The sequence below is a fragment of the Vulpes vulpes genome, chromosome 13, assembly GCF_048418805.1.
Source record: "Vulpes vulpes isolate BD-2025 chromosome 13, VulVul3, whole genome shotgun sequence".
NCBI lineage: Eukaryota > Metazoa > Chordata > Mammalia > Carnivora > Canidae > Vulpes > Vulpes vulpes.
Genome location: NC_132792.1, coordinates 123,909,821 through 124,410,171, shown reverse-complemented (window position 1 = coordinate 124,410,171; position 500,351 = coordinate 123,909,821). Strand labels below are relative to the sequence as shown.

At 45.3% G+C, this 500,351-nt stretch overlaps 1 protein-coding gene and 1 long non-coding RNA gene across 3 annotated transcripts; both read left to right on the top strand.

Moving 5' to 3' along the window:
- Positions 1-25,803: 25,803 nt before the first annotated feature.
- LOC140594981 (uncharacterized) lies at positions 25,804-27,399 on the top strand. The gene is made up of 2 exons (XR_011996320.1): positions 25,804-25,956; positions 26,901-27,399. It is a non-coding gene; the product is annotated as an uncharacterized lncRNA (long non-coding RNA).
- A 17,010-nt stretch (positions 27,400-44,409) lies between these two features.
- On the top strand, positions 44,410-490,604 carry KIF26B (kinesin family member 26B). 2 transcript variants are annotated; one of them, XM_072732821.1, is made up of 15 exons: positions 44,410-44,580; positions 45,334-45,735; positions 212,304-212,840; positions 255,371-255,537; positions 356,078-356,261; positions 405,719-405,925; positions 410,725-410,818; positions 411,850-412,112; positions 415,019-415,202; positions 429,104-429,263; positions 464,289-464,451; positions 465,392-468,797; positions 473,737-473,939; positions 474,461-474,611; positions 483,779-490,604. In XM_072732821.1, the coding sequence occupies exons 1-15, from the start codon at positions 44,518-44,520 to the stop codon at positions 483,925-483,927; spliced, it is 6,333 nt and encodes a 2,110-aa protein (XP_072588922.1). In that variant the 5' UTR covers positions 44,410-44,517; the 3' UTR covers positions 483,928-490,604. The 2 variants fall into 2 exon arrangements, with proteins under 2 accessions (XP_072588922.1, XP_072588923.1); XM_072732822.1 differs by lacking the exons at positions 44,410-44,580; positions 45,334-45,735; positions 212,304-212,840; positions 255,371-255,537 and adding an exon at positions 326,122-326,543.
- The last annotated feature ends 9,747 nt before the right edge of the window (positions 490,605-500,351 follow it).

Sequence of the window (500,351 nt, the reverse complement as noted above, 5' to 3'; positions counted from 1 at the left end):
ATTAGGGGAAGATCAGCTAACAGATTGAGAGGGGCGAGGGCCTCAGGACCTCTAAAGGGCAGCGACTAGTATGACAGGAGGGGGGGTGGCCAGCTCTCCTGCCATTCCCGAGGAATGACCCCATCTGCTTGCAATTTGACTTCACTGTGTCCTTAGAGTGTTCTTTTAGTCTCCATGTTATGACAGCTAATGCTCATGCCCCATTCACTGTGCTTTGCACGTATCAGCTCATTGAACCCTCACAGCCGCCCGCTGATATGGGTCCACCTTACCCCCATGTTGCAGAGGGGATGACAAAGATTCACAGCTATGGGGGGCTGCATTTGTCAGTTGGGGCTATGTTGTGTTGTGATAACTATTAACCCTAACACCTGAGTGGCTTACTACACTGAGCTATTGTTGTTTGTGTGTGGTGTCACCTGGGGTCAACCGGGGCTCTGCTGCTTGTGTCTTCTTCATTCAAGTCCTCTCTTCATATGTAGGGTGACCATATGTCCTGGTTTGCCCGGGGTGGCCCCAGCCTGTACCCCTCATGCCAACGTGATTAGTAACAGAGCTCCCTTTTAGAAGGTGCCTGTTTAGACAATTAATATGTGGTCATCCCGTTTAAAGAGACCAAATAAAAATGAAGGTGTAGTGATGGGAGACATTTCCTCCTCCTGTTTCCCCAGATTCTACTTGGGTTGAAACCCGAATGGAGAACTGGCGTGCCACTCACTTAGTCTGCGTGTTAGAGTCACCACCTGGACATGAGTCCGACCACATGCCTTTAGGCCAGGCAGAGTGGCGGGGGGAAGGAGGTGTGATGACCCTCAGAGCATGAACACGCAGCCTGCTGCGACTGGGGACACACTGCAGCTGCTAAGAGGGGTGGCAGGGATGTGAACTGTCCTTTAAGGTGGCAGTGCACCCAGGGGCACATAATTTGGCAGCAGCAGCCTGCACCAACATACTTCGGTGAAGTTCCAAGTGCAGAGCCCCAGGCGTGGAGTTGTTTGGAGCACATGGGCGGCTCAGGGTTCTCTTTTAGAAGCCTGTTGCCATGCATGACCCTGGTGCCAGAGAAGCACAGTTTGGTGAGTTAGTCCCAATGCCTTTATAATCAGATGATGACATGTTCTCTTTCTGAGGATCGGCTCCCTCCCAGAAGGATGCCTCAAAACCAGGTACCCCCTTCTAGAAATCTCTCGAACATTCTGACTGCTGTCCAACTTTATACCTTTCTCAAGGAAAGTCTATCTTGCTAGGATTAATAAGAGTTAGTTCTTTGGAATAAGATTCCTTTTCTCTTTAGCATAAATTTGTCTTTTTTTTTTTTCAAGGCCACCAAAAAAGAGCAACATACACTTCCCACAGATATCTCATTTCCATCTCCCAGCTGCAAAATAAATGTGACATAGTCACAAAGGCAACATTTGTCTTTATACTCCCAACTATTTCGGCTTGTATTTTACCTCTCTTTCCTCCTTTTTAAAAATATTTTATTTATTCATGAGAGACACAGAGAGAGGCAGAGACACAGGCAGAGAGAGAAATAGGCTTCCCGTGGGGAGACCGATGTAGGACTCGATCCCAGGACCTCGGAATCACTCCCTGAGCCTAAGACAGATGCTCAACCACTAAGCCACCCAGGTATCCCTCATGGTGCTGTTAATTATAAGCTCTTAAGTTTACTTCTAGATTGTGAAATTAGGAGGTTTTAGGCAGTGCTTTGTCTTTTTTTTTTTAAACTGTGGTTTATAAAAAACAGTATAAAATGTGCCATCTTCATCATTGTCACATGTATGGTTCAATAGTGCCGAGTCTATTTACGTTTTTGTGAAACAGATCTCCAGAACCATTTCATCTTGCAAATCTGAAATGGCTATACCCCTAAACAGCTCCCCTTTACCCCCGGTCACTAGCAAGTACCATTCTACTTTGTTTCTGAGAGTTTGATGACTATGAGTTAGATATTGGATATAAGTTGAATCACACAGTATATATTTTTAAAAGATTTTATTTATTTTTTCATGAGACACAGAGAGAGAGAGGGAGGCAGAGACACAGGAGAGGGAGAAGCAGGCTCCATGCAGGGAGCCCGATGTGGGACTCGATCCCGGGTCTCCAGGATCAGGCCCTGACCTGGGCTGAAGGTGGTGCTAAACCGCTGAGCCACCCGGGCTGCCCATGAATCCCACAGTATTTGTCTCTTTGTGGCTGGCTTATTTCACTTAGCATAATGTCCTCAAGGTTCATCCATGTGGTAGCAGGTGTCAGGATTTCCTTCCTTTTTATAGGCTGAATAATACTCCATCATACGTACATACCACATTTTGTTTAGCCATTCATTCATTGGTGGGCATTTGAATTGCTTTCACTTCATGGGGTGAATGGATGGCTCAGTGTCTGACTCTTGGTTTCGGCTCAGGTCATGACCTCAGGGTGGTGAGATTGAGCCCCACATGGAGCCCCATATCAATCTCCACACTGGGCTGGGAGTTTACTTGAAGATTCTCTTCTTCTGCCCTTCCCCTCACTTGTGCTTGTTTTCTCTCTCTCCCAATAAATAAGTAAAATCTTTTTTTAAAATGTGGTAGTAGTAAATATATGGGTACTGTCCAAAAGTGGTTCTGCAGGAATAGGCACATTTGAATTGCTTTCATTTCTTGGCTCTTGTGAATAAGGCTGCTATGAACATGAGTGTACATATCTCTGAGACCCTGTTTTCAATCATTTTAGATAAATACCCAGAAAGTGGGCTTGGTGGCTCTTTCTTCTCCTTTAAATATTTGCTAGCAGTCATAATGCTTTTAACATGACTTAAATTATTCACCTCGCCTACTGAAGAAAACTTTCATTCATTTGAGGAAACTTTTATTTTTTAAAATTTTCAAAAATTTTATTTATTTATTTATTTATTTATTTATTTATTTATTTATTTATTTATTTAGAGAGGCAGAGACACAGGCAGAGAGAGAAGCTCCTGTGTGGAGCCCGACGTGGGACTTGATCCCCCGTCTCCAGGATCACACCCTGGGCTGCAGGCGGTGCTAAACTGTTGTGCCACCGGGGCTGCCCAAAACTTTTATTTTCATCAAAAAAATTCACAAAGTTGAAAATTTGGGGCCAACTCTAACTCTTTGGAGAAGGAGATAAAATAGCTCATTCTAAAAATCTGGACATAGCTTTATGAGTAGCTGTGTGGAGTGGCAGAAAATCCTGGGGCTTCCCTCGCTAGTCTTCAGCTGCTCCCTATGGAATCTTGACGGAGGCTTCTAACCATTTTTCACTATTTTGTGAAATTTGTGAAGGTATGCATTGAATATTACCTGACTTTAAGCGTAGCTTTAAAAAGTCAGGGTTTGGTTTTGCTTTGTTTTTATTTTTATTTTTTATTTTATTTTTAAGATTTTATTTATTCATGAGAGACACAGAGAGAGAAGCAGAGACATAGGCAGAGACCTAGGCAGAGACATAGGCAGAGGGAAAAAGCAGACTTCCTGCAGGGAACCTGATGTGGGACTTGATCCCAGAACCCTGGGATCACAACCTGAGCTGAAGGCAGACGCTCAACCACTGAGCCATCCAGCTGCCCTGCAATGCATAATCCTTAAAAAGAAATTGGAAAATACCAGTAAGCAAGAAAGGAGGAGAAAACCCAGGACTATGTATTTTTATATAATGTCTTCAAAATATCACTGTGGGGTGGGTTGATTGGGGTTCTTGACTGTAAGGATGGGAACAAGCCTGCTTAACCAAAGTGAAACAGGATTCACTGGGGGCCGAGGTGCTCACAGAGCCCACAGGAGCTGGGGAATGAGGCTCAGGGCAGACAGGAGGCCAGAGGGTTTCTGGGGGCAAAGAAGTGAGGAGCAAGACATAGCAATCACCTCATAACTGGCACAGCCTGTCCAGGGCTTTTGTCACAGAGGGTGACCTTGCATGGGCTATGGTCAGAATCCTGGGAGGGATAGCCGAGGGGCTGAGGAGTTCCTGCTCCTAGGCATCCATGGAAGGCAGGAATCATCCCAGGGATTGTTCAACCACTGGCTGCCTCTACCCGGAGGAGGAGATACTACCACAGCAGATCAGGGAGGAGAAACAAATAAACAACAAATATTTATGACAAGATTCATATGACCCATGCTATTATGTAATCTGTGCTTCAATACACCATGAACAATTTTTCTGTATTAATGTATCTTCACGCAAAATATAAATTTAATCACAGAATAGTATCTGACTGTTGGGATCTATTACAATTTAACTAGTTCTTTATTCTTGGTCATTTAAGTAATTTTCAATTTCTCTCTATTATGATAAATCATTATGAATATCCGGGTAGTTAAATCTTAATTACTTGCTTAGGATACATTCCTAGAAGTGGAATGGTTGAGTCAACTTTAAAGAGCTGGGGACGCCCCTATTTATAAGCCTATTGTTAAGACTGTTTTTGAGCTATTCTGGAGAAAACCTCAGCATTTTTTTTTGGTTTTTAATTTTGCCAACTTGATAGGCAAAAAATAGCATCTATTGATATTTTTAAATATCAGCATTCCATTGATGCCTTGAGCTTTTTTTAAAGGCTCATGACTGTGTACATGAGGATTCAATTAGATTAGCTCTTGGAGGCAACAAATTTGAGCCCTTGCAGACTGTTTCCAGCCAGACAGAAACAAGAACCTCCCCCCAACGCTGCTGTGAAATGGAGCCCTCGGAATTCAAGAGGTACGCTTTCACTCTGAACAGTTATCATTTGGAGGAGGTGATGAGTAAGAAAGAGCCACTGTCACACAGAACAGTTGGCAGGAAATGTCCCAAATATTCCAGCACAGAAATAGGAACTGGGGAAGCAAACATGCAAATAAGAGGTGAAGAGTGATCACCGAAGCCAAAATGAGGGCTCAAGAGGTCATTTACTCCACTTCCAGCTTCTTGAGATATAAACGTGGTTCCTAATGCAATTCATCTACTCATTCAGTCAACATTTATTAAATTCCCAATACGTGCCGGACACTGTTCAGGGCATCACCGATGCGACAATGAATGAGACAACAGTCTTTGTCCTTGAGAGATTTCAGTCTTAGGGGGAGACATCGTTGAGACAAGCACTTACACCAAGCTGTGGGTGTTCAGCAATGTTGGTGAAGTGTTTTGGGATCAGAGTGGAAAGCAGCCAGCTCTGCGTGTGGGACTCCCCGAAGACTTAATAAGGGAGGTGATGGGATGAACCACAGAGGTTTCCATGCTCCTGTTGGTGGTATTGCTGCTAGAACTGGATGGGAGAGAATGTTCTGGAATGAGATGGCTTAAAGTTCATGCTAAAATAGCTTTACAGCATGGTTTAGGGGAAAGAATGGGCCTGCTTCTGGGATTCCGCCTATGTCAGGTGAGGATATGTGACCTGGGAAAGGTCATTGGATGGGCCCCTGCCTCATTGCCCAGCTATAAAATGGCAGTCATCATATCTACCTAGTAGAGATATTCTGAGCATTAAGGGCTTAATAAGTACCTGTCACTACAAAGTGTTCAGTCAATATCTGTTGAGTGATGAATAGAAATATTTTCTTATATAGTAAATCTTTTACAATTATATAATGAGGTTGAGTTCAGGTACTTGGAGGATTTCTGGAATCAGGAAGGCTGTTTTCCTAAACTAGTGACCTCAGGAATTTGATGAAAAACGATGGATATGTCATTTTAACTTCATTCATTCCCTAAACATTTATTCAGTGATACTCTATGCTAGGAAATGCTCAACAAAACCTAGTCCTTGTCCTCTTTGGAACTTGGCTTTTAGTTGTGGAGACAGCAATGAGCCAGTTAATCTGTAGGTCACATAGGGATAGGTACTGTAGAAAAAAAGCAGGATAAGGGTAAGGGAGCACTGTTCTAGCCAGGGTGATACAGGATGATCTCTCCAGGAGGTGACATTTGTACAGTGAACTGAAAGAAATGAAGAAGCACTGGGGAAGAGCATTTGCTGCAGAGAGGACATAAGTGCCAAGCATTTGGCCGCCTGGAGGAACAAGGAGGCGACTGAGGCCATGGTGGCCTGAGTAAAGAGAAGGAGGCAGCAGGAGCTGGGGGTGGAGAGGTAGGCAGGCCCAGAACATGAAGGTCTCTGTAGTCTGGGAAAGGACTTTGGATATTTGTGAAGAGAAGCTACCAAATGATGTGGAACCAGTCGGTGGCCTATCACAGGGCATTTGGCCTCTCAGACAAGGGTGACAATGGTAAGTGGGGTGAGAAGTGGTTGGCATCAATCCATTTGGGAGAAAGAACCACAAGGATTTCCTGGTGGATTAGATGCGAGTGGAGATAGAGAAAAGGGTCAAGGAAAACCACCAGGTTTTGCAAGTGACAAGGTGCCATTAGTTAAGCTTTGGGGGGAACAGAGGGTGTAGTTGGGGACACAGAAACATGGAGAAGTCAACTAAACCCCCAGGCTGGTTGTCTGAGCCTGGAGCCCAGGGCAGAGGCTGTGGTTGGAAGAGTCCGTGTTTGGTGATGTTCAAAGCCGTGGGGTTGGGTGGGATCACCTAAGGAGGGCCACGGGATAGCAGAGAGGAAGGCTCTGAGGTCTGAACCTGGGGGCAATCCAAATTTAAGATGGAGAAGAGGAGAAAGACACACAGAGGAAACGTAGTATCGGGAAGATCTCAGATCCCAGTGTCCCCACCCACCAGTACCATTGAGGGCCTTTGTCTGTCTGCCTAGACCCTCACCCAGGTCTTTCTTTTCAACGGGCTGTCAGATTCCCTGATTACAAAATACTGCAAGTATTTTGTGTCCAACTCAACGACAGCTCCAGACTTTGTACTTGCCTGTGAAATTCAAGAATGTCCCCCTTTTGTCACATTCTAAGTGAGCTATCACGATCCCCATGATTCCCAAATTCTTTCAAACACTCATGATCTTCAGAACTAAATGGAAGGGAGTCAAGATTAATCAGGACCAAATTAGGACAGTTGGAGGATTTGTTAGAAATTATAGGGGCTAGACCTAGATGAGCCAGTGGGGTGGCTACCAAAAGTAAGCCATTATCAAAAATCATGTGTCTAAAGCGTGAAGAGTGAAGTATCTACGTGTGAAGAAATTTGGGGTTCTTAGTTCTTCAATATTAGGAAGGAATTAACAGATAATGTGACCCTCAGGCATGAAAGGTGACCATCATGCACTTATGCCTGAAGCATCACTTTGGGTTTTTAAAAAAGATTTTATTTATTTATTCACGAGAGACACAGAGAGAGAGGCAGAGACATAGGCAGAGGGAGAAGCAGGGGAGCCCGATGTAGGACTCAGTCTCAGGACCCTGGGATCACAATCTGAGCCAAAGGCAGACGCTGAACCACTGAGCCACCCAGACACCACCACTTTGTTTTTCTAAATCAGGTCTGACTCCAAGCACTGATTGTCCAATCATATTATGAAGGGCCTTCAATTTATCTGCCACACAAGAATCTGGGCTCTTGCATGGTACCTCCAAAACCTACAGTATGTACCACAACATGACCCTTGTTTCTCATCACCCAGCCCCACCTGAGAAGTCCTGTCATCTTCTGGGGTCACTGGGAAACTAGAATGGCCTTGTGAAGAAACCAGGGGAAGCCTGAACGCCTTCTTAAATATGGAACTTTCTTCCCAGGATGAGTGTTAAGACTACAGTGAACTGTAGAAGGAACTGAGCTACAGAGGAGGGGACCTACCTTCCCCTCCCATGCGCCCACCCTCCTCTGATAGGGGCCACATACTTGCCGCCCCTCCTTTCCCCTCCCCAGGCCCAGAGACCTCACCTGCTCTCTCCAGATGGCTTAGCTGTTTGTGTGTTTGTGTGAAGGCTTTGGAAGACAAAGGCCTTTTGCCTCTGCCCTGTTTGCAAAGGAAGCCTGGGTTCTCTGGGACTCAAAGCACAGCTTGCCTCTGTGAAGGGGTGGGTGGGGAGTAGGAGAGAAGGAGTCACTTTTAACTCTTTTTTTCTGGGTGGCTCAGTTGGTGAAGCATCTGCCTTGGGCTCAGATTATGATCCCAAGGTCCTGAGACGGAGTCCTGCATCAGGCTCCCCACTCAGTGGAGAGTCTGCTTCTCCCTCTACCCCTCCCCCCTGCTCATGTGCTCTCTCTCAAATAAAATCTTAAAAAAATTTTTTTTGCTCTCTTTTAACTGCACTAATAATAATAATAAAAATAATAACCAAATAGTAACTCCATAAATTATCCCACCAGGCTATGATATGCATGTTTTTGTAAAATGCTCTATCACAGAGTTTAGCGGGCAAAGTATGGTGAACCCCACATCTATCTCCCTGAGCAGCCTTCACCTCAGGGCCAATTCTGACTCCATATTCAGGCATTGCCCTCCTGCTTGTTATTCTCCAACGGATCCAAGACATCATCTCACCTCATCAATAATATTTTCAGCATGGATATTTTAAAAATATTTTTTATTTATTCATTGAGAGCGAGCGAGTGAGAGTGAGCAAGAGCCTGAGTGGGGAAGGGGCAGAGGGAGAGGGAGAAGCAGACTCTCCACCAAGCAGGGAGCCCAACTCAGGACTTGATCCCAGGACCCTGAGATCGTGACCTGAGCAGAAGGCAGACACTTAACTGACTGCAAGCCACCCAGGCGCCCCTCAGCATGCATATTTATTTAAAAAGATAAAGATTACTATTAAAAGACATAACCATAATACTACAATTACCCCTAAAAATAAAAATTGCTTAATGTTATCAAATACCCAGCCAATGTTCAAATGATCAATTTTCCCATAAATATAATGAGAGGCTTTGAAAAAAATACTGTTTGGATTAGAAGTCAACCAAGATTGGTTGTATTGTGGTTGAGGATATGTTTTTAAAGTTTCCTTTGACATATAATTTTTGTCTCCAACCTTTCTTCTCCCTACCACCCACCTCCTGCCCGCACCTAACATAATTATTGAAGAAACCTTGTCGTTTGTCCTGTAGGCTTTCCCACTGGCTGGATTTTACTGGTTGCATTCCCACTGTTGATGCAGCTGAATGCGTTCCTCTGTCTTCTCTAATTCATAAATTGGCAGTTGGAAACTAGGCTTGATCAAATTCTGGTTTGATTTTTTTGGGCACAGATTACAGGTGTTGTGTCCTTTCATCAAGAAGTGCATGATACCTGCTTATCTGGGCATCAGTGCTGTTATTGATGAATGCTAGGTTTACTAACACATTAGGGGCTGCAAAATCATGACAATCTACCTCTATCCTTCCCTCTTCATGTATTAGTTACAATTCTTTATTTTTTGAAGATTTTATTTATTTTTAAAGATTTTACTTATTCATTCATGAGAGACACAGAGAGGCAGAGACATAAGCAGAGGGAGAAGCAGGCTCCCCACTGGGAGCCTGATGCAGGACTCAATTCCAGGACCCCAGGATCACGACCTGAGCCGAAGGCAGATGCTCAACCACTGAGCCATTCAGGCGTCCCTGAAGATTTTTATTTACTTAAGTATTTATTTGAGAGAAAGCACGAGAGAGAGACCACAAGTGGAGAGAAGGGCAGAGAGAGAGGGATAAGCTGACTCCTCATTGAGCAGGAAGCCTAATGTGAGACTTGCTCCCAGGACCCTGAGTCCATGACCTGAGCCAAAGGCAGATAGATGCTTAACCCACTGAGCTACCCAGGTGGAATTCTTTAAAGTAAGCAATTCTTCATCTATTATTTGGTTACCTAGTGATATAGTCCTACAAGGAAAAGGATAAAGGGTTGGAGGGTTAAAAAAAATTTTTTTTTTGTTTAATAAGTTTGAAAATAATGATTTAGTTTCCTTGCATTCTCTAATTGTGAGCAATTAGTTTTTGTTTGTGTTTTAGCATTGTCAACTTGAGTGTTTTTGTTGACAAGTTGTGCGTGTTTGTCATCAACTTGTGTGTGTTTGGTGTGTTTCTATCCATTGCAGTTCTTACTGGTGCTCACAGTTCCCCATCTTTACTTAGCAGAAGCCTCTTCAGGTTGGTTCTGAGAGCTTCCTAGATACAGGGTATGAGATGTTTTAGGTTCATCGCATCAATATTTAATTTTTAATGACGTATTCTTAATCCTTGGTGACCTGAAATTGAGCCAACACTGGACCTTTCTTGATGATGCATTAATAGGCAGTAAGTAGAGGAAGGAAGGTTTGGTTGGTCCAGATACCTGCTTTCAACAGTGTCTCTACACAGAACTGCACAGCCACAAACCCACTGGTTGAAGGAGGATCAGAGAACCTCCAGGATAGTTTATGAGGATCCTGGTATCTCCTAACTCTAGAAGCTAGATTGGAGAACACGACTGGAACCTGAGGCCAAAGTGTGAGCCTCCTATTTAACTCAAATTGAGACAGGAGTTTCTGGGGAAGTTGTGTGTGGAGAACTTCTGAATCCATTTTTCTAATCCCTATATTGAGAGACAGGCCCCGTACAGACTTTTTAAAATCATAATGAAAAGTGGTAAAAGCAAAGCTCAACACCTCTCCTGTGTGTGACCAGTCAGATTTGCCTTCCTTCAGGGGAAGGACCCAGTGGGTCGTTGGAGAGATCTAGAACTGTTTATTCCAGTCCTCTGAGGCCTAGAATGTGAGGAGTTCATAGGTGTTGTTGCTCTCTGCAGGACAGAGGATAGGACCAGAGTAAGGAGATCTGTGAACACTGCTTGGTTTGCAGGAACCTGTGCCAGGAGTTGGATCCATGGAAGGAAAGGCAGAGTGAGGATGAGGGGCCGCTGCTGCAAGCTGGCAAGAAGATGATGGCAAAAGAAGCAACGTTCCTGGTCTAAGATCTGTAAATACATACCTAAGAGGGAGGGTTGGGGTTGGATGGGATAAAAGATGCAGGAGGGGCGGGACGCTGAATACACAGCGCCAGGGACAATGACCAACTGGCTCACAGAGTCTTTTGGGGGGACATTGGAAATTAGAGGAGTTCGTCGATGGAGAGGATGAGCAGAAGACCTAACAGGTGGAGGACAAGCAGGCTTACGTGATTCCGGAGCTGCCTCTGCAAGGCACTAATCACCTATTTGGGTGATTAAAAAGACTTTCTAGTAAGAAATGTCAACACAAAAAGAATAGCATAGATGGAGCCCCATGTATCCATCACCCACTAACAGTCAGTCTTGCCCTGTCTATTCCACCTCTGCCCTCACCCCTGTTGGATTATCTCTGAACCAATTCCAGACATCCTGTCATTCCGTCTGTAAAGGCTTTGATATTATCTTTAACAGGTGTGGACCCCCTTCCCTTTTTCTCTGCAAAACCATGCAACCGTTTTATAACTAAAAGTAATTAACAAGGATTCTTTCATACAGTCTGATACATAGTTGTTCAATTGTTCATGGTTGTTTCATAAATGTCTTTTTACTATTGGTTTATCCTAATCAGGATCCCAATGAGGTCTCCCTGTTGCATTTGGCTGATGAGTCTTTCAGTGTCTAGCACACCCCTCCCCTTCTGTTCTTGTCATTTATTTGTTGAAAAGCATGGTCACTCCTTCTATAGAATTTTCCATGTTTTGGATTTGATTGCATTCCTGTTGTAGTGTTTGACATGGTTTTCTATTCCCTGTACTTCCTGTAGACCGATTGTTAAACCTAGAGCCTTGATCAGATTCAGGGCCAGTTTGGGTTTTGTTTTTGCTTTTCTTGCACCTTCACTGGAGATGGGGTATTTTCTTATTGCCTTCCCTGGGGAGGCATATGCTGTCTAATGGTCTCTCTGTTCATCACCTGCTCAGGTTCAGTTGCTGTCAGATCCAGTGAATATAAAATTTCCCATCACCATTCCCCCAAGACTTGCCTAGAAACATTATTTATTATGAGTTGCAAAATGGTGATTTTTAAAAACGCTGTTATTCCTTCTGTATTTATGTGCTGGAATTCCTCTGTTAAGGGTAATTTTCCTTCCCAGACTGTTTGGCGGTGGCAGCAGTGGTGACGGCTTCTTCTTCTTCTTCTTCTTCTTCTTCTTCTTCTTTAAATTTATTTGAGGGAGAGCAAGAGAGCATGAGCAGGGAGGAGGGGCAGAGGGAAAGGAAGAAGGGAGTCTCATGATGTGGGGCTTGATCTCAAGATCCTGGGATCATGACCTGAGCCGAAGGCTCATGCTTCACTGACTGAGCCGTCCCTCCCGGCGCCCTGTTTGGCTTCTTTCACATGTAGTTTGTACAGCAACAGTAAGGCAATTTGCTTGGTTCTTTGATTTTTCAAAAGAAATGTTTCTCGATTTCCTTTAAAAGCGTGCATTTTATTTTTATAATTGTGCATGTTATGGGGCGGGGGTGTGTGTGTGTGCTTGAGATTACCCTTGCCCTAATGGGAAGTATAGGCCTCCACATGTTGGCTGTGCTGGCCAAAGCTGCCCTGGGTACCATTCTGCTCACCTGATTATTTTCTGGTGATTGACAGTGTTTGCGTTAGGGATGACTCTGCTATTTTTGTCACAGTGGATCTGTCTTTTTTCATGTGGGTGGAAGTGAAATGTTTGGACTTGATGTGATTTAATAAAGCTGTTGCAGATTGACAAACAGGTTTCAAGCATCTAAGGTTATAAAGAAAAGGATGATTTAGAGTAACTATTTATGGAAATGATAATAGTACAGCAAGAATTCATAACAATTCTGAATGTGATTCTTCCCTAGCTAAACACAATATAATCAATCAACTAACACACATGTATTTTAGTGTGTGTTAGTTAAATATGTTGGATATTTAACATATTTAAGATATATGTTTAAAATAACGTCTATTTTATAGTAAGACGACCACCCACACAACTTGGATGTGCATCTTTTTGTTTCTGTTTCTTCCATTTTAGATGTCATTTGACCACACACACTAGTTACCACGCAGTGTGAAGTTGTAAGCCAGAGAGAAATTTAGTCAATTTCTGCAATAATCAGGATTGATCAGATAGTTTCAAAATTCTCTTAATGTAGGAATCGAGACTCCTCTGGTATAGGAAATAGAATTACTTCTAAATAGCTGGAACCTAACTCTGAAGAAAGGTTGCATTTCTAAGCCCCTGGTGGACATTACCCAGATACATGGCTAACGCCAAGGGCTCGGGTCCTGAGAGCAACACAGCAGTAGTGAGGTTGCGTGGCAGGCACCGGGGCTGATGCAGAAAGAAAACTCATGGCCCCAAAAGGTACACCCGAGGCCACCTCAGCCGCGGTTGAAAACGGTGCCGGGAGGAGGGTGATCAGGGAGTGGCTCCAGGGACTGCATATCGGTGCCTGGCAGGTCAGCTAGGGCGTTTGATCGGTTTCTGTAAGCAAAGAAACTGCCGGTGGAGGTGGGGCCGAGTCAAGAGGCGGGAAAGCAACGTGTGTGCACAGAGGTAACAGACTGCACATTGTGGGGTCAGGCTGTTCTCTGGCTGCGCACCCTGAAATGCACACCGCCCCCCCCCCCCCCCCCCCCATATCTGGCCTCCAGATGTTTGCAGCTCTTCTCCGAGCTCCTGCAGCACCCCTGGGCCCCTGTCTGATCCAAGACATGGCCTCTTATTTGACAGGCTTGCATACTCTCAGCAACCCCTCGTCAAGGGCGAGGGACTCCTCCAGGACTGAGGCCCAGAGATGCTGACCTAGGGGCCCGCGCTCTGCTGCTGCGCCGCGCCACACTGCCCCCTTCTGGCGCTCCGGCCCTAGTTCCCGGGGATGGGGGTTTGGGGGGAGGGGATGGGTGCTGGGGAGGGTTCCAGAGCCACCCGGAGTCCAGACACCTGCCGGCAGTCGCCCCGCCAGTGCCGACTCCCGGTGCGCGCCCTCGCCTCTGAGCTGGCCGGCGGGTGCCTGTCCTTACCTGCTCCCCTCCTCCCGCTGGTCCCTCCCGCTGCCTCCCTACCCGCCTTCTTCATCCTTTTCTCTTTATCCACCTGTCGATTTCTCTCTGACCCCCATCTTACTCAGGTCCACCCCTCCTTTAAAGGACACCTCCCAGGATCCCTGGGTGGCGCAGCGGTTTAGCGCCTGCAGGCCCAGGGCGCGATCCTAGAGACCCGGGATCGAATCCCACGTTGGGCTCCCGGTGCATGGAGCCTGCTTCTCCCTCTGCCTGTGTCTCTGCCTCTCTCTCTCTCTCTCTCTATGTGTGTGTGTGTGTGTGTGACTATCATAAATAAATAAAAATTAAAAAAAAAAATAAAGGACACCTCCCTTCCCTAGGACGCATACCCCCAGCCCTGCTCTCTCCCCGCTGGTCTGCTAGGAGAATGCGAGTCCGTCTGAGCCCAAGTCCGGGTCTCCCACCCTCCACTGTCTGTCTGGGGCCCCTGGCCTCCCTCCGCCCTCAGCAGCCTCTGCAGCCTCTGCAGCCAGGGACCAGCTCACTGCACACCCCAGTTGCCAGTTCCAGTCTTAACCTGTGTGAGTTCCCCCGCACTGTCCCACACTTGTTGGATTCAAAGTCGTGTTCTTTCCAGATCCCCTCCTCTCTGTTGATCCCCACCCTTAAATATTAGAGTCCTCAGGATCCCAGCCTTAGCTTTCCTTTAAACGACCCTTCCCTACCCCTGCCCAGTGGTAACCACCATTCTGCTTTCAGCCTCTGAACTGGGCTCCTCTAGGACCCTCCTAGAGGTGGAACCCTATAGTATCTGTACTTTTATGACTGGGGTATTTCACTTAGCACAATGTCTTTGAGCTTCACCCATGTTGGAGCATGTGACCAGATTTCTTTCCTTTTTTGCCCCTGAATAATACTCCATCCTGTGCACATACCACATTTTGTTTATCCAAAAGGACACTTGGTCGCATCCACATTTTGCTCCTATGAATAGTGCTGCTTTGAATATGGGCATCCAATGTTTCTTTGAGATCCTGCTTTTGGTTCTTTCAGATATATATATGCCCAGAAGTAGGACTGTCGGATCCTATGGTAGTTCTGTGTGTAATTTTTTGAGGAACCACCATACTGTTTTCCATAATGGTTATACCATTTTATAATTCCATCAACACTGAACAAGGGTTTCAATTTTTCTATTTTTTTTCCTAAGATTTTATTTATTTATTTACCCACTTAGAGCACAAACAGGGGGAGGGGCAGAGGGAGAACAAGAATCTCAAGTAGATTCCATGATCAACATGGTGCCTGACTCGGGGCTCCATCTCACGATCCTAAGATTGTGACCTGAGCTGAAATCAAGAGTTGGACTGACAGAGCCACCCAGGCACCCTCAATTTTTCTGTTTTTGCCAATCTTTGTCATTTACTATTTTTTGATAGTAGCCATCCTACTACGTGTTTTGATTTGCATTGCTCTGACGATTAGTGATGTTGACCAATTTTTTCATATGCTTGTTTGCCATTTGTATGTCATCTTTTGTAGAAATGTCTATTCAAGTCCTTTACCCATTTTTAAATTGGGTTATTTGATTTTTTGATGTTGACTTGTAGTTCTTTATGTAGCCTGCATATTAACCCCTTGTCAGGTGTAAGATTTGCAAATATTTTCGCCTATTTTGTAGGTTGCCTTTTTCATTCTATAGATTTTGAGGCACAAGAGTTTTCAAGTGCCTCAAGATTTTGAGGCACCAGATGAGACCCACTCATCTCATCCAGCTTGTCTGTTTTTGCTTTTGTTGCTTGTGCTGGGATTGTTTATAGAACACATGTGAGTCATTCAGCTTGGTGGCTCACGGCCACAGAAGGGCAATAAGAGGAAGTGCCACCATCTTTGTTCCTTACAAGGCTGTTGAATTGGGATTTGGACTTATCTACCCTGAAATTGGAGGGAAAAAAGCTTCTTACTGGGCAGGAATTTTTACCAGGTCGGCTGTAATAGACCAGCTTACAGATTGTTGAGAAAAGAATGCTTTTCCTTTTTAATAAAACAACAGCCAGTAACTACCTGTGCAAACTTGTAAGAACCTGTCCACACAGATACTAAGCCAGCTGATAAACATATCCTAGGAAAGCAAAGACCAAAAAAATGCACACTTTGCTGCTAAAAATTAACTATAATTTACTTTTTGGCAAAAGGGGACAATGAGAAAGAGCACCAAAGACAGAAAAAAGGCAGCGGGGAGACAGCCCTGCCCTTCTTCACCCTGGTCCTGGGTGATTGATGCTCGTGTGCAAGGAGTTAAGAGAACAAAGTGTGCATGGGTGGTCGGTGCCAGGAGCCAAGGGTGACCTGCACGGGACATTGGTGCCCAGACCTGTGTCTGTCTGCTGACCATAGGGTGATGTGTTTGTAAAAGAAAAGTCTGCCTGACCACCCCCTCAATCCTCCACAAGCCATCTGCAGAAAAGAGGGAGCTCAGAACAATTGCTTTACAGGGCACATGGACATTTCCAGGGCCACAGAAATCAGTTGACTAATGAAGGCAATCTTTTAGTTTCACGCTATCTGTGGATCTTGGCTCTTTCTTACTTCATGAAATATTTCTTTTTTTTTTTTTTTGAAATTTTTTTAATGAATTTTTATTGGTGTTCAATTTACCAACATACAGAAAAACACCCAGTGCTCATCCCGTCAAGTGTCCACCTCAGTGCCCGTCACCCATTCCCCTCCAACACCCGCCCTCCTCCCCTTCCACCACCCCTAGTTCGTTTCCCCGAGTTAGGAGTCTTTATGTTCTGTCTCCCTTTCTGATATTTCCCAACATTTCTTCTCCCTTCCTTTATATTCCCTTTCACTATTATTTATATTCCCCAAATGAATGAGAACATACACTGTTTGTCCTTCTCCGATTGACTTACTTCACTCAGCATAATGCCCTCCACGTCGAAGCAAATGGTGGGTATTTGTTGTTTCTAATGGCTGAGTGATATTCCATTGTATACATAAACCACATCTTCTTTATCCATTCATCTTTCGATGGACACCGAGGCTCCTTCCACAGTTTGGCTATTGTGGCCATTGCTGCTAGAAACATCGGGGTGCAGGTGTCCCGGCGTTTCATTGCATCTGTATCTTTGGGGTAAATCCCCAACAGTGCAATTTCTGGGTCGTAGGGCAGGTTTATTTTTAACTCTTTGAGGAACCTCCACACAGTTTTCCAGAGTGGCTGCACCAGTTCACATTCCCACCAACAGTGTAAGAGGGTTCCCTTTTCTGCGCATCCTCTCCAACATTTGTTGCTTCCTGCCTTGTTAATTTTCCCCATTCTCACTGGTGTGAGGTGGTATCTCATTGTGGTTTTGATTTGTGTTTCCCTGATGGCAAGTGATGCAGAGCATTTTCTCATGTGCGTGTTGGCCATGTCTGTGTCTTCCTCTGTGAGATTTCTCTTCATGTCTTTTGCCCATTTCATGATTGGATTGTTTGTTTCTTTGCTGTTGAGTTTAATAAGTTCTTTTTTTTTTTTTTTTTTTTAAGTTCTTTATAGATCTTGGAAACTAGCCCTTTATCTGATATGTCATTTGCAAATATCTTCTCCCATTCTGTAGGTTGTCTTTTAGTTTTGTTGACTGTATCCTTTGCTGTGCAAAAGCTTCTTATCTTGATGAAGTCCCAATAGTTCATTTTTGCTTTTGTTTCTTTTGCCTTCGTGGATGTATCTTGTAAGAAGTTACTGTGGCCAAGTTCAAAAAGCGTGTTGCCTGTGTTCTCCTTGAGAGTGATTTTTATAATGAAAGCTTATGCTTTGAAAAACAGGATATATTTTACCTTGATCTGTAAATAATGTTTGCTCATTCTGGTGTGCTTCCAACTTTATTTTTCTGTGAGTCCCCCCCTCACCCCCGCCAAAAGCTCGTTACACTCTCTTACAAGTGAGTCAGTCAAATGAGACACAGTTGAGATGCCAATTTTATGAGGATTTTAGGTATTCTTCTGTAAGGATTCAGAGAAAGCTAGTAAGAATTCATCTGGAGTTACTTTCAGTGATCTTAACCCAATTGAGATGGATCACAGATTTTGTCTATTGTGTGGACTATATATATCCTTGTATCACTTTTTTGTCTTTTCGTTTTCTTTTTTTCCTCCTTTTTTAGGGATAAAATCTATTGTTTATACTTTTTAAAAGAATTTTAATTGCAATGTGCTTAATACAATATTACATTCATGTCCGGTATACTGTATTCAGCACTTCCATGTATTGCCCTGTGCCCACCAAGATAAGTGTATTCTTAGTCTTTCAATGTTCTTGTATTTATTTCAGTACCGCTTGTAAGGCCCATTGTTGGCTCTGCACTGTACTGGGAACCATAGAAAATATAAAAGTTGGAAGTGTGATTATCACTTGGAACAATAATGTGGTTATGGGGGGAAATGCATTAGAAAGAGGACATGCTGGTCATCCCTTTAGAGCTGGCTACAGAAAACACATGATTTCCAATTTAAAATTAACATGCCATTTATGAACATATGATATGAAATTATAACTGAAGTCTAGATAGAAATGTATTAGAGTAATAATAAAGATGATGGTATTAACACCTAACAGTTATGAAGCATTTACCATGTACCAAATACCACACCAGGTGCATCGCTCACATTAGTTCCTGTAAGCCTCACAAAAACTCTATAATAAGTTCCTGTCAGTGTCCCCATTTTACAGTGGAAAGAGCTGACGCACACAAAGATTCCGGACACAATGCGGGAGAGTGATGAAACGAGATCTGCCCAACTCTAGGTACCGAGTGTGACATTTGCCATCACTGTTCAGGCGAGCGTTGGTATGCCGTTACATCATTTAGAATGGTCTGGAAATAAAGGAGTTGGTCTTGTGCTGTTACATTTTATTTGTGGTTGGAGTGAAAATCAAAAGAGAGCATTTGTGAAAAGACCATCTGAGTTTGGTAATAGTCTCTCTGCCCACGTTTCCCATGGGTTTGCAGGCCAGGCTTCTTTTCTAAAACTTCTTCCTAGACTGCATCCAGATCCCTTCATGGATCTCTTTCCTGTGCAAACCACAGTGGAAAGCTCAGTGGCTGGCCCGAGGCCCGTTCCTGCCACTCTTCCCATCAGGCTGAGAGGTGTTCAGGAGGAAATCCAGTGATGCTTGAAGAAGCCTGCCTGATTGATTGTATGGCCAGGTTTTTCATTTTTTAAAAATGTACTAAAGGGAGATGCTATCAATCAGTTGATTTAAATTATTATTTTTTTAAAAACATCTTGCCTGGCCCTTGAGCTAAGAGGTAGGAGAGTTCCTTCACGGATCCTTGATATGGCATTTCCCCCCAGAGATCCAGGGGTGTGCTCTCAGGGCAGGACCTGGTGATAGCTGATCCATCTCTCCCTAAGCGGCCGGCTGCTTGCCAACACTGATGTGCGTGTCTCATTCATTCTTCCATTCGCTCATTCATTTGTTCACCAATAGTTTTGTTCCTTTGGCGAGGCACACCCGCCTCTGTAGCGGGGCTGGAAGACTGGTCCCCAGAGCCGGCCCTCACAGGGCTTGCTGTCCATAAGGAAGATAGGTGAATGGGGAAGTCACAGCACCAATGGCCAGTTTGCTCCTGGAGCACAGCAGGCAGAGCAACCGCCTTGGTGACATCTGAGTTGTGTCTTAAAGGATGAATAGGAATTTTCCAGACAAGTGGCGAGGGAAGGAAGTCTCTTCATACAGTGATAGCAGCTCCTAGGGTACAAACGCTCTCTCTAGAGCAGCTAACCTAGCCATCTAGTCCAGCAGATACAGGCAACAAGGACAAGAGATTTTCCAGGGGCAAGAAGAAGGTGCCTGCATTTCTTGCTCGTATTTATTTTATGTTATTATTTTATTATTTTATATAATCCTCACTTATATTTATCTAAAGCTTTCAGCCACTTTGAACATCTGGCTGAAACCTCTCTTTGTCTTTAACTATCGACGTCAGGGGATCCCTGGGTGGCGCAGCGGTTTGGCGCCTGCCTTTGGCCCAGGGCGCGATCCTGGAGACCCGGGATCGAGTCCCACATCGGGCTCCCGGTGCATGGAGCCTGCTTCTCCCTCCGCCTGTGTCTCTGCCTCTCTCTCTCTCTCTGTGACTATCATAAATAAATAAATTAAAAAAAAAAAACTTTAACTATCGACGTCAGGATGAATGTTGTCAAAGTAACACAAAAGCTGGTCTTCTAAAAAAAAAATATTTTATCAACTAAATACACAAAAGAACCACATAATAAAATCCTGGCTCTTTAGCTCCTTATCGTGCATTGTGTGGTACAAAATATTTTGTTTTTATCTCCCTTCTTGTGGCTAATATTTATCAAGCCAGCAGTGATTCTATCTGACGTTCAGAAATATCTGTGTAAGAGTCTCTACACCCTGTAAAGAAAATTCTTGTTTTTCTTCATTCTTTTCACCAATATCGAGAAGCTCCCAAACACATCCAGTGTCAAGCAGTTTGCTACCACATTTGGCTTCCTTCTGTCTGCAAATGACAGCAGCAGAACTGAAGCAAGTCCCCTTAGTTTTAAATGTGGCTCGAATGGGAGAGAATGGATGCCAGGCGAGGGGATGTCCTTGAGTCAAAGATATCCGGGTTGTGCCATGAGAAATAGATGAGAAGGGAATTCAAATGAACCGTGGCACCTACACAGCATTTTTCAAGATGGAAATTGCAGACCAATCTCTTCCAGCAAGCCATTAACAAATCTGGAAGAAAAGGAGCCAGGAACAATGTGGGCTGGGCTGCTGAGGAGGCCAGATGGGGTGGTGAGGTCTCACCTCGCAGCCTCCTCTGCAGAAAGGGGGAGAAGGCTACTTACCACCTTCTAAGGCTCCTTAGGAGCTAAGGAGAAATCTGTGGTTGGAAGATGCTCCAAGCTGTACGGTAGTGATATTAAGGGTGCAGCGCTTTGATTTCTAGCAGACGTGATATAAAGAGAACATTGTGCCTGCACAGGATGGCTGGCAACTCCCCAGCGTAGAGACAGGGCATGACTCACCCGCCAGGCGAGGAGCTGGGCAGAGGTGGCTGAGAACTGGGTGTGCTCCGGTTAGCCATGGCTGTGAGATCCTGGCAGAGCAACACGCCTGCCTCTGGCTGTTTGTGGAGGTGGGAGCTAGAGACTCCACTTCGCCAGAGACTGATAATCCAGTGATCTGCCGGTAACCAGAATAGAAATTCTGGATAGGTCTACAGCAGATTGCAGTTAAGTACTTCAAATTAACTGGAAAAATCAACGAATGAGTAGATAAACAATGCCAGTTCTGGACCAACGGGTAGTCATGATTTCTAGATAAAATAATTTCTCACTTCTATTTAATTTCTCAGTTTAATGATTATTTAAAAGAGATTTAAACGTGACACCAAGGGCTTATGAACCAAATTTCCTCCATCACAAAACAGCATACGAGAAATTGAAGAGCCAATTTCTTTTTCATAATAGCAGTGACCATTGTGACTGAGGAACTGATCAGGTGTGCATGCTGGAGACCGAGAGACAGGCTAGCGGTCATTTAGCTAAAGAAATAAGATTGATCGTGAATGTAAAAATAAGGTATCTAATTCACTCCTTGAATGAATAAAAGTGCACTTGGTACAAAACTCAAAAAGGTATAAAGGCTCATAGAGTAAAAATTAGTTCTTCTTTATAAACTTGGCCGTCAACCACTCAGTTTCCTCCCCACTGCATTCACCAGTTCTTTGGAGTTCTGTGTAGGTGTATGGGTGGGGCGCCTACTGTATGCAACTGTATGCATCACATTTTTCCACTGAACAACAGATCCTATACGCCCACTTCATAAATACCATAAATATCTACCTTATTCACTATCTGCCTAGCCCTCTGTGGCATGAATGCACCATATTTTATTTAACCATTCCCCTTTTAAGGAATATTGACTTCTTTCCAATCTTTCATAAATCTGAATTCTATTGTGGATGTTCCAGCCCACATGTAACTAGACTCCAGCTTTGTCCTTATTTTCACTTGCCTACTAGGTTTTTGCTCATCCTTTTGTTTTCAACATGGTTCAAAGCATTTTAGGTGGTGGGGTGTGATTTTCTTGTGTACTCAAGTGATGATTGTGATGTTTCCGCCAATTGCTAGATGTTCCATTTTAGACACAGAGACACCTGCCACTTAGTGACATTGTATGGAAGGGTTCTGAGCTAGTTTCTCAGATGGGAAGTTGCCTAGAGGTTGATATATGCACAGCGTGTAATGATGCAATTGGGTGGATAAGTTAAGGGCAATGTTAGACTTGGCTCACTTGGGTTTGCAGCCCACTCGACTCAAAATAATGTGGCACACAGCTTTCTACAAAAACCGAATGGTGGATGTGTTGATAGGAATCCAGGTCTACTGTGGGTTTGTCAAGCACAGACTTCTGTTTTCTAAATACCTAGGGCAAATATAAATCAAAAATGAATTGTGTGGACTACATTTTTCCTTCATTTTGAAAACTTTATAGATTTTTTATTACCATGAAACCCATACGAATATTTCATAAGTAGAATTTTCAGGAAGTTTTATGCCCCTTTTTATAAACCTCTAATGAAGAAACAAGTAACATAATAAGGAAACAGTAAGGTGTAATTTTGCACAATGTATATACTCTTTTTTAAAAAAGATTTATTTATTTATGATAGACATAGAGAGAGAGAGAGAGGCGGAGGGAGGGAGAAGCAGGCTCCATGCCGGGAGCCTGACGCAGGACTCGATCCTGGGGCTCCAGGATCGCACCCTGAGCCAAAGGCAGGCGCTAAACTGCTGAGCCACCCAGGGATCCCCCAATGTATATACTCTTAAATATTAATGTTTGACTCAAGATGTGATCTTGGTTGTTCCAAGTAACAAAAAGCTCAAGCCCCAAACAGGAATTAATTGGCTCCTATAGGGAGCAGTCCAAGAGTACACTCGCTTTGCTGCAGCTCCACCCAGGCTCACACGTCACCATGAGAACCTAAGTCTTGGTTCTGTTTCTTTGGGGTGACCTCACCTTCAGATAAGCTCTTCCCTCATAGTCTCAAGATGGCTGATGGCAGTTGGTGGTCTTTCCCTTGCCCAGATGTGTGGCCAGGAAACAGTGCTTCTATCCCTAGTCATGGAACAACAGTTTTGGACTTTATTCTCACAAATCCATCTGGGAAGCATCACTGATGAGCTCAGGCCTGAGGCAATGCCTTTCTCCTAAAACCAAAGGTAGAGCCCGATTTCCAAAGTATATGGGCTGAATGGGGGTGAGGTGTACACCTGCACAAAATGAGGGACGACAGGCAGGGATAAAGTAGCAAACATCTCCCCAGTCGCCCATACCTTGACCAGGAGGACACCCAGCAAGTCTGGCTGCCCAGTGCCCCCAACCACAAATCCACAATCACCCCTGGGACCCTGATGGGTCTCAGGCTGCCCCTGGTTGTTTCTGGATCTTTTCTGCTTCCTTAATTCTTGATCTCCTCTCTGCATCTCACCTTGGGTGGCTCTCTTCTTCTCTCTCTCTTCGTCCAAACACAGTGTCCTGCTTTTTCCTTCATCTGCTTTGAAGTGCTCTCCCAGGAGGCTGCCCTTCCCAGAAGGCTGGCGTGGGGACAGCGAGTTACTCAAGGGCACGTTACAGCACACAATTTGAATTTCAATATTAGCCCCTTGGAAACCCAGCTTGACAGATGGGGGCCGCATACCATACAATTCGCCCCGAGAAAGTGGACGATCCGGTGCCTTTCAGCATATCCACGGAGTTTATCTGAGTATCGGACATTTTCATCCTCCCAGAAACCCTGTACCCGTTAGCATTCCTCTCCTTCCCCTTCCTGCCCCTCAGCCCTGTTTATTTCATATAAATGGAAACGTACTATCTGTGGCCTTTGGTCTCCCGCGACTTTTACTTACTTTTACTTAGCGTGATGTTTTCAAGGCTCATCCACGTTGTAACATGTTCAGCTTCATTTCTTCCATGGTGAATAACATTCCATTTCTGGATGTGGCATGTTTTCTTTTTCTTTCTTTCTTTTTTCTTTCTTCTTTCTTTCTTTCTTTCTTTCTTTCTTTCTTTTCTTTCTTTCTTCTTTCTTTTTTCAACACAAGGGGAGTTTTGTTTATTTTTTTAAAGATTTTATTTATTTATTCATGACAGACACACAGAGAGAAAGGTAGAGACTCAGGCAGAGGGAGAAGCAGGCTGCCTGTGGGGACCCCAGTGCGGGACTAGATCCCATGACCCCCGGATCACACCCTGAGCGGAAGGCAGATGCTCAACCACTGAGCAACCCAGGTGCCCCCGTCATGCTTTCCTTGCGCGTTGGTCAGTTGCTGCGCTTTCTGGCTGCAGAGGGTGGGGCTGCGGTGAGCAGGGGTGACTTTAGCCTGTTTTGCAAAATGCCTTCAGCACAGCCCCTTGGGGTGATTTCTCACTGGCCACCTTCCCCCAGCACCTCAGCCCCCCAAGGGTTTGTACCTGTGCGACTGTGTCATTGAAGTGCCATCGGTAGACGACCAAGGCTTCAGGGGAGCCTCTGTCCCTGCGATCAGCTGGGGTTGGGGGGCGATCGGCTGACATTGAGATGTCCATGGACTTCCAAGTGGAGGTGTCCAGAAGCGAGCTGCCCCGGGGGCCTGGGGGCCGGATTAGTCGGGGCCGCAGCCTGGAGCCCGCCAGTCCTCAGGACACCGGCCGGTCAGAGGCGGGACCAGGAGGGGACACGAGGACTGGGTGCTGGGAAGGGACGGAGCCCCGGGGGTTGGGTGGGGGAGGACGGCTGTCCACGGCAGGGGCCGACCAGCCAGGCCGGGGTGCACGCTGCGGGGCCGTGGGTGAGGACCCCTGTTCCTCCTCTGCGCAGCGCTGCGAGGAGGGAGCAAGCAGATGGGGGGGGGGGTGATAGGAGCTGACCCTGCGGGGCACCATGCAGTGGAGAGCCCGTGTCCGAAGAGGACAAACCAAGAAACGACAGGAAAAGCAGCGTCAGCATATGCACCCTGGTAGGAACGGGGTGGGGGTGGGGGGTTCCATAATGAAAATGTAGACCAAAAAAGTGGGCGTTTGTGCACACACCTGCCCTACCCCCTACCGCACACAAGTCATATCCCACACACTACACACACACCCATGCCAAACCCCCTAAGCCCCCCCCCCAACACCACACACATTACGCTCACACACACCAGCTGGTACACACCTGTCCACCCCCGCATCCCTCCCTATATACCCTACACACGCCACGCACACCCCACACATGCACCACACACACACACACACACACACACACTCCCTAAAGCATGTACACCACACACAGCCACCACACACTATACACAACCCCACACCCCACACACACACAGCCACCCCCACCCCCACACCCCCTACCATACACATATATGACCTTCCATGACCACATATTCAGTCCTCCCTCCTACAATGCCTAGCTCCAATGCCATCTCCTCTGAGAAGCCCTTCACAGAACCTCCAAAGGGATGCACCATCTTCTTCCCCCAGTCCCCATGGCTGACCTGTGTGCGCTCCTGTGGGAAGGGCCCTCTCTCCTCAGACCAAGAACTCTCCTGCGTCACCATTCAACCACATTCAGGTTGGCTCCCCTCATAGGACCTGACCTGTGTCTTTTACCGTTCAGAGTTTGTTCGATCGATCCCCACACACAGACACACCACACAATGCCCCCCCTCACTGTACATACCATACACTCACCCCACATGCCCCTCCATATGTACGTGGTGATTTCTAAATGGTGTTTTTTGGGGGGTGAGGGCAAAGAGACCCCTGCTGTGCCAGAGCTTCCCCCCCCCCCCCCCCCCCCCCCGCCCCGGAGCTCTGGTTTAATGACATCCTCCACGCACTGCTGGGATATCTACTCTATTCACTACACTCTCTCCTGGCTCAGTGAGAGCAAACCAGAGCTGGGGAAGGGTAGGGAACAACACAGGCTCCCGGGATGAAGGGACGGAAGGAGGTCACTTGAAATCTTTTCTTTCTCCCAGATCCTGGCACTGGGCTTCCTCCCTTCTGCTGAGGCTCCGTCGGGGGCAACAGGGAGACAGCTTCCTACCCAACCTGCCACACCGTGACCTCCCCCAGCACCTCACCCAGGCCTATGAGAGACCGTGTGGCTTTACCACTCTGGACAGAAGCAGGTGTGGAAAAGACTGCCATTGCAGGGGCTCAGGGGAGGATGACCCCAAAGAGAAAGAGGATGTGGGGAGGGTGCATGGGGTGGACGTGGGCTAAGACTCTGTCATGACATGATGTGGAGCTGTTGGCTTGTTTTCTGTGGCTTTTGCTCCAAACAAGAGGATTTGGCTCTCATAGTAAAGCGTGCAGTACACCCCAGCATTCATCGTGGGGGCCCCTGAGGGTGGTCCAGAGGCTTCCTTGGCTTGAGGAAAGGAGGTTGGGCATAGTGGTACCCCTGAACCAGAAAGAAACAGACAGAAAAGAGAAAGGAATCTCCCCAGGCTGAATATTTGTGTCCCCAGCAGCTCATAGGTTGGAAGCTGGCCCCAGTGTGGAGGCACACCAGAGGCAGGGTCTTGGGGAGGTGAGTGGTCACCAGGGTGATGCCCTCAGGACGCAGCTGTGCCCTGCTGGGAAGACCCACCAGGTGACGACACAAGAAGTTGGCAGTCTATAGCCAGGGAGAGGGTCTCACCAGGACCTGGCCACCTGTCCCCTCCAGGTGGGATCTTTAGCTTCCAGACCATGAGAAAAACATGTTTGCTGTGTAAGCCCCCTGGTCTGGGTCTGGGGTGGCTGGTTATAATGGCCCACAAGGGGCAGGGACCACAAAACAGGAGTTCAAGTGAGCTGAGACGAAAGGAAATGATTCAAGAGGCAGGTGGGGAGGGAATAGGGCTGCACACAAGTGTGTGTGTGTGTGTGGGGGGTGTGTGTGTGTGTGTGTGTGTGTGTGTATGTATAGAGCCTCACGGGAAGAGAGGAGGCTGGTCTAAGAACTGGATTTGGGTGTTATTCTGTGGACTGATACAGTGAATTAATGCGTTAGCTTCCTCCTGGGGCTGCTGTAACCAATTGCCACAAACTTGACAGCTTGAAATAGCAGCAATGTATTCTCTTACAGTTCCGGAGACCTGAAGTCCAAAAGCAAGGTGTTGACAGGGCCATGCTTCCTCCAAAGGCTCTAGGAGGCTCCCGCCTGCCTCTTGCAGCATCGTGTGGCCATAGGAGCTCCTTGGCTTGTGGCAGCACCGCTCCAGTCTCCACCCCTGCCTTCTGAGAACCTGTCCTTGTGTGTATGGGTCTCTTCTAAGGACACCGGTCGCTGGATTAAGGGCTCACCCCAAGGCCAAGATGGGCTCATCTCCAAGTCCTTAACTTAATTACAGCTGCAAAAACCCTATTTCTGAATCGGGTCACATGCACCTGGGGACACGTCAGGACTTGGACCTGTCTCTTTGGGTGCACAGTTCAACTCACTACAGTTATTTACATGGTTTTGACTTATGAACATGGCATTCTTTAGAGGGAGACTTTCTCAGGAGTATTGCACAAAATTTAAAGTTCTCTTTTAGTTTTTGCTTTGCTTTGCAAAAAAAAAAAATAATAAAAGGTAAAATGAATGGGTGCCTAAGAAGATATTAAAAATCTGGAGTATGACTGAGAAAACACAGGACAATTGAGAACCTGAAAGTGAGTACAAATCTATGATGGGAGTTAAGGTACATTCGCCTGTGATCACACTGGATCCTGGGCGAGATGATATGTGGCAGCACATCCCCAAAAAACAGATATGATGGTGACATTTTCAGGAATCCCTGTGCTGAGTGATTTTCTAGTTGAGTATTTGACTCAAATAAATGATTATCCCATCTGTTCATTGACTGAACAAACTCTGAACCTTAAAAGACATGGGTCAGGTCCTACGAGGGGAGCCAACCTGAATGTGGTTGAATGGTGACGCAGGAGAGTTCATGGTCTGAGAGGAGAGAGGGCCCTTCCCACAGGAGCGCACACAGGTCAGCCATGGGGACTGGGGGAAGAAGATGGTGCATCCCTTTGGAGGTTCTGTGAAGGGCTTCCTGGAGGAGGTGGCATCGGGGCTGGGAGGGAGGACCGAATGCGTGATCATGGCAGGAGGGCCATCCTAGGCAAAGGGAAAAACAGAGGCTTGAGTGAGAAGTATCGTAGTGTGTGCGGGGGAATAGGACGTGGCTCAGTTTGGAGGGACTTTAGAGTCTGCAGGAGAACACGGAGGTCGAGTGGGGCTGGCTCACGGAGGATCTCCAGGGCCACACAAAGGAGTCCGCGGTGCAGACACATCCCTCTCAGGAGGACAGTTTGAGAGTCTCCAGGGGCGAGTGTAGTTGGAAAGAGCTCCTCCAAAGGGGAGCCTTCCTACCCGGGGTCTGAGGCCCTGGACCCTGGGAACCATTCCAGCTCCAGGCGGGGGATGATTCTGTGCAGCTGCTTGTGAGCCTGGAGTGGGTGAAACCAGAGGCAGTCCCATGGGGACCCTCCGGCCATCACCCCCCTTACAGGGGGTTGGCCACAGGGAGAGAACAGAGCAGATCCTGCCGCTGAGATCTTACTGGAGAAGTGTGGGCTGAGCCGCCCGGCCCCAGGGGGCTGGAGTGAGCGGATTTCTTGCTAGACGTTCATTCCTTATTTAGGTTAAGACAATATGTGCAGGATTCTCTCAGCCTCCATCCTACAGGGCTTTAGTTGACGGATATGCAGATCGGTGATTGAAATGCACCTCCGTTCTCTGCTATTTTTCTTCCCTTGAGTTGTTTTTTGCTTTACCTGTGTTGGGGGAGGACAGGAGGGCCGTCCACTCCGCCTTGTTTCTTGCATCTGCACGCAGGACACAGTAGCATGTTCCCATCTGTGTCCCTTGCTGGTGCACGGGCTCGTCCTCCCGCCAGCCTGCCTGAAATCCCACCTTCTAGATGTGGGCCGCCAGCAGGGCTGAATCTTTGGGACATTGTGCCAAGTGAGAGATCAGTCACGGGAGGACAAACATCATTTCTAGGAGGGATCTAAAGGAGTGGAAAGCACAGAGAAAGAAGAATGGTGGTGTCAGGGGCCGGGGAGGGGAAAGGGGGGGTGAAGTGTTCAGTGGGTTCAGAGCTTCATTGTGAGAAGATGAAAAGGTCCTAGAGATGGATGGTGGTGATGACTGCACAACAGTGTGAATGTACTTAACGCCACTGACCTATATATTTAAACATGGTTAAGCTGGTAAATCTTATGTTATGTGTGTTTTACCATGATTTAAAAAAAGATAGGGGCTCCTGCGTGGCTCAGTTGGTTCAGCGTCTGCCCTGGGTTCGCCAGGGTCCTGGGATCAAGCCCTATGAGCAGAGAGCCTGCTTCTCCCTCTGCCAGCCGCTCCCTCTGCTTGTGCTCTCTCTCAAATAAATAAGTAAAAATCTTAAAAGAAAGAGATGTTCATATAGATTCCAAAAGAGCACCATCTACCCTCCTCGCCTGCATTTACCAACCCCACCATATTTGTTTATTCATTTATTCCCACTTGGTTGCCCCACTAACATGTGAGTTCTGTTTGGTTTGCCATTGTATTCCCAACACCCAGAACGGTGCCTTGCTTGCCTTAAGTGCTGAATGAACGAACGAATAATAAATAATTATGAATGTGTTGAGACTTCTCACTTCTTAGGCGATGGATCAGTCAGGGGAACACAAACCATTCTGGGTATCTCAAGCAAGAAGAGATTTAATTCAAGGAATGAAGGTCTTGCAGAATCGCTGGATGGGTAGGGGGTGGCAAGGGGAGGGAAAGCCATCACCAGCTGTTGGCCCACACTAGCTGAGGAGCAGTAAGTTTCGGAGCCCACAGGACCCATTGCCAGTGTCACATGACACGAATTCCCTGGGAAGGAAGGCCCTTGTGATCGTTTGATGCACCACAGGTGCCTGCTCCTGAAGGGGGGAGTCACATGATGGCTCATATCCCATCCATCTTCTGGATCCCACTTGAGTGCTCTGGGTGGTGCAGTCAGTTGGTATTCTGGGAAATGTAGCTCCCAGCTTCCAGCTCCTGCTATTAAGGGGGAATATATAAGAGTAGAGAACAGGGCTGACGTCCCATTGAAGGCACAGAACATCTACCCTCTTTGCTCTTTCTGCTTTATTCTCTTCAGTGAAAGAGTTGTTTCATGGATTGTGGTCGGTCAGACTTTGTTGTCCCACATGGTAGGAATGTTCTGCCTCAAATTTTCAGAAAGTAATGATTCTAAGCTCGAATTTATGGAGTTACCTCCAAGACTGTAGTAAGCCTCTTATGTAAATTACATAATTTGGCCCTTGTCAGGTGGGCATTATTACTCACCCTCATCTTATAGATGAGAAAAGAGGAAATGGAGGCTGAGCAACTTGTCTAAGGTTACATAGCTAGAATCTGACTTTGGAGTTTGGGTTTTTAACCTTTGGATCATACTGCCCTAAACGAAATGTAAAAACCAGTCCCAAGCATCTCAGCTACGTGAAGGCTCACAAGGAGGAGAAGGTTTTGTAAGTCTAGGTGAATTTATCAATAACATAAAAGGAAAAATGACCTGCATGTAGTGCTTGGGAACCTGAAAACACAAGCCAGGGGTAGGTCTCAAGAAGCATGTCCCGTGGGCTCAAGGAGTCCCAGAATATCGGTGTTCCTTGCTCACTGTAGCAAAGAAAGAGGTGAGTAGCGAAAAACATGACTTGTGATTTGGGATTCTAATCCTCTCCTTGCCATTTTAGCTTCTTTTTTGGGCTGGGCATATCATTCAGCCTTCTTGTGTTTTGGGCACATCATCAGTATAAATGAAATAACTATGCTAAGCTTTCCCTGTAGAAGAATAAGGGGAGGGGGTTCTACTCATTCACTATAAATTACTCTGAAAATCCAACTGTTACAGAGTAATGTCCTATGCAGGCATAGAATTGAACATTTGACTAGAGGATCATCCAGGTGTCATTTAAAATTCATCAGTGACGGGCTTGCCTCCAGTAGCAAAGGAAGACATTACACAGTCTGCTAGATTTTGCAGTCATTATATTTACCTTGAAAGCTTGCCTGCACTTTCTTAACTTTAAATCCATCACTCTCAATTTTAAGCTCCTCGAACTAGTATGTGTTTCTGTCTTTGTTCTCACCCCTAGAAATGGACTCACTGAAAACGGTCTTGTTTTACCATAGTTATTTTTAGACTTTATACATATTCTAGTTGCTTTGGTCTTCACTGTTAAGCAACTTCTCCTACATTCTTTAATTACTTGTGATCATACACCACATTTGTCTTTTGGCCTATAAGGCATTCAGAACACAATGTGGTGTTTGACATCAAGTTTGGAGCGAGCTATTTCACAGGAAAAACAGAGCACATGAATACTGATACACACTCACTTCCACCATAAACGGGTATTAGGAGCCACACCCGGGGCTGTCCGGAATGTTAGGGATATCATTAAGGACGTGGCTGCTGGCTTTGAGGGGCTCACAGCAGGTATCATGCACATGATACTGAACCCTTAAATGCCTGTCTCAGACCTTAAGTTGGACAGTCTTAGCAAACATCTTGCAGCCCAGCATTGCATCATGGCTGGAGAACTCTATAGAGTTGCTGGGGAAAACAGCGAATGGCAGCCAACCATGGACAGCTCCTGCCTGGTGGTGTCACGCAGCTGTTTGCTCCAGGCTGGGTGATGAGGAATGGGGGTGGGGGGGTGGGGGGGACGCAAGACCACAGTACCAGCAGATCTGTAGAGAATACAGTGAGTAAGTTGGACTTGTTTGGAAAAGCTTCCTGCACAAAGTGGGCCTATTTTACTGTAGCAAAAGTTTATTATGAATTTTGAGCCAAATCTCTCTCACTTGTCTTTTAGGGAAAACTGCTTTATAATTGTCAACCATTCCAAGTCTGGGGTTCAAAATTCACCTCCTTGATGTCAGTAGTTTGATGCTTTTGGCTTGCTTTGTGCTTTTTGTTTTCTCACACTTCAGAGACTCTGCATTTTCACACATTCTCTCACTTTCTTCGGGAGTGTTGGCAACACCTCTCAATTTAGCATGGCTCTGCATTTCATGTGTTGCTGTTTACTCCTCCTTAAAGATCATTTGTTAAAGATGATGACTAAGGCCAGAGCTAACACTCAGTCCCAGGTCTGCCTCCCTGTCTGGGGCCTGGGGGCCACACATCACAATTTGTGGCTTCAGGCCTTGGGTTGTGCTTTTTTGGAAGGGTTGGAGGGGCAGAGGGAGAGAGAGAGAGAGAATCTCAAGAAGACTCCATGCTCGGTCAGAAGCCTGATGCAGGGCTTGATCTTACAACCCCGAGATCATGACCTGAGCTGAAGTCAAGAGCCCATCCTTCAACTGACTGAGCCATTCAGGTGCCCCGGGTTGTGCTTTCAATCCACATACCCATGTTCATTTGAGAGATGAGATTTGTAAGATTCACTACAGGGAAAACTTTGCCAAAATAAATATCTGACACCTCCAGTGGGCTCTCTCCTCCTACCAAATAAGTGAAGCTCTCCAAAGGCAATCTTGTACCCAAGCCACAGCTTCTATCCTCTGACACCTGAGTGTTTGTTGCTCCTCCTCCTTCTGAAGCTCCTTCTCACTGGAGGGAGCTTTTTCCTTCTCTTCATATGCATTTATGGGTCTGTGCTGGTAGTGAAGTTGGTCATATAGAAGCCAGTTGAACCAAAGCTATACAGGATTTCTTCTACTCGGAATAAAAGGTTCTGGTTTTTATTATTGTGACTTTAGTTGCTTGTGACTCAGTCCTTTTCAGTGGCAGGAAAAGCTCACCAGAAGGCCCTAGCACACAGTAGGCACTTAATGATGATCAATTTTATTCGTGCACTCTGAGCAAGCCCTGCTGTCGGCATTTTACCCTGCTGCCTGCTGAGAGTCCCATTAGCCAGCTAGGCATCGGCTGGGTTTCTCTGGGCACATAGTTCTTCTCCTGGGATTTGGTTTCTTCATTCTTAATGTGGGAGTGAGAAGGCTGCCTCCCTCACAGTTGGCTGCAAGGAATTATAAACCAATAAAGCGATTGCTTAGCATATGGCTGAATGTCAAGGGCAATATAAATTCTTAATCTAATTTATTTAGTAGTAGTTGGGTAGCCACGTGAATGTTGCTGTGGAAACCATAACTCCTGAATTCCCTGACACTTGTCTGTATTGTTGTTTTTAAATGAGTCTTTAAATTTAAATTCTATGATTTAAATATATATATAAAGGTAACAAAGAAGGATCACAGCTTGATCTCAATCACAGCCTTTTTATAGAAACAGTGTGAGCTGTCACTATCCCCCCACCCAGGACTGTGTGTCATCCAGCTACTCTTACCGGATCCCTCTTTCTTCAAGGTCATGTTTCCCAACCACTCGCCTGTCTACCCACCCACACACCCAGCCAACCATACACCCTCCACCCATACATCCACTCATCCATTCTCCCACCTACTCATCCACCTATACACCTACCCAGGCATCCATCCATCTCCACTCCCATCTCCCGACCCATCCATCCACCCACCCACCTACCCACTCATCCATCCATCCATCCATCTATACAGAAACACTGCATTTCCAACTCATGAGCTGGAAATGGGCCCAAGTGTGAGTAACTCAGAACTAGTGGTTTTGCAGGGAAGACATGACACTGGGAGGACATACTGGGTGATGGGGACATGTGAGAGCAGAATTTGTGCAGCTGGTGCGACCCAAGGCAGAGGCACCACAAGGAGTGGCTGCTGATATGAGAGTGGAGGTGACAGCAATTCAGAGGAGAACCAGAGACTCCTCATGCTGGTACCCAGGGCTCGGGCAGCACACAGCTGGGAGATGCCTATTGAGGGTGCAGTCAATGACAGCACTGGTTGGAAACATCAGTCCTGATTTCAAGTCCTCTTTGGAGGAACTCCTGGAATCTCACACCTCTTTTGCAAACAGGATCTTCATGTGGCTACCCCCCTCCCGCCCCCCCCCCAACAATGGTCTTTGCAGATCTCCCCTGGGCTGTGTATGCCTCTCTGCTCATGGCCCCCTGTGGCTGGCTGGTGGCTCCTGGTCACTCCTGCACCGCTGGTGCTCACAATGCTTAAGTGCAGACAGCCCATCCCTTCTTCCTTGCTTCTGTGACCTTGCTCTGGTGGGTCCTTACTGAGATCCTAATACCACAACTTTTTCTTTAAAGCACACATTCCCAGCATGGTTTCTGACCCTTCAATTCCCACCACCAGTCAGCCAGTGTTTCCTGAAGCCTTTCCCAGTGTGGGGGTTCAAGCTGGCTGTGGCTCCTGGAGTGGCACACTTCAGGAACCCTCTTTCTGAGGATTCTGCTTCAGAGGGTCATTGTGCCTGTATCTCTTCAAAATCAAACACACCACCTTCCTCCCATGTGCCTTGTGCTGAAGACAGTATTGCCACATTTTTCTTGTCCTGCTCTCAGGCCTGCAAGCCAACCTTGATACAGTGACCTTCCTTCTCAGGTCTGTTTAGTCTCCAAGCCGAGCTGGCCCAGTGCTAAGGGCCTGGAACGGATTCCTCATTTCCCTTGCCTTTTGCCTCTTCCACCACTTTTTAAAAACAGCTTTCTTGGGACGCCTGGATGGCTCAGCAGTTAAGTGTCTGCCTTCGGCTCAGGGCGTGATCCTGGAGTCCCCGGATTGTGTCCTGCATCAGGCTCCCTGCATGGAGGCTGCTTCTCCCTCTGCCTGTGTCTCTGCCTCTCTCTATGTCTCTCATGAATAAATAAAATCTTTAAAAAATAAAATGAAAATAAAAACAGCTTTCTTGAGATACATTTTACATATAATAAAAGTCATGCATGAGGTGCCTTGGTTAAGTGTCCAAGTCTTGATTCTGGCTCAAGTGATGATCTCATGTCATGAAATTGAATCTTAGAAAAAGTCATCCTACTCACATGCACACTTTTGTTTTTGTTTTTGTAGATGTACTAGTGCGGCAGCCATCACCATAAAGTAGTCTCCATCGCCCTGTGTGATCACTCAGGCCAGCAGATCCCTGCCCCTCCCTGATCCCTAGGCAACTGCTGATCTGCTTTTGGGCTTCTCCGCTGGCCTTTTCTGAGCATTTCACATCAATGCAATCCTATAGTGTCTGATCTTTCAGGCGTTTTTTTTTTTTTTTTTTTTTTTTTTAAGGATTCTATTTATTTATTCATGAGAGAGAGAGAGAGAGAGAGAGAGAGAGAGAGAGGCAGAAACACAGGCAGAGGGAGAGGCAGGCTCCCTGCCAGGAGCCCGATGTGGGACTCAGTCCCAGGTCTCCAGGATCACACTCTGGGTTAAAGGCAGATGCTCAACCGCTGAGCCACCCAGGTGTGCTAGGTGTGTTTTTTTCACTCCAAATAATGCTCGTGAGGCTCATAGAGGTGGCACCTGTAGCAGGGCTGCCGTGTTATTAGTGCTCGGTGCTGTCCCGTCGTGCGGAGATGGCCTACTCTATCTGTCCCTTCCTTCACGAACCACAGGCACTTAAGTCGCTCCCGTGTTGGGGCTCTTAGAAATAACGCTGCCATGAGCAAGTCTGCTATATGCGGGTTTTTGTGTGGACACAGGTTTTTTTGTTTTTTGCTTTTTTCTCGCAGGTAGACACTTAGGAGTAGAATGAATGGGTAGGACAATAATTTCATACTGAACTTTTTGAGCTTTTGCCAAACTGCCTTCTAAAGCGGCCACACCACTTTCCATTCCCATCAGCAGTGCACGAGAGCCCCCGTATTTCTCCGTATCCTCCAGGATCTTTGTTGCTGTGTCTTTCTGGAGGTACTTTATTGTGGCTTTTAATTTTCACTTCCATGATGACTAACGCTGTTGAGCATGATTTCATGTGCTCATTAAGCTATTTGTCCACTTTTTTAGGGTGAAATACATGTTCACAGCTTTTGCTTTTGGATTAGGTGATATTTTCTAATTATCAAATGAGGACATCTATTGCTTTTTGCCTCCTAACCAGTAGGCCTGTCTGGAAAAATGGCACCCTTGTGACCTCCTTGTCCCTTGTTCGAGGTTTCATAATCTCTGCTCCATCTTGCCGTGCCTCATCAAAGTCTCTTTGCCCGGGGGTCCCTCGCCAACCCCTCCAGAGGGAATATCCCTCCCTTCTCTGACCTCCCCTAACTGTTGCCTTTGTTGTGCTGGGCTGTGCTTGACCTGCCTGTAAGCTGAATGCTGTTCTAGAAATTTTAAACAAAAATGTTGCCCGGCACCCACACAATGACATTTGGCTCCAGCTCTGCTCTCAGTTTGTCAGAGCTGTCATCAAACAGATGTGGTTTGGTTTTACTTCATGTCCTGGGCTGTCACAGCCTTCTTATTTCCATTTGCTGCCAACCTGGGGGCACCTCTGTTTCTGGCTCCCGACTGGGCATCAAAGAAGGCTCTGTGTTTTTTCCTTGGCACTCTCCCTTGGCTGGATCTGTGTCTTTGGGCAAGCCATCTCACCTCCTGAGAGCTCTGACTTCCCTCTCTTACATTCCAAATTCCAAATTTAGCAAGTTGTACAGACAAATGAATTAGGATTAGTTTTTTCTCTTTCTTTGGTAAAGTGCTTTGAAAACCTATTTATTTATTTATTTATTTGAGAGCAAGCACAAGCAGGGGCAAGGGCAGAAGGAGAGGGAGGAACAATTTTCCTGCTGAGCAGAGAGCCTGATTCGGGGCTTAATCCTGAGACCTGGAATCATGACCTGAGCTGAAGGCAGGCACTTAACAGACTGAACTACCCAGGCACCCTGAAAACCTATTGTATTGTGCAATATTTATTTTTAATCACAGATATTCTCATTTCCCTTCCTGGCTTTGTTTTTGTTTTTGTGTTTTCATTGTATCCTGGCCTTGACTGAGCATGCAGGCGTGTGTGTGTGTGTGTGTGTGTGTGTGTGTGTGTGTGCCTGGACACATAACCATGGATGTTTGTGGGGGCAGTGCTATTCTTTACCCTCTGGTTCCTTGTGATCCCTTTCCTAAAAATCAAAACTCACTGTAATCTCTTTTCTTATTTTAGTAACCTTTTTCTTATAATAATAATATTACATTTGTGTCTGAAAACAGAATTGGAAACTCCCAGAGCACTGTTTTACTCTTTTTTTTTAAAACTTTTATTTAGATCTATTAATTTACTTTTTTTCCTCAAAGACTTTTATTTATGCACGAGAGACACAGCGAGACAGAGAGGCAGAGACACAGGCAGGGGGAGAAGCAGGCTCCATGCAGGGAGCCTGACATGGGACTCGATCCTGGGTCTCCAGGATCAGGCCCTGGGCCGAAGGCGGCGCCAAACCGCTGAGCCACCGGGGCTGCCCTGTTTTACTCTTAATATTTTAATATTTGGATGCTGGATTCTAGCAGTTTTTAATACTAATACATCATCACTGTCTCTCTATTACTTCCATAGAATTCTTCTTTTATGAAAATGTTTTTTTTTTTTTTATGATAGTCAGAGAGAGAGAGAGAGAGAGAGGCAGAGACACAGGCAGAGGGAGAAGCAGGCTCCATGCACCGGGAGCCCGATGTGGGATTCGATCCCGGGTCTCCAGGATCGCGCCCTGGGCCAAAGGCAGGCGCCAAACCGCTGCGCCACCCAGGGATCCCTATGAAAATGTTTTTAATGGCTGCATAGTATTTCATGGTCTGAGGCTAGTGTAACTTATTAAACCCATCCCCGACAGATGCACCTGTAGGTTGTTTTTCTTTCTTCACAATTTTAAACAGTGACACATGGGATGCCACGATCCCTTTTCAAAACAGGTTACTTCTTGTGATAAGTGGTGGCATGGTTCATGGTTGTCACATCTGGTGCCCAATGTCCATGGGCTGAACACTCATTGTCTGGTCTACTCTGTTTTTGATAACTGATCTTTTCTTTAAAAAAAAAAAAAAACATTTATCACTCCAGGGGCACCTGGGTGGCTCAGTTGGTTAAGTGTCTGCCTTCGGCTCAGGTCATGATCCTCACTTCAGGTTCCCTGTTCAGCAGGGAGTCTGTTTCTCCCTCTCTCTGCCCCTCCCCTGGTATTTGTGCTCTCTCTCATTCTCTCTCTCTCTCTCTCAAATAAATAAATAAAATCTTTAAAAAAATTTATCACTCCAGCCACACAAATTTGGTTCAAACCCTTTCTCTTTCTCTATCTTTATCTATGGTCAACTTTGGACTGAAATCAAAGTTGGAGTTTAGCACAAAAGGAATTTACAAGGATAAAATGATTAGTGTTTGAAATGATAGTCCAAGAGTGGAGAGCCTTCTTTGGCTTACAGAGTAACAACTGTTCCCTAACACTGCAGTAGTGACCAAGCACACAAATGAAAGTTACCAGCTTGCTGATGACTCTTTGGCAGCCCACACATGATCATATGGTCCCCAGAACACACAGTAGATCAGATGCAAATATTGTGTGCATATTCATCAAGATACCACATGGACAGTGTAAGCTGCTTTAATTATCTTTCAAGGAGAAACTCAGCTGCCTCTGGCACATGCAGTCAGTCCACTGGCTCTGCTTGCATGTTTGTGCCCAAATCAAAACCGAAGTTATTTCAAAAGAAAAGTATTAAAGAGTGGAATCTGTTATCTGCTTAGCCATTAGAAGTTTCCAGCCTGATTTAAATTTTTTTTAATTTATTCTTTTAGACTTTCAAAAATACACTTACATAATATATTTGCTAATTGTCCCTGAGGTATAAATAATGAGAAAGCAAAATTGCATTTTCTGTTGATATAAAAGTCCCATGAAACATTCCCAGGGACACCTGGGTGGCTCAGTGGTTGAGCGTCTGCCTTCAGCTCAGGACATGATCCTGGAGTCCTGGGATCGAGTCCTGTATCGGGCTCCCCACGGGGAGCCTGCTTCTCCCTCTGCTATGTCTCTGCCTCTCTCTCTCATGAATAAAATAAATAAAATGATTTTTTAAAAAAGAAACATTCCCAAAGAAGTTATATCTATTTAATAATTAAGCAACAAGGAATAAGAGTTTCATTCTTAGCCAAGTAATAGATCTTAGCCTTTTGCACTTTATACTCGTGGATGTAACAGGGAGATGTTGTTTCATCCATGGGTATCAATGGAATAGATAAATTGATGTCTATAGACACGCTCGGCTTTTAGAAGCCAGTATATAATTTCTTCATTCATAAAATAAGGTGTGTGTATTTCTGTGTGTGTCTTTGACATAATGGTGTTAACGTCATCGAATGTCAAAATGTAAGAAATCTGTATAGATTACTCTATTTAGTGAAGGTTTTGGTTGCATCATTAGAATCCTTCAGTGCAATGGAAAATAAAATTAGAGTTAGACTCTTTACACTTGACCTTAGCCAAAAGGCTGAGAAGTGATATATAGTTAGGCTCTTTAAAGACTAACTTTTTAGGCTGATAACTCACAGAATAAAAACCCTTGAAGCTACAGGAATCCTAAAAACCTAAGGTAGACCTGAAAAGCCACCATTAAAACTAAAATTAGGGAGTACTTTATATACAAATGAATTCCCTGAAACAAATAATTACAAGCTGGATAACAACAGAAAGCCTGGGGAGTCAAGGGTTCAGTCCCCCAAAGAAGGATTATATGGGTTTGTTCCTGTCTGTTGGGCACAGGGGCTATAACTCAAGGAGATAGCTGGTTTTTCTGGTGTGAGGCATTACATGGTAGAATTGAGGGCCATTGCTGGAAAGGGAGAAGGGAAATCTAGAAAGAGAGAGACAGCCCCCAAACCTGCCATTCCCCCCAAATAAAATTGCTGATATTTTGCAATTTTCAATACATGGGAGAGCTACAAGAAGTTGTGGAGCAACATCTGGAAGCTGAAAGAATCGATTTTATCAGCTCTCACTGCAGGGGAGCAGAGCTTGGAGTATAAGTCCCAAGTTGGAGGGTCTGGTAAACACATTGGGCTTTTTCCTGACACCCCAAAAGCACCATACTTGAGGGGTAAAGAACAAGTATCAAGACCAAGGAATTTTTCTTAGATATAAGCCACAACCTACATAGATCTGGTCTAGCAAAGCATAAAGCCACGTTGCTATGAGTTGAAGGTGATCCACCACTAGCTTAACTGCCTGCTGCTAGAACAAAATCTTCAAAGGAAAATAAGAGAATCTTGCATCTCTATGATGTAAGGTCCACTGTATTCAGCATGCAGCTAAAACTTATTGGATATCGGATATGGAAAGAAACATGAAGATGTGATTCAGAGTCAAGAGAAAAATCAGTTCATAGAAAGTGACCCCCAAATGAGCCAGATGTTGGAATTAGCAGACAGGAAACTTAAAGCTTCTATCATGACTATGTTTGATGATTTAAAGGAAAAAGAAGCAGGTAAGTGGAAACTATACATGCATTAAAAAGCATGCATTAAAAAGCACAATATCTGAAATGAAGAATTTACTGGATAGTCTTAACAAAGAGTGGAGATAGCAGAAGCAATGCTTGGGGGAACTTAATAAAGGATTGACAAATTATCCAGTTTGAAGAATTGAAGGGTAAGGATAATGTTAAGAAATAGAACCACCTTAGTAACTTCTGAGATGATTCAAGTAGTGCAATAATATACATGTAATTGGACTCCCAGAGGGAGAGGAAAGAGAGAATGGGCAGAAAGTAATATGAATAAAAACCAGCTAAAGGGCTCCCAAATTTGGTGAAAAACTTCTAGATTAACTTAATAGGTCCTAGAAATTTAGCAAACCTAAAGTAGGATTACTATAGAGAGAAACACATCTAGGAGCACTATAAGCAAATTGTTGAAAATTAATGGTAAAGGGAAAATCTTCAGAGGATCCAGAAAAAAAGGACATATTACACACAGGGAATTCCTATGGCATTACTGTTGATCTCCAATCAGAAACAAAAAAGGCAGGGGTGCCTGGATAGCTCAGTCAGTTAGACGTCCAACTCTTGATTTTGGCTCAGGTGATGGTCTGAGTCCTGAGATCAAGAGAGTCTGCTTAGGATTCTCTCTCCCTCTCCCTCTGCCCCTCCCCGCTTGCTCTCTCTCTCTTTAAAAATGAATGAATGAAAGAATAAAAAAAAATAAAAGGAAAAAATATTTAAAGTAAAAAAGACTAGAACAGAAGATAATGATTGACATCTTTAAAGGGCCGGAAGAAATAGAACTGTCAACCTAGAATTCTACATCCAGCTAAACTGTTCTTCAAACACAAAATATGAAACAAAGATATTTTCAGATAAGTGCAAGCTGAGAGAATTTGTTGCCAGGAGACCCTCAATACAAGATATGCTCTAAAAGAAGTCCTTCCGTCAGAAGGGAAATGACCCAGTTGGAATGTTGGCCCTAGAGGAAAAAAAATGAAGAGTCCCAGAAATGGCAAAACTGGGCACAGAGGAAAAACTAAATTTAAAATTTCCTAGTTTCACTAAGAGACAACAGGTTGTTTAAAATAAAATTGGTAAGATTGTATTGTGGGTTTTATGATGTATGTAGATATAAAATTGATCAACATAGCACAAAAGAGGGAGGTGAAATGGAATTTGCTCTTGCAAATTTCTTACATTTTAGGTCAAGTGGCACAAATGTTAACTCTAAGTGGCCCGTGATAAATTAAAGAAGCACATTATAATCATCAGAGCTAAAAGGCCAGTAGGGAGATGAAAGTGGAACACTAAAAAAATATTCGGTTTTGGGGGGGAGGGCTGTGTAGCTAAGTAGGTTAACTATCTGCCTTGGGCTGAGGTCATGATGCAGGGTCTTGGGATGGAGCCCCACCTCTGGAGCCTGCTTCTTCCTCTTCCTCTGCTCCTCCCTCTGCTCATGCTCTCTCACTCTCTTTCTCTCAAATAATAATTAACCCCCCCCCCAAATAAAAAAAATTCAGTTAACAAAGAGAGGGCAGGAGAGACAAGCCCTGAAAAACGGTACAGGCAGATCACAGACCTGGACCCAACCTCATGAAGCTCAAAAACTTTGCACTAAGTGACAGAAGCCAAACACAAAAGAACGCATACCGCCTGGATTCTATGAATAAAAAGTTCAAGATCAGGCAAAAGGAATCCATGGTGATGGAAATCAGAGCAGTGGCTGTGCGTCAGGGGAGGGACGCTGGAGAAAAGGCAGGAGAGAGCTGTGTGGACTAACAGAAATCTATACCTGATTGAGGGGGTGGATTACGTGGGAATTAATTAATTTAAAGATGTTATTTATTTATTTATGAGAGACACACAGAGAGAGGCAGAGACATAGGCAGAGGGAGAGAAAGGACGCCATCCCAGGACCCCAGGATCACGGCCTGAGCCAAAGGCAGGCGCTCAGCCCTGAGCCATCCAGGTGCCCGGGAGCATATATTTACCAAAATTCACAGAACTGTACACTTTCTTTTTTTGAAAGATGTGTGCCTTTCACTGTACGTGAATGTTACGTGCATCTTTAAAAGCCTCGAACCGAACTCTCCTGCGGGGGCCCCGGTTGTAAACCGTTATCGACAGAGGGCGCTCGGAGCTCACCAAACACACTTTGGGGACCCAGCTCCTTGGGGATGCAAATCAGACCAGCTCGGGTCTCCGGCGTCTCCAAGGTGGATCTCGCAGCCCCGCAGCAGCTCTCCCTCGACCCCCCCCCGCCCCGGCCCCGCCCCCCCGGGCCCCACCGGCTGGTCCCTTTCTCCCGGCCGCTCGCTGCTGTTCCGCGGCGCGAGAGCACAGGCCGTTGCCTCCGCACCGCAGCTGAATACAGATGTGGCCGCAGCTGCCGTGGGCCGCCCGGAGGCGTACCTGCCCCCTGAGGTCCTCTCTCTCGATGTGATCGCTTTTAAATTGGAAGCAGGAACGTAATGGAAACTTCCACACTGTTCTCGACGTCTTCATTTCGACCTCCTTCCCTCGCTCTGGCGGCTGTGGAATCTTCCCGTGCCAGGGCTGCGGCGGGCGGGCGGCAGCGAGAGGGGGGCGCGGAACAATCCCCCCCGGAGCTGGGCGGGAGGGGCGCCCCGGGGCTTCGGCACCCCAGAAGGTGTCTTCCTGCCCCCTCCCTATCGCAGAAGGAAGCGAGCCCCTGGAGAGCCCCTAACGGCCTTGGAGCCCGCGCCCACCCCCAGGCCGGTGTCTCCGGGAGCGGAGATGCCATTACACCCCACGTGATCCCCGCGCTGGGCCGGTCCTTCTCCAGGCGTCTCTCGGGGTGTTAATTAAAGGTCACAACAAAACAGACCTGCCGGCTCACCAGGAGAAATGTCCTCCCGGGAAATGAAAAATGACACCCCGGAGCAGCCACGTGTGGAGCCTGGCAGATGCCGGCTTCCTGCGCTCTCCGGCGCCGCGCGGGGGGCGGCGGCTGGGGGGCTCCCGGGGCTCCGCGGGTCCAGGCGCGGGGCGAAAGGGAGGGCGGGCAGCCGGCGGGGGGGGCGCCCGGGGCGCGGCGCGGCGAGGTCGGCCCGCACACGGCCCCTCTCCGGGCCCGCGGGGCGAGCGCACCCCGGCGGATCCCTCAGTTTCCCCCGCGCGGCGGCGGCTCGCCCGATCCCGGGCTCGCTCACCTGGGCCAGCCCTGGGCGGCCGGGCACGTCGCGGATCGGGGCGCGCCGCCCGGGGAGGGGGCGCCCGCGAAGGTCCCCGGTCCTCCGGCGGTGGGCTGGGCGGGGGGGCCCGCTGGCCGGCCCGGGGCTCGGCAGGGCCATTCCAGAGAAGGTTTGCAGGGCAGGTCTCGGAGAACAAAGGGCGGGGGGAGGCCCCGGCACGTTTGCGGACTTGTTTGTGACTCAGTCCCTTTTCTACCCGGCGTTTCAAAGGCAGACCTGCAAGCCCTGCCAGGAAGAGAAAGAACTTGGGGGCGGGGAGGCTCGGGCACATTTCTGTCCGGCCCTCCGGCTCGGCGCTGCCCCTCGGCGCCAGGCGCGCGCAGCGGCGTTGCATTAGGGCCCCGGCCGCGGGCCGCTCTCCAGGAACTTCCCCGCGAGGGGCGAGATTTACGACCTCCCCCGCCCCCCCGGCGCTCGCCTCGCGCTGTCAGGCGGGCGCGCCGCCGCATAAAATGGATCCGGGGCGGCGCGGCGGCGGCGGCGGCGGCGGCGGCGGCGGGCGGGCGGCGGGCTCCCGGGCGGCGGGGCGGCGGTTCCCGAGGCTCCGCGCTGCGCCCGGGCGCACACGCGCGCACTGACCGCGGCGGCGCCCGGGCCACGCCGAGCCGCCTCTCCCTGCCCTCGCGCAACTGTCAGGCCGAGCGGGCTGGCGGATATTGGCTCCGCCACGCGCCGAGGCTCCTCCCCGAGCCTGGATCTTTATATTTTGGGAGAATTTCTTTGAACTCAGTTACCGAGCTCCGTGGAGGAGACAAGTTCCCCCCGCCGGCTCGCCGGCCGAGGCGCGGCGCGGGGCTCGCCCGCCGTCCCTGCAGCCGCGTGTGCCCGGCCGCCCTCCTCGCCTCCCTCGTGCACTTGGCCGGGGGGGAAATGCCAATGATCCGGATGTGACCGTGAGAAGAAACGTGCGACTGGAGGAGGCCGAAGAGGATGGGGAAAAGCATTATTTGAGGAGGAGAATAAACCAGCCACTCCAACCCGTTCTGCCAATTAGTGCTATTACTTCTGGGCTCCATTTGCTTTGATTCTCTCGACCCCCCCCCCCCCCAATTAAGAAATCTTGACTTGAGGGCCAAGAGGCGGCCCCCGACCACGGGGGGGCCCTTCTGGGTTGGAAGACCTTGTGGATGTGGCGTTGGTGGAACATTTAGACCCTCTCCGCTGGAAAAGCCACCATGAATTCGGTAGCTGGGAATAAAGAGAGGCTGGCGGTCTCCAGCAGGGGCAAGAAATACGGGGTAAGTTGTGACGGGCACAATGCGGAGGCGCGTTCCCGGCGCCCTCCTCCACCCGGGGCCCCCTTTCCCCGCCGCGGGCGGCTCCACCGGGCGGCCCCGGGCTCTCCCGCCGCCGCAGGGGCGCCTCCGCCGGGCGGGCTGGGCGTGCGTGCACGGAGGCGGGTCCGCCCGCGAGGACGCCCGCGCGCTCGCCGGGCCCCCAGGATTTTCTCAGTCCCCGCGTTCCTGGCGGTCCCCGCACCCCTAACTTTTGCAGCATTCGTGCACTTCCAGGCAGAGTTAAGCCGACTGGGGGGAGGGCGTGCACGAATTCTCTGCGGTTCCTCTCGATCGTTTCCCTGGAGCCTGGAGCTCCTTCCATGCACCTTCAGGATCCGCAGGGCTGCACCCCAGATGAATAAAAAACCCAGATGCTCCCCCACCCTCAGCCCGCGGCACAGCGTCTTCCAGGGTCTCGAACATGGGCTCTTCCTGGGATGGGTGGCTGTATGGGTGCCCCCTTGCAGGAACCACGGGAAGCCCCCGAGCCAGCCCTCCCCTCCAGACCCGAGGAGGAGTGCGCCGGCGCCCGGGAAGCCGCGCAGGGGCACCCGAGCGGCGGGGACGGTGAGCGGGACAGACGGAGGCACATTCCGCCGCAGGGCTCGGAGGGTCCGGGGCGCGCGGCCGTGGCGCCCGGCGGGGCCCTGGGGGCGCGGGGGCGCGGGGGCGCGGGCGCCCCACGGCCGCTGACTCTGCACGTCTACCCCGCAGGTGAACGAGGTCTGCTCGCCCACCAAGCCCGCGGCGCCCTTCTCCCCCGAGAGCTGGTACCGGAAAGCCTACGAGGAGTCGCGCGCCGGCAGCCGGCCCACCCCCGAGGGCGCGGGCTCGGCGCTCGGCTCGTCGGGGACCCCGTCCCCCGGCTCGGGCACCTCGTCCCCCAGCTCCTTCACGGGCTCCCCGGGCCCCGCCTCCCCGGGCATCGGCACCAGCTCGCCGGGCTCCCTGGGCGGCTCGCCGGGCTTCGGCACCGGCTCCCCGGGCTCCGGCAGCGGCGGCGGCTCCTCCCCCGGCTCGGACCGCGGCGTCTGGTGCGAGAACTGCAACGCCCGCCTGGTGGAGCTGAAGAGGCAGGCGCTGAAGCTGCTCCTCCCGGGGCCCTTCCCCGGCAAGGTGAGGCCACGCGGGGGCGGGCGGGGGCGGCTGGGCCCCCGGGCCCCCGGGGGGTGGGGTGGGGAGGGGTGGGGGTGGCGGCGAGCGCGCGCCTCTCCTCGCCCGGCGCCCCGGGGGCACGCAGCGGGGAGGTGCGCGCGGGCCTCTCCGCCCACTGGGTGTGCGCAGCGCTTCGGTGCGCCGCGCTCCACTCCGGACGGCGAGCGCGTCGTGCTCCCCGCCCCCGGCCACCTGCCGTCGGCCCCGAGCGGGGCTCGTCCCCTCCGTCCCCCGAGACCCAGCCCCTGCCGTGCGCCCGGGGGACGCGGGGCACCCGCGCTGGGGGGCCGCCTCCCTGCCTCGCGCCCGCACTGCTGGCCGAGCCTTCGACTCTCCTCCCCACCGCCCCGCGCGCGCCTTCCGCGAATACCCGTGGGACGAGGACAGGCGAGCTGATACTTAGGGGGTGGCGTTTCCCACCGCCTGTTCCCTGTTCGTGGGCAACAGAGACTCCGACTCGAACGCCAGCATTGCCCCCCTAGCATTCCGCGTGTGCGGCTGAGGACGGTTGGGGCGGGAGCGCCTGGGAGCGGGGCTGCCCCGCGGCCGGCTCCAGCGCCCCTCCAGCGCCCCTCCAGCGCCCCGGCGCAGCGCGCAGCGGCCGCGGCCGCTCCTCCATGGCAACGCTGCCTCGGCGGGCGTGGTGTGTTCATGAGACCCCAGAGTGTAACACAATGCAATTGTGTTTGCACTGTTGGGCCCAAGTACTATCAAGTGATAATATTTACTCTTCCACTTCAAAGAGTTTTTATCAGTGGTTAGAGAGAAATATCCAGAAAACAGAGCGCATAGCTGTGGGGATTTCTGACACCGCTCAGTGGCATTTTCGGATTTATATTCCTGTGCCTTTTGAAATGAAATGCTGTGATTTTCAGTCGTGAAATTTAGCAGTAACTGCATCTGCTTGCCTCGTCTGCTTATCTAAATTCACACACGTCAGTGTTTTCATATTGCAAGGGTTAAATTAAACAAATACCCACAGAGGTTGTAAAATTTTACACCCAGAGAATTACCACCCAGAGAATTGGTTTTATGAATTCCGAATTTATCTCAAGAACAATTAACTTGTGGATTGTTGTCGGTATGCCATTTCTGCAGTTTGCTGATAAATCTGTCCCGGCTCTCCGAGAACCATCTCAGGGAATATAAAAGCTTATTTTATACTTGCATTCAGTATCCTCCAATTTAACACTGTTTCACTCACACATTTATTTACTCTTTTGATCGTTTATCAATAGTCTCTGATATCCTACCACAGTCAGGGCACTGTGTTAGGCACAGCAATGAAATAACAGGTACCTACAGCCCTTGTCCACACGGAACTTGTATTCTAACGGAGGATACAGACATTGACCACAAAATGCACAATTCAGAATTTGCTCCCATGTGCCCTAAGTCCTACAGAGGAAGAGTGTGGGGTGCCGTGAGATGGAACAACCAGACCAGACCATCTGACAAATCTTGAAAAACCTTGGTTCTTCAAGGGGTCCAGAACGCATGGCACCATCTGCTAGGTGGTAATCCTAGTAAGTTGCAGCCTACCAAAACATTCTAGAACATTCTCAAGAGCCTGTTCTAGGAATAGCTTATTTGGGTTGCTGAGTGCTGCTATGTGCAAAGGTCAGTCAAAATCTACTCTTTTCATACAAATAGAGGAAAGGAAGGAAGCCTAGAGGAAGAAGAAACAAATGTCCAAATTCAAATGCATCTATCCTATGTTGTGGACTCGGGTGACAAAATTGATTTTGGATTTTGTTGGAAGCACCTGGACCATCCATTCCCAGTGTTACAGGAGGCAGGTCAATATATTTGCCAATTGTATTTACATGATGAAATTAACGGGACCCTGGGAAACCCATCGTGGACAATGAAGCTCAGTGCTCTGCACCAGCTTACAGTGACCCAGGCATGTCTGCAGGAGAGTCACACAGGAATATCACACAGTGCCGCAGTTGCCTGGGGTTTTATATGGGACGTAGCATAAAAAAACGAAACATGACATTTGGTACAGGGACTGCACAAGACTTAGCCAGAAACAACAGTACCTGGATTGCCTCATTGTTAGTCATGAGGTAGGGGGCCTCAGTTTTAACTACAAATCTTCTGCGTATCTCTAGGAATAATAATAATAATAGTAATAATAATAATAATAATAATAATAATAATAATAATAATAAAAGTTCAGCCTTTTCTTTATTTTTAAAGCACCAGTACCCTCAGTTGAGGTACAATTTCCATTCCAGTTTTCAAGCCTGCTATATTTTAAGGCAACAAATGCTGTGTTCTCTTGAGCATGATGGATGGAGGCCCGTGGATAGATGGAGGCCCATGAAGAAGGCCTGCCTTCTTCCCAGGGCTAGATTTATGAGCAAACTGTGAACCTCTGTAGCTCTCAGGCACCAAAAGAGTTAAGTTTCATTAGCCTAAGAGATGTCATTGTGCCTCCAACATGCAATTTGCCCTGGAGAGTAAGAGTCTAGAAGATAAAGGCATGTTTTTGAGGGATAATTAGCAAAAATGATCATTGTAATTCACTTATGACGCTTAATTGTATTTGGGGAGTATTTTCTTAAACAGAATATTAAACTCTACTAGGTGGTATTAAAAGTCTCCTAGGTGGACATTTAGAAGTCAGAGGCAGAATAGCACATTCAAGAATCTTACTGTTTTAGTCTGGATTTGGTTTTAGTTCTTTCTCCGCCACTAATTTATTTAGTGACATTGAGTAAATCAGCTTTTGTCCATATTTATGACTTTCTTTGGAGAAAGATATGGGGGTTGACGATTATTAATTAGCCCAGATACTGTTGGATTTATGTTTTATGTAGTTACAGGTTTGTTTGTTTTTTTTTTATGAAAGGTTATCCACTTTCAGTTTCTCATTTCATCAGTACATTTTCCAAATGTATAGCCATAGGAGTTCTCACTCTGCACTCATGGGTAGGTAGCAAGCCCCCTTGAATCCTCCCGGTTTTATCTCGGGGACAGTTGGTTAAGGGGGGAGCTGAAGTTCTGGCGAGCCCACTGAGGGCGTCTGGCCCATCCCAGCATTTAGACAGTGGCTCTGATGGCCTGAGGAGTGACCACCCTATTCTGAGCATTCCTGGGAGTCCTGTGTCCCAGGAGAATAAGGCATCAGCGCAGAAGGCAGCAGGACTTGGAGGTTTCTAGCTCAGGTAACTAACTGTGTGGGTAGGGATGGTGTTAACTGAGGCAGGAGACAAGAGGAGATCCGGATTTGGGAGTTTCCCAGAGAGAAGGCTGATAATGGGTTTGGTTTCCCATGCACTGAGTGTGAGGTTTCTGGAGAGAGGCAGATTTAGGGATAAAAAAGACTCTGGGGTGTAGAAATGGCAACTGTGAGCTCACGCAACTGTTGACAATGCTCTGGATTTGTCCCTTCAAATAACAACTTACCTGGGTGCGTAAAGATCTGTGCCTGGTGGCGGATTGTAAAACATTTGGATTGACTTTTATTACCTCAGTCAGTAAAAAGGTACTTACTGGGTTTATATCATGTCTTTTTCTAGGGCTGGTAAGTAGAAGGGGTCAGATGAAAGAATGTGGATTTGTGAAGTGTGGGGATTTGCAGTAAAAACAGTCCTTTTGCCCATTGTAGCGTTCCAGTATGTAAATCTAAAACCATTTCATATCCACTGGCACGAGTGTCTTTCCCATTTTATGCACAGTCAAGGCACCAAGCAGAAATAAGGGCCAAGGAATGAATCTTCCACCTTTGAGCAATCCTAGATCGTTCTGGTAACTGAGACACAACTTTTGAATTGACAGTGGGAACTCTAGGAAACATCAGCCCCAAAGAATTCCCTGGAGCAAGCAGAAATGTTTCGGGTTGGCAAAAGGGTATCAGGCATCTGTTCGTTTCCATATCAATAAAAGAAAATCTTTTTTGTAAAAAAAAAAATGTCCAGAACAACATTCCTATCTGATTTTCTCTCAGTCAAGTATTCTGGGACCATTTATGCCCCAGAAATATCAGGAAGATTAGCCAGACATACTGAGAGGGTGGCCAGGAATTAGAGAGATGAAAGAAAGGAATGTGTCATGGGGTTTAAAAACACCAAACGTAGACTCTAAATAGCCAGAGCCCAAGTAAGTCTAGACTTGGGGAATATGTGTGTGTGTGTGTGTGTGTGTGTGTGTGTGTGTGTATTTCTGTATTTTTCCCAGCTCCAAGACAGGTATGAAAAAATAACTCCATGTAGAAATTCCTCTAGAAGCCATGCATGGTATGATTCATTACAGATACAATACATGTTGCATTTTAAATACATACTAATTAAGAGAGAAGTTTATCAGGAATCTTTTTTTTTTTTTAACCTGAAATCTTTTTAAGAGCACATGGCTATTTTCAGAAAACGTTATTTGAATCTTTCCCATTTCAGAAATATTTTCGATACAAAATCAGCTGATAGATAATATCAGTAATGAGAACACTTCTGAAACATTTTAGGGATTCTAAAAACATTCCCAGTAGAGCCACGTGAGTGGTAATCTCTTCCTTCGGGCTTAGCAAGCTCTGGGTAATGGCATTTCATTCCACCAGACTTTTAATTGTGACCCAACACGGTCAGTTTTTATAGTGACTTAATTCACTTTGTAAAAATCCCTGGGCTGTAGTAATGTCTTCCACACTCATCGCAGATAGGATTATTGCATTAGAAATGTGATTTTTAAATGACTGAGGCTAGTAATTTGTCAGCATTTGGAACGATTAAGTCAATAAAATTTAGGCAACATGAGTTGCTCTTTGGCATATCGCAGATCGTGCCATTCATCAAGTAATCCTAATGGTGATGGTAATGATGATGATTATAAACGGCTAGCAAATTATTGGCCTGAGGATGTGCTAGGCACTGTACTCAGCCATGCCTCCTCCTCCCCGTACATCAGATCTCCTATAGCAAAGTAAAGATGAATCCAATTTCTTTACTCTGGAATTCAAGTGATTTATGTGGTTCAGGTCACAAAAAGGAAGCATGAGTAAAGATGCAAGATACAGAGAAATCCAAGGGAGCTTCCCCCTCGAGTCCCTTGAGAGTCACTGTTAGGATAACTGGCTGAGTCGGAGACACCCACCCCCCGACCTTAGAGAGAGAGAGAGGGAGAGAGAGAGAGAGAGGAGAGTTATGATTGTTTTTCCTGGGCTCACAGACGGTAGCATCACTTTTCAGGGGGTGGTGGGAAAAATATATGGGGTTGTCAGGATTGTGAACTGAGTAATTTTCTTGGCTGGAATGTAATGCAGAGGGGAAGGGAACTTCGCATATTTCTCTTCGCTCACTTGAGACTCTCTGTTGCTGCCCTTTCTTGAAAACCCTGTCGGGGGCACCCTGCACTGGCCTCCTAGTGGGTAGAGGGGAGAGTTCTTCAGGGGGATGTCTCAGCACCACGTCCCAAGGGCTGCCAAACTTCAGCTCTCTTCTGCCCTGGCCAAGATGGCAGGTTGCTGGCTTCTTTCAGGGTTCATGGTCTGTTTTCAGGAGAATAAACTGATTTCCTTTTGACTCTCTTGAATCACATGCTGACCATAACATCTTTTCTTTACCTCTTTTTTTTTTTTTAAACCTCCTCTGTGGTCTTACTGTGACAAAGAAGCAAGGTTTCAGTGGGTTCCCGCTGATCTTTCGTACTTAATGCGCCAGTCTGAAATCTTGTAGAGTGTATTTGTGTAGGTGCCAAAGGACAGGGAATAAACCTCTATTCCTAAATTACTTTAAGAATGTTTTTATCAAGGGGCACCTGGGTGGCTAAGCCAGTTAAGCATCCAACCCCTGATCTTGGCTCAGGTCTTGATCTTGGGGTCCTGAGTTCAAGCCCTGTGTTGGGCTCCACGCTGCGTTTGGAACCTACTTAAAAAAAAGTGCTTATCAAAATAGTAAATCATGGGCAGCCCCAGTGGCTCAGAGGTTTAGCGCCGCCTTCAGCCCAGGGCGTGATCCTGGGGGCCCAGGACTGAGTCCCACATTGGGCTCCCTGCGTGGAGCCTGCTTCTTCCTCTGCCTGTGTCTCTGCCTCTCTCTCTCTCTCTCTCGTGAATAAATAAAATCTTTAAAAAAATAGTAAATGAGCTCCAGAACCCATCTAAGGAAGTTGGATTTCAAGTTATGATTACAAAGGCTATCACTTTCAGGTTTCAAAGGAATTCGCCAATGTTTTCTTTGATTATTTCTGTGGTTTCCTTTTAAATATTTAGAGGTCTGATCCACTGGGAAGTCACTTTGGTATATAATGAAAGGTACACATCGAGTTTATCATCTTCTAAATGTCTATCCAGTTGTCACCAGGCCCTTTATTCAAACATTCATCATCCATATTCCCCCCACTGATCTGAGATACTATCATTATCATAAACCAACTTTTCAGGTGGACTTGGGTCTGTCGCTGGATCTTCTGCTATGTGCTGTGTATCTGTCTCTTCATGTGCCAGTTCCATGCTGTTTTACTTTATTTTACTTATAGATTTTATCTTTATTTACTTTAGAGAGAGAGAGAGAGTGTGTGTGCACATGGTAGGGGGGAAGAGGGGGGAGGGAGAGAGACTCTGAAGCAGACTCTGTGCTGAGTGGGGAACCTGAGTGGGGCTCGATCCCACCACCATGAAATCATGACCTGAGACAAAACCAAGCTGGATGCCCAACCAGCTGAGCCACACAGGCCCACATGCTATTTTAAATACAGAATCTTTGTAGTATGTTTTAATATTTGGTAGGGCTATCCTTCCCTCTCCCAAATAGTGCATTTCCTTTCTGGGAGTTTCCTGGTTAGTCCTCCTTCTTTCCCACATGAACTTTAGAATAAACTTGCCTAATTCCAGAAAATAAGTCTTTTAATTGGGACCATGTTAAATTAATATATTAATCTGGGGGATATTTGCTGTCTTTATGATGTTGATGTTTTCCCAAGAACATGGAATATGTTTTCTGTTTGAACAAGTCTACTTTTCAGCAAGTTTTAAGGCTTTTCTCCTATAGACTTTGTGCATTTCTTGTTAAATTTACTCTCATATCTTTTGTTGCTATTATAAATGAGCTCTTCACCTTAATCTTCTAATTGATAATTGTGCATAAGAAGGGTATTGATTTGTAAATTAACTTCATTTCCTACTTATTAAACTCTATGTGTTCATTAGTTTTAAAATCAATACTCTTGGATTTTCAAAAGAAATTTTTTAAAAGATTTTTAAAAAAGATTTATTTATTTATTCATGACAGGCACAGAGAGAGAGAGAGAGAGAAAGAGAGAGAGAGGCAGAGACACAGGCAGAGGGAGAAGCAGGCTCCAGTCAGGGAGCCTGACGTGGGACTCGATCCCGAGTCTCCAGGATCACACCCTGGGCTGAAGGCAGCACTAAACCGCTAGGCTGCCAGGGCTGCCCAAAGATTTTATTTATTTATTCATGAGAGACACAGAGAGAGGCAGAGACATAGGCAGAGGGAGGAGCAGGCTCCCTGAAGGGAGCCTGATGCAGAACTCGATCCCAGGACCCTGGAATCATGACCTGAACCAAAGGCCGACTCTCAACCACTGAGCCACCCAGGTGCCCCGGATTTTCAAGAGAATATATCTTATATAAGTAGAGATATCATTACTCTCTTCCTTTGCTGTTTTTATTCCTTTTGTTTTGTTTTGTTTTTATTCCTTTAATGGTTTTTTCTGTTACATTGATTAATGCCCTGATACAGTGTTCAATGGATGTGATACAGTGGGCATGTGTATAGTTTTTCCCATTAAGTAAGATGTTGGTTTTTGGACTGAGATGTACATATAGTATTACAAATTGAGGAAGTATCCATCAATTCCTATTTTATTTAGTGTTTTTAATCAAGAATGAATGTTCTGGGCAGCCCTGGTGGCTCAGTGGTTTAGCACCCCCTGCAGCCCAGGGTGGGATCCTGGAGACCCTGGATCGAGTCCCATGTTGGGCTCCCAGAATGGAGCCTGCTTCTCCCTCTGCCTGTGTCTCTGCCTCTCTCTCTCTCTCCTCTCTGTGTATTCTCATGAATAAATAAATAAAATCTTAAAAAAAAAAAAAGAATGAATGTTCTATTTTGCCAAATACTTTCTCAGTTGTTAGGGAGATGATCACATGATTTTTCTCCTTGGATCTGTTAGTACTGTTAATTATTATCATTGTTTTCCTAATAATGAACCATCCTTGCATTCCCATAATAAACTCTGTTTGGTCAAAATGTATTTCTAAAATATGCTGCTGACTGGATTTGTTAATATTTATTGTCTTTGCTTTCATATTCCTATGCCCATTAAGCATTTTGGATTCCTGCTCATGTATCAACTACACTGCTCTCCCACATTATAACCAAGGTACCAAAACGATGAAAATTCCTGTCTGAGAGCAGCTCCCAGTCTGGTTGAGAGACAGGCAAGGAGCCAGAGTTAGAGAGCAGTATAGTAAGTGCTGGACCACAGGCCATGTGAGTTGGCAGGGAGCAGAGGGGAGGATAGAGCTGCCTTTGGCAGGTGGATGGGGAGTCTGGCTCAATGAATGCAGGGCAGCGCTGACATCCAGGCAGTTAGAAAGGCAGACACAAGGCACAAGGAGGTTATGTGTGCTCAGTCATACCCTTTGGGGGACTGCAGGGGTGCATTGTTACCATAGCACAGCATGTGCATAGGTGAGGAACATGCTGGAAAGGCAGCAGGGAGAGGATGAATGGCCTTGCAGCTGAAGAGTCTGATTTTATCCTATAAGACTTGGGTGGCTGTTGATGGACATTTGGGAAGAGAATGAGGTGACCAGATATCTATTTATGAAAGGTTACTCTGACAATGAGGGAAGATAGGCAGAGGGCAGCATCGGGGAGCCCACAAGGAGGGCCCTCGCCATGGCCTGGGTAATGGAGGATGCTAAGACGGTGGCAGTGGCAATGGAGAGGCAGCTTGGACCACACAGATGTTGTACATAGAAAACCCACAGGGGCTGGAGTTCATGGGAATATGGGGCAGAAGGAGAGGAGGAAGATTAGGGCTCTCCCTGATTTCTGGCCGGGACAAGGGTGAGGAGCTGCTGCCATTAATTGAGATGGAGGGTACAGGAGCGGATAGGGTTTTTGTTATTGTGGGTCTGATTTATGAGGAAGGTTGTGGATAGTAAAATTGGTTTGGGCTCTGTAGAGCTTGAAGCAGAATGTTTTAGGGGGTCCCAATGGGATTCTAAGCTGGAGACATGGGTCTTCAAGATGGTGGTGAGTGTGGTGGCATCCCCAGAGGTTGAGCTCTCCCTAGATGGTGAGGCTGTGGGTGGCAAGAGAGCATGGAGCTGTGGGACTCAGGGACATTGAAGGCATGGGCACTCTGAGGAACCAGAAGAGAAGTCAGGGAGAAACCAGAAGAAGGGGAAGGAAATCAGAGACAGTGGAGTCATGGGATGAGAGAGAAGCAAGCTTCAGAGGGAGACAACAGTCAGATACCTTGGAGAGATCAAGGATGTGATGATGGAGGTTTCCCTGATTCAGTGAATGGGAGGTGGCTGGGGATCTCTGTTAGAAGAGTGTCTGGTGCCCTGAGAAAGGTGGGCAGTGACAGCATGTCCAGGAGTGGGTAGAGAGGTGAGGACATCTGAGGCAGCACTCGAGTTGTTGACGGCACTAAGAGGGTAAGAGATCCATCCATTTTTGAGGCGCTTATGACCTTAAAAAGGAAGATCTGGGGTCGACAAACCTAGGTGCCAAATTGGGTTACTTCACTAAGTGTGTGACCTTGGGCACAGTCTGTCTAAACCTGGTCCTGTGACCTTGGGCACAGCCTGTCTGAACTCCTCCTTGCACTGGTGGCAGTGGTAGGAGGGTCAGTGAAACCTGCCAGGTAATGTTCAGCCTTCACTTTCTGTCTATTCCAGTGGCTTTCCCTGGGAAGGTAAATTTTATGAAAGCTCCCTCCCTCTCCCCTTCTTCCCTCCCCCTTCGTCTCTCCCTCCCTCCCTCCCTCCCTCCCTCCCTTCCTCCCTTCTTCCTTCCTTCCTTCTTTCCTTCCTTCCTTCCTTCCTTCCTTCCTTCCTTCCTTCCTTCCTTCCTTCCTTCCTCCCTCCCTCCCTCCCTCCCTCCCTCCCTCCCTATCAGTGGTCTCACAGCAAAACGCAAAAGCAGCAGAGAAAACGGAGCCAGTGAACTCCTCTCCTTTTCCATTTCTTCGCCTTCCAGCAAATAAAGCGCTTATTTATTCCTTTGTAGGGTGACTCCACAGAAAATTTGTGAGAGCTCAGTTGACAAAAATAGCCACTCCTTTCAGTTGCGATGCCATGAATATGGAGTGAGATTCCTTGTCACAGATGGAAATCCCTTCGTCAAGCCCTGCCCCCTCCGAGACCCTCCAGGGAGCTTGGCAGCCGCTGTGTTTCGCATTCCCACTCCTGAGCAGGGAGAGCAGATTTCCCCCAGTGAGGGCATGGGCGATGCTGCAGATCTGGGCAACACCAGGAATCTGGCTTATCTGCCTTCCCATCCAGTTTTATCTTTCGCAGACAGTTTTCTTTGCAGTTATGCTTTGCTGATCCTATCGCATCGATGCCGCCCAGACCTTGTGGAGAAGTCTGGAAATAGAGACCCCTCCCCCACTGAGCGGGTATTTCCTGCCCACGTTTCAGCTCTCAGAGCGTTCTTGGAAACTCTTACCCAGAAAGGGTCGATATTCCTGAGCTGCTGCGTGTGGGTTAACATATCAGAAGGCTCTGGGGTAGACTGAATTCTTTTGATAAGCAGAACTATATCTAAATATATCTTAAGTGTTACAGGCCATGTTGGGCAGGGGGAGGCTATTTTGACTCATCCTTTCTGCTTAATGGAGTTTAAGCTCGATACTGTCGCCAGCCACAAAAAGTTCTTGGAAAAAGGTTTGTTAGTTCTCCACTCACGGCATGGTTTTAAAATCTTTGCTAGTTCTTATGCACAATATGTCTTTATTTTCATTTTTATTTTTTTAAAGATTTTATTTATTTCTTAGAGAAAGCACACAAGTGGGGCGCAGGGGCAGAGGGAGAGGGAGAAGCAGATTCTCCCCCAGCTGAGCAGGGAGCTGCATGTGGGGCTCTATCCCAGGACTCTAGCATCCCGACCTGAGCTGGAGGCAGGTGCTTTACCGACTGAGCCACCCAGGTGCCCCCAAATGTCTTTATTTTTAAAGAATGAACTGCAAATAAGTTAAAATCTCTTTTGCCCCACGAGTGGTGACAAATATAAGCTTTTGATGCTTCTTTATCTAAGCTGAGTGATATCTGAGATTTATAATTGCTAATCCAGGATTTTTTTTTCTTGGAACTTAAAGAGCTTGAGATTTGTCTGTGGTGTGATTCCATTTTTTAATTAGCAATGATGAGCAGCCACACTTCCCCGTAAAACACTACTGTCTTATTTATAGTGGTTGCTTTCTTTGGAGTTGGAATAGCTGCTTCCCTGCACCCTGCTCCATCTAAATGGTGGTTTCATGCAGCAACAGGAGACTTACTTATTAACCGAGTAACAAACCAAGAACAACCCAAAGTTGTTGAGCTCTCTAACCAACTGGTTATACAGAAAATAAACAGCCAATCAGGCAAACAGCTGGCAACCGCCACTGTTGTTGTTGTTGTTGTTTTTAAAGATTTTATTTATTCATGAGAGACACACAGAGAGAGGCAGAGACACAGGCAGAGGGAGAAGCAGGCTCCCTGCAGGGAACCCAGTGTGGGACTCGATCCCGGGACCCTGGGATCATGACCTGAGCTAAAGGCAGACGCTCAACCACTGAGCCACCCAGACATCCCCAATCCCAGATGTTTAGTAGAGAATGGACTATCCTTAGATGAGGAGACAAGAGTTTGCCATCTTGCCCTCAGCACTAATTAGCACTGGGATCTTGGGCAAGCCTGCTAGCCAGCTTGCACTTCATTCCTCTTTTGTAAACCAGGAGAGTGGGAGTCGGTGGTCTCTGCAAGTCTCTGAAGCCGGAGAGGAGCCCCAAGACTATGGTACCCAGGCCTTGCTCCCTAGTTCCAAAGGGATCTTCATAAGGCCTCACATGGGTTTCTGGCTACACCTGGAGCCTGAAGCTGTTCCTAGGGTTGCCATGTTTTGTGGGACTCCCTGCGCCCCCCTGCAACCAGCCAGGCCTGTCCTCCTGGATTGCCCATCCAAACAGAGGTACTGCCAGCACTGTCATCCCTGATGTGTCTGCATTTGGAATTTGGATTGTAAACTGATGGACAGGATCCTTCCTGTTTCTTAATAAAGCAGTTTACTGTCTTCTTTGTTTGTACACAGAAATAAACTCGGGCAGACAAAAGGACAATCGATTTTATAAGAGCAAGTTGGTAAGGAATGTCTGAGAAAAAATAGTGCCTTAGTTATAAAGATGGCTTATAGTTAGTTTTACATGAAATAAAACCCTGTCATACTGATTAGGATTTATTTTAGTTTATTTTTTAAAAAGATTTATTTATGGGAAAGAGAGGGAGGGAGGAATGGCAGAGGTAGAAGCAGACTTCCCATTGAACAGGGACACCACCCTCTCCCCACATACACGGCTTTGATCCCAGGACCCTGAGATCCTGACCTGAACCGAAGGCAGACTCTTAACCAACTGAGTCACCCAGGCACCCCCTGGTCAGGATTTAGAAATAATTTGCGGGGAGTTCATCCAGGGTAGCAGTCCAGGAACACCAAAACTCCAGGCATTTTATTTGTCTTTCTTTAAAAAAATTCTACACCTAGATTTTTTTCTAATACTTTTCTTCTCCTTTTGTTCCCCTTCTTCCCTCTGCTCCTATGAATACAGTTGTTTAGACCAATATTTACATACCCCATGCCCATGACTTGGGCATAATCTCCTGTAGTTTTGGAGGGTGGTCTGTGAGGAGCTGGCAGGTGGCCAACTGCCAGGTTGGCAAGGTCTGCTCGTTTATTATCCATCATATTTTCTTCCCTGACAACTAACCTAGCTTGTCTTTTACCTGTCTGCGTCCTGTGAAATGTTCTGCTCACTCTTATTTCAAAGATAATAATTTGTATTTGCATTGTGATTTAAACATAACTCAGGGAGCCCGGATATTAAAAGCAGAACTTCAGGAGTGCTGGAGTGGTTCAGGCAGTGAAGCATCTGCCTTCAGCTCAGGTCATGATCTCAGGGTCCTGGGATCCAGCCCCGCATAGGGCTCCCTGCTTAGCAGGCAGTCTGCTTCTTTCTCACCCTCCCTCTGTGCTCTCTCTTTCTCTCTCTCCCTCAAATAAGTAAAATCTTAAAAAAAAAAATTAGCAGAACTTCATCTGGCCTTGAGCAGCACTAGGGTTCTGGTGCCCGTACCCAAGTACCACTTTCCATTGGCATTCTTGCATTCAGTTCTCTGCACCCCTTCCAGGGGAGGCTCACTACACACGCTACAGCCAGGGGTGCCCCACCCAGCACTGCATGCCCTCCATGTATTTTCATTGATTGTGGTCCCAGGTATCGGAGCCTTCGTTGCTCCCGTAGTCCTTTCCCCCTAAATTTGCTCAGGTGACTCTTGGTGGAATTTCTAAGAAGTCTTTCTAACCAGCTGGGCTGTGCGTGTGTGTGTGCACGCACATGTGTGTGCATGTGTGTGTGCACATCTTGCAGGAGCCCTGGAGGAAATGCACAAGCTGGAACACTGTAGACATCCTAGCTCAGGTTTCAGGCATGTTTACCCCTGAGCTTTTATTGGAGGTCAAGGCAGCTAATAAAACAGGCCGTGCAATTAAAGGGCATTGAGCAGAGCAGGATGGCTAACTGTCTCGGCAGCCTGCAAGCACAGGAAGGGCTGACAGCGGCCAGTCGCCTAATGATGGCTTTACGAGCATTTTTGCAGCCAGGGTGGCAAATGTAGTACAGAGGCATGGTTTTCATATGCCTAATCAAGCTCTCTGCTTCCTGTGTGAAAGAAGTTGCTGGTTATGGGCTTTTTCTGTGGTGGTGGTTTGTGCTAATTTACTTTTTTAAATGGAGTGTTTCTTGTTAGTAGTGATTCTCCCTAACAGCCCTTTATGGTGGTCAGGAGGAGATAACAATGACATAGAGGTTTCAGGGGTTGCTGGGGGTCACCCGGAAAACCTCTGGCTCCCATTGCTCTACCAGGCTCTAGTAAGATTTATTTAGGCAGTTGTTTTGCCTGTGTGGATCTCCCTGGAGCAAGGTCATCATATTAGGAACTTATGCTTTACTTAGTATCTGTGTACCCACTAGACAGTAATTTTTTTTGGTCTGTGAATTCTCTAAGGATTTCTGGCCTTTCAGGGAAAAAATCCCCCCCATTCCGCTTTTATATAGTAGAAACCTCATGGGAAATGAGGGGAGAGACTGATGGAGGAGGGGATGCTGGCAGGGTATGGCGAGGAGGGGCGTGATGCCTGCCCACTGACGTGGCCTCTTGTTCTAGAAGAGTGAGATCCACAGGGATGAAATGTGAATGCAGCTCTCTTGCCCGGGTGGCTCCTGGTCTAGGTGTTTCTGGATTGACTAGTTTGGAGATCCTTGAATTTCTTTTTAGTTGATAAGACCTTGGTTTTTGCTCCATTTAATATGGTTGTGTTCAGTTCTGGTCTGGAGAATAATGGAATTTGGGGGTACCTGCTGGATGCTCAGAATGATCCCAGGTATTCCAGGGAGGAAGTGTATCTTCACTTGTCAGAACTCAACTGAGAGGGCAAGCTCCAGGCCAGGCAGCCAGACACCAGGCCCTCAGATTTAATTTCTTCCTTCATCTGATGGTTGATCTGTAGGGTTGATACAGCACTGCCTCCTCTATTTGGTGAGGTGGTGACACCAGATCACATCCAGGCTGGAGGACGGTCTTCAGTAATAAAGGAACCCCCCTTCCCTTAAAGGCTGGGAACTGTCACAGTTTGAAGTGAAAGGAAAAATGCACTGGGCTGCTTTCAAATCCTTCGGGGCAGAGTAGCAAGGAAGTGAGCTGTTTTTTTTCCCCAAGACATGAATGGGTCCCTCTGGTTCTGAAAAGAAACAGAGTAGTGTTCACTGCTCTATTTTAGAGCACACGTCAAGTATCTTTTTAGAAGGATCATGAACTTTCCAAACTTTCTTTATAATCCTTACACAGGGCAGAATTCAATATAATATGTTGATTTACATGAACATCATAATTTGTAAAAAAATTTTATTTATTTATGATAGTCATCAGAGAGAGAGAGAGAGAGAGAGAGAGAGAGGCAGAGACATACGCAGAGGGAGAAGCAGACTCCATGCAGGGATCCCGACGTGGGATTCGATCCTGGGTCTCCAGGAACGCGCCCTGGGCCAAAGGCAGGCACTACACCACTGCGCCACCCAGGGATCCCACATCATAAAATTTTAATGTTATACATCACCTCCACTCCTGGAGACCTCAGAATATCCTTTTGGGTCATTAGCATGTTATAATCCTAGAACTATAGCATAGAAGGAACTTTAGAGGTTATGTAACATTGGGTTACTTTTGGTATTTTTTAAAGATTTATTTATTTTTTAGAGAGAGGGAGAGAGAGAGTCAAAAGCTGACTCCCTGCTGAGTGCAGAGCCTGATGTGGGGCTCAATCCCACAACCCTGAGATCAGGACCTGAGCTGAACCCAAGAGTCGGATGCTCAACCGGCTGCACCATGAGGCACCCCTGGGTTATTACTTTTGCAATTAAGAGCATGGTTCCTGCAGCCAGACTGATGGAGTATGAATCTTGGCTCTGTCATTTGCCACCTCTGTGGACTTAGAGAGGGACTTGCCACCTTCTGCCTCAATTTCCTTACTTGTATAATGGCGTTAACAGGAGTAACTGCTTCATAGGTGTATTTTGCCTGGCACATGTTCAGAAAATATTAGCATCCAAACTGCCATTTTATAGAAGAGAAAAATAAAACTCACCTCTCTGGATGGTTTCTTTCTTTTTCTTTTTCTTTCTCTTTCTTTCTTTCTTTCTTTCTTTCTTTCTTTCTTTCTTTCTTTTTTCTTTCTTTCTTTCTTTCTTTCTTTCTTTCTTTCTTTCTTTCTTTCTTTTTCTTTTTTTCTTTCTTTCTCCTTCCTTCCTTCCTTCCTTCCTTCCTTCCTTCCTTCCTTCCTTCTTCTTTCTTTCTCTTTCACACAGAAAGAGGCAGGGACACAGGCAGAGGGAGAAGCAGGCTCCTTGTGGGGAACCCGGTGTGGGACTCAATCCCAGGACCCCGGGATCACGACCTGAGCCAAAGGCAGACGCTCAAGCACTGAGCCACCCGGGTGCACCTAGACATGACCTCCTGACCCCAGGATTCCTTCCATGCAATTAACATCCAGTATATTTATTTTATAATTCTCTCATGCTCTGTGTCTGTCCATCTTGGCTAATCTGCTTGGCCAACATTTTTTGGCTGTTACTGTATTGCTGTGTGGTCACCAGACTCGGTGCTGGGATAGAAAGGTGGTTAAGAGGCAGCCCTGCTGCCCTTGAGCCTCCCAGCCTGGGGTGTGGGCAGGTGCTGGCTCCTGCAAGGGATGGCTCTGCTGGCTGCCTATGGATGGGTTCCAGAAGAGGTGATTGAAGCTGATCAGTGAGTAGGAACAGGTGGGCAAAGGCTGCAGAAGGCGAGGCATTCCAGGAATCTCATGAACAGATATTACGCAGTATTGCCAGACATAAAGTGTCCAAAGAGAGGAGTCACCACATTGCCCTCACAAGAAGTTAAATGACAAGGGATGCTTTATATACTAGTTTTAACAAATGATGATACTATATCAAACATCAGGTTAGCAGTGCAACACCCACATTCATGACATCATTATTCATCAGACCCAAGAGGTGGGAGCAACCCAAATGTCTATCAGCAAATGGGTGGATAGACAAAATGTGGTATAGATACCATGGAAGGAAATAGGTAAAATACATACATATATATATATGTAAATATATATAATATTTTCTTAATATATTAAAAGGAAGATTGGGACACCTGCTACCACATGGATGAGCCTTGGGGAAATTATGCTGAGTGAAAGAAACCAATCACCAAAGGGACAGATACTGTGTGACTCCACTTACAGATGATGCTGAGTTCTCAAATTAATGGAGACAGAATGGTGTGGAATGATGGTTGTGGGGGGTGTCTGGGGGGAGGGGGCTGGAGACTTGACAATGATAAGGAGTTTTAGTCTGGGAAAATGAAAAAGAGTTCTAGAGATATGAATGGTGGTGATTATTGCATGAACATGGGATGTACCTAATGCCACTGAACTGTGCACTTAAAAATGGTTAAAATTTTATGTCATGTAGACTTTACCCCCCACCCCCTGCCCCCTCACCCATGTGCCACACATGGCAGTACAAAATGTGTCACAGGATAGTGATCTAAGGTAAGAGACATCCTGGCAGATTGCCTGGGCAGGGAAGCTTTCCTCCAGTAGTGGCTCGTTAAGGGTGATCATGACCACGTTTGTTGATCTAACCACCACCTGCCTCTAAGCACATTATGTGCAATCATATTTGATCCAATGATTGGGTATGGTGACTGTCCCCATTTCACAGACGAGGAGATTCATCAAGGCTAGGGATCCGGCCCACATCCTGCAGTAGTTGTGGGGCTGGGATGGGTTGGGGACCTCCCTGTGAGCCTCCCTGAGGTCCCTTGGGAAGGAAGGGGCCAGGCGAGGGCCTGCACAGGGGTGTAGGAATTGGCGCTTCACTGCCACTTATCTTCTGAGAAGCAGCTGTTTTGTTTGTGTCTGGGAGTTTTGAAAGTGTGTGTGTGTTTTAAAAGCTTTTATTTATTCATGAAAGACAGAGAGAGAGAGAGAGAGAGAGAGAGAGAGAGAGAGAGAGAGAAGGAGAGGCCTAGGCAGAGGAAGAAGTAGGCTCCTTGTGGGAAGCCCAATGCAGAACTCGATCCCAGGACCCCAGGATCAAGCCCTGAGCCAAAGGCAGATGCTCAACCACTGAGCCACCCAGGTGCCCCAGAGTTTGAAAGTTTTACGTGGGCCATCATCATCATCACTGAGTAAACACACGAGGCTGGCAAATTCATCATTTTGAGGGCAGCACATAAAGTGGCTCCCTGCATAATAGTTATTAATAGAGTGCTGTAACTATATTGCACATTTTGCAATAGACTAAAAAAATGACTTAATAGCTCTTGGGTTCTTTTTTTTTTTTAAAATTTATTTTTTTTAATTTTATTATTTATTTATGATAGTCATACAGAGAGAGAGAGAGAGAGGCAGAGACACAGGCAGAGGGAGAGGCAGGCTCCATGCACCGGGAGCCCGACGTGGGAGTCGATCCCGGGTCTCCAGGATCGCGCCCTGGGCCAAAGGCAGGCGCCAAACCGCTGCGCCACCCAGGGATCCCCAGCTCTTGGGTTCTTGACAGCAGTATGTTAAGTGGCACCATAACTTTTTCGTATTTGCCAACACATTTTATTGTGGGTATTGGTTTTTTGGAGTTGGACTAATTGGACAATTTTAAAGATTAGAAACTTATACTTTAATAGCTGCTTTTTGGGGCACCTGGTTGCTCAGTCAGTGAAGTGTCTGCCTTTGGCTCAGGTCATGATCTTGGGGTCCTGGTATCAAGCCCCACATCGAGTTCCATGTTAGGCTCCCTGTTCCCTGTTCTACTTCTTCATCACCCTCTACATCTCCCCCCACTCCTGCTCTCTCTCTCTTTCAAATAAATAAAGTCTTTAAAAAACAATGAATAGCTGCCTTTTTTCAGGTTATTGTACTGGGCTTTTATCATTTTGTTTCCCCGCTGTGTGACATTTCTTACAGGGATGTTATAGCTGGATATTGGGTGGGGGAGGGTCTGTCTTAACCTCGTTTCACAAGCTGGAGAAAGAAAGGAGGGTAGGGAGGCAAGAAACTTTTTTTTTTTTTTTTTTCCCTCTGCTCACCAGTGTTTGTACAGCATCTGCTGGTCTGGGCTATGGGATCCTTGATTGCTGTCACCACTGAGCTCACTCACACTCCTGCCTGGTCTTTTCTGAAGGGGTGCTGTTCTGAGTTTTGTGGGATTTCAGGGGTTAATGAGATGCTTGCCTTTTTATAGGCATCTGACTCTTACTAGGTTGAGGGAAGGGAGTTTGGCCGTAGCATCACACCCCCCACAGACGAAGTGCCCCAACATCGATATCAGACTATAAGGCTCCTAGGCTTTTCTTGCAAAGGTCTCCTTCAGACCATTCTCATGGATTCTGGCTAATTGGGAGTTTCTTTAGGCGGCTCATTGTTCATTCCTTACTGCCTTTCCTGGTTGAGACTTCCCACAGGGTGAAAAGCTACAACAGTGGCTTTTGTCTGAAGCAAGGCCATCGATGGTACAGTAACTGCTTTCAGATGCTGCCGGTGTGGCCCAGACTCAGTATGGTGACCTAGAGGTGAAAGGCTACATATGCCATTACAACTTGGAGCCAACCCACCTCCAGACTCCAGTGCATTTCATCAGAGAAAGGAGGAAGGATAGGGTGACATAGGTGCTAGATGGCAGCTATAAGTAGGTATGGGAAAGTCTAAGAGTAGAGCTTCAGTTTCTAGAGCCATTTTTGTAAAGGCATTGCTGATGTTAATACAAGAATATCAGTGATGTAGTCCTTTGGTCCTGCAATATATGTGTGTCTCCTCTGTGAACATTTATGGTAGATAGACATATGAATTACAAGGCAATAGGTTCAGAGGGAGGTTGTTTTTCTTTCCATAATTTTGAGAAAGGTTGAAATCTTAGTTATGTTGTTTAGCTCGACCAACCTTTTTGACTGTGCTGGTCTGAAACAGTCACAGGAGGTTGAGACTCCCTTCCCAGGTCTCAGTCCATTTGAGCTTCATTCCCTTGGGGTGGCTGCTCTGTCACATGTGCTGTGGATGTGATTGTGTTGGGTGGCTCAGTGAGGTGGTGGCTCAAACACACAGCCCCAGAAACAGGGAGTTGGGAAAGGGTGTAATTAAGTAGGAGGCAGGGCTGCCTTCTGACGTTGAGATTCTCCATGGATCTCCCTGGAAATACCAGCCAAGGGCCAGTTTGCATTGGCTGAGCTCCTTAGAGATTTGTTAAAAAAACAAACAACAATAACAAAAAACCCTATAGGCACAAAAAATTAGAAGATATAATTTTGTGGCAAGATGTAGAAAGCCACTGAGTCTAGCTCTGATCCGAAAATAAGAAAGAAACCATGATCTAAGTTCTGAGATCTCTTTTATTGTATTCATGTTTCCTCAAAAGCCTTTTTTTTTTTTTGTTTGTCCTATTTCTAATGGTTTTCCCAGCTAGAGTTCAAAGGGTAGAGCTGCAAGCATGGAAGCATTGCTTTTATTGAAAGTGGTGAAATTTTACCTCAATTTTTATTCCCTGTAAGACAGTGGGATTATTTTTCAAAAAACTTTTGTTTGGGAAGAAATGGATCTATGGTCTATGAAGATCATAACAGAATTTAGTGGGAAGTAGGAAGTCATATTCTTTGGAAGGAGACCAGAGACATCCAAGAAAGACACATCCTTTAGGGCTAACCTGGGATTTTGTTTCCTTTTCTCTTGGCATTCCAGCTGGTTTCTGGGATTTTCTCCTGTCCCCAATTTCTCTGGGCGTTTGCTGTTGCTGTGCCCACCCTCAGGAGCTGGAAAACTCTGGGCCTTCGTAGTCTACATCCCTGTTACTTCCCTCGATGAAAGCTTCATGCCCTTGGTGGCTAGGCTGCCAGTTGAGGGCACAGAAGGGACAGAAGGCCCTGACAGCTGTTATATAATAAGCTGTTCTAGCTACTGTCCCCAGGACACTGGGGAGGTGTGGGAATCTTGTCCATACCTTTCCTGCTCTGTATAAGGCTTCAGGGACACCCAGTGGATGGCTCCTGCTATGAACTGTGACTTCAGCTGCCATGGGGGGCATAGGGCTGACAGGATGGGCTCATGGGTGATGGGTCCTCTGAATTTCAGACGATTCTTTTTTTTTCAAAGCGTTAATTAATTAATTAATTAGAGAGACAGCATGAGCAGAGTGGGGATGGAGGAGCAGAGGGAGAGGGAGAAGCAGGCTCCCCACTGAGCAGGGAGCCCGATGCAGGGCTTGATCTCAGGACCCCAAGATCATGACCCAAGTCAAAGGCAAACGATGCTTTACCACCTGAGCTACCCAGGCACCCCTGAATTTCAGCTGATTCTTCCTGTGACTTCTGCAGGAGATGTGTACTTCTGAGTAGAATCTGGTATGTAGCGTTGACCTCTCTGGTACTTTTGTGAAGAGGTAGTTTTCAGGGAGCTGTGCTGTAGCCTCTTGAGGCTCTTAAGGCCCTGCATAACTTCTGCATAGACCCACAAAGACATGGCCCATTCCCTACAGTTTTGAAAAAAAGACAACCCTGCCTTTATGGATCCCTCATTCCCTCTGAGATAATGCTATCCTTTAACAAAAGAGCAGGGCTGAGTAGCCCTCCTTATGGCTTTGCTAGGGTCAGGGGTTGGCTTTGCTAGGGTCAGGGGTCGTGAGGAACGTGGGCTGTTGTGGGTGCACTGGCTCACCTGAGCAGCCAGGGGAGTGGTGGCGACTGCCACCCGGGTCTCTGCATGAGCTGGCCTCCGGGAAGCCATTGTCTAGGAGGTGAGGGCTGGGGTTCATTACCTTTTGGTTTTGATTTTACTTGTCTTCTGATGATGGATAACACTGGTGGCAGTTTGGGGCCTGTTTCTGATTAGTCAGTGACCCTTCATCTGAGACCAAGTGAAAACGCTCTCCTGAACCTCCTGAACCCTGGTGTTTCCTATGACCAGTTGAGTGGCCTCAGGTCCTGTGTTTTGGTTGAGAAAATGAAAGACATGACATGGGGAGATTGAAGCTTTTTGTTTAAAGAGAAGGTGGAGGTCACACTGAGAACTGGTATAGGGATGGGCTGGGGTTGGCTTCCACACAGGAAGGGGAGGGCCAGCTAGAGGTATAGAGGGGGAGCATCTTTGGCAGGGAGATGAGGGCACCAGACACTACCTGATGTCTCTGGGCAGAGACCACCTTGTTCCTTAGGAGGGGACCACGTGGAACTCAAGTCACACCCTATCTGTTATGTTACAGGAGATGATTTCTGTGCTTGGAGCTGCTTCCTCAAGTGATTCTAGAACATTCAGGAAGTATTTAGAGCACTTAATATGCGTTGGGATTTAAGGAAGTTGAAACTTTCAAGTACAACCAAATAACGGAGTCTGATCTTGGAGTCCCTATCCTGGACTTGGGGCTGCATTTTAAAACCAGAGGAGTGCTGTCCTTAGGGCTGTGGTTTCTGCTCAAGTGTTTTTTTCTTAGTCCTTTCGGTGATCAGACTCTTAGTGGCCTCCTGGCAGTCTTTTTTTCTTTTCTTTTCTTTTCTTTTCTTTTCTTTCTTTTCTTTTTTTTTTTTTTTAAAGATTTATTTATTTATTTGAGAGAGGGAGAGAGAGAAATGGAGGGAGCAGGAGCAGAGTGGAAGGGGCAGAGGGAGAGGGCAAAGCAGTGGAGCAGGGAGCCTGATGTGGGGCTGGATCCCAGGACCCTGAGATCATGACCTGAGCTGAAGGCAGATGCTCAACTGACTGAGCCACTCAGGTACCCCTTAGTGCTTTTTATTTCTTTTTCTTTTCTTTCTTTTTTTTTTTTTTAACTGTGGGAGAATACAGAGTTTACCATCTTAAATTAACTATGTTGAAGTGTGCAGTGCAGCTGAAACTCTGAACCCACTGAACAGCTCTCCATCTGCCTTCTCTGCTCTAAGTTATTTTGAACTAAAATAGTGTTAGAAACACTCCAGAGTGCTCTAGGGAGAAAGACCTAAATGACTCATGAAGTCACTCATTCACTTCTTCATCCCTTAAGCTCCTATGTGTGCCACTCTCTGTGCTACATACTGCAGCTTCAGAACCAGACAAAACCCAGACTTTGGTCTCAGGAGGTTGATCAACTTGTAGAGGAGACAAGCATGTACACAAATGAGTCCTTAAAGGCTGCAGGACAAGCGTGGAGGGTGGAGTCGGAGCAGATGAGGTGGTGTTGGAAGGACCAGGGGAGAACCCTTCACTTGAGCCGTGAGGGAGCAGCAGGTGTTGGCCTTGACAAGAGAGGGCACAGAGGGCATCGGGGGAGCAGGTGCAAGGAGCAGAGGCCCTGGAGCATCTGGAGCATAGTGTGGGGAGGAAGACAGAGGTGATCATGAGCTGTGGACCCTGTGCATCTGGTGAAGAACTGCAGTCAGGGCATGGCATCTAGGTTCTAGGCTGATGGCTGGCAGCAACGAGGATGAGGACTGGAGGGTGACAAGACTGCCACCGTCACAGGCAGGAGACCCTTATGATAGTTTTGGAGGACTAGCTTGCCTTTGAAACATTTGATTTTGCTGTTATTCTATGAAATATTTTGAGGATGTCAGATCCTCCCCATTTCTTTTTCTTTCTTAGAGAGAGCTCAAGCAGGGGAGAAGGGTAGGTAGAGGATGAGGGGGAGAGAATCTCAAGCAGATTGCCTTCTGAACATGGAGCCTGATGCACGGCTTGATCTCACGACCCTGAGATCATGACCTGAGCTGAGATCAAGGGTCAGATGCTTAATGGACTGAGCACCCCAGGTCCTTCCCAGTTCTAAGTGTGGGAGGGACTTCTGTCTTTCTGTCCTCAGTTTGAGCATTTAACTTTAGATACTGGAGGCTGTAGATGAGTGGCTCAGAGAGGGCACCGGTAGTCACTTTTAAAAATGCACACACCTCCGGGCAGTCCTGAGCCTGGGTTAGCCTTTCTGGATGAGGCAGCTGCGCGGGTTCGTGAGCATGATAAGAGAGGAGGGAACAGAACCAAACCTCAGCCGTGGGAACACATTTGCTCCTGCACAGAGCATCATTTGGGATCCCTCTGGAGTCGCGAGCAGACTCTTGTCCCCAACTGGGGGTAAGATGGGTGGGGGTCTGTCCCCCATGCCCCAGCCCAGCAAGTCCTGCAGCAGTTACTTTGCCTGCTCCCATCGGACCTTCTGTTCTGCGCTTTCTTCTGTCTCCTTCACACACAAATTCAATCCCCCCACTCCCTTTAAATCACTTTTGTGCTGGTTAACCTCTTTACCCTGATTTCCCTCCTCTGCTGCTGCTTTTATGGTGGTTTCCGCTAATGGATCACCTGGACGAGATGCCCCCGGCTTTGTGAGCAGCAATTAGCGCTCACCCTGAGAAGGGGCTCGGTTGCCTGGCGGCCTCGGCTGGGAGGACGGATCGGGCCTGACTCTTTTCACATGAAAGTAGGTTATCAATGAGCTCGGATGCCAGCTTACCGCACGGGCTCTTGCCAGTCCTCTTGATCTCATCACGGTGTACATTTTCAAGATCATATCGCATTAGCTCAGGAGAATTCAGGAGAGAAAAATGTACTAGTAAAGCAAAAGATAGAGAAGAAAATGATGATTTCTTTCATTATATTATAACCCATATGAAAATGAGCCTGGCTCCACCTGGCTGTGTTCTGAGAGAACTCGGGGAGTGAGTGCGTGGAGGTGTGTTGGTTATAAGGGACGGTGACACCTAGCAGTAGGTCCAAAGTACTTTGGGTTCTGGTTTGTCTTTGGATTCCTTGTAGGATTGGTTTTCCTGGGAAATCTTGATTTTAGGGAAAAGATGAGATGGGGGGGGGTGAATTTGGTGAGATCCTTCTAGTGTCGGCCTTGTGAGACCACGGAGGTGGTGCTGACCACTGCGGGCTGGCTGGTGCTACTTTCGGACACCAGATTGTTGTTGGCCAGACTTTTACACACAAGAATGTAAGATTATTCTCTTTTAGTGGTTTTACTGAGATACAGTTTATATGCCATACACTGCACCTGTGCAGTCCAGTGGGTTTTAGTGTATTCCCAGGATTCTGCAACCACCATCCCTGTGTAATATTAGAACATGTCCTTCCTCAAAGAAATGTGGTCTCTGTTATTGGTCAGTCCCCATTTCCCCTGTCTCCTCAGCTACAGGAAAACATGGCTCTGCTTTCTTTTTCTATGGATTTGCCCATCCCAGACATTTCCTATGCATGGAAATAATGCAACATGTGGTATTTCGTGACCGACTTGTTTCAGTCAGCACAGTGTCATCAAGGCTCATCGCATTGTCGCGTGTATCTCAGTGGCATTCCTAATTATTGCCAGATGGCATTCTTTTGTGTGGATGGACATACACGCTGAGTACCTGTTCATCAGTGGATGGTGATGTGGGTTATTTCCAGTTTTTCGTTAGTATGATAAACGCTGTTGTGGACATTTGGGCATCCGTCCCTGTGTGGGCATACATGTTCTCATGGGCTGGGACTTAGGAGTGGAATTGCTGGTGGATGCGGTAACTCCATGTTTAACATATTGAGAAAGTTCCAAGCTGTTTTGCAGTGTGGCTGCACCATTTACACTCCCACCGGCAACAGATCAGATGTCCTTCCTCTGTTGTCTGTCTTTTTGATTCTGGTGGATGTGAAGTGGTGTCACACTGCAGTTTTGTTCTGCATTTCACTAATTGACTAGGAAGGTCCAGTATCTTTTCATGTGTTTATTCATCATTCTTAGGTTTTCTTTGGAGAAACGTCTAATCAAATATTTTGTTCATTTCGTAGTTGGGGCTTTTTGTTGTTACTGAATTATAGGAGTCCCTTATATTTTCTAGGTAGAAGTCCCTTATCAGATATGGGACTGACTGGTGTTTTCTCCCAATCTGTGATTTATCTTCATTTTCTTGACCATGTCATTTGAAGCACAGTTTATTTTTTATGAAGTCCAACTTACCAGTTTTTCTTTTATTGCTATGCTTTGCGTGTCTTATCTGAGAATACACTGCCCATCCTGAGTTCGTGAAAACTCATTCTTATATGTTCTTTAAAGAGTTTTACAGTTTTAACTTCTACTTAGGTCTATGGTCCATTTTTAATGAAGATCTTTCACTTTTCCTGGAATAAAAAATTTTCCCAGACTCATTCAGGATTCAGTAAGATGTGGGTTTTCTTTTATGCTCTTTATTTATTTTTAACACAACATACCTAGTGGCCATCACATGCTGGGTAAGAGTCAAGACTGCAGAGATTGATGTGAGATTTGGCATGTGGACAGGCCAGGGTTGGATATCCTGCCAGATTCTCTAACGCATCTCTGGATGCACAGCTGAGAGGACGATCATACAGGCAACTTGTGGGCAGAAGATGGATTCCAGGACCTTGGCAGTATGTGGAAGAAAGCTAGATCTCTTGACCAGCATTACAGGTGACAACGCAAACGAGCCATCAGAGAGAGACCTGGTGGCGCAATTAAGTCATTGTGGCTTCAGGGCAGTGTGCCAGGCAAGCTGTCAGAAGGGCAGACAGTGATCAGGTTTTTTTGCTGGGGTGCTGTCATGTAGTTATTTGATAAATCTCTCTCTATTCTTGCTTTTGGTGGTTGGGTTTTTTCTTTTTTCATCCTACCCCTCACCCTCCCGCAAAAGCCGCAGGAGCTTTCTTAAGAACACCTTTGGTTTTCCTCCCAAGTCCCCCAAGGATCAGCTATAGCTGCTGGGGAAGTGTGGGGGAGGCGAGATACTAGGCTGTTTTTACCAAAAACTGAGACCTGTGGCACTGGATAGAAGTCCCTAGATGCAATGACCTCACAGGATGTTCCCTCTTGAGGCATGAATCATAAAATCAAGTTGAGTGGTAGCCTGCCAAGAGGAACTTTAATACTTTGTTACTTGAGCTCTGGGTCAGGTCTCAAACATTTTGGGCACATAGCCTGAAAGAGCTTAGCCCTCTGGCAAACTGAGTGATAAAAGAGAGCATGAGTTGGTTTTAGGTGCCGATCTTGGTGTTTGTATGTGTGCATGCAGATAATCGTCTGCACACACAAGTACGCACTGTGTGCACATACTCTCTGGGGAAGCTCTGGTTCATGGTCGGTGTTTCTTCTCTCCACCATTTGAGTTTAAAATCTTGGGGGAAAGTACTGAAAATAAAATGTGGTCATCTCTCCTGCATGAAAATCAGAAGAGAGCCAATATTTAAAATTCTGAGTTTGTGTAACAAACCAAATGTGGAGTACCAGTTCTCATCACAAAATGATATATATCCATGGTTTACCTTTGGAGAACAGGTCCTCCTTGGTGCAATTGCAATGAACTTTTCAGAATTCTCTTATTAAATATGGAAGTACACCTGTACATCCCATCTCCCAGGATATAGAGAGGCTGTGTAATAAATAGTAGATGGTTTTTAGCAAATGTGGCTGTTTGGTTTCTTCCTCCTGAACCCCAGAGGATTGACATAAGTTTATTACTGCCTCAGTAGATAGAGATGTATTGCTGAACGCATCTCTTATTTGCACTGAGAAAAGTCTTTCCAGAGCACTTACTTAAACATTTCTCTGGGTATTTACATCCCAGTACACCAGGAAACCATATGATTCCTGATTGGAATCCAAGACACTCAAACCTGCAGTTAATTTTCAGAGCCAAATTTTTTGTATTGCTTCTCTGGGATTGTGCTAATCATCCGATTCAGATTCACTTCAACGCGAATTTTTGAGAGCCTGCTGTGTGCTAAGGCAGTGGAGATACTCGGTAAGAGTGGTTCTAGCCTCTAAGAATGGTATAGCAAGGGGAGAGTCTGGACAATATTCAAAGATGCGTGTTTTGCTGGCAGTAAGGGAATCTAAACATCCTTTCCTAGGTTGTCTCATTACTCTGAAAGTCAGCTCTGTTCTCCATCAATGAACACTGTCATCTGTTTTTTCTCTTTGCAAAGCCTGAGGGGTGGCACTTTGTAGTCTTCATCACAGAGGTGGGCAGTCATCTGGCAGCTTAATGACCAACATCAAGAATTCCACTTGCCTCCAATTTACTCATATTTTTAATGTTTATATTTTCTCAAATTGAGCCCCCCCATGTGTGCTAATTTTCTAAATAATAGGAACAACAACAAAATCCCCCTATGAAGGGGCACCTGGGTGGCTCAGCAGTTAAGTGTCTGCCTTTGGCTCAGGGTGTGATCCCGGGATCCTGGGATGGAATCCCGCATCAGGCTCCCTGCAGGGATCCTGCTTCTCCATCTGCCTGCATCTCTGCCTCTCTCTGTATGTCTCTCATGAATAAATAAATAAAATATTAAAAAAAATCCCCCCACAGCAAGGCACAGGCAGATTTGGGTTCTGGAGATGCTGGCAGTGTCCCCTGAGAGTTGTGTGAAAGCTTCCCCAGCAAAGAACAGACCTGTTTCCTTAACCTTAGGCTACATGTCATGCACCAGCGCCTTCCGTGGAGTCTTCATGTCCCACTTTATTTGGGTGCAACTAAATCCAGCTAAGCAGCCTTAGAAAGTTATTCTCTGGGATAAAGCAACCTCATTGTGTCAATGAGGCAAAGGAAATTATCAATAACTAGTGTTGACAGTTGTTGTTTGTAGAGAGTAACCCTGAAGGGTGGTGAGAGGTCCCAAGGTCAGGAGTCAGAACTCCTAGCGATTCTAGTTCCACTATCTGCTTTGAGAGCCATGTGGTGAGGAACTTACCTTCAGTTTGGTTTTCTATAGAGTGGGAATCTTCACATCTGGCCTGCTTACCTGTAAGACAAGAATCAGATGTGATAGTTGAAGTGTTTATGAAATTTAAGTGACTTTATTGTCACCACCACCACCAGGGGAAGTGTGATAATATTGGACAAAAGATCCAGTAGTTTTCTAACAATTTAATTGTCCAAAATAAAAGATAATAAGACCTTTGGATAACTGACGGGCTTTTTTTTTTAAATGAGAGAGAGAACAGACAGGGGCAGATGGGGAGGGAGAGAGAGAATCTGAAGCAGGCTCCATGCCCAGTGCAGAGCCTGATGCGGGACTTGCTCTCCTAACCCTGAGGTCATGACCTGAGCCGAAATCAAGAGTTGGTCACTCAGCTGACTGAGCCTCCCAGGAACTCCTGGGTTACTGGTGGTTTGGCTAATAAAGTGGAATGTTTCTCTGGTCACTTGCTTTTGATTAGCCCAAGAGACAGTAAAAGGGATGATTCTGGTCCTGTCATGACCACATGCTTAGTGCATCCACTTGTCCTTGAGGAGAATGTGGATTGGAAGGCTCTTGGCATTTCAGTTTTGTGAGTGGGAATGAGTAGTCACAGTGGGGGGTGATGAGATGGTAACTCAGTTTTCATGGCTTACAAGATAACTTTGAACAGTTATTAGAACATTTATTAGTCACATGATAGGGTCAATTGGTCAAGGGCGAAGTTCTTGGGTTCAAGACTGAGCTGATGAAAATTGTGGGAGAGGATTACTATTCTGATCTTGGAGAAATTCAAGTTTGAAGTGTGAGAATTTGCTTTAAGATTGAGATGGGAAACAAGGGACAGATTTAAGACCCTGTAGGACACAGGCATGGCTTCTGAGCTGTGTGAATTGTTGGGGAGTGAGGCTTTTGTAGGAACAAGCAAAACCCACCTCTTTCTCTGATAGCCTCCATTTGCTCTAGGATTGTATTTTCATATTGTCATGTTTGGGTTGGATCTAATAGCTCAATTTAGGGAAGACGTTTTAAATTTCCCTTTATGCTACTACTGACAAGACAAATTTTGAGAAACTGGCTCCCAAGTAAATTTCACTTGCACAAGGGCACTTGGGTGGCTCAGTGGTTGAGCATCTGCTTTTGGCTCAGGTCGTGATCTCTGAGTCCAGGGGTGGAGTCTCGCATTGAGCTCTCTGTAGGGAGCCTGCATCTCTCTCTGCCTATGTCTCTGCCTCTCTCTCTGTCTCTCATGAATAAAAGATTTTATTTATTCATTCATGAGAGACACAGAGAGAGAGGCAGAGACACAGAGGGAGAAGCAGGCTTCCACGCAGGGAGCCCAACAAGGGACTCGATCCCGGGTCTCCCGGATCACACCCCGGTCCAAAGGCGGCACTAAACTGCTGAGCCACCGGGGCTGCCCAATAAATAAAATCTTTAAAAATAATTCCACTTGCACAATGTTTAAACTTTAAAATTGTGACTCATTGTGCATTGCTGGTAGGAATGTCAAATGGTGCAACTGATATAGAGAATGGTATGATGGTCCCTCAAAAATGAAACATAAAAAATGAAACATAGAATTACTATACAATCCAGCAATTCCACTTCTGGGCATATATTGAAAAGAATTGGAAGCAGGGACTCAAACATATATTTGCACACCCATGATCAATAGTGGTATTATTCACAGTAGCCAAAAAATGGAAGCAACCCAGTTGTCCACTGATGGTTGAATGGATAAGCAAAATGGTTGGCATATATATTATATGTATATATATGACATTTTAACACACACATGAAATTCAGCCTTAAAAAGGAAGATAGTTCTGATATGCTACAACATGGATGAACCTTGAGGACAAAGTGAAATAAGCCAGTCACAAAAGGACAGATATTCTGTGATTCCACTTACATGAGGAATCTGGACTTGTCAGACTCGGAGACAGAATGTCAAAGGGTGGTTTCCAGGATCTGAGTGGAAGGAGCTGGGGAGTTAGTGTTTAATGGTACAGGGTTTGGGAAGAAGTAGTTCTGGAGATCGATGGAAGTGGTAGCACAACAATGTGAATCACCACTGAATTTTACCCTTAAAAATGATTAATATGGTAAATCTTATGTATTCCACAGGGAAAAAATTGTAAACTGTTCTCTTGCATTGGTGATTTTTTTTCTTTGAAATCCTGGAAAATATAGGTCATAAAATTCTCTTCTTATGTTTTCCAGTTCTAGAAAGTTAACTATGGTTGTCTTTTTCTTTATAATGTCATCTGCTCTAAGTTAAAAAAAAAAAATGCAGTGATATGTCCTAGGCCAAGCACACTCTGTTAACATTTTCATTAATACATTGCAAAGTATAATTTCAAGTTTATCTCATTCTGTTGTATTGTTATGCCATAAAGGAGCAATTTTTATGTTGGTTTTATGCTAACAATTGGACTGTCTTTAAATGTGTTTGAGGTGTACTCAGGACTTTGTGAGCCTAAGGCTATGGAAGTGTTTTGGGTTCTAGATGTCCACTGAGACTTTTCTTTCTGAAGGAGACCCTAAATTAAAGGTACACCTCATCACTCCTATTTGATGCTCCAGAAGTTAGAACTTTGTGTCTTCTCTTTGTGGCCAGGGAGAGAGGATCATCCTCCCTGGAGTGATGAGAGTGTTAACAAAAAGTGAAAGACACGCTAAGAGAACACCATACTGAAGGACTTCCCGCCAGCTGCCCAAATCACTAGGACCTACTTACTCCAGAACTCTTACTCTTTTTTGTACCAGGTATCATCAGAACCAAGCCATTTGGTTGGTAACCTTTCCATCTGAGACTGTCTTCTGGATCCTTTGCTTGGAATTAGTTGGCATGTGGTCTGGCCTCTAGATTGGATGTGGGGCAGCAGCCTCACAGCTGCCCATAGCACACCCCCTAATCAGTTGCAGGTCCTATGGCTATGTTGGAAACCATCTGATTTCCCCAAGAGCAACTTCTGCTGCTTTTGAAAACACCTGGCTTTTCCTGTGATAAGGTACCACCAAGATTTGGGAAGAAAGTTGAAAAGAAGTTACCTCCTAAGATGGACACTAGTAAAATCAACACCTGATGGATGATGTTATCCATGTGTTGTAAACCTTTGCATAAATCCACTGAAGAAAGGATTGATCAGGGATGAGTTGGTACGGCTAAGATGTGCTCTCTGGAAGATATGACTGGATCATTACTATGAAGAGAAATTTATAATCAACTTGATTGAATTGATGGTGTTGTGACTAACCAAGAAGAGAAGTAGATGTCATTTGTCTGTGTGCCTTGTAAACCTCTAAGGGTGAGGGTTTTTGGCGATTGATTACGTGAATAAAATAATCCTTGGAGATAGGGCGGGTATCTAGCTGCTGTTATCTAGCAGGTATCTATCTACCTGGAAAGCCTGCCTGGTTGTTGATGGAAATTGCCTTTCCGGATTTATTGGACACCTTCTATCATGGGTTGGGCATCTCTTCTAATTAGTCAGGGCCTAGGTCAGAATTTTCTGTCTCTATGAATTTGCCTCTTGTAGGCTCCTCATATAAGTGGAATCATACAATATTTGTCCTTCTGCACTGTTAATTAACTTGACAAAATAACTATGAACTTAATTACTGTAATAATTATTTCAAGATTCCATTAAATTTTGAGCGTATTGTTGCCCCCAAAATGTAATTAAAGTACTATATACTAAAATAAATCTTAAATAGGTAAGAGAATTCAATGTAAGAAAAAAAAGAAAAATACAGAAAAATATAGGTGATTAATCAGTGGATGAAGATCCTAAGCCAATAGGAATGAAAGGCTCCACCATGTTCTAAGCCAAATATGTCTCAATAGGTAAAAGAGAGAAAAACAAAGATTGGAAGGTATCACAAGAGAATATAGGGACAGGTATGATTATACATATGCATTATGTGTATTGAAAAACAGCTGGACATTGGATAAATAAAACCAGTCTGTAGAGAGTGTGAAAAATTAGAACACAGTGTTACTATACTTCATATATAATTTCATGGTACAGGTTGTTAACTTAAAACAGCAAGACCCCAGGAGATCAATGGACCAAGTTTGTGAACAGACTTTGTGAAAGGAGAAGCACAAGAGGCCAACAAGTACAAGGAACATGCTTCAGCCCCATTACTTACCAAACACATGCAAATCAAAACACTGGGATTCCAGTTTTTTTTTTTTAATTTTTTTTTAAATTGTTATTTATTTATGATAGTCACAGAGAGATAGAGAGAGAGGCAGAGATACAGGCAGAGGGAGAAGCAGGCTCCACGCACCGGGAGCCCGACGTGGGATTCGATCCCGGGTCTCCAGGATCGCGCCCTGGGCCAAAGGCAGGCGCCAAACCGCTGCGCCACCCAGGGATCCCTGGGATTCCAGTTTTAATTCAGCTTGGCCAAGACTTCTTTTTTTAAATTTTTTTTAAAAGATTTTATTTATTTATTCATGAGAGACAGAGAGAGAGAGAGAGACAGAGACAGAGGCAGAGCCACAGGCAGAGGGAGAAGCAGGCTCCATGTGCGGAGCCCGATGCGGGACTTGATCCCAGATCTCCAGGATCACACCCTGGGCCAAAGGCGGTGCTAAACTGCTGGGCCACCGGGGCTGCCCTTGGCTAAGACTTCTTAAAAATGTGATACATTCTTTCAGATGGCAAAGGGTGCATTGATAACACCTGTTTTGGAAAGTGGTTTGATAAGCCTCAAGGTAAAGATTTTTTTGCCTTTGATCCTAGTAGTTTCGCTTTTGAGGATCTCTCTGAATAATCATAGCTACAAAGATTAATGCACAAAGATATTTCCTGAAACACTATTTCTGATTTGCTTTGCGTAGCTTGCCTGATGCAGGAGAGAGTTCTGGAAAAGGAGGCCATCTCTGAGCAGAGTTGCCTTGACTCTGGTACAATAGTAACACTGTGAACTCCGGAGAGGAGGACAGCAACATAGACTGGGCATTTTCCTCTTGAAACTGACATTTTAGCCTGAGATCCTTAACAAGACTTAACCTACTCAGATGGCGAACATTGACCTGGGTGCCCATAGAGCCAGAAAAATAAAGATGCTTGTCATCAAGTTTCGTTTTTTTCTTGAAAAGCCCAAATCTGTCCATTGTAGAAATATCAGTAATTGCCTCATTCCGTGGTGTGTGTGTGTTGGGAGAGGGTTGTAGGTTTAATAGCTGTTTGACTGTGGTTATATATAGCTGAGGCATCATATGGAGGGCTCCAAGGCCTTTAGAAAAATGTAAAAGTGGGGAAAAATGTAAAACACAGCTACTTGGGATTGCGGTTTCTGTGAGCTCTGCTAGGATTTTGCACAGGAACCAGTGTGACCTGGGAGATTCCTTTGCAGATTGCTTTGAAAAGACACCTTTAAGGGTCACCTGGGTGGCTCAGTTGGTTAAGTGCCTGACTCTTGGTTTTGGCTCAGGTCATGATCTTGGGGTCCTGAGATTGAGCCCTGTGTTGGGCTCTGCACGGAGCGTGGAGCCTGCTGGAGATTCTCTGCCCCTCCCTTTCCTAAAATCAATTAATCAGTCACTCTTTAAAAAGCCACCTTTGCATTCCTGTCTTACTGTATTTGCATATCTTCAACCTTGGGTTTCCTTTCTCCACCTGCAGCTGGGCAGGTAATCCAGGATTACATGTTACTTTCACTCACGTTGGCAGTCTCCTCAGTTATGCCCACATTTTCATGCAGCGTATTTGGCACCCAGTTCAGGGAATGTTCCTCTTTCTGAGGCGGGAATAGTATTGTTTTGCCCTGCCTCTGTTTCTCCAGCGTTTAAATAGGGGGTGTGTGGGGATGGTGAGCTATCTCATCTGCACCTGCTCATGTTAGGTGTGCTGGGTAGGCCGCACCCTCTAAGCTGTGTGTTGCCTGACTTTCTTAGGAGAAATGGGTCACAAACATGAGCCTGTGGTTTTGCTGGGGTTGAGTGTCTGCATTTCCACTTGTGTTAAGTCCTTCTTTGCCTTTGATCTTCCCAGGTGGGGCTTCTTTACCCTTTGGGTCTCTCTTGCCTGCACAGGGCACCCTGGAGGAGAGCCTTTGGCTAGTCATGTTCCTTATGGGCAGCAGAGGCACTGAAGTCCTTGCCTGGGACTGAAATGATCTGCTAGGTCCTCTCAGGCTGTCTTTCTGTGGAATGAGGATTCTTCTAGTGTTCTGTGGAGTGTTAGGACCTTCTGTGTCATGGTCATAGATACAACACAGTGATCAGATGCTGTCCTTATGGCAAGACCCCACTTAACAATGCCACTGTTCTCCTGGCCAGTGAGGTTTAAAATATGATAGTATTTTGTTTCCTCCCCAGCAGCTACTCAGAATCCTGCTGATTCTCACTCTGTCAGTGCCTCCCTCTTAGCCTGAACCCCAGCCTCCTGTATGGTTTCCTGAAGCCCATTTTCTTTCCATTCTCAGTGCTCTAAACACAACGTTCACCATGTTTTTCAAGTGCATTTGCAAGGATGGCTCTTGTAATATTACAGACCTGCTCCATGCTGAGTGCTGAACTTAGTGTAAATTCCTTAGGCTCGCAGGTCTCCCACCCACCTTTCCCAGGCTGGTCCCCTGGATGTGGTCTGTGCTCCAGGGCAGCGCTCTTCCAACAACTTGAGAGACTTGTTAAAACATAGATTTCTGGGCCTCACCCCCAGAGAGAGTAGTTCTGGGATGGACCCGAGAACCTACATTTCTTTTTTTTTTTTTTTTTTAAGATTTTTAATTTGTTTATTCATGAGAGAGACACAGAGACAGAGACTTAGGCAGAGGGAGAAGCAGGCTTCCTGCTGGGAACCCGATTTGGGATTCATTCCTAGGACCTCAGGATCATGACCTGAGCCCGAAGGCAGACACTCAACCACTGAGCCACCCAGGTGTCCTGGGAACTTGCATTTCTAACAGGTACCCCGTGAGGCTTTGAGAACCACAGTTCTAGCGAAACAGTTTAACAGACCTCAGACCCTTCCTTGAATTTCTTTCTACTGCTTCTTTCTTCACTTTGAGTATTCCCCTCAGCCCATTTGGCCCATCAGAATCCTACATGTCCATCTGAGCTTTTCCAGGAAGTGATTGTCAACCCTCCTGAATGGCTTTAAGCACACCCTCCTTGGACTGGCTGCAATCCTGTCACCTCTTTTATCAGAGCCTACCATGTGCTATCATTATTTATATTCCATCTTATTTTCCTCTCCGGATGGTAAACTCTTTGAGAGAAACAAAATAGAACTCCTTTGATGTTTGGTGGATAAACAATTTTTTGAGATAAGAAACCTGACTTCTAGTTGATTCTGTTCTAACGATTCTGGCAAGTGCTTTGAGACTCTTAAAGGGCAGGGGTTATATCTTATTCATATGAAGACTGCACCACCTGACTAATTCCTTGTCCATAGAGTAGGCCCATAATAAGTATTTGTTAAATGAATAACAAGCTTAAGTACTTGAGATGCTGCAGGTCTGAGAAATAAGGGGGAAGCTCTGCACAGAGCTTCTTGCTTCTCCGCCTACAATCTTCTTATAAACTATGGGCCTTCTAGGAGAACATTTATTATTTTTAATGAACTGGTGTGTGGCATAGTTTAAACCTATTTATTATCCTTCCAACATGTAGCCTTGAATAGTATCCATCGGCCAGGAAGACCTGAGGAGGGCGGGGTGTGCCTCGTCCCCAGGATATTACTTTTCCAGAGGAGAACGCTTTGAAGAGTGAAGGCCGATCTTTTATTTTAGCTCAATATAATTATAATAACCTTGTTCTGCAAGACATGCACGCAGAAGTTGCTTATGGCCAGTGTTGGTGGCCGTGTACCTACTCACTAGGAAGACTGGAGAAGCTGGGACAAGCAAGGGAGAGAAGTCTAAGATTTTGAGGATTTATTTTCAGTATTTGATTTTAAAACTTTGCAAACTTAAGGGACTCCTGGGTGGCTCAGTGGGTTAAGTGTCTGCCTTCTGCTCAGGTCATGATCCCAGGGGGTCCTAGGATGGAGCCCTGTGTCAGGCTCCCTGCTCAGTGGAGAGTCTGCTTCTCCCTCTACCTCTCTGCCTGCTTGTGCTCTCTCTCTCTCTTTCTCAAATAAATAAGTACAATCTTTAATAAAAAATTTATAAGGTTAATATATGCTCACTGTAAGTGACACACACTTTACCGAAATAGATAAGAGCCCAAAGTTAAAGTACCCCTGGGGATGGATGCTTTATAATTTAATGTGATACATAAAGAGATTTTGCTGTTTTAATGCTGGAAAGTAAAGTACAGGATGTTCACAGTATAGACAACAATCAGCTACAGTTTTGTTACAGGATCATCACCAGATGCTTTTTCCGAAGGTTTCAAAATTATTTGCACTTCTATACATACCTGAATTTCACTGGTATGTTTCAGTTTTCCCCTTGGGTGTTTCCCAGTGGTTTGTGGCCTCAGTCAGCATGCTCTCAAGCGGAGGCCCTTTATCCAGCTATTCAGGGAAGAAGCTAAGGTAGAGATCCTGCCTCATGATTTTTCCCTGTTCCTCCCTTCTTTCCTTCCTTCTTCCAGAAGATATTCATGGAGTGTTTGCTCCATGCTGCTGCACTCAGGCACCGTTTCCAGGCATTGGATATACAGTGGCAAGTAAAACAGACCCAGTGCCTGCCTTTTGGGAGGTTCAAAAAGGATAGCAGAGTTAGAGTGATCTCTGCAGCCAGACAACTGAGTCCAGATCCCACATCAGGCACTGACTAAGCTGTGTGCCCTCAGACAAGCTACTTGTGTCTCTGGATCTCAATTTCCTTACCCGCAAAATGGGAATGATAAAAATACCTACCTTGGAAGTTACTGTAGGGATTAAAATACATACCGGATGTCAAATGATTAGAGAGGACCTAATATTTGGCAAATGCTCAATAAATATTAGTTATTATTTGCAGTTGGGGTGAGGACAGAAAGGTGAAGGATGCTGTGAGTGGGCATGACAAGGAGTTCTAATTTGGGCTGGGATGTCAAGGAAGCATAGTGAGCAGCAGCGGTGGTGGGAAGGAGGGCCGTGTGGCAGGGTGTGAAGGGAGCTGAGGCTGGAGTCCTGAGCAGAGACAGAGCACGTGGGGCCCAGGAGATCTAGTTCACTTCTCTCTCTCAAATAAGTACAATCTTTAATAACAAATTTATAATTTTTATTAAAATTATTCACGTTAGAGATGAGGCAGCCAAGGCTCCCAGAGATGATTGCCTTTTCCAGGTCACCATGCTAGTCAGAGCTAAGGCAAGACACAGGTCCCCTTACTCCTGATGCCCCGCCTAGAAAATCCTTGACCCCTAAAGTTTTATCACTTTAAATTCCTGTCAGATGCAAACCTGAATGTTTTTAGACTTGGGCCTGGTAGAGTGGAAGGCCCCCATGCCAAAAGAGCCTGGAGCATTGGTGTATATAACGGACCACTTCCACTCTAGCTCCACATGCACACACACACATGCTGCCCTCTCTCCCTTCCTCTTACCTGCCGTCCTTCTTGGGCTAGTAGGGCTTGGAGGGATAAATTAGATGGCAGTTGGTAGTTGAATGGGGGAGAATTCAGACCACTCCTTTGTTTCCAGATTTAAATGATCTGATCCATGCATTTATCCATCCATCCATCCATCCATCCATCCATCCATCGATCCATCCATCCATCAAGCCAGCCATCTGCTTGTTCATTCATTTAGTGACACAGTCCACAAATATTTATTGAAGGGCAGATATAGGTCAAGCATTCGTGTAAGGTATTTTTGATAGTCAACCAAATCAACCAGGTCTCTGCCCTCATGTAGTTTATAATCTATCAGTAATAAATCAACAGCAATTTAGCCTGTGTCCACACATGATTTATGCTAGGGGATGCAAAAAGTGATGCAGTCTGCTCCTAACCCCCATACAGAATATACAGTCCTGTTGATCCCACCAGGCTGTTCCTTTACTGGCTTATTTATTTTTAATTTCCACGATAGGGGCAGCGATAGTCCCCAATCTCATTTCTGTCCTAAATCTCATTTTCACAGATGCTCAGTGAGGGTTGGGAGATGGTTAGAGCTGCACATGGCATTCAGCAAGGAACAGAATTTCGTGAACCAGTGTTTTATTTCCCTTATGGTCTCTTGAGTCTGGTTGATCTTGTCTAGAGCCCTGATAATCTCCTAGACAAAATATTTAAATCTTCCACAGCTCTAGGGAGTTTGAGGAAGGAACATTATGGCTGAAATCCTAAATATTTTGGAATATAATTAATGCAAGTACTACACACAGATGCTGCTCGGCACAGTCTCCATCCCAGGAGAATGTGTCACTGTCTTTGTGTATGGAAATGTACACGTATGTTCATAAATTTCTCCAGCCTCCCAACTGTGCATCCCTTCCCCACTTTGGGACTGCCCCTTACTTCCCTCCTTTGGTCCCTGGTTGCCTTAACATACATGTTTCTCTTTGTTTCTAGAAAAGGATGAAAAATGGTCACTGTAAGTGGTCGATAGAGGCTTGGGCTGTTTTGTTACATCTTCCAGGGGAACTTGCCTTTTCGTAGAAATCAAAGCTTTGCTCCCAAGGAGTGACTCTCTCCTTGTTCAATGTCAGATGTGGGCGGGGCTGGTTTGGGGGTAAAAGGATTTTCCAAGCCTTCTTGAAGTCCCAGCATACAGGTATAGGCAGACCCCTGGCTGTTCTGGGGAGTCTCCAGGGCTGCAACTTTGTCAAACAGGGTAAAGGCCTTGTGCTATCCTGTTGACGCCTACTTATCCTGATTTTTTGGAAAAGGTAACTGGATTTCCCCCTCAAAAATGTTTATCAATCTCAACACCAGGTGCCCAGGATCATTCCTACAACACCCGTGAGAAGAAGGTGTTGCTACTTCATTTGATGCATGAGGCAGCTGAAGATTAGAGCAGTGAAGGGTCCTGCTATGGACCACCCAGCTGAGAATCAGAGTTGGACGTGAGACCTGGGCCCTTGGGTCTGGCTCATCTGCCCGAGGGAGATAGAGCCCCAGGATCCCCACTGCCTCACCTTGCCTCCCTCTTAGCCATTTTCAAGTTCCTACAAGTTCAATGCACAGATATGCCAGGGCAGTTCCATTCTGAAATACCGTAGCAGTTAGAAGGTGGGTAATGGCCGAGAGGAATGTTAGGCCCGAAATAAAATGGTCCCGATGCCAGAGCCAGCACAGCCACCTGCCATCGTGATTGCTGGCAGAGAGGATATGAAAGTCTTGCCAGTGAGGGCCTGTGACTGGCTTCTGAGCTCTCGATGTTTTCAGATTTGGCCTGTTTGCCTTACAGCCTGCAGCCCTGCGCTTGGTGTCTTCTGTGACCACTGGAATTCTGAATTCAGAAAGGTTATTAGCCACCTGGATAATTGCACCTTTATAACTTTTAAGACAACCACCTAGAGGCAGAGGATAACTGCAATAAATGGCTTGTAATTCTAGGTCTTAGATCTTTGCTTGAACATAAAACCAGCTTTCCGCTTCCTTAGATTCACAACCTGGAGAAATCAAAGCTAAATGTTACCAGAAGCCATTATCTGCTATTTAAAGCCTGTTCTGGAATGGAAACAGGCCTCCTTGGCAAGGCAGGTGGGGCAAGGGGATCCATTTTAAATTTTGCCCTGCTGCCGAAGGGATTTGTGTAATGGGGAGAATTTTTTACAGCGAGCTATTCTTCACCCAGGAAGGGGGTGGTGGTGGTGTGTGTGTGTGATTCACCACGAGGAGGGGGGGGCTGTGATCATATCTAAAAGGGCAGCTTGACTTTCTGCTTCAGGGAGAAGACTTTTGTTTCCTGTGGTGTTTTAAAGTTGCCCTTGTTGGTGTTGTTGCTATTTTATAAGTCTCTCTGAATATTGAAAGGCAGGAGGCCGGTTGGTCTGTGTTATATTGGCCTTGGGGCATCAGAATGACAGAGCAGCTTTATTTAGGGTTGCTAGGCGGATCATATGCACTCAATTATCCCATTTTGAGCGCTTAGGTCTTTTGTACCACACCTCTCCTGGCTCCTCCAGCAAGCCACCACCCACTGTCCCTGCCCTCAGTCAGCAGGACCCGGGTCGGCTGGCAGGGAGGCTCATGTTTGCATCCTGGGTCCCTCACGACCCTACCCGCTGTCTTTCCCTTGTGCACCTCCACCCTAACTAAACATATTCCAGGAAGTGATGGAAAAAGTTCATTGGTGCCAGAGGATGGGAACTTACAGGCTGTGGTGGGAAGAGCATGAGCTTTGATGGCTGGTAGACCTTCGTTCAGATTCCAATCCAAATTCTGATCTGCAAAAGTTATTTACTTAAGTTTTCTAAACCTCAGTTTCTCCATTTGCAAGTGGGTTGAGGTACATGGAAGATGATCTTGGCACCCATAAGAAGAGTGGGCATAAGGATCATTGCTTCATGTGTGGGCCGCTCTGAGGATGGGTTCTGGTAGCAGGTGTCCAGTACACGTGCTACTTTCCTAACACCCTCAGAGGCTCTCACTCAACAAACATTTATGTATGTATGTATGTATGTAGAGATTTTATTTATTTATTTATTTGAGAGAGAGTGAGCACAAGTGGGAGAGCAGAGGGAGAAGAAGAAGGCTCCACGCTGAGCAGGAAGCCAGATGTGGGGCTCGATCACAGGACCCTGAGATCATGACCGGAGCTGAAGGCAGACGCTTAACCCACTGAGCCACCCGGGTGCCCCTACCAAGGTTTCTTGAATGTCGTCAGGAACTGGGTCCAGTTCCCCAGAGGAGGATAAACCCCAAGCTGCTCATGTCCATACACAGAGAGCTCACAGAGAGTCAGCAATCAGCTTACATCTTCAAACTAAGAAGTTTTAGGCTTATTTCAGACCTCCTTCTCCAGCCATTGTCATGACAGGCTCGGGTGGCAGTGGACCAGGGAAATAGAGGTGGGACTTGGATGGGGCTCTCCTGAGGGGGCCAGAAGATCCATCAGGCCTCAGAAGGAACCAACAAAAATCACATTGGAGATTCGTGGGTGATAATTCACACACATGAAATATTTCAGCTGCAACATTAAGTAGAGAACCTATTTGGAACATTACCCTAGAAACTGTACTAATTTGAAATTGTAGTGAAATGCATCTTTTGGGTTGTAAGGATCTCTTAAATTCCTCCTATGGCTCTGTCTCAACCTCAAAGCAAATAATTCCTCTCATAATTTCGTTTTTTTTTAAATCTTGTACAGGGTTTTGTGAGATACTACTTGATTTTTCATTAACAGCCCTGGTTGGCACTATAAAAGGAAGTCAATGTGTTTGTTTAACATTCTTTGTAATTCCGGCCACTGGAGTACCTTCTAGCACACAGTCTCCCAAACACGGGATTTTGTGCATGTCAGGGTAGCAGATTCTGTTAAAAGGACCATTACTATAGTTTATTGTTTTTTGCAAATGCAGTTTACTCGAAGCACATTATGCCAGAACTATTTCTGTAATTCATGGTGATATTATTAAGGTGTGTGGAAAGTGCACTAATTCCTCTTCCTATGGGACAGAACAGCTAAGGCACAGAAATAATTCTGCCTTATTGACTCTTCTCATAAGGATCTAGGGGAAATCGTGCTTGAAGTGCACAATAATAATAATAATAATACATTCAGCCAGCTACACCAATTATCCTAAGAGTGATGTGGGTGCAAACTAAATTTCCACAATAATTATACAACTGCTGCTCACCTGGGAAAACGAGCAGCAGTGTGACCTGGCTGGTAAAGTAGCCACCACATCTCCCTGTGCACCTGGTTCCCGGATGACTCTCCCGCCGCCTCTGGTGTGGAGCTGGGAGAGACCCAGGTGAGGCTGGTCCAGAGTCCTCTTCATTGACTCCCGCTGTGGGTTGCTGCCACATGCTCGAACCCAGGATCCTTCCTGAGCAATGGGAGTCCCCTGTAAACCCACAGTGCCCTGCAAAGGCTGAAGACATAATTCTGGGAAAAACCTTGTGTTCCAGTGGGGAGGAGGGGCGTCATTGGGTCCAGAAACAGGGTGTGAAGCCTGGAGCCCTCATTACACCTATGTCTAGCATGGTCCCCTCTTCTTCCACTGTTTGCCTCTGTCCTGGGCACCCTCTACTACCCTGGCATTTCACATGACTTGTCTTAAATTGATTTTCCTGGTGAGTGGTGAAGAGGGGTGGGCATAGAAGATGATTGTCAAATCAAATGATGTGTCTTCTTCATGGAACAATGTGTGCTTGGCATTAAAAGCACGATGTGTGGCTGTGGAGTCGTCCAGAGCACAGCTTCATGTCGCCATGCAGGCAGCGATTGATCCGCAGAAGTAACCTCAGTGGCTGCTTTCAGGAATGAGATGCAGCTCTATTGAAAGAGGCCGAGGGAGTCCTGGACAGTGAGCCTGGACGCTGGGGCTCTCACCCGGGGCGCGATGCTGCCATTGGCATCTGCTGTGCAAGCAACAGATAACAAAGCCTCAGGTGGCTGCTGCCAGGTAGGACCTCTGGCTGCAGGCCACTTCTGCTCCCTCTTGCTTTGTTCTTTAAAAATTAAATATGTGAAATTAGTTTATGACAAGTTCTATTTTAAATAAGTTAAAATACCTTTGCTTCCAAAAGTGACATATACCCATTATAGGAAATGTGGAAAACACAGAGACCACAAATAGAAAACCATCTATAATACCACCATACAGAGATCACAGAATCGTGTCTGAGTGATTTTGACTGGTGGGAACGATCCAGTCTGAATCAGCATGTGACATTTAGCTGGGGTGTGGTTTGCTCTGAAGGCCTCAGCCCACTCTCAGAAGGAAGCCTGGGGGCCTGGTACCCAGCACAGCGCTGGCACACACAGGGTAGGAAAGAGTGTTGCTCAGTGAATGAATGAAGCATATGGAGTAGAATGCAAGGGATGAAGGCAGGACTTGCTGTAGGAAACATCCAGCATTTCTCGGGGCTGATCAGTTGGCCCTCCCCAGGTGCTAGGTTAGTTTCCACCTTCTACTGCCCGCCTTCCCCCAGTGCCCACCTAACACATGCACACAGCCAGTTCGCACTCATCACATTCTTACATGACGCTTTCTGGTCATGCATCAGTCCGTTCCCCACCGGTGCACACATCCTTAGGTCTGTTGAGATGGGGAAGCAAGGAGCAGCCCTTCTGTTGGCTTCTTGGCTGCAGGAAGCCATCTGGGAGGTCGATGGAAAAGTCACAAGAGGTGGGGTCTGCAGCCCGAGCACTGCCTCAGAGAGATACTCACTGGTTTGCTTTTCCAACAGGTTTCTTTCCTCAACAGATAATTATTCTCTGGAAGCTAATCGAGGGCTCCTCGGATGGAGCTCCTCTTCTATTCTCACCTCTGTGCCAGGGACGGTTTCTTGGCAATTGAAACCAAAGCGGTAGATTGGCAGTGGGACCATACTTGGCGAGGGGTAAAATAACCAGTGATTGCATATAATTGCAGAAAACAATTTTGAATTTTATTAATGAGGTGCTCCAAACAACATCTTTTAGCCCATTGTCCCACTTAATAGCCAATTCACTGCAGTTCAGCTGCTGAAATGTACATTTATCTTCTCCCTTTGAAGGCACCAGGCCCCTGTATTCTGTAATTGACACAAGTTGGTCATTTTCAGGGGTGGTTCTTCTCTGAAGCTATAAAATAAGCAGACTTTTTGGAGAGCTTTGTGGTTTAGCCTCATCCAGAGAGCCAGTTGGCTGCTTCTACTTAGAACTTCTTTCCTTAGAGGGGGCACAGGCATGGGAAGTCCTCGGGTTAGCAGTTTTGAGGAAAAGAGGCCCCGGGAGGCAAGGGGACATCTGATCTACATCTGTCATCTGTTTCCTCCTGCTCAGTGTCTAGCATGTCCTGGTGGAGTGGATTTTTAGGGTACCTAGGAAGGCTCCAGGTTAGAAGGTGAACTCAGAGAACATTTGGCACGCAGGTAAGAAATAATACCAGGTGCCCAGCTGCCACTGGCTTCAACTTGGGGATTAGATATGTGTAAGGATGGAGTTGAGGTCAGAGGGGAAATTCGGTTGGAAGCAGGTCATGGGGGGCTTGAACACCAGGCTAAAGATGGCACTCGATTCACTGGCTGTGAGGTTTCCTTAGAAGGGTTTTGATATCAGGTCATGTGATCATTCTCATGATGAGGTGGCTTTGTGACAGATGGAAGGAGATGAGAGGTGAGGTTGCCCCATCTGGCCCTTGGGCTGCTTTCAGGATATGCCGAGGAGCCATGGGTGGGAAGGAAACCCTTTCAGTACTATCTTGAAGGAGGATCCAGTATTCTGCTTGGGGCATTTTATTTTCTTCCTCAGCAGAGTTCAGCATGATCTCATTCCAGTTCTGAGGGCCCAGAGTCTGTTTTTTTTCTTTTTAAAAAATATTTATTTATTTATTTTAGAGTGAAAGAGAGCATGAGCAGGAGGGGCAGAGAGAGGGAAAGTCCTAAGCAGATCCTGTGCAGAGCATGGAGCCCGATGTGGGGCTCGATCCCACAACCCTGAGATTGTCACCTGAGCCGAAACTAGATGCTAAACCGATTGTGGCACCTGGGTGCCCCCAGAGTCTGTATTTTAGTGGTCAGGTCAGAAGTGCAGCGGGAGGATAAGAGGATTTCCATGGAGCTCGTCACCAAAGGACGAGCTCACTCACGGGATCAGAGCCTGGAAGGCTCCCTGGGGATCTCAAGTCATCCGTGGTTATCTTCATCCCCATGGAGGTCTCTCTGTGCGTTGGAGGGTGGGGGCTGCTGCTGGTCACGGCAGGAATCAGGCCATTCGTGAAGCGGGTTCTGGAGCATCTGAGCCTGTAGCTTTCTTCTTCCCCAGAGGGACCCCCAGATGAGGGAAATCCTTTTGGAAGACACGTTTGCCTTTGGACAGCTGTTCTTGGCCACTGGCGATGCTGGCTTCTCCTTGGGATGCCACAGAAGCCTCATTTGTTTTTTGAGACCACAGATACATCCAGGGGAACCATGGCAGTTTTAAAGCTCATCCCAAGATGATGTTTGTATGGGCTTTGTGTTTTCTTGCTGAGTTGTTTCCCAGCAATGGGCTGGAAGAGAAAGATGAGCCAAATGTTGCTAAACGCAGTATTCCCTGGTGTATAAAAAGGCCCAGCTTCCAGCCAAACTAGGGTCTGGCTGGGCTGGGCGTGGGATGGGAACCATCACCACAGATCCACAGATAGCTGTCTGAGCCCCTGTGTGGCCTGCGGCTCTCCCACTTAGTAATGCAATAGAACGTCTGTCCCTTCTGGAGGCAGGCAAAGGATGTACCATCCAAGTGGTCAGAGCCATCTGCAGACCCACCCCAACTGTCTAGCTTTCTGCCTGTGGACAGGACTAAAGACAGATCTGTGTTTGGAGGTCAGCTTTCTAGACCCAAGGCAACCGGAAGGGCATAATCACTGTGGGAACAGAATGTGGCATCTTCATGTCCCACAGAATCCCATTTTCTGTCTGAACTTGAGGCTTATCCCTGTGTGCCTGCCCTGGGGCACCTGCTCACAGACTTTCCCTTCTGGAAGAAGCTTTCAGGGATGCCCGGGTGGCTCAGCAGTTAACCACCTGCCTTCGGCTCAGGGAGTGATCCTGGAGTCCTGGGATCGAGTCCCACATTGGGCTTCCTGCATGGAGCCTGCTTCTCCCTCTGCCTGTGTCTCTGTCTCTCTCTCTGTGTCTCTCATGAATAAATAAATAAAAAAAAATTTTTTTTTAAAGAAGTCTTCAGATATGGTCATGTTTTGTCTCTTAGGCCAGATTGTAGATATGTGTCATTCCTTATTTTTTTCCTTATTAGCCTGAAAGAGTTTATGATTTTTTATAAAGAAAAAAATCTGTTTTCTTTTTCTTCTTTCTTTTTCCTCACTGTGCCTACAAACAATGAAAGAACTTTCTATCAAGATTCATTGAGCTCTCTCTTGGGAGCAGCTTTTTTCTTCTGCTTCTTAGAAAATACACTCTGACTTGTTGCAGGCACCAAACCATATCAAACATGTTTATTTTCCATCGGCCATGCACCCAGGGAGGTAAGCTCTTTAGGTTGTTCCTCCGGGGAGGATGTGGGACATGGGGGAGAGCTCGGGGCCCTGGGGATCACAAGACATGGTGCTCCCCACAGCATAGCGATTTGGAGGCAGGAATAAGGGAACACCCCTTAGCTGTGCCCCAGGATCACACTCTTCCCTGTCTGTTGCAGGCCCTCCTGGATGAGGGTGTCTGTCTGGGCTGCTCTGTCTGTGTGGGTGCTGGGGCTCCAGTTCCGGCTCAGTGATATGGTGTGGGGAACCTTCCATCAGAGAAGCACTTTCTCCATATCCCATTTGGGTGAGAAGCATATTGTTCATCTCCACTTGGAGACTTGGAGGCCCAGAGGTACTAAGTGGGTTGCTCTTGATAAAGCAGAAGGTGGTAGGGCTGGGACTGGAAATCTGGTCCTTGCAGTCCACTCTGCCCACCTGCTACCGTGACAGGTTCTTCTGGTTCTTCTCTTGGGATGGATGCAAACCCTTGAGGTTTCCTGTTATCTTCTGCTCCATTCGTGACCATGCTGTTGCCCTCTCCCATTGGCGAATAGGGTTTGATGTCCACAGTGAGTCTGGAGTGAAAAGCAAACTGCAGGTTTTTTGTCTCCTCCCTCCTTGGGGATACAGTATCGCCCCAGCTCCTGCTGGCACATGGGGTTTGCTTTTCTCCTTTCATGCTGTGGAAGAGCTCCAGCCCAGTGGGCTGCATTCAGCTTCCCCACTGGTGTGAATGCAGACTTTGCCCCTGGTTTTGGAGCGAAAGTCTCTATGCTTGATATGCTTCAAGTGAGGTCACCACGAGAGATGTCACTGCAGCGGCACAGAGCTGCCTGGGCTTGCATGTCCCACTTCACCCCTGTTGCTGCTGGTCGTGGGTCGCTCTGCAGTAGAGTACCAGCCACTTAATGAGTACTTAATACCCATGAATTGAATACAATTACTCTACAGCTGGCATATCCATGCCTATAATTACAAAAGGATTCCAATCATCATTTATGGGTGTTCTCCCTGGAGCTAACACTGAGGAGGAAGTTGACCCAGTTAGGCGAAAGCTCAAGTTAATAAACAACATGAATGCATTTGTAGGTCTATTGACCGATATCCTTTAAATCAGTGGGGTTTTCCAAGGTGGGGGGGACCCCTGATGTAGCCAGAGCATTATTTTTTTCAATTAACCTAGTTCAATTTTGATTTCCTTTTGGTTCAAAACAATTTAGGTCAATCTCCAATTTTTAAGAATGAATCTCTGGAGGGAGAGGAAATTAACTGGGCCCTAAGGGGGCTCAGTTACCACAATTAACCCCGAAAGACAGACTCTCAGGCTGGTGGGGAGCCAGGAGAGGGGCCATATGAACACTTAGGGCCGTCTTCTCACGCAGAGACCCTGGTGGGAGCGTCCTCTTTTCTTGCTGCCTGGTTAAATAAACATTGCCTGCTACAGTGCCTTCTGAGGGCTTTCCCATTACTCAAGCTCTTCCTGTCTTTTTTTTTTTTTTTTTTTAAGTTTCAGGGGTAGAGTTCAGTGGTTCATCAGTTGCATAGAACACCCAGTGCTTATTCCATCAAGTGCCTGCCTTAGTGCCTATCACCCAGTTACCCTGTGCTCTCCCCCCTCTCCTCCAGCGACCCTTGGTTTGTTTCCTAAGAGTTAAGAGTCTCTTAGGGTTTGTCTCCCTCTCTAATTTCATCTTATTTTATTTTTCCTTCCCTTCCCCTATGTTTATCTATTTTGTTTCTTAAATCATATGATTTCACTTAGCATAATACTCTCTAGTTCCATCTAGTTCATTGCAAATGGCAAGATTTCATTCTTTTTTGATGGCTGAATAATATTCCATGGTGTGTGTGTGTGTATGACACATCTTTCAGATGTTGATGGACATCTGAGCTCTTTCCATAGTTTGGCTATTGTGGACATTGCTACTATAAACATTGGGGTGCATATGCCCCTTCGGATCACTATGTTTATATCTTTGGATAAATACCTAGTAGTGCAATTGCTCTATTTTTAACTTCTTGAGGACCTTCCATAGTGTTTTCCAGAGTGGCTGTACCAGTTTGCATTCCCACCAACTGTGTATGAGGGTTCTCCTTTCTCTGCATCCCCACCAACATCTGTCATTTGCTGACTTGTTCATGGTAGCCATTCTGACTGGTGTGAGGTGGTATCTCATTGTGGTTTTGCTTTGTATTTCCCTGATGCTGAGTGATGCTGAAGCTCTTCATGTCTTTTAAAGGAGAATGTTCTCTCTTCTCCTGGGAAGTGGGCTTGGCAGCCGTTAGTCCCAGGGATCACTGGCGGGGCTCAGGGATGCAAGAGACAACCCTAGGTACTCTTCAAGCTGGGGACCTCCAGCAGGGTCTTGGGAGAAGGGAGTGGGGCCAAGGCTGTCATTCACTGCACCCTGGGCCAATAAATCAGGAGCAAAGTCCTTGTAGCCTTTCCCCATCATTAAAAAGCATCTACTCTGTGTGGATGCTCATGTGGCCATATGCTGGACCATTTCTCCTTATTGAGATAGTGAAGGATGTGGTGACTCTGCTTCGAGCTCTGCTTGACCACAGGATTTCCTGGTTGAGGGGGCAACCTGGTGCTACTCTCAGGTAACTGTGTTACCATGATTATACCTGGAATGCAAAATTTTCCAAAATTGGAAGTCTGAAATGCAGTTTACTCCTTCCCATGGAGTGAGACTCCCTCAGATCTTTTGTGTACTTCCCCTTGATGCTTTTGTATTTTTTTAAAGGGACCAGAAGCTGAAATTTCATTGGCAGGGAGATCAGTTCAGAGGAAGGAAGGACATGTGGATGGTACCTGACACTTGAGTTCATAAATGGGAGGCCCCTCTGAGATGATTATTCTGTAACTGGGAGTCAAACTGTCTGAGTGTGTACTTCCCAAGTCTACAATACGTAGGTAATCCTCCTATTCTCGTATGTGAGTATCCAGGCCACAGGTGTCCAAGAAATGCCCACACCCTGACAGCTCTTCTCTTTGTAGTTGATGTGTAGTCTCCAGAAAATCTGGGCATTCTTTTTTCTTTCTGGACCCCGTATATCTTCTGTTTACAACCCCCCACAGGGTTCCAGAACTTGGGCCTAAGTTAGCAGCCGGACTTTGTGTTTAGGAGGACAATTGTTATCTCATGGTCTTGGCTTGCGGGCTTGCAGGGCTGGCTTACCGTGTCCATGCCTTACCTGGCAGCTAATACCCTGTGTTAAGGGGAGAGAGTGCCCATCCACAGTCCACTCTTTACCCCTCTCTGTAAGTAAAGGAGCTTAAAGAGCATAAAACAAAAGTGGTCACAAAGCCTTTGTGTCCACACCAATGTGCATCTTCCATTTATTTTGAGCCAACTATAATTTTTTTTCTCCCTGTCCGAACCCCTGAAAACAAGCTGTATTTGAACAGAGTTGACTGGCAACTAAAAAGAAATTTTAAAGGGCAAACCTTTCCTCCAACCCACGAGCTTATGTTGCTCTGGTGGCAGCAAGTGTGACTCCGTTTCCTGAGTTGAGAAATGCTGCTCTGCTTCTTGTCAGATGTCATTTTGAGTCTCTCTTCTCCAGCATCTGAGGCCACATGGAAGAGAAATCTTTGATATCACTGTGGATGGGTTTACTATAATATTCTGACAGGAGGGGTGCCTGGGTGGCACACTTGGCTGGGCCTCTGACTTGATTTTGGCTCAGGTTGTGATCTCAGGGTTGTGAGATCAAGCCCCACGTCAGATGTTGCACTCAGCATAGAGTTGGCTTGAGATTCTCCTCTTCCTCTACCCCTCTTGCTCATGCTCTCTCTCTTTCTTTCTCAAAAATAAATCTTTAAAAAATATTCTGACATGAAAATTAATAACGAAAGCTAACATTTTTTACTTTGTGCACTTCCAGTTTGAATCTCACTTCATCACTCTCTTGGTGTGTCTTACCCTGATTTTTTCCCCCATTGTGCCATCTTTTATTCATCTCTGAAATTGACATCTAGCTGTAGTTGTGTCTTCCTAGAATTTTCCAGGCCCCCTTGGAGTCTGTAATTTGCTTCTGTCCCTTCTTTTATTCTCAGTTTCAACTCAATTTAAACCATTTAATGTTTTCTAAGTGCCAGTCACGACCTGCACCAGGCCAGAACTCAGACGAATGACAGAGGTGAACAAGATGTCGTCTGGTCCCTAGGAAGCCTGTGGTTTATTGGCAGTGTGGGAGAGGTAGGTGGTACATGAGTAACTTAACTTGTAGGGTTTGGTAGGTGCTGATGGAGAAAGGCTGACCCCCAAAATGGGGGCTTGGAAGAGGGGAACATCAGATATGTCTGATGGTCTGATGAGGAAAGGACGAGGTGACTGTGGAACATGCTGACAGCTAGTGGGTCACCTCCTGTCTTCTGATCAGCTTTCTCTTTACCCATTTCCTTCACTTTCTCTTCTTTCTCCCAGGCAAAAACTCTTCCCCTGCTGCTTAGCCTCTGCATGGTGGTGAGAGGTGTTCCCAGATTTGGTTTATGTGCCAGCCCGATGGCAACACCAGGGGAGGGAGCAGCAGCTGAGTGCACCTGGCACTTAAACGACCCGGGTTTGAACGGCATGGATCCACTTATACATGTTTGTGCTTTATTTTAATAAATACAATACAGTACTATAAATGTATTTTCTCTTCCGTATTGTTTTTAAAAATATTTTCTTTATATTACTTTATGGTAAGGATAGAGCATATAATACATGTAACATACAAAATATGTGTTAATCCGTTGTTTATGTGATCAGTAAGGCTTCCAGTCAACAGTAGGCTATTAATAGCATAGTTTTGGGGAACTCAAAATTTTTGACCATGAGGAGGAAGGGATGTCAGTACCCCAACCCCTGCCTTGTTCTATGGTCAACTGTACTTGCAGGGTCTGGCTCCTGGATGACCAGCCAGGTGCCCCAGTGTGACATGGTCTGAGGAACCTCCCTTCACTGAGATGTTGTGAGAATGTCGGGAAGAATTCCTGTGGAGTAGATTCAGTTCCTGAGTTGCAGAGCTCCCTGGCTACTGAACATGCCTCTCCGACATAGGGGAGCTGATGTGTTCAGGCACAAAGTGGATCTCTCTCTTCAGGGTGTGCAGAGACAGAACTTCTCTCCCTTCCATTTCTTGAGCACATGGAGGCTTTTCCTTCTCTGAGGATTCATCTCACTTGTTAGCTCACTCGTTTGTCTATCCATCCATCCATCTATCCAACCAATTGACACATACTCATTCAATATCTCCTCTCTGCCAGGTGTTACATTGGGCTTGGTCTGCAAAAGGGAACTGGACCTGGTTTCTACTCCTGAGGGTCTTATACCATTTAAGGTTGGGTTTTGGACCTGGGGAGTTGGGATAGTAGAAACCAGGGCTCTGTGTATCATCTCTGTGCTTTTGTATTTCTTTAGAGACTTACATGATAGTGTTTTTTTATTTTTTGACTAATAATGTTGACTCCTTAGATTAGTTGAAAATGTGCCCTTTAGGTTCTTTAGGTGGAATGCCATGGCTTTGGCATGACCTAATCTTCCTTTCAAGATTTCATTTTTTTTAAAAAAGATTATTTATTTATTTATTCACGAAAGACACAGAGGAGAGAGAGAGGCAGAGACACACGCAGGGGAGAAGCAGGCTCCATGCAGGGAGCCTGATGTGGGACTTGATCCTGGGACTCTAGGGTCATGCTCTGGGCCAAAGGCAGGCACCAAACCACTAAGCCACCCAGGGATTCCCTCAAGATTTCATATTAAAGGAGTCAGACTCCAGCATCATATTTGTAGTGCTAATTACTTCTTTCAAAGAAATCCTTTCTTCTTGCATTCCTTTTTTTATAAGATTTTATTTATTTATTTATTTGAGAGAGAAGAGAGAGAGAATGTGAGCGAGCATGAGCAGTGGGAGGAGCAGAGGGAGAGGGAGAAGCAGACTCCCTGCTAGGCAGGGGGCCGGAAAGCGGTCTTGATCCCAAGACTACAAGATCATGACCTATGCTGAAGGCAGATGCTTCACCTGCGGAACACCCCAGGCACCCCTGGACTTCCATTTTTGTTGGTTTGACTTGTTTAAATAAATTCCAAACCGCTTGACATTGTATCGGTATTTTATGAAGATAAAGCACCATTTCTTTTAATGGAGCTCTTTGCCAGAGCACGTGTGTCTGTGCCAAAGACGAGCAGGAGAGAGATGTTGCGCTCATGCTCACATGCAGGGCAAACGCAGGAAGATGGCAGCCCCTCCACCCACCCTGCCCCCACTCTGTCCTCAAGAGCTCCGGAAGAACAAAAGGCAATTCACATTGCAGAATATTACTTCTGTCACCGTATCACCAAACTATTAAAAATAAAACTGTCCCTCAAGGCAAAACATTTCATTTATTTTCCTTTGAATGAGTAGCTTGTTTATTAAGATGAACCAAGTGGCTAAGTCTAGACTGTATGCAATCAAGAAAAATTGATTTATGGTAGCCTTTTCGGAAAGGGTGCGTTGTGTTCTCGGGAATTATCTTCGGATTTTAAATGAAGAAGAGCTCATTTCATCAGATGGGGAGCTGCTCCCCTGGAAATAAACCTAAACTGGCTCTGCAGCGTTCAGAGTAGGAGTCGACCTACAGTTCTTTTGCAGATTGGTCCTTTCGGGTGAAGTCAGGAGATTCAAAGATTTGACTGGGTTTAGTGATCTTCAGGGAAGATGTATCTGCCTCCACTTTGACTATAGTTTTGTTTTGTTTTTTTTAACTGTTTCATATGAAAGTGTTTTACTCCTACCTTTTTTTTTTTTTCATGTCTGAGACCATTCTAGTAGCGCCTCCATCATGATTCTGGGAGAGCTGGGGCTTTGTGGTTTCCTGACCCGACTTACAGGCATTCCTACCCCAGGGGGACAATGTTGGTCTCAGCAGGGAGGGGTCCTTATTGCTATCTGCTTGTCTGGGGACAGTGACTTGATGGCTAGCCCTCCTCTGAGGGTCCATTTGCTCTACAAGATAGAACTTGAGAGGAGAAAGAGACATAAATGGTACCAACAACAACAACAAATAAACAACAACAACAAAAACCTGTACCCAACTTAGCAGTGAAATGGAGGAAGCTTCCTACTAAGGAGAGATGGTTTTTGTTCTGGAAAATTTTCCCTCTGAAATTGGGACAATGGATGATTCTTCTGGGTTTTTTTGGGTTGTAATTCTTTTATTTTAATAGAGCAACCCACATTTTATTTCCAATATGTAATCTCATGACTTCCCCTAGCTCCCCCAAGAATACCAAGTGGTTGCCTGCTAAAGATTGTAAACCTCATTTTCCAGATGACACTGAAGGTCCGAGTGGCTTCCTGACTTGCGTGACTATGAGAATGCAACGGTAATCACCGCCAGGGAGTGGTCATCACCACCCTGCCAGTTAGGTTTTTTATATCACCCCAGTTTTCCAAGTGAGGACCAGAGAGACTCCAGGAGAACAAATGAGTGCTCGAGATTCACTGACGATTGAACTGGAACTTAGCCTGGGATTTTTTTCAGAGTCCCAACTTGGTGATACTGTATCTGGCTATTTTGATTGGTGACTCTTGCACCAAGCCTTTGAACAGAGCCCACCCTCACCCAGTTCAGGAGATGTATGTCCCGTGCACTGTGCAAGGCCATGGCTGGGACCCCCCAGAATGCTGAGGCTGAGTCTCAGGGATCTGGCTTTGTGTCAGTGTGTTCATGTCACCTGAGCAGAGACATCAGACCCTGGAAGGAAAACCATGCCTGGGGCTATTCGGTGGGGTGCATTACAGCTACTCCAGCTAATAGGGTTCCATCCTTTTGGTTCGTTTGGCGTAAAGTGAACAGGCATAGGATCAGCAGCTGCCAGCAGCTGCACAGAGTGAGGAGCTCAGGTGCAAACAGAGGGAGCTCCATGGTTCCCTCCCTCCTTTCTGCTTCCCTTTCTGCTCATCTGAGAAGGAAGGAGAGCAGGGGGGTGAGGGAAAAAGCGTAGGCAGGTGCTGGCTTTTCACTCAATCAGCTGCGGGGTCTGAATATTAACTCTCCATAGGAGGACGAGAATCCGGTTTCCCTTCCAACCTCGATGCCAGCCCCGGTGTGGCAGTGGTGGGGCCCCAGGAGCTCTGTGGCCTGCTGTATGGGGTGCGGGGAGCCAGGCTGCTCAAACATGGACAGTTTCGCTATGTATTTCACACATGCTTTCTTGCTAAGAATTTTAGGTAACAAATGTGCAGTGCGCCTTGCTGGAGGGGGGCTCTCTATTTTCAAATCTATGAATTAGTAGGATGAACCTTTTTAAAAAGGGAGCTTGGGGCAGAAATGAGCCACTAAAAAGTTACTGGCTCTTAACTCCTGCATTTTGTATGTGTTGGCTAGGCCCTCACAGCCACACCTGAAACCTTTTGCCCCAGCTTGTGTGGGCGTTTGTGGGGGTCCCTCCGAGACTGGGTGCTCCAGGAGCAGCTTTGTGCATGCACACTGTTTTTGGGGAGGTGATCTTTCTCCAGAGTCACGAGCAGCTTGTTCTGACTTTTGATTTCTACTCTGTGTCTGTCCAAGAGGTGAAAGCACTTGCTATAGGAGGCAGCAAACACCTACTTGTTTTTTTGTTTTTTGTATATTTTTTTATTGGAGTTCTATTTGCCAACATATAGTATAGCACCCAGTGTTCATCCCATCAAGTGCCCCACTCAGTGCCCGGCACCCTACTTGTATTAGAGACCAATGCAGTGGGGCCCTGGGAGGCTCAGGTGGCTAAGTGTCTGCCTTCTGATCCGGTCATGATCCCTGAGTCCAGAGATCGAGGCCTGCATCGGATTCTGCACTCAGCTGGAGTCTGCTTCTCCCTCTCATCTGCCTCCTGCTCGTTCTCTCTCTCTCTCTCTCTCTGTCAAATGAGTAAATAAAATGAAAGAAAGAAAGAAAGAAAGAAAGAAAGAAAGAAAGAAGCTAGTGCATTAACTGTCTTCCCAGTTTCCAGTCTGATCTTTGCTTTTCTTGTCAGTTCCCCCCTGTCCCACAGAGTTGGGGTCGCAGGGGACAGTGGTGACTGCTTCCCTCCCCCAGGCTCCTGGGACTGCCCATCTGGGTCTCAGTAGGCTTTTGGGGTGAGAGGCAGATTCCACCCTACCTCACTCCTCTGAACAGCTCTGAACAGCCCACGCTCTGGTGAGCTCCTTCATTCGCCTTTGTAGGAGGCATGATGGCAGGTCAGCAGGACACCGGGCCTTCAGGAGGAACCCTGCCAGGTCCTTCCTGTGGGGCTTCTGGCATTTCTGTCAGCAGCACATGTTCTGGTTTATATCGACAGCCAGTAGGTCATGTGGGAGGTGGGGAACAGGGCAGTGCCTTCCTTTTTGAGAATTTTTTGTCTTCCCCTAGACAGTTTTTTTTTTTTTAAGATTTATTTTTATTTTTTCATGAGAGACACACAGAGAGAGGCAGAGATATAAGCAGAGGGAGAAGCAGGCTCCCTGCGGGGAGCCCAACGCAGGACTTGATCCCAGGATCCCCAGATTACAACCTGAGCCAAAGGCAGATGCTCAACCACTGAGCCACCCAGGTACCCCTTCCCCTAGACAGTTTAGACAAACAGTTAATAATAACCCCCAATAGCGAGTCACACTGATCAGTTTCTTAATATATGTTCATGTTCATTCCCGTAGTAACCCTGTGGGTTGTGGGGTAAGGCCTACCACCATCGGCTCCATTTTTTTTAAAGATTTTATTTATTCATGAGAGAGAGAGAGAGAGAGAGAGAGAGAGGCAGAGACACAGGCAGAGGGAGAAGCAGGCTCCATGCAGGGATCCTGATGTGGGACTTGATCCTGGGACTCCCGGATCATGCCCTGAGCCGAAGGCAGGCACTAAACTGCTGAGCCACCCAGGGATCCCATCGGCTCCATTTTTTACAGATATAGGAACGAGCCTCAGGGAAGGTAGGTGGCCAGAGAATGGGATTGCGAGGCCTATTGACTTTACATCCTCTGCTCCTCCCATTTCTCCTCTAGCTTTGGGTTTGGGCAGCCTTGTCCCCCAGCATGGCAGGTCATCCCACTGTTTTGGAGTAGGGAAGCGGGTGTAATATTTCTGAGCGATGGGCCATCTGTGATGGCAGGAGAAGGCTGAGGAGGGTTCCCAGCGGAGCAGCAGGACAAGCTGGATAGTGTCCCTCACTAGTCAGGCATCAGAGGGAATAAGATATGTGACAGCGTGGTATTCCAGTGAAGTATGTCTTTTGTGGGGGTGGTGGTCGCTGCGGGTGAGGTCGAGATGCGTTCTTTGAGGATAAAATACTGTCTCTTGCAAAAAGGGGTTGAGATGGTGCAGCTGGTTTTCTTTAACCAACAGCAATACCAGCATTGTTTCAGAAAGCCACAGTATTTCCGAACACAATGGAAATTCCAGGAGTATAGGGTGTGGGTTTTGGGGCCCGGAGTGGGTGTGGATAAACTTGGGGAGGAAAGACCACAGCCTGAGCCATTTTGTCCTTCCTCGGTAATGAATTTCACATGGCTTCACTGTCCTCAGCTTTGTCTGCAGGATGCCCAAATTGAAGCCTGGGAAAGAGGGGGATCAGGAAGGAGCAGGCCCCAGGGATTCGTGGTGGCCGAAAAAACCAAACATTAGCCCAGGACAGCCCCATTTGGTGTGACTCAAATGTTCACCTTCCCATCAGCTGGTGTCCATGGAGGCACATGGTGTCAGTTAAGCTCCAATGGGTGACATTTGTATAAATAAGTTTGTTAATGGGAAATTAATTTTTCCCTCCCCAGTATTAAAAAACATGCAGTTAATACCCAAATATTTTCAAAATAGCAGCGACAGTAACAGCAAACAGGGGAGCTAATGTCACCCACGAGACTGGAGCCAAATCAAAGAAAGAGAAGGAAAAAATGGACAAAAGCAAGAATCACGTCTTTGGAAAGGGTTTCGCATCCCTGCAAGCATTCGAGGCATATCTGTAACAAGCCTCCATGGCTTAGAGGTGGCCTGACCTCTCCGAAGAAGTCTGAAGGCAAGGAAAACAACTTTTTCTTCTGCTGCTTCTGATCTTATTACTCCTGCTCTACACTTGAGATTTGCATCCAGCATTTCCCTTGACAAACTCTGGCAACCTGACCAAAGAGCATAGAAGTTGTGAATTCAATTCTGAGTTTGGAAGTAAAATCTTAAAAATGTCTTCCCTTTCCCTTTCCCTTCCCTTTCCCCTTCCCTTTCCCCTTCTCCTTCTCTTTCCCCTTCCCCTTCCCCTTCCCTTTCCCCTCCCCCTCCCCTTCCCTTTCCCCTTTCCTTTCCTTCTTTCCCTTTTGAGACAGTGGCAAGTGCTTATAGCTGTTCTACAAGCTAATTGGAATCGATGATCTATTGATATGGTCAGACATACATTCATGAGGAGCTTTGGTGCATGGCAGCCATGGCCATACTTTGTGGGAGCACAGGGAAGGTGAACAGAATCCTTCTGTTCCAGTTGTGAAGAGCACAATTCTGGGTAATATTCTTTTTTCCCCATCTGTGTAGGAAGAAGTATGTTGTAAGTTGAATATTACACGCCAGTGTAATGAGAGAAAGAATCTCTTAATACATGTTCTGCAGTGAACACCGCTAGCTAATAGCGTGTACTCCAGAGGGATAAAATGATTAATTGTAGAAAATGAAACTGAAAGGAGAGAAGAAAATGTAGGCGAATTTTTATTTGATCTTGGAGTGGGGAAGCCTTATCCAAATGACAAGGGAAGAAAAATCCATGGATGGACAAGACTAGTGGACTGAGTCACAGATTGCACAGACACACATATTCACAGCAGCACAGCAGCAGAACCTTGAAACAGCATGGATGTCTACTGAGAGGAGAAGGGATAGATGTAGAATTGTCCCATGGTGGAATTTCAAAAATAACAACCAAGATCAATACCTGCAATGACACACAATGACATGTATAAATCTTAATATACTATTAAGTACAAAAAAGGATTGCTTACACTACAGTGGCATTAAAAAAAATCTTACTTCTTTTTAAATAGAGGTATAATTGACGTAATATTACACTAGCTTTGGGTATACTATAGAATGATAGCATGTTTGCCCCAAATTTTAATGTGAAAAGTTTCAAACATGAAGTCAAATTAGAAGGATTTTACATCGAACACCTGAATGCCCAGCATTTGGTTTATACCATTAACATTTTGCTTTTTTGCTTGACTGCATATCCACCCATCCTTTCCCTTGATCCAAGGGTTCTCAGCTAGGGGTCAGCTTGTCCCCAAGGGGACCTTTGGGCAATGTCTGTGGGCATTTTTGGTGGTCACAACTGGGGGAGTGGGCTAATGGCATTCCTGGGCAGAGGCTAGATGTGGCTCAGCACCCTACATCGCACAGGACAGGCCCGCAGCAAAGAAGTATCCAGCCCTACACGTCAGTAGTGCTGAGATGGAGGAACCCTACATTCGTTAATATGTCTTTTTTGATGCCTGTCATAGAAGGTTGGAGATGCCCTACAGAACATTATCATTGCCTCAGAAAGTCCCCTGGTGGTCCCTCCCAGACTGCCCACCCCCGAGGCAACACTGTTGTGATGTTTTGTTTTGTTTTTTCCCCCAGCAGAGATTACTTTTTTGTCTGTTCTAGAACTGCGTATAAGCAGAATCATAAACTCTGTACTTTCCTGTGTGAGAGTTCTTTCAGGTATGGGGCACAGGAGTGTTGTGTGTGTTCTGTGGGCCCCTGGGAGCATCTCAAACACCTTCTGGGAGGGGTCTGGATGTCCCGTTAATTTCATAATAACACTGGGACTTTTTCCCCTTTACATCGTGACCTTTACATTGGTGGTGCAAAGGCAGGGCAGGTAACTCAAGGCAGTGGTGCCAAACTGCACAGTTACCTGTAGCTCACCCCACACCTATAGCAAAAGAAGCTAGCATTATTCACAAATGTCCCTGGTGAGGCTGTGAAAGTGATTAATTTTATAAAATCCTGTTCCTTGAGTATGTGTCCTTTGAATCCATGTGATGAGGTGCATGTGAGGCTCCACTGCTCCATACCCAGGGCCATGGCTGTCGCCAGCAACAGCCACAGGACTGAGCTGTGACCTGAACTAGCCAAACAACACATGCCAGGCAAACTGCGCATATTTGGTGTATGGCACATAGAGTGAACCTGTCACTTGAAACAACTGACAATATTTGTTGCTACTGATAAGACTTGAACTTCCAAATGAAAATTAGTGTTTTGGAGACTTGTGTCCCCGTGAGCTTGAGAGCTGTTCAGTACCTAAAGTCTTTCCTCATCGGGAAAATTGGGGGTGACTTCAACACACGTGATTTTTAAAATGCTGTGTGATTGCACGCGTCATCATTTGGAAATTCTGCCACAGTCCGTGAATCACTGTTTTCCAGATGGCCCATATATACTGTTGCATCATACACAGTAAAAGTTCCATTCTGAGTGTAAATAGACCGATGACTTTTCATGTCACAGAGAATGAAAAGTTGATTGATACGGTTTCAGGTTCCACACTGCAGCTCCCCTTGAAGAAACAGCCACTTGTGAGGTTGTGATTTGTACCAAAGATGAATGGCCGTAATTATCTGAAAAGGCTATTAAAATACTCCTCCATTTTCCAACTACATTTCTTTGTGAGGCTGAATTTTCTTTATATGCTATCGCCACAAAACCTGATCATGACAGAATGAATGCAGATATGAGATCTGACCTATATTCTGTTAAGCCAAACATTGAAGAGATTTGCAAAAATGTAAAAAAAAAAAAAGCCCTTCCTCCTCCTCCTCCCCCTCCTCCTCCCCTTCTTCTTCTTCTTCTTCTTCTTCTTCTTCTTCTTCTTCTTCTTCTTCTTCTTCTTCTTCACTTTGGAAAACAATCATTTTCTCAAAAATGTTAAATTAACGCTTCATGCAAAATAAACACCAAATGCTGTTTCCACTCTTAGCCTTTTTTCATAAAAGCAAAAGTCCTCTTTGGATTTAGCTAGAGGTAAGGTGTTGTAAAGCTTCATTAAAGCAGTAGACATTTTATAAAACAAGGAAAGGGTACCTTCTATTGGCTTTCCAACAATAAACCACTTCCCACAATCAGGACCTGTGGCAGCAACATGGCCATGGGCTGAATTTTCCTGTCTAGTCTCTGAGTAGCTGAGTCTTCCAGATTTCTACAAAGAGCAGTCTGTGGCCTCCAGGATGGCTGATGGGGAGAGCGTGCTTTTGCTGCTTCCTTTGGCTGCATGGGACAAGAGGAGTGAGTCTTTGCTCCTGCCATTTAGAAATTCCTATTGGGAGTCTGCTGCTTTTCTGTTGGGCTTCCTGCACCCATCTCAATCCTGGCTTTGCCTGCTATGGATTCTCCCCTTCCTTCCAGGTCCAGTGTTGGTGGCTTGAGGCCAGTGAGAGGCTCATGTGGCTGTGATTAGAGGTACTCTGCCTCCAGTCCGTAGAGAAGAGGATGTAGGCCTAAGTTTATCCACCATTAGCGAAGTACAACTATCTTTTATTATTATTATTATTATTATTTTAGGACTTGGGATAAAAAGGCCCATAAAAACAAGAGCATAAAACTGCATTTACTGAACAAACATTATGCTGATTTATTTGTGAGTGAAATTTGAACCATATGGTCTAGTTTCCCTTAAAATGCACAAGGGGTTCAGGATTAAGGGAACAGGCACTTGGCAAATTTGTTTTGTGTTTCACTGAACGCATTATGCTAAAAAAGTAAAAAAGGGTGCTCGGTGGTCTCACAGTCACTTGAGTGCTTCCTGTGTGCGGGACATCACGCTTGGTGGTCCCCATCCCTGGCCCCCCGCTAATGCTCACCACAGGCCAGCAGGGGCATACTGGACCCCAGGGCAGCAGCAGCACCCATTGCAGGGCCTTATTGCCTGCAGGGATTTTTGGCAAAAGAGAAGATCTGGAATCCAGGCTTTGTACAACAGTGACAGCTTTTTCAGTTTAAATCCCTGACAGTGAAAGAAATGAAACTGAAAACGGGCCATGAACTCTGGGCCTGCAGGTGAGCCGGTCTTCTCGGGTTGCAGAGCCAAGTGCGCAGTGCCTTTAACAAGCTCCTTGCAGATGGAAGGAAAGCAGAATCTTCCTGACCTTTGGGGGGCCACTCTTCTCCCTTGGCCACAATGCCCGGCAATCTTGTGTCTTCCTGTATTCTTGGGGGAGGGGGTGTGTGATTTCTGAGTTCTGGAAGAAGTGATGGTGAAGATGGAATTTTCATTCATGGCCTCACAGATGTCCAGGTGGGGCCCTTGGCTTGTCACATGGCATTTTTTTTTTCACATTCTTGAGATGTAGGCAGTTGGTTCTGAATGAACTGAAGGGGATGGCAGACTGTGAACTCAGTCAACCTCTAGAGAGGGCCAGTCCTACATCACTTTTTAAAGATTTTATTTATTTATTTGAGAGAAGAGAGGAGAGAGAGAGAGAGAGAGAGAGAGAGAGAGAGTTCAATCAGGGGGAGGAGCAGAGGCAGAGGGAGAAGCAGACCCTCCGCTGACAGGGAGCTCGATACAGAGCTGGATCCCAGGACCCTGAGAGATCATGACCTGAGCTGAAGGCAGACGTTCCACCAACCGAGCCACCCAGGCACCCCTCCTATGTCACTTTTAAACATACTCTAGGGAAACTGCCTTTTTAAAAGTACCAGGTGACATTAATATCAAGATGTAGTTGGGATGCCTGGGTGACTCAGCGGTTAAGCAGGTCTGCCTTCAGCTCAGGGCATGATCCTGGAATCCCAGGATCGAGTCCCACATTGGGCTCCCTGTGGGGAGCCTGCTTCTCCCTCTGCCTATACTCTGCCTCTCTCTCTCTCTGTGTCTCTCATGAATAAATACATAAAATCTTTTAAAACCATAAAAAAAGATGTAGTTGCTGAGAGGCGTGCATCTCTGGCTGAGCTGAGCGTGGATGGGTCAGAAAGGAAGGAAGGATGTCTTTGTGATGGAATAAGTCACTCTGTACTTACCTGTGTAGTAGAGAGAAAACACCCAGCCCGTTTATTCCCAGGTAGAGAGAAAACACCCAGCCCGTTTATTCCAAAGCCAGAGGATTTCAGGTCTCCTGAAAACTCTGTAAAGTTGCTAAAACAACAGCCTCACAAACCCTTCCATATGACAGAGGCATATAGCAACAGGGTAGGCCAACATGAGAGGGAAGTCTCAATGTGTCTTTGCAGCAAGGCTTGAGGCGTGGCCTCTGTGCTCTCCTCTGACCTGGCCTTTCTTCTTCCTATCCCTGCCACAGGGCCCTCTGGTGATGGTTGTGTGCCTCTCAGATCCCTTGTGTGCAAAGCCTTCTCACCTTGCTCCCTGGTTTGCTCTGGGGCGTGGAACTGAAAATCAATAATTGCAAGAGTGGGAAGAAGAGTTAATGTTAGACCCATTGCTTCCTGAGCCACTAAATGTAGCAGACTGCTTTATTTGGAAACAGTGATACAAAATTCTTACACCTGGGGCATGTGGATGGCTCAGTTGGTTAAGCATCTGACTCTTGATTTTGGCTCAGGTCATGATCTAAGGGTCGTGGGATCGAGGTTGCATGCTCAGCACAGAGTCTGTCTGGGATTCTCTCCCTCAGCCCCTCCCCCTGCTCATGTGCACTCTTTCTCTAAATAAATGAATAAAATCTTAAAATAAATGAATAAATAAAATTCTTAGACCTGCCTTCAAAAGCCACATGTACTACTAGTAGGGTCATATAAAGTGTACCTGCCACTTATAACATAAATCCCATAGCAAGTTGGGACACAAGGAAGACATCTCTCTTCACTCTCTTGCTCCTTTGCCATCCTAGCAGCCCCTTAGTGAGCCCTCCTTCAGAGCCTTCTGGACTCTCTACACTTGCGTATTTCCACGACTAAAATTCCCTTTGTATCTAGATGTTTGTAAGGAAGAACTATCTTGAGGCCCATATCTTTGAATGTGTCTAAATTAAGAAACAAATGTCAGTTTATTCCTTTTAATTACAAAGTTTACTGTAGTTATAATTAGGACCAGAGGAAAGAGTCCTAATATTAATGATAACACAAAACACCCACCGTTGTGGAGTGCTTACTGTGTGCAGGAAGTAGTGTTTCGTGATTTACACCTTTTATCTCTATCCTAACAATAATCCTAGGAGATAACATCACCTTCGTTTTGTAGCTGGGACTTATAGTAAGGTTGTTTTGTCCCCAAGGTCACACGCTTAGTACACCTAGTGTAGGCATGGAACAGAGGCAGAAGCTCAGATTTGTCTGACTCCAGAACTTATTCTTCAACTACCACATGCTATTGTCCCGAAAAGTCACCTAAATGCTTTCACAAAAGTGAGTAAGGTTACATTCCAGCTGTAGGGAATTTGTTTTACCCATCCCTCTCTGACTGGATATATTGTCAAATTCTCAAATTTGCAACTTCTCTATTTTTAGAGAAGTTGCAGAGTTCCCTTCCAGATGATCTCTTAGAGGCATGATACTCTTTGCTGAGAGTGATACAGGTACAGTTGGATTCTATAACTCCTGATGGTGAGGAGCTTATTACTTATAAAACTTTCGGAAGTAATAACAGAGCTCTCTATGGGAGCCAAATCCAGTCTGTTCACTGATGGTGCACAGTAAATATGGTCTTGGTTATCCTAAGTTCATTAATCTGATGTATGCTGTGTCTGTGCATATTTTACTAACATTTCTAGCCTTAGTGTAATCTGTAAGTGATGGGCACAGTGACTTGACAATGCCAGTTAAGGGAAGTATTTGATTTTTAAGTAACTGTTTGATTATTCTGTGATCAACATGTTGCTTTGGACTTAAACTAAAAGGACTGCCACCTACACCTGAATTGCTCTTACTTTCCAAATTTCTCTCTTCATTTTCCTGTTGGTCTGTATAAAGATCCACAAGGAGAGCAAATAAAAGCATTTGCAGCCCACACCTAAAGTGTAACTAGGAAACTAAAAATACTGTAGACTTCAGTTGCATATAAGTGGGGAAATAAGCATCCATACCCAGCAAAACCAGCTTCTCAGTCCTCATCCTCCCTACCCCCCAAAAAAGAACGATTTATTAAGGTACTAAACTTTACTGTAGCAACAGAAGAGGGCGCTCTTGAATTAAGTAGCTTAGTAAGCCACCCAAAGGATTTTAGCAACATCTACTCTTATTGGTCTTGGAACATCCAAGTTATTCAAGAATGACTAGATTGTGGGGCACCTGGGTGACTCAGTCAGTTAAATACCTTACTGTTGATTACAACTGTAATCAGGTCACCATCTCAGGGTCGTGAGATCAAGCCCCACATTGGATTTTGCACTGAGCATGGAGCCACTTAAGATTCTCTCTCTCCCTCTCCCTCTGCCTCCCCCCACCTTTACTTGTGCTCTCTCTCAAAAAAGAAAAAAAGAATAAAAAAAGAAGATGACACATCACATGCAGAAAAATTAACTGTAAAGGCAAAACAGAAAATGAGAACAAAAGCTCTCCAATGGAAGGAATGAAATACTCCCCCTTAAGACCACCACAAAGAATATGAAAACTATAACACTCCTTTCAACGTGAACTGAATATTAAGCATTTGAAGAAAGAAAATCCTCAAATCAGAAATTAGAAAATCTCAGAATAGAAACAAACACAAGACCAGAAGATAGAAAATGAGAGATTATGACATGCAAGAAAGACATTGAAGAGAAAAGCATGATCATCTCAGAAATAGAGACAAAACTACAAGTGGTTCATTCAGAACCTTCTGAAAACATAATAAGGGATATTGAAAAGAGGAGCAAAACCAGTCAAGACACCAAAAATGAGCTGGAAAGGGATGGACAGAAAGTGCTAGATAGAGGTTGGGCAGTGAAGGTCCAACACACCAATAATTGAAGAAGAAAAAGCAGATCAATGGGACATCATTCACTTTGAAAATTACAATCCCAGAATTCTTTCCAGAATAAAAAAGATAAGAATCTACACGTTGGAAATTCCTACATGTGTATGAGAAAACTGACCCAGGATGCTTAAATTCTAGACCTAACAAACTTGGAGGTTAAAGACAATAAGAGATGGAGGAAGAAGGGTAAGAGGAGGGTGATGAAAACAGCCCTCTGGGCCTACAGACAAAAACACTAGGTCACATAAAAGAGGAAGAAAATTAGGTTGGTATCAGACCTGTCTACTGCTGCAGGCAAAGCATGGAACAATGGGACAGTGTTTTCAAGAAACTTAAGGAAAGTATGAGCCAAGCATTTTATATCCAGCTAATCTGTCTGTCAGGTATCAAGGTTAAGGGAACATTTTTTAATTCTACAGGAACTCAGGGAATACTGTATCAACTACTCCTTCCCAAAGGGTATGCTAGAGGATTGGCATCATCCAACTAAGAGATACATGGAGACCTTTGGCAAAGTAACTGATGATCTGAACAAAACAGGTTGCAGAGTTGCTTTGAAAGAGGACTTTGGGTTTCTGAACCTAATTGGATGGCTTCATTTATAAGATCCTTGCTAAGATAGTTTGAGTAATAAAATAATGGAGCCAGGTTGCAATGTTTTCACCAAATCCAGAATCCCTGAAGTGTAATCTGAGTGTGTCTTTGGAAGCTCTGGGTGTGAAGTGTGTAAAGCAGGAGAGAGAGTGGAAGTCATTAACGGAGCTTTGAAAAGACCTGAATCACTGCAAGTGGGAAAAGATGAAGAAGTTACCTAGGGAGAGAAGAGCAAATTTTTGAACTTGGTGAGTTTTATTGAGAGAAGGTACCCAGAGTTTGTCATTTTTACAAACATAAGAAATATACTAAGGTGATAAGGTCCTTAATTTTGTTGTCTAGACTTGGGAAGATCCTAACCTGGAAATAGTGGCAAATTCACAGCACGTGCTCTTTACTCCTTTCCTTCCAAGTCACATTGGACATTAATAATTGATCTTGGCAATGGTTCTGTCTTCCACTGAGCCCCAGTGAAGTCCTAGAGTTCTGCTCACCATAGCACACCAGGCAGCCATCAGCACTCCAGCTGTATTTGTTATGAGCTGAAATGCATTTGTTATCCCTGCCCTAATCATAGGCCTATGGTTTGGTTACTTAGTGTATTCATCTTCTTTAGGACACTAAGGGAGTTATAGACACAGCTCTTGGCAAGCATTTATTTGTCATTTAGTAAATGTCAAACGCCATTTTAGACACTGGGCATTGTGAGATGATTTGCACATTCTCATCCTCTAAGAGATTCTCTGAGCTTAGAAGGAAATAAATGATTCTGTAGAATTAGCCTTGTATAGATGTGTTACTTTTGAGTTATGTACAGCATTGCAGGGATTATGCAATATTCAACTTTGTAGAAAAATCATGGAGTTGTACAGGCCTCTAGTTTTAGCCACGGCAAAACAGCAAAACATTGTGCACAATTTCTCAAGTACAGTGGATTTCCTTGCCCTCATTGGCTAGACTCAAAGTGTAGTCTGAGGACCAGCAGCATGACATCCCCTGCAGAGTGTAGAATCCCAGGCCCCATACCAGACCTACTGAAAGAGAGTTTGTATTTCATTAAGATACCAGCTGATTTGTATGTACTATAAAGTCTGAGAAGCATGTCAGAGTGTGTTCAGCTAGAACAAGGATCCATCGTTTGGCTCTTTCTCCTCAACTACACTTAGAAAAAAGTCTCCTCCTAACCAACCACAGACATGTACTCCACAAATCAGTTTCTCTCTTTGCAGTAGTGTTCTTATTTGTAAAATGGAGATACTAATGTAACATTTTGATACTCTTAGTATCTGTCTGGTGGGATGGCTGCAGGATTTATTACTAAGGTAATTCACCAGTGGTGTTTCATATAGCACCTGTCTCAATGAATATATGTTGGTTTGTGAATGACATAAGTAATGTCAGTTTAATGGAAGGTTTGGAACTTAAAAATAGCCTTTTTGTACCCTAACCTGTTCCTCAGTGAGGGGAACTTTGGAGCCTCCTAGTTGTTGGACTGTCCTTCGATGCTTTAAAGCAAGCATCGAATGTATATAGGTACATAACCAATCGTATGTACCTAAAGCACCCCTGCAGGCCTGGGTGGTGCCTACATTGGCACTCCCACTCATGGACATGCATCACACGTGCACCCAGGGAGACCAGTCCCACCTCCAGCTGAGCTTGGGTGTGGAGCTCTGCCCTGTTGGGCACTCCATGGAGATGGCCTGGCTCCCAGGGCTACCTGGCTGCACTTGCTTGTTTCTGGAAATGAGAGGGCCAGACAGGGAGATTCCCAGCACAGCAAGGGTTACTGGTGAGACAGCAGTGTGTGTCCTGGGCCGTGTGTGGGCAGAACTAGGCTGGGGACGGCCCAGAACTTTGGGGCTTCTGTTTGCAGGTTGAAGGTCTTCTCGCGGGGTACTTGCAATTCAGAGTGACAAGGACTCTGAGGATTCAGCTGTGAACTCCCTGAAAGCTCTTGACTTGCATGAACTCAGCAGGGGAGCCCCCTTTCCAGGCTTTTGCAATAGCAGCCTGCTATTATGTGTTTCCAGGAGAATAAAAGTGTGTAGTGTGAGAACACCGTGCCCCCCCCCCCGAGCTGCGGTGGGCATTAACCACTGTTGGAGGCCCGGCGGCACCCAGACCAACTTGGGGTTGACTGTGGCCTCCCATAGTCCAGAAGGCAGAGCCTTCCTGAGGAGGTTGACTTTGACCACGCTCCTGTCTGGTGAGGCAGCAGACAAGTGTCACTGACACTGCCCTTTTGCTCTCCCTGCTCTTCTGCCTCTGCGCTGTGCTTCGCTGCCGCTGGGGGGGTCCTACTCTCCCTTTCTTTGCAGGGTTGATGTGTTCAGGACAATATTTGCATATGCTGGAGTTTTGTAAGTTAGGCCATTGCTCTTTAAGATCGTACTTTATTTTTTTTAAAGATCGTACTTTAAAGGTTAATTAGAAGTAGGAGACCTTTGCCATTCCACATGGAAATTTATATCCATTCCATAAGAACATTTGTAAGTAGTTACACTTGCTTTTAAATTTCTGTCAGGGGCTAGAAAGGAAAAGTTCACAGGGTATTGGATGGCTTCATGTTGTGATATTCTAAGTAAAACAACTGGGGTACAGTATGGAGGTCCTTAAGCAGGCACTGTGCTAAGTGGAAACCTCATGTGTGAGTTTTACATGAAATATGGGGTTTGTCATTTGTGTAGTTGTTTTGAATAGTTCAGTAAGAAAATGCTTATCACCTTCCCAAGCACCACCACCACAGGTGGTTCGTACACACTGTGTAATTTCCGTTTTGATGGACAAGGTGTGTGTAGGTAAGAAAGGTTGGTTCCATATGTTGGTGCCATCATTTACCAGCTGTGGGTGTTTGAGAAAATTAGTCTTCACTTCATTCACCCTCACCTTGTTCCAACCATAAAGCAGAAATGAGATGCTGCTTACATCATTGGTTTGTCATTGAAATGAAAGGCTACTGTGTATGAAAGAGCTTCACACCATGCCTGGGGCACACCTGATGCTCAATTAAGTATTATAATTGTTAACATGTGACCTATAGTATTTGTCATGTGAAAGGGCCCTGAAACGAAGTCCTTTATAAATCTATAATGTTAACAATCAACTTTGAATTAAATTTATATGATAAATGAGGGGTTTGTTGTAGTGAGCTTTCTTTTTTTTTCTTTTTTCTTTTGTAGTGAGCTTTCTTAAAGAATACCTGACTTACATTGTATGATGCATAATGCTTGGTTTTGCCTTGTGCTTTCTTATTTTGGTAAAAAAAAAGAATCTAAACCTAAGAGCACCAAAGGGTAGAAATAAAAGTATGCTTTACAGAGTCCCTGAATGCTAGAGCTGGGAGAGGGACACCCAGCTTGTGTGATTGTGAGCCCACAGGGCCAGGGACCCTGCCTGCTTCGTTCTGAGCATACAGTAGAGCTTAGTAACTATGTGTTGCTTGAAAAAATGAATGGGATCACATAACTTAAAACTCTCATTTGGTAGATGGAAAAATGGGGTACAGAGGAGTGAAGTGACTTGCCCAGTATTACTTAAGGCAAGGTGGGACTCTGGTCATTGGTGATGATTACAGCTGCTTCTGTGGTTCTCAAAGCATCAGTAGTCCCCCAAAGTGAAGATTATGATGTCTTCAGTGACACAATGGCTGGATGCACATCTATCTCCCTCCTTCCTCTCTTCCTCCCATGTCACTGTCCCTGGTGGAGTGTCCTTTGCCAACCCCGGGGCTTGGACAAAGACAGATGCGACCTTCAGGTCTATCTCATACCATGCACCTGTGAGGTCCATTCTTAGTCTAAGCCTGGAGCAGATGTGGGTGTTTAATGTCCCTTCTTTATGGACAGATGGCACGTTCCTGCTTCTCTGTCAGCAAGCCTGCTCTCCTGCCACCAATTTCAAGATGCCATTGGCTCTTAGAGGCCATCTGGATGGAGTTTCAGTAACAGGAAAAGTGCTTCTCTGGCACCCAGGAAGCCTGGGGTGGGTAACGGTGCCAGTGATCACTCAGCTGTGGTGAAGCCCATTTCCCTGGCTTCGGGAAACCATGCCCTGGTGAATCGTGATGCTGAAACTGGGGCCCAGGGACTTGTAAACATCATGGCAAAAAAGCCTTCATGGGATATCCCAGTCTACTTCTTTCAGCTTTTTTGTAAACAAACACCCTCCCCCCACCCAGCCCCCATTTTTTTGCTGGCAAATCTATCTTTTGAACAGAGTGCTTTACTTCCGATTATTCCAGGGAATATGCAGATTTCTGAGCAAACAGGAAAATCATTATTTGAAAGTCACAAAACACTTGTGTCTTTTTACTTTTTAAAGCGTCATAGAGAGTCATAGAGAGCGGTGCTTCTTGTATGATCTGTGACCAAGGACCAGTTTTTAAACTTTACAATATGCTACATAATTGATACATTTGTAAAATACAATCGAAGTGAATTACTGAAAAAATGAAAGTAAAAATCTAAAGATGTAAAATACAAGCCTCTACATTTTTAATTATTGGAAACAGTAGGTAGATTTTGTATTCAGATTGGTGCAAAAAATTCGAAATGCTTCCTCTGAATTTCTATACTTCTCTCTCGGCATCAGTAAACTGCAGGCCTGACTTTGAGTGACCATTAATATGGAGATACGGTGTTTTATCTCAAAGTTTGTTTTCCAACATGGACTAAAAGGGTTTTTGTTTTTCGATCTGCTGATTTTACTTCCTTAATCTGAGGGCGACCTGAGTAACTGGGACCCCATGACGCTTAGTGGAAGAAGGAGGTGGGGCAGAAGGAAATGGGCTGCTTCCTGCTGCCCTTGGGTTGTTCTCACTGAGGATGAGGCCCTATTCCTCTTTCATCCATGAAGATATTTAGCTGAAAGCTCACAGAAAATTATGAATTTGCATATAGCAAAAAAAGTTATTGACATGAGACCGATAAAAAAGAATGTAAGCTAGTGAAAATGATTATCTTTCCGCAAGAGCTGCATTTTAGTGATTTACTAGAAAATGAATTCTTTCTTTGCATTGACTTCTATCAGAAACTTGGAGGAAATGCCCTACAGAGGGCTAGAAGCCAGTTTTGGCCCACTGACTAGGAAGATGGTTAGCATGATGATCTCCTGAATGACTTAGGGGTTTCTCATCCAGAAGCCATTCTTTCTGACAGTGTATATTTCCTTTGCCACATAAAGAGTCTCTTCCCTGGAAGCCACGCCATCCTCCTCGATATGTAGGAGTTATTTGGATGGTTGGTGATTTCTTGAGTCCACTTTTGCAGCATCCAGCAATAAAGAAAAAATGTTTTCTTTATTACTATTTTTTCCCCTCGGGACTGGGAAGGCAGGGTGTCCTCATCGTAACCTGCAGAGTGGGCTTGGGACATCACACCTTACTGGTCGGTGCCTGAATGTGGAAGTTCTTGAAACTTGTGACTTTAGTTGATAGAATTCGTTTTCTCTTTCATAATTTGGGAATTTCAAAATCCTGCATATTGGGTGTGTACGCACACATGTGTATCTACGTATGTGTGTATGCGTGTGTTGCCTAAGATTACTGTGGGGAAATACCACCTGCCTCAGGCTCTTCCCCTTCTCAGGGAGATAGTCAGAAGGTGAAAGGGGGCTCATTCTATGCTAACATTTCTGCCAGAGGAAGGGGATGGAGGGGAAGGGAGGGAGTAGGAGAAGAGCAGCCAGGGAGATTGGGTGGGACAGTCCTGACCCAAAGGCTCGTGTGTGGGGAGCTAAGAGGGAGCAGAAGACACCATCCAGGGAGGAAGCCATAAAGCTACCAGAAGGGGCTGGGGGCAGGTGGTGTGAGAGGGCTGAGGCAGGTCAGAAGAGGCTGGGAGAGAGCCTCAGGTGACTCAGGACCACCAGGTGAGAAACCTGCTTCTTCCAGGCCCTGGTGGAGTGGGAGAACTCGGGCTCCGCCCAGGTACCTGCCCCCAAATCATGACCTGTGGATCCAGATCTTTTTTCTGGATCTTGGATCCTGCTGGGAATCCAGGGTGGACAGTTAATATCACTGAACCTGGCTAAGCAGCTCTTCCTAGGGTAGGAGTTCTTCTGTCAGGAATTAATCATCAGAAGTGGGGAACCGTCTTCCCTCGTTACCAGTTACCGGTTAGGGTCAGTGTTTCCTGAGTGTGGGATTTGGGGGGTCATTGCCAGAGAAAGAAGCAAGGAGCCAGAAGAAATGACTGTGTGGCCTGAGCCTGGAGGGGGTCCCGGGGGGTGATGACCAAAGCCTGAGGAAGCCCAGGTGGAATGGAGGTAGTAGCTGGATCAGCGGTCCTGCAGAGGTGGTGCTGCCTCGGGGTCTGTGATCCAAGGCCGTCTGGCTCTAAGTGGGAGGAGGGATGGCACGGGGAGTGGAGCAAGCTGCCCCTTGCTACTCTCAGGGGTGCTGTGTGGAAGCAGGAAAGGTAGAATAAGCTCTTCTGGCGGGAGCAGGGTACCCCGGTCCCTTAGAGGTGACAGTCCAGGCTCTTGATAAAAGCTGCCCCCAACCCTCCCTTACCCTGATGCCCTCAAGAGACAGTGCCCCACCCTATGTACTCCCATCCAGTCCTAGAAAACTGCCACAGGTTCATGGGGATAGCTGCAATGGGGATAGCGTCATGGATAGACGCTGGCCGAGGTGGCTCTTGTCTCCTCTCCTCTCTCGTCGGGCAGGTACCCCCGCAGCAGTGATAGCAGGAGCTGTGCCTCAGTGGCACTTGCTTTGGGGACTGGACTCTTGTAGCTCACCTGGTTATCCCTTGGCGGGAGCTCAGGCCGGATTCCTCAGGTAACCTTCAGGGCTTCTTCCTGACGTGTCAGCCTTGTCTCCAGCCACTGGAGATGCAGGAGGTTAATCAGTGAATTTCCAATGTAATCTAGAACCTCTGTGCTTTTCAAGCATGCCTTTCCCACCGCCTGCAATATCTTTTCTTTGCCCAGGAGATAAATGAGAGAAACGCCGGTTAGGTTTAAAATAGCATCTGGAATCTCATGGTTATTTCTGAATGGTTCAAACACACAGATAATAGAGAATAATGTGTGGAGTGTCCATCACCAGCTTTATCAGATCTCAACTCTAGGCTGTACTTGCTTCAGATCTCATGTTATTCTCTGGATCTGAAGTGATAAAGTAGCTGAAGCTCTCTCTGAGCTCCTTCCCATTCCTCTTCTCCTTCCAGGGAAGTGATGTCCTGTCAGGAACTTGCGTTTACCCCATGCTTGTCCATCACATTCCAGTTATTTGCTCACATAACGAATATAGAAATATCTATTGCCTTGAACCATTAAAAAGTTGTGTAAAAATGGTATCATGTCTTGCACAGCAGGATTCTGCAATTTGCTTTTTCACTTGATAATTTGTTTTTGAGATTTGGCTACATTGACACATGTATAGTATTGGCTGCTATCTATCTTCCAGTGTGAAACTTGCACACTTCTCTGATTTGGGGTCTGTCTCTGTTACGTACATTTTGCTGTGCGCTCTTAGATTTGTCTTCTTTCTGCCTACATGGAAACTTCTCTTTGTGTGTTAGAGAGAGACAGGGGTTGTCAAGTCATATATCATATATCCCCACTTCACTTGTAATTCCCACATAATCCAGACTGTGATTGTTCCAGCAGATGCTACCATCTTCTTTCTCCCTTGTCAATACTTGTTTTTCTCAAACTTTAAATTTTTGCCAATCATATGGGTGAAACATGATAGGTCATTGCTGTTTTAATTTGCATTTCCCTGATTCCTTGTGAGAGGGATCTTCTTTTCATGTGCTTATTAACCATTTGGAGTTTCACCTTTTGTAAACTGCCTGTTCATGTCCTTTGCCCATGTTTCTATTAGATGTTCATTTTTTTCCCCTTACTGATGTAGCCATTCTTTATATATTTGAAATAATAATGTTTTGTTGGATATGCATGGGGCACTTTCTTCTCCCAGTCTGTGGTTGGTCTTTACATTGTGTTTAAGGAATCTTTGCTGCAAAGAAGTTATTTTTTTAGATTTATTTATTTGAGAGAGAGAGAGAGAGAGAGAGAGAGAGAGAGAGAGAAAGCAGGGAATGGAACAGAAGGAGTGGGAGAGAAATCTTAAGCAGGCTCTGTGCTAATGTTCTCGGTCCCAGGACCCTGAGATCATGACCTGAGCCAAAACTAAGAGTCAGATGCTTGACCAACCAAATCACTCAGGTGCCCCTGTTGCATAGAAGTTTTAAACTTCCACATAGTCAGCTTTATCCATATTCTTTGCTGTCATTCATGCTTAAGTGTCTGATCTAAGAAATTATTCCCTAAATGTTACCCCCTATTTTTTTCTAAAAGCCTATTTATTTAATTATCCCGAGGAAGAAAATGCGAGTTACTTCAGTCTCATCTTTAGAAATACACACTGCATCTTGAATATTGTCATGATATCTGATTCTAGAGCAGAATCAGTAAAATCCATGGAAGAGTGAACATTTCACTTTTAAAGTTCTGTGACTGTGGATCTGACTCCACAGGCTTCTGCTACAGTTGGTGAAGACTCTTGCTGCTGTCTGCTAGCCTAGTCTAGACCGAGAGAATGGCTGAGGCACAGCGGAAGGCAGACACAGAGTGAGGGGACATTTTTGTGAGTGCATGTAGGGGGTATCACAGGCATGGCAGAGGTCTGCCCCTCTTCCTAGTGTGTCTCATGTTGTCCCTCATCTCTTCGCTATCTTAACTGTCTTTGGTGTTCATTAGAACAAGATTCTAGGGCATCTGGGTTGCTCAGTGGTTTAGAGTCTGCCTTTGGCTCAGGTCATAGTCCTTGGGTCCTGGGATCGAGTCCCGCATCAGGCTCCCCAAAGGGAGCCTGCTTCTCCCTCTGCCTGTGTCTCTGCCTCTCTCTCTCTGTCTTTCATGAAGAAATAAATAAAATCTTGGAAAAAAAAACAGTTTCCAAGCTGCATAAAGGGTTTGTGAGAAGGGACATGTGTGCTCATGCACACATGTGTACACACACACACACACACACACACACCCATTCTGTGATTTACCAGGGATCCCTTCTGTCCTCCTTAGCCCCTAAGACTACTTGGTCTAGAAAGAGGCTCAGAATGAGGCTCACCTCAGCCACAGTGCAAGTCAGAGGATAAAATCAGAATGAAATTTTTAGCTCTTGGGCCTTTGCCATCACCTCAGGCCTGAGCTGAATTCATTGTTCCCTTTTATATCTGTCAGGTACATAATTCCACACAGGGAGCACATGAGCATCAGAGCAATTGAGAGGAAGGAGTCCGGGGCCTGTGGAGGAATAGGAAATGAACTTGTGATGAAGAAAGTTGATGGTAGAGCAGGTGGGATCTGAATGGTGTGACTGGAAGTGCCGAAGCCAGAGCTACCTGTGGCTTTACTGGGTGTGCACTGTCTGGCCCTCGTTCCTAACTGGCGAGTCTTCTGTCTGTCATGGGTTGTGCATCTCACAGACCATGTAGACAGTCTGTTTTGGATCAGAGCCCTTGACTGGGGGTACTTGTATCATCCCTGAGGTTGGGTCTCAAATGGGAATTTTGGGAATGCTGGGCCTTGCAGTTGCCCTTTCCATTGGGGTGATACTAGGCCAGAGTCCAGTCTCTTGGCTCACACGTTACTGCTTCTTAGCACAGAGTAGGGCTTTGGGGAGCGCTTAATTCACATGCCTTCACAGTGAAGTTCTGCCTTTTAAACATTAGCCCAGACCACTTAGATGCCACCTGACTCAAGGCTGTCCTTTCTAGAACCATCAGACCTTCTGGGAGTGGGGGATGACATTGTCCTCATCAGTAGCATCCATAGCAAGCCTGCCATTTTCAGGTGTGGGATGTATGGCCATGCTGGGTGTTATAATATTGAAACACAGCCACACTTGCTGGTTAACTAACTGCTCCCTGAGCCTGAGTCCCCACTCCTCCGGATTCCTGGACCACCTTCTTCCATCAGCAGCTGGAAGGTAACACCAGCTACAGCAGAGGGTTCAGGATCCTGGTCATGAGTTGGCTAGTATATATTCTCCTAGGGAGACAGACAGGCAGACACCCACTCACACAGCCCCACTCTCCCATACATGGTTGTTGAATATGAATACATGGTTTCATTGGTAGATGTCCATGCCACAAAAATTGTTAAATATTGTGACTATCAAAACATCATAAAACAAAAATTTGGGCCTTATTCTATGGTTGGAGGACAAAGGAATTCCATTGTGTGCTGAGCTATGCGCTGGGTTCTTTGGAGACATTATAATAATAGATGGTGCATGAAAGGCTTGCTTGTCAGGGCAGAGCGCGCGCGCGCACACACACACACACACACACACAGTTTAAAAAAGCAATGCGTCATCCTATTGACATTGATGTAGAACACAGAATCCAAGGGGTTGGTCAGTCAAGATACAGCCAGCCCGCTCCAGAGTATAAATGATTTTCTTTCTTTGTTCCTTATAGTGTCTGCCACCACGGCTGCAGAGTATTTTAGTAAATATTTAAAAATGTAATTGATTGGGGGGTATCCAGTAAATGGAATTTTTAGGCAGATTGGTGGGTGGAGAGAGGTGGACATTCTGGAGGCAGACAAGGGCATGGGCAGGGTGCAGCCCTGGCCCGTCACAATGTGGCCTTGGCTGGCAGGAGGGCTATTGATGGAGGTCATGGTCACTGGGCCTGAGGGATGTAAAGGGTGGCTGGCAGGAGCCTGAGGGCTGGATGTTGGGGTTTGAATTGAATATAAAAATCAGTAAGAATGCAGTGGTGGAAAAATTTCAGCCATCCCTTAAGTTATAGGGCAGGCACCTATTCTAACCAGAATAGTTAGAGCCCACCTTTTTTGAAGGAGAGAGAGGGCAGAGGGAGGACCCCTGTCTCAATCACATATTTTATTACCATATCCTGCAGAAATCTTTGTTCTTTTTTTTCTTTTGTTCTGTGTACCTTTCTGAGCTTCTCTGCACAGAGATACTGGAGCAGATGTCCCCAGCTCACCAGAGCCCACATGAGCCCTGGTTCCAATGCTCAGTCTCACAGAGGGGCAGGAAGATAAGGCTTCTTCTTATCTACTTAACTACTTCTATTAGTAACACCACCAACGGTGCAAATACTGCCGTGCACATTCAAATGGCTTCATTATCCTCTTAACATCCTGGGTGAGTCTGATGCCTACAGCTCAGATACATTGTCTGCCCCCCCCCCCCCCCCCCGCCCATGATAAAAATGCTGGTAGTATACTTTTACATCCCCAAATAAATGAGCACATTGACGGAGACGTTGTGACCCTCTTGGGAACTCCAGCAGTGGTCCTTGGAGCGCTGTGCTGGTAGTGGAAGGACCCTCCGTGGGGCTGCCTTCAGAGCTCTGAGAGCCTGCGCTCACCACTCAGCCACTGAAGGCAATGGCACTCTTCTGCCTGCCTGCAGGAAGGCAGAATTATCTTGTAGGTTCTCAGATTCCTCTACATCCTCACAGCTTTTCCATGACTCTTTTGGAATACCTTTTTGCATGTGAAGATACTTATGTTTGGCCAAAGACCAAACTCAGGCTATTTCCTGAACTTGGGAACAATACCCACCAAATTCACTTGTTTTTAATGATTATTAAAGAAACATGCTTGCTTTTGCATGCTCCTCCGTGATGAAAGTTGTTATGCCAAGAACTAAAGTGTAATAAGCTTGAAATGCTCATGTGCGCTTCACAGCAGGGATCAAGGCTTAGATAACACTTTGTTGTTTTTATGGGTAAATCCGCTCATAAAGTCTCTTTAAGCTGACACATGATTATCTCCCACAGTAGTTTAAACTCAACTAGATTTGTGAACTGGCTTATTTTCTCTTCTCTGTTTGAGATATTTGTCAATATTGCTGACTATGTTCTTCAACGGAAATGAAAACTAAATGTCACATCAAGGAACTCAAGTGTAAATCAATCTGCACCTGGAATGGAAACCAGTTGTGGGGACCTGAATAAATTTAGTATTCTCTATCCCTCTTTTTATGGAAGGAGGCTTTCTGGAGAAACTCCTGAAGGTTGCCAAAGAGAGAGGTTTGAAGTTAGAACAAAGATGATAATTTACTTTGGCTTAGTAAGGTGGGAGCGCAGGAGGAGTGAGCAGAGAAGCAGAGGGGCACCTACAACATGGTTGGAGCAATATGAGTTTTTATGACCAAACAGAATTCCTGACTTATAACAGTGACATATGTTATGTCAGTCCCTTGCCTTATGGATATAGGTTAATAAGGTTTAATTTAGATACCAAATCCACAGAACTCATCCAAGAAGGGTCCTTTTATTTTGGAGTTTGTACAGGACAGGTTGGAATGATACTAACATTTGATCTGAGGGCAACCTTAACTGGTATATCTATAAATTGATATGATGATAAACTGAAGAAATCCTACTTTTCTACCTAATAGAATGTCCTGTAACTCTTTGTTTTGAACTTTAGCCTCTTTGTATATGCCAATGTATACAGATGATGCAGTATTTCAATTATAATTTAAATCTGTAGGAAATAGCATACCACGATCATCACTCATAGCACGTTGCCTCAGATGCATTTTTAAAAAGATTTATTTATTTGAGAGAGAGACTTGGGGGAGGGGCGGAGGGAGAGGGAGTGAGAGAATCTCTGGCAGACCCTGTGCCGATGCAAAGCCCAATGAGGGGCTCAATCCCACAACCCTGAGGTCATGACCTGAGCTGAAACCAAGAGTCAGAGTCATCTGCTTAACCAACTGAGCCACCCAAGCACCCCTCAGATGCATTTTTGAATTTAATAAACATTGTTGAAGTCCTCTCACTTTTCCCTTCTTCCCCTTCCACTGCTCATTCTTCCCTAGAAATAATGGAGATTAGCCTATCTGTGCTTTGTGGATACCAACATCACTCTGTACGTAGGAGTATTATATGGTAGCAAAATATAATACAGTATGTTTTGTGTGTTTTAAAATTATTCACAATCGGGGTGCCTGTGTGGCTCAGTCAGTTGAGGATCCTACTGTTGATTTCGGCTCAGGTCATGATGTCAGGGTTGTGAGATCAAGCCCTGCGTAGGGCTCCACATTCAGCATGGAGTCTGCTGGAGATTCTCTCTTCTCCCTCTGCCCCTACCCCCGCTCATGCTCGAGCACACTCTCTCTTTAAAATAACATCTTTAAAATCATTTACAATGGTAGCATACTATACATATCCCTCGAGAACTTGCTTATTTCAGTTAATATTGTTAAGATTTATCTGCTGATTTAGTTTCTTTATGTTCACCATAACGTCCTAGTGAAAGTTGATTCACTTAGCTTTTCCTCTTTTTATGGATCCTGAAGTTATTTCCAGCTTTTCCCTATTACAGGCAATGCTACAGTAGACACCCTGTACAGGACTTGTGCATGCAGTACTTCACACACACTCACAGAACACACAACTCAGCTCTACTAGATGTTCCTGGAAAGTTCTATGAAGAGCTTTCTCTACAACTGTACCATTGCTCTGTATTTTAAGACTCTAAAATGTTGTCAATCAGATGATCACAAAAGGGTATTTCATTGTTTTAATTTGCATTTCCCTGATGTCTAGTAAGAGTGAGTGTCTCTTCATAGTTTTATTAGCCATGGGGTTTTTCTCTTCCAGAAAGTACTTGGCTTGTTTCCTTTGCCCGTTTTTCTCATTGTCTTGCTTGTCTTTTTCATACCCATTATTGTAATTGAATTATAGGCGATCTTTATTGGTCATTGACTCAGGGATCTCTAAGACCACACTTAGGTTCAGTGATTCCCATGGGGGCTCACAGAGAACTCAGCATATAGTCATATAGCAAAGATTCATTGCAGCAAAAGGATGCAGAGCAAAATTAGCAAAGAAAAAGGGGTGAATTCCAGAGGAAACCAACTGTAAATTTCCAAGAGTCCTCTTCCAGTGGAGTCACACAGGATGATGCACTTAATTCCTTCAGGATCAAATTGTGACAATAAGTATGGAATGTTGTCTACCAAGGAAGCTTATTGGAGACTCCATGTCCCAGCTTTTTATTGAAGGCTGGTCACAAAGGCATTCTCTGCCTACCACATACCAGAATTCCAGACTCCCTGAGGGAAAGCAGATGTTCGGCATAAACCACAATGTTTGTATGAACAGGTTAGGCACAGTGAGCCACTCCTATCAGATCTAGGAATGGTAGGAACCCTCTCAAAATACAAGTCCCAGATGCCAGCTAGGGACCAAGCTTGCAAGCAGGCATTTCTAAGAGAGTAGTCAGGCTTACGATGGAAACATTTTTCTATGCAAGTATATTTATTTCAGATATCTTCTCCTAATATGTTTATATTGTCTTCAGTCACAAGTAGTAACATCTATGTTTTCCTCAGTGCTTTATAATTTTAATATCTTGCCTAAGAAACACTTGCCTGCCCCCTTTATGAATATATTTATATATATATATTTTTATTTATATATTTTTTATATAAAATAAAATATATTGAATATATGAACATGAATATATTCAATATATTTTTATGTTCTTATCTACTATGCAACAAATTGGCTGACTCTTAGTTAAGTTTAATGCTTTGTGGATTCTCTTGAATTTTCATAATTTGCAATTATGACCATCTGTATCTTTCTTTTTAATCTTTATTCCTCTTATTGACTTTTCTTGTCTTACTCCTCTGGCTATGTTCTCTAGTGCCATGTTGAGTGGGAGTCATGATAGTGAGCATCCTCGTCAGTTCTAAGGTTTTCGAGGGAATGTGTCCATCACGTAACCATTAAATAAGATGTTTGCTATGTGATACGTGCAGATGTCCTTTATCACAGTAAGAAAGTTCTTGTCCTATTTTGTGAATATTTTTCTAAATTTTATGAATGAGAGTTGAATTTTATGAAGAGTTTCTGTATCTATTGAGGTGATTATAGTTTTTGTCCTTAATATGTTAATGAAGGAGTGATGTTAAGAGATTTTTTTTTAAGATTTTATTTATTTATTCATGAGAGAGGTGGAGACATAGGCAGAGAGAGAAGTAGGCTCCATGCAGGGAGCCCGATGTGGGACTTGATCTGGGACTCCAAGATCATGCCCTGGGCTGAAGGAAGGGGCTCTACCGCTGAGCCACACAGGCGTCCCTGTTAAGAGATTTTCCAATGTTAAACTGTTATTATTATTCACATTAAAGATACTGTGGTAATTATTATTGAATATACTGCTGGGCTTGACTTGCTAAAATTTTATTTAGGAGTTTCACATCTGTGTTCATGAGTGAATGTAGCCTGTAATTTTCTTGTACTGTCCTTGTCTGGTTTGGTTTCAGCGTTATACTAGTTTCATGAGTATGAAATGAGTTGGGGAAGGCTTCTTTTTTTTCTGCTCCTTTGAAGAGTTTGCGTAAGACTAAAATTGTTAAAAGTTGGTAGAATTTGTCTGTAAAACTGTTTAGACATGGGGAGTATTGTGTCAATTTCTAATCATATTTTTATAAATTTTAAATTTATAAAAATTTTTCAAAAAAATTTTTAAAAATGATAGTGTTCATTTTTAAAATTTATTCTTAAATTATACACAGATTAAAGCATTTTTGGATTATATTGTATATAGGATTTTAAGTTATCCTTTTGCCCTTTAATGGACATTTCACGAACCTTTGAATCTTTATCAAGAAAGTGACTTTAAGCTTTGAATTTAGCAGTGGTTTTTATTTACCATTAACTTTCTTTCTAGGATTCCATAAGGTTACATGTATAACTAGCTGTGCCAGGCCCATAGTAGACACGCAATGATTTCTGCTGTACATTGCACCCAGAACTGACCAGGTATTGTAACTTTCCAGAGCAAAATGCTGGAACTTCCTTATGCTCTACTGGGTGAGGGTAAAGGCAGTTCTATGAAAATTAATGGCCAGGGGTTGGCGGGGGGGCTTTCCTTTTTGCTAAAGGAAAATAACACATTCTTTTGGAGTGATGACTTATTTTTGAAACATATCCTGCCTGAACTGATGAGCCCAGATTTCTAGGTCTGAGCAATCTCTGTTGAAAGACATTTGTAGGGATTTCCGAAAGTGCATAGAAAGGTGGCAGACTCTTAGTTCTGGCAGAGGAGTGACCTGGGGAGGAAATACTTTTCCCCTTTTATTCACCTTAGTTCATAGAATGTAGTACATGGTTTTCATGGGGTTGCTCTGCTGTTCACCAGGACTGCGGGGGTCAGTCGCCTTGTGGTGGGTTTATGCAGTGCCTGTTCCAGGGTTGGAAATTTTTGACACTAATTGCTAATGACATAGCAATTACATTTCTTAATAAAGACAGTCCCTCCATCCCTCCCCCACCTGCCAAAATCACTTAAGTGCCCACCATCACTGCAGCCAGTGTCCTACGGAGAAGGGTCTGAAAACTCATGTCAGAGTTTCCTGATTGGAACTGTGAGCAACCCATTCAGAAATCAAAACATGGTCAGGCTCCTGTGCTCTCCTTTTGTTTTAAAAATTTTATTATTATTTATTTGAGAAAGAGAAAGTGAGAAACTATGAGTAGGGGGAGGAGCAGAGGGAGAGGGACAAGGAGACTCCTCGCTGAGCATGGAGCCTGTTACAGGAGCTTGATCCCACAACCCAGAGATCATAACTTGAGCCAAAATCAAGAGTCCGATGCCTAACCAACTCAGCCACCCCGGTACCCCAGGTGCATCCTCCTTTTAAAGAGCCCTCATCAACCCTCACACACTCTTTCTCAAAAGCACTCTATACACCCATGCTACATGGTTTTTTCTGCTTCGGGCAGTTATACACCCTCTATGGCCAGTGGCCACGTGAGAGCTGACCTGGGGCCTAATGCTGTCCAAGGAGCACAGAAATTTGTGTTGCCAAGCATTCTCATCAGAAGCAACTTGTCTTCTTTGGAGACATTCCTGTTCTGATTAGTTCACAACAATTCTTTAAGGAAGCTATAGGCTATCTATGTAAAAAAATCTCCGCAAACTATTTTTTAAAAAATACCTGGCATGGGCAAAACTTCCATTTTTCCTTTAATCAAGAGGGTAAGCTCTAATGTTCTTCTCATTCTTCTGGCCACAGAGTAGCAATTTCTAAATTGTTAGACGTGGTGCTTCTTGAGTTTCACATATACCCATTTCTTCCTCGCTCTTACGGTTGGTGCATGGTCAAAATATTTCCTTGTGAAGTAGAAATGAGAATGCGTGAAGAGATGAAATGAATCGCTTATTCTAATTCATTTTGAGTGTGTATATGTGCTTGCTTTTGGCTTCCTGCTCCTTAAACTCCCTCCTCCACCCACCTCTTGCATCTTCCTCTCTATAAAAATCTAAGATCCCTCCTTCTTTAATGGTCAGTGAATTTATTACAAGATTCGGGCCCTTACGTAACCACTGTAGACCAAGAACATTATCGACATTTTGTGATTTGGTATACAATCCTGGTTGGACTTCATGTGACCTGGGCCACCCAGTGCTCTCTAGGACATCTGTTGGCTGGAGAAACAGACACTTACATTCTCATAACACTTGGAGGCAGGTGTCAGTGTGAAATTTGGGAAACCTTGGCCTCCATCCAGGCCAGCCGTCTCATTTTCCACAAGAGGAGGCTGGGGCCTTGGCCCTTAGGACTGCGTGCGATGGTGAGTGGCTGCACCTCCCGAGGCTTCTCCGCCGCTCCCACTTTATGAGTCTATGGGGAGGCTGTCTGAGTTTTTATAGGTCACGTGTGGATTCATAGATTCACAAATTCATGCGGCTCCCCACCAGCTTGGTGGGAGGCTGAAAATGGGACATGAGCTTCTCACGAAGCCTTCCAATGTCTCAGCACAGGACAGGTCTGGGGGTTGGTTATCTGGGGTCTCGGTCAGAGGATTCTCAGTTTCCACACGTTCTCTGGAGGAGCTGAGAGCCTCACGGGCCTGGGGTCCTGGGGCCCTGGATGTGGCTGTTGACCTAGACTGCTGAGTTTTCATGGTCATTTCCTTGTCGTTGTCATCATCCATGAGTTTGGCCGAATAATCAGGCACGAAGGCCTGACACCACCCAAAGCTGTAACCCAGAGCCCTGTCTTCTGGGAGGCGGGTGTCCATCCCGCTGAGCGGCAGAACTGACACGTTACAGGTAAACAACCCCACGCGGCCTCACTGGGCCCAGTGAAATGCAAACTTGATGTTCCAAAGTGCATGGGGAGAAGTCTCTGGGTCCCCTGGGGAATGGAGGCAGGGCCCACTCCTGACCCACACAACCCGCTGCCCGTCCTTTGCTCAGTGCTGGGGCGAATAGTGCTGTTGGTGTTGGAGCAGGATCAAAGCTCGTTCCTCGCTAACCGGCAGAAATGAGCAGGTAAACAGATGGGAGCCATAAAATAGAGACTGAAATGAAAGTTTGTCTCACTGTGATTAGCTGCTGGCTCCCTTCCATATTTCACCTGCTCTGTGTGGAACTACCTGGGCTCATTCCAAGCGTCTGACCCAGGCCTTAGGGTAACAATATGAAGGTGTTGGCCAAAGGTAACAGTGGCAGAGCAGCTCCAGGAGGAGGAATCAGGGGCAGCGCGAGGTCAGAACAGGCAGGACCCACAGGTGTGGGTGAGGACACATGTCCCAGGCTGAAACTGCCGGTGACGGTTGCTGACTCACCGTGTGTCTGGAAGGTTACTCAACTGTCTCCCCTCCAATTTCCCAGTGTGTGAACGTGCTTTAGTGTCTGGCATGCTGATGGGCCTGTTGGCGCTAAAGGTAGCAGCGAGGCCACGCTAAAATCACAGCTGCCCTCATGCGAGGTCTCAGCCCTGTGGGCAGTCGCCCTGCAGTAGCCAAACCTAGTGGCCCAGTGAGCAGGGCCACAATCAGATCATAGAAATGGCAGCGCATCAGGAGATGTGAAACCTCAGACCAGATGAGTTTGGGGAATTACACTGTGTCCTAAGCCTCATGCACCTTTTCATTGGAAGAGGCATTAGGCTGGTTTCTTTATCTTTATTATTTTTAAATATTTTGTTTATTTATTTGAGAGAGAGAGAGAGAGAGTACAGGAGGAGGGGCAGAGGAGGAGGGAGAAGCAGACTCCCCCATGAGCAGAGAGTCCGATGTGGAACTCGATCCCAGGACCCCGGGATCATGACCTGAGCTGAAGGCAAATGCTCACCCAACTGAGCCACCTGGGTACCCCAGATTGGCTGGTTTCCTAAGGTCTTTCCCTGCTCAAGTCTTCTGTCTAGGTGTCCTGCTTGGTGCAGAGCCCAGATTAGTGCTGCCAAGGTGGTGGGATTCAAAGAGCAGAAGGATGACATACGCCCTCGAGTGTCCTCTCCCTGCCCCAACCCAGCTGCCACTGTGTCCCTCCCCCTGGACAAGGGCTGTGGTGCAAGTGTTGCCGGCCAGGGAATCAGGGTCAGGTCCAATGAACATTAAAACCCTGGTCAGAGCAGCTGTGTGGATTCCCTCCTGTGTAATACATACACCTAAATGCCCAGGGGCCAGCATAGTGAAGAAGGTAGGAGACAGCTGCCCATCAAAGCAACTGTCTGATTGATAGAAGGAAAGACCAGAAACTCTGCCAAGTTTGATGACTTATTCTAATTTTCCTTCATGTACAATTTTATTTCCTTGGTCAGAGCCACTTCTTTACTTTTCTGTTGAGTGCTTATGAAGTATAGAGAGGGTCTTTTACACATCTGCCTATGCGTCACTTTCTAATTGCTTTTCCAGGTAGTCTCCAGTGAGGGGGTGATTTCTAATGGGATCTCTCGGGAGTCTCACTCTGGAAGTAGGATGGAATTTTTAGAAGGATAGAAGACGGATGTTCATTTCATATACACACACAACGTCAATAACAGTGACATTTCACCCATTTACATAGGGTGTAGCCAGGAAGAGAACTTCATCCTCATTGGCTCATAAGCACACATGTTAAAGCACTTAGAATCACACCTGGCACACACTAAAAACCCAGTGAGTATTCATTGTTATTGATATTACCACCTTTTACTTTTAGTTGGTGTTCCATGGCAGGCTGTAGATGAGAGTGTCATGTCAAGGGGGCATCAAAAGCCTGCCTCAGACTTGCAAGTCCTGTCTTTGTAGCTCCAGAATGGCAAGAGAACCACAGACAGCCAGGGGGCCCCTCATCATTGGTGATGCTCAATTGCCTATGCCTTGTGTAATGTGCTATTTTTCATGACCTGTTAACTCCCCTAAACTGTTGTGTTCTTCACCTCCGGGTTTGCCTGTCTCTTGCTTGCCCCAGTATGGAGAGAGGGTGGAGGGGCTCATGCCTGAAGCTGTGTGTGTCTCTGTCCCATATGCCATATCCAGCTCTAGGTTTGGGTTCTTGGCATTTCAGTGATCTCCCCGCTCACTCCACAGGCACAGTGTTGGCATGTTTGATGAATCGACATGCTCTAGCGAGCAGTTCTCAGAGTATAAGCCAAGAACTTTCCAAAGAGATCTGCAGATAGATCTCATGACTGACTACTCAGTGCATGTGGGCGCTAAGATAGGTAATATGGATAGGGCACTGAGAGGTGGCCCCCCTCTTGTTTTCATCTGCACCCTGCCCCAAGACCTCTGGCTACATGGTCCAGGAGCCAACAGACCGTTAGACTTCCCAGACCCCTTGGGATACATGGGACCTAGAAGACCCGACTCCTAAAAGCACAGTAATTGTCATGGAGGATTCTCTTTGTAGAGTTACACATCAATCATTTAGCCAGTTAGGGTGACACCAAAAAATTGACTTGGAAAAAAAGAGACGCAGTTAGTGAACAGATGTCATAATGCTAAATAACTGGTTTGGCTAACTTGAACAAGCTGACTGGTTCTTTTGTCATCTCAGAGCTACAGTCTGTGTGTCTGCTTAGCTTTCTTATGCTGGAGCTTCTCCCTCAGGATCACCATCAGGTTTTTCCAGTATTTAGATGATTAAACTCACAGATGGCAGCTTCTAAGTTATTCTGCCACTGATTAAAGAATTGTTAAGGCAGATTTATTTCTCTAAATACAAACACATGCAGAACTGAGATTTTGGCTCAAACTTTGCTAGACACAATAGTGCATTGTTTCTCTCTTCAAGATGTGTTTCATTATATCCCTGTGTTATAAAACAGCAGTGCCTGGCATTTTATATTATGGTGTCTATCACTAAAAAACTCTAAGCTCTTGACCACAATTTTAGAAAGATACTCAGTCTTTCCAGTTTTTTCCTTTCTTCTTCCATCATCACCAACAGAGCAAGGTGTGATAATGTATGTAAAGCACCATGTTGCATACAGTGTATGCTCTCTAATTCAGGTTATTATCTTTATCAGTACTCTGATCTGACAGACGTATTTGTGGTTAAATATCCACAGTCCTTGCCCCATGTTTCTGCATCTTTTTTTCTTCTGGGGCAAGTAGAGAACTGGAGTTCATTGCGATCTTTTCCCTTTGTCCTGTTAAAGTTTTATTTAAAAAAGTGGAGGGCAACCTGGGTGGCTCAGTGGTTGAGCGTCTGCCTTCAGCTCAGGGCATGATCCTGGAGTCTCTGGATCAAGTCCCGTGTCAGGCTCCCTGCATGGAGCCTGCTTCTCTCTCTCTCTCTCTCTCTCTCTCTCTCTCTCTCTGTGTGTCTCATGAATAAATAAATAAAATCTTTTAAAAAATAAAAAAATAAAAAAATGGAGATCATTGGTCTTGGTCTCATGTCAGCTGGTCTCAAATTAATGTTCTTAAAAAAATAAAAGCTCCAATATTATTCACGAGTATAATTTTGTATGTAGAACCCCCTCCTTCCAATTTACAAATGAATTATTAATTTAGTACAAGATTTTATCAAGATTTTTGGATTCAAAATTCAAAATTAAATTGTATTTATATACATCACCAGTAATTTGATAATGAAAAGGTGCCCAGAAGTAAATCTAGCAAATGATTCATAAAATCTCCATGGAGAAAATTAGAAGTTTTTTTTTTTAAAGATATTAAGAATTCTAAATAAACAGAGAAGGAATAAATACCATGTTCATGGTAGGATGACTTCATATTGTCAAATGTCAGCTCTCCACAAAGTGGTCCAAAGATTTAGTGCAATTCCAATCAGAACTACAGCAGGTTTAGGGAGGAGGATATGATACACGTTTATATAAATTGTTGAGAGAGGAAGGGAGATTCACTGTAAAGCTATATAAATAGTTAAGAGAATGTGTATCAGCACAAGTAGAAACAAATAGACCAGTGGAGCAGAAGAGAGAGCTAGAAGCAAACTAGTACATGGGGAAACTCAAGACAGATAGCCTTGTGGGAAGTGGGAAAAGGCAGGCTTATTTAAGAAATAGTGCTTAGTGGTGCCTGGATGGCTCAGTTGATTGTCTTACTCTTGGCTTCAGCTCAGGTCATGATCTTGGGGTTGCGGGATCAAGGCCTGTGTTAGGCTCTAGGCTCAGCACAGAGTCTGCTTGAGATTCTCTCTCTCCCTCTCTCCCTCCTCACCACTTCCATGTGCATGCTCTCTCTCTCTCTAAATACATACATACATACATGAATACAATCTTAAAAAAAAGTAAATAGTGCTGGGACATTTGAAAGCCAGATAGAGAGTAGCCATGGAATTAGGTCCCTACCTTCACAATATACAAAAATTAGTTCTAACTGGATTAAAGATTGAAATGTAGAAAGTAAACTCTAAACAGTTTAGGAAAGACTATAAGGAGGGTATTTCTGTGACCTTGGGGGTAGGGAATGCCTTTTTGAAGAGACACCAAAACCATAAGCCATGAACTTAAAGATTGATAAGTTTGTGTTTAATTAAGAACATCAGTAAAAAAGACACCATAAAGTAAAAACAAAACAAAACCCACAGATACAGAAAAATTATTTGAATATATATAACTGAATATATGAAGAAATACTACAAATAAATAAGAAAAAATAATTCAAACAAAAATGGGCAAAGGATTTGAACAGGCATTTCAGAGAAAGGAAAATGGGAAGAGCTAATAAAGATACAAAAAGGTGCCTAACCACCAGAATTTAGGAACTCCAAAATCACACCATAATGTGGTACCACTTTGCGTCAGCCAGATAGACACAAATATGTGACTGACGTTATCAAGCATAGGTGAGATTATGCAGGCCAGCAGGAATCTTCCTATGCCTCTGGGAGGACTGAGACGAACACCAACTTTGGAAACCAATTTGTTTTTTCCCCTATAATCCGAGTAATAGGCTCACAGTCTGGCCAGTCCACTCCCTGGCATAGACCTGGCAGGAAGAGACTAAGCTTTGGGGTCAGACAGACCCAGAGTGGAATCTCGATTTGAACATCACCTAGTTGTGTGACCTAGAGCATATGGCTTTTGGAGTTCCTTTATCTGACCAGTGAAAGTATAGATTATTGTGTAAATGGCTGAAAATTAACGGCACAGAATAAACCTCACTAAGTGGCAGCTACTTTTGTTATTTTCTGAGTGAAAGGCAAGCTCCTGGAGGACCCCATCTCATCTTTCCCATTACTGCCTGTGGCCCGGACTGTGGAAAGGCAGTCTTTGCTGTAGATTTGATGGTTTGATGTAGATTTGCAAGGTCACCACTAAATTCCCAGCTCCTACTCTGTGCATTGAATTGTACACAACCCTCCCTATACCCTGATCCTTCCGGGCCACTCCACACAATGTTCTTCACCTATGAAATTCCTTGCCTGCTGCTTTCATATCACTGTGGCATCTTCTCTGCTGGAGTCAGCCATAGCATCAACCTTCGGCCAGTCGTGTGTCCATTTAGGACACAAAAGGTCATTGTGATGGGAGGATGTGTTGTTTATTGTTGGGTATCTTTTGAGCTGCTTGCGAGTCACAAACCTGGCTTGGCAGAGAACACAGGAGAGCAGAAGTGTGAATGGATCCAAGGTGTGCCCCAGTGACCCTTCTCCATGCAGCAATCTCAGAGATAAATTTACCCTTTCCTGAAATCTCATTAAAGAGGTGCCTGGGTGGCTCAGTCAGTTGAGCATCCAACTCTTGATTTTGGCTCAGGTCACGACCTTAGGGTTGTGAGATGGAGCCCCTCATCAGGTCCTCACTCAGCTGGAAGTCTGTTTCTCTCTCTCTCTCTCCTTCCACCTCTGCCCCTCCCGACATGAGCACTTGCCCTTTCTATGTCTTAAATAAATAAATAAATCTTTAAAAATCTCATTAAAGAGTACACTAATCATGATGAGCACTGAGTGATGTATACAATTATTGAATCGCTGATTGTTGCACACCTGAAACTAATATAATGCTGTATGTTAACTATCCTAGAATTAAAATGGAAAACTTGAAAAAAAAAAAAAGAGCATGGCTTTTGAACACCCTTCCGCTGTCACATGTGGGGCCACTGCCCCCTCTGGGCATCATGAAGCCTTGTGTCCAGGCGACCTGTTAGCCCACAGAAATCAGAGCCCAAGAGGATTAGATCTGACATTTGAATCAGTCCAGGCTTTCTGCCCAGGTATCTCCTCTGGTTTCCTGCCTCTCTTGATATGACTTTGTAATTTCTCTTTTGTAAACATTATAAACACAAGTCTTTCTGAGCCAATACCAGGACAACCAACCATCCAGTTTGCCTGGGACTTGAGGAGTTTCCTGGGACACAGGGCTTTCAGTGCTGAAACTGGGAGAATTCTGAGCGATCTGGAGCTGTTGGTCACCGTAGCCAAGACCTGCCTTGCCCATCTGGTACAGGCAGGCCACAGCTGTGTGTATGTGTATAGTGGGTTGAACAGTGGCTTCGAAAAAGGTATGTCCAGCCAGAGCCTCAGAATGTGACCTTGCTTGGAGTCAGGGCCTTTACAGTTGTAATTAAGATTAGGATCTTGAGATGAGATCATCCAGGATTAGGGCAGGCCCTAAATGCAGTCAGGGATGAGAGTCCTTCGTAGGAGGCAGAAAAGGAGACACAGAGACACAGAGGTTGTGGCAGAGGGGGAGCCATGTGTCAATAAGGCAGGGTTGACTGAGGATTGTCAGAAGCTAGAAGAGGCAGGGATGGACTCTCCCTCAGCCCTGCAGACACCCTGATATCAGACTTCCAGACCCCAGAATTGTGAGATGTATGGGTTGTTTGAAGCCTGCAAGTTCACAGCCACTTGTTACTGCAAGCATGGGTAACTCATAAAACATGGCAGGTGAGTTTGGGGATGTTGACTGCCAAAAACCAAGTGGGAAATTTTAGATTTTTTTGGCAGCTGGCAGGCTAGCCCACCTCATTGCTCCAAGTGAGCCAGCCTCTCTCCATTGTCTGTGACTGTTTTGGGGGGAGCTTCTATTTAGTAGTACCACATGGCATGTTCCTTAGGGTACCAGGGCTGCAGGCGCAGGAGCCCCCGGGGTGCGTCCTAGGGAGTGTGCCAGGTGGAGGCTGGACCATGGCTTTCCTACCCCTGACCTTTCTATGCCAAAACAACTGTGTATTAGAAAACTTTTTTCTTCTTTTTTTTTTTAGGGGATTTAATATAGGGTTTCATTTGGCATGGAATATGTCTTGCCACTTAAGAAAGAAAATAAAGGGGAATCTCTTGACATCTCTAGAGGTTGGATTTTTGTCTCTCCTTTTTCTTCAAATGCCATTTTATCCTCTGCCATCCTCGGCTTCTTTCCTGGCAGCATCCCGTAGGGGGGCAGAGGCTGCTGCAGTTACTGGGACTCAGTGATTTGGAAATGGAGAGGGGGCTTCCAGCAGTACCTCCCGGCAGGTGGGAGTCTCAAGAACCTCCAGTGCTTTGGATCGAACCTCTCCAAGTGGCCAGCCTCACCCAGGGCTGTGCATCTTTGTTGCATATTCCTGTCCCCTCTCAGCCTGATATCCTGCAGACATTCCCACTCCAGGCTGGGTCTCGAGGTTGCAGTAAGCACAGAGCAGCGGGAAGAGGCAGGAAGGCAGTGGGGAACAGTGGGCAGGCAGGAATATTCCTGTAAAAAGGTTCCAGGAGAAGGGAGGTGGGGGAAATCACAAAAGGGGACGCCATGCCTCTGTGAGAGCGCTATAATTTCCTCCAAGTACTGCCATAGAAATTGCATGCCAGACTCTCCGCCGTGCATACATTGGAGAACAATTTACCTGCATTGTTCCCTCCGTGTCATTGGCATCCTCCAGCGCACCCGTCAGCAGCACGTTACCACCTGGTGCTGTTGGAGGATTCATTTCTTTGCACTGATTTTGCTGTCAAAATGTCCCTTTTGCAAGTCGTGGACATCATTAAGTATACTATTTTTTTAATCACCTATCCTGTTCCAGGCCCTTTATTTCATTACTTTGCATTCAGGACTTCGCGCCTAGATCGATAGCTTGACATAAAGGCAGGGCTCCGCTTTCTCTCTTTGGCATTAGCAATTCCTTTCCTGAATCAGACATTTCTTTTTCTCTCCAGAAGCCTCGGGCAGAAAGACACACTTAACAAGTCTTAATTTGTTAGAGGGAGAGATGAATTTAAAAGCCGATGTTGGGATTTCCCTGTGCAGGGACTCTGTTTCTATCCTCAGCCTTTCACACTGTTTGCAGTGCATTCTTGTGTCCTCCCTCCAAGGAAGGGACGCTCGTCCGTGCCCTCCGAGCACCTGCACGCCCAGCTCCAGCCCCGCTCGCTCTGGTGCCTGCTGTTCATTGCTTCCAAAGTTAACCTGACTTCCTGTTTTGTCTCCTATAAAATGGAGACTCACAGAAGCTTGGGGAGTATTTTGATTGATGGAGTGCCGGGTACCATCCTGAGACGCTTCCCCCTTGCAGGGGTAATGGATGGCAGCGGATGCGTCTTAAACCAGTTGCACCTGCCGTCTGCCACACAGGCTCTCCTCTGACTCCTTGTGTAGGACCCAGCTTCCTCTCAATGCGTGTGACAGCCGGTTCCAGCGAGGACGCTGCCTGCATGTGGAGTGGGTGGCCTCTCGAAGGGGATGGGGAGGAGTGGTGGATACTACCCTGATCTCGTTGATGGGGCTGGGTTGTCTCTGAGCTGCATGTGTCTGAAAAGAAGTCTGGGTTAGCTGAAGCCAAGAGGAGTCTCCTTACCCTTTCTTCACTGGATCAGACCTCTTGACTGTTGGAGAATAGAGCCCATGGCCTTTCCTGATGACTCCCTGAGGCCAAGGCGTTCAGGGGTTAGTGCCTGGTGCTTTTATTCTGATGGACATCATCGTGGCATGTACCTTCACCAGAAGCTGATTATTCTCCTTTCTCCCCAGGGAATCTCAACATCCTGTGTGCTCTCTTGTCAGAGTTACTCCCCAAACTGTTGATGGCAAGTGCTCAGACCATATGCTTTGTCTTCCTTGGAAAAGAGGAGGACTGCCTGAGGGCCCCTGAGCACCTTGCTGGTCATGGTGTGACTGCTTTGTAGGAGTACCCAGCCTTGGGCTGGAGGAGCCAGGGGCCTGTGTGGTCTCTTTTATTTTTATAACACACACACACACACAAAATGTGTGCAAAAAATGTCCTATAATGGGAATATAAAGTTTGAAGAAGAGTAGTAAAGAGAACACCCATGTTCTGTCCACCAAGCATAAAAGCCCCTTTTATTTTAGTGCTCTTGAAGCCCCATGTGCAATGCTCCCTCACTGTACCTTCCCCTTTCTACCCCTTGGGTGAAATTCTGTCCTGAATTTATTGCTGATCAACTCCTCGATATTAATACACCTTTTACTATATATTGTACATTCGGATATATTGTTTAGTTTTGCCTCCTTTTGAATCTTATGTACATGGAATCCCACAATATAATGATCATACAGTATTTTTTTTAGATTTGTTTTGGTTAACTGCAGTAATTTTTTATTGGGATTCATGTTCTTTATAATTTATCTCTTTAGTTTTGGGTTTAAAACAAAATTCCTCCAGAAAGTATTTGTTTTTTTTTCCCCCTAGGTATCTGGGGTGTGGTAGGTCAACTAAATTTGGGTTTAAAATTTTTTTTAAAGATTTTATTTCTTTGAAAGAGAGAGAGAGAGAGAGCGAGAGAGCATGTGCATGGGGGGAGAAGCAGAGGAAGAGAGAATCTCAAGTAGACTCTGCACTGAGTATGCAGCTCAACTCAGGGCTTGATCTCACGACACTGAGATTATGACCTGAGTTGAAATCAAGAGTTGGACGCTTAATTGACTGAGCCACTCAGGTACCCCTAAACTTGAGTTTGTTAAAAAAGATATGGGTAGTGTAAAATCTGACTCCAACACGAAATTTGGATGAGGCATTTTTCACTTCATCCATTCTACCTGGAGCCAAGTCTCAGAGAAGTGTGAATGTCCAAGTTTTCTGTGGGGTAGATTGTTCTAGTTTGCCACCCAGAGTGTCAATCTTTGGTTGACAGGTGGCAACCAGTTTCCTGTGGAATTCTCTCACTTAGATTCTTACACTATTAGGCTTGGTATAGGGCAATAAAATAGTAAATCAAAGTTATCTGTTGTCAAAATAGTGAGGCATGACAAGCCATCACAAAATTTAGTGGCTTAAAATACCAATCATTTATTGTTGCTCTTGGGTCTGGGAAGTGAGCTGGGGTCTGCTAATCGAGGCTGGACTCAACTCCGGTTGGCTCCCACCTGTGGGTTGGGTTCAGTCTGCTGTGTGTCTCTCATCCTCCTTGGATCAGTGGGGTGTTTTCTCCTCTTCCTCTTCTTTTAATTGAAATGTAGTTGACTCCTAAAGTTATGTTAGTTTCAGCTATACAACATTAGTGACTCTGTAAGTCCACATGTTACACTATGCTCACCACAAGTGTGGCTACCATCTGTCACCATGCAACACCATGATGACACCATTGACTGGATTCCCCATGCTCTACCTTCCATGCCTGTGACTTACTAATTCCACAGGTGGAAGTCTGCCTCCTCCACTCCCCTTCTCCCATGCTCCCCTTCCCCCAACCTCTTCCCCTCTGGAAAACATCATTTGTTCTCTGTATTTAGGGTCTTTTTTTGCTTTTTTTTTAATTGTTTTTTTTTCTAATTAAATCATGTGGTATTTGTGTTTTTCTGTCTGATGTATTTCACTTAGCTCAGTAGCCTCTAGGTCTACCCATGTCATCGTAAATGACAAGATCTCATCATCTTTTATGGTTGAGTAATAGTCCATTGTGTGTGTATATATATACATACATATATACACACAACCTATATATGTATATATACATATATACATACACACATACATATATTCATATATGTATGTCACATCTTTATCCATTCATCTATCAATGGACACTTGGGTTGCTTCCATGTCTGCCTGTTGTAAATAATGTAAATATAGGGGCACATATATCTTTTTGAATTAGTGTCTTTGTTTTCTCTGGGTCAATACACAGTTGTGGAATTACTGATCATACGATATTTCTATTTTTAATTTTTTGACGAACCTCCACACCGTTTTCCACAGTAGCTGCACCAATTTGCATTCCCACCAACAGGGCACGAGGGTTCCTTTTTCTCTTCATCTTTGCCAACACTTGTTATTTCTTGTCTTTTTGATAATAGCCATTTGACAGGTGTGAGGTGGCATCTCATTGTGGTTTTGATTTGCGTTTCCCTGATGTTTTCCCTGATGATTTGAGTATCTTTTCATGTGTCTGTTACCATCTGTATGTATATCTTACTTGGAAAAATGCCTTTTCAGGTCCTCTACCCATTTTTTAATAGAATTATTTGTTTTTTGGTGTTGAATTTTTTAAGTTCTTTATGTAGTTTATATGTTTTAACCCCTTATAAAACATATCATTTGCAAATATCTTCTCCTATTGGATAGGTTGCCTTTTTGTTTTGTTGATTGTTTCCTTCACTGTGCAGAAGTTTTTTATTTTGAACATAGCCCCAAAGGTTTGTTTTTGCTTTTGTTTCCCTTGCCTAGGAAGACATATCTAAAAAACGTTTCTATGATTGATGTCCAAGAGATTAGTGCCTGTGTTTTCTTCTAGGAGTTTTATGGTTTCAGGTCTCACATTTAGGTCTTCAATCCATTTTGAGTTTATTTTTGTGTATGGTGTAAGAAAATGATCTACTTTTATTCTTTTGCATGTAGCTGTCCATCTGTCTGAACACCATTTTTGAAGAGACTGTCTTTTCCCACTGGATGTTCTTTCCTGATTTGTCAAAGATTAATTGACCATATAATTGTGGGTTCATTTCCGGGTTTTCTGTTCTGTTCCTCTGCTCTGTGTGTCTATCTTTGTGGCAGCACCATACTGTTTGATAGCTACAGCTTTGTAGTATAGCTTAAAATCTGATATTGTGATACTTCTAGCTTTGTTTTTTCTCAAGGTTGCTCTGGCTATTCAGGGTCTTTTGGGATTGCATACACATTATAGTACTATTTGTTCTAGTTCTCTGAAAAATGCCATTGGTATTTTGATAGGGTTTGCACTGAATTTGTAGATTGCTTTGAGTAGTAAGGATATTTTAGCAATGTTAATTCTTCCAGTCCACAAGCATGGTGTATCTTTCCAATTATTTGTGTTATCTTCTATTTCTTCCATCAGTGGTTTATAGTTTTCAGAGTATGGGTCTTTCACCTCCTTGGTTAATTTTATTCCTAGGTATTTTTTTTAAATGCAGTTGTAAATGGAATTGTTTTCTTAATTTCTCTTCCTGCTACTTTATTATTAGTGATTTCTGTGTATTAATTTTACATCCTGCAACTTTAATGAATTCATTTATCAGTCTAATGGTTTTTGGGTAGAGTCTTTAGGGTTTTGTTTATATACTATCATGTCCTTTGCAAATAGTGAAAGTTTTCCTTCTTCCTTACCAATTCAGATGCCTTTTCCCCCCCTTTTCTTGTCTGAATGCTATAGCTAGGACTTTTAGTACTACGGTGAGTAAAAGTGGCGAGAGCAGACATCCTTTTCTTGTTCCTGATCTTAAGGAAAAAGTTCTCAGCTTTTCACTATTGAGTATGATGTTAGCTATGGGTCTTTCCGCATGACTGTCATCATGTGAACATTTTCTTCTTATGGCAGTGGCAGAAGTCCATGCCTACCAGGCAGAGAGATGCCATGACACTTAAGGTCTAGGCCTTGCACACTTAATTTCTACCCACATTCCATGACCCACTGCATTCACATAGCACCCACTGGAGTAGGAAATACATTCTTCTAGTGAAAGGAACTTTAAAGTCATGTGGTGGCTACAGATAAAGAATTTAAAAGAATAATTCAGTTTTGAAGAGATACTGCTCAGTGTCTGTCAGTGTGTTTGGATCTGTGCTCACTGAGTTTCATTCTCAAAAGTTTAAATGTCTTGAGGGTTGGACTTATTAATTGGGTATGTTAATTTTTACCTCCGGGGTCTCTCAGGTGGAATATTCCAGATGGAATAGTTCCTAAAATTAACCAAGAGAAAAAAAGAAAAGCAGAGGAACACTAACTCAAGCAGACCCCTGCTTCCTCCTGCTTTATTGCTTGCTAAGGGGAGGGCTCCTGAGAAGAGGAATCTGTGTGTCAGCCTTGTCCCTTAAAACTTGTCCCTCACAGACCAAGGGTGTCACCTGATCTGTGGAGTACCTATGATCACCGGGGTCTTCTCAGGGTGGGATAGGTAGGAGAAAGTAGAACAAAACCCAGCCCCATATATTTTAGATGTTGCTTCTTAAGCTAGTGGTGAACAAAAATATCATAATTCTGCAATACAAATGGGTTCATTTTCGAAGATATCTAGATATTTGCCATATGTATTAAAAAGATAAAGGAGATGGTGGCTATTCATATTTTAAAGATTATGAATTAAAATTATTCACTTTATAAAAGGACTTGGTGTAAATTGAAGTAGCAATTTTTTCCAAAACTTTTAACATTTCAATTAAAAATCTTTGATTTCCTTACAACTTTTTACAAGTTTTTTGTTATTTATTTTCATCACATGTAACAGGAAGATCTTTGCAGATCTGGAACTGTTTTTCCTCTGTATATTTATATTAGCAATTTAATTTTTATTTTAAAAATGTTTCATGATTCATATATGGTTCATTTTATATACTTGTTAATTTCTACTACTTCAAATCATTAGACTTTCACAGTAAGCAGGATTTTAAATGTCTTAAAATTGGCTCGTGTTTCCATATTATTTTAATTATCTTAGTGTTTCATAACTACATAAATGAATTTTCTTTTCTATTTTCAAGGCTGATTAAGAGATTATTGTAACCTGCATTTTGGTACCCTGGCATTTTCAGCACATACAGAGATCTCGTTATTAGTGAGAGCCTCCTCTCTTTACTGACACATGCCCAAGAAAGAGGGAAGAATTCTAACTCCAACTGTAATGTAGTAATTTCACTGCAAAGTAGCTGCTCTTTTTCATTTCCCATCTTTATTTTTCCCATCAGTTTCTGGGTTTTGATAATTATCTTTTTGAGTGTCCTAGTCATACTATTGTATATTTTGTTAAAAATAAAAGGAATGAGGGGTGACTGGGTGGCTCTGTTGGTTAAGTGTCTGACTCTCGGTTTCAGCTCAGGTCGTGGTCTCTGAGTGATGAGACTGAGCCTCACATCCATGCTGGGCATGGAGTGTGCTTGAGATTCTCTCCCCCTCTGCCCTCACTCTTTCTGCTTGCACACATGAGCACATGTTCTCTCTCTCAAAAAAAAAAATGTAAAAAATAAATGGAATGATAAGAGAAGGAAACAGCTAGAAAATCCACCAATTGTCAATTTCCATATCCCAAATGATTTTGTTTCACTGTACCATCCTTTCCTCCGACTCTGAGTGTTGAGTATTATTGCTGAAAGAACTTTTGGATTTTCCAGAAGTCCATCTGCTCTTCCTGCTATCTCTCACCTGAAGCTGTAATGTTCCATTCCAAGCCTTGCAGTCGTTTTCACAGCAATGCAGTGTGATTTCACACATGGAGATTATGACTTCTGTGGAGAGTGAGCAGGTGTAAAATGATCCACCCTGTAGGACAGGGACCCTATTTCACACTTATCTCTTTAGAACCAACAGAAAACAGGAAAATGCACAGCATAAATGGATCGGGGATAATGCAGCATCCAATTTAATAATCTGTTCTTAACGCCTTCAGAACGTAATCTCAAGCAGAAAGGATAGCTGACACCAAAGAGTACTGAGCAGATATCTCTAGAAAAGGTGACACTCGTGTGGAAGAAGGGTCTAGGAATGGGGTTGGGCCCATTGTAGCTAAAGTCTTGGATGGTGGGCCACGGGGCCAGTGGGACTCCTATAGAGACAACATCACAAGCTGGATGACAGGGTTCTGAAAAGGTTAGGTTGACTCCAATTTGTGTCTAGTTTCCTTGCATTTCAAGGAGGAAGAGCTATACATCCATTCAACTGAATCTGTGAATTCATAAATACAACCTCCCAGTCATTAATGGCAACAAGAATAACCCAAGAATCTTGATGTTTTGTCCAAAGACGTGTCCCCTCCATGACAGTCGAATGCCCTGTTTTCAGTTTACTGTTCCTATTTCGAGAAAGGGAGTTTTAGCCACAGGAGGAGAGTCAATCCAAATAGCTCAACGATTTTTCCTTGCCTGCCAGACATATGACACAGGCATCTCATATGATGGGCTGCGCTGTATTTGATTACATGAGATTTGTGTTGCCTTTTTCTACATGACTTTCATGTAAAGGAAAGCTGTTAGGACTGGTGAGTAAAACTTGCTCAGAAATAAAATATTTCCCTCTGAATCACCCGTAATTCACAACCGATTGATCAAATCCTGCAGCTTTCTTCATGAAATGCAGCAAACCTGAATTTTGGTTTAATCATAGATGTGGTTATATGATGCGATTTGAAGGCATCTTCTGACCTTTGGATAAAAGGAGAAATTACCGACAAGTCACAGGAATCCAGACATTGTAGAACCTTCCATTACCTCCATTCAATGATTATTATTGTGATTTTCTACTTAGGGAGTGTATGGACTTGAAAAAATCATCTAATAAACATTGATGAGTAGCTGCTCTATGCCTGATAGCAGAAAATTAGAAGGAAGCAGATGCACCCACTTTAATTAATTGGTGTAATCAGTAGTGGTATGCAACATCAAGGGTGAAAATTGCTAACTTAAATTGTGGCTTTGTGGCTCAAATGAGTTTTTGCAGTCTTGAGGTCTTTTTTTTTTTTTCCTCCTCCATATTTGGAGCTTCTGTGTTTTCCTTTCCCATCTACCTGAATTTTTTCTTCCTCTTATTTGGAGGGTGGTAGGAGGTTCAATTAAAACTTTTTCATGGAGTGATAGATTCCAAATTGCCACTTATCCTGCGGGAACACTGAGACTTTATTCCCTGAGTTTTCTCAGTTCATTCAAAAGACCAGCAACGAGGGAAGGTGTGGAATAATGGGAACAATACAGGTCATCCTCCTTTTGACAAGTAGTACAGATTGGAAATATAAGTAACAAATCCCCGTGTAAAACTCTTCCTCAGTTTTCCTCTGCTTGGACATCATTTTCTCTGGGAAGCCCCCAAACTGCCCCTATCCCCTACTTCCAACTCTTTGAGGCTCCCATTCCTTCTGTTTTAGTAGTTACTACATCCTGTTTTGCAATTGTGTATTTATCATCTATATTTTCTTTCATTTGGGACACTGGGCTGTGTCTTGTCACCTGCCTAATATAGAGCTGGGCATTTAGTAGGTGCTCAATAAAACCTGTATTAAATGAATGGATGGAAGTAGTATCTATCTCATCAAAGTGGGGCCTCTTCTATACCTCAGGGCCTGTGTGGTATATCCATCATCTGTTGCTATGATGAGCCACTCCAAAACTTAGGGACTTAAAGAACAGGCATTTCTTTAGCCAAGGCCTTGCAGATGGCAGTATAGGCCAGGCTCAGCAGGGTGATCCTTCTGGGTTCCCTCATGTATCTGCTGTCAGCTTCTAGGTCAATTGGGGGCTGGTGATCTTTTATCTTTCGAAAGACTAGCTGAGGCTTATTCAAAAGGCCATAGGGCAGTGTTCCAAGGGGGAGAGGTGAGTGTGATGTCTTGAGGCCTAAGTTTAGAAGTAAGAGGTCGAGTGCCTCTTCTGCTGTATTTTACTGGCTAAAGAAATCATAAAGCCAGTTAAAGGGAGAGGAATAAACTTTATCTTTTAATGGCAGAAGTTCGAAGTCACACTGTAGGGGCAGGGATGCAAGGAAGAGGTTTGAGGAGATTTCCCCAAACAATCTGTCATACTTGGAAGATAGGAAATACACAAAACAAACAAAAAACCCTGACAAACTTGAATTAAATCTAAGAATCATTAGATTTAGCCAAATTCTGGGAAAATCTCTCAGAGAAGATAAAGTTTCTTTTTGGTTCCATGTTACATCCCTTTCTCATCCTTTATTTGCTTCTCAGTGGCTTCGTTCCATGGTTAGCAAAGTGCTCGGGCCTATGTGTTGCCCTGTCAGTGGCCCAGTCCTTCTCTTCAACTGACGATTTATTGAGCACTTGCTCCAGCGTAAACCAGACTCTGTACTAGGAATAGAGCAGAGAGCAAGCAAAGCATAATTCTCATCATGTACTGGGAAAGATGTTTGAGTCGCAGTTACCAGTGTAATTAGTTATGAAGACCCGTAGGATTGGAGAGAACCAGTAACGACTGGCCTGTTGAGGGTACGATATCGAAGCTGAGACCATGTGGGTAGGTCAGAGATGCTAACCCAGGAGTGATGATGAGGCAGGAAGGCTATGGGGAGCACTTCGTGGAAGAGGGTGAACATGAAGGAGGCTGGCAGGGAGGAAGGGAAAGAGCAGGATATCTAGGGAACTGGGAGAAGGCGAGGGGGTGTGCAGATCAGGTCTCCCAGATCTGTGTGGGTCTTAAAGGCTCTTTCCTAGGAAGGGTGAAAAGCTGTTGAAGCATTTTAAATAGGGAAAGATATAACCTGATTCACACTGAAAAAATCTTCCTGGGCTGCATAGAGAGCAGATGGGAAGTGTGTAAGACTGGATATAAATCCACTCTTTTCCCCACCATCAAAACCCCATGCTCCAGTTCCTCAAAAAATTAAAAATGAAGGGCACCTTGGTGGCTCTGTGGTTGAGTGTCTGCCTTTGGCTCAGGGTGTGATCCTGGGGTCTTGGGATCAAGTCCCACATGGGGCTCCTAGGGAGCCTGCTTCTGCATCTGCCTATCTCTGACTCTCTCTCTCTCACTATCTTTCATGAATAAATAAAATCATTTTTAAAATAATAAAAATTGAACTACCCTACAATCCAGCAATTTTACTTCTGGGTATTTATCAAAAAAACACAAATACACCAACTTGAAGAGACAGATGCACCCCTCTGGTTATTGCACCATTATTTACAAAAGCCGAGATATAGATGCCGACCAAGTGTCTATGAACAGATGAATGGATAAAGAAGATGTGGTCAATACATATAATGGAATATTACTCAGCCATCAAAAAGAATCAGATCTTGCCATTTGTGACAACATGAATGGACCTAGAGTGTATTTTACTGAATGAAATAAGTCAGGCAGAGGAAGACAAATACCATGTAACCTCCCTTATAAGTGGAATTTGTTTATTTTGTTAAAAATATTTTATTTATTGAGAGAGAGAGAGCATGAGTGGGTGTGGTGTGGGGAGAGACAGAGGGAGAAGGAGAAGCAGTCTCCACGCTGAGTAGGGTGCCCTACATCAGGCTTAATCCCAGGGTCCTGGGATCATGACCTGAGCTGAAGGCAGATGCTTCACCAACTAAGCCACCCAGATTCCCCTTATGTGTGGAATTAAAAAAAACAAAATGAATGAACAAAACAAAAGCCGTGTCTTAGACGCAGGAAATAAACTGTTGGTTACCAGAGAAGTTGGAGGGCTGGAGAAATAGGTGAAGGGGATTAAGAGGCAGAGACTTCCAGTTATAAAATAGATTAAGTTGTGGGGATGTGACATCCAGCATTGGGTGAATGGTCAGAACGTCCTAACAAGTTTGTATGGTGACGGATCACAGCTAGACTTACCGTGGGGATCATTTCATAATATATAAAAATACCAAATCCATATGGCAGTATACCTGAAATGAATAGGATATTGTAGGTCAGTTTTACTTGCATAAAACAAAAACAGAAACCTCATTCTTCCCCCACTAACCCCACCAGGTGTTAGAAAGAAAGCAATTGGACTACATTGAATTCACACTAAGTTTGCCAATCACCTTGTCAGCAATAGTTGCTCAAACAAGCCTTTAATGAGTGCTTTTAAAAGGTTCTTCTGAAGCCCATGTTGGACAGTGAGTTCTCAGCCTTGGGTGCACAGGGTAGCCCCTGGGAGCTGAGGTGATGGATAGAAAGGGAAGGGGAGGGAGCTGTCCTGCTACCACCCTCCTTCCTCCCACTGCAGGCGATGGGGCTGGGGGCTGCAGGGTCCTCAGACAGGCTTTGGAAGTGGCTCTTCTCATGGGGAGGCTGCCTGAAGCCAGTTCTTCTGGGACAACTTCCTTCTCACCCCTGACATTTGCTCACTTTTTTTTTTTAACCCTTTCATTGGGCAGCATTTAAAAATCTTGCAACTTGTCAGAACCGTTTACCACTGTAGGATGCCTTGCTCTCGGGTGAAGCAGAGGTCCTCCTTCTGGCATTGCCCTGTGGGAGCGTCTTGAAAGAACCACTTTACGGGTGTCTCCGTATTTGGGAATAACTGACACGTTTGTCCAGGGAGTAAACCAAGCATAGGTCCGCAAGCAGGTGTCCCTTTCCAGCTGTCCTGGGTTCTGAGTGGGCCACAGAAGCAGGGTGGCGACCACCTTGCTTCTTCCTCAGGGAGCATTTAGCCTCTGCCTGGCCAGCAGGTCCTTTACCGGCGCTGTCCTGAAGTTGTCGTTACAGCCCTGGTCCTACTTCTCCATCACGTTCGGTGTTGGGTTACTTGCAGAATGGAGTCATTGTCTTTAATGTTCAATAACTGTGCCACAAAGATAATATAATAAAATTCGAGAAATGTAATTTAGGGAGGCTTTCTAGCCAAGCCTTGTGTGCATGTACGTGTGTGTGTTTGATCTTTCATAATCCCGTTCCGAGGGCTACAAAAAACCTGGTTTTCCCTTTGTCTTCTGCTAGGGTTGTCCCTTTAGATTTGTTCTCATTTTTGTATGGCAGTGTCCTGAGTGATCTGCATCGGGGTACCTGACTCTGGGGTCCTGGAAGCAGAGGTGATGGTGGGCACCAAGGATGCCCCAAGCTGCATCTGTGCTGCAGGTGGGGTAGGTGTGTGTATGTGGGGGGGGGGGGTTGGTGGTGGAAGTGGAGTGCTGTGGCCTTGAACTCTGTGCTTTTCATGCACATCAACACTGTGCCCAGCTCTCGGTGATCTGACTGATTCCCCCAAGCCTGGGTGGCTTCAGCATCTTTTCCAGATACAAATGTAGCCTTATAGCAGATGGACGGCTCTTAGTGAAGAAATTCTTGGGGTAGAAGCCTGGCAATAAAAAAGGGAGATTTCTTCCTTTCTTTTATTCTGTTTTTCTATTTAGGAACATGACATTGAATTTAGTCATTCTGATCTAGCGTCCTGGAAGAGAAGCCTCATGGTACACAGTCTTTGAATTTACAAATCAAAACTCTGGTTTCCCGTGGGCAGTGTCCTCTTGAGAAATAAGGCAGTTAGACTGTTTTGAGTTGTTCCTTTTAGGAGCACAGACCATAATGGTGGCCCTGTTTTGCATCCTGAGGGGCTGTGGACAGGAAGTCTATGGCAAGGTTCATAAAACACTTAGAGCCCTTTCAGAGAAAGGAGCCATAGAAATGTAAGGCGGTGCAGTCGTGCTGGAAACCTCCCACAGAGCTGCTGGGCTCTCACTTCACTGCAGTCATAAAGGGAGCGGATCTGTGACAAGGTCCCTGCCCCCTCACCTCCCCTCGTACTCTGTTCTCAAGGAAAGAGCCAAAGGGTCTGACCCTAACTATCCATGAGAATCCTTCCTTCCAGCAGTGAATTTGCCATCTCCAGCTTATATCTTTGAAGGAGTAGAGTAGCTCCTCTCTCAAATTTCACAATTTTTCTGTTTCCTTTTTCTGAAATTGCTTTATAAATAATGAGCTCACTTGTCTCCTTAAGGAGTCCAAGCTAACAAGGCTGCCCTTGAACACCAGCATGAAACTGAACCAGGTACAGAGCAGGCGTCTGCTTTTCCATCGAGATCACTGGGTTCTCTTTCAAGCCTGCTTATGCTGGGGCTAGGGAGGTGAGAACTGGTAGAGGTGGAGGTGAGGACAGGATTGGGATGGTTCTTAGAGGAAATATTCTTAAAAATACCACATTCGAATTTTACGGATGTTCCAGTTTTTGACTGCTGTGATGTTTTCCTAAATATATCCTATTCTCTTCTGTCTCCTGGGAAAACATCATGGAGAGTCAGAGCCCAAAGTAGGGTATCACACCAATCAAGACACAAATAATGAAGCGTAGACCATAATAATAAAGGTTAAAGACCTTTATTTGGAATGCAGAGAAATTACCCTTTTTTTTTTTGAACATTAGATACAACTCCATATCTTCTAGGGAAATGTTTATACAGGCCATTGATTTAACATTTTAATTAATTAGACACTTCAGTTCAACAAATGGTCAATGCAATCAGCTTCTTAATGGGTTTTTGACAAAACTGAACCAGTCATCTGCTTGAACCAGCTGGTCATTTGTGTGGTAGTCACGGGCCTGGAGTGATGAGTGAAAGTGACCAATGATGAATGGCCAAGGTCAGATTTAAGGAGAGTTGGACAACTCCAACCACGGAGCTGTAGCAACACCTCCTGCAACAGTGAAATGAAATCACAGTCCCTACCCCTGGAGGTCTCCTCTGATTTCACATGAAGTGATAGTTTCAGTTCATGTTGGAAAGCATACGGAAGATGTTGATGCATTTGGCAGGCATGATGGAAGTGACTAGAGAGGGAACTTCCCAGAGGCACTTGGACAGTAGAGATGATGATTCTACTTGGGGTTTTCTCAAGTCCTTTTGCAAACATTCCTTTTCAGGGACTCGAACTAATTTATAGAAAAATATCCATTAAGTATACTTAGAAAAACTCTTCTGTCTAGCTTTATGTAACCTGAATTTGCCTGAAAGACTTTTTTTTGGACTCCATTCTCAGAATGGCTTGAGTGGATCTGCTTGGACTTGATGGCGTTGGGTGTAAGGAAGCTTAAATGAATGTGAGGCTGTTTTGGGGAATTAAGGTTTGCCTAGGACAGCTCTGGTTCAGACTTGAGCTTGTGGAAACGTCTCTACCTCTCCATTATTCATCTTTATAACCCTGCACCTAGCCTAATGTTGATTTTGAGGTAGGTAGCTTCCAATAAATCTTCTGTCTGGTTGCTTGCCAGCCTACAGTGTTTGAGTTTATTTGTTGAATTGGGCTCCATTTGCTGCTCAGACCTGTGGCTTTGGGGAAGGAAGTTTTTGGGTCCTGGAAGTTTTGAGGTGTTGTCATGTTTTTTTTTCTTATGCAGTAGGATATTTACCCTAAGGGCAGAGAACCAGGAAGGCAGGCATCATACAAGGGATTCCCCTTTTAGGAACAAGTGGCTAGTACCTGCACTTGCTAGCGTAAGTCTCTCCTCTCAGGCTTTGTAGTTGACATCCCTTATTAAAAAGTTCTGAATCTCCATGATTACAAGGTAGCACCACTTAATACCTGGGGCAAGCAGAATAGTTAGAGGTGTGGGTAGTAATCTGAGTGGGGATGATAAGGGCCCAAACAAAGGTGCAGGCAGGGAGTGGATTTGGATCTGTTCAGTGGGCACTGGGGTTAGTCCTGGGGACTTCTGATTGAAGGAGCTTCCCCATGGCCGTGACCCTCAGGATCCCCTGCTGGCATCACAAGTCCTGATGGGATGCCTGGAATGTCAGGTGAGGAACAAAAGCCTAGCTTAAAGAAATCAAGCTTGCTTCTTGCCTGGCCATCTGCTGGTTTTCATTCCCTCATCTTTATTAACTTTATGCCCCTTGCCTTGAATCTCACCCCTTTCCTCCTGGGTGGTTCATGCTACATTCATCACTTTCTGGAAGAGCCCAATCAAAACTCATCTCTTCCCAACTCCTTTCTAAGGTCTTCCTTCAGTCCTATATAAGTTTGTGCTTCTCACATGTAACCTGCAGTGCTCTTTATGACTTCATATATGTGTTGACTTCTTTCTTTTTAAAAAAAATTATTTATTTGAGAGAGAGTGCACAAGCAGGGGGAGGGGGCAGAGGAAGAAACAGACTCCCCACTGAGTAGGGAGTCTGATGCAGGGCTCAATCCTAGGACCCTGAGATCATGACCTGAGCCAAAGGCAGATGCTTAATCCACTGAATCACCCAGGCGTCCCTATGTGTTGACTTCTTAGATGGCACATTTACGAGTATTTGTATGCTGAAGCAAGTAGAACTGACCTACTCAAACTAAATTGTTATGAACTATACATATTAATTTTCAGGTTTGGGGATAATACTTGATTCTCAAAAAACTGAGAGCAATTATTGTTTCCATTTTATAGATGATGAAACTGACATTCAGAGAGGTCCAGTGACTTAACCAAGGTCATACAGCTAGAGGAAAGGAAGAGGCAGGATTTGAATCCTTCTCTTCTCTTCTCTTCTCTTCTCTTCTCTTCTCTTCTCTTCTCTTCTCTTCTCTTCTCTTCTCTTCTCTCTCTTCTCTTCTCTTCTTCTCTTATCTTCTCTCTCTCTCTCTTTGAGAAAGTGAGAGAGTGAGCATGGGGAGGGACAGAAGGAGAGAGAGATAGGATCCCACGCAGGCTCCATGTTGAGCATGGATCCAGATGTAGGGCTCAATCTCATGACCCTGAGACCATGACCTGAGCTGAAATCAAGAGTCAGACACTTAACAGACTGACTGAGCCACCCAGTTGCCTCCGCATCATTACCTGCTAACTCCATGTCCAATATTCTTTCCATGACCACACACTGCCTCTTAGCTTAGCCAATCAAATAAATTCTGCCTTCAAAAAATAAGGCACAAAATTTAAAACACAGAGGGCTTTGTTAGCAGGAAATATCCTTTTGAATATTATGGTTTTTTTTTTTTTTTAGAACATAACTAAGAGAAAAGGAATAACTTCAGAAAAGGTGTTCTCAAGGTTTACTTATTTCTTTATGAAGCATTTGTCTGGTGCCAACCCTGTTCCAGGTACCACGCTGGTTGGAGGGAATGGGGCAGTGTCAGGTGAGGACATGGTTCCTGGCCTTCCCCGAGCTCTTGGCTGGGTGGGCTCGTGAATCTGGGAGACTGATGCATAGTGTTCCAGCTGGTGGATCAGCATGACCTTTATGTGCTACAAGTGAGTTTTTACCATACAAAAACTAGTTTTCAGAGTGCTTTGATGTGAAAACATATAAACACATACATACAATGGAATATTATCCAGTGTTAAAAAGAGAACAAAATCCCAGTGCATGCTACAGCTTGTGCCATGAACCCTGAAGACATGGTGCCATGTGAAATTAGCCAGACACGGATGGACAAATCTGTGCAATTCTACTTAACATGGTGAGAAAATTCACAGAGATAGGAGAGGATGCCAGAGGCTGTGGAAGGGAATGGAACTACTGTTTCATGGGTGCAGGCCTTCAGTTTGGGATGATGAAAATGGTCTGGAGATGGATGATGGTGATGGTTGCAAAACAGCATACTCAAATGCCATTGACTTACGTTTTTTAGAGAGGAGGAGGAGGGGCAGAGGGAGAGGAAGAGAGAGAATCTTAAGCAGGCTCCACACCCAGCACAGAGCCCCACATGGGGCTCAATCTCATGACCCCATGATCTCACCATCATGACCTAAGCTGAAATTAAGAGTTGGTTACTTAACCGACTGAGCCACCCAGATGCCCCGTGCCATTGACTTAGATACCTCAAAATGGTGACAGTGGTAAATTTCATTTTGTATATATTTTACCACACTCACAAAAATGATTTTCTGGAATATTATTCGTGATTCTTACAAACACGTTTAAGGCAAGGGGAAGATGGAGATCATTGTGGCAACTAGTCTCAGAAAGCAGAAGAGACCCCACATGTCACCGGGCAGTTTTCGGAATGCAAAAGTGTTGGGATGAACAGCCTTCCCGTGAGACGTGAGCTGTTTCGAGAGTGTTCAGAGTGGTTCTGGCGAGAGTGGAAAACTGGACCAGGATCTGGGTAGCTCTTTCACAGTCGATTGGGTAATGAGAAGAGCTGTTCTCGGAGAAATGAGAACATGTGTACTGGAAGTCTGCCTTTGCTTAATGTCCCACGCGATCCAGGAGGCCAGATGGCATTTTATGTGGTTTTCACAACTGTGATTTTGGATTGATTACTCAACCTGTTTGTGTTCCTAACCCAGCTCCCTGCCTCCCGCTGCCTTTTAGCGTAACCCTCATTCCCAGAGCTGGGTTTGAACAGTTGCATTGTTGGATTTTTCCTTATGATGGTTGCATCAGTGCCAGCCTCTCTTACCTTTGGACCTATTTGCCTGCCCAGGGTCTAGCATAGGAAATAAAATCCTTTTTTCCCAAAGGGTCTGATCAAATGAATGGCTTTCACTTTACATTTATATTCAATTCAGGCTTTATTTGTTTCAAGCTTGGGTCAGCCGCCTGATGGGTTTTGAGAGAACAAGTCCTGATCCCAAGGTGACCTTTCCCTTACCTGCTGACCTTCCATCATCAGATGGTGTTTTTATAAGAAAAGCAAATTCATTTTATATATAAGGGAAAATAGTAATAAAAAGTAATATTTGCACATTTTAGAATTTTCAAAATATGTTTCCCATCCATAATCTCTTGCAGTCCTTGTAGCAGTCCTGAGAAGGAGGGAAGTGAGTGTTCTCACTTCATGTAAAGAAACTGAGGTACAGAGAGGGTAAGGAGGATGCTGAAGTTGCACAGCTAACAGTGATTCGAGCTGGATCTGGAGATTGTATGTCCTGGGTCCATATCCAGCATCCCACAATACCTTCAGGGAGAGAAAATTGAATTTAAGGCAAAGAAATTTGGCATTAACCACCATTTTCACATTCAGGTCACTGTTATTCTTTATTATTTAGGCCATAGTGGCCATTGCAACTTTGCAAGATCCCCTTTTCATACCCTTTGTTCTTCAGGAGCTCTTGTGGCTAGGGTCTGCACTCGACCCATTTTAAGAGATGGGCAGATGGGCTGAGTGAGGATGGGGGACCTGCTTTGGCTTCTGGAACTGGGCTACCCATACCCCAGCAGGGCAACTGGAAGCTATCAGATGTTACAAACCCATTTCTGTGAAGCCTCGCCAAGTCTTCTAGTAATGCTGGTCAAATAGGATGTCCTGCTGCCCAGCTGCAGTTCTGGTCTGGTGCCAGGAGCCAGTGTGTCTTCATCTTTCTGTGTCTGGTACTTTGCCCCCGGCTTGATGTCACAGGAAGTCAGGAACCTCTGAGGACATCTTCCTTCTAGTAGGGAATGGCAGCGTATTAAAAGCATATGAAAAGGGTATGAAAAGTAGAAAGATTTAAGATTTCTTCTCCCCCTCCTTTTCAAAGAAGTTTCTTCTGTCTCTAGTGCTTCTGTCTTAAGTTGCTTTTAAAACACAACCATCATTGGGGTGCCTGGGTGGCTCATGGTTGACCATCTGCTTTTGGCTCAGGGCATGATCCCAGGGTCCTGGGATCGAGTCCCGCATCGGGTTCCCCGCAGGGAGCCTGCTTCTCCTTCTGCCTGTCTCTGCCTCTCTCTCTCTGTCTCTCCTGAATTAAAAAAAAAAATCAACTATCATCTTTTTGTTGATTGGGACAGAAATGAACTAAAATCTCCTTGAAAGCACAGTGAGCTGTGATGCCAAGATGTGGGCCCTCTCATGTGGTCTCCCGGGGCTCTCCCTCTCCCCTCGGCCTGCGATGTGCAGGAGGGGGAGGCCAGGGCTCCCTGGCCGTGCTGCTCTGGGTTATTATGGTGACATATCTTGGAACTGAGCTTGAGCAGAGATCATCCTGTTTCCTGTTCGAATTGATTTTGTGTCCAACTTTCATTTCCTATTGTGCATTCCTTTGAGGTCAGAGCAGCTTTGTCAGACAAAAGCAGGGCTTTCTCCTTTGGAGATATTCCTGGATTCTCTTCAGCTGTGTGTTTATCTAAGTGGACAGCCAGGCAGTGCAGTAAAGTATCTGCCAGCCGAACTCTGGCTGTCCCGCCTGATGCGCTCCTTTGGGGGCTGGATGCCCTGGGCTCCAGGACATGGGCTGGATCCCCAGGTCATCCCCATCACTTGCTCTGTGTCTTACCTCCCAGGCACGTCTTCATTTGTCCGTTGGTCTCACTTCTCTGCAGCCTGCGTCTGAGAGCTCTTTGGGAGACAGGAAACGGTCTCATTTCAAATGTTTACAGCTTAAATGAGTCTGGTTCGGAGCTTAACAGCCTGTCTGTGAACCTGGATCGGATCTCCCAGAAGTCCCTGGTCAAGCCCTCCGCCTTCCAGTCAGTGTCTGTTTACCAGTAAAGCCACAAGATCACAAACTCTGGACTATCTGACAGTTGTCAAGATGTGTGGAAACAAAATCTTAGCACTGTAAGATTCGGAGTAGAAGCCACCCAGTTTTTCCCATGTCCTCAGCATCCACTTTTGTTCTAGCTACTCTTTCCAAGTCCCAAGGCCTCTGCAGGTATCCTAGCATGTTTGAATCAAATGGAATAGCAATGTTAATAAACCACTGTTTTGTTTTTTTAAAATATTTATGTATTTATGTATGTATGTATGTATGTATTTATTTATGAAAGACACACAGAGAGAGGCAGAGACACAGGCAGAGGGAGAAGCAGGTTCCTTGCAGGGAGCCTGATGCAGGACTTGATCCCAGGACTCTGGGATCACACCCTGAGCCAAAGGCAGATGCTCAATCACTGAGCCACCCAGGGTCCCAAGCCACCATTTTATTAAGTTTGCCAAAAATGAGGAATTTCATTTGATCTGTTATTGTGACTTCTATCTGTACATCTTCAAGCAATCATCTTTCATCATACCTCTTGGATTTCTGCTCAGTAGATGACATCAACTTGTTTGCTACTTCACAGTCAAGGCCCTGTTTCTTGATGTGTTGTCATAATGACAGGATTGTATCCATCAGCATGTTATTATCAGTAGTAGTAAAAAAAAAATCTAGTACAAGTTTACTGTAATGCCATAAAGGGTGCCAGACCTTTGGGCCTAAATAGTCTCTTGTTGGAAGAGAAAGCTGGTAATGTGGTAAAGGTATTGTGGGGCTTGTTTTGGAATTCTTTCTTTTTCTTTTTTTAAATATATATTTATTTATTTTAGAGGAAGAGAAAGAGCATGACCTGAAGGGGCAGAGGGAGAGAGAGAGAGAGAATCCCAAGCAGACTCTGCAGTGAGCATGGAGCTCGACATGGGGCTTGATCTCACGACCCTGAGATCATGATCTAAGCTGAAATCAAGAGTCAGATACTCAACCAGCTGAGCCACACAGGCACCCCTGGAATTATTTCTAAAACAGGATGGTTGACAGTACATGAACATGTTTGTGTGAATTGAGTCATGTGAAAGCATCCAGTTTTATTCAGTCATAAATTGGCTATTGCATTATTTCACTACAGGATTGAAGAAAGCTCCATAGAATGGCTCCATAAATTTAGTAACAAAGTCCTAGCTTGTTTGTCACTCATCTCCCCACCCCTGTTGTCTGTTGTGGAAGCAGGAAGAAACACTGAAAAATTTCCCAGTGTAGTAGGGAATTATGGTCCTTTCTTCCAGAACATGAAGAAGTATGTGGTGGTAAACATGGGGACTGACCATCTGTGGCCATTAAGAAAAATAGAAAAGCCAGGATGTTTGAGTTTTGTTCTCAAGTGTGCTTCTGACATGTTCAGTGACCTTGAGCAAATGCCTTTACCTCCCTGGACCTGCATTTCCTTACCTATAAAAAGAAATTACCAGACAAAATGTTCTCAGATATCCCATCTTGCTTGATGTTGATTTCGGTCATCAACTTACTTGATTTATTTATGCATTCTTAGCAGAATTCATTTCGATTTGTTCATTGTTTGCATCTGGGTAATTGTTGCTTGCACACCCGAAGACTGTCTAGTTGTGGTGGTTTCTTATATTAACTGAATGTGCTGTGAAGGAAAGGTGGAGTTCCTAGAACCTGAAATTGGAAGAACCTCTGTTCTAGAGCAGGTGCTGATGACGTGTGCATAGAGGCCCTGCAGCTATGCCAGATGCTTCTCCCCCTGTTAGCAAGTCCTGAGGTTTCACGGTGGTCTCTGGCTCTTACACCATGAAATTACATCCTGTCGGGCTGTGTGACCACACGTACACAGAGGAGGGGGTGGGAGACTGAAGACACTACAGGTGTGGGCTTCACCACAAAGCAGGTTCATGATGCTTCTCAAGCCCGTGATGCTGTTGGAAGGTTTTTCCGACTGCAGGCTTCCTGTCTTCAAGTGAGGATTCCTAGAGAAGCTCCCTGAGTAGCGGATGACCTTACACTAAAGAACCAAAAAAAAAAAAAAAAAAAAAAAAGCACTCCTGGGGCACCTGGGTGGCTGAGTGGTTGAGCATCTGACTTCAGCTCAGGTGGTGATCCCAGGTCCTGGGATTGAGTCCTGCATCAGGCTCACGGCAGGGAGCCTGCTTCTCCCTCTGCCTATGTCTCTGCCTCTCTCTGTGTGTCTTTCATGATTAAATAAATGAAATCTTAAAAAAGAAAAAAAGTATTCCCATTCCAGTAGTGTAAACCAGCCACACACACAGGGGGCACATTCTGCATCGGCTTTTGGAGAAAGGTAAAGCCCTAATGACAATGAATGCTGATGGAGTTTCAGGTGGGTTTCTGTCTCATTCATGGATGCAGCCAGAGAGCTGGGCTTTGGCATATCCCCTCCAGGTTCACTTCTAGACAAGGAGGCCCCCAGATGTCACAGTGTCTCGTGCTCCTCTCTAGGGTCCAGCCAGGTAACCAGACAAGACCAGGAAAAGGCTCACTAGTTGATGGCAAAGCTGATGGGGAGTTAAGAACATATTTTCACTCTGGAAGGTGCATCCAGCTAATGGTGCCACATGGAGTTGGTGGCATTTTAGATTCTGCTCTTCAATCCTTGGAGGGATGGAGAAGAATCCCTTGTTCCCTTCACTCTTCCTCTCTTTGGTTCTGGATATCCTTTCTCTGGGGATCTGCTTCCTCCAATTCTCTAGCGGTTTATAGACCAGCCTGAGTGGAAATAACCAAATGGCCCGCGAGCCTCTCACGCCTGTCCTGTCTCTCCGTTCACTGCCCCACTTCGTGAAAGGGAAGCCCACGCTGTGGAGAGAGAGCTGCGTCCACTGCTTCACAGCTGATTCACTTCTTAATTATTTGGTCGTACGTTCCTTACACTGTCAACCGCTTCGTCCGGCATGGCCAGCACCTTTCTGGCCACTAGAGCTAATCACCAATGCCTCAGCTAATTCGTGAGCCCTCAGGGTTTGGTCTGGTTTGCGTTTCCAGCACTGATACTCTTGACTCCATTTCCATTGTGGAAAATCTTTTCCCATCTGGCTTCCCTTCACATGGCACCGATGGGGGTTAAATGGGGCGGCGTGTGGGGGCCGCTCACGAAGTTAATAAGCAGTAACTGGGGTTCGTTGGGGGCACTGTGTTCCCTAGTTGGATGCTACCCACCTCTTTCTATTCCTGATGGTTTCATTTATTTTCTCTGCTCCTTTATTTTTTTAAGATTTTATTTATTTATTCTTGAGAGACAGAGAGAGAGGCAGAGACACACAGAGAGAGGCAGAGACACAGGCAGAGGGAGAAGCAGGCTCCCTGTGGGGAGCCCAGTGTAGGATTTGACTCCAGGATCCCAGGATCACACCCTGAGCCAAAGGCAGATGCTCAACCGCTGAGCCACCCAGGCGTCCCTATTCTCTCTGCTCCTTGAATGTAGACATCTCCCACGGATGCCTCTGTCCTCAGCCCTGAGTGGATTTCCTATGAAACTGATGAGGTTTGAGCATGATGGGCTCACACCTGCATGTGCCCCTTCACACACCATGTGTTTTTCTTGGGTTTTCACTGTAGGTAGTTAAAGCTACCCCCTTTCATCTTGCTCTCCCCATCAGGTGGGGATGGAGTAGCTGTGGACACTGCTGACGGCCTGTGGATGTGGAGTTGAGCTGGAGATCCATTTAGTTTCAATGCTGTGGGTTATAATTATGTGGTTCTCAGTCACTTCTATATCTAGGTAAATTCTTACTGGGATCCCTGTGTAGGAATAGCTCCCTCCTGCCCACCATGTCAGCTTACCCAGGTCCAGAGGTCCCGTCATAAAATGAATATGTTATCTGGTATCAGCAGCAGCAGTGGAAGAGAAAGTCCAGAAGCTGGACTGTGGGAACATTTCTAAAATATCAGTTTAAAAATTACCGCTAGGCTGGAAAAAGGACTGAGTCTTGCTTCTCTTCTCTCTATAAAAAAATGACATTACAAAATTGTTGTCATGTGAAGAGAAAAATTGAAAGTATACTGAAAAAATATGTCAAAATATGCACAAATGACAAAAGAAAAAATAGGTAAATTGGACTACATGAAAAATTTTAAAATTTTTGCATCAAGTGAGACCATCAAGAAAGTGAAAAAACAATACACAGAATGGGAGGACATTTTGCAAATCATTTATCTTATAGGAGACTTGTATCCAGAATATATAAAGAGCTCTTACAACTCAATAATAAAAAGGCAGCAAAATTAAAAAACTAATGAACAAACTTTTGGTTACCACAGGGGAAAGGGATTGGGGGATGGGCAAAATAGGTAAAGGAGATTAACAGGTACAAGCTTCAGGACACTGGGGTGGTTCAGTTGCTTGAGCATGTGACTCTTGATTTTGACCCAGGGGTAATCTCAGGGTCCTGGGATAGAGCCCTGTGTTAAGTCCCACATCGAGCGCCACAATGGGCTTCCCACTCAGCAGGAAGTCTGCTTGAGGATTCTCTCTGTCACTCTGTCCCCCCACCCCGCCCCTGCTCTTGCATGCTCTCTCTCTCTCTCTCAAATTAATAAATCTTAAAAAAAAAAAAAGAGGTACAAGCTTCCAGTTATAATAAGTCATGGAGATGAAAGGTATGGCATGGAGAATATAGTCAATAATAACTTTGGTGACAAGATAGTAACTAGATTAATTAATTATGGGGATCATTTCATAATGTATAAAACGCTATGATGTACACCTGAAACTAACAGGTTATTATATGCAAATTATACTTCAGTTAAAAAAATGAATAAAGGATTTGACTAGACATTTCTCCAAGGAAGATGTATAAGTGACCATAAATACATGAAATGATGCTCAAGATCATTAGCCATCAGGGGATGAGATACCATTCAGACCCACTAGGATGACTGGAGCAAGCAAACACTCTGAAGTGATGGAAAGGATATGGAGACATCGAATTCTCATAAGCTGCTGGCAGAGATGAGAAAGAGTGCAGCCACTGTGGAAGAAGCTTGACAGATCCTCAAAAAGGTAAACCCAGAGTTATTGTATGACCCCCGAATTTTCACATCTTGGCATATACCCAAGAGAAATGAAAAAATATATCCACTCTCAAAAGCTTGTATATGAATATTGACAATAGCATTACTGATAAAGCCAAAAAGTGGAAACAGTCTTTATGTCCATCAGCTGATGAATGGTTGGACAAAATGTGGTTTATCCAGAAAATCGGATCATATCTGGCAATAAAAAGGAAGGAAGTAGCAATGCATCTATAACATGGGTGCATCTTGTAGCCATTCTGGTAAACGAAAGAAGCCAGACACAAAAGACCACACCTTGAGTGATCCCACTTTTATGAAATGGTCACAATAGGTAAATCTGGAGACATAGTAAGCAGAGTAGTGATTAGCAGGGGCTGACATGGGGAGTGACAACTAGTGAGTATGGAGTTTCTTTTAGGGGAGATCAGAGTGTTCTAAAAGTAGTGATGGTTGTACAACCTTGCAAATGTACTAAGAACATACACACTAACTGGGTGAATTGTATGGTGTGTGAATTATAATCAATAAATATGTTTGAAACATGTAGATGAGAAGCATTATACAGGTGTGTCTGTAATTCCAAAATTTATTCATTGCCTTCAAATGAAGTCCAGACTCCATGGCCTGGCTTTCAAGGCATGTTATTTATATAGAACATTTTTCTTGGGATCCCTGGGTGGCGCAGCGGTTTGGCGCCTGCCTTTGGCCCAGGGCGTGATCCTGGAGACCCGGGATCGAATCCCATATCAGGCTCCCGGTGCATGGAGCCTGCTTCTCCCTCCGCCTGTGTCTCTGCCTCTCTCTCTCTCTGTGAGTATCATAAATAAATAAAAATTAAAAAAAAAAAAAAGAACATTTTTCTTCCTTCATCCATTCATTTGTAAACCATACACCTATTCAAATGCTGTAATTCCTTGAACTGGGTGTGTCTTCTCCTTCTAGACAAATACTCCCTTTATCCCCCTGTTCCAACCCCCAGTGCAGTCTGCCTCTTGTTGTGGTTCTTAATGGTGTGTCTTCTTACCTACATCTGATTGAGAGCTCTTTGGGATCAGGGAGTGTGCTCATTCCGGTTAGCACCCCTCAGAGCATCTCTGGTCATATCTGGCTGCTACATGATAATTTTTACCAATGAATGGATAGTGAAATTGTGGGAAGTGACCCTGGATGTGACACTGCCTTTACCTCCTTCACCAGAGTTTTTCAAAAACAATGTGAGATCAAACCTACAAAGACATTTTGGGAAACCCTTCAATCTCTAACCGTGCAGGGCATTATTATGCTCTGTAACCCTGGTAACTATTCAAATTAGTGTCAATTAACTTTTGGCGGCACTCTTAAGATCCCTTATCATCTACATTAGTTTGTCAGATGAGGTAATGCACTTTTTTTGGGTACAGTTGTCATTGAAGAGATTGGCAGCGTTTCGTAGTTGTAAACAAAACTGTCTCATGTGCGTGGCCATGACAAAGGGAGAATAGGATGCCAGAAGCTCTGTGAAAACACTTAAATCCATTTCAGCAAGAAAGAGTTGTGATCTGGTAAGTAAATTAGGGCTCTGCTCTGTTCCTTTGCTCCTCTGCTAATGAGTGGGCCCCAGAGTCTCTTGTCCGGGGCGATAAGCCTCTGATACCCATTCAAGTTCAGTGTAAAGCTCCTTTTCTCTAGGGATCTTAGTTTAAAACCAGAATTCTTTAAGTAAATATATTTATCAAACTAAAAATAGTTAAAATATACAGAAAATGTGGAGAGAATGATGTAATAACCCTACCACCCATGTGTAACAAATGCTATTTTTCTTTTTTGCCATATCTGCTTTGGATTTTTTTTTTATGCAAAACATTGCAAAGACTGTTGAATCTTTCCTCCCCCTCTGAATCCCATCTTCCTCCTCTGCTCCTCAGAAGTAATGATTATCTACAACCAGGAAGCTTTAACTGGTTAATCTTCTAGTCCAACTTTGATGCAAACTTGGAGGCCACATTCTACATCCAAACAGTCGATCGGCCTCAATCCCCATATTTAGAGTCCACGTTGGAGCCCACCAAATGAGAATTTTCCCCAAGTCTGTTTTAATCAGCCTCTGGATAAGGACTTGGAAGACAGTGACACAGTGACACTTATCACCACATTCCTGGAATTCTGGCAAGAGGAGGAAGAAGGCTGTCTGCTTTTATCTTTGAAATCTGGGAGTTTGGTGACACCAGGACCTTTAGGATGTGGCAGGCGTGGTGCAAACCTTTTTTTTAAAGTAGGCTCCATACCCAGCGTGGAGCCCAATGTGAGGTTTGAACTTATGACCTGAGATGAAGACCTGAGTTGAGGTCAAGAGTCAGCTGCCAGGCACCCCAGTTGTAGTGCAACTTAGCAGACTGTCAAATTGCAGAGCAATCCAATTCCTTAGCAGTTTTGGGGAAGGGGACACAGTGCTAGACACTGGAGAGAGGAAAATAAAATAACCTCTGTTGGGGCACATGGGCACATGTGCAAGTACACGCATCTTGCCTCATTTAAAAATAAATGTCTAAAAAAAATAAAAAATAAAAATAAATGTCTAATTTTTAAAAAAACTACCTTTAGTAGAACAGAAGGAGAATGATAAGGAAAGGGGGAATGGATGGATATATAAGTTCAAATCTCGGGTCTGGTCAGCTTGTGGAATGCAGGCTACGAGGTGTGAAACTCCCCTGACGTGGCCCCCAGACTTGGTCATGAGCTTTTCAGTACAGAGTTGAAAGAACAGAAAGGGATTAGTGAGACAGTGTGGGGCCCTTACAATAAAAGCAAACTAGTTGGCCAAGGAAATATGGTTATTTCTGGCACAGGTGCCTGGGAACCATTTCCCTGGGGATGTAGTCCTCACCCCAGATGGGATGGGGAGGGGACTGGCCAGGACCATCTTGCAGAGCGTGCAGAGCTCTGGAGTAGTGTGTGTGGTGTACAGAGAGCACAGCAGGGGTAATAGATCAGGGATAGCCTGGTGACCAAGGGCTGGGAGTGCCAGTAGTGCTGACAGGGACATTATGTTGGTCATTTTCATGTGTCGGCCTCCTGGCCATGGATTCCCAGACATTTGGTCGGACATTATTTTGGGTGTGTCCCTGAGGGTGTTTTGGGATGATACTAGCATTTGAATCCATAGCCGGAGTAAAGCAGATTGCCCTCCCCAGTTAGGGCCCAGTGTAATCAGTTGAAGATCTGAATAGAGCAGAAAGGCTGACTTTTTCCGGAGGAAGAATGAACTCCCCTCCTGCTCTGCTGCCTTTGATATGGAGCATTGTTTTGTTTTGTTTTTTGTTTTTTGTGGGTTTTTTTGCTTTTTTGTTTGTTTTTTTTTCTGCCTTTGGACTAGAACTGAAACATGGTCTCTTCCTGGGTCTGGAGCCTCCTGGCCTTCAGTCAGGAACTGCACCATCTGCTCTCTTGGGTCTGGCTTATCGATCACCTTGCAGATCTTGGGACTTCTCAGCCTCCATAATCACCTGAGCTAGTTCCTTATAATAAATCTCTTTTATGAGAGAGCATAAAATCTTTCATATGTCTATACATATGTATATACACACACATACACACATGAGCACACAAATGTGCATGTGCACATCCCATTACTTCTGTTTTTCTGTAGACCCCTGATACAGTCTGTATGCAAAGAGAGATAGCCTGGGCCTTGGGTTCTAGTTGTAAAATTTCTTTGGGTTCATGGGCTTTCTAACTGATGACTGAATGGCAGGAGGATTTTGTACTCTCTAAAATATTAATTTTAAGTATCCTTATAATAATAATAGGATCAATAGTTAACATTTATGGCATACTTTGAAGCATATATGTTAACTCATAGAATATATATTACATATATTATTAGCTCACTGTAGCCTCATTACAATATTCTTTTTTTAAAAGATTTTATTTATTTATTCATGAGAGACACAGAGAGGCAGAGACATAGGCAGAGGGATAATCAAGCTTCCTGCAGGGAGCCTGGTGCAGAACTCGGTCCCAGGACTCCAGGATCACGACCTGAGTGGAAGGCAGAGGCTCAACTACTGAGCCACCCAGGTGTCTCCCCATTACAATATTCTAAGGGAATTGGGGCACTCAGAGGTTAGGAAGTCGTCCAAGGTCACAAAACTAGGAAATGACGTAGTGTTTTCAGGGCCCTAATCTGAGTAAAGCTGACCTTCCATTTGCTCTCAAGGGTGAAAGTAGGAGAGGACTCCATTGGGGAGGATCACTCAGGTCTTGCCCCCTCACACTTCAGGTTCCTCTCTGTCTCTGAGAAGGAGGGACAGGCACGTGTGCAGCTTTGGTTGTTGATGTGGCCTGAGCAGTAGGTGGCAGTGGCAGCAGGATGGCAGTGAAAGAGCTCATCAGAAGGGGGGCACCTGCAGGAACTGTTGTGTGGGGACCCTCCAGCTGGCTCTGTGGAAGGGTGTCCTGCAGAGCAGCTGCAAAGGAAATGTAGTCACAGCAATATATCAGATGCCCCAGCCACGAAATTTAGAAGGCACATCCTGGGGTCATGCGTAGCCCATAAGGACCAGAGCAGGGATGGCCGGAAACTTGTTTGATGCTAAGTTCTGTGCTTTCCTCGCTATGCTGCTCCCTCACCAGTTCCGTCTGCACCTCGGGGATCTCTACCGAGGGCTCTATCTGAGGCTGAAGAAGAGAAATGGGTCAAGGAGCACAGGCAGGTTCTGGAGAAGGGGGAGAGAGAGGCTAGGCCAACTTCTCCTAATTTGGACATCATTCCCATCTCCTGGCTTTTCGTTTTCAAGTATCCACGTTCTGGGATCCTGACCTCAGCTCACCAGGAGTGCTTGTGACCTGTGGACCAATGCCCAGAGTGGGTCCACATTTCTGTGACTGTGGCAGGGTGGCACGCCTTGGGTCTGGAGGGTGATCCCACTGCCACCAGTGACCTGTGCTTAATAAAGCTGCCTCTGAAGTTGAGGCTGGTTGGTCACCCAAGTGTTGTCAACCCATCTGCAACAGTGTTCTGTCTCTTTGCCTGCTCTGTCTGAAATCAGAATCAGCCAAGCTGGGTTGGGGTGTGGCTGCGAGTTTATCAGACTGCAGGCCCCCTGGCGTAGAGGGTGGAGAGACCACTTGTAGGTCTCAGACCCTGCAGCATGGAGTTGGCCGTGTGAGGATGATGGGCACTGGGATCAGAGGATCCTGATGAACTGCTTCCTGGCCTGTCACCCTGCCACCTCCCTTCCCGCCAGGTGAATATTGCTTAGACATCCAGCTTCTGATTAAAGCTGCATGATGGAACTCATACCAAGGATAGAGCTGATGGCCCGTGTCAGCTTGTTGGAGTTAAAAAATATATTTTAATTTGTTTAGCTCTCTGGGGAAATTATCTGAGCCTGCATGTGATAATCAGCTTTCACAAAACCTGAAATTATTCGAGCCACAAAAATGAGATTTTTAATCTACATAAATAAAGAAGTCTTTTGCCCCACCCTCCCCAACCTTTTATTATTATTATTATTATTTTGAGAGTAGGGAGATTGAGAAAATTCTAATTCATTCTGTCCCTTCTCCCCCAGGACACTGTCATTAGCAGTTGTAAGAAAATGATTATACCACTAGTACCATGTACAACATTTTCACATACATTTTCTCTTCTTATTTTAAACTTTACACCAACTCATAAGTTTAGGGGGTGGTGGCAAGTATTGATCCCCTTTTATGGAAGAAAGTGGGTCACTGAGACATTGAGATTTGCCCAAGTTCACATGGTTGATGAGTTGCAGAGTCGGGCCTAGAACCCAGTTCTTTCAGCAACCAGCTCAATGCTCTTCCAACCTACCAGGCTGCCCCAAAGTAACGATAATAGTAGAGGGTTTATAAGAGAATAGAGTTGAAGATTAAAGTGGATTTATGATTGCACTCCATCTACATCTGTCAGGATAGGCTATGTTAAGTTGTGGTAACACAAAATTCCAGTGGTTTAACTTGTTTATGCAAAGTCCCCCCACGGGGATCCCTGGGTGGCGCAGCGGTTTGGTGCCTGCCTTTGGCCCAGGGCACGATCCTGGAGACCCGGGATCGAGTCCCACATCGGGCTCCCGGTGCATGGAGCCTGCTTCTCCCTCTGCCTGTGTCTCTGCCTCTCTCTCTCTCTCTCTCTGTGACTATCATAAATAAAAATTAAAAAAAATTAAAAAAAAAAAGATTAAAAAAAAAAAAGTCCCCTGTGGGTCTGGGTGACCTTCCAGGGCTGTTGCTTTCCTTGTCTCCAAACTGCTTTGATCTCCTAACCCCTCTATGTCAGCATGAAGCTTCAGGGTGCAGTGAGGCAAGGGAAGGGGGGACTGAAGGTTTGCATGTTGGTTTTTAAATGCTTCAGCCTGGAATCGACACAGTTCTGTGCCAGGGGAGTGGCCCTGCCAGGCTGCACCAGGGGCCAGGAAGCCTTGTCTTTAGTGTGTCCTGGAAGGGGAGGAAAACTAGGTATATTGGTGACCACTAGCAGTGACTGTCATGCTATCTGCAGACCAGAAGGTCAGCCTGGGGAGCAGATCCCTTTGGACAAACACCTATGTTGCAGATCCCAAGGAAAGCAGTTCCTACTACTAGAAGTAATTCTGGAGGCAGCTCTAAGTATCTGACAGATATTTACTGCATGTAAATCATGTAACAGCTCCTAAATGTCTGCATGACGGTTCAAGTTTTGTGATGCCTGTTTTATGGATACCATTTTCCTGATTAATCTTCAACGATCCCCCCTTGACCTTGCAAGCAAGCTCACTCTCTTGCCCTTGGCCTTGACACGTGGTGACCTGCACCCTGCCATACTTCCCCCTTCCTCACTGGCTCCTGGCTTCTCCTCCTTGTCACTTGGGTCTCAGCTCAAATACCATTTCTCAGCACCTGGGTGAGACCCCTTCCTTTGTGTTCTGTTAGCCCCAAGTGGATCTTTGCAGTGTAGTATCCTGTTCATATACATGAACTCCCAACTAGGTGGCAAATGGGTCAGGGAGAGGCAGAGAGGTACTCACAGCAGCACTAGCCCATTCTCATTACACTCAGCACAGGCTTAGCAGGAAATGACCTTTTTTTAAAAAAATTTTTTTATTTATTTATGATAGTCACAGAGAGAGAGAGAGAGAGAGGCAGAGACATAGGCAGAGGGAGAAGCAGGCTCCATGCACCGGGAGCCCAATTTGGGATTCAATCCCGGGTCTCCGGGATCGCGCCCTGGGCCAAAGGCAGGCGCCAAACCGCTGCGCCACCCAGGGATCCCCAGCAGGAAATGACCTTAACACATTTGTCAGAGGAACACATTGATGACGTATGATTGGGGGAAGAAGCCTGACGAAGCAGAGTGAGGTGATGCCCTGGGGTCCCACGCTTCTCTCCATTGGCTGTGCTCTAAGTCATCATCAAGGTGGTTCCTTTGAGGGGGCACCTGGGTGGTGCAGTGGGTTAAGCATCCAACCTTTGATTTCACCTCCACTCAGGTCATGATCTCAGAGTTGTGAGATTGAGCCCCAGGTTGGGCTCTATGCTGAGTGCAGAGTCTGCTTGAGATCCTCCCTTTCCCTCTGCCCCTCCCCCCACTCACACTTTCTCTCTAAAAAAAAGGGGGGGGGATGTTTATTTTTGGGCTCTGCCCCTATTTCCCTGATCTTGGTGTCAGTCCTCTTGTAAATATTCTGGGTTTGCCAACTGCCTGATAATCCACTACCTTTCCTTAAAAATGGTAGACATACCATATTTTAGTATTAAATTTCTATTTCTTTAGTATGGTTTATATTCATGTGATAATATACAATTAATGCTCAGTGTCATTACATACTTGAATTATTGGATTTGGAATCCCCAAGTTATTGTTTAATGGGTATGGAGTTTTATTTTGGGAACATAAAAGTTCTGGAGATGGATGGTGGTGGTGGTTTACACAACACTGTGAATGCACTGTATCCACTGAATTGTACACTTGAAAAGAGTTAAAATGGTTATTTTTATGTATATTTTACCATAATAAAAGTTAGATTTTCATTATTATATATATAAATATTATTTTATTATATATCATGTTATTATAGGTAAAGGACAGGCATATGTGGACTAGTCAGTATAGTGCCACCTAACTAGACCACAGCCTGTTTCATGTCACAGGCTCTTCTGTGATTGCCCAATGAGGAAGATTGCTGAGACCAGGTATATTTTGGTTCCCTGGCTTCTTATTTAGGAAACGTATTCTCCAGATGACACTCATTTTGGCTTAAGAGAAAAATTCTCCACCTCGTTTTCCCAAGATGAAAACCCAGCTCAGTGATCCACATTCTTTTTTGAACTACCACCAACCTCTTGTTATTTTTTTATCTGATAAAATTTGCTTTAATTTTATTTTTAAAAAGATTTTTAGTTGAGAAAGAGAGTTAGGGAGAGAAGAAAAGCAGGGTGGAGAGAGAGGCAGGGGCAGAGGGAGCAGCAGATTTACCTCTGAGCAGGGAGCCCGATGATGAAGCCCAATTCCAGGACCTGAGATCATGACCTAAGCTAAAGGCAGATGCTTAGGCTGAGCCACCCAGGTGCCCCTAGAATTTGCTTTTAGAAATAGTTTTATCTGTCTTTGTCTTTCTCTGACTTGTTTCACTTAGTATATGATTTCATCCATATGTGAAATTTAAGAAACAAAACAAATGAGCAACAGGGAAAAATGAGAGAGAGAGAGAGAGAGAGACGAACCAAGAAAGAGACTTTTAACTCTAGAGAACACAGATGGTCAGCAAAGGGGAGGTGGGTGGGAGGGTGGGTGAAACAGGTGATGGGGATTAAGGAATGCACCTGCCGTGATCAGCCCTCTCATGATATATGTAAGCATTGAATCACTGTATTGTATACCTGACACTAATACAAAACTGTGTGTTAACTATACTGGAATCAAACTAAAACAAAATACAAATACAAAACAGCTTAAATGACTTCATACTCCTGCATTGATTCAGTAACAATTCATTCATCCTCCCTGCGCCAAAGTATCCAGACACCTCTGACCACCCGGCAGTGTTTGTGATTGGCTGGGACAGCCAGTCTCTCCACGCTGATCTGATCTAATTGCTGCATTTGATATAATGCCTACATATGAATAAAGGTGAATTTTCCATGGGGCTTTTGACATACCCAGAGTAGCCCAAGAACCCCACTGTCACCCTCAGGGGAACAAGGCGATTGGCATGTCACCTGTGTCTGGAGCGTCTCCTTTAAGAGCCGTGGTCTGGGCTGTCCGGCAGTGGTGCAGGGGCTCCCGGAGGCCGGGTGATGGATGCCCTCGTCAGGAGTGCATATTGGATCTGTTACGCGCCAGTGATATACGATTTCAACATTTCAGGGGTGATTTGGATTCTCTGTACTCCCTGACTGGAATTCTGCTGCCACGTTGTTTTGTGCTTTACTGCTCAGCAAGAGGAGAATAAATCTAGAAACCTGCTTGAAAATGTATAGACTGTATTCAATTCCGTATCATTAAAAGATCTTAAAGGCTAGGCCTTAATTTTCTTATCTGCAGAAGGAAGAGGTTGCACTAAGTTTCCTTCTAGCTCTGGAAATTCTAAAATTCTAGCTAACAAATAGCAATCGTAAGGAGCCCTAATTGCCCTGATGTTTTTCTGTCCAGCAGGTCCCAAGGGCTCATTCTCTGGGCTTCAGGGGGGTGGGGCTGATAGATCTGTTTATTCTAAGCCTGAGGACGGAGCTACAAGGGAGGCCATTTGTTTGGGGCACTGCTGAGAAAAACATCCCAATCACCTAATCTCACCTTAGGGAATAGAATAAGTCCAAGGGACGGGGAGTAGGGCCTGTGCTGTGATTTGGATGCAAGGAGAGGGGTGGGTGGCCAGGCCAAGGAAAGCCTGGAGATGTAGAAAAGCAGAAGCTCCCTGAGTGCCTCCCGCTGAGCAGCCAGAAGGGTTTGGTTTCCTTAAATATCCAGGAGTGGGACCCCCATTCCAGGGTGTGTGCTTCTGGTCACTTCCATCATGCCCCTGCAGACCTGGGGCTGCAGCCACAGCCTGCTTGGGCAGGTGTGCTGGGTCAGAAGAGCACAGGTCTGGCACCTTGGGAATGTGACCTTCCATGCTGGCAGCCGGAAGATTTTTCAGGCGAATAGAGTTAAGATCTAAGACAAGAAAATTTGGCTTAAGGGGCCCTGGGTGACTCAGTGGTTGAGTGTCTGCCTTTGGCTTAGGTCGTGATTCCAGGGTCCTGGGATCGAGTCCCACATCGGGGCCCCGTAGGGAGCCTGCTTCTTCCGCTGCCTGTGTCTCTGCCTCTCTCTCTGTCTCTCTCATGAATAAATAAATAAAATTTTTAAAAGGAAAAAAAAAACTTGGCTGAAGTAGGATGGCCATCAGGTTTTCCCATCCTCAATGGCCCTGAAAAATATGGGGCACATGTGGGAATTTAACACTTTTAAGCGAGCTCGTGTCTCTTAAGATTGCAGGTTGCACTTCACCTCATTTCGGGGTTAAGACAGCGCCAGACCTCTCTCCAGAGGCAGACTCCTCCAGAAGCACAGATGAGGCAAATCTGTTATTCCTTCTCTTAGTTCACGTGGCCCCTGTTATGAGGGCTACAAACTCTGAGAAGAGAGCTAGAAGATCTCGAAGCACATTAGGATTTAACTCTGGGTCAAACCAGCACTATTTATTCAGTGCACATGAAAGGCAGGGCACTCTAGACAAAATCAATCAGTACGAATACTTCTCACTGTTTCGGGGGAAAAGGCAATACATGAATGGCTGACAAATACAGGTGTGAATTCCACTTAGTCTCTGCAAGATGGAGAGGGAAGCTTCTGGAAAGAGAATACTAGCATCCATCCAAGTATCCCTCAGGGGCTTGGCTATCTCCGTTGCTTCTGTGAGGGGGGTCTCTTCACCCTAGGAAGTGCACACCCCATAGAATGACTGACTCACCGGCACATGCTGGATTCCAGAGCTGTGGGTAACAGACCAGTGCTGGAATTGTCCTGGAGCTGAGAGTATTGTCATTTTTAGATGTTGACCTTTCACAATGGGGTCTCTGCTGTGACTTCTAAAGGTTATAGGGCCTTCATAGGGCCAGAGAGCAATGAGCATGAATGAGTTTGGGAGCCTCGGATATACTGCCAAGAGTTTCAGGGTGAAAGGTGGCTCTGGAAACTCCATAAACTGCATAGCTTAGTTGTTTTGCCTGCTGGTATGTCCGTCATTCTTGAGATATAACCTGCTAGGTTAGGTCGACATGGGCCAGTGAGACGAGATCCAACAAAACAGAGTAAAGAGAATAGGGTTTCTCAATAACAAGGACAACTTACTACTTGAGATTAGGCAAAACCAAGACTGACCAGGAAAAATAATTTGCGTTTTATTCCTAGAAAGAACACCTTTGTAAAAATGGAAAAATATAGGGATATTTGGATCATGATTCTTTTGGGGGTTTATATCAAACTTTATTTCTCCTCTGGTTAAGAAAATCTTTAGCTTAGAGGGAGGAAAAAAAATCCAAGATTCATGAAGTATTACACTGGAAGAGAAAGCATGGGGATTTTGGCCGGAGTGGGGAGAGACATGGTACAGAAGCTAGTTGGTAATTCGTTTCTAGGAAAAATGCATTCTGAGGTGCCAGGAGATCGAAGGGGAGGATGAAACTTTGCTTTAGAGGTTGGAAAATCTGGCAGAACCACCTTCTCTTCTCTTTGCAAGAGACAAGAGATAGGGAATGACCTTGAGATAGGCCCTGGAGAGAGAGATGGGGATGGGAGGGCAGGCAACCAGGAGGAGCAACAGGTGCTCCTCAGCCTGGATGGGGCAGACTGGCAATGGTTTTGAGTTTGATGTGGTCCCTCTCCCGATCTAGGGAGATCAGTTCCGTATAGCCATGGGCAGTCCTTTCCTTTCCATTACAACTCCCAGGGTGCAGACAGCAGAACACAAGACACAAGCTGAACAGATGTCACACAGCTCTGTGATAACCATGTCCAGATCCGATTCACTTACCGATTCAGACTTCGGGGACCTTTCCGTCCTCCTTTGTCCACTGGGACTTTCTGACTTTGGGACTTTTTATAGCTGTAATCATTTAGTATAAATAACAGCCTGCCGCAGAATGGGTGACAGTGTAGCATTTCCTGGGCCTCATATCTTGCTCAGTGTTCCCCAGGAAGGCTCCTGCTACTGGCCGCGTGCCCAGCCTGACAAACAGCCATGAAAACGATTTGGCACAAGGTGATTTTTTTAAAAAAAATCATTGTGGAGGTTACTTCATTACTACATCTTTCATGCTTGGCAAAGTACTTACTATGCTGGATGCATTTTTTATTTTTTTTAAATCAAAAGAAACATTGGTAAAATGATTTCCTGTACCTGGATTACAGAATATTCAATGATCTCTGAGCTTTGTCTTTTGTATGTGTGCATCTCATGCAATCCCTTAAAATCCTTCCTTAAAAAATGTATCCACAGGGATGTCTAGGGGGCTTAGTCGGTCAAGTGTCTGACTCTTGGTTTCAGCTCAGGTCATGATCTCAGGGTTGTGAGATCAAGCCCTGAGTCAGTTTCCATGCTCAGCACAGTCTGCTTGAAGATTCTCTACCTCTGCTCCTCCCTCTGCTTTGTGCTCTCTCACTTTCTCTAAGTAAATAGAAAAATCTATAAATAAAATCTTAAAAAAGAATGTATCCACAAATTACTGGGGATGCACCCTGATTAGAGTTGCAGACCATTTTCCAGATTTTTTGTGAATAACTCTGATATTGTGATCTCACTACTTACGGGATCTGTGGTCCGTTTCTGCAGGTGGATTGGACAAGAAAAGGTTGTATATGAAAATACAGCCTGGTGGCTTTGCAAATGGATGAGAGGAAGTATTCTGAGTATAGTTTATGAGTCCATGGTATTGTTCTTTGTAGTTTAGACACCAATCTTTTAAGTGGGAATGATGTCATAGCACAGAAAGACAGGCTCAGCATTATCATTTTGTCTACTGTTAGCATGGACTTGAGAAAATGTATCTGTTACAAGCAGTCTGTAAGCTTTCATAATGAAGTGACACTGGGCTTTTAGAAACAACTGTAACTTAAATTTACTCAGAATGTTTCCATTCACAAAGCACTTCTACATGTATTATTTTATTTGACTGTTAGAATGCTCAGCCCTCTGAGGTGGATCAGCTCTTGTTATACTTATTTGTCTCACATGAGAGACTGGGGGTTCGGAGCAGTTATGGAATGTGCCCACTGTCATGTAATTAGAGCTGAGGCCCAGAGGCAGGCCGGCTGGAACACAGAGCTACTTCAAAATCCACCCTCGTTTTTAAAAAATTTAATAAATTTATTATTACTATTATTTTTTAAATAAAAAGCAGCTTTGGGTTTCTATAGAAAAAAAGTGAGCAAAAAGTACATGAAAGTTCCCCTGTGCCTTCTTATCCCACTCCTCAGCCTCCCTATATTCACAGCTGGGCACAGTGTGACACATTTGTTCTAATTGATGGGCCCATATTGATACATTATTATTAATTATTATGAGGTCCCCAGTTTGCATTAGGGTTCACTCTTTGTGTTGTACATTCTATGAGTTTTGATGAATGTATGACAGCTTGCATCCCCCATTACAGTAGGTACATACAGTAGATAGTTTCACTGCCTTAAACATCCCCTGGGCTGTGCTTATTCACCCCTCTGTCCTCTCTAACCCCAGGCAACCACCAGTTGTTTCCCTGCCTCCTAGTTTTGTCTTTTCCAGAAAGTCATATAGTTGGAATCATATGACATCTTTCTATTACCTTTTTAAACTCCCAACATTTTCTCTTCATTGTTTGTATCAATAGCAATGACAGAATTTACAATGTTCTGAGATGAAACATTTTTTGGAACATGTGCATAAAGAAGGCTCTTTCTCTTACAACTATCTCCTGTGCTCATTCTTACCACTGGCTGGAATATGGTTGATGGATTTCTCTCTTGGTTAAGAGGTCTTTGCTTAATATTTAATATAACAAACCTTAATGTTGGCACATATCAAGAATTTTGTTCCTTTGAGGGAAATCAGCAAAATTCCTCTGCAACCTAACCATGATCTTTTTACGAGAGAATTTTTCCTATCTCAATTCAGAAGAATGAAGCATTGAAAGAGGAAAAGTCTTGCCCAAGTAGAGACATTAGGAGAACAGAAATAAAAGTGAGGGCTTCCTATTCCCATTGGAGATGCTGCTGAGTTTAGTCATGATTGACCAGCACTCCAAATGAGAAATCGCGAAAGGAGAGGGCATGCCACTTAACTCAGCTGATCAGCATAGAAGTTAGCAGTGTGGCTGAGACCGTGGACCCAATCCTTATGTAAGTTAGTGAGTTACTTTGGAGCTCATCTTTAAGATGGAAGCTGCAGGGAGCACATACTGGATTATACGGGAAGCCCTGACATGAAGTTTATTTCTTATCTCTCCTTTACACCAAAGCCAGGAAGAAAGCAAGTCAAACACACCTACCATAGGCATATCAAACACATGACTTTTTTTTTGCTTGAGGGATGTGAATACTAGCATTGGTTGAAGGAAAAGAATACATTCCAAAATCATTTTATAGTGGATAGAGGAACAACAAATGCATCTAGTAACTTATTTTTTTAAGATTTATTTTATTTATTTTAGAGAAGGGGGGAAGGTCAGTGGGAGAGGGAAAGAGATAATCTCAAGCAGACTGCCTGCTGAGTGAGGAACTCGACTCTGGGCTCAATCTCACGACCCTGAGATCAGAACCTGAGCCAAAACTAAGCGACACTTAACTGACTGAACCACCCAGGTGTCCTGCATCTAGTAACTCACACATTTGCACACATTTGCATTACATATTTATTGTGGTTTTCTGTTGCTTGGATGGTCATTTCCAATTATTAGAGATGCCCAGAGCCACAAAAAGATGAAGGAAAATAAAAATCGAATAAACCTTCATGCTTTTTAACAAGGACAGAGTCCCTTATTAAGGGACTCATTGATGGATGAGTTGATGGGATTCATTGATGACTAATGTTTGCTTTTCTAGTGCTTGTGTAATAAATCTGGGTGTTTTTAACCTTGTCAGTTAGGTGGCAGCAAAGTCTAGTAGAAATCAGCTCTAGCTTATGGGTCAGTTTCTCCCAAGTTATTTATTGTTATTGTATTCGAGTGACCCTGGGCCAGTCACTGGATTTCTTTTGATCTCCTTCATCATATCTGTAAAATGGGAGCGATCATAGTGGCACTTGCCCCTGATGCAGGGTAACTGAGGTGATACATACTGAGAGTTTTGAGCTGTCAGGTTACAGCTGTCAGGTGTCGAGATCACAAGCATCCTATCATTAATATTTCTTTTAGTTGTCACGTATGTACATATATATGTGTGTGTATGTATATATGTGTGTGTATATATATGTATATATATATATATCTTGGGATATATGTGTTGTTAATATTCATTACCTACATGTATGTATATCCACACATATGCCTTACCTGTGTTTGTGCTTGGCAGTTTCACAAAGTTCTTCCATAGGATCACCCCATTTGACCCTCCCAGCAATCTCTCAGAAGGGGGACTGTTATTGCATTTGTTTTGTAAATATGGTTGAGAGAGTTTACGGTTCCCGAAACTTGATACAATTACCATGATTTTGAAATATGGAAAAAAGAACTTCATTGTGGACAAAAGTCACCATTTCAAATGTTTTTGTAACCAAACTGTGAACAAGTTTGGAAAAGTTGCAAGACATTCATTACCAAAATCAAGGAGATCAGCCTTTTGAAAGAGGTCTCCCTTGATGGGGAAGGACCAAGCAGTGAACTATCAGTGAACCATAAATTTGCAGGTTGGATTTAATTTCCTAGAAAGGTTCTGTTCAGGATAGTGTCTTCCATCAATCTGAAAATGCTGCTTAGCTTTGTTCTTAACCCTCTGACTCTTGATATCAGCTCAGGTTTTGATCTCAGGGTCGTGAGTTCAAGCCCTGTGTTGGACGCCATGCTGGGCATGGAGCCTACTTAAAAAACAAAAAACAAAACAAAACAAAAAAACCCCAAGCTCTAAAAGCCCCATTTTCTAAGGTATCACCTGTTCATGCAATTAATTTTGTAATCAATCCATGCACCTATCTGTTTAATTATTCATCCCCTCGAAGCATTTATTAAGCTCCCACTGTATGCCCCCAAGGAGCATGCAGCTGCAGTGGATGAGGGGAGGCAGACAGTGTGGATGGCTGCCTAGGAAGCACAGGCTGAATAGGAAGCACATTTTCAAGCCTGCGATAGGCGCCATTTGGTGGACAGAGTTGCTGGGGAAAAGTAAAATCAGAATATATTGTTTAGGACATCTGATCTTCAAGGCATGGACTTCTTTTCTTCTAGAACTTTGATATGTACAGTCTGGACAGAAAAAGACTTTTTTCAGTGGCGGCAATAAACAGTGATAGTGTTTCTTACAAAATCCACAGGGATTATAGGAAAATCCTTCTATGAGGGGCTGGGAAAATCTCTTGGGAGAAAGTTCTCTATACCGTGGGATTACAGAGAACATAGAGGATAAAGCAAAGCCACCTGCTTTTGGTTGACATTTATTCTTTTCTCTTTTTAATCAGTCCTCCTTGGCTTAGTGCCCAGGTCACTTGTCTATCTCCTTTGACTTGAGACATCTACTTTGGTGCCCTACACAGTATTTGGTGTGTGCAGCATCTGAGATGCCCTCCATAGGGCCAGACTCAAGACAGGAGCCGCCATACCTCAAGCACATCACTGCTGTGCTCCCGCGGACATGTGAACACAAGAGGAGTATCCAAGATATCATGTTCCTAAAGAAAGTCAGTACCTGTTGCCACCTGCTCATATATGTACCCAAGGTGGAATTAAGCATTTTCTCATCTCATTTAGACTGATTACAAATCAGTAGTCAACGGGTTGGGAAGTTTCATCATTTACCTTTGAACCTATGACACTTAGTACAGTACATGCCACATAATAAGTGTTTCATAAATATGTTAAAAGCTGAAAGAGGGGCACCTGGATGGCTTAGTTAGTTGAGCGTCTGACTCTTCGTTTCAGCTCAGGTCGTGATTTCAGGGTCTTGGGATTGAGCATATGTCAGGCTCTATGCTCAGCAGGGAATCTGCTTAAGATTCTCTCTCTCCCTCTCCCTCTGCCAGTCCCCTTCTTCTACTTGCATTCTCTCTCTCAAAAAAAAAAAAAAAAAAACTGAAAGAGGCTAAAAGTTCTCCTAGATATAATCTGGTGGTGAAATGGCAAAATTTTGCATTGGGGCAAACGTCTAGCTAAGGAAGAGGGCATTTTACGAAACTCAGAGTTCATCACATTCATCTGCAAGTTTATAGATCTCTGTGCTTGGTAGGCAGAGCCATGATACGTATACTTTTCTCAAGTATTTATGTTTTCAGAGTACTTGGTAGAGATCCTTCCTTATGACAAAGTCATGAGTCTTTTTTTATTGGAGTCGTTCTGGTTTTGGGGGAAGAACCTAAATCCAGTGAATCATTTTCACTAGAAGCAGGCTCATTTGCAGATGTGAGCTCAAAAGCAAGGCTGTTCCATCAAATGGCACTTTGGCCTCAGGTCAGGAAATGGTCAAGATGAGCTTTACAGTGTATTTCATCTAGCCGTCCAATTCTAGGGCTATGAGCTTGAGTTCAACCTGTTGAGTATTCCAGTAGCCTTCTAAATGTCAAGTGCAGGGTGTGATGGGGATTTTCCAGCCAGACCTGCTTCTGCCAGGCTTGACCGTTGTCACTGTCTCCCTGAGGGCTACTCAGAAGCGCTGTCTCCATGGCTGCTTCCTCCTTACTGTGAAGTGGAGAGAAGCAGGGAGATGAGGGAAAAGACTGTACAACATGGTGAAGGGGGTTTGCTGCCAAGATGGACAGGGACACAGCCTGCCTCTGCCCTGGCTCAGAAGAGTGCTCGTGGCCCCATAAAGGTGAGGAGCACCTAACAAGTGAATCTGGACGTCCTGTAAGTAGGCTGTGTCCTTTGCAGGCTGCATGTTCACAGCGGCTGTGGTGAATTAACCAATGAGCAGAAGTCATCAAGCAACGGCACTATATCTCCTGACTTTGCTCTTGTTGTCACAGGGCTGTTCTGTTTGGAAAGAAAACAAGCTCATAGAATATTCCAGCAGGAATAGCAGTAATGTGATTTAGTAGGTGGGTTATTTCAGGTTACTTAGCAAAGTCACAGTGTTTGTGAACAGTGGGAAATTTGTTTGGCTCCTCACAAGTGCCGTGAAGGGGCCCTTTTTCTGTCCTCAGCCCAGAAACTCAATTTCCAAGGGCCATTGGGTTTACTCCAGGGCTGCCAAGCACATGTTCTGGGACTCTCTCCAGCCCCAAGAATTATATTCATGACTTGAAAAGTGCATGTAGCTATCAGGAATTGGAAAATGTCATATAACTGGATGGTGGCTTGAAAGTCACCTTTGGGCCAGATTCCAGGCCATTCCCTCCCTTTGCAGGTGGAGAATCAGGTGCTAAGAGGCCAAGTAATGAGTGGGAACCCCTCCCTGCCTTCACTTTCACCACTCTCTCCCACATGTTCCCTTCGTTTCTTGTCTCTTCCCACCCCCTTTTCCTACATTTCTTTTCTGTAAGAATACAGGATATAATACATACAATGTACAAAATATGTGTTAATTGACTTTATATTATTGGTAAAGCTTTCGATCAACAGGTGCCCCTAACCCCCTCACCGCATTATTCATGGGTCAGTCATGCCTCCTCCTAACTTGTAGCTATGACCTAACCCTAGAAGTCCACATTTGCTGGAGTACAGTAGGGGCTCTTGACCTGGGATTCACGAATCCCACCTTCGTTGACACTGTGTGCTGAGAAAGGGACTTGTTGTTTTCATAATTTGGATGATTCCCATGTGCTGAAGGCTTCCAGCATGCCAAGTGCTGCCTGATTCGCCTCACCAGGATCTCAGAGGGCTCTGTGACCCTGGAAGAGTCCAGAACCACTATTCCAAAACATTGACTGTGAAGGAGTCTAGCCTCTGACATCTTTTCTTCTTAGATGACTATAAACATCTACATGTTTTTGGCTATTTTTTTCAATTAAGTGTACTTGCCAGGGCTTGAAGACACTAGACCAATGTGGAGGGGGAAAAGGCTCCATGGGGTGTTTATGAAGGTAGTATCTTCAGTGGTAGAGTTTATCAGACATCAAGAACATGATAATGAGGTAGTCAGGGACTGAAGGAATGCCTTGATCCTTGACACAGAAAGAGACCCTTCAGCCAGGTTACATGAAGAGTGGCATTGAGTGGGACCATCTGGTCCTCTTGGAACTGGCAGGAGAGTGACAGGTGGCAGAGGGTAGGAAGGTCCTGAGTGAGCCGCTCCAGTGACAGGGCTGTGCGTAGCTGAGGATGGTGCACAGGGGAGTGGCCCCAACTGGGGCAGGAGACCTGGTTTTGCTCACTCCTGTGCCACCTGGATGTCATAGTGGAGGAGTCATTGATTCCTTTTCTGAATCTCAGGCCTAACACTTACAATAAAGGGGATTATACTAAGGAGTTGAATAAGGAGTTGAAGCCCTTAGTCTGTTGACTGCTTTCAATCTGTTTATTCTTTAAAAATTTTTTTATTTATTTGAGAGAGAGAGTGAGAGAGACAGAGCATGAGCAGGAGGAGAAGCAGAGGGAGTGGAAGAAATACGCTCCTTGCTGAGCAGGGAACCCAACATGGGCCTGGGTCCCAGGACCCTGAGATCATGACCTGGGCTGAAGGCAGATGCTTGAGCCACCCAGGTGCTCTTCAGTCCGTTATTCTTAAACATAAGTACAGTTGACCCTTGAACAATGCGGATGTTAGGGGTGCCAACTTCCTGTGCAGCTGAAAACCCATGTATAACTTTTGACTCCCCCCAAACTTAACTGCTCACAGCCTGTGGCTGACCAAAAACCTTACTATAACAGAAGCAGTCGTTTAACATGTATTTTGTATGTTCCAGGCCCAGATACTGTATTCTTACAATAAAGGAAGCTAAACTAAAAATCTTAAGGCAAGAAAAGACATTTACAGGACTGTGCTTTATTTGTTGAAAAAAAAAAAAAATCCACGTATACATGGACCCACCCAGTCAAACCTGCGTTTCAGGGGTCAACTGTAGATCTCTAAGGTAGGCTGAGATAATGAGTTAGTAGTTTTAACTGTACTTTGTAAGTCTTCCTCTTTTGGATGTCTTGCATTTGTTTTATCTGTTAATTACCAGCTATGTTAAGCATATAGCTAGGTTGAATGCCTGTGTATGAGCTGTAGGCATCTGGCCTTAATTCATGCTATGTCTGTGATGTGGTTCATACAGTTCCTACACTGGCCAGCTGCCCCGTGACTGCCTCCTTCTAGCAAAGACCAGGAGATATGAGGATACACTTGGTTGGTTTATAAAAGCCCAGCTCCCACGAGGGGAAAGGGGCTGGCGCTGCGGCACTGTGATCACCCCTCACCGGGTCCCCACAGTGGCAGGGCCTTGCTCCTTCCAGGGATGGGCCCCAGGGTTTCCAACAACACTAGCTGTCTCTCCCAGGAAAGTTGTGAAGACAGGCAGCCGAACAGCGAGCAGGGTATAACCAGGATGTTTCATTCATGCTTACAAGGAGAGCTGTGTCTCTCTTCAGCTCTTTATGTCCATGCACTGTCTGTGCTGCATTGTGTGCTATTATTAATATATTATAATCTATTAGAGGGTAATTTTCTCTCATTTTCTGTCATTTTGCAGTTCTGTGCAAAAAAGACATTAGATTGTGGATTAAAATGCGGGCATTTGGATATCACTGGAAAAAAACAGCTGAGTTCACAGGCTCTCAAAGTGGCAGTGTGTTTGAAAAGCATTAGCCATTTCTGCCTTTTGTGGAGAGAGGCAGGAGAAGAGGTGGCCACCAGTCGCTGGGAAATATTTCTTAAGTGTGTTCCTCATAGGAGACTGAGTGTTCGAGTTAAGCTGGTTTTGCATGGGCTCTGTTCTAACCCCAATATTGCCAGGCCTCAGAGAAGCATGTGAGCTCCAGAGGCTGGCAGCCCACCACCTGTCACTAACGCAAGTCAGAGAGGGAAGCAGCCATCACCAGGGCTGTGAGCTAGGAGGGCAGAGTTGATTGATGTAACTACCCCGCTATTCTTGATTGTGGCTATAAAGCTGCACACACTCACCCCGCCGGCTCTCTTAGGACTTGGAGCAGACAGATGAGGCCCGCAGAACAAGCTGTGGGCTGCAGGAGGAGCAGGTTGGGGGAGTCTGGGAGGCTAGGCCATCCACACGGGTTTGGTGCTGTCTGGTCCCCTCCCTGCTTCTTTCCAGCAGCCGCGTGGTTGGATCCATGATGTCCATCCCCTCATTCACTGTCTATTTCTCCTGTCCATCGAATGCTGGAGAAGTTCATTAGATCACATCACAGTAGACCATAACTAAATATTTGTTACACAGACAATGGAGTGATAGATATGCAATCAATAAAACCAAAGAAGGATCTCGATAGTAGGAGCCTGCATTTTCTTTTCTTGTCTTTAAGATTTTATCTTTTTATTCATGAGAGACACACAGAGAGGGCCAGAGAAACAGGCAGGGGGAGAAGCAGGCTCCTGCGAGGAGCCTGATGGAGGACTGGATCCCAGGACCCCGGGATCACACCCTGAGCTGAAGGCAGATGCTCAACCACTGAGCCACTCAAGTGCCCCAGGAGCCTGCGTTTTCTGAAAGGACACTGCTCACTATCTGGTCCAAAGGCTCCATGGGGTGAGCTGTCCCCCCTCACAGAGCACAGACCCCACTGGGGCCCGCCTGAGGAGGGGTCAGGTGTGAGTATGCTGTTTTCTCCTAACGGAGAAGTGGGGACTGAAACCCCCAAGTAGGATGGGTGATGAGCCATAGCATAGCTCCACATGAGGTTCCCCACAAAGAATCCCCGCAGACAGCTTTGGTTAGGCAAGCTGGCGCGAGGCTGGTGGCAGGCTGCCACCTAGCACATGTGAAGATGAGCAGCAGGGACGACCAGCATGGGGGTGGGGGGCGGGAGGGACGAGGGTGTCAGATGAGGTCTGATTTTATTCACTTATGCTCTTAATGACTTCAAACTAAGTGATAAAAGCAACATGCTCCCAAACGAGGTAGGGAAACCCCCACCAAAGACAGAAAACCTACATAAGGAGCAGGAGAGATTCGAGATTCCAGAGAGGCAGGCTGGGAAAACGCACCCCCAGGTGATTTGAAACCACAGTCCTGGCGTGTGGATGTCCCCGAGGGAGGAGCCCCCGGGGCAGGAATACAGAAGTGACTCAGGGAAGTGACCCTGGGTGCTTTGGGGTGACAGGGCAGAGAAGCAACTGCTTCTCTGAAATGCAGCTCTCATTCTGCTGCGGGTCACAGACAAAGGCCTGGGATCCTGTTTTTGCTGGCAAAAACCCAGGCCCGGAACGGGGTGCATAAGCTCTCTGAGGATGTGCCGCGTCATTGGGGTGTCTCACACAATGAATATTAGAAGACTAACAAGCCAGCTTTGAGGAGAAGCAGACCCCAAGCTGAAAAAAATTACAGCTCTTGACACTCTGTATATTTAAAATAAAATAAAAGAATGTTATAACTGGATATGATGCCACTCATCTGGACACTTAAAAAATGGTTCAAATGCTACATGTGACATTGTGTCTATTATTTCAACCCCTCCACCTTTCTCTTGCCTTCCCCTGTACATCCTCCCCCGACGCCCCCCAGCCCCCGGCCCACTGCTGATACCACATTAGTGTCTCCCGAAGGGACGGCCCCTGTACATCTCCCCTTGCACATCCTCCTCTTGTCTCCTCCCACCCCACTGCTGACATCACATCACTGTCCCCTGGAAGCCACAGTCCCTGCACATCTCCCCCTGCACATCCTCTGTTCCCGCCTCCCCTGCCCACTGTGAACATCACCTTTGTGTCTCCCATAGCCACAGCCCCTCCAAGTCCCACAAGGGTTTGTGGGGTCCTCCCATCAGTCTTCTGTGCTTGTCTATACTTTGCATAAGATGACAAGGATTCTTGCTTGGTTTGCCAGCTTCAGGCACTGTACTTAGCTTCTGTTTATGGCTCATCACTCTGCTGTGTTCAGGGAGGGTGTCTGTGGCTTTCACTCATCGTGCCGCCTCTTATCCGTATAGGGGCTGGTTTTGTGGGTCAGTGGAAGGGTGAGAGGCGAGTTCAGAAGTGGGAATGGGCTGCTTAGGAACATCTCCTGGAGAGACTGTGGTAGTCTACCCACATAGCATCCAAAGGATGTAGGCAAATGCAGGCCAGGGTGATGGAACCAGGGTCGTGGTACGAGAGGATATACTGTGTAATCAAAATCAGAGGACTGGTAGAAAATAAGAAAGTGGAGGGGCACCTGGGTGGCTCAGCGGTGAGCGTCTGCCTTTGGCTCAGATCATGATCTTGGGGTCCTGGGATCAAGTCCCGCATCGAGCACCCCCGCAGGGAGCTTGCTTCTCCCTCTGCCTATGGCTCTGCCTCTGTATCTCTCATGAATAAATAAATCTTTAAAAGAAAAAGAAAAGAATAAAGTAGAAAGCAAGTAAGGTAAAAGCAGGGCACAGATAGCGGGGAAGACTTGGTATAAGGCTGGAACTACCAACAGACACTTGCACACCCATGTTTAGAGCAACATTACTCGCTGCGGCCAAAAGGCAGACCCAAGCACATGTCCGTCGACAGAATGAATGGACAAACAAAATGTGGTCCATCTACCCAGTAGGATATTATTCAGCTTTTGAAAAAGAATGAATTCTGACGCCTGTGACAACAAGGATGAATCTGGAAGGCATTATATTAAGTGAAATAGGCCAGAGAAAAAGGCAGATATTATATGATACCTCTCATACAGAGGTACTTAGAGGAGTCCAGTTGATAGGGACGAAAGCAAAACAGTGGGGGCCCAGGGCTGGAGGAGGTGGGTGGGGAGTGAGACTTTAATGGAAGCAGAGTTTCCGTCTGGGAGAACGACCAAGTTTGGGGCGGGGGGGGGGGGGGGGGCGCATGGCGGTGGTGGTGCTGATGGTGATGGTTGCACCTCAGTGTGAATGTGCATGATGCCATGGAACTGGACACTTAAAAAATGGTTCAAATGCTAAATGTGAAATTGTGTCTATTTTTCTACAGTTAAAAGAAAATATTGAAACCCTATTTTCTGTTCTTAAGTCCTTAGCTTTTAACCTCTCCAGATCTTTGGCTGAAGTATCCCCCACATGAGCGTGTGTGCAGGGGGGTGGGGACTTTATTTGGGGCTTGGGAGACAGCAGGAAGGGGAAGTTTGGTGGCCTCCTGTTACCCCTACACTAAGGTTTAGGAAATAGTTTGTGGGGGAGTCGGCCTCTCTTGTTTTTATTTTGCAGAGACAGTGGTAGCGGCTTCCTTTAACTGTGTTTTGAATTCTACAAGGCAGCTTTGGAACCTGCATTAACATATTTTGAGCAATCCTGTGGTTGCCTACTAACTGAATTTGTATTTCACTCACTGCCAGTGCTGAGGAACGTTATTAAAATGTTCTTTCCTGGTCTTGACTAACACTGTTCGGCCCTTGTAGCCTGGTTGATTAATGGCAGGGAAATTGCCCTTCATTTCTTTGCCTTGAAAACCGTGCCACCTGGGTCTTTACTGCCCTCAGAGCAGATGTCTTCTGCAAAGAACGGAATTTCTACCAGTTCGGCCCCTCCTCCTCTCACACATGGGTGAGAAACCAGTGGGGTGCACAGGACGGATGCCAAAGCTCTCAGCCCCGCGGGAGTCTTCAGAAGAGTGACCCCAGGCCTCTCCCAGGCTAATTATCACCATCCGGGCTAGGGCTAGTGCTCCCTGGAGGAGCAGCAGAGGAGTAGGATCGTCTTCCGGCAAAGAAACGGAATCAACCCCCAAGCATGAGTTTGCAATACAGTTTGTAGAGTGTGGCCATCATCAGCATGTTCCCCTCTGACAGAGATGTTTTTGAACATTTGCTACGTCTCTGCCTCTGCCAAGCACTTTCCAGAATCATCCTCAGGTCAGACACATAGTAAGCCTTTGAGGTAGGCATTCCTGGCTTTTGTTTTTATAGATAGGAAAAGAAATGAGGGGAGATAACTGGACCAAGGTGACACCTGTATCGGCCTCAGAGCTAGGATCTGAACCCAAATCTGTTTGATTCCAAAGCTGGTGTCCCAGAGACACCTGGATGGCTCAGTGGTTAAGTGCTGCCTTTGGCTCAGGTTGTGATCCTGGGATCCCAGGATAGAGTCCCGCATCAGGCTCCATGTGGGGAGCCTGCTTCTCCCTCTGCCTGTGTTTCTGCCTCTCTCTGTGTCTCTCATGAATAGGTAAATAAAATCTTAAAAAAAAACAAACAAAGCTAGTGTCCCTAAACCAGGTAAGAACTGCACGTAATCTGGAGTCCCCAGCGTGTTCTAATAGACCTGTGGTCTCAGTCATCCTCCTGAAAGTGGGGACAGGTAAGAGTAATCAGACCCTGGGGCAATGGATGTCTCCGCCCCATACCTGTCCTGTTCACCTGCAGGCACTTCTGACTGTCCTGCACACCTGTAGGTTCTGCTGCCCAGCTAGCCCAACCCTGCCAAACAGGGAGGCATAACTGGGCAAGCCCCGCCTGCAGATCATCAGCCTGCTACCAGGGCAGGGTTTGGTGGGCTCCTGGGTGCTCTCCTATCAACTCAGTCCCAGCCCTGGATTGGGATCATCCTTCCCCTTATGGCCTTGCCTCGGCCTCTCTGGGCCTGGTATCCCAGACTTGTGCATCCCAAACACTTGCTGCCCAAGGCACTGTGCATGCTGGTATGCACACACATGCACACACACACAGTCAAACACTCAAGCATGACAGCAAACCAGAGGGTTTGCTTTCTTCACCTGAGGAATCGGCAGTCTTTAGACAGGATGAGGTGGAAGTATCGAGAAGGCACTGCCCAGTGACCAAGAGGCTTGGGAAGTGAGTCAGAACTGGAATTCCCTGAAGAGACAGGAAGGTCATCCCCAGTGATTATTGCCCCCACTCTGGGCAGCTCATGTTTCTGTGTTGCAAAGAAGATCCAACCACTGTCCCCCAGAAGAAGAGAGGGGAAGGAGACAGGGTAGGTCGTGGAAAGAAGTGACCATCAGGTCAGTGTGTAGTACTTAGGGGCATGTGGCAGACAGCGAGTCCCAGCTGTCTGTGTGCGATTCGTCCTGGCTGCCCAACGGTTGGTCTGGCCCCCTGGTCCTGGTGACCTTGATCTGCTCCTGGCAGGCAGTGAAGTGCTGTGTCTCCTTTCTCCGTGAATGCGGAATCCTCCATGACTGTGGCAGGGGAATGTTCTCCAGGTAGTAACGATCTGCTTCTCTGTGGGTTCTGGCAGTGACCCTAGGGCTCGGGAGAGTGCTCGAAGAGACCTTGCAGTTTAGTCCTTTCCTGTTTTTGTTCTTATTTGCCTTCTGGATGGACAGCGTGCCTTATAGTCTTCCTCACCCGAATGCTGTGGATGCCCTGCGAGTTCTTATCCTTTCTCTCCCCTAAGTGCTCAGGGGCCACACACCCAGCTTCATCAACCTGGAAGGACTGGCACTTGGCCGAGTAGTCTGTTTTACATGAAACTGAAACCCAGGCTAGGATTTTTGGGTCACCTCCCAGATCACAGGAATTTATTGCCTCATTAACAGTCAAATAAGCATTTTAAATGATCCAAGAACAGGCTGACCACTTGGAATCCCAGGTAGTCTGCTAGGCCTCCTGTCTTTAGTGGGTGTGTGACTTACTTTTGCTCCCAAAGGGGCCCACCATGGGAGGAATCAAGGCAGAAAAATTGAGTGCATGGGCATTTTGGCTTATCAAGAAATAGATGGTGAGTGTGTGTGTGTGTGTGTGTGTGTGTGTGTGTGTTTCTAATCTTTTGTTCACTAATATATTCTGAGTACTTAGGACAGTGATTGGCACATAGGAATACAATAAATATTTGTTGAGTGATTGAACAAATGATATGGGTGTGTATGTGTGCAAGTGTGCATGTATGTGTGCGTGTTGGGGGACGTACGTACACACAGACAAGAATAACACTTCACCCATGAATCATTTATCTAGCAACCTTATGGAAAATGAATGACGAATTGGAACATGGTCCATGGGCCATGGAGGAGCCACAGAGAGGTAACAAAACTCATGCTCATATTTCTTTACTCACAAGAGAGTTATTGTCCTTCATAGCCAGGCCTAGTTTAGATAATGTTCTTGGCCTGGAGCAGATCAGAAATGCAAATTAAAGGTAGAGATAATCACAAAGACAACCCAACAAAGTGACAGCTCACAGCTTGACAGAGGGAGATAAGACAAAATGCAGACCTGAGTACTCCTGAGTACAGCCTTCTGGAACCAGATGGCTTAAGGGCACAGCCTTTTACTCTTTACTATCCCCTTGGACATTACGTCATATGGCACAATATGAAATTAATTAACATTCATAGGAGACACTGAATCATCAAAAGCTTAAATTATGTCTTATAATTTTATTAGAAGACAGGATCACCTCTAATTCTTTAGAAAGAGTCCTTTGGATGGTTTAAGTAGCTGTTTCTTAAAGAGCCTATGCTTCCATTATCTATACCAGGAAGCAGGAAGTTATGGCCTGCAAGCCAAATCCAGCTCATCTATAGCAACTTCTGTGCCATAGTAGCAGAGTTGAGTAGTTGCAGCAGAGACCAATGTGGTGTGCAAAAGCAAAGGCATTTACTGTCTGGTCCTTTATCGGAAAAATTGACACATCTCCAATCTAGATGTTGGGTTTTTCCTGGGTGTCAGTTTCTGCTTATGTGTACATCTGACTCATTTGCATGCATTCCCAAGTGATCCGTACACATGAGTGTATATACATATATTTCTGTGTGCTAGTAAGCACAATTAAATGTTAAGCACTCTATTGCCTTTACTTCACAAACATAGCTCAGTAAAAGGGATTTAGATCTAATTAGCCATTACTCTTTCCACTTCACTCAACTGATGATATATGATGACCTCTGACCCAAAGGACAAAGACATTCTGGAGAACTCCATTGGATACCTCACTGCACATTTACCAATGTACTCACCTTCCAACAGCTTGGTGAGTATAGACATATCGACCACACCCAAGGTTTCTATAGGACTGATGTCTTTGCTGTGCTGTGTGAAGGATTCAGTGATCATGTATCCCAGGCTACATGGCATCTTGTGGGATATGAAAATGGTACTGGAAGTCGACTGTAGTGGCAAGAAATATTATGTGCTTCATCAGGTCGGATTTTGCTTTCAGATTATTCTTGTGGCCTTTGCCACTGTCTTAATGGAGAAAGTCTCTCCAGCTAGGCAGGCATGTTGATTGATTATTCTGTGCTGATGTGGCTGTACCACATTAGTGATGGTTTTTCTGACTTCGATATGCTTCTGGCTCAGGCTAGCTAATACACTTCACTTTATTCTATTACTTTTCAAGTACCAAGGGCCAAAATTAATTATGGAAGGGAGGCTTCTAAAATTATAGACTCCTATGGGTAAAGTATGTATCTGTACTGCTAAAATAAGCACTAAGACATGGTTTGGACTTGGGTGGGGGGAAGGGAGTGCCTTTTTAATTGATATATAATTCATATACCATAAAATCAACCCTTTTAAAGTGTATGGTTCAAGAGTTTTTAGTATGTTTACAAAGTTATGCAACCATCTCATCTTTTAAATTTTTAAAAAAATTTTACTTGTTAAAAATTTTTTTTAAAAAGTAGGCTCCATGCTCAGCGTGGAGCCCATCAAAGGGCTTGAACTCACAACTCTGAGATCAAGACTTGAGCTGAGATCAAGAGTCAGATGCTCAACCAACTGAGCCATGCAAGCACCCTCATTTTTTTTTTAATATATGAGGAGTTTGGTTTAATATATGAGGAACTCTATGTAATCCACACAAAAACAGCATCAACACTTGTACTGAAATCGACACATTGTGCTTGAGAGACCACATCAGGTGACTAACTGGAAACATCCCCAAACATTGGTGGATTCTGCACCTATCTGATGGCCTCTGAGCTGTCACTGGGCAGCTGGTGTGGGTGGCAGTAGAATACAGCTCGGCTCTTCAAAGTTTGCTACACACTCAACCAATGAAAAGTCTCCTTGCCTTCAATGGGTTTCTATTTCAAGAGCAGCAGCCCTTGCCAGAGGAAGAAATTAACAAGAGGTCAAGGGATAGAGTTAGTCAGATGGTTTTCTGAATAGAGGGATCCAGAAAAATGCAGAGACCTTGCCTGTAGCATTTTTTAAAATTTTTATTTATTTATGATAGTCACACACACACACAGGGAGAGAGAGAGAGAGAGAGAGAGAGAGAGAGAGAGAGAGAGGCAGAGACATAGGCAGAGGGAGAAGCAGGCTCCATGCACCGGGAGCCCGATGTGGGATTCGATCCCGGGTCTCCAGGATCGTGCCCTGGGCCAAAGGCAGGTGCTAAACCGCTGTGCCACCCAGGGATCCCACCTGTAGCATTTTTATATAAAATTACTTTTCCATAAAATAAGTTGGCATTTCATTGAGAGTGTTGGTGATGTGGATTAGTACAGGAGAGGCTGTAGAAATGGGAAAGAGTGGGTCACTCACCCAAAGGTGGCCCCTTTATGCGTGGTCTGCATTCGTTTTGTTCCTCGCCTTACTTCAGAAGCTGATGCTGGTTCTTATGGTTTCCTGTTGTTCCCAAAGATGTGGGGCTCAAGGGAGCTCAGGCACCATTCCAGAATTTCTCAGCAATCTAGGCCAGTTTACCAGGATTAGAACTTGGTGCTCTAGAGCCAAGGGGGACAATGGGGCAGCCAAAGAGGCTGCTGGAGAGGAGCCGGGGAGACGAAGAGGAGGGAGAGAGGAGGCACCTGCTCACAGCAGGACTCAGAGAAGAAGGCATGGAGGCAGAGTTTAGATTCAACTTTACTTTGAGAGAAACAGCGATAAACACACATTCTCCATATCTGCCTTCACTGTTAGTTTGCTCATGGCTGAACTTGAAGGCTGAAATCCTCTGGCACATCAACTACTTGGTGTGATAGTGGAAGAAGACAGTTAATACATTTCGCATGGGATCATTGGCGATTGATGGTGGGAGCTGGCTAACAACTTTAATGTTATGAAAACTGCTGGGGTGCCTGGGTGGCTCGGTTGAGTGCCCAGATATTGACTTCAGCTCATGTCATAATCTCAGGGTCATGAGATCGAGCCCCATATCAGGCTCTGTGCTCTGGACAGAGTCTGCCTGAAATTCTTTCCGTCTGCTCCTCTGCACACACTCTTCTCCTTCTTTCTTTCTAAAATAAATATTTTTTTTTCCCAAAGTTCCTGCTACATTCCTAATCTTTAGAGTTGCTCCTTTTAGCAGGAGATTAGGAGGGGGAGAGGAGTCATCTTTGTAACTGACATTAAACACAGTCTCTCTTCTCCTAATTGAGAAGGACTTCGTTCATGGCAGCTTGGGATCTACTGTATTATCCCCATCAGTGCTTGATGTTTTTGCCACGCCATGAAAGCACAAGGGAAATAGATGTACTGGGGCCTGGGACAGTGTCTGGTGATTCCAGAGGCTACAGCCTTCCACCTGTACCGGGCAGGAATCAGCAGAGGCGTGATTCTGATTTACGAGGTGAGAGCCAGAAAACAAATAGAAAAGCCTTTGTTCTGTGGTCATGGACAGAACCTCCCTGCTGAAGGGGGTGTTAAAAATCCAGGATGCTTCCTAACATGGGCCAGTCCTCTGTGCAGGATGACAGGGAGGGCCAGGGGTGTCCTGGTGGAATTCCAGGCTTTCTTGGGGTTCAGGTTGGGATCCGGCCCCATCCTGCTTTAACCAGAACTAATGTATGTTCCTTCCTTCCTTCCTTCCTTCCCTCCTTCCTTCCTTCCTTCCTTCCTTCCTTCCTTCCTTCCTTCCTTCCTTCCTTCCTTCCCAGTCTCCATCTCTGTCTCTCTTCCTCTCCCCACCTTCCCTCCCTTCTTTCTTTCTGTGTATCTACAATTTTGTTTGCCAAAAAAAGAGTCCTCATCGCTAAAAGCAGCTCACAGCAGTTGACCATGTCTGGAATGTTAGTAATGAGCCCTCCTGTGTGGGGCTAGGGTGACCCTGCTGGTGACCTGGAGGATCTTGGAGTCCTTTGCTAGTTCAGCAACTCTGGACTCAATCCCCACTCCTACCACACCAGCTTCCAGCCTATCCCCTGCACTTAGAGGGTTTCTGTGGGCACGCTGGCTCTCCGCCAGCGAGCATTGCTTTCTACTTAGATGCACAGGTAATCCTACCCGTGCGTGAGGGACGTCATGGCATGTTCTGGCCACGTGTTTTGCTTTAAGTGGTATCATGCTATGAGTGGTCTCCTTCTGCAGCTCCAAAATTTCATTTTTCAGATCTGTTCATATCGACGCAGTAGATGACTCTGCTCTTTACATTCTCTCCCTGGGGTACCCCTGCCGGCCCCTTCCATCCCATCCCCATCCCCATGTGTACATACACCCTTAGCTACTTCTGGAGGAGATGGATGGGTCAGTCATATCTTTACATGTCAAGGTCGCACTGTCTACCCTGAGCCTGCCCCTGCAGGGATGGTGAGCTTCTCTGTCTTGGGCTGCCTTCCCCAGTGGGCCTTGTGACCTGCATTTGAAAGTCACCTGTGCTGTAGACTCCAGAGGAAAGAGGTTCAGGCTGACTCCCTTGGCTTTCTCATTCTCATAACAAAGAGGGGCCCTGTCCAGCTTCATCATCCCTACCTGGCCTCCACCCTACCAGCAGCTGGCTCCAGGCAGGAACCCCTTCCTCCCTTCTTAAACCCCAGAGCCTCACCCCACAGCTGTCTGGGAAACATCAAAACACAACCAGCCCTTTCTCCCAGGTTCTGCCTCTCATTGCAAAAGGCCAAGGGCTCGGGAAATCCTATGTCCCTCCACACAGCCCCCCTACTTTTTCAGTAGAACTCCAAGTCTGTTTTCAGCACAACTCCCTACACTCTCAGCCTCTTTTCTGAGAGGCCCTATACCTCCTCTTCCTGCCTGTTCTCTGCAGCCCTCTCTAGTCACATTGCTTTGTCTCCCACCTCAATCCCCGGGCCACGAAACGCAAGACCTGGAGATTGCCACTGTGGCCCATCACCCTTCTGGACTCCCAGATGCTGCGTGTCCTGCCATCAGGTCATTGGTGACCCAGACACCCACCTCTGGTTCCTAGGGTCCCGTCACCACCCCACCTTGCTTATCTGCTGTACACGATGCTTCTGCTACCAAGGCCCCTGGCCTGGGTCTCTGCTTCTTCCCTGCTCAGCCCAGCCCCACACCACAGCCCTATTACTAACACCACTGCCCATGGTCTCATCGCCATCACCTATTCTTCAGTTGCTTCTTCTTCTTGCTCACTCCCTCTTGAGCCTCGACTTCAGATGTTCTTCCTTCTGAGGTACAACCCCTCCACCCTGCCACAGTCCCCTTCTCACCTGCCTCCTGCCTCCACCGAGTCGTCATCTCGCTGACATCCTTGACCATCTGTTAGAGTCAGTCCCCTGCTTGAACCCTGGGGACCAGAGCTGCTTTGCTCGGGTGCTCCCCACTCTCTTCACAGAGCTGGGGCCCTGCCAGAGTATGGTTCTCCCCTGACTTCACCCTGATTGCACCCAGCCAGACCAGGGAGGTCAAACCCCAGACCATGATGACTGCCTACAGTTTCTGACCATAAACCTCAAATGGGCTGTTTGATTGTGCTGCCCTCCCAGTCAACTTTTTTATATTTTTCAGACCTTGCACACATCCTTCTGTGTCTCCACTTGGAGCCAAATTTGCACAGGCTCCCACCATGTGCCCGTCTTCTCTACCTTGTCACCTGAGGCTGGGGAGGAAGTGTTCGTCACCGGCCGGGGCCAGACTCTGTGCTGGCTCTCTAGGTGGCATTCCCTCTGCCTGTTCAGGGTCCCCCTTCAGAAGCTTCCCCTTCTTTCTATGTCCTGTGTCTCTTCTCTATCGGATTGTTCTCCTAGGAGTGCAAAAATGCCCTTCTGGCTCCCAACCAGAAAATACTAAGAGTTCTTTTGACCTCATATCCCCCACTAACCACTGTTCCATTTCTGTGATTATATTGCAGCAAATTTATTCTTAAAAAAGACTTGTTTGTACCCTCTTCGATTTCTCATCTCCATCCTTTCTTGAATTGCTGTCATTCAACCAAGGACTCCTGTGAAGTCATCAAAAATAATGTTAGGGGCATCTGGGTGGCTCAGTTGGTTAGGCATCTGACTGTTGGTTTCGGCTCAGGTTGTGATCTTGGGATTGTGAGATCAAGCCCTACGTTGCAGTTCATGCTCAGCACAGAGTCTGCTTGAGATTCTCTCCCTCTCCCTCTGCCCTCCTGCTCACACACTCACTCTCTCTCCTCCTCTCTCAAATGAATAAGTCTTTAACAGTAAGATAATAATGACAGCTAATATTTGTAATATGATTAATTTTGTGATAGACAGTAATTATCATATAATAATTATGCTTTCATTCATTCGACAAGTATCTGTTGACCACCTGCTATGTGCCAGATGCTGTTCTGAGTATTTTACAAATATGAACTCCTGTCAGCCCATAAGGTGGGCACCCTTACTGTCCCCATTACATGGATGAGGAAACAAACTTTTCTGCTTTACTTGACCTATCTGTGGCATTTATCATTTGATCATTCCCTCCTTGAAATACTCTCTTCACCTTATTTCCTTTTTCTTTTTTAAGATTTTATTTATTTGAGAGAGAGCATGAGTAGGGGGAGGGCCAGAGGGAGAGAGAACCCCAAGCAGACTCCCCACTCAGTATGGAGCCTGACACAGAGCTCAGTCCCACGACCCAAGATCATGACCTGAGCAGAAATCAAGAGTCAGATGCTAGGGGCACCTGGGTGACTCAGTGGTTGAGCATCTGTCTTTGGCTTAGGTTATGATTTGGGATCCTGGGATCGAGTCCTGCACAAGACTCCCCATAGGGAGCCTGCTTCTCCCCCTGCCTATGTCTCTGCCTCTCTCTGTCTCTCATGAATAAATAAATAAGATCTGTTAAAAAAAAAAAAAAAAGCGTCAGACGCTCAACCACCTGAGCCACCCAGGCGGCCCTTTACCTTATTTCATGAACATCAGTCTCTTCGCTTTCTCCTCTCACCTCACTAGCTGTTTCTTTTCACTTTCTTTTTCTGGATCCATCTCTTCTCCCCTAAATAAATCATGGAGAGCTCAGCCATCACACCTTTCCTCTGTCTGCACTCCTGGCCTCTGTGACCTCTCCCAGTCCCATGGCTGGAAATGCTGTCTGTAGACTGCTGGCCTCGGAAATGGTCTGTCCAGCCCAGTCCTCAAGCCTAAACACTAGGCTTGACACTGTCCCTGACCTTACTCTCAACTGTCTTCCCTCCTCACCCCAGCTATGCTGGCCTCCTTGCTGTTCCCAGGCATGCTAATCCTGCCCCCACCTTGGGGCCTTCATGTGCACCCCTGTCCCTCGCCAAAATGCTTTTCCAAGATGCCTGCTGGGGCTCATGACCTTGTTGCCTTCACGTCTGTTCAGGTGTCCCCTGATGGAGAAGCCATCTCTGACTGTCTTGTGAAACAGAACAGTGCCTACTCCAACTCCAGAAATCCCTTTCAAATATCCTCCCACCCCGCTTTATCATTCTGCATGTGTCACCACTCGATTTATCTTACTTGCTTGTTTACTCGTTTTCTCCAGAAGAGAGGTCTAGGAGGTGAAGACCTTTTGTCCTCTGTGCCGTCACCAGTGTGGGGCTTAGAATAGGTGCTTCATCAGTGTAAGTGGAGCAAATGAATAAAGTCACTGCAGGAAATGCATGGACAGATGCTTTCAGAACTCTGTGCCTTTAATTTTTTTTAAAGTAAATCTCTTTGATTGTGAATGGATTCATATTTTTAAAGTGAAGACCGTAATAAATGTATAAGTGAGGAAAGTCTTCTTTCCTCTTCCCTGAAGTTTTAAGACATTTGCAAATGTATCTGAAATTGTAATAGAAGATTCCAGAAGGCTTAATAACGTGTTTTCAGTTGATGGTGATAGCCAGACATAGTTTAAATAACATTAACAGCGTATGGTTTTGCTAAAGGAACATAGTGTTTTTAAAATGGAAACTTCAATAACTCCATTTTACTACTTCCTTAAACCTTTGAAATGCCCAGAACTCAATGTTGAATTATTTACTAAAAATGCCCCCCTTCCACAAGTAAACCCACCCTGATATTAACTGCCTAGGGTTTAAAGGTTTTTAATAATGCCCCAACAATGTTGGCTTAATGAATTAGATTCCACGAAAAGTGACCAGGCTTTGTTAACAATAAATCAGGTTCCACTATTTACAGAAAAAGCAGCTGAAACTCTGCTTGTAAATAATAATGTGGAAAGATCTGGTATTAATCAAACCACCGTCTACAGCTGGGCTCTGTTTGCAGCTCTCAAACACCGTGGACTTAATCTTGAGCACATCTATATTTGAAACTTAACACAATCACGCAGTCCTTTGAGAATGAGCTTTGGCAACCAATCAGCTGGGGATTGCGCCTGAAACACATGTATAAAATCATACTTCCAAAAGCTATGTTGTGGATCAGTATTGTTCTGTTCTGTTTTTAAATCATGTGGATAGCCTCTTGACCATGCAGTTCAGTATTAGAAAAAAAGTGTTGAGAGTACTTTTTGCATAAATAATTGCCCTGATTCATTTTTTACTAAATGGTATGATTATGTTTTACTAAACAGCCAGTGGCTGTGAAGGCAACTGGCCTGGTCCCGTTGAGGTTGGTAGATCCACCTGAGTCAGGGTTGGGTGCCAGCCTCAGCCTGTCCAGAGGTGTGCACAGTTTGCCCGGGACATTCCGGGCATAGCAGAAAGTCATTCATCTGTGTAGCGGCTATACCAGGACACAGATCCTGCCACATCAGAATCCCCATCTTTCCGAAGGAGATTCCTGGAGTGTTTTCTACTTAGTTCAGCTCGGCCTCCTCTGACTAATCAGGGGCTTCCCTGAGAAATAGGTGCTCAGTAGTATAGCTTCAGAGGCCTCTGTGAAACTCTTTGACCTTCCCTGAAGTCTTCCTTGTGTCTTGAGCCACAGAAATTTCTGCCAGTCCCTCAGAACATGGCTGGTTAGAATCTCATCCCACTCAAAGTGTCCTTCTAATCCCTGGGCTGCTGCCTCCTGAAGGTGCTCAGCTCTTTGCTGAGCTTTGACCCTGGGGTAGATATTGCTATGTGATCTCTGACCATCAGAACCCAGGTGAAGCTGTATCCTGAGTATTTTCTAGCTATGCATTTTCTGGAGGTGTCCTTTGTATTTCTCCAGCCACAGAGTGCTCAGACCCTTTCTTGGGACCCACATCTGGTTCCTGATGATGTGCCCACCGGGTCCACCTAATGGAGGACAGCTCTCCTCTCTGCTCCTCTATTTTGAAGTGATTCCAAGATCCCAGCGAACATGTTGGTATGGTGTCATGGCCCTGGAGGCTTTTGGTAGCCAACCACAGCATGTACTGATTCCATTTGCTTGGCTTATAAATGGAAATTCAGGTGGTTTGGGACTCCGTTGGTCTGACCTTCTGGGAAATTCGACCACTGCAGTGAGCAGAGAAGACCAAGAGAGTGACTTCTCACCAGTGTTTCAGGAGTCTGGTATGGAGAATATGTGAAGTCAATCTTACCAGACATAGGCAAGAAAGAGCCAATTCTTGCTTTATCTTTCTGACCTATCCATTGTGATAGATACAGCTGAGAGCATTTCCCTGGCTGTGTGCAAGGTCTGGACAAAGAGCTGGATACTGAGCTGGGCTTGGTACTTTGGTCTTGGCCTTTCTCTGGAGCCAAAGGCTTACCTGGATGCGCCCCCTTTGGTCCTGTTATTCTGTTAACAACCCCATTTTTTAAGTTTTAAATTTTAATTCCAGTATAGTTATCATACAGTGTTTTATTAGTTTCAGGTGTACAATATAGTGATTCAACACTTCCCTATATCACCCGGGGCTGATCATGACCAGTGCACTCCTTCATCCTCATCACCTGATTCACCCATCCCCCCACCAACCCCCCGCCCCGTGACCATCTATTCTCTAGAGTTAAGAGTGTTTCTTAGTTTCTTTCTTTTTCTTTTGTTCATTTGTTTTTTCCCTTAAATCCCATGTATGAGTGAAATCATGTATTTGTCTTTTTCTTAGCATTGATATTTGTATTAGCATTATACTCTGATATTTTACTTAGCATTATACTCTCTAGCTCTATCCATGGTGTACCAAATGGCAAGATTTCATTGTTTTTGAAGGCTGAGTAATATTCCATCATGTATATACACCTCATCTTTATCCATTTATCTATCGGTGGACACTTGGGCTGCTTCCATAATTTGGCTCTTGTCGATAATGCTGCAACAAACATGGGGGGGCCCATGTCCCTTTGTAGTTTTGAGGCTGTTGAGCCTTTTAATAGCTGAGCCTTGAATTCCCTAGCTGCAAACTGGTAAGTACAGTAAATAGGACATGGCTTATGCCCTCATTGTTCTTCATGTGTTAAACATGTGAAGGACTCATTGTAATGATAACAAAGTGCCTTTATGTCTGTGATTCCATTTAATCCTTCTATCAGTAGCAAAGATGAGTATTATCCCTGTGTTACTGATGACAAAGTAATTAAGACTCACGAAGGTTTGGCCAAGGCTGTGAAGCTAGGAGTTGCAGAGCTTGGGCCTTCACTTAGATATTCCCAGTTCAAGTCCAGAGCTCTCTTTATCCAGTGAACTCCTTCATCAGCTCCCCAGATGAGGAGGAAGTACCATGTTCTGTTTGGAATTTTTGATTACAATGTGCTTTGTAATATTCCATAAAGTTGGGACCATGTTTATATTCCGACTTTAGCAAAGAACCTGGCCTATTAGGTACCTATTAGGCCCTATTAGGTACCAATAAATTGTACCAATAACTGATAAATGAATGAAATTAGTGAATGAATAGATAAATTGGGCAGAAATCTACGTGTCTGCATTTGTACTGGAAAGCACTACCTGTTAGGTGTAAAATGTGGCCATGTATATGCAGGGGATATGCCTGAATTGTTCATTTCTTCTAGCTCTCTAGCAGCATTGAGGGACTGAGTGTAGTTCACACTATGTTTCTTAAAAAGTGCTCAAATTTTTTTTATTGGAATCTGCAACCAAAATCAGAATTAAAATCTATTTTTAAATATGTCCTCTGTGGGGCACCTGGGTGGCTCAGTGGTTAAGCATCTGCCTTTGGCTCAAGTCATGATCCTGGGGTCCTGGGATTAAATCCCACATCAGGCTTCGTGCACAGAGCCTGTTTCTCCCTCTGCCTCTGTCTCTGCCTCTCTGTGTGTCTCTCATGAATAAATAAATAAAATCTGAAGAAAAAAAAAAGTGTCCTCTGCTCTTGTTCTCCCCTTGCTACTTCTGCTGTCAAGTTACCTAGGACGTGCGTGGGCCCATTTTCGCAGTCTTATCCCCTGCTGGAGCATGCGCATCACTGAGTGCATGTACCTGTAACTCCAGAGCCAATCATGAGGGAGCTGAAATCTCACCTCCAGTCTGTCTTGTCTGTACTGCTTGCCACATTTGTGTCATTTGTTTCTTCCAGGAGAGGTGTACTTGTGAGTGTGCATGTGGTGAGATGTGTATTTGTGTAGTGTATGTGGTGTGTGTGTCTGTCTATGTATGTATGACATACATATGTATGTATGTGGTGTGTAAGTGTGTGGTGTGTAGGGGGGGTGTGCTCTGTGTGCGGTGCAGTGTGTGGTGTGGGGAGAGTGGGGAGCGGGGCCCCCCTGCTACCTTGAGTGCTGTCCTCATGTCTGCTCCACACTCTTCCACTGAGGCTGCTTGTGTTTTTGGGGTGAACACCGAGACGTCTGGGTGGTAGAGGCGGTGTCAGGTCCTAGACCCCTAGCCTATGTGGTAGACAATGTACATGAACTGACTGACCCAAGTCTGTCCCTTATGGGACTCACTAATCAAAAAGCTGTTTTTGAAACTGCAAAGATGAGTGGGCACCGTCATGGGGGAGCAGGCAGGGGCAGCCGTGCTGGCTGTCCAAGTCCGGGCTGCCCAGCGCTGGCCCGGCTAACAGAGATGCCACAGCAGCCACCGTGCCCTGCTCGTGTCCTGAAATAGGCAGGGAGCCTCAGCGACCCCGGGTCAGGAGGCCAAACTGAGGTGGGTCCCGTTCTCAGGAGTGACAGAGAGATGGGGGAAGCCCCCGATGAAGGCTTCTTGCCCCTCCTGCCACGTTCAGGGCTTTTTCTGTGATGCTTTGCTCAGTTCAGTGAACTTGGAGCACAGACCTTTTCAGTTACGATCCTTAGGGAAGGCCGAAGGGTAAGACGTATTGCTGATGATCCCATGATTTGTCCATCCCGCCCCTAATAAGCCAATGAATGTCTCCTGATGGATAGTTAAGTTCTGGGCCCTGAGCAGATATCCCGTCACCAGGTCTCAGAGTGGTCAGTCTGTCTGTCGGATGTTATAGGCACTTCCTCTGCCCCGGGGTGTGTTATGTCATCTCCGAATAACCATTTACAATGTGCCGCTCGGCCCCTCCCAGGGTCTGCCACAGGCGGGGGCATCGTGACGTCCCCCACCCAAACCTAGCCAGCGCCGAGCCTGGCACACTGTCTGTGCTACATATGTGTGGGTTTTGCAGGGACAGTGAACTCTCTGGTCTGCTCTATAATTGCATCAAATTACATCTTAGAGATAACTTCTTTTTGGTGGCGTTGGTTTTCTTTGTCCCGGAGGGAAACTGCAAAGTTACCCTGATACAAAATCTGGGCAGAGGCCTGAAGCGATTTCCTAGGAAGAGCGACCTCAGCGTTGCCCACTCCAATCCAGGCCGGGCAGCCAAGATGTAAATGACAGGCTCCGCGAGCAGCCGCCGAAGCCACGAACCAGATTAACGGTTTCATGTACACAGGACTTGGGTCCCACATCAGCCCTTTCCACCACGCTCCTGTAAACAGCTGGAGGCACTGTCAGCAGCAGAGGTGTGTGTAGGGGGACGATGGTATGTGTACCCACAAAGAAGGGAGGCCGAAGGCTGGGGACCTGTTCTGCACTGGCATGTGCAGGGGTCCGTGCCCACCCACGGCTGCCTGTGCACATCCATGGACCTGCACGACTGTCAGCCACCATTGAACGGTCACACTATGAAAAGACTGTGCTTTTTAGAATTCAGTGTCTCTTTGCCCTGGATCTGTGCCTAGGATGAGTCAGGAGAGGGCTCAGGCCCCACTTTCAGCCTCAGCACAGCTGACACAGGGCCTGGGTTGGTCCTTGGTATGTGAGTCTTTTCCTGTGTATCTCAGGATATTTAGCAGCATCCTTGGCATCTACCCACTAGATGTCAGTAGCCCCCTCCCAGTTGTGACAACTATAAATCTCCAGGTCTTTGCAAATGTCCTCCAGGGGTCAAAATTACCAGGGTTTGAGAGCCCCTGGAGTAGGAGAGAGAATTCGGTGAAGAGACATTTGCTATATACCTGTAGTCTCTGGGCTATGGCCGAGGAGCCATTATCATTGCCTTGAATTACTGTCTAGAAAAAGCAGCAGTCCCCAAGTACCAAGGTCTCAGAGGAGCGGCAGTTGGTTGGGTGGAGTGGAGAACCCCCCATGGGGCCACAGCTAGGGATAGTTCCTTGAAAGGGAGGGGCAGATGTCCTTTTCCACCTGCTCCCTCTCTCTTCCCTTCCTCATCCTTTCCCATCCCTTCATGAGAGCGTGCCCCAGAATCACCCAGGAGGCTTGCTAAAATGTAGATTCCAGAGCCCTGCTCCCCAGAGATTCTGATACAGGATCTGAGAGAGGTCCTGGGATCTGCATGTTACAGCTTGGCCGGGGGGGCAGGGTGGTGGCAGGATGCAGGTCCTGCAGACCCAGTGCATAGACTATGACTTGGCTCTGAGGGAAGTCAGGGGAGTCTGGGAGGATTTTAAACCAAAGGAATGTCAGCATCAGATTTAAGACTTAAACAGATCCCCCTGGCTGCTCTCCTGAGTAGACTCTGAGGGCAGGGAGCAAGAGTAGAACTTATAATTACTATTGAAATTATGGCATGGTTTCTGCCCCTTTGGAATTTGCCATGATTGTGGAGATAGAACATGTACAACTGTAAGTAACAAGGAAATGTTTGCTAAGTGATATGAATAACTCAGAGAAGTGCGTTGGACGTCAGCAGGAGGAAGACATCCCTCTGAGAGTCAGATTTCATGCCCCAGCTGGGCCTTACGATGGATGAACAGAGTTTTGTTTATTTTTTTGTTTTTTGTTTTTTTGTGTGTGTAGCTTCCTGGGTATATAATTGGCTTTCAGTAAGCCATACACATCTAAACTGCACAATTTGATACATTTGGCCAGAGGTATGAACCCACGAGACCTCTGCCACAATAGTGAACATCTCCATCACCCCGAGTTTTCTCACGGTTTACGAGGCAGGGTGAGAATTATCATCAGGGCAGGAACTTGAGCAAAAGCACAAAGGCAGGGAAATGCAGGGGCTTCTCTGGACAGAGAGAAGGCCACCCTGATAGCTTGAAGCAAATTACATGGGGCCAGAAACATTGGCAAGGGTTAGGTCACAGGGGACTGGCAGAGGTTTTTAAGTGTTGTAGGGTATGGCAGAAATAGAGTTTGTCTGTTAAAATTTCATCTTTTAGAAACAACACCAAGCTCAAATTGTAGGTACTTTGTCTTTTTGTACTGAGTCCAAAAAAAAAAAAAAAAAAAAAAACCCAAAAAGAGCCAAGTACATTTCCGTAGCATCTCATGTATACAAAGTCCATTAAAGGAAAAAAAAGCATCAGGCAATTTCATAATTAGATAATTAACAGACTCCTTAACAGCATTAAACTAATACAACTACTTAGAGATTGAAGAAAACAATTCTAGTGCCACCTGATGGTACATTATAGCCCAGCCCACACATAAAAAATACATCTACTCCAGATGGACTTTAATAATTCAAAGGTAGAATTTTAGTGTGCCACACTAGAATCTTTATTAGTGCTTCATATTTGTGAAGTCTCACACTTTCTTTTTGGGTCAGGTTGAAAGAGAACTTCGCAGTTCACGGCAGCACTTAGGTAGGTGTTCAGCGGACATCTACTCCCTGGTCCTAAGGTCTTGATCTATTTGTGAACAGATCGTCTTCCCCAGGGCCTGGCAAGACTTTTGGGTTGGAAGGTAGTTAAACTAAGACAGAGCCACCAGCTCCTGGGCAGGAGATACTGGCCAATTGTGAGCTCTGTGAACGGCCTACCTGAATGGCCCACAGAGTGCCTTTGGAGCACTGCCCACGCCTGGGGGAGAAATAAGGAGTCCTTTTCAGTTGAGAAACATGTTCTTACTTCGATGGAAATGAACAACTCAGATCATGTCACCTCTGAGCAGAGGGAGCAAGGCTGGGAGCCATGCAGTCTGTGCTCAGGAATTCCACAGATCCATTCTTACTTTGGGTTCTTTAAAGAGAACTTTGACTTACCCTAATATGAAAGATGTTAACTGAAGGCCATATATTCTCATCTTTATCATGTCCTCACCTCTTCTTTCCAAAAGTGTTTGCTAAATCCTCCCGCACAAGAGGGAATCCTGGGATCACCGTCACCACATTGCCATCGTCATCATCATCATCATCATCCAAAAAATCTAAATTGATAAACAGAACGTCCAGTATTAGATGCTGAGAAGTGTGACACTGACACTAATTACTACCTTCACTAAGTGTTTCCCAAGGACCAAGACTGTGTGCCCCACAACATGATGTGCATGACCACGTTTAATCCTTGCTCAATAAAATGGAGATAATTATCATTTCCCATTTTCACATTTTGGGAGACTGAAGCTTGGATAGGATTTTTGTAAATAGCTCCGAAGCAGTAAAGTGAGGGCCCAAACCTGGCACTCTTGTAACGGAACGTTTCCAAGAGAATCAACAGATGCTGTCCATACACTGAGTCCGAAAATGAGACCCAGGGACTTAAAAAATGTTCCTGATCCTAATGAGGGACACCTCACCTGTTCTTTCAAGTAATCCACGAACTGTCCTTAATCATATTAAGTTCTAATTAAAAAGCTCCCTTTTCTTTTGAAGCAGAAGGGTCTTATCAGCTGCACCACTTTTCTGTGCATTGCCACAAGCAGCCATGCTAATTACATCCCGCCGCCTGCAGCCTCACTCGGGGACCACAGTCATTCACCCAGGAGCCAGCCCCGCATCTCCCCACCCTAACGACAGCAGGATTACCTAGGCTGGGCACAGTCACTACATCCCAGGTTAATTTGGTTTCTTATGTAGAACAACTTTGGTTTGACACTTAACATTTCTTCCCACAATGTTTTTTTTTTTCCCCTTTGGTCTCTCTGAGCTCATTACCTAGCATGCCTTTACATTCATCCGCTAGGACTCGTGTCCACGTGTGATCGTCATTACCGAGAGAAGTGCTGGTGGCTCACAAAGCTAACGAGGAAGGAGGATGACAAGCCTTGTGTTCAGACGGGTGTGGGAGGCCGGAGGGAGGTGTCCCGTTCACAAAGCAGGGGCACCGGCCAGCATCGGAGATTTCAGGGCTGGCTGCTATCCCTGCTGGGGTGGTGGTTCTGGCTTTCAGGACTCACCTGAGACAAAGTCTAATCATAGCGCTCCCTGTGCGCTTTCTCACACACCTCTGCCTCTTCCCTCATGCAAGCACTGAATTTTGCAGAATAAGCCTTGCACCCTCTGCCAAACACAGGGGAGCACTCACTGTCTTCAGCTTGCACAGTGCTCATGAGAACAGCAGGGGGTGGCTCTCTGTCACGAAGAGCACTGAGATGTCATCACTTGTCACAGTCTGATTTGTTCCCTGGCTTCCCTCCAGGATAGTCCAAGTGGCCTGTTGGGGGGGCCTGGGGCTCTATGAAGAAAGAAGTAAAGAGCACTGATGTGTAGCTGTGGATCAGTTTGATAAGACAGCTGGGCGAGTAGAGTCTTGCTTGGGAAGGACTGTGGGTCGTCAGGACCTGATGCATGCCCTTGATCTTTCAGGTGCCATCAAGAGTGCATGGAAAGTGAGCTATGCAGGTCAGGTGGCTGATAGGCACCAGGGACCACAGCTTCCCGAGGAAGAGGTTACATCCACTAGTTGGTATTTTGAGTGCATCCTTATATTTCTGATATTTAAATTCTCCCTTCTGCCCATAGCTAATTAAGATGTGGTCAGATTATCTTGCTCTTTCTTTTTCTAAAATTACTGGGGTGAAAAAAACAAAATACCACTGCTTTAAGGGACATCTGAGTCCAAATATTTGCCTGCTGAGCCAGGAATGAGAGTGTTTGTGTCCTTCAGATGCACCTGAGTTTTGCTAGATTCTGTTGGTTTGCAAACTTTCTGTTTAGCTGTTTCCATTCAAAAAAGGGAATCATTAACATGAGCACCTGCCTTTGGGGATACAATTGCTGTGAAGAACACAGATTCTTAAAAAAGATAGAACACTGATGAGGAATGTATCAGGAGGTGGGGACAGGGCGGGAATGCAAACCCTAGCTGGAAAGATTCTAAGGCGTGTGAAGGTGAATCCCATTGATCTTCTGGGACAGAGTCCTACCCGCCATCCCAGGCCTCACCGAGACAGCATTTATGGAGGAAGAAAGTTTTAGGAACAAAGTGGAAGGAAACTGCCTTTGAAGAATGGCTTAAATCTTGATGAGCTTGTCACCAGAGGCCTCTAGAATAATAAACCGGAAGCAAATATCAATAGGAATTTGTATGACACATGCTGGAAGCTTACTCCAGCTGTTGCCTTCCTCCCAGACCCAAAGGCATTGGAAGAACACAAAGTACTCTTTTGGCTAAAATTACATGGGAAAAACCCAACACCCCTGTCCTTGAAAGTGGCATTAGCATTTATGGCTGAGCAGAGGATGAAATGGGACATTAGTGTGTGTGGTCTGCTTGAGCAGTGATTCCTGGGTCCCTGCTCTGGCTCCATGGTCTACACTCTCACGAGTAGCCTTACATCATAGGCTAAAAGCCTGCCCCCCACTCTTGGAAAATAAGCATGCCACCTGCTTATTGGGAGTTCAGCCCTACTGCACCAGGGCTGTCTTGCCCATTGGCAGTACCCTTTTACATAGATTTCCATTGTTTGGGACTGATGAGTTGGCCTGATGGTAAAAAAAAAAAAAAAAAAACATCCTTTGCAAATTAACATTACTTTTCTGGCAACTCAAGAGATTGTGTATTGAGGCAAGGGAATGGAGAATATAGTCTAATAATTTAAGGAAGAATCTGGTCAAAGGAGGACATCCAGGTTATGGTTGACCCACATTAGGTGTTTTAGCCAAGTAGAACAAATATGGCTGGAAAACTCTAATAACGTTAGATTTGGAGGGATTTGTTTCATGACAATTATATAATAGGCGACTAGCTCACTTAGACAAAATAAACAGAAGATGGACCCAGACCAACTTTGTTATTTTGTTGTTTTTGCCTTGCTTATTTTCATTCATGTATTTGTCCAGCCCCTACTATAGATGTAGTAGGCACTGTTGTAGACACAGGGGGAAGTGACAGTGTTCTAGACATGGGATGGAAAGAGAATATTTCCTCTCAAGGAGCTCATGGCTAGCAGAGAAAGAATTCTACAAATAGAAACCACAGAAGTAAGATCACTCCTAGAATGTAGGTATGGGAAAGCAGGGATAATGGCACCATTGGATCTGCATTTTAGTAAAATTGTTTTTGAGGGAAGCAGGTTTGACATCAAGGCTAAAATCAGGGAGACTGTGGTGATGTGAGAAATGCTAACAGCTTTATCATGGCAGTGGGCATGGAGCAGAGGGATGGGCAAGAGCTTTCAAAAAGTACTATTGACCTTTGGTGGACTGGAGGGGAAAGGAGACAAGAAAAGTTCTAGGTTTCTAGCCTGGGTGCCAGAATGGATAAGGATACTATTTAATCTCTGTTAGCGAATGTTGAAATAAGAATGGATTTAGGGGCAAATAAAATTCATTTTGAATTGTCAATGTGAAGAGTACTTACCTGGGTGATGTTTTCCAGGGTGGTGTGAGATACAAGGCTCAGAATTCAGAAGAAAGACCAACAGGGACAGGGAGAGAGAAATCCCAGTCACCGGGGTATAGATGGCCCTTGAAGCTATGGGTTTGCATGCCATTGCCTGGGAAAGAGAAATTTCATCATAATTTGTTAGATTAGTTGGCCAGAAGATTGGGGGAGGATATCAACCTAAAGAGAGTCACTAGTCTCAGAGATGCTTAGGGGACTTAGCAGGCCTGCCCCTTTCCCAAAATGCTCCTAGAAGAAGAGCTGTAAAGGGATTGGGAAAGCATCTTAGAGAATTTTCTGTTTTACTTTCTAGCACCTGCCGATGGAGCAGATAAGGTGTCTGACCATGAGCTTCCCTTTTCCCTCACCCTATTTCTAAGGAACATTACCAGATCCCTAAAAGTTTCCTTGAATTCCTCATCATGGCAGATGTGGAGGAAAAATAATTTTACTACTAGTTTTGAGAGGGAAGAATGTTTGGGGCACAGAACACTCAAACTTACAGGTTGAGGTTGAAAATGTTGCCCAAGACCAATAACCCATTTTCATATAAAAGTGAAAACTAGGACTTCAAAGATTTTATTTGTTTATTCATGAGAGATACACACAGAGAGGCAGAGACACAGGCAGAGGGAGAAGCAGCCTCCCCACAGGGAGCCCGATGTGGGACTTGATCCCAGGACCCCAGGATCATGCCCTGAGCCGAAGGCAGATGCTCAACCACTGAGCCACCCAGGTGTCCCCAAAAACTAGGACTTTAAAGATAGAGATTCAGCTTATACTGGATTCCCACTGTGCCCATGTGATCATTTCTGGAGGTCCCATAATGAACCAGGACTGGACCCTAGGAACATCCCTGGAGCCCATGAGCAAGGCAGCAAGCCAGACTGTGCTTATTTCATTTCTTCCTTGAGTCTAGGTTTCTTATGGTGGCCGCTGGCCTGGAGGATGCTCCCCTGGTCTGGCTCTTGGGACCACCGCGGTCCTTTGTGTGTCTGTGACAGAAGAGGCTGGCACATGTGAGCCATCCATGGTTCTGAAGCCTCCTTTTCTGTCTTCCTGTCGAGGCCTCCCCTCCCCTGAAGCAGCATCGTCTTTATTCCAGCACTCACAGAAAGCGGTGTCTGTCGACCATCCCTCTTTGAAGTTTCGAGTTGTGCTAAAATATTTATAATGTATGGACAAACACTTGAAACAGGTTTTCGTTTCCACAAGCTGCATCTCTTGACTTACTGAAGCCTAGGAACACACAGAGGGTTTCAGATCAAGGGCTGCTTAATTTAGGGAATACCTCTGACACCAGCCAGCGATTGCATAGTCATTAATGAATCAGTGCCAGCTTTCCTCTGGATGAGAGCACAGCAGCTCTTTGCTACTTCCTGGCATCTGTGGCCGTGTTCATGGTAATGCCGGAGAGCCCCACTGCAGGGCTCATAGATGACTTCATTGGTGCCTTGGGAACCAGGAGGGGAGCGCTGAAGTCCGTGTGTCCTCCCAGTGTGTGTTTATTGGTCCTGACTAGTGGTATTGGCAAAGGGACCTAGGATCCAGAAGAAGACCATCCGGATGGTCTTGGGACCATCCCAAGAAGGTCCTTGGGACTGTGAACTCGCAGAAGACAGGAGTTGTTTTCATGCATCCTTAAGTCCTCAGCCTGGTGCAGGGCTTGGCCAGGTCCTGCCATTTCTGTCTGTGGATGGGTCCCTTTACCCAGCTGCAGATGTCAAGTTAAATCCAGGTTCACTAAGGATCTAAAATAAACTGTGATGGGTGAATGGGACCAATCTTATCACTGCCTCCTCACTGTGACACTTCTTCCTGATGGTTGAGTTAACACAAATATTCTAAATCAACACTTCATTTGCAGTGTCTTGAAACCAAATAGCTTGTTGCCTTGAAAGCATAAGCCGTGGCCTGTGGATTGACTTTGAATGCCAGTCTCTGATTTCTTACACTGTCTCCAATTATGTAGTAGAATGTGGGAATAAATAAATGACCTTTGAAACAATTAAAGGATAAGGTACGGTGTGGTCATTAAAATCACATTTTGGGGGCGCCTGGGTGGCTCAGTAGTTGAGCATTTGCCTTCGGCTCAGGTCGTGATCCTGGGGCCCCAGGGATGGAGTCCTGCAATGGAGTCCCTGCAGGGATCCTGCTTTTTCCTTTGCCTATGTCTCTGCCTCTGTCTGTGTGTTTCTCATGAATAGATAAATAAAATCTTTTTAAAAAAATCACATTTTCAAATGACATTTATCAATAAGGGAAAGTTCTCATGTAATATGAAAAAGCAAGAAACTGTAACTTGGCACATATGGAGGCGCAAATAAATTTATTTTGAAAAATGAACATTTCCTAGATGGATAAGGTGGAAACTTTATAGGTCTGTGCGAAAAATATGAGTCCGTTGATGAATATGACTCTTTGGATCTGGAAATCATGGACTAGTGGTGGAGAAGTCTGGGTGCAGTCCAAGCTTTTAACTCTTTTGGAGCTCAGTTTCCTTATCTGAAAACCAAAGTGACAGTCTGCTTGAGCTTGGTCCCTGAGGGGCCCGTCTGCCAGTTTGGGTCCCACATGCTCTGAGTTGTGACAGGACTCTGAACAAAGCAGCTGTCATCGAGAAGGATGCCACAAGGCAGGTCTCATATGGTTCGCATCGCTTTGTTGACCACACTTGATCGACCTTGACCTCCTATTATTTCCCATAATTTTATATGACTGTCTTGAGTTACTGCCTCCTGAGCCACTCCTTGCTGCTGCTGCTGTGTAAAGAGACCTCTTGATTAATTAATCAATTAATCAGTGCATGCTGAGGAGCTATTCAGGGTAGTTAAACAGGGAAAACAAAATGCTACAGCCGGTAGTCAAGATGGATCATAATTAAGAACAGCCCTCCCACCGCTGATCTTCCTGCCCACCCTGGCTGCCCCACGCTGCCTCTTTCACCCACAGTTCATCAAACCCTCTTCAGTCCTGAGGAGCTTCCGCCCCATAAAAGGGTGAGTGACTTATTCTGACAATAAGTTTCAGAAGGGCAGATTTTCTTCTAATGTCCTAGAGGAAAACAAGCCTAGAGATGAACCTTACCAATCATTGCAAAAATGTTGGATCTCAGAAGTTTGATCCAGCCCCTAAGATGGCATATGGCTCTGTCCGTATATGTAGGACCACTCTCTTCTCTCAATTTCTCCACAACCAGCGTCATGGAGCTAGAAGGACCTTACAACAAGGAGCAGCCATGGCCTTGTGTGACAGATGAGGAGCTCAGTGAGGCTAAGGAGCTCATCCAGGGTCACACAGCTAATTAGTAGCAGAACTGTAACTAGAACCTGAATGATCTGATAACTGGTTAACACTTGTGGTGCTTAGTTCTCTGTGAAGTCCTATTTTCCTATAAAAATCACATAAATGAAAGAAATCATCCTCATTAAATAAGTTTCTGATATCTTTTAGATAAGGGTTTCTAAGGGCACCTGAGTGGCTCAGTGGTTGAGCATCTGCCTTTGGCTCATGTTGTGATCTGGGTCCTGAGATTGAGTCCCACATCGGGCTCCCCACAGGAGCCTGCTTCTCCCTCTAGGTCTCTGCCTTTCTGTCTGTGTCTCTCATGAATAAATAAATAAAACCTAAAAAACCAAGAATCTCCATCAATTATCAGTGTCCCATGGGTCACGGGGAACCAGAGGACCACTGCACTGGTCAGAATGACCGCATTTGCCCCTTCTGCCTGCACAGACATTAGTGTCTGTGCGAATACCTTGGGGAGTTACAGCCATGGTGGTAGTTCTTTAGTGGATACAAGAAGACTCTGGAATGTTCGTATTGAATGATCCTGGTGTGGGGGATGCTTAGAAATCTTTTTTAAAGATTATTCCTTCATGTCTCCCCCATAATAATCTTAGGTTCATCGAATGCACTTGTCTGCTAGAGGCTGTACTGACCGCCTGGCTGCTCATTTCTGTTGGATGTCTAGCAGACAGACGCTCGGTACATCCAGGGGTTAACTCATAAGCCAGACACCTGAATTGCACTTACCAGCCTTGAGTTATAGGCTCTCCTATTTTTTTTTCTTTTGCTTGTGTGTTCTCTAGGACCCTGCTGTCTCGGCTGTGATTCATGACAAGCTCCAGGTCCCCAACACCATTCGGAAAGCATGGAATGACAAGGACAACCGCTGTGATATTTGTGCCACACACCTGAACCAGCTGAAGCAGGAGGCCATCCAGATGGTGTTAACCTTGGAACAGGCGGCTGGCAGCGAGCATTATGATGGCTCCCCTGGCTCACCCCCACCACTCTCCAACATCCCCGCCTTGGTGGGGTCCCGGCATGTGGGTGGGCTCCAGCAGCCCAGGGATTGGGCCTTTGTGCCTGCCTCCTATGCCTCCTCCAACTATACAGCTTTCGTTACCAACAAGCATAGCAGCAAACCCAACAGCCTTGGGGTTAGCAGTGGGGCAGAGAAGAAGAGTGGGTCCCCAACCCACCAGGCCAAGGTCAGCCTCCAGATGGCCACCAGTCCCAGCAACGGGAACATCCTCAACTCGGTGGCCATCCAGGCTCACCAGTACCTGGACGGCACCTGGTCCCTGTCGAGAACCAACGGTGTCACCCTGTACCCGTACCAGGTAAGTAGCCTCTGGACAAGTTAGATTAAGTTTGGTTGGAGTCTAAACAGAGACATGGGCAGCACTTCCTGCCTTGGCTCTTTTCTTTTGAGGAACTCCCCAACCTAGAGCCTGATGTTTCCATGTGGCCCCACTGGCCATTCCTAAATAAAGGTAAAATATCCAAAGGGCTGATGATCTACAGTAGCACTCTGCTTCCACTGGTCAGTCCTTCTAAAAGAAGTGTGGACCCCCTTCCTAATCTCTCCTGCCCTGAGGACCTTAACCCTTTTCTATTTGCAACTCATTTTAAATATGGTTGGAATGAGGTTGCCAAAAGTGTCTTCTAAAGAAATAAGAGAGCAGGTCCTAAATCTTCCAAGGAATCAAAAAACAATGGTCTTAATTTTTCTTGGGTGAATGTTCCATTAGATGTTCTTATTAGAGTTGGGTTTAACAAATGTGTCTATGTACCCTGCATCAGTCACGTGGGAAGCAGCAGAAAGCATTGACAGTTGCTGTGGAATAGAGAGGTGGCCATGGTCATAGAATGTATCAGAGAGGCTGACTGGTATAACAAATGATCTCAGGGTATTTTTTACTCATGGCCCTTTTGTATTGGGTGTTTGGTGCATGGCCTTCCTCTTGCCTCCAAGTCACCTTGGGGCATGGAATCCGCCACCAGACCTCACACAAGCAGCCAAGAAATGAGGGAAGAGAGAGATTGTGGAGAACCTCATGGGGGGGCCCATCCTGGAAGGGGCATAGGTAACTTTCTTCCACATTCCAGTGGTGAGAGTCTAGGCATTTGACCTCAGCTTCATGCAGGGGAGGCTGGGAAAGTCAATCTGTCCATGTGTCCAGAAGAAAAAGGAAGCAAGTTCAGTGAACACAGCATAGTTTTCATTACATGGGGCAAAGATATGGGGAAACATAAAATGAATTAAGTGTGGCTGATCTACTTCCTACTGACTTTTTCTTGAGTGTAGATGGCTTCCCTGATATCTGGAAGGTAAGTGGAGAGCATGGATCCTTATCTGAAGAAGTTAACATTCTTGGATTGCCCAGCTTCCATTTACTGGGTGCTTTGGAGTTTACAAAATAATAGTGTGCATCTTTTTATTTCATCTCCCAATAGGCCTGTGAGCAGGCAGGACAGATGTTAGATCTTCCTCTTATAGATGGAGAAATCAAAGGACTTGTGCCACACAGTGGGTGACAGAGCCAGGGCCCCTGCTCCCTCCCACAGCTGCTTCAGTCCTGACCACCGTACCCCGGAGCCATCTGCTATCAACATCTTTCCCAGATCCGGCTCCTTTCAGGCACAGCACACCAAAGAAAACCATTACTATATGACCTACAGGGGCTTACCTGCCATTTTACTTTTGGCTGGAATGTTCTGGTTCGTGAACATAAATCTGATGACCAGCCAGTGGCACCCTGGACAGGGCTTTGTAGTCTAATGCTTGAGTGTAACCATCCAGGGCCTGAACACAATTGCCTGTTTCCCTTGCTGAATCACATGCCTTTTCTGTTTGAGATTTTGAATATATTATTTTGAAAACTATAAAAAGTATTATGTTTACTGTAAAATAACACACAAAATATACAAAAAAGTAGAAATAAGATTTTAAAAACCAACATCACTCGGAAATAGACTATGGAACAGTCGGGTGTATGTCCTCTGGTATTTTATACGAACACAATTTATGAAATTGTGATGAGGTTTAATCCTGTCATCTGCTTTTCGCCTAATATACTGGGTACATTTTCCCCATGCCATTATATATGTTTCTAAAATATGACCCTCAATGGTAGCCTAATGCACCATTATATAAATATGATCCATTATAGGAGTATGGCCTAATTTATATAACCAAGCACCAATTACTAGAGTTTAGGTTTTCGCTACTATAAATAAAATGCTCCAGTGCACATTCTTCTACCCGGGTCGTATTTTCAACACATCCTGGGTTGTGCGAGCCACATACTCATGTTACACAGACAACTCATGTTTCGCCTTCCTGGGCCCCAAAGCACTTGTAACATATATCAGGTGCTAGTTGGACGACTCAGCTGCTATACAGCACTAATGAGCAGGGACAGAACTGGTGTTTTGGAACTGGTGTTTTTGTATAGAATAGTCGAAGTGTTAGCAAAGTTTGTTTGGGCGAGGGGGGTGGCATGGAGGGTGGGGAAGGTGCTGCTGGAGAGCAAGTTGAAGGATGATGCGTACATCTCTTTTTTTTGTGCTGTGATTCTTTCTGCTCCTCCTCGTCTTTGATGAGAAGAAGCTCCTGTACAATAACAAATGTTTTGGAAGCTCTAACCAAGTGCCAGATACTCTGCTGGGTGGCTGGGGGCTCCTGCCTTGGGCTGGAGAGGCAGCTTCAGGTCCTGTGGCCCCGGGGATGAGGCAGGTGAACCACTCAGTATCAGCCAGTGAGGTGAATGCAGAGGTGGTGAGAGATGCCCAGCTTGCTCTGAGAGCACACGGAAGGGCTTTCAGTCCAGCCTGTGGGCAAGCGGGGGCAGATGTGGTCTAAAGATGATTCACCCAAGCTACGGACTTGAGATATTCCTGGGTAAATTTGATTCCTCCTCTCCAGCTCCAGAACAGACTAATTCATGCCTTTCCCCCTGATTGATAAAGGGATCAAAGGGAATCTGTCTGGGATAAAGAGATTTGGTGCCCGGCTGTGGATCAGCATCCCTGTGTTGTGACTGTGTCATCCTGATGCCCTGGGCTGGGTGATCTGGGTCTGGCCAGACTGAATGTCTCCCGTTATGGACATCTCCCTGCAATAAATATTCCGCAGCTCACAGTCTAGCCAGCTCAGCAGAGATGGTTGATTGCACTGAAAGCTGACCTCACTTTTGCTGCCCACCCACACTTCTTCTTTTCTCCTCACCAAGCAGATAGTCCTTTGGACTAGTGCCAGAGCTGTTCCCTGGGCAGAGAAGCATCTAGGATCCAGGCTTTGTTGCTGCTGGGAGTTCTGCTCCACACCCAAAGACCTGGGGCCTGCAGAAACAAGGCAGGAAGAGGACGCTGCCCTTCTACCATTTCAGTGCAGGGAGGATGACAGAGATGAGGACAGGCTTTCCAACACTGACAGGATCAAACCTTCACAGAGGTTAGACAGAGGCCCCTCAGATTCCTCAAGCCCTCTGTTATCTATAATCATCAAAAAACAATCTTCAATTGTCTTTCACAGAAGGGCTTGTGGACAGTTAACACAATCCATATACATATGTGGGAAGGAGAAAATGCTCCAGAGCCTTCTTTGGGCCACACAGGTTCAGACTTGGAAAAGACATGGCTGAGTTAGTTCCTGGTAGTCAACCACAGATTAACTTCATCATTTTGCATGGCAGCTGCTTTTGCCTGATTTCTATTCATTATCGTAAATAACTGCAGGAAAGACATATAACACTCAGAATCAATAGAATGTTCGGATTCCAATCCAGAATCGTGGAATCCAGTTCTATAGACCGGTTGCTGTCTTTTGTATCATGGTGGGAGATTCGGAGACTGTCTCACCAGGGGTTAAGTCGATGACTCCAACACTTGTTAAACTTCAGTCTAGGGGTGCCTGGGTGGTTCAGCGGTTGAGCATCTGCCTTTGACTCAGGGCCTGATCCCAGGGTCTGAGATCGAGTCCTACATCAGGCTCCTGGAGAGAGCCTGCTTCTCCCTCTGCCTATATCTCTGCCTCTCTCTCTCTCTGTGTCTCTCTCTCTGTCTCTCATGAATGAATAAATAAAATCTTTTAAAAAAATAAACAAAAAACTTCAGTTTAGTAGCTTGACATCTTATTTCCTCACCAATGGAACTCCTACCTTGTAAGGTTGTTGGACGACAGAATTAAGAAAAATATGAAAATAATTTAAAAACTATAAGGCAGGGATACCAGTATTTTTTAAAATTTTTTATTTATTTATTTATGATAGTCACAGAGAGAGAGAGAGAGAGGCAGAGACATAGGCAGAGGGAAAAGCAGGCCCCATGCACCGGGAGCCCGATGTGGGATTCAATGCCGGGTCTCCAGGATCGCGCCCTGGGCCAAAGGCAGGCACCAAACCACTGCGCCACCCAGGGATCCCAGGGTACCAGTATTAATGATCTCTTCTAATCTCCTCCTTTGCCAAAAGAGAAGCCCGAGGCTAAAAGATATGAAATTCTTTGTTCAGAGTTTGAGCTCTTTTGCTAGATTACAGACTCCTTGAGAACACAGATGCCTTTTATGCTTATGTCCCTCACAGCAGCTAACATGTGCAAAGTGGCTGCTCCTTAGAGAAAATGTCAGTCTCAGGGGAACATGATAAAGGTGTTTATCATGACTAGCCCTAGGTTCAGGAAACAATTCTGGGCCAAAAGACCTATCCAGACCCCAAGATTTTTGGTGGAAACCACTAGTGAATGGGCACCAAGCATATCTCTAACCAGAAGTATCTTCATGATTCTCAGTAAATTCTTAGATGCAGCGCAAAGAATCCAGGTGGCATTTGATGCCACACTCGACGTAGGTGCATTCGAAGGGCTAGAAGAACTTTATTTCACAGTGTTTCGATAAGGTGAACATGTCAAGCAAATTTAAGATGGTGTTAGATTAATACAGAAGTAATAAATCCATAGCGGGATTTATCATTAACAGGACGAAGTATTCGGCCTGTATTCCTTAAGTTAAAGGAAATGCCTTTGGTAAAAATCTTCCTGCTTTCTCAAAAAAGCATCAGTTGGAATCAACGTCAGACAATGGTAGATTGAACTCTGGCTGAAGTCCGTGTGGGATTATCTCTATTATATCTCTAGAAATCAGTTGTGCCCCGTAAGCGCAGGCATTATTGGAGTCTACGTTTTAGGTCATGGGCAAGAGGACTGAATTGGCATCAGTCTGAATTGGGTCAAGGTCGGCTAAGCGGTAAGGCCTCCACAGTACCTCTGCTTGCTCTTCAGAGGATAGAATCTTCGGGAAGATGTGATGCTGACCCTTTTCCCCCCCTTTTCCTTTTATTATTATTTTTTTAAGATTTTATTTATTTGTTAGAGAGAACACGAGCAGGGGGAGGGGCTAAGGAAAAAGCAGACTCCCCTCTGAGCAGGGAGCCCCACACAGGGCTCAATCCCAGGACCCAGGGTCCATGACCTGAGCCAAAGGCAGATGCTTCACCGACTGAGCCACCCAGGTGCCCTGGTGCTGGCCCTTTTTACGGAGGACTTCCAAGTGCCACTGCAAGAAGAAGGCAAGATTCTGCTCGCTAACGCCCCAGGACTCGGAGGCTCTACTTAGGATGCATGCATGGAAACCAGGAGCACATGTTCTAGTGTAGCTGAGTCTGGGGGGGAGGTGTCCATGTGCTCCTTCCTGCTGAACTACTTTGCAGGCAGGAGCCAGGGGCAGGTGTTGGTAGCCAGTCAGGAGCAGAGGATTCTCATTCATGTTCTTTACTCGGCCATTTGTCCCCTGAAATATGCACAGTGCCCTTCTTGGGCCAGCCCTGGTGTCCGTTTGCTGCCCATTTGCTGCCCATTTGCTGCTACTTTTGCCCAGCCAGGGCAATAGCACAAGATGTCATCATTTGACAAATTGTGACATCAAAACAATTCTTTTTTAACATGATAGGGTTTTTTTTTTTCCACCTATTTATAGATGGTCAGAGGAGTACTATTCATCTTTATGCTTTCTGACAAACTGTGAACACAGAAAAGGAAGTACTTTGTATACTCAGTCACGGACAGGACGTTTCTGAAGGATATGTGCTCAGGCTGAAATTCTAAGGTCTTCATAACTTATGGATAAGGGCAGGGCCATGATCTGAAGCGAACATCCAACCCAGCAGGAAATTTCAAAAATACTCTTTTACTTGGTGTGGTAGGCTGAATACAGACCCCCAAAGATGTTCACATCCTAATACCTGGAAAGGAAGCCTGAGGATATATTTCCTTACATAGTAAGAGGTTTGGCAGATATGATTGAGTTGAGGATTTGGGGAGGAAATCACTCCGGATTATCTGGATGGGTCCAATGTTATGGCAAAGGTCCTTGTAAGAAGGAGGCAGGAAGATAAGAGAGGCAATTTAGGGACAGAAGCAGAGGTCAGAGAGGAAAGAAGATCCCACTGTCGGCTTTGGAGGTGGAGGAAGGGGCTGCAAGCCACAGAGGGAAGCCAGCCTCTAATAGGTAGAAAAGTCAAGGAATCACACTCTCTGCTGGAGCTTCCAGAAGGAACCAGCCCCCCAGACCCATTGTAGATGTCTGACCTCCAGAACTTTAGAGCATAGAAAAGAAAGAATAAATTTGTGTTGCTTGGAGCTGCTAAATTTGTGGTAATTTGCTTCAGCTGCAGTTGGAAACAAATACACCCAGTAAGTTTTTGGTAGCTGAAAAGTGTGTTTTAGAAGCTAAGTGAGACAAGGAGCTGCTATAGAATCCTGCAGTAGGGCCAAGGACATGAGTTTCTCATCCCACACAACAATGTTACCCCGTGGGTCAGATAGTACATTAGCATGTCTGATTGTTTCATTTGGCCACCTCCGCAAAATGAGGTTACTCCCACCGCATGGTTGGCTTTCAGGGGTCTCTGATTCCCCTATTGTTGGAGCTCATGATAACAAGCACACACACCACAGAGACTGGCCAGGGGCCGCTGTGATCACCACCATGTGGGTCTTGCATGCTATTAGAGCTCCAGCAAACATCTCAAGCCTGGGGGTGGGAAGGGGTGCGGGAGGGGGCTCATCTTCCCTACGGGACCTATGGCCAGGTAACTCGGGGTAACAGGACCGCCCAGTCGCAATTCTCAACCTCACGCAGTGTTTTGAGAATCAGATGCTTTAAAAAGCACTTGGAAAATCGTAGGCAGGAAGTGTTGGTTGTTATCCTCTTGATGTTTGGTAGGCAAAGACAGACAGCCATTGGAGCTTTTGGGGCAGGGGAGGGAGAAAGTTTCCTTGCTGGGCGGAGGGAATGTTTACCCTTGGCCACACATTAGGATCATTTGAGAGGTTTAAAAAAAAACAAAAAAAAAACCACCAATGCCTAAGCCATGCCCCAGACCAGAATCTGACTGGAATCAGAAAATCTGGGATTGGGCCCTAGGCCTAGGATTGAACTGCCAGAGTCAAGCATCACAGCTGGAAAGAGCAGGGATACCAGTTAATCTGGCTGTGGGAACAATGAAGGTGGTAGGCGGATGGTAGTTTGATAATAGACAGATAGTGTATCAGTTTCCTAAAGCCGCCAGAACAAATGACCACAAACAAGGCGGCTCCAAACAACAAAATTGTATTCTCTCATAGTTTTAGAGGCTGGAAGTCCCAGACCAAGGTGGGACAGTGCTGCTTCTGAAGACTCTAGGGAGGAATCCTTCCTTTCCTCTTCCAACATCCCAGTGGCTGTAGGAGCCCCTTGCCTTGTGGCTGCTTCCTCTAGTCTCTGCCTTCCCAAGGACTTCTCTGGGGTCTCTCTGTGTTCTCTCCTCTTATTATAAGGACTCCAGCCATCAGATTAAGGGCCCACCATAATCCAGTACGGCCTCATTTCAATCCTTAACTAGTTACTTCCACAAAGACCCAATTCCAAGTAAAGGCACAGATCCTGAGATCTGAGTGAATTTGGGGGAGGGGGCCACCATGCAAACTACTGCAGACAGACAGACAGACGGTAGGTGGTAGGAGGATGGATGAAAGGTAAAGACGGGGCTGAGAGATGTGCGGTGCCATGTCCTTTTATGGCTGAGTCACGGCGGAAAAGGGAGCAGGTGCACATTTTACAGCAAATAGCAGTGAAGTAGTCTTGTTCATGTCCTTCATTTGGACAGACGTAAAGGGGAGGGGGAAAGATACAAAGGGTAAAAAGCAAAGAGAGGCAGGAGCATCTGGGTGGCTTAGTGGGTTGATGCTCTGACTCTTGGTTTCAGCTCAGGTCATGATCTCAGGGTCATGAGATTGAGCCTTGTGTCGGGCTCCGCACTCGGTGTGGTGTCTGCTTGAGATTTTCTCTCTCCTTCTCCCTCTGCCTCCCCCCACCCCACTGCTCACTATAAATAAATAAATAAATAAATAAATAAATAAATAAATAAATAAATAAATAAATAAATAAATAAATAAATAAAATCTTTTTAAAAAGAACAGCCAAGAGAGGCAGGGAGGTGTTGTACCCAGAGACAGACACCCTTATGCAGATGGAAGGGAACACCTCATGAGCTGGGGAAAAGAGAAAACTACTCATAGAGACAAGGTTGAGTGGCCAACGTACAGACATAGGCTTTCTATGGAATAAGCACCTCATCTGAGCTTATGAAATAGTTTCAGGGTCTGTTTGCACCATCCCAGCCACAGGTGCGATTGTAAATTGCATTTCTGGGACCGCTTCCCTGGGGGAAGGTCAGATTCAGTTGAGGACCTCATCTGACCAGTGCCCGAGGGCTTCCAGTCCTTTTCTACAGACTGAGCTGGGGATTTGGGTTCAATTGGTAGGATGGTCTGTATTTTTTTTCTTTAGAAATATTTCTGGCTCAGTGGTTGAGTGTTTGCCTTTGGCTCAGGTTGTGATCCCAGGACCCTGAGATCAAGTCCCACGTTGGGCTCCCCATAGGGAGCCTGCTTCTCCTTCCTATGTCTCTGCCTCTCTCTGTGTGTCTGTCGTGAATAAATAAATAAAATCTTGAAAAAGAGAGATATTTCTGGGCTCCAGAAGGAAGCCAGAAATGTGGGTAAGGTGTTGTGCCTTGAAAAGAGGGTTTTTAAGTCACGCCTCCATTTACCAGGCAGGTGGCAAGAGAGGTGGTTGGCATGGGGACAATGCTCTCTCAAGCTTGGGGACTGACTTTCCTCTTTCCTGCTCTCCTGGGCTGGGCTTGGGTGGAGGGCACAGCTGAGAATCGTGGTCAGAGAGAAGATTCTCTGGACGTAGGCTCCCTTTCACAGTTCTCTTTTGATTGATTGATTATTTATTTAATATATTTTTTATTAGAGTTCAGTTTGCCAGCATATAGCATATCATCCAGGTCAGGTGCCCCCCTCAGTGCCCAGCACCCAGTCACCCCATCCCCCCGCCCACCTCCCTTCCCACTACCCCTTGTTCGTTTCCCAGAGTTAGGAGTCTCTCATGTTCCGTCACCCTCACTGATATTTCCCACTCATTTTCTCTCCTTTCCCCTTAATGCCCTTTCACTATTTTTTATATTCCCTGAATGAATGAGACCATATAATGTTAGTCCTTCTCCAATTGACTCTTTTGTTTTAAATAGCTTCCCACAGCCTCCCTCTTTGGGGCCAGCCTCCCTAGCCCTGATTTCCTTAGGCAGCATATTTGCTTTCTTTATGGGGCTGAGGAAGAAAACTAGAATACCTACCGGCTATAGTGAAATGGTCAAAGGGGTAACGACAGCCACCGCCTTTTTTTTTCCTTTTTTAATGACAAAGTAAACAGAATTTTTTGGGAAAGTCTGGGGCTGATACTTATCAATGATTTTATCCAAGTCTCAAACAATGAGGCACTAGATGTTGGGTCACGCTAGATTTGCTGCTTATGCACCAGAAGTAAAAGCCCAGTGTCCTTGCTGACTGTGTGGGGTGACCTCTAGCTAGCGGGCTTCCTGGCTGTCACGTGTCTCTGTGTTTTGTCCTCTGCAAAGCACACAGTTGCAGAGCTGCTATGGGCACTATAGGGGATGATGGACCAAGTCTGACACATGGTGGCTCCTCCGTTCAGTGACCTGAAGCCAGCTCAGTCTCAAGTCTCAACACTGAATGGAACTAGAGTGTGCTTTACCATCATAAGAACCAGTGGTAGATGAGAAAACAAGACCCAGACCATACAGTAAATATAAAACACCTGAAAGAAATGGTACTCACCAGCTCAGAACATCAACCATCTCCTACCACACCCCAACTCTCCATATGGGCACCACAGCTGACACGAGGTCAGATTCTAAGTAGAATCTCCTCCCACCATGAGGAAATAAATTGGTAAAATATTGAAAGGCCCCTGGGCCAATTTTCTTCTTTTGAAGATCTTTATAAGGGAGGAGAGCAGGCCATATATAGGCTCAGATCATTTAAAATTCTACAGAGTAACAGGTAGCATTTAGAATAATCGAAAAAGGGTAAAACTTCATTTATTTTGGAGTTAATTTGAAATCTTGAGTGATTTAGACCTAGGTCATGATTCTTACTGAACACTTTGAAACAGAGTACTCGGTCTTTCATTCTTGCTATTAATTTATTTAAAAATTTTATTTATTTATTAGAGAGCATGCACAAGCAGGTAGAATGGCAGAGGGAAAGAAAGAAGCAGGCTCCCTGCTCGGCAGGGAGTCCGACTCAGAGCTCAATCCCAGGACCCCAGGACCATCTGAGCCAGTCAGATGCTTAACTGGCTGAGCCACTCAGGTGCCCCACATTCTTGCTATTTATAGATCTGCGGGAACATAGAATTGTAATACAGATGGTTGCTTATTATTTACTTATCTCTTTATTTATAAAATATGAGTCTTTCTTTTACAATTATTATATAATTTGGAATCTTCAATAAATTGGAAAATTGCAGTCTCCTCCTTACCCACCCCACCCCAGGCACACACCTAATTGCGTTCAAATTGAGATTTGACTGTGCTGTCTTTAGCGTGACAAATTAGCATCCCTCGATCTTATGGAGGTATTTGTGGGGATTAGTTAATGAGTCATATATTTCATGTGTCTAAGTCATTCCCAGGGAGTAATTTGGGTGTTTAGGACACATATTAGTCACCATTTTTAGGACTCTGGAGACCATTTAGTGCATTACTGCCACACTAGTGGCCTCAAAGGGTTAACACATCCCTTCAGCAGCTTATCTGGGACCCTCGGGAGAAAAAAGGTGTCATTTGAGAAGCAAACCCGCGTCTACATTCAAGGCTGTGACCACTTTTCTAATTGCATGATGAATCTGAACCAATCTGACGGTGACAGTTTCCATCACCTTAGCAATGCTGGAGTCCTTGGTCCCCGTGGATTGGGGACTGTACCGGTGGGAAGATGGAGCCCGTTACTCTGTTCATGACATGCTTCCTTTTTATGAAAGCAAACAGACCTCTGATACCAATGGAAGCAGGACAGGCAGGCTGCCCCTGGGGAATTAGAAACGACAGACCGAAGCCCAGAAATGTCAAGTGACCTGCCCAAGGTCACACCACTAGGAAATGCCAGAGCTGGGATTCAAACACTGTTTCCTGCACACTTGTCCCCTGCCCCTCACCACCCTGCTTAAGGCAGGGGCCAGTTCCTCAGATTGCTCAGACACCCAGACTCCCTGAGGAGGGACACCCACAGCACGCCCTACAAACACTGCTTTCAGACACTTTGGTGTTGCCAGGATTTCCAAGTCAGATCTTATGCTGTGCGGCTATGCTCAACTGTGTAGATCAATGCCTCCATTCCATTTTCTCACTGGGAGGTGGGGGACAAAGCTTGAGAAAAAGATGGGCCACAAAAAAAGAACCCCAAACCCCAAACAAAAAAGGTTGTGTAAGCAATGCTGCCATCTAGTGAGACATACTTTGGTTTACCTAAGAGGTAGGTACTTAGACTCTCATCATAAATTAATTCCAAGATTAATAAAAGAACATAGGGTCATTTCATTTCCTTGTCAATAATGTCTTCGCAGAATAATATATGTTCAAATTCATTGTCCTAATACATATCCTTGCAAAAGGACCTGAATGGATCTCTAGTATAAATGGAACTCTGTTCTGGCCTCACAGAGCACTCTGATCAGCGTGTGAACTGTGCCTCACCTGCTTATGAGCTGGGTGACATTCTGACCACACAAGATGTCGATAATCAGCTGCTTTTTTAAAAAGATTTTATTTATTAATTTGAGACAGAGAGAGAGAAAGCACAAGCAGTGAGGGTCAGAGGGAGAGAGAGAAACAGATTCCCCACTGAGTAGGGAGCCCCATGTGGGACTCGATCCCAGGACCCTGAGATCATGACCTTAGACAAAGGCAGACACTTAACCGAATGAGCCACCCATGTGACCATTGATATCTGTTTCTGGAGTGCCCATCTCCTCAGATTGTTTTGAGGATTAAGTTTATTCATCCTAAAATTTATGTTTGAGTTCTAAGCACTGGATTTAAATGAAATTTTATACACACACACACACACACACACAATTTGCAGAATGAGTTTGCATACTGAGAAATTCTACAAACCCAACATGAAGGGGCTACTTGTAGAGTATGGTTCTCTGCCATCCCGCAGATGCATGGCGCATTGACAGGTGACATGCGCACACCCAGCCCTGGAGGCATCCCTTCGTGGTATAGCTTGGTTTTGATAGTCTTCTCATGGTGAGTACCCTGAACACAGCCGTGTGCAGGGCTGTTCGGTAGCCTCAAGATTCACTCAGGTCCATTGCAGCTGAGATTGTGTATTGTAGTTTTTGTTGAAAACCACCATGTTTTGTTTTCCTCTAAGCACAAATTATCCTTTTTACCCAAATAGCCTTTTTGATAGGGTGCAGGTACGTGGGGAGATTGATAGCTACTATTGGGGGAGTGGCTCATTCCCTCCAAACCCTGATCAGAAAACCCATGCTTAGTCACCATGGATGAGACTGGCCATTTAGAAGCAGTGGCCAGGGACACCTGGGTGGCTCAGTGGTTGAGCATCTGCCTTTGGTTCAGATTGTGATCCCGGGGTACTGGGATCGAGTCCCACATCAGTCTCCTGCATGGAGCCTGCTTCTCCCTCTGCCTATGTCTCCGCCTCTCTCTGTGTGTGTGTCTCTCATGAATAAGTAAATAAAATTTTAAAACAAACAAACAGAAGAAGAAGCAGTGGCCACTTTGTGATCCTGTTAGGAAGTAAGAGAGGGACAAGGAGTTCTTGTCCACAACAAAGAGGAGAAAAGATGAATGGTGGCAGCTGACACTTTCTGGAAAAACCAAGGGACAAGAGATGCTGTCCTTTCATGAGTGTGGTTTAGAAGCTCTGTTTTTCTAGAAGGAGGCTGCAAACCCACGGGCCACAGAGGCAGCGGGGGATGGAGGGGCAGTGTGCCCGGATAGTGAAACTTGCAGGAAGCCTTTCAGCCATGGCGATGGCATTGACTTTGGGAAGAGCGTGGAGAGAAGTGAATCTCTTCATTCCACTGCACTTCTGACCACCTACGCTGTGAGCTTGGACAGTTTATTGATCATTTACTTAGTTATTTGTTAGAAGTAAGAAGTTTGGTAGATAGTATTTCTACAACTTCATAATGTAAAAAAAAAAAAAACTTCATAATGTAAGTTTTATGCTAACAGTAAACAGGAAGTTTTGGCTTATCTGACTGTGAGTATTCAGTGAGTCCCAGCCTCAAGATTGCTTGTATTCGGGTATCTCGAGCCCTGTCTTACTCTCACACACACACTTTTTCTTTTTTTTTAGATTGCGCAATCACCTCTAGAGAGTTCTAATGCCCAGTTATTTATCCTGTAAATTATTCAAATCTTACTCCTCATCTTACCCCTCTGTTGTGAATTGGTCACAGTTATTTGCATCTCTGAGGATGGGTGGGCAAAGGAAATAAAAGGACCTGTGATGATAACCAGTTGATTCCATCATTTATTAGCAGTTTATGCCAAAGATTTGGCAGAAAAGGCAGTGGGAATGAAAGTAGAGCAATTAACAAGAAACTCACTTATTGAAATGTTGCAAACCTTCGACCTACTCTAAGTGGCTGCTAACTTCCAACTATCTAATAGGCTAAGTGGAAAACAAACCAATGCAGCCTTTGGGGTTAATTGGTGTAAATGTATTAATTACAAGAACTACTCATTAAATGTTTAATAAGGTATATACATTGCTAACGTAATATCTACCTAAACATCATCCACTGGATGCACATATATTGTAAGCATATGCAGGCTAACAGCAGCAAGTATTTAAACTCTCTGGGGCACTTGTACATCATAGCACCCTGAGTCTACACACCTTCCAGGTATCATCAGGCAGGCAATCTGGGGAAGGGTTTACAAGAAGATAGAAGGAGGAGCAGAGATATAAAGGCTCAGGATTGTCGTGGAATGGTGTGCTGGGAGCTGGAGGAGAGGCAGAGGATGTGGTGACACACGAGAAATGGGCAGAGCGTGGGCTTCACCCCCAGCTGTCATAGGCAAGGAAAAACCTACACAGACAGGACACAGGAGGAGAGTGGGACTGCGTGCTAACAGAGAAGTGGAGGTCATAGGTCTGGGAGGGGGGAGTGAGGGCTAGTGAGCAGAGGGCTTGGGGTGGGAGGGGTGGGAGATTCCACAGACATTTAGAATAATACCAGGAGGCTTTGAGGATTGGTAGGGTGCAGGATGACTGGGGATGACCCCTAGTCTATGTTGGTGGCCATGTGGGCGGTGAGCTGCTGGGCCCTCTGGTCCAGAGACAGCTTTGGCCACAAGTCTGTGGTATAGAGGCGAGGTTGCATTGGGTGTTGGAGGTGGGGATGGATGAGGCTAGGCAAATAAGAGAAGCTAGAGACAGGCAATTAATTCTTCTGGGACATGGAAGGCTCTTCTGACTCTAGCTCAATGTCTTGTCCATTGGACCATCATGTCTTGCCAATACCTAGATATGAAAAGCAGTGTTGCTGTGTTACACCCACACTGTATAAAGTCATCCATGTACTCATCCCCTCAGCAAACATTCTTTGAGCTGGGCATCATACTATTTCCTACAAATCACAAAGCACTGTGGTTGGGTAGGGTTTTGCCTATTAACAGGGTATCTTGGTGTAGAAAGTGTGGAATGATGGGCTGTTCCAACTGTGTCTCCTTCACCTGTGTTGATATGCTGTGTGTGTGTGTGTGTGTGTGTGTGTGTGTGTGTGTGTGTGTTGGGGAAGGGAGGGCATCCAGTGGTATTCATTATGGAATAACTCTGGCACGGAGTAAGTCTGGTGCCCTTGGTGGTGGGTGAGACTGTGACCTAGACGATGGTGCAGTGGGCTCAAGGGACCCCTGCTGCCCAGCTGGGCCGCAGCTCTGGAGGAGAACCGGGCTCTGGCCACCCACAGTGCAGAAGAATCTTGCCCCATTCCCCTACCTCATCCATAAACACTGCAAGGGTCATCAGGATCCCACTGACCTGGCTTCAGGACTCGTATTAGCATTGTTCCTCCTTTAAACAGCCTCCTTTTAAAGCCATCCATTGATAAGATAAGTGATGAATAACCTCATCACCTTCACCTGTGTCGCTCTCTGATCCAGGGAGGAGAAAAACAGTTCAGCTGAAGAATCTATTTAAGTCAGTATTTTCATTCATTCAGTGTTTTGAGATGTCCACAGTGTGTCAGACGTCTGGAGCTGGGAAGTAAAAACGAGGAAAGATCCCTGAAGGGAGCTCCCTGAGCATGGCCCTCTGATGTGGGTCAGACTGGGGTCAGTGCCAGGGCAGAAGTGCAGACGCTGTGTTGTGGGAAAACAGAATGGAAGCCAGACACACATTCCATCCAGATATCTGGAAAAATGCATTTTAATATCAGTTACTTAGCTGTCAATTACACAGACTGTTTGTAGCAGTTGTAATTCAGAAACAAATAGCAACTACCGTGATATTGGACGAAGAAGAGGCTGCATTATCCAGTCTACTCTTGATTCCATCTCTAAAACTATCTTTCTGCTTCCTGTGAATGCGTGACATTAGCAGCAGGCAGGGCTGCCCTGACACCTCCCCAGAGTGTCACTGGCCATCGGTATGGACCCAAGCAGGATGGGCAGAATGGGAAGGTGCCAAGTCCACTTAACTCCTCATCTGCTTGCTGCTCACCCAGGAAATGTTATGGGTTCTGGGCTGCAGTTACCAACATTGGTATAATATGTATTAATATTCTTTTTTTAAAGATTTTATTTATTTATTCATGAGAGACACAGAGAGAAGCAGAGACACAGGCAGAGGGAAAAGCAGGCTCCTTGCAGGGAGCCCAATGCAAGACTCGATCCCAGGACTCTGGGATCATGACCTGAGCAAAAGGCAGATGCTCAACCACTGAGCCACCCAGGCATCTTTATGTACTAATATTCTTGAAGCCAGAATAGGCCATTTTGAAACCTTGAGTTAAAAGGTCCTCTGGTCACATGGCTCTCCTTCAGAAACTGAGTGGCAGAGCTGTTCTCTCTTGACCTGGTAATTCTTTGGTGCCCCCCTCTGTGAGACTGGACAGGTTTTCAGGAGGGACCTGGAGACTCCTGTAATTGAGGTCCATGGTAGGAACACTTCAGTGTTCTTTGTGGTATAGAAAAACCACTTACTAAGAAGATTTACTTGATAACTTTCTTTCTGGATTGATACTTTCGGAAGGAGTAGAAAAGTATATAAAGTAACTCAAATTGAAATATATAGTTCCTTGAAAAATGCAACTAAAGAGACTATTAGAATCATGTGCTTCAACTTATTGAGGACAAGATAGGCTATTTTAAATGCCTAGTCACAGAAATTTCACAGTCTCAATTTACCCAGATTTGCTCCTTTATTCCCCCTCTTTCTTTGCACATATGACTGTTAGCATTTGTTGCTGTGTTTGAAAATTGCCATGACACTGACCATGTTAATTAATCGAGTCCAGTGTATTTTGACCATAAGCAGATATGCGAGTGAATAGGAACTCCCCACTCCTTCCACATCTGTCTCTCTCCTTCCCTGGACAGAAGTGAACCTAAGTCATCTTGGAACAATAATACTAAAGTATACTTCATGAGGGAAGGGGATACCAGTCCTCCTTTTCCATACCTTCTTCACTGAGATCAATCTGGCCTTTATCTCCAGTTTGTTTAGAATCGTATTTCTATTAGGGATACCGCTCTGCATCTGTGTATTCCAAGAGGGAAGATATCCTTCAACTAGATGGGTTGGTTCTGAACCCCGAGCCTGCAGAAAAGCCACTGTGAGGTTTGAAGTATGCTCACGCCTGTCTCTTAGGAGGGGACTCTGGAACACTGAGCGTTGGGAGAGGCAGTGGCCCTGGGGCCTGGAAGAGCCACCCTGTAAGTCAGGCTTATAGTCAGCAAGAAAGCTTATTCCATGGGCAGCCTGGGTGGCTCAGTGGTTTAGCGCTGCCTTCGGACCAGGATGTGAACACGGAGACCCGGAATCAAGCCCCACATCAGGCTCCCTGCATGGAGCCTGCTTCTCCCTCTGCCTGTATCTCTGCCTCTCTCTCTGTGTCTCTCATGAATAAATAAATAAAATCTAAAAAAAAAGAAAGAAAGAAAGCTTATTCCAGGGTATGTCATATTCCCTCTTAGAGGGAGAGGGAAGTTCTGTTTCTCTTATATTTAATGCTTAATAATTCAAGCATTCACCCTGTGTCCACTCTCAAAAAAGCTCGTCTTCATGTACACATGTTTATACGTACATATGGCTATTCAGCTCTTCTGGCAGAACTGGAATAAATAACAATTTATTACTTTTTATTACTAGAATTGGCCAAAAAAGAGCTATAGCTTGTATTACATCAACATTAAAAATGAAATTACATTTCAAGCTCACTGTACATAACCATGTTTCTCCTTTGAAAGGAGTATTCTAGTCTCTTGAGTATTTAAAGCAATAAATTAAGTTTTGGAAGAAGGCTTCAGTTACTTAGAATGTTTAAAATTTTTTTTAGAAATATTCATCTTTTATTAGTTTTTAAATCAAAGTTACACGTGCATGTAAGTTAGGGAGTTAAATCATTTGACAAGACTTGATGTGAAAAGCACCATTCTACTGAGAATACAGTGGGTGTTCCCTGCTTTCCAGAGTTCATTAATATTTATCTCCATATCATGCCATTCTTCTGTTGCTACTACTTGATTTATTTAGTTTTACTCTATTACAGTAATTCTCCAAGTGTACTCCATGGACCATTTGCTTCTCCAAGACCTTTTCACTGTCCACAAGTCCATGAGATCAAAAGTACTTTTATATAATAGTCCAACATTATTTGCCTCTTTTACTTGGGTTGATATTTGCTGTGGTGGGTTAAACTGCTGGCATGTTTGCACGAATCAATCAAGGCAAGTGGCACCAGACCCTACTAGTCATTGTGTTCTCTGTCATCACACATTTGGAATGTTTTTTAAAATACATTTCCACTTAAGAATGTGCTTGATGGAACAATAAAAACTATTAATTTAGTTAAATCTAAAAATGTGCGTCAAAACGTGAGGTCCTTGAGTGCCATGTGATGTTGCCTCAAGGAGAAGCATGTGTGCCATTGTCTGAGTTGGAAACTCCTGGTATCCCCCGCACCCGCCCCTCATGGAATACATTTTCGCTTGAAAAAATGACTGACAGACAAGCCATGTTTATTCAGACTTGAGTATTTTGTAGACATTTGCTCTAAGTGAATATAAGAGCTGACAGGGTTGATTTGCCAGTGATAAAACTTGAGCTTGCCATTGGAGATTCCCATTTTGGAAAACTTGATTCTGCATGAACCTGAAAGCCTCCCAACACTTAGAGACTGTCTTCTCTTACTGACATATTGCGGACACACAACATCACACTAGTGTCAGGGGTATAACTTAGTGATTCAGTATCTCTGCATAAGGAGTATAGCTCCCACCTGTCACCACCATACGATGTCACTACAATACCATTGACCATGTACCTTTCATCCTATTAATTTTTTTGCTCCATAACTGGAATCCTGTATGTCCCACTCCTCTTCACACATTTTGGCCATCCTCTCACCATCCGTTTGTTCTCTGTATTTATGTGTCTGTTTCTGCTTTTGTTTGGGTTTTTAGATTCTACATATAAGTGAAATCACATGGTACTTGTCTTTCTGTGTCAGACCTATTTCACTGAGCACACTGAGCATGATACTCTCTGGGTCCATCCCTGTTGTTGCAAAGGGAAGATCTAATTATTTTTTATGATTGAGTAATATTCCTGTGTGTGTGTGTGTGTGTGTGTGTGTGTATACACCACATCTTTATCCAATCATTGATCCGTGACTTAAAGACTTCCTGATAAGATTAGCGAGGATATTAACAAATGTGATTTTTTTAATATTGTGTAATGGAATATATCAACATCTGGAAGACATGTATAATTCAGTAAATAAATATTTTCCAATGACCTGTGCATTCTTACAGAATCTTGTAATGTCATATCTATTCAAAATGCAAGATAGCCTAATGGATTTTAGTACAACAATGTACTGAAAATTCATTAACATACCTTGAGATTGCTCATTTCAGTGAATCTTTAAGAAACCTCTGCTTGCCAATTTTTAGTATAGTATCAAAGAAGAATGTCCCAAATTATCTTAAAATGCTATTAAAATAGTCCTCCATTTACCAACTGCATATCTGTATGAGGATAGATTTTCTCCATATAGTCAACAGAAACAACATAATCAGATATAAGCCACATAACTAAAACAACATATGCCAGGCATAAAAGCAATTTGTGAAAATGTAAAATAGTGTCAATCTTTTCATTAAATTTTGTTTGGGGAAATAGATATATTTCATAAGATATTTATACCAACGTTTAATGGCTCCTTGTTATTTTAAAATAAATAAATATATACTTTAAGTTTTAGTTTAATTTCTAAAATGGTAAATATCTATAGATTTAAGAGGGAGGTATGGATTAGGAGGATCTAGGAAAAAATTCTTGAGTAAGATGTGATGATCATAGAGCTAATATTTTTTGAACATTTTGAGGGCAGAGTTACAGAACACAGAGGAGAGTTTGGGTTGAATTAGTGATAAAGACCCAGTATGCTAAGCAAATTGAAAAACAGAAGTATCACAAAACAAAGGAAAAGTTCTGTGAGGTCCTTGGTAATTTTAAGATTGTAAAAGGTTCCTGAAACTTGACAGGTTTGAGAATTACTTACCTATCACCTGACCACTGAGGAATAAGAACATCTAATTCTCTCTGACTACTACCCAACCCCCAACCCCCACAGCATATATGCTCACCTGTCTTTTCATAGCTCTAATAATTTGCTGAATTTTGGTTTGATCAATATCCAGTATTATTATGACAGCCTAAATATTATCTAAAGGTATTGCTGTGACTATGTAAGGGCTAATTTGCAACTTAGCCATGTGTCTCAGGTTACTTTCTCCATAAGTGTGCAAAGGAAGGGGCACTGGGAGGCTCAGTGGTTGGGCAGCTGCCTTCGGCTCAGGTCATGATCCTGGGACCCTGGGATTGAGTCCCACATTGGGATCCTCACGGGGAACCTGCTTCTCCCTCTGCCTGTGTCTCTGCCTCTCTCTCTGTGTCTCTCATGAATAAATAAAAAAATTAAAATCTTTTTTAAAAAAGTGTGCAAAGAAGGTGCAATTTTGATACTTTGGATCTGAAATAGCTCTATTCTTTCTTGACACTTGGTTAATACTTTTTGGCTGGGTAACAAAGGTGTAGGTTGGAAGTCATCATCCCTTAGATTTTTAAAGGTATTTCTTTAGTGACATTTTAGCTTACAGTGCTGATATGGAAAAGTCTGAATCTTGGTCATTTACATGAAATATTCTTGGTCTCTCTCTTGAGATGTCCTTGATCACCAGTGCTTTGAAATTTCCCTCGGATCTAATATTGGCTTATCGTGGGCCTTCAGTATTCATGTTGCCCATCCCAGGGAATGTTCCTTAGTTATTTCTTTGACATTCCTGCCCTCCATTTTCTTTGTTCTGTTTTTTTTTTTTTTTTTTAGTTTATTTTTGCTTTTCTATTTGCCTTTTTAAAAAATTTTCTGTGTATTTTCTGGCAGGTTTCTTCAATTTCATCTTTGAACTATTTTATTAAGGTTTTTATTTTCACTATCATGTTTTTAATTTCCAACAACTTCTTTCTGTTGTTGTTAATTGTTCTTTTTTGAAATCTATTTTCTTAATGATGTCCTGTTCTTGTTTTATGGATGCCGTATTTTCTTTCATCTCTCTGAGAATACTGACAGGGGGTTGTGTTCTGTTTTTAGTTTTATTTTCCCTGTATGTCTCTCCTTGAGATATTCCCCCTCTTTTGTGGCTTTGTTTTTAGAATTTATTTATTTATTTACTTATTTATTTATTTGTTTGAGAGAGAGAGAGAGAGAGGGAGAGAGAGAGCACGAGCAGCAGGGGCAAAGGGAGAAAGTGAATCCCAAGCAGACTCCTCATTGAGTGCAGAGCCCAATGCAGAGCTTGATCCCACAACCCTGAGACCATGACCTGAGCCAAAATCAAGAGTCAGATGCCCAACCAACTGAGCCACCCATGCACCCCTCCTCCTCTTTTGTATTAAATGCTTTCCTCAAATACTGGGTGATCCTTCACTGATAGATCATAATGAATAAGGCAGAAAATATCTGGATGGAGAAGCATGGGAGGAGATGGTTGAGTACAGTCTTACTTATATTGTAACCTGAAGGGGCCATTTCTAAAAATTTCTTTAGTTCTTTTCTTTGGAGCTGTTCAGATCCCCAGGAAAGAGTCTTCTAGACTGGTATGAATTTTGGCTGCCAGTTTTCTGGGAGCTGGGAGGAAGAAGAGAAGAGAGGTCTCAAATTCAGTGTGTAAACGTCGACTTACTTTCTCCTTTCTCAGTTCCCTACTCCTAGCGGTGCTTGGCAGGTTCTAGTCTGGAGACCCTGGGTGTACTATGTCAGAGCATATGCTGCTAGCCGCTGCCAAGGTAGGCAGGTGCAGTCACCTGGATGAGAGGTAGAGTTCCAGGGCTCTGACTCCTTCATAAACTGCATTACAGCCAATTTCCTTGACATAGCTCCACTTAGTGAATATGGTACCATCTAGTTTTAAGCCTTCTAGGGGGTTTTGAAGTATAAACTGAAGTATAAACTATTCACAGCTTTGCCCAACTTTTAGTTTAAGACTCATCTTCAGTCTACTAATAAGTTAGTTACCACTCACCCCATCTTAGTTCCAGCTTCCAGAATTGTATTACATTTGCTTCCTCTCTCGTTTTCTGTGGCCTTGTGAGTTTATGCTTTGTAAAGACCCTGCATTGTCATTTCATTCGGATTTCAGTGAAGCACAGTGCTAAACATATGTGTTTAACCTATCATCCATTACCAGAAGTGTTTTTAAAAATACTTTAAAGGAATAAAAAACAGGGGTGCCCGTGTGGCTCAGTTAAACATCTGATTCTTGATTTGGGCTCAGATCATGATCTCAGGGCCTGGGATAGAGCCACTTGTTGGTCTCTGTGTTCCATGGGGAGTCTGCTTGAGATTCTTTCCCTCTTCCTCTCCCTCTGTTCCACCCTCTCTAAAAAAAAAAGGCATAAAAATGCCTTTAAGGTCTTTTCGTAGTAGGTGAAATGGCTAATAGTAGGAAGCATCCATTTAGTCCCTACTACTTCTTGAATGCATTTTTTTAAAATTAATTTTTATTGGTGTTCAATTTACCAACATACAGAAAAACACCCAGTGCTCATCCCGTCAAGTGTTCACCTCAGTGCCCGTCACCCATTCCCCTCCAACACCCGCCCTCCTCCCCTTCCACCACCCCTAGTTCGTTTCCCCGAGTTAGGAGTCTTTATGTTCTGTCTCCCTTCCTGATATTTCCCAACATTTCTTTTCCCTTCCTTTATATTCCCTTTCACTATTATTTATATTCCCCAAATGAATGAGAACATACACTGTTTGTCCTTCTCCGATTGACTTATTTCACTCAGCATAATACCCTCCAGTTCCATCCACGTTGAAGCAAATGGTGGGTATTTGTCGTTTCTAATTGCTGAGTAATATTCCATTGTATACATAAACCACATCTTTATCCATTCATCTTTCGATGGACACCGAGGCTCCTTCTACAGTTTGGCTATTGTGGACATTGCTGCTAGAAACATCGGGGTGCAGGTGTCCCGACGTTTCATTGCATCTGAATCTTTGGGGTGAATCCCCAACAGTGCAATTGCTGGGTCGTAGGGCAGGTCTATTTTTAACTCTTTGAGGAACCTCCACACAGTTTTCCAGAGTGGCTGCACCAGTTCACATTCCCACCAACAGTGTAAGAGGGTTCCCTTTTCTCCGCATCCTCTCCAACATTTGTTGTTTCCTGCCTTGTTAATTTTCCCCATTCTCACTGGTGTGAGGTGGTATCTCATTGTGGTTTTGATTTGTATTTCCCTGATGGCAAGTGATGCAGAGCATTTTCTCATGTGCTTGTTGGCCATGTCCATGTCTTCCTCGGTGAGATTTCTCTTCATGTCTTTTGCCCATTTCATGATTGGATTGTTTGTTTCTTTGCTGTTGAGTTTAATAAGTTCTTTATAGATTTTGGAAACTAGCCCTTTATCTGATATGTCATTTGCAAATATCTTCTCCCATTCTGTAGGTTGTCTTTTAGTTTTGTTGACTGTATCCTTTGCTGTGCAAAAGCTTCTTATCTTGATGAAGTCCCAATAGTTCATTTTTGCTTTTGTTTCTTTTGCCTTTGTGGATGTATCTTGCAAGAAGTTACTGTGGCCGAGTTCAAAAAGGGTGTTGCCTGTGTTTTCTTCTATGATTTTGATGGAATCTTGTCTCACATTTAGATCTCTCATCCATTTTGAGTTTATCTTTGTGTATGGTGAAAGAGAGTGGTCCAGTTTCATTCTTCTGCATGTGGATGTCCAATTTTCCCAGCACCATTTATTGAAGAGACTGTCTTTCTTCCAATGGATAGTCTTTCCTCCTTTATTAGTTGACCATACATTTCAGGGTCCACTTCTGGGTTGAACACATTTTTTTAAAAAAAATTTACTCATATCTGAAATATTATAGACCTAAAAGCAAAGTTAGTAGCTTGATTTTGGTTCCAGCATTGAGCAATCATAATGTTATTAGGTTCAGACTTAGGTACATCTGGGCTCATAAATAAACTGAAGCAAGGTCACTGTTGGAGTGTCTTAAGGATGCTCTGGTTTCCCAGGATGGAATTTCTAGCATCTTGATTTACTTGACTTGACCCATATATAGTCCATTGTTTTCATTCCTTTCCTTTTCCAGAAACATCCCACATTATGAAAAAATTTAAAAGATCAGTGAGGTGGTTGTGGATGGGACACAGGACAAGGAAAATATGGAACTTCCTCATTCACCGAGGAGCCAGCCAGGAGCCAAGGAGACTTCCCTTGCTCTGGACCCGTAGTGTGATAGAGCCCATAACCAGGTCATGAGGGAAAGTTTGCAGCTTGCAAATTGGCAATGCTACAAATCATGGTGTTTTTTCCTAGAAAGCTGGTTTTTGTTTTTCCTATTTATTTATTTATTTATTTATTTATGAGGGACAAAGAAAGAGAGGCAAAGACATAGGCAAAGGAAAAATCAGGCTCCCTGGGGGGAGCCTGATGCCAGACTTGATCCAGGAACCTGGGATCACAACCTGAGCCAAAGGCAGATGCTCAACCACTGAGCCACCCAGGTGCCCCAGAAAGCTGATTTTTAAGTCCGTATTAGCATACCATGCCCAGGCCTGACTTTACTCTGAGGGCAGCCACATGAATTGTCAACACATCATAATGACATCACTATATTTATATTACATCACATCGTTTGTACTCATTACAATGTGGCCTCGGGAAGCCAGGTGAGAAGCACAAAATTTAGAGCTTGAAGGCCTGACATTCAGGCTCTTCTGTGGCTTTTCTGAGCCCCAGCTTTGGTTACTGAATCTGTAAACAGAAGAAACAGTTTCTACCCAGCAGGATTAATATAAAATTTACCAACTATGCCAGGCTGTCCTCCCAGACCTATGTCCAGAAGAAAGCCCTGGCCTTGTGGGTAGGTACACCTGTGGCTTCTTTCTGTGTTGTGCCAGGGTTGTGACATCTTTGATTAGGTGCCTTATTTTTAGAACAAAATTCTAATTCTACTTGTTGTTTATCTGGTCTCCAAAATTTATGAGGCCACTTAATCAAGAATATAAGATCGGGGCACTTCAGACTCTCACAAGAGAGTGTGATCTCAAATGTTCCTCTCTCCAGCACCCCAAATTCCAGAAGAAGGGAAGTCTGATTAAGGGTCAGTAATTAAAAATACAGCTAACAAATTAACCAGCTATATTCTGAGTTATATCCTGAAGAAGGTATTAACACATTTGGACCAAATCATCCTATTCTTTTTCATAACTCACCATCCACTTTGAATGGTGTCTTGATCTTCTGCCTTCAAACATTCATCAGAAATTATTATAAGAAACTAGTATTCTCATCTTGCTTCAGCATTTGCTAAGAATTTTGAGTACAGATACTAACTATCCATTACATGGCTCAATTTCCCAACTTTTACAAGGTCTTACACAGCAAGTAACCTTGTCTCTGCTGAAGAATTGGTCTGTTTCATCCGTTTTTTAAAAAATATTTTATTTATTTATTCATAGAGACACAGAGAGAGAGACACAGGCAGAGGGAGAAGCAGGCTCCATGCAGGGAGCTTGATGTGGGACTTGATCCCAGGACCCGAGGATCATACCCTGAGCCAAAGGCAGACACTCAGCCACTGAGCCACCCAAGCATCCCTATATCATCCTCTTAATAAGGCCTGGGAAACTCATAATGTTTCCCCATTCAACTTTGTGCCAAGAACATCAGAATCAAGTTTTTTGTTTTGTTTTGTTTTGTTTTTTAGAATCAAGTTTTAAAATCAATCATAAGAACCGTGTAAACTTTTTTTTTTTTAGCATGTTAGGTCTCTCCTCTCTACCCTGTTTTCCATGTGATCATTTCTATCTTACTAATTTTATTGTATTTTCCTTTTAAAAAATATTTATTAGAGAGAGAGAGAGAGCATGAATGGGGTGAGGAGCAGAGGGAGAAGCAGACTTCCTGCTGAGCAGGGAGCCCCACATGGGGCTTGAACTCATGACCCTGAGATCATGACCTGAACTGAAGGCAGACACTTTACCGACTGAGCCACCTAGGTGCCCCATCCTTTTTTTTCCAATGAGAAATCCTGGAGTGCCTGGCTGGCTCCGTCGGTAGAGCATGTGGCTCTTGATCTCAGGGTCATGAGTTCAAGCCCCATGTTGGGCATGGAGCCTAACTAAAAAAAAAAAAAAAAACTTCTTGGAAATGAATGAATGAATGGGTGAGCAAGTGAATTATGAATGATTAAAGGAAGGTCAGTGATTTGGGGCTGGATGAGAGAAGAAAGGAGAACATGAAGGTGTCTTCAAACACTTGAAATGCTGTGTTTTGGAAGACACAGTGGACATGGCTTTAATTGCTCCTGGGGATAGAATAAGAACCAAGATGTAGGGACGCCTGGGTGGCTCAGTTGGTTAGGCATCTGCCTTTGGCTCAGGCCATGATCTCAGGGTCCTAGGATTGAGCCCTGAGTCCGGCTCCCACTCAGCAGAGAGTCTGCTGCTCCCTCTACTTCTGCTCCCCCTGCTTCTGCTCTCTTTCTCTCTCTCTCTGTCTCTCTTTTTCTCAAATAAATAAATACAATCTTAAAAAAAAAAAAAAAGAGCCAAGATGTAGACTGTCCATTAGCGGTCTTGAACATTCCCAAGCTATTTCTCATGTGCCTGCTTTCCATGCTCTATAGAAGAGGCTCATTAAAGACCAGTTCCCTATTCTCCTGTTCTTCCATTTTAGGCAAACAGATCCAGCTGACTGCACAAGAGAACTCTAACAATAAGAGTTATCCAATCATGGGATGGACTGCTTTGCAAAGTAGGGAGCTTCCTGTCTCTGGAGGATCCCAAGAAGTGGCTAAATGACAAGGACCCTGAAAAGTACTCTGCATCAGGAGAAAGGGTGTATTTGTTGACGTCTAAGTCTTGGCCCCTGCTCTGCTTTCATGATTGTCAGTTATTTGGAGGTTTTGGTGCTAAACTGAATGATTAGGTGTTTTGGGTGGGTTTTTTTTAAGAATTTTTTTTTACATTTATTTGAGAGAGAGGACAGAGAGCACTAACAGTGGGGAGTAGCAGAGAGAGAGGGAGAAGCAGACTCCCTGCTGACCAGGGAGCCAGACACCAGGCTCAACCCAGGACCCTGAGATTATGACCTGAGCAGGAGGCAGACACTCAACCAACTGAGCCCAACAGGCACCCCAGATTAGGTAGTTTCAAAGTAAGTGGGCGATCTGGAGGTGGGGAGGGGGAAGGCAGTAAAAATGCCTTCACAAACCAGTTCCTTTGCTCTGTGACCCAGGCAGGTCCCATCGGTAGCTTGACCCTCCATAATCTGGGTTTGCAGGTGGTGGTGGTATGGGCTAGCCAGGGTTCCACGGAGCCTGTGGCTCTCTGCACATGGAGAGTCTCCTGAGCCACTGCAAGGATTGTTGCCAGAGACTTCCCCTGTGTCTGTCCCTGTGGAAGTGAGGGCAGGAGACAGGCACCTGGACTGATGTTGAGACCCACCATCTAAAGCCCATGTTTCTTTCTGGGGAGGAGCCACAAGGGACTCAGGCTCACAGGGGAGCCAGGGCTGGGCTGTTGTGAACCACCCATCAGCAGATGTGAGCCTGGTTACCACGTGGCATCCTAGACAGTGACATTCAGAGCCTTGCTGTGGAAGGCAGGTAGACAAAACAAGGCATGGCCCCATGTAAATTCCTAAAGGGAAAATTAGACTCAAAATAATTTTCCCCACCTTGTTTATTTGCTTTTAAGTGAATTAGAATTTTTTAAAAATAACTTTTAATACACAGAACGTTACAAGAATAAAAATAGTACAGAGGACACCACATTCTTTGTCTCTAGATTAACTGTTGCTCTCTATTTTTCCCCCTGAATCATTGAGAGTAAGGCACATACACCAGAAGCCGTGGTACCAGAATACTTCCATGAGTATTCCCTAGGAAATGGGATATTCTTCTGTGTAGCCAGAGTCCAGTTATCAAGTTCAGTGGGATTAACATCGATAAGTAACTTTATCCAATCAATAATTGGTCTTTCAGTTTCTTTCAACTCACCCAGTAATGTCCTTTATAACATGGTTTCCCTTCTCTGGTGCAGGGTTCAGACCAGGAAGAGGTTGCAATTCATTTTCATGTCTCTTTTTGAAGATCTTTTAACAGTTACATTATTAGTTAATGGTATCCTTAGTGCCTTCTTCAAAATCTTTAGATAAAAACACTTCTAGTCGAGTATCACCATCCTGTTGTTCACTTGAAAGCCAAGGCTAGATTCTCTGGAATCCAAGCCCACTCTGATACCATAGAAAAAAGGTTTTCACATGTGAGGTGGAAGGGATGGGAACAAGGAATTTTGCGAGTGTATTTTATGCACGGTTGACTTTCCTTTATTTGATTGGAACACACAAAAACAGATCGGAAATGGCGAGATCATTCTCAAATTCCCCTGTTGTCAGTTTGACTTATTGCCAAGAAGTTTCTACTTTGTCCTTGGGGAGGAAGAAGATCATTTTGAGATTCTGTTTTATCTTGAGACAACACACTGTTAGGAATCTAGAAACAGATAAAAAAAATACCTTTACATTAACTCAGAGTCCTTATCTCAGCACTTCCATGTAATTTATGAATCAACAGCAGCAACACATGTGATAATTAAGCATTTCTATGCATGCAGTGCTTTGGTTAGCTCAGGAAAGGGTATATTCAGCAATTCTGGTCTCTGCCCTCCAGAACAACTTGCTTAACATGCATCAATATGCATTATTAAGTGTTATAACACATCAAGTAAAAAATATGCCCAACACTTGCAAGACATAACACAGACTTAGAATTATTGGGGTAATTTGTCTGATGGCAACATTTAATCAGAGAGAGACTGAATAATTCACCAAAGCTTACTTTAAAGAATCAGAGCTACAATGCTGACCTTTTGGTGTAATCTCTCACTTTCAAAATACTCTATCTGGATGTCTTCTTTAGTATCTGAAAAACAAGAGGGAAGGTGGAAGAGTAATAGAAGATACATTTTTTTAAGTTTACAGAAGTCTGGAATAGCTTCTTTGAATAAAAAAGTTAAATGAAAAAACTTTGGCTTCTTGTTTTCCAAAGCATCTGTATTTAAGAGGCTACAGGGAATAAAACACTAATTTGAAAAGATATATGCACAGTTATGTTTATTGCAGCATTATTCACAATAGCCAAGACATGGAAGCAGCCCAAGTGTCCACTGACAGATGAATGGGTAAAGAAGATGTGGTATATATACACAATAGAATATATCTCAGCCATAAAAAAGAATGAGGTCTTGCCATTTGTAGAAGCATGAATGAACCTAGAGGGTATGATGCAAAGTGAAATAAATCAGAGAAAGACAAATAAATTATTTTGCTTATATGTGGAATCTAAACAAACAGGAACCGACCTATAAATACAGTGAACAAACTGGTGATTGCCAGAGGGCAAGGGGCTAGTGGGGGGTTGGGAGGTGCAGGCTTCCACCTACAGAATGAGTAAGTCATGAAAATAAAAGGCACAGCACAGAATATAGCCAATGGTATTAGAGTGGTGATGGATGATAGCTACATTTGCGGTGGGCATGGTATATTATATAGTCTTATTGGATCACTATGCTGTACACTTGAAACTAATGTAACATTGTATGTCAACTATACTTCAATAATACATTTTTAAAATAGGGGCACCTTGATGACTCAGTCGGTTGGGCACCTGCCTTCGGCTCAGGTCATGATCTCAGGGTCCTGGGATTGAGCCCTGAGTTGGGCTCCCTACTCAGCAGGGAGTCTGCTTCTCCCTCTGCCCTCCCCCCTGCTTGTGTGTGATCTCTCTCTCTCTTTCTCTCTCAAATAAATAAATATCTTTAATAAAAAAATTTTTTTAAATAGAAGTTATTTTTAAAGAAGAGGCTGCAGGGACTCTGAAGTGTGGCAGAGGGTCAGATTGATAATACTTTGTACTTACTCCTCATCGCTCTTAAAAGTAGGCTCTTTTTGGGTGCCATAAGGATATTCTTTTTACCTAGTTCACTTTATAAACTTTGCCTATTTTACTAAGAGTTATAAACAGGAAAAAATGGACTTTAAAAGTCGCATGTAATTTTAATTTTTTCTATGTTTATTGTATGTAGATTCATAATTGTAACCTGGGGGAAATGTGCTCATCGGGTCCAAAGCAATCACATAAATAATGAGATTTCGCTGAAGTTGTCTTTTCCTTGACTAGTGGAGGATTCTGTAGATCCTTGCTAATCAATATGGTAGCCATTGGCCGTATGTGACTATTGAGGATTTGGGAGATGGTTAGTCTGAACTGAATTGTGGTATAAGTAAAATACACATTACCTCTTTAGGACTTAGTACATGAAAAGAAAACATAAAATATCTCATTAGTAAAGGCCTTTTTAGATTAAATATATGTTGAGATGATAGTATTTTGGATAGAGTTAATGAGTTAAATATTTAAATTAAATTCACCTGTTTCTTTGCATTTTTTTAATGTGGCTGTCATAATATTTCTATTGGACAGTTCCCATCTGGAGGGAAGGAAAATAGCTAAAAACCCAACTCATTTCTTGTACTTCAGAGTACATTGCTGAAGGGAAAGCTAAATATCCAGTGATCCCAATTTTTGGGTTACATTTGGATTTCATTAAAGCTTCTTTAGTTAAATCTACTGTAAACCTGCCCCAAGGTCCCAGGTGGGAAGAGAATTGGATCTTTTTGTTTGCTTAAAAGAATTCTAAGAAAATCCTGAATTCATTTCAAAAGCGATTCACTTTTAAAAGCTCTGTTAAAAAGCTTTCCATTTACTGAGGTTGGAAGTATGATTAACATTGAGTTCTTAAGAGGCTAAGTAATCGGGAAAATTATCCAGAAACTTCTGAGAGGACTTTCCCTGGTCTCGAGCAGAGGCATCTGGGGGGGACTTAAGGACCATTAGTAGCCTCAGATCAGCCATACGCTCCTGTGTTCACACCTTCCCTCCAATAAATGAAAACATCGGGAAAGATAAAATATTTATTCCTAAGTGTCTATAACTGAATTTATGAATCTAACTTGCTGGATATTATTGCCTGTGCAAACCCATGCAACTGTGCACGTAAAGCATGTTTTTATTAGTTCCTACATAAAATTTTTATGGTAATGGCAAACAAAGGACCAATTTAGTTTAGCTGAGTTTGTTATTATTCCAGCTTCGAATAGATAAGCGGCAGTGCAAATAACAGGGTCAACGGGGAAGAGGTTTCGGGTCTCTCAGGGCCAGGGCTCCTGGCCCACTGGCTAGCAGTGGTACCAGGGCTGCCTGCTGAGAAGCCCCGGGAAAGCCTGGCCAGAACAGAGTGGCATGAGGCTGGTGGGGGCTGCCAGCAGATCTGCTATGGAGCGGTGACACTCCCAATCAGTAACCACGGAGTATTCAAATTTAGTTTCTGAAAAGGCCTGCATAGATGCTTTTGAAAGAACTCCCACATACTGTATTTCAGCTGGAGACTTGCAGAGAGAAAGGGTTCAAGTGGCTTATTGTGGGTCATCTCCCACTCTGGGATTTAAACAAAGCACAAACAGAACAAAGTTCCTTTAAACTGGGTGCCTTCATCTGAGTCCCTCCTGTCTGTGGTTTGGCAGGCTGGCTGGATGGAGAGCAAGCCCACGCCTCTCATTCCCACCACTGCCTTTTCATGTTTGACCCTTGAGATCTGGCGAATGATCCCCACAGTGGCCTAGAGTGGAGGCAAGTGTTTCTAGAATTTGAAGATAAAGCATCTTTCTTAAATCCTGCCTTTTCCTTCCCGATGACTAGTTAATAATTGAGAGTAAGTCTGTAATCTACAGTGAGTATGATTCCTGGGCCACAATCTAGGAGACAGGATGTGACACATATCGACCTACTGAGGACAGTAGCAAGAAATATTCTGAATTGTGTGGGGCTGCGAAATGCAAGACTGTGATCACGAATGTGCGGTAATGGAGACAGTCTTAGAACTCAGCTGCCGTGAGCAGGCAGGGAATATGTCGGGTTCACTCTGGGCTAAGTTCTGTCTGGGAAATTAATGAAGTTACCACTAATGATCTGAGGGCTGGAGTGGTCCTGATTCTAGGTGGTGGAAGTACTTTCACATCAGGACACTCATGTTGCTTCATCTTCTCCCCCAGTGGATCTGCACTGGAGCCGTTCCAGAAAGCAGGCGACTTTGGTTGTCCTGACAAGTGTCTCTAGGAGCAAGGAGCATCTGTAACTCCCAGCAGCCCCCTTTTGGCATGTGCTCCTTTTAGGACTGTTCTAATCTGAGGTTCTTTATACTACATATTTCCTCCGTGGACCTGTTTATTGATTCTCACATGTGCCTTGTGCATTCTGTAAGTTGTTTTTTGGCATTCTTTCTCAAAGACACTGCTTGAGCAGGGTGTGTGTGTGTGTGTGTGTGTGTGTGTGTGTGTACCCATGCATTCACACATGCATACACTCACATCTGTGTTTACTTTGGTCTCATCTTAGGCTCTGAGAGGAAAACAGTGTAGTAAATCAGGCTAACCATGAAATGCTTATGTGTTATTTTGCTCTTCTTGCCCAGGTTTTATGAACCTGCTGGTGGTTAGCCCCATGGAGAGTCACACAGCAGAGTTTCCATACTAATGCCAAGAGGGAGGAGCAGTAAAGTAACTCCAAGGGCAAGCTTTATCTCCTGCCTTTGTGGAAAAGACCTTCCAGAATGGCTGTGTTGCTGTCCATGCTAACAAAGGGGTAACACAATTTCTAAGTAGTCTTGATTTGTGGTGAAAATTATAGCTGTGGGCCACCAGCTTCTTTCTGAGATGGCCTGTCTGATTCCCTGCTCTGGACCTGAGACTCTGGGTGTGTTTGTATGAAGCCTTGCAGACTTGCAATGACTTTGTGTGAAGGGCAGAGTCAGGGTCTAGGGAGTTGAGGAAAGACGACAGATGGACTTAGCTGAGATGTGGATGCCGTCGCCTTCTCTCAAGAGGTTGTTAAGAGAATCACTCAATTTGGGGGGAATTGTGGTGAGACAATTTGTTAATACAGCTTAGAGTCTTTTAACTCAGGATGGGATGAATAGCTTTTCAAGTGTGTATGAAAGACAAGAATCCCCAAAGATCGGTTCCATTTTAAATAGCAGACTCCAGGGACTCAAGGTTTGTAACGAAAGGGCAGATATGAAAGAGATGAACTCTCAGGTCTGACTCTTTTCAAGAATAAAGCACGCTGGCTGGGATCCCTGAGGTGCCAGGGTCTGCCAATCTTGCTGGCTCTGGTTTGTTAGCTAGGGGAATCTAGTGAGATATGCTCACAATAAGTTAGTTGGTATTGACTTTGCTGGGCCTGACCCATATTATAAAGTTGCAACAAGTGGAAAGTATAGCCGAGCTTTGGGAAAAGCCATAGCATGTACAATGGAAGAGAAAACCAACATCTTAATTGAACAGAGGAGAAATTTGAGCAGAAGCACCAAGTGAAGAAATTAGGACACTGAATGGAATGTTACAGCCACAACAGAAAGAAGTTGAATATTTACTTAGTGAGGATGTAATCGTATAATCGATTCTCTGGTGGCAACTCACATAGAACATCTTTGTCTCTCTGCTAATTGTTAAAAGCAAGGGGGTGCTGAGAAAATTATAAGAACTTGAAGAAATCTGATAACAGCAAAATGAATTTTGGAGTTCTGTGTTACAACCGTTAAGGCCCGGGAGTTTTCAATATCCTGAAATTTGAGAAATTGGGTTTAGGGGTGGGCTAAGGAACATCCAAACATTATGGAACCCCTAAAGCAGGTTCCATGTTGGCTTTACTAGTGAAATGCATGATGAAAACATGTATACGTAAAGAAATGTATCTTATTAATAATCCACATCTGCTGGGTGAGCCGATTCAGAAAATCATCAAATGTAGACAAAGGCTGTCATGGGTCTGGTGACAAGATCAGGCCTGCTCAGAACCGATAATCCAGAGACTCCTGGTAAGCAGCCCTGCCACACTCTTCTCTGAATTCTGAGCCTGTAGGATGGATGCAAGAGTTAAAATTACCAGCTTTGTACAGTCAGTGATCCTATACCTCCAAGGGATGGGACGGAGGGCCAACCGCAAACCTCTTCACGAGATTCTTGTAAGTGAGCCCAGAAATGTCTCCTACTTCTGTATGGGTTTTCAATGAGAGGCTTTAAAGCATACTGGTTTTGCATTTTCAGTCCATTGTTATTTGAAGAGAAGGATTTTGAGAGTGTTTTTATTTAACATCCTTTATGGCAGATCTCTGATTTTGGGGGCGACCTTACAGAGAGGTTAATTGATTTTGTTAAGATCCCACACCCGGCCATTTGGCCAGAACCAAACCTCTGGCTTATTTCTAAACCACAGAGACCATTTCTTTCTTTCTCTCTCTCTCTCTCTCTCTTTCTTCCTTCCCACCCCCCTCTCTGTATTTCAGGGATTTTCAGGCATTTTAGAGTGCTGCCATCTGCTAGCTTCTGATATACACAAATGAGTACTGAAATTAACCACAAAGTAGATATGTAATTTTGGGCAACTCACCTCACCAGTCTGGCCCTGAGTCTCTTCATATTTACACACGAGCATTGGCCTAAGATAGATCTAAAGATATTTCCAGTTCCATTTGAAATTTTTTGGAAAATTGCTGTTTGCATAGTGTCAGATTTGGCATTTCTGCAGCTGGTAAGCAGAAGATGTCAGGTCAGTTCAAAGTGTGAAAGCTTGTGCATCGCTTTGAAACAGCCAGGTGACTCTTAAAGAAAATCAGTTTCTCGTCCACCATGGATGGTTTGAGACATGGTGGGGAACGTTTTTTGTTGTCATCAATGATGTATTTGTATGTTTTTGTATAAGGGCCATGCAGATATTAAATTAGGAACGCACTTTTCAAGATGAAACAGGAGTATTTCTAAACGTCCCTGCTGTCTGTTGGATTATGACTTTAGAACCACAGAGCACATTCAGCTGCATCATCTGATTTCATCGCAGACATGATCTCCTGATTTCCCCTAGCTGGGGAGATGAGGGCTAGGGGAGGGGAAGTGACTTGCCCAAAGTCCACCGTGTTGCCATTAACCAAGCCAGACCCAGAATTAGCCCTTGGCATTCAGTGCAGTATTTACTGACGCCCTGATGCACCACACACCCTTTGCTAGGCACCAAGGTGATGCTGGCAATTCCATTTTGTCCAGCCTGTCTGTGGTCTGGGCATCTTTCCTTTATGGCTGTGTGTGTGTGTGTGTGTGTGTGTGTGTGTGTGTGTTTAAGATTTTATTTATTTATTCATGAGAAGCACACAGAGAGAGGTAGAAACATAGGCAGAGGGAGAAGTAGGCTCCCCACAGGGAAGCTGATGTGGCACTCCATCCCAGGACCCCAGGATCACAACCTGAGCCAAAGGCAGATGCTCAACCACTGAGCCACCCAGGCTGTGCTTTTGAGCTGGCCAAGGCACAGCAGAATCAATCCTACAATCTAGAGCCAGCCCCAGTGCTGCTAGCTAGCTTCCTCGAAAAGGCTTCAAACAAGGAGAAGCACCTCCCTTGGCTGATTGGAGCCCTGAACATTCGTACTCTCATGGCTCCTGGTGCCAGGGCTCCAGCAGCTGCACACCTCATCCCCTGCCTTGTGTGAGCTCTTACTTCTGCCAACCCTGGCACCCCGAGCAGAGCATGGGTGCGTGTATGCTGGCCCTTGTTAGGTTTTGCCCATAATGCCAGGTTGCTTTATGCAGACCAAGGTGAGTCACGTACAGTCAAGTGTCACTGACAGGTCCCTCTTAACTTTTTCTCATAAGAGCTCAAGGAAAATATGAGGAAGTCACCCACAGTGCCTACAATGAAGGCACATTTTAAATTCCAGGCCATAATGCACGGCTGGTTTTCTTGAAAGCTTTCCAAGCATTAGGCAAGATTTAAGTGAAGAGCAGTGACACCTGCTCTGGGAAAGGGCTGCTTCTTAAGGATGCCAGACCAAACACCACGAGATGATGGGTGGAGAAGGCCATGATCTGTGCTGTGTCAGCTCCAGGCAAACCTCATATCCAGTCTCTTAATCTTACTGTCCTTCCCCTTAGAAGCATCCCTAATACTCCATGTTCCTCTGCAAAATTACATAAAGCAAGTATTCAGACATTCAAAACTTCTAAGCCCTTTTCTTCAAAGGCTAGAACTATGGTTTTATTTTTTAATGGAAAAGGGAAAGAGAATGGCTCGATTTTTTTTTTACATGAATCTTTACATTTTGCATTTCTGCATTTTATCTTCTGACACCTCAGGGTTCTAAAAGTCTTGTCTGGTACCGGGAAGAACCAGGGCAGGCCAGTGGGACTTCAGCCTCTGGATGCTATATCCCTGGGATCACTTCCCCAACATTCCAGAGAACTCCAGCTCCCCCGGCTATGACTGGCACATGCTCCTACCCAGGCTGGCCGGGAGGAACAGTTACTGGTGTCCTCTTCTTTTTTCATCTTATGTGTGTATATTTCTTTCTCCTTTTCTCTTCTTTGTCTCCTTTCTCCTGTTTCTCTTTTTCCTTTGTCTCAGTGCCTCTGTCTCTTTGTTCCTTGTTTGCCCTCCATCCTCCCCAGACATTTGTCTTGCTGCTATCTTGAATTATGAAATACTCCCGTTTTATTGCAGAAAGCTTTATGTACTCTATTCATCGTTTTTGAAATCAGGTGAAAATAACATTTATCTCTTAAAAAACAAACCAACTCCAGCCAATACCAACCCAACAAAATTCAGTTCATTCTGATTCACTTGTATTTAATGAATGTATTAATTGATGGATTTGTCAGATGTAGTCCATTTTGAGACTCTGTGCTGTGCTGGAAATACAGAGGTTAGTAAGAGCCCGTCCCTGTCCTCCCTGAGCTTGCCTCTGGTTGGGGAGAGAGACCAGGGCCAGGCAGTCATAAAATAAACCAGATGCTCTGATCCCAGAGCATCACAAGGACAGTTTGGGGGGAACATGTGGAGAGGGATGGCCCTGATTATTCAGAGTGGGGAGGACTTCCCAGGGCACATTTTTTGGGCCCCAGCCTGTGATTGAGTATTTGGGAGTGGGCAGCAAAGGTAAGCTTCCCCCAGGGGAAGTGTAGCCCCTGGGTGATTCAGTACATGGCAAGAGGGTTTAGTCTTCCTAGATCTTGGGAGCTGACCTAGAAGTAGCCTCTGATGTCAGGGTTGGATTCATTAGGGTGGTGATTTCCTCTTAACTACTCCTTCTGAGTTTGCTTAGTTGGAAATTGAAAGTGAAGTCACTTCTATCAATATTCAGACCATTTGATTTTATTTCAATTTGGTCATAAAAATCACAAAGCACTGGAGAGAACATGCCTTTTGTGCCTATTGAGAAATGATCCAGATGATGATCCTCTTTATCAAGTCCTTTGCTGTTACCCCATTTCCTGAATGGGCAGCCACAGTTGAGGAGCTGTACTTTCTTGGGAGCAAGAGAAACTCAAGGATAGAAACCCAGCCCTGTGACATTACCTGTCCCAGGGATTTTCCATGTGGTAGAGTTGATGCTATTATTTGGTAATAATTGTGCCTACTTTATAGGGTTATTATCAGGATTGGATATGGCAACACACACAGAAAGCTCTTCGAATAGAATTGGGTCATGGTAGATGCTCCAAAATGGCAAATTGTGTGATGATTGATGAGGGAGTGCTGTTGCTCCTTAGAGTTTTCTCAGGCTGGACTCTGTGTATCATCGTATGTCACTGTTTATGTCACCAAAACCACCCCGCAAAACATAATTGAGTATTAATCATTAAAATCATTGTGACCCAGCATCTCTGCAAGGTGAAGTAAAATGCACCTGTAGAAATCCTCCAAGCTTGATGGCAAGAGTTTCTGTAGCATTTGTCATAAGATGTTCTTCAAAGGAATAGCCGAGCTATCACATGAGCCTTGAGCTGCACATTTTGGAACTAAGAAATTTAAGACAGAAATTCAAGACAGAAATGCAGCTGGCCCTTTGCAAGATCTCACACTCCTGTCTTTTCTGTAACACGTGGATGTCCCTGCCACTTTACTTTTGTACCACCCAGAGAGTAAGAAAACAGTGGGCAGGTGGCGAGGGGCCAGATTTCAGCCCCAACAATGAAATCGTGAAATGTGACAGCCTTCTCTGTTGGCAAGACCCTGGATGGAGGTGAGGCTGTAAATTGAAGGTGAAGAAAAGGCATCTCTCCTAGGCCCTGGGCAGCACGAGCAAATGGAATTCTCTTTTGCAAGAGGTCACTGAGTCAAATGCTGTGGATGGATAATTTTATGGCCACTAATAAAATTTATAGCCAAAGCAAGCTAAGGTAATAAGGGTAATCAAACATCCAGCCCTGGGACATGAGAATCCCATCCTGGCCCCTTGGTGCTGGCCGAGGAGGGCTGGACAGTGCAGGGAGGAACTTATCTGTCTGACTCCAGGCCAGTGGCAGAGTCTCAGAGGTGATTTGTGCCCATTTTAGCTGAGGACGAGCTTCATGTTAGGTGGCAACAGCCTGTGCTTTGAGGACAGCGTCCCAAGCACCGTAGGAAAACTACCTGTCCCATGTAGATGCCTGCAAATAAACAGTGAGCCTAGGAAAGGACCAGAACCAGCTCATGTTGGTGTCACTCGACATGAATGAAGTAAGATAAGGGAGGATGGCGTTTTACTTGAGCAAGTATACAGAAATCAGATGTTTCGGGGGCTCCTGGGTGGGGGGTCAGTCAGTGAAGTGTCTGCCTTCGGCTCAGGTCATGATCTTGGGGTCCTGGGATCAAACCCCACATTGGGGTCCCTGCTCAACAAAAGTTCTGCTTCTCCCTCTTCCTTTGCTGCTCTCCCACCTTGTGTTCTCTCTCTCTCTCAAATGAATAAATAAAATCTTTTTAAAAAATCAGATGTTTCAGTTTAGGTGGGGGCTTCCTGCAGCTCCATCTTCATCCCAGCTTTCCAGACAATTGTAGTTGATTTCCACTAATGTGAATCAAAAATATTTATGGAGCACCCACTGTTTGGAAAACTATAAAAACCTTAAGTGAGAGTGTGAGCAATACATAATTACTAAAGAGATGTCCCTCAACAGTGAACTGTCAATTGCCTAAGAAAAAATACTGTTAGGTGTTATTTTCTGGGATCTGGGGGTCATAATATTAAAATAAGGGCAGAGTAAGATGCGCTTACTGTCCATGGATGTCTCTACGCTGGAAATGGATACTGTTAGCATTCCCTACTGCCTTGGCGGAGTCAGAGGAGGTGGCTCTCTGGGTCATTTAAGATGAACCCCCCATGCTGTCACACTGTGGGAGCTCTCAGCCATTCCCGTTGGTAGGGAAGGCGAAGGTCAATGGCTCACAGATTGCAGTTTGCTCTGTGGAACCAACGTTGGTTTATGAGAGCCCAACATCTTTTGTCTTGATTCTGTGGTCAAGATCATAACCACATTTAAGATTTGCTTTTTCTGAGGGGACAAGTGTAGAGTTCCTCCTACAATTTTTGTGCTGATACAAAAATTTACCTGTGGCCTAAACACATGGATCTTGCCTAAGATTAAAACATATAGAGGAGCTTTCTCCATGAGGAATGAGAAGAGCATCAGCCTGTGCCCAGGAATGACACCTGGGACACTCATACAATTAAGGACCCCACAGGTGCAGGCATACACATGTGCAAGTGCATACGTGCACCCTCTCCCTGCCACCTTGCCACCTGGTTCCTTTTTTTTGCCACCTCCTGTTTATTTTACCACCACACTCAGGATGTGATGTGGTGTTTTGAAAGAAACAGATACTGTTACTTTAGTGGTTACTTTGGTGAAATGCCCCCCATGTGTCTGAGATGGAGCTAAAAGGTCATAATCAGAACAAGGGTGCCAGGGTGGCTCAGATGGTTGAGTGTCTGACTCTTGGTTTTGGCTCAGGTCATGATCTCGCGGTCCTGGGATCGAGCCCAGAGTAGAACTCTGTGCTGAGTATAGAATCTACTTAAGATTCTCTCTTTCCCTCAGCCCATCCCCCAACTCACACATGTGTGCTCTCTCAAAAAATATAGACAGATGGATAGATAAATAATAAATAAAAATATTTTCTAAGTAAAATGTTAGCATTTGTTGATTATGATACTGGATCTGCCTGTATGTGTTTTACCCTTTTTTAATTTTTTTCTGCTTAAAATTTTTTTTTAATTAGAGGAGGGAAGAAGGTGAGAGGGGGCAGGAGAGCAAAGGAGGGTTTAGCTCTGGCCTAAGAGTCAGGGTCGTGTTCTCAGATTCCCATTAGTGAATCACTTCTGTGCTCCTGTGTCCTTACTGAAGAAAAGGAGTGTTGAAGACGATGATCTTGGCAGTTCCTTCTAGCTCTAAGACATTCTGTGTTTCTGATTTCTAAGAGCAATCGATGATTGAATAATTTTACTTGCAGGTTTGGGAATTGAATGGCCTGTGTCCGCAAATTCCCACTTTTTTTTTTTTTTTTAAGTAAGAGATCTAGTCTTGCTTGGCAAAGATAGCCACATATATCTTTAAGGCAGCCAGTGCACTGAAGCTCATTTGCTAAGGGGTATTTCTGAAAGCCATGAGCCCACTGGATGCTTGCATTCTTTCTGGGCCAGACTCAAGAATCTGGAATCACATAGAAATCTGTGCCTCTCACCATTCACCACCCATATTCTAGTGGTGCTTCTCTGCGGGTTTGCAAGTTACCGTTCATGTGAGACACAAGTGTCCCATTCCCGTTCTTCCAAGATTCTGATGAGAAATATGGAAATCAACAGGAAATACCACAGACAGATCCAGTGACAGCCATATTAGTGAGCCCAAGGACATCTGTGGTGGCAAATCGAGTAATGCATTCATTCACTGCCATACTGACTTTCTTCAGATGTCTGTGTGTGCTAAAACCAGTTGATGGGGGCGCCTGGGTGGCTCAGTCGGTTAAGTGTCATCCTGTGGCCCAGGTCATGATCCCGGTCCTGGAATTGAGCCTCACATTGGGCTCCCTGCTCAGCAGGGAGTCTGCTTCTCCCTCTGCCCCACCCTCACCTATGTGCTCACTCACTCTCTCTCAAATAAATAATAAAATCTTTAAAGATAAATAAATAAAACCAGATTATATATGGTAGATTGTAGCTCCTTGATGAAAAAAACAATGGTGCTGGCCCATTGGGTGTGTTTTTGGACATTGTTGGGGGCTGGCATCCTGGAACACAGGGGCTTCATAAGTGCTTCTTAGTGGTGACAGCAATGTGCAGACCTCCTCCTCCTCTTGCCTCTGGGACAGTGGCAGCTGGTCGAGGGGAGCCCTAGCCCCACAGACACAGTGGAAGCTGGGGGAGAGGTGACGCAGGCCCCCTGCCCATGTAGCAGCTCTTGCTGAGTGCAGGGAATGGACTACTTCTGTTGCCTCCTCCCTGGGCTCTCTTATGTGGGTCAGATTTCCTTATAACTGGCTGAATGAATGAGAGTAAGAAAGTATGTGTTGGCAAGATTTCACCTGAAAATGCCAAAGCTTTCCAAGTAAGGGCACGAATTTAAGCAAAGTTTGGAGTCAATGGGGCTTAGAGTAACTGGCTATGCTGCTAATAATGAAAAGTACAAATGTTTTTATGTTCAAAGGTTAACAAATGGGACTCTTTCACTGGTCTACTGGTCTGCTCAGTTACAAAGTGGAGACTGTTCCTGGTCTTTGCTTTATTGCACTTGTATTTGGCAGGCAATTAGAAACATTTTCCACTCAGCATTTAAGAAGTTTGAGCTGGCTGCAGACGCTTTTTTAAACGAAAGTTTCTTTATTTCTTTTCTTCTTCTTTTCCTTCTTTTGTTAAACTAACAATTTTTTTTCCCTTTTGTAAGTGGACTAAAGTTTTAAAGTAGCTGGCTTTCCAAGTAGCACACTTAGACTTTGCCAGCGTAATTACTACATTCATCATGGAATGAGCACTTTTCAAAAGTGTATTTCCATAGGGGATTCTTATTTTGCCCAGAAGTATGGTTCTTCCTAGCACATCATGTGGATTTAGGTAAAACGGACCCAGCCCCACCCAGGAAACTTCTGTTTTAAAGGCAATCACTGCAAACAGAGTGGAAGCCATTTATCTTAATGAAGGAGTAGGAAAATCAAGTCTGTTGAAATGATCTCAGTCCTCTCCCAAAAAGGCCACTTGGTAATCCATGGTGGCTGTATTTGTTTCCACGAAATTCTCTTCATCGTGTCAGCTGACTGCTTGCAGCAAACAACAGCAAATGGTGTTTTATTTCATTCCTCACTTTCTCCATTAGTAGGTTCATTGCTCTAATAAATGATACCTTGGCCCCTCTCGTCAATCAGCGTTTGAGGCCAGTCCTGGCGAGAAAACAGCGCTGGTTGATGCTTCTGCTCTGGTCTTGGGCCACAGACTGTGGATAATGGCTCATGCTTTCCTCTCCAAATGGACAGGAGTCACACAGGCATAATTGAAACTCACAGTGCTGGGGAGGAGGGTAATTTTTTCTCATTATTTTTAATGAAAATGAGGAGGTATCCAAGCTAAAATGCTGGAAAGTAGCATCCGAGAAGCCCAAAGCACCCACAGTGTACATGCAGAGTGTCCCTGGTCCCCCCAAATACCCCCTCCCCACCTGCACCCTGCCCCTACTTCACACTCACAAGGGATGTTGGCCACGGTGCTCAGGAAGTGCACTGAGTTACAGTTAACAAGCTCAATCTCCATTTTCCTCATCAGATCTCCCAGCTGATGACAGAAACAGGTCGTGAGGGCCTGACCGAGGCAGCACTGAATCGCTACAATGCGGACAAGCCTTCAGCCTGCAGCATCCCGGCCTCCCAGGGCTCCTGCGTGGCCAGTGAGACCTCCACAGGCACTTCGGTGGCCGCTTCCTTCTTTGCCAGGTAAGAGACACATCCACTGCCTCATTTCTTTCCGATGGGCCCACCTGGTTGGGCTGGCATTTGGGCCGAGTTAGCTAAAATGCTGGGACAAGTTTGGGGCCGCTCTTGGGCTTCACTCTCTAAGACAGGGTTCCTCAACCTCAGACAGCTCACAGCTTGGGCCAGATAGCTCTGAAGTGGGGGGTGGTCCTGTACCTCAGCAGCATTCCTGGCCCCTACCCACCAGACTCCCATTGCATCTGCCCCAGTTGCGATGACCAGAAAGGTCCCAGACATTGCCATGTGTGCCCTGGGTGGAGAACCATGGTGCTAAGAGCATGTGGCCCTACAGATGTCCTGCTGGGATGAGGACTTTGGTGGGTATGACCCTGTGGCTGGTGCTTCCAGATTGACATTCTCATCACAGATAATGAACTGCTCAAAAATGAACTAGGAAAGGAGGTGCCTAGGTGGCTCAGTGGTTGAGGGTCTGCCTTTGGCTCAGGTTGTGATGCTGGGATCCTAGGATCCAGTACTGAATTGGGCTCTCTGCAGGGAGCCTGCTTCTCCCTCTACCTGTGTCTTTGTATTCTCATGAATAAATAAATAAATAAATCTTAAAAAATAAATGACCTAGGAAGGAGATGACCATTTTCTTCATTCTTGACAGACTAGCTGGATAGTATATGATAACCATCCAGCTAATCTTAGTGGCTTTGAAAACATGAGAAACAAAAACGAAAGGTATTTCAACAATGTTTCCTTCCTAAATTTAGCCGTGTGGCAGAGACAGGGTGGGAGACAAAGGACAGCTGAGCCCAATCCCTTTCAGGATCATCTAATTCAGTGTCCTTGTTTTATGAAGGAGTGAACTGAGGACCAAGAAAGTTGAGCTATGAGTTAATTTATAGCAAAGCTGGAAATAGAAACCAGATTCCTCTGCCTTTTTTTCTTTTCTTTTCTTTTCTTCTTTTTTTCCCCCTTGGTGACTCATTTTTTATTTGATCCTCAGAACTTAACTTTAGAAAACTTTTTCGACCTACGATGTGCAAGCTCCTGGGTGAGCAGGATGTAGAATAAATAGCACCAGAGCTGAAATCAGAGGATTTCGAGGTTCGACATGCAGCTCTGTCTCTGCATCCTCATCTAGAAGACAAAGCCAGCACCTCCTCCTCTAGGGTGCTTTGATGATGAGGACTGATAATTGTGAATGATAAAGCAATGTACCAATGGAGATTTGGTATGGACTCAGATAACATATCAGGAAGAAGGAATATTGCATGGTTTTTCTTGTTCTCCTCATGCATGGTAACATCCAAAGCACAGATATGAGGGAGAAACTGTGAATACAAAAGGGTTAGGTGAGAAGGGGAACAGAAGGCCAGTGTCCTGGATTAATAACATCTATAGTAAAGATGGCACACAGGCTTGTTGGGAGACTGGCTCTGAGATTCTCCATGTGCCGTCCTGCCATCTTTATTGTCCTGTCAACAGTTGGGCCTACTTGAGTGTATGGGAAGTAACGGGAAATGTGGTCATCTCCACCTGTCCACAGGGGATTCGCCCCAAGATGCCCAGCGGATGCCTGAAACTGTGGACAGAACCAAACTCTGTATGTACTTGTGTTCTCCTATACAGACATGCCCACGATAAAGTCCAATTAATAAATGAAGCACAGTAACAGGTGAACTACAGTAACTAATAATAAAATAGAAGCATTATCACAGTAGAGGGATTTGGTTGGTTATATAAAACACCCAAGTAAGTGGGCAAAGGCTGCAGAAAACCTAATGATGGAGTTCAGCTCAGACTCCATCCAGCTCAGCTCTCCCAGTTCAGAATAAAAGAAAATTTGCACCCAGTTCACACTGCTGTGGGGGAGAGTGAGGTCTTCGTCACTGAGGAAGACCAAGTTTACATTGGGTGACTGCCTGGCCTTGATGCTGCAGAGGATATTCACTGCCCAGATGGGGGTTGACCTCCAGTGCACCTTCCTGACCCAAAATATTTTGAATGTCAGAAGCCTCAGCCCATACTCCATCCAGAGACTTTTACAGATCAATTATGCACAGAAAACCCCAGAAGCAGGATTTGAAGCAGAAAGAGATCAGAGGTGAGGGGCTCCTGATGGTCAGTGTTAAGGGAGAACAAATGTTTCCTGCCACCAGGAGACCAGCAGTGCTTTAGAGCAGGGACAGCATGTGGACACGAGGTGGGCTGGGAAGGCCTGCGTGCCAGACAAATGGTGAGCTTGAGGCCGGCTTTCAGTTAATCAAAAGAGCATTTCCAAACAAACAAGAGCACACCAGGGGAAGGAATGGCAAATGATGGGCAAAGGCTGCCTGCTCTGAGATGTGCTTGCACAGCCAGGGTCAGAATGGAGGCAGTGGGGTGAATCCAGAGTGGACATGCCATTGCTGTTGGTTGCGAGGAGGGGCTGCAGATGATGTTCGCTATAAACAAAGACTGGACCAAGTTCAGATTGCCGGGGATTGTGGTGTGAGCTGTCAAAGGACTGGAAAGGATCCATAGGGCTGCCTAAATCCTTATTACTTTCTTTGTGGTGAATGCTGATAGCATTTGGAGCTTAATGGTTTAAGGCATTCAAAGTACGTGGTTTGTGTTTAAAGCATTTATAATGTACAGCATGGGGAGAAAGTATGATGGGAGAAAGAATAATGTTTTATACCCACACGCACATACACGCGTATTCTCCTTCACACCCTTTCCCTTATTGGCCCTGCTGCTCTCACCAACAATAGCTGAGCTTCTACCCCTCCCAGAGTGACAGCCTCCCTCTTACTGATGGGAACCTAGAGCAGAAGATTGAGTGACTAGCTCAAGCTCCAGAAGGTTAAGCCTCAGAACCAGGGATGTGGCTCAGTGCTGTGGATCCCCAAAGGTCCATGTGATACGTCAAAACCAGCCCAGTTTATGTTGTCAGACAGTTGATGGAGTTCAGAGCCAGAGGTTTTCTGCTTCAGGTAAAGTAAAGCTGCGTAAAGCTGCGTAAAGTGATGGTACAGGTGGCCTTTGGTAGGGGTGAAATCTGGATCCGTCACTGGTGCCAAAATTGGAAACACTCTAGGGGTCATGGTTTCCTTTCGAAGCCTGAGGATGTCTTTCCACCTGGGCATTTGGGGGCAGAGTCAGCTCCTGTGCCTCAAACCTGAGCTCATCACTTTTCAACTCCTGCGAGACAGTGAGATAGATCTGAGTCTGCAGGGTCCTGGAACTCCCCTTCCAGCTGTAAGTGACCGAGGGTGGCCTGCTCTCTGGAAGCTGTGCAGGACATCATTTCATCATTTTACGGGGCAGAGGTGCCATTTGCCCAATTTGTGGCCAGCACGGATGTTTCCTGGACAGTCCGTATGCATCACTCACTACTGAGCTCCTAATGGGCAGCATCTCCCTTCATCTTCAGACAAGCCTGGTGAGGTGGATCCTGTCTTCTCCCTGTTGGATGGATAAAGAAGCATCCTGAGGCTAGGTTACTGACCCAAGGCTGCACAGCCAGGAAGTGGCAGAGCGGGGAGCCCATTCTCAGTCCCCACCACATGTGAGCACTTATCGGTGCTCAGTGCAAAACGGGCATGATGAGACACATTATGGTTTTCTTCACCATTATCGTGAGCTGATGATCATTGCTTATGCATCAACATTTGGAATAAGTGGGCGCTGCCACTTGTTTGAGGAGATCAGTAGAGACCCAGTTTGTTGAGGGTTGTAGACATCCACTTTTCTTTGTGATATCAGCCTGTCTTTGTAAACATTTGTGCTCCAGAGCCATGGGAAGGGTGGGATGGACTTGACTGTGTTTCGGAGACAACATCTATAAAATAAGAATTCTGGTTTTGAATAAGCAGTGGTATTGTTGGCCGGAGCTACTCCAGGTGTGGTCTTTGGGGCTGTGGGGCCCGGGTCTGGGACAAGTGTGGAGGTTGAGAGGAAGCATTTAAAACTTCTGGAAGCTAGTGGACAGTAATTTTATGTCTGTTGAATCTAGGAATACACAAAGTGGACCTTGTATTTTAGCTGAAACTAGAAATTAAAGAAAAAGTGATTCTTCACCACAGATAGTCTGAGAAGTGCTGATCTAGAAAATGATGAAGCCCCAAGCACTTGTCCTTCGATGCCTGCCTGGCCAGAATCTATATCTTTAAATAGCATCTTGGTAGACTGCCTTTGCTTTTAATTCCCTGGTTTTGGAAAAGCACTTTTGGGGGGGGGCGGTGGAAATAGTAACATAATACTAAAAAAATTACTAGTAATAGTAACCGAAGAAAGACTGGCACAACTGCTTATCTGGTTGGTTAGCTGTTCTGTGCTGTTGGCTTTGGGCTTCGAGAATGAGGGTTCTCCTGTGTGTAAGTAATGGGAAATGGAAGAGTAGGGTGTGATTACTGTAAATACAAATGTTTGCACAGGTTTGATTACTCCACGTTTTCAGACCCTTTGGCATGTGTGTCAGCTCACTGTTGGGTCCATCCCATGCATGAGCGTTTCTCCCTTCATCTCTCCCCCTGATTTTCCAGTAATAGCATCATTTTGTACTTACCAATTCTATTCTCGAAGATTCTGACCTCTACACAATGTAGAGGTTGATTACAAATCCATGTGTCCTGGTTTTGTCATCTTCTGGGTCGATGTGGGTGTTCTCAATATCAGGTGCCCTCAGATACACTTTGTGGGGTCCATTCGCCCTGGTTTCTCTTTCTTGCCTGCCTTGTGTCTCATTCCCTTCTGCCAGCTCCCCGCAACCGCTTGCCTTTGGCCAGATCTCCTTCTTTCCCGAGGGATGTTATTAGACTTCTGTCCCTCTCAACCTGTTGTGCAGTTTCTTCCATGCATGATTTTAGATCCCTCCTTGTATTACCCAACTGCTTTCTCCAAGACCCTAGAACGCGTCACAGACTGTTAACGACTGATGGACCAGTTTTCCCCTTGAGGCATTAAAACTAAGAGCAGCTCAGGTCCTGGGTTTGGGGGCTAAGCCAAGCTGTGAGAGTGGTCTCCTTGCTCTGAAGTCCTGCTTTAGGACAGTGTTGCTCCGTTCATCACACCCCATGTGGCACCTGCTCTTAATGCCACATATGCATGTGTGGTGTGTGCACAGCTATTGCTCCCATGGGCAAGGCCATGTCTAAAAGCCCCCCTTGCACATGCTTGCTGATAGCTGACTCAAATAGTGCCTTGTTGTTCCGCTTAGAGCACACACGGTCCTCCTGAGGGATGTGAGCACCTTCCCGTGATAAACACCTCAGCAGTTAGCACCAGAGAAGGACTATTGCAAACACAGCAGAGCTGGTCTCAGGTGATGAAGGAGGAGGCAGATAGAGCTGGATGTGCAAGGTCCAACTCTTTCTGGATAATTCACCATGGAGCTCCCACCTCCAATTTTACATACAGAAGTAAATTCCCATGTTAGCGTCTATGATAATAGAACGACACCTACAGAAGAGTGAGGGTTTCTAAGAGCTCATCTCATGGAACTTTGTTATCATTATGCTTTTCCTGTTTCCTGTTTCCATTGAAGCCTGTTGTACCTGCACTTAACCTTCTCACCAGAATCTCATTCTGACCTAGTGTCTATTCCTTTTGCCTTTCCAAACAACTCCCCCCCCTCCCTTGAACTCCTCCCTTGCCCTCTCCAGCTCCCTGCTGACTTATTCCATGGCCCCCAGAGATGCAGTGCTTCCATTGGCTTCCTATGGCACGTTTGTGGTCAGGGTCAGCATGCAAAATTGTGCTGTTTGCCCATGGGACAAGAGCAACAATTGGAGGGGCAAAGGGGGGCTTAAATGCAGCCAGCTGTCTGCTGGTGGGGCTGAGGTGCCTCCCTCTGGGCTCCTTCTATCCAAGAGGACCTCTGTTAGCCAGTTGTACAGAGGCACAGTGTGGGCTTGCCTGCACCAGCTGCTCCTGCTCCTTCCCTGGTGGCTCAGTAGCACTGGGGCAGCAGCTCTGATGACCTGAACTGGAAGCCAAATCCCCACCCTCTGGGTTTCTTGTTTATTTATTCCTGGCAGGTCAACCTTACTTTTCTTAGAAAAGACTCCGTGGACTTCTCGGGAAAAAGAGGGGACTCTTGCTTATGTATATGGATGAAGTGAATTTGTAGGAAATCATACCTGTGCGAATAGAGTTTCGCTTGAGCACACATCAGCTGCCGTATAAAAGGAAAACATTAAGAAGGAGCCAAATGCATACTGAGTGCCCTCATATTTCAGGGGCACAGGGAAAGAGCTTCAGGTGTTTGCTGTATGAAAAAGTCAATCCTTGATGGCTTATGAGAGACAGCGGAAGCGCTGAGGGCAAAGGTATCTACATTATTATCCTTTGTGTTCAAAGAAAAAAGTCCTAAAATGCTTGAAATGGGTAATGCTAATGTCCAGCACCAACCCCAGCAACCCCCAGAACTATTCTATTTTGGGGTGTGCACACCATAACAAATGACCTTCGTGGCTAGGCCCACACCAGCAGGAATGTGTAAAATCGGGCAGTTTCTGGTTAAAACAAGTCCTTTGTCTGACTGATGGACTGTTGGGGTGTTGGCAATCAGCTCACAACATCTGGGAGTCATTTGCACAGCTTTGCTTGAGCTGAAAACCCAGCTCATGCCTTGGTGTGGCTGTTTGAAGGCAAAGTGATTGCCGCAAGCCTGAGGGATCCTAGTGTTTCTTGTCAGGCGTTCTCAGGCTCAGACGTTCCGGTTCTTACTGCACATTTTGAGTTATCATTTTTTGACCAGTGTTGGGGCAGGGAAGATGGGTGTTGGAAAGAAAGAAAGAGATGGTGAGCTTGGGGTCGGATCCACAGCCTGCTACGGACATTCTTGCCTGGCTTGGATCTGGACTTCAGGCACGTGACTTAACCTTTGGGAGCATGTTCTTTCTGTTCCAGGGAGGTCATCCCATCTATTTTGCAGGGTTGGGGAAATGCGGTAGCACTTAGAAAATGTCACCAGAATCCTATGGATGATGTAAGAGGGCATATGCTGGGACTGGTAGAGGTCTGGCTCCCCCTGGGAAGCCCATGCAGTGCTCAGTGGATGGCTCTTGTCATGCCCACCTTTATGTTGGGCTCATCTGGCACTTTTTCACCTGGGCTAGTGATCAGGGAACGGATGTTAAAGACACACACTAATGAAATTGTGTCCTCCCTTCCTCCATCCTCTGCTCTCTCTGATTGACTCCGTGCAGATTTGATCCTCCCTCGTCAGCCTCCAATTCAGACCACAGGGTATCAACAGAGAAACGGACTATTGCCCTTTTTGTTTGTCTTCTACTTAATGTTTCTATTCCTTTTTGTCACCAGCCTTGTGGCTGGATCCCAAGTGCCTGCACCCAAGTCTTCCATGAGCCTCCAGTATGAATTCTCGATCGCCCCTTCCTTCCCTCCTTTGTTCCCAACATTTTCCTTTTTCCCCCTGGGGCTTTTCCAGGGTCATAAAACTAAAGGATGAAACCCCTTCAAGACAGAAGTATGTGGTCAGCTAACTCGGCACCACTGAGATGCAACTCCCTGAGGGCAGCCTCTCCTCACAGCTCCCTTGTTGCCAATCACTGGTGGTGGGAAGTTCTTCTGAGGTTCCTCAGAAGTTCCTCCAAGGTGAACTGGGCACTGTTCGTCCCCTGTGGGTGGTGACTCTCTGCTGCAGTCTGATGTCTGGTCTTCCCACTGCTGCAGAGGCCCTATATGGTCACCAGACCACAGTGGTAGTCCTCAGTACTTGAATAGCCAACATTTATGAAGGGTGTCCTATATGTTACACACTGTTCTGAGGTTGTTTTTTTTCTTTAAGATACTATTATTTTTTATTCATGAGAGACAGGAAGGCAGAGACATAGGCAGGGGGGAAGCAGGCTCCCTGGGGGAGCTTGATGGGGACTCAGTCCCAGAACCTCGGGATAATGACCTGAGCTGAAGGCAGGAACTCAACCCCTGAGCCACCCAGGTATCCCTGTTCTGAGTTCTTTACACAAAGTTAACTTTAAAAGCCCCTGTGAGTTTGCCCTATTCTTAGCCTATGGCTTAGATACAGAAACCAAGTCACGGAATGGTGTAGTAGCTTGACAGAAGCTATGCAGCTGGCAAGTGCATTAGTCCTCAAGCCCAGCTGTTTGATTGCAGGGTCCATGAACCAGGACCAAAGCTCTGTAAGGGCAGGGCCATTGGTGTCTTTGTTCTGGGCTGAAGCCCCAGTGCCTGAAAAAAGCACGCAAGAAATGTGCGTTGAATGAATGAACAAACACTCTTGGTCACCATGCTCTCCTGCCTCCAGACTCATGATGGGCTACAAGTCGGTGGACAACTGTGAAGCCTCTGCATGAGGTCAATAAGTGACACCAAAGAAGGGAATGGATGCAAAGCAAACCACAGAAGCTACAGAGAAAAACATTTTGACCAGCCGCTTTCTATTGTTCTAATTTTGTTAGTTACCAAAATACTGCTTCCTGTAAGTGTCAAGGAATGGGAAAAGATGTGAGAGACTCTCAAGCAGACTTCATGCTGAGCATGGAGCCCGATGCAGCTTGATCTCACAACCCTGAGATCATGACCTGAGCCAAAACCAAGACTCAGACACTCAGCTGACTGAGCCACCCAGGCACCCCTGCCAACCTCCCTATTTAAAAGTACAACCATTGGGACGCCTGGGCTCAGCAGTTGAGCATCTGCCTTCAGCTCAGGGTGTCATCCTAGGGTTCTAGGGTCAGGTCCTGCATCGGGCTCCTACATGGAGCCTGCTTCTCCTCCCTCTGCCTGTGTCTCTGCCTCTCTCTCTGTGCCTCTCATGAACAAATAAATAAAATCTTTAAAATAAAATAAAAGTACAACCATCTTGTCTCTGCATCCCTCCTCCCACCCAGGACCTGCCATCTTCAGTATTAGTTTAATGAGTGGAGGGAAGAAGGAATCTCGGACAAAAAGAGAGATGAGCAGCTAAGTCTCCAGATTTTCCTCCATGGCAGTTCTTTGAGAATTTCACATCTTTCCCCATTCCGTTCAAACCACATGCTCAGGAAGTAAATTACTGCCTTAGTGTTAGGCTGTTCTGGGGAAATAGCACTGTGACAAAGCTTCCTCTGTGAAGAAGGCATCACTGGGAAACTGAGATTCTTATAAAAGCCATGAGTACCTAGTAGTCTTTTCAAGAGGAAGGTTTGCAAGAGATGGGACAAGTAGCACTGCTTGGGACAAACAAAGAGTTAAGCAGAGAAAAGAGGACAAGTGCAATGCAGAAGGGCTCTCCATCTTTCTTCCTGTCTCCTTGCAAACCTGTATTTGCCTTCCTTGAATAAACCCCTTCGCTTTCTGTCCCCTACTTTGATTTATTATTTTAATTCTCTAGCTGTCCTAGTGAAGTATGTAAAGCATTTGGGGATAAAATCATGTGGAAGACATTATAGAAACTAAAGATGTAGTCTATTATGTGGTATTAGGTAGAGGGTTCAGTGTGCTGCTGATGAATCATATTGTTGACGAAAGCACGAATCTGTCCATGGCATTGTCTATCCACTAAATAAGAAAGTGGCTCCCCATTGAGGGGATGGGGAGGAGGAGTTTAAGGGATACTGTTGTAATAATTTGGTGAGAGAGACGCCTGGGTGGCTCAGTGGTTGAGCCTCTGCCTTCAGCCCAGGGCGTGATCCTGGAGTCCTGGGATCGAGTCCTGCATTGGGCTCCCTGCATGGAGCCCGCTTCTCCCTCTTGCCTGTGTCTCTGCCCCTCTCTCTGTGACTTTCATGAATAAATAAATAAAATCTTTAAAAAATAATAATAATTTGGTGAGAAACAGGTAGAACTGAAGTGTAAATAGACCTGGTCAAAGTCTCTGCTTTTTACATCGCAGATGTCCCCCAAGAGTAGGATTTCTGTTTTCTTGCCTCTAAGGTGGAAATAATGAATTTTTCTCTTTCTTCTGATGAGAACAGTAACTGTGTCTAACCCCCACCCCACCCCCTACACTGCACTTGGCACCATGCCTTGTACACACTAGGAGCTCAGGAAGTGAATGTTGAGACAGGGAGCCAACCATGCTTGAAAACTCGGACCTGTCCTGCTTCTCAAAAAGAGTGAAAATACTTAAAGAAACTGAGACTTAAAAAAAGGTATGGGAGTGTCCTTGAAAATAGCCAAATTTATTCTGTTCTCTCAGATTTCCCATCATTCCGAGAATTGGCATTAATGGTAAATGGCATCGAGATGGCTAAAAAAATAAACGGAACATTTTTCATTATTGATTTCAACATAGATTCTGCACACACTATTTCTGATCATCATCTTTTCATTTAGCTCATGCAAAAATGAGTTTAGCCTCATACCCTAATTAGATACTTTTCCTGGCACCTGGTGTGTGTGTTTATGAAGTGCACTGAAATTCGGGAAATAAAATTTCATGAGTCTAGAAATAATGGCCTGTGTCGTTTTCTTGGCACTCTCCAAAACCAAGCCTTAAGAGTCCATAGTTTGTCCTTTTAAACTCTGGCCATGGGGGAAGAGGGCCTTGGCTGTGACAAAGAAAGAGGAATTATCTTGGGGCCTTTCATGGAAAGGGTGTAATCAGCACCAGGCAGGCCACTTTGAATAAAAAAATGAACAAATGCAGACCATCACTCAAAATTTATTTCTAGTCTGTTAGGTGCTTCCAAAAATAAACGTGGCTCATTTTTTTCAAATAAATTTTCATTTATTATCGTATTTGTCTCCTTGGCGCTCAATTTAAAGCGGCAGAGTGGCCTTTGCAGAGAAAACAGACTATTTCTGAACCTGGCCATGAGGATTTTTAGTGACATTTTCTAGGGACTAGGGATTAAAAAATACTAAAGTCTTGAGTCGCTATACATGCTCTCACCACCTACAAGCATTTAAAAATCAAAATAACACCTTGTTTCCACCCTTGAGGAGCTCTAAGAGTCAGGATAAAATTGAGAGAGGCAAGGGCACGGCTGGTTAAGCATCTGACTTGATTTGGCTCAGGTCGTGATCTCATGGTTGTAGGACCAAGCCCCACAGTAGGCTCTCAGCTCAGTGTGGACTCTACCTGTGATTCTCTCTCCTCCTTCTGCCCCTCCCACTCACGCTCTCTCTCTCTAAAATAAGTAAATAAGTCTTTTTTTAAAAATTCAGAGAGATAGTGGTAGAAGGCCAAGGATTATCAGCCAGCGTGTTATAAAGTCCAACCCTGTCTGGGATCTGGCTGCTAAAGAGCCTCCTCTCCTGGGCCTGCAGCCCCTCCCACACCACTGTCTCCAGCCCTCCAGGAATTCACAAGATGAACATAACTGATGGCAGCATGTACTGTTGAGTTTCTACCCCCCTGTGCCTGCCACACATCATTCTCTGAGCAAAACCTTGTAGCTCCTGAGGTCCAGTCTTTGTGACTCTGCCCAAGGGTTTTCTCTGACTGCTGGAGCCCACTGCATTCAAGCATGGGACTGGCCAGGGTTCCAGGGAGCCAATGCTCTTGGAAAAAGCTCCCAAATAAGACTGACAGGAGTTGGGGGTAAATGCCCCAGCTCCCCTGCCCCTTGGTAGGGACATCGCTGAGACCTGGTCCACCCTGACCCTGGTCCTTGTTCCCTATTTCCTAAATAGGACTGAGCCTCAGCTGTCTACATCAGCAGCCTGCTTGATAATGCATATTCGTGTGGCTTCCTTTCCTTCCTGTCTCACTCCCATTCCCCTACTGCTGCTTCCTGGAATAACCTGCCAATTAAACCTCCTTGCACTCTCCTCATCCTCATCCAGGGATGGTCCCAAGAAGACCCAGCATAAGATATTGGCAGTATATCCTCATTCACTCATCCACCCACCCATCCACCCACCCATCCATCCCCCCAACTACGTACCCACCAAACCAGCATTTCCTAAGTCCATGCTATATGCCAGGCATTATATGAGTCACTGAAGATGGTAAACAGGCAGCCACTGCCCTCAGGAAGCTCCAAGTCCACAGGAGCCTCCAGTCCCATTGCTAGGCAGTTATAAACAACATGAAGTTCAGGACAGAGAAGAATCAGAATTCCTGGTATCACTCTCCCTTCCAGTCATTTGGATATTGAAGTCGACTTTGCAGCACCCATTACTATCAGAAATTATCTTATTCACTCACTTGTCTACTGGTTTATTGCCTGTCTCCCTTTCTAGAATGTACAATCCATAGAAAGAAGCACTTGTCTATCTGTTCCATAGTCATATCCTCAACTCTAAGAATGGAGCTGGCGCCCAGTAAATATTTGGTGAGTGCATCTTGGAAGTGTCAGGAGTCTGCCCAAGAGTCCTCTTCTCCCTCCTGGGGTTGTTCATCTGTGCTGTGTAGCTAAGCTCCACTGTGGACATAGTGTCTCCAACTCACTGAAAGCCTCTGCTCAGAGCAGGCGAGAAAGAGTGTGGCTCCCTGCCTATGCCCTTGGACCCCACGCCCCTGAGGGCTGGAGCTTCTTTCCAGTCACTGCGCCTGAAGAATGAAGTACTTTGCCCAACTGTGTAGCTGAGGTGAGTGCTTTCCTTTAACACGATGGAGGGTAATACGCTTTACTCAGAATCTGTTGATTTCAATGTCAGTCACATCTAAAATAACACCTTCCCTGGAACATGTAGACTGTGGTTTGGCCAAATGAGTGGGCACCATTGCCTAGCCAAGTTGGACACCAAAACTAAAAACAGCACTGAGTTTAGCTGGAAAGAACTGTCCATTCCATGCAGTTCATCATGTGGATGTGTGGAGACTCGCTGAGGCTGCTCCTAGTGCCACGTCTCCTTGTGTTCAGGCTGCTGAGAGGGGTGCACCTGCTGGGCTTGGGGGTGGGGTGGGGGTGCACATCTGCCCGCAGTCTTCATTCTTTCCTGCAGTGTCCTTGCCTGGTGACATGTCCAACTTAATCCCCATGTCTTTTGCATAAATTGGAGAATCCCATATCATTTATTACTTAAGATGCTGTGCATTTTGTTTTAGCTTTCACGTTAAAGAGAGAGAAAATAAAGATAGAGATCATTAATCTTTAAGCCTCTCCTGTGGTCCTGATCGCCAACCACAGCCTCAAAGGCTGGCGGTGGACTTACCACACTGCATGTTCTTTATTTCCTTTAATGCTGAGCATGTGAGGAAAATTGATTTATGGAACCTGGATTCTGCTTCAAAGCGGGGAGGAAAGCCAAGTGTTGTTCAACCTGCAGTAAATTTCAGCATCACTAGTATTTCCTTACATGTCCAGGAAAAAAAATTCCTAATTTACATCTATTGCTATAGGAACTCATAAATTAAAAAAAAAAACAAGTCTATATCCTGTACACCTCGAACTTTAAAATCACAGTCTGTTAAACTGGGATCACCTCCACACATAAGAGACATGAGGGTGGTGGTGGCTCAAACGGGGTCTCACATCCTAGCTTTGAACCCCAAGCAGTGATTCACCCCGTGTCTCTTGACTGTGTGTTAAAGATGTCAGTATACAGGGAGTTAATTTATCTCAAGCACAGACTCTAAGAATCTGGCCCCATTATCTTTTTCCTGTAACCTTCCTCTTCTATTCCTATTCTTCCTATTCTCTTCTCTGGCTTCTTTCTCTCTCTTCCTGTCTTTGTTTTTGTTTTATTTTACATAAATTTCAAAACAAGCTTCACAGCATCAGAAACAAAACACAGGAAAGTCTTCCTTGTTTTCCATTCTGTTCTGAGCCGTAAATTACTCCATGTACTCAAATATACACACAGGAGGGCTGGTGGGCTGAATTTGATTGATAAATATTTTAGCACCTGCACACCACAGTTCTTCCAGGAGTGAGAAATTACTTTTTCTCCTCTCCCTAAGGGACTGAGTGTCACCTGGGCCATGGAAATGCTTTGTGCCACTTTACAGAGGTGAAGACTGGGCAGTGGACAAAGAAATATGGGCATGACTCAAGACCCCATGGTTTTCTTCTCTGAGAACTAAGCTTACCTTTTTTTTTTTTGAGAAAATGCATAAATAAAGGAGAAAGAAAGGATATACTTTATTTCGATCTTCAGAAAGCTTTTAAAAATATGTTGTACCGGAAATAGTAGAAATGATTCTCCACCATCATACCACCCAGCCCTTCCACTCTTAGGTATTTACCAAAGAGCATTTGAGGCATACATTCATGCAAAGACTTGCAGGGGAATGTTCATAGCAATATTATTAATAATAATCCTAAACTGGTAATAACTCAAAGGTCTGCCAACTAATAAATGGATGAACAAAATGTGATCTCCACAAACAATGGAGTACCACTCAGAATATTCAGGGGTGCTTGGGTGCCTCAGTTGGTTAGGTGTCTGCCTTTGGCTCAGGTCATGATCTCAGGGTCCTGGGATCCCATCTTGAATAAAGCTCCCTGCTCAGCGGAGAGTCTGCTTCTCTCTGTACCTCCCTTCCCACTTGTGTGCGTGCTCTCTCTCTCTCAAATAAATAAAAAAATTGTTTAAAAAAAGGAATATTCAAACTATTGGTTTATGGAACAACATTGATGAGTCTTAAAATAATTATAGTGAGTGAAAAATGCCAGACTCCCCTACCAAAACCAGAAGACTACATATGGTATGATTCCATTTATCTAAGATTATAGACAATACAAACTAATCTGTAATGACAGAAAACATGTCAGTGGTTGGTTGCAATGGGGAGGGCGGGAGGGACAACAAAAGAGCTTTTCGGGATAATGAATACATCCGTTATCTTGTGATGGTTTCACAGGTGCATGCATATGACAAGAACTCACCAAATTGTAGACTTTGAATATGCATGGTTTATTGTATATCACTAAGGCTAAATTGATGGGTTTTGTGGGGATGAGAGAGAATGTCTTAGAGTGTAAATGAAGACTTTGGATAAAGGATCCTTTTTCTCTGGAGGGAGAAGTGTTAATAATCGGAACCCCCAGGAAAACATATTAAACTGGCTTTATTTAACATTTTTGCAAAGCATCAAGATAAAGTACTGTGAGAAATCTCCAGATTTGTGCACAAAACTAAGTTCTTTCAGGTAATAAAATATCATCAAGCTAGAATAAACAGGTGGAGAAGTAAGCAGAGAAACTTTAATGAGAATGAGGAAAAATGTTGCTGGTAAAGCAGTTCACACTGTCTCTACGGGATGGAAGGCTCTGAGTTACTGGTTGTAGTTGAGGACAAGAATCTGAGGACTCACTGAGTGGGGAAAAATTAGAGAGGGAGACAAACCACGAAAAATTCCTAACTCTGGGAAATAAACAAAGGGTTGCAGAAGGAGAGGGTGGGGGGACGAGGTGACTGGGTGACAGACACTAAGGAGGGCACTTGATGGGATATGCACGGGGTGTTATACTATATGTTGGCAAATTGAATTTTTAAAAAATCAGAAAAAAAAAGAATCTGAGGATTCGGATGCTGGAACCTTCAGTCTACAGTCATGACCAAAGAAACCAATAATGGTGAAGCTTGTTGGATATTATCAGAAAGGATATTGGAGACACAGTCAAAGGAATCATCGTGTCCTTGGACCAAATAAAAATTTGTTAGAACCTGAAAGTTCTTATGAAGGTTTTTTTTTCTTTAAAGATTTTTATTAAAAAAAAAAGATTTTTATTTATTTGTTTATTTGAGAGACAGAGAAAGAGCAGGAGCACGGGGTGCAGCAGGCAGAGGGAGGAACAGGCTCCCCGCTGAACAGGAAGCCTGATGCAGGACTCGATCCCAGGACCCTGAGATTATGACCTGAGCTTAAGGCAGACACTTTACTGCCTAAGACACTCAGGCGCCCCTGAAATATTTTTTTCTACAGCATTTTAAAAAGTGGCTGTATTATCCTGAGCATTTTTATCAAGTCACAAATCAGCTGATAGAAATGATTGAAGTTCATTGAAAGCAGACCAGGATTCAGAAGCCCCTTCAGCAGGTTCCAGGCTGGTCATGGGCCCTCTCCTTTGGGAGACAGACTCTTGGGCAAGGCTGGTGCAGACTGACCACTGGTATCTGAGACGAGTGTCGCCTTACCAGATGCTGGGCAGGTCCTCCCAGCACCTGGATTGTTTCATACCTAAAAGAAGGCAAGACAGGAAGGAATAAAAATCCAGATATGCACAATCCCTCAGAAAGAGGGCAGGGCTAGCCTGGTCTTTTCTCCTTGGCTTTGTGTGGCATTGCAAAGTGCTGCTCCGGGACTGTGAACTCCAGCCATCTGCTTGCTTGGAACCTGGAGAGCGTCTCTGCTGCCTTAATTAAGGGGGTTGTGGAGCCTGGGGGCCTTGCTGCCCAGTGTTAATAACCAGGATGGAGCTGAGCGTGGGAAATGCTGGGGGTGGGGGGTAGACACAGAGAAGCCCGATGGCTCCCCAAGGACACAGCTGCCAGGTTTTCCTTGTCAAAGGCATGGTGGGTACAGTTGAGAAAAAATGTTGACTCTTCCCTTAAAATGTCCATACTTCAGCCACAGTGGAATAAGAATCTTGTTCTGTTGCTGGCCTCTTGTTTGCTGTAATTATATCACTTTCTGATGCTCCAGGGTGGTCAGTGCTTCCTCCTGCTTCCTCGTCCTGACTCCCCTCCCCCCTCAATTCCACACTTCAGCCATTGGTTCTACTCCGCCCCACTAACCAGTGTGTGATGCTGACAGTAATGAGCAACCCGGAGAGACCCCAGGAGGAGAACAAGAACAGGACGTTCCTGCATTTTTATGTGGAGATTGATAATCAAGGCTAACAATCCCAGCAGAAGGTGAACAGCACAGGAGAAGGAAAAGATAATAAAATATCGCCTGCTGCTTAACAGTCGTTGGGTGGAAACGTTCCCTGGAACTATCCAGCTGTTGCACTTGATGGCTCATAAAGCCTCCGTAACGTCCGTCAAGGGCCTTTTTTCTTGGTGAGGGGCCATTTTTTTCATGCAGTTATGATAGCATCTGGTTCCTGTCCCTGAAAGTGCAGAGAATCCACAGGCACAGGCAGATGGCTGCTGGGGATGAGCCTGGCTCCTGAGGCATCTGGCTCCTTTCATGGGGTTTGGGGTCACTTCTGACCTAAAGGGCATCTTCAGAGTGCAGATTCGGATTCTGCAGGCAGTTCCTGAGCACCTACTGTGTGCCAGGCAACAGGTGAGGCGATCTCATTTGATCCTCACACCGGTGAGGTAGGTATCACCTTTTTAAAAAGACTATTATTAAAAAAAAAGAAAAAGAAAAGAAACCAGAGCCCGGACCCAAGTCACTCTGCTAATGGGGATCGCCCAGCTTGATGGCCTCTGTTCTGTGCCATGGTGCCACAAAGGTGGAGGAGGAAGTGAAAGTGGCTTCCTGCCTATGCTCTGGGGGTGTGTGACCTCACCTGGGTGCCTGTGCCCGTGTGTCGAAAAGGGAGGACACTTCCCAGAGTACCCCAAATAGATTATGGAAGTACTAAGTGACCTGCTGTATAGTACTAGAAGCAGATCTGGAAGTGAGGCTTCCAGTGCAGTTGATTTATTAAGAATGTGGTCCCCGGGGACCTGGTGAAGTGGCAGGAGTTGGGGAAGGAGAAGCAAAGAAAGGTCCATCTCTGTATCCTTCCTTTGGCAGCATCCACCTGCTGGGGAGCTCCAACAGGGTGTGAATCCCGTCCGAGTGGTCCTGAGCTTGGGGCAGTGTTGATGGGGCTGTCATACTCCCTGCCCCCCCATTAAGTTTGCAGAGAGCAGTCAATCCCAGGCCTTCTGGTCAGCTCCCTGCAAATGTAGCCAGAGCAGGCTCCAGCAGCCCAAGTCCAGGCCTTCAGAAAAGAGCAGCAGGTGCAGGTTATCGGAAGCAAAAGCATACAGAAAGGAAGCACACAGAATGCAGAAAGAAGGCTGAGGGCCCTGGGCTCAGCACCTGCAATTGTACCCAAACCTGCCCTTGCTCAGACCTCACCAACAGCAGAGGACGAGTCCTAATGGGACCAGAAAGCAGCAAGATGAGCCAAGCAACACTAGCAGCTGTGTAGCCACAAAAAAGGGCGTCAATTTTCCCGAATTTTCTGGGGGTGCTGTTTCTCATCACCAAATTCAGGTGTCTTTCAACCCCAGTCAGTAGGAATAGGACATTGGGTTATTTCATGTTGGATGACATGATGGGATCAGGCTGACGGATGTCCCTTGGGAGTGAAGGGAAGTTGTTTCAAGTGTACTTCCACATTCTCTCTCAAGGTGAGAAAACAGGAAGGGAAAATGAGAAGGGGGTGGGGAGTTGCCCAAGACAGGGAGCCTCCCTGTCAGAGTCCATGCTGTGACTCAAAGGGTCGCAGGTTCCAAAACCTGTGTGTGTCTCCCTTCAAAACCAATGACTGAGTAAAAACTAATTCTATAGTATGTGAACCCATAGCAACAGTATTTTAAGGGAAAACAGATTCTTTCTATCATAAAAAAATGTCAGCTCTCACGTATCCCAGCTGAACACCAAGACCAAATTCCAGTGTGATTTATAGCAGAATCTCGTTCTGTCCTTAGCTCACTTCGTATGTGTCACAGCTATCAACATGGAGGACTCTGGATGCCAAGGACATTATGATTTTAATTTTGTGACTGAGTGAATATTCCTCCTCCTGGGGCTGTCGGAGGCATTCAGAGTGAAATCCAATGGGTGGGAATCAGGTATTTCAGGGAAACTGTGCTTGCCTTCCGAAACCCTGGTCTTCCAGGGAAGCCGAGCCCGCAAAGCACCACCAAAGGGGCATAGGTGACAATTTAAGAAGGCAATGAATTAATCATCTTTTTTTATGATGATAATAGAATTACCATATGTTTTGCATGTATCCTTATCCCTTAGAGATATCTGCTGAGATATTGACAGATGACATGTTATGATGATGGTATTATCTTCACAGTAATATAGAAGAAGAGAGAAGTGGGGGTTACACATGGAACAAATGGGCTATGACTTGATCCTTGCTCAACCCAGGGCATGAGTACCTAGACTCTTCCATCCATTTCCTTATATGTGTGATTTTTCCATAATAAAAGTTCGTGAAACTCATTTATACATAAAGATGCCTTCAGCAGACTCTCTGAAAGCCCAGCCCTGCTGATTGGGGAGGATCCCTCACATTCTCTCTGACGTGACGACCATGAAACCCTGCCAGAGGACTGGTGGGGATGACTGACTTCCCAGCCTAGTGGCCTCCATGCTGCCACCACTGCTCATCTCCCAGAGCCTGTGCCCCAGTCCCTGGGCCCCCAGCACTACTGTTCCATTAGGCCTCCTCCCTGATATCTCACAAAGTTTACTCTTGACTTGAGTTCTGGGGACTGAGCTACTTGGAGCAACATGGCCCTATTACGGTTTCATTTCTCCTCATCATGTTCCCTTTCCTCAGATGAAGACATCAGGGAACACACTGGGTGTGGCTGCTTCTATAGAGGTAACAAGGTAACTTGCTTGTATAGAGCTAGCTACAAATAAAAAGGAAAGTATAAGAAGCTAGGATTAGGTCCTAGACATCTGCCTCGGAAACAGAGTGGCCATGCATGTGACTCAGGCCTCAGGCAGGCTTAGAAATGCAACAGGTCTGGGTCCTGGAATACTGCCTCCCAGTTGGAAAACCCCCAGGGTCACTTCCTTTTTGGTCAATTTGGAGGTTCTAGAGCTTAATTAAAAGGAATCTATAGAGTGATCTTTGGGCTTAAGAGTAATCTAGAAAGTAATCATAGAACCTATTATAAAGAAGTTTACTCTTAATAAGTAAGAGCCTGGGTAGCTCAGTGGTTGAGTGTCTGCCTTGGGCTCATGTCATAATCCCAGGGTCCTGGGATCAAGTCCTGCATTGGGCTCCCTGCAGAAAGCCTGCATCTCCCTCTACCTCTCTCTCTCTCTCTCTGTATCTCATGAATAAAAAAATAAAAAAAGAAGCTTACTCAAAAAACAAAGAAGTTTAGTAGAAGGTATCTGATGGAACTGCCCGTCCTGCTCCCTCCCCATTCACAAAGCATCAGAAGGGAATCCAGCCCCTCCCATTTTATACATTTTACAAATCTTTACCGTATCACTAGGAAATTCCCACAGACACTGATGTGGATTCTGGTAGAGGAAAGGGGGTTCTATTATTTGGGAAGTAAATTTCATTTTCTTTCCTATTTGGAGATACAGTGTCTGACTACAGCCCCTAGCCTCTGCCATAAAGATACATGTACCTCAAACACCATAGACTCTCGACTCTCGGGGTATAATCTGATTGGATGGTAACCCGCCCTACAGTTGCAGCCCTGGGTTCTGATCGAGCTTCGCCTCACAGCACACGGGGTGCATCCAGCTGGCTCTTCTTGTGCATGCTGGTATGCTCAATGTTGCCACTGTGGCCTCAGACACTCAGTTCGACAGCTCACAAGGTGTTTTGATCTGTGCTTAAGGCTGCTTGCTGTTAGCAGTGCCATGGAGCTCGTGGGTAATGGTCGAGGCTTGATGTTTTAATTCCATTCCATCTGGCTCATCTTTTGTTCTGAGTTATCTCCTAAATGAGTAAGAATATGGTTAATACTGGGAGGATGAATCATAACTCCCAATATGGGCTAATCTTAGAAAGAAGAAGGTAGTATGTATCTCTCACGGTATGGCTGATGCTCTAAAGCCTGGAGGAGATGCTGGAGTTCGCTCAGTGTGAAGCACTAAAAATACGTCCCAGGGCTCTTCCCAATCAGGTCTGCAGTTCCATAGCTGTCGTGTGGATTCAGAACTGACATCACAACCTATAAAGTGTTGAATCCTCTCCTGCCTACACAGAACTACCTTTAATTTTAATAAGTTCATGCTAGCCATTCACTGAAAACTATATTGACCATCTGTCGATTCCAGAGGGTGGGATCCGCTATGCTTTAGCTAACCTTGCAATATTTTTAAGATTTTATTTATTTATTCATGGGAGACACACAGAGAGAGACAGAGACACAGGCAGAGGGAGAGGCAGGCTTCCTGTGGGGAGCCCGATGTGGGACTCAATCCCAGGACCCTGGGATCCCAACCTAAGCTGAAGGCAGATGCTCAACCACTGAGCATCTGTGCTCCCTAACCCTGTGATTTTTAAAACCAGAAGCACCCGGCAGCTGTTGAATTCTTCCGACAATACAAAATATTCATAGCCATGGCATGATGTACATAAAGAACCCTCACTGCCTGAAACAAGGAGCTGCTCACTTTGGCATATCTGACTTGAGGCTCGATCCTGTGCTGCTGCTTCTAGCCTGCAAGTTCAGAATAGCGTTGTGCAGATTTTGAACCCAAAATGAGCGCAGCTACAGACCAGCCCATCATAATACAGTCTGAGCCTGCCCCTGCCATGTGCACTGAGGGTCTTGCTGGCACTGAGCTCTGCATCCCCACAAATCGCTGTCATATGGAAGTGATTCGGGTGAAAAAACCAAGATGTTTCTAAAAATTAGGGAGAGTAGCCTGCAAGCCCGAGTCAGGAACTCTGCTGGACGTGCCACAAAGGAAATGCATTTTCCCAATAACTCTTTTTGGAGGCGGCTTTAGATAACTTGCCTTTGAATTGCATCTGTTTATGAGATGTTGAGTAATCACTTCCGTCGTAGCTGGACCAGGAGGGGTTGTGTTTTCCGCTCAGACCTAATTCCTATGATTCAGTGCGCTGTGAGAGCTCCATGTTTACAGCCCCCTCTCTTGGCTGTGGGATCTTTCTGCTGTGTACTGTTACTTCGATATGTTTCTATGAGCTGGGAAGTGCATCCACTAAACACCTGACTAGCCTCAAGGCTCTTTATACTTGACAAAATGGGAGACAAATTATAATGATTTTCCCATTTTAGACTGGGTGGTGGAATTCTGTAATCAAGGCTACTTTAAAACCCTTGGTTGAATAAAAAGGTAAAATATCCCTGACGCTTCACTATTAGGAGGGAAGTGTATCCCACAAAAGACAAAAACGTAAATTTCAAACATCACTTTGTCCCAAGGACTCTCACCTACCATGAGATACTTTTGACAGTCTACTTGATATCTTCCTTGATATCTTCCACGGGCTACTGCCAAAGCTTTGTGCTAATAGATTCACCACAAGGGGATTTACCATATGTGGAACCTATCTGTTCTCATGTGAGCATTTTTTTTCATTCTTTTTTATTTTTTAAGATTTTATTTATCTATTCATAGAGACACAGAGAGAGAGAGAGAGAGAGAGAGAGAGAGAGAGGGAGAAGCAGGATCCATGCAGGGAGCCCGATGTGGGACTCGATCCTGGGTCTCCAGGACCACACCCTGGGCTGAAGGCAGTGCTAAACCGCTGAGCCACTGGGGCTGCCCCATTTTTTTTTTCATTTGTATACATGCAAGCTATGTCCCTACGTGATGGATGTGCTTTTTATTGGTGAAGATTGCAGAATGTGTCAGTGTGGTTCGCCTTGGGCTGTACCAGCATTGTACTATGAATTGCAGTCGGAGATGTCTAGGCAGAGTGTGGCAGATTTGCCTTGCTTTCAGGCCAGTGGACCACGTGCACAAAGCAACTGCTTTGTCTAGTTAGTATATTTGGTGACCATTCGCTTCCACTCTTCTCTACTGAATTTATGATTTCATCTGTAAGTTACTTTCCCTGTCTAGCTTGGAAGGAATGGGCTTGGCTCCTTCCAAATCCCTTGAGTTTATGAGGCTGACAGAACTTGCTTGCCATTCATGTTAGTAGAATGGGGTTAGAATTTGAACACAGGGCAGCCTGGATGGCTCAGCGGTTTAGCACCGCCTTCAGCCCAGGGCGTGATCCTGGAGACCCGGGATCAAGTTCCACGTCGGGCTCCCTGCATGGAGCCTGCTTCTCCCTCTGCCTGTGTCTCTGCCTCTCAGTCTCTGCCTCTCAGTCTCTCTCTCTCTCTCATAAATAAATCTTAAAAAAAAAAAAAAAAAGAATTTGAACACAATGATTGGAAGGGTTAGACTGGCACCATGCTTCTCTGACAAGATTTCCACTGTTGCTTCAGGTGTTCTGAAAGGGGAAATGAGTCATTTTCTCTCTGATGCAATGCTAGCGGGAGAAAGGAGTCATGTTAATTATCTAGAAGGTGTAATCTAATTTTTTTCTCTAAGATTTTTTCAATAAAATGTAGGGCACTGTCCAGTGGGCCCAGTGGCTATGTGAGAACAATGATGGATGGCAAATTATCATTTCATCTCTACTACTAGCTGATTTTGGTGCCTTTGGTTTAAAAAAAAAGTCACTTCCCTGTGACTTAATCTTTTATTGTGAAAATGAGGTGACCAGTGATGTTATGTCTCTTAGGTATGTGTAGTCTGCAGTAGGATTTAGAATGAATGAAGGTTAATACTGAAGGGATCCTTTCAGATTGGGGTTCCTGAATCCCATTGTCATGGGCCGGGGCCACCCGGAAGCCACTGGATATATAGCACATCTTCCTGGGGCACGAGTTTTTCTTAAAGACTTGAGGGGTGGGGGGAACCAGTATCTTTTAACAATAAAAAACAAACAGATGTATTATGGAATGCATTGTGAAATGGGGATGAATTTTTAAGCTAGAGAGTGAACTTCTAAGTATTGCTTGCTAGATTTAGGCTGTTGGGGGTTATGCCCTCACTATGTGAACAAATTTACCCTGTAGATTTACTACCAGGAAGAGTTCTGTTGTTGTTTTTTAAAGAATCAGCATTTTGATTTAATTTTTTTAAAGATTTTATTTATTTATTTATAAGAGACACACAGAGATAGAGGCAGATACACGGGCAGAGGGAGAAGTAGGCTCCCTGGGGGGAGCCCAATGTGGGACTCGATCCCAGGACGCTGGGATCATGACCTGAACCAAAGGCAGGTGCTCAACCACTGAGCTACCCAGATGCCCCTGATTTAGTTTTTATTACTTCTGTTTGGTAACTCATTGATTTCTGCTTTTAATTTTATTTCCTCCCTTGTGCTGCTTTTGGGTTCACTTTGTTCTTTTTTTTTTTTTTTTGGAATGGGCAACTTAATGCATTTATTTTTATTAGTATAAATGTTTAGGCTAGGGACGCCTGGGTGGCTCAGTGGTTTAGCGCCTGCCTGTGGCCCAGGGCGTGATCCTAGGATACTGGGGTTGAGTCCCGCATTGGGCTCCCTGCATGGAGCCTGCTTCTCTCTCTGCCTGTGTCTCTGCCTCTCTCTCTGTGTCTCTCATGAATAAATAAATAGAATCTTTAAATAAAATGTTTACGCTACAAATTTTCCACTGATTACTGTTTTAATTATATTTCATAGATTCTTATGTGTAATGGTTTTATTAACAGTTTGTTTTAGAAATTATGCAATTTTGGTTTGTATTTCCCCTCTCAAATGAGAATTGTTTAGTACAGAATATTTTAAATCCCTAGGGGAGGAGCCTTTTGCTTTTATTGTCTTGTTATTTATTTCTGGTTATATTGCATTAGGATCAGATAATGTTTTTACTATTTCTACTTTATGAAACTTTATTGAGGCTTTCTTTATGAGTTAATGTTAGATCAATTTTTAGGAGAAGAAGGTATTCTGTTGTCTGGTTTCAAAATCTGTTGTCTATCCAGAAGATCTATCTGGGTTTTTTTAAGTTATTGTAGTAAAAAAATATCTAATATAAAATCTACATTTTAACCATTTTTATAATTCAGTGGCATTAATTACATTCATAGTTTTGTGCAACTGTCACCACTGTTTCTGAAACCTTTTTATCACCTCAAACAGAAACTCTGTAACCTTGAAGCAAGTGATAACTCCTTCCTTCCCCCTTCCCCAGCTCCTAGTAACCTCTATTCTACTTTCTGCCGCTATGAATTGCCTATTCTAGATATTTTATGTAAGTGTAATCATTCAGTATTTGTCGTTTTGTGTCTAGTGTCTTTCTCTTAAGTTTTCGAGGTCTGTCCAAGTTGAGCCACATATCAGAATTTTGTTCTTTTATAGCTGAATAATATTCCATTGTATATAGAGACCACGTTTTGTTCATCCATTCATCTGTTCATGGGCACCTGGCTCTTTCTACTTTTTGGCTATTGTAAATAATGCTGCAGTGAGCATTGGTGTACAAGTGCCTGCTTTGAGTTCTTGGAGGTATACACCTAGGAGTAGAATTGCTGGGTCATATGGTAATTCTGTGTGCAGCTTTTTGAGGCACTGTCCATCTGTCTTCTGCAGTGGCTGCATCATTTGAAATTCCAACCAGAAAGGATGAGGGTTCCAATTACTTCACATCTTCACCCACACTTATTATTTCTATTTTTGTTTGCTTAATTGTTTTTTAAAGTAGAGCCATCCTAGTAGGTATGAAGTGATATCTCATTGTTTTGATTTGCATTTCCCTGATGGCTAATGACACTGAGCATCTCTTCATGTGCTTATTGGCCATTTGTGTATCTTCTTTGGAGAAATGACTATTCAAATCCCTTGCTCAGATGTCTGGGTGGCTCAGTCACTTAAGCATCCAACTGTTGATTTAGACTCAGGTCTTGATCTCGGGTCATGGGATTGGGCTCTGTGTTCTGCGGAGAGTCTGCTTGGGATTCTCTCTCCCTCTTCCTCAGCCACTCCCCCCCCCCCCAATGTGCTCATTTTCTCTCTCTCTCTCTCTCTCTCTCTAAAAAAAATAAATATTTTTAAAAACACCTTTTATTCATTTTTTAGTTGTCTTTTTGTTATTGGATTGTAGGAATTCTTTATATCAATTCAGTGTTATCAAATATATGATTTCCAAATATTTCTTCCCATTGTGTACATTGTCTTTTCACTTTTTTTTCTTTTCACTTATTTGATAATGTCCTACAAAGCAAGAGATTTCAATGTTGGCAAAGCACAGTTTACTTAATTTTTCTTTTGTTGTTTGCACTTTTAGTGTCATATTTAAGATTCCATCACCAAATCCTAGGTCATGAATATTTACCCTTATGTCGTCTCCTAAGAGTTTTATGGTTTTAGTTCCTATCTTTAGGCTTATTCATTCTGAGTTAATTTGTGTCTGTGGTGTGAAGTAGAGATCCAACTACATTCTTTTGCATGGAGCTGTCGGGTTTTCCCAACACAGCAGGAAATCTATCTTACAGATCATGTTGTTTAGGTCTTATATAGCCTGACTTACCTTTTGTCTTCTGGAATTATCTTGGACTGAGAGTGGTAGATTAAAGCACGACTGTACCATACTGAACTACATCAGAGCCTGTGATGAAAAAAGATCGGCAATACTGATCCTGTTTTAATTTCACATTTTTAAGTTTTGTTCATCTTGGAGCATTTGTAGTAATTTTATTTTTTAAAATATTGCATTAGATATTTATCTTGGCTCCTGAGTTTTTGGCACTTTCTTAAACTGTGCAGCTAAGGAAAGTGCTTCACAAACCTCACCCGAGTCCTGGGCATGGGTTAAAGTTTCCTGTTATTAGTGTGTTTCTCTGTATTTCCCCTGAAGCTCATGTAGTTTTATTTTTTGGAAGTGACTGCTCTGTGTTTGGGACCAAAATATTCACAAATATCATACTTTTGCTTTGAGTTGTGGCTTTTACTATTACAATGTCTTTTGTCTTGTTTAATGCTTTTTGACCTGGATCCCACCTTGTCTGATATCAGAATCACAAACTATAAGGGAAAACTTGAAATTCTAATAAGTCCTCAGTTTACAAATGGTGAAACTAAAGCCCAAGGACTTTGGAAGAAGTTGAAGTAATTATGCTCATTAAATTAAAAATGTTGATTACTTCTATGTACTGATAAAGTAACAGCCTTGGTGCATTTCAGTGGAAATGGTATCATTCTGAAATTGTGTGAGTAAAAATGAGTGAATAGCCATATGGTGTACAAGTATCACGTGGGCCACACATCTACCCAAGGGCTTGGGGTGGATGGGCAGGCTAGGTAGGCTGTGGGCTGAGAATGGTATCCTGTTAGGGGTCTGGAACTCATATTGATACAAAGGACGTGTGCTGAAGGAAGGCCAGTCAGTCCAAGTAGGATGATTCAACTTACTCAAATAGAGGAGCTTGAAATTTTGGTTTTAACAAGATCCTGGGCCTCCTTTCTGAGTTCCTAGAAGCTTTCTGTGTGAAGAAGGGAGCTGTTTCACTGCACTTCACAGAGTAGAATCTCCTTATTTTTCCCTCTTGTACTTCTTACCATAACCTTATAGCCTCTCATTAACTCGCCTGCCTTCATTCAAGTGGTTGAGCAACATTCAAGACTGCCTTCTTACTTTTCTCCTAAGTAGTTCTTATGTCTGTGTCTTTGAGCATCTAGGGAGGTAAATGTGAAGACGGGTGGAAATAAAATATGGCTTGGTGTGGGCCCTCCCAGCCCCTTCCAGAAGCATTCATGCTGCACATCTTGTTCTGTGAATGGGAAGGGGGGAAAGAAAGCCCATTTTGGTCCAGCGGGTTTTCTTCCCTTTGTCTCTTTCTGAGGTGCTCAAAGGCATCAGTAACAGAGCAGGAAAAGCCCTGGCTGAACAAAACTTCGTATTTTCCTTTGATACCCTCCACTGGGAGGCCTCCTACAATGCACTTTGTCAGCAAGCTCCTGCTTCAGGCAAACGTTGAGAAAACTATTGAGGAGGTCTCAATGAAAAGATCTGATCTGCCCTAGAAACTGCCCCAGTTCTCTCTCCCAGCGCCACCAGCAGTGGGAGAGAAGGTGGCCCCCACCCTGAAATGGTCTTTCTTTCTTTGTCCTTTCTTCTCTCCTTTCTATTGTAAGAATTGTGGGAACTCTCTTTAAGTGAAAATCACTCTCAAGCTGGGCTTTGTTTGCCAACATGGATAAATGCCTAGAGATCTCATATCCACTGTGGTAAAACTGGAGTCTCAACTTTAGATTATAACGAACTTATTTGGGACAGACATTTGAGTTCAAGGTGGAATAAGCCGTAGGGTGTGTGTGTATGGTTTTTCAAATCATCTAAAAATTGAATAGTTGTGCCTCAAAACTGCTCAGGAGCCTTCTGCTCCCTACTTGCTGGTCTGTCACTTGTCACACCTCTGCATGAGGCTGACTCTGTACCACATTTGCATTGGTATCCAATGCCTTGCCACCACCCCTTGCTTGGTTTTCACTGGATTAAGTATTTCTGAACCCCTGAACATCTATCACTTTTTAGAAACCATGCTATGTTACTTTCTATTTACACTTGCAACGTATGTTATAAACAGATGTGTAAGGTGGTGATGCCAAGGTAAATAGAGCCCTTCTATAGCTGCCTTTCACTCCTGCTCATGATGATGAGCCCCAATGGATACAGAAGAATGAATAGTCCAGAAAGGAGATGTGAACATTGCCCAAAGTGCTTGTTCATGCAGTCCAGCAGTTCTGTTCTGCCGGCACCACTGGGGCCCAGCAAAGGCCTGCTGCTCTTCTCTGGATCTTTCTCTGAACGTGGTTCCAGGCCAGAAAGGGGAGAGAGCCACTCGGTAGTGGTACAGTCTTCACTTAACATCTCCCCATCTATAAAAATGAATGGGTCCTCCCTGAATCTCAATTTTTGTAACGATCTGAAAATTTGTATCTTATTCTGATTTCTGATTATAAAACAGACCCATTGAAAAATATAGGAGGGTATAAGGAAAGAAGATATTTATGATCTCAGGGGTCAGAGATAACCACTAATGGCTTTTTGGTATGTTTCTTTCTGATCTTTTCCCAACGTGTATAATTATTTAACAGAATTGGATTCTTGTGTCTATGCAGTGTTGTGTTCCATTGTCTTCAATAGCGTTATCTCTCGAACATTTGTCCATGTCATTTAGCATAACTTGAAAAATAAATATGTGAAGACCACAGATCATTGCATTATGGGGATAGTATTTTATTTAACGAATACCGTATTGTTGTATATTTAGGTGTTTTGCTATGACAAATGATGCTGCAGTGAACATCTTTGTACATAAATTGTACATATTTTGGGTTATTTCCTCAGTATGTAATCTTAGCAGGAGAATCACTGGGTCGAAGTGTATTGATATTTTAAGGCACTTGCTACATAACGCACATTACCTACTAGCCATATGTGAATGCCCAATGTCCTGAACTTGTGTCAATACTGAATATTACCTTTGCCAATTTGACAGTTTTAAATGATACTTGATCTTAAACTTGGTTCATTTTATTGCTCTTTGGGTTGACTGTTTTTCATTTGTCAGTCATTTAAATTATTTTGCAAAATTTTTTCTTTCATTCATCCTTCCATTAGAGCATTTGGGTTTTCCTTGGTGATTTTTTTAAAGAACTCAAATTATATGTTGTAACATCTGAACTAAGTTATCAAAATATTCTAAATTTTAACCATGCTACAACAATCAGTCTCCTTTTATGATTGTAACCCGCTTATGATTTCCCACCCCCGATACATGGAACAGAGAGCTATGCATACAAGGAGCTACACAAATGTTTTTTAATGAAAGGATCATCCATTATCCAAACATGCCATCGATGTACAATGCTGGTTGGCAAAGCTAAGATGAGAATTTGGGGGCACCTGAGTGATTCAGTTGGTTAAGCAATCAACTCTTGATTTTGGCTCAAGTCATGGTCTCAGTGTAATGAGTTCCAGCCCCACATCGGGATCCATGCTCGGTATAGAGTCTGCTTGGATCTTCTTCCCCTCACCACCTCTCTCTCTCTCTCTTTCTCTCTCTCTTCCTCTAAAATAAATAAATCTTAAAAATAAAATAAAGTAAGAATTTTTAGTCCATGAAGAGTTATAATAAGGAAAGCCTTTTAGAATGAATTGTTCCAGAAAAAGAAGATGGAAGGAAAACAAACCATATTCACATACATGACCTTGTGCTAGCTAAATATCAGAGAGGACAAGTATTACAAATCAAGATGAAAGCACAGCTCAGAATTCTTTTCAAATTAGACAGTATTTTAGGCATGCAAAATGAGAACAAAATAAGAAAGGTTTTTATCAAATCTTCATGTTTTGTCATCATGTTTTCCTGATTCTTTTTTTTAAAGAGCTGAAGCATCACAGAATAGCTGAGCCTCCTGACTCCATCCCACCCACTTCCCCTCCAGAGGTAGCTATTATTTTGAATATGTAGTTTTTATTTGACTGCCTGTTTTTATACTTTTATGACATGGGTGTGCATCTGTAAGCAATATGCAGTATTATTTTCCATTTTTAAACCTTTTAGGAGTGGTACCATACAGTAAGTTTCTGATTGCAACACTTCCTTCTTCGTTCAATATTATGCTTTTGGTATTGATCCATTTTAATAGTATTCTATCGTGGGAAAACACAACTTCTTTCTCCGCTCTCCCATTGGCAGTCCTTCCAATATTTTGCTCTCGAAAATGTTGCTGCAGTGAACATCATTGTGTCCCCTTGTTCACATGGGGGAATTTCTCAAGGATGGCAGTGGAATTGCTAAGTCATGGGTATGTGGATCTCTTCCTTTTCTAAAAAGTGCCAGATTATTTTTCATGTTTGTGAGGTGTCCTATAGCCACCGGAGTTTCCCTTGTGGACAATTCCATAAATGGTGCCAGTGTAATATTTTTGGAGTGCATATGTTGGGCCAGGAAATGTTCTAAGGGGCTTTACATGATGCAATACATTTAATCCTCACCTATTCCTTTTGCAAATGAAGAAACTGGCATACAAAGAGCTTGCAGGTCTTGCCTATGATCATAGAGCCAGTGACAGGGCCTGTTCAGACCCAGGCAGTATAGTTCCCAAGCCCTATCCTTAAATTGGTGGCTGTGCTCAAAGTCCCCGGGAGACATCAACCCCACCATGGTTATAGTGGTACCAAGATACCAGCTCCATTGCCACCAGGAAATCTCTGTAGAAGGAAGCAGCCTTTCTAGAGTGTTACTGTTATATAGATTAGGAAGAAGAGCCAGATGGTTGCTGAATCCACCTGAGGTCCACCGATCCGGGGCTGATCAGGGTCTGGATCCCACGCTCTGAATGCAGCGTGCCAGCCACATTGTTCTCAGTTTCTCCATCTGTGTGTTCATAAAGTCATGTCACTACATCTTCATGCACTTCTGATTTCTTTTAGTCTAGGGTAGACCGCTTGCGATATAAAGGTCAAATATATTCTGTAGGAGTAGAAATGTATAGAGTCTTGTACGTGTAAATTTTAATTGCAGGGCTTTAATCCCCATTCTGAGCGCCAAACTTTCAGGACTAATTTGTTGCATCTGTTGGTAACACAGTGCTCAGTCTTTGGACCAGATTCTTTGCCCAAGGGCCCTCATTTACTAATGAGTAATCGCCGCAATTTTCAGAGAAAAAAAAATGCTACTGGTACGGTCATGTTTGAACATTCATCAATTATGACGGGAGCCCAGTTAGGAGAAATGTTAGCGTCCTTGGCCGGCAAATAAGGGCATAGAATTAATCTCCCTACACTGTGATTTTCCTAGGATCATTCCTGCCTTCAGCACTTGCAACTGCGAGTGAGGAATTTCTATTTGTGGTGTTATAGCCTAGTCGATAGGACCATGTGGGGCATGAGGCTTGCAGAGTGGCTGAGTGAGGCTTTACTTTCAATTGCCTTATATTAGTCAGGAAAGAAAGGCAGTGGGGGAGGCCGAAGCCACTTCAGTAGGAATACATTCCTCTGGTATAGATGAATCATAGAAACACACCACTGACAAACTAATTATAGCTTTAACTTGAGCATTACCTCATTCTGCATTTTGTTTGTAAACAGCCGATTACTTCCATCCTGCGTGCTGGAAAAAAACAAAAACCACGAAGCAGACCAATCAGATATGTTTCTGGTTAAGGTCAGCTGTCCACTTACTGTCCCTCTCTTGGTTTTACTTTTTTCCGGTTGGGTTTCTAACTCCTCTTCCATCCCCACCCAGCTATTTCTTGTGTCTTTCTAACCTGCCTCCACACTGGTGGTTGGAGTTCCAGGTGTGTGTTATCTTATCCGTGTTCAGCCTTATCTACTTTGGAATGTCCTGAGAGAGTCAACAAAGCCAAATACCTCTATCTTCCTTGAGACTACAAGGACGTCCATCCCACTGCATACACAGTGCATCTTCTGTACATGGGGCACTGCTGGTCACTAGGAGGATGGGATGAGGTATATAAGCCAGTGTGACCTTGCCATGAAGGACCTGAGGATTGGCTGAGTCAATAAAAGAATGAATGGGTACTTTTGGGTCACCTGAACTAGAAAAATCACCCGAGATCTAAAGAGAGGCGGCCAAACCAGAAAGAACCAGTAGAGTGGCATACAAACCCGATAACTGCAGATCTAGGGCTGAGTTCCTGTTCTGTCTCATGGCAGATAAAAGGAGGAAAATCTCTTGAAAGGTGGATCTGTGATTCAAAGTCTCTCTCCACCCCCTCATTTTTTTTTTTTTTTTTTTGTCTGCCTGTGACCTATGGATGAATGAGGAAGTCAAGAAATGCCCTAGATTAATTATCTCCAGAGTTTTTCTTATAGCAGACTTGGTTTATTATGCTCTCTCTGGATCATTTTTCTCTTAGATCAGGAGTTAGCAAAATATGGCCCAAGGGCCAAATCTAGCCCAAAGCCACCTGCTTTTGGAAATAAAATTTTATCTCAACTCAGCTATCCCCATTTGTTTACTGGTTGTCTGTGGCTGATTTTGCACTATAGCTCACTGGGGTTGAGTAGCTGGATGGAGACTACAGCTTAAAATACCACCCCTTGGCTCTTTGTAGAAAGTTGCCCACTCCTTAGAGTACAGAAAAAAGAGACATCAGGGAATTCCAAGGTGGAAAGGTTCTTTAAAAAGTCATTCAGTAAAACAAAGTGGTGAGAAAAAGGTATATATTTGGTAAAAGAAATGCAGACAAGATGGACAGGTACCAGGCTGCGTGGAGCCATGACGTCTGTATGGGAGCTTAAACACAGCTCCCTAACAATGGCCTCCCCTGGAATTATTTTGGCCATCATGGTCCAAATCCATTCAATGGACTTTCCTTGAAGGCTTCTGCCCTCAGAATAGAAGATAAAAAAAAAAAGAGAGAGAGAGAGAGAAAAAATAGAAGCTGGCTCCTGCTTCTGACAATGCAGAGACATGAAGATAAAAAAAAACTTGCCAACAAAAGTTACCCAAATATCCCATAAGTACGGCTGGCTGTGGTCAGTGGTGATTTGTTGAGAGAAACACACTGAGGAGGAAAGAAATTAATACTCATCTTCCATTCTGTCACCTTGGAGCTGCTCACGCCTCTCTCAGAGTAGACCAGAGCCTCCCAGGAAGCTGGGAGCTACATGCTCCTCTCCCACTTCCATTTGTGATCTCAGATGTGTTGACTGTGAGGATGGTGCACCCAGTGGTAGCTCCCTCCAGACAAGGGCAATGTTTTAATGGTGATGAGATGCAGGTGTTCATGTGATTTCACTATTGCCTCGGGAATTTAATTTTAGGTATCTTGAAGATGGGAGATTTGGACCGGGAATGGTGAAAGAATTTTGCAGAACTCCATGGATCTACCTTCATCCTCAGAAATACCATTGAAAGTGGAGTGAGTTTTATGAAAACCTGATCAAATGGAAAGGCTTCAAGACCTACCAAAAGTGTGCTGTTACACAGGCACACTTGCTTTTTTTCTAGATAGTATTTTCTAAAAAGCGATCTCCAGAATGTTTCAAAGTCCGGTTTTCCAATAACTTCTTAAAACATATAGACTAAACATATTCTACGCTATTGTGTATTTCTGCCAGCAAATCAGAGCCAGAAATAGACTCCTACTTTGAAGGAGTAGGAGAAAGGGGTGGCCCTGGCAGGGGGCTCCTTCAGCAGCATTGGCAAAGCATATTCACTGCGTAGCCACGGTGTTTTAGTGATAAGAGCCAACACTGTTTACTGGGGGGCTCTCAAGGGTCAGTCTCCATTCTAATAAGCACTTGACAGATACCATCTTGTGTCGCACTCACCAGTGCCCGTAGGAGCTGAGAGTGTCATCGGTTGCCAGAAGTCCCTTGGGGCTAGATTTGAACTCCAGGTGGACAGACTTGGCAGGCTGCACTCCCATTCTTTACTCTGCTGCCTCCTCTAAAGAAATCAATGTGAATGGATTAATGAGTCATATCTGCTGAAGCAGACAGACTCTGGGGGACATAGCAAGGCAGCTCCTGCCCAAAGTTTACCATCAAGACAAGGCTCGATACAAAACACACCTATGCATCTGTTGAGAAAAAAAAAAAAAAAAGGAGGAATGGGTAGCAAGCAAGAGGAGGTGGGTGAAAGCCCTGCCCCTGCTCTCCCAGTGGTGTCCTTTCCAGAAGGACCCACTGCATCCCTATGATAGTATGGGCCAGTAAAAGCGACATCTACTCCTATTTATTCCTTGTGCTGAACCTGTTGCACACATTACTGTTTCCAGTCCTCACACTCCTCTCACAAGGTGCAGATTATTATTCTCATTTTAGGGGATTGATGATGGAAGCTCAGGGAGGTTAAGCAACCAGCCCAATCTCACAGCTGAGAAACAGCAGAGTCAGCGTTCATGCAGCGATGCGGCAGACGACCAAGGCCTGAACATTCCCATGATCTCCTGTGTCTCCCCTGGAAATACACCAACACTGTGCTAGGTTTTATTTCCTCCTGGCTGGAAAGGACAGCTGGGGGCTAGAATGTTCTGGGGTGTGACAGAAGCTAAGTCACGGACCTGAAGGCATTTGGGCCATCAGGAAGCTGCTGCATCCATCCCTGGAGGGCTTCCCAGGACTGTGCAGCCTGTGATGGCAGAAATGACTCCAGATCTGCTCCTTGGGAGACCTGGGAGTTCAGCATCCTCCCCTCACCCTTGGGGGGCGGGCAGCAGCTTTCTGCCTGGTGAACAAAGAGAGAAAAGGAAGCGAGAACAGGACCATTGTGTGCACTGTGAGCAGAGTACTCCCCTCTGCTGCAGGGAGCCGGAGGCGGGCCACACAGGACCCACCAGTGTGCAGACACCTCAGAGACGAATCCGTTTGACTCATTTCTACTTGGAGATATTATGCTGTGAGGTTTGTTGCCCCAGGCTTCCCCATAATGATTTTTTAAATGATTCATTCCTCAATTAGTGATGTTTTACTGTTGCCTTGCCACAGAGCTCTCAGAACTGTTAGCTCCCCCTGCTCCAGAAAGCATGCACAGCCTCTGCCCACACTCAAACACAGCTCCACTCCCTTCCTAGTCTCTCCTCAATGAGAGGAGCACACATCAGTCGGAGGAAATAAACACCAGGAGCCAACATGCATATTCGAAAAGCCGGGCTGGCCTCTGTTTCTGAAGATGCTACTGCTGGTCCATCAAAGCTAGCTCCAGATTGTTTTAAGAACAGCAAGGAGGGCAGCCCCGGTGGCCCAGTGGTTTAGCACCGCCTTCAGCCCAGGGTGTGATCCTGAGACCCGGGATCGGGTCCCACGTCGGGCTCCCTGCATGGAGCCTGCTTCTCCCTCTGCCTGTGTCTCTGACTCTCTCTCTCTCTCTCTGTGTCTCTCATGAATAAATAAATAAAATCTTTAAAACAAAAGCCAGTGAAATAAGTCACTTAACAGTAGTACCAACACAGAGCTGTAGGGCACGGCTCAGCAAACTCAGAAAAGAAAAAAAAAAAAACAGCAAGGAGTGGGTGGATGCCTCAGGAGCTGGTGGGTCAGGGTAAAGTGGGTCCAGCATCCTGGACCTGGTAGGTGCTTATGCATGTGTGCATGTGGGTGCCCAGCATGGGTGCTTCTTATAGGACTGAGGCTGTGGTGCCCACATCCAGAAGACAAGTATGCAAAGGTGTGTCCTAGGCAGGGCCCAACCTAGCAAATCAAATCCAAAGCAGATGTCTGGCATCCCGGGGGGACGGGGCGCACAGGCGAGTAGTGGGGGGAGCCGCAGCTCAGAGCCACAGAGTGCAGCATGCACGCTGGTGCAGCCCCCCACCCCCACCCCATCCACCCCCAGCACCAGGGCTGCAGATTGCCTGATGACCTCATCTCTCCCTCAGGCACCCCATGAGGTGGGGTCACAGGTGAGACTTGTGGAGACTGCCTGTGAGCATCCGTCACCCCTTAGCCTAAGCTTGTGGCCAGATGAGAGGGGAAAGCAAAAGGATGCCCTCCTAGTGCTCAGGGTTTATCTAAAGGCTTGAGGAGTAGAAAGATTGTATCAGCCAAAGCCAGGAAGGAACCACAGAGCAAATGTCTTTTGTGTTTTCTGCCCAGTTACCTGGAGACTCACTTTCTAGTTTTCCCTGTATCCAATATCCTTTGGCTTCATACAGATTCCTTTAACATGATATTCATAACATTTTAGGGTCATCAACCTCTTAAACGTTTTTAGGATCCCAGCAGAAAACTCATGGCACAGTCTGTGCAATAAACAGTTTCAAGAGAGGTTGTTCACAAAGCTGTGGCAGGTGCTGAGAAGCCATGAGAGATGCTCCCTGAACCAGAAACGGAAGTGCTCCCAATGCTTGCAAGCCCAAGGGGTGCATTAGCTACATCTTTTTAAAGATGCCATGCAGACTGGTAAAAACTTCCTTTACCACAAAGCAGAGATGAAGGACCGCTGACCAGAGCCGGGGTCATCAGCCAAGAGACACAACCTCAGCACAGCAGCCAGGCACCAGTGCCTTGTCCTCTCCCTTCTGATTGTTCAATCAGCTGAGACATCCTGAAACCAAAGGACATCTGTCTGCCCATGTGGTACACACAGAGGAGGGATGGGGAATGGACCTAGTGGACCTAGTGGCACCAATGAAAAATCCTCAGCAGAAGCATCTAATGTAAACAATAGGCCTACTCATCAGAAGAATGCCCAAACATGCAAAAATAGCACATGAATTTTCATATGCATTCCTTTCCAGCCCGTCCTCAACCTCAGGATTGAGATTGATGGCAATAGTTTTTCTCTAGATAAAAAGCCTTGGGTGTGTGGTCTCCTAGAAGTCTGTAACAGCCAATCAAGCAAAGGGCCTGCACCCTGGTACACAGGCCACATGTACAGTAGGCAGATGGTTCCTCTCTTATTTCTACGTAACAAAAGAATAAGTAAGCCCTGAGAAAGGATCAGGTGAAATAGAATAGCACCCTAAGTTATTTTCAGGGAGTGTTTAAAATGATGGCCTACTTAAAGGAAAATTGGTGGCTGGGATTTACAAGGTAAATGAAATCATCCGTAGGAAGGAAAGGAAAGATTTTGAACCCAAATCTCTCTATTCAGCTTATTAAACGAACAGCAAATGTGTGGGCAGACAGTTGTGAGGATCTTGACTTAAATGTTTGATTGCCTTCTCTCATCAATGCTTTCAGAATTCTCTGGCTTCTTAAGTTATTGGTAGTCACTTCAAGAAGGCAGCCTATCTAACTTTTAGCTTTAGTTTGCATTCATCCAGATAATAAAGTCACTACAATGTCACATTCTGCTTAAAATGGTGAAAATGGCTGTTTTTGCTCAGAAGCTGTAACACTGAAAATTCATACATGGCTAATAGACACATGAAAGATGCTCAACATCACTCATCTTCAGGGAACTGCAAATCAAAGCCACAATACCACTTCATGGCTGTTGGAATGGCTGAAATAAAAAAGATAAGAAATCACAAGTGTTGGTGAGGATGTAAGAAAAAAGGAACCCTCGTGCACTATTGGTGGGAATGCAAACTGATGCAGCCACTGTGGAAAACAGTAGGGAGATTCCTCAAACAATTAAAAATAGAAATATCACATGATCCAGTAATTCCAGTCCTGTGTATTTACCCAAATAAAATGAAAACACTAACTTGAAAAGTTATCTGCTCCCTCATGTTCATCGCAGAATTATTTACAATAATCAAGACATAAAAACAACCTAAGTGGCCATCAGTGGGAATAAAGAAGATGTGAGGTATATGTGTATCTATATCTATATATCTGTAGAGAGAGAATAGAATAAAATAGAATAATTATTCAGCCATAAAAAAGAAGGAAATTTAGCCATTTGCGACAATGTGGGTGGGTCTTGAGGGCATTACGTTAAGTGCAGTAAGTCTGAAGGAGAAAGTCAGATACTGTTGTGATCTCACAAGTTTTCACCTTTTTTTTTCTTTAAAAAAAGAAAAGAAAAGAAAGAAAATCAAGCTAATAGATACAGAGAACAGACTGGTGATTGCTGGAGGTGAGGGTGTTGGGAGGTGGGTAAAATGGGTGAAGAGGGTCAAAGGTACAGACTTCCAGTTCATGGATATGTGATATACCCCATGGTGACTATAGTTAATGATACTGTACCGCATATTTGAAAGTTACTGAGAGTAAATCTTAAAAGTTCTCATCACAAGACAAACATATATATAAGGTGACAGATATTAAGTAGACTTGTTATGGTGATCATCTTGCCATAGACACAAGTATCAAATCATTATGTTGTGCACCTGAAACTAATATAATACTATATGTCAATTACAACCCAGTGGAAAAAAAGAATCTTTTTAGAGAGAGAGCGGGCACGCATGCACATGCGTGTAGAGGAGGGGCAAAAGGAGAGAGAATCCCAAGTAGCCTCCCCACTCAATGTGGATCCAGATGCGGGGCTCAATCCCATGACCCTGAGATCATGGCCTAAGCTGAAATCAAGAGTTGAATGCTTAACTGACTGAGTCACCCAGGCACCCCCTGCCCCAATGAAAAAATTTGTTTAAAGATGATGCAAACCATTTGCTCTGTATTTAGTTTAATCATTAGGGTGGTGCTTTGTGGAGTATCTCACGTAGGCAGTAATGCCTGGCATGCATCATTTCTTAAAATACTGGTTTTGGTTGCTTGTGAGAGTTTGAGGTGACATTCTGGTTCCTTGAGAAAAGTGGTTTCCGCCACTGCTGGAGCACATCAGTGTTTGGCCCTTGAGTGTCTGCAAACAAAAAGAAGCCTTTGTTTCCCAGTTTTTTCCTCTCTCTGTTGGCTCCAAGATGGAAACCATGGGACCTGAATTCCTAAGGGCTCCCACGAAGGTGCGGTTGGCAGTGGCTCTCACACCAGTGGTGCTTGCCTTGAACAACAGCTGACATCATGTGTGATGTGCAGGACGTTTGTGAAACGTAAGTGAGAACTAGGGTGAGAACTCTGCAGCCTCTGCCCTTTGGAGAGTCACCTATACTTTTGAACTTTCTCAGGAAGTGCTGGGGGGATGGGTGGCTGTCACCAACTTAGAATTCTAAAAAATCCTTTCTACTGATTTGGAATTATCAGAAACTTAGACGTTAACTTCATTTCTGCCTTTTGCCCTTCCCTGGGCCTCCATCAGACTCCTTCAGCCCCCATCCTGTATTTTCATCTTCCACAAAGACCCCTCCCCCTAATAACTCTTGCAGAGAAAACAGCACTGGGAGTTAGCGCATAAGCCTCCTCTCCTTGGTTACTGAGAGAGAAGCATGTAGAGGAGGTCACTGGTCCCTAGGAGCAGGGGAGGGCGAATATCTGCAGGCCCTCCATCCCCTTACCAGATACCCTGCTGCTTCTGAGGACCCACTTCCCCGAGCTCTCATCACGAAAGAGGTAATTACCTTATTTCAGGCATCCGTCTTAGAGAGCAGGTGGCAGCCGTCAGAGCAGCAGTATTTCATTCTCCCAAGAGTGGAACCTCCTTGTAAAATGTCCCAGGAGCCACACGCTTTTTTTATGAAAACCTGGAGAGGTTAGAGACAAGAATGAAAAAAATAAGGAGACTTTGCTGAAAAGAAGGGAGCTGTTTACCGAAAAAGGGAATTCAGGCTTAGAAAGTTATGTTTTGAAATTCTTATTTCTGAGAGAGAGAGAGAGAGAGAGAGAGACCGTTGTTACTGAGTTGAGTGACATTTCTCTTTATTAAAAAGTTATAAAGTCTGGTAGTAGAACTGCTGATAAAAGCTCAGTTCTACACTGTGGTTTTGTTTTTTTTGTTTTTGTTTTTGTTTTGTTTTGTTTTGTGGTTTTTTTGCTAGCTCTGCTTTTTTGGCTGTTTGCATCAGGACTGTGAAATTAAGGGTCCTAGTAGCGGGAATACTTGCTATTGCTTTAGCAAGTGAAACTATTTTCAAATATGTGTATATATATTTTTAATAGTGTGGTTGTTTTGTTGTGTTGTTCTGGCATCAGCTGATGTAGAAAGAGAAGAGAATCTGTGCTATAAGATCTTTCCCCAACGGGGTCATAAAGAAGAGACTGGCTGCCCTTAAGCAACCTCCCTTCTGCCCCCAACATCAGGCTCTAGTGCGCAGATATCACCTGTGGCCATTCTGCTGTGCTCCTGGGTCATGGCACACGTCATTGGTGCCCCTCGGGGAAGGATGTCAGGAAGGGATGGTCTGCTGTGACTTGAAATTGCCTTGCCTCTCATCTCAGAGAAAATCAAGCCATTAACTTGGCTTTAATGTGGAGATTTTGTGGTTTCATTTTCTTTGGTGGTATCCATTAAAAATGGGGGAAGGGTAGCTGAATTGATTGGCATAGCCTTCAGGCATTTAGTATCTATTATTAATATTTAGTATGTATTATTAATATTCCCTTACTTATAGCAAGAGCTGTCATGGCTTAATCTGAATTATCCTTTACCCTCGAGTTAAACCATGTTTTTTGTGGTTACCTGAATTCCGGGTTGGACTAGGCAAAGCTACAAGTATCTGGAAGCATCTTCAAGTGACTTTTGCATTAGCTACATCTTTTTAAAGATGCCATGCAGACTGGTAAAAACTAATATTTCTGTCTATTCTTGATTGATTGGTATTGTTACCATGCATGTTTATTTTAATGAAATGGACTCCGCAGAGCCCTCTTGCAACATGGTCCAAGCCCAGTTGACTTAAACAATTAACTAAAACTTTTTTTTTTATTGCCTACCTAAAAGGTGTATAGCACTGCACTGCCCTCTGCAAGGGGGACATATCTGGTCCCTGCTTTTTAGGAATTCAAGACCTCATTGGCAATAATATGTGCCAGTTTTTTTTTTTTTTTTAAGATTTTACTTATTTATTCATGAGAGACAGAGAGAGAGAGAGAGGCAGAGACATAGGCAGAGGGAGAAGCAGGCTACCTGTGGGAAGCCTGATGCCGGACTAGATCCCAGGACCCTGGGATCATGACACTTGACCACTGAGCCACCAAGGTGCCCCAATATGTGCCTGATTAAATAGATGCAAAAAGTTGTCTGTGGATCTATGCAAAGTGAGCAGTACCACAAGGGAATTCTGCAGGAGTTCAAGAGAACTGGAGGTCACAGTAGATTAGAGTTGGGGAGCATCTTTCAGGGTTTGACTCAGGCCTTTAAAGAACCAGTACCGGAATGCCTGGGGGGCTCAGGCAGTGAAGTGTCTGCCTTTGGCTCAGGTCATGATCTTAGGGTCCTGAGTTTGAGCCCTGCGTGGGGCTCCCTGCCCAGTGGGGAGTCTGCTTCTGCTTCTTCCTCTGCTCCCCCCCACCCTGCTCCTGCTCTTTCTCAAATAAATAAATAAAATTGCAAATAAAATGGTAAGCTTTATGTTTCATGAATTTTATCTCAATAATAATTTAAAAATCACTGAAGGGCAAGCTTGGCTCCTAAGAAACTGCCTTTAAAGGCCTTCTTATACTTTGTTGATAGAAAAGTAAATCAACAGTCAGCCAGAGTATAAACAATAGATGAGCCACCATGGGGCAAAGAGAGGACGGAGGGTGTGGGTTGTCCGGGAAAAACAGACAAAAACACTCTTTACTTGAAATAACTGATAGAATGATTGCACCTGGATGGGAGAGGGAGAAAGAGTGGAAGTCTGAGATGGGTACGTAACATGATATTTCTAAGAGTGGGCCAGGACAATTTTGGCAAAATAGTTTAGCAGTCTACTACTTTGTAGAAATTAAACTGCCAAACTGGAGCTAATTTTCAGCCTTGGTTTTTAATTCCTGGGATTATTGACTTGTACTTGATGCTTAGTCCTGTCTCATTTCTCCTTTCCTAATTGAAAAAATTCTGTTCCAAGTCTTGACTCTGAGGGTTCATGTTTTGAAGCTTGAGAGACAAAATTCATTCATTACACAAATATTTTTCAGGTCCTTCTCTGTGTGAGGCACTGTCTCAGGTGCCTGGGACACACTTCCATGAAGCAGAGTCTACTATGTGTGGAGACAGACCATTCATGGCAGACAGGCTAAGTCAGTTAGGTAGTAGGTAGAGGGTGATAGTATGAAATAAAGGAAAAGGAGAACAGGTATTGGAAATAGATTGGCACAGGTGGTTGTGTTACATACAGTAGCCAGGACTCATCAAAAGTCGAGGCTTGAGCAAAGACATAAAGAAAGTGAGGGTGTTCACCGGGCAGGTATCTGGGCATCTCCCAGGAAAAAGCATTCCCAGCAGACAGAACAACAAGATCACAGGCTCTGGGGTGAGAATAGACCTGTCATGTCAGCTTGCAGTGCAGGTTGGACAAGAGACTGAGGAAGAATGGGAGGTGAGGAAGTCAGAGAGGACTCAGGAGGGTCTAATTATGTAGAATCTACATTGGACGCCGTTATGAGGACTTTGCCTATTTTTAAAAATTGAAATGTCATTCACCTACCATAATCCTAGCCCTTTTGAAGCAGACAATCCAGTGGTTTTTAGTATATTCACAGAGTTGTGCAACCATCTCTACCATCAATTTCCAGAACATTGTAATCACCCCAAAAAAGAAGCCCCATGGCCTATAAGCAATCATTCCCTACTGTCCCCCCCCCCCCAGCCTCTGGCAAACACTAATCTGCATTCTGACTCTATGGTTTTGCCTTATTCTGGAAATTTCATATTAATGGAATCATACACTCTTTGAGCTTCTGTGTCTGGCTTCTTTCACTTACCAGGATGTTTCAGAGGTTCATCCAGGTTTAGCATCTGTTAGTACTTGGTTCCTTTTTCTGATGGAAGAATATTCCATTGTATGGCTATGCCATATTTTGTTTATCCATTCATAAACTGATGGGCATTTGGGTTCCCCTTTGTGACTCTCATGAGTAAGGTTTTCATGAACATTGGTGTACCAGGTTTGGTGTGTGAATGTGTTCCTATTTCTTCAGTGTGTGTCTGCAAGTGGAAGAACTCTGGTTTATTTTTCCTGGGTGCAATGCGTTTTTGAGGTGATCTGACTTGCATTTTGAAGGGATCACTCTGCCTGTCCATTGAGAACAGACTCTTCAGTGAAGGCCCAGTAGAAGTAGGGAGGCCTTGTGAGACTATCATGTGATTGGGGTGAGAAATCATGGCGGCTCAGATCAGGGTGAGAGCAGTGGAGATGCTGAAAAGTGGTCAGGTTCTGGATATATTTCACAGAAAATTTCTGTTTTGTGAGAGAAGGTGAGGTTATAAAGATAAATCCAGAGATTTTGGCTTGATCGCCCAGAAGGATAGAGCTGCCATTAGGCGAGATGGAAGAGGCGCCAGAAGGGAGGTCGGGAACTCCTTTCAATGTGGTGTGGGAGATGTCCATTAGACATCCGGGAGGAGCCATCAAGCAGGCAGTTGGATAAATGAGTCTGGAGTTCAGGAAATAGTCTGGGCTGGAGATATAAATTTGGGAGTCATTGGCATAGAGATGGTATTTAGAGCCATGAAATGGAGCAAGATCACCAAGGTCCCCATTTATTTTAAGGACAAAATAACATATATGTGGATAGAGAGTGGTAATATTTTCTGTCTTTTGAGTTCTAACAATGAGCTCATGTTATAACTGAAAACATATATCACAGATAAGCTTCTCTAGAAATGCATATTTAATATGGATAAGCTACAGGCACCCAGGGTACTTGGACGGAAGTCATTCATCAACACCTTAGGGGCACATGCATCAGTATTATGTAAAATCTCTTCTATTCTTATTATGCTCTTCACTTTTTGGTTATTTTTCTGTTCTCCTACATGCATCTTAGCTCGTGGTAGGCATGTACTGGAGTGGGACCGGTTGTTTGATTGAAACATTTGCAAAAAGTGGGTGGTAACCTTACCTAATGATGAATTTACACCCTTCCCACATAGAGAAAGTGGTTTGAAAAGAGAGGGCAGAGGATGATCGAAAACAACCCTTGACATTGTGGGATCACTGAGCAAACATTGAATCCATCCAGAAGAGGCAAATGGGATGATGACTGGTCCAGAAGCTGTGCCAGGGAGGGATAATCGCAGATCCAGAGGGTTGAGCTTGGAGCAGACAGAGAGGAGGATGAGTCGGAATTATATTCAAATATTTGAAAGAGCACAGATCTATTTTATGCTTTTTAATAGTTTTTGTTTTGTTAATTTTTTAATGTTTATGGTTTTTGTTTTTATGTTGTATTTTGACTTTTATGCTCTAGATAGGACTAGGATTTGTGGATGAGGATTGCAAATAGACAAATTTCCAATTTTTTAAAAAAGATTTTATTGGTGTATTTGTTTATTTTAGAGCAAGAGAGCATGAGCGAGGGGGGCAGGACAGAGAGAGAGGGAGAATCCTAAGTAGACTCCATGGGAGTCTGTTATTACTGAGCACAGAGCCTAACTCAGGGCTCCATCTCACCATCATCACCCAAGCCAAAACCAAGAGTTGAAGGGAAGGATGGTGGGAGATGGGGCGATTGAGTGATGGGTTCTAAGGAGGGCGCTTGGTGTGATGAGCACAGGGTGTTATACCATATGTTGGCAAATTGAATTTAAATAAAATATATTTTTTAAAACCCAAGAATTGAACACTCAATTGACTGAGCCACTCAGGTGCCCCAGACCAATTCCTGTTTAAATAGAGAAACACTTTCAAATAAAGTCACGAAACTATGTGCACAATGCACCCACCATCCTCTTGGTGTGACATGTGGAAGCTGAGTGACCAGTCGGAGGTGCAAACAGATGGACTCCCACACTAGACCAGGACCTCTGAGTGCTCTGCCAACATATACATTCCATGATTCTCAAGGAGCATGTCTTTAAAAAGATGGGATGGATTTCAGAAGGTATTGAGAGTGTCTACATTTCTATGATACAAATAGGCCCTCGTTCTTCAAAGGGTTGTACAGCAACTTATAAACCAGTTTGGTTTAATTGGCAAATCTCAGGTTGAATTGAATCTTTGGGTTGTAACAATGCATTCCAAGAGTTAGAGCTGGTGCGTGATCAGGTCTGGACTGAGTTAGGAGTGTTCTAGAAATGCACTCTGTACTTCTGTGCCTGAATTGTCCTCCATTCTGTAGAGATCTCGGGATTCTTTATTTTCCTTATCTTCTGCATTCCAAGTGCTCATGTGATTTAATCCTAACATTTTCAAAGAATTGAAAAAAGAAATGTTTGAAGTTTGGATACAAACCCTTGCAATCATTAAATATTCTCAATGGAAGGGACCACAGAGCTCATCTGGTCTAACCTCTTCATTTTATAGAAAAGGAGAAGGCACGATCCAGACAGTGGTTTATGCAAGAGCAAATCTCCTCTTCCTCCCCACAAAGTGCTTTATCCATGATCTTACTGTATTTAAGATTTGGCAACAATTACTATATGGGAAGTATTTGTAGCCTGCCAGGCATTGTGCTGGCCACGTATTGCATATACATTGGCTTATGGTCTGGGAGTGCTATCTTTGGAATATTTATGCCCTAGAACAAAGCCACTGCTTAGAACCAACAGTAAACCAAATGGCTTTCTCTCATCTTTCCTACCACGTGGGTTTCCTCATAAGTGATAACTGGCAAAAGATCCCTCACCAGCTCTGTGCCCCCCCCCTCCCCTGGGCCTAGAGAGTGCCCCCAACCCCCAGCCCAGCTGGCACGCGAGATGTTTCAGGGCCCATTCCCATATTTCAGTCAATCTGTCTAGAGAACAATGGAACTCCTGAAACATCCGAATGCTCAAATGTAATGTGAAAAGGACAATGTACAATTTCAGTCTCTGTGTTTGAACTGCTCCCCTGGGAAAACAAGTGTGGTACTTGGGAACTCATCATTAAACACGGAAACTTGATGTGTTTGTATTCCAGCATCACTGGAGTGCCCTGGTCTACATACTGTAGAGAGATGTGATGCTTGTTCCTATTCCCACAACTTTGATCTTTTTTCACACAGCTGATATTTGAGAATTCTTTCTTTCCCTGGAGTGTCAAGCCTCCTGTCAACTCACCATAAAGGCAAGGAAGAGATTTCCTTTTCAACAAGTGAGGACAGATGTGGCCAAGTGTTGATTATTATTGTAAGAGATGAATACAAATGTTATCATTCCTGAGCACTAAACTTTGTTTCTTCAGAATTCCCCAAAAGCCCCCTGGCTGGGATCTCACCCATAGACCTTGGTAAACATCCTCCACCACACTGAGCAGTTTCCAGTTTGATGTGACAGCACTTTGTGGTCTTGGGTCTTACAGAGGCACAGCAGCTTCTAACCAAACTGCACCCCTCTTGGAACTGTGTGTTTTTACTGTCCTTGCTAATGAGACCCATAGCAAAGGAAGAGAAACATAACAAATGGGTGGCCATATTGGATTCTGGGAATAGGTTCAGACCAAGGAGGGAGGTTGTCAAACAGGCAGTTCATGTGGGAAAGACGTTTATTCTTAAGTAAGAGCTTCCAGTGAATCATCCTTTATAACGAACATTAGAACTAGATGTTTCATGAGGTGGACGTGCATGTTTTTTTTTCTCTGAAAATCCAGAGGGCTGAATATAAACATCATTAACCAGGCTCTTCTGAGGGCTTGGGACAGACTGTCTGAGGGCGCCCTGCTTTCTACACAAATGACCTATTCCATCTGTTTGGGTCTTCCTTATAATTGAGAAGAGAGGACACTGTTGGCTGGGCTTGGGATGGGAAGGGAGGCCGGTGGGGAACTCGCTTCATTGATGGGCTGTAAAGCCTCGATTAATACACTCTTCACACACCTCCTACCTGGAGTGGCTGCGACTACTACTGGTGTTCCCACTGATGATTGGTTCACCTATAGGCATAGGTGGCTTTCAGAGGAAGGGGTGTGCCATGAGTGTCCAATTCTATGGAACCAATGAGTGCACACATAGTCTCAGTTGTTGGGGCCTTGAAGTCTGGGAGTGTGGTATGATAAAGCAGAGTAACAAGTGCTAGGTTCAGCGAATATGACACTTCATTAACTCAAGTGAGTCCAGGTCATTAGGGGAAAGCTTTCTCCTTCGAGAGAAAGCACAAGTGATATGTTCCTGGGTGTGGCTTCCTTTGGAAAGTAGGAGGGTAGGTGCTGGTCAGAGCTCTGGGTCATCTCCTTTTGTGTCTCCTTTGGATCTCAGGGGGTTTTATGAGTGCCTGGGGTCTGACATTTAATGTAGAATCCAAGAACTTGGTGAAGAGGAGCTGTTTTGGATCTAATCATCATAAATTTAAGAACTAAAAGTTAAGCAGTGTGCTAATTGCATCATTTAGTTTTTACAGGTTCTATTAGTGCCTCACTTGTGGATAAGAAAAATGAACCTAGAGGGGTCAAGAGAGTGGTCCAAAGTCACCCAGATGGAACTGAAATCCAGATTTGTCTGACCCCAAAATCCACGCCCTGAGCTGCTGGGTGTCCTCCCAGACCTGGCTTGTGTGCCTGGGGAAGTCAGTCTCCCCCATGCTCCCTATCCTGCGGGTACTTATATCTGCTTTAGGAGAGCAGGGGGAGGTGCAGGAATAAAACTGAGATCATTAAGAAGAAATTTCACTCATTCATGTGGGGAGGATGTTGTTGAGCACGTCTGCCCTGGTACATGCTGCCACAGGTGCCATCACAAGTAAATGCAGAACACGCACCTACACATGGAATGCGCCATTCTGGTGATGACTGTGCCAGGAATGGTGCGTGCAGTGGTCCTAAGAGTGGAGTGGCCAGAGGTTAAAAAGGAGAAGGCAAATCTCAGTGCTTGGGGTGGGAGGCACCCAGGGGGGCTCAGTGAGTTGAGCAGCTGACTCTTGATTTTGGCTCAGGTCATGATCTCAGGGTTGTTAGATCGAACCCCGCATCATGCTCTGCACTCAGTGGGGAGTCTGCTTGAGGATTCTCTCCCTCTGTCCATCCCCTTGCACACACTCTCTCTCTCAAATAAGTAAATATATCTTTTTAAAAAAATCTCAGTGCTGGACTATTCACTTAGCTAATTTTGTCAGGTTTGGTGTGGAAATCCCATATTCTAATTATGTGGAACACCTACTGGGGATTCAACCCGAAAGAATATGTTTTTATCTTAGCATCTCAAATGTTTTCCTGTTTCTTCTCTACTCTTAGTCATATATCAGTGAGGTGTTGTTCTGAGAATCTGTAAGTTATCTTCCTCATCTGCCTTTACGTGTCTCCTTCTGTCTTCCCTTTATTCTGCTACCTCTACCTGAACCACCACTCTTCCCTGAATGGTGCTTTGTCAAGAGTGACCAGGTACCAAGTGGTTGCTTATTTCCCTGTGTTCACTTCTGTTCCCACCCTGAAGATTCTCACCCCAACCTTTTCGCTCATTCCCTTGACCTCTGACCTCTCTGCCTTAACTCCCTCGTTAAGTATTACCATTCTGAGTTATATTTTTACTCTTTTGGGGCAATATTCTAAATCTTACCTCACTAAAGAAAGTGCTAATGAGCTGTTCCCTTTTCTGAATCTTTGAGCTCTTATAAATGAATGTGAGCTCAGAGCACCTAATGGAGCCACAGAACTGCCTTTCCTGTAAAGCCCATCAAAGGGACAATACTGTCAGGAAACACCTTGGTCAATCTGTCTGCCGGGCCTCATGACCCTGTAACTGGACAGTGCATAACTTCTCTAATACATTTTAAGCAACCAGTCTTTATGCTGGCCCATGTTCTTTCTGGGATAGGTTCCTTTTTGAAATATTTGGCTCACAAATTAGGCTGATGGAAAATAAATTTTGTAGCACAATGAAACAGATTTTGGAGCATTGGTAAAGGTTTAGAAATTTGGATTTTATTCTAAAATCACAGAGTTAGAGGTTATTCCGGCAATTTAGAATCTCTACCCCCCGCCCCCCCCCCACACACACACTCAAAGGAGAAGCTTTTAATAAAGTAGATGTGTGTGAGAAGGCCTGGTGATTGGGGGCCTGAGAGTTGCTTTTCTGAGTTAAGTGAGATGACAAAAGACAAGCAGATCCCTTGGTATTTAAGTCTGTTTTCCCCGTGGATATTAAGAAATAAAAACATTGTGGTCACGTATCCATCAACAGTAGAATGGATGAACAAAATGTGGCATGCCTGTACAATGGAGCATGATTTACCCATAAAAAGGAAGGAAATTTTGACACATGCCCCAACTTGGATGAGCCTTGAAGCCACGTGTTAAGTGAAATGAGCCATCCACAAAACAACAAATGTGTGATTTCTACTTCTAAGATGCACCTAGAATGGGCAAATTGATGAAGATAGGAAGTAGAATGGCACTTATCTAGGTGGGGGAGGGGAGGGCAGGGATTTAGTGCTTCCTGGGTACAGAGTTTCAGTGTGGAAAGATGAAAAAGTTCTGGCGATGACTGCGCCACATGACAGATGTGCTTAAAGCCACCAAAATGTACACATAAAAAGGGTTAAAGTGGCAAGTTTTATACAATATTTATATTTGGCCACAACAAAAATAATTATTTTACTTTCCGTAATTAATTAATTTATTTTAGAGAGAGAGTATGGAGAAGGGGCAGAGGGAGAAGGAGACAGAGAATCTCAAGCAGACTCTACTTAGTGTGGAACTGGACACAGGGGCTCAATCTCAGGACCCTGAGATCACAACCTGAGCCAAAATCAAGAGTCGGATGCTTAACTGACTGAACCACCCAGGCTCCCCAATAAAAAATTATTGTAAAAACTGCTAGTGTGAAGGTAGCCTTAGGAAAAAACTCTGCAGCTTTTCATAAATTGGTGACCTTGGGGAGCCTGTTCCTGTGATCACAGGTCCTATGGGGCAATGCTTTAAGATGGAATACTGCAGCCCTTTCACACGAGTGACGTTGACATTTTCTCCTTTGCTGTGATGAGTAAGTAAATAAATGAAGGAAGGCACTGAGATTCCATACTGCATTTCATCTTGATCAATAGTCCTCCTATCTTCTGGTTAAATAGGAGCATTTTTCTTTGTAGCAATCTCCCCTCAGCTGTTATTCTTAAATATACTGGCATTTACTTAGACCTGACCTTTTCTAGATGAGGTTTAAAGAAATCCATACACCCTGATTAAAAATAGAAGACTGTACGCTTTTTCAAGGGTTAATGCAGGCAAAGCAAAGAAATGTCGGTTCTAATTCAAGTATCTATTTTTGAAGGCTCCTTTAACACATTCTTGTTTTCTCTCTCCATCCACTTGGGCTAACACTGTTTCATTGAGCATTTTTTAAAATCACTGAAAAGTTCCAGAAAAATATTCCTGCCTTGTTTTAAAAGGGTCATATTTGGAGCCAGAAAAAGAGGAAAAGTATCTGTCAATTTGATAAATTATTTCCAAGGAAGAAGTTTCTGGAAAGTGTAAGATTGTACAGGTAATTCAAGAAACAAAAGAGTGTGCTTTAAGAATGGCTTTTATGTAGAATGTACAAATTCATAAAGTAATTCCAGAGGTGCCCAGGTGGCTCAGTCAGTTAAGCACCTGACTCTTGGTTTCAGCTCAGGTCTTGATCTCAGGGTCATGAGAGTGAATCCTGTGTCCAGCACTGCACTCAGCAGGGAGGCTGCTTGAGATTCTCTCCCTCTCCCTCTACCCCTTACCGTGCTCACATGCTCACTTTGTCTCTCTCAATCTCTCAAATAAATTAATAAATCTTTAGAAAAATGATTAAAAATGTCAAGATGGTGCCAGTGGAGGATGAACCATGCACAGCCCAGCAAGCCCGCCTGGAAAAACTGCAGGCACTTTTGCAGGCTGGGCCTCCACACCTCAGGGACTGGCTTTAGCCTTTTCACCCACACTTTTGTTGTTTTTCTATCAAACTCATTTCTTTTTTATTTTTTCATCTTGATTGAGGTAAAACTGACAAATGGGATTGTAAGATATTGAAAGTGTACATCCTGATGAGTTGTTATGTGCCTACATTGCAAAAGGACTCTTTCATCTGGTTCGTGGCCAAGTCCATCTACCTCACTTGTTTGCCTTTGTTTTGTATTTGGTTATGTTGGTGTGAATATGTAAGTTCTATTTTTGAGCACCATTCAATGACATGGTACAGTGTTATCAGCCTTATTTACCAGGTTTTAGGCTAGATCCACAGTCTTTATTCATCCCATACCTGAAGGCCTATATGCTTCCCCATGCTCCTGTCCTTGACCTTAAGGGCAAGGTGGAGAGCTACAGGAGAGGCAATGAGATGTCCTGAGGCCTACACTCTCTCCTCTAACTTGTATTTGCAAAGTGGATGTTTATTTCTTCTCAAAGCATGAAAACTTTCCATCAGTACAGTGCCTTCTCTCTTCATTGCATTGGTGGCAACTTTTAGGCTCACTTAGCTTTTAAAAAATATCCTCTAACCACAGGAAAAAGTGTACAAAAGGCTTTGCATTGACCTGACATTTGCCCACAATCTTGCCAACAGATCCCAATAAGAAATTACTGATCATTAGAAATATGTCCATTGTAAAATATCCTTCTGAATTTCTGGCATTTCCTTGGACAAACTTATTGAAACACACGCTGAGGGATTGATGCACATGTAGTACTCCCTCCTTCCCCAGAGAGGGACCATCTCAGAGGATATGACAGCTGGAGAGGGTCTAGCCGAGGCAGGTCACATGGCATCTAAGCAGCATCACAGTCCACTCCCCAGAGCCTCGGGTCTGGCCACCCCTGGGATTAGATCAGGACCACAGATCAGCCTCTTCTCTGCTGTGGCCCCTTCCTTCTTCGTCTGGCTTTTGATGAACAGAAGACTCGGGTCTGGGCTCTAATGGACATTTGCAGACAAGTGACGCATTTGAGCTTGGAGAAGATTATTATAATTATCCCAAGGCCCTGGAGTGGTGTTTGTTTGTGTTTCAGACACTAAAATCAAAGGGCAGTCCCTGAGAGGTTGATTCTGTGAGTGAGTCCTTAATAACAGAGGCACCCAGACTAGATTCTCTGTGCCTTAGGCTGGGTTTGCAGTTGGAAGATGTAAAGGATGCCGGGGAGATTAAAGATGCTCCCGTGACTCTTAAGCCTCATGCTGTTTATCTGCAAACCTCCTCTACCTGCCATCTCAGAGGAGGAGGGCTCTCGTCCTAGAATCCCTGGCAGCAGGTCTTGTGGATTTGTCTGGATGGGAAAGCAGATTCTTATCTCCTGCAAGTCACTACTGGGCATGGTACCAGTAGTCCAGCACCCACATTCTGGCAGCTAGGATATTCACTGAGGATCTAGATAAAAGTCCTTTATTGATCGTAGAGTATGTCCATCACCAAGCAGTCCTTCCAAATTTCAGGCATCTTCTTGGACCAACTTATTGAAACACAAGCTAAGAGGGACCAGTTCTTGCTTTTTGACCCTCAGGAGCAGACAAGAGAAAGCAACATTTGCTAAATTGCAATTATGTGTCAATTTGTGACATGGTTATAGAAATAACTGGGGATTGGACTCACGAGCACATGTATAGGAAAGATATCCCTGGGACACCTTGGTGGCTCAGTGGTTGAGAGTCTGCCTTTGGCTTAGGTTGTGATCTGGGGGTCCTGGGATTGAGTCCTGCATCAGGCAGTCTGCTTCTCCCTCTGTGTCTCTTCTTCTCTCTCTGTGTCTCACATGAATAAATGTGTAAAATATTTAAAAAGAAATCAGTCAATCAATCCCCATCCCATGGAAGCAAGTCTGATGGTAAAATTACACAATCTGTGACCAAGTCCTGGGGCAGAAATCTAAGAGGTATTGAGGCACACGATGAGCTGAACTGACTCTGGGATAGCCTGCAAACATGAGCTCAGCCTGTCATTGTCTGAGACAGTCAGATTCGGGACATCTGTTAAACACAGTGCTGTGTCCCTCTTGAAAGATTTAATTTTAGTGTTTGCCAAGTTTGCAATCAAAATATTTCCCACTTTCAATTCCTCTTTGGTTATGCATGTATATAATGTCCAGACGTATCAGGAGGAAGAAGCAAACTTGCTGTTCTGAGGATGCATAGTATAACACCACCTGGGTTAGTAATAATAACGACCAGAACTCTCTTTGGACACTGATGATGATATTTGTTATTCTGTTACAACTAATAATAGCTAACATTCATTGAGCACTTTCAATGTGCCTGGCACTTTGCTAAGAACTGTATACTAATTAACTTGTTTAATTATCACAAAAACATTTTGAGGTAGATACTGTTAATATCTCAGTTTTAAAGAAGGAAGAGATAGAGGGTCAGTAAGGTTAAGAAACATGAGCAAGAACAGCTTGCTGATCAATGATTGAGCCACGTGTCAACCTCATTCGTCCAGAGGCCCATACTGTAGTAACTATACTGCTTTACGTAGAATTGCTTGACTAATTGGAATAGTAAGTCAGTTTCAGCTGACTTGCCCACTATAATCAAACCTTGACTTCTACCTTGGGTCCTGAACGTGGCAGGAAACAGAGCTGTCAGTGACTGATTTGTCATATCTACAGCGGGTAGATCCAGGACAGAGGAGAGATGAAACTAGAGTTGCCATTCCCATATTAGATTATCCCCAAACTACACCTGAGGGGCTTCTGTGTGGACCACATGGCACCCAGGCTTCCATAGAACACATTTTTATTACACAGGCCATATTTGTATGTCTCACCTGTCAGTGGGCCATGTACCAATAAAAAGTAGGCAGTTTCATATTGGTGTCTTATCGAAAGCAGTGCCCATTTTCCCCAGAATTCTACTTTTAGGTTTGTTTTCTTCCTCAACATGGAATCCTTGGGAAATGTTATGTCTGATGAAAAATATTTGAGACAATCTGAGAGTGATTTATTGCTGTATGTGAACCTTTCTATCAAGAATCCTAAGTACTCTGTGATTTCCCTATTTGAGAAATGTGTTGCTAACTCTGACTGTCACTAGAGAAATAAAAAGAGAGAAGTAAATGGTGTTTTTGAAATACCTGTAATATTGGCTGTGAAGGATATCAGATCATCATAATTCTTCATTTTTTACAGAAAATTCAAACACAAATCCACCTCTTCAGTAATGAAGAATTTTTTTCCTTCTTAATGTTGTTGCTTAGATTGGCATTTGTCCCATGAGAAATCACTGAACAGATTTAATTTTGTTTATTCTTTCTTTCGAGACAGCAGATTTATTCTCTGCCAAAATTATCCAAAGAATGAAATGAATTTCAACCAGAGATGTAAGGACCTAAAAAATTTAGGTCAACATATAAGTGGCTTTGTCTTGCTGACATCAGGGTTTTCCCATTTCTTTTCTGGAAAGGAAACAACTATATACTGATATTTCAGAATTAAAAATAGCCCACATTACTGACTATTGTTTCCTGATCCTCTGATTAAAAAAAAAAACTTATATTTTCTTTGTCAAAGGCATTCTGCTTATATCCCACATGGCTGAACAGACACAGGTAACCTAAGAGTCCTGTGCCAGATTCAGCGTTATGGTGACGTAACTTTGGCTAGGTCATAGAATCAAGCCCAGGAGAGTGTTCCTATAGCCTGCGGCAGGGGGCTCAGGCCTCTAGGAGCTCCTTATGGAGGACCAAAAACAAGGCACCCTAAACAGAACAATGAATTAAAAATCTAGTCAACTGAATTCTGGATCAGGCTTACCTCCTGTTTGGCTAAGTTACCAAATTTCTCTTGACCTGTTTTTCTGATTAAAATGGATATAATGAACCAGGAAATCTCGGAGTTCTTGCCAAGTTTAAGAGTTTTGAGGATTCCATTCATGATACTCGGTGCCGAGGACCTTCCTGATATCTGCTGTTCATTCTGTGTCTTGGGGCCACTCCCCACAAGCTCCCTGAAGACAGAGCTGCGTGTACACTATCAGCCCCACCCTATCACAGAAATGTCACTTTGGTGGCCTCTCTAGTTTCTTGGGATGTTTCGCTGAAGCAGGATTCAGGTCCTCTAATGTTCTCTGGGTGCAAGATGGTATATACAAGCTTTGTAAGCTTTCTTCTGATAGAGAGGAAATAATTCAATTCTCCCGAACAAACAGCGTTCACCAGTCAACATGAGGAAGACATTTCACTAATCTTAATTCCTTTTTTGTGTGCAGCTGGAATTAACAAGAGGATGTGGCTAAACTGGGCCAAGAAAAGACTAAGATTACAATAGTTCACGTGATAGATTTAGAGTAAAACACAGGTAGAAAGCCAAGGCAAATGCTAAGGCCATCATGACCCCTTAAGTTTTGCATACAACTGTAAAGTAAAGGACATTTTTCAAACTCACCTAAGCCAATCTGGTTATCTATTGTTATTTTTGGTAGATGCTGTCAGCCTCCCATAGTTAAAGGTAGGGCTATACGTTTCCTGCCACAAAACCTTGTTTCTAGGTGGTGTTATAATGCACATAAATCTTTTTTTAAAATTAATTTATTTATTCATGAGAAACACAGAGAGAGAGGCAGAGACAGAGGTAGAGGGAGAAGCAGGCTCCCTGTGGAGAGCCTGATGTGGGATTTGATCCCAGGACCTTGGGATCACACCCTGAGCTAAAGGCAGAAGCTCAACTGCTAAGCCACCCAGGTGTCCCAAGAACATAAATCTAAAACCAAATTCTGCCATAGTTACAAACATGTGTTAGCAAGCTGGCAGAACGAGTTATATGATCTGTTCTAAACTTGATGAAGAGTCACTTCCCTGTTCTTTTAGGCATACACTCTCACTGCACCTTGCATGAAGGATCTGCTAGAGTTAGGCGCTAATGTCATGGTTTTGATCATCATTTAGTTAAAGGTAGGCAAAAAAATCCTCTTGTAAGATATCTGAACAATGGATAAATCAGGCTTCTAAACTACAGACTAATTGGGCTTGCTGGATTCTTATATACTGTTTTACAAGAGCAAGAGTGCTACTTAGTAATTCTAGCCAGTCCATGATTCTTGAACACAATCATTTTATCAAAGAAAAATCACTTCTAAATTTACATTATTCTGATTGACAATGACTCTGTTGTGGACTAGTAATAAAGATAGTCAAAGCATTTGTAGTAACTGCCTCTGGAGTGTGACCTTCCAAATAGAGTCTTTCTTATAATAACTTGGACTGGCTTAGGCACTGACCAATCAGAACAGATTCTGGTCTCAGCCAATGCCAGATAATGGAGGCCCCTCCTGAGCCAGAGATGCCCCAAAGGGCAACCAAGGCAATAGGACTTGAGTAACAAAGATCTGAGAGAAAAGAGAACTATAGAGAGTTGATATGATGCTTTTCTCTCTTAGGTCATCTGCTGAGAATACAGCAGACCTTCTGGCATTATCATAGAGCCAAAGAGGCAAAAATTTGAGTTCAGGGCTGACACGGTAGGCAGGGCTTGAGGGGTCAAGATTGAGGAGAGAAACAAGGCATAGAAAAGTCAGCTCAATATACCCGTAGTTTTCCCCTTAGAAGCATTTGCCAGATGTTACTGTACAGAACAAGAGATTAAACCACTAAGCAAAAAGGCCCTGAAAAGAAGAGCAGAGTTTTTAGTAGTATCACAGTGCTCACTATACTGGCATTCAAAGCCCACCTAGGAGAAGAGGTGCTAGCAAATACCTGTTGGGGATCTTTGATGAGCTACACCCTAGGACTGGAAGTAAACCCAAAGTAGACCAAACCATATAAAACCTCATTGAGTCTTTCATTGGGTTTTGGTGATCAACCCCACCCCCCACCCCGCATTCAGGCTGCCTACCAGAGGATAAGGTGAACCATTGCTGAAGGAAGATAGTATTTTCAGTAGTGTCTAAAGTTTTCATATTTTTTTCAATCAAAAATTACCAGGCATAATAGAAAATAGGTCCATGAGAAATAAAATAGGTAATGGAGAAAGATCCATGAATGACCCAATTATTGGCATTACAGATATAGTCTTTAAAATTAGGGTGCCTTGGTGGCTTAGTTGGTTAAGCATCTGACTCTTGGTTTGGGTTCAGGTCATGATCTTGGGGTCATGAGACAGAGCCCCGCATTGGGCTCTGCACTCAGTTGTGTGTGTGGGGGTGTCTGCTTGAGATTCTCTTCCTCTCTCCCTCTACCCCTCCCTCACACTCTCTCTTTCTCTCTCCCAAATAGGTAAATAAATCTTTAAAGAAATTTAAATTTAAAAAAAATAAAATAATGGCATCAAGGAAACAGATAATAGGATGAAGAACTTCTCTAGAAAGCTGGAATTTGTGAAAAACAATTTGGGAATTCTGGGACTTATAAAACAAAATAGGGGCACCTTGGTGGCTCAGTGGTTCAGCATTCACCTTTGGCTCACATCATGATCCTGGGGTCCTGGGATCGAGTCCTGCATTGGACTCCCCACAGGGAGCCTGCTTCTCCCTCTGCTTATGTCTCTGCCTCTCTCTCTCTCTCTGTGTCTCTCATGAATAAATAAGTAAAATCTTAAAAAATAATAGTGCATAGTAAGAACTCAGTAGATATATTTAACTGCAAGACTGGATGCATTACAAGAAAGAATAAGGGAAATGGAATACAGACCAGTAAAAGATACTCAGGTGGATGCATAGAGAGCAAAAATGATGAAAATACAGAAAAGAGCATGGAACATATATTAGTCCATATAACAACATGTAATTGGTTGGAGTCCAAGAAAAAGGCAAGAAGAAATGAGGCAGAAGAAATATTTTCTGAAAAGGATTGAAGACATCAAAACATGGATTCAAGTTCCAGAGACACACAGAGAAAACTACAACAGAGCATAGTGTAGTAAAACCACTGAAAACAACAACCAGAGAGAAAAATTGTGAATACAGCCAACAGGGGATAAATCATGGTTATCAAAGGAACAACAATAAGACTTACAGCTCACTTCTCAACAGAAGCAGTGGATGCTAGAAGACAATGGAATGTCATATTACTATGTTGACAGAATGTAACTGCCAACCGAAAGCTTTATAAACTCAGCAAAAATATCTGTCGAAAATTAAAGTGAAATAAAGATATTTTGGGGTGGGTGGCACAGTGGTTTAAGCAGCTGACTCTTGGTTTCATCTCAGGTCGTGAAGTCCAGGTCATAAGATTGAGCCCTGAGACAAGCTTCACACTCAGTGCAGAGTCTACTTGGAACTCTTTCTCTCTTGTTCTGCCTCTCCCCTCCTTCAAATAAATAAATAAAATCATAAAACAAAAATAAAGATATTTTAAGACAAACAAAAATAAAAGAATTCATCAGCAATAGACTAGCATTAAAAGAAAAACAAAGTATTTATACAGGTAGAAAGAAAATGATCCCAGAAATGCAGAAAAATAAAGAGTGACCTAAAAAGCAAATACTTACATGGTTAAGCTGAGATATATTAAAAATATATAATGGATGGATGACTGGATAGAGGGATGGACAGATAGGTGATAAAACAAATATAGAAAATATTAAGTATAGAATCTGGATGAGGGTTATATGGGTATTCATTGGTCAATTCTCTCAATTTAATTTCGAAAAAATCTTATCTTGAAATAAAATGTTGAGAAAAATATATGGGCAAACATAAGTGAATATTGATCATAAAAAGCAAGAAAAATAAGGTCATGTGGGCTCTAAAATACATGTAGAAGTCAACATATGACCAGAATAATACAGAAAGTGGAAGAGGTGTAAATAGAGTTAAAGGATTATGAGGTTAGAGCAATATCCAAAAGTATTAAAAGTTATGATTTTACTAGACTATAATAGGTCAAAGACACATATTGTGATCTCCACAGTAACTAGTAAAACAATATGTGGAAGGGGAAGTAGAATGACAAGTATTTGATCAATCTAAAAGAAAGCAAGAAAGGTGGGCTCCTGGGTGGCTCAGTGGGTTAAGGTCTGACTTTTGATTTCAGCTCAGGTTATGATCACAGGGTCATGAGACAGAGCCCTGTGTCGGACTCTGTGCTTAGCATGAGTCTACTTCTCTCTCTCTCTTTCTCCTTCTCCCTCCACCCTTCCCTCTGCTTGGGCTCTCTCTCTCTCAAATAAATAAATAAATCTTAAAAAAAAAAAAAGCAAGAAAGGCAAGAAAAGGAAACATAGAACATGTGAACTAATAGAAAACAATTCTAACATGATAGCCCTAAACCCGTGTATATCAAAAATTGCATTAAATGGCAATTGATTAAATACTCCAATTAAAAGATAATTATTGTCATACTGTATTTAAAAAACCTAAAAAAGTCTAACTGTACTGCTTATGAGGCACACCCCTTAAATATAAGGACACACAGAGAAATGCTATATTTTACAAATAAAAGAATGGAAAAAGATATGCCTTGCAAATAACAAAATGAGCTGGTGTAGTTCTATTAGTATCAGAGAAAGTAGACTTTAAAGGAAGAGTCATCATTAAAGATAAATAGGGAAATTTTGTAAACATTAACAGGTCAGTCCACAAGGAAGTTATAACAGTTCTAAATTTGCATACATCTAATAACAGAGCTCCAAATGGAAAAAGGAAAAGTTGATAGAATTAAAAGGATAAATAAACCAATCCATAGTCATAGTGAGGCACTTTAATATCTCCTATCTCAAGAATTGATAGATCAGGCTGACAAAAAAAAATAAATAAAACCAATAAGGATATAGAAGATCTGAACATTATTAATTCATTTTACCCAACTGCTGTGCCTGGATCACTGGACTAAATGATGACGTGTACAATTTTTTCCGAGTTACCATAGCTTACCATGTGTCAGCTCTTTATAAAGTAAGTCTCAACAAGTTTCAAAGGCTTGAATCCACTCAGTATGGATTTTCGACCAAAGAGAAATTAAGCTAGAAATCAATGACCAAGAAAAAAGAAAACTCCCAAACGTTTGGAAATTAAACAGTTATAAATAACCCATGGGCTAAAGAAGAAGTCTCGGTGGAAATTAGACAATATTTTGAAATTAAACGATAATGAAAATTCAACGTGTTTAAGCACTAATCATCCCTGAAATATGTATTTCTGATGAAGGCATTTTAAATGCTAAGTAACTTTCCGTATGGTGTAAATCAGTACTAACCATATATGTATCACATATGTATGCTGAAAGGCTGTATTTTTTTAAAGATTTATTTATTTATTTGAGTGGGGGAGGGGCAGAGGGCGAGAGACTCAAGCAGGCTCCCCACTGAGCTTGGAGACAAACACAAGGCTCCATCTCATGACCCTGAGATCATGAGCAGGGCAGAAACCAAGAGCCAGATGCTCAACCGACTGAGCCACCCAGGCCCCCCCAGAAGACTGTATATTAAATGTAACAAGAATAAAACAAGCACATTAGGCAAGATTTCCAATTATTAAGTACAAAGCAACGCTTGGATGAAGCTATCCGGAAAGCACACTTATCACATCATACTACATTCATCCATCTAAAAAACTGATGCCTCTTTAATTGCCAGATGACTTCTCAACATTGATACATCATTTGTCATCCATCAGATTGCCATTTCCCATTTCCCTGGGGATCGCTTTCCCATGTGGCAGCCTTCCTGGGAGCAGAGGGAGGCAGAGGCATGAGACCCTGGCCATCCACATTTTATAGTTTAATATTCTCCACCTGATGGCTGAGGTATGATCAGAGAAACTGGAAATTGAATCAGAGACCTCAGGGGCAACCCAAATGATGAGTCAGCCTGGCTATGAAGGTTATCACTGTTGGCTCTATGTGCTTAATTAGAAGCTAGTGGAATATTATCATTTACTCCACCCGCGAAAACCTGCATTTGTGAGGCATCTGGGTGCAGAAAGAACAAGCTGAAAACAATGTTTGTGAGCCATGACTGGAAACTGTTGATCCACAGTGGCCAGAAAAAGAGGGGAAGAAAGGCAGGATGGTTGAATTCTCTGGGTGTATGTGGACAGGCGGTGGCTTCCCTAAAGCTCTAGCCGATGGCCCAGTCATGTATGCTGGGCTTATTTCCTGACATCCATGCGGATGGCCAGATTTTCTTTCTCCCAATGATAGTCATTAGTATTTGACTTTCTTTCAGCCTGGAACATCCAGTAGTTTAATAGCCTGTGAGAAGGGTCAGTCCTGCCCTTCTCCACCTGATGGAGGCTGCTTGGCCCTGTGCTTCCTCGATAGAGAGTCTAGTCAGAGGGCGCTGGCAGGGGAGGCAGGAGCAAAATTAGTTTCTCCCCCAGTCCTCTCCCTGGCCTACCTGCCCACACTCTTCTCCCCTTGTGTCAAGTGTGTGTGTGTGTGTGTGTGTGTGTGTGTGTGTGTGTCTATGTGTGTTTGTTCACGTGTGCTTGTGTCTATGGGTGGGGGGCCAGTATCCTTTCATCCTTTCCTAGAGGGGATGCAACACTTTACAGATATAATCTAGATTGATGCAGCATCATCAGAATATGAAGAGGTTAGGTAAATCATTCCAGGTAGACTAAGTGACGTAGCCAAGGCTACATAGTGAATTTAGAAGTATACTCAGAAAAAAAAAGGTATACTCAGAGTCCCTACTTCCCACTGACTTCGTCCTGCCATGTTCCCTGGGACATAAGGTGAGATTGTTGTCACCTGATTGTATTTTTCCAGGACAAGTAGACTTGGCTAAATTGCTGCAGGCACACAGCTGACCCACAGATGAATAGGTAATGACTATGTTTGTAATTTTAGTGACTTGGAAAGTCTCCACCCACAGATGTTCTAAGTCTCTGCTTGTAAGGCAGTTAAGGGGGCCACGGGGGCACTACCGGCAGCTTGGCTTCAGAAATCTTAGAAGTGGCTTATTAACACACATGGCTTTCAGATGAACCAGTTGATACCCTGGGCCCGAAGGGGTGGAAAACTGGACTGAAACCTTGTTTTGTTGGAGTTTCACTTGTGGTGTTCAGGCTGGTAGGTCTGGAGCCTGGCAAAGTGCCGAAGCATTCGTGGATGCAAGGTAGTAAATGGTATAGAATGTAGGAAGAGGTCATCTTCCTAAGGGGGTGATTCTCCCTTCTGCAAGTCTGCTGAGGCGTGGCCTTGGTAGGAAATTACTTTCCTCCCGGCTCTCTGACTTTCCAATGCACCCAATGCACACTTTGTTTTGGGCTGGGTAGCTGCTTGTCAGTAATGAGAACTTAGACCACTCCGACTCTTGCTAAGAACACTGGCAGTTTTTAGGACTGCCATGACTTAGGCATCCATGCTCTGAACCCTAGAGCAGAGCATTTCGGGGGGTATTCCTTCCAGTTCTGAAATTCTTTAGAATGAAGCTGCTGACTTCCCTGGGAGAACTGAAAAAGTAGGGCACTTTGCCAAGGTGCTGACCTCACACCTGTGAGCAGGCCTGGCAGTGACACCTGTCCCAGCCTTTAGCTTTATAAAGTGATGATCTGATTTGAAGAAATAGTGTTGATCACTTAGCCCACATCCTGATTCCTATGTAAGACTCAGTTGTGATGAAGACATTTCACCTTTGAGGACTGAGTTCTTTCACACACACTCTAAGTCTTCCGAGTTAGAGAAAATACATTACTTCATAAAGTGCAAAGCCTGTAACACTATATAACTCAAACAATGGGTTGAAACCGGGTTTGTTGTAAGTAACATATTAATAACACCTGGTGTAATGCCTGTTAACACACTTAGTGCCTGAAGCAAATTGGCGGGTTCTCTTTCTACTTTTGCCAATAACTTGTCAAAAACTGATTTCGAGTTCCTTCCAAATTCTCAGAAGAACATTCAAGACAAGGTAGCTTATGTAGCCCTCAGACTTCGCCAGGGCAAGGGCTGGCTCCCGGCCAACTTGAGAAGTCATGCCGAATTGGAGGAAGAACCCCAAGGAGTTGAGAAGGGGCCTCAGGATGGCAAGATGCCAAATGAGAATGCAATGAATTAATTGATTTGTAACTTACACAAGCTTCAGGGTGAGGATAAAGGTGAAATTCATTTCCTTCAACAGCTCCAGCTCCTTATTTCTGGAGCTAAAAATGCTGCCTCTATCTTATGACAACCAGAGAAGAATCTTTATTATTGAGCCCAGAATTTAGGATTCATTGAGCCACCTTGCTAAAGGTGCTAAAGGTGGCTTAGGAACCAGAAACCAGAAAGGAAGGCAGGCAAGTCCAGTCCATTCAGAGGTATCTCTAGAGGAAGGGCAAACCTCTTCCCCAGGGAGGCGAAGCAGTGAGAAGGAATAATTAAATCAGAGACGGAGTCCGTGCGATATGCCTTCTAAGGATGTTTAGGTGCTCTGTCTCGGACATCCTGGCAGTCCTTAGCATCAGTACTATCATCCCCATTTCACAGATAAAACGGTAAGTTAGAGGATGTCAGTAATATATACAAGGCAGTCTTATGTAAGGGTTGACAGAGGGGACTCTAAGACCTGCCCAAGAGGGTCCATACCTTGGCTTCACCACTTGGTAGCTATGTGACCTCGAGAAAAGTTTTTAACTGTTTTGTGTTTCAATATCCAGATTGGTAGGGGGATCCCTGGGTGGCTCAGCAGTTGAGCGCCTGCCTTGGGCCCAGGGGTGATCCTCGAGTCCCGAGATCGAGTCCCATGTTGGACTCCCTGCATGGAGCCTGCTTCTCCCTCTGCCTGTGTCTCTGCCTCTCTGTGTGTGTGTCTCTCATGAATAAATAAATAAAATCTTTTAAAAAAATCCAGATTGGTAGAATAAGGATAATAATGTTATGTGCTTCACAGAGTTGTGATGAGAATGCAATAAATTGATACATGTAAAGCCCTTAGAACTTGCACATGGTAAGCACGGTTCACAGGTGTTCATTTTTAGCTGTGCCAGAGGTTTGAACCTGGGTTACTTTGAGGCTAGAGCTCTTTGTTGCCTGTTGTGTCTTTATATAACTTTATAAAAGCAAGGGGAGTAAATTTTTTTCTTTCTCGTACCGCTAAAAAGGGATGATAGTCCTGCTTTAGCATACAAAGGTATCATGGATTTTCTTTTTTATCTACAGAACACTTTTTAAATGCAGAATAATTGCTGTACTGGGTGGGTTGTTAGAATTCATACCAAAATTAGACTTTGTGACCTGAAGTTTAAACAATTGCATTTTTGCTAAAACTACCCATATTTAGAGGCATCGAGCAGTCCAAAATAATTCAATTCCTTTATCAACACACAGACGGAGGATTGTTGGGCCTCTTTTACTAAATTTGGCTCCACTACACTTCTGTCTTTAGAACTAGGCAATTGCTTCATTATGCATACATAGTGCTTCCCTCATATTTTGGTAACTACTGCTCTGTTGCACATTCACTGGATGCCAGCTGTACATCTATAAAATTCTTTTGAGAATTTGGCGCTTTGACTATCCATCCAAAGATAGCATATAAACCAACTAAGGTAGCTTGCACTTCAGATAAGACGAACTCCAAGCCTAGGATAGATAACTAGATCCTTCTTTCCTGATAAGAAAGTCATTTTGCCTATTGTTTTATAACTACTGATTTAAAAAAAAGGTCATTATAGTATGATTACCTTCCAACTAGAGGCTTAAGATTTAATGAAAACTACATAAAACATATGTACTTTCTTAAATCTTTCTGAGAACAAGGTGGAATGAGAGGAGATTATTTTTGGAAGGAAGCAGCAGCGATTATTCTAGAAAACCGTGACTAGTTTACACTGCAGGCTCAGTGAAGATCAAAACTAGGTTTGTCTTGCTCTGGGCACTCTATACACACTTGTTTGATGATCAATTGAATCAATGAATGAATGAATGAATGAGAGTAATGGTCATAATTATAGACATAGTTTGGATATGAAGAAAATGCCTCCGGATGAAGAAAGAGAAGTCAAGTCAGAGGATAAAGAACCCAAGGACATGAGCAGTTGCCAGATTCTTCTATGAGTAAGTGGGATGGGCTCTCCATGAAAACTTACCCATACTAACTGGGAAAGAGCCTTATGGTGAACTCTTTTTTGAACTACACATACGTTTTCCTAATTTGTCTTCTAAAAATTACATCTAGGGGGGTCCCTGGGTGGCGCAGCGGTTTGGCGCCTGCCTTTGGCCCAGGGCGCGATCCTGGAGACCCAGGATCGGGTCCCGCGTCGGGCTCCCGGTGCATGGAGCCTGCTTCTCCCTCTGCCTGTGTCTCTGCCTCTCTCTCTATCTCTCTGTGACTATCATAAATAAATTTAAAAAAAAATTAAAAAAAAAATAAAATAAATAAAAATTACATCTAGGGGTGCCTTGGGTGGCTCAGTAAGTTAAGCATCTGCCTTCAGCTCAGGTCATGATCTCAAGGTCCTGGGATTGAGCCCCTTGTTGGGCTCTGTGCTCAGCAGGGAGTCTGCTTCTCTTCTCCTGCCCCTTCCTCTCCTTGTGCTCACTCTTGTCTCTCTCTCAAATAAATAAAAATCTTTTAAAAACTACATCTGAATTTCCATCTATCACTCTTCCTTGTGAGTATACCTCATTAACACAAAGAGTTCATGTCTACTTGGCCATACAGGACATGAATTCAACTTCTAATTTATATAAAGTACCAAGATTTTTATGCTCCTTTTGGGTAGCTCTGACTCCCCTTCTCCCCCCGGAGATAACACATGTCAAAAAGTTTTTAAGATACTGGCTTTTCCCAAATTCTGCATTTACATCCTTGAAAGAGCCCCCCACCCCCCGATCTAACTAAATATTAGAGGTATTTGACCTCTTATTTTAAAAAAAAGAAACGTTTGATGTTCTGACTATTTTCAACAAAAGATCTCTGTTCTCAAATTCGTTCTATGGAGAGAATTCCTCAGTTCTTTTGAGAGGGATAAAAATTCTCTCAAGTCGGCCAGACTGAAGATCAAGGGTGTCAGAGCACCACATGTCTGAAGAGTGATCATCATCATGAAAAGAGGCTTGATGGTGAGGGGGATGTTTCAACCCCTGGATGGACCAATGGATTTGGAGCTAGAATTTAGGAGTTTTACTCTTGGTGTTGTCACAGGGTGGCGCCTTAAGAAGATTTGAATCTCCTGTCTCTCCTGGAAGGCTTTAATTATTTCCTAGGACAAGCCCAGATCTACTTTGGGAGTTTTGTCCAGGTGGCTCACACCCACCTCACTTGCTCCCCCTCCTCCGGACACAGCCCCGTTCTAGGGCTTCTGCGACCCACTCCACCTGCCTTCCTGGCCACTTTCCCCCCTTCCTTTCTCTCTCCATGCTTTTTCTCTTGTTTTCTCAGATCAGATTGTAGCGGTGATCAGGTTTATCCCCTCTCATAACCAAGCTTGGAAAAACAGGGAGTACAAGACCACAGCAGGCTCTGGAAGACATTGTAAAACTACGTATCTTAAGCAAATCCTTAACTTCCTACTGTAAGCCCAATTGCATAATGATTTTCACCTGGGAAAATGTAGTAAATACTATGTAAAACAGTATTGTTAAAAAAAAAAAAAAAAGCAAAATGTACTAGGCTCCCACAGTGCCTGACAGCTCCAAAGTGACCAAGGGACTGTTTGCTCATTAGCTGACTTGAAATCCGTATTTGTGGACGGTTGAAGTCTTAAAGGTACAAAAGCAGTATGTACAGCTCTCATATAATGTCCCTTCATTCCTTTTGTTAGACTTCCTTTTCTGAATAGCATGGATCTCGAAACTAATGACCAAACGGAAACCTTCATAAAATGTGTAGACTCGGTGGCGCAGCACATCGGGGAACGCAATCTGGTTTTTAACCACCTCTGTGTTGTGTTTTCAGAATACACATGGTTCATTTTAATCTTGATGTCTTGAAATGATGAAGGATTTTCATGCGTTGGCTATTTCCCATGGGGGAAACTCACAGGTAATTCAGGAAGGGTTCTTTTAGAGTTTTTTTTCATTATTTGTAAGGATCTGGCAACCAGGACACCTTCTCCCTTGCATATGAATATCTATATTTTTATGTAAAAGGTGCTACTGGTGTTTTAACTGCTTAGATTTCTTTTCTTTTTAATCATTACTTGGGACAGTATTTTCTTATAAGAGGGAATAGGAAGTAACTGTCTCTTAGGCCCACAGCAGACAGTGGGGCCTGATTTCTTATGTCCCCCAAGGCACAGCCTTCATCACACACACTACTTGCTGTGTTTTGGAGCTAGGAAGGAGATCACTATGAACTGCAACCAAGGAATTCGGTTCATTGAACAGAAAGCTCTTTCCCTTGTGTTGCCATCTTAAATCCTTTTGATAAACCCATAAATTACCATATTGTCCAAGTCCTCTGGGAAGCCATTCTTAATCCCATCATTATTTATGTAGTTCCCTATCTGTCCAGTAAACCAGAATTTAGCTGTAAAGGCATCCGCTGCTGAATTTCTATTATGATCTTGTCTTAAATGTGAGCTGATTTGTTTTCCTATCATGGATGGCCTTAAGTAATGTGTGTTCTCCTTTTTTTGTGTGTCGTCTGAGGACAGTGGGAACATCATAGAATGGTACAGTGGGGGCATCAAGATTGCTCCTAAAGGATCTAGAAGGCACACCTTCGTGTCCATTACACATGGCCACTAGAAATTCTGGTGAACACGGGAGAGGGAGAGAGGAGGGTGGTGGTGGCAGCTTTCCAGCTATGTGCCAGACCATCACAAACTTCTTGTTGGGATCCCCAACTCAAGAGTGCTGAGGATGATGTTTGCTAAGCAAATGTGTTGACAAACAGACCAGACCTTAACTTAGCTTCTCCTTTGTGTTTCAAGGTAGAATCCTGTGAGTAGTCTTCATTTCATTTTCACCAAGTTTAAGGACCATTTTCACCTGTTTTGGGGCTTAATTTGGTACAGAGTGAAATCAGTGGATTATGTGTAGAAGGATTTGGATTCTATGGGGCACCTGGTGGCTTAGTTGGTTTAGCATCTGCCATTGGCTCAGGTGTCCTGGGATCGAGTCCTGAGTCAGGCTCCCTGCTCCTCACGGAGTCTGCTTCTCCCTCTCCTCTCTGCTCGTTCTCTATCTCTGTCTCTCTTTTTCTCTCTCAAATAAATAAAATCTTTTTTTAAAAAAAGGATTTAGATTCTAGATCTTGTTCTGGAATGTATTAGCTGTGTGACCAATAACAAGTGATTTAACTTTTCAGAGCTCTGATTCTACAGTTATTCATGGAGGACTCACTACCACATGAAACACTTTAGAAACTATAAAACAGTACTTAAAATCCCTTTTAGATAGATAATGGGTGTTGTTCTGGACTCTCTTCCTTTAGCACCCCTTCCATCCATCTGTCCTCCATTCATCTATCTATCCCATTTTTTAAAAAAGACATTTATTTTAGAGAGAGCACGTGGGGCCGGGGGTGAAAGAGTCTTAAGCAGACTCCACACTGAGTACAGGGCTGGATGCAGTGCTTGATCCCACGACCTTGAGATCAGGACAGGAGCTGAAACCAAGAGTTAGATGCTCACCTGACTGTACCACCCTGGCATCCCCATTCACTAGTGTGAATGATTTCTAACTTTAATTTATAATTCCTCCAAGCCAAGTAAATGGGTTTTTTTTATTCCTGCTAATTTTGGTGGTCCTTCTTCTCCAGGAGGGTTAATACATACTCTTCTCCCACTACAAACAGCCCATTTCTACTTGGGACATCTCTTTGCCAACTGTGGGTTTTAAATGTGAAAGCTTTGTGAGCCTCAGAAACATCAGTTTATCAGAAGTCTCCTCCACGGTATTGCACATCTGGTTCACTTCACTCTCATATTTTTTCTTCTTGTCCTATTAACCTCCTTTTTAAGTTAACTCTTTGCAATTTTTTTTCCTATTCATTCTCCACTAAGTCCTCACTTAGTGAAATCCCAGATGTTATGACCTAGTGAAAATTTCTTCTTTATTGTTATGTGTATCGTGCGTACAAAATATTATATGAACTGTAGTCAGATGCTCAGTTTGAAGACAAATAAGAAAGCAAACATCTATGTATCAGCCACCTAGGTTTAGAAATACTCTTATGACATATTTAGCCATTTAACTAATGCACATTTATTGAGTGTCTGCTTTGCATCCAGACTTTGGGAACATATAGGATGACTGAGAGATCATGTAATTGACATGAAACAGCACATCAACATCTAATAGGGAAGAAAGATTGGCCAATCAGTAATTGCAACATATAAAGGTATTTGCAGGAGGGGATACAGACAAGATTGGAACCCATACCTACACCTGGGAGAGTTGGAAAGGCTACTAAAAGGGTGAGACTTTGGACTCAATTTTCAAAGCAACCCAAATGGCTTGCTTATCTATCTATCTATTTATTAGAGAGGTGTAAAGGGGGGTAGAGGGGGAGGGAGAGAGAGAATCTCAAGCAGACTCCACACTCAGTGTGGAACCCAACCTGGGGAGTGATTTCACCACCCTGAGATCATGGCCTGAGCCCAAATCAAGAGCTAGTTGCTTAACTGAGCACCCCCCCTCCCCAGGTGCCCTGCCTTTGGACTGGGTGTTTCAGGGATGATTTGTCTGAAGAGGAGAATTCTTGGCAAAGGCAACAACATATGTAGTCTCAGGGCTTGGAAAGTGGCCAGTCCTTCTATCAGCTCCCACTTGGCTTCTGTGATCCCTCCCTCCTGGTGGCACCACCACTGCTCTGGCCCTATGGTATTCTCACAGGTGTTCCATTAGCATCTCTACTCACTTTGTTTAGTCTTTCATTCATTCATCTGCTCACCCATCACTGTCGAAGAAATAAGCCTTTGGAAACTTCAGCCTGCATCAGAATCACCTGTGGAGCTTGTTAAAAGGCAGATTCTGGCCCCTACAGGCTCAGTCATCATCTTTGGGGTGGGGTTGGGGGAATCTACATTGTGGACACGCTGTCACCAGGTATGTCCAGCACAGGTGGTCAGGATCACATTTAGAGAAATACAGTGAATGGGTCCATTTAATGGAGAAGGGAGGGTTGCAGAGAACATGAGGAATCAGTGGTAGACGGTCTTGTGCTGTCCACAGTCATGGTCACCCCTCCGGTGTGTGCTGAGACTTTCTTGCCTCTACCTTTCTGCCTCAGCTCCCCTTTGCTGCCTTTGCTGTCACTTCTTTCTCCCCCCAGGCCACCACCTGTTCCCTTGCTGTCGCAGAGCTCCCCCACCCCCATGTGTTTCATGTCCCTGCTCTATGCTATCTCCCTCCTCCCAGGACATGATCTCTGCCTTGGCTCTGCCCAGCGTCCAGGCTGCGCTGCCACAAACAATGGGGTGGCATGCAAAGTGGACAGTCACTTTGAAAGCCTCCCCCCACCCTCACCTCTCTATTCTCTATTCTCTTCTCTTTGAGGGGTTTCCTGAGGCAAGGAGAAAGACACAGGGACACCTCCCTCCAGAATGAGGGAAGAAGCGATTGGAGATAACGGAGGCAAGGGGCGCTGGTTGTCTGATTTGCTTCCATTACCGAGAGCATTTGAATAGTTTGAAGACGTGTAAACTGTGAGCCTAGACGTTTTCACTGAAATATATGCATGGAGATATTATCCTCCTGGGGACATATGCCTGCATCTGTTTGTCTACAAGTATTTACTTGCAGAACCTTGGTTCCGTCGGCTTTGTCTGCACCAAATGGGCATAACTTGGATGTATAATTAAAGATTTTAAACACTTGATTTTGATCATCCGTTTTGCAGCTGCCGTGCTCAGAAAATGCCTAAGCTTCTGTGGGTTAATGGGAGTTCCAGCAAGTGTTTCTGTCTCTCCTGGTCTCTATTAGTAAAGCTCCTCTCTTCCCTGCCTCTCTGCCTCTCTCCCCCTCCCTCCCCGCCTGCCTCTGCTCTTCCCTCCCTCCCGCTCCGAGATAGCAGACAAGAGAGGAACTGGTGCAGCTTCCCCTGAGAAGCGTGCTTGCATGCGCGGATGGGCAGGATCCCGTGAGTTCCTCTGCCATCGATGCCGTGTGCTTGGAGGGAAATGCAATGTTGGAGCAGGGGCTGAGCTGGACTAGAAAGGTGGCTGGGAGCTTGGGGAGGCCCGGATCCTGGGTTAGCCTCAGGCTGGAATCACAGGAATGTTTCACCGGGGTCTGCCCTGAGCATTCCCAGACCCCCATGGATTTCAGAATTCCCCAGCCTTTTCTCCTTTACCTTCGCTCTATCTTACTTCCTCCTGAGATGGCCCCAGATCTGCAAGAGACATTTGCAAGGAGCTATTTACTAACAGATGTGAAGAAATGGATTCTGCACTTGATTATTTAGCCATGATTTATCAATGATGATGGATTGGAAAGCAGTGTAAGTAACAGCTGTCTCTGTTTCTGTAGTTAGATGGTCTGTTCTTCGTTGTTTTTTTTTTAACTTTAACTTTCTCAGTGAATTTCCTTTTGAGAAGAGTGAGAATAACATGTCTCAAGTATTCCAAAGAACTTGGGAGGGTCCAGATTGTAGGAGCTTTCTTCTTATTCTATTGACTTGCAGAATACTTACAGCTCTATCAGATGAGGCACACAAACTGATACAGAATCTACAAACATCCCCCTGAGGATGAGGCTGAAATGGGAAATAAATGAACCAGGTTTTTGAACTGACAATCATTGCTATAATCAGACTTATTCAGAGTTGCTAAAATATTTGACATTGGCTCACTGTGGAATCAAAGATGGAATTGAAATGTGTTCTCTTCGCAGGGTCATAAAAATGAAGTTAGCCTGTGGCTTTCAGAACAGGTTCTGGCTACATACGTATGAGACTGATCCCCCCACCCCCACCCCATGTTAAATGTCAACTCTATTTCCCTTCTATTTCAGCTTTTCTTGAGACAGAACACCTCCCCATTTTAGCATATAATGTCTGGCCACCCGAGAGTTGCAGGACACTGGCGATTTGCAAGCCAGTCTGTGCTAGTCAGAGTTTTCCATCTTTCTGACCTGGGGCTTGATTTAAGCACTTAAACTGCCCAGCCTTACAGGGGAAAAAAACCAGTAACTTGAAGACCAGAATCAGTTTATTTCACAGGAGAAGGGAATGGCTATCCGAAAGATTAGAAATTGAAATGAAAGAATATGATTTGCCTTTTCTTACGGGAAATAAGGTTAATTTGGTGTGGCAAGAGCAACTTCAGCTTTCCTTACTTGAAAACAGTATACTCCAGGAGACTTCTGAGGTCCTAAGTCACTTACATAAGAACATCAAAGTAGATTGCTGGTCTTTTTTTATGGCCGGTTGCAACTTTCTCTCTTATAGTCCGTGCGATAGTATCAATACAGAGATCTCTGCCTTCCTAAAACTTGCTGGGATCTGGAAGCGAGGTTTCTAACAGCGACACCATAAGGAGTTTTTCTGAGTAACCTTTGGCTTTCTCTCTCCATCCCATCCAGACTCTGGGCAGGGCTGCCGCCCCTCCCACCTGCCCATCCCCCTGCCTGTCTCCCAGCCTCCGTCCTTCCCCCTGGGTCTTGGAACATCATGAAAGACCCTTCTAAAGATTCCTTTCAGCGCACCCTGCCCAGCTCTGGACAGAGGCAGCACTGTAATGTAACACACAGGGCTGCCAAATTTGGAATTGAATGAGTTCTGTTGATTCCTGAATATGAAATCCGTTCTGTGAGCAATTGAATGAGATCATATCTCACAAACCTGACCCAAAGTATTCCTAACTTTATTGATTGGCATTTAACATCATCAAGGGTTATAGCGCTGAGCACCCGAGGGGACCAGCCTAAGACCAAACTAAATCCCCAAACTCTTCTCGGATTCCTGCTTGGGCAAATATACCTAGGGCCACGCCTTTTAAAATATGTCCTTTGTTATCAAGGGAAATCTGAGACAGAAAACACATGTTGGCAGGGTCACGTGAGTGCCTCTCCGCTCATGAAGTGGTTGTATCACAAGGGGAAATGCTTTCAATCTAGCGCCGTTTTGTTTTGGTTTTTTTTGTTCATACGGGTTCCGTCAGACTCACGCATCTGGAAGGGGTTTGGAAGGGAGTGAAAAAGCCAAGACAGAACATGCAGGGCAAAGGAAAATCACTAAAAAAGTCAGTTTTGAAAGGGAACAATTCTCTTACCCAATTCCAGTTCCCATCCTTGGTTTCAATTCCTGTGAAATCCACTCATGTTGTCCTCCTGCGTTCATGCAGACACAGATTCTTTCATTCTGCTTTTGGATTTCAAGCAAAGGAGGGAGATTGCTTCAGAACTATTTTTTAAGGCAATAAGAAACCATCTTTGAAGTTCCTGCTCACTTCAACAGAGCAAGCAACTCCCATCCCCTCCTGCTTTTCCTCCTCTACACCCCCCCCCACCCGCGCCTTGGAAGTATCCCTGGTGAGCAGCTCTGAATCCCCCAGGGATCTCATGTGTATCCTATTAGGGCAAGAAGACCAGCTGCCAAGAGCAGGTTTTGCTTGGAGGGTGGAGAATGCTTTTTACCAGTAAACGAGCAATGGGGCCAGATATGCTGATACCATACAGTCTTTGAGAGAGACAGCTGATTGGCATCAGTAAAACTGCTGAGCAATTAAAAAAAAATACTGCAGTCAAGGTGAGAAGAAGAAGAGAAAGAGGTGAGGTGCCTCTGAGGAGTGTCAGGCAAAGTTCTGTTACGCACCCAGAAGGTCTGAATTGATAATGCCAATGGTTAATAGATAGAAACTGATCAATACCTTGCAGATGGAATGGAGCTTTCATTTTGGCCGATGTTTTGTGCAAAGCTTGCTCAGGAGCAACTGCCAGTTTTCTCAGTCTGGGCTGCGAAGGTGTGTTCTCCCTACAAACCCCTCTTCCTTAGCCACTGGGTCCCATCTGAAAGTTAGGAGCTGGGGTGCCTGGGTGGCTCAGTTAGCTAAGCCTTTGGTTTGGGGCTCTGGTCCTGATCTCAGGGTCATGAGATAGAGCCTCATGCCAGGCTCAGCACTCAGTGTGGAGTCTTCTTGAAATTCTACTTCTCCTTCTGCCCCTCCTGCGCATTCTGTCTCTCCTCCCCCCCTCTCCAAATAAATAAGTCTTTAAAATAAATAAATAAATAAATAAATAAATAAATAAATAAATAAATAAATAAAAGTTGGGAGCTTATAAAAGGTTCCAAAAGCAAGCGTTGTCTTCAGATCTTCAGCTCCGAGGAGAAGTGCATCTATTAGGGTCATCACTTTTCTTAGGTTCTTGTGTTTGCCCTTTGTCTGTACTGACAGTCCGCAGTCTTATACCTTCAAGATCCCTCTCACCACGAGGTTCCTCCCAATTTCATCTGTACCACGAGGAACTGTCAGGTTCCTCGTGAATTTGGCTGCAGAGCCCAGACGTGTGTTGCACAGCACGCCTATCCTCAACCTCATCTTCCCACCTGTTCCCTTGGAAAGGCTGCAGGGAAGGCACCTGTCTTCAATAAATTTGGAAAAGAAATCTGACCCATTAAAAATGCCTCTGGAAATTTTCTTGATCTGAGGAAATCTTGCCTCCTCCGCCATAAACTTTCTCGTCATCTTTCTCCAGGAGCGGGTGGAAGAACCGCTATCAGACCCCCCTATATTCCGCAGAGCCAATAGTTAGAGTGCACACTTGAGCTACTGGTGGGTACATTTCTCAGCTTCTCTAAGCTTCTGTTCTTGGCATCAGCAAAATGCACAAAATCTTACCGTGTGAGATTTTGCAAAAATCGAAATGTGACATGTGCTCAGCATGATGCCCTGCCATGTCCTTGTTGGTGATGTTGGTGACACTGTCCTCATGATCCTCTGTGCTTTCCACAGAGGGCCCCGATCCTACATGTTGGGGATTCTGGGGAAGACAGTGTGATAGACAGAAGGGGTGCTGGAGTAGGAGTTGAGACCTGGGTGTTTCTTCAGTCCCAGCCCTGTTAGTAACCACTTGTATGACCTTGAAAACATGCTCACTTCTTCCCCCATGTCCACGAATAGAAATGGTTCCACTTACCTTACTGGATTACTCCACCAAGATTCACACTGGCCCTCAACCCAGCATGTCCTCCTTCCATCCCCATCTTGGCTAATTCCTTCCTTCTCTTCCCTGATTCCATGCGCCTAGGTCAGGGTCCTTCCTCTACAAATCTGTGCTTCTGCATCTGTCACCCAAGGCTTCATCCCCACAAAGACATCATGGTGTGCTCGTCTGCCTCTCTTGCGAGACTGTAATCACCTTGACATGGACTGCTCCCTTCCCTCATCTTGAATGTCAAGACTAGGACCCTGCTCTGCAGATGTTTGCTGAATGAATGCATGAATGAAAGCAAGAAAGAATGTAGAACCTTTGCCCAGCCTCCACTGACTGTCTTGAGCGAAGATAAAATGAAAGACTGTGAAAGGCTTTGATGTGTGGAGAGTGCTGTGGTGGCCTTGAGCTTTAAATTTGTATGAGGCACCGTGTACTTTTAGTTCCAATATTTTAGGCAGGTTTTGGGGGCACTAAGAATCAAAACTTTTAGTGAACTGAAACAGTCATCTTGTACTGTCCTTGCAGTCTGGGTCCATCCTTTGTCACAGAAGCAGGACAGGCTTTATGTGGGCCAGAGGCTCTACTGTTGGAAAATCTGTTAGTGACAAAACATTTCATTCCAAAATGATAAGGCTCTGAAAGCCAGTGCCCCTGGGAGGGATCACTCTGTAACTTAACTGGGCCTGGGGTGAGCTGGTGATTGCTGATCCGTGCCTGAGAGGATGGGAAAGGAAAAGAGCTTTCTAAAGTCATAGGTGGGTGGGGAGACAAGGAGAAGAAGGTCCTGGAGTATTGAGGGTTCAGCTCACCCACTCCTTGGCCTCATCCTGGAGCAGCACAGTCCAGAAGGGTGCTAGCAAGGACTCTGGTGCCTGACACACCTGGGTTTGGATTCCAGCCTTGTATTTGGGTCTCTGCTGTGCATCATGAGCCCTCACAAGGGAGGTTACGGTTTTCCCTAGCAATGCTCGAACTCTGACCCATGATGAAACAAGCTCTTCCTTGGCATTAGGGTGGTTTTTCCTTTAGAAAATGTTCTTTGCAGAGGAGTGGGGGAAATGGCATGTCTGATAGAAATAGTCATTCCCAGTGGCCAGTGGAGAGCCACAGGATGGCCAGAGGGTGACTGAGGTCAAGTCCACGAGCAGGCTTTGTTCATAGACAACCTGTAAGGCTGTGTATATGAATTCTGCAGACATATATGAAAATGCTCATTGTGGCTATCTTTGCAGATCTATTATTCAGCTCTTCAGGTCCAGCCCAGCAATATAGAGGCTCTCAGATATCTCCACAAATGAGCCGCCCACTGCATCTTGACATGGGGCTGGAAATGTGGTGTGAGGTCATAAGCCTGCAAGGCCTTTCTATGCCCATTGGCTGCACGAAAGGGAAATTGAGGAATTCTGCAAAAGCCACAAATCTAAGATGTCAGCTCATAAATATGTAAACTCCTCTCTTAGGTAATAAGCTCCCTGACAGCCAAAACTGTCATTTGCACATTCTCGTCAGCTGAACGCAGAGTTCCAGTTGCCAGATTGTCCCTGGATGCTGGGACGCAGAGCTGGGGAGTGGGGAGGAGTGAGAAGGGGAAGCTGGGCTGATTGTTCCTTAAAGATCTCTGGCTGCTCTCCATGGCGCTGTCTCTGCCTCCACCCCACCATCAAGGGGGCTTTCTCTCTTGGTATTTTGATTACTAAGTGTAGGCAAAAATTGTGCTGTGTGGCACTTGCAATAGGAAAAGGATTGAATATGAATATGCAAATGGAGACTGGAAAAATTGTTGCCAGCATTTAGCTTTCAGCGACAGTGACTGAATCCGGACAGATTTCAATTTCTGTTGTATTATATTTAAAACTGTATAGGGAGCTTAACCAAAATCAACAGTTGCCTATATACCTAATTTAAAAATAGGCCTGCAGATAAAAATTAGGGCAGGAAGCAGATATTTGGTATGTAAACATGCTTTGAGCATCTGGTATGTTACAGGTACTTTGTAAGATTTGTGGGATTCGAAAGTGAATCAAAGAGCGGAATGCCTAAGTGCTTAAGATACAAATAAATTCTACTCTAATACTATTTTGATAAGCTCCCAAAGTAGCTCTATTAGCAAAATCCTACCAGAAATTATGGAAGAAAAGAATAAGTTCTCCTTTGGGTGGTGAGGAAGGACATGCCTTAGAAGTGGGTTTCAAGGGATGAGTAGGCAGGTGGCTGGAACAGGAGGGCATTTCAGACAGAGCAGTTGGCATGAGTCTCTGTTTATGCACAGAAGCATGAAAGCGCATGGGTGTATTGGAATTACATTCATATTGCATGATGATTAAAACTAAATACAGAGGATCCCTGGATGGCTCAGCAGTTTAGTGCCTGCCTTCAGCCCAGGGCATGATTCTGGAGTGCCGGGATCGAGTCCCACATCAGGCTTCCTGCATGGAGCCTGCTTCTCCTCTGTCTGTGTCTCTGCCTCTCTCTGTGTGTGTCTCTCATAAATAAAGAAAATCTTTAAAAAAAACCCCTAAATATAGTTGACACTGTACAGTGTGGAGCTTTGGAGGTATCGACATAATCTTCCATCCCTGTGCAGTTGAAAATCTGCATGTAACTTCAGGCTTCCCTAAAACATAACTACTAATAGCCTCCTGTTGACCAGAATACCAAGAACATAAACAGTCGATTAACACATATTTTGTATATGGTGTGTATTATATATACTGTATTCTTACAATAAAGTAAGTTAGAAGAAAATGTTATTAAGAAAATCATAAGGAAAAGAAAATACACTTACAGGGCTGTATTTATCGAAAAAAAAATTAACGACGTGTAAGTGGACCTGTGCAGTTTCAGCTGGTGTTCAAGGGCCCACTGCATTTTCCAGTAAATCACATTAGCTGGATGGTATAGTGAGGAAGATGAATAAATAGCTCTATCAGATAAGATGCAAAATCATGTCCTGCTTCCTTGCTGATGGAAAACAGTGGATCATTGATCAAGTACAGTGAGAGAACCTAAAACCCAGTGCTCAGAACTGTGGTTCTGTGACAGATTGGGTGGGTGGTCTGTCTTAGACTACTTGTCTACTCATGACTTCTGTATTTCCATTTGTGAACATCATGGTGGAAAGAGGAAAAAGCAATTTGGGAGAAAAGAGGAAACTGAGTCCAAACAACTTGATTTCCCTTGAAAAGTCAGAAGTCACTGGGAAACTCTCTAGTAAAAAGTGCAGGATCTTATAGTAACTTTCAGGTAATTTTTTTTTTAAGTATTTATTTTAGAAAGGTAATGCCCGCCAGCATTATGCTAACCCGTTACCTTTACTGAGGTGTACACTCAAAATTCATGATATTGAGAGATACTAATGAGCCTTCTAAAACATCAAAGAAGCATGGGATAATATTTTGGATGCTCATTAATAGTAAGCCAGGGCATCACAGTGTTAAAAAAGCAATAGCGTTTCCAAGCTGGAAGAGTCCTTGGGAGGTCATGTGTTTTCTGACTTTTAGATCCTTGAAGAGTGGTGTTCTGGGAGTAGAGACTGGGCTAAAGTCCGGGAGCACAGCTGGTGACAACTACCATGCTCTCTCATACAGTCATTCTTGGATCTGTTTGCACATTCATGTTTTCTATTCAACAAATGTTTATGAGGCCCTTGCAACATGTAGGATAAATATTTGCATGAGATACTGACAGTGCCCTTCAGGAGCTGCCAGTTTTGTAAGGAGGTAAGACATGTATGTGAATAATGTAGACGGCATTATTTTTAAAATACTATGAAAGGTCAGAAATGGAAAATTGTTTCCAAGTAAAATGGAAGAGTGGCCCCTAAAATAGAGAATTTGCTCTGCTAACAAGGACTTCCACAGTCACATTTTTTAATTTAAGATGTTTTGAGCATCTAACCGGAGAAAAAAGTTAAGGTAAAACTGAATGTTCAACTTAACCCATGTTTTTATTCTGGGGAAATGCAGTGCAGGATTAGAACTGAATTGTTGAAATTTGTTCTAATTGTCATTTGTTCATAGCCTAAAAACATACTATTCAAGTCCAAGAACGTTATTGATTTAATGACCTTGAAAATGTAATTTTGAAAATTATCTATTTAAAAAAAATCAAATATTTATCAGTTAGTTAATAAAAAATGTGAGCATCACCTAAAGGTTTCACTGTCATGGTGAGAACTACCCCAGGGATGGTCCAAGGAAATGCGGACTTTGAGCCCCCCCTGGAGGAATAAAAGGGAGCCCACCCCTGCAGGTCTGGCAGCAAATGGTTTCTCTTCTAAAGGCCAGAAATGGAAGAAAAAAAAAAAGTCATCAAATCAAATTGACTTTTGGAATTAACCTTATAAATCTGAAGTCTACAGTCTTCAACTCACAGAGAACTCACTAAAGATATTTCCTTCAACAGGCAACTTCAAAAACATCCATCCCTTGGTAGAACAAATGTTGGACACGGACTAATAATGATGTGGAAAAATAATTATAATGAAAACAACAATTATATTTGTTTCATGAACATAATAGCCTGCAAAGACCCATATTACACAGTATTTCATGGATTATCATTTAAGAAGTCAGCAAACCATAAAAACAAACAAAAAAAATCTGTTTATTCATTTGCTCATTCTACAAGTGTTTATGGAGTATCTACTATATACCAGGCACCATTCTTGGCAGTAAATAAAACAAACGAAAGCCTTTGCCCTTATGGCAAGGCTTACATTGGAGCAGGAGATATGAAGCATCAGCTCAGCCCACATGCCTTCCCTTGTGGACACCATAGGATGAGCAAGGGTGTGGGTATGAAGGCAGGGAATCGAAAACACTGGGGAATCAAAAACCTGAAGGCAGGGAATCAAAACACTGGGAGTCTCTCAGAAGGCTGGACTGTCCTGCACCCTTTGTTATTTTTTAAAGATTTTATTTATTTATTCTTGAGAGACAGAGAGAGAGGCAGAGAGATAGGCAGAAAGAGAAGCAGGCTCCATGCAGGGAGCCCGACGTGGGACTCAATCTTGGGACTCTAGGATCACACCCTGGGTTGAAGGCAGATGCTCAACCACTGAGCTACCCAGGCATCCCAGTCCTGCACTGTTTAAAAAGAAGTCTACAGAATCTTATTTTTGCCCTCATATAAGATAAGAAATAATCATCTTTCCCACAAATGATGAAGAACCTATTAATATACCTTGACAGTCTTGTTTTGGAAATATTTAGAAACTCAGATACATCCAAAAATTCACCCAAGCATAGCCTTGCAGAACCCCTGGGCTTGAGGAATCTGTAATGAAAAGTCACCTCCACCTAGACCATGTTTTCCAAACTCTTCCATTGATGGGAAGCATGGGAGGACCATAGGGCTCACCCTACTGGGAAGACCTATAGCCAGACTTTTGTCTTCAGGGTCAGTGATTTGGGGCTAATCCTCCATCTCACCATCCAGGTTTATGTAGTGTTGGGAACATAGCTGCAGGAAAGATGGATCTGGCTCCTGACTTTATGGTGTTTTCAGTCTTGGGAGGAAGATGCAAGGAATCACAGGCCAGTTGTAAGATGCAGTGCAGCAGGTGATACTTTTGGCCACTCCTCTTCACCAGGAGCCACCCTGACAGGTGCCTGGCTGGTATGAGAAACATGGTGGTGAGTTGTCTCAGCCTGTGTGCAGTACAGACCACTTATTTGTAGGGCATTAAGGAAAGCGATACTGTCTACACCCAATTTCAGTTGGGGGCCAGTTTAAACTGTGTTAGTTCGCTTAACACAGCATTTTGGCTTTGTATATGTATTTCTTTGGCACACCCGGTCTCTGAGTGCCCCCAGGACACTGCCCAAAGTGTGTTGGTGAGAGTGATAATTGGTTGTTCTGACCCTGATCATTCCTACATGAGGACACATTGTCAGAGTAAGTAATTGCCTCCAGCACACAAAGGCTGCAGACACTTGGTTGACAGAAGAATCTACTGGTTGGTCTTCAAGATTTTCCTAACATCCGGTTTAAGTAGGAAACCCCTGTTCATTGGCTCAGACTGAGAATGTCATTTTTCTCTCACCTTTCTTAGCCATCAATATGGCCCTCCCAGCCAACAACACAACCAAAACTCACATTCAAGATGCCTGGGACTGGGCAGCCTGGGTGGCTCAGCGGTTTAGCGCAGCCTTCAGCCCAGGGCATGATCCTGGAGACCCAGGATCAAGTCCCATGTTGAGCTCCCTGCATGGAGCCTGCTTCTCCCTCTGCCTGTGTCTCTGCCTCTCTCTCTCTCTCTCTCTCTCTCTCCCTCTCCCTCTCTCATGAATAAATAAATAAAATCTTTAAAAAAAAAAAAAAAGATGCCTGGGACGTGAAACCCATCAGAGTCAACATCCTTTAGTGGATGCAATGTTGAGAAGCCCTGAAGAGGCAAGGTTTAGAGCAGAGTCAGAATCCAGCAGGGCCTGAAGCAAAGACATGGTTTTCATCTTGCTTTTCACTGCTGATGTATTTAGAAGCTTATAAGAAAGAATCTCTAAAAAGAAACACTTTTAAGACATGGTTTTCATATTAATAGTTAATTATAACAATAATTGTAACAAACACTGGTATGTACTCTGGGGCAGGAACTAAGAGATGATAGATAGATAGATAGATAGATAGATAGATAGATAAGTAGATAGAGTGTATGTAGTTTAAATCTCACTACTCTGAGAAGTGTAGCTACTCGTATATCTTGTTTCATGGCTGACGAAACCGTGGCACAGCAAAGTTCAGGCACTTGACCAAAGTCACAGAGCTGTGAGTGGCAGAAAGCAGATTTAACCCAAACACCTCAGCTCCACAGGCTGTACTCAGCTCTTTCTCTTTTCGCTTCTGGAGGGACTCTGAAATACTGAAGCTTTGTAACACTAAATAAATGCTCTTTGAAGCCTGTGCTGATTCCTAAGCTTCCTTCACGTACCTCTTCCCCATCCACACTTTACTGTAGAGTTCTGGAGGCCCATTGAAATCGTGGGCTAGAAAGCACCCTTCAGTGACTTTTCTAGTCTAGATTGAATCTAGTGAATTCATTGGCGTGTCTTCTAGAATCGCAGCAACACTTAACTAATCGGGACCCACATAACTGAACTGACTTTGAAAAAATGGACTAATACAACATTATCCTATGGTATGACCTTGGAGGTGAGCTCCCCTTAACAACCTTGATAAAAGTAGAAGCAAAAAAAATCACCCAGGGGCACCGGGGTGGCTCAATGCTTGAGTCTTTGGCTCAGGCAAATTCAATCCCCGGGTTTTGGGATTGAATCCCGCTTTAGGCTCCCTACAGGGAGCCTGCTTCTCCCTCTGCCTGTGTCTCTGCCTCTCATGAATGGATGAATGAATGAATGAATGAATAAATAAATAAATAAAATCTTCTTTAATTTTTATAAGCTATAGACATGGTTTTTATGGGTACTTTTATATCTACCCCTACTAAATACAGTCATACCATAGCATTGTAATTTGGTGTAAGGCATTTAGGTAAAGGCCTAAAAATATAATGTTTTATGTTTTCTATTTTCTTGCTTAATGTTTTGAAATAGTAGCACAGACCTCCTTATCTTTACTTCTTCAGCTCCCCATTTATTCCTTAACCCACTGAAATGTACTTTGCCTCTCCCCTGACTCTGTTCAAGGTCAATGATGAACGAATTAGTTCTGGTCCAGTGGATACTCTTCATTCACTGTTTCTGTTGGTCTCTTAGTGGTATTTAACATCCAGTGACTAGTTGGTCTGTCTCCCCACCACCACCCACCACCCCCACCTCTCTGCTGCTTTGCTGCTTCTTTACAGGTTCCTTTGACATCCTGTCTCTTTGCATCATTGATCAGAAGGTAAGGGTCCTCACAATTCGATCACAGGCCACTCCCTGTTCTTGTTCTGGTAGGCACCTCCCTGGCCGCCTTATCCACTCTTGTGACTTCAGTTGCCATCTTCATGCTAAAGACTCTGCAATCTGAAAAAATAAACCAAATATTTTTTTTTATTTTCAAATACTAAGAAAGATCTAAACCATGATTATATGTCTGGAAAATCAGTGGTTTCTCTTCATGAAGTCAAAGGCTAGGGAAAAAAGTGAAAACTCTCAAATATTTTTTTTAAAGATTTTATTTATTTATTCATGAAAGACAGAGAGAGAGAGGCAGAGACACAGGCAGAGGGAGAAGCAGGCTCCATGCAGGGAGCCCGACATGGGACTTGATCCTGGGTCTCCAGGATCACGCCCTGGGCTGAAGGTGGTGCTGAATCCCTGAACCACCTGGGCTGCCCAAAAACTCTCAAATATTAACATTTTCTTGGTAATTAGTTTTATGTCAGGAGTCACTTCTGTTTATTTTTGAACAACTCTTTGCATTGGTGGTTATTATTTATGTTTGACAGAGTAGAAGGAAAGCACAGACATTTCAAGATAAAGTGCTTATAGCCACTCTCAATTGAATATCATTCATAAAGATAAAATGCCTTCTGAAATTTTAATAGAAATCAATGTGAAATAAGATTCAATTTATAAAAACTTAAATTACAAGCAATTTGTAGAGCAGATCTGTTGTGTAAATGTGGGAATCCACACGAGAAGATGATTGATCATTTGATTGATTATATAATGTGAATCACATTCTCTCTGACTGCACGTGAATATATTCACGGACACAGCTGGATGGCATCCTGGTCTAGAGAATGGGTGTTCTCTTCTTTTCACGCAATCTGTTCAGAGCAATCTGTTCCCAGAAGCTCTCTTAAAACATAAATATTATTTTCCTGATAATAATATCAACATGGGCATTTTATTCTTAGCCAAGGATTCAGCGTCAGAAAACTGTAGTCATAATTAACTACAAGTTAGTAAAATTGAGATAGTACTTTAAACCTATGTGGCTACTTAATATAATCATGCTCCCAGTTCTGCAAAAATGGGCTTCATTTAGCTTAGGATTCCAATAACTAGGACTAGCCACAGCATAAGAAATGTAATTTTAGGACCTACTGTAGATTTCACCTACCTAAAACTAGGATGCCTTTCAAAGTAAACATTAGTGAATCGTGCAGCTTCATCTCGGGTCTCTTTGCAAGTTAACCAGGAACTGTGAAGGAAATCATCATCTGTTTTGATAAATTTCTCTATTGCCTGCCATTCATTTAAAGCAATTCCTTTTGTTATAGCAGTGACCAATCTTTTGGTAATTCTTTTCAAAAATACTTTTTAACAACAAGACAAAAAAAGTGACTGTGAAGAATGTCACAAACTTTCATTGAGAGAAATGCAGTGAGTTAGCTTCATCTTTTTGATATCTTTGCTATTCTTCTTTCCTTCTCCCTCCTTCCCCACACTACACAGTTGCATGCATGTGAGTACACACGCACACATACTCCTGCATGTGTGCAGCATTAAGGACAGTAAGTGCAATAGTGGGATGGAGGGATGGGGGTGGAGGAGAGTCCCTTCTTGGTGCTCAAGTCATGTCCTCTCAATGGAGATGTGCACCCCAGAGCCACCTCCTTCCTTCCTTTCCCAGGCTACTCTGTAGCATAACTACTCTGCAGAAACTATCAAATAAGCAAGTATGTGCAAGAAAAAGTGAATTATCAGGGTGCCTGGGTGGTTCGGTGGGTTAAACACGTCTGACTCTTGATTTTGGCTCAGGTCATGACCTCAGGGTCCGAGATCAAGCCCTGGGTGGTCTCCGTACTCAGTGGGGAGTTTCTGCTTGATATTCTCTCCCTCTCCCTTGCCCCTTCCCCCACTCACATGCTCTCTCCATCTCTCTCTCAAATAAATAAATATATCTTTTAAAAATGTAAATTACAGGTCATCATTAGTGGCTTTAATTCCAAGTCCCAAAAGGATCACCCCTCCAACCTCATAGGCTGTGATTACCATATAGATTCCTTCTCCTTTCATGAGTTATTTTGCTCTGGAGTAATCTCTCATCTATGCTGTCTGTTCCATGGAGATGGCTTGTGTATTGAAGAAAAAGCTGCCTCCTTCTGCATCAGAGCTTTTTGGACATGCTGGCGGTGAGTGCACTTTATTGCAGTATGCCTTTGCCATGGTTGTCAGTAGTCTGCACAGACTCTAACCCACGTGACTTGGAGGTGGAGCAGATAGGAAAGGAAGAGGTATAAGTTTCTGCCTCTTTCCCTCTAGCAAGGCTGCAGAGGTGCAGGCAATCAAGAAGAAGGCCTGGGATCTGGGGCAGTGCAGCCTTGCAGCAGAGTCAGGGACAGGTGTTCTGTGCCCCTGCCGTGTCCAGTTCTTACCTTTGTATTGCAGAGACCCTGTGCAGATTGTCATTCTTTGAAATAACTTACTTAATGATGTCCTCCAGTTTCAACTATAGCAAATAATTTGTTGAACGTAAAGAAATATTGAAATTAAAGGAGAAAAAAATTACTTCCTTTAGCAAACAAAGCCGTTATATTCAAATTTAATTAACCAAGAAGCCCCCAAACCACAGAGCGTGTCACCCAGCATTGACAATTAATTAGCTTTGCTCTGAAGGAGCCACAGGTATTGAGCAAAGAGTTATGGATTAAAGGCTTTATTTTCTCTGCCAACACTGTCCATTTCTAGCTATCACACCCTGATAACACTTGGCTGCTTCAGGCATCAAATTATTTCTTGAGTGAGTAACTTCATGTTAGTTGGTGATTTCACATGACCAAATATGGAAAGAATAAGAATAAAGCACCATTTCTTTAAAATAAAGACCTCAAAAGTGAACACAGGGCTGCTGTTCAATTTCTTTTGCTTTTCAAGATAATTCTCTACCAAACAGCTAAGTAAGATATGTATTAAGGAAAACTTGTAGGGAATTAGTGGCCACCCTTGGCTTTTAAATGAGCCATCTTGTTTGTGGTAAATCATGCACCTTCTTCCTTTAACATTACATTAGCATATGTATAAATGATTTAACTAGAAACTACTGAAGTTAGCATTTAAAAGGCAGCATGACGTAATCAAAAGAACATTAAATTAATTAGGTTCTTGAAACTAAATTATCTGGCATATGCTTATTCCTTGAAGGAATCTTAATTTTAGTTGGATGGTCTCTGTAGAAGATCTGTGTACCTGCACGAGTGCACACACACATGCACACACACACTATGGACAATTGTTTCTCACCAGAAAAATCAGGCCCTAGCATTCCACCAAAAATGGACTTTAGTTAGCCTGTGATTGTCTTTTTCTGTCTATAGCTCGATGGTAGTTACCTGGTTTCATCCACTTCATTCAGTAAGACTACCTGGTTCTCAAATATTCGTGTTTATGAAAGATCCTAGTAATCACGGTTAACTAAAATCACATACATCTTGTTTGGGATGGATTTTAAACTTAGATTTGCATTTACTTGGGTCTGGTGTCCTAGGTGTTCACAGTTCTTTTTTTTTTTTTTTTTAAGATTTTATTCATTTATTTGAGAGAGAGAGAGCTCATAAGCAGGGCAGAGGGAGAAGGATACTCCTCACTGAACAGGGAGCTCAATGTGAGGCTCCATCCCAGGACCCTGATGTAGCAAATATGTTAGGGTTTGAAGCTGATGGCCAAGAAAGAATTCTTGGGACATCTTTGGTGGAAAAACATGGTTTTATTAAAGCATGGAGACAGGACCTGTGGGCAGAAGGAGCTGCATGGGGGTCATGAGGAGTGGCTGATTATATACTTTGAAGTTGGGAGGGGGTCAAGGAGAGTGTAAGTCTCTAAGGAATTTGAAAGCAGGGTTTCCAGGACCTTGAGGAGGCTAGCTGTTGTCGAGGAAGGGTCATTTATTACCGTCTAATAAAACCTGAGTCATGAGACCCTTCAGATGTATATTGGTAGATCAGATGCTTGGGGGATGATTGCTAACACATATCTTGAGGGGTTGAGAGATAAAGGAAGTTGCCAAAGGAATTTTTATATGTTAAAGTAGACCTACAGGATCTTGGGGGGTCAGGCTAAGATTGCCTGTTGCCCTTAGCAAAGTATTAACATGGAGGCAGCTGAATCCCTAGAAAAAGGTCACTGTCTGTTTTAAGGACTTGTCAATGGACTGTAGGTAGTAAGGAAATTTAATTTTTCTTTGCCTTTGCTTCCCACATCAATCCAAGTGGAAGGCAGATGCTCAACTGACCGAGCCACCCAGGTACCCCCATAGTTCTTTTAATTTATATATTATCAGGCCCAGCTTGCAAAGGTATGGCTCTGAAGGAGGTTAACCTGCATAGTTTCCCTGGTACTAAGCAGGCTTGGGCTGAGCAGATCAGGCCAGAGAGAAAGAGCTGCAGACAGAAAGCACCTGGTCAGAGGGATTAATGACCAGAAGTTCAGCTAGCACCCAGAAAAGTGTATAAGGACCTACGTGCAACTATGGATGAAAGCTGGGGAGGTCAACTCAGGCTGGAGCAGAAGGCCTTATAGCAGAAGTCAAGCTGACAATCAGAAGCTAGGAGGCAGGAGACCAGGAAGCCAGGCTAGGAGTCGAGGAAGACCGAGACCTGGGGCTTGGCTCAGGTTCCATAACAGGAGCAAGGAGGTGCTAGGTCATCAGACCCAGGCACAAGGTCCCTGGTACCAGGTCAGACAGCCCATCCTGTGTGTGCTCCTTACCTGGGATCGTGCAGGGCATCTGAGGTCAACGGATGTCCAGACTGCTGTGCTCTTTCTTGCTTCCTCCTCTCTGATAACATTCTCATGAGTGTGTATCAGCAGGTTGGAGCCACACCCCCTAGGAGAGTGGGGAATAAAAGAAGTATAGCTGTGTAGGTGTGTGCAGAGAGAAATAACAACGTGCAGGTAATGAGGAAGTGAAGGGAAAGTACATCACATGGCATCGAAGGCAGTTGACCCATCGGCAGGGTGTTCCTTTGGATCTTTCAGTTACACGTGAGTGGAGGATTGGTTTTGGGTTACTCCATCTTCCAGTGTTGTTGGAAGAGTAAGAGCGCTCTCTCTCAAGATATGACATGTTGCAGAAACTTGAAGCAAGATGCATCCTTCCGAGGTCATTCAGTCTCTGAAATAGAACTTGCCAGTCTCTAGTGAGTTTCCCTCCAGGTCCTACCCTGGAGTTTCTTGTTTTGGCAGCATGTGGGTCTGACATGAGGTGTGCTGGACATGCAGAGATAGAGAAAAGGAAACACAGAAGTCCATGTGTCCCCAGGCTGCCTATAGAAGGTGGCAATGACTTGTCAAATTTTGGACAAGTTCATTAGAGCAGAGGTCCCCAGCCTTCTTTTCAGCCCAGGGACCCCACCGGGGTCCTGCATATGGCACCCTGGTTGTTGGTGAAGCTCTCCGTCAGAGATCCCTCATACAGAATATTAAAGGAAGCCAAGAAGATCGGCCACAGTGTCTGGTGTCCTGCTTCCAGGTAGCCAGAAGTGAGCAGTGCTTGGTGGATGGTAGGTTGTGAGCAGCACCTGCATTTTTTTTTTAATCAAACATCTTCTGTTTTATTGGGGCATATGAAAGCATTTCTCTTCACACGAGGACCTTGGCTCAACAAGCGCTCTCATAGGTATCCGGCTTTACATAAAGGAGGAGGTTTTACCTTGAATAGCTTTTGTAAAAGACCATAGTTTATGAATGGGCTCTTTTTGCTCCCATTATTTTTTCACGTGAGCCACATTTTCATGTATTCATAAGACTCTCCCTCGGACCATGAAAAAATCCAGATGCAAATGGATTAGCAACATCTACCCACAGCATGGCTTTCAAATACTGCTTTTTACCCTTTTTGTGCTCCTGGGTATGGGTGAATGGTGTGCCACTCAGATAACACAGTTCAGGAAAAGCTTGCAGCTCTACCCGGTGGTGAAGCTCTTTAACTGGGTAGCACGGTTACCTACCGTGTGTCTGCAGGCTCCTTCACGCTTTTCTTTATCTCTGCTGCCACGAGCCAGTATAAAGTTATCAGTCGTGCTGGGTGATGTGGATTCTTCACACCTCTGCATTTTAGGAGTGGACCCTTGAACACAGAGCGGCTGCTGGGTGACTCCCGATGACTTTCATGATATCTATAGCCCATTGATTGCATAGTTATTTTGTGCAGAGTTGCCATCCGGTAAATACCAATGGACCGGTTGAGTTTCCAGAGCATTCAAATGTGCCCTAAGCAACTTCCAGCATTTTGTTGGTGTCTATAGAGGGAGAGGCACAACATAGCAGAGGATGGTACATACTAATGTGGTGGCAGTGGTACTTGTGCTGTTGTTATTGTCATGCAAGGGCTCACTCCGGGTTGGGATTGTAGGGACAGAGAAGCCATTTTCATATAATTTGCCATTCACGTCCTAATTCTGGGCATGACCTGACTCACTCAGCAGAGACATTTCCCCTTGTGATATGAAGGTATGTTGCTAAGCAACCAGATCAGTAATTGGTAAATGCTTATATATGATTTGATTTGAGTTACATGCAAAAATATATAACTGCTTTTTTTTCTGGTCTTCATTATTATTAAGCAAATGATTATCATTTGGTTTTATTTTGCCCAAATAAAATAAAATAACTGCTTTCATTTATCAAGTTGCATAATAGCATGATGCTGTGGAAAAATCCTGGCTCCAGAAGAGCAAAAGCTTGCATTCGAATCTTAAGTATGAGAGAATCACACTAGTCCCATGACTGTGGATAAAATCTGGTAACTTCTGAGCCTTCACTTTTTTTTTTTTTTAACCTCTCATTTGCGGTACGGATCTCTTCTCAGCTTACCCCACATCGCTGAGTGAGGATGGATGTGGCCACGGGTGGAAAATGCTTTAGGAAGAGTAAGACATTCCAGGGTCTGAGCATTATCTAGAACTCCAGGCTACTGAAGCTTGGGACTTTTCATGTGTCATATCCCCCAAGCTGGATGGATTAGGCAGCACGGAGTGAGAGCACACTGTCCCCTCGACCAGGCACAAAGCTCTGGGGCGGGTCTAGGCCGTGCAGAAGAAAGGACACGTGGTATTGACCTTGAGTGAGTTCGCACTGCCGTGCTGGAGGCAGCACTAGTAACACAGAGAAGCACAAGCCCCCACTGCAAAGCTGCATCTCATTACACTCTGGAACATAAGATAGATTCTCTCAAGACCAATTGCTCTAAGACTTAAAGGCCTTGGCCGAGGACCCCTGAAGGCTGGAGTAGTTAACGACGGCAACTTACACAAGCCCTTGAAGAATGGGTAAATTCTTAAGAGAAGAATACGGGTGAATTCATAGAAATTATCACCGTGGGTGAGTGTTGTACATTATATTGTAGACGTCAATTCACTGTCAAACTCTCATAGTGTCTGGCCGCAGTGTTTTATGCAGAGTTGGGTGAGGTTAGTGGTCAGCCGTGTTTTGCTCCTGATGGTAAACATTTTATTTGAAGTCATGTCATGAATTATCTTCCCGCTCTAATGAAATGGATCATTTACATAAAAGTCAGAAAAACCCCAAGACCCATATGCTTTTTAGCCTCCAGAGACATGGAAATGACCCCAGTGACAGCCAATTACAGCATAGAAAGGGGAAGGAGGACGCTTTTTTTTTCTCTACGGGAGAGGCTCCAAACTGAGCAGCGTGCTTCCCGGCAGTGCTTTCAAATCGGTGTTATTTCAAAACGACGCCTAACTGGTGTTTTGTTGCTGTGGTTTTTGTTTTTTAACGTGCACGTGGACGTCTTACCTGTCTCCAGAAGCTTTGCCTCAGCCCACTGGTCCTTGGCACATATCCTCTTTATTTATAATCCGCTTTATTTTCTTCGACCCCTGCGTCATTGACCCCACGGATTTCCTAGGCACTGCTGTGATCTGTCAAGTCATCGGTCATTATCCGGCAGTCTTAATCCTCAGAGCGTTGAAATATTTTATAATGGCACAGAAGCCATTGTAGCCCATGGCAGCCCCAGCAGCCACTGCGACGTGAAATGGAACTTTGGGTTGTCTTTAACATGTGGACAGTGGACACCCTACCAGCGCTGCCCCCTCCTGCATCAGCTGATGTGGCAGTGGAGAGGGGCCTCCCCACCCTCCTCCGGAGCAGTTCTTCACCTGATGCCTCACCAGTTGCCTGCGTCCAATTTAGTAGAGCTTGGATGACCTCGTAATTTGTATAAACTGTTTACCCACCTATCTAAGCATCTCACATGTGAACACCCCCCTCAGATAAGAGGAAATGCTCTCTTGGGGCACCTGCGGGGCTCAGTGGGTTAAGTGCCTGACGCTCAATCTCCACTCAGTTCTTGATCTCAGGGCTGTGAGTTCAAGCCCCACATTGGGCTCCATGCTAGGAGTGGAGCCTACTTTAAAAAAAAAAAAAAAAAAAAAGAGGAAATGCTCTCAGAATGTGGTTAGCAACATACAGTATGTTGAATTTTAAAAAGGATAGTGAATCCTTAAAAAAGAAAATGACTGTACTGCCTGATACTGCTGCCTGTTCCCAAAGGAAAGTTCTGTTTTTTCATGAAGCCAATAATTCTTAAGAGATTTTGCTAGGTCAATATTTTAATAATTTCTAGATACTTAAGGGGGCAGACCCCAATTGAACTCTTATGAGATACACTTATCATGAAGTACTTTCCATTTAAGCACCCCACAATTCTGAAAATTCAAGATCAAATAGTCTATTGCACAAATGCAAAAAAAAAAAAATCATCATAAAATGCCCCTTTGATCTATGTAACTGAGACCTAAGATTTTCCCCCAACAAAACCAATTAAATTTACCAGGTAATTATTTGCCTTATCTTTTTTTTTTTTTTTTTAATCTGAATAGATCTGGCCAATGAGAATAAGTAACCATCCCATGTGAAGGTCCTTTCAGTTCTAAACTGATTCCTGGATTCATATATCATCCCATAATGTGTTAGGATAGTTGTCAACTGGGTGAGATGATAACGCTAGTGAGAGAAAGGGGTAGAACCCGGAAGGAAGAATTCTTAAGGAGTTCCCAGGCTCATAAGGCTTAGCATGGCACCACTTTCCTATGGGTGTTCAGTAAATATTAATTTCATCCCATTAGAGAGATGGTCTTTTTCTCTTGAAATGAAGTGCAGAGAAGTAAATAAAGCTCATGGATATTTAAAGATGTGTACTGGGATGAATAGCTTGAAATAACCTATAATACTATCCGTGGTAAGAATGAGACAAGTAAATATTGCTTATAGTTGTGTTTTAGGGTTTTTTGTTGTTTGGAATCTTCTAAGACAACCCACTCATTTGTTTTTCTCCCTGTGAAGAAGGAACTTGTAAGTCATTAATTACACAAAATACATGTCTGGCCAAAAAGTCTTTACCTTTTCAATCCTTTCATGACTGCCTCTCCTTATGTCACTGAATAGTACAATTATCCATGAATGATTTCTAACCTTCTTCTCTCTGCCTTCATTGAAGTGTTACATAATAAGAGCAGAACCTGCTGACTTCCAAGAAATTAGAACATATAAGACAGATGAGATCAAACAGCTGGCTATAATGATATTGAAATTAAAATAAAATGTTCTCATAGAATATAAGGTTATAAAAATACTGTTTTTATTAATTTTTCAAATTCTGAAATTCTGTTAGTATATTTATTTCATATACATGTTTTTAAAAGAAAGTAATTTTTAAAATGTATTCTCAAAATAATCACCTCCATTACTATTTTTCTGCATTGAAGCTAACAGAGACTTCTCCAGATGGAATTTAGTGATTCTAGGAAGTACTTCAGAAACTCTGCCTTAGAAGAGATTTTGGAAATCATCTGATTCTCCTAACATATGCATTCTTCATCCTGATGTTTCCTGGAATTGGTTTTCTAGCTCCTACTTGGGCATTTCCAGCGACAAAAAACTCACTTATTTCAGGAAGCAGACCCATGATTAATGGGTTACTCTTATTTTCAGACAGATACCCTTATACTTAGATGTGTCTTTTGTCTCGCTTACCTGCTTTGCTACCTATTTAGAGACAGTGCTGTATGCTATGGGGCAGGTGGACCTAGATTCGGTCTCAGCTTCACTACCTATAAATCCTACAAGGTGCCATCTATTAAGACTTCCTATGTAATGAACCCTTAAAGTATAGTCTTACTTCATTTTCATAAAAAAATCTACAAAGATCAGTACTCTTTTTGCTGGATCTTACTACACAGAAACTGAGGTTAATAATCATATTTATGACAGTGACGATGATCATATTCTTGAGTTCCATTGACATGCCAGGTGCTCTTAGACCCTTCATATACATTTTAAACAATCAGGATTAAAGTGACTTGCCCATTATTTACTCAGGGTCTGAAGAAGCTGGACATTGATATTCAGGTCAGATGCTAAAGGACTCTGGGTTTAACTCTTTAAAGTTCTGTTTCTTTGAGAAATGGGATTACTATTGTCTTCCTCAGCAGGTTTTCTGAGATTCAGTAACATAGCCCATGAAATTATCTGACATTCTTGCTTGAAAAATGCTTCCTACTACATATCATTTATTCATTTTTAACAAGATTTTATTTATTTATTTGAGAGAGAACATGTGTGCATGCATGAGCAGGGGGAGGGGCAGAGGGACAAGTAGACTCCAGGCTGAGTGCAGAGCCCAACGTGGGGCTTGATCCCATGACCCAGAGATCATGACCTGAGCCGAAATCAAGATTTGTTCACTTAAACAACTGAGCTATCCAGGTGCCCTATTCATTTTTTTAAAAAGAATTTATTTGTTTATTTGACAGACAGAGAAAGAGAGAAAGAGAGAGGAGAACACAAGCAAGGGGAGCAGGAGAGGGAGAGGCAGGTTCCCTGCCAAGCAGGGAGCCCAGCGTAAGACTCGATCCCAAGATCCTGGGATCATGACCCCAGCTGCAGGCAGATGCTTAGCCAACTGTGCCACTGAAGTCCCATTTTTTTAAGACAGTTTTTTAGAAGACTCTTCCTTCCCTTTTATCCTGATTTATATTCTCCAGGCTAAATATCCCCAGATACTTCAGTCTTTATTCATTCATTCAACATATACATACCTGTGCTCTTTTGGCCCTGCTGGGATTTACATTCCAGAGAGGAAACATACATGGTAACTCAGGAAGTCATCTGCTTGCTCCATTAGAAGACAGGAAGTGCCATGCAGAGGATGGGTTGGTAAAGCAGGCAGGGTAAGGGAAATGAGGAGGTTGGGCATGGGTGGTGGTTCATTTACCATGGCTGTGTAACCAGTTACCTCAAAACTTAGTGGCATAAGTCAACAATGATCGCTTACTATCTCTCATGGACCCTGGAGTTCAGAAATTTGTGATAAGACATAGTGGGGCTGGCTTATCTCTGCTCACAATGCCTTTGTCCTCAGCCAGAAGACTTGAAATATGGCCCCTGGAATCATCTAAAGGCTCATTTACTCAGATCTGGTAGTTAACGCTGGCAACTGACTGAAGTCCTCAACTCTTCCCTGCATGGCCTTCTTCATGTGACATGAGCTTCCTCACAACACAGAAGCCAGGTTCTAAGGGTGAGAGGGCCGGGAGAAGCCATATGACCCAACCTTGGAGGTCATACAACATCATTCCCACCACATTGCGTCATCAAGGCAGTTTTGAAGTTCCATTGAGGTTCAAAGAGAAGGAAAATAGACCATGCCTGTCAGTGGAGATAGCAATGTCAATGTCATGTTATAAAAAGAGAATGTGGGATGGGATACGTATTGGTGCAGCCATCTTTGGAAAGTATGGTCTGCCATGGTGCACAGGGTAGGTTTGTCAATGTGGTAACATTTAAGGAAAGATTTGAAGGAGGTAAGGGCCATGTGCCTAGCTCTCCCTGGAGCAGAGTGTTCCAGGCTAAGGCAGGGGCCTGTGCAAAGGCCCTGCAGCAGGAGTATACCAGGAATATTTGGAAGCTAGTATGGCTGGATCAGGGTAATTGAAGATCAGAATAGTAGGAAAGGTGGTCTGAGATAGGAGGGAGGATATATGTGAGGCCTTAATACACCACTGTAATTACTTTGGATTTTACTATGAGATGAGAAGCAAAATGTGTTTTATAAGCAGTTATGTTTTATTTTAAAATTTTTTGCAAGATTTTATTTATTTATTTGACACACAGAGAGAAAGCACAAGTAGAGAGAGTGGCAGGCAGAGGGAGAGGGAGAAGCAGACTCTGATGAGCGGGGATCCCGATGAGGGACTCGATCCCAGGACTCTGAGATCATGACCTGAGCCAAAGGCGGTTGCTTAACCGAGTGAGCCACCCAGGTGCCCCTAGCAGTTATATTTTATTTATTTTTTTAAATAATTTTATTATGGGGAAATACAGATAACATAAAATTTACTATTTTAACCACTTTCAGGGATACAATTCAGTGACATTAAGTCCACTTATATTGTTGCATCACCATCACTAGTCTTCATCTTCAGGACGAGTTCATCATCTGGAACTGGAACTCTTGTACTCCTTAAACATGAACTCCCCACTATCTTCTCCGCACCCCCACTATCTTCTCCGCACAGCCCCTGAAAACCAATATGCTACTTTGTGTCTATGAATTTGCCTACTCTAGGTACCTCATGGAAGTGGAATCATCCATTACTAGTCCTATTGTATCTGTTTTATTTCATTTAGCATAATATTTTCAAGATTCATCCATGTTGTAGCAGGTATTAGAATTTTATTCCTTTTAAAGGCCAAATAATATTTCACTGTATGAATAGACCATATTTTATTTATCCATTCATCCACTGATGTCAGGTTGTTTCCACCTTCTGGCTATTGTGAGTAATACTGCTATGAACATCGGTGTATGATTCTCTTTAAGTCCTTGCTTGCAGTTGCCTTGGGTATATCCCTAGATATGGAATTGCTGGATCTTATGACAATTATTATTTAATTTTTTGAGGAATTGCCACACTGTTTGTTGTTTTTCTTTTCTTTCTCTGTCTTCTCCTCCTCCCTACCCTCCTCCTCTTTCTTCCTCTTCTTTTGATAATAGCCATCCTAATGGGGATCCCTGGGTGGCGCAGCGGTTTGGCGCCTGCCTTTGGCCCAGGGCGCGATCCTGGAGACTCGGGATCGAATCCCACATCAGGCTCCCGGTGCATGGAGCCTGCTTCTCCCTCCGCCTGTGTCTCTGCCTCTCTCTCTCTCTGTGACTATCATAAATAAATAAAAATTAAAAAAAAAAATAGCCATCCTAATGGATATGAAGTATCTCATTGTGGTTTTGTTTGTTTTTTTTGTATGTAAATTTATTTTTATTGGTGTTCAATTTGCCAACATATAGAATAACACCCAGTGCTCATTCTATCAAGTGCCCCCCTCAGTGCCTGTCACCCAGTCACCCCCACCCCCCACCCACCTCCCCTTCCCCCATCCCTAGTTCGTTTCCCAGAGTTAGGAGTCTTTCATGTTCTGTCTCCCTTTCTGATATTTCCCACTCATTTTTTCTCCTTTCTCCTTTATTCCCTGTCACTATTTTTTATATTCCCCAAATGAATGAGACCATATAATGTTTGTCCTTCTCCGATTGACTTATTTCACTCAGCATAATACCCTCCAGTTCCATCCATGTCAAAGCAAATGGTGGGTATTTGTCATTTCTAATGGCTGAGGAATATTCCATTGTATACATAAACCACATCTTTATCCATTCATCTTTCGATGGACACCGAGGCTCCTTCCACAGTTTGGCTATTGTGGCCATTGCTGCTAGAAACATTGGGGTGCAGGTGTCCCAGCGTTTCATTGCATCTGAATCTTTGGGGTAAATCCCCAACAGTCCAATTGCTGGGTCGTAGGGCAGGTCTATTTTTAACTCTTTGAGGAACCTCCACACAGTTTTTCAGAGTGGCTGCACCAGTTCACATTCCCACCAACAGTGCAGGAGGGTTCCCCTTTCTCCACATCCTCTCCAACGTTTGTTGTTTCCTGCCTGGTTAATTTTCCCCATTCTCAGTGGTGTGAGGTGGTATCTCATTGTGGTTTTGATTTGTATTTCCCTGATGGCAAGTGATGCGGAGCATTTTCTCATGTGCTTGTTGGCCATGTCTATGTCTTCCTCCTAGCAGTTATATTTTAAAAGAACCACTCTGATAACGGTGTGGAAAGCAGCCTGGGCAGTTGTGGTGGGGGCAGAGGGGCGAGAGAGGAAGGGAGACGAGTTAGGAGACTATTCTAGAAACCCAGGCAAGAGGAGTTAGTGACTAAGACAGAGATAGTGACAGTAATGGCGGTGAGATGCAGTGGATCACAGACATGTTCTGGACTTATAGCCAATATGATTTCCTGTTGGATTGGCTCTGAGAAGTGAAAGCAAGAGGAGTCAGAGATGTCGAGGCCATTGCATGGATGGAACTATCATTTTCTAGAAGAGGGAAGGCTGAGGGGACACAGCTTTTCAGGAAAAGATAAAAAATTTAGTGTCTAAGTTTGAGACATCGATTAGATATGCAGGTGGAATTGTTGGGGGCGGTAATTGGATAAATAAATAAATAAATACAGAGGTCTAGGGAGAGGTCTAAGCTTGAAATAAAAATTTAAGGGTCACGGGCATTGTAATGTTATTTAAATGATGCTCCTGGAAGATAACAGCCAGAGACTGAGGGTAGACATGAAGAGGACGAAGGACTGAACCCTGAGGCACCCCACTGCTGAGAGGGTGGGAGGAAGAGAAGAAACCAGTGAAGAAAATCACAAGGGCATGACCACGAATGTCCTGGAAGCCTCAGGAAGAAAGTACATGAAAGCAAAGGGTATAATCAGTGCTCTGATGGGTCAGGAAAGATGGGGCCGAGAATCACATCGCTGAGCTAGGTCATGCAGGTCATTGGCAGCTGTGGTTTGGACCCTCGTCTGGAATGAACTCCAAGGCCAGGGACGAAGAGGAACCAGAGAAAACAAGTATAGACAGCCTTGCCATGAGATTTGTGCAAAGATGAGTGAGGAAACAATGGGAGCTGGCTGCAGAAAAAGAGTCAAGAAGAGGATTTGTGTTTTCTTTTAAGGTTTCCTTTAAACAAAAAAAACAAAAAACAAAAAACAAAAAACAAAACAAACAAAAAAAAGATTTCCTTTAAACAGCAGCACACTTGTATGCTGCTGGGAATGATCCAGTATTTTCCAGAGTGAAAATTTGGCATTGTAGGAGAGAGAGAGGAACCCCAGGGTGATATCCTTGGGAGTGCTTTGCATATGCTTTAACTTCCAGGATCCTCACTCTCCTCCTCTGTGGGGTCTCTGTGTGGGGTGCAGGTGGGCACAGACTGTAGAGATAAGAAAAAGGAAGAAGCCAGCAGGCCACTGCCTTTTCTAAGCCGTCTTTTGGTGTCTTTCCCCTGTCTCTCTACATTTGCACTGGGAACCCCAGCTGGTAGGGGGTGGGAACCACACGCCGCAACTCCAGGTCCTGTTGCCATCTCATGAAAGAATCCAAATGTGAATGAGTGAACACCACCTGTTACCAGCAGATCCTCATCCCCCCATCTCTCTAACTGTCCTGCATCTACACAGCCTGGCTTGGCAGCAAGGGGTCCCGGAGCAGATGCATGGGTGTCAGGATGCAGTGCAGCACACACCCCTGCATGAGCCCCTGTTCTTCGGGGGGAGCGGGTGGTGGTATCTCAAGAAGCAATGAAAAACTGTCAAGAGATGCACCGGACCAGTCATTGAACAACCTCCTTATGCCTTTCATTTTAGAAGGAAAACATCAGGAAGAGTGGCAATGAGATCATGAAAAAAGTTTAGTCCTAGTGTTTTTGTTTTGCTGGTTGGAAGAAGAAAGCATTGTGGAAAACTGATGCCCTTCATTGTCTGTTGTGGCACAGCACAGTGACTGTAGCACTCCCTAAGCATGGCACATGGCAATGGGACCCTGGGTACCCTTCATCCTCTTGTTCATCATGTGTCCCATCCCTCCATATTTCACTCTCAGGAAAAAGATTTTCAGGTTTACAGCTAAGAAAATACAAGCTTCGAAGCTGCCATTCCATTTGCTGTATTTGCACAATGGCCATTCCATAGCTCAAGAGATTTGTCAGAGGATGATAATTATGGCCACATAATTTAATTTAACTATTCCAGATCTGTGAGATGCGGGGCAGAAAGAGGTACAAACAATGCTGACTCTGCCTTCTTTTTTTTTTTTTTTTAATTTATTTATGATAGTCACACACAGAGAGAGGAGAGAGAGAGGCAGAGACACAGGCAGAGGGAGAAGCAGACTCCATGCACCGGGAGCCCGACGTGGGATTTGATCCCGGGTCTCCAGGATCACGCCCTGGGCCAAAGGCAGGCGCTAAACCGCTGCGCCACCCAGGGATCCCTGACTCTGCCTTCTTGACCTGCTTCCCTGGTGACCTGTCATGTAACTGACATGGATGGATCAGGAGGTTTTGAGCTATTCATGGTAGTCTGGTCGTTTTAAATAGAAGCTCAGGGGCACCTGGGGGGCTCAATGGTTGAGCATCTGCCTTTGGGTCAGGTCGTGATCCTGGAGTCCTGGGATCGAGTCCCGCATCAGGCTCCCCATGAAGAGCCTGCTTCTCTCTCTGCCTATGTCTCTGTCTCTCTCTGTGTCTCTCATGAATGAATAAATAAAATCTTAAACAGCAGCACAGATGTTTAATACCATTCAAATAGGCAATTGGAATTTGTCCAACACAAGTGTACAGTGAAAATGCCAAGAATTAATCCAGAGGTGAATGTATCAGTCTCAGCAATGCCTTTGCCTCGTGGCCCCTTGCCCTGATTTTCCCCCCACCTCACCCCACCCGCCTCCACCACTATAGTTAGGAACATGGTGTTGTAAGTGTTGCAGAACATTTGTACAGTAGGAGACATGATGTGAACAACTGACATTATTAATGATACCAGCAACCTCCCTCCTGCCTTTCCCCATCTGCTCTGTGCCACCTTTGTTGGCTCTGGTGCTTGCCCATGAATTGCATCTTTTTAAAGATTTTATTTATTTATTTGAGAGACAGAGAGAGCACGAGCAGGGGCAGAGGGAGAACCACCAAACTCTCTGCTGAGCAGGGATCCCAATACGGGGCTTGATCCCAGGACCCTGAGATCATGACCTAAGCCAAAGGCAGACACTTCTTAACCAACTGAGCCCCCCAGGTGACCCCATGAATTGCACTTTGTATCAAAAGACCACCCTGCACAGAGAGAGAGCCTGTTTTCTACACAGCAGCCCATAGTCTCACCACCATACACCCTGGCTGGACTTTTTTCTAATTTGGTGTTATGTTTCAAAAACGAGGTTGATTTATGTTTCCCTGCTGTACAGGGCCATGTGTTTTTCTTGCACAACCACACACATAGTGTGCCTTGATTGGTCACCACTCAGCTCTTCATCAGGCTGGCTGGGATTTTACAAGGTGTTTGAATTTCTAAATAACTCATAGGGTCTCTCACACTTGAGTTCATACCAGAGAAGTTATAGGATAATTAACCTCATAGGTGCTGTTTATCCCTAAAGACGACCAGCCATATCCACGCTCAAACTGAGTGTGGATCTCAAACAAGTCTTTAGAAATTGTGATTGCAGAATCATGCAATTGTATGGCTTTTTTTCCCCTTCTGTATAAGTGATTGGGTGGCTCACTAGGTGCTACTGTTGAGCACCCAGAGGATGAGCAGGATTCGGTAAGAACTGGGGGTTTGTTTATTTATTTATTTATTTATTTATTTATTTATTTATTCATTCATTCATTCATTCATTCATGAGAGACATACGTAGAAGGAGAAGCAGGCTCCCTGAAGGGAGTCCAATGTGGGACTCAATCCCAGGACCCCGGGATCATGACCTGAGCTGAAGGCAAACGCTCAACCACTGAGCAACCTAGGCTCCCTGAACTGGGGGTTCTTGGAGAGAAAGAAGAGAATATGACCCTGGCATATCTGATCGAACATTGGACCACACCTGCTCCTTATTGTCACTTTTCTGCATTTTTCCTTCCAGAGCTGCCCAGAAGTTAAATCTGTCTTCGAAGAAGAAGAAGCATCGACCTTCCACCTCTTGTGCGGCCGAGCCCCCGCTCTTTGCCACCAGCTTCAGCGGCATTCTGCAGACCTGCCCTCCCCCGGCTCCTCCCTGTCTGCTGCGGGCCGTCAACAAGGTGAAGGACACACCAGGCCTGGGCAAGGTAGGTGCTCTGCCGGTGGAGACGGAATCAAGGGGAAAGAAGGGAAGCGGGAGCCCAGTTTGGTTGTTAAAACCAGAGGGTGACAGCGAGAACGACAGGAGACGAAGATTAAATTCACTCGGAAAGACTCTCAACCTTTCTTTAGTTCCATGCATTGCATAGAAAATGAAGGCATTCAGATGATTGGAGATGTGATTGGGTTTGGGCAGGTAAAAACAGCTGTGTGCTGTTTGACAGAACTGTAACCATTTGAAGACAAGACCCAAAGACAGAAAAGACAGCAGGCATAGGCTGGCCAACAGGCCAATGTTATTAGGAGATGCGGCTCAGTTGGGTTTGGGTAACTTTGTTTTCAGGGTCACTCCCAAACTCTGCGCTGACATGGTGTCTGGGTGAAGTCACTGCGGCTCTAGCTCTCCACTCAGGAAATAAGCTGAGACGTATAAAAATTTAGCTCCAGAAAGGTGGCTGTTGTGTCTCTTTCCTTTTCTTCGGAAGTAGGACAGGGCACACCACCTCGCCAGTGCCTTGCCGACTTGATGTGATCTGCCTGGGGTTCTTTCTGGAAAGTTGCAGGTCGGGCTGAGGGGGGCAGCTGGTCCACTATGAGGACCCAGCTCTTCCTGTCACCAATTCCCTTTCCCCTTGACCCTCAGACTTGGCTGTCCCAGGTTCCTAGTCTCCCTGTAACTCGGAGTCCTTCTGGAGTTTGGGGCTCTCTGCTCCATCTTCTCCTCCCTGTTTCTCTGCTTCCTCCCATAGTCTCTGCCCCGTGCCCCCAGTTTCACCACCCCATTGGGAAAGTATCATGCTATGTTACCCTTCCCAATAGCATTTAAACTGTAAGATCATGTTGGGCAGAGCATTGCTTACTCCAATGGAGAGTATCCAGTCTTGGAATGTTCCAAGGCATGTGGCAGGGTAGGTAGCTGTTAGCTGATGGTTTTCCCATCCCCAAAGGAAAGCAGGGAACAAGGCAGGAGGGCTGCCCTGGCCTCACCAGCCAGGAAGGACATGGGGAAGACCCTCTGGATCAGGATCCCTCTCTAGGGAAGGACTCATGAAGGGAGCCGCTGAGGGGACACTCACTGAGGCAGTTATGGGTGGTCGGCATGCTGCCTTTCGGGGAGGGCAGGCATAAGTAACTACAGGGCGTTAACATCTTTTCCTTTCTTTTTAATTGTGCTAAGATACGTGTAACAGAAAATTTACCATCTGAGCCTTTTCTTAAAGTGTATACGTAGATTTTTGTTTTGCTAAGGAGTTTGGGACTTTAGTATCAGAGCTGAACCGTCCTGGATGAAGTGGAGTTAGCATTGTAGGCTCCTTGTCTCACACTCTGAGCCACATCCAGCTTCTCCTCTGAATAAATGTGAACAAATATTAAATGTTATCACTTTGAAGACATGAGATTATTAGGCAACCTAGCCTACTCAGATACCCCAGAATAACCTATCAAGGATACCTCAAGATGAACAACATAAGCAACTGTCTCCCTGCACATAGAACAGTGGCCTATCTGTGGTTCCTAAGAGAGTCAATGTAGATCCATCTTCAGACAGGCCTGGGCCTCAAGCCTCGGTTGTCCTGTCCTCTCCTGCACCATGCCTAACCCACCTCCCTGCAGTTCTGAGACAAGGACATCAGGTCACCAAGGGACTGAACTAACCATGTTACCGGCTAGGAGGATGAGCCAGCACTTGCATCAAAATAGTTTGGAGGGCACTAGTAACAGATTTAAGCAGACCAGATATTAATCTACACATGTAAGTAGAATTAAAAATAAGATAAGCGGGATGCCTGAGTAGCTCAGCGGTTTAGCACCTGCCTTTGGCCCAGGGTGTGGTCCTGGAGTCCCAGGATCGAGTCCCACATCGCGCTCCCTGCATAGAACCTGCTTCTCCCTCTGCCTATGTCTCTGCCTCTGTGTGTGTGTGTGTGTGTGTGTGTGTGTGTGTGTGTCTCATGAATCAATAAATAAAACTTTAAAAAAATTTATAAAAAGAATAAGATAAGCAAGGTATGAGAGCAGGTATAACCACAAACAAGATGATAATCATTAGAAAATGAAAGCTTGCAAACATGCTTATTTTTTATTATTTTTTCAAATAGATACTTTTTTTTTTTAAGATTTTACTTATTGATTCATGAGAGACACACAGAGAGGGCAGAAGCATAGGCAGAGGGAGAAACAGGCTCCCTGTGGGGAGCCCAATGTGGGACTCAATCCTGGGACCCCAGGATCATGCTCTGAGCCAAAGGTAGATGCTCAACCACTGAATTATGTTAAAGTTGCTTATTTTTCTTTTTTTTTTCTTTTTAATTTTTATTTATTTATGATAGTCACACAGAGAGAGAGAGAGAGGCAGAGACACAGGCAGAGGGAGAAGCAGGCTCCATGCACCGGGAGCCCGATGTGGGATTCGATCCCGGGTCTCCAGGATCGCGCCCCGGGCCAAAGGCAGGCGCCAAACCGCTGCGCCACCCAGGGATCCTTTATTTTTCTTTTTTAAAAAATATTTTATTTAAATTTGGTTTGCCAACATATAGTCTAACACCCAGTGCTCATCTCATCATGTGCCATTCTTAATGCCCATCACCCAGTTACCGCATCCCCCACTCCCTCCCCTTCTGTAGCCCTTTGTGTGTTTCTCAGAGTTAGGAGTCTCTCTTGGTTTGTCCCTTATGCTTCTTTGAATGGGAGAGAAAAGGGTGCTGGAGAACATTCCCTGGCCAGGACTGGCAGGAAGCCCTGAGTGTGTGTGAGGAAGCATGTCATGGATGAGGTCCTCAGAACTGGTGTCCCAGAAGGTGACAGGGGTATGACTGCTGTGACCAAGCGTGGTGGTGGGGGCATTGGTGGGAGGAAGTGACTGTGGGAGGGAGGGACTTGAGAAGGAAGCAGTAATCGTAGACTTCTTGGTACCATATGTATGAATGAAACAAGGCTGGTAAGGACTCCCATCCTGCTGCCTTCTGTGTGAGGAGTGTCTGCTCCACTGGGGCACCCAGCTGCCCGACCTCGGTGGGGGATCATTTCCCAGACTCCTTCTCTCCCACCCCCTGATGCCTCCCTGCAGTGAGGAGTTGCAGTCCTTATCCATTTGGAAAGATTCATTCCCATCAGTGTAGCTCTGATGCGGAACTTACATTCTAACATCTCTAAGAAATACAGTGGAGTTTAACCTAGAACATAACTGGTGCTATTTATAAATCTGTATGTTGGAAGTAGGGAAGCTTGATGGAATGTCTGGAAGCAACTTAATTATGGACACCTGAGGTGGGGGTGGGGCACAAGCCCAGCTCAGCCCTGACCTCTTGTGCCTTGGCCACCCCAGGACTTCCTCAGGAGACCTGGGAGGTTTTCACAGGTGTGGAAGAGGCTGATGGGCTTATTTAGAGCAACCCTCTCACTTAGTGAACAAGGTAACTGAGGCCCCCAGGGGGTAAGAGATCTTCCCATGCCTACCGAGTCAAGCCCAGAAGTCAGGAGCATGAAGCCATTTTATTTTTTATGTCTCACTGAGCTGCCACTAGGTATACATGACCTTTAAAATTTGGGGGTGGAGACAAGAATGTGATGGGGCCGCAGTGGTAACAAAATAACCATGGGATCCAATTGTCTTCATCCATTCGAGGAGGACCTGCTTCCCTTTGCAGAGTCACAGATGGGAAGGAGGACAGGTGGAGCAGCCAAGAGCAGACACACAGGGAGATGGCAGGCTCTCCGTCATGCTCCCTGCTGGTGCCAGCAGCTCCCCTGACCCTCTACCCAGAGTCAGTGTGGCCACTGAGCATTGCTTGAGGCAAAAGCTTTTTGGGAGGCCATGGTGATGGAAGAATTTGCGGTAACTTCAATGTACTTGGAGCTGAAATACGGCATACACACAACGTGGAGAACACCTCAAACATTGTGTTGAGATGGGCACCCTGCAAATATTTGTTGAGCACCTGTTATATGTCAGGCACGGTGCTGGGCACTAGGCTTGCAGTCACGGACAGACAAGGCAGTCCTTACACACTTACAACTTTGTGCATCATTCCAGTCAGTCTTAAGAAATCACACCATTATGGGGTGCCTGGGTGGCTTGGTTGGTTAAACATCTGACTCTTGATTTCGGCTCAGGTCTTGATCTCAGGGGTTATGAGATCAACCCGCATGTTGGGCTGTGCACTGGGCGTGGAACCAGACCCTCCCTTCTCCCCCCTGCACTCTCACACTCTCCCTCTCTCTCTCTAAAAAGAAGAAGAAGAAAGAAGAAAAGAAGAAATCTCACCAATTTTTACCAAAATAAGGACAATCTGATTTAAGGAAAAGTCAGAATTACAGACTTAAAATAACTTCAAGTAATATAAACAAAACTATACTAAGTGGTCTTGTAGAGACATTCTTAATGAATAGATAAAAATGATTAATGGATGAAAGCAGCTTAGTCCCCATTTATATTTCATTGATTTGGCTTATATGTAAATGATACCTCTAATCTATTTGACAATGGCTCCTTCTCCTCACTCAGTAAACGCTCTTCGTAAAATTTGTTTGCACAATTAATTAACATCCATGTTTAAGGTTCATTTGTTAGTTGTCACAGCTTAATGTCAGAGCTCTTTGTCTTGGATTACAAGCTTCTAGAGCAAATCACGTTATCTGTTTAACTCACTGCGCGTGTGGCTCTGCCACCACGCCTCCATGTGTAGCACTTTTGAAGGCGAGACTGTAATGGTGACAGTCACATCGGTGATGCTGGGAGTCCACCAGTACATTGGCTAATTCTCCTCTTCCCAGAAGAATCCCTGAAGGGAAATCCATGAAGCATGAAGGAGGAAAGGAGCCTTTTTTCCTATATAAGCTCCAGGAATGCCTCCAAGGCGTGGAATGAGAAGCACTCAGCCTGTGTTCCCCCAGTCGTGTTGTGGGAATATAAGAAAACTCTGAGAGGCGAGTGCTAGCAACAAGAGAACAGACTCTATAGAATATGGAAAGCTCACACAAACTTGGATGGAACAAACAGAAAGAAGAGTGATGGAAAATTAAGCTGTGACAGGTTGGGGGGGGCTTGTCACCCTTCATTCACTCGGCAAATATCTACAGAGGTCCTATGTCCCAGGTACCGTAGTAGGTGTCCCAGTGGGGCACAGAGCATGGGAGCAGGTTGGCTGCTCTGGGCACACCCCCGTAAAGGAAGGGGGGGTGTATCCTGATCTCTGTGGACTCAAGGCTTCCCTGAAAATGCAGCCTCAGCCACAACTCCTATGATGTCAGTGCTGTTTCCTGTTGCTGGGGGGCCCTGCTAAGGCTAGTCTGCGTGGAGGGCCACGTGGAGTCCATGTGGTAGCTCCCCATCACTGTTTGCACACCCATCTGTGCATTTCTCACGTGCTTCCCCAAGATTCCCAGAGATTCCCATCTTTGGGCAGTGCAGCCCGGAGGCAGGCAACTTGATGGAGTCCTCACATTTTTGTTTAAATAGACGTGCTTGTCTGACTGGATAAGCTGTTTGTTCTTTTCATTCCTTGATTTTAAGCCATCTGTATTTTATTCAGCACCATTTTTCAAACCAAGTAGCAGCATATTTTGACCTCTATTAAAAGATATGTGCTCTCTCTCTCGCGCTCTCTCTCTCTCTCTCTCTCTCTCTCTCACACACACACACACACACACACACACACACACACACACTACTTGGCCAGTGTCACCACCAGGTCCTATGTGGTTTAGATTTAGCTTCATTCTAAACTCTCGCTTGTTTGATGTGTAAACTCAAATCATAGAAAGAAAAAAGAGAAAACCATGTGAGCCTCTTAGCAGAGACTATTTTTCCATTATAGATTTATAAATCTTTTTGTGGTCGCAGTCATTCTATTACAGGCACACCTTAGAGATTTTGCAGGTTCGGTTCCAGACCATTGCAGTAGATAGAAGATCATGATAAAGTTAACCAAATGAATTTTTTGGTTTCCCAGAACATATAAAAGTTATGTTTACACCATATTGTAGTCTATTAGGTGTGCAGTTATGTGTAAAAAAAACCAATGTACATACCTTAATTTAAAAATACTTTATTGCTTAAAAATGCTAACCATCTGAGCTGTCGGCAAGTCATAATCTGCTTGTTGCTGGAGGGTCTTGCCTCCGTGTTGGTGGCTGCTAACTGATCAGGGTGGTGGGAGCTGAAGTTTCAGGTGGCCGTGGCAACTTCTTAAAATAAGACAACAGTGAAGTTTGCCTCATCGATGGACTCTTCCTTTCATGAAGGATTTCTCTGTAGCATGTGATGCCGTATGATAGCATCAGATCCATGATAGAACTTCTTCCAGAATTGGAGTCTGTCCTCTCAAACCCTACTGCTGCTTTATCAACTCAGTTTATGGAATATTCTAAATCCTTCATTGTCATGTCAAGGAGCTTCACAGCATCTTCAGCAGAAGTACATTCCATCTCAAGAAACCACTTTCTTTGCTCATCAGAACCGTTCACGTTTTATCATGAGATTGTGGGCAGCCAGTCCCATCCTGAGACTCTACTTCTAATTCTAGTTCTCTGCTCTTTCCACCACAGCTGTAGTGACTTCCTTCCCTGAAGTCTTGAACCCCTCAGTCATCCCTGAGACTTGCAATCAGTGTCCTCTATACCCCTGTGAATGTTGATATTTTGACCTCTTCCCATGGATCGCAAGTGTTCCCAATGGCATCTAGAGTAAATGGAATAGACCAGTGAATACTTTCCAAAAGATTTTTGATTTACTTTGCCCAGATCCACCAGAGGAATCACAATCTATGGCAGCTATAGTTTAATGAAATGTATTTCTTCAAAAATAAGACTTGAAAAGTGGAAATTACTTCATGATCCAAGGGCTTAGAACGGATGTTGTGCTCACAGACATGAAATCACACTAATCTCGTTGTCCATCTCCATCAGAGCTCTTGGGTGACCAGGTTCATTGTCAGTGAGCAGTAATGTTTTGAAAAAATCTTTTTTCTGACCAGTAGGTCTCAACAGTGGGCTTACAATCTTCAGTAAACCATGTTGTAAACAGATGTGTTGCCACATCCAGGTTTTGTTCCATTTCTGGAGCGCAGGCAGGGTAGATTTCACATAATTCTTAAGGGTTCTAGGATTTCTGGAATGGCCCATGAGCATTGGCTTCCACCTAAAGTCACAGCTGCATTAGACCCTAACAAGAGAGTCTGCCTGTCCTTTGAAGGAGCCAGGCATTGGCTCCTTTCTGGCTATGAAAGTTCTAGATGGCATCTTCTTCCAGTGTAAGGCTGTTTGGTCTACATTGCAGTCTCATGGTTGGTGTGGCAGCCTTCAAGAATTCTCTTAGCTGGATCTTTGGGATAACTTGCTGCAGCTTCTACAGCAGCACTTGCTACTTCACCTTCCACTTCTATAGAGACGATGTCTTTCCTTAAACCTCACAAACCAACCTCTGCCAGCTTCAGACTTTTCTTCTGTGGTTCCCTCACCTCTTTGAGCCTTCATAGAATTGAAGAGAGTCAGAGCCTTGCTCTGGGTTTGGCTTTGGCCTAAGGGAATGTTATGGCTGTGTGATCTTCTATCCAGACCACTGAAACATTCTCCATATCAGCAGTAAGGCTGTTTTGCTTTCTTATCATTCATGTGTTCACTGGAGTAGCACTTGTAATTTCCTTCAAGAATTTTAGCTTTGCTGTCACAGCTTGGCTCTTGCTTGGATATAAGAGCTTTCATCCTATTTCAGCTTCGACCTGCCTTCCTCACTCAGCTTCATCACATCTAGCTTTTTTTTTTTCTTTTCATCACATCTAGCTTTTGATTTAAAGTGAGACATGCAACTCTTCTCTTTCACTTGAACACTTAGAGGCTATTGGAGGGTTATTAATTGGCCTAATTTCAATATTGCTGTGCCTCAGGGAATAGGGAAGCTGAAGAGAGGGAGACAGACAAGGGGATGGCCTGTCAGTGCAGCAGTCAGAACAATATTATTGATTAGTTCGCCACCATATATGGGCACAGTTAGTGGTGCCCCAATAACAAAGATCATTGATCACAGATCACCATAATGAATATATAAGAAAGTTTGAGATATTGTGCAAATTACCAAAAGGTGACAAATGGACAGGCTGTGAGCAGGTGCTATTGGAGAAATGGAGCCAGTAGATTTACTGGACACAGCGTGGACACAGATCTTCAATTTGTAAAAAACGCAATGTTTGTGCAGTGCAGTAAAGTGAAGCACAGTGAAATGAGGTCTGCCCGTATTAAACCCCTGTGACACTGTACGGAAGAGGAAGCCAAGATTTGTTCAACTGACATTCTGATTACAAGACAAAAACAAGACAGAAAAATTTGATTAAAATAAGATTTTTAAAAGATCCTAATGTAGCTGTTATTTATTCAACAAGTAGAAATGGCTGGTGTATCTGTCCCTTATTCAGGAAGTGATGCCAGGTTACATGGAGAAGAATTTTATGCCTTCCAGCCTGCCAAGGTCCAGGTTATTTAAATAGTATGCAAATTGTCAAATTCCTCATTATCATTTCCATCATTCCTCATCTTGAAGCTCTGTTGGAGAGAACGGGAAAGACTTGAGCCAGCCTTTGACATTCAAGTATATATAAAATGAAGAATTTCAAATGTGATGGAAGATTCCAGATTCTACTACTCACTCACCAGTGACTACTCCATCCTTAAATGCTACAGATGGGGAGAGTGACTCCTGAGCTCTCTATTTCCCTGTGCTGGAAGGGGGGCAGGAGTAGGGGAAATGCATAAATAATACTGCATAAATAGTACAAAATAATTTATCAGGACGGCTGGCCTGATGGCTTTGTAAATTAAGTTGTCAGCTCTTCTGGGGAGTAAACTCATGTGACCTTCTGCTCCCTAATTACAGATATTCCTTTCTGTGTTCTGCTGGTTTTGCTTGAGTTGGCTAAGCTCCTGTCCTTGGAGTTTGGTTTTCTGTCCTTCCTTGTTTCTTATTCTGACCCCTCCTCCAGTCTGCATTTGAAGAGCAAAGAGGTTTGCTCTGAAAAAGTTCGGATTCTTTCCCCTGAGAGGGTCCTCCCCTGACCCCATGCAGAGGTTTCCACGCGGTCCTAGTGCCTTCACCACCATTGGCAGGTGAAGCATGTGCCATGCCAGACACCCAGGGCTTCACCAAGGGCTGAGATGTTTCTGGAGCCAATCTGAATGGCCTCAGTCATGGGTGCTTTTGTCTACACCTCCTGCCATGTCACTCTTGAATTCAGCAGCTTTCACACTTGCAAATAAGAGGGTAGTTGTAGAAGATATTTTCCATTAAAGGCTACTGGACAGAAAGAGTCCTTGTAAAACACGTGTAAAGAAAGTGGGGTGCCAGGCAGCCTCGGTGGCTCAGCGGTTTAGCGCTGCCTTTAGTCCAGGGTGTGATCCTGGAGACCCGGGATCGAGTCCCACATCGGGCTTCCTGCATGGAGCCTGCTTCTCCCTCTGCCTGTGTCTCTGCCTCTCTCTCTCTGTGTGTGTCTCTCATGAATAAATAAAATCTTTAAAAAAAAAAAAAAGAAAGTGGAGTGCCATTTTGCATTTCATAAATAGTATGACTGCCTTTAAAACTGCTGATCAACTTGTATGGAGGTGATTTTTCTGTTGTCTTTATTATCAGAAGGAAATCTAGAAGGGTAAGCAGTACATTTCAGCTTCATTAGATCTGATTTCAGACAGTAGGGTGCATTACCATATATAAAATACTCCATTTGGGGCTCTCTCTGCCCAGGATATCTACAAAGAGCAAGCCAATGAATGATTCTCCGGACGTAGGGAGGAATAGTTGGGTCCTGCAGCCCAGAGTTAACCTTTTATGTCTTGGTCCATTATGGTAGTGTTCAGAGCACAGACAGGGGAGGAGATTTTTACATCCATTTTCTTCATAGAGCTTCTCATTTTCCAGTTCTCTGAACTTCTGCCTGTCTTAGGTGGATCAGGGGACTTCTGAAACCCTCTGTTCAAGCTCCAGGAAAGTGAAGTCCTCCAGACCCTGATCTCCACGGCCTGCTGCAGAAGACATATCTGTGGGCAAGCTAGCTTTCAGTTCCTTACATTCCAAGTGAAATAGCCTTCTCGGTTTCCCTCACTAGATTGTAAGCTTCTTGGGAGAAGAGAATCATGTTCCTTCCATCTTTGTATGCCTTCAGTGCCAGTTTCCATGAGGGACACTCAAGACACGTTGAACATTTCCACATAATTTTGGTTAGTGCCTGGGAGGTTCTGACTGGGTGTTGGGCACAGTGTGGGATCCATCCTGCATGATGAATGCCATGCAGAGGAGGCAGAAACATCGAGAACGTCCAAATGACAAGATCCCAGCGGTCCTTGCCTCACTTACTCCATCTTCTCTGTGAGAAGATGCTGCCTTGTGCTGGCACCGTGGCAGACAGCAAGTGCACTTGACACTCCTCACTAAGGAAGCTTCTCAAAGACGGGCTCATCAGATCCTCTCCTCGGGAATCTTAGGAAACCGAGGCCCAACAAGCTGAAGTAACTTATCAACCCATTTATGTGGAAGAAGAGAGAAGTTTTAACTTAAGAAGATGATCAGTCATAAAGATTTTAAGGCATAATTTGAATGAGGGATTATTAATCTTTTTCCCCAATTTGTGATTTTCAGCCTCAATTTTACCAGCTTTTTTTTTGAGGGAGTTATTTTTTTAAGGTATGATGGAGATGGTAGTGTGTGTGCATACATATGGACATACAAGGTAGAAAAAGAGAAAGAGGAAGGTGATTTTTCTGAGAGGACTTCTTAAAGAGTAGGAACCTAGACCATAATTAGATAGGTTTGGGGCCTCCCAGAATACCTGTAATCCTCATTAGCATCCTGATTTATGGAATGAAAGCACAAGATAAAATGAGGGAATTCTCTCTGGAATAAATGCCACGTTCTCAATTAACCAAAGGGCAATAAGATGGATTATAATGCCAGAATAGGGCTTTTGATCATTCTTAGTCCAAAACCCACATTTTGCTTGGGCTTAGCACAATTACTGATATCAAGAGAATGGGAATAGTAGGTACATTTCAAGCTAACATCTCTCGCATCTTATCTTTCTATGTCTTTCTCTTGCTAATGGCTGCCAGGAAAGTTAATCATGATTTGCTATAATTGTCCCATTAAAATGGCATTGATAGTAATGTTTTGTAAAAAAATGATGAATCCAAACTACTGAGTTAATTAGAAAGTTTTCCTTTGTGCCTCTGAGTAGGAAATGCTATTCCTATGTCCTGAGTGACTCAAATAACAAAACACTTGAATTCCTTTCTAATGCTTCATTGAACTGAAATAAATCCTTACGAAGGGGGGAGAGCCTTCTGCTGCGTTCTTAAAGGCAAACGATTTTTCTTTTTTTTTTTTCAAAACCATTGCATACACTTTATTTAATTCCCACTTGGTATCAACTTTGTGATTAACATTATTTCCATTTTGTATAAGCAAAAATTCAGCCTCAGAAATATTTAGTAAGGGCATAGCTGTTGAGAGAACTAAAATTTAAATGCAAGGCTTTCTGACTTAAAAGCCCAGAAATTTCTCCAGCCAGGCTATTTTCACGATATATGACTAGTAATTAACAGGATGGACTATTTTTTTTAATAAATTAATTTTTATTGGTGTTCAATTTACCAACATACAGAATAACACCCAGTGCTCATCCCGTCAAGTGCCCCCCTCAGTGCCCATCACCCATTCACCCCCACCCCCGACCTCCTCCCCTTCCAGCACCCCTAGTTCATTTCCCAGAGTTAGGAGTCTTTATGTTCTGTCTCCCTTTCTGATATTTCCCACACATTTCTTCTCCCTTCCCTTATATTCCCTTCCACTATTATTTATATTCCCCAAATGAATGAGAACATACACTGTTTGTCCTTCTCCTATTGACTTACTTCACTCAGCATCATACCCTCCAGTTCCATCCACGTCGAAGCAAATGGTGGGTATTTGTCGTTTCTAATGGCTGAGTAATATTCCATTGTATACATAGACCACATCTTTATCCATTTGTCTTTCGATGGACACCGAGGCTCCTTCCACAGTTTGGCTATTGTGGACATTGCTGCTAGAAACATCGGGGTGCCGGTGTCCCGACATTTCATTGCATCTGAATCTTTGGGGTAAATCCCCAACAGTGCAATTGCTGGGTCGTAGGGCAGGTCTATTTTTAACTCTTTGAGGAGCCTCCACACAGTTTTCCAGAGTGGCTGCACCAGTTCACATTCCCACCAACAGTGTAAGAGGGTTCCCCTTTCTCCGCATCCTCTCCAACATTTGTTGTTTCCTGCCTTGTTAATTTTCCCCATTCTCAGTGGTGTGAGGTGGTATCTCATTGTGGTTTTGATTTGTATTTCCCTGATGGCAAGTGATGCAGAGCATTTTCTCATGTGCATGTTGGCCATGTCTATGTCTTCCTCTGTGAGATTTCTCTTCATGTCTTTTGCAAACGATTTTTCTTTCGATGATTTCCTTTTGATTGTTAAATAGTTGCTGAATGAAAAGTCCTCTGACTCCCCATTCATTCTGATGCTTTATGTGTCCATCTTCGCTGTGTTCTGTAATACCATCCAAGCCTGTTTGGCTACAAACAAAAATACCAGAGAGTGGGTTGCTGAAAGGAAAACTTATTTCTCCCAGTTCTGGAGACTGAGAAGGCCAAGGCTGGGGTGTTGGCATATCAGGTGTCTGGTGAGAACCCTCTTCCTGGCGTGCACGCAGTGGTCATCTTATACCATACATGGGAGAAGAGAGAGGGAGAGAAAGCACTCTCAGCCCTTCCTATAAGGGCACTCATCCCATTGAGAGAGCTCCACCCCTCATGGCCTCATTACCCCCAGAGGCCCTGCCTCCTAATACCATTTCCTGGGGATTAGCATCTCAACATAGGAATTTGGGAAAGGTGTAGTCCACAACACTGACCTCTCAATTCTGGCTTTGAATTTGAGTACTTGACTTCCCAAAGAAACACCAGAAATAGAACCATGATAGTAGCACTTAGTGCTGGAGGCGAAATTCCTTTCGAATTCATTTCCTGTCCTCTCCGTCTGCTACAGCCAACTACTCAGCTAGAAATACTGTCTAGTTGGAGTTGAGATCCTTTACCAGCAACAATGAAATATTTGGTGGATTCTTTAATGGAGCACTGCACCAGCTGTCGCCAGTCAGAGACTTTTTCTTGCTGAGACCCATGATGGTAAAAATCAGTCTCTGTTTCCCAGCACTAGCTTCTTAGGTTTGCAGATTCAGTTCTCTCATTCCGGACTGTGAGCCTGCTGGCACACCAAGGGAAGAAGCGCTCTTGTCTGCTGTATCCTGATGCTGCCGGGTCTTACCCCCTGAGGTGGGGGGTGGGGGTGGAGGGTGAGGGTCATAATAAATGCTCCGCCACCCCCACCCGAGAGCAGCACCACCTGCACTGCCTTTAAGACCCCACATGGATGTGAGAATGTGTGGGCACAGCCCTTAGGCTGGAGCAGAGGATGGAGACCATGTGGTGAGCTTAGTTCAGCTGTAGTCATGGAGCAGCTGAGGGGGCCAGGCACTAGGAAAGCCACAGGTGTGTTCCAGAGCCAGGTGAGAACAGGGTCAGGCAGTATGGAACCGATCCCATGGATCCCAGGAAGTCCATGAAGCACTTTTCTTACCTTTCCTACATGATTTTTACAACTATGAAACCAAATGGTAGATGAAGGGTGGCATTTCCTTATGAAAATGGAAAATGGAAAATGGCATTTCCTTATTACATGTAGGGACACCTGGATGGCTCAGTGTTTAAGCATCTGCCTGCGGCTTAGGGTGTGACCCCGGGATCCTGGGATCGAGTCCCACATCGGGCTCTCCCTGCAGGGATCCTGCTTCTCCCTCCGCATATGTCTCTGCCTCTCTCTCTCTCTATGTCTCTCATGAATAAATAAATAAAGTCTTTAAAAAATATAGAGAGAGTATAGGGGAGCCTGGATGGCTCAGTTGGTTAGGTGTCTGACTCTTGATTTTGGGTCAGGTCATGATCTCAGGGTCGTGGGATTGAACCCTGCATTGGGTTCCTCACTCAGTGGGGAGTCTGCTTGATATTCTTACCCCCGCCCCATCACCGGCTCATGCATGCTCTCTCTCTTTAATAAATAAAAAATATAGAGAGAGTAAAGTGATTTCATTTAGTGATTATTTCTTCTATTTTGCTTCCTTCGTCTGTCATTCATTTACCCACCATGCACTCACCCACGTGTCTATTCACCAGTTGATTGATAAGGCATGCATCACGGACCTTCTATGCCTTGGTCTCTCTGCTGATACACAGATGAGTTCAAAATGCCCCTGCCCTTAAGAATCCCGGAAATTGCTATTCAAAAGAGTTAAAAATCATTCTAAGTAGATAACGCACACTAAAAATACCTATTATTATTATTATTATCATCACCGTGCTGGCTTATCATGGCAGATAAGGCTGAAATTTGTGCAAGATAATTGGCTTCCCAGTGAGTTTTCTCCCTTGCTCCTTTTTACTGAGTACACTATAATATTCCTACAGGATTCATATTGCATCGTGATGACAACTGATAGTGCAGCAGGCAGGAAAGAATGTACTTTTGTTTCATTTTTTAACACACTGATGTACTACCTCAATTCTCCTGCAATTAGTTTGTATGAATGAATCACGGTGGCATACAAAGCATCTGTAGTCACACAGACTCTTTCCTAGGAGAACGCACATATCCTCTGCTTGCAGAGAGAATTCTGTGGAAAGCTTGTGCTCAGAAAGTTGTACTGTCCCCCTCCGAGGTGGGGTGAGGTGAGGGGCTTCATTCAAGGTCATACAGAATGCCGGCTCCCACTCTGGGCTGTGCTCTGCTATCCCCTGTGCAGTCTCTGCTCTGCTTGGGCCAGTGAGGGAGAGCCCACTACCTTCCAGAGTCCCAGTGTTAGCCTCCTTTCCTTTGAGAATACACCTGTTACGAGGGGAGGCTGGCATCCGTGACGGATCAGGTTCTGAAGTCAACCTTGCAAAATATGTGTACTCGCAGGTGGTACAGTCTAGAATAGGGATGGGAGGAAGGGAATAAAGAAGAACGAAAGGGGTTTTGTATTAAGTAGAAGTATTTTTAGTTTCAAGTGACAGGCACTCAAACTGTCAGAAGCTGGAAATGACGGGGGGATATTGGTGGCCCTGGAACCAGACCATGCTGTCAGGGAGTCCTGGGGCGAAGGTATGCTATGCGCTTCGGGACTCTCTTTCCCTCTGTCTCCTGTATGTGCTTCCTCCCACGTTTTGGCTTCATTCTCCTTCAGGTCAGACCAGCTTTTGCCTCATCCAGCTGCTAACAACTCTCAACTGTCATGTCTCACAGCTCCCACCAGACCAGACAGGTTCTGATCTTCTCTGACCCTAAGCTCAAAATCCAGGCAAGGGCTGGGGCTGGCCTGTGTCAGGTATAGGGGCTAAGAAAGTGGTTGCTCCCACTGGCACATCGTTAGGGTTGGCGTGAGGAGGAGCATCTCCAAGTAGAAGACAATGCTACCCTACAAGAAGTAGACAAATGAAGGTTGCCCCCCTCCACTTATGGGTGATCCGCAGGAAGCATGGATGGGTGCTTAAGAGGAAACATCAATACAGGGGATGATGCACCATGAATTCAAACCCCGTATGGGCCCAGACTATATTTATTGAGCATTTACTATGTGCTTTTGAAATAAGGATTTCTTTGGGAGTTCCTGTTGTGGACCACTATTTCACAATCATTAAGCAGTTTCTAGGGGAGAAGATCAATGTGTGTATTCACTTTAGAGTGAAGCCTCCAGGCAGAGATTAACCCAGGAAGTGAAGTGGGGCAATGGGTATTGGGAAGAAAATCTGAGGTCTTGGAGACCTTGGAGGAGGACCTGGGCATTGCTATGCTGGGAGCACTGACATCCTTTTGGTTCTCAGAGGAGATGGACACGCAGCTGTGAATTAGCTCCAGCTTGCAAGACACACTGATTCTAGATAAGTAGTCTCACATCTACCAGTTTACACTGGCCATGATCTCCTTCCTTCCTAGAAAAAATGTTGCCCAGAAATGCCTGGATTTCAGCCACATCAATCTTTATGAAAATGTTCATTTCTCCCTTTATCCATTCCCACCATGGCTCACCACAGCCATCCCACTTCCCTAGCAGTGGGGAGCTCCTGGCCAGAACGAACAGGCTGCCAAGTTAGCCCTCCTAAGATTGCATTCATTGTGAAACATACAGTGCATGGAGATGGCCTCACTTGTTCACAAACATTCTGAGCCCACACAGGAGCACCAGGCACTGTCAGGGAGACACCTGCTGTGCAATGTAAGCAAAACAGACATGGGATTTTTTTTTTATTTTATATTTCTAGAATTTTCCAGATCACTTGAATAATATCAGTAATTGGTATTCATATGTATTCATCTTCAGTCAGCGGAAAAGCTGAACAGGTTCATAGATTTTAAGTAGGACATGAAGTCTGAGGAAGAATGCAGATCTCTTTCAAGAGGGGTTGCCAGAGGCAGCTCTCAGCCTCTTTGCTTTTCCCATAACCCACCACCAGCTGTGTGTGCATCCCCATTAGACCATGAACTATGGAGGAAGGGGCTGTGTGATAGTCACCTTCCATGGTACGTATTCATCTGAACTCACAGAGCCCATCACTTTGGTGCATGGAGCATCTGCTTACTGCAGCCTCCCCTCTTGGAAGGAGAACCAGACATTCCCAAGATGCAGACCTGGCCTTACTTAAGAGGTTCCCTTCTGGTAAGAGAGGAGGAAGGCTGGCGGAGCTCTGTGTGTGATGTGGGGCCTGACAACCTGCCATTCCGTCTCCTTCCTGAGAAAGAAAACGTAACTTATGGTATTACTTTGTTTTAATTATGCCGCTATACTTGTTTTAAAAATCAGAGATCACAGCATGATAATCCTCTTTTTATCTCCTGTTCTTAATTATGTTCAAGAAAGGACAAAGAAGGAACTTGGATTGTGTGAGGCTTTCACAGAGTATGGAGGCTTAACACATCTCGCTCCTGCTTCATGCAGGTTCTCAGGAACTCTCTCGTTTCTGGGAAAATGCAAATGTGGTGAACCTGTCACTCTCCCCCTCCCAAGGAAATCTGCCGTGTGCATCTCAGGTTGTAAGACCTGCTGTCAAATGAGTTGTCGGCCCCAGAGACATCCTTCCCTCAGGCTGCCAGCTTCCTCTCTCTGCCACCCTTTGCTCCTTGTCCATACAGGGTTTTGTTTTGTTTTTCAGACAAGAGGGCCCAGCCTTTCTACCCTGGGAGCCTCCCCAAGATACCCCTGTGCTCTGGAATGAACACATTCTGGACTTCTGGGTCTCACCTTCAAAGTCCCAGTCCCTCAGGGGAGCTATGCTGAAGTCCAACACAGGCCATACCCTTCTCAGCCCATGGGAGAGAGACCTGGTTGGCAGCAGCCTCTACAGACGTGGTAACCAGAGGGTGGCCCTAGCCCCTTGGGGAAAACCAGAGCCGCCTCCCAAGGCTCACAGGTGCTCTAGGGAGCTGGGAAGTCTTTCAGTTCGGGGGGTGGCTGTTGACCATGGGGAGGACTTGGCACACAGGTAGCAGTGCTGACACCCAGCAGCACAAAGCCCTTTCCAGCTAGATCTTGGCTGATTAGTAATAAAATGGCAGCGATGCAGCCACTTACTGGTGACAGTTAAGTAGGTGGCGGAAGGGGAGAGTTGGACATTTGGGGAGCCATTTGGTATGTGCGTAACGCTCTCCTCCCGGGGGAAGAGCAGACCTGAGACAGGGAGGCAGAGTCATCTGTACATACACACAAAGCAGGTTCGTGAGCTATTGTAGCTGTGGGGACTGGTGGGTTCCTCTGCAGAGAGCCACTTGAACTGTTCTCCACAGTTCTGACTCAGGGTTGATATTTTGCATCCCTGCTAAAAAAGGGAGAGCATTCCTGTTTTTGCCATAATGATAATAGTCACTAATACTGATGTAGTACTAACTGTGCTAAGTGCTGTACTAAGTGCTTTACATACATTGGCTCATTTACATACATAATACATATATAGTTTGCATGGATTAACTCATTTATATACATAATACATTTGCATGCTGTCTTCATCTGTTTGGGCTGCTACAACAGAACCCCACAGACTGGGTCTGGAGGGGCTTACACAGCACATGTTTACTTCTCACAGAAAGTTCTGGAGGTGGAATCCAAGATCAGGATGCTAGCAGATCTGGTGTCTGGTGTGGGCCTGCTTCCTGGTTCGTAGACTGCCAGCTTTCCCTGTGTCCCCATGTGGTGAGGAGAGTGAGGGAGCTCATCCCATTCATAAGGTCTCCACCCTCCTGACTAGTCAGACCCCACTGTAGGCTAGGGTTTCAGCTTCTGAATTTGGGGGGGGACACAAACATTCAATCTGTAATACATGTGTAGTACATTTATATAGATTAACCCATTTAAATCACTATTTTACTGATGAGGAAACTGAGTCACAGGGAATCCTGTGCCTGAGGTCAGAGGGGTCAACTCTGGCTCCAGACTCTCAGCTCCTGACTGCCCTGCCCACTGCACCCTGATCAGCCGTTGGCTGATCCCAACGGTTCCATTGGGATCAACCCCCTACCCGGGCACATGTTACCGACTGTTTCACATGGGGGTGCCTTATGGATTGCTAGGAGTTTGTCAGCCCAGTTGATCCTCACAAAAGACCTACAGAACATTTACAAATGAGCCATAATCTAGGGCTCCTGGCCGTGGAGCAGGGCGTTGTGGGGATGTGAGGGCTTGTCCAGCTACCTGTGACCTCACCCTCATGCTACATGGGCTGCTTCCCCAGCGCTGCTGTGATTGCCTTCCATGCCTGGACGGCTAACGGGGCAAGTGCAGAAGGGGCCAGATCACAGTGGGGACCGGATCCTCTCTGCTCTGTGTCCTCTGCTGGGCGTGATGCGTGCCACCCCCACCTCCCAGCCATACCATTGGCCATCTCCAAGAACAAAGCCCAGAGATTAGGAAGGGCAGAGGGGTCAGCATGGGGGCGAAGGTCAAAAATCCTACAGAGAGAGGGGAGAGGCTAATTTGGTTTATGACTAACCTTTTGCACTTAATGTGACAGGCTCTTCAAATAAAAAAAAAAAAACAAAACACATAACCTCATGGCAAGGAATGGTGAAGTTTTTAGGGTGTACCCTTAAAACAAGAAGACCCTCATGTTGCTTAAAAGGGATCTTCACGGAGGGGCACCTGGGTGGCTCAGTGGTTGAGCACGTCAGCCTTCAGCTCAGGTCATGATCCTGGGGTCCTGGGATTGAGTCCCACATTGGGCTCCCTGCAGGGAGCCTGCTTCTCCCTCTGCCTGTGTCTCTGCCTCTCTCTGTGTGTCTCTTGTGAACAAATAAATAAATCTTTTTAAAAGGGGGGGGGGATCTTCGGGGAGATATTTACCCAAAATCTCATGATTGTGTCTGTGGTGTTGGCATGTTCTCACTGTGCGAGTCAGGCTCCAGGATTCCAGGCTTTTTGCCTGCACATTTCTATGTGCAGATCCCCACGGGCTCTCAGGACCAATCCATTCCCCCTATAAACACAGGTAATGAATCTACCTCTTTGCCTGCCACTGAGATGCAGGCACCTTTACCTGAGTTCTGCTCCCCCTGGCTTACCCCTTGTTCTTGGAGAAGTCCTTGAGAGCCCTTGGTAGAGTGTGAGTCACCCTGGTCTGTGCCTCACTGCCGCTGTATGCATTGACCAAGTGGCCTGGTCATTACCTGCCCGACTCCCCCCCACACCCAGCAGGGCACCTGGCTTACAGTATATGTGTGTTTGGGGACAAATGTGAGGTTATTGTGGGGAGGTGATTCTGAAAGACATCTATTAAAGGTAGAAATCAACAAAATTCAGATGCTTCATGTAAATGCTATTCAGCATCTCTTCCTGAAGATACACCCCCATCCCATCCCTGCCCCTCCCAGTCCAGAGTTGAACAAGTCCAGACTCTCCTGCTCCTGACACCCCACAGTGTCCTTCCGGGGGACTTCACCCCCCACTCCCATGTTCTCTCCCTGCCACTGCATCATCCTCTGTTGGTCTCTTCTGGGTGTCCTCCTACCAACAGTCCGAAGCATATTACTAAAGTCCAAATGTGCTCATGACATGTAACAGCTGGATTCCGTTGAACAGCTAAGCAGGTCACACCAGGCTCTGCACAGTCCAGTCCTGGATTTCGACATGCCTGCCAACATGCCTCCTACCCTCCCGAAATGCCGCTCCCCCACCTTTGCACTGCAGCCACGGGGAAGCTTCAGTCCCTTTGTTCCCGGTCCCTCTGCTAGAATGAGCTTCCCCCCATTCTCATGGGCCAAACCACACCCCTATCTCCTGCCCCAGAGGCAGAGCTTGCTTGCACTGTCTTCCTGCCTCTGCCAGGACTGTCTGCTTTCTGGCCTGGGTTTCTCTCCACTGCACTGAGCCCCCCTGCAGGGGAGGAGCTGGCCAGGTCGGTGCTTGCATTTCCTGCTCCCAGCATGATGCCAGGGGTGCTTCCCCTCCCCCATCCACGTTAGGAGGGTCATCAGCTTTTGAAAACTTTGAGTTCCTTACCAGAGGCTGAGGCTGCGACAACTCAGAAATATGAGGAATGAGAGCTGTGCTTCTTTAGGTGAGGCAGGAGACTTTTGTGGAAACCCAGACCTCAGGGTACTCACACACATCCCCTTCCAATCCAGTTAAATGTCACAGGCTCTGGGGAGTGGTCTCCTTTCCAGAATAACATTAGAAAGAACAGAAATTGAATTTGGACAGGTTTTTTTGGTGTTTTGGTGAAATACTATTCCAATTTGGTTGTCACCATGGAAAACCTTTAGCTGTTGGTGGCCCCAAAGCACATTTCACTGTGGGGTCTGTAGTGCTGTCACTGGTCATAGGCATGGCATCTCTTCCACGCATGTTCCGGCTCCAGGGAGAAAGCATTGTATCCCCTTTGAAATCTATCCACATGGAACAAAGGAGATCATTTGATATGCCTGCATGGCACTACTTTGAGGATGCTCATGGTTCATGCAGATTACTTTTGTGTTTTCCACAGAGGGTCAGTGGACCCCTTTTCCCAATCTTGGCCAGCCCCAGGCCAAACGTGAAGGGAGTGGCTTTGGGTTGTGGGGCCTCCCTTCCTTGCACCTGCCTTGCTTCCCAGCACTGCCTCCTACCTGAGGACCACAGGTTGTACCTAGAGTCAGGGCCCTGAGTTAATGGCAATTTAGGTGATCATTGTGTAAAACCTTTTCTGGAATAAGGTATGTGAATGAATGGAGCAGTGAGTGAAAGAATAAATACCAAACAGATGAATGCCATTGGTTGTGCTCAGATTATTTTTAAAAGGAAAAATAAAGACATGAAGAGCCCAAGTATGAGTCCTTCTTCCAAGGGAAAAGCTTTCAGGTGCAACCCACTGAGTTCTAAAACTTCCTTTTCTAGCCCAGAGCATACAGGGTCACACTTTAAATGGCAACGTGTGCAGTCTTGTATCCTAGGCTCCCTGAGAGGACAGCCCTGCCCCCTAGCTCGGGCAAAGGATCAGAAGCAGCAACTGGTGATTAATCAGGTGGCTCCTGTCTTAGGACACACTCAACGTTTACTGTCTCTGCAGACCAGACTGTGGAAATAAGCAGACCCAGGAAGGCCAGCAATTAATATTTCCTGGGAGATATTCCAGATGCTGCTGGGTAGACCATGACATGTAAGACTCTTCCTGCTTCTGATTTATTTCATCATGGAAGAGCTTTCCTTACATGGGGAGTTTCTGCAGAAGTGACCCATTTTGGTTTTTCAGGAGCTATTTCAAGACTTCTTATTTGGTCACCATTTCAGGATCCAATGGGGCAGAGCTGTGCCCCATAGTCCCATCTTCCCAAACGGTGAAGTGACAGATCCGCCATCTCCAGCCACCATTCCCAACACTGCTCCCTTCCCTCCTACCACCAGGAGCTGCTGGTAGGCCCACAGAGAGAGACCATGGCTTGAAGTGACCTCCCCCACCCTCAGCCACACGTTGACATTTCACTGTGGTCTCCAGTGGCCTACAGGGGTGACCAGTGGCAGGATCACAGGCTGTACTCGCAGAGAATGTTTTGGTTGGGAGGGCTTTCTTGCATTCTTCAACTTAACCCATACAGATAACTCTGTGGTCCATCATGAATACACTGAAACACTGGCTTGTTAGCTGAGTGGTTCCCCATTAGTTGACCTCTGCAAAATTGTGGGGTGGGATAGAGCTGGATTTCAGGACAAAGCTCTTCTTCCTTTAAATGCCAGCAGGCTAGGGTTAGGCAGCAGGAGGTGGGGGGCATGCCATTGCCTTTCCATTCTTTGTTATCATTCCCTGTCCAAAGCTTTCATCTAAATTAAGAGTCTTTGGTTAGAATTCGAAGGGAAAAGGAATCTCAAAACCTACTAAAGATGTGTGAAACATCACATAGTTGGAGGCACTTCCCAGCTGTATGCAAAGGCATGGAGAGGAACGCAGAGCTGTTGGTCTAGTCCAGCAACATCATACTCTGGTTCTTGGGGTCACAGGGAATTCTTTTATTTTACATCTTCTTGCATGTTCTGATTCTTTGATGGGTGTCACAGCAGGGGCCATGGATATAGAGAATAATAAACAATCAAGAGTTTCACAATCTCTAAGAGTTTTAAAGCAAGCCATCCAAGCTGTGCTTCTGAGTTGGGTTGAACCAGAGCAAGTACCAGAGGAGCCCAGTATGAATGATTTTTAACCTGGAGATCTAGTTCGGTGGCTTTCCCACTCTTAGCAAAAGGAGGTTATGAGGATTGTCGGGTGTAAGATGATGGAGATGGTTGGTTTGCTCCACGCTCACTGAACTAAGATGAGAAGTAGGTTTACGATGTATCAAGACAGTTGGGTGTGAAGAAGATTATTCCTCGTAGTCACTGAGCTAATACTGTGATAGGCCCCCGGGGAAGGTGCAGAGTCTCATCGCTGGAAATTGAATTTGGATTTTCACTGGAGGATTAGGCAAATGATCACTGAAGTTCTCTTCTTTCTCTTTATGCAATGTTCTCTGCTGTGTATAGACTGTCTTCCCAGATCATCCCACTGGACCTTACGGAAAACCTCCCCTAGAGAGAACTGAAGAATCCAGCTAGGGCCTTCTAGAACGGTCAAGAGTTCTTTTTGTCTTTTTCTGGGCACTTTTGCAAGATCATTCATTTTTCCCTTGAGGCAAACCTATGAGTTAGTTAGGGACAGATGTGTTTAATTTCCACTTTATAGATGACAACACTGAAATTCAAGGGTGTCCAGTGATGATGCCACCGAGGTTTGAAACTTCAGCATTAGGGCACCTGGTTGGCTGGCTCAGTTGGTTAAGTGTCTGTCTTTGGCTCAGGTCATAATCCCAGGGTCCTGAGATCGAGCCCAGTGTTGGGCTCCTATTCAGTGGGGGGTCTGCTTCTCTCTCTGCCTTCCACCCTGTGCTTATTCTCTTTCTCTCTTTCAAATAAATAAATAAATAAATAAATAAATAAATAAATAAATAAATAAATAAAATCTTCAAAAAAAAAAAAACTCTTCAGCATCATTTTTGTATTTCTACTGCTCATCCCATTGTCAATCCATCACCAAATGCTGTTAACTTTATCCATGAGGTTGCCTACATCTGCTTGTTTCTATCCACTTCCAGTGTCACCCGCTGGAGCTTTCCTCATCTTGTGCCTTGACTATTACATTGGTTTCATACATGACCTTCCAGATGCCAGTCTTTTGTCGTCCTTGATATCTCCCTGAGCTTCAGGATTTGGGGAATATGAATCCTCATCTCCTCCATTCATTGGCCAGCTCCCATGGGTCAGCACAGAGCCAAGAAGACACCATGATTCTAAGTCACAAAAGCTCTCAATATTTGCTTTTTGAACTGTGGTCCTGTGTTTAGGGAAGGCCTATAGTTGGATGAATCTGTATTTCTCTCTCAGTGGTATATAGTCACTAAATGTCAGCTCACAAAAGTCAGTGAAAGCCACACTGAGATTCTTTTGTTTTGTCTTCTCTAGAATTTACTGGTCTGATTGCAAAGTGGGTACTGGGGCAATATATCCATACTTGTAATACTGTGTTCGTGTTACTTTCCAGGTGTCATCAAATCTTACCACCAGCAATTTTGAGGTTCTCTTTGTTAGAGCTAAAATTTAAAAATCTGTCATAATAAACTAAAATATATCAGTTGGAATGATAATATTGCCTGCTTTATAATCCACATTTTCATTGTATATAGTAACAAAATTGCATTATGTCATCTTTAGTTTTTTGGATTTTTGTTTGTTTGTTTTTAGAGGGAGAGTATGCAAATGGGGAACAGGGGGATGGAGGGAGGGGCAGAGGGATAGAGAAGATCTCAAGCAGGCTCTACAGCCAGTACAGAACCTGACATGGGACTCGATCTCTCTGCTCTGAGATCAAGACCTGAGCCAAAATCAAGAGTCACTTAACTGCCTGAGCCCCCCAGGCACCCCATCATCTTTAGCTTCTACACACTCTCTTCCCCAGTAAGACTGTAAGGCCCTCAGTGACAAAGAACTATTTTTGCTCACGTCTTCAGTTACTTAAGTAAGACATGGAATAAGTACCCATCCTGTAGGAGGCTCTGTACTTAACCCCTTGTCCTATAGGAGTTATGTTGCTTGGCATCAGTGGTGTACCAGGGGTGGGAAATATTGGTGCTGGGAATGTATGGGGCTTCTGCCCCCCATACCTGCCAGTGTTAGTACCCCGGCACCACACCACTTCCAAAGAAACGTTGTTGACTGTGAGACATCTACCCAGTTGTGAGAAGTTATTTGACCCCTAGAAGGAGAAGCAGATCAATCTCATTTCCAGGTCAATAGAGCTGCTTTATCATCCTGCTCTACTGATCCTTCACAGATGAGACGACTTAGGGTAAACCATTCCATAATTCCATACCAATTAGCTTTTCTTGAAAGCTTGTCCGTTACCTTTTGCCTTCCTTTTATTAGGCTCTCCGAACACTTTCAGTAATGGAATTACTTAAGCCTTTCTCTTGGCTTTGAACAAATAAGCAGAAACTCAGGAGAGAAGTCCTTCTGGTACGTTCACTGTGTGTACAATGGATTCTGCATTGTGGCCTTGTCTGTCTGTCAGAGGCCAGGGTTCTGCTTCTGGTCAGAGGTTATTAGAGTACCTTCAGGATATTTACACAGATTCCTTTGTGAACCTCCAAATCACACCCTCTGAGGACGTTCATCCCATCTCTGCCCTTGATAGACACAGGAAAATTATTTCCTGGTGAGAAAGCAGGTGCTCGTAAGAGCCAGCCTTTCAAAGAGGTATCTACCGTCAAAAGGACTAATCGTCCAAATGACAGATGCGCATGGCTGGCTTCCCTCTTTACGCGCCTTGATTGAGACGGGAGGAGAGTGCTGCTGGCCTTAGCGATGGAGAATTCTGTTAGAACAACATCCTCAGGGAATAGCTTAATCTACTAAGTGTGACAGGTGTGGCAAATGTGCACAAAGCCCAGATCTCATGGCCTGGCTTTGAAAAGGCTGTAAGACCAAGGGGCCTGTGTACCTGCTCCCACAGACAGGACTAACTCATCTCCGTTCCTATAGGAGTGGTTTGCCCCAGACAGGCAGGATTTATTTACCTTTTGTCATTTGGCCCAGAATGTTCCATATCACCCTTTCACACTTGGCCGTCGCTCCCGTGGCAGTAATCACTTTTGGAAACAGAAGGAGCTACACAGTGTGTTCATATTTCAGATACTGAGGGTGAAGCCCTAGGGATTCCTGACCATTCATGGGGACAGAGATGCCACCTGAGTAGGTGGGGTTGGTTTGAGGGTTTCACCCTGAAAAGGAGGGCGGGCATACTTCTCTTTCTCCGAGTACTGTTTCTAGGCATGAACTCCTGTGTGCTGGCCCTGCAGCTGGCACTGACCATGTGCAGGACCCTCCCATTGGCTGAACCCCCCAGAACAGCCCACAGTCTTGCTCCCTACCTGGTCCTGCCTCTGCTCCCAAGACAAATGAGGATGTTGCTGTGGCAGCTGTTTGGAATTTCCTCAAAACACTCATCCTCTGGTGTGATCACAGGGACAGAAAGTGGGTCAGGGACGCCAAGGGGTTGAGGGAGGGGGAATTGGGAATCACTACTGAAAGGAATGGGATTTCTGGGGTTCCTGGAAGGCTCAGTGGTTGAGCATCTGCCTTTAGTTCAGGTCGTGATCCTGGGGTCCTGGGTTCGAGTCCCATATCAGGCTTCCCGCAGGGAGCCTGCTTCTCCCTCTGCCTATGTCTCTGCCTCTGTGTGTGTGTGTGTCTCTTGTGAATAAATAAATAAAATATTTAAAAAAAAAGAATAGGATTCCAGAAATACTCTGGAATTAGGTAGTGGTGATGATGACATGATATTATAAGGGACTTTTGTTTTGGAAAAGCCACTGAATTGTCATTGTTCAAATGGGAAATTTTATGTTGTGTGAGTTTCATCTCAAAACATGAAAAGTAACATTTAAAAATGAAATATTAATCTCATCTCTTGATAGCAGTACTATCCCTCAGTCTTCACACTGTCCCACTCTGGCGCCCAAGTTTATTTCAAGATATGTCACATATAGAGGCTCCTGGGTGGCTCAGTAAGTTGAACATCCAACTCTTGGTTTCCACTCAGGTCGTGATCTCAGGGCCTTGAGATCATGCTCTATGCTCAGCAAGGAGTCTGCTTGAGATTCTCTCTCCCCTGCTCATATGCTCTCTTTCTAAATAAATAAAATCTTTAAAAAAATATGTCACATACAAATACCATGTGTTTATTTTTATGTAGTGTGGCCCTGTGAAATGCCCATCTGAACAAAAGGTGGCCACGTGACCAAGCCCTTTTATGGCTCAGACATGTATGCTGGGAGCAGTGGGCTCAGCCTCGTCTGTTGGAAGGGGTGCCTGCCTGATACAGAAATAAGAAACACATCCTCACCCCTTCCTGCTACCTGCCCTAAACACTGAATGTACATATGGATAAAATTCTTGACATTTCACTCAGTACCTGAGGAGGAATATCTGAAACATGAGCAGAATAAAATGCAAATGCCAAGAGGAAATTCCAAGAACACAGAAGAGAAACCAAATTTTCAGCTTTGCCATTGGGACTGTGGGATGTGGGACTCACAGATGCAAATTTTATCTGAATTTTTCACATGAAAGCCCCTAAGTTTGCATAGGTCACAATGCTTTTGAAATTAATGAATGGAGAGGGGTGTCTGGGCGGCTCAGTTGGCTGAGTGCTCTTGTTATCAGCTCAGGTCATGATCTCAGGGTTGTGAGATTGAGCCCCCTGTAGGGCTCTACACTCAGCAGGGAGTCTACCTCCCCTTTGCCCCTCCCTCAAATAAATACATTAATCTTTAAAAAAAAAAGAAATTAATGAAGATTATTTTACCCCTAAATGCACTTTCTTCTGTATCATATTATACCTTACTTTTTCTTTTATTTGATATTTCATGGACCCCTCCCTGCTCAGGTTTGCTTTTGCTTATTGAAAATTGGCCAGGGATTCCTGGGTGGCTCAGTGGTTTTGGCGCCTGCCTTTGGCCCAGGGTGTGATTCTGGAGTTCGAGATCGAGTCCTGCATTGGGCTCCCTGCATGGAGCCTGCTTCTCCCTCTGCCTTTGTCTCTGCCCCCCTCTCTCTCTCTCTCTCTCTCTCTCTCTGTCTCTCATAAATAAATAAATAAATAAATAAATAAAATCTTAAAAAGAAAAGAAAATTGGCCAAAGGGGGGAAAAAAAGATCAGTTTCTTCCAGAGAATGAAGATTGACTTGCTTTTATTTAGGGCCAGTTTTAGATCAAACCCCAGGAAAAATTTCCTCCCTTGTTTAGGAGGAAATTCACGTTCTCATATCTTTTTCTACCTATGAAGTAAAGATAAAAGCAATAATCTGCTGGTGGTCCAGAGGAAGTTAGATTTTGCTCCCTAACCTGATTTTGGATGCTCTCTTGGCACTCCAGCCCCTAGACAAGTCAGGATCCTGGAAGTGGTGACTGCACTAGTTCTGCATTCTCTGTCCCTCAGAGTGATTCTGTTTAAATCACAGGGACATTGTTAGGGGGGTGAGTGTGTTGGGGAAATGTTTAAAACAGTTTAAAATCCATAACATTGGGCACCTGGGTGGCTCAGTCGGTTAAGCATCTGCCTTCAGCTCAGGTCATGATCTCAGGGTCCTGGGATTGAGTCCAGCATTGGTCTCCCTGCTCAACAGGGAGTTTGCTTCTCCCTCTGCCTCTGCCCCTCCCCCTGCTCATGCTTGATATCTCTCTCTCTCTCTCTCTCTCTTTCTCTCTCTCTCTCAAACAATAAATAAAATCTAAAGCAAAAATAAAATCCCTAACATTATTAGCACTGTCAAGACAATAATTTAAGAATTGTCCTTGAAGGAAACCAGTCATTGACAGAGGCCACCTTCTCAATCCATTTTTTGTGTGTGTGACTTTTCCCCAGAATGACTTTTGTCGAATTATGAAAATGAGTGGGGAGTCCATGGCTTGAATGGTTTCATGCCCTATCCCTGTGCTTGGCCCCACAGCACTGTCTGCAGTGATCACGTCCACCCCTACCTGCATGCCCTTGAGACCACGGCAGGTGCCATGAAGCCAAGGCACAACATGCCAGTCGAGGCAGCAGTCCTACACGTCCAGCCACCTCCCACACCAGGGACTCAGGGTTGCTGTCACCTCCTAAGAGCCCTGACCTCGGAGAAGCCCTGTGACTCTCATGTGCCCCACTTTTCCCCAATCTGAAAATTAGAGAATGAACTATAAAAAATCAGCCTGAGACCTACAAGCAGAGGTTATCCCTGGAGAGGCCAGGCAGGTGTTTCCAGGTCATCGAGACGGTCCCTGAGGATGGGCCTGGAGTTAGCGGGCATAGCTTCTGCACCCATCTGTGCGTGCAGTTCATTGCATTGGAGCTGACCAGCTGTGAGACTTCCCCCTTTTTCCTTAGCTCCTCCTGCACCCAGGGACCACATTGCCATCATTTGTCTTTGTGAGGATTCAGGGACCTTTTGGGGGAAGCTTCCAGAAAGACCTGTAATGCTGGTCTTTGTCTTTGTGACAGCCCAGCGGGAGCTGTGCCCTGGGCCCACAGCATGAGCCAATTTTCATGAGTCATGGCCAGACGGCCTCCTGGCCACCTCTGAACCTTCACTCTAAGGGTCTGGGCATCGAAAAGGCTTCTCTGGAGCTTTCCCAGGCTTTTTCTGCCTTGTTACATTGATTATATAGCTAGCTGTTCTTTAGGGCTTGGGAAAGGGGGTACTTTATAGCTGCTCCTCTAAAAACCCCATTTCCACACAAACCGCCTCTGGTCTTTCTCTGCTTGGCACGTTGTTTAGACAAAGAGGAGTTTGTGTGTATCACTTCCCACAAGACACCCTTAAGTGGAAGCCTGGGATTTGAAAGTTGGGAATTTTTTTTCTGCCCTCTAAATGAATGCCTTGTTAGGTAGGTAGCTGACACAGAACAGTTTCTCACCTCTTTATAGCATAAGGGCCTGCCTTATCCACAAGGACACATTCCCTTAGTATTATCGGTATAAGCCACTGTATTTACACTTGTGTACTTTGAGCAGTTCATTTCTGCTTCTCAGCATCATTTGTGATGTGATTTCATATCAAATTTTAATATAAAATTATATACTGCCCAAAATACTTCAACTACATTTCAGAATTTTGTCTCCAAAAATATATATATTTTAAATGACCTAATCCAAACCTCTCCTTTTGCAGATGAGAAAGACAGAAACCTAGAGCAGGGTTTCTCAAGAGCAGCACTGCTGTTTTTGGGCCAGCTAATTCTGTGTTGTGGTGGGGGGGATGTCTGACACATGATACAGTGTTCAGCAGCATTCTAGGCTTCCATCCTTTACATGCCAGCAGCATCCCCCAAATGCAGCGACTTACGATGTTGCCAGTGTTCCCTGGTGAGAACCAACAGTCTAGGACTGGCCACACAGCCAGGCTGTGACAAGGTCAGAAATAGAACCAGGGTGTCCAGACTCTCAGATCCAGGTGTCCAGAGTCTCAGACACCTGAGTTTCCAGTTGGGGAGGTGAACTGAGCTCCCAACCTGACCCGGACTCACAGTCATGGTCAAGGGCACCTCCACGGCTCTCAAGGGACTGTGAAGAGAGAGGGGGCCAAGGAACCAACAGCAGGGGAGAATTTTGTGGGACTCAGGGCAGATCGTTTACCCTATGCAGTAGAATCCCACCCCGTGATTCATTGACTGAACTTCTGCACATGAACTTTTGCCAGGCAATTTCCTAGAAACTCATAAGATCTGTGTCCAGAGTGAACAGACTTGGGGGACTACAAGGGGCAGAGGAGTGTTTTGCATGTGCCCAGAACCCGGGCTAGCCCCACGGCAGAGGCTCCATAGGCCTCACCCAGAGAGCAAGACTCATTCTCAGCCGGGTGGACACCGGCTGGCCCTGGTCTCCTTCGTCATGTGCAGGTCTCGAGTCACACAGTTTCTTTTGCACTTTTTCCTAACTGTAACAAACATCCAGTTTGTATAGGGCTCTCTCTGTCTTTTCCTTTCAATCTCTGTCCCTTCTCATTGTTGGCCACAGGCTTGGAGCACATCTATAGTCCTATGTGTGTGGAGTGTGGCAGATAATGAATGCCACAGGGTATTGCAACTTTCTGAAGGAGGAGGACAGATATAAGCACGAGGGATCTCGTGGGTCAGAGATCAGAAGTTTCCATGCTGGTGATTCTGGGCTGGTGTGAACCTGGGTTTCCACGGTAGAAAGGTTAAAAAAAGTCCCACCATCGGGGCTCTGGATGAAAGCCATCCTAACATCTCTTTACTGAGCTCTGACGTTGACTCCAAGGCTCCATGGAGAGGGTCCGAGATGACTTTTCCTCTAAACACAGGATTTCATTAGATGGTTGTGCCTACAGGCAAAGCAAAAATTTCATGCGGCTTTCCTAGTCTTTTGTTTAAATGATGCCAGAAATATTGAAATTGAAACAAATTTTGCATGAAGTTGCTTTCAGGGAGTTAAATAGGCTCCAGGAACAGAGTTAATGAACCAAAGGAAAACAGGTTCTGGTTATGCTACTAGAAATTGGGGTTTTATTCTAATAAATCATTGCTTTAGAGAAAAGTCCTTTCTAAACTTTCCCTGTGCTATTTCTTTTTTATTCTCTGAATGAACAGTGGGGTCGTCTCTGCATTTCTGAGTTTGTTTCTTCCCAGCCACCTGGTCGTAATCCAGAGGGAAAAACAAATGAGATTGATTCTGTGAGCCACACCTCATTGCCATTCACACACGGACCATAATGCTTGGTTCTCCACTAAACAAACGAAGAACATTCTGGAAATTTTGCAGAACCAAAACCTCACGTTTATCTCTACAGTTGAAATTTCCTAGAGGGAAAAAAAAGAAAAGAGCATATCAAGTAAAATGAAGCCTCAACTTTCATGTGTACCAGTCTGTGTTTTAGAACATTTCCGTCTTTGAGGAAGGGTTGTAGTGTCTCCGTCCCCCTGGTGAGTGGCTGGTGTGCATGAGGCCAGGCGCTTGCTCACCTGCCACATTCCTCCAGCTGTAAAATGGGGTCAGAGCTATATCCATGTTTTTCCAGTGATGCTCTGCACACGGCTACTGTGCCAGTGGGAAGAGTTTGCCAGTGGGGTGTCAAAACTAGAGACTCCACTGTCCTCTCCTTCCCTGAGAGCAGCCAAAGGAGAAAGAAAAAGGTCCTGGCTGGAAAAAAGGTGTCACACTCAAATTGGGTATTTTGCAAAAAATTGGGTAAAAAGGTGTTTACAAAAGTATTGGTCAGGTGCAGAAACGTAGAAGGGCCAGTGTCCCTTGGGTCTGAAGGGCCTGAGGGAGGCGGCAGTTTTCAGAGCCAGAGCAAGGCAAATGTGCAGAGGCCTCGGACCTACCTGCCTCCCTCTCGTGGGGTCCAGGCAGGCCTGCCTCCCTGGGCACCTGCAGGGTGGGAAAGGGTGGGAATGCATCTGGAGGGCACAGAAGAAAATTGGCCCAGCATGGATGGGAACGATTCTTTCCAAATACCCTCCCTCACTCTCTGAAAGGAAGAGACACCCTGGCCTTCGTTGCCACCACCCTTCTCTGTTCTCGGATGGATGGATGCAGCTTACCCCTCCCACACCCTGCCTTGCCTGTCATTTTCTATCCTGTGCAGTGCCCTCATTCCTCACTCTGCCAATACTGTCATCACGGGCAGAACAAATAGAGGCTATTTCAAAACATCTCTTTTTTTTTTTTTGCTACCAACAGCATGAGGTTTGCTCTGCCATTAGAGTGACACAGACTCAGGGTGAGGTTTCAGCCTGAGCTCATTGCATCCATTTTTCCTCAGCACAGACCATCTTTCTCAGCAGCCCCTGCTGGACCAATTTCTGGCTGGGTGGGACACAGCGGCACAGCAATAGCTTTGGCTCATTTGCCGGCCAGATTGCCAAAATGAAGCTTCCACATGCGAGCACAGATCACACTGCACACTCTCTGGATGTCACCCTTTCTGGTCCTCTTGAATGACGTTTAGAGCACTGTTTCTTCAGATATGTTGTCAATACCCAAGACACCTACAATACCCAAGACGCTGTTTCTTCAGATACGTTGTCAATACCCAAGACACCAAGAATTGGGACTTCCTAGAGGGGTATTTTTTTTTAAGATTTTATTTATTCATTCTTGAAAGAGAGAGAGAGAGGCAGAGACATAGGCAGAGGGAGAAGCAGCTCCCTGTGGGGGGCCCAATAGATCCCAGGGACCCGGGGATCATGCCCTGAGCCAAAGACAAATGCTCAACCACGGAGCCACCCACGCATCCCTTCTGGAGGGGTATTAACTATCCTTTCCACTCCTACTTTTTTCCCAAATTTGAACCAAGAGCTATTGATGAGACCTTACCCTTGATCAGAATAGCACTGAGTTTTGTTGCAAATACATTTGTGAGCATTGTAATGATGAAGATAGATAATTGTAGAAGATAGATAGATAGATAGATAGATAGATAGATAGATAGATAGATAGGCAGATAGACAGACCTGTGTGGATGTGTGTTCAAGAATGGGATCAGTTTTCTTAGAACCATCCATTGAATGGCTCCTTTTGGCAGGATGGCTGACCGGGAGGCCCAGTCCTAGGGGTCTGTCCAGCAAGTCTGCCGAGTGACTGGCAGGTCCTTGTAAGGGATGACTAAATTCAAGCTGTGAATTTACCCTGCGCCCACCCAGGGGGTCATTGTCTCCATCAACCTGTCAATAAAATACATGGTAAAGATTCGAATAACAGAGTGGAACAGTTTCAAAGGACTTGTTACAATCTATAGAGTCAATAACTGACAATTTTAGAAAATCCCCGAATACAAATTTACACAATTTGGGGCTGTTTTACGACTTATCAGGCCATTAATCTACGTTTTAAAAGTCCCTTATATACTTAATCATAGCCTATGCTTTCTTAAAAGTGCGGAAATACGTTCCAGCATGCTCAACCATAGCAACACTAGGAAAAAAATGACTTAAGGGAATTCCGTAAGACTTGCCAACACAACCATAAAAATATTCAATATGGAGTCTGGTTGGGGTACGATTTATATGCAACAGGTGGGGCTTGATTAAAGGGTTTGTGTTTGTCTTTGTGCCTTGTCTCCCCGGGTAGGCAGTTATAGTAGAAGGCACACAACTTACAGCCTAAGGCTAGAACTGAGTTTGACTCCCGTGTCTACCACTCACCTCCTAGAAGATGTCAAGTAGACCATTTCGATCCCATGGTGGGAAAGGCTGGACCCTAAAAGGGTACCTGGGAGGTTGGTGCAGAGCAGAGCAGAGGGAAGCCCTCAAGAGATGCTTGGTGAATTGCAACCACATGCAAGAGCTCACACAGAGCATAGGGTTCGACCGGATTTTTCACCACCCATTCCCCAGAAACCTACACATGCCCACTCTGTCCCTCAGAAAGACCAGTGGTCGAAATATATTTACTTCTGTTTCGTGAATTCAGACACAGCCCCTGTGCCACCAGTCGGCATAACTACCACTTCCAGCCCACCCCCTAAGAATACAAGAAGCAAGAGTTTAGAATCTGGGTGGGTCACTTTGAAAACATTTCCAACTCTTGACCTTAAGTCATTATTATTTCTGGAGCACTCTTTTTCTTCCTCCATATCTCTTTGCACTTCCTTTTGTGCTCTCATCCAGAACCATCCCAGGGAAGACCCTGTTTCTGGATGCTTCCATCTCTCCTTTCTACTTCCCAGATTGAAAACTTACTGGTCCCACAGAATCAAGCTCCAACTGTGTGAAAAGCATGTCAGTGTCTCTTGGTGGGGATGTAAGGATAAATAGGATGCAGGTTGTCCTTCCAGGTATGCACAGTCTTAAATTTTGAAAAGGAGTTTTTTTCCCTAGAGCTTCACTGCCATATATAACTGCCAAATCTGTGCACCGACTCCTGAGCTCAGCAGCCCTGGCTGAGAGTCTCTCAGCTGCCACCTCCATGTCCTACGCAGACACCTTTACCCTAAACTCAGCCTTCTGGGGGATATTCATTATAGTCTCACTTACTCCATTTTGTAAGTAAGTCTCACTTACTCCATTTTGGTAGATGAATGTTTTTTGTAAGTAAGTCTCACTTACTCCATTTTGGTACATGAATGTTTCTTATCATGCATAAGGTTTATCATGCATGAGGTTCATTCTGAGTGGAGTTCTCTAGAGCCCCCCTGATGCTACCAGGGGGCACTTGGCCATCTGGACTGTGTTAGAGGTGGACAGGATGATAATAAGATCTCCTGGTACCTAAATGGGCTTCAGGATGGATCTGGGTTCCATCATTGTTCCCACTTGTAATACGTTATAGCTGGAAAAACTGGCTAGACGGTTATGGGTTTCCACCTACCCAACAAAAGCAAAATTAGCATTTCCTCTGCCCTACCCAGGAAGTGTTCTGTGTTTTCAGTGACCAGTTTATTCTGAAATACTTCCACCAGGGCAGCCCTGGTGGCTCAGCAGTTTAGCACCGCCTGCAGCCTGAGGTGTGATCCTGGAGACCTGGGATCAAATCCCATGTTGGGCTCACTGCATGGAGCCTGCTTCTCCCTCTGCCTGTGTCTCTGTCTCTCTCTGTGTGTGTGTGTGTCTCTCATGAATAAATGAATAAAATCTTAAAAAAATGAAATACTTCCATCAAATTTAGACATCGTTCTGGATGAACTTTGACCTAGAAGCAGAGGCTCCTTCCCCAGTGAAATGATCCTAAGTTTTTGAATTTTAATAACTATTTTCCACACAAAATAAATATTGACCATTCTACTCAACCATGAGTGCTTATTGATTCTAGAAATTGTAAATGAATGTGTTAAACATTATTCTCAAACACACTCACACTCATGCACATGCACATGCACATGCATACACACATGCGCACGCACACGCACAGACTTTGCAGAGCCAGAACAGCATTCTCCTGGAGGAATGATGGTCTTGGGACAATTGTTGGCTTCCTTTAATATTGATTTCCTAAGAAGTATTATTTCTGTGAGATCCTCAATAATCACTTATTTGAAGACAGAGAAGCAGAAAAGAACCTAAAGGAAGGATTGGTTTGGATCCTGCCATAGAAAGTTTATGGCTCTGTATGAGTAATAAAACAGTGGGGGCAGGGGAGAACTGCAGAACCTAAGAAGTATAGATCAAGATTTGGGCTACTTTCAGAAGAAGGGTCCTTTAACCTGGTGATCCTTACTAAGAACAACACTTACTTTAGAGCTCAAGAGTTTTCCTCAAGTAGTATATGGAGCAGAGTCAGAAGCCACTTCCACTTTGACAGCACCAAAATGTTCTTCTTTGGCTACCAGAATCTTTAAAATTAATAAGAAGGTCATTTCCCCAGAATGTAACATTCACATCAGTAGTGTTTGGACTCACGATGGAGCTTGAGGGAAAGCTTCCTTGAGGATGAAGCCAACATACCTACTGGATGGTGGTGGTTCTTCTCCTTCTCCTTTTTTTTTTTTTTTTAAGATTTTATTTATTTATTTATCTATTTATTTATTTGAGAGAGAGCTCAGAGGGAGAGGGAGAAGCAGGCTCTCCACCGAGCAGGGAGCCTGACACAGAGTTCAATCCCAGGGTCCTGAGATCATGACCTGACCCCAAGGCAGACACTTCACCAACTGCCACCCAGGTGCCCCTAAATGGTGATTCTTCAAGTGGGATTCTCAGGCCCCAATCCAGACATACTGAGTCAGGAACTCTGGAAGGGAGGACCCTCACAATCTGTGTCTAAGCCAGTAGTTTAAGTTTGAGTAGTTTGCTGCTCTTGAGCAAGACAACGTGAGCTTCCCTTCCCTGTGTTGATGTGAAATCAGTTCCTAGGAGCCTGTACTTACCTGTTGTTACTGCAGTAAAAATGTGCCTGGAGAGACCATATTCAGTGCCCAGTTGCCTCATAAAAGTTTACAAAGTAAAGAATCTATGCTGTATCAATTGTGTGTTAGAACCCTAGTCACTAACTGGGAGTATGAACCAGACACAAGAAAGACAAATGCCAGTGGGTGAGCTGCTATGTGATCCTGAGGACAGCAGGGCCAGGGCTGCTCTGTCTCCTCTAGTACAGAGAGAGGAGATGGTTCTTCCCCAGGCAGGCCCGAGCTACCACTGACACAGTCTGCTTTGTGGCTAGAACAGAGCAGTCTGCATCCTGTGGATTTATGGACACTCCCGTAGAACAGTGTTCTCCCTTCCTGAGAGTTCTGGAACACATCTGTCTCTGGCCCCCTCCTTGAATGCAAACGTTTTGGCATACTTTGCTTCCCTAGGTAAGGTGGGTGCCGTGCTCATTGGCATTTTAATAAATATTTATTTGTTGCTTGACTGATTCATTATTCTCCTTGTCAAGTTACAGGGCTGCTGCCAGCACCAAGTGCAGATGCATACGGCAAGCTTCTAACTGTACAATTGTGGGTCCTCCACATGGACCTTCCCTGCCAGAGACTCACTGAACAAATCATCAGCACATTTAGGATGTTGTGCTGTTATAAAAGTGCAAGTCGCAAGACCATTTTCTCCCTTAATTCCATAGCAGCCCAAACTGGAAGACTGCTGGTGGTGTTTTCAGATGGGGAAATCTTCACTGCAGAGCAGTGGGGACCTCCTGGCTAGTCTCACTCTCCATCCTTCAGTGGCTCCCTATTGTCCAGGTTAAGGACAAAGTTTTTAGTTTGGAAAAGAAGTCTGTCTGCAATCTGATATCCACCTGATTTTTCCAGCCCCATTTCTTGCCCCTCCACCACTGTGCCCATCCTAGACTACAGTCAGAGAAAATCGTTTTAAGACAATGCTCACCAAGCCCTCATGGTGTGCCAGGCTCCTTGCCTCCCGCACACCATCCTGTGTTATCCTCATCCCATAAGGCATAGATCCTTTTACCGTCTCCATTTAACAGATAAGGAAACTGAGGCACAGAGAAGCCAAGAAACTTGACTGAAAGCCCTGTGACTACTCATCAGTCCCTTGCATGCGTTTGCCCACACGCTCCCTCCGCCTAGTTCCCTGTGCCCTGCTGACACCAGCTCCTCTTCTAAGCTTTCCTGATGATTATCTGCAGGAAACCTTGCCTGGCCCCTACTCCCCTAGTGGAAATGCCCCCTGCCCCATTTGGGCCCTCATCATACCTTCGTACAGAGCTGTTTTGTACTACTCTGTTGTCTTTTTTCTTCTCACCTGGCACACCAGAAGTCCCTTGAAGACACGGCTGGTTTTGGAGTTCTTCATAACCCTTGGAGTCCCAGATGGTACCTGGCCCAGGTTAAGAGGTATTTACTCAGCAGATGCTGGAGGAAGGAAGGAATGGATTGATGGCCTCCTCCTGCTTCCTGACCTAGATGTTTATGCACTAGACTAATTTGGGGGTGGCCAGGAGTCTGGGGGAGCTAATGACTTTGTTCTGATTAGTCTGTGGCTTTTGGGCAAGTTTCTTCTAGTCTGAGGTCCTTCATCCAAACAAGAGGAACTATACACTCTGATCTGATGAGGGGGCAACAGCTCAGGCTCTTTCTAAACACAACGATGGGCAGTTGGCAGGTTTCCCTGGAAGGTGAGATAAAACAGCTCTGTGTGAGCTGGGTCCCAGGAACAAAGCTCCATGACGGGGACACCTTGTTGTAATAGAGCTGGTGACAGCATCCCTTCTGCAGAGCCATGATCCAGCCTCCATCTACATTCTGGTCTTGGAGGGGAGCTGATTCCATACCAAAAAAGGGCGTGTTAAGGGTATTTGTGGGGCCCTGGCAAAGTTGGCTCTTATGATTTGGCAAGATGCAGCTGCAGACCATCCATCCCCGCCCATGATAAATGATTCTGACATTTCCTTCAGGTAGAATGTATGAGGAAGGCTTTTGAATTCTCAAATGCAGGAGCCTACCTTACAGATCAGGTGCCTTTTACTAAAGGTCGCCAAAGCCACTTGGCCCCAGAGGGAATGCATGCTGCCCTCCCGGGCCCCCTCCATACCCAGCTTTGTAGTCATTGTTGGAATATGGGTACATACCTTAATTTGTGGGTTTTTTTCCCAATCCCTACCATATGCACCCTGGAGCAGGATGCAATTAGGTAAATATCATGCTTACTCAGCACACTCCACCCTACTCCATCCCCCGACTGACCTCCCATTCTCTACGCACCCATTTTAAAAAGAAACTAAAGAGAACACATGTCCTCCAATTAATCCGTGATATTAGAGTTTACCATTCTGCTTTGAGCTTATGTCCTGCTGCAGGCAAGGGCTTCTCTGCCAAGCAGTGGGACAGGGAGGGAATTCAAAGTGGTCAGTGGCTCACCCTTGGCCAGAGGAGGCAGGAGCATCCTGTTCACCTTGACCCCCCCCCACCCCAAGCTGGGCTTCACCCCCTCTTCTCACCAGCACTTCATCCACCTCCCCTGGCTGTCCAGGTTTATCCTGTGCCATCGATCCTTCCAGCAAGGTGGTCTGGGGCTCACTGTAGCCTCACTGAGTAATTCTTGCTGTTGTGCCAAGCCTACAACTCAAAAAGAAAGTAATCCAAAATGGAAATGCAAGTATCGCCCTTCTGCGTTGCAGGGAGACCTGACTGTTCTTTGCGTGTTCCAACCATGTCCTTGGCATCTCTTCCTCCCAGCCTGGCCGGGGCTCCCGGCACAGTGTGTGCAGTTGGTGAGATGGCACCAATGGGCTCCTAGGGAGGAATGGACAGGGAAAGAATTGGGAGTAATTGTGGCTAGCACTGCTTTATTGAACTCTCTTACTCTTTCTTACTGAAGGAGAGTGAAAAATCTCTAAAACTTACCAAGGGTCCAGGGCTCTGGGACTGGCATGATATCTTCCAGCTCCTATGCCCTCTCTCCTCCCCTTCTTCACTGTGCTGGGGTCCTGAGAATGTAGGGCCCAGTGTGGCGATCCATCGAGTACTTGTCAGGCTTTGACATGAGATAATTTACCTAACTTCCCAAATCTTACCCAGGCCTATTCCAGATTTCAACCCCTTGACCCCAAAGTTCCCTCCAATGCCTTTTATTACAAGGATAAGTCCCTGTACTCCTCTTGACTGGGCTCCTGGGTTCCAGGCTGGATGAGAGCCCATTTAAGGAAGGGAATCCCCAGCCTGCTTCAAACTCAACTTCCTGTGAGCCCTGAAAAGGACACCTTCTCTCCCACCACAGGGCAGGCAGTACGTAGGCTGGAAAGGCCATAGTTTCTGTTCCAGCTTCCCTGATCTCTGTGCCCAGGAAGCACTGAGAGCCCAGGCTAATGCTGGCACCCCGAGGTTCTGTTCGGGTGTCATCCATACGTGGCCCTGCCAGGAACAAGACGATGCACATACTCAAGAAATTGGAAGCCAGCATAGACAGTCCTCCTAAATAACAGCTTTATGTAGAAAAGGGTCTTCAGGGGCACCTGGGTGGCTCAGTCAGTTAAGCATCTGCCTTCAGCTCAGATCATGATCCCAGGGCCTGGGGTCAAGCCCCACGTCAGGCTCCCTGCTCAGCGAGGAGCCTACTTTTCCCTCTTCCTCTGCCTCTCCCCCTGCTTGTGCTTTCTCACTCTCTCTGTAAAATAAATAAATAAACACCTTGAAAAAATGGGAAAGAAAGAAAAGTGTCTTCAGTGATGAATGCCAGAAAGATATATGCGGACTTATTAGAGGATCATGGCTCCTTATCTTTTTGTTTTGGATAACCAGCTGGCTTCTTACGGTACCTTCCCAAATTCCATGCCATATGTGGAGCTGGTATTCCTAGATGGTTACTTGACTTATTCTCAGAGTTCTGGGTGTTCCTTATCGAGGTCAGAGGCCAGAAGCAGTGGGGAGGTGAGTTCCCTGGGGCCCTGGAGAACCCCCTGCAATGAGGTGCAGAAGGCATGGCATCAGGGGTCCGGTTAGCACGCCAAGGTTTTCGTATTTATAATAAAGTGGGCTGCAGAAAAGGAAAGCAGCTTTCCCTTGGTCCTGTTGTTTTCCAGACCAGACAGCAGTCCCTGGTGACAGACGGGGTGTGCGTCTGTCGGATGCAGATGCAGCATTCCCTGAGTGTTTGCTATTTAACGACAGATCTACTATTTAGCTTTGCAGGCGTAACACATGAGTGAGCTTTAGCGGTAAATGGGCCCTTATTAACAATGAGTGCCAAGCGCCAAAGTGGGTGCATTGGGAAGAATTCTAATGTAAGGAGTGCCCACGGCTGCTGTGCTCAAAAAAGTCCTTCCATGCCATTTTGTCTCCTAAATGGGCATGTTTCAAAAGAGGAAATAACCATAATAGCCACAAACTAACCACAACCGCGTTCCCACCCAGTATTCAGAAAAATCTCCAGTTGTCACTTACCCAGGATTTACCAAAATTGAAGCAAATGAAAGAGTGTGTGGAGATTGGAAGTCCTGAGCTCTGCCTTGGATCTGTTAGACTTGGCGGGCCTGGGACAAGTGTGCACAGTGGGTGACACGTTCTCTCTCTGGGTCTCTTGTGTGGCATAAACGGGTAAGGATCTAGCGACGAGGTCTCCGGAACCCCTAGGTCCAAGGTGGTTGAAGGGATTGCCCAGAGCCATGACCCTGTGCTAGGCACCGCTGTGAACATGGCTTCAGTGTGATGGGAGTCATTATGGAACCTACTTTATGCCAAGTGAGTAGCACAGTTATTTGCCTAATAAGCACGTGAATCCTTCCAGATAATGGTTATTATCCCCTTTACTGGTGAGAGAACTGTGTTCAAATAATATGTTGATGCCCATATGGCTAGTAAGAGCTGGCATCTGACCTCAAATTCCATGGTCTTTCTGGTAAACTCACACCCTCAACAATAGTAATTCTTTAAGTTTATATTATAGGTTTTTAAAATACTAAAAATTTTATCATATTAATATAATATCACATAATATAATTATTATGAAGTACTGACAGCCAGTATTTATTTATTGAATGCTCATTGTGTAGCAGGCACACTTGTACGGGTGCTGCAGACACCTGCTCTTTTTATGATCATGACAGCCCTGCTTGGAACGTACCGTTACTAGGACACATTTCTAGATGCAGTGTGCAGGAGGTTAGGTCACTTGTGCATGTCAGTGAGCAGTACGGCCAGAGCTCAAACCCAGGCAGCCTGTGTGCAGAGCGCATGCTCCCAGCCTCCGGGCTGCACTCCACAGGGTCGTTCGGAGGACGTGCTGATAGCGGGCATCGGTAACCTTGGGCATGCTCATCTCCAGGGACACCTCAGAAGCCCATATCCCACTTCACCCAAGAATGACTGTATCTTAGGGCATATTTTTGGACCAGCTCATCATCCATTTGAAATCAGTTCCCAAATGCAATGAGCTAAGAGATGGGGCCTCTTCTACATAAGCGGTTAGAATTCAGCCCTTGCTACCAGCACAGCCTCTGAAGCACGCCTGTCTCCATGCTCCCAGCCTTGGCCAGCTCTCCCCCGCCTGCTAATTGGTGTGATGGGCCTCACTCCCAGAGGCTGCCTGGCTGTGAGCAGCAGTGCCTCCTGCCTCTCTGGGGAGGGACTCCTCTCCTGGCTGAGCTTCCCCCTGGGCTTGAGGGCTGAGGCTGACAGATGCACAAGCCAGGAGCTTCAGGGAATGTCCCTCCTCCTCCATCCCCCAAGCACTTCCTTAGTGAGGACATCTCATTACTGGGCTCCATTTTCTGGTCTTGCACATGTTCCCTCACTTGTCACCTTTCCCAGCCTGGCTTTTAATAATGTAAATCTCCCCCTCTCTGATGGCATCACTGCTCATTATTTGCTGTCTGGCACCAGATGGGCTCACCCACTGGCACCTCTTAGAAGCCAGCCACCCAGCGCAGGGACGGCACCCTCTCTCGAAGGCAGTTGAGGTCTGGCTCAGCCCGGCCAGGTTCAAGCCCTGCTGGGTTTGGCGGGAGGACAGTCTCCTTCTGTGGCTCCATCCGACCCTAGATGCTCAGTGGAGGGTGAGCTGGTCAGGCGCTGCTGCCCTTTCGCCTTTTCTTGTAGCCAGCTGGCTTTGAACAAGTCACTTAAGTGCCCAGAACCCAGTTATTTAAGTCTCCTTGGCCATAAAGTAAGGATGGTGGTAACAGTAATGATATTAACATTCACCTAAATAAAGCTGTTGCTGGGAATCAAATGGAAATGAGATATGAGAAAATCCTCTGTAAATATAAACTTTATAAAATTTGTAAAGAAGTTACAGCCACGGTGCAGATGGCAGGTGACAAGTGAGTGATAAAGTGATTGATTTTGTTGACACAGAGTAGACAGTCCCACCCCCCCCCCCCCCCGCCAGAATCAGCTAGGCGTCTCAGCCTCCTGGCATTAGCCCTCCTACACCCCAAACTCAGCACTAGATCCTACTGCTCTGGACCTTCTCCAGGGGAAGAGCCCTGTGAACCTTGGCTAGATGGTTCAGGATCACTGTTGTGGTTTGATCAAAGAAATTCAGTCCCAGTTAGCTTTGTCCCATAAATGACAACCGAGCTGCAGTTAGTGGATCTGCTGTTCTGTAAGGTAACTATGCTTTGATGGAACACAACTCTGTCAGCTATGTTTAAAGCCTCCCTCTGTAAACTTGGGGAGCACAGCTCCGGGAATTAGGATCATTCGAGAATTCCAACACCATCGCTATATGACACATGATTCCTGCTGCCTCCTAAGTAACTTCTGGAGCCTTTGAGTTGCATGAAATCATCAAGATCTTCCTGCAGAAAGAGCAGTTTCAGATTCTTTCTAAACATTTTAACAGGGAAGTATTTAAACTTTCTCCTTTTCAAAAATAAATAAAATAAAATAAACTTTCTCCTTTTTTTTTTTAAGGTTTTATTTATTTATTCATGAGAGACAGAGAGAGAGAAAGAGGCAGAGATACAGGCAGAGGGAGAAGCAGGCTCTATGCTGGGAGCCTGACGTGGGACTCGATCCCAGGACTCCAGGATCGTGCCCTGGGCCAAAGGCAGGTGCCAAACCGCTGAGCCACCCAGGGATCCCCAAGTTTCTCCTTTTCTAAAACCGAGTTCTAATTTGCTCCTTTATGGAACATCTTTGCCTCCCTCATCTATTGGGTCAGACAATTATGTTGAGTAAATCAAAAGAAGGAAGGACGGTCACGTGTGGGAGTCGGTGTGTGAGCGGTGGGTTAGCAACAGGATCAGATTATAAAAAGGAAAGTGCTCTTTAAATAATAGCTGGAAAATTGCACTCTTTATCCCTCGTGGTGTGTTTTAGAAATCGACACTTCATCAAAATCTTTTACACTAGATTTGTCAGAATGTCCTAAGCATGGAAGGATGTGGAGGGTTGCTGAACTTCATGGGAGATCGGAAAAGCAAGCGTGCTGAGAAGGATGCATGCTGAGGACACACTGTTTCCATCTCCTGTCCCTCCAGTCATCTCACTCAGAATGCCTGGAGAATCTTCCAGAAGAGATTAATGTGCCATAAGCAGGCAACATGAACACAACCAGCACATCTGATCAAGACAAAAAAGGAAGGACTAAAATAAGGGAAACACCACATCTAGATTTTAGGTGTTCAGATCAAATTTAACAGGGATTACTTACCTTTGCCAAAGATGTTAAGCAGATAGTCTTTAATAGTCTTTAATTTTGAGGGGAGGGAAGGAGAAAGCTCATCTCTTTTGTCACTATGTATGTGCATGCTCATTAAAGAATATTTTGCTTTAATTTCTAAATTTAAATTTAATTTAAAATTAAGCCTAGGGTGCTTAGGAAGCTCAGTTAAGTGTCTGACTCTTGGTTTTGGCTCAGGTCATGATCTTAGGGTCGTGAGATTGAGCCCCACGTCAGGTTCCACACCCAGTCCAAAGCCTGCTTAAGACTTTCCCTCTGCCCCTACCCCCTGCTTGCTTGCTCTGTCTCTCTCTCTCAAATAAAATAGGTCTTTAAAAACTAAGCCTAGTAGGAGGGCTTCTGATGTCTTTAATCTGATATAGAAGAGCGTATTTTCTACTAGTTGATTGGAGGAATATGCATTCTTTCTTTCTTTTGAGATAATTTTTAGCATTTGTATGCTTCCCAACTGTCTTTCAAGGGGGGGGCACAAAAGACCCATTTTAGGGATGAGGATACCAACACCCATACCTGAGGTCACACGGCCACTCGGTGTTGGTGACATCTGAACTAGAACCGAGTTTCCTGGCTCCTAGTTCACATCTGGAGCCTGTAAGAAAGGCAATAAACTCACTATATATGCAGTGCACCCTTCTGTTCTTTGTTTTGCCCTCAAGAGCTCAACCCCATCTGAAAATACATCTAAACCAGAAAAGGCATCCTGGTGTTTGCTGAGGTCAGCACAGTGCTGTCTTCACCAGGCAGGGCTGGGATGCCAATTCTGTCTTTCGCCCAGACTCTGGCTCTCCCCTATCACAGGCGGAGAAGGTCACCTGTAAGGACAGGATGATGGCTGTTTCCGTGGCTTACATTCATCACAAGGAACCCCAGCACTGCCATCACTGGTGCTGGCCTCTGTGGGAGGGCCGTCCTGGACCAGACTCATGGGATGCTGACTGGCTGCGGTTTGGCCTTTCTGTCTCAGTGGCCGAGTCCTTTGTTCTAGACTCCCTCCTGACAATCTCACTTGTTCACTTTTCTCACTATTCTTGGTGGTGGATCGTGATGAACCTATGACATTGGCCTCTGATTTGCCTTGAACCATTTACAGACATGTTTTAGAAACTTAAACATAGATATGAAAGGTTTAAAGATAACTAATACTCTGGGATCAAGACAAAAATGATGCTAAATAGGATTTCCTGTCAGGTTGATCTGACTCTATCTTGACTCATTTCTATTCACTTAACTCTTAAAAATTTGTGAACCTGGACATCAGTGTAAAGAGATCCAGCCTTCTGGTGGCTCAATGATTGAGCATCTGCCTTCAGCTCAAGTCATAATCCTGGTGTCCTGTGATCGAGTCCCGCATGGGGCTCCCCGCAGGCAGCCTGCTTCTCCCTCTGCCTCTCTGTGTCTCTCATGAATAAATAAATAAAATCTAAAAAAAAAACAAAAAAAAACAAAACCCGAGAGATCCAAAATACAAAAATGCAAAAGGAGTAAAAGATTTCAGTGCTTCGTTTACTCTGCTGCCTCTAACCTTATAGGGTGGAAATGATATATCCTCACTGACCCACTTCCCTTGAGCTTTTGCTGTGGCCGAGATGCAGGCTGGGGACCACTCACTGTTTCATGTGTGTCTGTTGAGGGCCTTCATTGTGAGGGCCCCCAGAGGAGTTTAAGCAAAGCTCAGGTGTGAGAATGGAGACTGTGTTCTCTCTTTCCCCCACTGCCTCACTGCCATCTGTGGTCTTCTCTGGTCGGTGAGAGATCCTTCCCAAGGTCGTATTTGCCCAAAGTCTTCCTTTGCCTTAGAGTCTGAAGAAAGCCTCCAGCAGGACAGCTTCTGGGCAGAGAGATGGGCAACGAGGAGCCCCCTAGGTGTATACAATGTTCGTGTACTCCATGACTAGGGACGGACCCCATGACTAGGGATGGACAGGAATATCCGAGCTCACGATCAGGTGTAGTGTCAACGGTGAGCATCTGTGGGGTGCACCACTCACAAGTCCCAGAAAGCCATGTGGCATCCAGAGATGTCTTCTGCCTTGATGGAGGGAGTGTCTGCACGGCTCAGGAGCCAGGGTCCACCTCTCTCAACCACTCAGAGTCCCTCATGCCATCCAGGAGGAGGTGCTGCCATGATTAATGAGTGAGACACAAAGGCCACTGCTGCCCAGAGCAAGAGCTGTCTCCACCATCCACTAGGCAATTACATAAATAAGGCAAAGTGGGGTCTTGACCACTGAGGGCTTGGGTTGAGGGAGTGCCAGTCTCCTGTCACTTGAGCGGGGGTGTTGGGCCCTCCCTCCCCACACTCAGACTGTGCCCTGGCTTTCTAGACCTCATTCTGACAGTTCTGACTTTGGGATTGAAATCGGTCACTGTCCCCAGTGCCCCAAGAGCCGGGAGGAGGCCGTGGACATTCCAAACTGCAGGGGCCCTCTACACTCCCCAGGGCAGCTGGAAAGGAAGGGCTGAAGCAGGTGCTGCCAGAAACCCACCGGCGTTTGCCACAAAATCGAGAACTCCTGGCAAGACGTCCTGGGGACGGTCTTGATCCTAAGTGGAATCTGCAAAGCACTTTAATTACAGAGGATTAAGCAGGAAGTGGAGTGCTGGACTGAAGGAATAATGACACCAAGGAAGTCAAGCAGAAAAACCCAATTTCCTTCCTTTTAGGGGGGTGGGAGTGGTGAATATCCATTTATTTAAATGAATTGCAAAGGAAAGAATGAGGGTAGCATTTGCCCACCCCTGTCCAGAGTTCAGGGGGTGTTTAAAGGGCCGTGTATCTCCTTGGCCAGACCAGTGGCTGGGGTCTTCAGCCTGTCCACGGAAATGGAAATGGAGGCTTGGAACCTCATTATGATGCAGGAGCACTCCCCCTGGGAAATGACTCCCTAATTCAACCCCCCCTTCTCCTCGCAGGCCCTTGCCTGGCTTAGCTCATAGTTTACATTCAGCACCTCTAGTTGCCCCGAAATTGCATGCGAAATTGTGAAATAGAAAAGCAGTGGGCCATGTGACTCCATCAGTTCTGCCTGGCACCGCCTCATCCTTGGCTTGTGCCGCTCAGAGGCCGGGCTAGGGGATTTGCTTACAGAAAGCCTGCCCCCCCACACACACACCTGCCAAAAGTCGCCATCTGAATATGGGCCCTCTCCACACCTGCTGTGTAGCTGGGGCAGAGCTGTGGAAATGCATGGTACTGAAATAAGGTCGGAAACATTCGCAGCGAGCAAGAAATGGCCTGCATGGAACGTAGACAGATGCGGTGCTTTATTGTCATGTGTGCAGTGACTGTTTTAGCGATTGGATCCTGTGAGACCGGAGCCTAATACCTAGCTGGGTCTGCAGTAGTCCCTGTGGCGTCCTGTTTGTGATTCACAGTGCTCAGCATCCAGGGCAAGGAGTTCTAAAACCTTATCATTAACACTGTAGTGAGAGAATGCTAGGGTGTCACCATTCAGAGGGAGGGGAGTAAGGGGGAGGGAGGAGGAGGAGGAGGAAAAAAAGCAATCAAGCACCCACCCCAGGTTCAGTACTTCACATTGATTCATTTCATTCTCCCCACAGTCCCATGAGATAGATTTCATTGTCCCCATTGTACAGGTGAAAACACTGAGGCTTGGAGTGGCTGGACCACGTGTGGGAGCAGCACTTGCCATGATGGAAAAAGTATAGGCTTTGGCATCACACAGAGGTGGGATCAGAGCCTGGTCTCACCACCTCCCTTTTCAGGGACTAGGGCAAGTTCTAGAACACCTCTTCTCTCATGTGTGAAATCTGGACAGGTATGCCTATGCGCTGGTTGGTTGGGAGGATGACATAATGCCCTGTAGCTGACAGCACAGCCCTAGCACATAGTAGACCTCCAGAAAATGCAGGAATTGTTACATGACCTACTGATGGGAGAGCCAGGATTTAAATTCCCAGAGGTTGACTTCACTCCAGCCATGGGCTCCTTCCACCGTGACACCAGGCCCCCAGCTCTACCCCCGAGTGCTGTGGTGAGGTGGCAAGAGCCAGCACGGCCATCACAGGGCAAGTGATGAGGCCAGTGCCCTTCAGGTTTGCACACTGCGAGTCAGCCCCCTGCCTCCGCAGACAGGAAGAGGACAAACAGGAGAGGGCCCTTACTCCATTCTGCACAGTCCAGATTCTTCTCTGAGCATTTCTGCACTTTCAAAATATTTCCAACCCCTCTCCCCCAAAGGCCTGGCTGACATTTCATCAGCCCTGACAGTTGATCCGATGAGGAAGGTGAGACAGACAGAGGAGCTTAAAAAGAACCCTGCAGGATTCGCCACGTGGTATTACAAAAATCATCTCTGCCTGTCTGTCCGTCTGCCGCTCTACGCATCACCAGCCTTTGCATCCCCAGTGCCTGCCTAGCCTGGGGCCTGGCACTGAGCAGGGGCTCGACACATTTGCACTGAGCTGGCAACACAGGGACAAAAGCTGGCAAGGGAGAAAATGCTGTCCGTTCCCCAGGACCTGTGCCTGCAGAGCCGTGTGTGTGTGTGTGTGTTTGTGTGTGTGTGTGTGTGTGTGTGTCTTCAGCTCAACTTCTGCTCACTTAAAGGCTCTGGGACAGGCAGTTTATTCCTGTGGTCCATGGTCCCTGACTCAGGAGGCGGGTTAATAATGCTGCCCCCTTTCCCACCGAGACAGCGCTTTCGTTCTCTGAGATGACAACTTCTATGCACTCACTTAATGGGATCCCAAATAATATGTTTCAAACAAATCTTTTATCACCATTGCTCCTTGGAACCCATTTCAAATGCTGGCCATTAAAAACAGTCCATTTCATAAGCCTTTAATGATGACACTGATGACTGTGGGGTTTTTGTCTCCAAGAGTCCTGATGAGCAGAGGCCAGGAGTAAATTACGGAGCTAACTTTTATGTCCATGGGTTATTGATCTGTGAGTAGTTCTCTTGAAGGGAACTGCACCAGCCCTGAAACCTCAGCCATCCAGACTCCTTTTTCATCTATGTAACTGGGCCACCAGCGTACAGTTTTCAATTTATATTAATAAGCAGACAAAGGACATGGTGTGCCGTTTCCATAATAAAGCAATGGACGTATCAAAATACTCCGCCTGATAGCTACAAATAAGTCAGTTTTCCCTTGACCCTTTGAGGATTATGGTGCTGCTTCAGTTCATCATAATTTACCAGGAGAAGGCACCCTGCTGCTGTGCATGCTATGTCTCCAGAGTCTGGAAGGCTGCTCCTTCGAGATGTATCCAGCTTTCTCATTCTGTGTCCTTTCCTGCCTTTGTTTCTTGGCAGGTGAAAGTCATGCTTCGCATCTGTTCTACATTGGCTCGTGATACCTCAGAATCCAGCTCCTTCTTAAAGGTGGACCCACGGAAGAAACAGATCACCCTCTATGATCCCTTGACGTGTGGAGGTCAAAACGTCTTCCAAAAGAGGGGCAACCAAGTTCCTCCTAAGATGTTTGCCTTTGATGCTGTTTTTCCACAAGATGCTTCTCAGGTAGGTGTCACTGCCCAGTTGGGCTCGGCAACATTGACCAGTTTCGAGAAGCTTTTACTGTCTCTAGGACCTGTGAGATAGGCGGGTGTCTTCCAGAGTGCTCTGTTATGTCAGATCCTTCACTGGTACAACTTTTGGAAATCCATCAGAGCCCCCTTGAGTGGTCAGTCCTTTTGAATTATTGGTGTCTGATTTTGGGCAGGATCGCTGTGTCAGGATTTCAACAAGACATATCCTTGGAGAGAAGGAAGAGTGAGCCGGTTAGGGCATGGCTTACATAAACAGGGAGACAGAAGGCAGAAGTGGAAGTTTTAGGAACACCTGCATCGAGGTGGTGGCATCTGTGGTCCACTAGGACACCACTCCTGCCTGGGTTTCTGGGGTGTAAGGAGCTGTGTTCGAGTTAGGCAGGGTTCTAGGGTTAGTATATAGTTCTAGTAAGGAACCGGAGGGGTAGGCAGAGAAGCTGAGGCTGATGTGCCTGTGGCCCGAAGCCGCAGAGTGGAGTGGAAGGGAGGAAGAATAGCTCTTGTATTAACTATTGCTGCATTACAAACCACCCTAAAATTCAGTGGCTTAAAACAATAAGCATCTATGATTTCTCGTGAATCTATGGGCTGGCCGAGCAGTCTTGTTTCTAGCTTGGCTCACTAATGTATTGGCAGTCTTGGCTGGATGCCATCACACGTTTGGGGACTGCCTGGCTTTGGGCTGATCTAGAATCCACGTTGTCTCTCATTGACCAGCAGGCTGTCTTGAGCTTGATCTCATGGCAATGGCAGGATCCAAGTACACAAGCCTCTTGAGTTGTTGGCTCAGAACTGACAGCACATCACTTCTGCTGCTTTCTATTGGCTCAAATTTGAGGGGTGGGTAGAGACCCCATCTCTTAAGTGGAGAAGCTATAAAGTCATATTGCAAGGGGTATGCACACACACACAGGTGGAGAATGATAGCCATACTTCTGTGACTAATTTGGAGGCTTCTTGGAGGCCCAGAGCACCAAGATTCCTGGACCAGAGCTGCTGGAGCCAATCCCAGTAAGAACAGATGTCTACTGGAAGATTCAGTTGCACCATCTGGTGCATTTCATCTGCAATGAGTTGGCACAACAGAAGCTTCCAGTAGACACATAACCCAGGTTATGTGTATATGGTGACTTAACTTTGCCTGCATTTTGGCATCAGACAGCTGCATCTTCTGGATAAATTTCCAGCACTCCCCAAGATTTATACAAAACAGGGTGCAACAGGGTAACTCATGCCGATAGCAGAACCTAAAGACCAGGGTGCTATTAGTTCCTGTTAATTTCCTCCATGCTGTATCTGAGCCTGGGAAGTGGTGCTCGCTTGGTCTCTGATATTAGACCACACATAGGACATACCATAGGCTCCACTCATTAAGAGTGGCTTCCCCCAAAGAGTTTTACCAGGAAAAGACAAAATACAAGTAAATCCAATCTTTTCTCTCTTTATTACATTTTTTGTGTGTATTGTACCACCCCTTGAGCTTGCTAGTTTAGATGATGTTGCATCAAATAAATGACCTACAAATAATTTAATTAACACAGTTAAACTTGTCTAAAGCAATTCTCCCTAAGTTGTAAGCATTCCAAAGCAAACCCTAAATTCAGTGTGGACCATTAATGTTTTAGATTTATTCCACAAAAAGAACTATTTTTATTGCTCCTGTTTGCTTATACTTCACACTTGCTTCCAGAGCCCCTATGCTCTACGCTATAGTCACGCTTGCTTCGGAATGCTTTACTTTTGTTTAAATTGCCAGGACTAGGGCAGCCCGGGTGGCTCAGTGGTTTAGTGCTGCCTTCAGCCCAGGGAGTGTTCCTGGAGACCCAGGATCGGGTCCCATGTCAGGCTCCCTGCATTGAGCCTGCTTCTCTGTATCTCTCATGAATAAATAAATAAAATCTTAAAATAAATAAATATATAAATAAATAAAATTGCCAGGATTGTAATGCACTGCATTCCTCTATTAAAGGTTTTCCAGAAGTTTCATATACATTAGCCCACTCAACTCTTACTTGAATTCTAATGGTGTCAAAGAGGGAAGCACTGATGTGTTCACATCACACACAAGGAGATGGAGGCTCAGAGATTAGTGTCTCATTCACAGGCCCTCTCCTGAGTGGACATCTCTCCTGGATTCTTCTCCTTAAGCCCTCAGTTCTGCTCGGTGTGGTACTGTGTCTTTGTGCTCCCGCTGTCTATCCACTGGTCACAAGCTTTGCCTCCTGGGCCCATTACTCCACCTCTCTGGGCCCCGTGTCCTCATCTGTCAACTGAAAACAGAACCAAAATGTGCCTCATTGAGCTGCTGGGATTCACTGAGGTGACACACACGGGAGATACCTGGTAGAAAAAGAGGCAGAACATAGTAAGCTTTTACTGTTATGTCATCATTGATGCTAGGAAGGTCATACAGCTGGGAGGGTCATGGTCAGCCTCAGTGCCCCAGGGGTGAGCACACTGTAAGCCTCCAAAGCAGGAAAGTGGACAGAGTAGGCCTCTGCTTGCTGCTCCACATCATGGCCTGTGAAGCAGCAGCTACCAGGAAGGCCCCAGGTGGTGAGGAGCTTGGCTTTCCATCAGTCTGTTGGGACATCAGCTTACTGACGCAAAGAAATGACCAGAACAGTCCTTGCTCCTCGTTGCCCTCTTGAGCTCCACTTAGGACCCTCGAGAGGCCTTGGCAGTCATTAGCTGCCTACTCTGGGGCAGACCTCTGAGGATGTGGCTTTGAGAAGGTGTCTTAGTCCATTTGGGCTGCCATCACAAAACAGCACGGGTTGTGGGGGTGGGGCTTATAATCTGCAGAAATAAGTTCTCACAGTTTCAGAGGCTGGGAAGTGCAAGATCAAAGCACTGGCAGATGAGAGTCAGGCAAGAGCCCCTTTCTGATTGACAGCTGTCATCCTGATGTGTCTTCACAGGGCACAAGGGGCAGGGCAGCTCTCTGGGGCCTCTCTCCTAAGGGTGCTAACCCCACTCAGGAGGGCCCCACCCTCATGACCTAGTCACCTCCCCAGAGGTTGCATCACCAAATACCATCACACTGGTTGTTGGGTTTCAATATAGGGATTGGGAGGAGAGGACTCAGCTGTAGGTGAGTAGAGGCTTCCTGTGCACTTGGCTGTGCCTTGGGGGTCTTGCTGGGGCAGCGGCATGCTTATCAAGGCCCAAGGCATAAGGCAGCAGGGGGCCTCCAGGGGCCACTGCCAACCCCTAACAATACGAGACAGACTGGTCACTGCGCACTGTCTTCTCGGTGGATGGTGGGCAGGAATTCTGCTAGGAGAGGCCTGGGAGTCTGCTCCTGTTCTCTGTCCTTGGGCCTTGGCACAAATGATTCAATGATGGCAGTTTGGTACACACACAACCAGCTTTCTCCCTGCTGCTCTGGAATCTAGTACAGTCTATTTCAGGCCGGGCTCTCAGCCCCCTAACCCCCACCTCACTTTATGTCCAAAGAAGGCTGAGCTCTGCAGAGTCACCTGTGGCAAATTCTGTCAAGATTCTCAGCTTCCACTGCAGGGCTTCGGGCTGGCTTCTCACTGCGGAGCTCCTGGGTCCTGGGGGGTGTGAAAGATCCTGTGGTCCCTGCAGCGGCCTCATCCTGCCACCCTCTCAGCCCAGGAGGAGCCCCCGTAGAGTAGCTGAGGTGACCACCAGAAGGATCAACAACGGGTGGAACTGGTTTTTCAATTTTGGTTTGGGAGAGAAAATCAATTTCCAAATACCCAGGTCTGTTGTACTCTGATAGCCTAGAGCTACATTCCAGGCCAAGCCATGGCTCTCAGATTCCCAGGGAGGCCGGGGCCCTATGGGCTTCAGAGCCCAGGTGTTTCTTGCTTCTGAGTGATTCCTGGAGGTCTGACTCTGGCAGAGGTGGTACATAGTGCAGGATTTTGTCCTCCTGCTGCTCTGAAAGCCTCATATGCTACCCAGAGAGAGTTCTCAGATCTCTCTTTTGTGCCAGTGAGGCCACAAAATTTACTGAATCCTTATTGTTTGTGGGTGCTTTATTATTGGGTGTTTATGGGGAAATACAGAAAGTCAGCAGTAGCCTGGCCCCTGTCTAAGGATTCAGATGGTCATGAGGGAGCTGAGCCATGCAGCCGCCTGGAGAACACCCATTGTAACATCCTTGCAAGTGGCCTTTGATACTGTATGTTGAATCTGCACAGAGAGAAAGACAAAGTTGGTTTTGAAAAGAAGGGGATATGGATCAAGAAAGAAGAAGGAGGTTGGGAGAAAGTAGATGTGCATCACAGGGCTCCTGCTTCTATTAGAAATAGTGTTTCCCAAGGTCATTTTTCCTGAAATGGCACATTATCTTTTTCCCACTAATAAGTTTGGTCCATTTCATATGCTGTGTGTCTACATGTCTGTGTGTGAGTGTGTGAGTGAAGGATCCAGTTAGCAGAGGGTGGGTGGAAAGTGTAAAAGCCTTGTCCCAGAGACCAGAAGGGCAGCTCAGGAAAGGGCATGAGGTCTGTGAGTGCACCCTGCATCCCCTGCCAGCCTTTTCCTGCCTGGCCTACAGAGACAGCAGCTGAAATGCCCCCAAAATCACCAGAGGGTTGGTTTGCAGGTCATGTGTATAAGGCTCAGGCTTGCAAGAGGTGGAGGCCTTGGAGGGTTCTGAGCACCCCGGAACTGCATTATAGCCTGACCCATCTATAGCACCGTGACCGTGGGACCCAAGCCCATGGGAAGGGGGCTTCCGTTCCCATCACTAATGGTCCACTCACTGCACATGTCTCCTCTTGTGTCTGCCAGGCTGAAGTGTGTGCCGGAACTGTGGCGGAGGTGATCCAGTCTGTGGTCAACGGGGCGGACGGCTGCGTGTTCTGTTTCGGCCACGCTAAGCTGGGTCAGTGAGAGCTTTCCTCGTTCCTTCTGTCTGTATTCCTAGTCACGTGGATGTTCTGTGCCAGTCCCAGCATCTGTAGATGAAAGGGAAGGCTGTTTCCTTTGAGTGCCCAATTGAAGAATCACTGGTTGCTGTTTCTGCTTTTTTTTTTTTTTTTCTGTTTCTGCTTTTGAAATGCAGCATTCATCCTAAGTGGGGACTGACTTAGTCTTCTAGGGAAGGGGTAGTGGGGTGCTTCCCACTTGGTCCAGGTCAAAGACACACCCAGAAAGCCAGCAGGAGGAGGGACACCCACTGAGCAGGGGCTCCTGGGTTCAGGGTAGTGGATGGAGCCCACAAAAAACCAGCCTCCAAGCAAAGCCCAAAACCGTATTGGAACCCATCTGGGGAGAGTGTCTGAGCACAGCACAGACTGGAGGGAGAAAGAAGGAGGTGGAGAAGCACCCGGACAGGGGTTTGGATGGCTAGACCCCCATAAGGTGCCTTCTGAATCCGGGCCTGTGGCCATCTGCTCAGCAGGCCTTAGCTTCCGCGCTGAGGAAGTTAGTAATTTGGGGTGCTCCGGAAGTGCCCCTTGGCAGAGAGGTTCCCACAAAGGCCTCACAGTGAGAGAGGCCAGTTTTAGGCTGAGACAGCTCATTCAGCTCCCTTCTGTCTTCTTGATCTCTGATCAAAGCAGCAATCCAGATTTAAACAGAATTTGCTCCCGCTGTAAAAATATACCCTGCATTTAACTTGAGGAAGGTTATAAAGTGTAAGTCTGTGGATTCAATCGGTGGGGTGGTGATAAAAAGAACCATCACAGCGATGAAAGATCTCCGCTGGATAGCCTGTGATGCTCGGGACACCCGTTCTGTCCTCAGGCTGGATGCTCAGAGTCTTCGTCCGTGCGGCACTAGGAAATGCCCTTTGCGGTTGTTGTCATCGATGCCTACTGCCTCCCTCACCTTTCCCTTTCCTTCCTTCCCAACCCCCAAGCCTCCCCATGGGGGACACTCACACTGTGTTCCTCCCTTGTCTCGCTCCCCCAGGGAAATCCTACACCATGATCGGAAAGGACGATTCCATGCAGAATCTTGGCATCATCCCCTGTGCTATCTCTTGGCTCTTCAAGCTGATAAATGAACGCAAGGAAAAGACGGGAGCCCGGTTCTCGGTGCGGATCTCAGCGGTGGAAGTGTGGGGCAAAGAAGAGAACCTCCGGGACCTGCTGGCCGAGGTGGCCACGGGCAGCCTGCAGGACGGCCAGTCCCCGGGCGTGTACCTGTGCGAGGACCCCATCTGTGGCACGCAGGTGAGCAGCTCCCTGCTGCTAGCAGGGGGGGCGACGCACCCCATGGTTCCGGCCACGTGTAAACAGGGCAGGCTTGCGAGTGTTTACTTTAGGGGAAGGCGGGAACTTTATGGCTTGCAGCTGCAGGGCCATCTGCTCACCCAACCTAAATATTTGTACCTTGAATCTAATTGACAATGAGCAGGAACCACGATTGTTGCAGCATTTGTGGGGAAATTGAATTCACTTTCCTTACGCCCCTTTCGAAAAAAAGAAAGTACAGTCTTTCTTTTGTTTAAACAACAAGCCGAAATATTTACTGCTCTGCACAAAGAGGTCCAGCCATTACCAGGGCTGTTTATGGCTCTATAAACTGTGTTTCTGGCACTGGTTTTACAGCCGGATTAGTAGTGCTGTAGGAAAAACTAATAACCACTTTCTAATTAGAACCATGATATAATTGCTGGAGCTGTGGAAGCCAAGAGAAGCTCCAGTCTACCTTTGCAGGATATAATGCCTGTTCTGTGAGTCCGTCTCTCTCTGGCTGCCAATAGATGGAGGAAGGACTCCCAGCTCCCTGGTTCATATCCAGGAGAATTAGTTCTTTCAGTTTCCAGCAGGCCTTATTTCCAATTTGTTTTTTTCAGATAAGTGTTCATTTTGATGAGTTCCTGTGTCTTCCCAGGTGGGACTGGTTTTCACAGGCAAGGACACCTCCTGTTATACCCATCTACTCACACCTGGCTGTGTTCTTCCCCTGCTCAGAGCACCTCAGATCCTTCTGTTTCTGTTCTGAATCCCCCGTTGCAAAACTCATCCTGATTTGCATGGTCCCCTGTGACCTGCCCCATGCCTACCTTTCCAGCATCGTCTCTCGCCACTCCTTAAATTACATTTGAGTCCCTAAAAAGGCAGTGCTTCTCAAACTTCAGTGCCCTTATGAATCACTGAGGATCTCGTGACTACACAGGTTCTGGGATAGGGCCCCTGGTTATGGATTTCTAGCAGGCTTCCCAGCTGCAAAGCTCTCAGACACCAACCAAGGCTCCTCCTCCACTCTTGCTCCTCATCTGGCGAAGTCCCTATCTTACAGTAGCAGCTACACGTCACTTCCTCCAGGAAACCCTCTTAGATGTTTCTCTTTGTCAGTTGTGATTGCCTGGTTAGTTCTCTGCAACTGCTAAAGGGTGGGTCCTGAGACTGACCAGTGTTAACAGATGTATTAGATACCATCTGGATGTGAAATCTAATCAGAATGCAAACTAACTGGTTATGCAAAGCTTAATCCAGCAGTTCTCAGACTGTAGTCTTCAGCAGTCACTTGGAGGACTTGGAAAACACAGCTTGCCAGGCTCTACCTCGAGAATTTCTGATTCAGTAGGCCTGGGGTAGATACCCAGAATGTGCATTTCTAACCAGTTCCCATATGACACTGATGCTGTTGGTTCAGGGACCACACTTGGAGAACCTCTCTTCTGAAGCATCACAGCACCTGCTTGGCATCACCTGCCTGCTGTTCCCTTCCCAAGAATTACCTGGATGTTCAGATGCCCTGGAGCTTCCATTCACTTTTATTTTTGTTTAATTTAAATTTTGTTAGTTAACATACAGTGCAATGCTGGTTCTGGAGTAGGATTCAGTGATTCATCACATACAACTCCATTCACTTTTATAAAGACTCTGCTGGTGAAGTCCCGTGTAGGCAAAGGACCTGGTTAACTGGCTTGGAAGAACAGATCAACAGCCTTTTTATTTAACTCTTCTTATTGAAAAATCACGAAAAAACATTAGCTTATTTTTCTACCATAGTAAGTACAGAACAGTGGACACAACAGTCTGTCTTTGAAGTCTAAGGATTTTGAAGGAAGGTCCCAGGTTCCAAAATCAGCTCTCACAGTTCAGAATGGTAAGCATGGTCAGAAATAGAAAATTGTCAGAATGTGTACCGACCCGAAGGCATATACCACAGGCTGTTTCTTTGAATAAATCAGATGTTTCCTTTTCTCCCCCCAAAAAGGAGTATTAGTCAAATTCTTTTTTTTTTAAGATTATTTATTCATGAGAGAGGCAGAGACAAAGGCAGAGGGAGAAGCAGGCTCCCTGTGGGGAGCCTGATGCAGGACTCTATCCCAGGATCCCAGGATCATGACCTGAGCGAAAGGCAGATGCTCACCCGCTGAGCCACCTAGGCATCCCTAAATTCTGATAATACTGTTCTGATTAAAGTTATACTCTAATTTCTGAGGGATTCCATAGGATTTAGATGCATGGCCCACAGTGCTTTCTTAATTAATCTGCCAGGAACATGAATTTAGAAACCAAAGATACAAATAGATGTTCCTGAAACAATATAGATGAGACATTCAACTACATGGGGTGTTTTCATGCGTCTTTTACATATCTCGTTTAAAACCGTGCTCCTACATGTAATCTAAAACTGGCTTTAAGTAGCTGGAGAAATGGGGAGTGGAATTAAAGCTGACTGAGCTTGGTTTTTGCCTCTTTGGGGAACCGGTGCTGTCTGGACTGGGATCATAGTGTGCCACCTATGAGTCTCCAAACCTTGTAGTCTTGGAGATCAGGATGGGGTTGTATCCCGTGGGTCTTCTCAGGTAGATGGATATAGTCCAGGATGCATGTTTGCTTCTGCAGAGGTCAGCCTGTGCCTCCTGCCCCTGCCCCTCACAGTCACTCAGATATGACCACCTACTATTACCCAAACTGTAAAACTATGTTTCATCCAATACTTCTGCTCAGTCTTACCTTTCAGGAATGGGTTAAGTGGACAATTGCACGTGAGTCTGGGCCCTTGTTCCAGAAGGATCTTCGTTGGCCTCCAAGAGTCACATAGCTTTTCTGCAGCATGGAGAGCTGTGTGCGAGCCCCGTCTCAGCCTGAGGCTTCAGCTGTTGGCTTGTGTCTTCCAGCTGCAGAACCAGAGTGAGCTGCGGGCACCTACGGCGGAGAAGGCCGCCTTCTTCCTGGATGCCGCCATTGCCTCCCGACGGGGCAGCCAGCAGAAATGTGACGAGGATGACCACCGAAACTCGCACATGCTCTTCACCCTGCACATCTACCAGTACCGCATGGAGAAGAGCGGGAAAGGGGGAAGTAAGTGGCCTGTCTCTACCCATAGCCCGGCCCAGGGTACCCATCATTGATGGCAGCCATGACACTGCCCCCCACCCTGGCTCTGCCTTTTTATTTTCAAGTAGGCCCCCATGCCCAACGTGGGGCTTGAACTCATGACCCTTAGGTCAGTGTGCCGACAGAGCCAACCAAGTGCCCCTGACCTTGTATAGCAGAGTTCAAGTTCCCCAGTATGGAATTCACTGATTTAGAGTCCCAGACAATGGCGGCATCTGGCCTGCACTTTACTTTGAACCATCCAGGAGGAAAGGCCTGGGGGAGGATGATGGACCAATGTAATTGCCAGGGGAAGGTGAGAAAGGGGAGACTTTAAACAGAAAGACAAATGTTTTGTAGCATCTTTTCGTTCACCAGCTCTACAGAGGCTCTTCATGAAAGGCCAAGGTTTATGCATCAAGCACCCTGGTGATATGTTATTAATCATTAGCTTGAGTCCACTGTATGGATCTGGAGGAAACAAAGGCATGTTTTTAAAATAGTCTATAAATCAGACCTTTCTAGGCAGATTCTACTGGCTGTTGGTGATGCTCCTCTGTGAGAACCTTGGTCCAGGCCCTGCTCTGTGGGAAGTGGCACTGCCAGGCCCCCGGGATGCTGGGTCTACAGCCCCCCTGGGTGAGGTCTTCAAAACCAACACCAGCCTTGGTGCAGTGCTCTATCTACCCTTTGCCAAGTCTCATGTACTCTATGCACTGGGGAGCATCTCAGGTGGGATTTTGGACTATGGGCGACGTGGTCCATTGACCTTGCTGGGCTTCCCCCTGTGAGCCACAGGGTTGGGCTTTCGAAACACAGGCAGCTGGCCCCCAGGGCTCTCTCTGGACACTGAGTGCCAGGAAAACAAACACTAGCCCTGAGTTAGGAGACTAACCCAGGTGCCTGGAAATTGTGAAGCTAATTGACTAACACAGAGGCAATCAACAAACTAATTCTAGGTGGAGCCTGAAGTCAAGCATCCACCTGGGATCAGTGGATGGGCTTCCCAATTTCTCTGCAGTTTGAGTTGTTGCCCAAAGACCTAGAAACCAGTATCCCGGAGAGAGTGCTTAGGGCTTCTCTTGCCACCAGGGAAAGTTCTGCCCTTCCTTGTCTCAGCTCATTTGCTGCAGTTGTATGCCCTCAGTTCCTCCTCCTTAATTCTTGTTATTTTAATTCAGGTCTAATGTATATTCAGAAATACCCCTTTTTTGTGTGTTGTTTGATGAGTTTTGGCAAATCTGTACAGTTGTGTAACTACCGCCACTCTCCAGACACAGAACCAAACCATCAGCACAGGAAGCCCCCTCTCTGGCTACTTCCTTCCATCTACCTCTGGCCCCAACCACTGACCCGACTTTTGTCCTTTAAGTTTTGCATCCAGAACATCGTACGAATGGAGCCACGTGGTCCCCACGTGGCCTTTGGTGTCTGGCTTCTTTCATTTGGCCTAATGCCTCTGAGATTCTTCCAATGTTCTTGCATGTACCGGTTGTTTGCTTACTTTTCTTAGTTTCCACGGAGCCCAGAGACTTGCCTCTACCTCTCCTCCTACTCCCAGGCCTGAGATCTCACCTGCAGTTCCAGGACCACAGGAGGACCCAGGCTGTCTACCCTGGCTGCTCCCTGCGCTGGCTGCTGCCCAGGGGTCTAGGGATAGTGGCCTCACTGGGCACCCCAGGAGGCATACCCTCAGCAGCCCAGACCTCTCTTGTAACCAGCACAATCATAAAGGTTTGACTGTGGGGTGAGCAAAATGGCTTGAATGGGAAATTTTCAGGGGAGATTGGTTCTCAATGATGGGCTCACCCCATGTACAGCACTTCTGTTTAGAAAAACTTTCTCAAAGAAGGAAGCAAGGATTAGGATAGAAATGAGAAGATCCAGACCTTTAAAGTTCGAAACAGAATTTCAGCCCCTGACAGTCTGGGGGGCTGGCTTTAAATCCTGCCCTCGCTGTTTCTTTCTGGGTTTTGTCTTAGCAGCACGAACATGGAAATCTGACAAGTGTTTTTATTCTTTTAAGCTTTTTTATTGTATTTAAGCTTTATTTCTTTTAAGCTGTTTTATTCTTTGAAGTCAATACTAATGATAATCAGAGCCTGCAGTGGGGTTCTTAGACTTTGAGTGGAGAGAGTGACTCGAAAAAGATCTGAATTTTCAGCCAAATTGCTTCCAAATGGACAAGTGGAAGATCTTAGGAGATGGGATAATCTCATCCTCCTTCCAGGTTTCAAACTGCGCTGAAAACAACTGTTTTGAGTTTTTCACTTTTCTTCCCCCATGGTTCTGCTCTCGATTTGGAACCTGAAAGAAGGAAGCAATCTTGAAAATAAACAGTTACTTAAATTACTTCAACTGTAAGAACTTGAAATTCCACTTCACAGCGGTGTGGTCTGGGCCATTCTCTCAGCTCACCGGCCCTCCCCAAGTTGCTGCGCAGCGCGTCTGGGCACTTCTGGAATATTCACATCCCATTCACCTTCTTGCTGTTTACACATTGTGAAGGCAGATTGCTTTTAAATAATAAATTCAGGGTAAAGGGAAAAGCAAGTACCATTAATGGCTCCCCAAAACCCTTTTCGGTACTTTCTAATATATCTGTAGATGAGAAGAAGTGGGTGGGGGGAGAGACCAGGGGAGGTCACCTACATGCCATAGCACCTGGCTTCCCAGGAGGGGAGGAATCCAGGCCAGGATGTGCACAGACAGCCCTCCAGCCTTTCCAAGTCTCGCTTGACTTCAGTAAATTTGTATCTGCTTAAAGTATAATGAGGATACTTGCAGTGTTGTTTAAAATGGAAATTTTTGTTTACTTATCTATATGTAATAATCCCTGTGGGCCTGGCAGCCAGAACTCAATTAAAGGAAAGTTTATTAATTAATTACACTGCAGGGAAGCAAAGAGCAGAGCACACTGTTGTGAAGTGGCCATCAGAAGCTTGGATGGTGGATTTCAGAGAGGTCTCTGCCTCAAGAACTAGACACGCCACGTGTATGGATGCACCTGAATCTTACATATGTATTTTATAAACACACACGTACAGACATAGGCACATATAAATAGATGGACAAAAATATTTTCAAAGTGTCCAATCAACATAGAAAAGAAAATTCTATGTTGATGTATTACTGTTTTGCACATAACATTAGGTCAAGCTTAAATTACTTCCCTGGTTTAAAGAGAACTATTCCCTGGCTTAAATCGTGTCCTTAGTGGGGCTGATTCTCCACCTGTCCCAGAGCCCTCCCCTGCTTTGCTAAGCTATTGTGTAAAGGCTGAGAACCCCAGTGGGAATTCCATCTCTAGGGAAGAGCCCCAAGGCCCTCATGATCAAGAGCCACTCCTCATAAAGACAAGTCTATCAGGAGTCAGCCCACACTGCATTAAATCAATAGAACCTGTGCTGTGTTTTAAAAAAATCAGTGTATTTCTCTATTTAGCTATGTTCCTGAAAGAGAAAAACAATCCAGTTATTTGTCACATACGCAGGTGGTGTGAGTTCAGAGAAGTCCTCTCCTGGAACACAATCAGGGGATGGTTAATTGAGAAAGTCAAAAGGAGGAACCTTTTTTTTGGTATATTTTTTTATTGGAGTTCAATTTGCCAACATATAGCATAACACCCTGTGCTCATCTCATCAAGTGCCCCCACCCCAGGTTCCCATCACCCAGTCACCCCATCCCCCCGCCCACCTCCCCTCCTTTCACTACTCCGTGTTCGTTTCCCAGAGTTAGGAGTCTCTCATGTAAAAGGAGGAATCTTGTAAGATGATACATTCATGCCATGAACATTTTATCTCAACTTAAAAGATAGAAATGGGTATTTATTCATTGATCTTCTGATATGGACCATGGCTTTCTCTTTGAGATGAGTTTTCAACTTAAAGTTCTGCTTTTACGAATCACTTAGAAGTGATTCAAGAACTCAAAAGACATTGATGCAGCCAGCTGGTGTGACACCTTTTCTAGATTCTTAAATGTTTTTTCCACTCTATAATTTTTCATTTTCACCTAACTTGGCATCCCTTTTTATTTTTTTAAAGATTTGTCTATTTAAGAGAGCATGAGCGAGGGTGGGGTGGATGGGCAGAGGGAGAGGGAGAAGCAGACTGCCGGCTGAGCAGGGAGCCTAATGTGGGGCTCAATCCCAGGACTCCAAGATCATGACCAGAGCTGAAGGCAGATGCTTCACTGACTGAGCCCCCCAGGCCCCCTCAGCATCTCTTTTTTAAAAATAACTAATTTTAATCTCATCTTTCCAGAGCATTGAGTTTAGTTTTTAAAGAAACATGAGCTCTCTTTATACCATCATATTTTATTGGTTCATATAAGATTTGCTTCTATTTGTATCTGTAATGACAAGTGGCATAATTGGCTTTGGAGGGAACCCAACTGATCTGTTAAGCACCCAGCTTATTTGAAGGGAGCAAGAGCACAGAGGAGAAGACAGTCAGGGCTGCCCATGCAGGTCTCAGGTGCAGAGGGCATCGGTTCACATGACTCACAGGTGATGGCCAGGTGGCAGGGCAACCCTTCCTAGATTTTGCTGTATAGAAGAATCACCCGGGGGAGCTTTGCAGGGACTCTCAGGCCCATGGTGCACTCCAGGCCAGTTAAATTAGAAAGCCTCGGTGTGGGAGCCAGACATCGTGTTTTCTTAGATTCTCAGGTGATTCTGTCGGCCGCAAAGTTTGCCAACCAAAGTTCTGGAAAGGTGAGTTAAAAGAGGTTCAGCCTCTTTTACAGTTGCTTTACAGTTAACTCTGGATTTTCATCTTAGATTCAGCATTAGTTTTCTAGATGATGTTGGGCAATTTATTTTTTTTATTTATTTGGTGGGGGAGGTGATTTTTTTAACTTCTGTGAACTTCATTTGCCTCATCGGCCAAACGGAGTCGATTCTTGCCTTATAAGATCATTGTAGGAATTAAGTGATATCAGGAGACGAGCCTGGCACCTATCGGGTCCTTGGTCAACGTGGGTTAGGAAGGTCGCTCTGGAATGGGGTGAAATTGTGCTCGCTTCGGCAGCATATATACGGAATGGGGTGAAATTAGGACTGCTTCCCATGGGGAGAGTAGGGCATGTGGGTGTTCCGTTTTGCCCAAGCTCCAGACTTGCCACATCCACAGGAGAGAATGAAGGAAGGGTGACTGGAGGCACTTTTGCTACTCTTACTCTGCAGCTGTGACCCTGGAAATCTGACGAGTCGATGAGGAATTCTCTCGTACCTGCTCGTATTGTTCACTGATGACAGAACTTTCTCGCCAGCCATCTGTAGTGACGTACGTCGTTGCCAGTAGCAGATGGCCGGTGCTTGCTCACCTTGTACCCTCCCGGATGAAGCACCTTGTGTGGCAGCCAGAATTTGTGGCCACTGGAGCTTCAGTGGGTACAGTAGACAGACTCGATTTTTCATTGTCTGAATGTGACTCCTCCTTTGAGTCATGTGGATATAATTATGGGTATTTTATAACGTGATTTCTCAGCACGATCTAAACTGTGCCTTTTGTTCTCTTTTATTTTACTACATGTACATTATGCATTTTATTCCATTACATCAAATGGACTATTAGAGTCTGAAAGTCCAAACCGGTCCCTGTCTTTGCCCTTTAATCTACAGCACACGTGGATTATCTGAGCTGCTCCTGTCTATATAATTAGGTTGCAAAAGAGATGATATTTTGCTTTAAAAATAACTATTTCCCTAGCATGCTGCCATGACCTGATCTTGCATGATATGAGATGGGGTAAAAGAGAAGTTACATATTCTATGTTCCCTCACAAGGATTTTTCCTGGGGATAGTAGAAGATAAAATGTACCGTCCATTTCTTGGCTGTGATGTACCAGAGTAACTGGACATGCCTGTGTTGAAATGCTGTGCTTTCCTTTTTTTGTTACCCTCTGTCCTAGATGCTGACGTTGAGGGTGGGGCATGGTAGAGGCCAAGTTAGGGTTAGGACAGTGGTTCCCGAATGCTTTCATCCTACAGCATGAGCTAAGCCTCCTACGTTCGTGCTTGTGCAGGCTCTCCCTGCAGATGTGTGGGCACCCAGACACTGGCCACGTGCTCATCACACATCCACCCGGACCCAGGCATGGCCCCGTCCCACCCTCTGCATCTTCTTTCCCAACCAACCTCTTTGCCACATAGCCCCAGAGGTCGTGGCTTCTGGAACAGTTTTCAGAAGTTTCTGTGGCCACCTTTGCTGTGGCTTCCTTGCAGAGTAGGGGAAGGCAGAGGGAAGAATAGCTGTCCCAGAAGCAGCAGCGGCTGAGCCACCCTGGAAGGTAGGAATCCAGAGGGGTCAGTCTGCTGCTGCCTGGGGAGTGAGGGGGAAGGAAAGGAAATGATATAGAAGCCGGGTGATGTGCTGGGGATACACTAACCTCAGACAGTAGGGCCGGGACAGAAGGGAAGCTTGGCACTCCTGCTGTCTTGGGGACTGGCTGAGGCCACGTGGTGCAGGATAAAGAGCATGGGGCTTCAAGGTGTCAAGCCCAGCTGCACTAGTGACAGTAGTATAGTGGCCAGTTTCCTTTTTAAGAACAAAATAGGGGCACCTGGGTGGCTCAGTTGGTTAGGTGTCTGCCTTTAGCTCCGGTTATGATCCCAGGGTCCTTGGACCAAGCCCTGTGTTGGGCTCCCTGCTCAGTGGAGAGTCTGCTTATCCCTCTCCCTCTGCCTCTCCTCCCTGCTCTCTCAAACTCTCTTGTTCGCAAATAAAATCTTTATTTAAAAAATAGCTCTAATGAGATATCCTTGAGATACAGTAATCCACATATTTGGTAAGTTTTGTCCTATGTATCTCTGCCCATGAAACCATCAATACAATCAAGATAATGAACCTATCCTTCACCCTCAAGTCTTTGGTGAAATGCCTTTTTCTCTTTCTGAAATTGTTTTTGTCTTATAATTAAGTTTTGAAGGGTTTTTAATATACTCTGGATAAAAGTCCTTTATCAGATATATGTTTTGCAAATATTTTCTCTCAGTCTGTGGCTTGCCTTTTTATTCCCTTCACAATGTATTTTGAAGAGTGGAAATAGTTGATTTTGATGATGTCTGGTTATCTGTGTGTTCTCCTATAAAAATCACGTTTTTTATTTCATAGTTGAGAAATCTTTGCCTAAACTGAGATCAGGAAAGTTTCATGCTATGTTTTATGCTCCTTCTAGAAGATTTATAATGTTGGGTTTTATATTTAGGTCTTAGATTCATTTTTTTAGTAAATTGTGCAATGTATGGATTAAAGGGTTTTTGTGCATATATATGTGTGTGTGTGTATATATATAAAGCAGTATCTTCAGTTTGGTAAAAGTGTTTCTGAAAAATCTGCTAACATACTGGTAAAAGAAATGCAAATTATATAATAATTATATAATTTGAGAGAGTGAATGCATGAGAGCAGGAGGAGGGCTACAGGGAGAAAATCTCAAGCAAACTCTGAGTCGAGTGTGGAGTCCAATTAGGGGCTTGATCTCACGACCCTGAGTTATATATAATGGTTCTAGTACCATTTGCTAGAAAAACTATTGTCTCCCTACTAAATTACCTTTGTTAAAAATTATTCGTATTTGTGTGGTTCTGTTTTTGGACTCTCTATAACTATTTCATTGATTTGTTTATCTATCTTTACACCAATACCACACTGTCTTGATTTAATGGAGGCTTTATAATAAGCCTTGAAATCAGATACTATACTATTAGCTTTCCAATTCTGTAGTTTTATTTATTTTTTAATTTAATTTTAGTTTTTAAAGATTTATTTATTCATGAGAGACACAGAGAGAGGGGCAGAGGCAGAGGCAGAGGGAGAAGCAGGCTCCATGTGGCAGCCCGATGTGGGACTCCATCCCAGGACTCCACAGGATCACACCCTGACGCAAAGGCAGATGCTCAACCACTGAGCCACCCAGGTGTTCCCAATTCTGTAATTTTGAAAGCTGTTTTGACTATTCTAGGTCCTTTACTTTTCCATATAAATTTTAGAATCCACTTCTAAATTGACTTTGTAGAATCACTTTCTACCAAAAAAGACTGCTGGGATTTTGATTGGGATCACACTGACTCTGTAGACCCATTTGGAGAGAATTAACATCTTAACAATACTGAATTTTCTGACTCATGAATGTAATTTCTCTCCCTGGTCTTTAGATATTCGTTGATATCTCTCAGCAATATTCTTTTCTCCACGTACATATCTGTCTTCTGTCTAATTTACGCTGAAGTATTTCATACTTTTATCCTATTGCAAATAGTATTTTAAAATTTCAATCTCTAGTTGTTTGTAACTACTACATAGTAATACAGGGGTGCTTGGCTGGCTCAGTCATTAGAGCATTCGACTCTTGATCTTTGGGTTGTGAGTTCAAGCCCCACATTGGGCAAGGAACCTACTTAAGAAAAAAATGTAGTTGATTTTTGTCTGTTGATCTCATATCCTGCAACCTTGCTAAGCTCTCTTTATTCGTTCTAGTTGCTTTTTTGTAGATTCTGTTTGATTTTCTATGTGGATGATTGTGTTTGTCTGCAAAGAAAGACCAGTTTGACTTCTTGCTCTCCAATCTGGATACCGTTTCTGTTTTCTTGACTTATTGTACTGGCTACTAACCCCAGCACAGCAATGAATAGAAATGGTGAGGGTGGACATTCCTTTTCTTTTTTTAAAGATTGATTGATTGATTCATGAGAGACACAGACAAAGGGGCAGAGACATAGGCAGAGGGAGAAGCAGGCTCCATGCAGGAGCCTGATGTGGGACTTAATCCCAGGACCCCAGGATCATGAACTGAGCTGAAGGCAGACGTTCAGCCATTGAGCTACCCAGGTGCCCCTGAGGGTAGACATTCTTGTCTCATTCCTGATCTTAAAAGGCATATGATCTTTTACCATTAACTATGATGTTGGCAGTAGATTTTTCAGAAACTATCAAACTGAAGATACTGTCTTCTGAGCAGTATTTTGGTGAGAATTTTTATCAGGAATGGTAAATTTTGTTAAATGCTTTTTTTCTGCATTTTACTGAGTAAATCCTATAGTTTTGTTTCAGTTTGTTAATATGATGAATTATATTGATCATTTTTTTTCGTTAACCAATCTTGTATCTCTGGGATCAATCCCACTTACTTGGGATGTCAAGACCTTTTTATATGCCCCTAGATACAATTTTTTAATGTGGTTCTCTAATTTGTTTAGAGATTTTGCATCAATGTTTATAAGGGATATTGGTCTTTGGTTTTCTGTCCTTGTAATTTCTTTGTCTGTTTTTGGTATCTAGGTGTTCCTGGCCTCATAGAATGAGTTGCAAATATTTTCTCCAGTTCAATTTTCACGAAGAATTTGTGTAGAATTAGTATAGCCTTTTCCATTCTTATACTTTATTATTTCTTAAGTGTTTGGTTGAATTCACCAGTGTAGCCATATGGCACTGGAATTTTTCCTGTGAAAATTGTTAACTGTGGTTAACTACATATGCTATTTCTTTAATGTATGTAGAGCTATTCATTTTACCTGTTACTCCTTGAAGAAGCTTTGGGACTTTACATCTTTCAAAACATTTGTCCATTCTTCCAAGTTGTCTAATTGACTGATAGGATGTTTCCTTCTTCTCCATTTATATCGGTAGAAACTATAGCATGGCCATCTCTTGCATTCCTGACATTAGTAATTTGTGTCTTCTCTCCATCTCTCCTGATCAGCCATTCTAGAGATTTATCAGAGAACCAGCTCTTGGCTTCATGGATTTTCTCTACTGTCTTTACTTTCCTAGTCCATTGATTACTGCTTTTATGCTCATTATTTCCTTTCTGCTATTTAATATTTAATTTGCTCATTTTTTCTTATTTCTTAAGGTAGAAACTGAGATCACTGTTGTGAGACCTCTGTTTTCTAATCGAGGTATTTAATGCTATGAAGTTCCTCCTCCATACCTCTTCTGTGATCTCACAAATCTTCATTCACTTAAAAACACTTTTAAATTTCCATTTTTATTTCTTCTTTGACCATAGGCTACTTTGAACTATATTGTTGAGTTTCAAAATATTTGGGAAGTTTCAATTGTCTTTCCATACGGACTTTGAATTTAATTCCATCGTGTCAGAGAACATACCCTGATGTGAATCCTTTAAAATTTATCTCGACTTGGTTTATGAACCACAATATGGTCTGTCTTGGGAAATGTCTAGTATGTATTTCAAAAGAATGTGTATTTTGCTGTTGTTGGATTGAGTATTCTATAAATGTCAAGTAGAATGAGCTGATTGACAGTATTTTCCAAATCTTCTATATCTTTACTGGGTTTCTGTCTACTCATTATACAGTTATTGAGAAAGGGTAATTTGAAATCTACGACTATAATTATGGGCTCGCTTATTCATATAGTTCTATCAGGTTGTGCTTCTAGTATTTGAACGTCTGTTACTAGACATGTAAATGTTTTTTATTGTTAGGACCTCTTGATGAATCATCCCCTTTATGAAATGTTCCTATTTGCTTCTATTCACATTTTTTGGTCTTAAGTTTCTTTTGTTTAATATTGATATAACCATTTTCAGCTCTCTTACAGCCACTGTTTGCATGGTACAGCCTTTCCTACCCTTACACTTTTTAATGGATTGTTTCTTTATATTTGAAGTGCATTTCTCATAGGCAGCATATAGTGGAGGCTCGCTCTTTTATCCAGCCTGTTTCTACTTTTCAAGTAAGAGTATTCAGACTATTTACATTTAATGTAATTATTGACATGGTTTGGTCCAAATTGTTATTTTTCCATAGGTTTTCTATTCAACTTGTCTGTTCTTTCTTTTCCTTTTTTACCTGCCTTTTTGGGACTTACTGAGTATTTTTAATGATTTCACTTTATATCCTTTGTTGGTTTGTTAGCTGTAACTCTTCACTATTTACTGTTGCTTTGGGGTTTATAGTATACACCTTTAAGTCATTACGCTCTGCTGTCAAGTGATACTACAGCACTCCGTGAATGAAATAAGAAGCCTATAATGGAGCACCTCTGTTTCTTCACTTCTAACCTTTGTAACACTGTCAGACTTAAATTCTGTGTATGTTATAATCCATGTAGGACAATGTCATTAGTTTTGCTTTAGCAGCCAATTATCGTTCAAAGAGATTTAAATAATAGGGGGAAAAACATACATTTATTGGCATGGTTATCATTCCCAGAGCTTTTCATTCTTTTGTGTATATCCTCTGTGGGTCTGCTTTTGGTGAATTCTTTTGGCTTTTTTTTTTTTTTGGCTTTTTTTTAAGATTTTATTTATTTATTCATGAGAGATACACAGAGAGAAACAGAGATGAAGGCAGAGGGAGAAGCAGGCTCCCTGTGGGGAGTCAGATGGAGGACTTAATCCCAGGACCCCAGGATCATGACCTGAGCCAAAGGCAGACACTCAACCACTGAGCCACCCAGGTGCCCCCCTTTAGGCTTTTTTAAGTCTTAAATAGTCTTTATTTCCATTTTGTCTTAGAATGAAACTTTTGTTGAATATATTATTCTAGGTTGACTGTTTTTACTGCTTTAGAAATGCTGCTGCCTGGTCTTTCACTTGTATTATCTCCAATAAGAAATCTGCCATCATCCTTTCTTTGGTCCTTTATATGAAACCTGTTTTCTTCTCTGGCCGTTTTCAAGATTTTTCTAATCATCACTGGCGTTAAGCAGTTTGATTATGATGTGTCTTAACGTACTTTTCTTCATGTTTCTTGTGCTTGGGCTCATTGAGGTTCTTGGATATGTGGGTTTATAGTTTTCATCAAATTTGGAAAGGTTTGTTATTGTATTTGGAAAGGTATTGTTATATGCCAGTAGTTATTTCTGAAAATATTTGATCTGTACAACCCTCTATGTCTTCTCCTACGGGGACTCCCAATTACCTATTACAACACTTGAAACTGTTCTACAGCTCTTTTTTTTCCCTATGTTTTTGCTTGTCGTGTTGTTGTTTTTTTTTTTAATTTTCTGTGTTTCATTTTGGATGGTCTCAATGACTTGTCTTCAAATTCACAAGGCTTTCCTTCTGTAATGTTTAATCTGCCATTAATCCTTTGTATTTTTCAACATTGTAGATTTTAGCTCTCTATAGATGCAGTTTGTCTTCTTTAATATATTCCACGTCTACCTAACTTTTTAAACATTTGATGTTTAAATCAAACATAACTTCTTTGCTGTTGCTGTTTTTAGAGAGAGAACACATGTGTGCAGGGGGGTGGAGGGGCAAAGGGGAAGAGAGAATCCTAAACAGACTCCATGCCCACCATAGAGCCCAACACAGGGCTCCATCTCATGGCCCAGATCAGGCTTATGACCTGAGCCAAATCAAGAGTCAGATGCTTAACTGACTGAGCCACCCAGGCACCCCTGAAATATTGCCATAACTGTTTTACTGTCATTCACTGTCAATTCTAATGCCTATATCAACCAGTTCTGCTTGGTTTCAGTTATGTCTTCATTGTGAGTCTCATTTTCTTGCTTCTTTGCATGCCTTCTTATTTTTTGATACAATACATTGTTGTATTTCATAAATATTCCTAAGCATTATTTTGGGATGTAGGTATTTGTAAACAGTTTGACCCTTTCTGGTCTTGCTTTTAAGATTTGGCAGGTGGGACCTGGTCAGTGTTCATCTAGGGCTAAGTGTTCTCCACTATCGAAGCAAGACCCTTCCGAGTCCCCTATCCAAGGCCCTGCAAATCTTGGGGTGTCTGGGTCTGGCTGTTGGGAACAGGCAATATTCCTGGCCTTGCATGAGTGCTGTGCACTCTCACCCCTAATCTGTTCGGGCAGCTCATGCCCCCACTGTGGCATTCCTTCACATGCCTATGCTGACCAGTACTCAGCTGCATGCTTGAGGGCATCTCTACAAATACCAAGTGCTCTTCTCTCCAGTCTCTGTCCTGCCAGCTGTTGCCACCTTGATCTCCCTGGTCTACATCTGTCTCTTCAATTCAGGTAGTCTGCTGCGGTCCCCCTGAGCTCCCCACCCCTGAGACATAGCCTGGAAACCCTTTTGAGGCAGTAAGCTGGGACACAAGTAGTGCTCATCTGGTTTGTTTTCCTCCTCCCAGGGATCACTGGGATCACTGTCCTTTACTACCTGATGTCTAGTGTCTTAGAAGCAGTGGGTTTATACATTTTTTTAGTTTTTAGGTAAGACAATTGATCTGGGCCATGTTACTTCATCTAGGCCAGAAGCAGAAGTACTCGGGACCAAGCTGCTTAGCTCTTTTGAATGTCTGTTTTCTCATCTATATTAACAAAAGAACAAGAGTATTCAGCCTGTGGTTTTACTGTGGGAACTGAATGAGACTGGTGTTTGTGCAGCACCCGGCACTTGGCAGATACTCAACAAACACTTGGGTCTTTCCCTATCTCTGCACCTGGCTATTACTTCTTCCTGATTTTACCAGGGGTTATCACCCTGATTCCTGGCTGAACTTTCAGTCAAGGGCTCTATGATGATCAACCAAAGTACATAGTCTCTCCTGGGCTATTCAGATGCAACCCGATCAATTTCATAATTCTGCTCTCTAAAGGACCTGAAAGTGCAAAGCTTATCCTCCTCTCATTGGACATTTACCTTCTCTGAAATCTCCTCCAATTCAACCTATGGGTGTTACTCATTTGTTTATAGGCTGAATATCAGCAGGCTTTAGGTCAGTGATGTGAGGTGGACAGATTTTAAGAGGACCATGCGATTGGCAACCCGGCATGATTTTGTTGGAGTTTCCAACTAAGTCATGAATGTTGATCTTTCCCTTCCCCTTTTAGGTTTCCCTCAGATTTCCCAAGGAGGTAACTGAAGAGCAGATGAATGTTTGCCAGAACTTAACCACTTCTCTCTCCTCTTGTCTTCTCTGTGTCAGTGTCCGGAGGCCGCAGCCGTCTACACCTCATCGATCTCGGCAGCTGTGTGAAAGCTCTTAGCAAAAATCGGGAAGGAAGCTCAGGGCTCTGCCTCTCATTGTCCGCTCTGGGCAATGTCATCCTGGCTCTTGTCAATGGCAGTAAACACATCCCATACAAGTAAGTGACCCTTCCACTGGATAAATGCGCTGGGGTAAGTGTGGTGCCAGGGCTGGGTGTGGGATTTCCACATTCTGGACTGCATTCTGGACTGGGTGTGGGACATTCCAGACTGCATTGTTAGTATGGTGCCCAAACCAGCCTCTACTTACAGTCGTGTATCCCATGATCTTCCAAATTCAAAAACTATGAAAATACTTAAATTTGCCCCAATCTTGACTTTGGGCTGCTCAAGTCAGAGATAATAGGAAGTTATCTCAGTTAGGGTCTCCAATTCCAATTGCCACTGGTAGATCATACCATCACACAGATGCTTCACAAGGGGTGGAAGATTGAACTACTCTTCCCTTGGGAGTTGAGCTGTCCTATTAAACCAATAAAAATACAGGATACCCAGGAAATTTAGGATTTCAGATATGCAACAAATAATTTTTTAGTATAAGTATGCCCCCAGTATTGCATGGACATGGGAATCTTGGCAGCCCTACTTAGGACAGCTCCTAAAGCCTGGGGCATTGCCACCCACCAACCTGCGCAAATGTTTACTTCACTTCCAAGATCCTTTCCCTCTTTCTGTTATACTCTGAGAGGATGAAATTAGAGCTGCTCCTAGGTCTATGACTGGCTATGTCATCTGTGCCTGTGAAGGACCCAGCCCGGGGCCACCCCTCACCACCATCACCCAACTCAGCTTTGCCACTAAACAACATGGTGATGCTAGTGGGTGTTCTCTGCTTATTCAGGGCTCTTCCAAGGTCCAGCTGCTCCTCTCACTAGCTCTCTGAACCTTCACTCATCATAAACTGATGCTTCTAGCTCTCATATCACAAGGATCTGAGACTCAGAATGGTGTGTGTGTGTGTGTGACAGAGAGAGAGAGAGAGAGACAGAGAGACAGAAAGAGAGAGAGAGAGAAAGCTTTTTGTAAAATTTAGAACACTATAGTGGATAATTAATAATGAACCTACCTGCATCTACTTCATGGGATAACACCTACAGAGTTGCCATAAGGAGTAAGCAAATGGACACGCTATCGTTTTTTGTAAATCTGTAAAATCCTGCAAATATAAGTCACTGTCATGTGGGAGGAGAAAGGTAAGTCAGGCCATTTGTTCTACCATGAGTGAGATTCAGGACGAGTCATTGTGTTCTCCTACCCTCTGCCCTAAGGGGATGCCAACACTGTGATTTACTTCTCCACCAGGAGGACCATTTGTACACTGACTTGAGGAGTTTAGATAGCCTAAACCCTATCTGTCTCAGCTCTTGAAATTTGGGAACCTAGCTGGATAAACCCAGAAATGGTTTTCCCAGCCCTTGTGAGGGGCCTTCCCAGTGACAAAAGTATTTCAAGAAGGTTTATAAAGTTTTATTCAGGATCATTTCTGCAGTTGAATAAACTCAACTTGTAATTACAAGAGAGGAAGGAAGGGAGGGAGGAAGGAAGGGAGGAAGGAAGGAAAAGAAAGATCTGGACTGGTACTGTCAGGGTTGCTGACTTAGAGTACTGGCCTCAGTTGGTTTCTTGTCCATAAAAAGGGAACCATGTCTATTAATGTAATAATAGATCACGATGTTAATAAAATTCAAAATATCATGTTATAGGTCACTGATTATATATTAGTGTATCTGTATCTCTTACATTATTTCTGTGGAGTGATGTGCTTCTAGGATTTCAGTAAATATTTGTTGAATTGGTGATGGGGACGGGGAACGGATGAATGTAAGCATGTGAAATTATTTTTACTTCCGACAAAGCAACTTCCTTTTGATTTGAGTTGAATTTCATTGTAAACATACAGGGAATCATTGAGAATTGTTTTTATCAATAGTTTGAGGGCAGTTGTTAAATTAAACATACGTAGTCATAGTATCAGCTAGTCACAGTGACCAGACACCTGCTCCCTTCGGAGGGCTGACAAAATGTGAAAGCTCCACCCACCGTTCCCTGCAGATGTATGTCTGCTTCAGTTCCAGAGTTTTCTTCCTTCAAGTGCTAGCTCTGTGGGAGTGATGATTACATTGTCTGGGTGTGTGAAGTCAGCAGACTTGACATGAGTTTAGAGTCTGCCCAAGACCTGACTCACCATCAGGACCCTCCTGAAGACCTCCTGGGCCCCCAGTTGCTCAGGGCTGGGAAATGTGATGGCCTGGCAACATGGCAGCCTGGCCGTCCTCCTCAAAACACTCATTTACCAGTGCCTCGTCTAGCGTAACCTTGGGCCTTCATGTTCCTCCTATTGTTTGAGACTTAGAAGATCCTCGCTGGCCTAGCATCTCAGCTGCAGCCTCAGCATATATTCAGTATTTGATGTCTGCAAATCACCTTTGCAAAGTGATTCATCAATTAGAAACTCTCCTTTCTCAAGGTCCAGGAAAAGAAGACTAAGATTCACTTGGATCGCCGAGCCAATTGGTGGCAGGATCAAACTGCCTCAGTTTCCACAGTAGCTCCCAGCCCACTTAGCCAGTCCACCACCCCCAAGCCTCATCAAGCTCCCTAATATATTAGCAGCCTGGGCTGCAAACAGCATGGGACCCCCAGCCCAGCAGGAGGGCCCAGATATCCTTTATTAATTAATTCAGTCAAGGCCCTAAAGCCACATTATGTGGCATTTCATTAGCATGCTAAACACCGTTCAGTGTCAGACCTCATCATTTCTGAGAGGGAGGGGAGGTTTCCTGCCTGGGCAGCTTTCTCTCATTCTTGCTCGCTCACAACACAAACTGGAAAACCAAACCCCACATTCCTTACCCTCCCCCACGGCTCCAAAAGCCACAGAACCCCACTACCTCTTCATCTGTCACCCTAGACAACTCTGCACTTGGAACCTGCATTACTTGCGTTTGCTTCTGGGAAATTAACTCAAATGTGCACAGAGGGGATATCGCCTGTCCTCATTTCTCTTCATCATCCTATCAGACTATTTGTCATGTGAGCAAGTAGAACGTGTGTTTGGAGTCATTACCCATCCCAGGCACTCCCGTGGGTACCTTAGGGGTGCCCTGAGTGGTTTTGACTTTGCAAATGAGTTTGCCTTTGTAGATGTCAGGCAGGCGCAGGATGGGCTCCCAACCCTAGCAGCTCCTTAGTGAGGCTTGCTGGCCCATTCCAGTGCTATAAATCAGTCCTACATGGTGGTACCATTCAGAAAAGCATGCACAGAAGGACAGGAGACCACCAGCGGCTCCAGCCTCACCTTCAGTTCTGCACTAGCAGGCTGCACATGTTCCTCTCAAACTTTGGGCAATGTCTTGTCTAGGGAAATCTGTTGTAGGCCTGACCATCTTGACGGTGTGTTTGCAAATTTCTTTCCAGTGTTCATTCCAGCCATTTGCTGTTACCCCTACCACTTCTTAGGCACCAGCATAATAGGTGTCTTCCTTTTTGATAGATGAGAAAAAATAGGGGGAAGCATGGGAATGAATTCCTGTGCCAGAAACTAGTATTGCAGCCCTTGGCCCCAGAAGGGCTCTCACAAGGATCTGTCCATGTGAACTCAGCTTTGGCCCAAGTGCTATTCTATCCCAGCTGATCTTCAGGACTATAGTGTTTCCAGAGATGTGGAAACTCTAACCACCACCCAGTGTCTAAGCTTGTAGGTGAAGGTAGATGCTTTAGTATGGAGGGTATGCCTGTATGGAGCAGGGGTATAGACCCTTAGGAGGCATACCCTCCATACTGAAGTGTCTACCTTCATCTACAACTGTCACTCCATTTGGAGAAAGAATTGCTTTAATAGGCCAAGCAATCTGTTTGTTTATTTGTCAACAAGATGCTTATACTGTCTCCAAACACCAGATACTTTATAATGTCTTGGTTTCCATTTAATAAGAGGTTGTGGAAGATCATTCTGCGACTCTCACGTTGTACCTGAGACCCTCTTTCCGAGTCAACTTGAGACATGGCTCTGCATTACAATCCCATGAAGGAAGTGATGCTCGATGCCTTTCTTCAATGAGCTTGGTCTGTGGTTCCAACGAAGACTTACTCCTTGTTTATTTGCACCAGTTACTGACACGTCAGAGATCATCAAACCTTCCCCCTCGCTGTGGTGAATCTACTGGCAGTGGCAGGGGAGCCTGAGGCAGGCTGTGATCGTTGGCTTGAGACTGCAAGCCAGACCACCAGGAGCCACTTCAAGAGGTTTCTACGCCATAGAAGCAATACAGAGCCCACCATCAGGGTCTCAGATGGGAACACGTTTCCTCCTACGGCCCTAGTGAGGCCAGAAGGAACCAAGGCCATATTAAGAATGTGCCATCATCAGAGCTGCTCATTCAAGTCAGCGAGCAGCCCTGGAAATTCAAATTCAAGTCTGTGACTTTTGGAGAAATTACATTTCATAAACAGAGGCAGCTTTTCCAAAATGTCCACACTTCTTCTCATATGTGAGGGGCTGTGTGGAATACAGGGGAGGTTCCAGTGACCACAGGCCTGCATTCAGCAGGCCTTTCCAGGACTTGCATCTCTGAAGAAGGCAGAAATGCCTCTTTCTTGCCTTGAGAAATATTTTCTCCTACTAGCCATTTAGATAGCCTCTGTTCTCCCCAAACTGGAGACTGGTTCTGTGTCTGGGAAGCTCAGCAAGGGAGCTATGGATTGATATTAGCTACAATACTATTTCCCTGGTTGATGGGGACATGAAAGGTTCAAATGTATATTATTTATATTTCATGTGAAATTAAATAGATATTTTCCACGAAAAATGCAAAGGAGTAACATTTCTCCAGATTTACTGAAGATAGCACAGAATAGAAACTCTTTAAGAATCTTCCCATGAGCATGTGTGTATGTGTGTGTGTGTGTGTGTGTGTGTGTGAGATAGAGAGAGAGAGAGATGCATATTTAGCAACCTTTAAATGTACATTAATGCTGTATTATCTCCTCCTGATTTACAGTGAGAACATCAATTTAGAACTATTTGCACAAACTCCGGGTACCGGTTTATAGCATTCCCTGTTTAGACATAAAATAACCAAAGTCTCAGGTTGCCAGGCAACCACAGAAATGATAATTCTTATATTGCTGCTTCAAAAATATTCATTTTTATACATTTTAATGACTGTTAGGATGCAGAGAAAGTGAGTCCAGAAAATCACCAGGACGGAGACACCTCCCTCCCACACTTTTTTTTTTTTTTTAATGAGATTTTAACCTTGTTTCTTCCGTGCTTCACTCCTAGCTCCTTTTACTTCCCTGGCCAGCGGTATCTTCATATTCAATTATGAGCATTTCCAGAGATTGAGAATATTTTCTTAAGAGTTTAGGCAGCAACTTTCAGTAAATAAACTCTGCCGGGTTTTTCTGGAGCCACACAGGTCATGCAGGGTGAATCGGTTGGGGTCACAAGCCCTGGGTTTAAACACTGATCATTTCTCCACTGGTTTAGCACACAGACTCCACGAATCCTCCTTTTTGTTCTCAAGAGAGCCACCTTTCGTCCCCGTGGAGCCCCTGACTTGGTCACCTTCTCTCGGCAGCAAAGCCACAGTGCACTTCTTCTTTGTTCAGCTGTGTCTCATCCCCGCTGGTTACAGGCCACACGCCCAGAGGACTGGGTAGAAACTAGGAGACATCCTCATTTCCCTTCTGGCCTTTTGAGATGTTTCCTGCCTTTGTGTCCGGTCTTGGAGATTACTAATGAAACTCTCTTCCCTCCAGATTCTGAACGGACTGGCAAATAGGAGAGTATAAATGGTAATTAAAACTCTTGAGCTGCTTAGTCCTGGCAGGGCGCCAGGAGGTCCCCTCCACAAACCAGGATGCCAGGACTCCCACTAATGGGCAGAATCAGACTGGCAGGGCAGCCATGTGGCTTAAGGGCAGGAGAGCATGTGAGAGACTTGTGGGGAGGGAGACAGATGGACAGTCTTTCTTGTGCTGTGGGAAAAAGTGAATGAAAGGGCAGAAGGAAAGGTGGAAACTTTTTCCCCTGATCTTTCGAAGGGGATCAAGGTTCCTAATTTGTGGACTTGATGGGTCATGGAGAGAAGCAGCACCTAGCTTCCGATACTTATTCTCTGGTTTTCCCACAACATTCTGGGTAGTTAGCATGGTGCCTGAATGAGTTCTAAATGAGGCTTATTTCATAATGTGAGTGTAATGATGATAGCTCACAGTCATTGTTCTCTGACTGTGCTTCCGCAACAGTTCCCACACTTGGTGAGCACTTAATTCTGCCGACACAGCCTTACGACCAAGGCACTATTGTGATCGTATTCGTATGGGATACAGATAGCTGCCCCCACCCCCACCCCCGGTACCACCACTTCCTCACACCAGGTCCAGAATGCCATCACGTTCCATCAGTGTTTGTTGGGATAGCAGATGAGCCAAGACCCTGGCTCAGATGTATCTGCAGAGCCTGAGCATGTGTGGTGGGTTGGAAGTGAAGCCATAGTTTCAAGCAGGGGGACCAGCTGTGGCCAGCTGTGCATGGAGGGTCAGTGTCCAGCCCCCACTTTACTGAGATGGCTACCCCAGGTGGGCTGACTCCTGGGGACTCTTGGCAGTGGGCAAAGTGGAATGGGGAGGCTAGAGGAGGGAAGGGAACCTACGCCACTTAACCACAATCAGAAATACCAGATAAGGATGTTGGAATGAATGAGATCCTCCTCTATCAATATCTGTGTGCAGGACCCAGGATAGAAGATCGGAGAACAGGGCTTGGGTTGGCCTCATTGAATGGTGCTCAATGGAACTCATATGCTGGCCTGCTCTACCTGGTTGATCTCTGCAAAATGTCATGAGGCTTTTTGTCTTTCTTAATTTCTGCAATCCTGCCTGACAGTGCATTCCACTGGCCTACTAGTGGGAAAAGCTGTGGATTCTATGATGCTCTCTTAGGCTGTAGGCCCCGGGGTCCCCCACCTAGCCCCTCTGCCTTACCGGTAGGCTCCAGTGGGAGAAGTGTGACTGTATCCCTACCGGGCATGGCCTTGCCAATGAGGCAGTTTCTGACCCTCTCTAGCTCCTAGGAGGTGGCAGTGTCTAGTAGGTGCATGGAGGCATTTCTGGGTGAAGAGATTCCTGTCGGAAGAGGAGCAGTTATCACCCAGCCTATGTCTTGAAGTTTCATTGAGGACGAGAAAGGCAAGGAAGGTGGTGAGGCCAGAGGGGAGAGTGACAACAAGCTGTCAGTGTACAGGATAACGAGCTTTCTCAAATACCAGGCTGATGGGAGCTGCTGTGCAAATTTCCACAGCTGGCAGATAAGGTAGCCAATCCATCAGCTAGAATTTGGGAAGTTTTTCCAGGCTTGGCTCCCAAAGAACTATGTAGTCAAATGCCTGTGGTTTCTAAGTGCTGATCTGCAACACGGGTTGGGGCACTGATGCTGAGCGAGAGCCCTGCTGAGGTCCCCTTTGCCCACGCCCAGCTCCCCTGCTCCGCTGCTGCTGGCAACCACCATTCTCTCCCCTGGATCTCAGTTCAGGTTTTCAAATTCTGCATTTAATCAAGATCCTACAGTATTTGTCTTTCTCTGTCTGACTTCTTCCACTTGCCCTGCTAATGCCCTCAGGTGCATCCCTGTTGTTACAAGTGACAGGATATAACTTTTTTTAGAAACTTATTTCACTTAAATTTAATTAGTGAACATATGGCGTATCATTAGTTTCTAATGTAGAGGTCAGTTATTCATCCGTTGCATATAACATGTGCTTGTTCCATCACGTGCTCTCCTTAATGCATATCACACTGGCACCCAGCCCCCACCCACCTCCCCTCCAGTGACCCTATTTGTTTCCTAGAGTTCGGTGTCTCTTATGGTTTGCCTCCCTCTCTGATTTCGTCTTATTTTATTTTCCTTCCCTTCCCCTATGATTCTCTGTGCTGCTTTTTATATTCCACATGAGTGAAACCATATAATTGTCTTTCTCTGATTGACTTACTTTGCTTTAGCATAATATCTCCTAGCTCCATCTATGTTGATGTAAAATACTTTCTTTAGGATATAACTTTTTAATGGCCGAATAATATTCCATTGCACATATATGTGTGTGTGAGAGTGTGTGTGTGTGTATAACCTTTTCTTCATTCTTCCAGTGAGGGATACTTGGCACTATCCTATCTTCCTTGATTTTAAAAGGCCAAATGGAATGTGATTACCTTTTGTTAAAATGGACAGCTCATACATTAATTTAACAAGAGTTTGTGTGCCTGATAACAGACGTTTAATTAAGAGAATCCAACCCTATGTACTCCTTACAAAGAAGTGAAAGTCTTGACCTACACCTTCCGCCAATGAGTCCATTGAGGCTGAGGGTGAGTGGAAGTTGGGGGTCCAATGCTGTTTTGCTCTCAACTGTATCTGTGTATCTCACTGACCAGAGTGTGATTCAAATAATTAAAGATACATATTTTTCATATAACATGGCCCTTAAATATAAGCCAAGTACTTTTGGTGCTCATCCAGAGACCATGATGTGTTCCAACACTGAAGCAAAACTTGACCATGTTGGGTTTCATGAGGGAAGGGTTTTCTTCCAAGAGATTTTCAGGACAAAGCTTGATAATATAAATTTCACCCTATACTTTCAATCCCAAGTGACACATAGAGTTTAATTCCATTAATCATGGAGCTCAGCACTGTTCTGATCAGCAAGATGGATTCTGACCCAAAGGTTTTCAGGGACTGATTTTGTTATAAGTTGGACAGAGGCTACTGAGCATATAAGAGACAATTTGAGAAATACTCAGAAGACTATCTGTAACTCCTTTTATCCATGTAGTCCTTCCTTCATTCATTCAAAAATATTTATCAGACCCCTACAATATGCAGGGCACTGGGGATGCAACAGAATAACACAGATGATCACCCATCTTGGATGAGTATGGTCTGATGGAGATGCAGACATGGACTTGCCAGGTCCAACACCTAATAATACATGAACGCCAAGTGCTCAACCACCTCTGTGGGAAGAAGGGTCCAAGTTAGCTGGGGAATCAGAAGGACTGTAACAAAAGCTGCCTGGGCAGATGTGATGACTCTGAAGCCCTCCGCTCGTCTATACTCTTCTGTTCCCAGCTTTGTCAAGCTCCCCACAACCCATCCTTTAAACGCCTGAGCCATTCACCATTGCCCTGTCATTTGCTGCAGTGATGTAGATATTGCCTGACACAAATCATGATAAACTGCTGAGCCAAACCAAGACTCCGAATCCACTGCTAATTGTTACTTTTAATGATAACTAATCATCGTATCACCAGTCATGCTGCTACTAGAAGAAAACAGCCAAACTGGTAGGCGGGGGGTGGGGGTGCTCGTTCAGGGCCAGTACACAGAGTGCTTGAGATGCCCTTGGGCACCCAGAGTGCCCTGTGATTACTCAAGGGTGGCCAGATTTAGGCACAGTTAGGCAGTAAAAGGGATGGAGCATACAAATGAGTTGGGGCTCAATTCATTAAGAAACTGTCTTGAACATTAATAGAGCTTCAATCAGGGTATCCAACCATAAATTCTCACCTGTTTCACAACTGGTTCAGGCTCAATTGAGCATTAATAGATTTTTTTTGTCCATGCAAATGAGATGATAATTTAGTTCATGTGCAATTGAACAATTTTCACATAGTTATATTCAAGAAGCAGTATCAAATCGTCTAATGTACCAGTAATTATTTAACATAGAGCTGAGTTTCATTTTGATATACTAAAGAGACAACTGGAGGTTATAGTAGATTAGTTAATAATCTAAAGGGTAGTCGACTTTAAGAGCTTTACAATATTCTGTCCTTTGGGGCAGCAGTCACCATGGCTCTTCACTTTTGTTTATCCATACCACTCTCTTACTCCCTAGCAGTGAGATAGGAAATATTTGGGCAGTGGGAGGGTGGTTTCCAGGTTTGGGATGAAGGGAGAGGTTGGGTCCCTCGTGTATAAGCTTACATACATACATCCTAGCTTTGTGCTCTGACATGCCATTTTTCCCATGGTTACATGTGTGTGCCCTCAAAGCTGGCGTCTGCTCCTTCAAACCAAGCACTGGGCGTAGCGCTCCCATGCACCTGCCATCTCTGCGCATGAACTCCTGCACTGAGGGCCAATTGCAGTAATTTTTGAGAGTGTCCAGAGTACTTCTATGTCATTTTTGGAACAAAGTTCACTATCCCACACCCTCTGCTTGGGGAAAAGGCATCCACTCTTTCCTTCTGGGGATACTCATTGGTGAAGGCCGAGGAAACCGCAGTTTCACGGCCTCCCACACACCTGCCAGAATGCCCTTTTAAAAAGGCAAATCTGATGTCGGCACTTTCTTTAAATCCCACAGTGGTCTCTTGTCATTACAGGCTAGAGGTCAAATCCTTTTATGGCCTGGAAAGTTGGTCATAATTTGGGCCACACCCGCCTTCCGGATCACCGACACTGCCTATAAGCTCCTGAATCCTGACACCCTCCCACAGCCCTCAGCTTTGTACATCCAATTTTTTCTGTCTACAAATGGCCTTATTTGTTCATTCATTCATTCATTCAGTGAATGGTTTTCAAGAACATGCTATATCCCATACCATCCTGGATCCCCTTCCTCGGTTAGTGACTTTCTATTTATTTCTCTTTCATGTTTTCATTGTGAAATTGTCATATCCCCAGATGTAGAGACACATCTGCCCAATCTACGAAATAACAAATCAGACGTCTGTGTGCCCACCAGGCAGGTTAGGAACTAGAACACTTAGAAGGCCTGTGTGCTCTTCCTCTTCTGTGCCTACATTGCCTTCCTGACTTTCCCAGAAGTGACCGCCATGCAGGGTTATGTGTTTATAGTCTCCTAGCTTGCCTGATGATTTTACCACCCAAATTTGTGTTTGGTCTGATTTTGAACTTCACACAAATGGAATCATATTCTCTTCTTGGCTGTTCTCTAACTTCCATTTTCAACCAATATTTCATTCTTGACATCCATATTGGTGTGTGGAGCTATAGTTTGTTAATTTTCTTTGATGTATGGCTTTCCCATTATCAGAGGATATCACAGAGTATTGATTCTTCTGTTGATGGGTTTCTAAGAGATTTTTAAAAATTCTAAGAGATTTTTAAAAATTGAATTTTGTCTAACCCACCTCTGCATCAAGTGAGATGATCATGTGGTTTTCTGCCTTTAATCCTTTAATATGGTAAATTACATTAATCAATTTTTTAATATTAAAAATCCTTGCATCTCTTCCTGTTTATTCTTCAAGGCTTACCTCAAATATTATCTCCTCTTTGAAACTTTGTCTGATCTCCTTTCTCCCCTCCCCCTTCTTTGTTCCAGAAAAGTTGTTTCCCTCCTCTAATCCCTGATGGCATTCTGATGGTATTGTATTATAGGCACTGATGTTATATTTTAATTATTTGTTTGTATACTTATCTCTCCTATCATATGAGCTCATCAAGATAATGACAGTCTTTTTTTTTCCAGGTTCCTTATTTTTGCACTAATTTGCATTAAATCAACCTGATTGAAACCCTACTTTTTTTTAAATTGAAATATAGTTTACACATAATATTACATTAGTTTCAGGTATGCAACATAGTGATTCAACAAATCTATTTGTTATTCCAGGCTCACCACAAGCGTAGCTGCCATCCATCACCATACAACACTATTTCAATACCACGGACTATTTTCCCTAGGTTGTGCATTTTATCTCCATGACTTATTCATTCCATAACCGGAAGCCTGCATCTCCCAACTCCCCTTCACCCATTTGCCCATCCCCCCCACCTCACAATCATCAATATGTTCTCTGTATTTATGAGTCTGTTTCTGCTTTGGTTTGTTTGGGCTTTTTTTTAGATTCCACATATAAGTGAAATCCTGTAGTATTTGTCTTTCCCTGTCAGATTTATTTGGCTTAGCATAATGCCCTCTAGCTCCATCCATGCTGTTGCAAATGGCAGGATTTCTTTCTTTTTATGGCTGAGTCATATTCCACTGCGTATATATACTACCTTTTCTTTATCCATTCATCTGTCAATGGACACTTGGGCTTGTTTCCATACCTTAGCTAATGTAAATAATGCTACAACAAACATAGGGATGCATTATCTTTTTGAGTTAATTTTTTTCCCTTGAGGCAGATACCCAGTAGTGGAATTACTGGAATGTTTATTTCTATTCTTAACTTTTTCAGGACCCTCCATACTGTTTTCCAGAGTGCACCAGTTTGCGTTCCCACCAACATTGCAAGAAGGTTCCCCTTTGTCCAATTCCTTGCCAACACTTGATATTTCTTTTCTTTTTGATTCTAGCCATTCTGATAAGCGTGAGGTGATATCTCATTGTGGTTTTGATTTGCGTTTCTCCAATGGTGAATGATGTTGAGCATATTTTCATGTGTCTATTGGCCATCTGGATGTCTTTTCTGAAATAAATGTTAATGTAGGCCCTCTGCCTATTTTTAATCAGATTATTTGGGTTTTTTTTTCACGTTGCATCTTATAAGTTCTTACAACTCTATTAACTCCTTATTGAGCATGTCATTTGCAAATATCTTTTCCTCTTCGGTAGGCTGCCTTTCCATTTTGTTGATGGTTTCCTTTGATGTGCAAAAGCTTCTCATTTTGGTGTAGTCCCAATAATTTGTTTTTGCTTTTGTTTCCCTTGCCTGGAGTGACATATCTAGGAAAGTGTTTCTATGGTGGTATAAAAGAGATTACCGCCTGTGTTTTCTTCTAGGAGTTTTATGGTTTCAGGTCTCACATTTAGGTCTTTAATCCATTTTGAGTTTAATTTTGTATATGGTGTAAGGAAGTGGTCCAGTTTCACTCTTCTGCATGTGGCTGTCCAGTTTTTCTGGCACCATTTGTTGAAGAGACTGTCTTTTCCCTGTTGTATATTCCTGCCAACTTAGTAGTAGATTAATTAACCATATAATTGTGGGTTTATTTCTCAGCTCTCTGTTCTGTTCCATTGATCTACGTTTCTGTTTTGTGCCAGCACCATACTGTTTTAATTACTACAGCTTTGTAGTGTAGCTTTAAATCTGAGATCGTGTGATACCTCTAGCTGTATTCTTCTTTCTCAAGGTTGCTTCACCTATTTAGAGTCTTTCATGGTTCCATACAAATTTTAGGATTATTTGTTCCAGTTCTGTGAAAAACGCCATTGGTATTTTGATAGGAATTGGCATTGAATCTATAGATTGCTTTGAGTAGCATGGACATTTTCACAATTTTGATTCTGTAATCCATGAGCACAGACTGTCTTTCCATTTGTGTCATATTTAATTTCTTTTGCCCATATTTTATAGTTTTCAGAGTACAGATCTTTGTAATAATCAAAGGGTATTTTATTCTTTTTGGTGCAATTGTAAATGGAATCTTTTTTCTTAATTTCTCCTTCTTTTACTACATTCTTAGTGTATAGAAATATAATCAATTTCTGTATATTTATTTTGTATCCTACAACTTTACTAGATTGATTAATTAGTTCCAGGTGTTTTTTTGGTGGAGTCTTTAGAGGGACCTTACTTCTTTAGTAGCTAATATGAGTCACACATCTAACTTCAACTATTTGATTGCATGCCTCCCAACCCAGAAGATACCTTTGGGCCACCAGACTTGCTTTGTAGCCACTAGAACCCCATTTTCAGCACAAAGTGTATCTCTTTGTGGTGATATCAGCTCTGGAGGGCTGTAGAGGCATTGAAGCTACAGCCCTAGCTCTCGTTCCTGAATCAAAGACAGAGCAAAAATAGATTCACTCCACCAGGTTACTCTGACAATTTGTCCACATCTGTGGTGTATAAAATACCATTCTAAGCATTAGGGCTGATGCCGAGAGCTCACAGACCAGGAGGACAGAGAAACCAGTATGCAAGTGAGAGGACAAGGCATAAGCGGTTAGAAGTCACATTGTAGAGTATGTTTAAAAGAAATACAAAGTTCGGGATCCCTGGGTGGCGCAGCGGTTTGGCGCCTGCCTTTGGCCCAGGGCGTGATCCTGGAGACCCGGGATTGAATCCCACATTGGTCCCCCTGCATGGAGCCTGCTTCTCCCTCTGCCTGTGTTGCTGCCTCTCTCTCTGTCTCTCTCTCTCTCTCTCTCTTTCTGTGACTATCATGAATAAATAAATAAAATCTTTTAAAAATAAAAAATAAAAAAAAGAAATACAAAGTTCCAGTATGTCATCTGTGAATATATTCTCTATGGCAGTGATAAATAATAATAAATATAAGATACAGTAGATTTTCACTATTACAACTCTCCAGATGTCTAGAATTTTGTGGAAGCAAATATGTCTTAGAGTTCATTCAAGGGGTTTAGTTACTTAAACTCTCTCTTTATAATAGGCATTTTATTGCATGGCTTTGGAGTTGATGCCCTAAGGGTCTAAGTCTTAGGGGCATTCCAGGAATGTGTTAGAACTCTAATGAAAGGCTGCCCTTGTGGCCAGCTAATATCCCCAGATTTGGGAATGGCCACCCATCTTTTTTTTTTTTTAAGATTTTATTTATTTATTCATGAGAGACACACAGAGAGAGGCAGAGACATAGGCAGAGGGAAAGCAGGACCTCGGGATCACACCCTGAGCCAAAAGCAGATGCTCAACCCCTGAGCCACCCAGGCTTCCCGCTGCCCGTTTTTTGACAATAATATAAATTTTAAGCAACACCCAGAAGACCCTGTATCCTGGTGCCAAAGAGGACAAGCTACATGTGGATGGGGCTTTGTCAGCTCTCATGATTAACTTTCTACACTGGGTGAAATGACAGTCTCTCTGTGTAAAGCCCAGGAAAGTGCTTGCAGGCCTTTCTCATTTCTGGCTTCTGAGCCTCTACCACCATAGGGAATGGACAGATCCACAACCCAGAGCCCTTGACAATCAAATTCTGAAAAAGCAAACGAGCCCACTTGATTCCTTACTGGAATAATGAAAGCCATCTTGACGATTTCCTTTGCAAAAGGAAACTAGCCACCTTTAAAAAATATACAGTTTGGGGTGCCTGGGTGGCTAGTTGGTTGAGCATCTGACTCTTGGTTTCAGCTTAGGTCATGATCTCAGATTTGTGGGATGGAGCCTGGCATTGGGCTCTGTGCTCAGCACAGAGTAGCTTAAGATTCTCTTTCCCTCTCTCTCTGCCCCTCCCTCCACTTTCTCTCTCAAATAAATAAATCTTTAAAAAAATTAAAATTAAAAAAAAAAAACATAGAATTTGACCTTTCCAAAAGCCAAAGGCTCTCCTCACCAAAATCATTTATTTGAGCCTATAATTTGTAAATGCAAAGAACTGAGTGATTATTTTCTCTAAACACCTTCTGGATGGAGTCAGAATCTCTCTTATGTCATTAAGTCCTCTGTTCAGGGACCCATTTAAGGACCCACTTCACATGGTCTTGGAACCATGGGTTTTGTACAAAAGCAATGAGTAGCAAAGCTACCACTTTTTGAGTATTTGCTGAGTGTAGGTTCAGTCTATACAATACAAACACTCTCTTTTATGCCTCACATGAACCTTAAAAATAGATGCTTCTGTTCTTCCCTTTCTATAGATGAAGACTCAGACACAGAAAGACCTAGCAAATCATCAGATGCCACAGGTACAGTAAGTGGTAAGCTAGGATTAGACCTGGGATAGTTGAGCTCACAGCTGGCCCTTCCATTCACCATGCCATTCCCCAGGGCGTGGCATGATGAAAGCACACAGAGTTAGACCAGGTGGACCTGGGCTAGGGCTCAGCTCCACACAGGCTGCCTGTGTGAATTAAGGATGGTCAGGTTCCATCCGCACAATATGGAGAGGGAAGTAACATATGGGAAGGCATTTGGTGCTCAGTAAAGTGCTGCAAGAATATGACAACAATCTCTCAAGTCTCTTTCAGAGTCATTATCAGGCCTTTGGGAGTCCTGTACAGAACAAGAAGAAACTCATTAGAGACGGAGGTGAAACCTCTCTCCGTGTGCCATAACCTGAGTCTAGACGGAGGGTTGAGTGCTTCACTACGGAATCCAGAGGAAACTGATGGCCATGTGGTCAGCCCTGTGACCCACAATAAGAAAGTGGTTTCTAGTGCATTTCAATCTATTCTCTAAAGGTTTGAGCAAATATAGCAGAATCCCATCATACCAAGCCTTCTTGCTGTATAGATTTGAATAGAAAGTGAGTCTAGCCAGAGGCTCCTATGCATAAGGTCCAGAGATTATGAATTCCTTACATGATGTGGGTTGGCCAAGAAGGCACCTGTCCCCGGTCAGGACTGTCCCAACAAGTACCCCAGAGGCATTTATTTTTCTGGAGATTTTATTCACTAGAGTGAGAACTTAGAAGACTACCACAGTTGTGCTGATAATGACTGATTTGTTCAAATTTCCTAGGCAGTAGAGGGAGCTTTTTGTGACAAGTGAGCCACCCTGTCACTAGTGATAATTCAGGTGCCTAGAAGTCAGAGTCTTATGCTTTCAGGATATTTTTGGCGGTGGTGCTGTAATTTATTGTCAGGATTTTTCCTTTTTCTCATAGGACTTTATATCCACATTACTGCTCGGTGCCAAACTATGCCCACAAAACACTCCCTACACCACCACCGCCACTACCATTATTACCATCATTTGTCACTCCCTATGCTCAGTTCTTTATATATATATATATGTATATATATATATGTATATATATATATGTATATATATATATGTATATATATATGTATATATATATATGTATATATGTGTGTGTATATATATATGTGTGTGTGTATATATATATATGTGCATTAACTAATTTAATCTTCATTTTAACTCCATGGGGCCCATACTAGAAATCGACCAAAGAAGGTTCATTCCAAATGTCCTTTGTCACAGCAGCCTGGAGCATGCAGAAGCAAAAAGAAATCTGCAACTGCATTTGACTCACCTCTGCTAGTGGAGCTGGTAAGGGACAAAATCATAAACAAGCGAAGTTGGATCCCTGTGCCTCACTACCACCTCTGCACTCAAGGCTGGTGCCTCTTCCTTCCACTGGGTGACCCCTCACGTGACCCTCTCCACCCCTGTCCTCCTTTGGCACCATTGCTGACAGCTCCCAGTGCCCAGGGTGTCAGTTACCCCCACACCTGCCTCAACACCAAGGTCTTCACAGGCTCTCCCTTCTCCTGCTCTGTGGCAGGGCAGTGTGGGATTACAATGGTCATATCCAAGAACCAACTAACAACATAGACAGTTGCCATTTTTCCCAACCTTATCAGCACTTGAACTGACTGATTTAAAAAAAAAAATTGGTGGCCATCAGGTGGGTGTTGAATGGCAATATTGTAGTAACTTTAATATGAATCTCCCCAATTACTGGGAAGGTGGAGTATCTTTTCATGTTTGTTGATTATTCTTCTCTGTGTTGCTTTTGCCCAGTTTTCTACAGAGTTGCTTCTCTTTTTGTTGATCAAATCAGGAATTCTTTGTAAACTCTGGATCCTATTCTTCTGTACCATTTTTCCAATCCCCACAGATCTGCAAGTCTCCTTTGGTCATCTACCAAGTGTCCAAACGTGCAGGGGGTCTGTGTCTGGGCTGTCTCCCACTGCTGATGCCAGACTGTCTCGGCCACTGTGGGCTCTGTGAGGTTTTTTTTTGTGTGTGTGTGAGTTCTTTATAGTACATTTGCTTTCCATTGAATGAATTTCTGTTCTCCACTATCTCCTTTCCTCTACTTTCTTTTGGTTTGCTTTTCTATTCTTTATCTCCATCTGAAGATGCCTCCTTGACATAATATTCTCTCTCTGCAATGTAAGCACTTAATTCTGTACATTGCCCACTAGGTACTGCTTTGTCTGTGTCCTCAAGTTTTGTTAATGATGATGATTTCCACTCTCACTTGTTCAACATTCTTTCCAGTTTCCATTATATTTACTTTTTGATCCATGGAGCTAATGTCCACAGTTAAGTTATTTGGAATCAGTTTGCTCTTGGGGCTGGCTTTGCTAGGGCAGGTACAGAGTACCTAGGGCTAGGTTGAGCCACTGTTAGAGGACTCATGCGTTGTTGTTGTTGTTGTTGTTAGCCCCTTCTGAGAACTGCATCCCAAATGCCATACATTAGCAGATCTTTCCACTCTGTCTGCTTGAACACACATTATTTCTGGTCCCATGGAATGCTCACTTGCTCTCTCTCTCTCTCTCTCTCTCCAGCTCTTTTCTTTTACTTTTCTTCTATTTTTGCCCTACAAATTGTAGCTGCCTTGGCCTCCCCAAATTCTGACCTTTGTCTCACTGGTCTCAATAGGGTAATGGCGCTCCTTCTGAACCTCCTTCTTTGTCTCAAAGCCTCTCTAGGAGGTGAGCTGGGGTGCTAGCAGGGCTCCCATCATTAGTTTCTCTTCTCTCAAAGATTACTTTTCTCTGCTGCTCTTGCCCAGTATCCAGGACCCATTTTTGTACTAATATTTTGTTTGGTTTTCTAGTTGTTTAAGTCTGTAGGGTAAATCTAGTTCCGTTTTTTTTTTTTTTTTCCTTCTCAGCACGGCCAGAAGCAGAAATTGGTCATCTCTGATGAATTTCTTGTTTATTTTATTTCTTTAAACATCTTAATTTCCTTAAGCATGTTAATCAACTTTTTGTTGTTTATTTGTAATCTATGTTTGAACATCTCATTCGGCCATCTGTTGTTTCTGCTGGGTCTTTCTCATGGTGCCGCGTTTCTTTGTGTGTATACTCTTACCCTGGGGCTACTCATTTGCATTCACATATTATTTGTGAGAATTCTCTGAGATGGAGGATAAAGATGGTTTACTTTAGCATTTGTGTTTACTTCTGCTTGGTGACTGGGATCACTACCAATTAAGGATGTCCTGCATTATATTCTCCGCTTGAAAAATTTTAGACCACCCGGATATTGAGAATTAAAACTGCAAACTTGCATCAAACCAGCCTGTGGCTTCAAATTCTCAGGACAATTTCTCTTCTAATCAGTGCCATATTTCGAGACAGACGTGAGTTACATGGTCAGGGGGCAGGTGGTATCGAAGGGGATTTTCCTATTAAAATCCTCACTTCGGGCAGGCTCTTGGCTGTGTCTTCTGTTTTCCATGCCCTTTGAAGCCATATAAAGCTAAGCTGAATATTACCTGGTTTGGCAAATGCCTTCAGGGTAAAAGCAAACTTCCCTGTTCTGTTTGGTTCTAGTGAGTTCCCAACTTCGTTTATCTCTTTGGGCCTGACAATACCTCACTCCTACAAGCTCAGCAAAGCATTCAATAAGATTTGTGAAAATATCTCCACCACAGTGTTTAATTGTACTTGATAAGAAGGTACCTGGACTACCATTTTGCTTTTTTGGATACTTTTCTATACTCTGTTATACATTTCTCTGTGTTCTAAATGATAAGGGAACCCTATAATTAATTCATGGTCCAAACTAGGACATTTTTCAAAGTAATAGAGTTAGTTAATATTATTAATTTGCTGAAATATTTTCTGACAAACCCATTAGTATTAGTGGATTCATAAAATAGTTGTAATCAAAATTACCTTCAAAAATAAAATATTTTCTTGCCAAAAAATCATGTACACCAAAGAAAAAATTTTAAATATCTTTATATAGTGTCTCTCAGAACATTCAAGTCAAGTAAGGATACTTATTATCAATCCACTTTTGTGTATTTTAATCATTTTCCCCAAATCTATGCCTACTATCATGTCAATGGTGTCTTTTTTTTTTTTTTTTTTTTGAGAGAGAGAGAGAAAGAGAATGCCTAGGTAAGGTCAGGGGAGAGGAAGACAGAGGATCTTAAGCAGCTCCATGCCCAGTGCAGTGGCTAAGAGTTTTATCATTTTATTTAAATGAATTTATTTTTAAAAATTCTTTATTTACATTCGATTTGATTAACATATAGTGTATTTTTAGTTTTAGAAGTAGAGCTCAGTAATTCATCAGTCTTATATAATCACATCAAATGCCCTCCTTAATGCCCATTACTCAGTGATCCCATCTCCTCCTCCTTCCCCTCCAGTGACCTTCGGTTTGTTTCCTAGAGTTAAAGAGTCTCTATGGTTTGTCTTTCAGGCTGAGACTTTTGTATTTCATTTGTTGAACACCTGGTAACAGACTTACAACTTATTTTGAACAAAGCATGATCAAAATTTAAAAGACCCATTTCCAAAATTCCAATACGTTTTTGCAGAACACCGAGGTAAACTCATACAATATATTTCAAAGTTAAAAAAATATCTAATGTCAGCAATTTCCTATCATTTAAGCTAATTCTTTAGAGTCCCAACATTTCTCAAATCCCACCGATGACAGACGGTGGAGAGAGAACTGCTCATTCCCCTAATAAAATAGTTGTTTGTTAACATAAAATTGATCACAAAATTTTTGTTCAGTCACTCTATATATGTAAGTCTGGCAGATTTTGACAACCGTAGCTTGTTCTTCTCCAGGGAGAAACAGAAGTGTGTTTGAGACCCGTTACTTGTTATGTGCGTGCAGTAACCAGTGACAGGTGCATTTCTGCACACATCTCTCCAGGGGTGGGAACAGCACATCCTCAGGCAGGAGCCCTGTCCCCTGCATGTGTTCCACATGCTTCTCGTATGGGACCGTGGAGGCTGGGAGTGTCCAACTTCCATCTCGTCATTCCAAGTCTTAATAATAGTATTTTGTTGTAAAAGAACAAAACACTTGAGACAACATAACCTGGGCAGGATGCAGGATAATACACATAAATGGAGACTTTTGTGGGCAAACTGGAACCTATGGTCAGCCTTACAGAGCAGGGGGCTCATGGCATCTGTGTGTGCAGTCCTGGGGTGAGTAGAGGGCCTACCTCTTTCCTCCATTCTTCATGAATACTAGTTGGGTGAGCTACATCCCAATAAGCCTGTTTGTCTGAACAAGATTTTCTCGGTGTTAGTAGGAAGGGAAGAAGATGGGGCAGCTCCAGGCTCCATAGCAAGACCCTTCAGCATTACCATCTCCTCTGCTGATATCTGTGGACATGGGGTCCCCCATTGCTATTGTGGAACATCTGCTCTGGGTGCCAAAGGTATTGATGACTTTGACTCTACACGTGGTTTTATCAGCCCTTTTACCCTACACACCCTGCTGAGACCAAACATTTTTACTCTGGAGACCTTGATTCTGTGCAGCATCAACCTCGGAAAAGCCATGGGATCATAACACAGATGCAGTTGACAGACTGGTCTGACTTGACTTGGCCAGAGTCTTGTTTCAGCTGAGGGCTTTTTGGTGGATCTGGCTGTTCTTCTTGGAGGGAAGTTGTATACATTTTTTTAGAGGGGCCTGCCAGTAACCTGGGTGTAGACGTCCCCCGTGTCATGTGTCCTAGAGGATGGTGGGCTGTGCACACCTGAGTAGGCCTGTCCTCTAGAATGCTTTGGGCAGCTGGCATCTCCCTGCCATCACTCAGGGGAGACTGGGAGCCTTCTGCTCCATGCTCGTTCAATTTGAGGCAGGGGCATCTGCCTTGGTTTTACTCTGACCGTGATTCCTTTTTTTTTAAAATTTCATTTTATTTTATTTATTTATGATAGGCACACAGTGAGAGAGAGAGGCAGAGACATAGGCAGAGGGAGAAGCAGGCCCCATGCACTGGGAGCCTGACGTGGGATTCGATCCCAAGTCTCCAGGATCGTGCCCCAGGCCAACGGCAGGCGCCAAACCGCTGCGCCACCCAGGGATCCCCTGACCGTGATTCCTATGATGAAAAAGGGAAGGTAGCACTTTGGAGTTAGGAGGCTTGGATGGGAGACTTCTTTTGATGGGGAAGGGTCTCATTCGATATTTATTTAAATATTTATGGAAAGGCAACTCTAGGGGCACCTGGGTGGCTCAGTAGTTGAGTGTCTGCCTTTGGCTCAGGTCATGATCTTGGGGTCCTGGGATCAAATCCTGCATTGGGCTCCCTGTAGGAAGCCTGCTTCTCCCTCTGCCTATGTCTGCATCTTTCATGGATAAATTTAAAAATCTTTATTTTTTTTTTAATTTTTTTTTATTTATTTATGATAGTCATACAGAGAGAGAGAGAGAGGCAGAGACACAGGCAGAGGGAGAAGCAGGCTCCATGCACCGGGAGCCCGACGTGGGATTCGATCCCGGGTCTCCAGGATCGCACCCTGGGCCAAAGGCTGCGCCACCCAGGGATCCCCAATTTAAAAATCTTTAAAAAAAAATAAAATAAAAAGAAAGGCCTCTATGCAGATACTGTGATGGGTCCTAGATGTGTAGAAAGAAAAGAAGTGACCCCTGCCCATTTTATGCAGTTCTTCAAGAAGTAGGCATCCTTCGTGGTATGTAACCCATTGAGAGCCCTTCATAGAACTTCAGAATGACACTGTGATGTTTTGAAAAACATTTTTTAAAGGGGGGAGGCACAAATAAATGGCATAGGAAGATGTGATTAACTCCTGATTTGCAAGCTTCTTGTCACTGGCGGCTTTGACAAACTGCCCAGTTAAGGATCTTGCAGGATGTCAGTGATTTGGTTCTGAACTCAAGCCACATTAACACCACATAAGAAATGAATAGCCATTTGCAATTAGATGTATCAACTTAAAAGATTTAACTGTTGTGCCACAATAGCCTTTTTTTCACACAAAATCATTATCAACTGGAAAACTCGAATCAACTTCCTTAGTTCTTTTTTGAGAAATATGCCATTTCTTCATGTCATTCCCCATTAAAATTCTGCAGACTCTGTCTCAAATTATTAAATTTTTACATTGTGGCCTCTGTGTAACATCTTTTTTCAGACATGTGCCAGTAATGGAAATCATTCTCCAACTCAATTTCCTTTTAATTCCTTCCAATTACTATACACTGCCCTTCTGTGCCAAGAGCCAATCCTGGTGGTACATTTTGTGAAGACCATGGGATCATGTTTCTTTAAACCATATATGATACCAGAAGGCATTCTGGCAGAGTTGCCCTCATCATCTCCTGAAAGTTGGTTATACATGATTTCAAAAGAAGTGTATCCCTAGGCACATGCGTTTAACAATGGCCTTTCAAGTTCTCCCCAGCTGGTTCCTGGTTAGCAAGTAAAGAGAACCACATTGGGCAAGCATCTTCACAAAATTCCATAGGCAATGTCTGGTCACTCTTATTGGCAGGCCTATCACAGGAAAAGCAACTTTGGAAGGTTTTTGAACCATAGATGCCACAAATGTGAGTTAAAAATCTGAGAATATTGAAGTGTTGCCAGAAAATGAAGTGGCACTTCATTTGAAATGGCATTGGAGGACACTATCAAGAGACTGAAATGCCATGGAATGGGAGAAGGTCTTTGCAGATCATTTATGTAATATGGGATTCATACCCAGTATATATAAAGAACTCCTGCAAGTCAACAACAATAGCAAAAATTCAATTTGCTTCAAAAACAGGCAGAGGACCTGAATAGACATTTTTGCAAAGAAGACGTACAGATGGCCAACAAACCCATGAAAAGATGTTCTGCATCATTAGCCACTAGAGAAATGCAAATAAAACCACAGTGAAATGCCACCTCACATCCATTAGGAAGGCTGTTATTAAGGAAACAGAAATAAATCTTGGCAACAATGTGGAGAAATTGGAGCCCTCACACATGGCTGGTGAGACTGTAGAAATTGTACAGACACCTTGGAAGATGGTCGGCAGTTCCTCAAATGTTAAAAATAGAATTGCTGTATTATCCAGTGAATCCACTCCTAGGTATATGCTCAACAGCAATGAAAGCAGCAACTTACCCAGATGCTTGTCTACCCATGTTCACAGCAGCATCCTTCACAACAACAGGTAGAGACTTTCCAAGTGTCTATCAGTAGGTGAATGGAAAACAGAATGTGGTTATGTCCAGGCATTGGAATATTGTTCAGCTCAACTAGATACTTAAAATGACTAAAATAGTAAATTTTATGTTGTGTATATTTTGGTACAATAAAAAGAAGAAAAGGAAAGGCAGGTGATTTCCAAGGACACGAAGTCCTTGGGGAGTTTCCAGGACTGTCAGACTTTTATTTATTTGTTTATTTTTTGGTGGTGCTTGGGAAAGATTTGGGAGAAGGCGAAAGGCAAGAGTAGGATTTCATTATGTCAAGAATTCCATTTGTAACCTTCATTTAGTCTCTTTCTGAGAATTCTTTAAAAATCCATGGAGAAAGACAGAAGTGAGTGGGTATCAGGGGAGGGGCTATCACCCAGACAACATGACTCTTGCCACCATCTCTGTCACCCATCAGTGCCTAACTCCCTTTTGGATTACTGCAAAGGCTCTGACCTTGGAGTTAATGCACGCTCACTTGAAAAACAGCAAAGTTTCCACACAGTACAGTGAGCCCGTCTTTACCCAGAGTATGTGTAAATGACTATAACGCAACATAACTGAGATATTTCCTTGTCCCTCAACCAGTAAAGCTGTCCTGCATGGCTGCGGTGGCTCTATAAAACATGACTGGACTATAGGAATGTCTAAGCATCAATAATGGCTGAGGCCAGGAGAAGTTTTTATAGTTTACATACAGAGTTATATTAGTTTCAGATACCATGTAGTGATTCACAACTATACATTACTCAGTGCTCATCACGGAAGGTGCCCTCCTTAATCCCCATTTCACCCATCTTCCCACTCACCTCCCCTCTGGTAACCACCAGTTTGTTCTCTGGGGTTAAGAGTCTGTTTCTTGGTCTGTCACTTTTTTTTCATGTTCATTTGTTTTGTTTCTTAAATTCCATATGCATGAAATCATATGGTATTTCTATTTCTCTCTTTGACTTATTTCGCTTAGCATTATACTCTCCAGCTCCATTCCATGTGGTTGCAAATGGCAAGATTTCATTCCTTTTATGGCTGAGTAATATTCCACTGTATATATACACCACTTCTTTATCCATTTATCTACTGATGGGCACTTGGGCTGCTTCCATCACTTGTGGGGCCAAATGAATTTTAAAAAGGAGGTGAAGCTTCATGGAATACCTAGGTAGCTCAGATGGTTAAGCATCTGCCTTTGGCTCAGGTCATGATCTCAGACTTCTGAGATTGAGCCCCGCTTGGGCCCCTTGCTCAGTGGGAGAATCTGCTTCTTCCTCTCCCTCTGATCCTCTTCCCTCCCTGGCTTGTACTCTCTCTCTCTCTCTCTCTCTCAAATAAATAAAATCCTTTTAAAAAAAGGGAAATGAAACTTCAGAAAATGGGGAAAATGTCAAAGTCCTATTTATATTGTAAACTGCAGTAAACAATAAAAACATTACTCCTAATCTGGTCCTACAGATTAAACAATGTTAGATTGTCTAACATCTAACAATGTTAGATTAAATAATCTAACATCTAATATTAAACAATCTAACATTAAACAATCTAACATCTAACAATGTTAGATTAAACAAGGAGCATGCATCTATTACAGATCAGTCTGCATGTTTAGTAAGTGCAGAGGATCTTGTTATTGACTCATTAAGCACCTCTTGATAGAATCTTAAGCTTCATTAACGTACACAATTTTTGGCAATCTGTGAATTCAGGGGAAAACTTTGGGCCTATTTCCTATTTTCTAAGGTCTATTAATTTGCCTTCTAGGTTATTGTTTTTACTTTTTGCTTGTCTTGTTTTTCATCAAAGTGTTGACTTTCTTAGCCCCCCATCATGCTAAGCAAAGTAAAAATAAATACAGGACCTTTCCCCTTCTGTCACAGAGCTAATATGTCATTAACATTTTCCAAGTTACTGTAAAGAAAGGTCGAAATAAAAAGATCAAAATAAAAGCACATCTCCTACCCTCAAGGTTTTCAGGATCTAGCTAGCTGGAATTAGCCACACTGTGGGGTTTGAGAGCATAGTCTCAAATTGCCAAGTCAGCCCCAGACTTCTGTAGAGTCCAACTATAACATTAGAAGAGTTCATAAAGCCACTCTCACTTCTGACACCAAAGGCAAGTTTGAAGGGTCCCCCCAAACCACGCTCAAGTTTAGTAATTCATTAGGAAGACTCAAAAACTCACTGGGAGTACTCACAATGATTCACTACAGAGAAAGGGTACAGATCAAAACTAGCCCAAGGAAGAGGCATATAGGGTTCCAAATGCGAAGCTTCTGTTGCCCTGTCCCATCCAGTCAACATGGGTTACTCTCCCAGTGTCTGTGTGTGACAGTATGCACAAGTATTGCCACCCAGAAAGCTCACTTGAGCTTTGATGTGTAGAGTTTTTATTGGGGGTGCATTCTGTAAGCATGATTGATTGATTTCCTACATGGTTGCACATGGTCTACAGGTTAACTCATACTGCATGGTCCAAAGTCCCTGACCTAAATCACACGGTTGGTCTTTGTGGTGTGGTCAGACCCCACCCTAAGACTGTCAGGTGTTTCCCTATGATCTGGTATAGCCAATCCCTGCCCTAAACAAAGACCCTTCTAACAAGTATGACATAGATTATCTCCCAGAGGCTGAGGACAAAGACTAGACCTCTTTGGCCAAAGCCATATTCTCTACAACACAAGAACTCTGAGCAGAGAGGAAGTAGGTGGATTTTGTGGTAGTGGAAGTGGGGCTTAAGATGAGCTTGGTTGACCACTGAAATGTTTGAAGAGCAACAGAAAGCTTATGGAATATTCCCAAACAAGAGAACTTTTAAGGAAGGATATGATAAATACCATTTAAAATGTGAAGGGACAGTGTGTGCACAAGGATTATTCTTACCCAGTATGCCCCTAGAATACAGGGAGTGCCCATGGTTAGAAGCATAAGGAAGATTTAAGTTCAGTATAAGAAAGAGCCTTCTGATAATTGAGGTTATTCAAAAATATTACACAGGCTGCCCCAGGAGTTGGTAAGTTCTCAGTCATTAAAAATATTCTGGCAGAAAGCAGATCAGCTGCTACAGTGGCAGTTCTTTGCAAGGAAATGCAATGACCCCTGAGAACCCTTTCAACTGTGATTCTCTGTGCTTCTAAAAATATTGTTCAACCTGACTCAGACTGGAATCTGTGGACTGTCTCTACTGTGATTCTCATTGTATGAATTACCTTAAAGTACCTTATGTCATCCCTGCGTGCTACAGCCTTGGAATGAATGTACATTTTCCAGAGTGGAACCTAGAATATCTGGGGCAATTCAAATTCTACTAATTCTGAGTGGTCAGCAACTTAGACTCAATGGAAGTTTTTCCTTGCTCTAGATGAGAGTCTTGAGTTGTTAAAGAAGTGAATAACATACAAAAAAGTTTTCACACAACATATTTAGCTTCTGAAAGTGAAGCCATGTGTTATGATTAGTTCAGTCATTGCAAATATGTCTTTTTAAAAAAGATTTATTTATTTGACAGAAGGAGAGAGAATTGGGAGGAGGAGCAGAGGGAGGAGCCTGGTGCGGGGCTCGATCTTGTGACCCTAAGACCATGACCTGAGCCAAAATCAAAAATCAGACGCTTAACTGACTGAGCCCGTCAGTTAGCCATTCATCTACTTATGGGCACTTGGGCAGGTTGACTTAATGTGGATTTTATCTTATTCAGATAAATAGGACACTGATACCCAGGGTCAGACGGATTCATGGAGCCCAGATTTCCTTAGACTTCATCTTTTAGACTTCATCTTCCTATGTGGACAGTGGTAAACTATTGAAGTCATAAAGCAGGTTTCATTGGCCCCAACCCATACATGCAGTGTAAAGCCTTTAGCTTATGTGAACTGGCTTTCCATCCAGATTGTTTCCAATGTCCCATTCTCGTGAATGCCTGTCACATGCCTCATCCTTCCAGGGACAGTGCTGCTTCACTTACAATAGCAGGCCCCTGTGGGGCACCATCCCTTCTTTCCTGCCTCCCATGGGGCACTGCCACCAAAGTTCTAGAGCCACCATGGTGTCAGCCCTAGATTAGCAGGATTGCAAGGAGATGAGGCATCTCTCCCATGTATTTTTTTAAAGGATTTATTTACTTTTTTTAGAGAGAGAATGCACAAGAGGGGGTAGAAGGAGAGGGAGTCCTCAAGCAGACTCCACACTGAGCCTGGAGCCCAACGTGGGGCTTGATCTCATGACCTTGAGACCATGACCTGAGCCAAAACCAAGAGTTGGACACTTAACTGACTGAGCCCCCCAGGTGCCCCACATCTCTCTTGTGTATTCCCTGGGTCAGAGGCCTTCCAAAATGGTGCCGTTTGTGCCTCAGGGTTCTAAAATGTCTAATAAAGAACCCTGTGAGTGAACGATTAGATTAACCTTGTCTACTCCCTCTGGTTACCATTTTAGGCCTTCCACCAACAGGGGTCTCAGGTTAAGCAGGGCACATACTCCTCCCTGAGGCTATAGTGGTCAGATCACTGAGGCTGGTCCTTCAGCTGGCAAGGAGTGGTTCTCCACAGGGTCTTTCTCTGAGCTCTCTCCTGATGAGGGAGTCACCACCTCTCTCACAGCTAGATGCCAGTGCTTCTAGAGGCACCTCTAACACATGTGCCAGGGCTTTATTACACAAGCCAGAGGCCCTGTCACTAGAGATCTGAGAACTGTCCTTCTCTGCCGTGGTTGCCTTATTATGCACTCTACCCCCAGCGCCCCACAAGGGAGGGCTGCTTATGCCATTTGCAGCACAAATGCAGCAGTAGTTGAACCACTCTAACTTCACATAACTCTTTTTGAAAATGCCATTAGGATAGCATTGGGGTGCCTGGGTGGCTCAGTGGGTGAAGTGTCTGCCTTTGGCTCAGGTCATGATCTCAGGGTCCTGGGATCAAGTCCCACATCGGGCTCCCTGCTCAGCGGGGAGTCTGCTTCTCCTTCTCCCCCTGCTTGTACTTGTGTACACTCCCTCACTCTCTTACATGCTCTCTCAAAAATAAATAAATAAAATATTTTAAAAAGGGGGGTGGTATCTGGTTGGCTCAGTGGTTGAGTGTCTGCCTTGGGCTCAGGGCATGATCCTGGAGTCCCAAGATTGAGTCCCACATCAGGCTCCCTGCATGGAGCCTGCTTCTCCCTCTGCCTGTGTCTCTGCCTCTCTCTGTCTCTCATGAATAAATAAAATCCTTAAAAAAACTTTTTTTAAAAGGATAGCATGGCTTGTCCCAAGCATTTGATTCTTTTATAGTACCAGAGCCAGATCATTCATGCCCTAAAACATTGGCACCATTGAGGGGAACATGGCCCAGGAAAGTCCGTTCCCGCAGAGAAGACCACTTCCCCAAAGAGAAGGTGTACGAAGTCTTCTCCCAAAAGTGTGTGAGTCTGTCAAATGATCATGAAAAGTGGGCCACAGCGTCTCTTACAAACCAACTCAAGGCAAGTACTTTCTGCCCTGCAGATGGATTCAATCTGTTAGCTCAACAATGTCACAAAGGCATTTGCTTGGGACCTAGAGGTCAGGCAGAGGCAAGAACTGCCCTCATCCAAGGGGACCCTGGTCCCCAATACTTGGGCTGGCCTCAGGAGTCACTGGTGACCCCTGGTTGACAGTAGGAAAGGACGTTCAGAGACCACTAGGGTATGAATGGGAAGGAGGCAGGGCCAGTGGGACAGAGAGTGTCAAGTACCATTTGAGAGGCCAGAACCAGCTCAAGTTCATGATGTTATCCTACCTCTTCTTTTCCTTTCTGTCCATGCTTCCTTTTCACTGTCGCCTCTCCTCCTGGGGTCAGTGGGTGGATGCAGGGGCCTGAGGGCCTGAGTGCAGGGCCATGAGGTCAGAACTCCTAGAGCTGGGTTGAGACCTAGCAACTCTTGCCTGCCATGTCAGGCTGTCTGTCTGAGGTGCTACAACACATTCCAGCAGTTTCCAGGTAAAGTGGGCAGAAAGCAGGATGGTTTCCAGAATGCACTGTGGCTCCAGGGCCGTATCCTTAAGAATGTGAAGGATGCCAGAGTTTTCTTGATATTTAAATATTAATTGTTATCTTTAAAAAAAAAAGATTTTATTTATTTATTCACAAGAGACACAGAGAGAGGCAGACACAGACAGAGGGAGAAGCAGGCTCACTATGGGGAACCTGACACAGGACTTGATCCTAGGACCTTGGAATCATGACCTGAGCCAAAGACAGATGCTCAACCACTGAACCACCCAGGTGTCCCTTAATTGTTATCTTGATTCAGATATCTGATGCTCACCAGATTTCTGTGTGTGTGTGTTTTCCATTCTGGGATGCCGATGGCATAGCACTTAAGGAAAAACACTCTCTTGTTTGTGGAGAAGAACATGCCTGTGTGCCTGCGTGGTAGGCGCCCATGTGTCTGTGTTTGTGATTTATATGTCTGCTGTGGTCCTAGCCACCCACAGGAGTCTTTCTCTTGCAGATTGTTCTGGAGCTTAACTAGTTTTCTGGATTAACTAAGTGCCTTTTTTCCCCCACGTTCTATTAAGAATTGACATGAGCAGGGCCCCTGGTGGCTCAGTCAGTTGGGCGTCTGCCTTCCACACAAGTCATGATCTCAGGGTCTTGGGATCGAGCCCTGCTCAGCAGGAAGTTTGCTTCTCCCTCTGCCTCTGCCCCTCCCCCACTTGTGCTCTCTCTTTCTTAAATAAATAAATTTTTTAAAAAATTGACATGACCAAAAAGGCAGTGTCATCTTGCTTTGTTCTTAGCCGTCATTGTGTTTGTACTGAAGTGGGCCCACGTGTATTCTGATGCACATCCACAGTCCAGCTCGTGAGGAGCAGGGCTGAAGGGAGTCCCATGGGGCCGTGGTCAAGTTGCCTGATATGGCAATTCAGAGCTCACCACCTCGGTCTCCTTCAGAAGGACACAGTTCACAGATGTCCCACTTTGTACCTCCAGGGGTCTATCACCAGCTTTCTGGAAACTTCACATTGCTCATGAAATGAAAGGCCTTTTTCCCATGAAATGACCTGGCTGGCACCACAGTGTAGCTGTAGCAGGAGCCCCAAACCTCTCACCAGCTGGGATGCTCTGGGAGGGCTACCTTCCCCAGCGCCCCCAAACAACATGCTGCAGATACCAAACCACCCTTCAGAAGGGATTCAGAATTTTGCGGGGTGTTTTGGGCAAATAAATGTCTGTCATGAAGGGGAATCCCAGCCCAGGAGACAGACTCTGCTGTCGCCGTGGAGCTGTGGGTGTTGCTAGCAATCAGGAAGTTACGGTGACGATGGGACAGCCCTCGGCCTCGGAGGGGTCTTTCCTGATCACCTGCAGTGTTAGAGGTTGTACCGTTGGCTTTAACACATGATGTTGTAATGTGTGTTTACCTGTGTGTGCCTCGCTGGGTAGCCGGATCGGAGTACGGCCTCCCCCCTCCCCCTCCTGCCTCAGGTAAAGGACCAGATCGTGAACGTCTGTGGCTTTATGGGCCACACAGGCTCTGAGGCAACCACTCAGGTCCGCTGCGGTAGCACCAAAGCAGCCAGAACCGACATGTGAATAGGCATGGCTGTGTTCCAATAAAACTTTATTTATAAAAACAGGTGGTGGGCTGGGTTTGACCCGCAGGCCCTGGTTTGTCAGCCCATGTACATGCTCATCATGCTCTCTCAGCATTATTACTATTAAAATTTGTTCACAATCCCGCTCTTTTTGTATCTTCTTGCTGTGCCTAATAAAAAGTTGGCTTGTTTTAAGAAGCAAGACATTTTTTCCAAAAATCTAAAAGATGTAAGCCATTTGGGGTGAGAGGGAGGTGGAAATATGTGTGCATAGAACACGGCTATTTCCAAGAGTGGGACAGCTCTTCCTCAGGACTCCAGTTGGCTCTGCTGTCACTGGTCCCCTCCTGCCCCACTGTCTTGCACAGCCAGGACCCCTCCCACATGGCCCCCGAGTCCCTGAATCCCTCACCCAGCCCTGCTCTGGCGTTCTGGGGCCGCTAGCTTCACACTTGTTGTTTCTCTTCATCATGCCTCAGCCTGGATGCAAAGGCTCGGACCAGATCTCTGGGACTTTTGCCCTAGAAACTCTATTGAATTTTTATTATCCTACCAAAGACACTGAGTGAAATCTACAGTTTTTCAGCCGTTAGTACTGTGCCCCTTCTTTCACCTTCCATCCCCAACTTAACTGTCTTTGTTGCAAGTTAAAAGATCATCACGGAGTGGAAAAAAACCCCACAGCTTTATAGCCACCATTTTTCATTCCCATAAGGATACGTTTGGGGGTCTAGAGAGGCCCATGTGAGACCGTCTTGCTCGTGGTTTTACTGGCTTTCCTCGAGCAGAGCTAAAATGCTGGTTGCCAAGCAACACACATGCCCTGGCTTCTTCCAACGATGTGGACTTGGGGGGGAAAAACCCGTCCTATGATTGACTCATGAATGGGGAATCATGTGGAAAGGCACAGGGCAAACAGTCGGTGTAACAACGCTCTGTTTATTCCAGCTCCTTTGCCCTGAGGACTTACATGGAGCAGTGAGCAGAGTGTGCCCTCAGCAGTGTGCCCCTGACTAACATGCGTGTTCATTAGGGACTTGATAGCACCGTCGACCTCGTCCCCCCCAGATTCCATATTTGCGAATTATGTTTTGCTGTCATGTGCAGACGTGCATGGTGGCCAAACCTTGAGTGGCTGATGTGCCAGTTCCCCAGGAGGTGGGGCAAGCCTGCGCTCTGCCTCTCTCCCTGTAAACAAGGGCCGTGTTGTTTGTATTCCTGTGATTGTGTTGGTGGTTTCACTGTTTACAGTGGCCCCTCAGTGCGGTGGGGGTGTCTGGTGTTCCTTGGTGCAAGAAGGCTGTGATGTGCCTTATGGAGAAGTTACTTGTGCTAGAGAAGCTTCGTTCAGGTGTGAGTGATAGTGCTGTGGGCATGAGTTCAATGTTAATGAATCAACAGTACGGTTCATCCAGAAAAAGGAAGAGGGAATTCAGTGATCTATACATTAGGTTGCTCCAGAAAGTATATAAAGTCACATCTGAAGTGCATGACAAAGCTGTGGAGGAAAAAATAGCTATATTTGTGGGTCTATAAGAGAACTTTATTTTGATAAAATTATTTATAGAAAAGCACAGTGGATAATATTGTGAGGCTGAAAGCCAGAAAAATTTATGTTCCTGTTACCCAGAATGAGAAAACGTTAAACTCTTCTCAGCTAGTGTTTTATTGTAAAGAAATAGTGCATATCATTCATTATTTGTATGAAAGGTGTATTCAATTGGGTGTCTTTAAACAGGAACACATGGAACAAGGTTATGTACTGATTCGTTGCTGGGTACTCTCCCTGGCGGTGTTCACTGCCTCACTATGCACAGGGACTTGAAAGAACACAACCCCCAAGAACGGTAAGGATGGACTGAGATGATGACAGCTTCCCCCTAATGGGATCTGTCTTCTCCTTGAAGATACGGGGAAGACAAAGCCCCGACCCCATCCGGGGGAAGTATCCCCGCTTAGTGTGTCTGCCGGGGATGGGACCTGACTTCCTGCCTGGCCATCAGCTCCAGTAGCGTCCCTAATGCACCTGCTGGAAACACTGTGAAGGAAGTTACATGTTCACAGCCGGGCCTAGATCCTACTGCACACTCCACTTACCTATCCATTAAGGCTGTTATAACAGAATACCACAGACTGGGGGTGGGAGGTGGGGAGGTGCTGACATTTCTCTCCGTTCTCAAGGCTGGAAGTCCAATAAGGTACCGGCAGAGCTGGTGTCTGGTGAGCAGCCGCCTTCTTGCAACAGCCTCATATGCCAAAAGGGGCCAGGAAGCTCCTGCAAGCTCCTCTATTTATTAGAGCCCGATTCCCAGTCACCAGGGTGCCACTCTCAGGAGTAGATGCCTCCCGGAGGGCCCCACCTCCTAATGGCATCACTTTGGGGGTTAGGTTTCAAACTACAAGTTTGAGGAATCTGCTCAGTCCGTAACACTGTCCTTCCACGACTGTGACCACTGACTATTTTGCTTGAAGGGAAACCCTGGATGTGTTTTTTAAACTGTCCTGGACTCAGCCACAGTGAATCCCGTGTCCTGATCTGACACCCTAATTGGTTCCAGGTGGAAAGGCAAATGATGGTTCGTATACCATGGCCTTGCTCCCTGAAGGCCTGATGTAGGTCACATGTGAAATGGTTCCCCTGCTTTTAAGGCCTCATCTCCACTGACAGCAGCCTGCCTCTCACACCGGCTCTGCCGAACTGGACAGCACCCCCCTCCCAGCTCTGCAGGGGTGGCTGGCGGACAGCCCGGCGGGGACAGAGATGTGAGGGCTGGCCCTCTGCTAAGTACACGGGGCCTGGGGAAACACAGAGCCTGCCTCTGCCCTTGGGATCAGGGAAGGAAGGCTCTGGAGCCAAAATAACATCTGGCAGCGGCTGAAGGAGATGAGAGCTGATGATGACGTAAGCAGAAGACTTTTAAGAGCAAGGCAGGGAGAAGTTTAGGACAAGAGTAGGAATGGAAAAACATGACCTACTGCTCCAGATCAGTTTTTGAAGAGCCTGGAAACACCATCTCTGAACTCCCAGGCCTCATCACCACTCAGGGCCCTGGCCCCACACAGTACCTGCAAAGTCCCCAGAGGAGCGCTTTCTAGAAAGTTCTGAGTTCCTGCGGAGTACTTGGGCCTATGTCTGCACCCCGCCCCCCCCACCCCACCCCGGCGCTTGTAATCAGGAAACGAAACAGCTTCTCCTGCATTCCTGCTGTGTGCAAATACAAGAGTAAGAGACAATGGTAACAAATCTCTTGCAACTTCCTGCAAACCACATATGTTACAAACACATAGATCTTCCATATGAGTTTGTGGCTGGTAGGCTGCTTTCCCTTGCAGGGACCCCTGGCATGTGGACACCTGCAGAGAAGAGCCATGCCCAGAGCCGTTCTATCCTGCTCCTTCCTCTCACTTCTATCCCCAGGTCCCATCAGGGGCAGTGTCCTGTGTGCGGACACAGATGCACAGGATTACCCCTGACCGCAGGACAGCAGTGCCAAGGGAGGTGTTTTGCATGGAGTCCATCCCTGGGGTTAGAAGCACTTGCTCAGCTGCCAACTACAAATAAGCCCCATGCTAGAAAATGATGCTCATTAGTGTGCCATTTTTTTTAAAAAAAAAAAAAGGAAAAAAAATCGCCACTGCCCCCAACAAAAAGAGTCACGTAGAGGCCTGAAGTCCTACCCTGACAGTCAAAGTGAAGCATGGCCCACTAATGCAGCCTTAATTCACTTTGCGTGGCAGAGAGAGCAAGCTGACCATGCTGCTGCGGGAGTCCCTGGGGAACATGAACTGCCGGACCACCATGATCGCGCACATCTCGGCCGCCGCTGGCAACTACGCCGAAACCCTGTCCACCATCCAGATCGCCTCAAGGGTCTTGAGGATGAAGAAAAAGAAAACAAAGGTAAGGCGCTCCCCGGGGGGCTGCAGTGGATGAAGGCCCTTAAGGAGTCCGACCCCGGAGTGGAGTCCGAGGGAACCGGGTCAGTATTTCTGATCCCCGAGCTCCAGGGATAGGGGTGTGCACTGCTGCCCGTGCTGCCCGGCAACCATTCAGGGTAGGAAAACCCTCAGGCCCACAAAGCCCTTTCTCCACCACAGCTGCCAGTCATCCCTCCCAGGCCCCTACTGGGGAGCGCTGGCCCTACCTCGAGGTAGTTCGGATGGGCCACTGCTACTTTGGGATGAAACACTGGGGAGGGATGAGAAATAGTTTCTCTCTCTCCCTGCCTTGGTCCCATGAAGGTCGAGACCATGTCCTTTGAGTGGTTGAGCCCAAAGAGGGTTGTTAGCTCCTTGCTCGCATGGCCCTACTTTCCTTGCCTTTCCAGGAATCCTTCCCAGGCTCCTGGGTTTTGCCATGTTAACTCAGTGGTTTCTGGTTGATGCGCAGGGTCTGCTAGCGTTCTCAGGCAGAGGCAAGCCTGGACAATGGTGTGACAAGAATGTGCCAGAAAGCCACCACAACTGTGGTCATGGGACAGCTTGTGAAGTGGGAAGCTTTTTCCCCTCTCCTTTTGTGTCTGTTTTTTGGAGAGGAAGGAGGGTGCCAAGGGAGTGACTCCTTAGCCCTTGGGAGGCCAGACATTGCCTGGGCTGGTCGCCTCCTTCTCTGTGCCCTGGCGTGCCACACAGGGGCTGTTCTTCCCACAAGAGGCCATGATGTGCCAGGCTGGGGGTGCCGTCCAGGCACATCATGAGAAATTGCCCAGTGCAGGGAGGCCAACCTGGCTAGCCCCAGGATGGGGTTGGGGGGAACCTGTATGGAGTCAGCTGTGGGCTCGTGAAGGTGGGGGCTGGCTTGGGAGAGCTGTCCCTGTTGACTTCCCTCCTCTCACCCACAGTACACATCGAGCTCCTCCGGGGGCGAGAGCTCCTGCGAAGAAGGCAGGATGCGCAGGCCCACCCAGCTGAGACCCTTCCAGGCCAGGGCCTCGGTGGACCCCGATTTCCCCATCCCTCAGCTGTCCAGCGACCCTGACTACTCCTCCAGCAGCGAGCAGTCCTGCGACACAGTCATCTACATCGGGCCCAATGGCACGGCTCTCTCTGACAAGGAGCTCACGGACAACGAGGGCCCCCCTGACTTCGTCCCCATCGTGCCAGCCCTACAGAAGGCCAGGGGTGATAGCCGGCCTGTGGAGGCCGGAGGGGCCGCGGCCAGCCACTCAGAGAGGGACTGTTTGAAGTGTAACACGTTTGCTGAGCTGCAGGAGAGGCTGGGCTGCATTGATGGCAGCGAAGAGCCCAGTCAGTTTCCTTTCGAAGAGCTGCCTGCCCAGTTTGGAGCGGAGCAGGCAAGCAAGTGTCCCCTGTTAAGCCAGGGGGCCGGGGCAAACCCACTCTGTGAGTCTGATAGGGAAGATAGCGGGTCTGACGGCCAGTCGACTGACAGAGAAGGCACTGACCCTCCTGCCTCCAAGATGCAGAGAAATCACTCGCCCGTTCCAGGCCCTGGCCCGGCGCTGCCCAGCAGCCCCACCCCTGCCTCGCCGAGGAGCATCCCGGGCAGCAGCAGCCAGCACAGCGCCTCCAGCCTCCAGAGCAGCCGGGAAAGCCTGAACTCCTGTGGCTTTGTGGAAGGCAAGCCCCGGCCCATGGGCTCCCCGCGGCTGGGCATCGCCAGCCTGTCCAAGACCTCAGAGTACAAGCCGGCCAGCTCTCCCTCTCAGAGATGCAAAGTCTACACCCAGAAGGGTGTCCTGCCTTCTCCCGCCCCCCTGCCTCCATTGAGCAAGGATTCCGGCATGGTTTCTAGTGAGTCCCTGCTGCAGCCCGAGGTACGCACCCCCCCAGTTGGAATGAGCCCCCAGGTTTTGAAGAAATCCATGTCCGCTGGGAGTGAAGGGTTCCCCGAGAGCCCCGGTGATGACGAGCCTCAGGCAGCAGCTTCTCCAGATTCTAAGAAGGAGATCCTGAGCACCACCATGGTGACTGTGCAGCAGCCGCTGGAGCTGAACGGCGAGGATGAGCTGGTGTTCACGCTGGTGGAGGAGCTGACCATCAGCGGGGTCCTGGACGGCGGCCGCCCCACCAGCATCATCAGCTTCAACAGCGACTGCTCCGTGCAGGCCCTGGCCTCGGGCTCCCGGCCCGTCAGCATCATCGGCAGCATCAGCGAGGACCTGGAGTGCTACTCCAGCGTGGCGCCTGTCTCTGAGGTCAGCATCACGCAGTTCCTGCCCCTCCCGAAGCTGGCCCTGGACGAGAAGGCCGGCGAGGCCGGGAGCCGACGTTCCTCCATCAGCTCCTGGCTGAGCGAGATGAGCGCCGGCAGCGATGGCGAGCAGTCCTGCCACAGTTTCATAGCCCAGACGTGCTTCGGGCACGGGGAGGCCATGGCGGAGCCTCCGGCCTCGGAGCTCCTTGGCAGCATCCAGAACAGCGCCGTGGTGTGCCGAGAGAAGCCCAAGGCGGGCCCCGACAACTTGCTCATCTTGTCTGATGTGGGTGAAGACCCTTTCAACAAGGCGACCCCCATCAAGGGCTGCAAGATATCCACACTGGGCAAGGCCATGGTCACCATCTCCAACACAGCCGATCTGGGCAGCTGCGAAGGCTACATCCCCATGAAGACCAACATTACGGTCTACCCCTGCATAGCCATGAGCCCCCGGCCCGTCCAGGAGTCTGAGGCGTCCGACGGCCCCGCCGTCAGCCCGGTGCCCAGAGCCACCCAGTCCCAGGACAGCAGAGAGATGGGCGGTGCAAAGACGGAGCTGAAATTTGAGGACCCTTGGCTCAAACGAGAAGAGGAGGTAAAAAAGGAGAGCGCCTATCCCAGTGAAGAGGGGACTGGGTGTGAGGCCGCGACAGGCCCCCTGAAGCCCGAGGCCAGGGCAGAACAGGACAGGAAGGCTAGCCCGGGGGACAGGCTGAGCAGCAGCAGCGGGGAAGTGTCCGCCTCCCCTGGGAGCGACACCTTCAGGAGGGTCGTGGATGGCTGCGAGATGGCCCTGCCTGGTGCGGCTGCGCAGAGCCCCGTGCACCCCAACAGGAGCCTGAAGTCCAGCAGCCTGCCCAGGGCTTTCCAGAAAGCCAGCAGGCAGGAGGAGCTGGGCAGCCTGTTCTACCACTGCCCCGCGGAGAGCAATGGGCTGGGCACGCCGCCCTGCAAGGCGACCCTGGAGAGGAAGGTGGCGTCGCCCAAGCACGGCGTCCTGGCTCGACCCAAAGGGACGCCCCCTCTGCCGCCGGTCCGCAAGTCCAGCCTGGACCAGAAGAATCGGGCCAGCCCCCAGCACAGCACCTGCAGCAGCGGCACGGGCAGCCCGTCGCACCCCCCGGGGCCCTTGGTGGGCCCGCCGGCCGACGAGGCGGGCGGCAAGGCGAAGGAGGCGGCCAGCAGCAGCAGGCTCTTCAGCGCCAAGCTGGAGCAGCTGGCCAGCAGGACCAACTCCCTGGGCCGCGCCACCGGCAGCCACTACGAGTGCCTGTCGCTGGAGAGGGCCGAGAGCCTGTGCGCCGGCGGCTGGCGGGCGCACGCGGGCAAGGACAGCACCATGCCCCGCGCCGGCCGGAGCCCGGGCCGCGGCGCCGGGGCCTCGCCCACCGCCCCGGGCCCCGCGCAGGCCGCCGCCGCCCCAGCTGCCGCCGCCCCCGCCCCGCCGGGCCCCGCGTCCCCCAAGGCCGGCGCCTGCAAGATCTCGGCCGTGAGCAAGCTCCTGCTGGCCAGCCCCAAGGCGCGCAGCCTGGCCACCGCCACCACCAAGACGCTCAGCTTCTCCACCAAGTCCCTGCCGCAGTCGGTGGGCCAGAGCCCGGGGCTGGCGGCCAAGCCCGCGTCCTGGTCCACGCAGTCGCTGAGCCGCAGCCGGGGCGCCGGGCCCGCGTGCAAGCCGCCCCCGCGCGCCGCCAACGGGCGCGTCTCGGAGCTGCTGCAGGGCGCGGGCGCGGGCGCGGGCGCGCGGGGCGCCGAGGGGCGCGCGGGGGCGGCGGGCGAGGAGCGGCCGGCCGCGCCCCCCCTGCCGTCCCCGTACAGCAAGGTCACCCCGCCGCGCCGGCCGCACCGCTGCAGCAGCGGCCACGGCAGCGACAACAGCAGCGTGCTGAGCGGCGAGCTGCCGCCGGCCATGGGCAAGACGGCCTTGTTCTACCACAGCGGCGGCAGCAGCGGCTACGAGAGCGTGCTCCGCGACAGCGAGGCCACCGGCAGCGCCTCGTCCGCGCACGACTCCACCAGCGACAACAGCAGCTCCGTGGGCGGCCGCTGCCGCAGCCTCAAGGCCCCGAAGAAGCGCTCCAACTCAGGTAGGCGCGGGCGCGGGCGCAGGCGCAGGCGCAGGCGCGGGCTGGCGCGGGTCACCCCCTGCAGGAGGCATCCGCGCGGCCAGGCCCTAGAGCGTGCGGAGGAGTCGGGTCACTGTCTCCAGTTTGTGGCCTGGTGGCTGCAGATGCCAAAATGCGGGGCTGGTGGCCCTGAGACCGCGCGGCTTCATCCCCTTGCAGCAGGGCAGAGCACTCTGGTCTCATGGGCGGTGCCACGGGGAAGCCCTGCCTGCCCCCAGGCCCCAGGCAGCCTGGTGGACAGGTGAGTATGCCTTCCCGTGGGGCCTGCAGTGTGCCCCAGCCTCCACCCACGCACACAGTGCCCCAGGGTGACACGGTGCGCTAGCATGACACACACAGCACCCCAAGGTGGCACACCCAAGCACCCTGGTGCCCCAGATGCTCACTACCGGAAAATATCTCCAGGATTGTCATCTCCAGGAATCTCCTACCAAAAGATATGTCAGTAGTCCAGAAGTTACAATATGGTGGTAAAGGCCACTGACATATGAATTGGAGTTTGGGGTGACAAGGGACAAGAAGTCATGATGGGTGAGAAGAGGATCCAGGCCAGAGCTGGTGGCCCTGGTAGCCATGGGTCAGGTGAGGTGAACAGGCAACAAATTAGAGGCCCAAACAGACAGAAGGAAGGAGGACAATGTGAGCTATTGAAAAAAATTCTCCCAAATTCATCTCTGCTCTTCACAGAAATTTCCCCTACTTGTCCCTGAGCATAAAGACACATTTCTTAATGAGGCCGTCTCCCACAGAGCCCGGGTGCAGTCTGTCCTTTGGCCGAAGTGAGGGTGGTGTGGGGTCCTGCCCTCTTGCCCCCCAACCTGGCCTTCACTGTCCTGTGGCCCTTCCGTAGAGCCCTCAGAAACCACTACCCTATGGAACAGCAGTGCTACCTACACATCAGGAATTAAAAGATGGGACGAGTCCTCCAAAGGTGGGGATTCTCCCCTTTCCTGCAGCTGCTCTGGCAACTGCCCCACAGGCTTTTTCTCTCAGCCACAGGGTTGCTTTTCTCTGTTTTCCCAATATAGGCAAGCACTGGAATGTTCCAGCCCAATGTAATGCACATGACAAACCGTTTGCCTCAAATCAAAGAAGTCAGCCCCATAATTCTAGATGCTACGCTGTAGCTCTCCCACCTTCCCACCCCGCCCATTGGCCACAAAGCATGGGAGTGGGTTATACTCCAAGCATGTTCAGGAGTCATGGCCATCGGCCAACTTGACCTCCCAGGGGGTGTGTGCTTCAGGCTTTGACCCACTTTGGAAGAACCCCACGCCAGGCCCTCAGCCCTCACAGCCCCATCAAGGAAGGACCTGGGAGCGGTGCCCGGGTAAGACGAGTGTAGAATGAAAAGCCAGGGACTATAATGTGACAGCTGCTGTGCCCTGTTTCAGGGCCAAGGGCATTAAAACGTATTGATACCAGTCACTAAGAATAACAAGAAAGTTCATCTGAGCCAGAGTCTCTGTTTCGGGGACAGGGGTGGTGGATCTGCTGGCCCTTCCAGTACGTGGAGATAAACCTCCTTACTATGGTCTACCCACTGTCAGTTCTTCGGAATCCAGATTGTTGTGATGTCACGGCGTGACACGGTGTGCTCACGGCAGCCGACCGTTAGAATGTTTTCCCACAAACTCGTATCTAGGGCTTCGTGCCTACCAGTCCATTTTGTTCTTTAAATCTCTTTTACTCTTTCTTCAAGACCTGTGGTTTTTGGTTTGGCCGTTGTGCTGGGGTAAAGAGCTCTGTAAAAACAGCTGCTCAGACCGTGGACCGCAGGTTCTCTACCTACCCTTGCCTGGCACTACCTCCTGTCATAAGGGCCATCCTCGAGGCTCTCCTGTTAGGTTAGACTATTGGAGGACACGGTATAGAATCAGAGCTCTAGGCTGGGGGCCAGAAATGGGTGCCAGGAGCAGCATCAGCCTTCTGCAAGTAGCTGGCAGAGATCAACCTCACAACGGATGTGGCCGTGGAGGTATGCGCCTTTCAGGTTAGATGACCTTGTGTCGCTTCTTTATGGTTATTATTAAGAGAAATGCTGGCTGTCAAAATGATCAGCATAAATCAAATGCCACTTCTTTAAGAGAAGCCATAAAACTCCTCAAAGGAAATTCCTAGCTAGATGGCTGGATTATACAATTACTGGAGATGTTTGAAACTGCAGAGGAGACAGGCAGTTATCTTTTATCGGAGATTGCTTTTGAATTTGGAAAATTTTTAATACTTTGGTTGAAAAATGAACTAGAAATATATCAGGCAGATGACAGTCTTGAGCTCTCTGAGTGCCTTGTAATGCGTGCCGTATGAGAAACAACCAAATGTCATTAAGGTCACCCTCTTGGTCCCATTCCTGGAGATCCATGTTGGTGGAAAGCGCATGGGCTTGGCCAGAGTGTACTGCAGTGAGAAGATGGAGCTGGAGAGCAGGAGACTTGGAGTCTTGGGCTGTGTGGCCTTTAGGGAATAACTACCCTCTGAGGGCTTCAGTTTGCTCACATAAAAGTAAAACGAGGGGATTGGTAGAGAACCAGCACGGTCTCTCTAATGCTCACGTCATATGAGACAATGCGGATAATATAAAGAATGTTGGTGGTAATAGGACTTCCTTTCCATAATCTTGATTGGTCCTCCTCTGCAGTGCTTTTGAAACTTAATGACATGTGAGGTGTGGGCGTGGTGGGGAGGGGCAGGCAGCATCAAAGCCAAGGCCACTACAAGAGGTTTGTCATCTAGTTGGTGACAAAGTACGAAAAGCATGGAACAGAACGGTGACCCAGGCATACTGCCAAGTCCGGAGTGGTGTAGCGCAGTGTGAGCGTGGGAAACATTTAGACGTGGGAGAGGCCCAGATCCATAAGAGTCTGTCGGGAAACACTGGGCAACAGGGTGAGATTAATTCACCAGGGGGGTGTTCTTGATGGATGTAATGACCATAGAAGATGGAACTCAGACCGACTTACACCTTCAATGCATTGCAGCTATGATACGAATTGTAGTGGCAGTGGGGCGTCATTCTAGATTCTTGATCAGGAGTGTGGTAAGGTGAGCGAGGCTGTGGTCGCTTTTACTGATGGATTTTCATCCATCCACAGTACATGGCCAGCCATCTGTGGTCAGCAACACGGCCGCTGGCCGTGAATTAGAGTGGTGACAGCCAGCCTGGGTGGGGAGCAGAGGTCTGTGCTGGCCAGGGCACATTCAGTGATAAAAGGACGTGAACAGGGAAGGCCCTTTCTGCTCGGTGGCCCCACCCCGAGTCCTAGGACTTACACTGATGCCCTCTGGCATCACTCATCAGGTGTCACGTGGACTCTCCCCAGACACTTAGTATCTTCTTGCTTGTGTCCTTGACCTTTCACCCCATGCCTACTGTGTTCCCCCCTCAAATTCCTCCCATTGCTCTCCTTCTCCCTGGCTAGCTGGGAAAATCTGAAAACCAGACTGGCACTTTGATCTCAATGAAGTTCGTTCTGACCATAGAAAGCCGGGGAGGGAAGTGAAGGGCCTGCCCGAAGAGAGGCCAAGCCAGGGAGCCTGTTGGTTCTGGGAGGCACCCAGGGCTTGAGCTGCCTGGATGTGAGCTCCTGCTGGGCCAGTTCTGCACCAGGCCGGACCTGCCAGGTGCCCACACGGCACTGGCACCAGTTACTGTGTGTCCACTGGACACCACTGATCGAGTCATTGGCTGGTTGGTTGGCCAATCAGCTGGCTGGCAGGTGGCCCTACAGTTAGCTCCAAGGTCTTTTTGACATACTTCCCCCTGCTGGTGACCCGGGCTTAAACACCGAGCCCATCTTCTATATCCTTGGCCGTGTAAGCACCGAACACCTGCCCCTCTCCAGGTGCCAAACAAACTCTACTGTGTGGTGGGACACCGGATTCAGTTTGCAAAGCTGCTGCACTAATATCTGTGGCTAGTTACTCCTGAGAGTGCCCTGCTTTGCTCTGCCCACCTTCTACTGCTCACTGGGTCACCAGATACCATCTCGTTTTGTCCCTTCCTCTCAATGTAGCTGTGACCCTAAATCTGCTCTAGAAAAATGAAGTCCTTAAAGAAGAAAGATCTGGGTAGGCAGTCATGTAAAATTCTCGAGGGTGCCTCAAGTCCAGACTCCATGTGTCTTTTTGTGTTGTTGATGGTCTTCACCTCATGAGGCAGGTGTCAGTCCCATATTTCATCCAGGACAGAGGGGACAGGAGGAGGAGGACAGAGCCCAGCTTTAAGGACACTTTCCAGCGTTGCCTGCAGCATTTCTGCTGACACCCCACAGGTGGGAGCTTAAGCCACCTTTACCGGGGGGCATGGTCCCTATTCTGGGGGCTCTATGCCCTGCTCCTGCTCAGTCCCCTTCACTGAGAAAGAAGAGAATGGGTATCAGGGACAGCTCACTGGCCGTCATGACACGTAAAGCATGCTAAATAGCGTCTGGCACGTAATCAGTGCTTATCATGGTGGTGGTGTGGCTATAAGCAAATAAACAATGTTTTCTAGAACTATTACTATAATACCAAGCACTAAGACCCCTTTTCCTAACACAGATACCTCTTTAACTTCATTGTAACATGTATTCATGCTGAGGGTGTGGCTAGTATGGCTCACATTTCTAGACCATGTGTTTGGGGCGCGTGCAGGTGCATGTGTGTGCGCACATGTGTGTGTTTCACGGGTGGAGGTTGGTGGTGGCTCTAAAGATAAATCAGGGAGTTCATGAGCTTCTGGAAGTAAAGCCCAAGTGCCAGATTAAAGGAGTAGATGTTGAGATGGCAGCAGGACATTCAGCCCCTGCAGCAGATCCCGGGGTGCCTGTCAGGGGCCTAACCACTCACACCCCACAATATGTATATTTAAAAGATCGAGATTCAAAAGGATTAACTTTGGGCTTCATTCCCTCCTCAGGTTCTCAGAGACGGAGGCTCATCCCGGCACTGTCCCTTGACACCCCATCCCCCGTAAGAAAACCTGCCAGCAGCACCGGGGTCCGCTGGGTGGATGGCCCCTTGCGCAGCACCCAGAGGGGCCTCGGGGAGCCTTTTGAGATTAAAGTCTATGAAATTGATGACGTAGAACGGCTGCAGCGGCGACGAGGGGGCAACAGCAAGGTAAGGGATCTGTCCCCCCATGATGGCAGCCACTGCTCCCCGCCCACCACCCAGCCCCAAGCAGGTGCTGGAGCAGTGACCCGAGAGGCCCCCTCAGACCCTTGGAGACTTCCCAGCGGGCTTCTGGCATGGGAGGGAGGTGGTGGCTCTGCCCCAGATAAAGGGTATTTGCACAGGACTTCAGAGAGCTCTACGTATCTCCGCCCCGGGTGTCTAGGAGGCTCAGAGGCTGGGCACTGCTGGTCCTCAGGGCTTGTCTGGCTCCAGTTTGGGACACCAGCCACCTCCTCAATTCAAGAAATAATGCCTGTGATGGTCCTGCCCTGCAGCTGTCTGAGCTGACTCTGGCAGGGCAGAAACTTGGCAGGGAGGGCTCAGGTCCCCCCCCAGCTTCCCAGCAGGGGGCGAGCCCCCTTGTTGCTGACTGCACAGAGCATTCCCATTTAGGAGAGGCTGTGTGGATCCGAGCTGCGGCTCTGCCCCTCCTCATGCACCCCCATTCCTTCCCTTCTGCCTTCCAGGAGGTCACGTGCTTCAATGCAAAACTGAAAATTCTGGAGCATCGCCAGCAGAGAATTGCCGAGGTCCGAGCCAAGTACGAGTGGCTGATGAAGGAGCTGGAGATCACCAAACAGTATCTGATGCTGGATCCCAACAAGTGGCTCAGCGAATGTAAGGCCCCAGGTTTCTTTCTATCGTGGGGACTGCCGGGTTCGCCAGCTAAACAGGCCTGGCACACAGCCCGGGGTGAGGTGTGCACAGATGGTGTCTGGATCTGAGGGCCCTGGATGCCATCCGAGAGACAGTAGCACGAGCCCACAGCCTCACTCTCCGCAGGGAAGATGGGAGCGGTGGGGCAGCATGGGGATAGCGAGTGTTGCTCTTGAAAGAATTTTCCTCATGTGTCTCAGTCCCAAGCATCTGAAAATGAGATTCCACACTGCCCCACCCCCCAAAATACAGCAGAAGATTCCCCAGACATGAAGCTGCATTACAAATCTTCTCCTAGGCCACAAGATCGCATTGCATTTCTAGCCTGAAATACACAAGAATTTATAGAGCTTCTAATAGGGTGGAATGTGCAATCCTAGAAAAGCCTCACAAAGAACCCAGAAAGCAGGAAAAACATTTTTGATGGAAAAGAATAGCATTCACTGTGTTATTTCTGTTCAATAGAAAGCCTAGGATGACAGTAACCATCTCGTAACAATTCAGAACAATTTTGCTTTCTCTGACAGATTCAATTGTCTCCTATTTATTTGCTCCTAACCATTCCATTTACCACAAAATAAAGGTCCCGACTATTTCATTGATAGGGTACGCAAGGCTGGAAGACTCAGTCTATAGAATAAAATGCATGACTGCCATTAAAATTCCTCTCCCTCCCTGTCCTGCACTCGCTCCCCAGCCCCCCCGCCCCCCCCCCCCACCTTACCCCTTCACCCGTCCCTGCATGCCAATCACCTTCTCCCCCTGTTCCCTGGCCGGAGGGAGAGTGTGGAGGGCAGGGTCTGCAGGCTCGGATTTGAGAAATACCAGGTGCACACAGGACAGGACTCGCCAGCCTCCCAGCTGTGCTCTACCCCTAACGGCAGCTTCCAAGTAGTTTCTTTTCCGTAAGAATGGGGTAGTGACATGGCCCAAGCACCCCACTGGGTCCTTGTGAGGAGGATCCAGTGCACCAACCTGAGGAGTTGAACCAAATAGGAGACCATTTCCTCGTGCCTGCTTCCACAGCACACTGATTTAGGTCCTCCGTTATAGACATGGGTGGAGACACGATCTCCTGCTCTCAGGGGTGTTGTCATGCCAGGCACCATGGGGTGGGGGGTGATGTGAGTGAGGACATTAGCTGCTGTCTGCCCACGGCGTACATGTGGGGCCCAGTGCTCATTTCTCTCCCACTTGTGAACACCCGTCTCCTTAGCTCATGAATTCCAGGCACCTCAGGGCCCCAGGGGCACCCCATCAGGCAGACAGTCCCTCTTCATTTGTTCTGCTTGCATTCAAGTCTTCTTTTTTAAGAGCTGTTTATGCCTAAGGCATGCTCGAGAATGGTCTTCATCTTACAAAGTCAGGGTTTTTTCTGGGACAGGAGCAAGCATACACATTGGCCCATATGTGTAGATGCTTCCTTCCTGCCTTTGTACATGTCAAGAATCAGCGATGGTTTGATGCTGAGAAAGGGAATGAACAGAAGGCCCCATGAAAGGAGAAACACAGATCGTTCCTTTAAGATGAAATGATACCATGAATGAGCAAAAAAAAAAAAAAAAAAAAAAAAATCCCCAGTAAAGCCGCACACTGACTATTCCCCGGCTGTGGGTGATAAGCTGAATATTGGCCTAGAAATCTCTGTGCTGGCTTCCATTTTTATTTTTCTTTCTTAGTCCTGATGTCACCTCTAAGGTGGTCCAGTAACAGCCTAAAGTGGTTATGTCATGGTGGGCTTTTTCTTTTTAGTCCTAAAATTTCCTTTTCCTTTATCAAAGTCTAGTTGACACACACTGTTCCATTAGTTTCAGGTGTACAACATACTGATTCTCCGAGTGCTCGTCACAAGTGTGGCTACCATTCATCACCATGCGACACCGTGACAGAACCAGGACTTTATTCCCTACACTGCGCCTTCCATCCCCAAGACTTACTCATTTCGTAACTGGGAGCCTGCGCCTCTTGCTCCCCTTCACCTGCTCTGCCCACCCCTCCGCCACCCTCCCTTCTCACAACCATCAGTTTGTTCTCTATATTTATGGGTTTGTTTTGGTTTTCCTGTTTGTTAAATCAAATTTGTATTTGTTTTTCCCTTAGCATAATACCCTCTGAGTCCATCTATTTTGTTACAGATGGAAAGATCTTCATCTTTTTATGGCTGAATGATATTCTGTTGTGTTCTGTGCGTGCGCGTGTGTGTGCATGTGGGTACTATGTATATAATAGTCATTCTGACAGGTGTGAGGTGACACCTCATTGTGGCTTTGATTTGCATTTCCCTGATGATGAGTGATGTTGAGCATCTTTTCATGTGTTTGTTGGCCATCTGGATGTCTTCTTTGGAAAAAATGTTCAGGTCCTCTGCTTATTTTTTGATTGGATTATTTGTGGATTTTGGTGTTGAGTTGTATAAGTCCTCATATACTTTGGATACTAACCCCTTATGAGATATATTGTTTGCAAATATTTTATACTAGTCAGTAGGTTGCGTTTTTGTTTTGTTGATGGTTTCCTTCGCTGTGCAAAAGCTTTTTATTTTGGTGAAGTCCCAATAGTTTATTTTTGCTTTTGTTTCTCTTGCCTCAGGAGACATACCTAGAAAAATGTTGCTAAGACCAATGTCCAAGAGAGTACTGCCTGTTTTTTTCTAGTTTTATGGTTTCAGGTCTTACATTTAGGTCCTTAATCCATTCTGAGTTTATTTTTGTTTATATTATAAGAAAGTGGTCCAGTTTCATTCTTTGCATATAGATGTCCAGCTTTCCCAATGCCATTTATTGAAGAGACTGTCTTTTCACCATTGTACACTTTCACCTCCCTTGTCATAGATTGATTGACCATATAAGCATATTCCTTTGGCTCCCTATCTGTTCCATTGGTCTGTTCCTATTTTTGTGCCAGTATCACACTGTTTTGAACATCATATCTTTGTAGCTTAAAACCTGGAATTGTGACACCTACAACCTTGTTCTTTCTCAAGATTACTTTTTTGGGGTCCTTTGTACTTCCATGCAAATTTTAGCACAGTTTATTCTAGTTCTGTGAAAATTACTGTTGGTATTTTGATAGGGATTGTATTGAATCCGTAGCTTGCTTTGGGTAGTATGGACATTTTAACAATATTTATCTTTCTAATCCAGGAGCACGGTATACCTTTCCATTATTTCATCTTCAATTTCTTTTATCAATTATTTTATAGTTTTCAGAGTATAGGTATTCCACCTCCGTGGTGAAGTTTTTATCCTAGGTATTTTTTTGGGTGCAATTGTAATTTTTTTTCTTAATTTCTCTTTCTGCTAGCTCATTACTCTTGTAATGAGTATAGAAACACAACTTATTTCTGTATATTAATGTCATATCCCGCAACTTTCCTGAGTTCTTTTATTACTCTTAGTGTTTTCTTGGTAGAATCTTTAGGGTTTTCTATATAAAACATAAAATGACAGTTTTATTTTTTCCTTACCAATTTGGATGCTTTTTAAATTTCTTTTTATTGTCTGATTTCTGTGGCTAGGAATTCTAGTACTATGTTGAATTAAAATGAGTGGACATCCTTATCTTATTCCTGATCTCAGAGAAAAAGCTCCCAGGTTTTTTTTACCATTGAGTATGATGTTAGCTCTCAGTTTGTCCTATGTGGTCTTTATTACATTGAGATTATTCCCTTTAAAACTACTTTGAGGGATCCCTGGGTGGCGCAGCGGTTTAGTGCCTGCCTTTGGCCCAAGGCGCGATCCTGGAGACCCGGGATCGAATCCCACGTCGGGCTCCCGGTGCATGGAGCCTGCTTCTCCCTCTGCCTGTGTCTCTGCCTCTCTCTCTTCTCTCTGTGACTATCATAAATAAAAATTAAAAAAAAAACTACTTTGAGAGTTTTTATCATGAATAGATGTTATACTTTGTCAAATGCTTATTCTGCATCTATTGAGATGATCCCATAGTTTTCATCCTTCGGTTTGTTAATGTGGTGTATCCCATTGCTTGGTCTGTGGATATTGAACCATTTTTGAATCCGTGGAGTAAATTCCACTTTACCATGGTGAATGATTCTCTTAAAGTATTGTTGGGTATGGTTTTCTAATATTTTGTTGAAGACTTTAGTATCTATGTTCATCAGGAATACTGGCCTCCAGCTTTCTTTTTTTTTTTTTAAACACGTATTTTTTTTTTATTTTATCTATTTATTCATGAGAGACACACACACACACACACAGAGAGAGAGAGAGAGAGAGAGAGAGAGAGGCAGAGACACAGGCAGAGACACAGGCAGAGGGAGAAGCAGGCTCCATGCAGGGAGCCTGACACGGGACTCGATCCTGCATCTCCAGGATCATGTCCTGGGCCGAAGGCGGTGCTAAACCGCTGAGCTACCGGGGCTGCCCCTTTCTTTTTCTCCTAGTGACTTCATCTGACTATGGTATCAGGGTAATGCTGGCCTCACAGAATGAATTTGGAAACTAACTTCCTTTTCTACTTTTTTGAAAAATTTTGAGGAGAGTAGGTATTAACTCTTCTCTAAATATTTGGTAGAATTTAACTGTGAATCCATCTGGTTCTGGACTTTTGTTGAGAGTTTTTGATTACTGATTCAGTTTTATTACTAGTAATTCGGTCAAATTCTCTGTGTCCTGATTCAGTTTTGGAAATTATCCATTTCTTCTAGGTTGTCTAATTTGTTGGCATATTTTTCATTATAATCTCATAATCTTTCGTATTTCTGTGGTATTGGTTGTTACTTCTCTTTCATTTCTGATTTGCTTTTTTTCTTCATGAGTCTGGCTGACAGTTTATCAATTTTGTTTTTCTTTTCAAATAACGAGATTTTGGTTTCAATGATCTTTTTTTTTGTAGTCTCTATTTCATTTATTTCTGCTCTACTCTTTTATTATTTCCTTTCTTCTACTAGCTTTGGCCTTTTCTTCTTTTCTAGTTCATTTGTGTGTAAGATGGATTGTTTCAAATTTTTCTTTTTTCTTGAGGTAGGCCTGTATTACTATAAACTTCCAACTTAGAACTACTTTTGCTGCATCCCAATTTTAGAACATTGTGTATTATTTGTCTCCATGTATTTTATTTTTTTCATTTCCTCCTTGATCTCTTCATTGACACACTGGTGGTTTAGTAGCATGTTGTTCAGCCTCTACCTGATTGTGGTTTTCAGTTTTTTTCTTATAATCGATTTCTAGTTTCATACCACTGTAGTTGGAAAGGATATTTGATGTGATTTCAATCTTAAATTTATTGAGACTCATTTTGTGTTGGGACATGTGATCTATCCTGGAGACTATTTCATGTGCACCTGAAAAAGAATGTGTATTTTGCCATTTGGGGAGGGACTGTTTTGTATGTACCTGTTAAGTCCATGTGGCCTAATAGGTCATCAAAGCCACTGCTTCCTTACTGGTTTCTTGCTTGGTTGATCTATGTATCCATTGATGTGAGTGAGGTATTAAAATCCCTTGCTATTATTGTATGATTGTCAATTTCTCCCTTTAGGTCTGTTAATATTTGCTTTTCTTAGGTGTCTAGTGTTGAGTGCGTGAATATTTATAGTTGTTATACCATCTTGTTGGATTGATTTCTTTATCATGTAATGCTCTTGTCTCTTGTTACAGTAATTGTTTTTCTTTTTATTATTTTTTAAAAAGATTGTATTTATTCATGAGAGGCACGGAGGGAGAGAGAAAGAGAGAGAGAGAGAGAGGCAGAGGAGAAGCAGGCTCCATGCAGGGAGCCCAGCATGGGACTTGATCCTGGGTCTCTAGGATCAGGCCCTGGGCTGAAGGCAGCACTAAACTGCTGAGCCACCTGGGCTGCCCAGTAATTGTTTTAAAATCTATTTTGTTTGATAGAAGTTTTACTACTTTGGCTTTTTAAATTTTCGCTTCTATTTGCATGGAATATCTTTTTCCACCCCTTCACTTTCAGCCTGTATGTTTGTTTATGTCTGAAATGAGGTTTTTTTGGTAGGAACCATCTAGATGGGTCTTGGGTTTTTTTATCCATTTTGTCACCCTATGTATTTTGATTTGCGCATTGAGACCATTTACGCTAAAAGTAATTATCAACAGGTATGTACTTACTGCCATTTTATTAATTGTTCTCTCATTGTGTTTGTAGTTCTTCTCTGGTCCTTTCTTCTTCTCTTGCTTTCTTTCCTTGTGATTGATGACTTCCTTTTGTGTTATGCTTGGTTTCCTTTCTTTTTACCTTTGTGTATCTATTACAAGTTTTTGGTTTGTGATTCATATGGCATCCTAAGTATATAGCAGCATCTATTAAATTGAAGACCACTTAAGTTTGAACACACTCTAAAACTTCATTTTTACTCCCCACTCCACATTTTTATATATGTTGACATATTTTACATCTTTTTATGAGTTCCTGTAACTAATTTTTTAGGTATAATTGGTTTTATTATTTTTTTCTTTTAACCTTCAGACTAGCTTAAGTGACTGACCTACCTTTACTGTATGTTTGCTTTAGTCAGGAATTTTTTCCTTTCATAATTTTCTTCTAATTATGGCCTTTTCTTGGCTACTTAAAGAAGTTTCTTTCAACATTTCTTTGAGGTTCATTTAGGTTCATTTAGTGGTGATGAATTCTTTTAACTTTGGTTTGGGGGAATTGTTTATCTCCCCTTTAGTTCTGAATGATAATCTTGCTAAGTAGAGTATTCTTGGTAGAGGGTTTTTTCTTTCAGCACTTTGGAATATATCATGCCACTGTCTTCTGACTTGCCAGGTTTTTGCTGAAAAATCAGCTCAGTCTTATGATGGTTCCCTTGTATATAACTAGTTGCTTCTCTCTTGCTTTGCATTTAAAATTCTCTTTAATCTTTGACACTTTAACTAGTATCTGTCTTGATGTGGACCTTCTTGGGTTCACCTTGTTTAAAACTGTCTATGCTTCCTTCCCCAGGTAAGAGACTTTTTCAGCTATAATTTCTTCAAATAATAATATAATTTGATAATCTGAATATTTGATGTTGTCCCAGAGAGCCCTTAACCTATTGTGTTTTCTTTCATTAGTCTTACTTTTTGCCATTTGACCGAATGCTTTCCATCACCCTGGCTTCAGATCACTTATCCCTTCTCCTGCCCCCTCGAATCTGCTGTTGATTCCCTCTTACATATTTTTTTATTTCAATTATTGTGTTCTTCAGCTCTGATTCTTACTTATATTTTTGGTCTCTTTGTTGAAGTTCTCATTGAGCTCATCCATTCTTCTCTCCAGCAGGTGAGCATCTGTCTGACCATTGCTGTGAACTCTTCATCGGGTAGATTGCTTATCTCCATTTCCATTAGTTCTTTTACAGAGGTTTTGTCTTGTCCTTTTGTTTGGAGCATATTCTTCTGTCTCTTCATTTGTTCAACTGTGTTTCTGTGTGTTTCTTCTTATGAGGTTGAAGGAATGATCATATGTAGAGATGTCCCCTGTGTTAGCCATGTATGCCTGGCATCTTTGATTGGCTGGCATATGGGCTGGGGATTGGGGAAGTCTGTGCCAGGGCTGCCCTGGCAGGGTGCATGGAGCTGAGGTGGTATAGGCCAGAGGGTCTCAGGGCTCTCCACAGAGGGCATGCTGATGGGACAGCTGAAGCTGATACGAGTGCAAGCCAGGGATTCCAGGTTCAGGGCAAGCATCACCCTGGCTGGACAACTGGAGCTGAAGCAGGTGTGGGGTGGAGGTGGTCCCAGGACGCTCTACACTGGGAGTGCCCTGGCAGGTTGTCTGGAGCTGAAGTGGTACAGGCCTGGAGTGTTCCAGGATGCTTTGCACCTGTGTACCTTGGAAAGCTGTTTGGAGCTATAGTGAGCCCTGTCCAGCACTGTCTGGGTGTGTGCTATCCTGCGACCACTTTGGTGGGCCTGCTGGGCTGGGGGCCTGGGCACCTGGGGCTTGCTGTGGCAGCAGGCCAGTGAGGGTGTCTCCACCCTGATCCTATCTGTGCTATCATGGTGAAGGTGGAACATAAACCATGACACCAGCCAGCCCCTATGGGCTGGAGAGAGTTCCAACAGCTCCCCTGCTATTTGGCAGAGTTCTGGGGCTGGTTTCTCTCTATTATAGTTGCTTTTTTTTTGCACTGTGGTTGTACCCCAGGGTCCCCAGAACTGGTGTGGGCTGAGGGCCCAGGGCTCACTGAGGTGGCAGGCTGTCCATGGCACCTGTCCACTCTGCACCATCAAGGTGGAGGGTGAATGTAAGCCATAGTGCTCCCCAGCCCCTCTGACCCAGAGAGAGTTCCAGCAAAGCCCCTCACGATGTGGCACAGGCCGGTTCCTTTCTCTTCTCATCAGAGACTTTTAAACCATGGCTTTTCTTCTGTGCCCTGGGGCTGATGAACCTGCTCCTGGCCGCTCAGTTCTATCCATCCTCAGCAGCTGACAGCATCTGGGGCAGGAAGTAGTGTGGGGGTGAGGTCCCTTCAAAGCCATGTCTCCATCTCTCTTGTGGTTCTCTGTGTTGGCCCCTCCATCGTTTGTCGTGCAGAAGGCTGTTGGCCAGCCCTCATTCTTCTTTAGGAGGATTTGCTAGGCAGGTGTGTGCAAGGAGTGAGGAGGTGAGTTCAGGATCCTCCTTCGTTGCCATCTTGGATCTTCCATGTTTTCTCAACATGAGCCTGACAGTCAGGAGCCCTTGGTCTCATCCCAGCTCTCATCCTTACTGTCTCTGGCCCCGAGTCATCTCACTCCTTAGGGTCTCCGCTAGCCCCCCTGCAAAAAGAGGCGGCCTCCATTACAACTTCTTGTGTTTCCACAGCATCCGTGTTACAGTTCTCGCACTTTTCCTCTCATTTTATTTTACTCTTCTTGGGAACTCGAGTTTGGTAAAGGAGGTGGAATAGCAGTTGTGCCTCTCATCACTTCTAAGGAACCTGTGCTGGCGGAGGGGAGGCAGGGCGGAGCTGGGGGTCCCAGGCCACCATCCTGTTCACGGGCCATGCCCCCATCCTGGCTGCTATCCAGGCCTCATCCCTCAGAGTCTCATCAACAGGGGAAGGGCCTGAAATCCTAGTGATAGAGCCAAGGGCCCAGCATCAGGGGGGGCTGGCAGGGCGGTAACGGGGAGGCTACCCCCTTGTGCCTTCAGCGTCTCCACCAGCTTCCCCTCCTTTGCAGTTGACCTGGAGCAGGTTTGGGAACTGGATTCCCTGGAGTACCTGGAGGCGCTCGAGTGCGTGACGGAGCGTCTGGAGAGCCGCGTCAACTTCTGCAAGGCCCACCTCATGATGATCACCTGCTTCGACATCACCTCCCGGCGCCGATGAAGGCCGGCCGGGCCCGCCAGCGCCTCGCCGCCCGGGACCTCGGAGACAGCGGAAGGAGGATGAAGGTTGGTGCACGTCCGGAGTTAGCGCTGAGCGGAAGGCAGTTTTCTTTTGTTTTCTGTAGGAGAGGAGCGGACACCAGACATGTGGGAGGAGGAAGTGATGGGAAGCCCAAGGGACATGGAAGCCCCGCGAGACTGAAGAAGCACTTTGAGGAACTTTCGAGAACTTGTTTATGCATCAGGACTGCTGGCAAGAGACCTCTCTCTTCTCTGGCTTCGTGAGAAGGGGCGAGGGCGCGTGCAGGATGGCTGTCGGGAGCTAAAACCATTCAACAGGTCACCCAGAGCGACTGATTAAGTGCCTTGCAAATCTTTATTATCCAAACGTTTATGTTCAGACTTTCTCGTGTACAGATGGTGCTAGTCCAGATGAAAACACCACCACACACACGCGGAAATCAAGCGCGTTTTTGAAATGTATTTCCGGCTCGTTTTCTCTTGGTGTTTTATCCTGTTTCTGACTTGCTGTTTCTAAGTAGTATTTGTAGATCTATTCCCTACTCGGTATTGCATATGAATAAATGTTCAGTGTCCTTTACAGTTCTTCTGGTAAGGCCACTCAGAACACAGAGATTTCGTGGGCCCGAGCTGCTGTGTCTCCAGAGACGGCGGGCACAGCAGGTGACACGGGGCCACCTCTCCCCAGGGTCCCCGGGCAGCAGGCAGACTCGGGGGCAGGTGCACGTGAGCTCCAGAGACACAGGGGGCTGCATCTCTAAGGGAAAAGGAGCCTTTATGAGCAAGGCCTCCTGTGTCTTTTGAGAGGGGTGTTTGTTCCAGACACAGCTTCTCCCTCCGAGTCCTGGCGCACATACTGGTTCCCTTACCCCCAAACCCAGGGTTTTCACAGCCGTCAAAAACATTTTTTTTTTATCGTTTTTATCCCAAAGACCGGATTGAAAGCTTGAACCAACCTGATAGAGCCATATTTTTTGTTCTCTAGTTCTGCGAAGGTATTAGAAGCAGGGAGCCTCTCCCAGGTTAGAGACCTTCTCAGGCTGGTATGTGCTCAGAGACTGGCAACAGCATTGGCTTAGAACAAGAAAGAATGTTGGGAATCACATAATGGCCCTGTGGACCGGAGTGCTGCTCAATTGCAAAACGTCCCCATTCCCCCATGTCCCAAGGCCTCCATCCCAAGAAAGGACAAGGCTTTTCCCCCTCAGGCTTGGCACCAGAAAGTAGAGATGTTTCCTGTCGTGAACTGCACACCCCTTGAGAGACAGAGCCCAGAGCTTCATGCATAGGCCTGTCTGGGCCCTCGCTCCCAGAACCATAGGACTTCATCCTCCAATCCAGCTGTTCATTCCTGCCTCCAGCCCCTTAGGGATCATCATACCCATTTTAGAGATGGAACCCCAAGGTACCAAGTGGTCAGAGGATTATCTGATAAAAGCTGTGGAACAGCAGGGGCTGCCTCCTACCTCTCAGGTCAGGGCCCTGTGGCCTGCCCACTGGTGAGGGTATTCGGGGTGTCACAGCATACTATCGGGTTTTGCCCTCCAATGCAGCATACCATTGTGAACCTGTTTCTAGGTTTGACAGTCCCTGCTATCCTGCACCTTGACCCAGCTGCTCCCCAAGGAAACAGATCCGTGTGAACCTTTGCCAGTGCTCCTCTGGCCGCACGAAGCCCCGCACAGCTGGCTAGGCAGCCAGTGAAGCTCAGCCAAACTCAGAGCAGAGGGACTGGGGTCTCACGAGCTTCACAGGACGTGGTCCTTTACTGGTCAGAACAGGCCCCGGTGCCCCGAAGGCTCGAGTGTCTGGAGGTCAGCCCCCAGCCTGGAAGCCAGCCCTGTGGATCATGAGTCCAGCTCTGCATTGTCTAAGAGCCTGCCCCCTGCAGACATACACGCAGCAGAGATGCACACATCTCAGAGCTGAACAGGCTACAACGTGGTGGAAGGTGCCCCAGAATGGACCATTCCCCCTGTACTTTAACAGGGAATGTGTCTGTCACCCTAGGAAGCAGGGCCTCACCTGCTCCTTGGCCTTCACGCCAGCCTGCAGGGCAGTTTACTGTTCTGGACACACCTCTGCCCTCACAGCACCTGTGTGAATGGGCTTAACAGCAACCATATGGAAGCTTCTGGACCCCAAGGGATGCCCATCTTCTGAGTCTGAGTCTGTACCCCTTTTGCTTGCTACTCTGAAATATACCACTCTGTGAAAAGCCTTTAATTTGGGAATTGTCAAAGATGAGTATTCTAGTCTTTGTTGGAAACAAATTCACTTGATGTATAACCCACATACTTAGCTTTTGTGCCGGCACATGCCCCCTAGCCCCGAGGTCGCCACGCTGTGCTGGCCTCCTGAAGCAGGCCAGTGATGGGTCCTGGTGCCTTTCCCAGAGCGAGAACAAGTAGAAACAGCTACAGAAATTTGAAATCTCAATCTTTCCTACTACCTGAGCCTGCTTGTATACATTTGTCACAACTTCATGAGGTAGCAAAAGGGTTGAATGAAACCAAGAGCTTTCTTACCGAGTCAGACTGGCTTCCCGAAGATGCCACGCCATGGACCATCTCACAGAATGTCGTCAGCCAGGCTGAGGACAGCAACTCTGTGTGGAGGTTGTCCATTCTGGCTTTTTCTTTTCTTTTTCCTTCTTTCCCTTAAAACTCAGTGAGCTGCAAACATCCTCATGTACCAAGTACTGATTAACCATGTGAAGACGGCATGAATTTTGTGCTGTCACGTGCTGGCTCCTGGTTCTTCCTAGGAGTTGATGCTACAGATAGATGATGCTCTCCAGGCACAAAGGGACACAGGCCTGGCCAACTCTTCTGAGGCTGTCCCCTTAACTGGCCACACGTGAAGTAGCTCCACATTTTGGTTTTGGTGACACATAACCCAGAAAAGCAAGGAGAATGTCAACCCATTTCCATTTCGTTATCCACAAATAAAAGGACCAGTAGCTTCTATGTGAAATTAACATCTAGATCCGCAAGCCTTCATTCCTCATCTGAAATCTGCCCAAACAGTTCAGTGTCAGGTGAGGCATTAGCCATAGAACAAAACTCAGACCCACAGAGGGGAAATGGTGATATTGTTTCCCAGGGAGTAAATCCAGATTGCTTTCTGTGGGGCTGGTTCACGCTGTGACCGAGTGACAGCGTGCTTAATCCTGGGCTTGCGGTCCCCACCTGAGAGCTGCAATCTTTGATCTTCTCGTCCTTGAACTCCCCTCTCCATCACTGGGAAGCTGTTGCTAACGTTCATCTCTTCCAGATTTGAAATCAGAACACTTTGTGGGTGTTTTATGTCCAGTTGCTATTGTGAACACACAGAACTCATGGCAGATGCAGAGGGCAGGCTCTACTGATGCTGGTAGGGGTCCTACAAGGGACCCAGAGCTGGGGAAGGCATGGAAGCCACGCAGCCCAGCATGCGGGACTCGGCAGGCAAGAATCTGGCCAGTTGTCATAAATGTAGCCTCAAGCTTGAAGTCTGCATTCCTGGAAGGTGGCAGTGACCTCCCTGTAGCCCCAAATGCCATTGGGGCAGGGGGCTCAAAAAGTCTGACACACATTTACAACTTATGTTCGTTCTTGGACTTCTGTGCTTGCTGAGCAAGAAACTCTTCTCTGGGCTCCAAATTATAGAGCTGATGTCCAATTTAGGTTGATATATAACTTTTTCCATAAGTGTCACTATGTGAAAGCAGCTGACTGCTTTGTGGAACAGAGGTCCAGACTTGTGAGAGGCGACACACTGGCCTCTGCAGACACGGCGTCCAGCGTCCTCAGCCATGGCCAGTGTATGGTTGAGGCTTCCAAAAAAGCAATGCAGTGAAGGTTTTAAACTTCCTTAATCCCAAAAAGGCTGCAAAAGAAATGACTAAAGCTGAGTCCATTCCACGATTGAAATCAGGAGTTTATTGTTACTTCCTTCTGGAGTATTAGCCCACTCTGAGCACATACTGAAAGATTTCCTCACCGTTAACTCACTGTTAAAGGTGATCTCTTTTAAATCCTGAAACCCTGTCAGTAAGAAACAGGTTGAAAGTCTTGTCACAACAGCCAATGCTCAAAACTGCCTGGTCCCACTGTCCCCAGGGCCTCCCCACCACTGCCCAGGCAGTGCAGCCAGGCCTTCGGCGACAGAGGCCGCAGCTCACCACTGCCACACGGGAGACCTGGCTGCCGTGGATGAAGCCCACTCCTCTCTCTGCCCAGTGAGCCAAAGCCACATGCCCAGCTCCAATGACACTGCCAAGAGTGGTCTAATGTGGTTTGGTGGGTGGGGGTGGTGGTCAGGGAGCAGACGGTAAAATACTTTGTTCCTTTGGATTATAATAGCTCTTTTTCCTCCTGCAGCAAATACCTGTTGGCATTTGTGGGTAAGAACTCGCAAAGCGTGTCACTTAGCAATTTCCCCGACACACACACACACACACACACACACACGTGTATGTATATTTTATAATTACAAACTGTTCATTTCCAGATAAAAACCTAGTTCCAATCCAGCAGATGCTCTTGTAACTCAAGCCCACCTTCTCAAAAAAGTTTTTGATCCAATTGCAGAAGCTGGTTTACCCACCCCGTAGATGAATACATTCTGCTTTTGGGCGGCCCTCCTCAGAACCGGATGCCAATGTCCTCATACCAGGCATGGAGCGTGCTGGAGGCAGGAGACAGCTTTCAGCACGCCCAGGGAACACTCTGGAAACCCATTCATGCCCCGTGTCCTTGCACATCGGGATGAACACTGAAATGGGGCCCTCGCATGTCCACGTCATTCCCCACACTGCTGACCAACAGCCCACAGTCCTGTTCAATTTTAGGAAGAAGTAGAATTTATTTGTAAACTCAGGATATTGTTTTGTAGCCTCACCTGTGCTTTATAATTTATGTATACATCACGGTTGGAAATGCTTTCCAAGTGTTATGCATTGAAGCCTAGGTGAGGGCATCTGTGGCTGTCCTAGCCCCTCCTCTCATGAGGTCTATAACAGAGACACACGGGCCCCAGAGGGGGAAAGATAAATAAATCAGGAGGGCAGGATTAGGATCAAGTCCTCAAGCTATCTGGCTTCGTGCAACATCTAAGCTGTTTCCATAGCGAGTGGCTGAAGGGGAAAGGTCCCATCACTTTGAATATGATGATAATGGGCTTGGAAACCAGCCTCCACAGGCCTGGGTGGGATTTCTGCAAAATTTCTGTGAAAAATATGGATAGTATGAGGTCCCCAGAGTCCCCTGAGACCCCCACCCACCCACCTCTCAGGTGCAACCAGCGTTGTTCACCTTGGATGCATTAGTACCTGTTTGTTCTGGAGAAACCAAAGCACTTTAGTGGATTTTACAACCCGTAATACTTAAGGCATCGGGTCCTCTCCCCAGTCTGAGAGGTGGGGAGGGGCTGGGGTCAGTAGTCTCATTGGAGAAGGAGCTCTAGCCTGGAGCCAAGGGTAAGGACGCTGGGCCAGGCCTGGTTCCCTCCCTCGCTATGCAACTTGGGCTCCCCAGGGGGAGATCGGGGGTTCAACACAGCTGCCCTTCTGGGACAGTGTAGAGAGAAAGTGCTATCAGTGATGGGAAGTGCTTTGATGAAGTGCTCCATGCGGGAGCTGGAGATGATCCTTTAGAGATGAAGAAACTGAAGTCAAGAGGCAGCGATTGGCCCGAGTCCGCAGAATAGTTTTTAGGGTGGAACGTGACCCGAGTCCAGAATCTCGGGCTCTTCCCAGGAGGTGCTGGGTGCACCAGGTGTGTGAACACGTGGACGCACATCATGCCCCTGTACTGGCGTGCATGTGCGTGTGTGTGCATGTGTGTGCGCCCGGGGCGTAGATGGATGCATGTGTACAGAAGGTATGTGGCAGGATGGAAGAGCAGAGGGCAGAAAATAGGATTTCTGATCCCAGTGGTGTCAGGAGTCCTGCGGCCTTGGATCTGTGACCAAACTTCTCCGGGACTCTGTTTTCAACTCTGTAAAATGGGCACATTGTGCTACATGAGCGTGGTGGTTCCTGCCGCCTGGTAATGTATGTATGTATATATAAACCTGCTTATCTGTAGACGCGGGCCAACTTGGAAATGGGACACGAGGCCTGCCGAGTCACTCATCTGTGTGAGAAACGGCCGATTCACAACAAGGTCAGAGAATCTTGATTTAAAATTCACTGGTAGTATTTACGATCATGGTTTTAAATTCACTGTTTTAACTGGATAAAGGATTGGTGCCGTCTTAAAGATCAAGTTCTTAGCTTATAAGTGTTTGCTGTTAAAACTTTTTAAATAAAGTTCATTTGTCGAAGGCTGAAATCCCAACTATTCTGTACTTGGGCAGGTCCCAACAGCCTCTTTGCAAACAGGCTGGGTTTTGTGTCGGGGTCCATACATTGCTGTATCAAAGCTAGCCGCTGGCTTGATCCTGATAACCATGAGCAGGCTACCTGGAGAACAGTCTGGAAGAGAAAGTTCTAGTTCTCACAAACTGATGACGAACCCATTAAGCTGTGTGCCATTTCCAGTGTGAAGACGTTGTTTGCTGGCGACGATCTCTGACTTTTTGTGGCATATGAGGTGTAAAATGTTGTCAAAAAGAATCTGGTGTTTAAAAAGAAGCAAACTATGGTGGCATTAAATGTTCACTTCTATTCTACTCGGAGTTCTGGATGCCTCTATCCACTGTATCCTTCTGTGCAGAGGGGTAATAATTCAAGGCCCAGGAGGAGGGTTCTTCTCACTAGAGCAAGCCCTTGGCTGTGGGCTTCCTCCCAGCATGAGGCCTGTCTCCTCCCGCTTGGGGGCTGCCCTCCAGCAAGTTCGGAAGCTTGCCCAGAGCTGGTGTAGGTGGGGGGCTGAGTCCCAGAGCCCCAGCATTGGTCGGCATCCCCGGGAGTCGGCCACTGGGCTGGGATCACACATGCAAGTGTGAAGTGTGGCGCTGGGTGGTGTTTTTGTTGGCCTGGTGCCCGTCCCCGGTGCAGGGTCTGGGGCTTGCACAGAATGCAGGCATTCTCCTCCTCTGCAGACGGCTCAGGCTCGGACACACAACCCCTTGTTACAGCTGTGTCATCTCCACTGCGACTAGGTACATGCAGGGCAGGAAGCAGAACAAGGTCAGAAACTGGAAGGAAGTCTCCTCAGGGTACCCCTCCCCACCGGGACAGTCTCTTCCCACCCCGACCCCTGCAGACTCTCCCCGAGCAGCCATCGAGCACTTTCTGAGCTGCGGGAACCCATCCACTGGGCAGCTGAGGGGAAGGGCAGCGGCCACCCCGGCAAATGCCCAGATGCACACGCTTGGCTCCTGGCGCGGCCCTGCCCTGACTCCACGTCTCACCCTCCGCAGAGCTGGCCTGGACACCCACACCAACTAGGCTCCCCACTCTGCCTCTTCCTAAATCGCCCATGAAACCTTCCTGCGCTCCCTTTGGGCCACTCTAGGCAGCAACCATAGGTTCTTAAGAAGCCATAAGCCATAAGGGTTTTCTAAAAATGATGCCTTTGATAGAAGAGTAAGTGGAGGCGCTGCCTGACTCTGAGCATCCCCCTGAGAGACAGGAGGCCACAAAGCTGCATCTAAAACTGATGCTAGCCCCCTCACCCTTACCCTGGAGAAAAAACCATCCAAACGTATGCTCTTACTGCATGGTCTCTCAAACCACTCAAAATTGTGATTAGTGTTCTGTTTATTCTTTTTCCCTTTCGATCCTGCTTTTTCATCTCAGGGAGAACATTAATTCTCTGTCCACCATGGCACCCTCCTTCAGATGGACATAAAAACAGAGCAAGGTGACACCACTGACTAGCAAAGCACTTTGTCCTGGCACCTGCACGGAGGAAGTGTCTCCATGTCTGATGTTTCCACTTGCTCCTCCAGGTGAAGGCTTAGTTTCCAGAAAACTTATAAACATTTGGAGCCCTTGGAGTGTAAACAGTTTGGCCTGTCAGCAGCTGGTGTGCTCCCAGCACCTGGGGGCAGGGGGGCTCTTCTTCTACATCTTCAGCCTCTAGAACAGAGTCTGGGGTATAGTGGCTACTCAATATTAATTGTATGGATCGATAGATGGATGGATGACCTTTGGGAGAAGAGGGACCAGACAACACTTGGGCTTGAGTCTGCTAAAATTTCAAACACCTTTAACCAAAGGACTGGAGGTCCGTGTTTGCAAATAAATGCACAGTTGGGATTAAGTTCCCAGGTCACAGTGTAGTAGGAGCAGCAGGTCCACACTGGGTCACACTCATGCCCTTGGTTCAATATACACATAACCCTGACCTCCCAACTGCTGAGCAGCCTTGGCTTCCAGCCTCCTGAAGCCTGTCTCTCCAAGAGATGAAACAGAGGAGTGCTCGAGCCCTTGGCCCCCTACTGAATGTTGATAAAGCAATCACTGAACAGACCTTTATCGAGCGTGGGCTTTGCCCCTGCTTTGCCCCTGCTGCTGCTGAATAAAACAGCTTCATGAACTTCAGGCTTCACAAGCTCGTTTAGGTTGGCAAGACTGGCTGGCAAACCAAACCCCATTACAAACAGGCAAACATATGCCCCCTTGAAGGATGAAGTCCTCTCCCACCAACCCCTGACACATGCCCTCTTTTCTTGATTTTGGGCCCTTAGCCGGGCCTCAGCTCCAGAAGGGTCTTAAGCCCCGGGGTTAGGAGAGTGAGGGAGGGGGAGCGAGGGAGGGAGTCCAAGCACAGGTCACTCTGAAGGTCATTTCATTTCTGCTGGGAAATTGACTCCCCAGGGTCCATCTGCTGGAGAGGAGGAGAGGCCCCAGGCCCCAGGCCCCAGAGCCACTCAGCCAGTCCCCTGCAGGCCCCTGCTTGGGGGAGCCGCCTCCCTGCATTTGCCAAGAGCTCAAGAAGGAGCTTAGAGGCCAAGGGATGTAGAGAACGAGGTATGAGCTGTCCCCCAGAGCCACCTGGCCTCTGCAGCAGGGGAGGCGACCCGGAGGCCAACAGAAGAAGCTGCCTTGATGCTCAGCATCCTGTGTGCTGGGGAACAGTCTGCCATTTGGTTTTCATTTCAAAATCATTAGGTTGCCCTCCATCTTGGGCCCAGACATGTACACACACCTTGCGTGCGCTCAGAAGAAACACTCAAAGGCCTTCCATGAGCCCACGGAGATCCACTCACTACCAAGGTCCTAGAGAGGAAGGCCTGTTGTTCAACCGGACTTTTGAAAAGCCAGAAATGGAAAATAAAAATAGCCTTTAATCTCACTCCATTATTTTATAAACACACACGGTCACATATACTTTCACCAATTCTTGATCACCGGGACGTACCCTTTGGGAATCTGCTTGTTTTCCCTGAATAATTGTCCCCTGCACATTTACTCCTGATCAGCTCATGTGCTCCTACTACTGGCTTTTAACAGCTGCAGAATATTCCATCAGGTAGACTGGCCATCATGTAGGTGTAATTCCCTGCTGCTAGACCTTCCAGCTGCTTCCATTTTTTTGGCTATAATAAATGACACTCTAGTAAACATGTTGAACAGGACACACCCAGGACTAGGACACATAAGGCATTTTATACACTGGGCACGGCCATATTTTGATCCGTCCGCCCTAAGCAAGGCTCAGAAGCCTTCCCTGATGGTCCCGAGACGGTCACCTTGTCCCCCCTAAGCATTTCACTGATTCAGCTCATTCCACAAATACATACTGAGGTCCCAAAGGTGGACGGGCCCCTGCTGTCGGACGCTCCAAGTTCTCAGGATACGGTCCTCTGGCTCTCCTGGAGGACACCTGTGTCTGTCCCCAAACATCAGGCTTGCAGAGGTGATGGGGAGGCTAACCCCGGGTCGTCCTAGGGTCTGTGGCTGGGCCCGCACGTGGAACTGACAGAGCTGAATGAACAGGGTAAGGGCATACACACTCGAGGAGTTTTATGTGACAAAGGAGATTTCATAGAGGAAGACCCCAAACAGTGGCAACACCGAAGTACTCTCATAGTAGGTTGAAGGGAGAGAGGCCCTGTGGAAACACAACTCAGATACACCGGGAGGGGAGAGGAAGGGGGGTCATCTTTACGAAGAAGTCTGTGTGCTGACTCCTCTCAGCCTCTCCCCCAGCCCCTCTGCACGCACCCCCACCCCCACCAGACCCTGATGAGAATGCTGCTTTTCTCCTGATTTCTGGAAGGAGATCTTTCACCTGGGAGTTTTATCTCCTGTTTTGGGGAAGAAAGGGGGAGATCAGAAGGCCTTCTTGCACCTGCTGGTCTTCAAGTGCCTTTAAGTCAAGACAATCCTTACGCTGAGGCGGGGGTGCAGATCCTGCAGCTCTCCCGAGGGCAGCCCCCTGCAGCCCGAGGGTCCGGCACAGCACGGGCACAACAGCGGTAAGACACAGAGGGTCTCGGAACCCCTCGGAAAGGGAGTCCCGGATCCATTACACACAGGGCGCCCGCGGAAAGGGTCTCAGAGGATCCCCACGCGTGTCTCAAGCCTTGGCCTGGGTGCTGTTATGAGGACCGCATGTCACACTTGCTTTCGGGGAGCTGCCAAGCATCCCTGGGCCCAGATTCCTCATCCGTGGGGGACAGAGAAGCCGCATCTGTATGTCCAGGCCCGCGGGCTTGTTCCAAGCACGGGCGCAGTGTGCGTGTGCAAGAGGACATCAGAATGCGTGGAGCGCTCCCCTGAGACGAGGTAGTAGAGAAACGGCCGCGCATCCTCCCACGGCCCACGCCTGCTGCCTCATCCAGCACTCGTCCCTTCATTCGCAAATGTCAGTGGCCCCCGTCTGTTAGCAGCAGACGGGGCTGTAGGTCGTGCCACTCCCTACACCTCACTCCCAGGGGAATGATTACTGACAAGACATCCCAGGGGGACTCTGTCCCAGTACATGCTTGTGCATCGAGGAGCCCACAGCGGTCCCGCCGACGCTGTCCTCAGGCACTGTGGGGACACTCTCGCAGGAAAGGCTCAACAGGCCCGCCCTGGTGGCAGGGGTGGCCAGTCCTTCCTTAAGGGGAGGAGGCACCTAACTGAACACAGCAGTGGCCCTGGGCCGTAGAGTTAATATTCCTGAGGGCAATCACGTCTTTGATGCCTCTATTTTACCAAGAAATCTCATTTCCAAATGTCTCAGATGTAGGTAATGAGCTTTCATGTGCTTAGGGAAGGGACTTCCGGAGGGAGATTCCTGGTCAGAGGCCTCGACATGCTAATGAAGCACTCTGCAGCAGTTCCAGAAGCCACCACCTGCATATCCCGCAGTGAACACAAGCGCGCACACGCATGCACGTACGTGCACCTGAGGGCAAGTAGCCCAGATGCTCTTACGTGCCTCACTCCGCAGCTGCCGCGGGGAGGGGCCCAGGACCTACTCAGCACGCAGCCTGTGTGTCACACCCTTTCCTCGGTGGCAGGGAGAGCCTGTGCAGGCCACTAACCCCTCCCAGCCCATGGCCAGCATTTTCAACCTGCAAAGCAACTGAGAATAGTCTCTGCCTGATAGTGTTCTTTTGAGCAGCAAGACCTAGGGATGGACACCCCATGGGCTGCACACACGGCCCGGCAGACAGGGCAGCTGCCACCTCAGGAGCTGCGGGGACAGGGACGGGGCACACAGTCGCATACCTGGCAGCGCACCTAAGCCGCCTCCTGGCCCCCTCAGCTTGTGGAGGGGGTGCACTGGGCTGCCCTCTCCTGGTTGCTGAGGCCCCAGGGCTGGAGGACGCGACACATGGCTCCAGGCGGTCCCTGTGTCACACCAGACACGGGCCAGGGACAACCCAGCAAGGTGTTGGTCAAGCCCCTGGGACCACCCCAACACCTGCACCGGCTCCTCGCAGGCGGTCAGCCTTCACGCAGGGTCACAGCTCACCCGGGGTCGGCGCACCTGCAGAAAGTGCAGGCCCGGGAGCAGCAGTCTGTGGGGCGTGGGTGGCCCGGGGCCGGCTGTTCAGAAGGCGGCTCTGGGCCCTGGATTTCCCAGCAATGGGAGTGCGTACCCGGGCCCAGATGGCACGTTAGCCCTGCCTCCAGGGGGCGCCCTCGGGGGTGCAGAGGAGCCAGCCGGGGCGGGGGTGCAAGAAGACCCTGAACCCGAGTGGAGCCTACACCGGAGCTCCTGCCCCACAGCCTGTCCTCTGGGCACTCCAGAACCCCAAGTGACTGCCTACACCCACTTCCTTATGTCTGGGGAGCCAGGGATGGAGGCTTCCTCCCTAACTCCCTCTCCCATACCAGCACCAGCACCAGGACCAGCACTCTCAGTGCAGAGGCCTAGCAGTGGACTGACCGCCAAGCGCGCTGTGTAGAGGGTGGCAGCCCCCGCGCCGGCCCTGTGGTCCCCCGGCTTTCCCCTAGCTCCTGGGGTGACCCTGCCCCTCCACAAATGATGGTGACCTTCCAGCTCAGGGTTCCTGAGGGGAAGAAGCTCCCCACCACCACCACCAGGCATGTCTTACATCAATGGGACACAGACTAGACAAGGGACTTCTCCAATAGACACTCTCTTCAGCCTCCGGAGCCATCTCAGGCTGCAGGTCACGGTGACAGTCTCTTGATGCCCCCCAAACACAGACACACACAGACACACACACAGACACACACACACACACACAGCTCATTATTAACGCATGGACGGTGCCCTCCGTGCTCCCGCGTGACCCAATTGATGTGCAGGGAGTCTACACCCTCCTTCCATATGTGTGCACCTCCTACTGGTTCTGCTTCTCTGGGGAACCCCTACTGACACAGCCGACCTCCCACTGTGACTGTGGGGCTCCTCTTCCTCTAATAAGAGCTCCCTTGGGGAGAACTCAATAAGACAAAAAGAAAAACCCTCATTAGGACCGTCCCCAAGAGCAGCGACTGCATGAACCCTAATTACTGTACCTGAATTATTCTTTCCTGGTTGCAAAGGAAGGAATCTCTAAGGTCCTTATTAAAACCTACGCAACATCTAAAGAATGGTAAATTGAGAATTCTTGTGTCTGTTTTGCATTGACAGGAGCATAAATAGGTCCTGAGGGCATCTGAACCCCAACCAGGTCAGCCCTGCACGACTTCATCCAACACATGGCCTGGAAGGGAAGAGGCAGTGAGTGCTAACTCATGTTTATAGAGCACGTTATACTGTGCTAAGTGCTTTCATATTTATTATTGCCTTTCATCTTCAGCACCACCCCCACTGAGGTAAGGATTAGCTCATACCTTTGGACAAGGACGAGTCAGAAAGTGAGAGGGAAGGTGGGAAAGGCATTTGAAAAAAACAGGAAGATCTTGGATGTCAAACTCAAGCATTCACCGCACAAATATTTACTGCTTACCGCAATGTGTCAGATAGGCCAGGAGTTGGGGAAACAGCAGTGAACGAGGCAGACATGGCCTATATAGTCTAGCAAACGTTTCTTCATTGCTTGCCCTGGCAAAGCACCATTGGCAAAGTCCGAGGACATGTCAAGCCCAGTGCAATGGAAGGCTCTCCAACTTTGAAAGGCACTCTCTAGTGCCATCTCTAGCCTACTGCTCCCATTGCAGCGCTCACACCCTTTCCACCTGACTGCCTCTTTATCGTCTCTCTCCCTCACTGACCTGAGAACTCCCCCAGGGCCAGAACATTCTCCAGTCTACACAGCGCCTGGCCCTCTCAGGGCATATTTGTCCAGCCGAAGATGATGTCAGAAGCTGAGAGTACAAAGAGAAAGAAACCCAGGCCCCATCCTCCAGAGATTTAGAGCCTAGTGGGGAGAAAGATAAATAAGCAATGATTTTGATGTGATATGTTTTCAGGGGGAATGATGGGTACTCGAGCAGCACAGAGAAGGAAACGCTAGGGAAAGCCAGGAAGGATGAGCAGAAAGAAGCAGGTCAACCAGTTATTGTCAAACAGTTCAGGGGAAAAAATGAGTTTTTCGGGCCTATACTTGCAGCTTTTCTGGAATTTTTTTAGTTGTTTTTTGCTTTTTTGTGGGATAAAATGCTTAATGTGTTTGTTTGCTTCGACTGTATTATCCGGGTGGCTGGAACAACAGAAATTCATTTTCTCTCAGTTCTGGAGGCGCTGAGAGTCTCATCTCGTTTGGTTTCCTTGGAGGTCTCTTTCCTTGGCTCGCAGATAGCCAATTTGTGTGTCCAAATTTCCTCTTCTTCTAAGGACATCGGTCAGATTGAATTGGGGCCCACCCTCATAAGCTCATAGAGTGTAGTCACCTCTGTAAAAGCCCTATGCCCAAATACAGTTACATCCTGATGTACTAGGGTTTGGACTTCAACATATTAACAGAATTCAGTCCATAATAGTCGATTTCTTCACTTTCCCATATCCTCTGTTTTTCAAGTTAAATCTGCTCTATCTGATGGGGATTGCCACTAGAGAAGGTCCATCTTGTCTTCAGCACCCAGGGGATGGGTACCTGGTAGTGGAGAAGGTCCCATTTATCACATTATTACTGTTATGCATGCCCAGTGTGTCTTCACTGCTAGATGGTACATCCTGAGAGGACACAACAGCGTCTGGCTCACCAGACCTAGCACAACACTTTGCATAGGATAGATATTCAATATATTTTCAGTGGGTGAATGGGTTCATGAGTCACATAACAAGAACTCTAAAGTCTTTAAAGCAAACTAGAACAGCAAAGAACTGGATAATAATCTTTTATGTTAGTTAGAAAGGCATACTCTACAAATAGGACATACAGACCCTTATTTTTTTTTTTTTTTTTTTTGGACATACAAACCCTTAAAGCAAAGTCCCAGATCAGTTTCATATGTACTTGAGATGTGTTGAATCAGTGTTCCCTGAAACCTCATTAGAACTCAGGACTAGTCCAATATTTAGTGGATGAAAAAGCCACCTAAATCCCAGGGTAATGTTGCTTAATATGGCACAATTTTCTTATCTAACTCTTATTTTTGCTTCACATTCATAATTGTAAATGCATGTGCAGCTGCATGAACATCAGCATCAACATCTATCTATGATAGATTCTTTTTTTGAGAGAGAGAGAGAGAGAGAGAAAAAAAAGGGAGAGTGCCATGAGCAACTAGGTGGGAAAGGGGAAAGGAGAGAGAAAATCTTAAGCAGGCTCCACGCTCAGCATGGAGCCCAATGTGGGGCTCCATCTCACGACCCTAACATCACAACCCGAGCCAAAATCAAGATTCGTGTGCTTAACTGAGTGAGCCACCTGGGCACCCCTCTATTTTATATTCTTTTTTTTAATTTAATTTTTCTTTTAATTTAGATTCTTACAAGGTTGGAAACCTATCTGCCTTACTAGCATCTCAGACAACTTAGCACATTGCTATGCACAGGTGTGTTCAAATCCTGAAATCACTCAGAAATTATCCCATTCTAATAAAATGTACTTGTTATTTTTATAGGTTTTGCTTACTAATTATGCAGTCAGACTTCCTCACACTCTGTTATGCTAGAGGTGCTGGTTTCTCACTTCTACAAAGCAAAATGCCCACAGGAGAAATACAACAATCAGTGTTTGATCCTTTTTTTAAAAAAGAAAGAAGGAAAGAAAAAGTAATTCTAATTCACTCATAGCAGGTCATGCTTCTTAACTTAGCTACAGGGAAATCCCAGTTCATGCAAAAATAATGCCGTCTTCATTACTCCACAATCCAAGGGTGTCTATGGTGATTTGGCCACCCCTTTTCTGAAAGGAGACCAGCATATGTATCTTAATAATGCATCCTTCTTGATCTTACTGCAATGTTGCTTCAGTAACTGCATTTGATTGCGATATAACCTGGCTTGGGCCCCCTACTGTGCTCTTATAGACCATTATTAATGCAGACCCCTGCAGGGGCTGTAATTTGGGATTCAATTGGCCATAAAATTGTCCTAAGTGTCACCTTAGTAATCGGAGATCATGTGACCCATGAAACACACTGAACTGCAAGATGGCACCTCTTAGAAATTAATGTCACATTGTCCCCAGCAGTAAAAAGGCACTAGCCATTACCTCTGAAGTAAATTTTGCTGTGCTTCAGAGATCTCGAGAGGTTAAGAGGAGGGTTGCCACACCCACACTCCCTGAGCTGGGCCTACAGGAAGTAAAGAGCCTTCCTCAGTACATAGTCTGAGGCTCAGCACACAGACTGGTCAACCCAGGACCCCCTCTGGTTGCTTTTGATGGTACTTACCTGCTTCTTCTTTTTTTAAAGATTTATGTATTTATTTGAGAGAGAGAGAGAGAGAACAAGAGGGGGAGAGAGAGAAGTAGACTCCCCTGAGTGTGGAACCTGATGTGGGGCTGGATCTCATGACCCCGAGATTATGACCTGAGCTGAAAGTAAGAGTCAGATGCTTAACTGACTGAGCCACCCAAACACCCTGGTACTCATCTTCTTTTTAACCAAAAATCCTTATGTGGTCTAGCAAAGCATTATTAATCTGATTCCAGATATAAAAGGCAATT

Excerpts from the sequence above, each read along its gene's own strand:
- KIF26B (XM_072732821.1), top strand. The coding sequence starts at position 44,518 with ATGAATTCGGTAGCTGGGAATAAAGAGAGGCTGGCGGTCTCCAGCAGG. Across the intron at positions 473,940-474,460 it reads GACGAGGGGGCAACAGCAAG|GAGGTCACGTGCTTCAATGC; the intron begins GTAAGGGATCTG and ends TCTGCCTTCCAG. Across the intron at positions 474,612-483,778 it reads CAACAAGTGGCTCAGCGAAT|TTGACCTGGAGCAGGTTTGG; the intron begins GTAAGGCCCCAG and ends CCTCCTTTGCAG.